Consider the following 517,756-nt stretch of genomic DNA (forward strand, 5'->3'; position numbering starts at 1 on the left):
TATCATGTCTGCTTGGGTTCCCCTTCCTGGCCGGTCACAGCCCCCAGACCTGGCTCCCACCCCAGCCAGCCCTGGGGGTGCAGGCCGGGGGAGAGGAGGGAGGCCTGGACCACCCAGGGAAGGTGGCAGGCCAGAGACCCTGAGACAGAAACCGGGAGACAGAGGGAGTGAGACACCAGAGACTGAGAGGGGAGACACGGAAGTGGGCAGAGAACGGAGAGAAAGACCCCAGAAACCAACAAGGTGACACTCCTGGGGACGGAAGAGGAGACAGAGAGACCCCCGACACAGAGAGGGAAGAGAGGAACAGGGAGGAAGAGGCCTGCAGTCAGAGGGAGGGACAGTGAGACGTGAGAGATCCCTGGGGACAGCGAAGGGGCAGGAAGAAGAGGGGAAAGTTCCAGGGTGTGGGTGGAGATGGGGGAGGCTGAGACCGGGTAGCAGTGGGAAGGACGTGATGGAAAGAGAAATGTCCCTGGCAACAGGGTGACCGACCATCCTTGTTTGCCCGGGGCTGAGGAGGTGCCCAGGACACAGGACTTGCAGTGCTAAGCCCGGGAAAGTCCTCAGCAAACTGGGACAAGTTGGTCACCGTAGGTGGCAGACCTCTGCCAGACACCACAGGGACCAGAGTCCACGCCCATAGGTACCCCTCGCACAGAGGAGGCAGCAGCTGCCCGAGAGGGGCTAGCGGGGCTGCCCTGGAGCACACAGCAAGGCCAGGGCAGGGCCAGTCTCACGGCCTCGCCATGGACCCTCAGAGCCAGAGGACCCACCAGAGGGAGGACAGGAGCACTGAGGGTCAGGAGAGAACCTGGCCCAGCCTGGGATCCCCAGACTCAGGGACAGCCCCTGCACTGCCTCCACTGCTGTGTGACCTGGGGCAAGCCTTGTCCCTCTCTGGGCTGTGGACACACTGAGGGGAAGGGCTGGGCCCTTCTGCCTCTGATGTGGGCTCCAGGGCTCCCTTCCTTGTGGGCAAATGTGGCCAGATGTTCAGGTTAGGTGTCTGCCAGGAGACGGACTGGGGCCCCAGCTTGGGCCAGATTGGGCAATCTGGGGGGCGCCATATGCTTCTCTTCTCACAGCTGTGGGCCCGCGGGGATACACACACGTCACCCAGCTGTGCGCACCCACAGCAATGCTGGGCCTGTGCAAGTGCACAGACCTGCGCATGCATGTGGACACGTACAGACACCCAGGTACACCCACAAACACACACACAGTCTCTCTCCAAGGCAAAGACATGCCACTGCCCCGCCCAGCTGTCAGAATCATTTACCCCCAGAGGCTAGACCCGGACAACACCCCTTCTTCCTGGGCCCCACCTTCCCCAAGCCTCTTTCCCCTACCCTGTCCAGTCCCCCGCACCGCCCTCCTTCCTGCGGGCTCTCCCATCCAGAAGCTCACAGGGTGTGGCACCAGCACGTGGTGGGGGGGCCCACAATTGCTGCCCTCCCTCCCAGATTCCTCTCCCTCCCCATTCCTGCCCTGGGACCTCTCCCACCTCCCCTTCTGCGGCTCCCACCCAAGACCAGGCGCCTCCCGCCCACCCGTCAGCCCTTCCTCCTGACAGCCCAAAGGCTGGGGTGGTTTGGGAAGAATTTAGAAATGGAGGGAGCTGGGGGGATGGGAAGAAAAGAAAAAGGAGGAAAGGAGGTGATTTGTACACAAAGCAATGTGCTGGCTCAGCGGCCGGGCGTGCCAAGGCTCTCTAGGACGCCTGCCCAGGGGGGCGCCCCCCAATCATACTCAACCCCCCCATCCTGGCTGTTCCACTGGGCCCTCTTCGGGCCAGCCCCTCTGCAGGCCGCCTTCACCCCCACCCCCACGGGCCCACACACCACATCCAAAACCACCGTCTGGCTTGTCCCAGGAGCTGGAAGACAAGGCTCCTTCTGGGGAAGTGGGCTTCTGTTTTCACGCCCCTCTTGAGGTGAGTTCTCCCCATAAGGCCTATGATCAGAGCAGAGAACCCCACCCTCTTGACCCCCAATGTGAGTCGAGCCTGGTGTCCTGAGCTGTCTCCACCTCAGTCAGGGAGACATTGACCTCAGGCCCCAACAGAGAAACCAGGCTGTGTGGGAACAGAGAAGCATCACACATGATCCCTGCCAGTGGTAGCCAAGCTCTCCCGCCCTCCTGGGCTGCACCCCTCCAGATCCACAGTTACATTCTGAGCATGCCATCCATCATGGTGACAACTAGTTATGAATTAGCATTTCTGCCTGAATCTCTGTATCCAACCATGCACCTAAACATCTTCTCATCTACACTCCCATCCACTTAGCCATCTATCCATCCATCCACTTACTCATACCTACATCCATCCATCTACCCATTCTCCTACCTAACCACCCTTCCATCCATCCATCCATCCATCCATCTAGCCATCCCTCTAGCCATCCCTCTAGCCAGCCTTCCATCCATCCATCCATCCATCCATCCATCCATCCATCCATCCACCCATCCATCCGTCTATCCATCCATCCATCCATCCATCCATCCATCCATCCATCCATGCATCCATCCATCCATCCACCCATCCATCCGTCTATCCATCCATCCATCCATCCATCCATCCATCCATCTATCCATCCATCCATCCCTCTATCCATCCATCCATCCCTCTATCCATCCTTCCCTGCATCCCTCTATCCATCCTTCCCTCCATCCCTCTATCCATCCATCCATCCATCCTTCCAACCACCCATCTATCCATCCATTCATCCACCCATCCTCCAAGCATTTACTGCATCAATTAGTATATTCTCTGTGCTATGGGGGAACCAAGATGAGTCAGACCGAACAGAACTAGCAGGAAGAGTGAGACCACAACCAGCCATTCTCTATCCCCTCACCGCCAGCTCCCTGATGCTGTGCCCACTATCCCCTGTCCTGACTGGGCAGTCTCAATCCCACCTCTCCCAACCTGGACGGGGGAAGGTGAGTGCTATGCACCCACCCAAAGTGGGCACCCAGGTGCGTCTCCAAGCCTCATTCTCTCCCTACCAAACCCTTAGCCTTGTTGGGCTCAGAGGTGCCCCACTCCTCCCTACTCCCGCCCCCCTCCTGGCTCAGGCTTCCCTCCACTTGCAAGTAGGCCCAGCCACACCATCTGGAATTTGGCCTTTGACCCTCCTCCTCCTTCTTCCCTTGCCTGCCCCCCAATGCCTCACCCCAACTGAAGCTGGAGTCCTGACCTCTGATCTGACCCACCCACTCACCAGACAGCCTGCAGCCTCCCCTCAGACGCCCCAGCACTGGCCATTGCCCGAATCATGACTGGGCCCGCCACACCCTTGGACCAGGCTCTGGCCCGCCCCTAAGGAGCCTCCAGAGGCTGCCTCCCCTAGCCCGACCCGCCCTGCTGCCCGGCTCTCCAGCCAGCTCCCTCGCCCCTCCCAGACTGTTGCAACAACCTCCTAACTGGTCCCTGGCCTCTGGTCCCCCTCCACCCACCACACACCAACCACAGTGATCTCCCATCATGCCTCCTCCCCATGGCGCCCGTGATGGAGGCCAGCCAGCTTCACTGCCTTCCAAGCCTCTACTCCTTTCTGATATTCTCTCTCCACTCCTCACTGTTCCTCTGGATGCCCCTCACTCCAGGCCCAGCGGAGCCCTTGGTATTCTCCAAATGCATCTTGAGTGCTCCCACCTCAGCACTTTTGCCCAGCTGTGCCTTCTTCCCGTCAGGCCTTCCTCCTACCCTCCTATCCTCATTTCTTGATGTCACGCTCAACTCTCAGACTGTGCTCACAGGACTCCTTGGGTGCTGCAGCAAAAAGAGAACTGGAATGAGAGCCAGGAGGCTTTGGTTCTGGTCCCGGCCCTGCCACCGACTTGCTCTAAGACTCCCTGGGCCTCAGTGTCCCCACCTGCAAAAAGGCTTGCTGATTTCCAGAGATCGCCCAGTTCTAGGACGGTTTGACTTCTGGCGGAGGCTGGGTGAGTGTGGGGAGCAAGTGGGCTTTGGCTCCAGGCAGAATCCCAGCTTCCGCCCTGCCTCTCCCTGAGCTAGGTTCTTCATTCACCCGAGTCTCATTCATTCAACAAACCCTATTGAGCAGCATCTATGGGCCAGGAGCTTTCCAGGCTCGGGGGATACAGTAGGGAATGAGCTCACAGTCTCCTAGGGCAGGAGGTCTCCACTGGGGACAATATTGCCCCCAGGGGACATGACATTAGGCAATGTCTGGAGACATTTTTGATTGTCCCAACCAGAGGGATGCTATTGGCATCCAGGTAGAAGCAGGGATGCTGCTAAACATCTTACAATGCACAGCCCAGTCCCTACAAGAGCTAATTACCCAGCCCTGAATGTCAATAACACCGAGGTTGAGAAACCCTGGCTATTGGGGGATTCAGGCCAACAAGTAAACATATCCTGTGTCAGATAGTGATCAGTGCAAAGGAGAAAAGTGAAACAAGACCAGGGGGCCAGGGAGCCCGGGGGATGATGGAGGGGAGGGTTGGGCAGGGACTCTGACGCTTGAGCTGAGACCTAAAGAAAGAGAAGAGGCAAAGCATTCGAATATCGCAAAGACTGTTCCAGGCGGGGAAACAGCCAAGGCAAAGGCCCTGAGACAGACGTGCCTGGTGAGCTCAAGGAACAGCCATGAGGACAGAGTGGCTGGAGCAGAGTGAGTGACGGGGAGAGAGTGGGATGAAAAGTTTGGGGGCAGATCACATGGGCTTGAAGGCCGTGGCGAAGACTTTGGCATTTCTTCTGAGTGAGATGAGGGCCGCAAGGGTTCTGAGCAGAGAAATGGCTGGATCTGACTTAGGTTTTAAAAGGATCCCTCTGGCAGGGTGGAGAAGGCAAGAGAGAGACCAGAGGAGAGGCTGTTGCAAGAATCTAAACGGAAGATGATAGTGACATCGGCCAGAGGTGGGTGGCAGGCAAGGTGGTGAGAAGCCATCAGATTCTGGATCTATTTTGAAGGTGAAGCCAACAGGATTTGCTGAGAGATTGGATGTCGGGTGTGGGAGAAAGAGGAGTCAAGGATGATCTCAAGGCTTTGGGTCTGAGCCATGGAAGGATGAACTGCCCCGTATTGACTCTCCTCTCATGAGAAGGGGGATAATTCTGTGTGCTTCACAGACATAGACCTTGAAAGGACCACCTTCCAGGCATATAGCAAGTACTTCAAAAGCCCTGGTTCTGGAAGGGACTGGCTGTGTCTGCAGGGCCAGCCCTGGCACTGTAAGGTGGTTAGCAGAGCTGCCCTTGTCCCCACCCCCCACCCAGATTTGCTCAGAAGACTAAGGAACATTTGCCTCACGCTTTGCAGCTGACAAAGCACATCTGCAAACACTGAGTGCTGTGATACAATCGCCCTGCTGAGCTGCAAGGCCCTGACACATTACCCCCATTTTGTAGATAAGAAAAATGGAGACCCAGAGAGGGTCAGTGACTTCCCCGCAGTCACACAGCAGATGGGTGGCAGCGTGGGAAGCTGGACCAGGATAGCACACTGAGGGGCAGAACCTTTCCTCCATGTCCCCACCCCCGGCTCAAACTTCTGCTAAGAGTGCAGTGGGTGTGCATGGGTTAATGTGACAACCAGCTCCCCAGGGACCATCCTGGATAATGGGCTCAGTGCACATGCCTCCAGAGGCTTCCAGGAGGGGCGGGAAGAGGACCCTGGCCAGGCCCACGCAGCAGGCCCTGGGGGCAGGGAGGGCTCCACACACGAAGCCTGTGTCACACACATGTATGTGTCAGTGTGTGCCCCATGCCCATACATGGCCTCTCACCAGCCCCCTCCCAGCCAGCCCTGCCCACCATAAGGGCAGCCCAGCCCCTGCCCAGCCCCCTCCCCCATGCACCCTGCCCTCCTGCAGCAGGAGCCCAGAGAAGCATTTCCTGTCTGGGGGCTGCCTCCTCCCCCTCTGAGCCCAGGTTCCCAGGGCCCCAGGCTGAGCAGAGGTGAAGGGAGGGCAGCCCCCTGCCCCTCCTCCTTCCCCACACAAACCCCGTCCAGTCCAGCTGGAGCCAGGAGGCGTGGCGGGGAAGGTTGAGGCAGGAGCTCTGTATATAAATGAGGGGCTGAGGATGCCCGTGCCTGTGTGACCAAGGCGGTTCCCACTCAGGGCCTGCGCACGAATGTGAAGGACTTCATGTGTGAGGGCATGTAGGAGGCCACACCACTTTTGTATGTGCACCTAAGGGGCTTAGCATGTTGGAGCATGTGCACGTGTGGGAAGGGGGGCTGCAGGCGAGCGTGGGTCTATGGTGAGGGGAAGGGCTTAGCGTGTCAGAGCACTTGCAGATCTGGGAGGAAGGGACAGAGTGTTGAGAGCGGTCCTGCGTGGGGACAGGAGCACACACATGTGATGTGACGGGCATGAGTCAGAGCATGTTTCCGCACGCATGACAAGCAGTTGGGCTGTGAGACTGTTCACGCGTCTGATGAGGTTGGTGTGTCCCGATTTGGGTCTCTGTGAGTCTCTGGGAAGCGACCTCACCCCACTGCCAACAGCCCCAGACTGCGCTGGAGTTTTGAGGGTCGTCCAGCCTCATCAGGCAGGCGGTTCCTTCTCCCCTTGACTCCCAGCCCGTTAGCTGCGCCTCCTTCCCCCTCCCGCCCCCACCCCCAGCACCCCCCACCCCTGCCCCCCGCCCGACTGCTTCCTGCTCTGGTGGCCCCAGGGGAGCGGGAGCAGGGAGCTGGCAGCGGCCCCAGCCCACTCCTTACAAGGCCCAAGCCCGGCCCCGGCCCGCCCCCGGCCCGCCCGCCGGAGGCCCCTGTCCCTCCCCCTGTCAAGAGCGGCCGCGGGCCCGGCCCGGGCCAGTCGGGGGGCGTCGCGATGCTGCTGCGCCTGCTGCTGGCCTGGGCGGCCGCGGTGCCCACGCTGGGCCAGGCCCCCTGGGCCACCGAGCCCCGTGCCGCCTGCGGCCCCAACAGCTGCTATGCGCTCTTCCCGCGGCGCCGCACCTTCCTGGAGGCCTGGCGGGCCTGCCGCGAGCTTGGGGGCGACCTGGCCACTCCACGGACCCCCGAGGAAGCCCAGCGCGTGGACAGCCTGGTGGGCGCGGGCCCGGCCAGCCAGCTGCTGTGGATCGGGCTGCAGCGGCAGGCCCGCCAATGCCAGCCGCAGCGCCCGCTGCGCGGCTTCACGTGGACCACGGGGGACCAGGACACGGCCTTCACCAACTGGGCCCAGCCGGCCACCGGGGCGCCCTGCCCGGCCCAGCGCTGTGCGGCCCTTGAGGCGAGTGGCGAGCATCGCTGGCTTGAGGGCTCCTGCACGCTGGCCGTCGATGGCTACCTATGCCAGTTCGGCTTCGAGGGCTCCTGCCCAGCGTTGCCGGATGAGGCGGGCCAGGCCGGCCCAGCTGTCTACACCACGCCCTTCCACCTGGTCTCCACCGAGTTTGAATGGCTGCCCTACGGCTCTGTGGCTGCTGTGCCGTGCCAGGCCGGCAGAGAAGCCTCTCTGCTCTGTGTGAAACGGCCTGACGGCGGTGTGGGCTGGTCGCGGGCTGGGCCCTTGTGCCCAGGTACCGGCTGCGGCCCGGACAACGGGGGCTGTGAACACGAGTGCGTGGAGGAGGTGGATGGTCGTGTGTCCTGTCGCTGCTCCGAAGGCTTCCGGCTGGCAGCAGACGGGCATAGCTGCGAGGACCCCTGTGCCCACGCCCCGTGTGAGCAGCAATGTGAGCCTGGCGGGCCACAGGGCTACAGCTGCCACTGTCGCCTGGGTTTCCGGCCAGCCGAGGATGAGCCGCATCGCTGCGTGGACACAGATGAGTGCCAGATCGCCGGCGTGTGCCAGCAGATGTGCGTTAACTACATTGGTGGCTTCGAGTGCTACTGCAGTGAGGGCCACGAGCTCGAGGCCGATGGCATCAGCTGCAGCCCCGCTGGGGCCATGGGTGCTCGGGCTTCCCAGGACCTTGGGGACAAGTTGCTGGATATGGAGGAGGATGAAGAGGACGAAGATGAGGCCTGGGAGGCCTTCAATGGTGGCTGGACAGAGATGCCTGGGATCCCGTGGATGGAGGCCACGCAGCTGCCCGACTTTGGCCTGGCCTATAGACCCGGCTTCCCAGAGGATGGAGAGCAGCCGATGCCATACCTGGACCCCACCTGGCCACCCCCACTTAGTGCCCCGAGGGTCCCCTACCACTCCTCAGTGCTCTCTGTCATCCAGCCGGTGGTGGTCTCTGCCACACGCCCCACATTGCCCTCTGCCCACCAACCCCCTATTATCTCCGCCACACGCCCACCCCTGGCCCCTGCCCCTCAGCCCCCCATGATCCCTGCCATGCACCCAGCTCTGCCCCCTGACCACCAGTTCCCCATGATCTCAGCCAACTATCCGGATCTGCCCTCTGCCCACCAACCCCCCATCATCTCTGCCACTCACCCAGCACAGGCCCCTGCCCACCAGCTCCCAATTAGCTCAGCCAGATATCCTGATCTGTCACCTGCCCACCAGTCTCCCATGCTTCCAGTCACCCAAGTCGCTGATACCCAGACCACCACTCATTTGCCTCCAATCCCAGCTAACCACACACCTCTGGTCACCACCTCCAGTGCCCATCAACCCCCTGCAACCCCAGATGTCCCAGTCCTCAAAGCCCAGGCCACCCACCTTCCCATTACCTCGACTGTCCAGCCCCCTCTGACTACTACTTCCAGGTCCCCTGTGCCCCCTGCCCATCGAGTCCCTGTGCCTGCTGCCACCCAGCCCCCAGCCCTCCACACTCCCCTGCCCTCTCAGAGCCCCACTAACCATACTTCCCTCACCAGCCCTACACACCCCCGTTCCAAAGCCCCACAAGTCCCAAAGGAAGGTGCCTCAGACCTCAAGCCGGCCTCATGGCTGCCCTCGGTGGCCCTCACAGCAGCCCCAACAGCCCTGGGAGAGGCCAGTCTGGCAGGCCACAGCCGGAGGGATGACCGGTGGCTGCTGGTGGCACTCCTAGTGCCAACATGCGTCTTCTTGGTGGTCCTACTTGCACTGGGCATCGTGTACTGCACCCGCTGTGGCCCCCACACGCCCAACAAGCGCATTACAGACTGCTACCGCTGGGTCACCCATGCTGGGAGCAAGGGCCCGATGGAACCCACGCCCCACCGGGGCAGCCTCACAGGGGTGCAGACCTGCAGAACCAGCGTGTGATGGGGCGCAGCCCCTCCTCTGCGGGGTGGGGGGAAGGGGCATGCATTGGACACATGGCTCAGGCTGCACCAGGGACCCACGGGGGCTGCCCAGCTGGACAGAGGGCTTCCTGCTCCCCCGGGCCCAGCAAGGCTCCTCTCTCAGTCAGCCACTAGACTTGACTCTCGGGAACTCTGCTCCCCGCCCCAGCACTCACAACGGAGGAGATGCTGAGGCCCCCAGGACCTCAAGGGGCGGGTGCTGGGGTCTTCTCCAATAAACGGGGTGCCAACCTCACCCAAAGCTCCTGACCCCCTTTGGTGCCTGAGGGGTGGGTCTGGGAGGACTCAGCAAAAAGGAGGAGACCTTCCTTCAGCTTGTCTGGGCCCCCGAGGAAAGAAGGTAAGACCCCTCAAGGAAGGGTATGCTTCAGGGATTCTCAGGGAAACAGGAGCCCAGAGAGGGCAGAGCTTGCCCGAGGTCACACAGTGAGCATAGGAGTGGGAGGTCTGGCGTGGAGAGAATTCCATATTTTTTCCTCTTTTTACCAAAACTCCAAGAAGGTGGGGCTGAATCTGGGGGAGGGTTCTGGAATGAGGGCTTTTGCTGAACTGGAGCCAAACTGGGGTTTAGGGATCAAAGCTAGGCTCTGGGCCTGGAGATTCTGGGGAGTGAAGCGGGTCTAGTGGGTGTGCTTCTCCTAACTTTCTTCTGGTACTTTTCTTCCCATCCCTGCAGGCTGCTCAGAAGTTGGTGGCAGGGCCTCAGGGTCACTTAAGGGTGCCTCCACCCCTCTGGGTTGTAGGTGCCCTGGAGGCGCTCCTCCCCCCTGCTCTGGGGAGAAGGTGGGAGTCAGAGCGCAGCAGGCTGAGATGGGGAGATCACGGAACCCAGGAGAAATATCCCCCTTCCAGGTCCCTGGGCAGCCTCCTGAGCAAGGCCTTCCAGTCTCGGGCCACACTGTGCCCTTCTCCCTGTGGGTAGCGTCAAGACAGAGAGAACCCAGGAGACCCCAGCTTGAGCGACGGTACAGGCTGCTCAAGGCTGAGGTATCCCATGAACGGGAGGAGGGGACGGACGATCAAAAATTACAGCCAGAGGGATCCGGCAACCGCCCTCATCCTGGGCTCACTGCCTTGGGGACGAGGAGAGGTGGGACCTGAGTGGGCGGGGGAGGCGCCGGTTCCCAGCGCCTCTGTAATTTTTCAGTTGCAGCCTCTAAGGGGTCTCTAATTAGGACGGAGCAGAACCACCACGACCACCCGGGCAGGCGAGTAGGGGTGTCCCAGAGCCCCCTTCCCTACCCGCCCCCCCGGTGCCCTATGCCACCCTCTGGCCCGCGGGACTGGGCCTGGGCTGGGCCCCAGGGGAGCAGAAGAGGAGGGGCTGCAGCTGGGGACTAAGCTGGAGGCCGCAGAGGGGGCGGAGAGAACGCTACGCACCGCCCCCGGACCCCCGCTCTCACGTTCCCCTAACTCAAACCAGACGTCCCCGCCAGATCCTGCCCAAGCTTTTAACCTCGGAGACGCCGCCGGAGAGGCTCGCTGGATGGGAGTGAGGGTCGCGGGGTGGCCCAGAAGCCTGGGTCTGAGAAGGAAGTGGGGGCGCAGCCTGGGAGGTGACAAAGCCTGCCTGGACCGGATGGTCTGGAGCTCCCTCCTGTGACTCTGGGCAGGGGATCCAGAGCGCCCCAAGGGCAGGAAGGAGTTAAACGCACTGCTGTCGGAGGGAGGGGATGGGAGTGGGGAAGGGGGCCCAGAGCCGGCTCTTTGTCATCCGTAATGAGCACCAGATGCGGAGCTGCGTGCGGGCCTAAACAGACGGCCTCCCAGGGCAGAGCCCCCGCCGGCGCCGAGCCGGTGCTCCGCCCAGGCTCGGAGCTGGGTCTCAGGCCCCGCCCACTGACTCTCAGGCCCCGCCCCATTCAGGCGCGAACCCGGCCTGCACACTGACGCCGGCATTACCAGCCGGGTCCCTCGAAGCTACGAGCCACGCCCACCCACCGCGGTCAAGAGCCCCCTCGGGAGCTCTCCAGAAGCCCCGCCCCTGCCAGCTCAGAGATTCTTGCAGAACTATTTCCCCGCCCCCTGCCCTATCAGCTCCGCCCCGGCCGAGGCTGTACCGATGGCCCCGCCCACTAGCGCCGTAAGCCCCGCCTCCTCAGCGCGGCTCGCACAGAGATTGGCAGTTATTAGTTCTCACTTCCAGGACGTACGAACGCTGCCCAGACTTTACACATTCTCCTCACGCAGCGTTGAGTGCCCCGCCTAACCGAACTACAAGCTCCGCCCCTTCACAGAGTCGGGACTCCGTCCACGAGTGCAGGGAATCCCGCAGAGATATTAACTCTATTCAGGAGATGAAAACCCCGCCCTCCAGGAGTCTACGCGTTCCTCTCAAGCGCCTCTGCAGGCTCCGCCCCCAGCCACAAGCCACGCCCCCTCACCGAGAGTCCCAAATCGCAGGGGCGGAGTCCCAGACCGGCCTCACGAGAGGAAGAGCTCCCCCCACGTGCGGCTGACACACTTTCCCCTCACACTGAGGTAATGGCCCACCCACACAGAGCCCCCGTCCCCGCCCACTAAGAATGCCCACAAGCCCCGCCCCGGACGGTCTCTGAAGTCCCGCCCACCCAGAGCGCCCCGCGCGCGGGGCTTTGCGCACAAATACCGCCTACGAAGAGAACGTAAACCAACCTCTTCTCTCAGGCCCCGCCTCCTGCTGACGGATAGCCCCGCCCACCTTTAGGCCCCACCTAATTGGGAGGCAGGCCCCGCCCGCTCGGTGCCTGGTGCTCTCGGGGGCGCGCTCCACGTTCTGGGCGTGTTCAGACCCACCAGTCCTCCGAACCCCTAGTACCTGACCGGGATGCCCCTGACCCCGGCCCTGGGCCCTTTCTCCTTCCCTACCCACGGTTTCCGTTCGTCTAGATTGCGGGTTCTCTGGAGGGAGCTCCAAGACGGTGTCGAGACCCCGGCGGACGGCGTCCATGAATGGGCCTCTGGCGCCACCTGCCTCCGGCGCCGCGGCTTGCAGCACCCGGGAGGCCTCAGTCCGGCCCCTCTCCCAAGGCACATTAGTTGCTCAATAAACAGTTGCTTAGTTTATTAAATGTTTGTGTTACTCTATCTGCCGACTGCCGCCGGCAAAACAGCAGATCTGCTTCCTCCGTCGTATCTGGAAGACCCCAGGGGGCTTCACACCGCCCTCGAGCCACACTGTGAGCTGAGGCGGCCCCCACCCCTCTTTACAGAGGCTGGTCGGATTCTTGCTGTCACTTCCCCACGAATCCGTTTTCGCAGGGGAGAAAGCACAGCTTCTCACCTGGAGGCGCAGAGTTCTTAGGGCTAGGTCCTCCCTCCCCCAGCTAGCGCACCAAAGTGTAGACGCCTTCCCCAGGGGTTGTGTTTGGCGGAGGTGTGTTTGGGCTCAGAGGCCCTCCTGTGGGAGCTGAAGGTTAGTTTTTGGAGCAGGATTGATCTCAGGGCAGACCTCTACATCAGCGTTCATCACTGCATCTGAAAATATCAGCCTGCTCACTCCCACACTGACGGGGGCTCCCAGGAAGCCAGGAGACTCTGGGTTCAGTGCGAGGAGCTCAATAAAATGTTTTTCAAGCATTATTGGGACAGACAGGGGAGCTAAAGTTGAGAGGGTGCAGAGTTCAACTAGGTTCTTACCACAATTTACAGATGAGGAAGCTGAAGGCACTTGCCTGGGTGCCTGCTGTTAAGCCTCCTGCCCTATTTGACTGCATCAGTAAGCCGAGGTTTGAACAGGTGTAGATCTGTGATCTTCACCCCTAGAGCAGAGCCAGTCCGTAGTGACAGCCTTGTCTCTGGCCAGAAAATGCCCACTTCCCAGGGCACTCACTTTTAGTGGTGAGGCTGCAAGATGCAGGCTCCCAGGTTGTTCGCGCTGTGGGTTGGGGGCGGGGGTGAAGGCTTCCTCACCCAGGAAAAGTCGTTCGTCTGTGGTTTTGGCAGATGGTGCTAGTAAGTGAGGCATTGCCTGTGACCTCATGGGATCCAGACGAGGGGCCCGATCGAGGTGCAGCCTTAGGGCACCGACAGTGGCCATGCTGTGGTTTTGGTAAGTTTAGGGATGTCTTAGCTGGAGGCCAGCTAGCAGCTGTAAAGACCAGGCACTCTGCACCAGACAGCCTTGAATTCCAGCTCTGTTGCTGAGGACTGGGGGACCTTAGGCGGGTTCCCGACTCACTCTGTGTTTGCCTCCTCATTTCAAAAACGGGCATACTATAGTACCCACTACAGCCCCAATAATCCGTCGGAGAGGAGAAAGGACTCTATGAGGAGAGTCGAGGTTTCCTGCTGGAAGCCAGTGAGGAGCTTCCGGGTGGCTGCATGAACCTGCTACCAGAAGTGCTGTCTGCTTTAGCTGGCACTGTGGAGCCCTGAGGACAGAGTCCAGAAACTGCTTATGGGAGAGCTGAATCATGGAAACTGACGTCCTGAACCGCCAAGCCCCTGCCTCCCAGGTTCTCGAACACCTCGGGTTCACCACATCCTGAGTATTTCGGTGAGTTTTTCGTGGCACCCCTGGGCCAAAAAAACACCTAACATTTCCATTTAAAAAATAGTTAGGTCCAAACAACATGAGAGGTACTTGTGTTTTAATACCTCAGTAGTCATTTGAAAAAATAATACACATACATTGAAAGATGCAAGAATATTTTATTTTATTCTTAAATAACCACAGTAACTTGCTAATGGGATGTGTGTGCCTGTTGGGCACTGCACAACTCCTCAAAACTTGGAATCAGATGGGACATCGCCACTTTCGTTTCCTGCTCCACATTAACTTTCCCTGCGGTACTTGCAGTTGCCAAAAACCTGGCTTTGCAAAGATATTATGTCATCAAAAGGAACGTAGTGCAATCCAGTGTCGAAACTGTGAACGACCTCCAGCTAGCAGTTTGCCAGTTGTCTGACAGATGACCGGTATCTCTGTGTTTCTCTCAAAGTTTTGTACTATTTCATGGTGGCCCTTTGAATTTGCTGCAGTGTGTGGGGCCTTACATCAAAGGAAGGGTCTTCTTGTTAGACACCAGGATCCTGATGGAGGACTCTTAGGAGGTCTGAGAAGAAGGTATGGGATTGGGAATGCCTGTAATCCTTCCCCTCCCCCCTTTCTCGACTCCGTTGCCAGGCTTGTCGCATGGGTGGAGACTAAAATCCAAATGGCCCTGTGGGTGCTGTGCAAAATCAGGTTAGGAAGACGAGATCACATCCAGGATGAATGACAGAAGCCTGTGGAGGACATCCAAACCTGGATTTTGGGGTGCACTACCAGGCAGCAGAAAGCAAATATTTAGGTCTTGACGCATGGATGGTCGTGGGGGGCCTCAGGGAAGCTGGATTTTCTTGCTGTAACACAGGCGCCTGGGGGCAGCTCACTCCAGCCTGGACCTAGCACTGGCCCACGCTAGGGAGAGTCAGACTTCCCTTGGAATGATATAGACGAAGGAGTTCCAAGGTTTCAGGAGAAAGGAATGGTAAAATCAGTCTATCCTGCCCAGTAGCTGCCCAACCCACAGACTAATGTTTCACTAGGTCCCAGTGAGTCTCCTCTCTCGGTGGCCACTGAAAATCGGCTGATCAAAGAAGCCCCGCAAGGCCTGGTTAAAGTGGGTGTTCCACCTGGAGATTTCAGAATAATAATCTCCCCGCTTCAAGGTCCTAACGTTAATCACACCTGCAAAGCCCCTTTTTCTGTGTAATATAGTCACAGGTTCGAGGGATTAGAATGCGGATATTTGGGGCCATGGTTCTGCCGACCACACTTAGGGACCAGGAAAATAGTTCCAGGTTGGTGTGAGATCCCACCAGCCATAGGAAGCAGGTCCTGCAGGGGAGCACCCAGTAGGACAGAAGGTAAAATCGACCTTTTGTTGTTGGCTTGTTTGTGAGCAAGAGAAACTGCCTCTTGAAAATGGCCAGCCACTTTATGCTGCAGGTCCGAACAGCTGGGAGAGCCTCCATTCAGAGCGCTGTGCTGCTGATTACCGTACGACAGTCATTCCTGCACATGTGGCCATGTGGCTAGAAGGGGACAGTGTGCTGCCACCGCTGTCACAGCCACTGCAGTGAGGGCCTGGGTCGGGAGACGTTTTCAGCTTTGGCCTTCATCCAGGAACCATCTAGACCCTGGAACTGAATTTGTGTCTAGCCCACCCCTCCATGGCCATCCCGCTCTTAGGGGCTCTTGAGGTTCTTTGCTGTCATCTGATCTCAATTCAGGTCCATCTGCAGCCATCTGGGGCTATTTAATCCCTTTAAACCCCCAAAGGAGAAGAGGTCTCGAATGCTCCCCTCCCAGGGGCACCTTGGCCCCAGCCAGTCAGGGTCCTTTAATGGCAAGCCAAATAAAGAAGAATCTTTGGTAGGATATTGGGAGCTGTGGGGTTAATGTGGGCTGAAAGTCAGACCTGGAAACAAGCAGAAGCTGGGGTAGCTTGGAAGCCTGGAGCAGGGACTCAGGAGTAGTGTGATCAGGCCACTGCCAGACGCTTGTCCTCAGCCATTCTCAGGATCTTTGAGACTTGGCCTCAAATTTACATTCCAAGGAAGGAGCATCCATTTGGCCTTTCTTGGGTCATGTGCCTGCAATTTTGTCTGTTGAAGATGAGGGGCAGGCTCCCGATTATAGACCTACCAGCTGGGTTTAAAGTGGCAGGTGACTTTTAAGTGGAAGTTTCTCTCGCTAATAAGTAAATAATAAAAAAGTGAATTTTATTTTCTGCCCTAGTAGGTGCTTTACTGCAGGATTTGCTCACAGAGTAACGCCCTAGGGCTATTTTCCTGGTTTCTGTGGGTGTATCATAGGACACTTTTGGGAAGGACAGAGCTCCGTATTCCCATGGGAATGAGAGCTGTTACAGGGCGAAGAGTCAAGTGGAGGCCACTGGAAGCCCCTGCCCATTAAAATAATAACCCGTTCTCTCACTTATCCAACATTTATTGAGAGCCTACTACGCATCAGAGACTCCACAAGGGATCAAGGGATACAAACATAACCAGATAGGAGAGCAGCAAGGATACACGTGGTGATACCACTTGGGGCCCCGACCAGGCAGGAGAGGGAGGTGACCTGAACCTTGGCAGAGCAGAGTTGGGATGGGAGGAGAGAGCAACACTGAGAGGTGGCTGGAGAGCAGATTTGAACAGGACCCAGTGACTGGCCAGGCGAGTGTGAAGGAGGGGAACGATGGCTGCCGGGCTTCGGCTCCCCGGTGGTGCCATTCACGGAGGCGGGGACATGGGAGAAGAAGCCACTCTGGGGAGATGGCTGATACGGTCACTTTTGGATCTGCTGAGTGTGTGGGGTTTGGAGGTCACCCAAGCAGACTGCTCCAGAAGACAACTGGGTGCCCGAATCCGGAGCTCAAAACAGAGGTCCAGCGGGGCTGGCCCAGTGGCCTAGTGGTTAAGTTCACGTGCTCCACTTCAGTGGCCCGGGGTTCACTGGTTTGGATCCTGGGCGTGGACCTACGCACCGCTCATCAAGCAATGCTGTGGCGGCATCCTGCATAAAAAATAGAGGAAGATTGGCATGTGTTAGCTCAGCAACAATCTTCCTCAAGCAAAAAAGAGGAAGATTGGCGACAGATGTTAGCTCAGGGCCAATCTTCCTCACCAACAAAACCCCCCAAAAAACAACAAAACAGGGGTCCAGGTTGAAGATAGAGATTTGAGTTTCCATTATACCCCATGGCTGGGGGATTCCAGAAACTTCCAGCATTGCCACCTTCACCTGGTGAGTCTGAGCACTCCCCATGTCTTGCTTTCCCAGTTGGGCTAGAGAAACAGACGGAGTGAAGCGGGGCGTGCGGGAGGGCAACTCCAACTGCTGCTTCCTAAATGTCCATATTGTTTGGATTTTTTAATGATCCTGTATTTGCTTTATAAGGTTTTTTAGAGGTTTGAACTTGATCTTTAGTAAAATATTCATCTTTATACCATTGCAGCCTTTTATAACACCTGGTTATTGTCTTTTATAACGTATCATGCTTCAATGACATGGACATTGAAACTCTTCTGAAAAAATTCAGCATTTTAATTTTGGTCAGTTTCATTTTATAAATTTTTAAAACAGTAGTCAAAGAGAAGAAAAATGCATCTGTCTTTTGGAGTATGACCAGGGGTTACTGAAATCTGTGGATTTGGGTCTCCGCTGACATTCTGGGGAGAAAGGCCGCTGTGGAACGGACGTGGCACAGCCTCGGGCACTCGCGTGCGGTTATCAGTCTGGCCGGGCTGCTTTTCTCTGTTTCTGTTGAATCTGACTCCCAGGGGCTCTGCCTTCACCCAGCAGGGCAGCAGAACCCTTCTTCACTCGCACTCAGCTTTTGGCTGGACCCCTGATCCTCTCCTCCCTTTCCAGATACACCGCGGGCCCCGCATGGATGGCTTCATACTCGTGGGCTCTGAAGAACAGATGGCAGCATGTGTGACTCAAGAGGGAAGATGAAACTCCAAAAAAATGCAGGGTCCTGCCACCTCAGGGAAGCTCCAGGGGTCCCGCGGTTCTGGGCCTGGGTCCACAGAGGAGACACAAACTTCCTGGTTTGCTCTGGACTGGGGAGGCAGCAGACGCTTCCCTGAAGCCCCTTCTCGGGCCCATTAACCAAGGCTCCTCGGGCTCTACCTCAAGGCAGGCTGAGCCGTGCAGAGCTCCTCCGGCTGGTCCGGGCCACGGGACAGCGGCTCCATCTCTCCATCCTCAGGACCCAGCAACCTGGGACACTGGTGCTGTCGGTAGGAGCTGAGGAATCACTCACCTGACACGTGTTGACCAGAATCTGTTGTGTGCCAGGCACTGTGCTGGCTGCTGGTGAGCATGTGTGTGTGTGTGTGTGAGAGAGAGAGATATGGAGTGCCTGTGTATCACTAATAATAATAGCAGTATAAATGGTGATAAGAGCTAAATTTTTTGAGCACTTACCATGTGTGAGACCCTGTTTTAAGCATGGTAACACGTTACCGTCTTTAATCGTGTGACAACCCTTTGAAGTCAGGAGATTCTATTTTTATCCCCCACTTTGCAGCTGAGAAGACTGAGGCAGAGAGAGGATAAATGACTCGCCCAGAGCCACTCGGGTCGTAGTGGCAGAGCCGGGACTCCGGCTGACTCAAAACTCTGCACCTGTGACGACTTGCCTCCCACTGCTTTAGTTCTAGTAGATGAAATAGACAGTAAACTCACAATACCTACATAAAAATTGTTGCAACTTATGTTGAGTGGCAGAAAGGAAATGGAAAGGGAGCAGAGGTAGAGAAGAGCGGCGTGGTGGGTGGGGGTGGGGATGGCTTTAGACCAAGCAGTCAGGACTCACACAGCCGGCTAAGTGTTGAGGGGATCACGGGAAGAGCTGGAGGAAGGAAGAGTGCTCCAGGAGGTGGAACAGCATGTGCCAAGACCTCGAGGCAGAAGGAGCTTGGCTTGTCCTGGGATCAGGCACAAGGCCACGTAAGGAAAGGGGAGCAGGCTCAAGGGGATGTCTGCCAGGTCCCGCAGTGATCTGAGGGTCAGGGCGGAGGCTGGAGTTGACTTGATGTTTGGTGGGAGGAACTGGCCTGTTTTGAGTGAAGTGAAAATGTGCTCTGATTTACATTTTAGGCGTTCCGCGTGGGCTGGAGGGCATGAGTGGGAAAGAGGACCCCTGGGGACCTGGAGCCTGGTGGTGGCTTGGGTGGCAAGGACCCGGGGGCTGTTCAGAGAGATGTGTGGTAGGTAGAACCCCGGGTGGTAGATTTCATGTGGGGGGTGAGGGAGGTGTTCTTGGATGAAGTGCTACAACTCCTAGATCTTCTTCAAAATAATCCAGTGGGAGCGGGGAGAAGGAGGGAGATGTGTGGATGAAGTAAGAGTGGTCATGGTGGACCACAGCTGCAGCACTGGGTGCTGAGGACAAAGGGTCTCATTGCACCAATTTCTCTACTTTGTGGTGTTTGAAATTTCACATACAGTAATACAAACTTAAAAAAACAAAAAGAAGGGCTGGCCCCGTGGCTTAGCGGTTAAGTGCGTGCGCTCCGCTGCTGGCAGCCCTGGTTCGGATCCCAGGCGCGCACTGACGCACCGCTTCTCCGGCCATGCTGAGGCCGCGTCCCACATGCAGCAACTGGAGGGATGTGCAGCTGTGACATACAACTATCTACTGGGGCTTTAGGGGAAAAAAATAAATAAATAAAAATTAAAAAAAAAAAAAGAAGAGGATTGCCATGCCGGTGTCTGGCTTAAGCCAGTGGCTGAATGGTTCAGAACGGCACATCCGGCTCAATCTTGGCTCCAATAGAGACGGAACAGGTGAACAGGAGACATTAGGAGACCTGGAGACGGAGCTGTCTCGCAGACACTGCGATTTCTGGGTCTCTGCTTCTCCAGGCCCCGTGACCCTCCATCATGAAGTGGAAGTGGGTCCAGGGCCTCCTATCAGCTGTTCATTACACGTAAGAAATCACCCCAAAACTCAGGGCTTAAAACAACAAGGACTTCTTTTTTCTCATTATTCTGTAGGTCGGCAGTTTGGGCTGGGATCAGCTTGGTTGTTCGTCTACTGGTCTCACCTGGGGTCACTCCTGTGGGGCTGGCGTGTCCAACATGGCCTCACTCCTAGGTCTGGAAACTGATGCCGGCTCTTGGCTGGGGGCCTCAGTTCCCCTGCACATGACCACTCACCATTCAGGAGGCTATGCGGGGCATCTTCACAGCGTGGTGGTCTCGGGGTTCCAAGGGAGCACAGGTGGAAGCTGAAAGGCCTCTCGAAGCCTCGCCTCTAAAGTTGCACAGCCTCCTTCCACCACATTTTATTGGTTAAGGCAAGTCACAAGGCCAGCCCAGGTTTAAAGAGTGGGGAAATAGGGGCCGGCCCTGTGGCTTGGCGGTTAAGGGTGCGCGCTCTGCTGCTGGCGGCCTGGGTTCGGATCCCGGGTGTGCACCAACGCACCGCTTCTCCGGCCATGCTGAGGCCGCGTCCCACGTACAGCAACTAGAAGGATGTGCAGCTATGACATACAACTATCTACTGGGGCTTTGGGGGAAAAAATAAATAAATAAATAAATAAAAAATTAAAGAGTGGGGAAATAGTTTCCACCTCTTGAAGGGAGGGGCTGCAGAGAATTTGTGGCCATATTTAACCTACCGCAGGCTGGGAGACCCCAATAAATGACCTGAGCGAGTCATTCTACCCCCCGTAGGCCTACGTCTGACATACCACCACCTTCCTCCCTCAAACCAGCAGCACAAAACGGTTGGTGTTCATTTTGCAGGCCACTCTGCAGGTGTGGATCAGTTAGGAAAGGCATTTGGCTCAGCGGCTGATTGCATTTTTGAAGATGGCCACTAATCTAGCTCCCATCCCACGTGCTAATCTTGCAATGTGATGTTGACAAGCCTCCATCGAGATGTGAGGTCTTATGTTCCCTCCCCTTGAAACTGGGTGCACCTTTGTAATAGCATTGACTGATAGAAAGGGGCAGAAGTGACGTGTGTGACTTCTGAGGCTAGATCATAAAGGGCAACACAGCCTCCATCCTCTTGGTACACTTGCCCTTGGAGCCGCCATGTTACGAGGAAGCCCAAGTCACATGGAGAGGCCCTCTTTGGGTGTTCCAGCCAATAGTCCAAGTTAGACCCTCAGCCACTGGCCAACGTCAACTTCCAGACATGTGAGTGAATGAGCCTTTGGATGATTCCACCCCTGCTGTTCGAGTCTTCCAGCAGAGGCCCTCGATGTCCTGGAGCAGAGACGTGCCCTGTGCCCTGTCTGAATTCTTGACCCACAGAACCCAGGAAAGATAATAACGATTATTGATGTTTTAAGCCACTACATTTTGGGGTAATTTGTTATGCAGCCATAGATAATAATATAGGCTGCTAGTAATAGGAACAAGAGAAAATAGTGGCTTAAACAAACTAGAAGTTTATTTCTCTTTCTCATTTAGAGAGATTGGAAGTAGGCAACCTAGGGATGATATGGAAGCTCCCATGGTGTCATTAGAAGCCCAGGGTCTTTTATCTTGTTGTTCTGCTGTCCTCAGCACCTGGCTACAATTCTCTAGGTCACTTCCTGATCCAAAGTGGCTACTGGAGTTCCAACTATCACATCTGTATTCCAGGCTGAATGCAGGATGAAGCCAACAGCACAGAGCTAGGCTTCACCAATATTGTTTCTATTTCAAGGACCAGTCTTAGAAATCCCTTCCAACACCTTCTGCTTATATCTCATCCTAAAATTAAGTCACACAACCACACCATATGTGCAAAGGAGGCTGGAAATGTTGCTGTTCAGCTGGGCTCATTGCCATCTGAAGTAGAACTGGGGTTCTGTTATTGAGGAGGGGAGGAGCGTGGAGAGTGGCTAGTGGGTGGTGTGGTGTTAGAGAGGATGAGGGAAGAGGAAATCTTCCCCCCAGGGAGGCGCTGGAGCAGCACACTGGCCCCCCTGCAGCCTCCTTGAATGCTTGGGCACCATAGAGTTTTCCACCTAAGTTGCTTCTGAAGAAAGAACTGACGTCACTCCCAGAGAAGTGAGGCAGTGGACGCACAAGGAAAGTTCTGATCTCCAACTCCACCCTCCCCATGTGGCCAGCAGGCGGCTGGACTTTTGCTAAAAATCCTAATGCGCGGCCCTGACCCTATCACTTCCCTGCTCAACCACCTTCCATGGCTCCAGTTTGCCCCAGCTGAAGAACAAATTCTAGGGTTTGGTATCAAAGGCCTCAGCCAACTCCTCACGGCTCTGCTTCTACCTGCTCATTGTGCTTTGCTTCCTGCCCTGCACCCGGCCTTTGTGCAGGCAGCTCCCACTGCCCAGAGCACCCTCTGCTCTGTCTCTGTCTGAGGGGACTCCCACCCACTCTCAGCAGCCTTCCAGGGCCACCACTAGCCCATATGGTGCCTTTGCATGGATTGGGAAAGGGTGCACTTTATCCAGGTGGATGCAGCTCCCTGCCAGGGCTTGAGGAGTGGCCCACAGCCTGGATTCCACCTGCACTTGCCCATCAGCCCAGTGTCCTTGCAGAGTGAACACCCTGCACCGCTGTACATGAGAAGACACCACTTCGAGGGACCTCTCTAGCTCCATCCATGAGTGAGGCCCTTCCTCCGCCCTTGTCCTCCACCTTTGGAGCCCACGTCCTGATTTGGGGCTGGCTCTTTCCGGCTTTGTGTCCTCCAGCCTGCTCAGCGCCCATTCCCCTGGATCCATACCACCACCAGCCATCGGGGGAACTGAACTTCTGCCACAGGCACAGCTCTTTCTCCCCACTTTGGGCATCAGCCACCACTGCCTTAGTCCTCGGCACGTCCAGCAGCGGAACAGAAGCCCCCATTGGGCTGGAAGAGGGGCCACTTGGACAACACCTTAGATGTGACCCAGACACCGGTCAGTTGGAGTCAGCTGCTCAGAGAGACTCCAGCCTGAGTGTCAGAGGCCCCAGGCTGGGTGGGGAGGTTCCTGCTCCGCTGCCCCTGCCCCTGGGAGTGCGGGAGGCCAGTCCCACATCTCCTCCCAGAGGCCAGCACTGTGCCCCTGACCTGGGTGGCCCGCTGCACTTGTGGTGGTGGCCTCAGGCCCACGACTCAGGAACGCACATGAGAAGCCCAGCCATTTCATACCGTTTATTTTATCTGCATCTTCTCTGCCTCTTCCCTCCCCCAGCGGCCCCTGAGATGGGGTGGAAGCCCCAGTTGGAAGGGAAGGGGAGGGATGATGTCCCCTGGGCCAGGCCCCACAGATGGGGAAGCACGGCCTCCATGGCAGAGCAAGGGCATCGTCCAAGAGGCTGTGGCCGAGGCCAAGGCCCCTCGGATGCCCTGCGGTCCTAGGCCCTGAGGGTCATCAGGGAGGTGAGAGCAGAGAAGTCCGGGGATCGATGAGAAGACAAAGCCCGGAGGGTGTGTGCGTGGCTGACAGACGTGGACTTCAGGGGGCAGAAGCGGAGACCAGGGGACGTGGGATTGAGGCGGGGTCCTGAGAAGGAACCCCAGGTTATAGGGGGAGCTGGACGTGGCGGGAGGGTGCACCAGGGAAAACCTGGGGTGGGACAAGGCTGTGCTCCAAGAACCAGGCTCCCGGGAGAGGGGCTGGCCGCAGGGTCTGATCAGGGACTGGCCCCGAGCGGAGGCCAGAGGGCAGGCAGGGAGGGGTGTGTCAGGGGAGGAGGAAGAAGGGGACTTTGGGCAGGTAGTGGGGCCAAGGCTGTGCTGCCACAGCCAGCTCTTCAGCTTCACGGAGGCCAGTCCAGCTGGGCATGGCCCCAAACCACCAATTGTGCTTCTGCGTTGCTGGAGGGTTGCTCCCAACATGGCCTCTGCCATGCAGAGAAGAGCTCACAGACAGCCCTCTGCTGCAGGCAACAGCTGTCCCCAGGACTCCTCCCCCATCCCAGGCTTTCTGGAAACTTCCTCCCTGCCCAGCCTGAGAAGCCCCCAAGCCAGATCATGTGCCATCGCAGGGGGTGGAACGTGGTTGTGGCAGGGGCGGGAGGAGCCATGCTGGGACAGTTCATAGACTCAGCTTCAGAGGCCTCCATTCCCCTCAAAAGGACCACGGTCACTGCATCTTAGTCTGTGAAGGGCCTCCACCCCCACCCCCACCCCGTGTGCTGGTCTGTTTTCCCTCCCGGTTTGGACGACAATGACTCAGGCAGCGAAGCCCATGGTGGGATGGTGGGGAGGGGGCCATGTGGGTCTCAGAGCGCACCCTGCCCATCCCCCTGGCAGCCGCTGTCGCCGTGGACAATGAGCACCGGGAAGTAAAGGGCGTCCTCGTAGCACGGCGGGCTTTCCAGGGGCTCCGTGTCTTCTCCACGGCGCCCCAGTGGCCCCCCGCTCAGGCTCCGGAAGACCCCTGGCGTGGCCCGGCCCCCAGCGCCCAGGGAGAGGCGGCTGCGGCTGAAAGGCAGGCGGGGCCCGCTGGGCCGGGCCGGAGGCAGCGAGTTGCTGCTGACGGAGCGGCGGCAGCGCTGGCAGCCGCGGAGGTAGGCCCCGGAGCCGGCGCCCATGACCACGGCCTCGGAGTAGCTGGGCACCAGCTGCCGGTTGGAGCAGATGTGCCACTCGAGCTCGGTGAAGTCCACCGTGGCCACGCGGGAGAGCGGCGGCCCGCTGGGCACGGCCCCAGGAGGGGGCGAGCTGGCGCCAAAGAGCTTCTCCACCTGGTAGTGCACATGGGCCGTGCCATAGGCCGCCACGACGCGCAGTGGCCAGGAGAGCGTGGCCGCCGACACCAGCCAGAAGACCCAGGCGCGGGCGTACCAGGGCGGGCTTCGGGGGTCAGCGAAGACCATGAGGGACTCGCGGAAGTCCACGTCCTTCAGGTGCATGCCCTCGCGGGCCTCCAGGTAGTCGTCCAGGCCCTCGTTGGCACTGAAGAAGCGGGCCCTCTGGGTGAGGTACGAGGCCTCGGCCTCGGCGCTGCCGAAGCTGAAGCATTTGGTGAAGCGCAGCCGCGTGGCCGCGTGGTCGGCCAGGCCCACGAGCTCCTTGGAGACGTCGCGGACGCCGTGCGCGGAGTAGTCAAACTCGCCCCGGGCCGTGCGACTGTCGGCCCTCTCGTGGTAGACCTGCGTGGTGGTGTAGGCGTCGCCGTTCCGGTAGCGGGTGATCTGGCGGGTGCGCCGCACGTAGTGGTAGCTGGTGGCCTTCCACCAGACGCAGGGCGGCGCCTGCTGCAGCCGACGGATCAGGGCGAGCACGGTGTTGGCGTCGGTGCGCGGCGCCTGGCATGACCGCACGTGACAGTGCCAGCACTCAGCCAGGTAGAGGAGGTAGAGGAGGGAGACGAAGGCCAGCGGGATGTACAGGTAGCCATCGGAGCAGGGGCTGGCTGCGTAGGTGGGCGGCGGGCCCCCAGCCCCGCGGGCCAGGGCTGCCTCGGGCCCCAGGACCAGCCGTGGCACCGTGGCCAGGCGACACCAGGCCACCACGGCGCCGCAGGCGTGGATGAGCAGCGTGAGCAGCAGGCACTTCCAGTGCGACTCGCGGCACAGGGAGCTTCCCAGGGACTGTTTCAGGGGCCGCTGCTGCGGGGGCGCAGAGAGGGGAGGCTGGGTCAGGACCTGCCACTGCGCTTAAGCCCCGTGAAGGAGGCGGGGCTACGCTCCCCACTTTACAGAGGAGGCACCGAGGAGGTCTGAGAACCCAGCAAGCTGCTCCAGGCCTTACCCTCTGGCTCACTCACACTGGAGCTGCACGATTCAAACCCAGGCCTACCTGCCCCGAGCCTGTCCTCCACTATACCCTGTCATCTCTCAGGCAAGGGCACCTGCGAAGAAACAGACCCATCGCTGCCAAGAGAAGGAAGGACTCCCTGATCCGCCATTAAGAAAACTGAGTTCTGGTCCTGGCTCTGGCCCTAGTTGCTGTGTGGTCTTGGCCATATTCCTGCCCTCTCTGGGCCTTGATTCCTGGACCTGGTGGTGTGGGAGGCTGGGGGGCAGCAGTCCTAGGGGTGAAGAGCATGGGCCGTGGAGCCCCACTGCCCAGGATCCGGTGCTGGCTTCAGCACCTACTGCATGCTTGGGCAGGGCCCTCATCCTCTCTGGACTTCAGTGTGCTCATCTGTGAACTGGGTTGTTGTGAGGATTCAGTGAGACTGTATGTGTGAAGGTCTCAGCACACGGTCTGGCCGTGGGAATAAATATCATTACTGTTACCGTGAGACTCCCTCTGGTCCCTTGGTTCCACGAGGGACAGCAGGAGACTTGGGGAGGCTTTTAAGTAAGTGAGAAAGAGGAAGAGCGGGAACGGGGGAGGTGTGAGTCTGGGGGGAGCAGATGGAGTGCCGTCCTCCACTCCCCATCTGTGTGGAGGGACAGAAGGGGTGGGACACAGCTGCTGGGCGGCAGGGGCCACTCCCTGGCCCAGAGGGTTTGGCCCACCCTCCTTGGCAGGGCTGCCAGCCTGGCCCCCACCTCACCCAATGGAGAGAGGAGGAGGGAAGGGAGTGGGGAGAAGGAACAGGTGGTCTGGTGGAAACAGCAGAGTGGGGTAAAGGGGCCACCTCTCCCACTCCAGCCCCCCCAGACCTTGAGAGACCCAAGAGGAGAGGAACCACCCCCATCCCAGCTGAGGGCAGCCTGCCCTCTCCCGCAATCAGCCACCACAGGGGCACACCACCACCCCGACGTGCAGGGCCAGTTTGATGCACACACCCACTCATCCACACCCCCCCCACATGCTCATCGCAGTCTCACCCACCACGGATGTGCACGCTGCCTGTTCATTCAAGACACACCAGACCCTCACCTGTGCCCAGGGCACAACCTCCTCACACCATAACGTGGGGCACAGGTGCAGGCACACTCGCATGTGCACACACACAAACCCCACAGACCCCCACCACAGGACAGACACACACACATGCACATTACACATTCACTGACGCCTGAGATACACCAGACCCTCACCTGACCACAGTGCACGTCCCCCACCCCCACCCCTACAGCAACCTGACACCCACACCCTACAGACTCTACAGGAGAGACCCACCCACCACCCACAGGAGCATGCACTCACACGCACTCACACATCACCACTTCACTTGGGCCAAGGGATCCACCAGACCCTCACCTGACCATGGGGCACATATGTCCCACCCAAGGTGTGGGGAGCACGAACCAGCATTCGCACACATAGATCCACTCACCACCTATCACCCCACACCCCACACAGGGCCCCACACCCCTGCAGATCCTCTTCCTGGCTAGGGCTGAGGAGGGGCCATTCTGAGGGTCCCAGCCTGCAGGATGGACCCTTGGGCCTCACCGCGGGGACACGGAGAAGGGGTACCAGAGGCAGCCTCCCTTCCTCCTTTCCCTCCTCCCTCCGCTCCCCGCCCCCCAAGTCCCTGCCACCGCTGCTGCATTGCAGGCGCCGCCCGGGCACCTCGTGAGCGGCTGGGCCGGGCTGGGGGCCTGACCCCCGGGGCCCGGGGGTGAGGGCAGCGCTGCGGAACGGGGAGAGCAGGGGCCCGGCGCTTACGTCACAGGAGGGCGAGGCTGGATGAGGGGGCGCCGGGGGCGGGAGTCGCCTTCTCGTCCCTTCCCAGCCGCCCCACCCCGACCCGCACGCGGGCCCCTGGGCCCCGGGACCCTTCTCAGGACGCAGGCTACCCCAATGACGTCATTGGCCGCAGGGGCTCCGGGAGTTCCCTTCCCAGACCCCGTCCCGGGGTTCGCCCCCTCCCTTGTCCCCGTCACCCTGCTCCAGCCCCGGCTCCGGCCCCCACCGCGCCGCGCCAGTACCTCCTCTCGCAGCGGCTCGCCCTCCGGCATGAGCGCGGGCACCTCCCCCCCGTCGCCAGCGCCGTCCTCGGGCATGGTGTCCTGGCTGCTCCGGCGGCCCCGGCCCGGGCCCGGGGCATGATAGGGGGGAGCGCGGAGGGCTGCGGCGCGGCCCTGCTGGGCGTCCGCTCGGCTCGGCGGCCGCGCAGGGAGTGCGCCGAGCTGGAACCCGAGAGCGACGGCGGCGGCGGCGTTGGCGGCCGAGGTGCCCGGCGCCCCGCCCTCCGGCTGACCCCGCCCCCGCGGCACCGGCGGCGCCGCCGGCCGCGCCTGGCACCGCGGGCGCCGTCCCCGCCCCCGAGCAGCCCCGGCCGGGCGGACGACGCCCGGGGTCCCCTCCTGCCGCACTCGCCCTGGCGACCTTGGCCGAGTCCTTGCTCTCTGGGGCCTGCGTTTCCCCCCCTGCAAAATGAGGAGGGGGAATCTTGAGGAGCTGGGTACTGGCGAGCTCCTGTCTCTGAGGAGTAGGCCCGGGCCTAAACACACCCAGACCCCACCCCGGAAGCCTCGCTTGTAGGAGAGGGGACCGTTCCAGCCCAGAGAGGTGTGATGAGCCTTATGAACTGGGCAGAGGCGCTGGGCTCCACTTAGAGCGGGCAGACTGGGGACCAGGACACCCGGGGCCCTCGGCTGCCTGACCTTGGGCCGGCACTCTCCATCTCCAACCTCAATTTTCTCACCTGAGAAATGGGGATAAAAGGTGTTGAATTCAATGTGTAAGCATTCATCATGTGGTACAGGGGACTGGGATCTGTCCTGCATGGGAGGACCCCCGCCCAGGTACCCATGGACCCCGTGCTGCTCCCTGGCACTCAGGGGCCTCAGATCTTCACACCTATCCCCAGTCTGAGCCTCGCCTCCAAGCTAGCAAATCAGTAGGTGAGACATACGGAGTTGCAATGCTAGGTGGGTTTTGTTTTGTTTTGTGATTTTTTTTTTTTTTTTTTTTTTGCAAAGGTCAGTGCAAAGACCATTCGGTTCAACACCCCTACCCATTTAAAGGTGAAGTAACTGAAATGGTGGAGAGAGGAAAAGACTGACCCAGGATTTCATCCATTTATTTATTATTTATTTATTGGGCACAGATGTTTACTGGGTGTCTTTTATACGCAAGTACTGTGCTTGGCACTGTGAAGACAAAGGTAGGAGTGGAGAATGACAATAGGCTCTGTCCTCGTGGAATTTACATCCAGGGCAAACTGGTGCACCCAAAGGGAGCCTAGAACCTGGCCTCCAGCCTCCACCCCAAGGCAAGTCAGGCCTCTGTTCCCTTCCTCTCTCTGAGAGGCACAGGTTGAACTGCCTCTGAAAGGATAACCAGGCTGTGGACAAGCGGATATGAGGGAGAAGGGCATCCCAGGTGGAGGGCACTTCTGGGCAAAGGCACTGAGATTGGACCACGTGGGTTGAGTTGGGAGAGCAGGAAGGTCACCTGGTGTAACTGGACACTGGGTTGCTAACTAGAGACAAGTCGCAGAGGACCTGATCTTACTTTCTAGAAGGTGGTAGCTGAAGGTCTTGAGAAGGGAGGCCCCTGAAGACTGTCTCCGGAGAGGGTGGGAGTGGTCGAGACTGGGTGGACAGAAAGGAGCCTCCGGGATCACGAGTGAGGCTTGGGGGTCTCACTTCGAGGTGACCGCAGGGCCGGCAATGAATCAGGAGTTTCAACCGCAGCGTCAGGAGGCGGATCAGCACACCTCCACCCGCAAATCGGCTGGACCACGGGAGAGTCCACCGAACAGGCCTGGTGCAGGATCCTGTCCCAACTCTACCGCCCAGTCTCTGGACTTCAGATCTTCTGGACCTCTGTTTTTCGATATGTGTAATGGGTGAGTGTGCGGATCGAGAGCCCAGAGCCCCCCAGCAGCAGGCCCCCGGGGTCTTCAGGATGGCGGCGGTGGCGGTAGGGCATTTCAGCACCAGACGACGGACAGCACCCGCGCGGAAAGGAGGGGTGTGAGGCGGGAGGCGGAGCCAGCACCCCGGGGCTCGCTCGGCCGCGCTGTCACCGCCCCGCCTGGCTTCCTATCAACACCTCCAACTCTACCTGTGCTCCGCACCAGGACTGGGGAGAATGTGGGGGACGGGTGAGCACAGCGAGCGTGGAATGGGAGGGGCAGGAGCCCCGAGGGGCGGGGCCTGGTCAGAGCCCCACCGCCCCACTCCCTCCTGGAGTACGTCCCGCGAGAGAAGCTTCGTTCCCAGACTCCAAGCGCCGCCCGCCTCCGCCGGGTCTCCGCCTGGTGTAGTCGTGGCAGTGCGAGCGTCAAGTGCCCCATTGCGCAGGCGCGGTAATAATTCTCAACACCCTCCTGCCTTAACACATCTATTGGCTGCTCCGGCCGCGAACTAGCAATCCTACTATCCAATCCAAGAGCGCCTCGAATTGCTCCGCCTATCCCCCCGCCCGGAAGTTGACTACTGCCGAATCCGCTTCGGCCAGGGCGCACCAGTAGCCAATTGGGAGAGGGGAAGGGAGAGCCGGCGCCGCCGAGGAGCCAATGGCAGGCAGCGGAGGATGACGCTGTGGCCATGGCGGCTGTGGTCGGACAGCCGGGGGACGTGTCGGGCTGGTCGGTAACCTGTGTCGGTGCCCAGGGAGCGGAGCAGCTGCCTTATTAGTATTCGCCCCCACGAGGCGGCGCAGCGGGCCTTCGGGGAGAGCGAGCGTCGCGGCTATGGCTTATCACTCGGGCTACGGAGCCCACGGTGCGTGGGGCACGGGGTGGGCGGGGCGCGGCCCGACAGGCCGGAGAAGAGTCGGCTGTGCGGCCGGTTCACCCTGTGGGAGAGGGGCAGCCGTGACCGCTGCCAGGGCGGCGATGTCATTGGGGTTCCTGCCCCCGCGCGACTCTGCGACGCGTCCCGGACTTCGCCCTCTCGGCCCAATTATCGGGCCATGGCAGCACCGCTGGGATCACCATGCCCGACCCGAGCACGCACAGGGTCTGCCTCCAGAACTTTTCTGTCATGACCCTGGCAGGGTCCCTGATCACTGCCCACGGCCTCCGGGTACCCAGCCGTCGCCTTTCCCCCCTTGTTCATGCGAGGGTGCCCTCTCAATTATCTTCTCCACCTGACAAACTTCTACTCGTTCTCTGAGGCTCAGTTCAGAAGTCATTTCCCTTGAGAAGGCCCCCAGGAACCCCCACGTGGGCAACCATTTCCAGGGGCTGTCTCAGCTCGCTCTTTGCCTACATTAAGCACCTCTCGAAAAGGATCCCTCATCAAAGCTCTCTCTGGGTTAGCTACCCCACATCCAGCCAGGGTCTCCCTCACTGATTGTGTGGTGCCCCCAGGACCCATACAGGGCTGCCCAGCCTGGGGAAGGGGCCGTGGTTTGGGCTTGTGCTTGGTATTCCTGTCACCTACTCTGGTACCTACAAACCCACAGGCTCCAAGCACAGGGCTCGTGCAGCTCCGGATCCCCCTCCCCTCTTCGATGACACCAGCGGTGCTTACTCCAGCCAGCCAGGGGGATACCCAGCCCCAGGAGCGGACGTGACCTTCAATGTCAACCACTTGCTTGGGGACCCAATGGCCAATATGGCTATGGCCTATGGCAGCTCCATTGCATCCCATGGGAAGGACATGGTGCACAAGGAGGTGTGGCCCGCCCCCAGGGCAAGGGGGGCAGGATTTCTGGCCAGGGCTGGGGCATCACGGGATCCCACCTAATCCTCACAGCAGCCCTCAGGGAAGGAGCACACAGAGGAGCACCCCGAGGTTTGGGGTGCAGCCTGCCCACAGCCTCCTTTCTCCCCTACCAGCTGCACCGTTTCGTGTCTGTGAACAAACTCAAGTATTTTTTTGCTGTGGACACAGCCTATGTGGCCAAGAAGCTAGGGCTACTGGTCTTCCCCTACACGCACCAGGTGAGCTGGCGGGTCCCCCTGCCTCCCCCATCCTGCCCCAGAGTCTGGCCCTAGACCTCAATCCCCGTCTTTCCTCTCTTGTCTTTCCTCCTGACCTGGCCGCTGCTGCCCCTGCCAGAACTGGGAAGTGCAGTACAGTCGTGATGTGCCTCTGCCCCCGCGGCAAGACCTCAACGCCCCTGACCTCTATATCCCCAGTGAGTCTTTGACTTGGGCGGGGGGACAGGGGGGCCTTGTGCCTTGAGGCACCAATGAGAAGAGAGAGGCTCGTGTGTTGATTCAGCATCTGCTCTTGGTGCTTTTGTGTGTGGCGGTCGCTAGACACCAGGTAGAGGGAGCGAAGTGACCAGGGAGGAGCTGCCCAGATGTGCCTTCAGTGCCCTCAGGGTACTCCCTTTGGAGACCTTTCCGCCTCCTGACTTGGCCCACGTCCCTCCCGAGCCTGGAGCCCTGGGTTTAGACCTGGCTGTGCAACTCCCAGCTGCAGGACCTCAGGCTGGCTCCTTCACTCTTCTATGAAATGGGAATAACAAGAGTCCCTGCCTCAGAGGAGTTGTGGAGATTTGGTGAGGCAATATACGCTTAGCACTGGCCCGCGGGAAGCACGAAGGAAATATGAGCTGTTATCCTCGTTACTACCTGTCCCCCAAGTCCTGCTCCAACATCTCCTAGTGCCTTCTGGGTTCCTGCAACTGCCCATCCACATGGCATGGGTCAGGCCGCCCACACTCTGCCGTGGCTGGGAGACTCTGCATCGACTTCTCTCTGTCCTGGCGCCTGCACAGGCAAGGCCGTGGTGGACACCCTGGAGGAGGAGTGAGGGCGCCACAGCCAGCCCTCAGAGAGTGCCAGGAGGGTGGCACTGGGAGTGAGGGCAGGCAGCCAGCCCCGTTGCCCAGGAGGGCCACAGCTTCTTTCTCCATCCTTCATTTCGCTTCCCTGTCACAGCCACTGTGTAAGGTGGGCGCTGCCATCCCCACTTTACATGCTGAAGCCAAGGCTCAGAGAGACTTGAGTATCTTTGAGGCCACACAGCTTAGGTGGTAGAGCTGGTTTCCCGATTCCAGACGCTGTGCCAGTGAGTGGGCACATCAGTTCTGGTGCTTCAAGGGGCAGAGGACAGGACTGATGAGTTACAATTGCCATGAAAGCCCAGCCCACTGGCTCTGAGCTTTTGTGCAAACAGCGGAGTTAAACATGGAGCTGTCTACATGGGCACGGTGGCTGGAGCCATAGCCAGCGCCGATGCCTCACTTAGAATTTCTGGCGGAGACGAGGTCATCCCCACGGTCCAGACTCCAGGGACAGCCTGGGTTGTCCCCCGAGCCTGCATTTGGCTCCTATAGTCTTGCCTGAGATCAGTTTGGCCCTGCCTGTTGGTCTAGGAGGAGCAATGGCCTTGGCCCATGATGTAGTTTCGAGACACTTGGTGAGTTTCCGGGCACAGGGACAGGGAAGGAGGTGGCTTGGTCCTGAGAGAAGGGTCAGGTGGCATTTACACAGGGTGGGTGTCCTCCCCAGGCAGGGCACTGGGGAGCTGAGCGTGGAGTCGGGCATGTTGGGATATGCAGGGAAGGAAGTATGGGGGGAAGAGAAGGGGTGTCAGTGGCCTCGAATGCCTAGTGGGGGTGAGGGGCTCTAGTTGAGGCGGTCAGGCTAATGGCGTCTGTCTGGCTCTTGGCAGCAATGGCCTTCATCACCTACGTGCTGCTGGCTGGGATGGCACTTGGCATTCAAAAGAGGTCAGTGCCGACCCCCTCTCCATTCCCACCACCTCCCCCTCCTGGCTCCTCTCCTCACCTCCCAAGGGGATCTGTGCCAGGTCCCTAGCCCCCCGCCGTGCCCCTAGCCTCACCCCTGCCACAGGCTGACTGGTTCTCAACTACCCCCCCACCCCATGGCTGCAGGTTCTCCCCAGAGGTGCTGGGTCTGTGTGCGAGCACGGCGCTGGTGTGGGTCGTGATAGAGGTGCTAGCCCTGCTCCTGGGTGTCTACCTGGCCACCGTGCGCAGTGACCTGAGCACCTTCCACCTGCTGGCCTACAGCGGCTACAAATACGTGGGGTGAGCACCTGTGGGCCGGGTGCAAGGCTGGCCTGGGGCAGGGGCCTGCATAGCTGTAGCCTCAAACTGTGACCCTGGGCAGCCCTCTGCCCCTCTCTCGGCCTTCTCTATTAGAGGGACCAGCTGTGCTCAGCAGTCTCCTCAGCAGCTGTGCAGTGTTGTTCAGGAGGTCAGGGATGTATTGAGAGGCACCCTGGGAGCACAGGGGAGAAGGGCCTTGAGCTGAGGGATCTCAGATACAGGTCCTAGGGCTGAGTCCTGGGCCTTCTAGATTCATTGTGAGTCCAGGTCCCTCTGGAGGTAGATTGGGGGTAAAGGGCCCCGGTGGTGGTGGGTGGGGCCAATCTCAGGCCTGGACCCTTGAGGGGTTTCCAGCCTCTCTTCCTCCTGTGCCCACCCTCACAGGATGATCCTCAGTGTGCTCACGGGGCTGGTCTTCGGCAGCGATGGCTACTACGTGGCATGGGCCTGGACTTCCTCTGCCCTCATGTACTTCCTCGTGAGTCTGGGCTGCCCCCTCCTGCTCTTCCCCTGGGGTTGGAGCCTCCCCTCTGGCCCAGTTTCAGCTCTCTCCTTTCCTCCAGGTACGCTCTTTGCGAACAGCAGCCCTGGGCCCTGACAGCGTGGGAGGCTCGGCCCCCCGGCAGCGTCTCCAGCTCTACCTGACTCTGGGAGCTGCGGCCTTCCAGCCCCTCATCATATACTGGCTGACCTTCCACCTGGTCCGGTGACCCCTAGCCCCACTGGCACTGATTTTTGCATACATTGAAGATTTTATTTCCTTGATTTCATTTGACCCTTGTTTCTGGGGCCTGAGGGAAGCTGCTGACACCTCTGGGCCTCTGCATTGTCGAGGGGACCAGGTTTGGGGCTGTCTAGAAGGAGGGAGACCCAGAGAGGGCTTCCTAGAGTTGGTGGCCTGGATACTGCCTTGAAAGGCAGATGGATGGGTTTCAGCTGGAATAGCTGTTCATCTGTGGCCGAGAAAGTGAGGATGGAAGGGGGCAGCTGGCAAGGAGACCTTGAAGGCCTCTGATCTGAAGGGCCGGTGGGGTGAGCCTAGCTGTGCTGGGGGTTTAGCTTGGGGCTGCCCCCTATCCAGTCCCTTTGCCCCCCTCTCCTCTCCAAGCCTTTCAGGAGCACAACTGGGGCCCACGTGTTTGCAGTCGTTTATTCATGTTTTGTCACAAATGGCCGGGGAGGGGGTGCCGGACTCCTCCAGGCGACATAGAAAATAGGTCCAAGAGACAGAATAGGCTGGGGCTGGGGCACGTGGGGACAGGAAGGGGTCTGGAGAAGGAGCCTGGGGAAGGGGAGAGGGCAGACTAGGGGTGGGGCTGCCCCCCTGCTGAGCCTGCTCATTCCAGGTGCAGGTACCCCCCCACCTGCAGGGGGAGCCTCAAGGTGGGGGTAGAGAGGGGCGGCCCAGAATTTCCAGGGTCAAGCTCTGCCCCTTGGCAGGGCCCAGGTTCCCCCTGAAGTGGACAAGGCCAGAGGTCCCACCCCTTCCAGGACTGACTGCCATGCCCACAGGCCGGCAGAGGAGCCCCTGCCCCTATTTAGAGCTCTGCCCAGCCCTGGTCCAAGGGGAGGGGGCTCTGAAGGCGGGCGGTCCCCGCAGCAGCAGTTTGGGGGGTGGAGAGGAGGCTGGGGGCACCAGTGCCCCCTCCCTCCCCAGGGCTGAGGCCTCTGTGGCCGAGGGGCAGGGCTGGGGGTGCACAGGCGTCCGGTCCGTTCTGGGCTCGCTCCCTGGCCGGCTTCCCCCTTAGAAACTCACCAACGTATAAACCATACTGTGGGAACACGAGGCAGTGAGCCGAGTCTTGAACAGGCCCAGCCACTGGCCACCCACCCTGTCACACCATGGGTTGCCCTCAGTCCTTAAGGGCAAAGGCAGGAATTTGGGGCCCAAGGGTTCCTGGGGTTGGAGCATCCCTTCCCTGACTTCTGACTGCTGTGGGCAGGGCCTCACCTGTACAGGTAATAGAAGAAGGAGAGCAGGTAGAAGGCGAGTTTGCACCAGGACTCCTTCTGGCAGTAGTTGAGGATGTCAGCATTCATGATGGAGACCGCATCATACATGACCTCAGAGCCATCTGCAGGGCGGTGGAAGTACCTAGGCGAGGGAGGGGCCTGAGTGCCTGCCATCAAGGCTCCCACCCCCACCCTGCCCCTGCTCCCCCATCTCACCCTCCCTGAGGCAGCTGCTCCCCTCACCTCCAGAGGTGGTAGAAGAGGAGGGGGATGTTGAGGCCCAGGGTCACCCACTCTGCTGCACACAGAAACATCAGACAGAAGAGGCCGTGGATGGAGTATTCTGGGACCACCAGCTGGGGAGTGAGAGTCAGAGGTCAGCGGCCTGGTGTCCGGACAGACCCAAGCAAGCTTCAAGGGCACAGAGGGGAGCTGGGGTTTGGGAGGTGCCACCCACCGAGACCTCCAGGGACTAAAGAGGCCTCTAGCTTCCCGCTCCCTCCCGGGTGGCAGAGCTGATGAAATGCCCCAGAGGAGGCCCGGCTCTGGGTCACAGTGAGTGGGCCTAAGCTGGGCTAGGAGCCTCCTGACCCCGGCCCTGACACTGACCTTCCTCAGGAGGCAGCAGATGCGTTCGATGTTTTTCAAACGTTCGCGCTGTAGGGGGAGGAAAAAGCCGCGATGGGAGAGGCAGAGGAGCACGCACTGGGGGCGCCCCACCACCTTTCCGCACCCCCTACCGTTCTGCACGTGGCCGCCAGGGGGCGCCAGAGCAGTGTCTGCGGTGTCGGCGCGGCAAGAAAGCAGCCGCGCCGTTCCCATGGCAACCGTCACCATGGAGGGACCTTCACCCGCGTCTCCACGGAAACGGCCCAGAGCCTGGCAACGGCCGCCCCACCAGGAGGAACCCGAGCCCTGAGCCCGCGCCAGGTGTTTGCTGGGGGCGGGAACAGAGGAAGGGGCATGGCCGCCGTGCCCCCCCAACCCTGTCTTCCCGTCCCCCACCCCGCTCTTCGCCCGGGACAGACAGACGGACGGACACACCTCGGCACAGCACATGTATCACTTACTGCCCGCGCTGGGTTCCCCTGGTCAATGGGGTTCTTGAAGTCCGTCCGCAGCTCGTCAAAGGCTATGATCTGGGGGAGGGGCGTGTGCCCGTCAGGGTTGGGGCAGCTGCTTATGGCCCCCCACCCGTCCTTCTGTGGGATAGGAATTCATACATGGGGACCAGACCAGATGGAGCTTGCTGCAAAAGTGGAGAAACTGAGGCCCAGGGAGGGGCGGGGCCTGGTCCAACGTCACACAACAGTCTGGAGTGGAACCCTAGTGTGCTGATGCCTAGTTCAGGCCATGTCCACTACACCTCCATCCAGAACATCCCAACAGATGGTGTCTTCTCTGCCAGGCCCTGAGCTGAGCACTGGGGCCCCAGAGGCCTGGGGCACAGCCCCTGCCCCGGGAGGAACCCCAGGCTTGGGAGGAGAACTGTGAACTGCATTCCAGGGTGGTCAGTGTTGTGGGGTACAGGGAGAACCTGGGGTAGGTGCCCGATCCAGCATAGGGGGTGATGGGAGGTTCGGGCTGGACTCTGAGTAGTTGTTTGTCTAGTGAACAAATGGGGGAAGGGCAGTCCGAGCAGCAGGAACAGCAAGTACAAAGGCAGAGGGTTGAAAGAACAAGGAACATTCAGGAAGCTGCAGGTTCCACAGGGCTAGAGTGAAAGTGTGAGGCGAGTGGGAAGAGAGAAGGCGATGGTGAAAGGTGGGCTGCTGCCAAGGTCAGCGGAGCCAGACATGAGTGCCCTGTGAGGCCAGACCAGATGTTTGGACTTGAACACAAAAGTAATAGGGAACCATTGAGGGATACAAAGCTGCAGAGTGGGGCAGTCAGGTTGATGTTTTAGGATTGATGGAGCAGGAAGTACAAACTGGCTAACAGTCCCAGCCAAGACATACATGATGCTTACTCTATGCCAGCAGGTTTTGTGTTTATTAACTCATTTAATGCTTGCAACGACCTGATGATGTAGGTACTGGTATTATCATTTCTGTTTTGCAGATGAGGAAACAGAGAGGTTAAGTGACTTGTTGGAGGCCACACAGCTAGTTAGTGGCAAGTCAGGATTCTAACCCAGTTAAACCCCAGAGTTAAAATCCTTAACCACTTTATCACACTCAGGCCAGACTACTGAGGGGACTGTTGGAGTGTTGGAGGAGTGGCCCGGATGGTGATCCGAGTGAGGAGAGGCAGTGGGGATGGAAAGGTGTGGATGGATTCTGGAGCTATTTAGAAGCCAAACTGCAGAAGGCTTAAATGGTGGTGGAGTGGAGGCAGAGGGGCCTGAGGTGCCTTCAGGTGTTGGGGCATCTGGTGGATGGCAGTGTCTTCACTGGGATAGGGAACTTTCGTGGGGAGCAGGTGTTTGAGGGGATGATGTGGCAGAACTGGGGGGAGGTGGCATGGGAAGAGGGCTGGCAGAGGAGGCTTCTGGGGTCCCCTCCCCTCAGCACTAGCCCTGGGATGAGGCAGCGGGCCCACCCCCAAGCATCCCGGACCCCAGACGGCTCAGAGGGAGAGAACATGGACTTCCTGAAGGGAGGTGGGGCCATCTGGAGCAGCACCCCCAATTCCCCATTGACTCTGGGCAGCCGCCTGCCTGCCAGGCATAGCAACAGGGTCCAGCAGGGAGCGGAAGGGTGCCGTCTGTCTGCCCTAGAGCTGGCACCACCAGCAGGCAGCGGGTGTCGCGCCTCCCACCCCCCAGGCTGCCTGGCGCTGACTCAGCCCCCTGGAACAAACAATCCCCCACGGTGACAGCTGACACGCGTCACTCACCACCAGGGTTACCTAGCGACCAGTGGGGCCTGGGCTCAGGGTCTGGTGTGGGATCTAGGGTACTGCCCTGGAAGGTTCTAGGTCTTACCAATTTGGATTGAGGACCACACCTCCTGGCCCCACCCCCACCCCTGACAGGCCTTGGCAGACTTGCTCTGGGTACTCTGATGTATGTACAACAAGCCCACTTTACCGATGAGGAAGCAGACTCAGGATGAGACACTGGCTAAGATCACCCAGCTAAACAGCTGAGCAAACACAGTGCTTGACTCGAAGTAGGTGCTCAAGAAATACTTGTTGAGAAAGCCTGGGCCCTTTCTCCCAGCCTGGGAGCCGCCCAAGGGCAAAGCCTGAGTCTAATTCATCCTCGACTCCCCCAAAGCCGCCCAGAGCCTGCTTCTCAGGAAGCGTGGACGCAGGACTGTTCTGAGGATCCTCTAAAGACAGGGACCCCCAGAGGCGCTGTGGGAGGCCTCTGGGTAGGGTGGGGCACAGAAAGGGGCTTCTGGAATTCCAGGAGCCTTTCTCCCAGGAGCTGGTGAGTTCTGTGTCCCCAGCTGTGCCCCTCCATTCCTTCCAGTCCTCAGGACCCCAGCCCTCCTGCCCCCAACCCCACAGGACTGTCCAAGGCCCCGGCATGAGACAGGAGGTTCAGCCTTATGGACCCAGGCAGGATGGCGAGAGGGAAAGAGAAACAGAGAACGGGGGAGAGAAAAGAAAAAGCAACTGGAGAGCCCCAGAGAGAGAGAGGCAAAGCCAGGGACAGAGATGGGGCTGTGTTGGAAAGTGCCTGTGGAGGCTCGCTCCTCACACAGGAGGGGCACAGAGTCCATGGGATCCTGATGTAAAAGAGACAGGCAGCAGGCGGGCAGCAGGGGATGGCGAACCGTCAAGAGCTGGGGAGGCCACGGAGCAGGCAGGCAGCAGGTCCCAGGAAAAGAAAAGAAGAGAGGAAGTGGGGAAGCCAGGAAAGAGGCAGGTGCAGCAATAGGAAGGAAGTGAGAGGAAGAAAAGACAAGGGTACCCGGGGAGAGACTGCAGTGGGGTAAGGGGACTCCCCGGAAGGGAGAAAGATCAGGGACCTGTGTGCTGGACGCAGGAGCAGAGGGTGCTGCGCTGAGTGGGCCGGGGCTGAGATGGGCAGGCCGAATGGAGGGGACGGGGTGGGGGCCGAAACCTCGGGGGACAGAGGAGGAGGGAGAGCAGTAAGCGGCACCAAACAATAAGCCTGAGGCTGACTGATAGTTCTGTAATGAGAAGAAGGGAGCCAGGGAGGGGGACCACTGAGGAGAGGGCCCCAGAGAGAGAATGGGGGAGAGGGATCCTCTCTAAAGGGAGGCGATCAGCATAAGGGATGAGAAATGGACATTCTGAAGGATGAGTCCAGGTGTGAGTCCAGGAGAGAGTGAGAGACAGACTAAGGGGGGCAAGAGACAAAGGGGAAAGTGGGGACAGGAAGAGGAGGGAGGCTGGAAAGTGGGGAGGAAACCTGGTGGAGGGAAGCCCCGACAGGAGGAGGTAGGGGAACCCAAGGTGAGCTGGGGGTGGAGGCTAGGTCTCTGAGGCTGCTTAGAGCCAATCGCGCTGGGTCAGGGAGGGGGGTAGGAAGGGAAAGGGTTAATGGGCTCTGCGATCTGTGGGTCCTGTAAACAGATGCAGTTGCCATGGCAACCCCCTCCATCACTCTGGCTGGAAAAACCCACAAAGGTGGGGGGGGAGAGCAGACAGACAAACCGCCTAACGGACAAATGGGGGCGACTGGATGGGGGGTAGGAAGAGGGAAGGAGCAAGAATCCCAGAATTCCGCCCCACACCCAAGGCTGCATGGGGCAGGGGAGGGGGGTCAGGGACCGACTGACATACCCACAGACAGGCGGGGGCGGCGGAGGAAGGGGGGCCCCCGGGAAGGAAGCCCAGGATGGGGGGTGTTAATAGGGGCGACCAGAAGCCGAACGATGGGGGATAGCGGATAGGAGGCTCCAAGTTTCCCGGGCCCTGAGACCATCCGCCCGGCCCCCTCCCGCGCCGTGCGCCCCCTGCCCCCCACCCTGCCCCCAGCCCCAGCCCGGCCTTACGTGCCAGATGACAAAGAAGATGAGGGAGGCGCACAGCACCAGGGTGAGCATGTAGCAGAACGCGGCGAAGGTGAACGCCATGGCCCCCGCACCGGGCGGCGGCCCGGGGGGCGCCAGCGCGGGGCCCGGGCGCAAGGGGACGCCCCCCGGCCCGCGCTCAGGGCCGGCCGGGCATGGCCCGCAGGGCTCGGGCGCGGGCTCGGGGGACGCGGGCGGCGCGGCCGGGACCGGGGCCGCGGGGCCGTGGGCCGCGCGGGGCACGGGCCGGTGGGCTCGGGGGGCGCGTCCGCTGCCGGCTGCCCGGGCCCCGATCGCTCATCCTGCGATCCCTCGCCCGCGGCTCCCTCGCTCTCCAGCCCGCGAAGCTGGCGGGGCGGAGCCGGGGGCGGGGCCGCCGTGCGAGCGGCCTCGGGCGGGGCTGGGTCTCCGTGCGCCCCTCCGCCGGCCGGGCCCCGGCGCCACCCCCTGCCCCAAACTTGGGGACACGTAGGCATGGACGCACATCCCTGCCGTGTCCCTCCACCACCCTTCCACCACGCCACACAACGAACCCACCACCACCACACTCGGTCCACTCGGACGGGCACACACACCCCTACCCTCACACACCATGCCTCACCCACCGGGGCCGGCCGGACTAAGGGGTCTTAAGTGCGAAGCACTTGTCACTGTCCCAGGAAGCAGAGATACCTGGCTTGAACGCAGAGCGGAGCCGGGGGAAGGGGCTGAACCAGGGGGCTGGAGGGGATGCGGGCCAGGTGCGACGGGGCACACTTATCTGCGCCCTGGCGGCTCTGGCTCTGGCGGCGGCCCAACTTCACATCCTGGATGTGCGCCTGTGTGGGTGTCGGCGCAGCTCACCAGGTACTCGCTGACGGCCGCAGCCTCCCTCCCTGCCGGAACCGTGCTGGGCCCGTGGGGACAGACCACAGAAGCACAGGCAGGCAGCTCTCCTGGCTTCTGGAAGTGGGTCAAGGACTTTCAACAGCAACCCTAGGACACACAGCCCAAGCCAGGACCCCTGTGCAGCCCGCCAAGCCCAGAGCTCCAGTTCCATCCCCCGCCCCAAGGCAGCCCCCACCACAGACCACACCAAGTCACCACAACTTCCTTGCAAAAACCCTCGGCTCATCCGAGGGCCAGTGGAAATTTATTCTTTTTTTGTCCTTTCCGTCTTTCCCCAAGTGGCTTTTCCTTGCAAAATGCCTGACATGACACCAGAGGGGAACCTGGGAGTGGGGGGCACCCCAAGAGGCAGCCCAGGGACTTAAATACAAGCTGGAGGGCAGGGCACAGCTGGGACAGGTGAGAGACAGCACAAGAACATGGCTTCTCAGGTAGAGACCAAAGGTTTGTTTTTCTGCAGGAAGCAGCTGTGCCAGAGGGCAGGGGGCTAGGATCCTGGGTGGGAGAGGGTGAGCAGAGAGGGCCCAACCCTGGGTTGCACCCACGTTCTCCAAAGGAGAAGTAGCAACAGGGGATGAGGATCTGCCCTCGCAGGCTCCGAGGGATGAAGGGGGAGAATAAGCCAGATGTGCTGCCTCAGGGAGAGGGAGGAGGTGCTGGCAGAGTGAGGGTTAAGGCTGGTGCCCGGCCTCTGGCACGGGGGCGCCTTCCACCTCCGCCTGCCTTGGGGACAAAGGGGCACGGTGGGCAGGCAGCACATGGGCCTGGCTCTGGCAGGGCAGGGGGCTGCAAGGAGCAGGCTCCCTCTGGGCTCAAGACACGGGCCCAGCGCGGCTGCCCGCCCACCTGCCCTAGATGTGCTCAGACCCCACCGTAGCTGGACGGCTGGAGCTGTGAGTGTGGGAAGGGAGGCAGGGAGGAGAGGTGAGGGTGGGCTGCCAGGCCCCTGCGGCCCCCATGCCCGTCCTGAGGTCCGGCCCAGGGCCCTGGATCCCAGGGCCTGGATCCCCTGGTCCCATTCCTGGCCCTGGGCACCAACTGCAGCCAGGGGCAGTAGAGGCCAGGGAGGCCCGCGGCTCTGGGGTAAGGGGAGACAAGGAAGAAGGGTAAGGAGAGAAACCCATTGCAGCATAATGGGGGGCAAGAGGAGGGAGACAGACAGAGGAGCCCTCATCCCAAAGAAAGGTGTGTGTTGGGGTATCTTTTAAAGTTACCTAGAGGCAGCAGCAGAGCAAGCCCCTACCCCTACCCCAGCCACAGGTCCTGGGTGTCCTCCCTTGGGGGCCCTGACAGACTGGGGCTCAGGGCAGCAGACAGATGGGCCAGAGGGATATGGGGAGCCCAGGACACCCCAAAGCCACAGACTCAAATGCCCCAGGAGAGGGAGGCCCCTCCTGCCCCCTCCAGGGGCATCATCTGGAGAAGGTGCCCCTCCTGTCCCACCCCACGTGCCCCTCCTAGCAACAGCCGCCGCCAGCAGGCTTCACAGGGGTGCTGTCGATCTTGAGGTTGGGCCGCTCACCCCCCGAGGCTGCCCCGGGCCCCATCCGCTTTTTGATCTCAGCAGCCATGGTCATGAACGCCTGCTCTACATTGGTAGCGTTCTTGGCACTCGTCTCCAGGAAGGGGATGCCCAGAGAGTCTGCAAACTCCTGCCAAGGGGAGAGGAGAGAAGAGGAGGGAGAGAGGGGTGAGGGGCACAGACCCCAGCCCATGCTAGGGGCCCAGGCCCAGGCCCCGCTCACCTTGGCTGTGGTGTTGTCTACCACTTTCTTGGTGGTGAGGTCACTCTTGTTGCCCACCAGGAGCTTGTTGACATTCTCACTGGCGTAGCGGTCGATCTCCTGTAGCCACTGCTTCACGTTGGCATAGGATTCCTAGAAGGACCAGGGACAAAAGCCATTTCACTCCTAACTCCCACCCCTACCCTAGGCCTAGAGAACAGGGGCTTTGAGGGAAAGGGGTTGCCCTGGGCTCCTGAGACAGGCAGGAGCCCTGGGCTCAGGGACCCAGAGGAAGCTCTCTTCTCCCAGGCTTAGCTCTCCTCCATCTGAGTCCCCAAAAGCCAGGCCCAGCACAGCCCTAGCTGTCTGCCAACAGCCCAACATCGAAACAGCCTAGGCCTAAGGGCCAGCCAGCTCAGCTTCCTACAGCTGCTCGTCTCTCCCTGAGACACAGAAAAAGACTAACCACGTGTGGGGAGCAAGAGACAAGCCAGAGGGGAGACAGAAACAGAGGGTAAGAGGTTAGCAGGAATCACAAAGTTCTCACAGTGGCTTTAAAATCTCTTTCAAGTTTGAAGTCGTGGAGCCCAGTGGCAGGTGGAGGGTCCTCGCAGAGGAGACCCTGCACTGTGAGACAGGTATCCTGGGAACAGAGCCTAACATTCAGCCTACTTCCGGCACCGAAAGCCTCCTTACTCAGCCTGGCTCTCCAGCAGCTCACCACTCCCCACCCTCCACCCCCAGCAGACGGACAAACGACAGAACTTCTGGGAACGTGCTTGAGCTACAGCCACTTTTCCGTCTTAGGAGCCAGAGGCCTGGTGACATGACGCTGGGTTCAAACTTACACCTCCTGCCATGTCCCAGGCTGGGCCCTGGGGATGAAGAAGGGAATTGTACCTGGGCCCTGCCCTAAAGCACCCGGGAGACAGTGGAGGACCAGACCAGGACCCACACGATGGCAAGACAGGGTGACCAGTGCTGCAGGGACAGCGGGCAGGAGCCGGTGGGGCTCCAGGACCACCCCCGCCTGCAGGGACGGCCTGGCCTTGTGTGGGAGCAAGTGGAGGGGTGGGGAAGAGTGCAAGGGGAGGCGACGACACATGCCAGGTCACAGAATGGGAGGGGCATGGGGGCTTCGGGGAGGGGGAGAAGCTGAATGTTGCTGGGACGCAGGCCCCGAGCAGGGAAGGAGAGGGAGAGGAGGCAGGCCAGAGCACGGAGGGTCTTAGCCTGGCCAGATCTTCGAGAACCAGGAGCCAGGGGAGGCATTCTGAGGAAGGGAGCAGCAGGAGCATTCCTGTGCTCTGGGAACTAGGCCTGGCAGGAGCACAGAGGCCAGAGCAGACCCGCAAGATGGAGACCACCGGGGAGGTGGACGGAATAATCCAGGGCAGAGAGAATATGCCCTGAGCCAGGAACAAGGCAGGGAGGAGCACAGGATCTCAAGTCAGACCATGCTGGGGTAAGCCCACTCTTGCCATTTACTGTGTGACCCTAAACATAACCTGACCTCTCTGAGCCTCAGTTTCCTCACTTCTATAAAACAGTACCTCCCAGTGCGGCTGTTGTCAGCATGAGATGATGAATGCAAGCCTGTCTCATAACAAGCGCTTAATTAGCAGGAGCTGCTATTATCCTCATCACTGCTATTATTACAAGGCGATGGATCTGAGAGAGAGGATGGGCGGGAAACAGGGACCCTAGGACTGACTGGATGGGGGAGGGAAGAGTTTTCTGGTCAGGCCGACAGGCACGCTGTTACAGAGATGGGGCTACAGGAGCTAGTTCTGGAGAGGTCGTGAGGCCAGTGCTGGACATGCTGAGTTCTGCAAACGCTCTGGAGCTCGGGAGAGGCTGTCTAGGGGCAGGAAAGGGTGTGTTCAGTAGCAAAGAGCCCTGGGTTCAAACACCGGCTTTGTCTTTCCTGGCTGCGAGACCATAGGTGAGTTACTTAACACCGCTGCAAGAGTGTTTCCTCATCTGGAAAATGGGGACCCCACCACTTAGCTCACTGGGTAATATTTTAAAGATTAGAATTAACACAGACATCAAGTGCCAGAGGAATGTAGGGCCAGAGGAGGGGATGCAGCATGATAGCTGTTCAGACGCAGGCATCACAGAACACCAGACAGAAGCTGAACCACAAAGTGGGAGAGTCAGGAGGCGGCGTGGGGCAGGGGCAGGAAGCACAAATTTTGGGGCGGGGGGGGGGAGGAGGGCAGCACAGGACGAACCAATAAAAAGCCACTGAAGAGAGAATCGAATGCAGCAGGAGGTGGGAGAGCTGGAGACAGCAGACTTTTTGAGGAGAGACAAGAGAACGGAGTTAAAAGCCACGAGAGGTCCATCAGGGTGAGAACTGGAATGAGATCACGGGATTTGGCAGTTAGAGGTCCTCAGTGACCTGTGAGTGGAGCAGTTCACCCACAGCTTGTTGTCCAAGGGGCATCACGCGTCCCTGGTGGCCGAAGAGCCCAGCTGCCCCTCTCCCGGCCCGGGGCTAATGTAAGCATCCCCACGTCTCCAGGGCCTGGGCCCCAGTAAGCAACAAGGTTTAGGAGAAAGAACAAAGCCAGCAGAATCAGGAGTCCTGGGCTTTCTGTCTCTGCCACTTAACGAGCTGCAGGGCCCTAAGCCAAGTCTGCTCACCACTCTGACTCATTTCCTCATCTGTAAAATGGGAACATAATGCAGACCTCTGAAGGGGTTATAAGCGTCAAAAAACCGAGACAGGTTCTATAAACTATAAGGTATGGTGGGGCTGTTTCTGGCTGTTAACCATTGCTGCCAAAGACACGAGACTAATGCTGCCACAGCAGACACAAAGCTCCCAGACCTCTGCTCACACTGGGCCCAGAGGGCAGGGCTCCCTCACCGCCTTGTCTAAGGCCCTCCAATTGCTTCTCCACAGTGTCTTCACACAGGAGGCCAGGGGCCCAGCACAGCACCCTATCAGCTGACTACACCCCCACAAAACACAGGCGCCCGGAAGGTCTAGAATAAGGTGGCAAGCCTGGCTGGGAGGTGTGAAGCCTGGTTCTGCCAAGACCCTGCAGCAGGGCCTCGTTCAGGAGGATCCACTTCTGCAGCTGTTTCTCTCCTTGTGAAATGAGTCCGAGTACAGTCTCCCTTCCAGGCAGCACCAGGAAGAGAGGACGGAAAGAGGAAAAAGAAGCGAGAGCCAAAGGCCTGAGGCTGAGGAGGCAAGGCTGGGGACGGCGAGCCCAGGAGTACCTGGTCAGTGACATCGTACACCACGATGATGCCGTGAGCCCCCCGGTAGTAGCTGGAAGTGATCGTCCGGAACCGCTCCTGACCTGCCGTGTCCCACTACAAGACAGGAGGAGAGAAGGGCTAGTCAGCCCTGGGCTCCACGCCCAGAGCCCCGCCTCCCCCCCAAAGCAGATGCCTCTGCACCAGGGACGTGGAGAAGAGCGACACGCACGATCTGAAGTTTGATGGTTTTGCCATCCAGCTCAATGGTTCGGATCTTGAAGTCCACCCCGATGGTGCTGATGTAGCTCTCTGTGTATGTGTCATCCTGGAAGATGGGAGGCCAGCGAAATGGGCTGAGCGAACAGGCCTGAGGCCCATTTGGACTATGTCCCTCCAGTTCCCCACCCCAGCCCCAGTTCTCAGCACTCCAACTTGCCAGCCCTGTGCCCTTTTTCAGTCAGATACTGGCACATCCTGCAACTTCATCCTTGGTCCCCCAGGATGTGCTCTGAGCTGCCCCCTCTCCCTCCGGCCACCAGCCAGGACCCCAGATGGATGCTAGGGGAGGCCTCTTACTCACAGCAAACCGCAGGAGCAGGCATGACTTGCCCACGCCCGAGTCACCAATCAAAAGCAGCTTAAACAGGTAGTCACTGGAGAGAAAGGATGGGAAGACATGAAGGAAGGCAGGGAGCCCACTCGCCATTCACCCTGGAGTCACAACTATAGCATTCTCCCACACTTCAAGGCATGCCCCGGTTTAGAGTACTAAGGTGCTCACAAGATCCTCCCACAAATCCTGGGAGAGGGAGAGCTGACCACCCCCCATAACACAGCCGACCCAAAGGGCTGAGTCTGAATTCCCACTTTACAGAGAAGGGAACAGAGAGGGACATGACTTGCCAATGATCACAACCAGTTAGGTGACAAAACTGGGTGTCCCACCCTGACTCCTAACAGACTCCACGGTCTGGGGTCCAGTAGGGGCTATTTAGGGAACCCCTCCTACACTGCCCTGTGGGGTACCTAGCTTGGCAGGCTCTAGAAGTGGAAGCCAGGGCTCGGCCTAGAACTTGTTAAGTGAATGTCTGTGTAACGAGCCTGGTACGAAGCCTCTAAGAAGAGGTGGTCGACAAGAGACCATGGTAACGGCAGTTAACAGGTATGGAGTTCCTACTTGGGCCTGGCCCTGTGCTAAGCACTTCAAACACATCATCTCCTTTAAGCCTCACAACTGTCCAATGAAGGAGGTGCTGTTATTTCAACTGATGAGGAAACCAGAGGTCCAAGAAGGGAAGTGACTTGCCCTAAGTTACTTTAAGACTGGAAACCAGGTTCAGACTCCAGAATCTCTGTGAGAGCCTGCTGGTTCCCTTCTCTGTCCCCCTTATAATCCAGCTCAGAGCTTCACCCTTCCCCAAGGAAATGTGAGGCCTGGATCTGGAGGTAAAAAAGGAAGGGGCAGAAGAAGATAACTGACATTTAGGGAAAACTGTCAACGAGCAGTCTGGGGCAGAGATGTGGGCCACCCACCCGGAGGGGGAGCGACCAAGAAGTGAGGAGAGTTTGAGGAACAGAGAACCCCACTGGAAGGGGAGAACAAATGCCACATTCATCTGAACTTCACCAGCAGTGAAGGGAAGGGGTGTGCCGGTGGCGCCGGGGACCTCGAAAGGTGAGGAAGGGCGGGAAGGGACCGGCCGCCGGGAGCGGCAGGGCAGCTTGACCCAGGCAGGGGACGAAGCGGCAGGACCGGAGGACCTGCAGGAGCGCGACCCCGAGCGGCGCCTCCGGGCCTGCCGCGTCTGCCCGGCCGTGTGCCGGCCCGGGAACCGGATTCCGGGAGAACGGGAAGAGCAAAAATATTTACGGCCCGACCTAAAGGGCCCGAGTCCGGACCGAGACCAGAAATTATCCGGTGACCGCCTCCAAAACGCCGGGACCGCCGTCAGCACCCAGACCGACACTCTCAAGCAGCAGGTGGGGAAACTGAGGCTGGAGAGACCGGGGCTGCAGGATCATCTAACCGATAAGGCCTGGTAAGGTCGGTGCCTCGGGCTCCAACTGGTGCCCCTCGAAGTCGCAGTCTCCGGGCACTGGGTGCAAGAACTCGGGGTGTCGAGCCGGGGTCCTGGGGCCCCCGGGGGGAGGGGCAGAACCCGGATGTGGGGGGGGGGGGTCAGCGGAAGACAGACCCGGATGTGGGGGCGCCGCGCAGTCCCGACCCAGGCTGGACAACCCCAGTAAGCGTACAGCCCCGTACTCGGGATCGAGGCTGCGCCGGACGGCGCGGGCGGAGCTCACTCACTATTCGGGGTTCATGGCGGCGGCAGCGGCCCGCTCGGTCGCTCCCAGTCGGCTCTGCTCCGCCTCCCGTTCCAAGATGGTGGCTGCTCCGCCCCAGAAGCCCCGCCCGCGACGCGCAGGCGCAAACATTCCCGGCTTGGGCCTCGCCGCGTTGCTTCTCGGAACTTGTAGTCTCCGTGCGTCATACAGCTCACCCCCGCTGCGCAGGCGTACACCGAAGAGCCCGAGCCTCCTAGCCCACCCCCCATGGTTGCCGCGCATTGCCTTCTGGGGCTTGTAGTTCGCTCCCTACACGTACCTGAGCTTGAGTACTGCGTTCGGGAGCCTAACTGCGTCCCGGCGTTGGAAGCTCAGTTTAGTGCTGGGGTTGATACGTTTCACGTCTGTCTGACAGAGGTAGTCATCCCTACCCGCCCAGGCCCCGGAGTTGGTGAGCATTAGTAAAAGTTCCTTTATCCAGGGTTCTTCGTGTGCTGGCGCTCCTAACTCAAAGCCGCAGCCCCAGGAGGAAGTTGTGATCACCCACATTTTATAGATGAAAAAATCATCGCTCAAGGTCCAACAGCTTAGTGAGGGGTAGAGCTCAATCAAAGCTCTCGGTTTCTAGATCCTCAGAGATGAAGGTTGTTAGAAAACATCCTGAACCTGTGGGGCCCCCAAACAGTTCCGGGATAGGGGCGGAGTAGATACTGCGCGGGAGCAGACGTGAGCGACACACACACACACGCATTCACCCGCAGCCTCTCCCGACCCCATCCCCAACCTGGAGACGCTGGCAGCCCTCGGCCTCCGCCCGAAAACAAGCCCGGCTCAGTTTCAAACCGTCTTTATTTCTACAGCAACATTTGAAAATAGAGAGCGACCGCCTCACCCCCAACTGGGGCAGCCCCTCCTGCCACAGGAGGCCATCGCTGCCCCTCGGGAGAAGCTGCAGGCATGGGAGGGGGCGTGGCAGGAAGGCTCGACCGGCGGTGCCCGGGGCGGGGTCAGGCCGTGCCTGGGCGGGGCCGGGGGGGAGGGGCAGTGCATAAGGCCGGGATGCAGGGCAGGGCCCGGCGGTGAGTGGGCGGGCGAAGGGCGGGTTCTCCGTCCTGGGGCGCGGGGCGATGGCGGGGCAGGCCGCACCCCTCAAAGGCCGACAGGAGCGCCAGAAGGCCCAGGAACCCTTTGGGAAGGCGCCGCCCCAAGATGTGGAGCCTGGGAGATACCACCGCACGGAATGGGGGTGATTAAGGCCTGGGCGGTACCACTAGAGAAGGGCGGGGCGAGGGAGGCTCGGTAGTACCGTGGACTGAGGGGAGGGGCGCGGCCAATAACTTATTTCTCTATATACAGAAGCAACGGCCGTGGGGAGGGCAGGGTGCTGAAGGGACGGCAGGTGCTTAGTGTTCTTGGCTCCGGGGTCTGGGGAGGGCAGGCCACCGAGTCTCTACCTTAGAGACCCAGCCAGCCCCTCTCGGGGCCCTGAACCTAGGGAAGAAGGGGCCCTGCTGGAAGGAATAAATAAAGGGTAGAGCTGGAGCGGACGGGCCCAGCCTCCAGGGCTCAGGCTGAGATGACAAGGGAGGAGGTTACCCTGAGATTGAACAGAAAAGACTGGGGGGCAAGCAGCAGGCCCATGCGCAGGGCTGGGGGTGAGGGCAGTGCCGGGTGGAGGCTCTGGTGAACCGCTGCCCCTTCAGGATTAGCCCACCAGGGAGCTTCGCCGGGAGAGGTCCATGGAGCTGGAGCTGAGGGTGCGGCTGTCAGAGAGGCCTGTGCCTCCAGGCTGTGGGCGGAAGGGGCAAGTGGCTCCGCCTTGGGCTCCTCTGTCTTTGCGTCCCTGGCCCGAAGGGGCCTGACCAGCCAGAGTCAGGCCAGAGTCGCTGAGCCGGGCCCATGGCCATGGCCAAGTGCTCTGAGACTCCCGCCCACCTCCACAGTTCCCGTGTGGGCACTGGCCGCTGGCATGTCCACCTCAGGCAGGGGCCTAGGTTTCTCTTATTTGCCTCCCCAGTGTCCAGCCCAAAGCCAGGCCTGGGACGGAGACAGGAAATGTTGCTGGATGAACAGACATGCTTGAGGAGAGAGGCTGGGTGCGTACACAGGACATGCAGGCCTTGGGCCCAAGGGCCTGGGCCTCAGCTGCCCAGCGCCCAGACACCCCCCGCCCATACCTGGACTGGCTCTTCCACACTCTTGTTGAGGAAGTTCAAGGAACTGGCCCGCTTCATCCTGAGGGGAGAGGACAGCGGGATTTGTGGATTTGGATTTGTGGATTTGTCCGTGGTGGACCTGGGGGAGCCTGGGGGAAGGTTGGGGCTGGGGAGGGAGGCTGTGGGAGGGAGCAGGTGTGGTGGGTGGTGGTACTTGAGAGATGAGGGAGTTCACTCTGGGTGGGGAGCTCATCTGGAGTGGTTGGGCTGTTGGGTGCGGGGCTCCTCGGGGGCAGGGGCTCACCTCGGGTTAGGGGACTCCTGGGGGCTACCACCCTGCAGCTTCTTCACCAGCATCTCACTGCTACGCCTCAGGGCATCTCGGAGCTTCCCAAAGGAGCCGCTGCGCCGCAGGGAGCCGCTGCCGTCCTGTGGGGTGGATGGGTTTGTCTCTCTGCTGCACTGGCTGCCCGGGACTCGTGGCCCACCCTCGCCCCTGGACTCACCCCGTTCCACTCGGCAGCAGGCCCTGCCTCCTCAAGGTCAGACTCAGACCGAGCCCCAGCACCCCCGGCCACGTCTCGGCTGCCACGGCGCTCTCCCCGCCCTCCACTGCTGTCTTTCAGCAGTTCCACCACCTTGGTCTGGCTCGCAGGGTCCAGGCCCTGAGGGAGGGGCAGGGAGCATCAGGTGGAGCAACATGCCCTGACTGCAGCACACATGGGGCAACGCGGGTCCCTGCCCCCACCCCTCGTGCCTGCTGCCCCACCTGCTTGCGGCTGCGGCTGGCGCAGTCCTCCAGCGTGTGCGCAGCTTCTAGCTTGCCCTGGCGCCGGTACAGGGCCCCCAAGCTGCGCAGGGTGGTGTTGACTGTGGGGCTGTGAATGGGACATGGGGTAGTCTCAAACTCCGTGTTCCCCAGGACCCAGGGCCCATCTTGGCATCTGGCCCACACTGGGTCCTGGGGACCCATCCGGCCAATCAGAATCCTGCCCCTCCTGTGTGACAAGCCCTATGCTAGGCCCGCCCAGACTCTCCTATCTTGGGGAAATCACCCCAGGGCTGGGGACCTGGCTCCAGGGCCCTGAGTGGGGTGTTGCCACCAGGACTAAAAGCTGGGAGACCCAGGAGCAAGATAATCAGGCTCTCCAGGTGCAAAAAGTCTTCTAGGGACAGGTGGCCTGTGACCTGGGCCTTGAAAAGTGAGCTGACAGAAAAGGGGAGTGTGTTCTGGGGGTGAGCAGTACGGCGTGTGGAACCCAGCTGCAGCCCCCAGCTGGGATGCTGGGTCCTGCTACCTGCTCCACTGCCAGCCCTGGCCCGCTGTCCTCACCTGTCAACTTTACAGGCCTTGTACCAGCTGCCATATTCCCCATAGGGCGTGCTGTCCCGGCGCTTATCCTGGGGAAAGGAATGGTCACGGGAGGTGGGAGGAAAGGTCTTCCCCTTGTACCCCCCAGCCTCACCCTCCCTCCCCAAACCCCCACCCCAGCCCTGCCCCCAGAGGCACCTTGCTCTCCTCCCGTTCCTCTGCGTGCATCCAGATGGGCTTGTTGTCCCCTGGGGGGAGAAACGGGCTGTCACCAGCCTCCCATGTAGGCCTCTCCTGATTGGGCTGGACATAGGACTGGGGTCTGGGGTGGGGGTTAGGGGTACCCAGGAAGGACCAGGGTTGGGCTTTGTTGAATGAATGAATGAACAAGAAACAGACCCAAAACATTACTGACCCTCCTCTGGAACACGGAGATGACCGTGGCACAGGCCTTTGCTTGAGGGGGCTGTGAGCAGCAGACCCTTACGCACCTCAGGCCCACAGCCCGAGACATGTGCTAGGCCCGAATGACGGGCCAGGCTGAGGGATCCCAGAGCAGGAAATGACTGGCCACCGGGGGCCAAAAGGTGGCTTCCCAGAGCGGGAGACATCTGGGCTGGGCCCTCGGGGTGAGCAGGAGCAGGAGTTGCCCAGTAGAGAAAGAGGAAAGACTCTGGGCCAAGGGCATGGGCAGGGCCCAGGAGGCCATGCGAGTTTGGCGTGTGCACCTGAGTGGCTGGGGACCCGCCAGCCCCCAGGCATGAGGGCCTGTGCTGGGTGAGCTGGGGGCACACGGCAGCCATGGACTCACCATTGACAGAGCCAAACTCCTTCTCGTGAGCGCGGGTGAGGATCTCCTTGTACAGCGTCTCTGCATCCTGGTACTTGCCCTGCTTCAGGTAGCAGGAGGCCTGGAGGGGCAGGGCCAAAGGGTGAGCAGGATGCAGGGAGCCTTTTCCCTTCCTCCCTCCTCCAGCCTCCTCTCTCCCCCTACTCCCTCCAGCCCGTCCGGGCCCAGGGCACCAGGTTGTTCTTGGTCTTGGCCACGTTGGGGTCATCAGGTCCGAGGCGTGTGGCATAGATCTCCAGTGCCCGCCGGTAATAGTATTCCACCTCCTCAGCTTTGCCCTGGTTCTGGCACAGCAGGGCCAGGTTGCTCAGCTGCTTAGCCACGTCCGGATGAAACTTGCCCAGGACCTGGGACGGGAGTGGGAGCCAGTGGCTGGGCTGAGGGCCGGCCTAGGCCCCCCGCCTGCCTGGCCCAGCCAGCCCTGCCTGCTCCCACCTTCTCCCGGATCTCCAGCGCCCGCTTGCACAGCGGCTCTGCCTCCTTGTACTTGCCCCGCTTGCCGTACAGAACCGCCAGGTTGTTTAGTGTTGCGGCCACCTGGGGGGTGGGAGAAGGGAGGCTCCATGACCCACGGCCCAGCTGGGCAGGGGATCTGGGACCTGGGAGCTGCAGGGCGCAGGGGCAGCCCCCACCTCCCACCCACCCTCACTCACAGCAGGGTGGTCCTTGCCCAGCGTCTTCTCACGGATGGCCAGAGCATCATTGAGCAGATGGGCAGCCTCCTTGTACTTGTTCTGGTCCCTGGGGGCAGGCAGGAGCACAGTGAAAGTTGTCATCCAGCCCAAGGCCCTCCCCCTAATGGCCCAAGATCCCTGTGGTCACTTCTGTATTTACTGACCAGTGGGCATGGTGGCGTGTGACCCAGAGCATGGGGAGATGTGGTCGGCCTCTGACCCCCAGGAGCTCGGGGGGCTTTGGGAAGTTCACTCTCAACTCACCAGGGCCATGTGGTGCTTTGGGACCAGCCAGACTCCCCCAGGACACACCTCCGCTGCCTCCTGCCCAGTGCACCTTGTTCTCTATCCCCTAGGGCCTTTGCTCATGCTGCTTTCTGCCAGAGAAACCTTCTTCAACTCTCATGGTCTGGGCAAACTCATCTTTCCCCAAAGACCCTACTCGAGCCTTGGTGCCTGGAGAAGCTGTGCCAACTCCCCGGGACCCCTGGATCCTCATGTGCTGCCCTCTCCCTGGTTGTGTCCAAGCCTTTCTTCTCCACTAGACTGAGGCTTATTCACATCTGCGGCCCAGGCACCCGGTGAGCTCAGCCCCCTCTGGGTACAAGTTCCTTCTCTCTCTGTCCCCGAGTCCTGGCCCACAGCAGGCACAGGGGGTTTGTGACCCAAGGCTGGAGCCTTCTACAAAAGTGCAGGCGCTCCCATGGATGCTGTGGCCAGAGGAGCTCTCACCGATAGACCAGCGCCAGGATGTTCAGCATGGTGGCTACATCAGGGTGGTCGTGGCCCGATGTCTTCTCTAGGTCCTCAAGTGCCTGCTTGCAGAGTGGCACGGCCACCTCATAGCGGCCCTGGGAGGCGTACTGGATCACCAGGTTGTGCAGGGTGCGGAGCCGGGCTGGGATTTCATAGCCCCCATGCTGGGCAGCCACATCCCCTCCTCCAGGGCTGGGGGCTGCAAGGCCAAGGGCAGGAGTTCAGATGTACCAACTGGGCCCTGGGTTGGGCTGGGACATGCCAGCAGCACCTTTAGTAAGCCCACCTGACATGTGGTTCTGGACGAGTGGGCCTGGTCATCCCCAAGAAAGAATCAGTAGAGTCCCAGCTCCAGTACTTCAAAGCTGTGTATCTAGAGCAAGCCACCCAACCTCCAAGCCTCAGCCTCCCATCTGAAGAAGGGAGCCTCTGACATGCGCTGCACACCATCACCAGAGTGAGCACTGGCCCAGGCCTGAGCACTGCGCACGCGTCCTCAGAGGCAAAAGAAACTACCAGGGGGCACAGAGCAACTAGCGGCAGAGTGGGACTTGAACCCAGGCCGGCTGCTCTAGAGCTCTGAACTGTGATGCTTGCTCCTCATAGAGCTTGGCGGGAGAGAAGCCACGTGTGAAACCTGCCCTTTACGCTCGAACATGCTGGGATGTGATGATCAGAAATGAGTCAGGAAAGAACATGGCACCCACGTGGTCCCCGTTTCCGGTGATCTCTGGGTCCCAAGGACCAGTTCACACCGCCCTCCCTTCCCCCATCCCCGGAACCAGCTGCCCTCCGCACCTGGGCCCTGCTCCTCCTCGTTGGGGAACAAGTCATCCAGAGTGTCTTTGGGGACGTCCCCCTTCTCCTCCTAGAGAGGAAGACAGGATGAGCGTCAGGGAAGGAGGCACGAGGTAGCCCAGGTGTCAGTGGCTGGGTAGAGCAGAGTCTACTCCACGCTGCCCCCTCCCTGCTCCCAGGACCCCCTGCCCAGTGGCCTCGCGGTGGCCGTGGTAGGGGCTCACGTGGGGGGAGGTGTCCTCATCCAACTTGCGGATCTGGCTCATGAACAGCAAGTGTTGCTTCTCCTCCTCGAGCTGGGCCACAGCCTGCTCGCTGCGCTGCAGCTTCTGCTGCGTCCCAGCCAGCTCCTCTCGCAGCCACTGGTTCTCCTGCACCAGGCGCCGCACCTGAGCCCGCAGCTTCTGCTTCTCTGACTCTACGGCCCCCAGGTGGCTCGACAGTGCCAGGATCACCTGCGGCAGCCAGCCGGGATGAGGGTCAGAGCCCTATCCACCCCCCAGCCTGGCCCTGCCTGTGAGGAACTGCAGGGCTGAGGGCCACAAAGTTCTCCTGTCATCAAGGGAGTTTTCCCCAAGGCCCCAGAGACCACAGTCCAAGACCCAAACCCAGGAGGCTTGGGGATCCCCAACTCCTTCCTTCTGGGGTCAGGAGCCCTGGGCTCCCAGGGCGCTCTGCTGGACTCTGAGAAAGTCCTTCCCCTTTCCTGGGCCTCCAGCTGGTCCTCAGCCTTGATGGTCCAGTTCCCACCTTGGTGGGTTGCTCATGAAGAGGGCTAGTTGGGGTGCTGCGCTTTCCCCGAGCTAGCCACTCCCGTCCCTGTCTCTCCTGGGGCCTGTACTCAAGCCTCTGCAGCCACAGCCACTATACCACTGCGCCCGCCCCAGGGCTAGCACTTTCCCAAAGAACCCGAGAGATGGCTGCAAGGCCACCGAAAGACCCCATCCTGACTCCTGCCAAGGGTCCAGGGCAGCCCCTGCTCTTCTGCAGCTCCCGGGGATGGAAGGGGTGCATGTCGTAAACCCCCAGATGGTCTGGGGAACCACAGGAGCAGGTAAGGGGACCCAGAGGCCTCAGCCCCACCCCTCTCATCAACCTCTATGACTCCTTTCCTGAGCTTCCAGGCTCTTCCTGCCTTGGGGCCTTTCTCCCTCCTTCATGGTCAGGGTCATTTCTGCAGTGAGGCCTCTTCCCTCTTATGCCCTCTGCCCCAGGAAGGGAGGGCACGTTCCCCTGCCTCCACACCATCCTGTTGCCCATCTGTGCTAGTGCCTGCGCACACCGGGAGGGGGCTGCACCTGGCAGCCAACTGGCGGAGGAGTGAATGACCAACGCATTGCCCTTGCAGAGGGCCAGGCAGTCTGGGACCCTGCGCTCTCTAGTTGATTAGCAAATGCCTAAGTGACAGGTGTTTTCACAACCACTAGCTTTAAAAAAAAATTCCCTAACAGCCTGGAAGTATATACAGCAGATGGCATGATCCCTATTTTAAAGACAAGGAAACCAAGATGATACCACCTGCCCAGGATTCACAGAGCCAGGCGGTGTCTCAGCCAAGATCTGAGGAGGCCGAGACTCTTTCCCCCAGAGCCCAACTCCTTGTGCCCTCTCCTGCCTCCTGGATATTTCCATCTGCATATCGTCCCGGCAGCCTCGACTTGAGAGGGCCAAAGAGAACTCCTGACCATCCAGGCTCTCTCATCCCCTTAACCTGCTGTAACCACAAACCTGGGAGTCACCCTGCCCTCCTCTCTCTCCCTCGCTCCATCCCCAGGTCTTGATGGACCTACCTCCAGAACATCTAGAACTGGTCCCCCTCTCTCCACGCTCATGGCCACCCCTTAGTCCCAGCCACCATTTCTCATTTGAATTCCAGCAGTGGCTTCCTAACTACCTGCTCCCTCTTTCCACCCTTGACCCACTATGGTTCATTCTCCACACCTCAGCCAGAAGGAGCTTTTAAAACCTAAGTCAGATAGTGTCCCTTGACTGTTTAAAGCTCTCCAAAGGCTTCCCGATTTCCTGAGAATAAAATCCAAATAAGGTGCATAAGGTGCAGCATGATCTGGCCCCTGCCTCCTCCACAGGCCTCTTCTGTCCCTCTCTCCTTCCCCATGAAGCTCCAGTCAGGCAGGTCTTCTCTCAAGTCTCCCACCACAACATCTTTCCTACCTCAGGACCTTTGAGCATGCAACTTCTCGCCCTCCTCCCATTTCTAGTTCATTCCTTCCTTCAGGTCTTGGTTTAAATGTCATTTCCTCAGAAGTCTTGCCTGACCAATAGATAAGACCTCTTGCTACAAGCTATCACAGACCTTGTTCTTTTCTTTGGAGAACTTAACACAGTGTGTAACAAATGTATGTGTGTTTCTGACTCTTGTCCTACTGGACTAGGGCAGGGACCTTGTCTGTCTTGTTGGACCTGTATCCCTGGCACATAGTAGGCACTTGATAACTTACCTGTCAACAAATGAATAAAAAAAAATTAACTTGGGGGAAGGGGTGATTCCCTCAGGATTTCCTTTCTGATCTCCCATGCCATTCAGTCTCTGCTACCTAGCAGAGAAGCCAGGAACAGGGTTCTGTGTGGCGGCTAAAGGATGATGAGGCTCTCCTGGGGTGAAGCATGGCTGGGGTCTCCAAAGCCCATTCATTTCTTCAACAGATATTTACTGGGGTCCTACCACGGGGCTCCAGGGGCCAGATGGTTGCCTGCTCAGATTCTGTTCCTATATTGCCAGGATTCCTCTGGAAGGCTCTATCCCTCCCATGACCTCCCACCTCAGCACCCCAGACCGGCCTACCTGGGCCTCCCCCAGCCCCAGCTCGATGGCCTCCAGGGAGCGGCGCAGGAGGACACAGCGCTCCTGAGAGCCTGGCTCGGCCTCGCCGGCTTCATGAGCGACCAAGGGAGCGAGAAGGGCACGATGTTCCCCGCGCAGGGTCTCCAGCCCTTGGATGACGGCCTTGGTGCCCAGCACGATCTCATCCTGGCTCAGCTTCTCCTCCCGGGGAAGCACCATCGTGGCCATGGCCGCGCCGCCTGTGAAGGCGAGGGGGCGGGCAGGAGGGTGCCGGGCCTGGGGCCACACCGCCGTCCGCCCCGGATTAGGTAAACACCTCCGGTCCCCGGACGCCTGGGTCCTCGGGGGGCCCCCGTCCCCAGGCCGGCAGCCCGCACCGTGCCCGCTCTCGGCCTACAGGGGGCGCGCCCGACTCCTCCCGGCCCAGGAGACGCAATGCGGTGAGGCCGGTGAGGCTGGACCCGGATTCGGTCCAGACCACCGGCTCAGGCCGGCTTAGGCGGCCCAACCTCGGGGCTTCCCCGGGGACTTCCTTAGCCAGGGCAGGGCGCGCCGGAGGACGGTCCTACGGGGATCGTGGGTGCTTACTCCCCTGCGGGAGACCCCGGCCCCTCCGGAGATCCGGCCCCAGCCCCTCGGGCAGCCCCTCCCCAACAGGCAGGTCGAGCCACAGAGTCCCTCCTCTTGGGCAGGCCCACCCTGGGGAGACCCTCCCCCTAGAGGAGCTGAGATCTCGGGTTCTCCGTCCCCCGAGGCCGCGCCCACGACGATCCCTCTCCATAGGCCGGCGCGATGCCCCGCGGACCCCTCCCCTGAAAAGGCCGAGCTCCCGGCCCCGGCCACCCAGGACAGCGCCCCCTCCCCGCGGGCCGGCCCGGGCCTCCCACAGGCCGCGCGCACGACGACCCCTCCCCTAAGCCGACCCAGTGCCCCCTCTCCCGGCCCGATCGGCCCGCGCGGACCTGCGCCTCCCGCTCGGGCCCGGCTCCCGCTCCCGCTCCGGCTCCCGCCCCGCTTCACCCGGACCGGCAGCCGTGAGCCGGGCCCGCTGCCTCCATCCCGCCGGCCTTCCCAGCAGTCCCCGCGCCGCCTTAAAGGTGAAGCCGCTACCTCGGCAGCGTCGGAGGGGGCGAAACACGCTCTTCCCTGCCCGCCGGCTGCCTTAAAGGAGCGTGCCGGCCGGGCCGCTTCAGGCTAGAGGGAAAACTGGGGGCGTGGCCATCCGAGTTGGAGGGCGTGGCCACCGAGGGGCGGGGCGTGGGCTCTCCTCCGGCGCAAGTTCCCAGCCACCGCCTTGCACGCTCCTGCGGCCCCAGATTGCTCGGCTGTAAACCGCCCCGAGGCCGCAGGGGTGTGGAGAGGCTGTGAGATTGTGAACCTGAACGCACCCAGTCCCGCGGCCAGAGAGGATGGCGGGAGAAACTGAGGCGCAGGGAGAAGGCCCGGCCTCCTCGGAATCCAGAGCTTAACATTTGACACTTATTGGCATTTATTGAGATAGTTGCCACTTTTTGAGCACTTACTGTGTGTTGGGTACTTGGGTGCTTTAAGTGCATTAACTCCCTTAATACTCACAAAGACCCGATGAAGCGGGCCCTGCTATTATCCGCATCTCGCAGATCTGACCCCACGCTCATTTGTCTCTAGAGACTGGTCACGGCCCCGCTCACCTCTTTCAGAGCTGTCCATGTTCCTGTAGGGGATTCACGGCATCTTAGGGCTGCTTCTTGGGGGAAGGGACGGAGGCTTCTGGCCGGAAGGGAAAAGAGAGTGGCAAAGGGCAGCCGGGCATCTGCCGAAACAAAGACTCGTGCCCCTGTGGGTGAAGACCACAACAAATGCTGCTGACCGAGGATCAAGGCAGGTGACGTCAGTCAGGGCTCAGATTAAATGTCACACTCTTCCTTGATTCCCGAACCCCAATGAGAGCAGCCCTCTGGTCCATCTCATGCACCCATTTAGTTCTCTCCATAGCATTTATGCCTCCTAACACTTTCCTTGCGGTTTTCTGTCTCCTCCCTAGAATGCAGGTCTTGTTCACGCCAAGTAGCCCCTGGCCAGCCACATAGCAGCAGTCAGTAAGTGTTGGTTTTAAACAGAGCACCTGTGGGCCTTGCCGAGTCCCTGCCAGGCCCAAATTGTGGCCTGGTGCTCTGCAGCCCTGGATTGGTGGCTACCTGGCACTGCCCGCACTGCTTCTAGGTCGATGTCACTAGTGGGTAACAGCAGGATCACTACCCCAAGGGACAAAACCCGCACAGCAAGGCCTGGCACTGGTACCCGGGGATCTAGGATGTTCCTCATGAGTCAGGGTAGGTTCAGACTCCACCTACTCCAGGTTCCACGTCCTGGTGGATGCGAGAATCCGTGGCATTGTCTCTGACAGGGAGATGGTCCAGTGCCCCCGGCTCAAGTATGTCCTGTGACAGGGAGCTTACTACATTCTGCTGTGAGACTACCCTAAAGGTTAGAAGGTTTTTTCTTCAATAGCCCCCACAGTCCCTTCCTGCAGTGCTCACCCACACCAGACTGGAGCTCTGTCTTCAAGAAGAGCAGTCTGCTCTCTTTTGCCAATGAAGGTATTTGGAGGCAGTGATGATGCCCCACCCAGTCTTCCCCTTGCCTAGGTTCACAATCCCCGTCCCTTCACCCACCCCTGCCCCAGTTTCTTGACCCTTCTCCATCCTGATTTCTCTTTTCTGGGTGTAGTTTAGAATGTCAGCCCAGACACTGCTCAGAATGTGGTGCTCAGTCCCAGGCCCAGGGATCCAGACAGGGAATGAACCGCACAGATCACAGAGGGATGACCCTCCTTAATGAGCATGCCACGTGTCCACCATGAAGTCGCAAGTCAGGCTGACCTTGACAGTCACTGCACCGTGTCTGCTCAGGGTAAGCTTGTCAGCCAAAACCCTAGATTGCGTGCATCCAGGTTATATCCAGCCAGGTTCTTCTCCCCGATCCTGTGCTTCTGCCAATGATTTTTTTCCCAGTGATTTTTAAAGGTAGCTAATACAGTCATATAATGCAAAATTCAAAAGGCATATACAAGTTACAATGAATAGTAGTTCTTTCTCTCTGACCGCTGTCCTCAGCCATGCAGCTCCCCTCCCCAGAAGCACCTGCTGTTCCCAGTTTCTTGTGTCCATCGATTATGTCATTTGCATCAGTGCAGAGCTTGTGTTGTCCTTGTCAGTTTCATCTGGTCAGTTTTTCTCCAGGGCCCTGAAGGTTGGAGTCTTTTGCATTTGGGGTCTGTTGTCCTTTAGCCCTCACATTGGCCCTGTCTTCCAGAGACACACTGGCTGTGACAAGCCTGTCTCTGTGCACGGGGACTCCATCAGACAATAACTGCACCCCCAACTTGCCAGCAAGTTCACAAAGAGGAAACAGAATCTTGAGCCCAGGGCACCTTTGTCGTTCTTAAAGAGGCCTGGTTTCAGAATTGATCGTGGAGGAACTTTGTTAGAAGGCTCTCCTTCTAGATGTTGGGATTCTACAGTGCCAGGATGGGTCCTGAGCATCTTTTATTATTTTAGAACTTCAGTGGTGCCCGTGATGTGCATCTTGGGTTGAAGGCTGCTGCTTAAATGTCTTTGTTTTACAGGCAAGGAAACAGGCCCAGAGAGAAGGCAGCTGCACCAGGTGAGGGAGCCTGCTGTTCCCGGGGGGCTCAGGCTCCTGGTGACCACTATGTCCTTCTCTAATCCAGAGTCCAGGTCATTTCATCCCAGCGTGTAACACAGACTGACCACATGGAGTAGAAGTCAAGAGAACTGAGTTCAAGTTGCCTGTTCACACTCACCCAAAAGCACGGTTGCACACACCTTCCACACACAGCCTCAGGGAGTTCACCCAGAGGCCCTGAACACCTGTGTGCCACATGCACACCTCCATGTGTTTATAGGCCCACACAGGTGCAAACCACACAAACCCAAGTGGAAACACACGTCCACAGCCCCTGTTTCCTTCCCTTGGGCTCGCTCTCCATCTAATAATAAAGGAGCACCTTCCTTTTAGCATCTTTTTCCGGGTCAACGGAAAGAACATCTTCAATCCCCCTTTAAGACTTTTTGCTGGGTTCTTACTCCAGCTTTTCTGCTAACTCTCTGCTGGCTTTGGTGGTTTCTTTGTGATTTCCTTTAAGCAGCTGGCCCTGCTCCTCCCCGTGTGCCGGGCAGAGGGAAGGTTGGGCATTCTCTGCCGCTTCTCAGGCTCTTATCTTGCTTTCAGTGCTTAACCTTGCCTGTGTTCAGCCTTTTCAGCCACTTGGCTTTTTATCTTGTCTCTGAGGATTATGCTGTGCATCTCCCAATGGAAAGGACTGTTACTTCATCCGCTCTGTGCTGCACCCCCCTCGGCTGCTGGTCTCCTGCCAGGCTGCTGATGGGCGCTCAGTTGAGGGAGAAGAAAGGAAGGAGTCCATGCCCAATGTGATTCAGCTCCTTATGCCATTTTCTGCAGAGCTCATCAGCTTGCCCCTGCCTGTCCCATGCCTGGGAAAGTCATTCTTGCAACTTTTAATATTGTTTTCTCCCTGAAAATCACTCCCACTGCTCCCACCCCTTCCCTTTGGATCCTCGGAAGCACTCATCCCACTGAAATCTGCTTTCTTAAATTATTCTTTTTCCTTTGGCTAAGCTTTACTCCTTTTCTTTGAAGTGGTCAGGGGGCACTTTTGCCAAGCATGCCATCCCCCCTTGAAATGTCAGCAGGTTCACCCATAAGCACTCAAGACTGGAGGCTCCTTAGAACAGTCCTTGCACGGCATAGTGGGTAATAATCATAACCACAAGGCTCCTCAGTGCCCTGGCCGCTTCTTTTCTCTTCTGCCCACTCACTCACCATTCCTATTGCTTTTCAGCCACATTAAACCATGCGTGGGTCTCAGAATGGGCCAGACTTTCTCTCGTCTCTAGTTTTTGCCATTTCTCTACCCAGAACATCCATCGTGTCAGGTGTCATTTCCTTTGAGACACCTTCTTGGACACCCCTTCCCCAGGATGGATGAGATGCCCCTCCTGTGTGCATCCATGCAATCTGTCATGCTCTGAGGCAATTGCCTATTTGTCTGTCTCCCCTGCTAGCCTCAGAGTTCCCATATAGGTAAGGACCTAACCCTGTATTCATCCCGTAGCATCATACCTAGACAGGAACTGGCCCAGAGTAGGAACTTAATACATGTAGGATGTATGGATGGTGGAGTTGGGATCTGAGTAAGGCCTTGAGAGATGGTCTGGAGTCCCATGACCTGGGCTAGAAATCTGGCTCCTTCTCAGCCAATCTCTGTGCGTGGGACAAGTGACTTAACCCCTCACTCATCCCTAAGCTGGCCCTTGAGTGTCTGCCAAATGCCAGGGTGAGGGGGGCTGGAGATGCAGCAGTGAGCACATCAGCCCGAGTCCCTGTCCCCCTGGAGCTCTCGTCCTAATGTGGCAGAGACACACTGCAGGTGACAGTGAATGTCACGATTGAAGGAAGGGCTGAGGTGGAGACTAACACTCGGGCTTTGGGCTGGTGGCTGGGAAAGCCTCTCTGAGGAGGTGATGCGTGGGCTGGATCCTAAAGGAAACGTGATAACTCTGAGGGTGGGGAGAGCATTTAAGGTGGAAAGAATAGCACGTTTATGTCCAGTGCAGGGAAGAGGGATCTGATTCCAGAAAGATCAGGTGTGGCTCAGGGAGGTGAGAATCGGGGAGAAAGCAACTGGAAGTGAAGTTAGAGAGGCAGGCGGGGCCAGACTGTGCGGGCCTGATGGACCATGGATCGGTGGCTGTATTCAAAAGGCATTAAGAAGCCCCTGAAGGATGCTAGCAAGGGAGGGAGGCACTCTGGTTTACCTTTGGGAACAGTGTTTGGGAAGCCGAATAGACAGGAGTCACTGAGGTGATACGGGATGATCCATTGGTTTCTGGCTTGAATAACAAGATGGATGCTGGTGCCACTTACCAAGACTGGGGAGGATGGAGGGAAATCAAGAGATCCGTTTTGGCCATATTAGGTTTGAGATGTCTGTGAAGATTCAAGTTGAGGAAATGATTAGAAATGAGAATCTAGAGCTGGGAGAGGAGGCTCTCTGCCCGTCGGCTTCCTCCTTGGTAAGAAGGAAGTATCAGCTGAATTGATTTCCTAGGGCCGCTCTGAGGATTCAGTGAAATACATACACCACGTGCAGCGCTCAGCAGCAGCCTGGCTAAGAGAAGATGCCCGTCGGTGACAGTGAGAGGGCTATTCAGTTCTTGGACACAGCGGTGGGTTATGAAAGAAGTCGTTTAAAACATTCATCTGAAATCTGCTGTACAGAACGATTCCAAATAATGCACGGAGAGGAAAACTCCTCCCTCTTAAGTAAGGGCTGGGACTGCCTTCTGGAGAGTGCAAATGGAAAGGGGGTCGACACCACCCCAGCGGGTGAGCGAGGTTAACATCACAGGGATGCCACGCTGATGGCATGTCTCCTTGATGTGATGCGCTGACAAATCCCAGTCGAGGGGCATTCTACCAAACACCTGCCCAGTACTCCTCACCACCGTCAAGGTCATCAAAAACAGGGGGAGTCTGAGAAAATGTCACAGCCCAAAAGACTAAACGTGGTGTGGTGTCCTGGAGGGATTCTGGAATGGAGAAAGACACGAGGGAGAAACTAAGGGCTCTGAGTGACACATGGGCTCCAGTGAGTAAGAACGTGTGCGTAGGGCCGGCCCCGTGGCTTAGCGGTTAAGTGCGCGCGCTCTGCTACTAGCGGCCCGGGTTCGGATCCTGGGCGCGCACCGACGCACCGCTTCTCCGGCCGCTGAGGCCGCGTCCCACATACAGCAACTAGAAGGATGTGCAGCTATGACATACAACTATCTACTGGGGCTTTGGGGGAAAAATAAATAAATAAAATTATTAAAAAAAAAAAAAGAACGTGTGCGTATCAGTTCATGAGCTGCGATAAATGACCACATGAACCTAACATGCTAACAACAGGGGGGAAGTGGGTGAAGGGTGCTCAGCAACTCTTTATTCTATCTATTTTCTGTAAATCTAAACGTTTCTGAAATACAAAGTTTGTTGAAATTAAAAATAAAACCAGTCTGGAGTTGGCATGCAGGTTAGATCGGCGTTCTTCCACCTTCTGTAGCAAATGCCAGCCCTTCACCTTTAGAGAATGTTCTGCTCTGGTCTGGCCTAACTTTCAGTGACTGGGCAAGCCGTCTCAGGTGTCAGTCTTCCACCTGAGCAGCCTCGTGTTTGCAATCCTGGAAGCCATTCCTACACAACCCTTGTCCTCCTCGTGGCTCAGAGCAGGAGTCTGTCTTCTTACTCCAGGGCTGTGAGAAAACCCAGGCTGCCTTTGGGCTGAGGCATCAAAGTGTGTGAGGAGCAGGTCTGAATTAGGGACCCCATTCCAGCAGCGCGAGGGCTCCTCATTCATTCTGTGAACAGATATGTATTGTGTACCTGTGATGAGCCATGCAGCATCCTGGGTGCCAAGGACATAGAAGGGAAAAAAACCAAAGTTCTTGTTTTCTTAGAGCTTACATTCTAGTGGGGAGAGACAAAGCATAATTAAATGCCAAGGACTGAGAACTGCTAATAAGAAAAACGAAGGGTGAGAGGAGAGGGAGGTGCTATGTTAGACAGGTTGAACAGGGAAGGCCTCTCTGAGGTGACTTGAACGAGGGAGCAAGCCGCATAGACCTAGGGGCAGGAGCAGGATGGGCAGGGGGACCAGCTTGTGCAAAGGCCCTGAAGGAGAATGTTCCCACCTTGTCTGAGGAATGTAGAGGCCAGTGGGTGAGCGGAGAGTGAGAGATGAGATCAAGCAGCCCTGGGAGGTCAGATCAGGTAGGCCTTGCAGATTATGATGCGACTTTTGGATTATATTCCTAGTGGGATGGGAAATCATTGGACAGTTTGGATCAGTAACTTAACACAATCTGATTAACATCTCAAAAGGCTCTCTCTGGCTATTGTGTGGGAACAGACTACAGGAAGAGGAGGTGGGAGCAGAGATCATTAGCAGGCGATTACAATATCCAGACAAGAGACAGCAGCAGCAGTGGAAGTGGGGAGCAGCTGCTGGGTTCGGGATCTGCCCTGAAGGGAAAGCCTGGTGGACTGGCCGGTGGATTGGATGCTGGGCAGGAGAGAAAGAGGTGAAGGGTGATTCCAAAGCTTTCGGCCTCAGCAACTGAAGAATGGAGAGAGAAGTCTGGGCACAGGGGAGCCTGAGCGAGGGAAGAGGAGGACAGAGGCTGGAGCCCCGAGTGCTCCAGTGTTTGGAGGCTGGAGGATGAGGAGGATACAGGAAGGGAGGCCAAGAGGGAGCAGGCAGGGAAGTGGGAGGAGAGCAGAGTGCCGTCCACAGGCCCTGTGGAGACAGTGGTTCTATCAGGGGTGAGTATGTGTGGCAAGTGCTCCTGAGAGGTCAACAAGAAAGTGGTCCTTGGACTTGGCAGCCCCGGTCATCGGCGACCTCGGTAAGGGAACTTTGATGGGGCTGTGAGGAAAAAAGCCTGAAGGAGTGGGAGGAAGTGGAGACAGGGAACACGAACAATTCTTTTGAAGAACTTAGCTCTAAGGGGAGCAGAGACGTGGTGTGGCAGCCGGAGGGGATCCAGAATCAGGGAAGATTTTTGTTTTAGCATGGTTACTGCAAGTTTGCACGCAGACGTGAAAGATTTGGTAGAGAGAGGGAACTGCAGGAGCGAAGCCCTGGAGAAGGTGGGGGGACCCTGTGGGTGGGAGCAGGGGGGTACTGACTGCCACAGGTGGGAGGCCAAGGCCTGGGGTCAGATGCAGGTGGGCTAGAAGTTCATGCTTCCTCCTTACTCACATCTCCCCATTGTCTCCTCCCATCTCTCAGTCCTGAGCTGGAAGCTGAGAGGGCGAGGAGCTGGGACCCCCACCCCTCCCACTTGGGACTCCCATAGGCCCTGCCCTCCCAGAGCCTCTCTCTCCCGCTGCTCGCTCCTTCGCTCCTGGGAAGGCCTGTCGTCGGCACCTTCCCTCTACCTGGAGGCAACCCCCGTGTCTCTCATTCACCTCAGACACAATTTGACTTCTCCTGGTGTTTCCTCTCACCAACCGGACCATACGCCTCATTTGGTAACTAACGTGTACACGGCATTTCCCGGACAATCCAACAGACCTCACTGGATTCTCCCCCTAGGGAGGCAGGCATGATTTCCATTCTCCAGACCCAGGGCCACACCACTGGGTCCCGAGACTCCCTCTGTTAGGTCATCTGGACACAGGGAGCCAGTGATAGCCTGCCCCACTTGGCCATCCACTTCTCTGTGGCTGTGTCCTGCAGGGTAAGGACGCCAAGTCCACCCAGGCACGCCCCCACCTCTGGGCACTTCTTCCTGGGCGGAGGCTTGGTGTGCAGGCCTCTGGCCTGGGAGCATGGGAAGACCCAGGCCCCCAGGGAGCAGGAGCCAGGACTGTTTCCCATCACTAAGGTTAAGGAGGGCAGCAAAGTGAACTCAGCGATGGACCCCAGCTCCACCCCCTCCACCTGCAGAGGCAAAGACTACTTTGGCCTCAGACTTGACCAGCTTCCAGAAACTATGGCAAGACATCAATCTAATAGGGGGAGAGAAGCCAAGTTCTAATCTTCAATCAGAAGAGCGGAAACTGCCCTTGACATGACACTGCCTTTGAGGTGGGATTTGGGGATGGTGAGTTCTGGAGAAAAATGGGATTTTGGTGTGGGAATGGTGTTATTTCTGTTTCTGACCTCTGCTTGCCTCATACTGGGCAAGACACCTTCATGCCTCTGTTTCTGTAATTAAGAAAATGAGAATTCACTTCTTTCTAGCTAGTTCCTAGCTGATTTTGAGCAGAGTTGGCTATGTTGTGCAGAGGAGAGGGGTTGGACAGATCCTGTGTCATGGTGAGAGGCACAGAAGCCCAAGGCTTGCTAGTTGGTAAGAAATCACCAGTTTATTGAATGAAAAATCCAACATCCACTCAGTCCCTCCCACCCACCCCTCTCTCCGGCCCCGAGAGAGCAGCACAGCCCAGGAGACGCTCTGGACAGCAGGGCTGAGCCGAGGGTCAGGGCTGGAGGAGTTTGGGGAAGTATGGAGAATGAGAAAAACACTTTTCAAAATGAAGTTCTGTGCAAAAACTTCTAGAAGGGGTAAAAGGGCACCGGGAAAGCTCTGGAAGTGCTGGCGAGAACAGAAGGCTGTGGCCGGGGTCTCAACCGTGGGCTCAGCCTGTCCTGAGAAGGCTGATGGTCAAGGCTGAGGAAGGGCTCAGATCTCCAAGTCGAGGTGAGAGGGAGGGGATGGAGCCTGCTGGAGGGAGACCTGGCTGGGAGGATGGAGTGTCTGCCCAGGCCAGGGCCCCAGGAGTGAGGACAGGAAGAACAGATCACGGAAAGGTAGACAAATGGACACGGAGGGAACAGAGAGACAAAGGGGCTGGGGGCTCACAGACAATATGTTGGTGGGGGTCTGCCTCCCATCTCTCTGAGTCCAGAGTTTCAGGAAGAAGCAGAGCCGTGCTGGGGTAGAGGGGGTGGGAGGCAGCGGGAGGAGAATCATCAACAAGGGAGGAGCCACAAAGACAGGGACTGGAGCCCAGGCAAGTCACACGGAACCACCAAGAGACTGGCCGTGCAGAGAACCAAAGAAACGTTCAAAGACACACGCGACATCTACAGGGGACCGGGGGGTGGTGAGGAAGTCGTGCATGGGGGGACCAGGAAGGCCCCTCCATCTCAGAAATACGTGGCGTCACCACAGAAACGCTGTCCTGGGGGTGAGGGAGGGGTGGGAGCTGCCCCCGGGACTGTGGAGAGGAGGGTGGTCCCGTGGGCTCAGGGTACCCCTCTCACTCTCCACTGGGAGAACCGCACAGCAGTGGGAAGTAGCCCTGGCCCTGGCCCCACTTGAGGCGGGCAGCTGGGCTTTAGAAACCGAGATGCTAGTGGGGGAGGTGGGGGCTGGACTCCCTGCTGGGGGCCGGGATTCCAGGTTTCCTATTTCCAGGAAGGGAACCGGTGCCACGTGGGGGAAGAGGCTGGAAGTCAGGTGAAGGAAGGCCCGGAGGACTCAATTCCAGGGACGGCACCAGAAGGCAAAATCAACATGCCTTGGGCCTGAGCAGGAGGGAGAGGAAAAGGAAAGGGAGGGAGGGGGCTGCCCAGCGATGGAGCTGAGCAGTGGGAGGGGAGCAGTGTCCCCAGTGGCAGTGTCCTTCGGGACTGGGCAAGTGAGATCAGGCCTGAAGGCCAGGGAAGGGGTGCTGGGCCCGGGCCTGCGGGCCTCCCCCTGCCCACAGGCGGTGAGGCTGGCGGCAGTGCCAGGAGGGAGAGTGGCCAGGAGACAGAGCCCTCAGGTGGCCTTGCTGCCACTGAACAGTCCCACTGGAAAGTGCTTGACATGGGTGGGCCACTGGGCCGCCAGCTGGAAGAACTTGATGTCACTCCACTCGACTCCGTCGATGGACACTGGGGGTGACAGGGGAAGGGGCAGGGGTGACCAGGGCTGCTAAGGCCAACTCCCAGGGTCCCTCGGGGAGGGCCATCGCCTCCCTGCCCCACAGTCCCTTGTCGCCCTCCTCCCACGCCTGGCCCGCACCTCTCAGCATGGTCTGCTGCTGCTTGGCGGAGCAGATGAGGCGGCTGATGCCTTCGATGACCTGGCTCTTAGAATCTACCTCCTTTTCTCGAGGTTTCTTGCTCAGGAAGATGGTGGGAACTGGAAAGCAAGCAGGAACCACATCTGTCACAGCCCATGGAGGAGCAGCCATCCCTCTCATCCCCGCCCGAACTGCCCCCTCTTCCTGTGGGAAAGGGAGGTAATCTGGAGAAAGCCAAGCCTTCCTCGCCTGCTCCCTAGCTCCGGGTTGCGTATCAGGATCTTCGAGTTCCTGCTCTGTCCCGCACTGTCTTGTGCCTTTGGCTAAGATCCTGCTCCTCTCCCTGGCCTCGATATCTTCATCTGCATAACGAGGACCTGGGGCCACAGGGTCTCTGAAGTCCCTTCCAGCTTGAATGTTCTAGGCAGCCTGTGGGGCAAGGGGCCTGCTGCCCAGTGGGGTGTCTCTTTCCTACGCACTCGCAGGCCTGTGTGGGGCTGTGGCCGGGAGCGGGGCTGCGCAGCAGTGTTTGTACTAGCTCTGCCCGGGGATGTCGGGGTGAGCGCTCCTCGTTCTCCTCCCGCTCGCTAGGGAAGAGGCAAGAACAGGGAGGGCCCTGCTGAGCTGGCAGGCCCACCCTAGGCAAGTCTCTGGGGTGCAGTCGTGGGTTTTGGCTGTGGGCCTGGTACAGCCCTGCCTGACCCCAGGGGAACCTGTGGAGCAGAGGCACGAACAGAAAGAGGCCCAGCTGCTTTGGGAGCCCCCGGAGGAGGGAGGGTCCAGCAGTTAAAGGAAGCCCACTTCCTGACAGCTGGGGGTGCTGTGAGGGCCGGAGAGTCTCCAGGCTGCCTGCAGGGGCAGGTGCACAGCCAGATCTGCGGGCTTACCAGTGGAACTGACAGCGGCAAGCAGCGCCCCAGTGTGGCCCGGTTGTGGGGATTACTGCCTCACCCTCCCAGAGCACAGGGCCCCCAACTCTGGGGTCTTAAGCCACCCCTCTTATCCGGAATGGGCTGTATTCCCTCTAATTCTTAAAAAACACCTATGCCCTTTTGATCATGAAGGCTTAAGTTGCCTCCAGCATGGGTGCAAATGCTTTATTTAATCCATCGGACCATGGTGACCATGGGGCAGTGGCATGGAGATGTCCTCCTCTGCCACACGGTCCATCCCTGGGGGCAGTAGCTGGAAAGACTCCTTTCCTTATGCAGCACTAACTAGGTCCCTAAGTGCTGATGCTCAGCAGGAAGGGCCCAGTGACTCACTGGGGACTTCGGTTTCCTTCATTGCAGAAGGAATGGCCTTGTCCCACAGGTGAGGCAGGACCCCTGCGGGACCCCAGGCTGGACCACATGATACATGTCCTGCTGTGCCCTCATCCAAGGTTTCCCAGAAGCAGAGTCTGTCCCAGACCCTGAGAGAGGAGATGGGGAGGCCTGGCGGCCCCAATTGTCTCTGGCCTCAGAAGTCACTTACCTTTCTTGTTCTTCTCTTTGGTAACCACGGTCATTGCCATGGTGCCAGAAAGCTGGGCCTCCCCACCGTGGGGCAGGCGGGACACCTGCACTGAGCGGAAGACACTCTTGAGGGTGTTCTTGGAACTGGCATCCCTCTTGTCACCTTCCCTCCTCCGCTCCCCAGGGTGGCCCAGCCAGTAGTCCACCTGGAGGCCAATCACATCCCCATACGGGCTGTTGGGGCTTCTGGAGAAGGGGAATAATAATGGAGAGAAGGTTCTGCCCTCAGTTCTCTACTGCATGCCAGGCAGCAGGTGGAAAGGGGACCCCCAGGCTCCGGGAGGGGCGAGAGGAGGTGGCTGGCTAAGTGGCTCCAAGTTCCCTCCAGTTGCACGGACTGGTTTGTGTGGGAGTGGAATCAGGCTGACTTGAGGACAAAGCCAGGTGAGGGTAAAGACCAAGTCACCATGAGGGAACCAAATAAAAAGTCCCAGGGGGACGAGGGAGGCAGAGAGGAAGCAAGCGTTATGGAGGAAGAAAGTGTGTGTGCACACACCCACGCACAGGCACACACACGTGTGGGCACACACCAGCAAGCAGAGCCCTGGCAAAACCCAGGCAAGGGCCGGAGAGACTAAGTGGGGCAGAGGCAGAAGGCCCTTGGTGGTTCCAGCGCAGCCCCGCCCCGGGAGACCTGATGGAGGCTGACCTGTGACTTTCTCTTATTTATGGCGCTTCTAGCCCAGGGATAATTATACCTCCAAGGGGAAAAAGAGCTGATGTTTTCTTGAAAGGAGGCGCCAGACACAATAGGTACACAGGCTACAAAAGTCATCTGACATTTCTCTTTCTGCCTGGTTTCAGTGGTTCCATTAAAAACAAGCTTAAATTGGATGGGAAAGGAGGTCGAGGTAAGGGCTGGTCCCCAGCCCCCCGGGCCGCCGGGAACCATGAGGCCACTGGTGAGGCCACTGGGGCGTAATGGCTGTGTGGGAGTTCCTCCTTTCCCGGCACTGTCCTCTCCGCAAGTCGGCAAAAGACCACAAAGGGACGTGAAAGGGGAAGAGAGGGTGAGGGAGGATGGGGTTGGGATTTGAGCTCCAAGGCGGGCCTCTCCCACCGGAGAACACTTCATCTTCTTCAGGGACCAAGACACTGTCAGCGGAGGCTCTGGGAAAGCCACCAGCCAGTGCCTACCCTCCCTGCTGCTACAATGACCATCACAGCAGAAACAGAAAGAGGCGAAGGTAGAAGAAAGGGAACAGGGAGGAAAGAGCAGGAGCTCCCTTCTGTTCCTGACCCAGGCCGTGCTCTTTCCCACCTCAGAGCCTGCTCCCCTGGGCTCCCCTGTGGGCACACTGTTCCAGCTTCCCTTGGGGCTGCTCCAGCCTCCGTCTGGCCTCAGAGTGAGAGCTGCCTCCACAGAGAGGCCTCCCTGCCCACCTGATCTAAGCTTTGGATATTTTAGATTCTAAAGACATTCCCTCCCCTTTCAAAACATCCCCTCACTGGTTTTTCACAGCACTTACTGCCGTCTACACAATCTGAATTTCTTCATTGCTTTGGCGGCATTGCTGGGGCCCAGGAGCCTGAGCCCCAAGACAGGGCGCTGCCCATCTCATTCCCCACGACAGTTCCACTGCGCCGACGGACAGACCCAAGGTGCGGAAGAAGGCAACACCTCCCATGTGCCAGGCACCACCACACATGCTCTCACTCATGCCCCACAACAACACTGAGCGGTGGCTGTTTCCCCTCCACTTTCACAGAAGGCAAAGATGAAGCTTAGCAACTTGTCCAAGGGACACAGATTCTTGACTCCACATTAGTCAGGCTCCTGAACTTTCTCACCTGTGCACGTCCTTGTAAAATCCAGTTTTAGCAAGAAGCCCCACCCTCCATGTCCGATCACCCTGGATACGTCGTGACCAGGCTCCTCACCCGCACCGCCCCCAGGGGACGTCTGATTCCCTGGCCTGTCTTCAGCAAGAATCCTGTCAGGTGGGTTTAGCCAGAATACCCCCTGAGCCCTGCCGTTCCCTCTCACTAATTTTCCATCCACCGCCCCCCACCCTGCTCCCTGGCTAGAAATCCCCATTACTCTCGCTGTATTCGGAGTTGAGTCCAATCTCTCCCCACACTACAAAGTCCCCCCGCAGTGGCCCTTCCCCCTATCGCGGTAGTCCCCACCTTGAATAGTCTCCCTCTGTGCTTTGACAGGTGTCAGTGAATAGTCTGTTCTTTCTCAAGCTAATACGGTGGACATAACACAGAGCTACACCTCAAACCCAGGTGTGTCTGACTCCCATGCCCACGACTTTCTACCCTGCTGGGCAGGCCCACAGCAAGACACGCGCACAGCACTTTATAGGCTGCAGTGGGCTCTCTGCCCTTTGTTTCATCCAACCCTACAACCATGAGACAGACAGACAGACAGTACCCTCCATTTCACAGAGCTGTTCGATGACTTGCCCGGCCAGTGACCTAAGTCTCTGAATTCCAGCGCCCCAGTTCTCACCACCATTCTCCTCTCTAAACCCAGTGTGCTTGCCACTATTCGACGATGCCAAGGCAGCAGGGAAGTTAGTCAGGGTCCTGGGCCCCGATGGAGGGCATGGCAGCAAAGACAGGGATGGGTGAGCCTTACCCCACAACAGCGAGGGCACTGCTCATGGACGGGGAGGAAGGAGGCGTGGCTGTGGCATCCCGGCTCAGGCCCGAGCTGGAGGGCGGTGATGTGGAGGGCACGGTAAGGCTGACCACAGGTGAGTCGTCCCCATCGCCTGTCAGGGGACAAAACAGTCGGCCAGAGGAAGCCACCCCTGACCTGTTGGTGCCAAGGAGTCAAGATACCCGTCTCAGCTGCAGCTTGCTCTCTCTGAGCTTAGCCTCCTCCCCACTGCCCCTGCCACCACTTCAACTGGGGAATGAGGGTGCCCGGTCCTCCTGCTCAAACTGTGACTTAACCCAGGACGCCAAAGTTTGCACCTTCCGGTTGCTGGACTAGAGAGGAGGCTGGAAGGCACCACTCTCACTCCACAGAAGCAAAGGGGCCCCAGGCTCACCTGCAGTGGAAGGAGAGTCTTCAACCAGACCCACCTTCACCACCTGGGAGGGAAGAAGAGACACTGCCTTAGTCCCCTCGCCCAGGGGGACACTTTCCGATCCAACCAGAAGCGGACAGTTGGCCACAACAACCATCACTACACAGCATTTGATCACAGGCTTTTAAAATCTTTGCAGATCCAGAGCAGCCCAGACCTTTAAGAGATGCGCAAAAACCAGTTCCAAACAATGAGGTGGGGGCACGGGAGACCTTGCGGCTCTTCTCTGGGGATGAGGGCAAAGCCACCTTGAGGGCAGGAACCATTTTGGTATCCTGATCTCACTTCTTCTAGGATCAGCCAGGGAGGAGGCTACCCTGTCACATCAGAGAGGGAAATGAAGCGCCATTGTGAGAAAGCCCAGGAAACCAGCAGCATCGCAGGGGAGGCGCTCTATGCACGCCGGCCTGGTGCACCAAACCAAGCGAATGCATGGCCGTGCTCAGACCAGCTCCCTCCTTTCCAGACTTCCCAGAATCTGGAAGAATACCGGTGAGGAGGGGGGCCCAGGCACACACCCTCCCAGGAAGTGGGGTTGATTTCAGCTTCCCAAAGAATTTTAGATTCCTCATAGAGAATTCTGGGAGGAGAAGGGGCCCTCTAGTGGCCAGCATAGGGCACAGCTAGAGACAGACTATTTGAATGTCACGGCTGTGGCTTGAAGTGACAGGTGAAGTCCTGTGAACTGGCAGGCCTGAGGCCCAGCACCTGGCAGAGGTGCAGCAGAGCTAGGAGTTGGACCCGGAAGCTGGACCCTGGGGACCGGCAGGGAGTGGCGATCACGCACACATGGTTCCCTCGAGGCTGCTCAGAGCACGACACTGCCATTCACTGAAGTTTGTCCCAAATTCTGTGTCCTTTTAGCTCCCGGAAAGTAACACATTGACACTCGGAGCTTCCGGGATCCAACTCCCCTCTCCCTGTGGTGCTGTGTGAGGCTCCTTTGTCTATTTGTTTGAATTTTGGATTTTTCATCTCTCTCTCGGCTGCAAGGCCAGAGTGGGCAGCGACCCACAGCTCCATGAAGATGTGAGTCAAACCGCCAGCCCAGCCTACGGCCACGGTCCGGGGCCTCCAACATGGCTATGGGAGCGGTCCCAGGGACTCACAGGGACTGACTGGCCTAGCCCCATGGGAGGCTTTGCAAGGCATGAGAAGAGGCTACTGAATTCCCCCAGGCTCAGTCATCTCCCAAGATGACTCAAGACATCCAGAATCTGGGATGAGCGGAGAACAGGGAGAGAAGGGAGCTGGCCCTCAACCAAACATGCCCCTTCCCCCTCCAGAAACTAGGAGGGATCCTCAAGGAACCATAGGAAAAGACACAAGCTGATGTGGAAGTGAAATTCGAGGCTCATCAATGGCAATCTGAGTTTTCTGCCACGGTTCTGGGGTGGGCTTGGCCCCGGCAGGGTGTCAGCTCTGTCCCCTCTAGGCTCCTTCTCTTGGTCAGTCTCTGCCTTGTGGCCCAGCTACCACCACATGAACCACCACATGAACCAAAGGCCAGTACCACCTGACACCAAGACATCCAAGAGGTTTTCCCTTTACTTTCAAAATCCACTCATCTACAGAGTCTCCCTTGACCCAACAGGAGGGGAAGGAAGAGACCCTTCCTCCCAGTGGTCTCTCTGAGCCTGAAGACAGAAATACCTATTGCTCAGACTTCTCTTCAGAATGTCATCTGCCATTATTTCTGAGGCAGCTTTCTTTTCCCTGAAGCCTATAGAAGCTACGTTCTGGACATCACTCCCTAGGCGGCAGCACCCAGTTCAGGGCCTAGTGTAATAAACACACGATACCAGTGATGGTTCATGATTTGGGAAAGGACAACACTGAAAGGAACAGCTCAGAACATGTCCTCACCACGTTTCTCCACCTTGGCACGGCTGGCATTCGGGCTGGACCATTCCCTGTTGTGGGGGCTGTTCTGTGCCACGCAGGATGTTAGCAGCCTCCCTGGTCTCTACCCACTAGATGCCAGTAGCACCCCCACTCCCAGCTGTGACAACCAAAAATGTCTCCAGACATCACCAGATGTCCCTTGGGGGCAAAATCGCCTCCGGATGAGAAGCACCGACTCGATGAGTCTTTCATTTGTGTGTGTGTGCTGGGGGAGGACAGGAAGAATGGGGTATAGAGGAGGGGGAGTCAGTACTCACGCCAATGAAGGGGATGAACTTCTGGTAAGAGTCTTCATCAGGGCTGTCGGGAGAGACAGGAAAGCCTTACGGTTGGCGGGTGAGACGCGTGGGGAGCTGGGGACATAAGCTTTTCATAGTTTAATGTAGCTTCAAGGGAGTCTGGATGCTACGTGACATCTTCCCATCATGTCTCCGGGTGGCACAAGGAGCCACCAAATGGAGGCAAAAGACCTGATTCTGCACACGACACTCCCTGCTCCCACGTCTGAATTTCAGTCCCTCAGGTGGGCTTCTCCGTACTGAGAGGATGCCCAGATTGCGGGGGGGGGGGGGGGGGGGCGGTGCCCAGGCAAGGAAGGGAGGCCAGGATGGGAGGCAGTAAAAAATATTCTCTCTCATATTCTATTGGGTTCCTACACCAGGAAATGGAATGGGGAGAAGGAAAATGTAAAAAAGCAAAGAAGACTCAAGATTTACCTAGCCGGCCCAACTATTTTTAAGAAATCTCCCAAAGTCAAACTTACAACTTATGCCTGCAGGTCAGCATGGCTTCAGCCACAGGAAGCTGGTGCGTCACGCCCGCCCCACTGACATACTGCATCACCCGCCCCACCACGTCCAGTTGCTCTGCAGAAAAGCCAAAAGATAACTGCCGATTTACTTCAGCAGGTAAACCCGGAAACCTTCTGAGAGAGCCCCCTTCCTGAGACCCATCAGAAGACCCTGGGAGCTGAGGTAAAGAAAAGGTTCTGAAGATCTGCTGGTTTTGAATCTAAGGAATCATGAACCACAGAGCCATCCTCTCCGTTCCTCGAAGCCCTGCTCTTTCCCAGGCTCATCGTGCCCCGTCCTCTATCTTTGCTCATGCCAATCCTGTGACCTAGAGGAACCCCTCAACCCCACACACCTCTGCCCCTCACTTCCTCCAAGGTCTGTTGACACATTTAGCACCTCTCAGCCTTACAGAGCTCAAGTTTACTCTAATCCTGGCCACCTGCACTCTCCACTTCAGGACAGACACGGTGCAATGTTACTCATTTATCAACAGACTGCTTAGGAACTATTCTCTGCTTCTTTTTTTTTTGTGAGGAAGATCAGCCCTGAGCTAACATCCATGCCAATCTTCCTCTTTTTGCTGAGGAGGACTGGCCCTGAGCTGACATCTATTGCCAATCCTCCTCCTTCTTTCCCCCTTTTTCTCCCCAAAGCCCCAGTAGATAGTTGTACGTTGTAGTTGCACATCCTTCTAGTTGCTGTATGTGGGACACCGCCTCAGCATGGGCGGACAAGCAGTGCGTCGGTGGGCGCCCGGGATCCGAACCCGGGCCGCCAGTAGCGGAGCACGTGCACTCAAGCGCTAAGCCACGGGGCCAGCCCCTATTCTCTGCTTTTTATATTTGATCTTGACAACTAGGTATGTCTGTCCACCACCCACTCCTGGCCCTCCTGATTTCTAAACGTACAGGAGCAGAGTGAACAGCAGAGACTGAAAACATCCAGAGTGGAAGGGCTGCACTAATGGGCTTCCTCTTAACAAAGGCTTACTGAAAAAATGAACACGCAAAGTGACTGGGAGGGTTAGAGCTACAGGGAGGAAAAGCAGCAGGCTCCCCGGGCCCTCCTCCTTCAGTCAAGACTGGCTCTCCATGAATCAGGTGACATTCTCTCAATCCCTCACAGGGGCCATTACCTGACACTGGGGGCTCTGAGCGACTGAACAGATCTCTCCAGCCCGAGTCAAGGAAGGTACTGCCATATCTACTGTCGACTGAGCCCAAGTATTTGGCCACAGGGTGGGAACCTGGTAGATGGAAACCAGAGAAGGTGAGCTGGTTAGGGGATGGAAGGATGCCCCTGGCCTTTGGTCTCCCTGACTGTCCCTCCCTAGGACCCAACGCCACCATCCTGCTTCAGGAGTGGCATCTGCCACATCTTTACCAAGGGGGATGATGAGAAAGCGCATGTAGCCAAGCCAGTCAGAGGTCTTGCTGGCCAGCGACTTGACAAAGAACCGGAGGATGGAGCTCAGGTAGCTCTGGCCTCCCACGGCTGCCACCTTCACCGGCCGCGGCATGGCGGAGTTGCAGTTGCAGCTGGGGAGAAGGGAACAGTCATGCCACATTCAGGAGGGTCGCCAGCATCCTGCTCAGAGGGCCCCGAGCTCGGACTTCACTTGATCGCAACAACCCACAGGGGAGAAACAAACCAATAAACAAAATAATACAGAGGCAATAAACCACAGTGCTTTTGCAATTAAGAGAGGAGTCCAGGATCAGAGGGAGCAGGTAATTGTCTGGAAGGAAGACAGAATTAGAACTGGCTGAGGCGACAACTGGGCAGTGCCCCCGGGTCAGCAGTGGGCGTGAGCAGTTCTCCTTCCCAAGGGCAGGGACTCTGTGCCCCTTTGGGAAGGTCCTGGGGAGGGAAAAGCCTGACTCTGGACACCAAGCAGCATGGTACAGTGAGAGGGAGGGGAGTAAAAGGTCTTTGTAAAACCCTGGGTCCTCTCTTCCTGACCTTCTCTATCATGGGTTTGAGAAGAAGATGAGGCAAGGCAAGGTGTGGCAGGAGTCCCAGTGGGGAGGCAGGGAGAGGAGGAAGGTGATATTTCCATGCCCTGACCCTCTGGGACATCAGAGCACCATGCACTGGCCATGGATTCCTGGTCTGATGAGGCCAGGAGGTCCTGTGGCTGCTTGGAAGGCAGAGTGGGAGGATGAGGGCAGAGGGAACCCCAAAGGGCAGGAGAGAAGCCAAGCCCTTACTAGCGCTGGATACGGGTGAGCAGGGCAGACAGCACAGCCTGGACCTCCACGGTGGAGCAGGTGCACACGACAGGCTTCCGCTGGTCCTGGAGCAGCTCTGCCACATACTGGGGGGTGGGGAGGAGAGGGGCAGGGACACAGGTGAGGCCCCACAGCAGGGACACCGCTCCCCCACAGGCACCAAGAGAGCAGGCAAGGCCCAGACCAAGATTCAGGGCCCGTCCTCTGTTCTTCTGACCACAGCTGGGCAAGGAAGATCAGGTTTCTGGCTGCTGGTGAGGAGAAAGTGGGGTCCGACCCCCTGTAGACGTGCTAACCGGGAAATGTGGAAAGGCTTAGGAATCTTTAGATCTAATGTCACCTCTGAGGCCCACACTCTAGCTGGTAGGCCCGCTGGGGCAAAGGGATTCTGGCACCAGGATCTAACGGGGTGGACAGTGGTGAGTGGGAGCAGGCGGGTTGGTCTGCCTCTTCTGAACTGCCTTTGTGGAAACTAGGGGCAACCTCCGGCATCTGACAGCATTTTGTATTTCTCAAGGCACCTTCCTTCCATTATGCTGCCTGACACACACAACCACCCTGGAAGGAAGGTAGGACAGGTAATAGCGTTGCTTTTTTACAGATGAGAAAACTGAGGTACAGAAAGTTAGTGACTTAAGGCCCTATAGGCTGGGAAATGACAGAACTGGGACCAGAGCCCAGAGCTTTGGGGTCAGTTCATGGTAGGAGGGGCCTGAGATGCGGGGATCATTTTCCCATTTCCCCATGCCCTGCCTTTCAGATCTCACACTCTGGGGGTGTCTCTTGCTCCCCAGAACCTCTCCTCTGCAGCTCTGCCACCTCAGTGCTTTACCTGGCCCTGCCAATCAGCGGTGTTCACGAGGATGACATTTTCTGGGAGGGCTGCATCTGACACCAGGATCTGATTCAGTTGGTCATACACCACCTTTCGTGGAATCTGCAGGGACAAAAGTGTCTGTTAGGCAGTCCCCCGGGAGCCCCGGGTGGGGCTAGGTGGACCAAAGTAAAGAATTCCTGGAGCATTCAGGGAGAACAGATCCTAGGTCTTTGTGGAGGAGACCCAGTGTCCCACTGGCCAGACCAGAATGGAAAGGAGGAGGATACAGAATGTGCAGAGAGAGCCCTTGGAGAACACACTCCCCCCCCAGGAACAAAGCCCCAGCAGTCGGCCTGGCAGAGGGAGGGCCGACAGGGCTGGAGACACAGCATGAGTCCCATGAAGGGAACTGATGCAGGGACAATGCAGGGACAATGCAGGGACGGCAGGAGAGGCCGCCTCGAAGGAGCAGGAGGGGAGGAGGGAGATAATGGCCAGCAGGTGCTCACAGAAATGAAAATGAGGGCAATGGGGAGAGAACTAATGGAAGTGGCAAGGAGGCTGTGTGGGGAGCCCTACTGTCACAGGGAACAAAAGGTATTTCAGGAACAGTGATTAACAAGAAGGACAATACCTCGCCCCAGGCACTGGGCTATTCTAGTCTCTGGTTTATGTTCAGCTATGTAATAGCGTCAAACTCAGGAAGCCACGCTGACACAAACTTCCCTCTCACTGATATTTATCAGGTAAATGAACAGGCTTGCTGTAAACTCTAGAAGAACGTTGTGTGAGGTACGTCAGTTTAGAGAGGTTCCTTCCCCAAGCCCCCGATACCACTGGCCTTCAAAAGGAGAACACACTTCCTGAGGTCCAGTTTCTTCCACATGTCTATTCCAGTCCACTCTCAGGTCTTTCAATCAAAATATTTTAATATCGTTGATTGGCCAACTTGAAATCACAGTGACCGGCCCACAGCTGTACTAATGGTATCAGAGCTCAGGCCGGCGATGTCCAGTGGGATTTTAACGGTTGCTGTCCTGTAGAACAGCTGATTCCCTGCACAATCTCCAGACTAATGTCTGAGGAAGGCAGAGGAAGTAGAACAAACCAGAAGGTGTGGAACTGCCACTTGGGGCTGTGACAGGCTGGGACAATGCTGGCATTTCTTGCTCCCTTCCCCATGCCCCACAAATCAGCACCGAAGCCAGCTCCACACTAGTAGTAAATAACATGTATGTGAGACTTCTCTGATTTAGGTCTGTCTTCAAGACTTTTATTCAGAACATTTCAAAGTATTCCTCCCTTCCTCTCCACCTAACTGCCCAAGGAAGACGACAAAGCAGAAACCGGGGTCCAGGGAGGCTCAGAGGGTCCCGGCCTCGACGGGGGACGGGGTACCTGTGTGCTGTGGCCCAGGTCGGGGGACCGCTCACTGTCGGAGCTGTTGGTCCTCTCGCTCAGGGGCTTGGAGAGCTGCCGCTCCTTCAGGGGGGTGCTCCTCTTCTGCCGGGGGGTGTGCACCCCATCCATTTTGCTGCCAGAGATGCGGGAAGGAGGTGGTTACACAGCCCCTCTGACCCAGAGCCACTGCCAGCCCACTCTTCCCTAGGTCATGAGCCCATGCTAAGTGTGGTCACAGCCGCGTACCATCTGCATGGCTTCCTTAATTCTACCCCACATTCTAGGAGTTTCTTCCAATCTTGAGTACCTGGGAGAGGCAGAGCCTTGGAGATCCGTTTTGCTGGACTTCATGGGGGTTTTGACTTTTTCTGGTACAACCAGACTTGTACTCACATCTCCAAACATGTCCTGGTCAGTGATTTCCTGCCACAGGAGAAAGGAAGCATCGAGGGTTACTTCTCACTCAGTGACCACCAAGGAGCCTCGTGGAATCCTGTCAGGGCTCATCACCACCATGAGGAGAGAGCCTATTAATGGCTCTCTTTCCCTGCAGGCCCCTGGCTCTAAAACTCCCACCCGCCTCGATGAGGACCCTGTTACTGTTTAATCTAACTGAGTGCAGCCACTGTGCTGGGCACTGTCTCTTGTTATTCAACCTGTCCTCCACATTTATGAGCTATTGTCAACACACAAGCCTGGACTGATGATCTAGCTTCTCTAGGTGGGAAGGAGAGAGAGTTTTACTCTGGAAGTGACGTGACTGGAATTTCACTCTGAAATGACCACTGTGCAGTACGGACCAAAGTGAGGCAAGAGTGGAAGCTGGTTATTCAGATTACTGTGAACTAAATTAATCTCAAATCAAGTCTAATGTTTTGTCATACACCAGATCTTTAATGCAGCATTATTTACTATAGGAAACCTAAGCCTAAAATAATTCTTCCTTGGACTCCATTCAACTACCAGGTCTCACTGTGAGGCTGAGGCACAGCACACCCCCAGACAGTATTCGGTGAAGTCCTCTGCTCCCTCCCACCTGCTGCGTCCAGCCTCCAGTCCCACTGGATGAACTTCAGCATACCCAGCGAGGCCCAGCTCAGACGCGCTCGCCCCAGTCAGAATCGCTCTGTCCTTCCCTGGGGCCTCCACAGAGCCTCTGCACCAGCTGTGCACAGGTTGGCTTTCCTCCTAGAGGGTGGCATCTTGATGGCAGAGACCACGGTGTTCTCATCCTGGCACCTTCAGTGCTCAGCACGTGTTGTTGCATAGTAAATGTGTGTGGAATTCAATTTTTAATTAAATTGGGCACCTCAGCCAATTCATTCCATTTCTCTAGGGCTTGGCCTGCACTCCTGGGTGGCTCCCACATCTCTCAGAGGAAGGAGCTGACCAGTAGTCAGTTGGGGATTTAATGTTGCGGGCTAGGCCGGCCCCGTGGCTTGGCGGTTAAGTGCGCGTGCTCCGCTACTGGCGGCCCGGGCCCGGATCCCCGGCACGCACCGATGCACCGCTTCTCTAGCCATGCTGAGGCCACGTCCCACATACAGCAACTAGAAGGATGTGCAATTATGACGTACCACTATCTACTGGGGCTTTGGGGAAAAAAAAAAAAGGAGGAGGATTGGCAATAGATGTTACCTCAGAGCCAGTCTTCCTCAGCAAAAAGAGGAGGATTAGCATGGATGTTGGCTCAGGGCTGATCTTCCTCACAATCAATCAATCAATCAATAATGTTGTGGGCTGCCTGGCCATCGTAAGAGCAACACTGGAGGAAGGGACGGTGCTTCAGGGGAAGATACTGGTCATCATCTCTCAGAAGTAAATGAGGGTGGCAGATAGAAATTATCCAAACGAGCATTTGATCAGATCTAAGTAAAAGGCAGAATGGAGACATTCCTGGTTTGCTAATTTGGGGAATAACCTGGTCTCCAGAGTAGGTTACATTCCATGGGAAAAGATTTCAGCAGAAAGAGAATGCAGGACATTCACAAGTCCACAGATTTAGGCAAAATTTCCAGGGTGGTCCTGAGGGTCTTTTTGCCTTCATTTCTAAAGGTACAAAAGCTACTTTAAATAGCTGAAACAGAAGACTGAACCATACATACCAGAGTGTCTGTTTCAGTCAAGCTGTCATCTTGATTTTTAATCCAAGCAGATTTGACTTTTTCTAGAGCAGCCAATTCCATCTGCAAAAATTATAATAATTAGTCATCACCAATCCAGATAACTACCACTCCAACTTGTTTTCTGGGTCCCTAAGAAGTTTAAAATACTTTCACTTAATCTGAAGACCTCATCAAATCTTTGGGATTTTCATCTTATAAGGAGTATATTTTTGTGAAAACTAAGCTTCAGAAGGGTCAGTTATTTTTGTAATCATTAAATCATTAACACAGTGAGATGGGGAACCCAGAAATTCTTACTCTCACAAAATGTCCCTAGGGAAGAGATGGCTTTGCTATGGGATCCATAAAGTCTTGACCCTGGATTCAGTAAACACCCTTGCCCAGGAGGGACATATGGAGCCTCTTCTGCTTGTCAGACGTTGCTGAGAAGAAAGGAGGATCTTATAGTTCAGACCTTTGATTTTGAGACTAAAGACATCTATGGTAGCCAAATGCTTTCTGCTTGGTAGAAACATCTAGAAAACCCTCACACAGAACATACTAAGCAGAATATACTAAACATCTAGAAAACCCTCCAACTAGAATACACTATACTAACATTATACCAATGTTAAGCCATTTAGGTGTGAATTAATTCTCCCCTTGTCCCCAACTCTTATTAGCATTTCTCATAAATATCAAAAATGTACTTTGCACATACAGATACACAACCAGATTTTTCACACTTGCTAATATTGCTTCTGGCTGTGCACGGGCGAATGTCAAAATCATGGGCAGCTGAGGGCTGTGGGTCTTAGACAAAGGGAAGGTATTGGCCTCAGTGAATCTCTTTAGTTCTTGTGGGGAACCAGGGAGTCAGAAAAGATCAAGGATACCCCATCTCCTCCCGATTACTCGAAGTCCTTTCTCTGAGTAAATTACACAGAACTGGTAAATATCAGGCTAATAATAATAAGCTCAGGAGGTCACTTGGCAAACTAATGAACAAGGATCACAAGAGTAGGCCTGTGTCATACTCTAAACCAGGGTTTCCCCACCTCAGCACTATTGACATCTTGGGCCAGATCCTTCTCTGTTGTGGGGGCTGTCCTGTGCATTGCGGGATGTTTAGCAGGATCCTGGCTTCTACCCACTAAGATGTCAGTAGCAGCTCCTTACCCACCCCCTCCACCCTTGGGAGAGCCAAAACTGTCTCCAGTCCTTGCCAAATGTTCCTTGGGAGGCAAAAGTCATCCCTGGCTGAGAACCACTGCTCTAAGCCATCTGCAAGACTAACCCAACACACTTTAACCAGACCCTGTGGCTCCAGATCTTGAGATGGTTTGGCTCAGAGCCACACACAATAGGTTGCCTCCAGATTGCACAGCTAGTTCATTTACACATTGTCTGTAAGAAAAACCAATGTTAACAGGGTCCAGAATCATGGAGAAGTCCTGGTCAGATTTCAGACTGAAGATGATTTCACTCAATTTTGGATCTCAGTATGACAAATGAATTAAACATATTTTAAAGGGAATGAACTGGGGCAATACCACCATTCTGTTGGAAGGTTTTCAAGTAGCATGCCCTGTCGTCAAGCCCTATGACGACAGCATTGTTTCCATGGCAAAGTTGCAACATCTGATAAGACCTTTAGCTTGGATTGGGGTTGGAGGGCACCTGCCAGCTAGTCACTGACTCATCTAGATGTTCTAGTTGATCCCAGCAAAATCCTGATTCTCCAAGGTTTTCCTGTTCCTGCTCCTATAAATACTAAAGGCTCTTCTCACCCCAGGACCCTGGAACACCAGCAGTGCAGTAGCTGTGTCTGTCTAACTGTGTGGCCCTGAGGGCAGATGCCTGCAGTCCGAAGCACTGCGCCCGGGGGGCGATGCTGGCTCTGCAGAGGGTGCACACGCTCCTGTGTGAGTGTGGGGTAATATTTTAGGCTATGAGTTTCGTGAAGTACTGGTCTCTAACACCGGTATTTACAGTGCCACGGAAATGGCAACTTTTAGCAGCAGGCAGTCTCAGCTGAAAGGCGACAGCTCTTGGCCGCCCTAACTGAAGCACAGTCAGGGCCTATTGTTATCAGCTTGCAGAAGCAAATTATGTCGCCACTGTGTGCCCAAGTCTTGGGAAAACTCAATAACTCTAATAATTTGTGTCAGCAGAAATTCCTTTTGCTTCCAGTGATAAACTGAATCCTCTGAAATTTGGGGAACAAAAAGGACGATTAAGAAAAATAAATAACAATGCTAGGAAATCAGCGAAGAGAGGACAAAAATTGGGCAGCATGTGCTCGCCTGCCTACGTCTGCACAATCTCTGCATCACTCCCCAATACATGTACAAGTTCTTGGTGTAAGAGCACAGCCTCGCTCTGTAGTTCCCAAAGTGCCTTTCATACTCAAGGATTCCAAAGTTCCACACCCACATCGAGACATATGGGGCTCTTCAAAATAGAAATATCACAGAGCATCACCAAAGCGAGTCTGGAATCTGGCCAAGGGAACTATTATTTGAAGGACTCACTAAAAAGACATCTAGATTCTATCAATTTGGTGAGTCCAGGACTGAAATGGCTCTAAAGGACGATAATAACAACAGCAACAGCGCGTACATGTACTGCAGGCTCCCCGATCCACCCATCCAACCAGCACCAAGCTAGAGGTTTATCTGCATTCCTTCAGTGGAGCTCCACGCTGCCTTGTAAGGCACGTGCTTTGTAGATGAGGAGACAAAGGCCTGGTAACTGCCCCCAGTCACACAGTTGTGGAGTGATGGGGTCAAGATTCACACTCAGAAGTCTGACTCTAGGGCACATGCTCTCAGTCCAGCCCTACCCTGCCCCAAATAAATGTTCTGCCTAAATAGGGACCCTGAGGCCATCAGATTATGAAGACTGACACTCAATTGACTTTTGAGCTAACAGGGCTCCTGTGCCAATACACTTATCTTACAAACAGGCACCTGAGGCTCAGAGCATTAAGGTGCTTTTTCTCTCTAAATTCTGTAAGCCATATTACTGAGACTAAAGTAGAACCGAGAGGCAAATTCTATCAACCCAGAAACACCTTCATTAGTATAAAATAGTTTCTCTTATTGATTTAATAACTACGATCCCTAGCATTTACTGAGCATTCACTGTATGTTAGGTGTTAGGGTTAGTACTTTCAGGGCATTATCTCAGTTAATAATTTGACTGCATTTTGTTACAGTAGAGCCCTTGTTTTGCATTCCTGGGACACTGTGAAACAGTCCTCCCTCAGCCAGGTCCCAGGTTTCTCTCTGTAAGTCATCCTTTATATTTATATTTAACATGGGACTGCGCTCCAGTGGCCAATGATCTGTCCACGGGGACAGTGGTGATTCAGCAGGGCCGTTCAGCAGCCCCGTGAGAAAAAGCAGCTACAAGCCACATCCTAAACATAAACAGTAAAGTGAGTCCTCCATGGCTCCAGATCACATGAACCTGGGCTGGAAAGTGGCTGTGAGTGCAAGGTCTGCAAACGGCAGGCCTGAGGTTTCTCTGTGGAGGGCTTCTCGGTGCGGGCTGCAGTGTTCCATCCCACATTTCCGCACTAATGCCACGTGGCACGTCTAGGGCCAGACGTGCCAACTGCGCCTTAACCAGGAACAGGGATAAGGTGGAAGACAGCCCCACCTGGTGGCAGCAGGCAGTAAGGCAGCCCCTGAGCTGCCCGATGGTTTGCAGACACTTGGCAGAGACGGCAGCCCTCCCACAGACAGTGCTTTCCAGGGGAGTGAGCGCTTCACACGCTTCATATAATTTCCTCACAATGAATACCTATTTGCTGGGAGAGTTTTGTATTCCTTCTGTTAAAGTGGGAAGAACAGGACGACTTAAAGGCTTCAGTTTCTCTGATCTACAGAAAGACACTTGGCGTTCAACAGCAAACCATAAACTCTGTGCTAAAATCACGCACAACGTTTTCTTGCCTTTAGTGGTAAATAAGGGGAAGAACAGCTTCCCAGGGCCTGAGGTAGGTGCAGCATCACCCCGGGCTCCTGCTCTGATCCATCACTGGGAGAGAGCCCTCCCAAGTAGGGTCGGAGCATGGTCCAGGGGTGATGCTGGGCTCCTGGTGTGCTACAGCACAGAGCTCCTTTTTCCTCTTGCTCACCAGGCAAAACGGAAACCTGCTCACTAAATTCTAAAGTCTTTGAGGGCACTGTCCCCCCTCTATGAATAAAGCCTATTTACTGTCTTCTGAACAGAACTCGTGGGTTTCCTGCCCCTTTACACCTGCTCTTTCCCCAGCCTGAAATGCAGACTCGCTTATCAATGGCCAGATACCACCCTCCCAGCCACCATGCGATAGACACTGATGGAGAGGTTTTGAGGCTCCATGTGTTCTGGGAGGGAAGGCTACAGGCCATGACGGGAACAGACCAAAAAGAACACCCGACAGCCACAGCAATGCCCTCAGACAACTAAGCCCCCAGCTAGGACTGAGATGAGGACAACCAAGGTTGAAACAAGATGAGACCACTCTTCTGAGGTGCCCAATGAGCCAAGAGCAGAGGGCCCAGAGTTTCAGGGCCCATGCTCCCCTGGCCCTTCTCCCCACCCCCATAGCCATTGGTCTTGCTCACAGGGCTGGTGGTGTCTTTGCCGAGGCTGCCCTTGCTGTTGAGGCTGCCAATCTCTGTCTGTGAGCTGGACTGCGACATCCCCTCAAAGAAGGGCCTGCGGTGAAGAAGCACAGCCAGGGTCAGTGGCCGCCAGGGCCCAGAACAGCAGCTCACAGAGAGCTGGGTAGAACTGGTGTTCCAGAAAGATCAACGACCTGGGCTTCAATGACACCCAGTGAGGAAGGACACAGCAGAGGCTGGACAAGTAGGGGCCTGGACCGAAGGACTTCAGAAGAGTCCTCTCAGGACTTGTGTCAGTTAGAGGCAAAACCAGAAATCTTTATCCGGACAGCGAGGTTCAATGAGGACAAAGAACCAAGATTCCCTGGTGATGGAGGGGCCGTGAGGGAGGGGTCTGGGAGACTGCTGTGGCCTGGCGAGGGGGGTGCAGGGATGATATGATAGAGGAGGTGGGCCTCACTTGAGCTTGGGCTTCGGAGTGCTGAGGATGCTCTCCGTCTCCTCCATTTCAGGGCCGCTGTCACTGGGATTGTACATCTCCAGACTATCGTACAGCTCATCCAGGTCCTCCTCCACCTCTCGTATCTGCTCCCGGGACACGTGCTCCAGCCCAAAGCCCACCTGTGGGGAAAAAAATCTTTGGGTTTGGGGTTACCTGTATTAACAATTATGGCAGACGTGCGACTCCTTCCTCCTGGACAGGTACCAACTGGCCTCCCATACCAGTCCCCCTTAAGGGACAAGCTGTAGCTCTACGCTCATCAGGGTGATCTTGATGTCCTTGCTGTGACCCAATCCTGAGAGTGGGGTGTGGCGAGGCTACCTTCCCCTCTCAGCGCCTCCCTAACGCTCCACACTATGGACCTGGCGTCAGGAAGAAAAGTGGAAGTACAGCTAACACACCTCCCCCAAAGGACGGGCACAAGAAAACCCAGAAGACCGTGACCCTGTGCAGGCTGGTCTACCTTCCCTCTACAGCCCAGAGAAAGACAAGGAAATCTCTCCCTCAACAATTATCTCCATTCCTTTTCAGTCCACTAGAAGAGAAGCCCATGACAGCTGGCACCAGGCCTGCCAGAGCCCAGGAAGAGGCTGCTCCTCTGTTAATGGCCAATTCTTGGTTACTCAAGGGCTGGCCATTGAGGACCCTCCCATCTCACAGGCTGTTGCTCACGATGTTCCCCAGGGGATAGGAGGGAAAATTAAACAACAACTGGATTTGTTTCTGATACGCCATGCCAGAGGCTTGGTATTAACAATGGCTGGATATAACTGTGCTACCCCTGCTCCAAATCCCATGAAACCTCGGGTGCCAGGCGTAAAGCCTTTCTTCTCTTTTCAAGTAGCTTAAAGCCCTTCTTTAGCTTCCTTCTCACTTGGTGGGTCCTGGAATCTTGACTCCCAGTGGCAATGCAGAGTGCACCCCAGGAACGAGGGTGAAACTCCGGGAATTCTACTCACCATCAGCCTCGGGAGTAAGGGGCCGTACCTCATCTGAAACTTTAAACCGCTTCAGGAGGGCCACGAACTTCTGTTTGATGTTCGGTTGCTGTAGGGACAAATCACACAATAGTTCTCAAACAGCACCCACGCGTGGACGCGATCAAGTCAAGTCAACAGAGAGTGATCGAGAGCCGGCTTTTGTATAGAACCATGGGAAAACACAACGATGGGGAGACAGTGTCCACCCTCTGGCATGTCACACCAATCAGGGAAGCAGGTCCGTGCATGACTCGTCCCGGGGCAGCTCCAGTGCCATGGGCATAGATGGAAGGAGGAGGGCTCATCGACTCCTGGGCCCTCTATCACCACACCCTGATAACTCCCAAATATGCATCTGCAGCTCATCCCTTTCTCTAGTCCTCCAGATCCACGGTGCCGACGGGTGACTTCCACCCATATGTACACGGGGACCTCATACTCAACATCTGCAAAACGGAACTTGTCATCTTCTCCTTGTATTCCCTATCCTGGTCACCAATATCACCACTCCAGTCACCCGGGTCTGAACCTGGAGTCTCTCCCCAACCTTCTCCCCACAGCTGTGTTCGCTAACTCCTACCCTCTTTTCCACCTGTAACACCACTGCTTTCGTCCAGGCCTTTCTTCTCACATCCCTCTGGGATCACTGACACCCCCATCCTTCCACTCCAGCCAGTTTCCAGTCTTGTTCCCTCCAGAGTCCTTAGCGATCGTTCCAAATACAAATCTAAACATGTCACTCCCTACATTACAGATCTTCATTGGCCGTCAGAGCCTGGAGAACAAAGCTTAAGTGTCAACTCTTGTGTCTGTCTAACGGCTGGTTCTGCCCGTCTCTAGCCTCATCTCATCATTCACCCTCACACCCCATATTCAAACAGAAAATAACTGCTCATAGTTCTGTGAAAAGCAGCATGCTGTAGTACACCTCTGGGCCTTTAGATATGGCATCTTCTGCCTTGACTAAACATTCCCCCCAAATCCACTTGGTGAAGTTCTATTTGTCCTTAGAAACTCACCTTTTAGCATGTCATCTGTGAAGCTCTCCTGGCCCTCCTGCTCAGAATCAGTCACCTTCCCCTAGTGCCATCGCTGTCCCTTACACAAAGCTCTGTCTTCTCGCACCTGTCCTACTGTGTTGTAGTCACTTGTTTAAGATTTTATTTATTTTATTTTTTCCCCCAAAGCCCCAGTAGATAGTTGTGTGTCATAGCTGCACATCCTTCTAGTTGCTGTATGTGGGACGCGGCCTCAGCATGGCCGGAGAAGCAGCGTGCCGGTGCGAGCCCGGGATCCGAACTCGGGTCGCCAGCAGCGGAGCGCGCTCACTTAACCACCAAGCCACGGGGCCGGCCCCTGTAGTCACTTGTTTAGACATGTCTGTGTCACCAGACACTGTGAGCTCCTTGATAGCATGGACTGAGCCTTCCTATCTCTATGTCTGCAACTCCAGGCACATGACTAGCTTGTGGCCCAAGTACTTCCTGACTGAATGACAGACTCACTATCTGGGGATGGAAGAGGCTAACTTGCAAGCAAGACTGAGCTAGGCCTTCAAGAAAAGGCAGGGCTTCCAAAGGTGGAAAGGGCATTCAGAGCAGAGAAAAAAAACTTGAGTTCACAGTGACAGAGAAGCATAAGACATACTCAGAGACCAGCAAGTCAGTTAGTGCGTCTAGAACAAAACGTTCTTGGTCAGGAGAGAAGAATGCATGTGTACAAAAGGAGAGAGAAGTTAAGGAACAATTACTAAGTCTCGGAGGAAATCTGACTGGAAAGTGGCTGCAGATAATGAAAAAAAAAAGCCTTTGGGGGAGTGGATAGTAATAGGAGCAGTGAACCCTGGTCACACCACTGGGGGAAGCTGTGGAGATCACAGGAAGAGGTGACTCATAAAGCTCCAGGGGGCACCCTATGGGAAGAAAATGGGGCCTCTCTGTGGTTATAGAGCAGGGAAAAGAAAAACTTAGCAGAAGGAGCTACAACAGAGAGCGACCGTCTGGCCTCTCCCCATTATCTGAGTACGATGGCGGTGAGGTGTGTGGGGCTCTGGCGACACGCCTTATCCGGGCTATTTTGGAGCGCTCATCAAGGATTAGATACCTGAGGACAATGAAACAGTTCTCACGCTCTCTGGTCATTACTCAGTGGGGGAAATCAAGGCCAGAGTCTTGAGGATTTACATTTAAGCCCAGTGATCCCTAAGGATGGTGGAGAGTTGACAGCGTTGTTTCACGGTGGAATGCCAGGCTCAGATACAACACATTCGGAAGGTCAGGCCTACAGGGCTCTCATTCCTGACCGTGATGGGAATCTCTGCTCTTGGGGAGAGCTCTGCACGAGAGAGAATCAGGCTGTCTTTGGGGAAAAATGAAACTAAATTTCTCTTTTAAAAAGCTCCTAGCGCTTTTGACTCTACCATACTTTGGCACAGGAACTCCAAAATCATTCCAAGTTACCTTAAAAATTCAGGTATTAAGTGTCTCAGTCCAGGACTCTAATTTCACCAAAAATGGTGACTCCTGAGGAAATCTTACGCAGGAGACACAATTGAAAGGCATTTGGTCTCTAAGGTTATGGATCCATTAAGGCAGGAACTAGATCTAATGTAATTAAACCTTATCAAACCCACAGTTCAAGGCACAGCCTATTATTTCTGGGTAAGTTCAACTAATGATAAAAAATGGCAATGCTCCAAGAGAGGACTGGATTCATCTATGTCGTGGACAGTATGTAATTTGAAGTAACCACCTGGAGAGGGAAGGTAGGGTGTCTGAGGTGTTCTGAGGAAGCATTATCTGTTCCAAAGGCTAAAACAAGGTTTCTCAACCTTTCTTCTATCCTAAGATAACCTGAAGAAGATAACACACCCCTCCCGGTAATACTGGTTCTCTAGGACAGTGATTCTTAATTATGTGGTGGTGAACATACCCAGGCATGTAACAGAACCTGGAGGGTGGCCATGGGCAGATTTTAAAAAGCCCCCAGGAAGTTTGAATATACTACTCCCATCCTACCCCCAAACTGAACATCTCAGCTAAAACATTCCCCGGACCTTTGAGGCTCACCCTTGTGATGGCGGAGGTTGAGGTGAGTTTCCTCCGGGTCTTCTTTACTTTCCGTAGATCCTCGTCTTCATAGAACAGGTCCTAAGTGGGTGGGGGATAAACGAGGTTGGGAAACCCCCGGGGGTCTGGAATTCCTTCTCAGACACTTTATGTGAGGGGCTGTGGAAAGTTACCTGCCCGTGCAATGGATCATCACTGCCTTCTTGTTCAGATGAGAAACTTTCCTCCTCTTCCTCAGAATAATTGTCAATATCAGGAGAACGATCTGGAAACAGACACCTTAGTAAGATAACTTTGAACTGGGAAGATCTGGCCTAAGAGACTTTGGCTGGACTCATGGCTCTGCTTGAATGAAATATGGCTGGGGTAGAGGAGAGGGCCAGGGCCACGGCAGGCCATGTTTTATTTTCAAGGATCTCTAAACTTCTCTTTCCTAGGAACATTTTAGGCACGGCCTTGTTCAGCTTTCCCAGGATGGAGATCTGGTGACGGGCTCCTTCTTGACCTGCCGGGCCTCCAGACACTGCACACATCTTACCAGACAGCTTGGATTTGATTCCTTCATGGTCAATGGGCTGGCTGGACAGGGAGTAGATCTTGATTTCCGCCACAGGGACAGAGACATCCTTCACGTTGCTGTGCAGGCCAAGCACCAGAGCGCCCTCATTAGGATGCTGCATCACCTAGGATCACAGAGCAGCAGTGGAGACACCTTACTCCAGAGAGGTCCACAGAGTTGTCCATTTTCATAAACCCAAACGGATATGCAAGCCAATGGCAACGGCATTCTGCTAACGCATTTTCTTTCTCACTATCTTCCAAATCCATGCTGACTGTTTTCCTATTGCCTTCTAAAACTCTCCAAAAGTGCCAGCCACTAGTCAGGCCATGTGCTTTAAGATAAAAATCAAGCCCTGAGATTGAAAATGACTGCTAATCTCTAGGATTACATTTTAGTTTAAGTCCTTCGCAGAGAAACTAGAACTCCAGGCTGGGTGGGGCCAGCCTGCAGATGGTGGTCACCTGTGTGCCTGGCAACGAGGAAAAGGACCTATAGTACATGAGAAAATGGAAGGGCTTGATACGGCTGGTGTCCACATTACCTCACTCCCGCAAGGAAGAGGACAGAAAATGGGCTGGGACTATCTCACACATGGCCACAAAATTTTTCCTATTTAATGTACTAAAGTACTAATGTACTAATTTTTCCTATTTAATGTACTAAAGTACAGAAATGATTTGTGGGGTTGGCCCCGTGGCTTAGCGGTTAAGTGTGCGTGCTCTGCTACTGGTGGCCCGGGTTCGGATCCCGGGCGCACACCGACGTACTGCTTCTCCGGTCATGCTGAGGCCACGTCCCACATACAGCAACTAGAAGGATGTGCAACTATGACATACAACTATCTACTAGGGCTTTGGTGGGGGCGGGGGGGGAAAAAGGAGGAGGATTGGCAATAGATGTTAGCTCAGAGCCAGTCTTCCTCAGCAAAAAGAGGAGGATTAGCACAGATGTTAGCTCAGGGCTGATCTTCCTCACACACACACAAAAAAAGAAATGATTTGTGGCCCTTTCTTCTTCCCCTTTGTCAGGGCTGAGAGGATTTGCCTGGCATATATGAGAACTGCACAAACAAGCAAACACATTGATGATAATGGGAGCCTGGTTACTTACTGATGGAGAAGGGAATTAGAAATATGGAAAGGAGAAGGCTAGAATAAGCCCACTGGTGCTGGACTGGAGTTGACTGGATGCGAGCTCATGATCAGATAGATATAGATATGGAAATAGATATGAGGTGTATGTATGTATGAGTGCATATGCGTGCACGCACACACACACATTTCCTAGCTCTGTTTGCTGAGAGGGAGTAGAAGCAATGAGACCCCAGTTGGAAAATGGGCACTCCTAGTGCCCAGATCTTGGTTTCTAAATACCATTCTCCACTAAAAGGAACCAGGGCTCTTCAGAGAATTGGTTCATTCCAAGGCTGGGTCAGGGAAAGTACAAGATGAGCCTGCAATATTTTGTGCCAGAGTACGTAAAGAATGATGGGACATATCAAAAAGGATATAGGAACCAGTCTGAAGGGGCTCCCACTGGCCAAATTTGAGAAAATTTGAGCATCAAGACAAATAACGACAGTAACAGATTAAACCCCACTGAATTAAACAGGAATCCATAGGTCCATAACTGGTACAAAAAAAATGAATCAATTAGTAAGAAGGGAAGAAGGGAAAGCTCTATCTTACAACAGAAAGCCAACCGATAAACACAGAAGAAATGGTGGCAAGCATCAAAGTAATACCCGATTCAGGCAAGCATCATTAATAGATGCTAAAACTAGTTGGTGAAGATATGAGAAGGAAGAAGACTGTTACATAGTCTCAAAACATTTTCCTAAAAAATATTTTTTCACTGGTAAGTACAAAATATTTATTAACTTTCTATTGGAAATATCTTAACCAAGCAATAAAAGTTAACCCACCAGTAACAGAACAAATTGACATGGAGTGCTGCCTATGTTGCACTGAGAAGAACACAGCATTACTTCTGTGATAATTCTGCCAAAAATGGCGGAAGTTTTGTATAAGCTGTATACAGTGGCAAAATGTATAAGCTGAATCTAAACTTCAGAAAAGATCAAACAAACCCAAACTGAGGAACATTCAATAAAGTGGTAACCAGCCTGTACTCTTAAAAAATGTCAAGGGCATGAAAGACAAGGAAAATCTGAGGGACTCTTGCAGGTTGAAGGAGACTAAAGAGACATGACAACTAAACGTAACAAGTTATCCTAGATTCAATCCTGGGCCTGTAAGGATATCATTGACACAAGTGGCACAATCTGAATGGGGACTGTGGTCAGATGGTAATCTTGTATTAATGTTAACGTCCTGATCTTTATGTGACGTTATGTAAATGTGGTGCTTACACAGGAGAGTATTCTTATTTCGGAAATTAACATAGTGCAGTATTAATGTGCAATGGGGCATCATGTCTGCAACTTACTCTCAATGGTTCAGAAAAGAAAATAATATGCATAAATGTATCTACAGGGAGAGAAGGCAAATGTGTTAATACGTTAACACTGAAGAATCTAGGTGAAGGTACATGGGGATTCTTTTTTTTTTTTTTTTTTTTTTAAGATTTTATTTATTCATTTTTTTCCCCCCAAAGCCCCAGTAGATAGCTGCATGTCACAGGTTCACATCCTTCTAGTTGCTGCACGTGGGACTCGGCCTCGCGTTGGACGGAGAAGTGGCGCCTTGGGGCTTGCCCGGGATCCGAACCCGGGCCGCCAGCATCAGAGCGCACGCACTTAACCGCCAAGCCACGGAGCCGGCCCGGTACATGGGGATTCTTTATTCTTATAACTTTTCTACAAGTTTGAATTTTTTTTAAAAATTATAGAAAAAACTTTTTGTGAGGGAGAAAGTACTTGATAAAAAGAGGTATATCCTAAATTTCCAATAAAAAAGTTAACTTGTAAAATAAAATAAAACACCCAGCCAGCAGGCTGGGAAAATCATCTGCTGGGTTCAACTCTCTCAGGTCTCTGACTTAAAGGCTGGAGACCATGTTCGTCTTACCTCTGCCATGTTGATGAGGCCCACGGCCAGGGTCTTATAGCCCAGGATGGTCCGGTTCTTGTAACGCTTTCTCCTTTGCAACATGATCTGCAGCTTGTTGGCATCTCTCTTCAGGAAGTGAGGGTACTACCAAGCGTAAAACAGAGTCAAGCACAGTTAACCAGCAACCGGGTCCTTGGTGGGCACCGGTCCTGCTCAAGGACAGACAATCTTTCTGCGCTTCACTGTCTCCCATCTACACAAGGGGGTGGTCGGGGGTAAAGGAAGCATCATTAGGTTGCTGCTGAGGGTCTGATTCTGCTTGGCGCCTGGCTTCCATTCCACAGCTCTGTGGTCCACACATGTTCAGAAAGCTGCCTCTTTCCTTGCCATGTGATCTAGTGTTTTCTCCATGCGCTTCATTTTGGGCTACTGGGATTATGATGAGAGACAGACATACTAAAGGGATAAGGAGGAGAAGGGAAGGGATGGAGATTATAATATGGGGGCAAAATGAGACTGAAGGGGCTCACTCAGCTGCGGTGCCTGCTGTGGATTCCTAAAGAGAGGTGATGGGGCTGAGCGTGGTAGGACGGATGGGGCCAACAGCCTTACTGAAGGAAAGGGAAAAGAAGAATGAGATGTGATGTAGTTTTCAGCAGCCTACCTGGGTCTCAGCCTCCTTAGTGTGGCTGGCTAAGTGATTGCTCCGGCCCTCCAGGCTAGCTGTAAAAGCTGTAGGTGACTTTAATTAATTCCCGCTATGGCTAATTCATTGGCCTGAATTCACTGGGTGACTTTAGTTCATTGGGCTATGGCTTCTCTTGGATGAAACAGTCTCCAGATTAGAGGCCTGTCTGGGGACTAGACTGGATGTGCACCTTAGTGCCCTGAGAGTGAGGAGAGTCTCACCTGAAGGGAGAAAGTCAATTGGAGCTCTGTTTCCACCAGTCCACTAGCTGGAAGGATGATCTCGTTGGAGCGAAGAATCCTTTTTGAACCCTGAAACCAAGAAAAAATAAGTCAAAGCTGTGTCACCAAAAATCAGACCAAAAGAAATACTACGTTTGCAAACCACTTTTTTCTTTTTTTTTAAGATTTTATTTATTTATTTTTTCCCTCCAAAGCCCCAGTAGATTGTTGCATGTCATAGCTGCACATCCTTCCAGCCACTGTATGTGGGACGCGGCCTCAGCATGGCCGGAGAAGCGGTGCGTCCGTGCACGCTCGGGATCTGAACTCGGGCCGCCAGCAGCGGAGCACGCGCACTTAACCACTAAGCCACAGGGCTGGCCCGCAAACCACTTTTAAACTCTACAAATATCCTTACCAGTCCAAACGTTTCATCTGTCTTCACTGTACTTACTAGAATCAATGCCACCACCATCGTTATGATTTTATATTTTATGCTGTATGCTTATAAAGAGTTTTCACATGAAAATGATTTGTTATTGCATTTGAGTTCTCCCAACTCTCCTAAGGAAGAAGCAAGCAGGTATCAGCATCCCGAGGTGTGGCAAGATCTCTCCACGCTCACCTCAGCCTCCCTTCTTCCTCTCTAATTGACCTTCAGCTGCACTGCCTTGTCTTTGGGCCTTTTCACATGCTTTTTCTCTCCTCTTGGATGCTCTTTCATGCTTCTGTACACAGCTAACCAACTCGCCTTTCCAGTCTCAGCTTAGAAATAATTAGTTTCCAGGAACCTTTACTTTTAGCCCCACCCCTTTCAACCTAACACTGGGTTAGACACCCCAGTGTTTTCAGCTCTTAAAGAAACAAAGTTGGGCTAAACTATTCCTAAACTGTAAAAAGAGATCAGCATGAGGAATGCCAATGAATTTGTATAAACTACTTTTTCTAAATTTTTTTTCCTAAAAAATTGAGGTTTAATTTAAATACAATGGTGACGTGTCCAGATCTCCAGGACACAGATCGATGAACTGATAAATGCATACGCCGTGTAACCCACATCTGTATCAAGACGTAGAACATTCTTGTCACTCCAGAAAAATCCCTTGTGACCGCTCCCAGTCAATCCTGCACCTCTCGCAGAGGCAAGCACTGTTCTGACTTCTTTCACCGTAGATCCATTGTGTCTGTTCTAAAATTCCATATGAATGGAATCGTACAGTATGTACTACCCCGGTCCGACTTCTTTTGCCCAATATAATGCGTTCGAGGTTCATACAAGTTGTTGTGTGTATCAATAGTTCATTTCTTTTTATTGCTGAGTAGAATTCTACTGTGACTATACCACGCCTTGTTTATCCATTCTCCTGCTGCTGAACATTCATATTTGGGTTGTTTCTAGTTTTTGGCCATTATACCTAAAGCTGCCAGTCTTGTACAAGTCTGTGTGGACATATGTTTTGCTTTTTCTTAGGCAAACACCTAGGAGAGGAATTGCTAGGTCTTAGGGTAGATGTATGTTTAACTTGATGAGAAACTGTCACTGACTTCCAAAGTGTTGGTACCATCTTCACGGCCCCAGCAGCCGTGTATGAGGGCCCCAGTTGCTCCACATCTTCCCCAGCACTTGGTGTGGTCAGCCCTTGATTCATGGATTCTAATGAGTGCGTGTGGTGGAACATCAGTGTGGCTGCAATTTGCATTTCCCTGACCACTCACAATATTGAGCACCTTTTCATCAGTTTATTGGTCATTTGTAAATTTCCATTTATTAAGTGCCTGATCAAACTTCTTTGTCCAGGTTGTTTATCTTGTTATTAAGTTGTAAGTTTTATTATTTATACAAGTCATTTGTCAGATATATATGTATTGTGAATACTTTTTTTTAATGTCTTAGTCTTTTATTTTTAATTAATTAATTAATTAATTAAATTTTTTGTGAGGAAGATCAGCCCTGAGCTAACATCCATGCTAATCCTCCTCTTTTTGCTGAGGAAGATCGGCTCTGAGCTAACATCTATTGCCAATCCTCCTCCTTTTTTTCCCTTTTTCTCCCCAAAGCCCCAGTAGATAGTTGTACGTCATAGTTGCACATCCTTCTAGTTGCTGTATGTGGGACGCGGCCTCAGCATGGCCGGAGAAGCGGTGCGTCGGCGCGCGCCCGGGATCCAAACCCGGGCCGCCAGTAGCGGAGTGCGCGCACTTAACCGCTAAGCCATGGGGCCGAGCCTTGTCAACACTTTCTTTTTTTTTTTTTTTAAAGATTTTATTTATTCAGTTTTTTACCCCCAAAGCCCCAGTAGATAGTTGTATGTCATAGGTTCACATCCTTCCAGCTGCTGTACGTGGGACTCGGCCTCGCGTTGGACGGAGAAGTGGTGCCTCGGGGCGCTCCCGGGATCCGAACCGGGGCCGCCAGCGTCAGAGTGCGCGCACTTAACCGCTAAGCCACGGAGCCGGCCCCAAACACTTTCTTAATGGTATCTTTTGATGATGTATTTAATTTTGATCAGATCAACTTTATTATTATTTTTTCTTTTAGGGTTAATGCATTCTGGGTCTTATCTAAGAAATCATTGCCTACTCCAAGGTTGTGCAGATATTCTGCTATGTTTTCCTTCAGAAATTTTAAAATTTTAGTTTTCACATTTAGGTTTCTTATCCATTTCTAATTTTGTTTTTACAAAATGCAGATTTGTTTGATGCAGAAGGAAAATTTCCTAAATACAACATTTCACAATGGTTTTGCAATTAGAATAGCATTGTATTATATACCAATTAAAAATAATGAAGGAAATTCTGCCTCATCTGTTAGATAATGTTTTTTGTAGTAACTTCTAGTACAAACAAAAATCTCGACAAAGTTTTCGCCTGAGTTTATTTAGGCTCTTTTAAGAAATCTCTGCAAAATGAATCTCAGAAATGCTGGGAGAGGGCCGGCCCCGTGGCTTAGCGGTTAAGTGCGTGCAGTCCGCTACTGGCGGCCCGGGGTTCGGATCCCGGGCGCACAACGACACACTGCTTCTCTGGCCATCCTGAAGCCGCGTCCCACATACAGCAACTAGAAGGATGTGCAACTATGACATACAACTATCTACTGGGGCTTTGGGGGATAAAAAGGAGGAGGATTGGCAATAGATGTTAGCTCAGAGCCGGTCTTCATCAGCAAAAAGAGGAGGATTAGCACGGATGTTAGCTCAGGGTTGATCTTCCTCACAAAAAAAAAAAAAAAAAAGAGGGCTGGCCCGTGGCTTAGCGGTTAAGTGTGCGTGCTCCGCTGCTGGCGGCCTGGGTTCAGATCCTGCGCGCACTGACGCACCACTTCTCCGGCCATGCTCAGGCCACGTCCCACATACAGCAACTAGAAGGATGTGCAGCTATGACATACAACTATCTACTGGGGCTTTGGGGGAAAAAATAAATAAATAAAATTAAAAAAAAAAAAAAAAAGAAATGCTGGGAGAGTCCAAAATGTGGTATATACAGCAGTCATATATACCAGGGGTAGAAGACATCGGAATAGAGATATTTTTGGTTGTTACAACCAGTGTGTGAGATATTTCTAGAGGGTAGAGGCCAGGGTTGTTGCTGACCACCCTATGACACATAGGACAGACTCCACAACAGAATGATCTGGCCCCTAACGTCAACAGTGCCACTGTTGAGAAACCCTGCTCTAACCAAAACCTGATCTCCTGAAGACACTGCTTCCTGGGTGGCCCTCTTATGGTGCTCCTTTTCTCCCACAACCCACACACCACTGGGCCTGGAGGTGGGGCAGGTGTCCTCTCATCACCAGCTCTAGAACATTCTCCCTTCCACCTCCCTAAAAACTCCCCATTTTGAATTGATGTAATCAGTTTCTATTACTCTCTATTTCTCACTGTTGCTGTCATGTGTAACTGCCAGTCATTCCTGCTCATTTCCTGATTTTAGCTCCTCACTCACTGTTCCTCTCCCCAACACTACTCCAGTCATAATTCTTTATGACTTCGGTATACGCTCTTTCCAATGTCCTGGCCTCTAAATCACATAATGCCTCTCTTTCAATGATCTTGTCCTCATACCTGTCTTAGCCACTCACCCACATGACCATACTCTGGACCACATCATTACCAATAATTACAACCAATACCTAATCTCAGTTTCATGCATCCTACTCCCTGATTACACCTCCTATCTTCCCAGCTCATTATCTCTGGTTTGCCAACAACCATAATCCTTCAAACCCACCAGGGCCTACAATCCAGGGATCCTCCCATTGGTTCACTCTTCCTCTTGTCCCCGCCGCCCCCTCTTTCCTTCTTACCCAGCTAAAATGTCATAGTCAATCTTTATAAACACATCCTTGCACACACCTTCAGCTCCTTTGCCCTGCTATTGTTCTGCCATACTCACTTGGTAAATTACAACTCTGTTTAAATCCAGCTGCACCAGCTGAACATGCCGGGAGAGAATCATAATTAGGCTAACTGTTCTGACTTTAAATTTAGGACCCGAGATCTTCAGCGGGTCTGCACTGCTGCTTGGCAATCATACTGTACTCTCCCAAGTCCTTCCACTTTCCCACTCTACTAGATGACAGGTTCCCCTCACTCTAAGTTGATAACCTTGATTCCTACTTGCTGAGAAAATTGAAGCAACAGGAAAAGAGCTCCCACAACTCCCACCAAACTTACTTACCTACCACATTTGTACCATCTACCCTCTGTCCCTCCTGTTACACAGATGAACCGCCCTGCTCCTATCCAAAGTCAACCACTTGGGCACCAGATCTCATCCCTCTCACCCACTCAAAGATGCTGTTCTGGCCCTTCTTTCCTCTCCTACACAAAGGATCATTTCCACTAGCAAACACGTTGTTATTTCTCTCATTAAAAAAAAAATAATCCTCTCGTCCCCACATGACCTGCTGGCTACCACCCCATATCTCACCTTCCCTTTACAGCAAACTCCTCAAGAGTTGTTTATTTTTGCTCTCTTGAAGTTTTCTCTCCCTTTCTCTTAAATGCATTCCAGTCAGCCTTTCTATTTCCACCATTCCACCAAAACCGCTATTGACAAGGTCTCAAATAACCTCCACTTTGAGGAATCTGATGATCTGTTCTCATCTTCCTTGACCCATCTGCAGCTCTGACTGAGCCGATCACTCTCTACTTCCATCAACATGTCCTCCATTTGGCTTCCAGAACACCACACTCTCTTGGGTCTCCTCTTACCCTCCAGCTGCTCTTTCTTGGTCTCGTTCCAGGTCCTTTCTCTGCTCCCTGACTTTCAATGTTGGAGTGCCTGGGGCCTCAATTCTTAGACCTGTTCTCTTTTCTGTATTCACTCACTCCACTCCTGGTTATCTCATCCAACCTTATGGTCTCAAACAGGTTGATGACTCTCCAATTTCTCTCCCTACCCTAGACCTCTCTCCTGAACTCCAAACTCATATGTTCAACATCTCCTCTTGGATGTTTAATAGGCATCTCAAACATAATAAGCTGAATTTTGGATCTTTCGCTCCAAACCTGCTTCACCCATAGTCTTCCCCATCTCACTTAATTCCACTCTACCTGTTGCTTAAGCCAAAACTCTGGCACCACCCTCATCTCTTGCCAGAATCACTGTCGTAGCCTATTAACTGGTCTTCCTGATTCCTCTTGCCCACCTGCATTCTATTCTCCACACAACAGGCAGAGTGACCCTATCACTTCTCTGTTCAAAACCCTCCAAGTTACACAGACTGCAAGCCAAAGGCCTTGCAGTTATCTGCGCACACCCCGTCCCCCCACCTCTTTGACCTCCTTTCCTCCTTCTCTCACTCTTCTCCAGACTCACTGGCCTCCTCTCCTTCCTCTTGATTCTGCCAGACACGGCCGGACACGTTTCTGCCTTAGGGCTTTGCCTTGGCTTTTCTTTCTGCCTGGATGCCCTTACCTCCTTCAAAGTCTTTGCATAAATGTCATCTTCTCAGTGAGGCCTACCCGACCACCACAGACAATGTGTAACTTCCTCCACCTCTGGCACGCTCCATCTTCTTTATCTTATTTATTTCCCCACAGGACATACCACCTTCCAATAGCAGCAGCCCTCATTATTTGAACTCTCGCTATCCAAATATGTGCTATATATACCTGGAAACATTTCTATCCCAACTGCATTATCTGAATTGCAAACTTGTTAAAACGAATCTGCACGTGCAGGTAACAGGATGTAGAGTGCAGTGCAGTCACAGGATCACAGCTGGTTCATGCTTTTAAAGCATGGTGCATTATGGTCCTCATCTTCACCCCCCTTCTCCAAAGATTTAGCCCTTCATGGGTCCCAGTATTTGCTTCTTCCAGGAGCCTGGGGCACTTCCAACTTGGGTCCAATTTCAAAATTATCTTTGGTATCTTTACATATCATTTTTTATCTATATGACAGTATATCTTCATTTGCAATATTGAAGCAAAACAATTTATATCTGATACTACAGTATCATTACTTACAGCACATAAAAACACTCGTTAATGAGTATTAATGCGGGGCTGGCCCCGTGGCTTAGCGGTTAAGTGCGCACGCTCTGCTGCTGGTGGCCTGGGGTTCAGATCCCGGGCACGTACTGACACACTGCCTGTCTGGCCATGCTGAGGCCGTGTCCCACATACAGCAACTAGAGGGATGTGCAACTATGACATACAACTATCTACTGGGGCTTTCAGGGGGGAAAAAAAAAAGGAGGAGGATTGGCAATAGATGTTAGCTCAGAGCTGCTCTTCCTCAGCAAAAAAAAAAAAAAACAAAAAAAAGAGGAGGATTAGCATGGATGTTAGCTCAGGGTTGATCTTCCTCACACAAAAAAAATGAGTATTAATGCATTGAAAATTAGGTCACTGGTGTTTTAAATGTCTTTTTTTTTTAAATAAAAAATTCCTGATAGGGGCCGGCCCCGTGGCTTAGTGGTTAAGTGCATGCACTCCGCTGCTGGTGGCCCGGGGTTCAGATCCCGGGCGCGCACTGAGGCACTGCTTCTCCGGCCATGCTGAGGCCGAGTCCCACATACAGCAACTAGAAGGATGTGCAGCTATGACATACAACTACCTACTGGGGCTTTGGGGGGGGGGTGGGAATAAATAAATAAAAAATCTTAAAATAAATAAATAAATAAACAATGGAAGACAGGCTTCTGCCATCCAATATGTTTTCAAGAATGACTTAGATTTCAAGGAAAGCCTGTATATAATTTTCTTATGTATTATGTTTATTATCTCTTTCCTTCTCCTACATAGATTCTTCAACTTTTCAATCCCAGGATCTTTTTACATTCTTAAAAATTATTGAGGATCCCCCAATCTTTTGTTTTTGTAGGTATATCTATCAATATTTACCATATTAGGAATTAAAACTGAGATAGTTTAAAATATGCATTAATTCATTTTAAATTTTTTTTTTTTTTTTTTAGATTTTATTTATTTATTTTTTCCCCCCAAAGCCCCAGTACATAGTTGTATGTCATAGCTGCACATCCTTCTAGTTGCTGTACGTGGGACGCGGCCTCAGCATGGCCGGACAAGCGGTGCGTCGGTGCGCGCCCGGGATCCAAACCTGGGCTCCCAGCAGCGGAGTGCACGCACTTAACCGCTAAGCCACGGGGCCGGCCCGAAAAATATCTTTTCTAAAACAAAAACAACTTAGAAGATGGCAAAGTTGTTTTTTTTTTTTTATAACAGCTTTATTGGGATATAATTCAAATACCACACAATTCACCCATTTAAAGTGTACGATTCAGGGGGCCGGCCCTGTGGCATAGCGGTTAGGTCCATGCACTCCGCTGCTCGAGGCCCAGGGTTCGGATCCCAGGCTCGCACCCATGCACGCTTGTTAGGCCATGCTGTGGCAGTGTCCCACATAAAAAAAATGGAGGAAGATTGTCATGGATGTTAGCTCAGGGCCAGTCTTACTCAGCAAAAAGAGAAGGACTGGCATGGGATGTTAGCACAGGGCTGATCTTCCTCACAAAAAGAAAAAATAAAGTGTACAATTCAATGGCTTTTAGTATATTCAGAGTTGTGCATATTCAGAGTTGTGCAACTATCAACATAATCAATTTTAGAACATTTTCATCACCCCAAAGAGAAACTCCTTACTGCTTAGCTGTCACCTTACCAAACTCCCCATCACCCCACCCCCAGCCCTAGGCAACCACTAATTTACTTTCTGACTCTATGGATTTGCCTGTTCTGGACATTTCATACAAATGAAATCATACAATATGTGGTCTTTTGTGACTGGCTTCTTTCGTTTAGCATAATGTTTTCGAGGTCTACCAATGTTGTAGCATAGATGTATTTTATTCTTTTTTATTAACAAATGATACTCCATTATATGGATATACCACATTTTATTTATTCATTCATCAGTTAATGGACTTGGGTTGTTTCTACTTTTTAGCTATTATGCTCCCATGAACACTGTGTGCAAAGTTTTGTGTGGACATGTTTTCATTTCTCTTGGGTAATATTTAGGAGTGGAACTGCTGGTCATATGGTAACTCTATGCTTAATCTTTGGAGGAACTGCCAGACTATTTTCCAAAGTGGCTGCACCATTTTACATTCCCATCAGCAGTGTATGAGGGAGATGGCATCCTTTCACATTTCTGCAAATCTCTTTAATGTCTGGCTTAATGGAAGACAGCTGGATTCTCATACCTGTTTCTGTATTCAGTATTTTGCAAAATACTCTTCTGGTTGAGTACATGAAAAAAATCCAGACTCAAAGAGATATGAAGCTAGAAAAAGGAGGAGTTTTTTAATAGCCTTTTCAGATAATTGTGAAATCTTCTTTGATACTACACCAAAACTCTACTGGTGGTAGTCTCTTAAAGGTTAGTTGCAAAGCAGAATTCGAAATCATATCAATAAGGCTTTTGTACTTTGTTATATATCAAAATCCAATCAATTAATAGAAAAAGGACATCATTGGAAAAACTGGGAAATCTGAAAAAAGTCTGTAATTTAGTTAATAGTATAGTACCAAGGATAATTTCTTAGTTTTGATAAATGTACCATGGTTAAGAAAGATACTAACATTAGGAGAAGCTGAGTGAGGAGTGTATGGGAACTCCATGTACTATTCCTGCGTCTCTTCTGTAAATTTAAAATTATTTCAAAAGAAAAAGTCAAAAATAAAATCCAATCCATTGGTCTATTTTGTTCTTTGAATGAATTTTCCCAGCATAATTTTGTAACCTCACGCATTGGTCATTTGGAAAATATTGGTTCACTGAATTAAGCAAATCTTTCAAACGTTACACATTTCATTATACAATAAAAACAATCATAATTGTTACTGTCACCACCAATCTCTTCAGAAAAGTCTTTAAGAACTGAGAAGCTGTTAAGCTTACAGCGACAGAGACAAGTTTTCCAAAATTCTAATTTTCACTTGAAAGCTCAAATTTTATTTATTACTGGCCAAAAATATTCTGTTGTTTCCCTTGAAGTGACAGGCTCACTCTGTTCTTTTTCAAGAAAATATCTTCCAGAGCCAGCCCTGACGGCCTAGTGGTTCAAGTTCCGTACACTCTGCTTTGGTGGCCCAGGTTCAGTTCCCGGGCGTGGAACCACACTACGCGTCTGTCAGTGGCCATGCTGTGGTGGTGGCTCACATAGAAGAACTAGAAGGACTTACAACTAGGATATTCAACTATGTACTGGGGCATTGGGGAGGAAAAAAAAAAAGAGACGATGGTTAGCTCAGGGTGAATCTTTCCCAGCAAAAGACAAAAAAAGAAAACATCTTCCAAATACCCGAGTCTGAATAACTAGTTTGTCTGTAAGCCCCTCTTTCAAGTAAAAATCGTGTTCCATGAAAAAAGGCAGCTACTTGAAAAACAACTCACTCGCACAAGCGCTTGTCCTCGAGACAGCAGGATTCTTTGCTAGGAAGCAAATGTGCTTTATGCATGTTTCCTGTTTCATCACACAGAATATTAACAAGACAAGTAAACCAGGGTGGAGATTAATAAATTAACAATGTTTACTGCTTCTTGAAGGATGTTCTTAAGCAAAACTGGCTTTTTTCTTCTTCCTTCGAGTCTGTGATGGTAGACAATACAATGACTACTGGTACATTCTGGTGCAACTGTCTTGATTTGTGCTGGGGGCCACTGTTCCATCCACCATTGCTCTTGTACCTTCAATGCAGATGTTAACACAGTGGAAACAGCAAATAACACTACAGTACTGTCCCGAAAATCATCGTGACCTCATGTATCCCCTGAAAGGGTCTTAGGGAGCCCAGGGTCTGCAGACCTTATTTTGAGAACTGCTGCTCTACTGGCCTGGAAAGGTCCTTAAAGGCAGGGATTTTGGTCTGTTTTGTTCACGGCTATATCCCTTGTGCCTAGAACAATATCAAATAGGTGCTCAATAAATATTTATTAAATGAATGAATAAATAAGTGACTGGATAAATGAATGTGATAACATCTGTAATTACTTTCAGTTGCTTGGAAGTTAAGCAATAAAAAATTCAGGATATTTGTAGTTTTTTGGTATAATTTTAAATTTTACAGAGTGTTAAATATTTAATCAGGAAATAAAAGAAATTATTTCTTTTGGCAAAGGCATTTAACTGTGGGGATGGCAAAAGCAGCAGGGAACTTTCAAAGCCATACCAACGGTATTTGCATTGGAAAGCAACAGCTTTTAGCAAAGCAAACAATTCCTGAAAACTGGAACACTGCCGGTGACCTAGAAATGGAGTGCAAAATCAGGAAAGGAGGAAAAGATACTGAGAGTTTCCTCTAGCACATCACTGTCCCACACTTGCTTTTTCGACCCCCAGTGTCTGGGAACGTTTCGCAGAATTGGGAGGAATTATGCACAAAGGTGAAAAGAGTGTTAGAGTATAAGGTGGGACACACAGAAATTCATAAGGAGTAACTAAAATGTTTTAGGTTTTGAGGACTAAATTGAGATAATGCATTCATCTCTGAAAGAGACCTGAGAACCTCAATGTATGGTTCCCATACTGTCAGTGCTATAGATGCAGATTTTAATGAAGCCAATATGAGTGCAATAAATTGTTGCATTATAGGTGATCTAAGAAAATATTCTGGTTAGTAGGGAGTTACCATATAGTTAATTTTTCTTTCTTTCTTTTTTTTTTGAGGAAGATTCGCCCTGAGCTATCATCTGTGCCAACCTTCTTCTATTTTGTATGTGGGATGCTGCCACAGCATGGCTGATGAGTGGTGTAGTTCTGCGCCCAGGATTCAAACCTGCAAACCCGCGCTGCTGAAGCGGAGCGTGCCGAACTTAACCAGCAGGCCACAGGGCCAGCCCCCCACAATTTTTCAGTGAGTAGGAATTCAATAAGCACACTATTCTTGAGCTGAAGAACGCAATCATTATTTAATGACTCCAGAGGCACTGCAGCATCTCAGTGAGCTCCAGGGAGTCGTCATTAGAAAGGACTGATCAGTTAACGAAGGTCTGGTAATGGAGTTTAATGACTACACAAATTACACGCTCTTTAGTTTCTAGCCCCACTTCTGCCACTTGGTAATTAGCTGGCAACAGGTAAATTCCTTAACCTTCCTGTAGTGCAGTTTCTCCCTTCTTTCCTGAAATTCAGGAATGCTTAGAATACGAATGTTTGTGAAATATTTTGGGTCCCTTTGAAGAAACTGAGTTAAGTACAAGGAATTAAACGTGAGGGTTACCCAGAAGATAAAATATCCAAGTAAATTTTAAATTGCCAAGTCTGAAATAATAACCTATAAGTTTCTTCTACTTTATCGAAAACCTCCGAACTGCTTCCCCAACCCATACATCTATTTGGACCTAGAAATCCTGGGAACAAGACTGAAACCGACACTAGCCACCCTAGTAATTTCTGAAGAGTTTACCAAACACTTTAGAATCCATATCACTTGATCTTCATGCTAATCCTGTGAGATAGGCAGGGCAGGAAGAACCATTTTTTTTCTTCAGACAGAGGAACTAAGGTTTAAAGCAACTGAGTGCTAGGAGACAGAACTGGGACAGAGTAGGTCTCATGAGCGCAACTGTCTTTCTTCCCTTGCACCTGCTTTGCTGAGTGAAAGAAGAGAGAGGTGGCCACCATGGTTATTTATGAAGCCCCAACAGTGGGCAAATAGTTACCCAGCTTCCTGGGACCCTGAACAGCTCACCTGCAGCTTCACAGCAATGACCACTGAGTTAAGATCCTTGTCCATTTCTTTTAGCATGACGAGTTTCTTCAGGGTCAAGCTGAACAGCCTAGAAAAATTTAGAGAAAGAAGATCCAGTCAAATGTAAGGAATTTATGAGAAGAAAATTTACAAGACCATCTGTTGGGGGAAACGCTGCTTTATCTAAAGTAAGAAGGTTAGAATGCCATTCTCCGTCCAAACTGTGTCCCCTCCTTCAGTAAAAGAGCATCCCTCTTATTTAACTTTTGTACTTGAAGTGTCAAAAAGGTACATTATTCCATGAACCTCTGTGGATGCCCCTTTATCTCAAGCCAAAACCAAGACGCCTTTTTACTCCTAACGTGTGGGAGCAATTTCTGAGGGGGGAGGAGCAGACCAAGGGAGGGGTATAGATGTTTATTTTGCTTACCCAGTTCCTCTTCCAGCCTACATCTAACCACACCTGAAAAGTTTACAGATGTAAATCTGTAGCAACAGGGAGATAATCCACACAAACAGATACCATTTGGCAGGAAATGACTTAAATGGTCACAAATTCGATTTTAGCCCGAACACTGCTTCAAGTATGCAGAAAATCTTTAGCGCCACAATGAGGAAACCCCTTAACTGAAAGGGATAGGATTGTCCCTTGCTCTGGGGTCTCAGCAACTCTAATCTGACTTGACCTTGGCCCTACCAACGCAGGGCTACCCTGGACTTCTAGCAGGTGCTGGGAGGGAAACTTCGGATGCTGCTCTTCTGCTTCTGGTTTGAGTGGTTCAAGTCCTTAAAACACTCTTTTCCTTGGAGAGGTTCTGGAGAATGGCGAGTCATCCGAGGGATGTTGCTGACCAGAGTGATAACAAGTCCTGAGAATTAGACTCCATCTTATGTGTGTTTTGTCCTCAGTGCTGTAGCTCTACCCCTGTGTTCCACTTCTGTCTTATCTCTCTGCACTCCTTCCTCATACTCTCCGCTCCACTGTACTGAATTTCTTTAGGTCCTCGGGTGCCACACACTCTCTGTCACCTCTGGGCCTTCTACCAAAGGCCTGGGCACAGTATAGTTGCTCAGCAAATATTGTTAAGTGAAGTTTAACAATTTCCTAAAATGGCCTCTAGCTAAAACCAGATGAACAAGAATCTATGTTGAAGAAATTAATGTAATTCATGAAAAAGGGGGGACAAATCCACATCAACAGAACTGAATTCTGATTTTGAATTCACCCTCCTCACCTCAAGCACTTTCTAAGATCTGCTAACACAAAGGAAAACAAATAAATCTGTTTCTTTCCTTTTGCTTTAAGCCACAATCAAAATCAACTAAAATATACGAAAGCCTACAGGTCTTTTCATATATATTATTTCATCCAGACCTCAAAAACAGAACTCTGTGGGTGCACGTATGTGTGTGTGGTTCATTGCTGTACTCCTATAACAGAAGAGGAAACATATTTTTTTTTTTTGAGGAAGATCAGCCCTGAGCTAACATCCATGCCAATCTTCTTGTTTTTGCTGAGGAAGACAGGCTCTGAGCTAACATCTGTGCCCATCTTCCTCCTTTTTTCCCCCAAAGCCCCAGTAGATAGTGGTATTTCATAGTTGCACATCCTTCTAGTTGCTGTATGTGGGACGCCACCTCAGCATGGCCTGAGAAGCGGTGCGTCGGTGCGCACCCGGGATCCGAACCCCGACCGCCAGTAGTGGAGTGTGCACACTTAACCACTAAGCCATGGGGCCAGCCCCGAGGAAACAGATTTTAAGCAGAGTAGTGACCCATCTAAGATCACATAGCTAGAAGGTGACAGAGCTAGATTCTAACTCCAATCTCCTTGTGGTAGGCCAAATAACATCTCCTAATCCCCAGAACCTGTTAATATGTGACCTTACACAGCACAAGAGACTTCTGCAGATGTAATTAAGTTAAGGATTCTGAGATGGGGTGATTATCCTGGATTATCTGGATGGACCCAATATAATCACAAGAGGGAGGTAGGTGGGCCAGAGTCAGAGAAGGACATGTGACTACGGAAGCAGAGGTCAGAGTGGTGTGATTGCTGGCTCTGAAGACGGAGGATGGGGTCAGGAGCCAAGGAATACAGGCAGCCTCTAGAAGCTGGAAAAGGCAAAAAAAAAAACCAGATTCTCCCTGGAGCCTCCAGAAGAAACGCAGCCCTGCCCACACCTTGATTTTAGCACAGTGAAACCCATTTTGGACTTTTGACCTCCAGAATTGTAAGATAATAAATGTGTGTTGTTTTAAGCCACTGAAATTGTGATCATGTTACAGCAGCAATAGAAAGCTAATACACTCCTCCTCTCAAGACCCGAGCTCCTTCCATTACACTGCTGCCTCCTCAGCCATTGGCTGGAGCTCCCTCACCTAAGCTCCTAAAACACGCCTAGGTTTGTTAAACTGGAATCACCTGGGTGCATGCTCTCTTCCAAAATCTTCCCCATCAACGACTACCCACAGCATCAGCTGTTTTTCTCCCTTCCCTTCAGAGCAGAGATGTGCTGGCTCACAAGGAACTCCGGTTCTGCCAACACTGAAGGGATTATTATATTTCACATAGTTGGCTATTAAGAAATGTAACTAACTACATTCTTTAACTGATTTTCAAGCCTTGCTGGAAGGGAAAGGGAACATAACTGGGATGAGAAAATGGAAAAGACTGGATATGCCCAATTTTCTTCCTCATCTAAGGCTGCTGCTTCTGATAGGTTAGGTTTTTGTTTGTTTCCAAAGCAAACATTTTCCACCTTCAGACTGATCGGCTGGTGCTGAATAAACTCACTGCAAGATAGGAGAGGCCCAGGACTAAATCGGGGACACGTGTGTCTTCCCCTCTGCTTGTGACCCTTCCCTCTCTCACCCATTCCCCACAGTGAGCATCTCCCGGATTCGAGGCGTTGGATGAGTTGTTGGTGTTGTAGAAGGATATGGTCCTTAGCCTCGTGGAGATTACACAGTCCAGTGGGGAAAAAGCAATGTTGTCCTTTACACTCCTTGTCCTCAGCTCTTTTATGCCCCATAAGGCGCTGGACCATCCCTCCTCTTACATAACATATAAAATACTGTAGGATAATATGGCGGAATTTTGTTAGGAAAGAAAAACATATCATAGGTCAATAAATATTTCTTGACTAAGTACACAAACCTTTATGCCACAGCACCTTACGTCAACAAGAAAGCCAAGAATGATTTAGGACCTTAGGTAACAAATAGCGAGACTGAATATGTTCAGTGTTTGCTTAGAAACTAGACAGACCACAGTGATTTTCATACTACTGGTGATCAGTTCAACAGGTCTTTTGATTTGTTTGTTTTTAATGCTATGACTCAAGGGGATGTGGGGACTTAAACGTATTCTAGTTCTTCAAAGTATAAGAAAATGTCTATGACTCATTAAGCATCTACCATGTACTAGTTGCTTGGTATACATTTCATTATCTCATGTCAGTCTCAATAATTCTAAGAGATAGGTATCATACCCATTTTATAGATAAGGATGTGGGGAAGGATTAAGAAATTTGCCCAAGATCACACAGACAGTAGTTGAGCCAAGAGCAAGCTTAGGCCTATCTTAGTCCAGAACTCAATTTAAGTTAGTACAGGCACTTCATTATAAAATTAGAAGAAATTATTTTAATTACAAGTGAATATTTTCAACATATATCTTTTTTTTTTTTTTTTTTTTTTTTAAAGATTTTATTTATTCAGTTTTTTCCCCCCAAAGCCCCAGTAGATAGTTGTACGTCATAGGTTCACATCCTTCTAGTTGCTGTACGCGGGACTCGGCCTCGCATTGAACGGAGAAGTGGTGCCTCGGGTCGCTCCCGGGATCCGAACCCGGGCCGCCAGCATCAGAGCGCCCGCACTTAACCGCTAAGCCACAGGGCCGGCCCAACATATATCTTAATATAACAGAAAATTCCAAGGAAATAAGAGACATTTCTCCTTAGACCCACACTCACACACAACTGATTGAAACAGTCCCAGACATAGGTCTGAGGATGACCAAGGCTGACTGAGTCTGGCAAGATGTCCTGACTTAAGGTGTCTCAATGAATAAGAGGCTGAGATAGACGCCCATCCTAGGTGTTTGTTACCCTGTGTTTTATTGGTTGCGTACTTCTATGCAGTAAAAATATAGTATCTGAGGCCTGAAAGGAAGGGTCCTTCCCTGATCATCCTCTGGCTTTAATCAGTTTTTCTACAGCAGAAAATAACTTGACACTAAAATTATAAAGACTGATAATTCCAAGTGCTGGTGAAGATGTGGAGCAACCAGAAGTCCCACACATGGCTGGTGAGAGTGCCAAACTGTACAATTACCCGAGAAAACTATTTGGTAGTTTATTAGTAGATGTTAAATATATGCCTATTCCTATGCCAAGCTCCCAAGAGAACCCAAGAAAAATGAGGGCACAGACCACAAAAAGACAGGTACAACAATTTTCACAGCAGCTCCACTCATAATAGCTCTAAACTGGAAACAACCAACAGCAGAATGGACAAACAAAATGTGGTACACAAAAAAGAACTAATGGATACATGTGACAACATGGATGAATTTCAAAAACACTATGTTGAGCCAAAGAAGGCAGACACAAAAGACTACGTACTACATGATTCCATCCATATGAAGTTCAAGAACACGCATGGCCAATGCGTGGTGATAGGGGCTGGCACAGTAACCGAGGCAGGTGGAGGCACTGATTGGGGAGGGACACAAGGATACAGCCATGGTGGCTACACGGGTATACACACAAGCAGAAATCCACAGAGCTCCATATCTAAGACCCATGCACGCCACTGTATGCAAACTACATATCAATTTTTTAAAAAAGACCAGAATGAAGGCTCTAGAGTCAGACATAACCTGGTTTGAGTTACAGTTCTGCCACATCACTCTGTCACTTATCTACCAGCCTACAATGAGCCAGGCACTGTTCTAGTCACTTGTGATAGAACAGCAAACAAAACAGACAAAAATATAACACAAAACTCTTGTCATGGAGTTTATGTTCTAGTGAAAGGACAGTCGGTAACAATAAACATAATTATTAAATAAATTACATGTTATGTTAGACTGTGTTAAAATAGGGCTAGGTAAGGGGGATTGTACACATGAGGCAGAGGAGGGCAGGGAGGGTTGTAATTCTAGGCAAGGTTGTAATTTTAAGCAAGGGTTGTAATTTTAAGCCTCACTGGGAAGTTCTAGATTAAGGGAAAGAAGTGCAAAGGTCTTCAGGTGTAGCACACCTGGTCTGTTTGAGAAACATTAAGGCCAGTGAACTGAAGCAGAGTGAGCGAGGGTGCGAGTGTGGGATAAAGTCCAACATGGGTGGCGGGTCAGGGGCCACGCCAGCCATGTAGGGCTTCATAAACCAAAGTAAGGATTTGGCTTTTACTCTGCAAGAAATGGGGAGCCATTGGCTTTAAGTGAGAGAGACATGATGTGTTTTACATTTTAATAGGATTATTCTAGCTGTTCTATTAGGATAGAATGAAGGGAAGCAAAGGGGAAAGGGGGAGAAGTTCAGAGTTGGAAGGCAGCTGCAGCAGCGCAGGCAGTAGCCTACAGTGGTCTGGAGGGTAGGAGCAGTGGAAGTTTGGATCCTCGGTATATTGTTGTTTTTTTTTTTAAAGATTTTATTTATTTTATTTTTTTCCCCCCAAAGCCCCAGTAGATAGTTGTATGTCATAGCTGCACATCCTTCTAGTTGCTGTATGTGGGACTCGGCCTCAGGATGGACGGAGAAGCGGTGCCTCGATGCGCACCCGGGATCCGAACCCGGGCCACCAGCATCGCAGCGCGCGCACTTAACCACCAAGCCACAGGGCCGGCCCACCGGTATATTGTTGAAGACAGAGGTCAACACCCGGGTTTCCGGCCTGCTCATCTGGAAAGATGGTGTTATCATTAACTGAGACAAGGACAACTCTGGGTAAAGCAGGTTTCAGGAGTTTAAGATCCAGAGTTCAATTTTGGACATTTTAAATTTGAGATGTTAAGTAGCGAGTTAGATATACAAGTCTGTCCTTGGGCTGGAAACATCAATATGGAAGTGCAGCATAAAAATGGAATTTAAAGTTATAAGGCTGGATGAGATTACCCACAGAGTGAGTATACAAAGAGAAGAGGACTAAGATTGAGCCCAAAATACGTCAACATTAAAGACAGAGGTGAAGAGGATGAATAGCAAAGGAGATCAAGAAGGACCAACCAGTGGGGGAGAAGGGATACCAAAGGAATGTGATATTCTAGACAAGAGAGAATGGTCAGGTGTACCAAATGCTGCTGATGGGAAAAGATGAAGACTGAGAACTGATAACTAAATTTAGCAACATGGAAGTCACTGAGAACATTAACAAGAGCAATTCCGCTGGAATAGTGAAAATGAAAGCCTAATTGTGATGAATTTAAGAGAGAATGAGAGGAAAGGAGCTGGAGACAGCAAATATGAAGATAAAAATCTGTTTCAATCCTAGATCTATCCCAGTACCCTTAGTACATTTTCTGTCCAATAGAAATATAGGGTAAGCCACATGTGTAACTTAAATTTTTCCTGGTAGCCACATTTTTTAAAAAAGTAAAAAGAAAGGTGTAATTAATTTTAATAATATATTTTATTTAACCCAATATATCTAAAATATTATAAACAATATATTAAAAATATACATAAAAAGAATAGTACACCTTGACCAAGTAGGTTTTATCCCAGGAATGCATGGTTGGTGTAATATTAGAAAAATCAATCAACATAATTCAGCATATTAACTACTAAAAAGAAAACTTATGACCATTGCAATAGATGCAAAAAAACTGAAAACTTCAATATCCATTCCTGAAAAAAACTCTCAGCAAACTTAGAAGGGAATTTTCTCAATCTGATAGAGAGTATCTACGGAAAAAATCTACAGGTAACATCATACTTAATGGTGAAAGACTGAATGCTTTCCCCCGAAGATGAAGAACAAGACAAGGATGTCCACTCACACCACTTTTATTCAAGATTATACTAGAAGTTCTAACTGGTGCAAGAAGGCAAGAAAAAGAAATAAAAGGTATCCAGATTAGAATGAAAGAAATAAAGAATTGTCTTTATTTTCAGGTGTATGATCATCTATGTAGAAAACCTGACAGAATCTTCAAAAAAAACCTAGAATAAGTGAGTTTAGAAAAGTTACAGAATACAAGATCAATATATAAAAAACAAGAGGATTTCTATATACTGGCAACAAATAATTGGACATTTACACTTAAAAAATATAATTTACAACAGCATCAAAAATATGAAACACACAGGGATAAATCTGACAAACAATGTACAGGATGTGCACATAGAAAATTACAAAACATTGCTGAGAGAAATTAAAGAAGACCTAAATAGAGGGATAAACATTGTTTATGAGTTGAATATCCATATTCAAAAAAAGGAATTTCAATTCATACTGTGCATTGTCTACAGCAATCAATTCAAAATGGATTACAGATCTAAATGTAAAACATAAAAAATTATAAAACTTCTAAGAAAAAAAACAGGAGAAAATATTTGGGACCTTGGGTTAGGGAAAGATTTCTTAGCTATGACACCAAAGAACAATCTCTAAAAGAAAAAACTGATAAAAATGGACTTCATCAAATGAATTAACTTCCGCCCTGCCCTTTGAAAGATGCTGTTAAGAGAATGAAATGATGCTTTGTAATTGCAAAAGAAGCTGAATTGGGGGGTGGGCGGGAAGGAGCAATCACAAAAGGGTACTTTTGGGGTGATGGATATGTTCATTATCTTATTGTGGTGATGGTTTCACAAGTGTATATTTATGTCAAAACTTGTCAAATTACATACTTTAAATATGTATAGTTTATTGTATGTCAATTATACTTCAATAAAACTGGTTTTTTTTAAAGTAAGGTTCTACACAGTGTGCCAGAGTCTGCTAATGATCTACCCAACATCTACTTCCCCCTTCCTACTTTATAAGAGAACACCAAGTTTTAGTTGAGCGCGTTGCTTCCTGAAATAAAAGAGCCTGCTTTTCAGCTTCCTTTGCCGATAGGTGAGGACACATGACTAAAATCTGGCTGATGTGTAAGTGGACGTATTAGGTAGGACTTGCAGGAAGGATTTTTAAAGGGAGCCCACTCACCTGACAGGGGCCCCTCTTGTCCCTTCTCCTTCTCCTGGTCTGCAATGCAGGCTGATGGTTTGAGCTCCCGTAGCTAACCTGGACCATGAGGAAACCTTGATAATTCAAGCCATGTGTCAGGAATATGCATTAGAAAAAGAGGAGCCAGGATCCCCGATGACACCATGGGAGCTGCTGTATCAGCCCTGGACTGTCACCTCTGGATTTGTAATTTTTTATGTGAGAAAGAAATAAACTGTTATCTTATGTAAATCTCTTATTTTGGTTTTTTGCTGTTGTTGTTATATCCCTGTGAACCTATTCTCAAGTAATATACCAGGAACAGCTTCCCAAAGTGTTAGGACTTTAGTCACCAGCTCCCAAATACTTTTAAGAGAACTGGCTGAATCAGTCCCAAAGTCCATTTTAAATGGTAAAGCCCTATCAGGAAATCCTGGCTCTCATCGTTATGGAAGGAAGGGAAGATATCTCAAAAGTTGAAGGGAAAAAGAGTCCTCTCCACAGTGGCTAGGAGAACCAAACCCCTGGTTTTTGCATTTCAGAGAGCTCACTAGGAATCTCTGTGGTCCAGTGGGCTGGAAACTGGTGCCAGGGTACGGATTGGGAATATGAGAGCTGGCTGATAGGCCCCTCTGTACCTCCCCTCCTACCCATCTCCTCATCTGGGGACGAGACAAGAAGACAGTTCTAGCTAAAAGTCCTTAATCAAAGGGGGTTTCAAATACAATGCACGGCTGGGGTTCTCCAGCTAGTCCACCTCTGGAACACCAGTGAAAAGCCAGACAGAGAAAGGCGGGCCTCTGTACCAGAACTCAAAGAAGTCAGCGATCTGTTTTTAAAGTAAAATGGAATATCACGAAAACGGCTGAAATCCAAAGGACTTACAAAGGAGGATCCCAGGTTATTTAGCTCAAAAATAATCTTCCTCTCTAGAAAGGCATTTTGAAAATATATTGATAACAGGACTTATTATCATTTTTTAAGACTCCATTTGGAAATCTTAGCCAAATCCATCATTAATAAAACAATAAAACATCAAATCCTGGTGCCCTGATCACTCAAGGTGGCTCTTTCTTCTGCCTGTTGGTCTTTTCCTGATCCCACCCCCTACGTTCTTTGTTGGGTAACCTTTGGTGACCTCTGTGGCTTGGTTTTCTCACGTAAAAGGAAGATAACGATAGTTCCCTATTTAATAATGTTGTCGATGCAAATAATCCATACTCAATCTATAAATCAAAATTGGGATGAGTTTATTATGAGCCCGGTCTGAGGACTATAGCCTGAGGGCTTCCTTCCCCAAGAAAGGAAGCACACCAAAGAAGTGGGGTGTACAGAGTGGTTATACACTGTCTTGGAACAAAGAGCATACATCACATATGACAGGAATCTCTCTTTTACTACGTCACGAGATGCTTAGCTGGCACAGCAGGTCAGTAGTCACAAAGTGGACACAGCAGGTCAGTAATTAATCCTTAGTTTCTAGGAAGAGATGCTTATCCTTAAGGAAATGCTGATATGGGGGGAAGTGACATCCCTATCTTTAAGGGCATCATTCTTTCTTTGGGACATTGTAAATGTTTAAAGCAGATGTACAATGCATGCTCAACAGGCCACATCAGGCCTTTTTGGAAAAATAAGGTCAGGCTGAATTAGTTTCAAACCAAATGGCTTCCTCACATACTCTAATACACCCTGTTGCTTTCCATTTATTTATCAACATTGTGATAAGGATTAAGTGAGAGAATGAAAGGCAACACAGGGCCTGGCATGTGGTAAGATGCAGTAAATGCTACACTTGGAACCATCGACATCATCATCATCATCATTCTTATTTGTTCAATGTTTGAGACTGCCTTTGGTTTGCTTTTCTGTGGGATTTACTTCCTTCTAATAAGAGCAGTGAGCCAACTGCTCTTCTAAACAGGCAGGGAGATCCTGGCCTTGACCCCCATTCCCTGCACCGGAGCCACTTCTCTTCCACGTCACAGGCACTCAAGCCTTTGCAGAGCACATCCTCACTGCCGCCATCACCAGGAGGACAAAGTCAGAGTCACACTGATGGAGTCTAGTGTTGGGTTCAAGACTTCCTCTTTGCCCAGCAAAATCTCCATCAACCATTTACTGCACATCTTCTCTCCACTTAGCTCTACGCTAGGAGCTGTGAAATACAGAGAAAAATGAGGCATAATCTCTGCTTTTGAGCAGTTTTATAACCTAGTTGAGAGGACAGGATTTAAGTATACTGAACAATTAGCTAACAACTGTTACAGTGCACACATAATTAGGTATTTAATTACATAAAAGAAGATCGTGAGTAACTGGGCTATGACTTCACTGAGGACATATTATTTGAGTCCAAGTAAATTCTCTCAAGAAATTGTTTTCTTTAGATCCCATTAGACTAAATCTGAAAGAATAAGGCTGTCTACTTGATAACTGGGAAGAGAATGGAACAAAAATATAATAACAAGAATCTTTTGAAACCTTCTAAATTATTCTAGTTTGTGCTTCACTGTAAGATAAAGAAGAAACAGCCTTAAAGGATATCTACAAGTGATCCCCAACCCGCATTTAACAGCTGTTTCAAACTTCTGCCATGCAAATCATAACCAGAGAGGTGCACCAAGAGAGAAATAGTCATATTCCATTTCCCTCCACCTCTTCTCTAATAGGGCATCAATGAATAATAGTGAAGTGACCATATTTTGGACAGAAAAAGGGGAGGAAAGGAGAAACAAAGATCTGGATGAAATAAAAAACTGAATAGTTAAGTCTCTGAATTGGACTAATGGTCTTTTTGGGAACAGAGCATATAAATGCTGGACCAGAACATAAGTGACCTGGGTTATTCCTTTGTCCTACCAAGAAATGGGTGCCATATGAGCAAGCCACTTCTTTCTCCTCGTTAGTTATTAACCATAAGATTGGAAGAATAAGTTCTGCCTTCCCACTACAATAGCATTTATCAGTATAAAGTGCGAATCAATGGAAAAAAATTATGGGAAAGTTTTTCCTTTGCAAGAATAATTCTCCATTTCTAACACTGTTTCAATTTTAACAGGGCACCTGTAGAAGTCTGGATGAGCTCTAATAACAATAACAAAAAAGGTAAATTTCTGAACAGTGTACTTTCACTGCTTAAGAAGTTACATGAATATGTAGATATTGAACTTATTATTATTGTACATGAAATAGCATAATTTTGACTGTGAAACTAAGGCATTATTATTTTTAAATCGGTAACCCTAAAGCAGATTTTTAAAAAGTAACTAAAATCATCCTGAAAGGCACAAGCTGGAAGGGATAGGTTGAATGAGACGTGGAGGAGAGTGGATTTTATAATGAATGGATAAGAGGAAAAAAGACTTCCTGTCTGTAACTGTCTCACAGAGAAATCAGATGGAACTAGGCATTGTTCAAATAGGGCAACACCAGAGATGAGAAAAAACTTAGACCCAAACAAAAAAGAGAATCCAGGAACATGCTGAGGCAAGTTTTATTTCCTGGTCATAGGGGGTGACTTTCTATGAAGCAGAGGAACATAAGGTTATAAGTAAACCTCTAATTTTCAGCTACTCAGCGTAAGTTTATCTTTGGGGTATAAAAGCCAATTATTTGCACATACCAACAAGATTTATAAATCTTCTCTTTATTCTACAATCTCCTTGCCGATAATCTTCTGGATGGGAAAACAGGTCTCCAATGTGGGATGAGGTGAGGAAGGGGCTTGCCTATTAAAACTAAACACGAAAATTCTCAGGTCTGCAGCTCCTTTAGTAATGTAAAGAGACTTAAACCTAAGTTTTCTCATCTATAAAACAGAATTGCTGTGTGAACTAACAACTGTGAAGAGCACCTAGCATGGAACCTGGCATATCGGAAGTGCTCAAAAGGTTAAGAATGCTCCTTAACCTTTGCTCAACAGAACTCTACATACCATCAGCATCTGACAAGTCCTAGTCACTTAAATGACAGTCTCTCATCATGACAACCCTTATCCATGTGTTTCAGTGGTTGAGGCAGAGAGGGTTATGGGAAGAACAAAAACAAACAAAAATCCTCCAGGATCTGACCAAAAATAAGTGATCCAAGTCAGAGGAAAGAATCAATAAAATATATTAAAACAAAAACATATTATATCCAAGGGAGACTCCCCTGGCAAGCATGGCTGAATATTAGGGACTTATAATACGTTATTACATTAATAAGTTCGAAAGAAAAAAATATAATTATTTTATTAGATGCTAAAAAGGCATTCGATAAAATGCAACATACACTCCTAGTTTTTAAAAGACCCTTAGGAAAAGAGGCATAGAAAAACAGTTCCTTGACAGAAACTTTAAAAGTATATATTTTCCATAAATAGTCAGCATCAGGATTAAAGAAGAGAGACCAGAGCATTCCTTCTGAAGACAAGAACAATATAGGGGCCTGTCTCTGCTACCTGTATAAAACTGTCCTCAAAAGCTGGCTGAAGTAATTAGAAATAAATGATATAAAAGTTGAAAGGAAGAGACAAAACAATCCCCATTTGCAGATATATGGCTATGTACTAGAACTCAAGAGAATCTACCAAAAAGCTAGTGGAATCACTTAGAAAATATCAAAATAAATATATAAAAATCAAAAGTTTCCTTAATGCAAATGATAACCAATAATTAAATACAACTGGAAAGAAAGTAGAGATGCACAACGAAGTAGTCAAGGAAAAAATGATTTTGTAATTAACTTCAAAATACTTAGCAAAACAGAGCAATATGACAAAATTTTAACAATTGTTCAATCTAGGAGATTAATATATATGGGGGTTCATTAAACCCTTCTCTCTTCTGTTGATTTTAAAAACTTCATAGTAACAATAAAAAAGAAAGAAAGAGAGAAAAAAAATGCCAAGAAACTCCTGGGGAAAAAAGAGTAAAGAAGAGGGCTTTACCCAATAGGATATTAACATGTATTCTAAAGCCAAAGTAATTACAACACCTTGGTATTGGGAAAAGAATAAACAAAAAGATCAATGGAAGGGAACAGAATCCAAAATTAGACCTAAGTATAAATAGAAATTTACTCTATTTAAGAAACAGATGAATTATTCAATAAACAGTACTGGAAAACTTGCTAGCTATTTGAACAAAAACAATGAAAGATCGCTATCTCATTCCTTACACCAAGGTAAATATGAGACAGATCAAAGATTTAAACAGAAAAAAGCAAGCAAGCCATAAAAATAGCAGAAGAAAATATGGACAATTAAAAAAATAACCTTGGGGCAGGGAAGGCCTTTCTACGCATCTCACCAAATCAGAACCCATAAAGGAACTGACTGATACATTTAAAAATAAAAAACTTCTACATAGCAAAATAAATAACAACATAGGAATTAAAAATCATCATAAGATTTAAAAATTTTAAGAACTAAAATGAAAAACATATGATAAAAATGTCAATATCCTTAGTATGTACAGAGTTATTACAATTATTTATTTATTTATTTATTTTTTCCCCCCAAAGCCCCAGTAGATAGTTGTATGCACATCCTTCTAGTTGCTGTATGTGGGACGCGGCCTCAGCACGGCTGGAGAAGCGCTGCGTAGGTGCGCGCCCGGGATCCGAACCCAGGCCGCCAGCAGCAGAGCGCATGCACTTAACCGCTAAGCCACGGGGCCGGCCCCTGTGCATTCCTTTTTACCTATCAATCCTACTTTTAGAAATCCATTTAAGAAGATAAACAGAGTGGTACACATTGAGAACTGATTAATAAATATTATATTTACATAAGAAAAAAGGTATAGTTACTATAAATGATGATGTAGATCTATACAAATTAAACTGAGAAAACATATTATAATACAATAATTATGGTATGATTCCATTTTTGTTAAATCTCTCACACTCAATTTTCATACAAATGGAAGATTGTTCAAACAAATTCTGATAGTAGTCATTTCATCTTATTTTTACTTTCTTCTTTAAGTTTTTTGGTATTGTTTACATTTTTAAAAATATATATTTTTCTTACCAAAAAAATCTATTTTCGTTTTAGGGAAAAGATTTTTTTAAATAGTGATAATTAATGAAGCTAGGTGACAAGTGCATGGGGGATCAATATACTATTTTCTCTACTTTTTGAAAACCCATAAGTTAAAAAGTAAACATAGCGGGGCCAGCCTCATGGCTTAGCGGTTAAGTACGCGCGCTCCTACGCGCGCTCCGCCACTGGCGGCCCTGGTTCGGATCCCGGGTGCGCACCGACGCACCACTTATCCAGCCATGCCTCATGAGGTGGCGGCCCACATACAGCAACTAGAGGGATGTGCAACTATGACATACAACTATCTCCTGGGGCTTTGGGGAGGAAAGGGGGAAAAAAAAAAGAGGAGGATTGGCAATAGATGTTAGCTCAGGGCTGGTCTTCCTCAGCAATAAACAAACAAAACAAAACAAAAAAACATAGGAGGGCAGGCTGAACAGAATTCAGAGGGTCACAGTTAATCACTAAAAGGCACTTATAATAAAAAAAAGTATCTATGGTTCAAATGAGAAAAAAAGGTAGATAAAACTAACTCCAAGTCCATTTATACAACTGAAGAGAAAGGTAAAGATTAAGCAAAGCGGATTAGAACGCCAGAATACTGGAGCTGAAAGTACTATTTCCAGTTTAAAGATGGAAACTGAGGCCCAAAGAAATGAGAGATAAATTAATGGAAACCTCAGGTCAAAATACAGCCTCTCCAATTAGAATTGGTATATATATGCTAAATGCTGAATATTATACTGAACCAAAAAGAACACATATTCTCCCCTGCAAAAGTGCTACTTAACGGCTGCTAAAAGAAGTCTAGGAGAAGCCTAAACAATATTTTAAATCTCAAACAAATCCCTCACATGCTAAAATTATTGCTCAAATAAAAATATGTAATAAGTATAGTCAATTTGACTCTCTAATGAGTACTTTAATGAAGAACAGTTTATCCCATTTTATAAGTAGAATAAAACTTAAGAACGGCTGAAAAATATTGGATAGGCACTTAACAGTAAAGGAAAGCAAAGGGCTAATAAAACATAAAAAGATGCACAAGCCCATTAGAAAATGCAAATCAAAACCACAGTGAGATCCTATTTCACTTTCACTAGACCAGCAAAAACTATAAATCTGACAACATCAAGTGATACAATTAGAATGATTAGAACAATTAAACACTGCTGGCGGGAGGCCAACTTAGCACATCCACTTTGGAAAAGAGTGTGGCTTTACACAGTACCTGGGAGAATGCACACACCCTTGTGGCTTAGTCTATGAACATACCCCAGGACAGTGGTTCTCTAAGTTGGTCTGGGACCCATGAGAGTTCCTGAGATCCTTCCAGGAGGTGTGTGAGGCCAAAACTATTTTCAAAATAATTCTAAGATGTTATTTCCTATTTCACTCTCATTCTCATCGAAGTATACAGTGGGGTTTTCCACTCGTGTGTGATATTCTAACAGATTAAATGCAGAAACAGATATGAGAGATTAGAAGTTTTCTATTAAGCCAGACATTAAAGAGATTTGAAAAAAATGTAAAACAATGCCATATTTCTCACTTTTTTTTGTTTTGGAAACCATAGTTTTTCTTTCAGAAAAATGTTAATTTGTTGTTATTTTTACCATATTATTTTATGTTGTAATTATTGTTATTTTTAGTGAATTAGTAAGTAAACATTTTAAACATTTCTATTTTAATTTGTAATACAATAACTATTGATAGATATAACCCACCAGACGGCATGCACAAGAATGTTTTTAGCAGTACTATTTGTAAAAACCGAAAAAATGAAAAAGAACAAATAAAAAACTGGTTAACTAGAAATGTCTACCAACACATATGCGCACACAGTAATACAATGGAATACTACACATCAGTGGAAATGAATGAATTATAAACAACAATAAGAAAACAGAATACGTCCAATATGATTCCACATGCAAAAAGTTCAAAACACACAAAACTAAACAATACATTGTTTAGGAAGACAAATTATTCAAAGGATGATAAAAACAATTATTTAGGAGAGCAGTTACCACTGAGAGGGAGGGAAAAGGAAGAAAAAAAATAGGGACATACAAGGAACTCCCAATGATTCAATTTTTTTTCTTCAATTGGGTGGGTACGTTCTTGGGTGTTTGTTGTAAAACCATTCTTTATATCTTATATATTTTCTTCTAAATATTCTTATGTATCTACTCAATATTTAGTAAAACACTCAATATTTAATAAAAACAACTAGAGATCGCATTGGTTCAGTTCTCTCGAAAAGATAAAGCAGATCTAAATACTAAAAACGGGGCCTCGCTATTTGGGTGCATTAATTCGTTAAATTTTTCTTAAGCATCTAGTATGTACTACTATGCTAATTTTTGAGGGGACACAAAATACACAAAATTCTCACCCTTAAGAAGCCTACAGGGGGCCGGCCCCGTGGCTTAGCGGTTAAGTGCGTGCGCTCCGATGCAGGTGGCCAGGGTTCGGATCCCGGGCGCGCACAGACGCACTGCTTCTCTGGCCATGCTGAGGCCGCATCCCACGTACAGCAACTAGAAGAATGTGCAACTATGACATACAACTATCTACTGGGGCTTTGGGGGAAAAATAAATAAATAAATAAAATTATTAAAAAAAAAAAAAGAAGCCTACAGGAAGAGAAAGTGGACTTCCATTTCATAGAATAATGGAGTAGCTGGGGCAGATCAGCACTCCTGCCAAGAACAATGAAACAAGCCCACTAAAATACAGAAATTGTCTGTTTTAAAGTAGCAGAGAGCTTCTAGGCAATGAGAACTGGAGGGACAAAGAGAAGAGAATCTTGAAAAGGAAGCTGACTTTTGCAGTAAATTACAGACTCTGGATACAGGCAGGAGGCTGAGAATCTGGGCTTTGTGTCCCTGGAGGGCCACCGCTAAGCGAGAGATACCAGCAAAATGGCGAGCTTCAAGCACACTGCCAGTTTTGTTCTGAGGACATCTGCAGAATACTGAGGGCGCAGAAGGCAGTAAAACCGAAGCAAAATCTTCTGAAAAACAGTTTTGCTAGACAAAGAGTTTGCGATCTATCAGGGGAGTGGGACCCCAAGGAGACACAAGGATCTCACTTGAAAACCCTGGAGGGCTGGGGAAAACCAGAGTTTAGTAGACTGATCCTTACCAGAGCTGTAAATTCAGCTTCCCTTGAGCACAGTCTCTGGAGTAAGGTAATAGATCCAGCAGAGGGAAGATGGAGCCCTGTCTGGAGGAAGATGTCATCATCTGGAGCTCTACGACTATCTTTGCATACAATGCCCGGCATTACTAGACATGTCCAAAAACATGATCATATACTTGAAAACTAAGAGGGAAAAAAAAACTGATCGAGACCCAAAGATGATCCAGACGTTAAGAGCTGGCTGACAAGCACCTAAAAATAACAATAATTAATCTGGTTAAAAGAAAACAGGAGAAAAGATTAAAAAAGGAGACAAAAAGATAGAGAATTTCACCAGAGAACTAGAGCCCTACACATAGATACCTATACATAGACAACTTATAAATTACATATTTTCTCTGAGCATCACACTTGTATATTCAACTGCTTACCTGGCAGTTCTATTTTGATGTATCAATGGCATCTGAAATTCAACATGTCCAAAACCAAACTCATTATCTCTCCTCAGTAAATTTAGTCCCTTCCACTGTTCACAGTCCATTCCATTAAGTAAACAAGAAACCTATGAGTAACCCACAACAGTTCTCTCTCCCTTACTTCCATATCCAAACCATTACCAAGTGTTGATCATGATACCTCCTAAAGAGCTCTCCAATTTATTTCTTTCCATGGTCTCCAATACCAACCTAGTCCAAGGCACCATAATCTACTTCTGCAACAGCCTCCTAACCAATCTACCTACACTCTTGCTTCCCTTCAATTTGTCCTCTACATTGTGGCTACAAAGATCTTGCTGAACCAGTCGTCTGATCATATCTGGTACCCCTTACCCTCAATTCATATCTACCTCCCAACTAGATTTAATGAGGACAGTGAAAATGTCTGTTTTTGCTCACCAGAATAATGCAAGCATGGGCCAGCCCTGTGGCTTAGCGGTTAAGTACACGCACTCCGATGCTGGTGGCCTGGGTTCAGATCTCGGGCGCGCACCGACGCACCGCTTCTCCGGCCATGCTGAGGCCGGGTCCCACATACAGCAACTAGAAGGATGTGCAACTACGACATACAACTATCTACTGGGGCTTTGGGGGGAAAATAAATAAATAAATAATTAAAAAAAAAAAAACAAAAAAACAATCCAAGCACCTAGTAGAGTGTCCAGCACATAGTAGGCACTCAACGAATATATTGTTGAACAAATGAACATACTTTTTACAGTTTTACCCTTGAAAACCTGAGTGGGAATTTCTATACAGATTACTGGATCATTCATGGACCCATTTCATCAAGCAGTGTCAACTTCGAGAAAACCAGAAAACAGGATAAGTGAAGTCCTTTAGTGGCTGACTTTAAAGAACACACCAACTGGCTTTAGATTAAAGGTGCCACAATCAGCATAAGTATCAGGTTCTTTTATTCTACTAGAGTTGGCACCAGTGGGAAAAAGGATTCAAAACACTCTTTAGTAAACTGTCTAGTGGATACTCCACTTTAAATTAAGAAGATTAGGCAATAAAAGGGAGCTGACATTTGCCTCTGTCTAGTAATATATTCTCTAACAAGCACACTTCATGTCTCCTGGCCATTGGGACTGGAGAGTTTGAAACGTAGAAAACATAGCTGAAGAAATTACACAAAATATACTAGTGTGACAATGAAATAGTAAATATGAAAGAAAAGTTAGATCTGGAAAACAAAAAAGTTAGATCCAAAATACAATGAACTTCCAGGAGAAACAGAGAGAATAGGGGAGGGGCATTATTCAAACAGTTAATAGCAAAGAATTTTCCAGAATTTACCAAAGCCACCTATCCTCAGATTTAGGAAGCCCAACAAATACAAAGGAGGGTAAATAAAAATGAATCCACACTCAGACGTATTACTGTAAATCTGTAGAACACCAAAGACAAAGAAGACTTAAAGGCTCCCTGAGAAAAAAGACAAATTAAAAGTAATCAGACTGATAACCGACTTTTTAAAAAAACAATTTTATTGAGGTTTAATTTACATAATATATAGTTCACTTATTTTAAGTGTACAACTCAATGATTTTTAGTAAATTTACCAGATGGTGCAACCATCTCCACAATACAGGTTTAGAATACTTCCATCACCAAAATAAGATCCCTTGCGTCCATTTATAGCTAATCTCTGTTCCCACCCCACCCCACCCCAGGAAACCAATCTAGTCTCCGTCTCTATAGACTTGTCTTTTCTGGACATTTCATATAAATGGAATCATACAATATGTATCTGGCTCCTTTCACTTAGCATAATGTTTTTGAAGTTTATCCATTTGTAGCATGTATCAGTATATTATTCATTTTTATTGCTGAATACTATTCTATGTATATACCACATTTTGCTTTTCCTTTCACCAACTGGTGGACATTTGGGTTGTTTCCAGTTTTTAGTTACTATAAATAATGATGTTATGAACACCCACATACAAGTCTTGTGTAGACTCACGTTTTCATTTCTCTCGGGTATATACTACCAGTGGAATTGCTGGGTCATATGGTAAATTTATGTTTAACTTTTTAAGAAACTGCCAAACTAATTTCCAAAGTGGCTGTGCCATTCTACATTCCTCATACAGCAATGTATGAGGTTCCTGTTTCTCCACATCCTCACCAACATTTGTTGTTGCCTGCCTTTTTGATTATGGGGCGTTTTAGTGTAGACTCACGTTTTCATTTCTCTCGGGTATATACTACCAGTGGAATTGCTGGGTCATATGGTAAATTTATGTTTAACTTTTTAAGAAACTGCCAAACTAATTTCCAAAGTGGCTGTGCCATTCTACATTCCTCATACAGCAATGTATGAGGTTCCTGTTTCTCCACATCCTCACCAACATTTGTTGTTGCCTGCCTTTTTGATTATGGGGCGTTTTAGTGAGTGTGAAGTGGTATCTTACTGTGGTTTTAATTTGCATTTCCCTAATGACTAATGATGATGAACATTTTTTCACGGGCTTATTTACCATATCTTCTTTAGTGAAATGTCTATTCAAATCTTTTGCTATTTTTTCAATTGGACTGTTTGTCTTATTATTATTGAGGATTAAGTTTTTTATATACTCTGATACCCGACAGTGGATTTTTAACAGCAATAAAGGAATTCAGAAGAGAATGGAAAAACATATTCAACGTGCTGAGAGAAAATAACTATAAACATAGAATTGTATGTATATATAAAATATATTTTAGGAATGAGGGTTAATTAAAACATTTTCAGATAAACAAAACAGAGAGTTTACTACCAAAAGATTTTCATTAATACGTATTAGTTATCTATTGCTACATAACAATACAAATGGCTTAAAATAATACATGTATTGTCTCACAGTTTGTGTGTGTCAGAAATTCAGAAGCAGCTGAGCTGGGTGGTCCTCTCTCAAGAGGCTGCAGTCAACATGTTGGCCAAGACCACCATCATCTTGACTAGAGTTGCAGGATTCACTTCCCAAGTGGCTCACTCACAAGTACTGGTGGTTGACAGGTGGCCTCACTTCCTCTCCACATGGACCTCTCCCAGAGCTAACTGATAACCTCATGACATGGCAGCTGGCTTCTCCAGGGTATTCCAAGAAAGGACAAGGCAAAAGGTGCAATGTGTTTTATGACCCAGCCTCAGCAGTCACACTCCATCATTTCCACAACGTCCTAATGGTGACACAGGTCAGCCCTATTCAGTGTGGGAGGGAACCACATAAGAGTGTGAATTCCAAAGAATGAAAATCACTGGGGGCGCCTTGGCAGCTGGCTTGATCATTAATGTAACTTTTTAAGGATATACAGTAAAAATAAGAAAATGGTCCTAGAAGGAAGATCAAAGATAAAAAAAGAAATAGTGGACAAAGAAAATTGCAAAAATGTAGGTAAGTTTAAACAAACATTGCTAATATGAAACAAGGATGACAATGTCTGATTTATACCCAGTAAAACTGCAGCTTGCGGGGCCAGCCTCGTGGCGTAGCGGTTAAGTGTGCGTGCTCTGCTGCTGGCGGCCCGGGGTTTGGATCCTGGGCGCGCACCGATGCACCACTTGTCAAGGCCATGTGGTGGCAGCGTCCCATATAAAAAAAAAAAGTAGAGGAAGATGGGCACGGATGTTAGCCCAGGGCCAGTCTTCCTCAGCAAAAACAGGAGTATTGGCATGGGTGTTAGCTCAGAGCTGATCTTCCTCACAAAAAAAAAAAAAAAATTGCAGCTTGCGTGGTGGAAGGAATCCACTGAAGTCAAGCATTTTTTTAAAGTCCCTGAATTGTTTCAGAGAAAACTACAAACTGACCAACTTTAAACTCTTAAGTATTCACATTCAAAGTTTGAGAGTAACCATTAAGAAAATAAAAATTGAATGCCTTTCAACTTGTAGCTTAAATGGAATGTGGGAAAAACCCTTAACCAACTCAAAAGGAAACAAAGAAAAAGGGTTAAAAAAAGAATCACCCAGGGGGCCAGCCCAGTGGTGTAGTGGTTAAGTTTGTGCCCTCCACTTCAGCAGACTGGGGTTCGTGGGTTCAGATCCCAGGTGTGGACTTACACACTGCTCGCCAAGCCATGCTGTGGAGGCATCCCACATCTAAAATAGAGGAAGACTGGCGTGGATGTTAGCTTAGGGCCAATCTTCTTCACAAAAAAAAAAAAAAAAAAGAATCACAGAGGAAAAAAAGGGAAAACAGAAGGTATAAATTAAGATAGTGGAAAAAATCCAAATATATCAATAACCACAAGAAGTATATTAAACTCTCTAGGTAAAAGATATAGTTAGACTAGATTAAAAGGACAAAATCCAGTTATATGCTCTTTATAAGAGATCACCTAAAAGATTGGAAAGTTACATCAAGTATATAGTAATCAAAAGAAACTGACATAGTTATATTAATATCAGATAAAATAGCATTACTAGAGATAGAATCACCAATTCACCAGGAAGATAATTCTAGACCTGTACGTACTTAATAAAAATAGCTTAAATATACATAGCACAAAAACTGACAGAACTATAAGGAGAAAATGACAAGCCAACCATCCGCAGGGCATATTTTAACACACCTCTCTTAGTAATTGACAGTTAAGCAGAAAAAAAAATTTGTAAGATTATAGATATTTGACGTAAAGAACACATATAGAATCCTAAACTCAACAATTGAGATTACACGTTTTTGTCAAACATACATGGAGCATTTTCAAAAAATGATTATGTAGAGCCAGCCCTGATGGCCTAGTGGTTAAAGTTGGGTGCACTCTGCTTCAGCGGCCCAGGTTCACTTCCCCGACGCAGAACCACATCACCCATCTGTCAGTAGCCATGCTGTGGTGGCGCCTCACATAGAAGAACTAGAAGGACTTGCAACTAGAATACATAACTATGTACTGGGGCTTTGGAGAGGGGAAAAAAAAAAAGAGAGTAAGATTGGCAATAGATGCTAGCTCAGAGTGAATCCTTCTCAGGAAAAAAAAAAAGATCATGTATTATGTGTATAAAGCAAGTTACCAATAAATTCAAAAAATCAGTAATATGAGGACTGTGTTTCTCATTAAAATGCAATTAAGTTAGAAATAAATAATAGGAAGATGACTTTTAAGGAATACATTTGGAAATGTATTCTTAGAGGAAACAATAGTCTTAAGTTGTTATATCAGAAAAGAACAGATACCAAAATTAACGAATTAAGCAGCCATTAAGAAGTTAAAAAAAAAAACAGCCAAATACACTAAAAATCTAAAAGTAAGAAAACAGTGAGGATAAAGCAAATTTCATAAAATAGAAAATATATGTCTTAATAGACTAATGAAATTTAGAAACCTGAAATTATTTTTAAAGGAACATACTCCAGATCAAGCAGAGATTTACAAGATAAGAGTATGCCACAAACCACTTTATGCAAATAAAGTTGGAAACTTAGATGAAAAAGGCAGATTCCTAAAAAATATAACGTAACACAAATGACTAAGGAAGCTAGAGAAAACCTGAATGGTTCTATAGCCATTAAACACATTGAGCAGTAATTTTAACTCTTCCAAAAAAGAAAACATCAGGTCCAGACAATTTTTAGAGGCAAATTCTATTAAGCATTCAAGGAAGAGATAATTTTAACCTTATTCACATTCTTCCAGAGGATCAAAAAGAGAGACTTTCCAATTCATTTCATAAAATTAACATATCCTTAGTACCCAAGAAAGAAAAATTAAAGGTCAATCTCATTTATGATCATAAATGCAAAATTTCACAACAAAATATTAGCAAGCTAAATCTAGTATTTTAAAAAACACATCATGACCCACTTGGGTTTATTACAGGAATGCAAGGATGCCTTAATATTAGAAAACCTAATGCAATTTTTTTCATTAACAGATTAAAGGACAAAATATATGAACGTAAGTATTTGGTAAAAGTAAACATCTATTCATGATAAATGCTCTTAGCAAACTTGGAATAGAAAAACCATCTTTGACATAAAGAATATACAATATGACAAACATCTATAGCAAAAACCTTAACGGTGAAGCATTAGAACATTCCCTTTAAACCCTAGAATAAGACAAGGTACCCACCATCCCCACTTGTATTCAAGTCGATACTGCTGTCAAGACCCTAGCCAGCCCAGCAAGAGAAAAACACACATAAAAATATAACGATTAAAATGGAAGAAACTAAAGTCATTATATGCAGGCTGATATATGATAGTTCATTTGGAAAATCCAAAAGAATTCTCATTATTAAGACTGATGAGAGTTTAACCAGGTTGCTCGATTTTCGAAAATCAATTGCATTTCTAAACATCATCAACAAAGAAATAGGGCCGGCCCCGCGGCTTAGCAGTTAAGTGCGCGGGTTCAGATCCTGGGCGCGCACCGACGCACCGCTTCTCCAGCCATGCTGAGGCCGCGTCCCACATACAGCAACTAGAAGGAAGTGCAGCTGCGACATACAACTATCTACTGGGGCTTTGGGGGAATAAATAAATTAATTAATTTAAAAAATAACAATAATCTTAAAAAAAACAAAAAAAAACCCAAAGAAATAAAATGTAATTTAAAAAAAAGATATTATTTACAAAGCAACAAAAGATAAGACACCTGGGATAAAATGGGAGTAATGGCAGGTGCTAACAACTACTGAGCATCTACCGCGTATCCCTATGAAACAGAAACTCTTATTAGCCCTGTTTTACTGATGAGGAAACTGAGGTACACAGAGGCTGATTTACTCATGATCACACAGTTAGTAAGTAGCCAGGTGAGAATTTAAACCCAGGCAGTCTGGTTCCGGAGCCTTTGCTCTTAACCATACTCTGGGCGGCCGCCCTCTGCAAGACGTGCAAGGCTGCTATGCAGTCGCAGGATATGTTGTACATGTACAAACGTTGTGAGACATTAAACAAGTAGAGACGCCATCTTCACACACAAGGGAAACTCTAGCATCAAGATCTCAATTCTCCTCCAAATTGATATACAAAATTAATACAACACTGATCAAAATTCCAACAGGATTTTCCATAGATGCTAATTTTAAAATTTATAAGGAAAGTCAAGAAAAACCAAGACATTCCTGAAGAAGACGTGCAAGGCTGCTATGCAGTCGCAGGATATGTTGTACATGTACAAACGTTGTGAGACATTAAACAAGTAGAGACGCCATCTTCACACACAAGGGAAACTCTAGCATCAAGATCTCAATTCTCCTCCAAATTGATATACAAAATTAATACAACACTGATCAAAATTCCAACAGGATTTTCCATAGATGCTAATTTTAAAATTTATAAGGAAAGTCAAGAAAAACCAAGACATTCCTGAAGAAGAGAAACAAGGTGGGTAAATTAGCCTATCAGATATCTAGATTTATTGTAAAGCAGTATTAGTTGAGGTAGTATAGTATTAGTGAAGGAACAGAAAGAAAGATCAATGGAACAGACCAGAGTGCCAGAAACAATCCCACAATTACACGGAAACTTTACTTAAGAAAAAGGCAGTATTTCAATAACTGGGAAAAGAATAAACTATGAAATGGAAAAAAAAAATTGGATCCACACCTCACACCCTATATAAAAATAACCTCCAGGTGGACTATGAAATACAAACTTTGAGGAGAAATATGGGATAATATCTTTCATACTCTGAGGTAAGGATGGATTTCTTTTTTTTTTTTTAATTAATTTATTTTCCCCCAAAGCCCCAGTAGATAGTCGTATGTCATAGTTGCACATCCTTCTAGTTGCTGTATGTGGGACGTGGCCTCAGCATGGCCGGAGAAGAGGTACGTGGGTAAGCGCCCGGGATCCGAACCCGGGTCGCCAGCAGCAGAGTGTGCGCACTTAACCGCTAAGCCATGGGGCCGGCCCAAGGATGGATTTCTTAAACAAGACACTGAAAACACTGAGAAATTCAATTATACTAAAATTAGGAATTTCTGTTCATCAGGAGACATTATAAAGAGAGTTAAAACACAAATCATGAACTTGGAGAAAATATTTGAAACTCAAAATACTGACAAAGGGTCTAGAATATAAAGAACTTCTATAATTCAATAAGAAAAAGACTGGCAAATCAATAGAAAAGTGGGCAAAAGACATGAACAGATGTTTCATGTTTCCAGAAAAGGAAATACTAATGGCTAATAAACATTCAAAAATATGCTCAACCTCATTATGAATCAGGGAAATGCAAACTGAAATCAAAAATATCATTTTACACCCACAAAATTGGCAAAACTAAGTGTGGGCGAAACTGTGGCACAATGGGAACTCACATGCTGCCAGTGGGAGGACCGGCGGGTACAGCCACTCAGCAAATCCTGAGGCATCATCCTATGAAGCTGAGCATGTGTGACACCCTGGATCCGGCAATTTCACTCCTGGGGAAACTCTTGCCCTGTGCACCAGGAGACATGTACAAACGTGCTGATAGCGCTCACGAGCTATATGACCTTGGGGAAGCTACTTCTTCCTATGCCTCTGTTTCCTCATCTGTAAAAGGAGGACTGTAAAAACACCAACTCACAGGATTGTTGTGAGGCTCTATACATATAAAAGGAGTGAGAACAGTGCCTCGTCCACAGTGAGCTCTCTGTAAACTAGATATTATTTGTATTATGCTCATCAGAACCCAAATGTACACTCTCAGAAGAGCAGATAGATAAACTGGAATATTCGTACAACCAAGTGCTATCCAACAGTGAAAATGCATGAACTAAGCTTACACTTCAATATGCATTCATCTCAAAACACACAATACTGGGTGAAAAAACAAGCTTCAGAAGACTGCATACAGTATGACACTGTATCAAATGCAAAACCAGGCAAAAATAAAAAAGCTCAAAGATGTTTCTGAGTTTTTGGCTCCAGTGACTGAGTGGCTGAACGGCGGTACTATTTAATGAGATGAGGGAGATGGGGGAAGTTTTTGGGTGAACAGGGCAGAGAAGTCAGGACATTAAGTTTGAGACATCTTGAATATCCAACTGGAAAAATTAAAGTAGGCAGCTGGCTATATGAGCCTTGAGCTCAAGGGAAAGATCAGGTTAGAGATGCAGATTTAGGAGTCATGGCATAAAGATGATATTTAAAGCAATGAGACTGGTTGAGGTCTTCCAGAGGAAAGTTCAAATAAAAAAGAGAAAAGGCCAAGGATGGGACGCTGGGCATTCCAATGTTCAGGAGTCTGGCAGAGGAGGAAGGTCCAGCAAAGGAGACTGAGAAGCTGCCAGTGAGGCAGGAAAAGGATGTGCCCTCACGAACCTAGAGAAGAAAGTGCTTAAGAAGATGTGTCAAACGCAGCTGAGAAGTAGAATAAGTGGGGGACAGAAAAGCAACCATGGGATTTGGCAAAATGGAGAACGCCGGTGCCCACAACGCAGGGCGTTTCAGCCGAGTAGTAAAAACAAACGTTCCACTGAGGAATCTTTTCTCCTCAGAAATATAAGCAGTGGCAGATGAAGGTGAGGACAGAGAACAAGATTTCAAGCTGGAAAAAGAGCAACGTGGTACAGAAGAAGGAACTTGGTCTCCACACTGACTAGTGGTGAGTCTAACAATTCCACTTTCTAGCACTCAGCTGCTTGTTAAGATGTTGGAACCAAATGGTCTTGTCTCAAGTGCCTTGTGGTTCTTGGCGATCCCCTGGAAGAGAGAAATTAAACTTATCTGAGAATGTAGGGAAGAGAGATGACCAGGGACCTGAATGGAGTAAGTCAACAAAACATAAAAGATTTTTTTAAAGTAGCTCTGGTGTCACTCTAGAATTATATACAAGAAAAACGATATAGCATAGAAGTACCCAGAAAGTTTCAATGATGTCCTACCATATCATTATTCCAGGGTCACTGTACTATTTTTGAAATCACCTAGGTGAGGAGTTGATCTGCTTCTTCTCTGTAATGAGACCTGATTGATAAACTGAATAGTGCAGAAGGAAGAAATCGTTAACTCTGTAAAGTTCAAAAGAAGCAGAGTCACAGCAAGAGGCTAAAAAGGAGACCTTTGCTCTTATTCCCAATTATGGAGGCATTACAGCCATCCAGATACTGCCATTTCGCACAAACTGAGGAGTCAGGAAGGAAACAGCAAACTATCTCAACTCCCTCCCCTTTCTTACTTGCCTTCTCTTCCCTCTATTGCCCTCTCCCAATATTCAGCCTCTGACAGAGTCTCACAATGTTTAAACAAACAAAACAAGAAAATTGTGTGATTCAGATTCAAGAGGTCTTTCTCTACAAAGACAATTAACATTTTTAAAACTAGGTCATGTTGGGGGCTGAAACAGCCTGCCATTGTACCTTTAAATAATACATTTTTAAGTATTGTATAACCAGCTGGCTTTCTTTTTTTCCAGAGATAATTCCATCTTTCTCTGATCTCCCTATCCATCTCATCTCAGGGCAGGACCTACATTTTGCTCCAGGAACAAACAGCTGCTCTCAGGGGAGATAACAGGATAAACCTTAGGCATGCTTGATAAAGGACTTCACAGAGAGGAACTACCATTATCTTACTGTTTGAAAGCATAGGCTTCAAAAGTATGCTCCATATCATAGCTATCTATTCAAAGATCTTCCACCTCGAAAAGAAGCCTGCTGGGATATGAACCAGCATTTTTAAAGTCCACTATTGAGACCGCAACACAGGAAGTATAAATTTTAGACCTAAGATCTGAATAATCATTTAGCTTTAGATCAGAAATGTTAGAAGCAATAAGCTAAAAAATAAAGTAAAATCAGCCTGGTCTCAAATTAATTATAAATGTTGGGTGGGATTGAGATACTGGAATAAGAAGGGCATCGGGTCAGACTCTACCAATAACTATTTTCAAAGGAAGAATTACAATCAATTTTTTGGTATTAATATGAAATAAAACTTAATTGTATCATTTTTAGTATTTTTTTTAGTTATTCTCTGATGGCAAATTTAATGCTTATAAGTTTGCCTGATACACACACACTCTTTGTTTCTCTCTCCCTCTTCAACTTTTTTAAGGACTCCAAATAAAAGGGTCATTTTATTATGCCTTTCAGGAATGTTTATATCTAAAATGATGTCTTTGACTCCCTCCACCCCAAATTTATTGCCTATAAAATTTTAAGATTCCTTACTTTGGCTTTATACAATAGACACACAAGTCTTAGAAAATATATTTTTGTGTGTCTGCATAAAATAATTTTCCCACTGACAACTTCAAATATGCCTTATTTTCATCTCTGATTGTATTAATTTCCTAGGGCTGCCATAACAAATCACCACAAACTTGGTGACTTAAAACAAAAGAAATCTATTCTCTCCTAGTTCTGTTGACCAGAAGTCCAAAATGAAGGTGTCAGTAGGGCTGCATTCCCTCTGAAGTCTCTATGGGAGAACCCTTCCTTGCCTCTTACAGCTTCTGGCAGCTGCTGGCAGTCCCTGGCATTCCTTGGCTTGTAGACACATCATTCTGATCTCTGCCTCTGTCTTTACACAACCTTCTCCCTTGTGTCTCTCCTGTTTCTGCATGTCTCAAATCTCCCTCTCCTTTCTCTTATAAGGACACCAGTCATGGGATTTAGGGTCTACTCTAAATTCAGGATGATCTCATCTTGAGATCCTTAACTTATTTACATCTGCAAAGACCCTATTTCCAAACAAGGTCAGATTCACAGGTGGTGGGGAGGGGTTAGGACTTAGAAATATATTTTCAGCGGCCACTATTCAACCCACTACACAGATTAATATCCATGTGGCTGGGCTCCTAAAATAAAGTTATGTTTGCCTCTCATGGCACTCGTCATATGCTTCCTAGAACCCAATTTGACTTGGGAAAAACTTTTATTTATAGGAAGTCAGTAGTGAATCCCTTGATGCCATGAATGCTCACTTCCTAATTTATCAATTTTACATCCAAATAAGAGTTTCTCTGTGGGAAGAAAACGTAACGAATCGAATCTCTACTTTCTTATCTGGCTGAAATTTCAAGTGGGACTGTTAGTTGTCCCAACGGAATTAGGTTAATAGAATCACTTTATTATTACTATTACCCTCAATCTACACATTCTTATTTTCTACTTGAGTTTAAAACCATGGATTTATTCGCTTTTTTCCAATTACCCAGGAAGAAACTGTTTTCCAGTAGGGAGAACTAAGATTCCATCTAATCAAGTTATAACCTCCTCTTGAGTGAGTTGTGAATACTTTAGCTCCCATTGTCTACTTGAAGCTATCCTTTACTCTCGGTCATGCAAATCACGTGTGTGTGTGTGTGTGTGTGTGTACATTTATTCTCTGTAGCACTTCCTGACTGCTCCACTATCAGTCTTACCTATTTGTATTCTCTATTTCAGAATAGAGATTCAAATATTTCTTTGAATCTTGGCCATGCACACAGAGAGAGAAGAGCAGCAGCAGCACAGACACTTACACAGCACTGGCTTTGCCTTGTACTATTCTAAATGCTTTACATATATTAACTTGCTTAATCCTCATTCTATGAACAGTACTATTATCTACATTTTACAGAGGGGCAAATTGAGAGATTCGTAAATGGTAGGACCAGAACATGAACCCAAGCAGGTGAGCTCCAGAGTCCGTGTTCTTAACCACTATGCAAGATTGCCTCAGAGGTGACGTGCCAAAAGGCTAACACTATTCTATAACGGTGAGGTTACAGGTAAGTTTTTAAAAATGCTTTTCTACATATCCCACATTTCCTACAATGATCATATATTAATTTTGCAGCCAGAAAAATATTCTTTTTTTTTTTTTAAAGATTTTATTTATTTATTTTTCCCCCAACGCCCCAGTAGATAGTTGTCTGTCATAGCTGCACATCCTTCCAGTTGCTGTACGTGGGACGCGGCCTCAGCATGGCCGGAGAAGCAGTGCATCGGTGCGATCCTGGGATCCGAACTCGGGCCGCCAGCAGCAGAGCGCACGCACTTAACCGCCAAGCCGCGGGGCCGGCCCAGAAAAATATTCTTTTAAGCAGAAAACATATCAATTTGTGAGGGTATAACAACATAATAGCAAGCATATAACACTATGAGCCAGGCACTGCAATGTGTGATTTACATACACTAATTTAATCCTCAAAACAATTATAATCTTCATTTTATAGACGACAAAATAGAGGGGCAGATAAGTTAAATAGCCTGCCCGAGGTCATACAGCCAGTGGGTGGCATCCAGGATTGTCTAGCTTGAGTCTGCGTTCCTAACTAGGTTACGCTCCTAAATTAGACGTAAAACTTTGGTGCTACACTCTAGCCTGACTCTCAGCTAGAGGGCACTAATGCCCAGAAAATGCGTGTTTCACACTCACAAACAATTAAAAAGTCTTCCCTTGCTGCTAAATCTCTTTGTCTCTTGCTACTCATTATTTCAGGGCATCCTAAATACCACCTCCTCTCCTGATTTCCAGCACTGGGTGAGCTCTTTTCCTTCTTGGGGAACCACACGGCTTCCACCTCTTAAAGTACTCATCACGTTCTTCCTTGAATTACAGTCGTCCCATAATAAATGTGCCTGAAGGACATGGACTGTTCTACTCTTACTTGAATCCCTCCAACTCCTACCACAGTGGTTTGAAAGAAAACAAGAAATGTTCAGTTTGTTTAATTAAACAGTAATCTTTACATTTAATGTAAATATATTTAAAGGGAAGATTTTAAGGGTAGAAAAAAAATCTGCTTCACCACACTATGTATAAAAAACCCAAGTGTTTTCATTCTAACAGACTTCTTAATTGGACAATACTAGCCCAGATTAGAGGGCATTAAATTACTCTTTTCTAAATAGCATCACAAATGCAGAATATTTTCTCCCTTTGCCACTGGGTGAGCTGGGCACGTTGCCAAATCTTTTTCTAATTAGGTCCTGTGGTTAATTTCCTAATCTGTTAGTATTTTCCTTGCATCTTGTTAAATGTAAAAAGAGTTGGACCTTTTCCATCGTTTTTGTGAAAGTGGAGTAATCTTCTGTCAGCCTCATAGGGGTAGACTCATCATTAAAAAACTGCCATCCTTTTCCTATCAGATTAGCAAATACCACCACCACCCCCTGAAAAAAAAGAAAAATCTGTAACACTGTGGGCAAGGCTGTGGGGAAATGGGCGTTGGTACATTGCTCATGGGAACCCAAGGCAGTACACCCTTAAGGAGGTCAAGCTGGTCATTTCTATCCACCCTGCAAATGCATATACTCTTTGACTCAGAATTTCTACTCCAGGGATTTATTCTACAGATATATGTTGTTTCTAATAGCAGTAAATTGGAAAATATCTGTCAACAGGGAACTGGTTAAACAAATTATGATACATCCATACAATGGACAACTATGCAGCTGTAAAAAGAAATGAAGAAGCTCTCTTGGTACTGATATGAAAAGATCTCCAAGATAAATTGTTAAGTGAAAAAGCAATATATAGCATGTTGGCATTTATGTAAAGCAGGAGGAAAATGAAAATATACACTTATGTTTGCTAGTATATGCATAAAGTAACTCCAGAAGAAATAACAATCTAACAGTGGTTATCAGAATGGGGTAAGGATAAGAGCTGGGAAATGCACAGGGATGGGAATTTTAGAAATCTCATAATGATAGCTATATAGCAGGCTCATTCACCAAATGGTCCAGATTAGGAGGAAAGAGGACTTTTTTAAGAAAGAAATTTTTAGATAAAAAGAAGAACTTCATGAAATAAATAAAATAAATGAGAGATTAGAAAAACCTAAAAGGCATATTATTCTGCCAGCAAGAAAACAGAAAAGCAATGAGAAATCCTGGGTATAAAACCCAAAAAGCCATAAAGAAATGATCCAAACATGAGGCAAGGTTAAAAAATGACATGATTTTAAGTAACTGATAAAATTTATGGGGAAAAAAAAAAAAACAAAACCACTTGATCTTTATCCTAGGAATATTCTCCTTTGAATAAAGAAAATATAATCTTAGGACTGCAAGTACTTAGATTTGTAGGGCTACCGTTACAATGTTCATATAGTGATAAATAAATGTTATTTATTGTTTTTCAACTTTTAGGTGGGAGAAAAAAAACTAACTAAAAGTAACGGCCTCGGTGGAACCAGAGATAGAAGTGTAATGAAAACATTTAAAGTTACAAAAGTTAGCAACAACAAAAAAACTGAAAATCATTTCCAAAAACAGGAGGGAGGAGGAAGGAAGAAAATAAAGGGATGTGCATTAAATTCTCATCTTCCACATCAGAAAGTTGATAGATCTTTTATAATTCAACAAAAAGAGGTAAAAACAAATGTGTAGTCATGTCCCATGGGAAGAGCCCTCCCTAGCTCAAGGGATGATTCTTGGTTGGTCTAAACCAAGGATGCTCGTCTTATTCCAAGTGGGGTATATTCTAAGAAAAAAAGAAATGCAAAGAAATCTTAATCTGTATTGAGTAATCATAAGGTTAGTAACAACAGAGTATTATTTAAACATTTATTCATTTATTTATTTATTTATTTATGAGGAAGATCAGCTCTGAGCTAACATCCATGCCAACTCTGCTCTTTTTGCTGAGGAAGACTGGCCCTGGGCTAACATCTGTGCCCATTTTCCTCCACTTTATATGGGATGCTGCCACAGCATGGCCTGACAAGCAGTGCATTGGTACTCACCCGGGATCCAAACCCGGGCCGCCAGCAGCAGAGCGTGCGCACTTAACCGCTATACCACGGGGCCGGCCCCACAACATAGTATTATTTAAAAACTATTACATATAGTGTAGGATAAAGGAAATAATTAATTATGTTAATGTTACTTAAGTTTTTCAGCATAAAAGAAATGCAAATAAAAAAATAAGTTAAAAACCCTGAAAACTTTAACTTCAATAGAAATTATCAGTATGAAATCATGATTTTTTTAAAGAAAAAAAATTAATAAAAATATTCCTTAGTTCTGACCACTGAAAAGGCCTAGAAGCAAGGATCATCTCAGTAGCAATAAGCATCCCTATTACTCAGATTGTGGTCTCTAAATACCATTTCTTTTTTTCTTTTTTTGTGAGGAAGATCAGCCCTGAGCTAACATCCATGCTAATCCTCCTCTTTTTTTTTTGCTGAGGAAGACCAGCTCTGAGCTAACATCTATCACCAATCCTCCTCCTTTTTTTTTTCCCCAAAGCCCCAGTAGATAGTTGTATGTCATAGTTGCACATCCTTCTAGTTGCTGTATGTGGGATGTGGCCTCAGCATGGCCGGAGAAGCGGTGCATCGGTGTGCGCCCGGGATCCGAACCCAGGCCGCCAGTAGCGGAGTGCGTGCGCTTAATCGCAAAGCCACGGGGCTGGCCCTCTAAATACCATTTCTCATTAAAGTTAAGTAACTGATTCCAAGTCTGGGGCAGGAAATGTACAAGATGAGCCTAGAAAATCTTGTCTATCAGAAAGCAAGGAGGATATCAAAGACCACTGGGATTATACCAAAACAACATGGAAGCCACCTTGAAAGAGACCCCAATGGCCAAAGATGTGACAATTTGAACATGCAAAAGAATAACGACAGCAACAGATTGAAAAATATCAAATATACAAAAATCCATGAGTTCATAAGACAACAACACATCAACTTTGAAGGTAGCTAGGGAACTAACTCCTCATTCTGAAAACAGGGAAATAAAGGGAAAGAGTCCAGCCCTTTGTCACTTATAGCACATTAGCTAACTCTACTCATGGTTAGATGATGACTGGTGCAACCTGTCACTATGTCCTCAACATCCATCGCACACCAACATACAGATGCAGAAGGACTCTCTTTCTTTACATTTAATTCTAAGTTGTATCAAAATAACAGGTGTATATTATTTAAAAGACCAAATGGTACTACAAGGCTTAATCAACAAAAACTTTCCTTCTCCACCTCTCCCCACTTCCCAGCTGGCAAGAATAGGGGAGAGGTAGCAACCTGAAAGGGTGGGCTGGGGATTTGTAAATCTCCCTCTAAGCAGTGTTTTAGCAGCATCCCACAAATTTTGATATGTTGTGTTGTCACTGTTATTCAGTTCAAAATATTTTCTAATTTGCCTTGTGATTTCTTCCTTGATCCCTAGGTTGTTTAAACATGAGTTAATTTCCAAACATTTGGAGCTTTTCTAGATGTCTTTATAATTCATGATTCCTAATTTAATTCTTTTGTGGTCAGAGAATATATACCCTATATGGTATCACTCTTTTTAATTCTACTGAGATTTGTTTTATGGCCCAGCATATGGTAAATGTCTTGTTTAATGTTTCATATGCCTGTAAAAATGTAAGGTATTGTGCTCTATAAATGACATTTAGATCTTTTATGTCCTTACTGATTTTTGTTTAGTATTTCAATCAATTACTGAGACAAGATTGTTAAAATCTCCAATTATGACTGTGGATTTGTCTACATCTGCCTTTAATTATATCAGTTTTTGTTTCAGTATTTTGAAGCTCTGTTATTATGGGCATACACATTGAAGATTCTTATATCTCCTTCTTATATCTCCTTTTATCATATAAAATGTCCTTTTTTATCTCTAGTAATATCCCTTGTCTTGAAGTCTATTTTGTTTGATGTTAATACAGCCACTTCAGCTTTCTTTTGCTTACTGTTTACATAGTATATCTTTTTCCATCCTTTTACTTTCAATCTAACCTTGTCTTTGTACTCCAAGTTTGTCTCTTATAAGCAGGTAAAACATCAGAACCTTACAATAAATTTCCACTCACTCTGCCCCATCTTAGTACCATTGTTATTGTGCTACGTCTCCATATACCTTATAAACTCAGCAATACAGTGTTATAATGTTTACTTTAAAGTCTTATGTCTTTTAGAGAAATTAGAGGAAAAAAGTACATAAATAGTCTTTTACATTTACCCACATAGTTACCATTTCTAGTGCTCTTCATCTCTTCCTGTAGATCTGAGTTACCATCTGGTATCATTTCTTCATTCCAAAAACTTCCTTGTTCCAGTAAGTCTGCTGGTGATGAATTTTCTCAGTTTTTGTTTACCTGGCAATGGCTTTATCTGTCATTTTTTTTTTTTTTGTGAGGAGATCAGCCCTGTGCTAACATCCGCCAATCCTCCTCTTTTTTTGCTGAGGAAGACGGCCCTGGGCTAACATCTGTGCCCATCTTCCTCCACTTTATATGGGACGCCGCCACAGCATGGGTTGCCAAGCAGTACGTCGGTGCATGCCCGGGATCCGAACCAGCGAACCCCGGGCCGCCGCAGGGGAGCGCGCGCACTTAACCGCTTGCACCACTGGGCCGGCCCCTTATCCGTCATTTTTGAAGGATAGTTTCTCTGGATAGTGAGTTCTTGGTTAATAGTTCTTTCTTTTAGTGTTTGACTACGCTGTTCAGTGTCTTCTGGCCTCCACTGTCTCTGATAAGTCAGCAACATTTGTAACACTGATCCTTTGCATGTCATGTGTCATCTTTCTCTAACCGCCTTCAAGGTTGCCTTCTGTCCTGGGTCTCAGCAGTTTCACTGTGATGTGTCTGCAAGTGCTTTTCTCTGTATTCATTTTGCTTAGTATCCACTAAACTTCTTGGATCTGAAATTAATGTTTTCTACTAAATTTGGGAAGTTTGGGGATATTAATTGCTTCAAATCTTGTTTTCTGCCCATTTTTCTCCTCTCCTTTTGGGACTTCAATTACAGCTTTATCAGACTATTTCATATTGTCCTACAAATCTCTGAGGCTCTGTTCACTTGCCTTCAATCTTTTTTTCCTGTTCTTTGAATCGGGTAATTTCTATTATTCTGTTTTCAAGTGCAGATTCTTTTGTCTGCTATTTCAAAACTGCTGTGGGGCACATCTAGTGAGTTTTTATTTCAGTTACTGTTTTATTTTAGCCCTAAATTTTCCATTTCTTCATAGTTTCCATTTCTTTGTTGCAATTTCTCTATCTCTTCATTCACTTTTCCTTTAATTCTCAGATAATATCTTCCTATAATTCTTTGATCATATGTATGTATAGTAGCTGCTTTGAAGTCCTTGTCTGTAAAATCCAACATCTGTACCCACTTAGACACTCAGAGTCAGTTTCTATTGATTGTCTTTCTTCCTGAGGATGAGTTACACTTTCCTGTTTCTTTATACGTCTAGTAATTGTAGATTGAAAACTAGACATTGTAGATAAGATTGTAACAATTCTGAATTATGCTGTGTCCTTCTGAAGATTGTTTTTTTATTCTAAGAGGCAGTGAATTTGCCTAGATTCAAACTACAAACTTGTCTCTCCTGTGGCATGCAGCAGCTGATAAATCTGCTCAGTTGCTTCTAGCTTCTAGCTACTGCTTTTGTAGCCTGGCTCCCTGGGTTAGATCTGGTCTCCCCTGCACCTGTGTAATCTGGCAGACAGCCAAAGAGTTGGGTAGCTTATACTCAGATTTGAGGGCTCATACTCTGTGATTTTTGTTTTTGGTGAGGAAGATTTGCTCTGAGCTAACACCTGTTGCCAGTCTTCCTCTTTTTTTTTTTTTGCTTGAGGAAGATTAGCCCTGAGCTAACATTTGTACTAACCTGCCTCCATTTTGTATGTGGGTTGCCACTACAGCATGGCTTGATGAGTGGTATAGGTCCGTGCCTGGGATCCGAACCCGCAAACCCAGGCTGCTGAAGCAGAGTGTGCCGGACTTAACCACTATGCCATAGGGCTGGCCCTGTGTTTTTGTGACTTTCCTCTAATTTTCCAGCTGCTCTGCCAGTCTCAGGCTATCTTCTGACACCCCAAGCTGGTATGGCTTCAGCTTTCTACTGCCTGAGCTGCGCACAGTTTTGGAATGTACTCAGTTAAAAAACAAATAAGCAAACCAAAAAAGCATCGAACTTACAGATTTCAGCTAGCATAGATTTGTCTTTCAAGAACTGAACCCTCTCTTGCCTTTGCCTGTTTTTTCTTTGTTTGTTTGCTTGGTTTTTGTTTTTGTTTTGCTGGGTCCCTTGAGGTCTCCTCCATACATGTGGAGTTTAAGACTTGTGATGGTTAATTTTTGTGTGTGTGTGTGTGTGAGGAAGATCGGCCCTGAGCTAACATCTGCCAATCCTCCTCTTTTTTTTTCTTGCTAAGGAAGACTGGCCCTGGGCTAACATCCATGCCCATCTTTCTCCACTTTATATGGGGCGCAGCCAGAGCATGGCTTGACAAGTGGTGCGCCGGTTAGCGCTCAGGATCCGAACCGGCGAAGCCCAGGCTGCTGCAGTGGAGCGCGTGCACTTAACCGCTTGCGCCACCGGCCGGCCCTGTGATGGTTAATTTTATATGTCAACTTAACTGGGCTAGGGGATGCCCCAAGAGCTGGTGAAACATTATTTCTGGGTATGTCTGTGAAAGTGTTTCTGGAAGAGATTAGCACTTAAATTGGTGAAGTGAGTAAAGCGGATGGCCCTCCTCAGTGTGAGTGGGTATCAGCCAATCCATTGAGGCCCTAAAAAGAATAAAAAAGTGCAGGAAAGGCAAATTTGCTCTCTCTCTGCTTGAGCTGAAACATCCATCTTCTCCTGCCCTCGGACATCAGCATTCCTGGTTCTTGGGCTCCTGGACTCGGATCAGGACTTAAACCACCAGCCCTCTAATTCTCAGGCCTTTGGACTTGGGATGAATTACACCACCAGCTTTCCTGGTTCTCTGACTTGCAGACTGCAGATCACGGGACTTCTCGGCCTCCATAATCACGAGCCAATTCCTATATAAATCTCCTCATATATATCTACACACATCCTCTCGTTCTGTTTCCCTGGCGAACCCTGAGTAGTACAACAGTCAGCTAGGGATCTGGGCAGTTGTATTCAGATGTCTGGCCTCATCCTTTCTGCCGCTCTGTCCTGCTTCCAGGATTTCTCCCTTAAATTTCCAGCTGCTCTTCCATTCCTGGCCTCTCTTCTCCGTCATCTCTCACCTGTAAAGCCACAGTTCTCCACTGTCATTTCATTCTACTGTGGCCATCATGGGGACTGGAACACACCTTTTTGCAAAAAAAGCCACAAACTTACATGTAAGTCTTGTTCTTTCCAATTACAATTTTTTAGGAGTCAACCGTCCTCCAGCTTCTTTCTGCTTTTGGATGCTTTTAGTAGTTTCATATATTTTGTCCAGATTTTCTAATTGTTATCTGCGGGAGGGTTTGAGCAATGTCTTCACTCTATTTCCTTTATTGGAAATTTCCTCTAATCCAACTGAGAATAATTTACAATTAAATATACTTTTTAGATTTTTTGTTATAACACCCTACCTTTAAAAGCATAGTGCTATATATAATAATAAAAGTTTTAGAGTAACAAAAGTTTTAAAATAACGAACAAGGGCCAGCCCTGTGGCGTGGCCGTTAAGCGCGTGCGCTCTGCTGCTGGTGGCCTGGGTTCGGATCCCAGGCGCGCACCGACGCACTGCTTGTCAAGCCATGCTGTGGCAGGCGTCCCACGTAAAGTAGAGGAAGATGGGCACAGATGTTAGCTCAGGGCTAATCTTCCTCACAAAAACAAAAAAAAAACGAACAGTAACATCTCAATGTAAAGTCCTGACTGTCTTTAGAAATTCATTAAGGGCCGGCCCCGTGGCTTAGCGGTTAAGTGCTCGCGCCCTGATATTGGCAGCCCGGGTTCGGATCCCGGGCGCGCACCGACGCACCGCTTCTCCAGCCATGCTGAGGCCACGTCCCACATGCAGCAACTAGAAGGATGTGCAACTGTGACATACAACTATCTACTGGGGCTTTGGGGGAAAAAAAAAAAAGAGGAGGATTGGCAATAGATGTTAGCTCAGAGCCGGTCTTCCTCAGCAAAAAGAGGATTAGCGTGGATGTTAGCTCAGGGCTGATCTTCCTCACACACACACACAAAAAAGGAAATTCATTAAGTCAAGCAGTCTATGTACCACATGTAATAACATCAAAAGTAGAAAAGGTTTAGGGCTGTTTTTTCCACTTTAATGAAAAGGAAACAACATAAAATGAAAGAAAAATAGCACAGACCCCAAATTAAAGAAGCTGGAAACTGGAATTCTGATCCTAGAAAATGATCTTTTTCCTACCTTGGAGTCATCACAACTCAGTCTGTTCTACATTTAGTAACTGGAGGACATGGAAAAAATAGAGCTCTTCTTTGTTTTGGTTTTGTTTTACTTTGTTTTGCTGGTCTCAATGGTTATATTTCAGAGGAGGAGAAAGAAAGAATGTGGACTGAATAACTGTACAATAGATTACTGTATTGGATTCCAACTGCTATATGGAATAATTACTACTTTATATGTCTCATAAAGTATAAACAGAAGAGGAGCAACACAGGAGGTGGCATGGAGGTAGAAAGTTAAGTGCTGCTTACAGACTATGTGATTTAGTAAACTTCACAATTCCAAATCTCAGTTAGTATTATAATATGAGCTGCTTTTAAAAAAGCATCTGTGTGTGGGGCCGGCCCCGTGGCGTAGTGGTTAAGTTCAGCGTGCTCTGCTTCGGTGGCCCAGGTTTGGTACTCAGGTGCGGACCCACATCACTCGTCAGCAGTCATGCTGTGGCAGTGACCCACACAGAAAATAGAGGAAGACTGGCACATATGTTAGCTCAGGGCAAATCTTCCTCAGCAAAAAAAAAAGCATCTGTGTGTTTACAAAATATTACTGGAACACTGTAGAAAAAATATCTTATTTTGGAAATATATAATAAAGTGAAAGAAACATCCCTATAAACCTCTAGAGAGGATCATTGTTAAAAGTCTCGGAAAAATATGTGTGTGTATCCACTAAACTTTAAGTATATACTTATGTGCTTCTCTTTCTTTTTAACCAAATGGATCATATTATTCATATTTTACAACTATGCTGATTAAGTGGACATCTTTCCATATTAGTAATTTTCCTGGACTAAATCTGCAGAATCTGTCTCCCCCATGGTGTGCAGCCATGATGTCTCTACTCAGTTGCTTTCTTTTTTAAATTCTTGTTTCTACTTTTAAACCTGACATCCTAGTGGTTGCCCCTGTGTCTAGACAGCACAGTTATCAACCAATGACTGGTTGAAGGATGTGCTCACACATCTTGAGCCCGCCAGGCTTCCAACCTCTGCCCACGGATCTGTGCAGGGGTTATGGAACACAAAGTTCATGTCTGCTCCAACTTTTACTTTCTGCCGGGCCCTCTTGCATCTCCTCTGTACATTCATTCAGCTTCCCAGGCAACCCGGCGTACATGGATAGCTTGCAACCACTCTAGTCTTACCTACATGTGTGCATAGGCTTCCCGTCAGTCAGGAATGTGTGGAGAACTTTTCAGCCTTCCTATGGCTGTGTCATTTCCAGGATCTCTGCAAAGTTTTCGGCTAGCCCACAGACTGTTGCTGGACCCAACCGGGACAGCTATTTAGGCCATCAGAATGGCCTTGCTCGCTTGCCACTGAGATCATTACCTTTCTACAATGCCAGTGGACATGGGCTTTTCACCTCTGTCCAAATCAAGTGGGCTTCCTCTGTCGGCCAAGTTGCTCGTTTTCATGGTCTGCCCCACCCCAGCAGAACTACCACACTAATCGGGGCAGTGGGGGGCGGGGGGGGAGTTAGTCCCAGGCAAGAACATCACAAATTCCCATTATTCTTATCTGAAGTTCAGCAGTTTCTTATGGATAAACGCTTTTCAATTTGCTGTTTGCATGTTTTATTTCCAGAGCCCTGAAATGTCTGTTTTTGACAAATTTGTCCAGTTTATGGTTTTTTTGAGGAGAGATTTGCTGACTTGCTCACTCCACCTACCAAAGTCCTCCTCTGCCCTCAGCTACTTTTAACCTTCTTTCACCTTCAGGCGTACCACTCAGTCACATGACATAACCCTACACTATAAGTCAAATGTGAGATCATGAAGAAAAAGCAACAGCCTTCACGTCCAGTTGTCTGCCTATGCTATTACACCATGTACTTCTAGGTCTTGAGAGAGCAAAAGACAACTTTTTACAAGACAGCTACACAGCTCCACCTGGTCTAAAGTAAACCAAACATCTGTGTTCCCTTCAAGTCTTATCCAGGCATCAGGAGCAGGTTTCACCTGGATTCTTCCACGAAAGAAAGCTGCTTGGCTGTTTTTTGTTCTCCTTTCCTGTAAGTCATGCACTCTCTCTACTGGCTGGCATCTGAAGTCACCCATAAGCTATGAAAAAGATTACCCAATCTCCAGTGAAGGCAGACAGCCTGAGAGCCTTCTATGTTTATTTGTACAGATTAACCCAGGATTTATTTTCGTGCCCTCTAATAAACCTTGTTCTCCTCCTCAACGTGATACAGTTTCTTTTTTGTAGAGAAATGGCTCATGTTGCTGTACCTTACCCTACCCCACAAAACTGCGAAATGTCACATGCTTGCTCAGGTCATTCAGCAAACAGGTATTATTGTTACTATTTGTTAGTCATCCCATTCTCCGATAAGAACCCAACTCAAGAAAAAGCTAAATACAATCAGTTATCAGTAAGAGGCAAACAGGAATCAAAGTTCAAGAACTCCTAACTCTCAGTTCCATGATTATGCACCTTGCAAAATTAAAAGTATTTTTCAATACTGTTGCTATGTTGACACTGTGAGTTTATGAAAAAGCATTTACTATTCCAGACACACAAACTAGCCTAAATTAACTGCAAATTGCTTTTGAAACTTCTTAAAATGCTTCTCCCCCACAAAAGTCTTCAACAGCAAATGGCTTCCCAAACTGAGTATTATACACAAAATCAGGGCAAACATCATGGCAAACTAAATTTCCCATTCATTTCTTCCCGTGGGTTGGTGGTACAACACGATGGGCCCAAGCAAAAGAGAAGAGCAATGACTGTACTAACAGGGACTCCGAGGCCACCAGATCCAATCTAGCTGAGCACACACAGTGAAGGCACCAGCTGCAAAACCACCAAACACAAGGCACGGCTCTTTGAGCCCAGCGGCCGCTCCAGAATGCCTTCCCAGCACAAGCTAGACTCGTAAGTGTTCAAATAAGGAACAGGCCACCTGAGGAAGGTAGAAAGGTGCAGATAATGTCTCCTCCAGACAGCAAGGAGTTTTAAATAATCCACGCGAAGTCTCTGAAGCCAGCAGTCCATTACAAGTACAGTTAACTGACAAGGTGGGATTGATTACAAGAAGGTAATTCAATTGCAAGACTCTTGACAACACCATAATCTAATACTGCTCAGGAGGGAAATCACTCTTTTTGTTTAGCATTTTCATTAACAGAACTACCTGACTGCAGGCTAAAAATCTACATCAGGAAAAACAGCCTCTTCTGCTATCTACTAGATACACTGACCTGACCCATCTGTAAATAATGGAATTTCTAGTCAAGCCATAGAGCTGGAGTTAATGTAGGCTAAATGTTTGTTTGTGAGTCATTTTGTTTTCTCAGTGATGGCATATTGCATACAAATACCACCATGGATTTGGGGTTTTTCCAGTCAAGAGAGCTAACATGCCTGGGGACAGAACGCAGAAACCCTAGACCTTGTTCAGATCTACGCAACATCTCAGGGCTGTTCTAATGTCGTGTGTCTTAGATGGAAGCTTGCTTGAACCTTCCCCCACTCTTTTCTCTTTTTTCAGGACTTCTATTCCCATTTAGTTTAAACTAACAGCTCAGAATTATAGAAAGATTAGGTTTACATCTGACAGAAATTATTTACTTCCTCTTTTTTTTATAAGATGCTGATCCATAAGAGATGAACACATTCTAACTGGGTTATAGAAAAGAATCTCTCTCTCTCTACTTTTTTTATCTGTTCAGTGTTAATGACATTAGGGATGAGAAAACACTTTCCAAATCCATCGAGAGAACTTAAAGATATAAAACTAATATTGCATTAAATATATAAAAAGTTCAAGATAAATAAACTTGAAGACTTTATAAAATGGAATAATATTGTTGCATAACAGACAAATGTACAATGTACATAAAATATATGAATGTAATAAATTTATTCTTTGCAGCATTGTTTGTAATAGCAAAAAAAGTAGAAACAATTTAAGCTTCTTTCCTTGTTTCCTGAAGTAAAATCCATGAAGACTTCTCTAAATATTCCTAACCAAAACTCTTTCATACTTTAGGAAAAAGTTCTTAACTAGAGGTCAGTCAAAAATATCCCTGTCTTTGTGTTCTATAGCTGTAGATCAGAAGCTGCCGCATCACTTCAGAGCTTGTTAAAAATGCAGACCTACTAGATCAGAATCTGCATTTTAACGAGATTCCAGGAGATTTGTAAACACATTGAAGTTTGAGAAGCACTGGCCTACAGGCAGTTTCAATTAAGCTTTTTGCATATAAGAGCTTGAGGGGCCGGCCCAGTGGCGCAGCGGTTAAATGAGCGTGCTCCACTTCAGCGGCCTTGGGTTCGCAGGTTCAGATCCCGAGAGGGCACCAACTCACCGCTTGTTTAAACCATGCTGTGGTGGCGTCCCATATAAAGGAGAGGAAAATGGGCACGAATGTTAGCCCAGGGCCAATCTTCCTCAAGGAAAAAAGGGGAGGATTGGCATTGGATGTTAGTTCAGGGCTAGTCCTCCTCACAAAAAAAAAAAAAAAAAAAGAGCTTGAGCGAAAACCACGTTACAAGAGTCATCAACACATGGGATGAAGGTTGGTTTTGTCAAAGTCACAGAGGCTTTCTTTTATCTGTGGTTTGGCATTACTTAGTAACCACTGTCAGTACTTGGGGCTTAGCCACTCCTGTCTCAAGCACAACATAAAAACTAAAGGTAAATGTCACCATGATGTCCTCAGGTTGTAAGCATTAGTGTCACAACAGGACTTATTTAAGAAATTAATCCTAAAAGTCAGAACTTCTAAATATCTTTTTCAGTCCTTCTCAAACTTAGGTGTGCCTAAGAATCACTTGGGGAACTTGTTTAAAAACAGAGATAGCCAAGTCTCACTTCTCAAGAGTCCTATTGAATAGGTTTATCAGTAGTGAGTCTCACAATTCCAAGAAACATGATATCAGGGCTGGGATTAGGCGGCACCCAGGGGACAAAATTTAAGGAAGTACTCACCCTCAGATTTGCACAAGCGCAAGGTTGGCACCTGAGCAAACCTGAAAGTAAGCCCCTCCTTAAATACCGTGTCCAGGGCATCTCGCCTGACTCACCCTGGCCTTGGTCCTGCATGGTAGAGGGTGGTCCATGGACCAGCAGCACCAGCCTGGTCTGGGGCCTTACTAGAAATACAAAATCGCAGCGCAACTCCAGACCTACTAAATCAGAATCTGCATGTTAACAAGATTCTTAGGTTATTCTCATGCACATTCAAGTCTGAGAAACAATGAATAGAAGGGATGCCCAAATAAAATCAGGCAACTGATACTAAAATCCTAAGCTCTTTCTAACATCTCATGTTGCATCTTTAATATAAGAAAGAGTGAGTAGTGACTCTCCACTGATGTCCAGAGGGTAGCTCTACACTGGTCAACATTTCTGTCACTCTTTTAATCAATGGCCTGGATAATGACATAAAAGAGATGCTTATTAACCTGCAGGTGGCACTGAGCAAGATACTGCTAAGGCAAGAAGTGACAGAGTCAGACCATCTTGACAGGCTGAGCATTTAACTATGATATGTATATAAAAAGTTTTACATTTAGGCTAAAAATTTCAATAACGAAGGTATAAGATGTGTGATGTTTTGCTTGACGGCAAAACATATGAAAAATCCTGGGAATAGGTCCAAAAATATGTCATGAATTTAATATAATGGCATTTCAAATCAGCGGGAGAAAATGAATAATTTAATAAACGGTGTTGGAGTAATTGGCTAGCTAACTGGAAAAAAAAAATAAATTTGAACCCCTACCTCACATCTTATATTAAAATAAACCCCAGAAGGATCAAATATTTAAACATAAAAACAAATCCATTAAAGTACTAGAAGAAAATATGAAAAAAATGTTTTTTAAATAACCTCGAAGTGGGTGAGGCCTTTCTAAGCATGAACAAAATCCAAAAGCATATAAAATCCAGACGCCGTTAAAAAAAAACTGATAAATTTTACTACATTAAGAAAAAAGTCTGTTCGCTAAACACCACTCTAAATAAAGCCTGAAGAAAAATGACAAAATGGGGGGGAAATTTTACAACTCACATCAAAGACACAGGGCTATCTTCTTTAATGTACAAAAACTCCCAAAATCATTAAAAAAAAAGACCAGCAAACCAAGAGAAAGCTTAACCTGGAGAAACGAGGGAGGCCGAGAGCCGTCCTCCAATAGCTGAAGGGCATTCATGTGGAAGAGAGAAAAAACTGAGTCAGTTGTTGTTATAAATGGTTGAATCAGGACTGATGGTGGAAACTCCCATGAGTTAAAGGCCAGCTGAACACACAGAGGAACTTTCTAAGAATTAGGCGAGTCCATAAATGGATTCAGGCCAAGGCTAAACAACCAACCTCTAGGAAGTTTTTGGAAGGGAGGACCACATTAGATGGGAAACTAAGCTACATGATCATTGAGGTTCTATCAAACCTAAAATTATACAATTCTATCCCAAAGATTACATCAGCTCTGGAAAATTAAGAGTATGAAATCAAACAATGATAGGCTCTCACAGCTCCAAAAAGACTGAAAACTATGATGCTCATCACTCTTAACTTTTTATCATAAGTACAGTGTTCTCTGGGGGCAGGGGGAGGGGAGGGTATGAAGGATATGTTGAATCATGACTCCTGACTCAGGAATATTTTGAGTTTTTTTGTGGTGGTGGGGTTGGGCAATCCTGTTTCATTCACATTCCTCTCCTAGGCTCGTCCACTCCTAAAAGCAAACACAGAGTTTGAAAGAGAGTAAATTACAGTTGGAAGGTTAAGTATGAGGTCTCAGTAGTAGGTTTTTTCATGTGAAAAACCCACAACCCATGGGAGATACTCAGATATTAATGTCATTTTCACGCCAGTCTGATTATGAGCTAAAAAACACAGACAAATAAATAATACAAGACTTCAACTGACGAACAGGCTATATTCCAAAAGCTAGTTTGCAATTCAGTTGGGTAGAATTTGAAACAGCACGAAAAATGTGAAGAGCAAGAGAAGGAAAGCCAAGAAGAGGGTGGTCCCTCAGCCAGCCTGTCAGTGCATACTGAACCCACAAGGCATCCGAGAGACCGAGCGTCAGGAATCTTTCCAAGGAGAAAATACCACGGGAATACTAGTAATTTATTAAAAAAAAAAACAAAACTAAAGAACTACTTTATTTACCTTGAATTTTAATGCTTAAGACAAAGCAAATTTAACTGGAGAAGGCTGAGATGGTTAACAAAAGTCTGTAAAGATTCTGAAGGGAACTCCTTCCGTATCTCAAAAGCTCTAGAAGTTGGTAACAGTGAGTCTTTACTGTGGCATTAATTTCACTTCAAAATCTAGCGCTTCCATGGGGCTGGCCCGGTGGCGCAAGCGGTTAAGTGCGTGCGCTCCGCTGCGGCGGCCTGGGGTTCGCAGGTTCGGATCCCGGGCGCACACCAACACACCACATGTTAAGCCATGCTGTGGCGGTGTCCCGTATAAAGTAGACGAAGATGGCCATGGATGTTAGCTCAGGGCCAATCTTCCTCAAGAAAAAAAGGGGAGGATTGGCATCAGATGTTAGCTCAGGGCTAGGCCTCCTCACAAAAAAAATCTAGTGCTTTCTTTGCCTTAATAAGGACATGCCACTAAATACTTTTTAGCAATGACTGGGGAAGGTTTTTTTTTAGTTCAAAAGTATAATGAAAAGAAAGAGTGGGGAGAAGAAATAAGATACTTTTGACGTAAGAGAGTAATAAATAAGATAAAAAATAAGAGACCAAAAGAGGAGATAAGAAGGATATCTCAAGTATAATTACCTAAAATGCAAGATAGAATAAAAACGTGGAAAGGTTGGGTAGGGGGAGAAGCCCCGGAAGGCGGGGAAAGAGGAAGATGACATTGTGGCTGAGTTTCTATACAGGCCATCAGGGGGCACCACTGGTCCAGGACAACTCGGCTGTGGCCAGGGTGTGGGGAGAAGTCTCTACCTGGACTTCCATATTCAGAGGATATTCCCAAATTGGGAAGGCTGTACTAAACTCTAAACCATTAGAAAAGCTTTCACAGCCAGGTTAAGGGAGAAAAAAATAAACATTAAAAACAAACAAACAAAACCAGTTATCTGCCATCTATTTCTATATTTGTTTAATCCAAATCAGAAAGGACAATGATAAACAGTGTCATTTGGTATCCAGAAGTAAGGAAGGCCAGGGAAAGCTGAAGAAACTTCTTTGCGGAGTTGCTGCTGCTCTGAACTCAGCAGGGAGTCCGGATGGTCCCAGCAGCACACAGTGTGGCCGGGGCCCCTCAGACCCAGGCTGTGTGTAGGGGAACAAAGCTAACACGGATTTCAGGCTGGGGTGGAGGTAAGGGACCTGGAGCAATGACAATTTCTACACACCTCAGGAACAAATACGTTTTATGGATTTGTTAAAGCTAGCTTTTCATATCTCTGAGAAATCAGAATAAACATGGGGAATATATCACAGGCATCCGAAAAAGAAGGCAGTTAAATGTCTTGTTCAGTATCACACTTAACCAGGGCAAGTATTACTGGAATAACTGTTTTACTGGTCCAGTTTTTTTCCACTAGACATAGATTCATGATGAAGAAAAAGGTAGAAAGCATTGTTTTAAGGTACATTTAACAAAAAGGTCTGTCAAATATCTGAGCCTGGACAATACATACAAGCAGATCTGTTTCCTCAGAAGCTACTTTGCGTGGCCCTCATATCTCAAACCTGCTGGCAGGCAAGATCTTTCTGAGGTATCTCTTGACCTATATTATACTGTAGACCATGAGCATCATGGCTGTTCCGATGATCTGTACCAGGGTTAGCAACATCCTTAGCCCGAAGTGTCAGCCAACAGTGAGGCCTCCAGGAGCCACTAATGAAGCCAAAGACGAGACAGAGAGGAAAAAAGGCGGAGGGAAAGTGCAGAAAGGAGGGAAGAAGGAGAGTATAAAAATGGAGAACACATAAAATGAACAGAAAGGGCAAAAATCGGTTTAGTAGTTTAGGCTACACAGATGCCACTCGAACTGGCATTAGGTGAGATCCCTGGTCGCTGGTTGCTTTCACCTGTTCCCACAGTGGAATAAGAATGGTTATTCATTAGTGCAATTTTAATAATACTGACTTAAAATTTACATAACATAACCAGACACCTTAGAAATACTGTTTTTACATCAGACACTGTGTGTTGAGGAGCTGGCCAGGGGAGGTAACGAGCTTTCACAATTTAGGGAGGCCGCTTTGTTTTGAGACAGAGTGGGGCACACACTGCCGAGGTGCCTGCCAAGTGTTTTCATAAGTTATTTCATTTATTTCTCACAAAACACCAATAAGGTCCATGCTGTTATCTCCACTCTATAATTGACAAAACACCTAGGGAAGAAAAGTGACTCACCCAAGGTCTCAAAACCAGTAAGCCGCAGAGCCAGATTCAAATCTGAGGCTTTCTGAAATGACAGTCACCTTCCTCTCACCGAGAAACAAAGAGCAGCTCCTCCAGCCGGCAGCATATGGGCCGCGATGACTCTCCGCACCACATGAGACATTGCTTCTAAAGCCCATTCATTCATTCAAAATGTATTTATGAACCACCACCATGTGCAAGAGCACTGCTGCAAATACCAACACAACCACAAATGAGAGACGCAGAGCTCCGCTCTCGTAAAGCCAGCCATAAACCTGGGGTGAGGCAGTGATGCAGTGAATAAACACAATGAACAAACAACATAACATCAGGGAAAAAATAAGACACAGACAGGAGAGTGGGGCAACGGTCCTAATTCAGAGTGAGTGGTTAGGGAAGGCTACACTGAGGGGGTAACATAAAGCTGAGAACTGAATAAAGCTGAGAACTGAAAGACGAGAACCAGCCATGTCAATAGCTAGGGGCAGAACATTCCGAGTAAGGGAACTGCAAGCAAATGCCCTGAGGAAGAAACAGGCTTGGTGTGAAACAAAAAACAGACCTATCTGACCGGGGCAGACCAGAGGGGAGAGTAAGAGATGAGGTTAGACAGACACACAAGGACAGATCACGCTGGTCTTGAGGCAGAGTTTGCATTCTATTCTGTGATTAGAAATGATCCGAGGTTTTTTGAAGCAGGGAAGTGACACACTCCAATCAGTGTTTGTAAAAGGTTGCTCTGGCTACTAACGAACTGCAGGGAGGCCACAGTGTAGGCAGGGAGGCCAGTGGGGAGGCCACGGCCAGAGGACAGATGATGGTGACTTGCTTTAGGGTAGTAGTGGTGGAGTTGAAAAGACAGGGCCAGACTTGAGACCTATTCTGGAGGTAGAGTGTATAGAACTCGCTGATGGACTGGATGTGGAGAGCATGAAAAAGGAAAGAAGCAAAGAAGACTCCTAGGTTGCTGGCTTAAGTAACACGGTGGATGGTGGTGCCCATTTACGGAGATGAATAAAGACTGGGAGAGATTTTTTTTTAATGGGGAAGGGATAAAATAAAGAGATCTGTTTTGGCTACGTTAAGTTTGAGATAGTTATTAGATATTCAGATGGAGCTATCAGGCAGCGGGGGATACAAATTTAGAGATCAATGCAAAAATCAAACTGGAGATATAAATTTAAGAGACACATATAAACCTAATGTGTTTCTTCTAATTACAAGACAATATAGGGTAATTTCTTAGTTACCTGAGGATGGGAAAAGATTTCTTAAAAAGATATCAAAAAGCATTAAGTGTTTATAGTTGGAAAAACCAAAGGAAATGATGATATCAAAATGAAGGATTTCTGCTGAATAAAGGACACGATGAACAAGTTAACAGACGGGTGAAGGCCAGGCGATGACATCCACAACATTTATAACTGACTCAGGATTAACATCTAGAACATATAAGGACCTTCATTGGAAAAGTGGGGAAAGGATGTGACTAGGTCATTCATAAAGGGAAGATCCAAAGGCTAACTCATATATACAGAGACCCTCATCCTCCCTAGTAATCAGAGAAATATGAATTAAAACAAGATACAAGACTGAATCTGCCAAATTGACCGAAGCTTGAAAGTCAGCTATTAAGTACTGCACTTTGTGGGGGGAATATAAAGGGAACCATCATGGAATACTTAGTGAAATGCGGGACGAGTATACTCTGTGACCTAACAATTATACATGTTGGTATTTAGCTAGAGAAACTCTTATACAAATCCCTAGGAAGATATAAAAGACGACTTTCATCAGAGCATTGTTGTGGTGCATGGAGTTGGAGAACAAACTAGGTGTCCCTCACTAGGGGAACAGATAAATAAAATGTGGATATTAGTGACAAAATACGAGATAGCTAAACGGAACACTTAAACACAACAACATGGACAGAACTTAAAAATGTACTTTTAAATGAAAAAAGGATCAGAACGAGAATTACGACATTATTTATATAAATTTACAAAAAACACCATACAAGGACCAAACATATCCAAGAATAAATAATAAACACATTAGAGAAGATGCTAATGGGAATGGGGAATGGGAATGGGAGAAGAGACGGAAAATGACAATAATGGGAAACAATAAAACAAAAGAGGGGTCCTGCAGTGTCAACATAATGTTCTATGAACTGAGCAGTAAGATCAACTCAACTCTGCACTTGAGATCTAAAAGAAAAAATAACAAATTTACAGGGCAACAGGCATGTTCCTTCTGTTCCAACTGTCTTTCCCAAACTGCCTGACACTCTGCAGGTTGACTCATCTGACTTAACAAGCAAGGAAGTGAGCAAGGAGGGAGAGAGGAGGGCACCATGTCACAGTGTAAATGTGGCCACCACTGTATCTTGCACCCACCTTTACCACCACATTTATCATACCGCTGAAATTCTATGTATACATGACTATCTCCCCACCCTGAGAGTTAGATCCTTAAGGGTATCACTGTATCATGTTCATCCTCATAAACCCAGAATTCAGCACTGGTTAGGCTGGTGAAAAGAATACATTCAAAAAATGCTGACTTGCTGACCGGTTTGTTGCCTGGTAGATTAGATGAAAAACAAATCAAAATTAGAACTCAACTGCACTATTTTCAACTCAGGTGTACCCTTAGTTCTTGAGTATTATAAAGCAGCCAAATGTACGTTCAATGAATTATCACTTGAGATGGCTAGATGTCCCTCCTAGCATCATCTCTTCTAGCACCAAAATGTACGTGCATATGGATGACAGACACATGAATAAACATATCACAAAACTCAAGTTGACTCCATGGCTGCAAGGAAACATCAGAGATGCTACAGCAAAACCAGAAGTGCGAATGATAAAAGTCTATTTTAAGTGGGGGAAAAAACCCTGAGATGCAGCACAAGTTAGATAATTCCCGCTGCCTGGCAGTGGTAGGCAGTATCAAACCTCTGAAATTACCTTTTTTTTTTTTTTTTTTGAGGAAGATCAGCCCTGTGTTAACATCTGCCAATCCTCCTCTTTTTGCTGAGGAAGATTGGCCCTGGGCTACCATCCGTGCCCATCTTCATCCACTTTATATGGGAGGTCACCACAGCATGGCTTGCCAAGCGGTGCCTTGGTGCACGCCCGGGATCCGAACCGGCAAACCCCGGGCCGCCGCGGCGGAGCGCATGCACTTAACTGCTTGCGCCATCGGGCCGGCCCCTGAAATTACCAGTTGACACTATGTGTACAACACGTGAAAACCCTTCTTACTAATTTTTAACCAATTTTTAAATCAACTGGATTACAGTATAATTTACACACAATAAAATGCACCCATTTTAAATGAACAGTTTGATGAGTTTAAATGTACGCACCCGTGTAACCACCACCACAGTCAAGATAGAGAGGGTTTCCATCACCCCACAAGTTCCCTCAGGCCCCTCTGCGGTCAGTCCACCCCTCCACCCGGCTCCAGGCAACCACCGACTGCCTTCTGTCAAGGCATTGATCTTTGTATTTTTTTAAATATAAAAAAAAGTTTAACTTTATGTTTGGAAAATCTCAAACATACACGCAGTAGAATCATATAATGGGCCTGATTTATCCAACATGCAGCTTCAACAATTTTTACTGCATGATCAATCCTGCCTCATCTAGACTCCTGCCCACACCCCTGCCTGGATTCTTGTGAACCAAATCCCAGACACCATTTCTCCTCATATGTAAATATTTCCATATATATCTCTAAAGGATATTCTTGTAAAACATATCCATAATACCATTTTCATACTTAAAATAATTAAGTTTCTCAGAACCATCAAATAATCAGTCAGTATCCACATTTCCCAGAAGGCCTCACATTTTTTTCTTCGTTTGTCTGAATCAGATCCATATATTAGTTCATTCATCTCTCTCTCTCTCTCTCTCTCTTTTTTTTTTTGTGAGGAAGATTGGCCCTGAGCTAACATCCACGCCCATCTTCCTCTATTTTATATGTGGGATGCCTGCCACAGCATGGCCTGATAAGCGGTGCATAGGTCCGTGCCTGGGATCCGAACCTGTGAACCGCGGGCTGCCCAAGTGGAGCCTGCGAACTTAACCACTATGCCACTGGGCCAGCCCCCCCATTCATCTCAAGTCTCTTTTTATCTATAGGTACTCTTCCATCCTTTTTCCCCCCTCATAATTTATTTGTTGAAGAAACTGGTTTGTTTGTCCTATAGAGTGCCTGCAGTTTGGAATTTGCTGATTGCATCCCTAAAAACATTTACCATGCTTTTCTGTCCCTTGTATTCCCTATAAATTTGTAGTAAGATTTACAGGTCTTAACAAATTCACATTCTATTTTAGTTGGCAAGGCTACTTTACAAGTGGTATTACTTACATCTATCAGAAGATATGTATAATGTCCCATATTTTCTTTTTATCTCAATTTTTGAAAAATAGTCTTTTCCCCAACTAATTGAAAATAAAAGCATTTATTTTAGTGTATAAGACTCATTTAATCTAGAAAAGTGTAAAAGTATAAGACATCAATCCCCATTGAACAGACTGATTCTGGACTACGGTGTCCCTACAAAGGAAAAGTCCTCCTTGAGTCACCATCTGAAATACCTAGATGGTTCTATCCATCATAGCCACATATCACTTATCTGAAGTTATACACTGACCATACACTGCCATGCCCATCTTTCTGTGCATGTTATATTTTTAGCTCGCTGAGAGAAGAAATGCAATCTTACACCTCTTCTCAATCCCTAACACATTCAGCTCTGCACACTGACAGCACTCAGTAAACGACGACAACCATGACATTCTCTGTGGAGGAAAGGCCCTTCTCCATCCTTGATGCAGTGCAGTCCCTTCTATTAGTCCTTCACAACCTTCCTCCAGAGTCAGCAACATCCACAGTTTACACAGAAGAAACATGAAGACTGAATCAGAGGAAGGTTACAATGAGAATCCACAACACGGGTTGTTCAGAAAAACCTGCTGAGTTAAGTATGTTTCTACTTTAATGTCTCCTCCTTCCCTTCAGGGAGATACGTGAGTCTAAACAATATTAGTCTTTGAGGGAAAGGGCTGTGGACGTGGCCTAGACAAGGAACCAGAGGGTCCGGTAAAGTGACCTTCCTGTTCTCTTTGGCAGGACAAGTCCCTGCTTGACAAGAGCTAAGTTATCACAAAAGAGAATAAGAATCAGTTAAATTAAAGAGATAACCCGTGAAGTTTGGGATGGGGAAGAAGAGAAAAGCAGTTTACATTCCAACCTCACCAAAGACCAGTGGAGAGGCATGTAATTACTGAGCTACACAGAGGAAGTCAGAGTCATTAGCAGAACAACAGGGCCTCTCTTTCTTCCCACTTTGATAAAACCCTCCGCCACCTGCAGCGCCGTGTTGCACTAATAGCCACAGGGCCCTCCGTGGCCAGTCACCTCCCACTCGTCTCTGTGCTTGGCTGGTTCTTTACTGCCTCCAGAAATAAAAGTTAGAATTTGGCCCTTATTAGGCCAATAATCACTACCTGGTAACATAAGTTCCAGAAACACAGGCCTCTGCTTACAAACAGCATAACCTTCAACACAAAAGGATAGAGCACTCCCTCTCCCTGCCCCCACCCCTGGACAAGCACAGATTAAATTAAGAATTCTCAAAATCCCCAATGGTGTCAAAAGCATTTAAAGTTGCCAGGTCAAAGATTCATTTTTGCAGCAGACAACCACAAAGGATTTCAGTGTCATGTACAGTGGAAATGACTGCAAGAAATTCTAAATATGGACAGACCAGTAATTTAAATTCTTTTTCTAATGGCTAATACTTGCTTTTCAGTTCAATATCTGATTCTAAGTCAGGCTCCAATTAAGGAAAGCAAGACCCAGTTTTCTGGTTCCGCTGGGATTTACTCGTTCAGGGGTTACCTGTCTGCCAGTTGTGAACCTGTTTCCAGTCAGTGCTCTGCTGGAAACCCTGTCGTGACTAACAAATGAGTCTCAGAGCAAGGGCGGAGTAAAGGCCCAAACAAGGAACTCGCACTCCTGGTCTGGTGCTTTCCCCAGCAGGCCACTGGCGCTGTGTCGAACCAGCTGTGTGAAGTTGGCAAATCAACCTACCTAGGTTTTGTTTCCTTTCTTCTAGCAGCACTACTCACAATAGCCAAAAGGCAGAAAGAACCCAATGTCTGTCGATCAAGAGAGAGACATGGAAAGAAACAGTCCCTCTTCCTCAGCTGGACATTCTGGTGTCTGTGACACCTGCAACCGCAACAGACTACCTGAGACCACGGTGGGCCAGCCAGGACAAGCCAATGTACGGAGGATGGCAGGGCAGGAAAATGAAATGATCTGGGGTCCTTGCTGTCTCTGCTGAGCTGCTGAATTAACCAGCACTGGAGTCACCTACCTCCAGACTTCTCGCCATCTGACATACTGTCTGTGTGCTTATGTCACTAAGTTGGCTTTCCTGTTTTTTGAAGGTGAAAGCATTCTAACTGATAACACTTATTGACCTCAAAACTTTGGCACACCATGAGACTTATGCAGCAATGAAAGGCAGAGTCTGATCTCTATAATTCAAACAAACAAACAAAGAAGCAAAACAAAATAGTCCATTCTTGTCATTACAACATGAGAAAGGCTTTAGGCAGGTAAAGAACCAAGTTACAAGGGAAAGTGCAGTCTGGGGATCCACACATTTAGCAATTCAGTAAATAAACCTGGACCCAGAAACAAGCCTGAATGAACTGATTGTGCTTCATTTCAGAAATACTAATTACAGGATGATGACTTTAAATGCAGTCTTCATGTTCACAACAACCCTATGAGGTAGTCGTACTCTTCTCATTTTACAAATGAGAAAACTGAAGCACAGAGCAGCTGAGCAACTCGCCCCAAGTCACCCCATCCATGCACTTTTCTCCCCCTGTAACTCTTTCCTTTTTTCACTTAGCTAACTCCTACACATCTTTCAGGTTTCAACTTAAACAAACATCATTTCCTTAGTAAAAGGCTTCTTTGATGTGTCCAGACAAGGTCCAAAGCTCCTGTTAGGCTCCACTGCATTCCATTCTCTATTGCAGCACTGTGTACACTTGTGATTATTTAAATATCGACAGATCTTCCCCACCAAGATGTACATGCCCTGAGAACAGTTCTGCTTTGTCTGTCTACCACCACATAGTGTTTCCAAAGCTAAGCAGAATGCCTTGCCCTTAAGAGGCCCACAGTCTGATAGAGAAACAGCAAGTAAATATCTCCTTATGATGCAATGTGGGAGGCAGAGAGAGGTCTGTCTAGGACTGTATGGAAGCACAAGACGGAGGGGCAAAGGAAGGTTTCATGGAGGACATGTCCTTTGAACTGAGCTCTGAAGGATATGTAAGTTAGGAGACAAGAAGCAAGGAGAAAGGTGTTCTAGGCAGATGGAGCATAGGTATATGTATAGAGAAGAAAGAGGCCATGAAACCTTAGGGGAACTACCAGCTCACTCTGGCTGGAGTTTAGTATCAGGTGAAAGATGAAGCTTGAGAGACAGGAAGATTCAGTTCTATGTTCAAAGATAGCAACAGGTTGTACAACCTCTAAAAGAATCTACTAATAATGGATAGGACGGAAGCACTTACTGTACATCAGGCACCACGCAAAGCACTTCACATGTATAAGTTCATTTCATCTTCACAACCACCCTGAGTATTATCATTCCTATGAGGAAGGCAGATCACACACAGCTGGTAAGTAAATGGCAAAGCCAGGCTTTGAACTGCAGCTATATCCTGACTCCAAGGCCTGTGCTCTTAACCACAGTCTATACCTGTCTAGCGGACTATGCATCCATATGATCTTATACAGTTGTGTGTAATTCAAATAACGATCTTGATTCTACTAGGAAAGTGGCTACTTAAAGGAATCTCATATCTTTTTCATTAAACAAATCATAAACACAAATATTTCATATTTAAGTTTGCTTAAAATAAAGTATATAATTAGTATTCAGTAGACTTTTATAAATGAAGATCAAGAGAAAATTATTCAAAGACAGAAAATGCAGTGTCCTGACTGATAATCCAATACTGTCGCTAGAACTATGTTACCTGTAAACCATCAAAAATTATGCTAAGCAAACATCAGAACTTCACAGTCTAAGTCTCCTCATCAAAACTAACTTTCCCAAGGAGAATTAAAATCCTGCATCAAACAACTCAATCAATTATTGAGAATGGGTGGAAAGGGAAGAAGGCAGTTAATACAGAGGAAAGATGATCTGACACAGGAAATCTCTTCTACCCACTATCATTTGCTTTAAGCATGTAAAACAATAATACGATTGAATGTGTTTACAAGGCAGGACATGCACTCTACGTGCCAATTCAAGTTAAAACATAAGCTGGAAAATTTACCAGTTAGGGAAAGTCTTGGTTCAAAGAAAGTGTTTTAGGAAGCCACTTATCAGCAAAAATGCAAATATACTAAGTCACAGTTGATGGGCTATTAATAAATCCTTAAAACAAACTACTGAGAGATCTTTGCTTTTTAAATTGTCTCATATACAGTAGTAGTTCACAGACTGATAATTATCCTAGTTACACTAGATTAAACACTTATTAGTGTGAGGAGTTTTAAGAACACAATCTCATTTCATTCTGAAAAGGTCATTCTTATAGCCACACTTTCAGATGCGCTAACTCAGGCATAGAGTTTAGATAAGTGGCTCAAGGTCACCAGGGTAGGAAGTGACAGAGCCAGGATTCACACACAGGTTTGTCTGATGTCAAAGTGCACGCTCCTTCCTCCGTGCAGCAATGTCTCTACTGAGCTGAAAAGCGCCTAGAGATTATCTAGTTTAAACCAATCAACCTTTTCATTTCGAGAGACCTGTAGGGAGGTTAAAGTACTTTCCTGATGTCCTTTGGCTAGTTTACAACTGGGAGTAAACCCCATATTTCCTACTCTTTAGGTAAGCACATTCTGTTATCATTTTGACTTATACCAGATACCCTCTTCTTGAGAAATATTAAAAATTTCCCCATAACTAAATTCAAACTAGACAAAACAAGAATGAGGTAAATGCCTGTTACCGCACACTGAGGTGTGTGTGCATTATGCTTTAGTGGGAGGTAGGAAAGAAGTCAAACATTTCCTGTGCATTACACGCAACCAGCTAACAGAGGATAACAGGATTTCATGCATTCCTTTTGACTACCATCATTTTCAGCCTCTTGCATTTCAGCAGGGCATTAAAAGCATTAAAGCAGGAGTTGGCAAACTTTTTCTGTAAACTACCTAAATATTTGAGGCCTAGTGGGCCATACAGTCTCTGCTGCAAATACTCAGCTGTATTTTAGGGAGAAAAAAAGCAGCCATAGACAACACACAATTGAGTGTGGCTATGTTCCAGTAAAGTTTAATTTATGGACATAGAAATTTCAATTTCATATAATTTTCATATGTCATGAAATATTAATATTCTTTTGATTTTCTTCAACTACCTTACAGCTTTCAGGCTATAAAAAAACAGGTAGTGGGCCAAAGGGCATCTGCTGACCCTGCATTAAACCAGAGAAGTACTTTCAGTCAGTAGAGATCAAAGGAAAGCAGTGAGCAAAACAAGGCATTTTCCTTGACTCAGTTCTGGTGCCTCTGACTCAGGGGGCTTCCTGAACCATCCCCCACTCCGGTGTCAGGGAAGTGGCCCACCTTTACGTTCTCACTGAAACGTGGGCCTATCTCTATCCTAATACTCATCATAATATATTGTGTTGATTATTCAATTGTCTGTATCTCCCCAACCACCAGGGCAAGCAATATGTTTGCTTTTTAATCTGTATTCCTAGCTGACATGGATGCTCAAAACAAACAAACAAAGAACAACTGGGGAAGGGTGGGAAGGAAAATAACAGAGGAAGAAGCTCAGAAATTCTTATCTTTACACAGACAGTAGATATCAGCACAGTGGTTCAGTGACACACCCCTAAGGAGTTAAATCAGTGGTTGGTTCACCCACTTTCTGCATCTGTTAACAATCAATGTTGTTGAAATCCCATAAATATGCACCAACCCCTCAATCTATTCTCTTTACTTATGCCTCCCTCAAGGCCAGGCATCTGACTAACTTGTTTAGACTAATCTGGATGAGAAAGATCCAGGCATAAATTTAAAATGACCACCAAGTCTCCCAGAAGGCTCAGGGTACCCTGGGGTTCTGCAGAACACAAATGGAAAAACTGTCCTACCACACTACTAGCCTCAAAAATGAATCATGGCTGCAAATCCTTTAAAGAAAACCACAATTACCAGACATAATATGAAAATCAACGTGGAAAAGTCTACCTCATCATTATCACTTAAAGCATAAAAGAGGAATAACCACCCTTCAATCACACGAGGTTGGATGGATGACCCTCTGCTGCTGGGTCCTTAACTTCTATGTCACCGGTCCCCTTGCAGTCTGGAGAAGCCAGCAGATTCCTTCTCAGAACAATGTTTTGAATACATGAAATAATATGCATAGTTTTCAAAAGGAAACCAGTTATAATAATCAGCCCACAATACCTCCCCTGACACTTCCTGTCTTCTTTCCCTGCTTAGCGTTTGTCACTATCTAACACACTACACGCTGTATTTTACTCGTGTTCTCCTATTTAGTAGATGTCTCCCTAACTAGAACCTAATTTCCATGAGGGGAGGGAAGTTTATCTATTTTGTTCACCACTCTATTCCCAAAACCTACAAAAATGAATGGTATATAATAGATGCTCGATAAATAGTGGTTAAATTAGTAAATAAACTTCCTGTCCCCTAAGAGCTGTACTCTAAGATGAATCAAAGGCAGTTCTACTAGGATTTGTCATCCTTAAGAAAGATAATATATAATACTTCATATTTAAAAACACCTTCTTGGTAGACCTTTCATAAACACAATCTCATTTATCCACGATAAACTTAGTATTTAATGACTGAAGGTAAAGAAAGGGTGTGAGGTAGGGAAGTCAAATGCCTGAAGGTTAGTCAGTGGACAAAATCCACGAGCCAGTCTCTTGCTTATTAACTCTGTCCCTTCACTTCACCCTTTGCCCTCTGAAGCTTCTGCTGCATTGCCTTAAAGTACAGTCTCTTTCCCGCAGAATATATCTAGTTGCACACTAACAATAAGAGACGCCGTCACAGGATCCAATCCGAGCAGACTCGTTCATAACAAATAGCCACACACTCCTTTGCAACAAGGTTCTAGGATATCCAACTTCTTGCCAAGGCAATGCTTAAATAGAGGAAATGGTTTTCTTTTAAAATTCATCTTAATTACAATAAATAAAAGGTTAACAAGAATTTAAAGCCTCAGACACAACAGGCTGCCTATACTGTTTGTCTCATGAGTCCTAAGAGGAAGGAAGCTCAAAGCCAAGAAGACTCAAACCACCAGAGAAATGTAACCATTTCTACCAACTGCACCGCCTTCTTTCTCTAGCGTGATAACAAACTGGAAAGGCAAACCAGAAACCAAAATAAGACAAGGGGGGTAGGGAAGATGAGGTTAACAATGAGGTCAGTTAATACGAAAGAAAACAGTGTCCTGAGACTGTTTCATAAGTAAGCAAGCAGTCAAAACCTAACAGGAAGGCAGTTCTGGCCCCTCTGGGGTGGCTAAAGCAAATGTCAGCCTGTCTCCACCCCCGTTTGCTGAAAAGCAGAGCTGAGGGAAGGCGCTTAGATCACGAGGGTTTTGAGATACTCAAACCCATCTGCTTAAAATACCTTTCTAATTCTCCTTAAACATCAGAATTTTCCATATTTGTGCATCTTCCTATACTCAGGGCAAGAAAATGTGAAGAAACAGGTTTTTTGTGTGTTTGTTTTTAATATTTCAAGTGCTAATAAAGCAGCAACAGCTGGTAATCAATAGGGGATGACAGAAAGTTCCACAGCAATGATGTGTATTCACAGGATTTCAAATTGAAAAAAAAAAAAGGGAAGAGAAAACATTTTTCACATATGCTTGACTCCAGCTCAGTGGAGAAATATTAACCTAGAGCAACCAGTACAACCAACAGCTAATGTCTTATATTGTTCTAGTACTCATCCTAAGAAATGTATGCTTCTTTTGAACTAACAAGGTAAAAACTGTAAGACAGTTTTGTAACTACTTATAGTGCTGTTGCTTTCTAATCACACCTCAAGAGAAAAGCCCTGAAGACACAATGATAAAGCCCACAATCATGGAGAATTTATATTCAACCTTTTCTTCCAAAGTAAAGGTTTTCAAACAGTGTTATTCCAACATTACAAATCAGTGAGGTACTTCTCACCCCAATAAGCTTTTTTAAAAAATGTAGTATAAATAATTATATAACTGAATAAAAAAGAAATGAAAAACCCTAGGGGCCGGCCCCGTGATTAGCAGTTAAGTGCGCGCGCTCCACTACTGGCGGCCTGGGTTCGGATCCTGGGCGCGCACCAACGCACCGCTTCTCTGGCCATGCTGAGGCCGAGTCCCACATATAGCAACTAGAAGGATGTGCAACTATGACGTACAACTATCTACTGCGGCTTTGGGGAAAAAAAGGAGGAGGATTGGCAATAGATGTTAGCTCAGAGCTGGTCTTCCTCAGCAAAAAGAGGATTAGCACAGATGTTAGCTCAGGGCTGATCTTCCTCACAAAAAAAAAAAAAAGAAGAAAAAAGAAAAACCCTAAAAACACAAATTATTTACATTAGTCTAAATCCACTTTCTGACGGACTGTTAGAGTGAAAATTAGAAATAAACTAAGTATCCATTTAGTGGGATTAGTGAAATAAACTGTTTTGTCCATTCTATGGAACACTACACAGCCATTAAAAAGAAAAAGAGAGACCTCTAAGTACAGAAATGGAGAAATCTCCAAGATACCCTGTTACAGAAAAAGAGCAAGCCGAACAACTCTAAGTGATTCTGCTCATGTAAAATATTTACATGAATACCTATATTGTACTTAAATGCTTAGGAAAAGATCTAGAAGAATATATGCCAAATTTTTAATAGCAATTTAGTCTGGGGAGGGGGAGAGAAGTGAGGGAGCTTTGGGAGGATTTTCACATCATACTCTATGTATGGCTTAAATGTTTTGTTTTGTTTTATGGGTGTCATAATAGCTTATAACACTGTCAAATTTCAGTTGTACATTATTATTTGTCAGTCACCATATATATATGTGCCCCTTTACCCCTTGTACTCACCCACCAAGCCCCTTCCTCTCTGGTAACCATTAACCTGTTCTCTTTGACCAGGTATTTGTTTATCTTCCACATTTGACTGAAATCAGATGGTGTTTGTCTTTCTCTGTCTGGCTTATCTCACTTAACATAATACCCTCAGGTTCCATCCACGTTGTTGTATATGGGAAGATTTTGTCTTTTTTATGGCTGAGTAGTATTCCATTGTGTATATATACCACATCTTCTTTATCCATTCATCAGTCAATGGGCACTTGGGTTGCTTCCATGTATTGGCTATTATGAATAATGCTGAACATTATGAATATACGGGTGCATAAGTCTCTTTGAATTGTTGATTTCAAGTTCTTTGGATAAATACCCAATAGTGGAATAGCTGGGTCATATGGTATTTCGATTTTTAATTTTTTGAGAAATCTCCATACTATTTACCATAGTGGCTGTCCCAGTTTGCATTCCTACCAACTTGAATGTTTTTATAAGGCTGTATTCATCCATCACTTGTATATAAAAAAAAGTCTTAATAAAGGAAGGACTAGATGATTCTATGAACTAAAAGGAAGAAAAACAAAAGATGAAAACTTGCTTGATATTAAATAAAGTATATTAATGTCAGAGCAAGAGTCTGAACATTAGATAGTCTTCTATCCACCATACCTCAAGGTAGGTAGTTTCCCCGCCCCACCCCAAAGCCCCAGTAGATAGTTGTACATCATAGTTGCACATCCTTCTAGTTGCCGTATGTGGGACGCGGCCTCAGCATGGCCAGAGAAACGGCGCGTCGGTGCGCACCCGGGATCCGAACCCGGGCCGCCAGCAGGGGAGCGCGCGCACTTAACCGCTAAGCCACGGGGCCGGCCCAAGGTAGGTAGTTTTTAATTCAGCTACTATATTGATAGTAACAGGATGAATCATAAACATAAAGAATAAGATTTCTGAATGGGTAAGTCTACACTACGATCAAAGTACACAAGTCATCATATCTAAAAGAACTGAGAGTTTAAAATGTGAACTTCTATGTCTTCCTATCAAGCTAGATGAACTGCAAACATTTTCTCTTCTTGTTGTATTGTGAAACAGCCATACTTCCATTGGAAGTACTTGTTCTTTGGTATTGAAACCCAACTAGCCTTGATGTTAAGTTCCAGCAGCGTATACAAAAATAACCAACAGCACTGCATAAAAAAGATGCTTTGCCAACTAGAGATAAAGGACAAGAGACCCAAAGGATGTAGGTACTGATGGAGAACAGGAACTCCGGCATGTCTAGGATGAGTCAGCAGGTGGGTAGGAGATCTTGAAATTTAAAAACTCATCTGGGGGCCAGCCCAGTGGCATAGTGGTTAGGTTCCCGAGTTCCGCTTCAGTGGCCCAGGGTTCGCTGGTTTGGATCTTGGGCATGGACCTGCGCACTGCTCATCGAGTCATGTTGGGGCGGCATCCCATATACAAGAGCTACAACTCTACAACTATGATATACAACTATGTACTGGGGCTTTGGGGAGGGAAAAAAAGAAAAAAAGAGGAAGATTGGCAACAGATGTTAGCACAGGGCCAATCTTCCTCAAATAAATAAATAAATAAATAAAATAAAATAAATAAAAAGTCATCTGCCTGAGAAGTAGGGAAGTAAATAAGACAAAAGAAATCCAAAGTGCACTTAAATGCAGGCACCAGAAATTTTTTTCATCGACTTTATTGAGACATAGCTTATATATAATAAAATGGACCCATTTAAACTGTACATTTCAATAAGTTTTGACAAATTTATACACCTGTGTAATCACCACCATATTGAAGATATAAAATATTTCCATAACACTATAAGTTTCCTTGCGTCCCATCCCAGTCAACTCACTCCCATCCCAGGCCCCAGTTTACCACTTTTCTGTCACTATAGATTAGATTTGTCTTTTCTAGAATGTCATATAAATGGAATAAGTAGGTGCTCTTCTGTGTAACGCTTCTTTTCACTCAGCATAATGTTTTCAAGGTTCATCCATTTATACCATGTATCAGTACTTCGTTCCTTTTTATGTCCAAATACTATTCCATTGTACAGACCACAATTTGTTTATCCATTCATCTGTTGACAGACATTTGGGTTGTTTCCAGTTTGGGGTTTTTATAACTAAATTTGCAATGAACATGCAAGGCACCAGAGGCTTTGGATTGTTTTCATTTTCTAATTCAGCACTGTCCATATACTCTCAGTTTGCAACTCCAACTCTTACACTGGCCCTATGTGCAATGGGAAAAGCAATCGCTTAGTCAACAAGGACCTACTGTATGCCAGGAACTGCTCAGGCACCAGGGACACAGTAACCAACAAGACAGTATAATCCCTCTTCTGTAAAATTTACAATCTTTTTTTAGGAGGGGTGCAGAAGGGGCAACAGACAAAAATAAACAAGATAATTTCAGATAGGATATGTAATAGAAAAAAAGTTAAGAGTAATAATGTCAAGAAAGTAGCTAGAAGCACACGTGTCTAATTCAGATTCAGCAGTCAGGGAAGGCCTATCGAGCTGGGATCTGAATGACACAAAGGAGACAGCCAGGTAACTATCTGAGATCAAAGCATTCCAGGCAGAGAACCGCAAGTGCAAAGGCCCTAAGGAGAGACTGAACTTCTACTCAAGGGGCAGAAGAAAGGCCAATGTGATAGAAATGTAGTCAAGTAGGTCAAGATGGGTAGAAGATGAGGCTAGAGAGGCAGGCAGAGGCCAAGCCAAACTGCATCTTGTAGGTCATGATAAGAAGTTTGGGTTTTATTAGAGGGTATGAAGCAGTAGAGTAAAATAATCAGATATGCATTTGAAAAAGATCCCTCTGGCTGTGTAGAGAAGATGTAAAGGGAAAGAGCGGAAGCAGATCAGGGAGGGGGCTACTGCATGATGCAGGTGGTGATGGCCTGGACTACAGGGAAAGCAAAGGAAACGAGAGACGGGGATGGTTTCAAGATATCTTAGAAGTAGAATCAACAGCTCTTGCTAATGGATTAGATGTGATAAGTCTAAAAAAGAAGAATCTAGGATAATTCCAAGGCGTTTGGCTTGGGCAACTAGGTGGATGATAGTACCATTTACTGAGATAGGGAAAATTGGAAGAAAAATAGGTTGGAGTTGTGGGGAGAATCAAGAGATCTGTTCCAGTCATCTTAAATTTGTGATGCTGATTGAACATCCAAATGCAGATGTCAAATAGGCACTTCGATCTATGAATCTGGAGTTAAGAGGAAAAGTCAGTGCTGGATGTACAGTATTAGGTAATAGCATCTGTAACTAAGAAGTAGATGATACAATTTTACTCCTGAAAGTAGCAGACATATACCTCAGTGCACCAGGATCAGACCAGATAAACAAGATTCCAAGAACAATTTTACAGGGGAATCAGGGATGAGGGGGTAGGGAGGCATGAATTTTATACTGGAACACACACCTATAAAGAATAAAATGCTGAATTTACACAATTTTTCAAGATTAAACATAAAGTTTCAAAGAAATTTTGTGTTTGTAGCAGGCAGCTTTTGGACTATACTACAAGACCCCTAGTGATACATTTTCATGTGTCTCTTGGAGTATTCCAGGAAAAAAGTTGAAGTATCAGAAGACACACCAATTAATCAGCAAATATTTAACATACAGACTGCACCACTGTGCCCACAGCTGTGGGGATTACAAAAAGACAGAGTAATATAATTGTTAAGAATGTGGACTTGCGAGTCAAATAGATCTGGGTTCAAATCCTACCTCTGCTACTTCTTAGCTGTGGAAGCAATAACCCTTACAGGGTTACTGTAAGGGTTAAATGATAGAATACATGCAATGCACTTAAGCACAGCCCCTGATTAAACATTAACCTCCAATATTTTCTCTCTTCAGGGTCTCATTGTCTAATAAGATCTACAATACACAAATTTATAAAAGGATAATAACACGGGGCCAGCCCCACGGCTTAGTGGTTAAGTGCGTGTGCTCCGCTATCGGCGGCCCGGGTTCGGATCCCGGGCGCACACCGACGCACCGCTTCTCCGGCCTCCGTGTCCCACGTACAACAACCAGAAGGATGTGCAGCTATGACATACAACTATCTACTGGGGCTTTGGGGAAAAAAAAAAGAGGAGGATTGGCAATAGATGTTAGCTCAGAGCCGGTCTTCCTCAGCAAAAAGAGGAGGATTAGCATGGATGTTAGCTCAGGGCTGATCTTCCTCACACACACAAAAAAATAATAATAATAATAATACAAGTTAATATGAAAAAGGCTAAACATAGTTGGTAGGATTGGTCAGGAAAGCACTGAAATTTGGGCTGAAGAAGATTTATAGAGAGGAAAAGGAAGACTTTTAGCTTTTATTTTTTTATTTTTATTTGAGGGGGAATAAAGAAGGGAAAGAAGGTAAAACCAATGTGGAGAGGACGAGAACTACCATTTACTGAGAACTTACTTCTTTGCCTGTCAGTTCTTTTTTTAAAACAACTTCTTTGAGATATAACTCACATGCTATACAATTCATCCACTTAAAGTGTACAATTCAATTGTTGTTAGTGTATTCACAGAGTTGTGTAACTATCACCACAATCCATCTTAGAATGTTTTCATCATCCCCAAAAGAAACCCCATACCCATTAGCTAGCAGTTACTCCCCATTTCCCCTCAACCCCACAAGCCGCAGGCAACCACTAATCTGCTTTCTGTCTTTGTGAATTTTCCTATTCCGGACATTTCATATAAATAGAATCATACACTATGTAACTGGCTTCTTTCACTTAGCATAATGTTTTCAAAGCGCATCCAAATGAATCAGTACTTCATTTTCTTTTACTGCCAAATAATATTCTACTGTATGGATATACCACATTTTATTTATCCTTCCATCAGTTGATGGACATGTGGGTTGTTTCTACTTTTTCACTGTTATGAGTAATGCTGCTATGAACATTCATGTACAAGTTCTTGTATGAACATGTGGCTCTATTTAATCTTTTTTTTTTTTTTTTTTTTGTGAGGAGATCAGCCCTGTGCTAACATCTGCCAATCCTCCTCTTTTTTCGCTGAGGAGGACTGGCCCTGGGCTAACATCCATGTCCATCTTCCTCTACTTTATATGGGACACTGCGACAGCATGGCTTGCCAAGCGGTGCGTCGGTGCACGCCCGGGATCCGAACCGGCGAACCCTGGGCCGCCGCAGCGGAGCGTGCGCACTTAACCGCTTGCGCCACTGGGCAGGCCCTCTATTTAATCTTTTGAGGAACTGCCAGACTTAGAGTCAATACAGTTATCTCCAAATAATCAAATGATAGCAACTAAATTCCTGACTAACATCTTTGGGCACCTGAAGTTACTATCACTTCTCGTACTTTCAAATTGTTTAATGATTTTTAAGTTTGTAGTAAAAAGTCTGTAGGAAAAAGTAAGCATGGGGCCGGCCTAGGGCTTAGCGGTTAAGTGCGCGCGCTCCGATACTGGCGGCCCGGGTTGGGATCCGCGGTGCGCACTGATGCACCGCTTGTCGGGCCATGCTGAGGCTGCGTCCCACATACAGCAACTAGAAGGATGTGCAACTATGACATACAACTATCTACTGGGGCTTTGGGGAGAAAAAGGGAAAAAAAGGAGGAGGATTGGCAATAGATGTTAGCTCAGGGCAGGTCTTCCTCAGCAAAAAGAAGAGGATTGGCATGGGTGTTAGCTCAGGGATGATCTTCCTAAAACAACAACAAAACAAACAAACAAACAAAGCAAGCATGCAGAAGATAGCAGGCTAAAAGGCCAGAAAAAAAGAACACTATACCTTTATTTGCTCCTTAAAAGCACTGAAAAGCTTTGTGGGACAAACTAGATACAAAAGCCAAAACCATAGTTATTTATGAGAAATGAGAAAAACTGGTGCTTACTATCAGTTAAGTGCATCCATGTATTGAGAAGGAGTGTGTATGAATGTTACAAGACCAAGTGAAATTTTTTGCCAGCTCTTCTGTCCTCCGGGAGTAACTCTGGAAAAGACTTCCTTCTGCATCTTACATCCTTTCTCACTGTCCAATGCCAAGGGAACATAGTATCTTCTAACGATGTCAGCCAAATAATTTTGATTCATGTTCCAAAACAGCCTCACCCCAGTCAGAAAATTTGCATTTGCAATAAATACAATTGCCTGAGGCAGTATTACCCTGCAACAAGACTGCCCTTCTAGAGTTCCCTGCTCCAATACAGTAAACACCGACTACACGTGGTTACTGCGCACTTAAAATGTGGCTAGTGAGACTGAGAAACTACATTTAAAAATTCTGACTTAAATGAATTTAAATTTAAAAACTGAAGCAGTGGAGGATTCTTTTATTTTGATTACATTTACTTTAGATATAGTGGGTTAAATAGAATATATTATTAAAATTAATTTCATGTTTCTTTTTCCCTTTTTAATGTGGCTATTAGAAAATTTAAGTGTACATATGTCTCTGTGAATACACTACAAACCACTGCATTGTACACTTTAAATAAGTGAATTGTATGGTATGTGAATCAAATCTCAATAAAACTGTTTTTTAAAAAGTCCATGTGTGGCTCACGTATTTCTACTTGACAGTGACAGTTTCTCCATTTCTGAAGTTCGCATGAGTCAGTTACAGTAATAATGAGAAAGGAAGAAAAAAAGAAAATTACATGTATTTCCTATTTGCATAATAGCCTTTGTAATACGCCTATTTACAAAACAAGGCAAGTAAAATTCTAAAGCTAACAAAAGAGAAAAGAGAATCATTTACTGAAGAAATTAGCTTCACTAATTACAACTAACAGCTATCAGGGTATTAGAAAATGTTTCATGTGAGGATGGAAAAGAAAAATGGAAAAAGGAGACAAAAAAATACGTTAAGGCCAGGGCTACAGTCAAGAAGACCAAGAAAGTTCCATAACAACTAACACCTAGTAAACGTTCAATAAATGTCAGACGGAAGGACAGAAGAATAGATGGATGAATAGCAAGCACATTTGGACAAGAAAGATAAAAGGAAGGATAATAGGGGAGAAAAAGATTTAAAAACTTTTAAAAAGCCTCTACTATACAATACAAAAGCTATTGAAAATAAGTTCAACTTACAGATCAGCAAGTCACTGTCTTGGGAAGTTCACAACCTGAGCACCAAAAACGTCACACATACAGACTTGGGAACAGAATCGACAGAAAAGAGAAGAATCACAGGGAATACCTACTAGACTCGGAGAAGTTTGTGGAGTACGTTATGAAGCAAACGTGCACCATTAAAATCAAGGGGCATTTGGTGAGAGTTTTGGTAAGAGTTCTACTTTTGACAGATCCGTGAACTATTAGAGGATCACGGAGGAATAAGACATGTAATAAGTGTTTTTTGATTATTTCAAGACCATGAATCATCAAGGCCACTAAGCCAGGAAAAGGCTCCTCCCTCTATCTCCATGCTATTAGAGAAATCACTTATGTTCTCACTAAGGTGCCTGAGCACAGACAGGAAAACCAGATCAGTTTAAAGTGTATGGCAACCATGACAAACTTAATTTAAGGTTATGTGCATCCCCCTGAGAAGGAAAAAGAAAAGTTGGCTTACTATGTGAGGAATCCTCTGGAGTGATACCTTATCAAATCACTCGCACCATTTATATAGTAAGAACTTTATAAAATGCTGCATCGGTAATTGCAATTTCACAAACAGAGTATTAATGCTGGCTGACCACCTCCTTTAGCATTTATTAATGGCAAACAGTAGGCTCTGATGGGAAAGTTTCACTCAACTCCAGGCATTGCCTTTACAGAAAGCTAGGAGATGAGGACAGAGAACTAAAGGTCCAACTCGACTTGTTAAGGAAGAGAAATATGAAAAAAAGGTCAATAACTTTCAATAGAGATGAAGAGAAAAGTCATTGTTAAAACAACACAGTAAAGGGGTCGGCCCAGTGTCACAAGTGGTTGGGTGCGCGCGCTCCACTGCGGCGCCCGGGATTCACCCGTTCAGATCCCGGGCGCGCACCGACGCACCACTTTGTTAAGTCATGCTGTGGCGGCGTCCCATATAAAGTAGAGGAAGATGGGCACGGATGTTAGCCCAGGGCCAGTCTTCCTCAGCAAAAAAGAGGAGGATTGGCATCGGATGTTAGCTCAGGGCTGGTCTTCCTCACAAAAAAAAATACACACAGTAAAATGTTTGGGAGGTAAAGGCTGGGGAGTAACCATAGCTAAAGGACTAAAGCCAGGTAAAGACAAAGGAAGAGGGTTTAGGGTCAAGTTTGAAGAACTGCCTTGTCACTGCATGTGTGGATTACTATCATTCTATTATATTTTATTGTGTTGTAAACTGTGGATATATTTACTGACAGATCTGCAAGAATATACACGATGCTCTCAAGGAAGCTTTCTCCGACACATATATACACCCTCATAGTCCTCGTCACCCTTCTCTCTCCTCTGCTGAACTCGGAGCTTCATGATGGCAGGGTACAGGAGATCCCTGCATCTAGCATAGAGTTTGGAAAACGGTTAGTTTTCAATAAATGTCACCTAAAAAATTAATGAAGGCCATACCACCTTTGTGATATCTCACCTGATGCATGTTATTTGTTGCAGTAAAAGATGACACTTATGGACTGAACTGTGTCTCCTCCACCCAGCCCCAGCCCCCAACCCCCCACCCTGCCAAATTCATATGTTGAAGCCCTAACCCCTCATGTGACTGTATTTGGAGATAGGGCCTTTAGGGAAGTAATTAAAGTTAAATGAAGTCATAAGAGTGGGACCCTTATCCAATAGGACTGGTGTCCTTATAAGAAGAGTAAGAGGTGCCAAAGATCTCTCTCTCTGAGTGTACACAGAGGAAAAGCCATGTGAGGACACAGTGAGAAGGTTGCTGTCTGCAAGTCAGGAAGAGAGGTCTCACCAGAAACCAGCCCTGATGGTACCCAGACCTTGGACTTCCAGTCTCCAGCACCGTGAGAAAATAAACGTCTGTTGCTTAAGCCACTCAGTCCGTGGTATTTTGTTATGGCAGCCTGAGCTGACTAATACAACATTCGAACTAGAAAATGAGTGTTCTCTTGGTCTCACCGATAGCTGTCAAGATGTATAGGAGAGGGCCGGCCCTGTGGCTTGGTGGTTAAGTGCGCGCGCTGCGATGCTGGTGGCCCGGGTTCGGATCCCGGGTGCGCATCGAGGCACCACTTCTCCGTTCATCCTGAGGCCGAGTCCCGCATACAGCAACTAGAAGGATGTGCAGCTACGGCATACAACTATCCACTGGGGCTTTGGGAGGAAAAATAAAATAAATAAAATCTTTAAAAAAAAAAAAAAAAAAAAGCTATATAAAGATGTATAGGAGAGAGCTCCTTGGTAGCAGATTATGAGATGGTGCCAAATGCAGGACATCAAGGCAAGGTCAGTACCAGTCCTTTGAAGCCAGAATTAGATTTCTCATGATAAGTGGGTAGACTGGGATAGGCTGTGCAAGATATAAGACCAAGCTGGTTATGGCAGATTCGAGAGTCATATACTATAAGCGAGACTGTTATACTTCTTGCATTTTCTGTACTAATTTCTCTGTTGTTCTTAGTACTCAAAACATTTCCCTGAACTCTCCAGCCTATCTCAGTTATGCCAAAGCAGAACCAAGAGAAGATGTTTTCATCTTTGCTCATTAAAAGGGGAATAGAGTATCCCTGGGGTCAAGGTGGTATAGTAGTAGCAATCATATAAGTAAGATTCCAAGTAGAAGGTGAAACTCAACGTCCCAGCCACTTCATTCATTCAACAAATACTTACTAAGCATTTGCTATGCAACTGACCCTATTCTAACCACTAGGGATGCAACAGTGTACAAAACCAGCAAAAATCCTTGCCCTCGTGGAGCTTCCATTCTAGTTGGGAGGGAGGAGAAGACAGTAAACAATAAATGTAATACATAAGGAAATCATATAGTATGTTAGAAGTTGACGAGTGCTATGGACAAAAAGAACCAGGAATGATGTGGGGGCAGGGGGGCTTAGGGCACACATCCTGGGAAGGTGATACTTAAGTAAACACTTAGAGGAGGAGTGATGATGAACCAGGTATCTACATGGCAGAGGCAGTACAAAGAGACAGGCCATGTCTGACATTTTCAAGGAAGAGCAAGAGACCCCTGTCACTAGAATGGAATGACCCACAAGGAAGAAGTAGGTAGTCAGATTAGTCAGGGGGGCAGGGAGTCCTATCACGTAGGCTCTTGTAGACCACTGGAAGGACTCGGGGTTTTACTTTGAATTAAATGAGAAAAGGCACTTCATCTTCCCATTTGCTAAACCTGAGACGTAATATTCCCTTAAAGAGTAGGCTTCTGAAATTGTGGAATCTTTCTGTATTTTGTTTTGTACTACAGAATTTCGGCCCCACAAGATACTGAGATGAAGCCTAGAGGCAACAGCTGGAACACCATCCATATGTAACCTAGAAATGTAGTTTGGCAGAACAAACACAAACACCTGTTTACATAAAAGGACTGCAAACTCACCACACAGAACTGCGCACATGGAGAAACTGAGGTACAAGGAAAAGACTTATCTCTGTTTTTAAAGGCAGCCTGAAAGTGAAACGGGAAGAAAACCAAGGGGCTACTCCAAATGACTCCATCCACAAGAAAATGCTGCATTTCCATGGCATGTGGAAAAGCTAGCCAGAACGTGCATCTCAGAATAAGAGTAAGGGAGAACACTGCTTTGAGAAAATACAAGTGTAAGACATTCTCACCCACCATGCCTGTTCATGTTCCATTTCAAATAAAGGGCTTTTGTCTAAATGTAAGCTTATAAACCCAAATCAGGCTCCAACCAAGGATGCTTATAGGCATAGTTTCTGCTGGGAAGTATATAGTAGCAGTTCATCGTGGGATAAAGTGAAACATCTATTCATAACGCCCACCAACCTTTCCAACACTGAGATTCAATATAAACTCTAATTTCTGATTATTGCATTATTTGTGACCCACACTAAGGGTTATATTTCTGGACACGGTGCAGAGGTGTGTGTGTGGGTGGGGGGAGAGGCATGGAAAAATTATATATTTTTAAAATCATTATTGAAAATACGAGACAACAACATTAAAGAAAATTTTATTTATTTTTTTTATAATTTTATTTATTTATTTTTCCCCCAAAGCCCCACTAGATAGTTGTATGTCATAGTCACACATCCTTCTAGTTGCTGTATGTGGGACGCAGCCTCAGCATGGCCGGAGAAGTGGTGCATCCGTGCGCGCCCGGGATCTGAACCCGGGCCGCCGGCAGCAGAGCGCACGCACTTAACCGCTAAGCCATGGGGCCGGCCCTTAAAGAAAATTTTAGAGAGAAAAGCCACCCAAAAAATCTACTGTCTTAAAACAATGATTTCATTTTCACAGTATCTTCTAGTCTTTGTTGGTAGTCATATATATTTTAGAGAGGCAGTGTGCATAAGATTTTAACCCATCATAAACACGTTCCCACAGTCTTCATAATTACTAGTTTTACCTGCTGCTTAAGACTCCATTGTATTGAAGAAACAGTTTTCTAAACTTTGTTGGAGGAAAATTATAATGGATTTACATAATATAGCATGATTTCCACCTAAAAATACATCACCCTTGTTCCCCCAGAAGCTCCAAATGTGTCTAATGCAGAAGAGGAGCAAAAAGACTAATGCATTCACTTATTTATTCAACAATTATTTACTGAGTGCCTACTCAGTGTCTGGTGCTGATCCAGGCCGTGGGGATCAAGTAGTGAACGTTCTAGTGGGGGAGAAAGACAACAAACAAGATACTAATCAAATAACAAACAGGCAGAGAAATTCTTTGCGAAGCTTCCTATAGAGTGAATGATAAAGACAGAGCAAAACAAATTCCCAGGCTTCTGCCTCCTATACATCACAAAACCATGGCCATTCCTAATCAAAACGTTCAACAGTCTTTTGACAGTACTACCCAGGAGCCAGTTTCTTCTAGATCAGAGGTCAGCATAAAGGGCTAGATAGTAAATATTTTGATCTTTGCAGACCATAGGGTCTCTGTTGCAACTACTCAACTCTGCAGTTGTAGGGCGAAAGCAGCCATACATAATTTGTGTGAATGAATGGATGTGGCTGTGTGCCAATAAAACTTTATTTAAAACACTGGCCTGTGAGTAGGACTTGGTTTGCTATCTCTGTTCTTTACGGCTCAAAATGACCACTCGAACACTGTCAACCAGAAAGAGAGGGAAGATACACATGCTATCCTCAACTGGAAACCTCCATTGGGTTCTCCTCTGCAATGACTCACATTTGCCATTTCCTTTTCACTTCCATTGTCACAGCCCTAAATCAGGCTTTTATTACCTTTCACTTATGCACATTTCCCTGCTTTTGCACATGCTGTTCCCTCAACCTGAATTCCCTTCCTTCCATTCACCACTTATTAAAATCTTCTCTCTGTAAAGTCCAGCTCAACTGACCGTAAATTAGATAATATTAAGACTTACTGTTAATTATTTTAGGAGGGATAATGGTATTGTTGTTATGTATTTTTAAGTGTCCCTATCTCTTAGAGATACATACTGAAATTGTTGTAGAAGAAATCCTATGTCTGGGATTTGCTTCAAAATAATCTAGGGGTGAAAGTGGGAGAAGGGAGTGGGATATAGATGAAACACCTTTGAGCTGATAATGAAGCTGGGTGATGAGTTCATAGGGATTCATTATACATTTTCTCTATTTTTGTATAGTTTTTAAATATTCCACAACAAAAAGTTGAAGACAAAAATTCCAGATTCTACAGAGGAATTAATGCTCTTTTCTCCTATACTACCTCAGCATGTACCTCTATTTATTACTGATTTCAATCAGCTATGTACTGCTGTTAGCTGTTTATACCAAGACAGTGAGCTCTTTAAGACAGGCCTGTATCATATTCGTCTTTGTAGTTTTCCTGGCATACTTTACATATAATTTACATCTGATATTGTCTGTTGAAGTTATCTGAAAAAAAGACCAAAACGAAAGAGACTAGAGGGAAAAACAATAAACAGGAGCACCTTCCACTCCCCCCTCTCCTTGATCAAAATGAAATCTGAAGGACTTTCATCATTTCAACTGTACTGTTTCCTTAGAGCTCGTGGGCTATCTCTAGCTTTGAGCTTCAGCAATCTAATCTAAAAGTAGAAAATAACAACCATTCCCCTCAACTTTCCTGGAGTGGGTGGGGGTTGGAGAGGGCAACATTTTTGTTCCTAAAAAGGAGACAGCATTATTATTCTCCACCACTGACTTCAAGGCCACCAGTATTTTAAACATCATCATCATCCCAATGGAATCAGCGTGGTTATCAGCTCCAGAGTTTCAGAAGAATCCTGTTCATCACGCATCCATTACTGAGCTGTATTGCAAATCCTCTCTCTAACGTAAAAGGAGAAGAGAAAAAAAAATCCTCCTTCAGCCATTCAATGACGCTAATTACCACACATAGCCAAGGTTGGTTTGATTTGAGAGACAAGATCAAGGAAGTTCCAATCAGTTAGCTTTGGTTTGAAATTTTAAATATCTTAAGTGCCTCCAAAAGACTAGCAAATACACACTGCCATATTTAGCAAAAGGTATTCTCAGGCCACATTATACAAAATGAAAATAAAAACTCTGCTTCTGAAAAATGGACAGCTTTTTAAAGAACATAACTTAATGCATCAAGTGTAAATACACAGGATGCTGGCCTGGAATGAAGAAATCTCAGTCATTTTCTGGGCCGACCACTAACAGCACACACTGGCAAGACACCGCTCTCTCAAGTGATCATCCATCTCACAACTTTGTCTATCGGCTCCAATCCTATCCTTGGACTCTGCACTCATCCTGTGTCTTCAGTTGCCTGGGAGGCAATTTTAATGTACGCAAAAACACTCATATCCCAGACAAAAGCAACCAACACACCTCCCCACCACATTTTTCCAACTTCCCTCCTTCCTTCGATGGCATAACTGGTCTAAGACCGCAGAAGCATCAGGTACTCCTCTCTCTCCCTCATGCCCATCTACCGTTTCTTTAAAGCCTCTCCCCCTCCATTCCTATTTCCTGAATCCAGTCTCCTTTCCCTTCATGATCAAATAACCAAAACAGAAAACAGAATATGTGCAGCCACTAAAGAGAACAAAGTCAAATACAATCTCCTGACTTACAGGGATTTCTATGAGGTGTTCAATGAGAAAAGCAAGATGGAAAAAAGCAGTTTTAATATGATTCTGTTTGTTAAAAGACATGCCCAATCCACCATATGTATATGCAGATACAGTTCTATATTACACAAGAATGGAGAAAAACATAGAGGGACGCAAATATGAGTTAACCTGGTAGGGAGTGATGCAAAACGAGCAAGTGAAGAGAGGGGCCGGCCCCGTGGCTTAGCGGTTAAGTGCACGCGCTCCGCTGCTGGCGGCCCGGGTTCGGATCCCGGGCACGCACCAACGCACCGCTTCTCCAGCCATGCTGAGGCTCCGTCCCACATACAGCAACTAGAATGATGTGCGGCTATGACATACAACTATCAACTGGGGCTCTGGGGGGAAAAAATAAATAAATAAATAAATAATTATTAAAAAAAAAAGAAAAAGAAAGTGAAGAGAAAGGGAGAAGTAAGGCAAGAAAAACAACAGACTTCATGAAACAATATACAGATACATGATATGATGATCCCTTTCAGGCATCAATGTACAAGTACGTATAAATATATTTTAAAACTTTTCAACAAAATTAATTATAAATACTAGACAAATTCAACTCAACAAATGAAAGAATCTTCCATTCATTCAGAAAATAAAATATTTTTAAATACAATGCCAGTTCTAAAACATGTCCACAAATTCTTTGACAGTCCTCTCACAAAAAGGTAGAAATAAATTCCCCTCCCCTTGAATATGGGCTGGGCTTAGTGACTTGCTTCTAATGAAAAGAATGCAATGGAAACAACACCGTGTGACCTCCCAGGCTAAGTAAGAAAAGGCAATACAGCTTCCACCTGGCTGTCTCTTATGCTTGCTCTTGGAACCCAGGCACCAGGAAGTGAGGAAGCCAAACAGCCACAGGGAAAAGCCACCTACAGGTGTTCTAGCCAGCCCTGGCTGCCAGACACGTGAGTGAAAGAGCCTGAGGAAAGAGCCTTTGAGCCACCCAACTGATCTAGAGAGGAGCAGAGAATTCTTGCCGAGCTCTGCCTAAACCGCAGACTTCTGTGCAAAATAACACTGTCCATATTTTAAGCGACTAAGGTTTAGAGTGGCGTTTTTCACACAAGAGTAAATAACTGGAACGAATACTATTTGAGATTTTACAGAGTAAATTGAGTTGCTTCTCCCTTTCCACCTCTGTTGTCTCAGGAGTCATGGTTAAGAAGTTGACCACTTGTCTACCTGTGTTCCCGCTTCCACCTGCTAGTGCTCAAGGATGCAGGGTGCTGGGAGAGGGGGTGCAGATGCGGCAGACGGAGGAGAAGGCCAGTGGGGTTGGGAGATCACTTACAATGAGCAAATAAGTAAATTAACTGAGCAAATAAGTAAATATATTGAGGATAATGAAAGCCAGATTTCTTACTCTTGGAAAAGGTACTTACAAACACAGAAAGGGATAAGGCTGGTGAGAACCCTGAGGTATTATATTAGAATTGAAGAAATTAGTTTGAACTCATGGTTTTTTATGGTTTAAAAAAATATGTAGGGGCCAGTCCGGTGGCATAGTGGTTACGTTCGCATGCTCCGCTTCGGCAGCCTGGGGTTCACAGGTTCAGATCCCAGGTGCAGACCCACGCACCGGTCATAAAGCTATCCTGTGGCAGGTGTCTCACATATAAAGTAGAGGAAGATGCGCACGGATGTTGGCCCAGGGCCAATCCTCCTCAGCAAAAAGAGGAGGACTGACAATGGATGTTAGCTCAGGACTAATCTTCCTCCTCAAAATAAAAAAAACCATGTAGTTTAGGAGCCGGCCCAGTGGCGTAGTGGTTAAGTTCGTGTGCTCTGCTTCAGCGGCCCAGGGTTCACAGGTTTGAATCCTGGTGCAGACTTACACACCCCTCATCAAGCCATGTGTGGTGGCATCCCACATACAAAAATAGAGGAAGATGGGCACAGATGTTAGCTCAGGGCCAAGCTTCCTTAACAAAAAAAAAAAAACAAAAAAAACATGTAGTTTATCTATAGAAAGAGATGAAAGAGAGAGAGAGTATGTGGGTATGGTATGTGCTGTATATACATACTTACATTTCCTGGCTCTGTCTGCTGAGGGCACCTAGAAGCAATGACATCCTGTAGAAATGAGCACCAAAACTCCCAAATCTTGGTTCCTAAATACCATTCTCCACTAAAAGAACTGGGACACTCTAGAGAAATGGCTGATTCCAGGGCTAGGGCAGAGAAAATACAAGATGAGCCTGGAACATCTTGTTGTTCTAGAAAATCAGGAAGTGTTCAAAGAATGTTAAGAACATAAAAAGGGAAACAGCTTGAAAGGGCTCCCAATGACCCAATCTGGAGTAATCTGAGCATCAAAATAAATAACAATACTAACAAATTACAACACAATGAATAAATTACAAATCCATGAGTCCATACTGGAAGGAAGGGGGGAAGGAAGGAGGGAAAGAAGGAAGGAAGGAGGGGAGGGAGGGAGGAAGGAAGGGAGGGAGGGCAGGAGGAGACGAAAAAGCTCATCCTTACAGCAGAAGGCCAATTTATAAATGTAGAAGGAATGATGGAAATTTAAAAAATCATCATTTGGCAACCACACAGCAGTTGCTGATTTAGGCAGGACAGTACACTAATGCTGGTAGCTTGAAGTTTCACGAGGAACAGGATATTGGCTTAATCTCCAATTGTCTCCAAACAAAATACTTGTCAGTTACGAAAAGAAAAACAGTGACTTTACAGTGAAGAGAAGTAGAGATACCTGGCAGACACAACATGACCAGATGATCAAGGTTAACGGCACCAGTAATGGGACTGACCTGAGCCTGGCCATGAGGAAAATATTAAAGGATTCAGCTTGCAGATCATCCTCCTGAACACAAGACTGTTGAGGACACGTACGACAGGAAAAGACTAAGGGTTATTCCAGATTGGAGGACATGAAGAGACATGACAACTAAATCCAGTGCATGTTTCTAGATGGGATCCTGGACCAAAACCAAAAAGGAGACATTATTGGGGCAGCTGGCAAAATGGGGTCTATGGATTGGAGAATAGGGTTTTATCAATGCTTATTACCTGACTTAGAGGAATACGTAGCAGTTATTTAGGAGTGCCCTTGATTGCAGGAAATACACACAGAAATATTTAGGGGTGACAGAGTATCATTAGGGGTGAACATAACTTAGTCTCAAATGGCTTAGAAAAACTAACTTAGAGAATGTGGTCAAATGATAACAGTTTGGGAATCTGGGTGAGGTGACAGGGATACAGGAGTTCCTCCCAGTCACAGAGTGGAAGAAAATAGTATATATCAGATACACATGTGCGTGCACGCACACAAACACACACACTCACATACACACACATCTATCTAAAAGGACTGGATCTGTAATATATAAAGAACTGCTACAAATAAATCATTAAAAGATAAACACACCAATTTATAAAACAGGGAAGACTTGAAGCGATACTTCACAAAAGACATCCAAATGGCCAATCAGCAGGTATTCAAATAGTCATTAGAGAAATGCAAATTAAAACCACAAGGAGTGAACATTTCGTACTCATTAACAGGGCTAAAATTAAAAAGACTGACAAAACCAAATGTTCATGGAAATGTGGAGCAATAGGAACTTCTGTACACCGCTAGTATTAGTTATCTACCACTGCACAACAATATTACCAATATTAGCAACTTAACACACATTTATGATCGTACAGCTTCAGTGGGTTAGAAGCCCAGAGAGAGCTGAGCTGGATCCTCTATGAGGTTTCAGTCAGTGTCGGCTGGACCTGTGGTCTCACACGAGGCCTGACTGGGGTAGGATCTGTTTCCAGGCTCACCTGGTTGTTGGCAACATTCAGTTCTTTGTGGGCTACTGGACTGAGGGCCCCGTTTCTTGTGGGCTGTGGACTTGAAGCTGCCCTCAGCTCCCTGCCACATGGCCCTCTCCACAGGCAGCTCACAACATGGCAACTTGCTTCTCCAAAGCCCCCAAGGGAGAGAGTCTCCTCACAAGATGGGCATTACAATCTGATGTGACATAATCACATACGCATAATCATGTACATCCTGTCACCTTTGCCATGTTCTATTAGGAGGAAGCGAGTCACAGGTCCCACCCACAGTCAAGGGAAGGGGATTACACTAGGGCATAAATACCAGGGGACAGGGATCATGGGGGCCACCTTAGAATCTGCCACAGTAAGTGGGAATGTAAACTGATACAACCACTTTCGGCAATTTCTTACGAAGTTAAACATATACGTTGACTAAGACCCACCATTCCATTGCTACATATATACCTCCAAAGAAATGAAAACGTATGTCCATAAAAAGACTTGTACAAGAATGCTCATAGCAGCTTCATTCAAAAAAGCCAAAAACTGTAAACAAGCCATATATCCATCAACACGAGAATGGATAAACAAATTATAGTATTTGTTTCGATGAAGTACTACTTGGCGATAAAAAAGAATGAACTACTAACACACATAACATGGATAAATCTGGCAAAAGAAAGCCAACACATGAATACATACATATGACTCCATCTATATGAGGTTCAAGAACAGACAAAGCTAACCTATGGTGATACAAACCAGAACAGTAACTGCCTATGAGAGGTGGAGATTGAATGGAAGCGATAAACATGTTCTATCTTGATTAAGGTGTTAGTTACATGAATGCATGTTTGTCAAAACTCACCAAACTATAAACCCAAGATCTCTGCATTTCACTGCATTTAAATTTTACCTCAAGGGCCAGCACCGTGGCTTAGCGGTTAAGTGCGCGCGCTCCGCTACTCGCGGCCCGGGTTCGGATCCCGGGTGTGCACCAACGCACTGCTTCTCCGGCCATGCTGAGGCCGCGTCCCACATACAGCAACTAGAAGGATGTGCAACTATGACACACAACTATCTACTGGGGCTTTGGGGAGAAAAAGGGAAAAAAAGGAGGAGGATTGGCAATAGATGTTAGCTCAGGGCCAGTCTTCCTCAGCAAAAAAAAAAAAAGAGGAGGATTAGCATGGATGTTAGCTCAGGGCTGATCTTCCTCACACACGCAAAAAATTTTTACCTCAATAAAAAAAGTGTTTTAAGTACATATTAATAGAAAATGAAAAGATTGTAGCACAATAGTTAAGAGCACAGATTCTGAGGCTGGACTGCCAGCGTCTGAACTCTGGCTATGCCACTGTCTTGGGCAAGTTACCTAACCTCTCTGTGCCTCTCGATCTATCTGATAGTTAAATGAATTAACACATGGACAGCAATTAGAACAGCACCTAGTACCTAGCATGTACCCAATTAACGTTAGCTATTATTTTATTTTAAAGGTGGTTTTTTTTAATTTTTTATTATTTTTTTTCCCCCAAAGCCCCAGTAGATAGTTGTACATCAGAGTTGCACATCCTTCTAGTTGCTGTATGTGGGAGAAGCAGTGTGTCGGTGCGCGCCCAGGATCCGAACCCGGGCCGCCAGCAGGGGAGCGCGCGCACTTAACCACTAAGCCACGGGGCCAGCCCAACGTTAGCTATTATTAAACAAAACTAAAAAGACAATTATTAATGCTTGGAAAAATTAAAAGTTGGCCAGGAAAGGAAAATTATAGTTTACTACATGGTTCAACAATGACTTGCTTTTCTAGGGTCATAATAATAAAAACCTTGAATAATAATCTAACCAAAATTATAATTTTATCGAGAGAATAAGGTACTGTGAAAAAGTCAAACAATCTTCCTCATTTGGAATTCACCAGATAACATCCAAAGATCGTTGTTGAAACAGGCCTTGTAGAACTACTCGACTCGCTAAAATATTATAACTTTGAATAAAAATACATACAACAACAACAACAAACTATTACGGGGGAAATGGACTATTAAAAAAATAAAACCAGGGAGGAAAATAATCAAATGCTGAAACCTCAAATGAAACCAAAATCCAATTAAAAGAGCACCTAGGGCCCGCCCAGTAGACTAGCAGTTAAGTTCAAGCGCTCCACCTTGGCGGCCCGGGGCTCGCAGGTTCAGAACCCAGGACATGCACCAACGCACCCTTGTCAAGCCATGCTGTGGCGGCATCCCATATAAAGTAGAGGAAGATGGGCATGGAAGTTAGCCCGGGGCCAATCTTCCTCAGCAAAAAAAGAGGAGGATTGGCAACTGATGTTGGCTCAGAGCTAATCTTCCTCACATACACAAAAAAGAGCACCTATCTGTATAAGTAGCTTCACTCTAGAAGTAACACAGACTTAAGGATATGAGGGGGAACTCACATTGAAATTCAGTATCTTATGAGCATTAAGTTTATTCCATATTGAAACTGCAGAGACAGTATCCTTCCTCCGTCACAGCTTACATTCCCAAATCTTTTCACCTTTGTATCCAGTAAAAGGCCAGGGATTTCTCAATCCATTGGCCGGAAGTCCAGGATTACAGTGAATTAATATGAATGAGAATTTAATTATAATACTGTATCACCTATGTTCACACAGAAACTTTCAATGAGGAACATAAAACTTGCTTAGATTTTCCCGTAATCCTCAAAGCGTTTCTAAGCGTTAAGATGATGAAGGAGGGCCGGCTCCGTGGCTTAGCGGTTAAGTGCGCGCGCTCTGATGCTGGCGGCCCGGGTTCGGATCCCGGGCAAGCCCCAAGGTGCCACTTCTCCGTCCAACGCGAGGCCGAGTCCCACGTGCAGCAACTAGAAGGATGTGAACCTATGACATACAGCTATCTACTGGGGCTTTGGGGGGAAAAAATGAATAAATAAAATCTTTAAAAAAAAAAAAAAAAGATGATGAAGGAAATGGAAAGTGAGCGGTTTGCCTACTTTCATTTTGAAAACCAGAATTAAGACATAGGAATCCCAACAGAGGAATGCTCTTGTTGCCTTCCTACAAACGCACAAGCGTTTAGAAAACAGACGCCATTTTCCATGAATAAGTCATCTCTATAGTGACCAGGCTCCAAGAAGCCCACACTGGGCAGATCCAGAGCGCTAAGGAGGCTTCACTCCAGTAATTAGGCCTACAGTCCCGGCAAAAGGAACGGTTAACAAATTCATGAATCGACATCAACGGCATTTTTATAGCACTCCAAGACTTATAAAGCATCTACAAATTGTTTCACCTGTTCTTCCAACCACCCTGAGCAGTCAGCTAGATGGTTATTTTTATTTCTTTCCATTCTGATGAGAAGATTGAGGCTCAAAAGGTAACTAATGCCAAATCACAGAGTTTTTGTTAATGAAGGATTTAATTCTTCCGGCTCCGAGTCCAGTGCTCAACCACTCTACCAGTATATCTGTGCAAACAGAAGTCTGTGAGGATTCATCATTTGCTCATTTTTAAAGTCTAGATTGTAGACGGCAACATTTGAAACGGTTAGCTTGCTTTAGGCCTCTTCCTAAAACAAACAGAAAGTCAAATACACTTGAGGACATTCAAGCACACTGACATTTATGAACTGTAATAACCGTAAAAGAGGCAAACTGTCTTTAGGGAGTGTCCCAATAGAGTAATGGTGGTGGTAAAGCCTTTACGGTGCTTTCTGGATTGTCACAATGACTGGGGACTTCACTGATATTCAGTAGTGGAAAAACCAAAAAAGCCAGACATCCTACAACCCACAATTCCTTCAAGTCCTGCACAATTAATAAATGAGTAGCTTCCTACATGATTTCCAGCATTCACGTAGGTGAAAACGGTCCACTCAGGGGCAGAACTAGGTCTTGCAGGGCATAAAGTTTACACAAGCTAGAGGGTCCTCTCAAAAAAAAAGCATACAAAATTACAACCATGAAATTAGGTCTAGGGTTTAAAAATATTAAATACATAGGAGAACACCTAAAGAAAGATTTACAATACTTCTATGCTAAAAAGAGCAAATCAATTTTAAAAGATCTAAATAAATGGAGGGATGTATCACGTCCAAGGATTGAAAGACTCAACGTGTTAAAGATTTCAATTCTCTCCAAATTAATCCACAGAGTCAATGCAATCCTAATAAAATTCTCAAAAAAATTTTTAAGGAAATTGAAAAGTTGATTCTAAAATTTCTAAGGAAATGCAAAGAGAAAAGACTAGTCAAAGCAATCATGAAGAAGCACAAAGCTAAAGATTTACACCATCAGGTAACAGGCCTGTTACAAAGATATACCTAGTAATAGAGACGGGGACATTAGTGCAAGCGTGGACAAACTGACCAATGGTATAGAACAGAAAATCTAAAAATAGACGCACATGTAAAATGTTACATGATTTATGATCAAGGTGACAATGCAGAGAAGTGGAAAAAAGACAATCTTTTAAATAAATAGTGCAAGATTAATTGAATATCCATATGGCGGGAAGTGTATCTTAACCTCTCACGCTACACACAAATACCAATTCCAGATGGACTGTGGACCTAAACGTGAAAAGTAAAACAATACAGCTTGTAGAAGAAAATATTAGAGAACATCTTCATGACCTTGAAGTAGACTAAGATTTCTTAAACAGGACATAAAAACCGCCAAATATAAAGGGAAAAATTGATAAATTGGACTAAATTAAGATTAAGAATTTCTGTTCAGGGGCCAGCCCGGTGGCACGGTTAAGTGCGCGAACTCTGCTTTGGCGGCCCGGGGTTTGCAGATTCAGATCCTGGGCTCAGACTGACGCACTCGGACTGACATTAGCCCAGGGCCAATCTTCCTCAGCAAAAAGAGGAGGACGGCAACGGATGTTAGCTCAGGGCTAATCTTCCTCACACACACACACACACACAAAAAGAATTTCCGTTCATCAAAAGACACCATTAAATGAGTAAAAAGGCAATCCACAGAATATGAGAAGATATTTGGAAGAAAACGAGTTCCTACAAATCAGTAAGAAACAGACAGACAACCCAATAGAAAAATGGTGAAACGACCTGAACAGACAATTCATAAAAGAGGATATCCAGATGGCCGATAAGCTATGAAAAGGTACTCAACATCATGAGGGAAATGGAAATTAAAACCACCAGAGAAACCATTTTACCTCCAACCAGAATGAAATGCAATGAAAACGACAAAGAATACCAGCCGTCAGCGAAGATGTGGCAACTGGAACTCTCGCACCCTGCTAAGCTGAACATACAGATTCCCTAGGATCCAGCAGTTCCACTCCTGGTTATATCCTCAAAAGTAACGAAATGAAGTATCTGAGAGTGCTTATGTCTACTAGCAAACAGGTACAAGAACGTTCTTAGTAGCACTATTCACAGTGTCCCCAAACTGGAAACCTCCCATATGACCATCACCAGCAGAATGGCTAAATAAACTGTGATATATTCACACATGGAATACTATACAGCAACAAGAATAAATGAACTGCAGCTTCATGCAACAATGTAGATGAATCACGCAAACATCAGGTTGAGCAAAAGAAGTTAGATACATACACAGTGCATGAAGTACAAAAGCAGGCAAAACTAACTCAGGCTGCTAGAAATTAGGATACCAGTCATCTTTAGTGGGGGGAGAGGTAGTGATTAGAAGGGGGCAAGGTAATATTTTGGGGTGTTGGTAGTATTCTGTTTCCTGATATGGGTGTTAGTTATGTGGGTGTGTTCAGTTTGTAAAAATTCATCAACTGTTCTTATTATATGTGTACTTTTCTAAGTATATATTATACTTCAATAAAAAGTTTTTTTTTTAATTAGGAATAGGGCCATGGAAGTAGCCTATGCACACAAAGAACCTTGAAGCTTAAGCTTCATTAGTTTCATAATAAATCTGCCTTTGGTCCCAGTAGACAAATATGTATGCAAATAAAAAGCAGTTTATAATTATCTAAGCCTAGAGCTAAATAGATTTTAAATAGAAACTTAACTATTTTTTTTACCTTTTAGTATACCCTGAATTTCCAGGAATGTAACTACTGTGTAAATAAAGGAAAGATTGTACTTTGTTTTGTGTAGAACTTGATGAAAGATTTATTCACCATTCTAGAAAATCATATCACTGATGGCATTGCCACATATCATCTGAGTCACGCACGCAATGCACCTGTATCAGTCTCTATTTATGGGTGTCATATTCACAGAGATAAGGCTATGTGTACCTGCAAGTACCTGATGGCTACGGTTTCCAATGTGCTGTGAACATATACAAATGTCTTGAGAATTTACATACAGAAATACATATTATATTACAAATAGCCTTCCTGTATTTTTCCTTTATACTGCAGTTAAGACACTGTAGACGTGTTGGTAGGTTTTATTATCTGGGAATTTCATTTCGGGATAGAAAAGGGGCCATAAAGTCTGATAGTGTCAAGAACCAGTTACAAACCATCAGCCTATCAAAAGAACTGCAAAGAGAATTCTAATTCCTGAACTTGGTAACTGTTCTTTTATGCTACCCACATTATCCAAATCACAAGTTAAGAAATATACTTATCTAAAATGTAAAAAAAAAAAAAAACAGAAGAAAGAAAGAAAAGAAAAACCCAGCTGCCATTTTCAAGAGCAATTACCTAAACATATCTATCATAAACTTGATCTAGACATAGTGAGCAGACCAACAGGGAAATAAGAGTTCAAATACAAGATCTGACTGAGCCCTTTTCCTTCTAAATCAGTAAGATTCAGTTTGGCATTCACAGGCAAAGGGCTCCATTATTTTTCTGTTCTCTTTCAAAAATAGCTCCACCTTCAAGATTACACAAATTAGATCATTCTGCAGCAGGATTCCTCCTTACAGAGCAGCTCCTAGGACGCACAGACAGGCTGTCTGCTGGAGCAAACCAGTCATTTAAAAAAAAAAACACAGATGTTTTTACTTTCCAGTTTCACTGGGTTAGTAACAAAGGATATTCGCTCTAGTTGTCAATGGCTTCCGCACTAGATCTCCCTCATCAAAAACCATCAAATGGTAAGGATCACAGAGGAGATACCAGACCAAGTGAACGTGACAGCAGAATAATTAGGGATGTGAGACTCAGCTGCTCCAACAGCTTCCTCATGGCCTACAGCATAAAAAGAATTCATCTAGATTTTTAACACAATCAATTGCCAACCTACGGATTATTCCATCACCCAGGAAATTCCCAAGGAAATTTATTCCCAATTAGTTACAAATGGCAAAAGCAGAAACAAACTTCCTCAAGAGCTTTGAAGAGTTCTGTTACACAGATCTCGTTCTCATATAATGTCACTTAAGAAAAAGAGATGACAATAACAATCAGTTTATTTGTAAAAACCAGAAAACTGACACAAGGAAGTTAAATGAAATTTTGAGGTCATCCTTGAATCCTTTTCTTCTGTTATACCCCAAATCCAATCCATAAGCAAATCCTTTAGGCTGGAAAACATATCCAGCATCTGACGACTCCTCACCTCCTCCACCTCTACGACCCCGGGCCACGCCAACGCCAGCTCCCACTCCATCATCATACTACTCCTAACTGGACTCCCTGCTTCACTCCTGCCCTCCTCCACAGGCTAGTCTACACAGTGGCCAGTGGTGATTTTAATGTGGAAGTCATTATCATACCTCTTTTCTGGCTTGAAACCCCCAATGGCTTCCCATCTCACTCGAGGTCAAAGGTAGAGTCCTGCCCTGGCCTACAAGATCTGGCCCCCTTTACTTCTCTGATTTTCTCTCCCATTCCTCTCTGCCTCGTTCACTTGGCTCCAGCCCACTGGCCTCCCGGATGTTCCTGGAATCTACCAATACTTGCTATTCCCTCTACCGGCTTGCCTAAGGTTGCTCCACAAGGATTGTTCACCTTCTCTGAGGCTGTCTAGACCACCTTATTTATGACTGTAACACTCTCTCTGCCCCATTTATCACCACTTCCTACTTTAATTTTCCCCATCGGACATGCCCTATCATTTGCTCACTTATTTGCTTATTGTCTAAGGCCCATCCTGCCCCTAGAAGGTAACCTCCAGGAGAGCCAGGATTTTGTCTGTCTTACTGACTGCTCTCTCCTCAGTGGCTAAAATGGTGGCTGGCACATGACGTATGCTCAATAAGTATCCACTGAGTAAATGAAGTTACTATTAGGTAGAAGAAGAGTTACAGAGACTTATCCAAACCCATGGTGAGGTAAAGCCAAACAAGAACACAAATTCTAAAGCCCAAGTATTTTTGGTGTACAGTTTTAAAGAGATTATAGCAACTTGCTGACTTTTTTCCTCCAGAGATATTATAATAGGAGGAAATACCTGAATGAGCATCAAACAAAACAAAACAAAACAAAACCCAAATAGAGCCATCATCTCAAACAGTCATTTTTTCTATAAAATGCTCTCTTACACGGACTCAAATAAGGTGAAGCCTCACCACACTGAGACATGGCATTCATTTGTCAGTGAGGTTGTCCAGACCTGGGCCCTTCTGGAACATAAGTAAACGTATCACTTGGCCCAAGTCCAAAGCACACCAAACTAATCTTATGCCAGATCTTAGTTTAGGAGATCATGTCCCATTTCCAGCCCAAGTCTTTGTTTCCCCAGTGAGATGATACCTTCCTTTTTCTCCATGGAGTGAAAAGTCAAACAAAAAGATCAATGGGCAATGTTTAACAATAATAGAGCTATTCCTTTTTATAAGTTTTTTTTAAAAAAGGAAAGATAGAGGGGATTATCTACAAGTAATAAAAACAAAGCGATAATGATATTACATAGTTAATGAACAGTTCTCCCCATTAAAGGCAAGAGCATAAACAATTTATTGCACATTTTGGTGGCAGAGAGGAAATACAATTAAATCCATTAATAGCCACAAGAGTTTTTATGTTCCCAGAGGACCCTGGTTTCCAGAGTTGCTTATTCATTTTCATCCACAGCAAAAATGGAACATGGCAGAGATGACAGAATGCCGTAGACGACCTTCCACTTATTTTAATTACGAGAAGACAATTTTTTTAAACAATAGACTTAGGTAGATTACACTGTCACATTCCATTGGGTATGAGCTGCAAGAGCCAAACAAAAACCTACTTGTGAAGACAAAGTAAATGATGACTAATGTAAATCAGGTCTAGCACAGGTCCACCAATATTATACCATCATATTCGTAGTTTCACTGACATTACTCAACGATGCAAAGGTAGTGATTTCTAGGAATAGAGATGCTCAAACATTTTACAAACGTTTTGTTTCTCTTCATAACAAATCAACAAGGCAAAAAGAAGGTATCCTCACTTTTAAAAATCAGGAAAAAAGGTAAATTGCCCAGAGGTCATCACAACAAACTTAACCAAGAACTAGATACAGGGCTTTACTTACAAATCCATAATACTCCAACCCAAACGCAAAATGTGACTTGCATCTCTAACTGTATCTTCAATGACTCCCTAAGACTTTAGAAGATTAAACCCCTACCCTAAACTTACCAGCAATCCTACCTCTCTGGAGAACAACCCAGACCGAGGTAAGCAAAATGTTTCTTCCTCACCCCTAAAACACTGCTGCTGTGAATCTCACGTTCTCAGAGTATACTGCCCATTATTCAGCCTCATATTCAGAGCCCGTTCATTCTTAACATATTTGATCATCTGGTTCTTCAGTTCATGATATATTAGAAGCAACAAAGCAGAAAGAAAGCATACTGATAGCAATAGGCAGAAACAAACACAAAAACTTAAAAAGCAAACACGTGAGTTTGAAAATAGTTACAGGGCCGGCCCCGTGGCTTGGTGGTTAAGTGAGCGCGCTCCACTGCTGGCGACCCGGGTTCGGATCCCGGGCTCGCACCGACGCGCTGCTTCTCTGGCCATGCTGAGGCCGCGTCCCACATACAGCAACTAGAAGGATGTGCAGCTATGACACACAACTATCTACTGGGCCTTTGGGGGGAAAAAATAAATAAATAAAAAATCTTGAAAATAGTTACATACCACACACCAATCTACACTCCCTGACGTCCACCATGAGGATCCCACTCATCATGACGATCCACACTTGAGAAGAGGTTAATCTGTGTTTTATTCTTAAGGAAGAACCAGAAACATGTAAATATATTTGCAGGTTTCCAACCAAAATGGGAAAATAAAGTCTTGGTGCTTATTCAAGGGAAAAATTAACATACATACAAAGATCCAACGTTTCATGATAGGCCTTAAATGTATTATCAGGTTGCTCCTGTAAAAGTAGAATACAGTTTTTCTATAGTTTGAGACATAAAAAGGAAAGTTTAAGGAGACAAGGGGAAATTATCAATTCCATTTAAACCCTCATTTTCCTAGGAGTCGTTCAGCTTTTATTAGTGATAAATGGCTGGCTGTAAACCGGTTTAGTTGCTCTTCGGGCTGCCAAAGCTGAGCTAAAGAAGTCAGCAGGTAGAATAGGGAAGCTGTCACGTCAAGTTGGCTGAAAACAAAGTTGTGGTTTGCAGGCGGGGCCTGCACCATCTCTTCCGTTCATATAAGCTGGCAGGATGTAGAAGCAGGATCCCGAACCAGCCACTGCTTCAGAGAACCGAAATACATGCTTTGACTTTCTAGTCTATTAAGCTTGGGGTTTGGCAGGACTGTGTCTAAAGTGAACCCAAGACCTTCTGATGGTCCCACTGAGGAAATCAGAGTATCAACAAAGTTGCCCTGATTCTAGAAAGAATGCCCTTTTTGGAAGGGTGTGGGGGAGAGACAGAGAAGCTGGACTGGCAATAAAGATAGCAATAGTAATAGCTAATATTTTTAAGTGTTTTCTATGTGTCACATCAGCACTTAACTTGTATTAATCTCATTTAATCCTTATAATAAATGAGGGGCAGAGACAATTATTATGCCGATTTCACAGATGAGAAAACTGAAGCATTAGAGAGGTTAAATGATTTGCGCAAGTCACTCGAAGAGTAAACTAAACTATCAAGTCAGGATGAAAATCCTAGCTAACTGGCTCCAGAACTGACACCCACAGCCACTGTGCTATGAAGCCTCTCACTGTCGATAATGCTTAATAGAGTAGCATTCTGTAATTCCAACATGACAAAGTATAAAGTGTTAAATATTATTTGCCAACTATGAGAACCAGAAAGGGCTTGGGGTCACCAAGTTTAAACAGAGAAATAGCTCTGGTGTCAGACAATCATGAGACATAAGACAAATTCCAGCTCCACCGACCGCTAAACTATGTAGCCTTGCAAAAATGCCTTCACCGGGGCCGGCTCCGTGGCTTAGCGGTTAAGTGCGTGCGCTCTGATGCTGGCGGCCCGGGTTCGGATCCCGGGCACGCCCCAAGGCACCACTTCTCCGTCCAACGCGAGGCCGAGTCCCACGTACAGCAACTAGAAGGATGTGAACCTATGACATACAACTGTCTACTGGGGCTTTGGGGGGAAAAAAATGAATAAATAAAATCTTAAAAAAAAAAAAAAAAAAAAAAAAAAAAAAATGCCTTCACCGCAGTGGGCCCTGAGTTCCCTTTCTGGGGAAGGGATCTCAGCACCTGCCTCTGATGGTTACCGTGGCACGCAGTAAATGCTCAATTAGTCAGGTTCACATCATTCAGGCCTCAGCTCAAAGGTCACCTCCCAGAGGCCTTCTCTGACCACCCTATCCAAAACAGCCCTGCTTCCAACACTCTCAATTCCCTACTTTGTTCTATTTTCCCTCATGGCACTACTCACTACCTGACAATTTATTATACATCTAATTATTTGCTTATTATCTGTCTCCCTGCACCAGAACGTAGCTCTAGGAGAGAAGAGACTTTTTCAACCTGTTTGCTGCTGTTTCCCCAGCACCTCGGGCAGTGCTTGGCACATAGAAATACTCAATAAATATTTGTTGAATGAAAGATTCGTGTATAATAGATTTTCATTCCATAAACGTTACAAATAAACAGGCACTGTTCATTTGACCAATGTATTTACTAAGCACCTATAAATGAACACCATTATTTCAAATAATGATAACTAGTTGTGAAGATTTGTAAACTCCCAGAATGGACTGGGCGGGTGAGGGCAGCTTTCCAAGGTGGCAGGTCAACTGAGACCTGAATGATACCCAGGAGCCAGCCACACGATGATCTGGGGACAGAGCATCCCAGCTAGAGGACACAGCAAGAGCAACAGCCCGAAGGCAGAGGTGACCATGCTGGGCCCAGCCTGTCCAAAGCCAGTGAGCACAGGGGAAGGGGCCACAAAATAATGTGCCTCCTAAGTCATAAAAAAGGTTTTGTTCTAAGTACGATGAAAAGTTATTTGATGGTGTCTCTTATCTTCACCCACTAGAATGTACACCTCATGAGACCAAGGATTCTGTTTGTGGCACACACCAGCTGGACTATAAGCATGTGCTAAATGAATGATTGGGAAGATTATGAAGAGGGGAGTACGATGATGTGATTTTCATTTTTAAACTATCACTCTGAACTGCTACTAGTGGTCACCTTCTGGGAGGAGACCAGGGTGGCAGAGGATGGGTAGAATTACAAAGAGTGGAGTGCAATGCGTTTGAGAGGTACCATAAAACAGAGAAACAGGAGGAAAAAGCTCCTCTCTGAACCCTGAAGCCATCTGGTATTTTTAAACAAGAGACGGGAAAAGGTCAGTGAAGAGGGATCAAACAAATGACACCTGATGTCCTAAGCCTTTTGTGTTTTCCTAAACCATTAAAACAGAAAAAAAACTGCTACAAAGAATCTCTATCTCACCTATGAAAAGAGGAACAAAGGAAACTCAGAGACAGATACGCACACACACACCGTTCTGGAGAACAAGTGTAAAGAAAAAGCATCTTCCTATATCTAAGCACAATAACCAGTCTAAATTTCCTCAAGGACAATTAATACGCCAATTTCATCCAAAATGTCACCTGGGGAAATCTTGCTCACAATAAGGTTTTGAGAGGCAGACAGTCATTTGGAGGAGTTACGCATTCTACAAAGAGAAGAACAGGTATTGCAGTAGGAATCAAGTTTCAAAACATCGCTCCTTTCATATCTACCTATATCTGTATCAGTGACTAAGAAAAACCTAGCAAGTCAATGACTCACAGTGTAATTTCTAAGATGCACATCACAGTTCCAAGATGTTTTTGCCAAAATAATCTATGGCTAATACCTAATGTCTGTGTTTACAGAACTAAAAGTACTGAAAGTGCTGAGAGGATGGAGGAAACACAGGTTTACCTGGGAGTTCACAAGGACCATGACTCCCAAGGGGAAAGAACAGTCTTCAGGGTTAGAAAGACTGGTGGAGCGGGAACTGAGCTCAGATATTCTGACCTTTAATGCATCTTAAAAACTCTAAAAGAACCTACACAAACATTACATAAATAAATGAAGGTGCCATTATCAACACTAACTTACTACCCATGCCTCGTCATCCCCCCACCACGAGAAAAGCAGTGGTCTAGAACATTCTCCATTCACCAGCTTGCTCCCATTAAAAATGAACAAGCAACTCTAGAACCAAGAAGAGAAGGAAGTGAGTGGAGGGAAACTTCAGTCTCCCCTGTCTTCATCCATTCAATCTGTACTTTTTCTTTACAGCTTCATTGTGATATAAAATTCGTAAAGTTCACCCCTTTAAGGTGTACAATCGAGTAGAGTCAATATGTATTTTTAAATATATATATATTTTTAAATTTCTTGTCTTTTTTTTGTTTTGTTTTGTTTTTTTGGTGAGGAAGATTGTCCCTCAGCTAACATCTGCTACCAGTCTTCCTCTATTTTTTGTCTGTGGGACACTGCCACATACAAAATCCAGGATGGCTTGATGAGCGGTGTACATAGGTCCATGCCCAGGATCTGAACCCGCAAACCCCAGGCCGCCAAAGCAGAGCCTGCGAACTTAACCACTATGCCACCAGGCCGGCCCTAAATATACATATATATAGTTTTTTTTGTGTGTGTGTGTGTGAGGAAGATCAGCCCCCAGCTAACATTCATGCTAATCCTCCTCTTTTTTTGCTGAGGAAGACCGGCTCTGAGCTAACATCTATTGCCAATCCTCCTCCTTTTTTTCCCCAAAGCCCCAGTAGATAGTTGTATGTCACAGTTGCACATCCTTCTAGTTGCTGTATGTGGGACGCGGCCTCAGCGTGGCCGGAGAGGCGGTGCGTCAGTGCGCGCCCGGGGTCCGAATCCCGGCCGCCAGCAGCGGAGCGCGCACACTTAACCGCTAAGCCATGGGGCCGGCCCCTAAATATATATTTTTAAAACAACATTTACTGGCCTTTTTTGTAATATATGTTTATTGTAGAAAGTTTAGAAATCACCAGAAAGTATATCAAGACAAAAATTAAAATCATACATAATCCTACCATCTAAAAACCATTTTAAAGTTAATGCCTCCAGACAGTTTTCTCAATAGATATTGACTAAGACCCAAAACTGTGGGAAATAAATGGCAGGGAAGCACCAGGAAGCAAATTCCCCCCAGGAAGAAGTGAACAGAGAAGGTAATAACATTTAAAGGGGAAAAACTAACAAAAGAAAACTAATGGGCCCTTGAAATAGTGAAGAAAACCGGCATTTTAAAATAATCTGGAAGAGGACAAAGTAATCAGTTTAATCAAATGAATAAGGAGAAACCATAAATATTAATACCAGAAATGCCATACTTAGGCAATTTTCTCTCTAAAACAGTGTTATCTAATAGAACTTTCTGTGGTCCTGGAAACCTTCTAGATCTGCCCTGTCCAATATGGATGCCACTAGCCACACATGACTAGGGTGACATGAAATGTGGCTAGTGCACCTAAGGAAGAGAATTTTTAATTTTATTCTATTTTAATTAATTTTAATTTAAATAGCCACATGTAGCTAGTGGTTACTGTATTGGACAGCACAGCTTACGATCTTAAGACATAATTGAATGTCAAATAGAATGTTTTAAGGAATTGTTTTCTAAAATACATAAGCTAAGTAACAATATTTCATAATTTACTGGCCTTCTCTACTGAGCTACCCAAGGTAGATGCCAGGTACAGGTCTGCCTAAGTGGCTCCCTGAGCTGGGACTACAGCCTTTCTCTGGTTTGTAATAAGGTAGAAGGGAACGCGAGTCCAGCAGGCTTTCTAATCAGACTGCCCTGTGAACAGCAGTAAGAGGGAAACACTAGAGTTGGTGCCTAGGCACACATCTTGGTTCTCTAAAGCCCTCAGAAGCTATGCTGGTTATTCTTCCAACTAGGCCTCGAGAAGGGAGGATTCTGTCAGTGCTTGCCAATCTAGAACCAAACCACCTTGCTCAATTCTAGCCCAGCGGGCCTCTGAAAGACATTCTAAGACCAACTTCAAACTCTCGTTTCTCAACAGCCCTTAATAGCGCTCCAAATTCCAGCTGGAAAAAGACCAGCTTGGACAATCATTCCCACAACTACCCTGGACTCCCAGAGTGTGATGCCACGGATGCAGGACAAGCCGACTCCAAATTTCAGAGGACCCACTGAGCCTTCAAGCCCAGGCCAAAACAGAACAAGCCTCCTGGGGTGAAGCAGTGAGAAGACACAGTCCAAACATTTTCTGCCTTGCACCTCCCTCATGCACACTGAGGCAAGTGCTAACAGTTAACAGTGGCAGCTTATTGGCTCAGGAAAGAAATTGGAAAACTAGTTTAAAAAGAAATCACATAGGGGCCGGCCCGGTGGCGCAAGCAGTTAAGTGCACGCGCTCCACTGCGGCGGCCCGGGGTTCGCCGGTTCGGATCCCGGGCGCGCACCAACGCACCGCTTGTTAAGCCATGCTGTGGCGGCGTCCCATATAAAGTAGAGGAGGATGGGCACGGATGTTAACCCAGGGCCAGTCTTCCTCAGCGAAAAAGAGGAGGATTGGCATTGGATGTTAGCTCAGGGCTGGTCCTCCTCACAAAAAAAAAAAAAAAAAGAAATCACATAACCACTAATGTGTCCAAAAGATCTGTAAACCAATACATGTAAAACGGACTCTGTGAAAGTCATTCTCTTTCTGACTTAAGGAATCTGAGCTTTCACAGGGACGATGGATACTATTACCCCGATAGAGAGGATATTCTATTACAACACTCACAACGTGAAATTCAAATCTGCTAAGGTACAAACATGATTTTAAGACTTTTAATGCTAGGGAAATAATAGAAATTTCACCAGGTCTCTCTTATTGGATTAATTACATTGACTTTATATTTGTCATTTAAGAAGTACTTTCTCCTGTGGATCTGTGGTCCTATTTTACATTTGTTTCACCCACATCTTAGAATAGATAGTAAGTAAACGTATTCCCAATCAATGGATGAAAAAACTAAAGTGTGGGAGAGTTTGCCCTAGCATACAATAAGAACACAGAGCAATATATCCTGGCCTGCCTAGGGCTTTTGTGGTTAGAGGGGCAACTGTTCGCAAGTGTTTTCATCAAAGTAACACTTCTCCTCCAGGCCTGTCATGCCAGCTCAGCCATGGCCTTTAGCTCTAACACTTCTGTCCAATAAGACTTAACTTCAGTACCTACTTTTTAAATTTTTTTTAAATGTGGTCTAAGGCAAAATGTGACTAATAATACTGAACTCCTTCCTTAAGCACACACACAGACAAGGATATGCAAATACGCTTTGTACTCAAAGACAAATGTGACACAGACTGTGAGTGATACAGCAGAGCACATGTTGTCTCCTAATAATTAGTTTTGCGCCACTGCAGAGATGTCGTACGCTTGTGAAATTTAATAATTTTTCTGCCTCTCCTACTTAAGCAACTCAAAAAGAGAAAAGAACCTCAAGGAAAACTTTACACACAAAGACCGAAGAGAAGGGATCAGTAATAAGACTCTAAAACCCTTCCTTTAACATCAAGCACCATGCCACCTGGTACCTACAATGGCGCCACACCACTATCCATACCATGGACCGTAGAAGAGGAAGCTCCTTAGTATGGAGGGAAAACAATGCCAACTTCTAAAGCTGTGAATTTCATAAAGGAACTATAATAGACCTACCTGCTTGTAACAGAATCTGAAAAGTCAATCATATTTCACAGTGATTACCTCTGAGGAGTGAGAAAAGAGATAAGACAGGTTTTTTCCTTTACAGTTTCCATCTCTCTGTACTGCTTGAATTTCTAATCATGGACATGTATTAGTCTTTTGTTTTGTTTTGTTTTTCCCCAAAACCCCAGCAGATAGTTGTATGTCATAGCTGCACATCCTTCTAGTTGCTGTATGTGGGACGCGGCCTCAGCATGGCCGGAGAAGCGGTGCGTCAGTGTGTGCCCGGGATCCGAACCTGGGCCGCCAGCAGCGGAGCGCGCGCACTTAACCGCCAAGCCACGGGGCCGGCCCTGTATTAGTCTTTTATTTTAAAAAAAATGCTGGTAAAAACGGCAATGACTAGAACAATTTAGTTATTTTAAAGGCAATTACAGGGCCGGCCCCGTGGCTTAGTGGTTAAGTGCGCGCGCTCCGCTGCTGGCGGCCCGGGTTCGGATCCCGGGCACGCACTGACGCACCGCTTCTCCGGCCATGCTGAGGCCGCGTCCCACATACAGCAACTAGAAGGATGTGCAGCTATGACATACAACTATCTGCTGGGGTTTTGGGGGAAAAAATAAATAAATTATAAAAATAAAATAAAATAAAAAAATAAAGCCAATTACAGGTATGCTCTTCTATAAAAAGTTAAAAAAAAACACTATGGATTCTGAGAGAATTTAGATGTTAAGAGCAGAGTCCATACTGGAAAATATCTTTATTTAAGTATCTAATAAAAAGGATTTTTTTTTTCAAAAGTAATTATATTTCTATCAGGATCAAGAAAAGGATTGTGACCTTCTTAACACCCAACTTTTCAACACTCTGCACTAGGTAGAAGATCACATTTTCTTGACTGAATCTCACAACATTTTATATATATCTAACCTTAGATCCACAATAAAGTCTACATTTTTTAAGTACATATATGTCATATGTGTGTGTCTCATCTGAGTTACACAAGACAAGAATGTTAATTCTAGACCATATACAGAGTGCTGTATACAGAGTGCACGCTGCCAATATATTCTAAACAACATGAACAACACCAAGGAGACCTCAAATTAACCAGATGACTCTTAATAATTGAAAGGGCCAATAGCAGGCCATTTTCTCCCCACAGGGTGTTATTTTCCATCCTGCAGATAAAACAGCATGCTCCAAAGAGCACACAAGCGTTCCACAAGGAGCTGAGAGGCACAAGGTTGACGGGTGAAAAACAAAGTCAGAGCAGGACAGCTGACGATCTCAAGGACTGGTCAGTAGACATGACATAACTGCACGCTCCCTGCAGATGAAAACAACAAGTCAGCCTAAGCCTCTCACGCCAAGTTAGCATAATAATTCCTGATCTGATCAGGATGTCTGGCTGTTTCTGGGGCTAACAATTTATTATGTGGACTTTTCAGTGACCAAGAGGGGCAGACCAAAAATCAACAGCAAGCAGTGATTTTATTTATTCTCCTCTGTTACCCAGTGGCTTCTTGCCAGCAGGCTCATGCCTTTTCAATCTAACAAGCTAGAGAAGGCAGCTGTCCAAATGTCAACAGTCAAACACAGTGATGGATGTGAAGGAAGGACCGGCCAGCAGGCTTTATTAACCCTGGCCCATGTAGGAAGGGACACAGTGCTTTATGTTTGAAAGGGGGAGATTAGAATACTTCAGCTATAGAAGGGCCTAGATAGAAAGAGAAAGAGAGGCCTGCTGAGGACCAAGAGAGGAACGCCATCACATACTCAACTCCCACTTGAGTCTGGTGTTGTGCTAGGGCTCTGGCCAAACCAAACTAAACTAACGTGGCTCCTGATTACGCTAAAGAAAGGACAGAGAAAAAAGAAAGTGTAAGTCAGCGAAGTGAATGCCAAAACACAGAGAACATGAAGAGCACAGGGGGGCTAACGGAAATCCAGCACTGCCTAAAAGCGTTCCAGATGTGTACCCTGCAAAGAGCAATTCCACCCCTAAATATAAAGAAACTTTTGTAAGGAGTCCTGGACAAAAATATTTACTGTTCATGGTAAACAGGAAACAACTCTATATTCATGAAAAGGAGAATTATGCTATATCCATACGATGAAATTTTATCCATTAATTAAAATATTTAAACTAGAGCTACCATACAACATTGATGATTTTCATAAACTTAACATTGAGTTAAAAAAAAAACACATTAAAATAGGTCACAGAACATATACAGTATGATAATAATTTATATAAACCTCAGAAACATCCAAAACTAAAAAATATCGTTTAGAGATGCACATATGTAGTAAAACTATTTTTAAAAGACAAGAGAAATGATAAACAGACAATTCAGAATAGTGTTTACCTTTGCGGGGGGGAAGAAGGGGATGTGGTTAGGAAGGGGCATCCTGAAGGCTGCAACATAACTGATAACACTCGATTTCTTAAGCTGAGTCAAGTACAGAATTCTACTCCTCATCATATTTTTAATATCCTATCTAAGAGATATATATATAAAATGTTGTAAGCGTGAAATAATTCAAAATAAACAGAGGAAAAAAGAAAAATAAATAGAGTTAAAGGTGGAACCAGACAATGCTCCCTAACCCCGATTTACAGATCCATCTGCCCAAGGCTGGGCTAACACAGGAAGGAGTGAGCCCAAGACTCCAAGGGAACAGAATCAATTCAGCTTAGAGGTGACAGAAAGATCACCTCCAGGCACCTCTCTGCGCTTATTGGGCAAAACCAGCTCCACAGTGTCTACTCAAGGGGTAAACTGTAAGACACTGCACACTGTCCCCAAAGAGTTGGAGGAAGACTGCACTGCCAATACAGAAACAGAAAACATGCCAAACTCAGGCATATTTTACCAATGGAAGGAAAGTCCCCAGATGGTTCCAAGAGACAGAGGAATGAATTTTGGAACAAGGCAGTAATTTTATGTAGCCCTGCAGGAAGGAGAGGATGAAAAATACTCTTGAAGACACACTGAATAGGACTTGTACAAGAGCGTAGAGACCAGCACGGATTGTGTGTAATGTGAAGTACGAATAAACATGTGTATGGAAGACTAACTAGAAGCCCCAGGGGTTACTATACTAGCTGTACCTGGCAGAAGGTGACAGCCGAGTTTGGCACATGCTGAGTATGTTGGGAAATAAAAATATCCAGAGAGATCTATACCACATCTATGCAACGTATGTACAGCCCACGGGCGCCGGCGAGGCAGGGAAAGTCTGTGACTCACGCGGGGAAACTGACCGTCAGGAAGGCCGCATTCGGTCAGATCAACGAGAGAAGGCCCAGGGCTGGGAGGCAGGAGGCCCCGCTCGGGGAGGGGAAGAGGGTGGTCCCGGCCCGAGGCAGAAGGTGGGGCTGCAGGAGAGGGCGGGGTCCCCGCAGGAGGAGTCCTGGGAGGCCAGGCAGGAGCCAGGCAGCGGGGCGGCGGAGGCGGGGGGATCTAAAGTGAGGGGCGCCCCCTTGGGCGATGGGACGGGGAGGAATGGGAAGGTGGGGGCCTGCCACAGACCCGGCCCGGCGGCCCCCGAGGGCCCAGTCCCCTGCCCGCCGCTCACCTGGGCACGCAGCTGGACGAGCTCCGGTCCACCTCCCAGGTGGCGTACAGGTTCATCTGCACGGGGGCGGGGGTGCGGCCTGGCCCCGGGCCGCCGGGAGGCGCGGAGCCCGAGGCCACCGCGACGGCCATGGAGGTGGAGGTGGACGAGGACGAGGAGGAGGCGGCCGCCGCCGAGGTGGACGAGGACGACGAGGTGGCCTGGGCCAGCTTGGGGGGCGTCGGCTGCTGCTGCGGCGGCTGCTGCGGCGGCGGCGGCTGCTGCGGGGACTGGGCGACCCCTGAGCCCCGCTGGCCGCTACCGCCCCCGGCGCCTCCGGGACCACCGCCCGCCCCTCCGCGTTCCGCCATGGCCGGGCCCGGGGTGGGGGAGCGGGGGCTAGGGGGATCGAGGCGACGCCGAGCAGACGCCCAAGCTTCTCCCGCGGCGGCGGCGGCGGGGACTCGGCTCGTCTCCTCAGCCCGCCCGCCCGAGCGCGCGAGCGAGCGCGCGAGAGGCTGCACGCACGCGCGGGGCCTCCCGGCGCGCGGTCCTCGCGCTCGCCCGCCGCTGCCTGTTGCGGCTCGCGCCGCCGAGACACTGGGTGGGCGTGTCCGGGGAGGGGGCGGGGAGCCCCGGCTCGCGCCCGCCCCACCCAGCCCCGAGGGGCGGGGCCCGGGCTCGCGCTCGCGCACCCGGCCGGCCTGTGGGCGCTCGCCCCCGCTCCTTGGAGGAGGGGTCTGCGGCCGGCGCGCGCTCGGCCTGACCTTCCCCTCAAATCCGCGCGGGCGGTAGCCAGCCGACCCCGTCCTCCCCTCTCCCATCGTCCTCTCGCCGGCGGCGGCAGCCGGGCCAGCGGAAATCCCGCTTTTCCGGGGCGCGGCCCCGGCCGGGAGGGAGCTGCGGCGGGAGCGCGCCTCGGCCCCCTCGGGTCTGCGGAGCCTAGGCAGAACCCGCACCCGGCCCAAGCCGGCTTTCCGACAGCCCACCCGGCCCCCGCCCTGCCGGCCCCGGGGTTTCTTTGCCACGACCAGCAACGGGAGCGATGGAGAACCAGCGGCCACCGCCACGGGCGCCCATGTGCCGTAAAGTTTCCCCCGCTGCTTCTCTCCAGTGTGGGCAGAGGCTCAGGGACCTAGCTAGCGTCCAAAATGCCATTGGCACGGGTGAATTATAAAGCTAAGTAAGCCCTGGCCCATCTGGAGCCAACCTTTCTCCTTTTCTGTTCCTACATCCCCCTTCCTCTAAAGAACCATTAGAGCCCCAAGTCCCCCATCCCAGCCCTCAATTTCTTCCACTTGGAATGTTTTTTCTGCTTCATCACTTACTAAACTTCTAAAATTGTATTCCTTCCAAGGCCTAGCTCCACACTCCCTCCTCCAGAAACCATCTTGGAGCCTCCTGCACATCGTCACCTCAGTTGGTGCACTTACACCACCACCAGTGGTACAACAGCAGTCTGTGACTTCACTCCCCCGCGCTCCATAAATGCCTGTTGGACCCATCCGTCCAACCTAGTCTAGCCTGTCAAGAAGACTTCTTGGGTGGGGGGATTAGAATGTGGAGAAAGCATGCTACACACACACACACACCAAAACCTGGAGACTGGTTGGTTGAAACCACCCAGGGGCTCACATGGACTCAGGACCATCTAGATTTGGAGCTGTGTTCTCTCCCAGGTAAGGACTTGGATTCTTGGTCTATTAGGAAGGCCTGACCTGGCCTACTTCCCAAGCCCACTGTATGTCCTCAGCCCAGCCAGGGCTCTAAGCTGGCTATTTTTACTCCCCAAGGACAAAGCAGTAAGGTCAAACCAGACCCTGAGGTACTTCCCCGAGCCTTCCTAGGAAGGCGGCAGTGGTACAGCACACAGTTGCAGCATGGCTTTGGCTTCATCACCAGTCTCAACTGCAACATCTGATACAGGTGCACACCCCTGGTTCCTAGGGCAGCCCTGAAGCTGTAGAAAAAGGCTGTTTTAGCCCTTTCGCAGGAGGGGACTAAAAGGAAATGAAGGAGGATCAGGACTGTTACATATTCATCTCTTTCCTTGGGAAACAGCTTTATTTACAAAATAGGTCTAAAATAAGAACATGAAATGACACGCCCTTGGGAAATGTGAGAGAGCTGGCTCATGGGGACCCATGTGTGAAGCCCAGGCGTCCAGGCAAAGGGCCTAAAGCGGGGCTGGGTGTGTGAGGAGGACCTAAAATTTGAACTCCTTATATTTCTTGCTGCCCCCGCGGCTGTCCTGCGGCTGAGCTTTCCGTTTCTTTTGCTGTAGGAGAGAAAGAGAAACAGGTTACAACACTGTTAACTCACTGATCCCCAAAACAAGGCTGGGCAGCCTGACACAGCCACATATGTCCGGGGAAAGAGTGCTGAAACTGGAATCTCAGAATTGGATAAGCTTCTTCCCTTCCCTGCGCCTGAGTTTCATCATCCTTGAGGAGGGCAGCCCACGGAGGATTTCCAAGGTTTCCAGCACCAAGGAATCTCAGGGCAGCAGGCACTGAGTTCTCCCTGACTCTCAACACTAGAGGACACCACTCCACTGGAAAAGGAGTCCCTGGTCCCTGGCTCTCACCCAGCCAGTCCCTGTGTGAGCTCCTACCTTCTGCTTGGCCGCATGCTCAGCCACCATGTCACTGAAGTCTTCCTTCTCCACCTGTGCCTGCTGCTCCCGCACATGCTCCTCATACTTCTGGGTCATGGCCATGGGATCCAGCTCCAACTCTTCAGGTGCCAGGGCCACTTCCACACCTTGCAGCTCGGGGGCTGGGCCCTTCCGGCTCATAACCTGGAAAAGGGATCAGAGCCTTGTCATCTCTAAAGAGAGGCTCAGAAGCCCTAGCTTCTGCCCCCTTTTCCTGGCCCCAAAAGCAGTGTCCTCCAAGTGCTTACCGTGGACATGTCATAGATGTGGGTCGATCCCATCATGGCTCCCCCGACAGTGGCTGTTCTCTTCTCTGGCAACACAGTGAACAGCTGAGGCGTCTCGCTTCTGCAAAGGACGAGAGGGTCAAGCCCAAAACGGAAGAAGGAAAAGGGTCTCCAGAAGAGTAAGCAAAAGGAACACGGGCAGCACCTCCACCCAGCTCCCTGGAGAGATTCCAAGACACCCAGGGGAAAAATGATGCCTGAGCTGCTTCTGCAGGTCATGGAGACCTATAGAAAGAATTGAGTTGGGGTGGGGGTGTGTGAGTGGGTGGGTGGGTGTGTGTGTGTGCACGCACGTGTGCTAATTCCAGGGAATACAACCTGGAAGGAGTACAGACAGAGTTAAGGGGTCCCCTGAACCAAGTTTAGGGGATCAGAGACAAGAGTCCCACATGCAAAGAAGGGCTAAGGGTCAGAGGCTGAAAGTTTCCAAAAGAACTTTGTTACAGGGAAGCTAGCAGGAGAGAACAGGCTACAACGGTTCCTGCCCAAAGTTGTGCCTGGAGTTCTAACATATAGAACTCCAACTTCCAGCCCTTCCAATAGTGCAAGAGCCATCCACGGCCCGTCTCACCACCTAGTTCAAGGATTCCACTGGAAACACAAGAGCAAATCTACCAATATCAACCCAGACCAGGGCTTCAACCCCACCCTCCCCGGAAGAAATGACAATTGATTCACACACAGCAGCCAGGGCAAACACCTTAGAGAATTCAGATCCTGTCCCTCCTTTGCTCAAAACCCACTGAGGCTTCTGATCATCATTTGAATAAAATCCAAACTCCTTACCATGACCTAAAGGGTTCATAATCTGGTCCCTTACCTAATCCCTGCTCACTACACTCAGCCACAGTACCCTTCTTGCTTTTTCTTCCTTGAATATGCAAAACTTGAGACTTCTGCTTCCAGACAAGGAGCAGGAGGGCCTAGATTTACCCTCCCACCGGAAACAACCAAAAAGTGGGCAAAATATACGAAATTGGTTTTCAAGTCACTGGACACGGGGCAACGAAGGACACTGATTCCTGAGAGACAGGTAGCAAATGAGGCGAGGCCTTCAATTGCCCAGCCTGCTGCACTGAGAGAGTCTGCCGGCCACAGAACGAGGAGGGGGAGCCAGGTAGAGCCCAGAGGACTCCACAAGTTAAAGGGATGAGGCTGCAAGTGCAGGGAGACCCAAGCGGCTAGAGATCACAGGACGGAGTGCTGGAGAAGAGAAAGCAGCCCAGACTCAGGAACTCCAGGGACCTACAGAGGGTCGCCCTCAACTACTCAGGTGAGTACTGTGTGTGAGGAGGAAACTACCAAGGCCAGAGAAAGGACCACCCAAAAGGATTACTGGGAACGGTACCTGCTGCTCACTTGGGACTGGGAATAGTGCCAGTCCCACTAGACAGACTGAAAACCTCCTGATTACCAGGGCATTGGGTAGGGCATACAGAGCGTCTTGTGCCTCAGTGGTGGAGAGGACTGAGCACTGCTTCAGACCTGCCTAACGAACCTGAAAGAATCAAACTGTTTCCAAGTACCTTAACTGTATCCCTGAACAATGCTGAAGATTTATAGGAAAACAAAAGCATCCTGGACCCAACAAGGTATATTTCACAAAGCCTGGCATCCAATCAAAAATTAACAGGCGGAAAGAAACAGGAAAATACAACCGTTAATGAGGAAAATAATCAATTTAAATCAACCCAGAATTGGCACAGATGTTAGCATTAGCAGACAAGTACATTAAAATGTTACTGTAACTGTATTCCATATGTTCAAGAAGTTAAATAAGAGACACAGAAGATAGAAAAATCACAGTGCTAGAGATGACAACTACATTGGATGAGATTAAGATCAGATTAGAAATTGCAGAGGGCTGGCCCAGTGGCGTAGTGGTTAAGTGCACACACTCTGCTTTGGTGGGCCCGGGTTCGCGGGTTTAGATCCCAGGCGCGCACCAACGCACCACTCGTCAAGCCATGCTGTGGCAGCATCCCATATAAAGTAGAGGAAGACAGGCACAGATGTTAGCCCAGGGCCAATCTTCCTCAGCAAAAAGAGGAGGATTGGCATCAGATGTTAGCTCAGGGCTAATCTTCCTCACACACACACATACAAAAAAACAAATTGCAGAAAAAAATATTAGAAAATTTGAAGACACAGGAATAGAAATTTTCTAAAATGAAATACAAAGAGAAAAGTGATTTTAAAAATGAAAAGAGCATCCGTGAGCAGTAGGACAACTTTGAGACATCTAATACATGTATAATTGGAGTTTCCAAAGGAAAGAGAAAGAGACGGGAACACAAAAAATATGTGGAGAAATAATGGCCAAAATTTTTCCAAAATTAATAAAAACTATAAATCCGGGCCAGCCCTGTGGCTTAGCGGTTAAGTGCGCGCGCTCCGCTACTGGCAGCCCGGGTTCAGATCCTGGGTGCGCACCAACGCGCCGCTTATCTGGCCATGCTTAGGCCGCGTCCCACATACAGCAACTAGAAGGATATGCAACTATGACATATAACTATCCACTGGGGCCTTGGGGAGAAAAAAGGGAAAAAAGGAGGAAGGTTGGCAATAGATGTTAGCTCAGGGCCGGTCTTCCTCAGCAAAAAGAGGAGGATTGGCATGGATGTTAGCTCAGGGCTGATCTTCCTCACCAAAAAAACAAAAAAAACCTATAAATCCACAAATTCAAGATGCTTAATAAACCCCAAGCAAAGAAATATGAAGAAAACTATACCAGTATACTGCACTACACATCATAAATCGTTCAAAACAGCAAAAAAGAGAAAATCTGAAAAGTAGCCAGAGAAAAATGACACATTACTTACAGGACAAAGGAAGGAAGACAGCAGATTTCTTGTCAGAAACAATGCAAGAAAGAAGACACTGGAGCAACATCTTTAAAGTACTGAAAGGAAAAAAATACTGTCGACCTAGAATCCTATACCTGGCAAACATCTTTCAAAAACGAAGGACAAATGAAGAAGTTTTTAGACTGCAAAAGCTGAAAGAATTCATGACCAGCAGACATACAACAAGAAATGTTGAAGGAAGCTTTTCAGGCAGAAGGAAAATGATACCAGATAGAAACCTGGATATAAACAAAGAAATGAAAGAACACTGGAAATGGTAATTACCTGGGTTAATATATGATTCTCATTATTTAAATCTCTCTAAAAGATGATTGGGCTGGCCCCATGGCCTAGTGGTTAAAGTTTACTGCGCTTCACTTCGGTGGCCCAGGTTACGTACCCGGGTACAGACCTACACCACTCAATGGTGGCCGTGCTGTGGAGGCAATCCACGTATAAGATAGAGGATGACTGGCATGTATGCTAGCTCAGAGCGAGTCTTCCTGAAGAAAAAAACAAAAGAGGAAGACTGGCAACAGATGTTAGCTCAGGATGAATCTTCCTGAGCAAAAATAGAAAACATAAACATAAAAGATAATGGACCATTTAAACAAAAATAATAACCATATAGCATAGAATTTACAACACATGTAAAAGTAAAATGTATGATAATACTACAAGAGTTGGGAAGAGAGAATAGAAGCATACCATTGAAAGGTTCTTAATCCTATCTGGAAGTGGTATAATATCACTTGAGGTAGACTGTGATAAAGATGGATATTATAAACACTAAAATAACAAAACAAAGCCCTAGAGGTAATAAGGCAACAAAGGAGATAAAATGGAATCATAAAAAATGTTCAATTAATCCAAAAAGTAAGAAAATAGGAAAAAGGGAGCAAAGAACAGACTGGACAAAGAGAAGATCATCTCATGAAAAAGGGGTCAATTCATCAAAGAAGACTTAACAGTCCTACACATTTACATACCTAACAAGGGAGCATGACTATGGGAGCCCCATGCCTGCCTCAGGGCCTTTGCACTGCTTGCACTTACAGTTCCTTCTGCCCCAATCATCCTGTGGCTGGCTCTTTCCTAATATTCAGCTCTCAGCTCAAATACCTCCTCCTCGATGAGGCCTTCCCAAAGGCCTCTCTGCCACCCAAATCCCTCTACATCCCATTACCCAGTTTCCTTTGCTTCATCATCTTACCCACATCTGAAATGATCTTGTTCTCTGATGAACTGTTTGCCCCGCCTGTCTTTTCCACTGCCTAGAGCAGTGTTGGCACAGGATTGGTGTTCAATAATTGTTAAAAGGGGCAGAGGGACAACAAAGGTCAGCCAGCCAAGCTAGAGGCTGAAAGGACAAGAAAGTCCTGCCCTCTCAGCCCTGCCTGGTTCCCTCACCCGTCCATCGCCTCCTCAATCTTCTTCTTCCTCAGCTCAATGAGTTCAGGAGTCTCCATTCCAGCAGGCACTGACGAGAACCCTCCAGGAGTGATGAGGCCACTGTGGAGAGAGCAACAAGCTCTGGAGTAAAGAGAAGGCCCCCAAAGATAGACAGACCACTTCAGAGAGGCCGACTCTGCTTCCCCCACCTGTCTGCAGGAGTAATAAAGCCTGTCTCATCTGGTTTGTCTTCATCACTTTCCTCCTCTTCCTCTTCTTCTGAAGACTCTTCATCGGATGGCTCCAGCTCCCCCCAAGGGGTCCGATCAATCTCTTCTTCCTCAGTCTTGGTCTGAAAGAGATCACTCATTCATTCAACAAACATTTACTAAGTACCCATTATGGGTCAAGCTGTTGTAGGCTGAACAGATGTAAGAGTAATCAAACAATGACCTCTGCCCACAGAGAGCTCATATTCCAGTGGGGAGCTTACATCACATCTCAGGAAAATGTACGCCCTCTGTCAGACTTTGAAACTTACAACACCCAGCTCCCTGATAACGAAGCTATAAACCAACCATCTCTAAAGTTCATGACCTTAACTAAGACCAAGCTTACCAGCCATGGCCCATACCTGAAATTCAGCAGCATTGGTTCCAAACACATCCCCATAGAGTGGTTTCCCGGTCTCATCTACTGGGGGTTTGCCCCAGCCACCAGCATGGTACCCAAAGGAACAGCTCTGCAAGAGAGGAAATGCAAGTCAGTTCCACTCCTGAGCTCCAAAACAGACAGTGGAACCCCAGAGAAAAGTCATGCTCCCAAGTACAGAACTAACACCTGGGAACTCTGGAAATTGTGATTTCAGAGAGGAATTAAATGTTATAAAGCATTACAAGGTAAAAGTAGTAAGCAACAAAAATCTGGAGGCAACAGGATGGGGAGATGAGAGGCAGAAAGTACGCTAATAACCTCAGCCTTCACGGTAGAGTCCATTCTGTCTGAAACTGAAACACGTCCTTTAAAGATCATGACTCCAACTGCTTACTGATTTTTCCTACCTCTGAAAAGCTTTTAGAATCTATTTCTCTTAATGGACAGAAATTTTTATCTGAAGTTCCAAAATTACTTCTTTTTCACTTTAATGACTCTGTTGTCTGTTTTTTTAATTTAATGCTTTTTATTTAAAAACTAGTCTAATGCCATTCCTGAGATAAAATTATTTCTATCTGTCCATCCATAGATATATCAGAGAGATATCTGGAAACACATTCACCAAATGTTATACTTGGTTATTTCTGAGTGGTGAAATTGTGGGTGATTTATTTTCATCTTTGTACCTGTCAATTCTGATTGACTGTTTTATGGTGAGTGTGTCAGGTTTTTTTGTGTGTGTGAGAGGAGGATCAGCCCTGAGCTAACATCTGCCAGTCCTCCTCTTTTTGCTGAGGAAGACTGGCCCTGAGCTAACATCCCTGCTGATCTTCCTCCACTTTATGTGGGACGCCGCCACAGCATGGCCTGACGAGTGGTGCGTCGGTGCGCGCCGGAGATCCGAACCTGGGCCACCAGCAGTGGAGCGTGTGCACTTAACTGCTATGCCACAGGGCCAGCCCCCATGTCAGGTTTTTTAAAAAACAAAAACCATTACTTTTTTTTTTAAAAAAAGAGACACATGAGATGAGAGAAGGGGAAATGAGAGAAGGGGAAAAAAAAAATCAAATCATCCTCTAGTTAAAAAGCAGAGGCAGCTAAGAATGAAAGAAGACAGTGCTCACCTCAGGGATGGGCGAGTTCAGCCCAGGGATTTTCAGGTTCGGGTACGATGGGGGTGGTCCGTATCGCTGCATGGCAATCAGCCACGGGGGAGGGACCTTGTGGGCATTCTGCAGGAAGAAGAGAACAGGATACCATCTGCCCGACCCTCTCCCTTTGTCTCCCTTCCGCTCCAATTCCCACCCTCTTCTCTGCTTCCCCAGTCAGGTAACTGGCACTCACTGGTCCTACTGGCATCCCCAAGGAAATCCTTAGCTCATCAGACAGATCTCCTGGCTTCTTCTCCTTCAGTCGTGTCTCAAACTCCTTCCCCTGAGGAAAAAGCAGAGCCCGCTGTATTGTGGACGCCAGACACACACTGGGAGCTCAATGGCGAGAGGACAGGGGAACAAGGATAGATGTCCCTACCCACATCAGATACAAAATCCCACTGAGGCTGCCTACTTCCCACTCGGGTTCTCATCACTTCTTTCCCTGGCTAGAGGAGGGACAGGACAAAGGCCAGGAAGGAGGGGGAAGGCGAGACTCCCAGTGCTGTCATTAACCCACTACAAGGACACGGCCAAGTTCAGGAGCTGCTTTCTCCTCTATAAAATGAGGGCATTCGACAGGGTGATCTCCAAGGTCCCTCCACCTCAAAAATCCATAATATCACGGTGATTAATAGTTCAAGGATCAGAAAAAAAAAAACTATTCTCCCACCCTTAATATTAAATGTTTCCTTGGGCCGGCCCTGTGGCTTAGCGGTTAAGTGTGCGCGCTCCACTACTGGCGGCCCAGGTTCGGATCCTGGGCACGCACTGACGCACCGCTTCTCCGGCCATACTGAGGCCGCGTCCCACATGTAGCAACTAGAAGGATGTGCAACTATGACCTACAACTATCTACTGGGGCTTTGTGGGGGGGAAAAAAAAAAGGAGGAGGATTGGCAATAGATGTTAGCTCAGAGCCGGTCTTCCTCAGCAAGAAGAGGATGATTAGCACAGATGTTACCTCAGGGCTGATCTTCCTCACCAAAAAAAAAAAAAAAAAAAGTTTCCAAAGCATCTGCCACTTGGCCCCTCTGTCCCTACACTACCCATCATAAACAATTATCACTTCAAAGACATGGTCTGCATATCTCCTCCAGAAAACCACCTCACTTTAAGATTTCAAATTCTATCCATGCAAGGGGACTTAAGAGACAACTCTGAGGCTGAGGGGAGGGCCTGAAAGGCCTTCTGACCAAGAGGTACATAGCCACGACCAAAAGCCCCGCCTGGCCTCCCCAGCTCCACTCCCAGACCTCATAGTACAGGTCCCCATGGATGGTCAGCTTCGGCTTGGTCTGCCACTTGAAGAAGGCGTCGTGCAGCTTCTGGTAGTCAATGTCGATCTTCCCCATCTTGGGCCGAACCTTCTCTCGCATTTTTGACTTCATGGTCTTCTGTTCTTCCTGGAGAGTGGCAGAAGACACGCCTTAAGAGATATTCACCAAGTTCAACTCTTAAGAGATCTGGCTCCCCACTCCCAAAAGAGATAAAGTGAAACCTCGTTTATCTCACTCCAAAAGTCACCAAAATCCTTCCTGTTCAAACCCCTCAAAGTTACATAATCCACGTTGAACAAAACAGGTGTATCATATGAAATCATCCTCAGCTATGCACGTCAATCAATTTTTTTCAAGCCACGTGATGAAGAGACTGATCTCGTTAGTTGCCTCTGGAGAGAAGTGGGTGACTAGTCTTAACTGGGAGGCAGAGTTCTCACCGGGTATTTTTGTACCTCCTGAATTTTTGCACTACATGCAAGTATTACCTACTCAAAGTATTTAATTAAAAATTTTAAATTTAAGAAGTTACACAACCACCATGAATCTCCAGCCACAAAGTGCATCCAGCTCACACTGGGAGCAGAGAACTACAGAAATGGCCTAAAGCAACCCACAGGGAAAGGAGTCACTGTGTGCAGATCAAAGAGAGCTGGCAAAGTGCAGGCAGAGGGGCGAGGAGACGGGGGAAAACAGAGCTGCTCAGAACCAGCAGTCTCGGCGTGGGGCAGGAGAGCTAGCTCTGAACATAGTGAGGTCTGCCTTTCTCGTGTTGATGTCCTTCCCCCACTGCCCTTCCCACCCAGTGTCATATGCACTGCTGACTTCTAAACTAGAGAATGGCTAATGAGATAATTAACAAGTGGGTGGGTTCTGGGAACCAGGTCCCGATTTTGAAGCAAGCTGCTATTAAGAACATGGATCCCCCAGGGCAGATCTGAGTCCCAGCCAGGCCCTCACCTTCTCCTGCAGGGCCTCCCGCATCTCCTGGATGCCTGTGCGTTTGATGAAGTCTGGCAGCTCAAAGGGGGGCTTCTCAATGCCTCGTTTGCCCTGCAGGTACTTGCGCTTAAAACACCAGTGGCGTGGCACGGGCACGGAATTCCGAGTGGCCTTGAGGTGAACCAAGAGCTTGGGGTCCTGCGCTGTCACATCGTGCATCTCCACAACGTCAGGCCGAGCCACGAGCTGGAAAACACAACAACACGCCTCTAGAAAGCCCCAACCTCATAAGTCTAAAGCTTTTTCCTTCTCTTCCTCAAAGGACCCATACCTAAGTCACCCAGGCCTCCTTCAAAGCAAAACTCCCCATGGAGTTCTAGGAGCTCCTCATGGGGTCTCCCAACCAGGCTCCAGGGCCTGCTGGATCATCTCGGGTCTCACCTGCTTGAGTTCAGCCACAGTGAAGCGATTCATTCGGCGCAACTTCTTCTTGGACAGCTTGGGGGCTTCTGGCTTCTTTTCCTAGAACAGAACAATCATCTCTTTTGAGCAGGACTCAGGTGTGAATCAGACTGCCCAGCTCACCCCAAAACTTAAGCCACCAAAGGGATTCTCCCCTGTAAGAGTTCACCACAGTCCCTCACTGGATGCATCTCAGCCACCTGTCCCCAGAGCCCGTGTCTCCCCGACAAGAGGGCATGGGCCTCACCTGTTCATCATCACTGCTGTCGTCATCGCTGTCCTTGTGCTCCTCCTCAAAGCCCTTCTTCTTGGGGGCTGTGGAATTCTCCAGTTTGTCAAGTTTCTCTGGCTCCTTCTCTTTCTCCTTCTTCACATCATCGGTGAGCTGAGGAGGCAGACCACGTGGAAACCCCCACACTGAGCCCCTCCCTAGTTCCTGAACCCGGCACTGAGAAGATGCCCTCCTTACTCTGTCTTTCCCCACCCCTGCCCCTTCCCTGCTCAGCTCTGCCACCCGAAAGCGTGCTGTTCCTTGTACCTTGAAAGCCTCAAAAATCCTCTTGAAGAAGATAAAGTTGGGCTCGTAAATTTCGGGTTCTTCAGTCACATACTCAATTTCAACATCAGCCGCCGGGGAGTCAGAGCCACGGGACCGGGCTGACTCTTTCTCTCGGTCCCCAGAGCTCTCAGAGGAAGCCCCCCGCACCCGCTGCGGCTTTTTCTTCTTCTTACGGTTCCGACGCTTCCGGTTTTTCTGTCAAAACAAGGAAAACCAACTGGCTCACAAAATCCAAGCATGATGCCTGCTCCCAACCCCTAACCTCCTTACCCAATTTCCCCAAGTGGCTGAGAAAACAGGTCTTGAAGTCAGACTCCAAAGTTCTGCCCCTCTCAAGCTATGTGCCTCTGGGTAAATTACTGCCCCTCTCAGAACCTTAGCTTTTTCAGCCGTAAAAGGCAGGCATGCAAAGTACTCAGAACTCAAAGGGAGTTATTAGCAATTGAATGAAAAAGATCTGTAAGATGCTTAGGACAGGAAGTGGCACACAACAGCAGCTACTACTGATGGAACACTGAGAATGGGAGTTATTTTAGTGCCCAAAGCCCATCTCCTGCCATTCCTTCCAGACCCAGCCCCATCTCATACCTCTTTTTTGGACACGGACACTGTGTCCTCCTCAGTCTCTGACGCTGACTGGCCCAGGGACGAGCGAGTGTCTGTTTCCATTTCCTCTTCCTCTGTAAGGGAGGAAGGTGGCCATCAGTCTCCTCACATCAGTGCCCTGCCACTCAAAGTAACTCCTCATTACCAAGAGCCAGTTTCTCTCTAACACTCTCCTTCAGGATGGGAGGAGGAATGCAGACTCGGCCTCAGCCTCTCCACGTTCTGTCCCTGCAGCCCCTCGGGACACGACGACGACACACTCACCCTGCTGAGAGTTCATCTCTTCCTGGCGGCTCTCCTTCAGCTGCAGGATCTTTTCCAAAGCCTGGGGGATCTTGGGGCCCACAGAGGGGTCATCCATCTGCCAGAAACAACCCAGGCGGAGGAGGTGAGCTCAGTGCCCTTTTTCCTCCAATTTCTACTTCTTGTTCTAGAAAGGCTGCAGGCCATGTGATGTAAACAGCAGACAGCCCCAAGTGGACTGTCATCCCTCAGCAGGCCTCAGAGTGAACCCCAGAACCCTGCCCCAGAAATGTGTCCCAGACTCTACTTCCTGCCCTACCTAAATGTCTTAACTAAGTATGGCTTCCCCCACCCCCCCAGAAGTCCTCCCATCTTCTCTCAGAATCCTTCTCTAATAGATTTCTCTTCCCTAAATTTTCTAAAAATCCAGACATGGTCTCCTTCTAAACCACACTCTCCTGTCCCAAGGAAGAAATCACCAGTCTCACCTCTCTGTTTTCATCTCCAGGGGGTGGTGGGGGACCACGAGGCCGGGGAACTGGGGCTCCCATGGGCAAAACAGTGGGGGTGGGGCCCACTGGAGCAGCAACTGAGAGGAGAAAGAAATCCAATGTCAGAAGAGACAAGACTCATTTTAAAAATTATCTTCCCTGGGCCAGCCCCGTGGCTTAGTGGTTAGGTGCAGGCGCTCCGCTGCTGGCGGCCCGGGTTCGCATCCTGGGTGCGCACCGACGCACCGCTTCTCTGGCCATGCTGAGGCTGCGTCCCACGTGCAGCAACTAGAGGGATGTGCAGCTATGACATACAACTATCTACTGGGACTTTGGGGGAAAATTAAATAAATTAAAAAAAAAAAAAATTAAAAAAAAAAAAAATTATCTTCCTTGCTAAAAGTCAGGGTGATGCTTATCCTTAGTGGGAGGGAGCGGCTGGGAGGGAGGCTGGGAGGGCTTTTGGGGTGCTGGTGATGTTTTGCTTCTTGGTCCAGGTGCTGGTTGTATGGGTGCGTTCACTTTATGAAAATTCACTGAAGTGTATACTTACAATATGTGTACTTTTTTTTTTTTTTTTTTTGCTAAGGAAGATTTGACCTGAGCTAACATCTGTTGCCAATCTTCCTCTTTTTGCTTGAAGAAGATGTACCCTGACCTAACATCTGTGCCAATCTTCCTCTATTTTGTATGTGGATCACCACCACAGCATGGCCACCAACAAGTGGTGTAGGTCCGCACCCAGGAACTGAATCCAGGCCGCCAAGGCGGAGCACGCTGAACTTAACCACTAGGCCATGAGGCCGGCCCCTGTGTACTTTATTTTATGTGATATATACTCAAATACAAAAATTTTTAATCGCCTTCCTGTCTTTCCCTTCCATTTTCAGGGTCTTACCTCGAGGACCCAGAGGCGTGCGAACACCAATCTGGCCCATGTCTTGTGGGGGCCGAGGGACTGGGGTGCCCATCTTGGCAATCTCCTGCTGCCGCTCCTGCTCCAGTAACACAGCTGCCTACATGAGGGAAGTGCGAGTGGAGACACAGCTTGGAAATCCGTTTGGCAGGCAGCCCCTGGCAAATGCATTCTCTCAGCCGGGGAATAAGCCCAAGAACAATCAGGTAGCAGTCAAATTCTGACATCCCCACCACCCCCACACTTCCAGGCTACTGATCCAAATGGAGGCGCCCTCTCCTCACAGAAGAAATCCCCTGGAAATAACACCAAGGAAAGCCCTGGGAAACTTCTGGTTCCTAGCAGAGAATTTAATATTTAGCTAAACGTTGCCTTCTATTTTTTAACATGAGTTTTCTTCCCCAAAAGATTTATTTCTAAGGAACAATGAATTCTTTTTTTATATCTACTACCCAAGATCTAGCACAATCTGGGCAAAGACAGTACTTCATAAATATTTCCATGTATGTTGCTGTTTACGATTACTTTCTAATAATCCTGAGTAACTCAACCAGGTAACAACCGATACGACCCACCTCTGGGGCTGCATGTCTTATGTATCATTCTGTAACTTATATCTATCATGTTTAGTCTAAATCTGATACAGATGACTAAATTAGCCCAGAGTCCTCTCTAAGGTACCTAAAATGATACCATGTAAGACTAGTAGGGGTCTGCAAACTTTTTCTGTAACAGGCCAGACAGTAAATATTTTAGGCTTCATAGACCGTTGTATGGACTACTGTATAGACTTTGTTTTTTTTTTCCCCCCCAAGAGTCCTTTAAATATATAGAATCCATTCCTAGCTCGCAGGCCATACAAAAACAGGCTGCAGTCCATAGTTTACTAACTCTTGAGCTATAGGGAACAGAGAATTATTTGGGAGATACTGGAACTCAGTTGAGGATGACGTAACCTCCATGGAAAAGCCGAATGGTGCATCTTGTTTTGGACACTAAGCACTAGAAGGGACAGCCAAGAGACTGGACCATGGGGTCAAAGGTTAGGATGAGGGCATTACCCGCTTCTGCTGCTCCAAGAGCTCATGTTCCTTCAGTGAATGATCTCCCTGCTTAAAAAAAGAAAACAAGCTCATACCAGCACCAATACCCCACAGGGCAGTCTGCCACAACTCTGCTTCCTGGGGTCCTTCTCCAGCCTAGGCCCAAGTTCTAGTCTGTGGTCCAGACCTTCCCAGAAGGCTTGGCTCCAAGATCCAGCTCTGAGGCTCTACTCCCCATTCAGGACCCTGAAGAGACCCAGGCCCAGGCTGCCACCTGGCCTACCTGCTTGGCACGCTCCTCTTGCTGCATCAGCAATGCTGCCTGCTGCTGCGCCAGCTTCAGGCGCTCCTCCTCTGACAGTGCCACAGGCTCACCCACCCGGAGAGGAGGTGGGGGCCCCAAGTTTGGAGGGCGGGGTCCAACGGCCATAGGAAAGCCAAGGCCAAGGCCTGGTGGAGGTGGTGGGGGTGGTGGAGGAGGTTGCAGAGGGGGGAGTCCCATGGGTGGTGGTGGCATGGGAATCCCAGAGAGCTGTGAAAAAAAATATGACCATAAACTAGGAAGTATTTATCTACTACAGAATGTTTTTTTTTTTTTTTTTGGTGAGGAAGATCGGCCCTGAGCTAACATCTGCCAATCCTCCTCTTTTTTTGCTGAGGAAGACTGGCCCTGAGCTAACATCCATGCCCATCTTCCTCCACTTTATATAGGACGCCACCACAGCATGGCTTGACAAGCGGTGCGTTGGTGCACGCCCGGGATCCGAACCGGCGAACCCCGGGCCGCTGCAGCAGAGGGCGTGCACTTAACCGCTTGCACCACCGGGCCAGCCCCTCTACTGCAGACATTTCTTGGGGATCTACTATGAGACAGCTGCTGAGATTCAAAGTCAAATGATACACAGTTCTTGCACTCAAGAAAAGAATACTCGATAGCAGTATCGAGAGAAGAGGATGCTAACTTTGGGGCACCAACCAACGAAAGCTATGGACTCTCTCCCCAGAACAATACCACGAACACAGACTTGGCATACAATTTCAGAAGACTCAAGGAGACCTCTAAAGACTATCTAGAGACTCCTCATCTCCCACACAGAAGTCAGTGGACCCCACGTCAGAGCCACTGCTCTAGAGAAAAAGAGTCAAATCCTGGATCAGAAAGAACATGGAAGTTGAGAGGACTTAAATAAATGGGAGCCAGTGTGCCCTGATGACTCACTAAACGTAGAGGGTATCAAATCAAATCAGGAAGTGAGCTCTAAGGTCTCAGTGAATAACATGGGAACTGTGCCCTGGGAGGGCAAAGAAGAGGGTGATTACTTCCAGCTGGTGGAGGATCAAGTCAGGCTTCCAAATATTAAACAGAATCTTAAATGACAAGTAGAATTTTGAGGAGCAGACATTGGAGGAGGAGGCAAAGATCAGGACCACCAGAGAGCTGAAGAGCTCCCAATTCTATCACAGCAGTACCCCCCTACCCAATCTGCTAGTTGCATCCACAGTACACTGCATGTGAAAAAAAGGCTACCCTGAGCAAAAGGGATCTTATAAAGTGGAACAATCTCCTCACCTGCGCTGACATGGGAGGGGGGGCAGCTTTGTCCCCATCTTCGCCTCTCAGAACCGGCCGATTCAGCACGATGCCAGTCTGCAAAAGAGAAAGGACTCTAGGTTGGTCCAAGAGGAGCTGTTCCAATAAACCACGTTCGCTCCCATTCATTCAACAAAATTTACCCAGTGCCTGTCTGCCAGAGGTCCGACTGGGCACTGGGGAAGAAGGCAGAGGTACAGAACAGAGGGGTAATCCCATGAGTGGCAGTAGCATGGGAATCCCAAAGAGCTGTGGAAAAAAATATGACCATAAACTAGGAAGTATTTTTCTACTGCAGACATTTGCCGGGGGTCTACTATGAGACAGGTGCTGGAATTCCAAGTCAAATGACACATTGTTCTTGCACTCGACGTGAGCAGGGACCTGGGAACAGGTACAGAAGCGATTACAACAGAGCAGGTAAAGGCAAGCACAGGCAAAAAGAGTAAGCCCCCACTTGGCGTGCTGAGGTACATGAAGAACGAAGACTGCGTCGTGAGAGGTCATGAAGGCCTCCTCCAGAAGCTCGGCCTATCCTGACGTCCCGCTGCCAACACTGACCTGACGGGTGTAGGTCTGCAGCCGCTCCACCAGCTCCTCGCGACTCCCTGCTGGGCAAAGCACAGGATCAATAGGGTAGGTCAGGCCGAGCAGGCCAGCCGGCCCAAGTCAGGCCCCAGCGTCCGGCCTCCGCCCCCCGCCTCCGGGTCTCCGGGGTAACCAGGCTCCGCTTCCCCGCAGGCCTACGCTGCCGGCTCTTGACCTCCGTGTTTCTCACCCTGGATCGGAGCTCCGATCTCTGCCAATTTGGCCTGAAGCTCCTGGGCAGCCCAGGCGCCATAGTGCCCAGGAGGCGGCGGCGGCGGCAGCTGCAAGTCTCCTTTCGGAGGCTCGGGATGCTCAGTCGCCATCTTAGCCGCAGGAAGGCGCGCGACCAACCCGGAAGCTCGGGCCAGCCGCAGGCACACGTCCCGAGACTTCCGGCGGCGCCGTGCGCCACGTCCGCTCGCGGGTTGGAAGGCCGTTCGGGTGGAGGCCCACCCACTGCGTTCTGCAGCCGTCCCTAAGCGGCCTGGTCGCGAAGCCTTCTGGGAGTTGTAGTACGCAGGTCACGGCCTCTGCCCGCCCAACTCCCGGAGAACCGTGCGCGCCCACAAGCCCGGGAACACTGGGGGCCGGAGCGGGGGCGGGGCTGCGGGGAAAGCTGGTCCCACCCCAAGGGCGTGCTTTCTGCGTCGGACCGGCCGGAGCACAGACCGCTAGCCTTCCGGCCCGACTCCCTGGTCAGGCGTGAGAGGTCCGGACGCTTACGTCCCCGGGGAGTCCCGAACTACTCATTCCCTTGGCGGCCGCGCGTTGCGGGCGCCAGGCGGGAGGTTGCAGCCGATGCCTGTGATAAAACAGTGTCTGATTGTCTGCCCGTCCACCCCCGGCGCAGGCAAGGATTGAATGGGCTGAAAGGGGATCGGAGCCGGGAGAGGAGTGGGCCGCCCAGGCTGGGCTCCAGCTGCCAACCTGGGGGAAGGGCCACACTAAAGCCCCTTTTCCCACCTTCCAGGCTGGCTCAAATGTCGTCTCAGCCTTCTCCGGCTTTCCTTCTCTTCCTTGGAGTTCCCATAACACGTTCAAACCTCCACCATTTGCTTTGAAGTCTTGCCCCTCCTCCCCTCCTCCATCCCCAAGAACGTGAGCAGAGATCTCATCTTTTTACTGTCGCGCAGCACCTGGCGTTCAAGAGGCGCTCAATAAAAGATTACTGAAAAAAAAGCAAATGGAACAGTCTTTCTGGCGACAGGATTTGCGTCTCTTTTAGTCTCGAAAATAAACTCAGGACTTTTTCTTTCCTCGTTCCCATCAGCCTCTAGGTGGGGTCCACCCTTCCTCGGCACCAGTGGCCTGTGCGCCTGAGGGAGGGATGGGCAGGTGCCCTTGCCTGCCCAGCTTCCACCTCTCCCTGCCCTAACCTGTCAATTCGGTTTCTCTCCCCACCTCTGCCACTAGCTCTGAGGTCCCTCTCCCATTCTAGCTCTGCCCTCTCACTGACAGCCAGGTTCACTGCCTGTGTGAGTGTGTATGTGTGTGTCGGGTAACAGAGCCAGGAAACTCAAGTGGTCTCTTTTTCCCCACACACCCGCACCCTTCAGACCTTCTCTCCAGCATGCTCCATTTCACTGACTGCCCCCAACAGAGGAGTAGCTGGGAACAGGGGGGGAAAATGCGGTGCCAGCTCCAGGGAAGGTGAGGTTTAAGAGAGACAAAGGAAACGACTGGGCCAGGACTGTTGCTCACATCCCGGCCCTGGCTAGGAAATTCTCTTCACTCCTCCCCAAACCATGACCTTTCCCCGTTTCATCACCGCCACCATCCCAATCTCCTGACACTCTCAGAGGAGAAGCTAAAGCCAGAACTGACAGACAAAAGAAGAATGGTGCCCTCCCCCTAGCTGGTCAGCCCACTCAGGCAGAACCATTCCTGACCCAAAAGAGGTGTTTTTCTGCTCCCTGTAACCAGAGAGCTGCTGGCAGCTCCTCTGAGGCTGGAGGCCCCCAGGCATGTGTATGTGCTGGGGAACAGGATGGGGGGCTCTAAGGCAGGATAAACTAAGAGCTGATGGGTGAGGACGTAATGTAGGTAGGGCCAGAAAGGGATGGATGGGCCAAGTGGGGCCTCATTTTATCATAAGCCCTGGGACCCAGGCAGGGTAGGACCCCCCATTGTGCAGAGGAGAAGACTGAGGGGCGGAGAGAAGCTGACGTGCCCAGGGTGTCAAACTGGGACCACAAGCAGTTCTCCTGACTCTGAGAGTCCCCATTCCTTTCTCCTCCTTAACAAGGACCCTCACACAATACCTACCTGTGTGGGTGTGGAGTGGAATCCAGTCCCTTCCAGTCGCAGCTTTGGGTGGCTGCCCCAGCTCCAGGATCCTTGTCATACCAGGCCTAGAGGGCAGGAAAAAGCTGGGGTCCATGAGAACCCCAGAACTAAATGCAGGGCTCTTGGTGTCTGGCGTGACTTTGGGAAGTGCTCCTGCCCAGCTCCCAGGTGGTAGGAACTAAGGGCTAAGAAGGCAGTAGAAAATTCAGGACCACCCCACACACATGGGAGTTCACAGAGAGCCTTCACATGTATCCTCTCTGCAGTCTCAGAACAGCTCCCCATTCTAGAGCTGGAAGCCTTCCCAGGGAGGTGCCTCTTGACTCTGGGACTTGAGTTCAACCGGGGTTGAACTTGGGTTCTCTGATTCCCAGTACAAGGTGCCTGGGCAGGGGTCCCAGGGCCACTAAAGCTCTAGTGGGAAGTGAGTGGGTCTGGAGTCCTGGTGGAGAGTAGGAGGGGGTCAGTAGCAGGGGGCTGCCTCAGGGGCTGGAAGGGAAGGGGTTCCTAGGGGTGTGAGGGCAGATGGGACCAGACCAGGGGCCAGAGCTGTGCTTCTCTGCTGGAGGTTGAAAGAGGAGAAAGAGAGGAGGGAGGGAGCATGTGGGTGCTGGGAAATGTACCTGTGTCTCTAACTCCTCCGGGACCCACCAGCCAGCCCAAGGTTGACCAGCCGAGCCCAGGAATGCCTAGCAATGCCACAGTACCCAGATACCTTCTGGGCCTCAGTTTCCCCTTCTGTAGAGTGAGGGCAAGGAGCTGGTCACATTGGTATCCAGACTCTGCAAGATTGCCCGGGGAAGATGCCTGCATCCGAAGACGCCACTGGAGAGTGTTAACTGGCAGTCTGCGAGTCAAGGCTGCCCCCTCCTCTTCCCGCTCCCCTCTCCCTCCCCCTCCTGCGCGGCCGGGCCCCCGCCCCCGCCCCGCCTCCGGTGTGCGATGGGGGGCGGGCGGCGGGCAGAGCTGAGAGGAGCGGAGCCGAGCGGACGCCGCCACCTGATCCCATCCAGGCGCGGAGACGAAAGCGACCGGCACTCGGCGCGCAGGGCCCCCGGCGCCCTCGCATCCGCAGCGGATTTCGGGACAAGGGTTCGGAGGTAGCGGCGACCGGCGACCACCCCGGCAGAGCCCGCGCGCCGTGAGTACTGCAGTGGCCGGCCTGGGGCGGGGGTGGACCAGATCGGGATGGGGGATGAGGGGTGGGCGGGAGAGTGTCGTGCGGGCCTAGTGCCTGGAGAGCATGAGATGGGGGGGCGCTCTGTCCCCTGGGGAGTGAGAGAGGGAGGGGTGAGAGGGAGAATCTGGCCTATCTCCTATGGTGACCAGACCCCGGTGACCGGATCCCTGGGAGAGGTTGCAATAAAATTGAGGGAATGGGGGCTTGGGGGATAGTGATGAGAGAGGAGGATGAAGGGAATTCGGAGGCAGAAATGACGTGCCGGGTGGACGGCAGAGAGAGGTGGCTGGTTGGGACCTGGAGCCGGCTGGGGGGAAAAAGAGAAGAAAAAGAGGGAGGTGGAAAGATATTTGATCTCCTAGGCCACTAATTCGAAGCCCCCTCAGCCCTTGTCCCTTTCCTCTCTAGTGCCCTAGGCAGTTTCCCTAATCACTGGGCTGTGCCATCCTCAAGTAAGGATGGAGTCTCCAGGTCATCCAACGGTCAGGTCCAGGTGTTCCAGGCCAGGGCACCCTCCTCTTCTAAAGGCACCAGTATTAGCCCTAGAGCTTGGAGGAGAGAGAGAAAAGGGTTCATTTGGGAGTGGGTGGGCGTCCAGGCCAGTTTTCAAAGCTCTGGCTAGCTATCCCCTTTCTTCTTTGGTTCCCTGGAGAAAGAAAAGCAATTTGCAAAACTGGGCAGTAGCCTGAGGTAGGCTGTTCTGACTAAAATTAGCACTGATATTCTGATGAGGCTGGGCACCCTGACCTGTCTGGGACAGCTGTGGGAAACTCTCTTCATGGAGAAGACATGGGGGAGGCTGGGGAGTAGTTTGAAGCATGTGAGGTGCAGGAGCCAGGGCCGTTGCTCTGAAGCCTGCCCCGGACCGCCACCCACCCTACACCAGCCTGGAAATTACACATAGAAACCTAGCCCCAGGTGGCCCCCTTCCCAGGTGCCAGTGCCTTGACTGCATAGGGAGAAGAGACATTGTGGAGTGAACTTGCCAGGGAAGGGAGGCCTCCTCCAGTGTCCAAGCAGCACCCTCCTCAGGACCTGGAATGTTGAGGCTGGCCAAGTGCCCACCCAGAGGAGACAGGCTTACTGCTTTCAAATACCTGAAGGTCTGTCATGGAGAAAAATGGTCCATGTGGCCTAGGAGGGCAGCGCTAGCAACCATACAGAGTGGAAGGTGGAAGGAGACAAGCTGAGAAAGGCACTACCAGCAGTAGACTAATCCTAGTGTCCCAGAAAGAACTTCTGAACAGCCAAGGCTGCTCAGAAATGGGCCAGGCTGTATCTGAAGGTGATGAACGTCGCATCATTGACCGTGGCCAAACAGAAACTGGTGCCCACCTGGGAGGGCTGGGGTCCAGGGAATTCTTGCACTGATGATGCCCTGTTCCAAGTGGGCGTCAGACTGGGGTCTGGCTGGCTGGGTCCCCAGGGCTAAGCCATGGAGGGGAGTGAGATAGAGGAGGCCACCAAGTACCCCATCACCTTCTCTGTGTGGCCTGGTTGAAGTGTCTCCCAGGGAAAGGCCCACTGTAGCTCCCTCCAGGCTTGACCTCCTTGGCTGACCCAGAGTCCTCTGAGAAATAGGGTGGTTTCAGTGAGTTTAGCAAAAGTGGGAATAGGCTGGCCCCCCAGCCTTGGGAAACTCTCAGTCTGGTCACTAAGTCCTCTAGGCAGGATGAGTAACAAAGGGAAGAAGGTGTGCATGCGGCAGGGGCAGCAGCTTGGGCTTTTTCTGCCATGCCCTTGGTTGCCCTCTATGGCTGGACCCTTCACCCTCCTTGGCTCCAGGCAGATTAAGTCTGTCTGCAGACTGGTGGAGGAAACCAGATGATGGGGCCTGGGGAGAAGGAAAAGGCATCACCAGGACATCTTTCCACCCAAACAGGTTTAAATGTAATCCAGGATTAATGGGGGGGGAGGGGCCAGAACTGGGAGCCAAGCCCAGGGCCCCAGAAGAAGGTGATGGTCAAAAGAGTTTTCACATTACCTCACCCCTCCTGGGACGCAGGTGTCCTAGTTCCACACACATGCACATGCCCATAAGGTTCCAGGCTACCCCTCCCCTTTCAAGAGGGGTGTACGTGGGGCTCAAGCTGAACCCAAACAAACGTGGAGACTGAGGCCCCTGAGACAGAGACCCCACCCTAGCCAGGGGACAGGCGTGGCTGCTGAAGTTGACTTTCCACTGAAGCTGCCAAGGGCCGGGCTGCTCTTGAGCCCAGACACTCGTGTGGGGACAGGTGACTGGCCAGAAAGCAGGCCCTTCTCTTGCCTCTCACTCCTGCTGCTCACCTGGGATGCAGGCCCACCTTCTCCTGGAGATTCTCAGCAGGCAGCACGAAGGAGCCCCTCTGTATTCCCCCAACCCCCCTCCCAGGCTGCCATCCCACTGCCTTGGCCAGGCACCTCTCACTGCAGAGTCAGCTGCTGGGGCGGTGAGGGTTTCAGGTGTCTGGGGATGGAATCCAGATAGGGTTCCAGGATTTCAAATCCTTCCTTTCTTTCCTTCATGGATTTATTGGTCTTGGGCCCTCAGCATAGGAGCCCAGCTAGGAGGGCTGAGGGCTCAAAAGTAGGCTGAACTGCCCGAATCCAGGGTAGGCAGAGGGAAATCAGTTCTCTGTGGAAGCAGCACACATAATGTCTAAGGGCATGGACTCTGGAGCCAGAAGGAGCAGATCTGAATCCCGATTCTGCTAATACCAGCAGTGTGACCAGAGACAAGTGGCATTATCTCTTAACAGCCTCAGTTTCCTTGTCTGTAAAATGAGAAAAATACCTATATTAGAGTTGTGGCAAGGATTAGATAGGATTAAGTATGTAATAACAGAGTACATATAGTAAGCCTGCAGTATTGATCCCTTCCCTACGTCAGAGACTCGAGAAGGTGAAGGCCTGATCAGTGTTTCTGAGGAGCTCAGTCTCTGGGGAGCCAAGAGCAACCCTTGGATGAAGCAATCAGGCAAGGAGTCCTAGAGGAGAGACTTCTGTGCTCTGAGCCAAGCCCTGGTGCTCAGACAAGTCTACTGGGGAAACAGATACGAATGGCCACGAGACAAAGACGAATTAGGAGCAGGCAGAGAAGCAGAGACAGGGCTCAGGGAAGGGAATGGCTACAGCCTGAAGGGCTGGCCACACCCCAGAGCCTGTAATTCCACCCAAGACTAGGTTATCTGGAGCAGTGTGGAGATAGGGTCTTGGTAACGGGAGGTAGGAATCTGATCTTCCTGGCCTCTCTGCTCACCCCACTCTTTGGAGCTCTCCTTTGCAGCAGTCCTGCTGGGGCCCGGAGCCCATCTCCTCTGCTCACTGCAAACCTGTTTGCCTCCTTCTTCTGCCAGGCCTCTCAGGAACACTGGCCCTGCTGCCAGAGCCCCAGGAGCCCCCATGACTGCCGGCGAAGGGAGTCCTGGATAGCGAGGCCCTGGCTGGTCCAGGGGTGGGTACCGCATCATGCCACCCATCCTCCAGCGCCTGCAGCAGGCCACCAAGATGATCAGCCGCAGGAAAATCCTGCTGTTGGTGCTAGGGTGCAGCACCTTAAGCCTCCTCATCCACCAGGGGGCGCAGCTCAGCTGGTAAGGGGGCGGGGCCTCGGTGAGGGGGCGGGGCCCAGGGGAATTGCGTTCCTCCAGCGGGCTGGTTAGCTACAGAACTGGGAGCTCTCCTTCCCATGCCTTCCACCTGCCAGAAGAGTCCATCTTCTGCTCGGCTTTGCTCCTTCCCTCTATTCTGAAAGTGGTTTCCATACATTCTCTTTAGAGCCCCTGGGCAGGGGCTGGTTTTCATTGGAAGGGCTGAGTGACTGGCTCCAGGTCATAGAGTTAGTCAGTGACTAAGCGGGGATTCTAATCCAGCCCGAGTACTTCTCACGGCATCACATTCTGAGCGCCTCCCCAAAGGACTGCAAACAACTTCTCATTCCTTCTGTTGTGCTGCGCAAGTCCCCTCACTTCTCTGAGCCCCAGTTACTTCGTCTATAAAATGAAATTGATAGTAAGTGTGACCCAGCCAGTCACCCTGATACAGGATACCGGATGACAATTAACAGGAGCCGTGACCCTGCTCCTGGCTCACTGTTTGAACTCAACAAACCCCTGAACCCCTCAGAACCTCAACTTCCCCATTTTCTACATGGTCTGCCCATAAGAATGGTGTGAATGGGCCCAGTCCCCCTTGCCAGATGATTTGCTGGTATTTAGAAGGGGCATCTGTGCCGACATTATCCTGAGCCCAAACCAGCCACAGACCGGAAATCTCAATGGTATTCTCAAAGTTGCATCGAGTTGTCCTCATCACACGATGCTTAGGATGGCAGAAAAGAGAAAGGAGAGTGACTCAAAGTCTGAAGGGAACTTACAGGTCATTGTAACCCCCAAAATCCTTGTTGCAGGCACGAGGAAACAGAAATGAAAGCTTCATGAAGGCTAGGATTATCATCTGTTTTTTATACTATTATATTTCTTGAGCCTAGAACAGTGCCTGGCCCATAGCAGATGCTCAAAAAATATTTGTTGAATGAATATAATGAGGCTCCAGAGGCCTTAACAGAATCATATATAACAAATGGGTTGCCTTAAAGCTCATGCCACTCATCTGCAATGGGAGGAACCAGTGAAAGAGTGAAAATGAGAAAGAAGACAGAGCAAGAGGATTTGGTGACTTTATCTGAGTCACCAAAATTACATAAATGATTTTTCTCCTTCTGGTCCTCAGTTTCTACATCTGTAGAGTGGAATTCCTCAAGGATCTCCAGGGGCCTTTGTCCTTGTATTAGTTAGCTATTTGTGTGTAACCAAGTTACCTCAAAACTCAGCAGCTGAACACATGGAACATTGATTATCTCCCTTCTGTGGGTCAGGAATCCAGGTATGGCTTAGCTGGGTACCTCTGGCTCAACGTCTCTTGTGGGGTTGCAATCAAGCTGGCTGCTGGGGATGCAGTCTCATCCGAAGGCCTGATTGGAAGGGCTCTTCTTCCAAGCTCACTCACGTGGCTGTTGGCAGCCTTCAGTTCTTCAAACAGGCTGATGGACTGAGGGCCCAGTTCCTCCGGGGCTGTTGCCACTGGTACCTCTCCATTGGGCTGCTGACAATATGGCAGCTTGTTTCCCCTGCATGAGTTATCCTAGAGAGAGTGAGAGCGAGAAAGACACCAAGACAGAAGCCATAATTTTTTTATAATGTAATCTTACCAACGACATTCCATCATTTCTGCCCTATTCTTTAGCGGCATCAATAAGTCCCGCCCATACTCAGAGGGAGGGAAATATCAAGGGCATGAATACCAGGAGGGCAGAAAGGATCACTGGGGGTCATCTTAGAGGCTGCCTACAATACCCCTCTACTGTTCTATGGGTAGAGCCCAGAAGGGGCTGCATCCTTGGGCAGGGGTCCAGCCGCTCCCCTCTCACACCCTCCTCCCTGTACACCCCCCCCCCGGCCCCTGCAGGTACCCCAAGCTGTTCCCTCTGAGCTGCCCTCCTCTGCGGGACTCTCCACCGCGCCCCAAGCACATGACCGTGGCCTTCCTGAAGACGCACAAGACGGCGGGCACGACGGTGCAGAACATCCTTTTCCGCTTCGCCGAGCGCCACAACCTGACGGTGGCCCTGCCGCATCCGAGCTGCGAGCACCAGTTCTGCTACCCACGCAACTTCTCGGCGCACTTCGTGCACCCGGCCACGCGGCCGCCGCACGTGCTGGCCAGCCACCTGCGCTTCGACCGCGCCGAGCTCGCGCGCCTCATGCCGCCGGGCACCGTCTATGTCACCATCCTGCGCGAGCCGGCCGCCATGTTCGAGTCGCTCTTCAGCTACTACAACCAGTACTGCCCGGCCTTCCGGCGCGTGCCCAACGCGTCGCTCGAGGCCTTCCTGCGCGCGCCCGAGGCCTACTACCGCGCGGGCGAGCACTTCGCCATGTTCGCGCACAACACGCTGGCCTACGACCTGGGCGGCGACAACGAGCGCAGCCCGCGCGACGACGCCGCCTACCTGGCGGGCCTGATCCGCCAGGTGGAGGAGGTCTTCTCACTGGTCATGATCGCCGAGTACTTCGACGAGTCGCTCGTGCTGCTGCGGCGCCTGCTGGCCTGGGACCTGGACGACGTGCTCTACGCCAAGCTCAACGCGCGCGCCGCCAGCTCGCGCCTGGCCGCCATCCCCGCGGCGCTGGCCCGCGCGGCGCGCGCCTGGAACGCGCTCGACGCCGGCCTCTACGACCACTTCAACGCCACCTTCTGGCGCCGCGTGGCCCGCGCCGGCCGCGCCTGCGTGGAGCGCGAGGCGCGCGAGCTGCGCGAGGCACGCGAGCGCCTGCTGCGCCGCTGCTTCGGCGACGAGCCCGTGCTGCGGCCCGCCGCGCAGATCCGCACCAAGCAGCTGCAGCCGTGGCAGCCCAGCCGCAAGGTGGACATCATGGGCTACGACCTGCCCAGCGGCGGCGCCGGCCCGGCCACCGAGGCTTGCCTCAAGCTGGCCATGCCCGAGGTGCAGTACTCGAACTACCTGCTGCGCAAGCAGAAGCGCCGGGGCGGCGTGCGCGCCCGTCCCGAACCGGTCCTGGACAATCCCCCGCCTCGGCCCATCCGGGCACTGCCGCGCGGCCCCCAGGGCCACTGAGCTGCGGGAGTCTGGGCCCTACCCCGCCCGCCCGAGTCTTGCCCAGGGCTGCCTCCAGGCCCGGCCCCATCAGGGCCCTTTCCTTCCCAGGAGCTTGAGCCCCGCGCCCTACTTGGGGGTGCATCTCCGTATCTGAGCCCGCCTCCGGGGAGGGTGCCGATAGGCCCGATCGAGCCCCGGGCCGCCCTCTCTTCCTTCCTAATTGGTTAGTGACTTTGACAAGAGGTCTGAGGCTCGTCCAGAACTGCCCATCCTGCCTTTTTCTGGAGGTTGAGCCCTCCTCCTGGCTTTTCCAAGTGGATGAGCCCAGGCCACAGAGAGGAGCTGAGCCCTGGGGAAAGGCCGCTCTGCCTGTGAGCCTTCCCGGTCTCTTGCTCCTCCTCCCAGGGATCAGAGGCCTCCACGCCGTCTGTCTTCCAGGTTCCACCCTACCCACAGACCTAAGCTGCTCCCACACTCCCAGAACCGAGAGTTCTTGAGTTGGGCTTTTTGTTTGTTTGGTTTTTCTTTTTTTAATAAAATGTCTTTAAAATGTGCAGGTTGTATGTCAGTCATTGAAAGCCAGATTCCCTGTGTTTGAGGATGAGCCAGATGCCCGAGAATGGTGGTGGCTGTCACCATGAGGATGGAGCCCCAGGCTCAATCAATCTCCTCCACTGCCCTTCCCAGAGGCTCACAACCCTCATCAGCACCTTGATTGGGCTCGCCAGCACAGACTGGGCACCTCAGCCCACACATTTACCTTTGAGAGAATCTAAATCATTTTCATTCAACTCAACATTTACTGAGAATCATCTCTGTAACTTGGGGACACAGGTGAACAAGGCAGATAGGGCCCTTTTCCTCATGGAGCTCATGGGGAGACAGTGACACTGGAGCAAGACATGTCAACAAAGAGGAAGGACTGGAGGGGCTTAGAGCAAGACAGCGCCTTGGGCAGAGCGGAGGCAGAAGGAGCATCGTTTCAGGGAAGGAGGTGCTTACCTCCCTGTTTTGGGTCACTGACGTCACCACTGGCCTTCCTTCCCCACAAGGAGAAGACAGCCCTGACTCAGATGAGGCCCGTTCCCTGGCCCCAGCATCCTTTAGCACAGCAAGACACACAGCCCTTTCAAATGAAATCCCCCTTAAGACTAGCAGAGAATCAAGACTTTTTCTGTTCCTTTCTTCAGAGCGACATTGATATATCTGGACAAGTAATAAAAGTTATAGCTAACAGGGTCTCCTATGTGCCAGCCACTGTGTAAGTACACTACACTTTATATACATTAACTTAGGAGATAGGCACCATTTTATGGGTGAGGGAACTGACGGGAGAGGTTGAGTGACGCTGAGGGTCACATAGATAAGATTTGAACCCAGACAGTGGAGCTTCAGAGTCTGTGCTCCTAGGCGCTATCATAGTGCCATTTGAATAAAGAAGTTCCAGGCTAGGCTGACCCCCAGGACCTTCGCTCAAAAGAATGTCAACTGAAGAAACCAAGACATTGCTCTCAGCTCCTCTTTATTTTTCACAGAGACAATCGTTGACCTGTTAGGGCAATGGAGATTGCAATGGTCGATTGACAGATTGTATGACACTCCCTGGGCTTGAAAAGGGGCTGTTTTTACAGCACTCCACTTTTTTTTTTACCAGCAGAGCTCTGGAAAAGGCAATAATTAGAGACATATGAAGGTGTAATTAGATTCTTGGCATTAAGCAGTGGTAAAGAATTGTACTAGACTCAAAGTCGTCTATCCAAAGACGACTATCCAAAGTGTCTGTCTGCCACTGTCCCCACCTCTCCCTCTCTCTAGCCCTAGCCTCTGGTCATACCTTTGCCAGGAACATCCTTCACCTTGGTCCTCCTGGAAAACTCAGATATGCCCTTAAGATCTGCCTTGATAGGCCTCTCTGCCTTCCTTGACCTTTAGGCAGGTGGGTCCTCCTTTTAAACCTTGCGCAACTTCAGCATAGAGAACAACTCAGGAAAATCTGGATTCAGGGACTAACTGGAATCATCTGGAATCATGAGGCCCTGGGAGAGCGTTTCTCTATTTGACGTAGGAGCAAGGGCAGACCTTAAGTAGGCACCACATCAAGTATTAGCCGTCAGTGACTGAGCGGGGGGCTCAGTCCAAACATCTCTGGCTTCAGCCACTACTCAGGGGAACAGGCCCCTGGGGCCCAAATGCCCTGCAAAGAGTTTCCTTCCATAACACACGCAACACACACCCACTCTACATGTTTCCAGAGCTTTGGCAGTGGGTGAAACATGGTCCCTGCCTTGAGGAGCTCACACTAAGTTCTGGGACAGATGTGTAAGCAGTAACTTGGGTGACAATGACATGATGGATGCGATTACCTCCATCAGTGCTTTGAAGTTCAACCCTGGCTCTCCCACCTACCGGTTACATGACCTTGGTCTTAGCCTTTGAGCCTCACTTTCCTCCCCTGTGAAGTGAGCTGAGTCGTTCCTGAGCTTTGTGAGCAGTGTTTGAGATAAGGCACTAGCACAGTGCCTGGCACATGGAACTGTTCCCAAAGTGGCAGCTCTAGTGTCATCAGGGCTCCTCCAGGACCGTCACCCTACACGTTGTAGATGTTACAGGTTGGCACATCTATTCCAAGTGCTTTCCAGCAGATGGAAAAAAGCATTTTGAGGTAAGGGTGCCTTTTTCTACTTTGCTCAAAGGCACTGTACGGGCAAGCAGCAGCCTTGATTTCTATGATTATAGAAGGATGTGCAAAGTGCGTGGGGGGCAAAGAAGAAGACAGGAGAGTCTGCCTGTGCCGTCTGGAGGGGCTCCCTGGAGGCGGCTGTCCCAGCTGAGAACAGGGACAGGGGTGGGTGCTCCAGACAGAGAGAACAGCACATGCGGAGGCGCCGGGTGTGAGAAAGCCTGGGCGTTTGTGAGCCAGGGAGCGCTGGGCTGTCCAGGTGGGGAGAAGCACTCCAGCACCATGTTATGAAAGGCTTTGAATGTCATGCTTAGAAGTTCAGATTGTTCTGTATGGGAAGCTGGAGTAAATGGAATAGCCAGAGATGAGCAAGCTGTCCCCAGAGCGGAGAGGGCCATGGTCTCAGCCCGGCTGTAGCCCATTCCTGACGCAGCAGCACACTAGGTAGGGACCTCTGTTGTAGATGATGGGGAGTCACTGAAGTAGCAGGAGAAAGGCCTCTAACAAACTGCAAATGTTGCTGGGAGAAGGCACGTTAATAAGAACAATAATACTAGCGAACATTTATAGAGTACTTGCTATGTGCTAGGCGCTTTTCTCCATGCTTTATCTATTTTAACTTACTTGATTCTTGCAACAACCCCGTGACATAGGTGTTATCCTTATACCGCTTTCACAGAAGGGGAAACTGATGTACAAAAAGGTCAAATGCCCAGGCTCACCCAGCTGGGAGAGGCGGAGCTAAGACAGCAACCAGAGGGCTCAGACTCCCATGCCCCAGTTCCTCCCATTGGAACACATTGTCCCACTCCTCAGACACACACCAGCAGTCTCTTCGGGCTCGTTATTAAAGAGCCTCCTTATATAAGCCCCCTGAGAGCAGCTTGAGTGGGAGGGAGGGGCAGAGGAAAGGAAGGCAGGGCACAGAGGGAGGAAGCTGGCAATCTGCCAACACAATTAGGCAGCTTCCCAGGACCTGCTAGAGGAGTGGAGCGGGGACTGTGGGGCAGGACGCCTGAGGAGAGAGGGCAGCCAGCCGGGCTGTCTGGATGAGGGGATGGAGGTGAGAAGGGGAGGTGAGCGTGGCAGCCACTTTTCTGGATCTCATAGACCTGAGGTTAGCTCCTCTGAGCCAGCAGGGTTGCAGGAATATGAAGACCCCATCCGGTCATCCCTCTTCTCCCCAAGAGTCCCCCCGGCACCCTCCAGGGGGCAAAGGACGGGACAGGAACAGCCTCCCCCACACCCACTCTCCACTCCCCTCCCAATCTCGTGGGATTTTCTCAACACTCAGGCAGTGTGCAAAAGTCAGAGCCTAATACCCCATTACAAATGGGAAGACTGAGTCCCAGAGAGGGGATGTGGCTTCCAGTGGTGGCCTAGAGCCACGGCAGAGACAAGTGTGGGGACACCCCCATGAGCTGGAGCCACAAAAGTGGGATCCTGGGTCCTCTCTCCCAATCGTGTCCCCAGCCCAGAGCTCCCCTCCTGAGTGTTCCCCAGGCTCATCAAACCCACTATGTTCAAAACCAAACATCTTGTCTTCTGCCCACACTGGCTTCTTCCCCAGTGCTCTCAGTGCCAGGGAATGGTGCCCCATACAAGCAGATGCTCCAGCCCCAATCCTTAGTGTCTCCTTAATGTCTCCACATCCTTGCCCCAGTGCCACCTACCTGTCACCATGTCCTGCACATTCTGACTTCTGAATAACTGGCATCTACCCACCTCTCTTTCCCCACAACGTCTGCCTTGGTCTAAGCCATCAGGTTCTCTACTGGTTACATCAACAGCCTCCTCACTGGTCCACTCGCCTCAGGCTCCCCACAGCAAACGCATCTCCTCTCTGTGTGCACAGTGATCATTCTTCAAGCCACCCGATCCTGTCACTCCCTTGTTTGAAACACTGCCCCTCATATCAGACCCACAAGGCCCAGCCTTAGCCAGGCCCCCAAAACTTCTCAGCTACATCTCCCACTGCCCCCAATCCCCCCATCATGTTCCAGCCACAGTGGATTATACACCATTCCCTGAATGCAATGGTATGCCAGGTCTGGCTCCTACTGGCTCTTGAAAGCTGAATTTTGCCAGCTGGTTGTTGAACACAATTAAATTATATTAAAAATTAAATTATATAAATTTCCCATTGAATAAATTATATGAATAACAAAGGTAATAAATATTCACAACTCATTACTTCCTAATTAGTCTACTAGATTATACTATTATTTATGCTCTTAAGGTTATCTACATCTATCATAGCTGGTGGAAATCCTATTGAATGGTGTGCTGCTTACAGCACATCCTTTCCAAGCAGTCTTCAGTGATGTTACATTGGTAGCATGAAATCAGCCATAGTGAGAGTAGTTACAACACAAATCAACAAACACTATAAAGCAGAGATTGATTTATTGTTTTGTTGATCATCTGGACATGGATCAGCAAACCACAGGCCAAATCTGGCCCACTACCTGTTTTTGTAAATAAACTTTTATTGGAACACAGCCACACTCATTCATTTACTTACTGTTTTGTGGCTGTTTTTGTACCACAATAGCAGAGTCGAGTAATTGCAATAGAGACTTTATGGACCCCAAAGCCTAAAACATTTACTACTTGGCCCATGGAAAAAGTTTGTTACTCACTAACAAAAACAGGAATATCAACCAACATTCACATCAGAACCACTCATGGAGAGATGGATGTTGAACATTTACTAGCACACCGCTGCCTGAAGGTGCCAGGCCCATTCATGCCTCCATTCTTTGCAAGTGATGTTCCCTTTGTCCATAATGCTTTTTCTCTTCTGATCCACCTGAAGAGTTCCTACCCACTCTTCAAAACCCAATTTGAAAGTCTCTTTTCCCCACCTGCCTGTATCAGTTAGCTATGTGCTGTATAACCCCAAAACACAATGGCTTTTAAAAACTTATTATTTCTCATTAGATTATGGGTCATCTTGGTGGTTCTGCTGATCTGGGCTGGGCTTGATTGATCTCAGTTGTGCTCACTCATAGCGCATGATTAATGGGCAGGGTGGCTGGGGCTGCTAGTCTAAGATGGCCTCAGCCAGCATAACTCCGCTGTGCTCCATATGGTCTCTGTTATCTTTAGCAGATGAGGCTGAGCTTGTCCTCATTGCCCCAGTGTGGCTCCAAGAGAGGGAGGGAAAATGGGCAAGCTCTCTTGAAACTTTCAAGAGACACTCCATCACTTCTGCCACATTTGATTGGCCAAAACAAGTCACAAGACCAGTCCAGATTCAAGGGGTGGGAAATATATGATGCAAAGTCACGTTTCAAGGGTCATTATGGATAGAAGGCGGGGAGAACTGGGGCTATTTTTATATTCAATCACACAACCTTCCCCTCTCTCCTCAAGCAGTAGAGCTGCTCCTGATTCTGTGTTTACGCAGCACTGCTAAGGAGCAAAACAAAACAAAACCTGTCATGAGCACTTTGTTAAGATAAGGAATCCACCAGAGACTGATTTATTTCCCTTTGTGCACAGAGGGACAAGAGACACGGATGGAGCTCTGAGGCTCTTCTCACAAAGAAAACTGGCAGTCTGTGTATCTTTTAAAGTTATTGTATCAGCCAGGATCTGATCAGAGAAACAAAATGACTGGGAGTGATTATATACGGCAAAGATGTATTATAGGGACACGACCTTCCGTAACTGTGGGAGCTGATTATACAAGAGTGTTGTCTTCTTATCTGGTGCTGGAGGCTAAAGACAGCAGGCAAGCAGCTGAGATGAATGTTGGGGGGTAGGGGGGAAGCAAGAATAAAGTGGCCCCTGTGAAGATGAGCTAGAACCCACATCAGCCTCTCGCTGCATCTAAGCCTCCAATTTTGATGATGCAGGTGACCTACAGGAGAAGCTGGCACACCATCAGGGAGTGAAACCTGCACCTGGAACAGGAGTGACAGAAGTTGAAGGAGGATCTGGCATAAGCTGGAGGAGCTGTGGACCCAGCCACTGCCCCATGCCAATAAAGTGAGCTGGTGGATAAGGGTCATTGTTAGTGAGCTGCATTCGCTTCTGGTGCCCCTGCACCAACCTTCCTGGTGGAAAAAGGATACAACTCCCATTTCACTTCTACCTTCCAAATCTTGCACAAATGTCACTTGTGGCCCACGCTAAGTCAGAACTATGCAGGGAAGAGAAATCTGGGAAACATAGTTCCAGCTTAGCTGAAACGACACTGTACAAATTCACTGCAGCCTCAGAGGTTAATTTGAACATTATTACCCATGGAGACCAATTAGCATCAAAGGCCTTTAGAGATTAAAGCCCACATTCCCGAGCCCTCAGATTTGTTATTTCCCATCCCAGAATTTATTGTGAGATTAGTACTCAGTAGCTGGCAGAATCTCCCATTGGTTTCCTGCCACTATTATGGTAACAAGGGCCAAGTGGAAACTCTGGAATTGTCCTCCCTCCCCTGCCGAGTTATAAACCAAAAGCGATACCACAGTCCTGGAGAAACCACAGAGATTAGTGCCACCATTAAGGATTTGGGAGATGCAAGGCTAGTGATTCCAGCCATATCCCTTTATAACTCACCTATTTGCAGGGGGAAAAGGAAACTGAATGATGTGGCGATGCCAACCACAGCTGCAATTCTAGATTTGATATCATTATTGGAGAAAATCAATATAAACTCCAGAAACTGGTGTGTGGCTATTGAACTAGCCAGTGCTTCTTCTTACATTCCCACGAGTATGGCAAATTACACCCAGCTTGCGTTTACATAGTAAGGATAACAGTATACCTTTACTGTCTTGTTGCTGGGTTATACCATTCTCCTGCAAACTGCAAGGTCCAGAGGGACCTCGATAGTCTAGACAACACAGAGAACACCGTGCTGATACTCTCAATTGATGCCATTATGCTAACTGGAAACAGCAGACACCTTAGGTACCTTAGGCATACGTGCGCCATCTCCACGGAGATGAACGCTGTGGAAGTTTGAGAGCCTGCCACATCAGGAGAGTTTCTAGGGGTCCAGAGGTCTGGAGAATGTCAGATATCTTCTAACGTGAGAGTCAAGTTGCTGCCCCTTACATCCTACACTATGAAGAAAGAGGAGAAATGTATGGTGTGCCTTTTGGATTTTGGAGCCAACATATATCACATTTGGGCAAGTTGCTTTGACTCATTTACTGGGTAACCTGTAAATCTGACGATGTAGGTCAGGATCTAAAAAAGGTTCTTCAAAAGTCCAGGCTGTGATGGAAGCCGCCCTATCACTTGAGCATTATGCCTGGTGGATCCAGGTGCCTGACTTAGGTGCCAGCCAAAGACACCACGGGGTGCCTCTGATAAGCCCCAATGGGAGCATCACAGCTGTGACCCTTGGAGTTTGGGCCATGCAATCCTCTGCCAATGACTATTCTATGTTCTAAAAACAGAACATCTTCTGGCTTGCTACTGGACCTTGGTAAGGACTGGATGCCTGATTTATGGAACACCGTAAGTGATTATCGAACCCAAATGTTCTTCATAAACTGGGTGTTATCTGATCCACAGAATCATGAAATTGGATTTGCACAGTTGTATCCCACTCAAAACTGAAGTGGTATATATGATATCGGGCTCAAGCAGATCCAGAAGGCACAAATAAACTGCATGAGCAAGTAGTTCAGACTCCCATGGTATCTGTTTCCTGCTTCACCTCCTCTCCCTCAGTTTACACTCCATGGCTTCAAGAGGAGGAGGAGAGAGTACAGGCCAGTTTTATGGAAGGCTTTGCACAGTAAGCCAGCAACAGTCAGAAGTGGACAGTTGCTGCACTACAGCCCCATTCAGAGGGGGCCCTGAAAGACAGCTGTGGAGGAGGAAGATCCTCCCAGTGGGCAAAACTTTGGGCAATAATTGTGTTATTCATTTTGTGTGGGAAGATAGATTTATGCGGACACATGCGCAGTGTCTGTTGGGCTGGCCATTTGCAGAGACTTGGAAAGCACACAAATGGGAACTTGATGACATGATGGTCTAGGAGAGAGGTCTGTGGATGGCTTCCTAAAATGCTCACAGAGTGGGAAGATGTTTGCATCCCAGGTAAATGCCTATCAGAAGGCAATCAGTGGGGGAGTCCTCATTAATTAGAGAAGATGACCCATCCTGTAGATTCGGTCAGCCTCTTTCCCCAACCAAATTGGTGCTTTCTCAACGGAACCATGTACAAAGTGTGAAGCCACCAGATTTCCGTATGTGATAGGAGATCTGTGCTCTTTGTCCAAGTTTTCTTTTTTTTTTTTAAAGATTTTATTTATTTATTTCCCCCCCCAAAGCCCCAGTAGATAGTTGTGTGTCACAGCTGCACATCCTTCTAGTTGCTGTATGTGGGACGCGGCCTCAGCATGGCCAGAGAAGCAGCGCGTCGGTGCGCGCCCGGGATCCGAACCCGGGTCGCCAGCAGCGGAGCGCGCTCACTTAACCACCAAGCCACGGGGCCGGCCCTGTCCAAGTTTTCATACAGTTTTTTTTTTAATTTTTAAAATAAAAAAATTTTATTGTGGTAAAACATGCATAACATAAAATTTACCATTTTAACCATTTTTAGGTATACAATTCAGGGGCATTGAGCACACTCACTATGTTGTGTAATCATCACCACTATCCAGCTCCAGAATTTTTCATCATCCCAAATTGAAACTCTATCCCCATTAAACACTAACTGCCCATTATCCCCTCCCCACAGCCCCTGGCGACTACTAGTCAACTTTCTGTCTCTGTGAATTTGCCGATTCTGGATACCTCATTTAAGTGGAAGCATACAATATTTGTTCTCTTGTGTCTGGCTTATTTCATTTAGCATAATGTCTCCAAGGTTCACTCATGTTGTAGTATGTTGTCAGAATTTCCTTCCTTTTTAAGGCTGAATAATATTCCATTGTGTATATTACCACATTTTGTTTATCCATCCACCCATCCATGGACATTTGGGTTGTTTCCACCTTTTGGCTACTGTGAATATGCTGCTATGAACACGGGGATGCAGGTATCTGTTCAAGTCTCCGCTTTCAATTCCTTTGGTACATACCCCGAAGTGGAATAGCTGGATCATATCACACAGTTTTTTAAACACTCTCAAGTAAACCAGTCTTTGTTTAATAAAGTTAACCACTTTGCAGAATCATTTTTTTCATCTCCAAGCGTTTTTGACACCAGCACCTCTCTGTGAAGAAAGCAGTGTATGTGATAACATCAAGTTTTTTTTGTTGTTGGTTTTTGGTTGGTTTTGTTTTTTCACAAGGGCAGTGAAAACTCTTACAGAACCAACTCTTGATGGGAACATCATGGGTTCAAATGCCGAGACAATGCTTCCACGACAGACCTTTTGATTCCAGATAGGAAGAAAACATTAAATATGTCTTGGCTGTTTGTTTGTTTGTTAAAGCTGTTCACAGCAGGGGAAAAAAAATCTCTTTCTTTTTTTTGAGGAAGACCGGCCCTGTGCTAACATCTGTTGCCAATCTTCCTCTTTTTTTTTCTCTTTTTTTTCCCCAAAGCTCCAGTACATAGTTGTGTAGCATAGTTGTAGAGTTGTAGCTTTTCTATATTGGATGCCACCTCAGCATGGCTTGATAAGCAGTGAGTAGATCCATGCCCAGGATCTGAACCGGCGAACCCTGGGCCACAAGAGCAGAGCGTGCAAACTTAACCACTACGCCATCTGGCTGGCCCCCAAAATCTCTTGATTATCAGCATCATTTACAAATCTTATAAGTGCTCTAGCATAGCATTTAGTGGTAAAATCTGTTGACCCATCAACCTGGATAAAGAATCTGTTGTTTTTCAGTTTATTACCGAAAAAACAAAAAATTCTTCAGCATCATGGGACATGTCATCAATATGTCAAGTTATCGCTCTGAGTGGAACCTTTCCACTTTTTCATACAGAGTCTTGTGCTAGTGTTTTACTCACTATAATTTTACATGCCAGCATTATTAGATTCCCTTTTCTGGATAATAGATTCTGCTGCCAAATAACTCGCTCTTTGAGCCTTTTTACTGAATATGACCTTTAAAATAAAAGTCTTAATCTATTTGTTTTGAGATACCAAGAGATAAAAATTAGAGCATTTACTTGTGAAATGGCTGTGATTTGTAGCTAAGTTCTTTTCAATTTCGCTGAAGCCATTGCTATGTTTGTAAATTGTCATTCTTCCTCACTAACCCTACCCGATCTGTCCATAGTCTTAAGCTCCTCCTCTTTCGTTTCACACCTCATCATAAAAAATCACCACATTGGACCGTTAGACACATTTGTAAAACACAAATACTAATAAGATACACGATAGAATGGCGTAATAAATAACTAAACAAGAAACTGGCAAAAAATACGAAAACTTGCTGAAATTCACTTCTAACCCGCATGATTTATGCTTTATAGTGTTTACGTCGATAGCAAAGCGGCAGGGAGGCAGCTGAGTCACGGCACGTAAAAATTATTTCTTTAGAAGGAAAATTTCCTCTGATTTTCTATGACGCCAGAAAGTTGGTTTTCTCCCATCAGTTAGTCATCAGTATTGGCTGATGGGGAGGTAATTCAGGAAGGCAAGCTGATGTTGTAAGTCTTTATCCCCTCTCCAGGCAATTCAGTGTTCACAAATGACCGACAGACTTCCTGATCTCACGTTGCAGACTGAGAAAGGACTCACCGACCAACACTGCACGCTCCCCGACGGGGCTGAACCACCTCTAATGAGGCTGCTGGGTTGTTGTCCATCACTAAAAGCGCTGGCATCACACAGCACATGAAGTTCAAAAGTAATGCTGCTTTTTTTTCAATCACAGTACAGGATGCCTGGCCCAGAAACATCTCAAGGCCAGTTCTATGGTTCCACAGAACCCTAGTTGAAAACTCTGCCCAAGAGTGTTGATCCTGTTTGTCGTATCCACACTCTAGCCCATAGGAAGGGGGAAAACAGAGGTTCACATGCCCAGTGCTTTAAATCCAAGACCCGTAAGTTCTCACGTTGCTTCTGCTCTCACCCTTTGGCTACACCTAGACGCAAGGTACACTGGGAAATGTCATCCCTAGTTGGGAGGCCATGTGCCCAGGAAGAAGAAGAGAATGGATTTGTGGAACAACTAGCAGTCCTACCACAAACTCCTTCCTTGTCTGCTGCTGGCAACAGACACTGAATCCCTCGAGGGCAGGGGCCGTGCCTCTTTCATCACTGGGAACCTGGTACCCAATGCCGCTATGAACTTGGCTGTGACCAAACACTCAGGACCCGTAGTCAAAGGAGTGACCTGTAAGCTTCCAGAAGAGCTGCACTGGGCATGAATGGATTCAGTGTACAGGAAAAGCTTTGCAATGAATTTCAGCAGGAAGACAGGACAGCATGGTGGTTAAGGGGACTGATTTTGGAGTCAGTGCTGATTTTAAGTTCTTATTCATTGAGCAACTCATTTATTCTCTCTGAGCCACAGCACCTTCCTCTGTAAAATAGGGATAGTAATATCCATCACAGGGGATTATTGTGAGGATTAAGTAGGTCCTCAATCAATAATGGCTGATAGTTTTTAGTAACAACCCAAGAAAGGGAGTTTCTGTCACTGTCAATGATCAAGGAGAGAATGATAATACCAGTTAATATTTATTGTGCTGTTAGTATAAGCTTTACATATCTTAACTTTTTTGATCCTATGAGGTAGGTGTTATTATCCCCATTTTCAGAGGAAGAAAGTGAGGCATAGGAAGATTAAGCAACTAGCCCAAGGCCACACACCTACTCACTGTAGAATCAGGCAGTTTGAACCCCAGAGCCAGCTGGTATCTAGGGAGGATGGGGGACTGGACCACTTGGCCTCTTAAAGTTCTTTCCAACAACAGGGCTAAGGCAACTGCTAGGGCCTCTGGTGTCACCCTGGATTTCTACGTCCAGCTTTGCCATTGACCTGCTGGGTTTCCTTGGGCCATCCCTCCCCTTTCTTGACCTCAGTTTCCTCATTTTGCAATGAAGAGGTTAGACACAATGATCCTTGATTCGGAACTGTAGCCCAGGAGGAGGCATTTGGGAAGTAGGCCTGGGAAGGGGCCTACTGGTGACATCATAGAGGGGAGAATTCCGTGAGCAGAGTCAGGCTTTCCTAGAAGCTCCAGTGCCACGGCTTAGGTAAGCAGGGCAATCCAGGAAGGGGCCTGTTGGGCCCACGTCTTGAACTCTCCTTGTTCCAGGGTTCCTAGCATAGTCATGGATCAACCCTCAACAGCTGAAAAGGGTCAAAATGACTCAGACACCAGTGACTTGGATGTGCTCTCTCGCCCCAGCTCATCAACCCCACACCACAGGCCAGGCCATAGTGGAGGCCACCGCCATGATGAGTCCCATCACCATGGTGAGTCCCATCACCATGGTGAGTCCCATCTTCATGGTATATCCCATCATCATGGTGGATCTCACCACCTTGGTGACTTCCAAGACTTCCATGACAATGCCTTCTCCCGCCATTCCCACCACTCTCCCCACTCCCACCATTCCACCCACCATGGAGAGGCCCGCCATCATGGTGGAACCCACCACTCCACAAACCTTGTCCTGCCTCCTTCCCATGGCACTGTCTTCTCCCACAATTCTCATGGTGAGGACCACTCTGATGATGAGCACCACCACGGTAGCAGAAAATATAATGGTAGGCCTCACCACCGTAATGAGTCCTACCTCCATGGGGGCCCCTCCCACCACGGTGAGTCCTACCTCCATGGGGGGCCCCCCCACCATGGTGAATCCTATCACCCTGGGGCCCCCCACCACCACGGTGAGTCCTACCTCCACGGCGGGCCTCACCATCATGGTGAGGCCTACCACCATGGGGGGCCTCACGATCGGGGGGGGCCCCATCACCGTGGTGTGTCTCACCACCCCAGTGAGGTTTCCCGCCATAGTGGGCTCCATCACCAAGGTGAGCCTTACTACCATAAAGAGGCCTACCACTCCGGGGGCCCTCACCAACACATTGAGGCCTATCACCATGGTGGGCCCCATCACTATGATGCTTACCACCACGGCGGGCACCATCATCATGAATCCCCCCACCACAGAAGGCCTCTTCATCATGGAGAGACCTATTCCCACCATTCCTATGTGGGGTCCTACCACGATGACATACCTAACTACCACAGCGAGCGCCACCACAGTGAGCAACACAATGGCCACCATGGCTACCACGATGAGCACCACCATGGTGAGCACCACCACAGCGAGCACTACCGTGGTGAGCACCACCACGGCCACCACGGCTACCACGATGAGCACCACCGCGGTGAGCACCACCATGGTGAACACCACCACGGTGAACACCACCATGGCCACCATGGCTACCACGATGAGCACCACCATGGTGAGCACCACCACGGTGAACACCACCACGGCCACCACGGCTACCATGATGAGCACCACCATGGTGAGCACCACCCCGGGGAGCACCACCCCAGCGAGCACCACCATGGCCACCGTGGCGAGCACCACCACAGGGAGTATCACCGTGGTGCACATCCTTACGATTATCTCCACAGTATCGGGGCGCAACATCATGGTGGCTCCCAAGTCTTTGGCCCACTCAAGCCCCACAGCATGGCCAGAGCCTCCTTTGGCTCCACCTATTCAATGGCCCTCCAACCGAACTTGACCCGTTCCCACAGTAAAATTCGCTCACATGCCTCCCAGGTCTCTAGCGAAGTCCATCCTCAGGATTCCTCCTCTAAATCCTCGGAAAGCTGGGCTGAAGAAGATGAGCAATTTCAGAAGCACGAAAGTGAGTCTTTGCTCACCCCCTCCCCAAATTCCACCGCCTGGCCCAGATTCCTGACCTAAGGGGGCCCTGCACTGAACATCCGCAGGTCATGAGGCTTGACTCTCACCTGCGTGTATATTCCATTCGCTATTCACTCACCTGACCGTTCATCGTCCAAACTTTTATTCCTTGAATTATGCACCTCTTTAGGCTGTCACTGCTTTATTCATTCACACGTTCTCTTCTCGAACATTTCCTCTTGTCTAATATGGGTGCCTGGCCTGCCTGGGCCCTGGAAGCACAGGAACCACAAACCCTGCCCTCAAGGGGCTCCAAGGCTGGGGGTGGTCACTTAAACCCCCAATCCCAGACCCCCGAGTGATGGGGGCCTGTCCTCACTATCAGAACAGTTACCACTGTGGATTCTATTTGTCCACATTTCCCCCACTAAACTGTGAGCTTCTTGAGGACAGAGACTGGACCAGTGCCTGTATGAGTGTCTTGTTCGAGGGGAGGGAGGGACCTTGGCTATTAATGCCCAGTCCCCCAAACTTGGCCCCTAACAGTTCAGTAAACATAGCGACAGTTGCATGAACAGCAGAGAGAGGTAAGTGTCTAATTGAATGGGGGTAGGGAAGGTAGCCAAGAGGAGGAGATGTTCCAGCAGAATCTTAAAGGGAGAGGGAGAGTTTACCAAGAGGATGGGGTGGTGAGGAGGATTGGGTTTTCCATGCATAAGTTGCCTTTTACGTAAAGAAAGGCATGGGAGTGTAGGAGCCTGAGCCCGCAAGATGTGCTCAAGAAGACCCCAAATCCCAAACAAGCTGGCATCTGCCAGGAAGGGGTCAGGCCTGTGGCGCCTATACCAGCACAGGACTAGCATAGAGGCGCCATAGTGAGTGAATGGCAGGCAAGCAGACAGACATGATGATGAACCCTAACCCAGCCAGGGAGGGTGCCCAGGATCCCCATCCCCCCCTCCCACACAGACTTGACTTTCTGGCCCCCTTACAGCTGGCCGGCCGCAGCGGTCCCATAAGAAGCTTCATACTATGGACTTCTCCAATTGGTTGTGGGAAAAATTAAGCTACTTCATTCAAGGCCTCCGGAGCATGCTCAGGAACCTGACTCAGTCCCTGGCCTTTGAAGCCTTCATCTTCCTCATCGTGTGCCTCAACACCATCATGCTAGTGGCCCAGACCTTCGCTGAAGTCGAGATCCGGGGCGGTAAGAGGCGGGGAGCCCCATTTACGTGGAGAAGGCCATTGAGGTTGTTCTAGGCCTCCTGTGGGCCTTAACCAATGCCGGGCGATTTATATAACGTATCTCATTTGATCCTCACTCCTGGGAAGTAGATGACGTTGCCCAGTGTTAGAGATCGTGCTCGGAGAGATTGCCACGGTCAACCAGCCAGCTAGAGACAGCTGAACTGAAGGATGTGCTATTTGTGCCTACAGCCACCAGGTGGCGCATCAGCTCTAAATATGCTGCCCTGAAAGACAGGAAGGGTGCCCTGAACCCAGGTCGGCTAGAAGGGCCTGGAGACCCCAAGGAGGCCGCCCTGGAGGGGTGAGAGTGGAAAACCTGAGAAGGCAGCCCCTAACACCCGAGGAGCAGGGTGCAGGAAGGGACCTGCCACCGGCACGTAAACTAAGGAGAGAAGGGGAGGAATGGCTGATGTTTCTCGCGTGCTCACCGTTTCAGGCTCCGTTCTAAGCACTTTACTGTGTTGCATGCATTTAATGCTTATGAATGCTCTAACAGGCAGGCTGTATTGTCACCATTTTACAGACAAGAAAACTGAGGCACAGAGCAGTTAAGACAAGGCAGAGCCGGGTTCTCCCTGTGTGTGAGGTTCCAGTGGGGCGGAGAGAGGGGCCTAGGTTGCTGGGCGTGGCCCTGAGCAAGCCCCTGGTATCCCCGCAGAGTGGTACTTCATGGCCTTGGACTCCATCTTCCTCTCCATCTATGTGATAGAAGCTCTGCTCAAGATCATCGCCTTGGGCCTCAAGTATTTTTCTGACTCCTGGAACAATCTGGGTGGGTGGGGATGGGGCCTGTGTGTGTGTGTGTAGGGGAGCCACTACATTGCCTGGGGGGGCTGAGGACAAAGGTGACAGGGACGGGGAGGGCTGTGGGTCTTGCCTGGCAGGAGCTGTCACACGCAGGCACCCCTGCGCCCTCAGACTTCTTCATCATGGTCATGGCGGTGCTGGACTTCCTGCTCATGCAGCTCAGCTCCCTCTCCTTCATGCGCGTCATCTACCACCAAAGCGTCTTCCGGATCTTCAAGGTCTTCAAGAGCCTGCGGGCCCTGAGGGCCATCCGGGTCCTGCGGAGGCTCAGGTCAGCGGTGTCACAGTTGCCTACCCTGGTGTGGGGACTCCAAAGGAAGAGGGGACACAGGCCTGGGCTCCACAGGGGTCTGCTTTGCCCTGCTCGAGGGATCGGGGAGGAGGAGGCTGCAGACTTCAGCCCACTGACCAGTCTCCTGCCATCTGCTAGGATCAATCTCTGCGTTTTCCAGAGGGGGGCTGGGCCTCTCCCAAGTCACTAGCAAATCAGGGGCCTCCTGCCTTCAGTGTCAGCTCTGGCTGCTGGGCACAGAGCCCCTCCCTGCTGATTCAGCCTCCCTCTCCACCTCTGCCCACAGCTTCCTGACCAGCCTCCAGGAAGTGACCGGGACCCTGGCCCGGTCCCTGCCGTCCATCACCGCCATCCTCATTCTCATGTTTACCTGCCTCTGTATCCTGTGCCTTGGGGGCTGGGTGGGACCCTGCAGTGCTGCAGTGGAAGGTCTGGGGGGAGGGGACCAGGAGCGGGGCTGAGGGGAGATAGGTCCCTGTGAGCCCGGTTTGGCCCTAAACAGCCGGTCCTCTTCTCTGTGGTGCTCCGAGCATTGTTCCGCCAATCTGACCCCAAGCGCTTCCAGAACATCTTCACCACCATCTTCACCCTCTTCACCCTGCTCACCCTCGACGACTGGTCCCTCATCTACCTGGACAGCCGGGCCCAGGGTGGGGCAGGCCCCAGGCTGGGTGGACAGCAGGCGGCTGGCTGGGCAGGCAGACCCTGAGGGCTCAGTTACCCCATCTGCAAAGTGGGGCTTCTGATGCTTGCTGGACGGGGTGTGGTGAGGGCCAGCGAGGAACTCGTAACTCCAACAACCCTCTCTCTCCCAGGCGCCTGGTACATCATCCCCATCCTCATGGTCTACATCATCATCCAGTATTTCATCTTCCTCAAGTGAGGACCCCACCCCTGCTCCGCTTCCCGCCCCCACCTAACCCCGGGGCACCCCCTCCCCCGCCCTCTCCCCTTGGTCGTGCCACGATGAAGCCAGAGGAGGGTGCGGGGCCTCTCCTCCAGCCTCCTCCTCGAGAGGACCCCACTGTCGCCCCCTCCAGCCTGGTGATTGCTGTCCTGGTGGATAACTTCCAGATGGCACTGCTCAGGGGCCTGGAGAAAGTGAAACAGGAGGTACCGAGTGGGATGGGGCAGGTGGACCAGTCAGAGAAACGTGAGGAGGGAGGCACAGAGGCTGGAGGGAAGGGAGGAGGAGGCTCCAGGGATGGGCAGGCATGGGACTCTGGCAGGATCGAGGCCTCTTCTTCCCAGAGGGCCGCCCAGATCCACGAGAAGCTGCTGGATGACTCACTGACGGAGCTCAGGAAAGCAGGTATCGCCCCCCACCTTCCACAGTCAGACATGGAATTCCACGCTCAGTTTTACAGTTTCAGAGTCAGACTCAGGAGAACTTTCAGAGTTTAGAACTTTGGTCCAAAGAGCTCTAAGACCATCCTCCAAAAGCCACTTAAACTGATAGTCAATTCTGGAAAGATCCGTTTGCAAAATGACTAATTAGCCAAATTATGATTCACCAAACACCTGGTTCTAATAATAACTCACAAAGTTGATAGCAGTTGGTCTGACACGGGATGGTTTTAACTGCCTTCAAGGGTTCTGTCAAGGTTCTGTACACACTTGTCAGGAGTCACTCAAAGCGGATTGAGAGTCTACAATAATGAAGTTTCCTGTACCTGTTCATTTTTACACACTTGACTTTCTGGGTGAATTGATTTTGAGCCAATTGCTTTGCTTCCTACTTGAAGATCTTCAGAACTTTAGAATCAGGAATTCCACTCTTAGGGTCATCGACACCAGAGAACTAAGGATCCTCAGGGTCACCCGGTCCCCCACCCGCCCTCTCCATCAAGGATAGATACTCAGTGAAAAAAAGCTTGAGCAACAAAAGGAATTAACTGGCTCAAATTACTTAGCCAACTGAGGGTGTGTGGGCTTTCAGGAAAGGCTGGATCCAGAACTGGAGGATGGTTGGGATTTGGTCTCCTTCCCTCTCTCTGCTCGGTAGGCTTCTGCGCGGTTTTGTGCTTAGGGTGGCTCATCCCTTATGGTGGGAAGACAGCCACCTGCAACTCTAGTCCCAAATCCTGACAGTTCAGCCATCCCTAGCACTCTCAGCAGAGAGATCTTCTTCTCCCAGAAGTTCCTACAAAGTCCCAGAAATGAGTCTCCTTTGCTCCCATTGATCACCTGCCTATTTCTGAACCAATCACTGCAGGCAAAACAATAGGCTGTTCTGATTGGCCCTGGAGTCACAGAGCTGGGGAGTGGGATCAACCCCAGCTATACAACATGCACCGAAAAGGGGTGGGAGTGGTTCCTCCACAACGTTGGGAGACTTTTACCAGAAGAAGAGGGAATAGATGCTGGACAGGCAATGAACAAGCACAACTGCTACGTGCTCCACACCTGGAGAAGCAAGCTCTTTGGCAGCATCCCGGACAAAAATTCCTCTAGCCTCCATTTGAATATCTCCATGACACATGGGGTTTCTTCTACCCCGTCTCAACCCAGACATCTGCCTGACCTCCCTCTTCTTTCCATCCAGAGCCTGAAGAGGAGATGGGTGAACACGCGATACGGAAGCAGCTCATGGAGAAAAAATTTGGGACCATGACTGAGAAGTAAGGAGATGCGAAGGGAGGGGAGGCCTCGGGTCTAAGGGGAGCGGTCTCGGGGCCTGACCGGTGGGCTGGCAGGGAAAGGGACATTGCCCACCACTCCAGAAGGGGGCGTGGAGTGCCAAGGCTTATGTAGAGACTGTGGGTGGGACGTGGAGACGATGAGTGGGTTCAACTCAACCCGTATTATCTTATGCCACCAAGAGAATCCCACTAGCAGCGCCTAAAGAGCTGTGAGAGCCCCTCTGAAGCCGAGGGCCAAGGGCAGGGGCAGCGGAGAGGACCTGGGGGAGCAGTGACTCTGCTCATGTTTTTACTCAAGAAGCATCCCTGACCCTTGCTCTGGGCCAGGCCCTGTGAGGACTCCAAGGACTCAAAGAGGACCCAGACTAGCCCCTGCCCGGGAGGTCCCCACCTTTAAAGACCTGTACTGGCAAGAGAGACTTCAGCTAGGTGGAGGGGTGGGGAGGGTGGTCGGGGAACAGCTTGGGTAAAGGCCTGGAAGGCAGATAGTTAACACTCCATTCCTGTCCACTCCAGCGGCCAGCTGGGCTGGGATGCCTGGGGACTTGTGGGTGTGCTCGTGGCCAGGGGACCTTGATTCCTGCTGTCTGGCTCTCAGGCCTGGCTCCCCAGAGAGTCTTCTCCCTGAAAGCTGGGCCCCACCCCACTGCGTCCTGGCTGGCTCCAAACCAGCAGACAGGGCTGCCTGACGGCCGCCACCCTCCAGGCTCTCCTTGCCCACTGACAGAGCCCAAGCCCCAGAGGCCCTCCGTATCATTGCAGCCACCACCACCCCGTGTGTCCTCGCTTTGCCCGCATGGCTTCCCAAGTGTAGCATGTACTTCTCCACTTCCGCCTTTGCCCGCACTGTTCTCTCCCCCTGGAATGTTCTCTGGCTGCTGGCACCAGGCTCCGGCGACCGAGAGTTGGGAGAGCTGAGCTCCAATCCTGCTCGCTTCACCTCTGGCTGCTCTCCTGTCCACTTCCACATTCCAGCTCCTTGGCCACCGGCCTAGTCTGGGCCCTTGGCGCCTCTGTGATACTTTCTTTGGCGTTTCTTGACCTCCAAACTCTTTCCCACTGGTCCACCTCCACCAAGAGCGGTTTTTGGTTTTTTTTGTTGTTGTTGTTGGTTTTTATCACAAGTGTAAACGCACTTGGTTTGCTTTCCTGACTCTGCCACAGAGTTTCTCTGTTTCTTGTTCATTTCTATGTCCTCAGAGCATCTTGCAGTCTTAACTGATTTCAGTGTTATTTGATGGATGGCTCTATAAGACAGGCGGGCAGTGAAGAAGTTAATGGATGGGCAGCCGCTGGGGATTTGGGTGGATGACTGACTGCACAGCATGGTGAAGGGGTGGGTGGGTCCAGGGAAGAACAGGTGGACGGAGGGAGAGGTAAGTGTGGGAAAGGGTGGGGTGGTCACACGGGTGAGCGAATGACGAGGTAGATGGGTGGATTGAGGGGTAGGTGGTTGAATGGGTGCACAGAGAGGTATGAGGTAGTTGGAGGGGCAAGCAGATGGGTGGATGGAAGGATGGATGGTTGGTAGGATAAACAATTAATAGTCAGAACCCTCTGTGGTTCTGGCAGACATGGCGGCTTTTTAATATTTGGAAAAGAACACATACCATGAAAGGCCACGCTCAGAAAAGTTGTGGCCATGGCTGGGAATGGAGGTGGAGGGCGACGTAAATGTGTGGGTGAGGTGGGAAGGCAAGCAAGAAGAGCCGTCTGGGGGCTCCGGAGGCCCAGAAGGCCCAGCCTCGCCTCTGCCCCCCTCCCACTCCCAGGCAGCAAGAGCTCCTGTTCCACTTTCTGCAGCTGGTGGCTGGGGTGGAGCATTATCAACAGAAATTCCGCTCCCAGGCATCTGTCATTGATGAGATTGTCGACGCCGCATTTGAGGTGTCGGGAGCAGAGGGGAGGGGCCTGATCAGAGGGGAGGGGCCTGATCAGGGGGCGGGGCCTGATCAGGGGGCGGGGCCTCATTCATTTGAGGTGAACCAGGCAGGACAGAGGGGAGGGGTGGGGGGGTGGGGAGGACACTAGAAGGCCGGGTTTGGGGGGCTTGTGCCCAGAATCAGCCCTGAGTACCGGCCACACGGCATTTGGGAAGGCAGAGGCCAGCACGGGTTCAGTTACCCTCCCATCCCGCCCCTGCAGGCTGGAGAAGAGGACTTCAGGAAGTGACCCTGGAGATGGATGCCCAACGCAGACTTTAGCCTCTGGCAAGTTACCCACCAGGGTAGGTCGGGCAAGTCCCCAGATCTTCTGGAATAGTCTTCTGGGACTGACTGCAGGGCTGGGTCCCAACAGTTTTAAAATCCCAGGTGGCTCTGTGCCCTCACTGGCTGGGCCAAGGCACAGGGCAAGGGAACTTGTGTCATGCACACGTGTGTGCACACTCGAGTGTGTGTGTGCTCGAGTGTTGTATGTGAAAGGCGCTGTTCCTGGATCCCCTCCTGTCCCGCCAGAGCCCACCATCCTGGCTCGGCCTAGCAGTGCATTAGCCGCAGCCAGCGGGGTGATGTGGAGGGTGGGCCAGCTCAGCGCTGGAGGGGAGGGTGGGCGGGCACCCTGCTTTGGGGAGGAAGGCCCGTCTGGCCCAGGAGTTGGGAGAAAAAGAACAGGCTGAAACAGCCCACTGTTGTCGGGGCCTGGGGGACCAGTAGTCTCCAGAAATCAGGGCTTAGAGCCCAGGAACTCGAGCCTACCAGGACCCTCAGCATCCCATATAAGGATATCATGAACCCAGAGGTCAGAGGTCACTGCCATATCCTGCCCTGCCTGGGGTCGGACTCCAGAACCTCAGTGAAGGAAGTGAGGGTGGAGGCTGCTCAAGTCCTTCTGGTCTGGGGGTGATGGGGGGCGGGGGTGGAGCATGGCCGGGTGTGTGTGGAATGCAGGAGCCTGCTGTTAGAGGAAATCTGATGAGGCAGATGGTTGTTCCCATCCTTAGATGAGTTCCCCTCATCTGGACACCCAGAGCCCCCGTCCCCACAGCCGGGGGTGGCGATGGGGCACTGGCCCAGGTCCCCGAGTGCCTGGGCCTGTGCTGGGTGCTGGAGAACGATTACTGAGTCAAGCTCAGCCCAGCCCCGGCCACGGGGGCTCCCCATCCAGAGGGGGTCTTCCACCATCTACAACACCCCCTCGCCTCTAGTTGAGTGAAGCCAGGAAGCAGTACAGGCTGCAGAGTTAGGCTGGGACTCCAGAGTGGGGGCTGAGGGTGACAGACAGTTTTGCCAGCCACCCCGGACCCCTAGGCTGGACCAGACAGTGGCGAAGCCTCCGGGCCCCAGGACAGAAGCAGCACCTCCCCTCCCCAGCCCAGCTGACGGCACTTGCTGGCCCAGGGCCCAGGAATAGACTCTGAGGAGGAAATGCCGTCTTGGATTTGGGCACAGATTCCGGGGGTGGAGAGGCCACTCGGCAGATGTCTCTGGGCCTCTCGTCACCCCACCACCTCACACATTCATTCAACAAGCATTTCCTGCCACCTACCCTGCGGCAGCCTCATGCTGGAGGCTTCTGCTCAGTGGCAGCTGGGAGTCCTTCCAAGCAGCAGCCCCATCGCATGGCCCTGGGCTGTCTGAGTTGCCAGATCTGACAGGCTTGAGCAGAAGCAGGGCTCTAGTTTCCCTGTGTCCCTAACTCCTGTCATACTCAGCCCCTCACTCATCAGACTTCCATGCGAGTCTCGTCTCGTCTACTTGCTGCTTGCTCATCCCCACCCCAATACGGCCTCCGAGGGCAGAGGGCAGGGCCTGAGAGCTGGGGCTGTTCCTCATTAGGTCCCAGCACTGGGCAGGGGACCAGGCAGGCACAAGCAGGATGTGTGGTGGGTTTGTGTGTGTGTGTGTGTCTGGTGTGTTGTAGGTTTGTGTGTGTGTGTGTAATGAAGATGAATTGCAGCCACAGTCAGGTGTGCAAAAAACGTTGCAACTCTGTTTTCTTTAAATGACCTTAAATTGCATCTGTCCCCTCATCCCTCCTGTGAACAGTAGATTTGCCCTTGGTCCCCTTGGGGCTCCCTATCCAGCCCCTTCCAGGGGGGGGATGTCCCTCTGGCCTGTGGCCCACAGTGTGTACTGAGAGCGACTGTCCCAGCCCTCGTGGTCTCTTGGCCTGCAGGGGCTCTGCCATCTCTGGGCAGCATGTGCGTATAGGAATCTCATAGGCTGAGCCCAGTGGCCTGGGGCCCAGCTGGCTGATCCTACCACATGCCACTGAGTCATCCTTGGGCTGAGAGGGAGCCGAGCTCAGGTGCTCCTCAGACTATTCCCAGCTCCTCTCCCTTTCCACTCGGCATCATCCCTCTTGTGACTGTGTCTCCAACCCCTTAACTGGGAATATTTGGAGTCTCTGGAGGTTTGTTCCTCTATGTCTGTGACACTGGAGTGTTTAGGGGACTCCGGATTCGGCTGAACTCTGCCCCCTCAGCACTGTCTGGGCTGGGACAGCAGAAGGTCAGCTGGGGGTAGGGAGGAGCTGCCAGGAGAGGGAGCGGGGGACGGCAGAGGAGAAGTGAAGCACTCAGGAGACACCAATTCACAAAGCAGTGTGAGCAATTTATTGCCACAGATGTGGCCCATGGACCAGTACCCTCCACCGATGCACCCGCTCCTGCCCGGTCCCGCCCAGTCCCTCCCACTCCCATGCCCACAGGGGTCTTCTACACAGGCACACAGTGATGCTTCAGAAGGCTGGAGGTGTTCTGCCAGGGGACCAGCAGGATCTCAAAGTCGCAGCGCAGCTTCTGCAGATAGAGCATGGGGAGAGTAGGAGGGGTGAGCTCGGGCTGAGGCCTGGACAGAGGCTGCCCACAGGCAGCCTTCTGTCACAACAGTGCCTGCGGCGCTCTGGAACACAAGAGGGGCAGTCACTGGCCCAAGGGACATCAAGTCAGAAGGCCAGGACTAGATCCCAGATCTTTCTAGCTAACTCCCTCACTTCAGGGTGAAGCCCCAGTCTCCTCCTGTCTGCACCCCACCCTGGCCTGAGTCATCCAGAAGGCAGGGACAGGTTCAGCCAGACATCAGCCTGGCCAGCCAGACCAGTTCAGTCTCGGGTGCTGGGCAGGGTGTGTGTGTGTGCCAGGATGTTACCTCCTGCTGTGCTCCTACGGCCAGAGGGCAGGTGGTGAGGTCTCCAGTCACAGCATTCTTCCTGCAGGCGGTGCTCACCATCTCGACGGTCAGGTAATACTTGACCCCAGCCACCAGCTGGGACGTAGGCAGGGGCAGGTCAGGGTGCCGGGAGACAACCCTTGAGCCCGACCTCTCACCTCCCTTCACATCCTCCCATCTCCCATTCTCTCCCCCTGGACATGGGGGAGATGCAGACTTGTGAATTGGGGGGTTCTGGTGGGGAGCCCTGGGGAGAGAGGCAGAGGCCTAGGCCCCGCAGGAGGCTGAGACCCCAGTGCCCACATGGTCCTGAAGCCCATGGCCCCATCTCCCTCATCGCCCCCTCCCCACCCCACCCGTCTGAGCAGGGACTAGTGTGAGGCTAGTGAGGTAGCTATCCAAGTTCAGGGTTGGATCCTATTTGAAATTTAGGTATTTTGTTCATTGTGAATTTTGGCATTAATTCGATTTTTAAAAATACATTGTATTAAAATATTATCCTAGTTACTCTTGCCGCGCCCCCTTCCTCTGGCGGCCGGCGGAGCGCCTCCCCGGCCTCGCCCTGGCGGGCCCTGCGCTCCCTCTGCTTCCCTCTCGTCCCTGTCCCCTGGCCCCGCCGCACCTGGCTCTGCGCCTTGAGGATGTTGGTGTCTCGGAAGTAGTAGGCGCTGTTGCTGCCTATGTTGTAGTTGGCCACGGCCACCTGCGCCGCCTTCCGCACCTGCGGGTCGCTGGGCGACAGGTCCCTGCGCTCTCCGACCTTGCGCTCCCCGGGCAGGGCCCGGGCGTCGCGGGGCAGCGCCAGGAGGCAGAGCGCGAGCAGGGCGAGGCCCAGCGCCAGCGGCGGGCTCGGACGCGCCATGGTCATCCGTGCCGGGCCCGCCGCCCCGGCTGCTTTTACGGGCTCCGCGGCCCCGCCCCGCCCGCCCCGCCCCGCCGTGCGCCGGGGGGGATTGCGATGCCGGGGCGGTCGGGACCCGGGAGGGGTGGGGGAGCAGCCGACAGGCCCGAGCACACCTGAGCGCCAGGATGCTGCCCCGCCCTCCAGGACACACCCAGTCCAGTCCGGTGGGGGAAAGGACAGCCGCAGTCCCCAGCAACAAGTGCCACTGGGACAGTTCAGGAGAGGCCCGTCCAATATGAAATACTGACAACAGCTGTTGGCAAGCTCTTACTATGGCCACCATTTATTAACTGTGTAACCCTGGAGAAGTTACTTAACCTCTCGCTGCCTCAGTTTCCTCCTCTGTAAAATGGGTTGCTGAGAGGATTCAATAGGTCAAGTGTTCTAATTAGAGGAGCCTGGTGCTCTGTAGACAGCAAGTAAGTAGGAGACATTACTGTGCTGAGCCCACGCTGTTTAACCCTCACAACCAGCACGAAGTGGCAATCAGTAATGTTTCCACTTAAAAATTTTTTTTAATTTAATTAATTAATTTATTTCCCCCAAAGCCCCAGTAGATAGTTGTATGTCATAGGTGCACATCCTTCTAGTTGCTGTATGTGGGACGCGGCCTCAGCATGGCCGGAGAAGCGGTGCGTCGGTGCGCACCCGGGATCCGAACCCGGGCCGCCAGCAGCAGCGCGCACGCACTCAACTGCCAAGCCACGTGGCCGGCCCCAGTAATGTTTCCACTTTACAGAGGAGGAAACAGGACACAGAGGGGACAACTGATTTGCCCCAGGACATCAGCTGGTAAATAGTAAATAGAGGTGCTGGCTTTTGAGCCTGGGCAGTCTAACTCAAATCTGTGTTTTCAAATCAGACTGAGCCCAAGGGATGAGAACTGGCCAGAAGGAAGGATGTGTGTCATACCAGCTCTGCCATTTACTGACCAGTTGACTTCCAACAAGTCCCTCGACCTCCCAGAGCCTCAGTGTCCTCCTCTGAAGAAAAGTGACAGCTCATATCTTCGAAGGTTATTCTGACATGAATGGCCTGAGCCTGGATCACTCATAGGTATACTGGCCATGTGCTGGAGGTACCAGCAAAATAGGACACTGTGACTTTTTTGGATTAATCTGATAATTAATACATAAAAAACTGCATTGAAGTAGTCAACATGGGAAAAGTCTGGATTTTGTTGAGATTCTTTATCTGTATCTTAGAGTTCCGCCTGGTCTGTACTTTTAATTACGTGTCACTGGGGTGGGGTGGGGCATTTTACTCTGAGACACTAAGATCTTGTCAGTGCTTAGGGCCTCCAAAGATCTTAACTGGGGCCTGGAAGAAGTAGTGGTTAACAGTACCTGACAAACAGTTGATGCTTAATAAGTGGTAGCTATTATTGTGATGAATATTTTGAGTAAGCATCTAGCATCCCCCCCAACCCCCCAATTCTCAGCCTTTCAGAATCCTAGGGCCGGGAAAGGCAGTGATTTCTCCCAGGGAGATGGGACCAGAGTGTGGTCACTGGCTGGTCCAGCTGCTACCCCACCCCCTCAGCCCAGCTGTGGAAAACAATCTTGAGATTCCAAGGAACTGTCATAAGATTGTTATGGGCTCAGGTGTCTGCCTTAAAGTGACAGACCCCAGTTTGTAGGAGAGCTGGAGCGAGGTTGGCTTGATGAGGAGGCAGGAACCCGACCTGAAAGGACCTGGGAGGGGGAGTAAGAAGAGCACAGCACAGGGAGAGGTGGGAGCAGCAGCCCCGGGGGGCCGGGAGCCTCCCTGGGCTCCCAGGTCTGCTCTCCTGTCACTTGGAGCTCAGCCATGGCCACACTTACCTCCAACAGCTCCCCGGAAAACTAGCCAAGGCCGGGTCCCCGACTCCCCAAGGGCCATTGGGTCCCCAGCTCATTGCCCTGCCCTACTTGTCGCCCCTTCGCACTGATGGTGATGAGTCTTTTGCACCCCAACCTCACAATTTCCAAAGACCTTTCACCCACTGGTCTAGTCTCACAAGCCCCCCCGCCCCCTGAGGCAGTAAGCATCACCCTCATTTTGCAGATGAAGAGATTTCATCAGAGAGGTCAGAACGCTTGTCTAAGGTCACACAGCTAGAACTGGTATGTTGGTGAGAAAAGAGGGATGGGGAAAGGAAAGTAACAACTACTGGTCTCTTGATATGTGCCAGGCCTTGTGCCAGGGACTCAACATAAGTTCTCTTGTCCTCATAACAGCTCTGCAGAAGCAATGATTATTTCCTCTTTTTACAAGGAGGAAATGGCGAATCAAAAGGGAAGGGTCAGTGGTGGGGCTTGGGGTGACACCCCCACTCCAGCATCCTAGTGTGTGAGTCCTGGACCACTCCACAGGGATATGAGGTCTGTGCAGGGGGAGGCTCCCTAGGGGTGGGGGTGCTGCAGGATTTTCCCAGGGCTGGGTCTCATCTGGAGAAGAGGCTGGATTCCATCCCGTCTGGACCACTCTGGCTTCCAGAAGGAGGCCTGGGCCAGATGTAAGCTTGGGCTTGGCCATTCTCACAGGCCACAGGGCACAGGCTCCAGTTTCGCTGTGGCCCAGACATCTCAACCCAGGTTGCCCACTGCACCCATCTCTTGCCTCAGGCTGATGGGTCTCACCGACCAGGCTGGGCCCGTGACATCCCCTTCACCCTGGGATGGGGCCACCTAGGGCCTTGTGCTGCCCTCAGAACACTCTTCCTTGAACTTGTAGCAGGGCTGCAGAGATTCCCTCCCCTGGGGCTCTGTTCCCCTTTCTGCGTGGGACCACACCCTGGAAAGGAGACCTTATGGCAAGGAAAGCTGTGATCTGATGGTGATGAAATCTCCCCTCTGTGGAGGAGCTGTCCTCAGTGCCGGGGGCTTTAGGTTCACTAGCTCATTGAATCCTCATAACCCCGCACAGCTGCCAGAGGAGGAGACAGGCTCAGAGCAGCGAAGCAGCTTGCTCCAGGTCACACAGTAAGTCAAGGAGGAACTGAGACCAGAACCAGGCCCAGCTGGCTCTTTCAGGCTCCCATCAGTCATGGCCAGGAGTGACAGTACAGAGAGCCCTGGGTCCCTACAGGGCGGGGGCCAGGTGGGAGGGGGCTGACAGTCATGAGCACGTGCTGTGAGCCTTTCACACCATGTGGGCTGCCACTGGGGCAGGGTGGGGAGGTGTGTCTTGGGCTTTGGTTCATCCTGTAGCCTCCCCTCCTTCCTTTCCGGGGGCAGCAGGACCCCTTCAGGACCCCGGAGTGCATGGTTGGGTTCACCCTGAGCTCTAGGCCAGATCTGAACACTCCTGACTGGACTGGCTGAGGGAGCCAGGTCTGGCTGGGTGCAGCAGGGAGCGGGGACACTGGGTCATTGTTTGCTGACTTCCAGGCCCACCCATGCCCCCAGCCAGGCTCGTCCTGTTGGGCAGTGTGGGCTAACATGTGACCTGCCTCCTACCTGTCCACTCAGGTCTGCTTTCTCCAACATTCCAGGCCTCAGTCCCTTGTCTTGCTGGCCAAGTCGGGGCTGGATTTCTGAGAGGCCACACTGTGATAAGGTACATTCTAGTTGCCCTGTGTTTCCTGCTGCCCCAAAACTGATCCAGTAAGATGTGTGGAATGCACTAAGGAGCCCTGATAGAGGGTTTGGGGCCTGCCACCACCATGTCACAGGTACTGCCTGAGTCCCGAGGGAGAGGTGAGAGGGCAGGCTCCAGCCCCTTCAGAGACAAAGCCTGTGGGTGAGGCAGGGAAGAGCCCATGTCGAGGAAGCAGAGCAGGCAGCGTGTCCCACAGGATTCTGCTGGGTGGGCCGCAGGGCCAGAGCCACAAGAGGCAAAACTGGGCAGCCAGTGTGGGCAGGAGCCATGGGAAGGGTGTCGTGGAGGAGGAGGAAGTCTCCATTACCTCAGAGGTGCCAGCAACAATCTGGCAGTGTCAGGGCTGAGGTGGGGGGAGGCCGTGGCCCTGGTGAGCCCCTGCCTAAGCACACGAGGCCTGTGTGACAGCATCCCAGCACAGGGTCGAGGCTGAGGGGACTCTGAGGTGATGCTGGACCCATCCAGGAAAACATCCGAAATAGTATGGCCCAAAACTCCCAGGACAGCCCGCATTACTACCTCGGCCTGGGCTTCAGACTGGCACCCTCCCAGGAAGTGGCCAGTAACACAAGCTGGGCTCTGCTCTGGCCACCTGGTGCCCTTCCAGGGGGCCGCTCACACCTCCCAGACCCAGCCTTGCACTGAATCCTCATCTCTACTAATAAGCATCAGTTTCCAACAAATCGCATAATTGCTGTATCCCCAGGTCTTTTTGATTTCCCTTTTATCCTTCTACCATTCTGCGATGTAGCTAACAGACAAAAAAGTACACAGAACACGTCTGTTCTCTTTTAACAAACGGAGTCAACGCCTGTGGAACCACCACTCATCACTCCGGCCTCCCCCCAAAAGGTCATCACTGCCACTCTGTTTCTTTACCTTTGACTTTTGCAATAAACATTTCATTTTTCTAGTTTTACCACCTGTGTAGCAATCTCCAAGCAAGAATTCACTTGTTAACTTTACATGAAGGGAATCAGAAGATGTGATGGCTTGTTTCATTCGCTTGAGGTTGGGAGTCACCGGTTGTACACAGCTCTCACCTGTTCCTCTTCACTGGTATTGATAGGCTGACAAAAGAAGGCTGCTGCGAACGTTCACACGGGTGCTGGTGCAGGTACGTGTCCCTGGTCACAGCCCCCGGAGTGGAACTGCTGCGTCACAGGGTGGGTCTTATCTTCATTTTTACTAGAAAACGCCCAAATGTTTTTTCCCAAGTGTTCATACCAATCTACACTCCCACCACCTGGCTCTCAGTTCCTCTTGCTCTGTTCCCTCATCAGCACATGGCATTGTCTAAAATTTTTGCCAGTCCAGTGAGTGTATAATGGCATCTCATTTGCATTTCTGATTACTAATACAATCCAGCACCTTTTCATAGGCTTATTCACCATATGGGTATCCACTCTGGCTGCCTTGTGGGCCTTCTACCCACTTTCCTATTGTGTTGTCTGCTTTTTCTTGGCTACAGACCTTTGTTATCTATGGGTGTTGCAAATCTCCTTCCCCACCCTGGGTTAGTCTCCTCTCTCTCTTTATGGTATCTTTAGATGAGCAAAGTTTCTATTAACGGAGTTGAATTTATCAACTTTTTAGTTTTTGCTGAGGAAGATTGTCCCTGAGCTAACATCCGTGCCCATTTTCCTCCACTTTATGTGGGACACTGCCACAGCACGGCTCGATGAGCGGCGTGTAGGTCCGTGCCCGGGATCTGAACCCGCAAACCCCTGGCCGCTGAGGCAGAGCAAGTGAACTCAACCACTCTTCCACTGGGCCAGCCCCTATCAACTTTTTCTTCTTAATTTTTCCCTACTCTGAGATCATGAAAATTTTCTCATATTAGTCCGATTTTTGTATTTAACATCTGTCATTCTCTTCTCAGCAGACTTAAGCCATCTAAAGAAAATTCTGTAAGCAGTAGTTTCTCAACAACGCTCTGCTGAAGGAATGAAAGCCAAGCAGGCCTGGGTGCCCACAGCTAGCATCTCATCTGATCTTTACGACCACCTCATTTCCCAAGTGGGGAAACTGAGGCTCAGAGAGGAAGAGTGACAGGACTAAGGAACACAGGGCTCTCAGGTACATGGGCTTCCAAGTTACTTTCTGAGGGCCAGCCTGGCTACTTCCTAAGCAGTAAGTCCATGGACAAATTACTTAGCCTCTCTGAGCCCCTCGCTTCCTCACCCGTACAAGAGAAAACACTTTCTTATTGTGGAAGAAAAAATGTTTGCAAAGATCTTAGTTGTGAGGCTAGTTCATACTAAGTGTTCAACAAAGAACAGGATGAAAATGTACCAAATAAAAGTGTAACTCACTTGAGCCCCTAGCTGTGATGCCCATGCTCTTTCTGCCTCCCTATGAGAGCAGGACAACCAGCAAGAGCACTGCCCACTCCTCCAGAGGCCAGGAGAGCACATGAGGATGGGCAGGGGAACTCTTACCCACTCTTAGCTGGTCCACCCTCTTCCTGCCACCTCTCACTCCCACTGACTTTTCCTCCAGGTGCTGCCTAGCCCAGCTGTTGACTTCACTGACAACTGGAACACCACAGCCCATATGGATCCCAGGAAGAATCAACCCACACCCTCTCCCACATCACTAAGGGATTGAGACACTCCGAGGCACCTGCTGGAGGCCCATGTGGCTGGGGCGGCTGCCCTCCAGGCTGGGAAGGAAGCTGCTACTTTCAACCTGCACTGATAAGGAGGGCAGCACACCTGGTCAGTCTCTGGTGAAAAGGCGACTCCCAGCCTACCTGCTGTTCACACACGAAGCCCAGTCATGAAGGCCACTGACTTTATTGATTTAAAAAACTCTGTAAGGACAGTGACTGTTCTGCCAAAAAACGAGCCAAATGGCATAAAACAGACCACAGGTGAGGGTGGGAGTGAGGATAGGGGCCAGGAATCCACTCAGAAAAGCTGGTAATTGTCAACATGAAACTGGCAGGGGAAGGGGAAGGCAGGTGCATGCAACAGCGAGATTTCCAAAAAAGTTGAAATGGTGAAGGGAGAGAACTCCCCAAAGACTCGAGTACATCGGAGGTGAGACACAACAGCAACCTTTTCCTTTGTAGAGGACGGGAGAGGAGTCCCCACTTGGCTGCAAACTCTGGAGACTCAAGGCTAGGGCTGGGGTTTGGGGGCTCTGTGGGGAGCATCACAAGAAGGCGTCGCACCACTCTCGCAGGCACCCAAAGCAGTCCCGGGACTGCTTGGCGTTGGCGCCACACGTGTCCTTCAGCCATTCCCGGAAGAGGTCTTCATCTTTCTTTAGCACCAGAAACTGGCCAAGGACCACGTAGGCCTGCAAAACAGGCAAAGAGGAAATGCCATTAAGCACTCTGTGGGACTAAGAACAAGACCCTTAGTGTGGCATCAAAGCACAGGAGCCTGGGAGGCAAGGCAGGCTCTGGCTATGTCTTCAGATTACACACCCCCCACAAGTACACTCACATTCCTCACTCCCAAACTACAGGAAATATTGCAGTCTGTCCCTACCCGGCCCCCAGCCCTCCCCAGGTGCACGCAACCACCCCACACCTTGTCAAAGCCCCTTTCCTCCAGCTTCTTGCCCAGGACTTCACCAATCCCGGCCAAGCTCCCCACTGGCTTTTCCCCCATGGGCTCTGCCACGAAGTCTCGGTGCTTTTGAGAGGTTGTCATCTTGATCAGGCTGAATCTGGGAATCCCAAGAAAAGGTAGGTTAGGGCTGAAAACCTGGGCACTCCAGAAAGCCCATGAGCAATCTCATTAAGAGGAAGCTGAACCAGCCATGATGGTGGTTTTACTCGAGTCCCCTCATTTCACGGATGAGAAAATTGAAACCAAGGAGATTCTTTTCCCCACTATTCAAGAGAAATCTCTTCCGCTCCCCGTGGGAACTAGGTTTTGGTATTGTTCCAGAGGAAAATCTATCCTGCTCTAACAGGTGGCGCGCGCGGAGCAGTGGGAAGAGTCCCAGGGTGAGTAGCCAGGAGCCGCCCTGAGGCTGTCACTCCCTCTGTGACCTTGGCTGTGCAAAGAAGGCACTGGTTGTACCTGGACCGGCCACCTGCTCTGAAAAACGAGTGGTCGGCCTGCCCCACACGCCCCACAGCGCTCACAGGGCGCAGGCGCAGGCCGGAGCGCGCACACCCGCTCCTCCAGCCCCGCGGGGTCCCCGCCTGGGCTCCGCCCCCAGCGCGCCCCGCCCCGCCCCCTCCGCGCGCCTACGCGCCCACGCGCCGCCCCGCCCTCTCCCTGCATCGCGGCCAAGCCCTCTGCGAGGGCGCATCTTCCGTCCCGCCTGGCACATGCGGCCCCTTCCCTCCTCTCTTCCCCGCGCCTCCTCTGGCCTCCAGCCCGGGCCCCGCTCTGCGGCTCGCGCTCACCCGCGGCTCCCGTTCCCGTAACGGCTCCTCCCGCCACCGGCTGCTCCCGCCGCTACCTCAACCCACTAGAACTTTCTTCCACTTCCGCTTCCGGGTCGCCTCAAGAGCCGCCTTAAAAAAAAAAAAAACCCAAATTGGGCACTTCTAGCCGCCTAGAGCCATAGAGATGAGGCGCTCCGGAGCTCGACGGTGCCCTTAGTAGGCGCTTCTTTCTGGTCGCTTCGCGGGAAGCGGGGGTCCTTTCTATGATCTCGCTTCTGGGATAGCATTTCCGGTCTCAGGGAGCGGAGGCCTCGGAGGAGAAAACTTCATTTCCTCGCTGCCCGGCTCCCGGAACTCTAGGACTTAGCCTCGGCCGACCTGGCGGGGGGAAGAGTTAGAGAGACGGACAAGGGGCGGGGGCGGGGGTGGCCGAGAGCTTCCGAGAGCGCCGGAAGTACGGTGCTCGGAAGGGACCGACGCAGGCTGACTTGCGTTGTCCTCGTCGGCGTCGAGCTTGTAGGAGTCGGGAGGGATGCGGAGGTGCGGGAGACCTGAGTCCGAGTCGACACCACCGTCGTGACCGCCGGCAAGTCCCTTTTCTGTGCCTTCCTTGGCTCAGCTGCCAAGTGTGTCGTGGAGGAACCGCTCTTAGCCTCCAGCCTGGAGAAACGGGGTCGTTCAGGCAGCACTCGTGGGAGACGAGGGCCAGAGAGTAAGTGTGGGTCTCTCTCTGAGCGTCTTTCCTGCGGGATAGGGAGGGAGGAGGGGTAGGCGGGCAACTAGAGGTGACACTTCGGAGTTTCCTTTGGAAACCATCGATCTTGGTGGTACCAGTGCTTGTCTTCTCAGTAGCCAAGTCACAAATATCGCAGGTGCCGCAGACCAAGCCGGCTCACCCTGACTTTCAGTTAATTCATTCCTAGCTTGGACTATCGCGATGGTCTCCCGCCTGGTCTCTACCTGTAATGTGTTGAGAGATTGAGCATCTGTGTTGTGTGGCTATGCTATGCCTGTAATGTACAAGCGTGCTGAGAACGATACGATTTATCTCATCCTCCTTCCCGAGCTGTTACCAGAATGATTTATTACTCTAGAACACGTAGTTTTTATGATTATGCTAGTACTTACAATATGAGTTTTATGTGTCATACACCATGCTAAGGGCTCTCTTGTCATTTTCTCCTAATAACAATGCTTTGCGTTAGCTATTATTTTTTTTGAGGCCTAGGGAAGTTGAGCACCTAGGAATAGCCAAGATAGGGTTTGAATCGAAGCAATTGGATTTCAGAGCCGACATTCTTAACCAGGACGCTGTGTCACTCCTCAGTAAAAGGCTCCTCCTCATCTTCAAAACAGTTCTGGGTTCTGAGCCTGCTGTCCAAGAAACTCAGAAGGAGGAGTTGACAGTCTCTGCGTCCCTCACCTGCCTGGGACAGGACCCGGCATGTCTCAGGCCACCAAGAGGAAGCATGTGGTGAAGGAGGTGCTGGGGGAGCACATGGTGCCCTCTGATCAGCAGCAGATCGTGAGGGTGAGTGGCATTGGGCACAGGCTGCTCTGCCCACTACTCCTCCACTCCCATTGGGCCCCTGGGGTGAGAGCAGGGTGCAGTGTAGCTCAGAGGGTGTTCAAGCTGGCTGATCAGCCTGACTGGTTCTTGGTCTCTCCTGGACCAGGTACTCAGGACCCCAGGGAACAATCTGCATGAAGTGGAGACAGCCCAGGGGCAGCGCTTCCTGGTAAGCATGCCTTCCAAATACCGCAAGAACATCTGGATCAAGAGAGGTGAGAGAGGCAGCTCGGGGGGGGGGGGGGGGCAGAACCATTTTCCTTGGCTTTGGCTTTCCCCACTGCCAGCGGGACTGACTGTCTTTTCTCCTCTTGGTGTTCAGGGGACTTTCTCATTGTTGACCCTATTGAAGAGGGAGAAAAGGTGAAGGCTGAGATCTCCTTTGTGCTCTGCAAGGACCATGTGCGCTCTCTGCAGAAGGAGGGGCTCTGGTAGGGTAGTCCCCTTGGTCTTTCTGGCTTCTGGGGGGATTGACTTCCTAGCTGTGGAACTGGGGGAGGGAAGATCATGGCATCCCAGGCGGGGACAGCTGGAAACAGCTTTTTGGCTGAAAGATTTCTCTTTCCTTTCTGACCCTGGCTCTTCTCTTGGCACAGGCCTGAGGCCTTCTCTGAAGTGGCTGAGAAACACAACAACAACAGGAACAGGTGAGAAACAAGCCTTGGGATAGGGAGGACAGAAAATAGGGGTTCAGGCCTTGGTGTCTTGAGGGAAAAATAGAGCTTTTCTTTCTCCCTACATAGGGTTCCTGGTGAGAACTCTTAAACGTGTGGTATAATATATGGTTACGAGCATGGCTTGAAAGTCAGAGGCCCTGGGTTAAAATCTTAGCTTTGCCACTTATAACTGAGTGACTTGAAGCAGTTTACTTAATCTCTTAAGCCTCAATTTCATCACCTTTAAAATGGGAGCTTTGGGGCCGGCCCAGTGGCATAGTGGTTAAGTTCACGCGCTCCCCTTCAGCAGCCCCGGGTTCACGGGTTTGGATCCTGGGCGCAGACCTACACACTGCTCATCAAACCATGCTGTGGTGGTGTCCTATATACAAAATAGAGGAAGACTGGCACAGATGTTAGCTCAGGGACGATCTTCCTCAAGCAAAAACAGAAAGATTGGCAACAGATGGTAGCTCAGGGCCAGTCTTCCTCACTGAAAAAAAAAGAGGGTTGGGGGGAGCTTTGTGAGGGTTAAAGGAATCAGTGTTTATGAAATTGCTTAGTATAGTACGTGGTATATAACGTGGGTCCACTGAGTGTTAGTCAGTGGTGGTAGAATGGTTGTTATTAAAACCTGTGGCTCTAGCAAACTTTTGAGGGGGGTTGGGAGGTAGTCTTTAGGCTGTTTTTGCTCTGCCTCTCTCCTTGTCTGATTTGCGGAGCCCTGGCTGCTTGGCCATATGGTCCTCCTTTTTGTGGGCCTCCTTTATTGCAGATCTGGTTTCCCCAGAAGGCATTGGGCTAACTCTTTCTTTTTTCCCCATGTAGACAGACTCAGCCAGAACTCTCAGCTGAGCCGCAGTCATCAGGAGAAGAGTCCAGCTCTGAAGACGATTCCGACCTCTTTGTTAACACCAACCGCAGACAGTATCATGAGAGTGAGGAGGAAAGCGAAGAGGAGGAGGTGGCCTGAGACCCCAGAACCCACTTTTCCTCTTGCTCAGAGACTCTTTGGCTCCTCTGAGCATGGACATTCCCAGGGTGCTCTGCAGGTCTTCCCCACTGGATGGGGACAAGGCAGAGCCCCTCTCTGAACTGACCTTCTGACCCAGGAGAATTAAACCCCTGGTGGGTGGTGACTTGTGCTGGTGTCCGAGTCCCTTTCTGGAGGGAAGAGGGACTTGTGATGAAGTTAAAACCTGCTCCTTGGTGGAGGCCTCACGAGCAGGTGGGCTGAATGGGCAGGAAATGGGGAATAGCTGGAATTTTCCTAGGTTCTTTCTGTCTCTCATTGGGCACTTAGAAGGTGCCAGGCCCTGTACTGTGGCTCCTTGCATGTATTTAGTAACTGGGGACAGTCCCACTTCATTGCCTGCTTCTGGTTAATGCTGATTCAGGCATTCAGGATTACAGCCATAGGGCCTAGTGCCCGTCTGCCTCTGTGAGACACTCAGGACAAATTTCATAGCACCTCGTGAGTGCTTTCCCTGCCTTTCTACACTTTTTTTGTGTGAGGAAGATCAGCCCTGAGCCAACATCTGCCAACCCGCCTCTTTTTGCTGAGGAAGATTGGCCCTGGGCTAACATCCGTGCCCATCTTCCTCCACTTTACATGGGACACCGCCATAGCATGGCTTGCCAAGTGGTGTGTTGGTGCACGCCCGGGATCTGAACTGGCGTACCCTGGGCCACCGCAGCAGAGCACACGCACTTAACTGCTTGCGCCACCGGGCCGGCACCCTTTCCCTGCCTTTCTAGTCACCTGTGACGGCAGGAGTGCCCACCTCTATGCTACTAAGTACATCCCCTGGTTGGTGGCCTCCTTGTGGCTACTCAGACCGTCACTCCTCACCCCTCTCGCAAACCACATCATCTCGCTTTTCCTTTGAGTCTTTTACCTCTGGGTATGTACTCTCTCTTCATTGCTGGTATTGACCTTCACTGCTCAGTCGCTGAAGAGTTTACCTTCTGGCTTAGAGTCTTCTACCCCGGCTTATGTCATTATTTTCTACATCCCATGGAGGGTCTGTTCAGTGCTATGGCCCCGTAGTTCCTTGATATCTCATCACTAACACCCTTGTCTTCTCTTCCAGGCCTGCTGCCTACATGCCTAGTCACTCCCTGGACCCCTGACCTTGCTAGAAATTGCAGCACCTTTTGAATTCAAATAGCTGTACAGTCATTGCCTTCTGGCTTTCTTGCTTATGTACTTAACTACTGCCTCTGCAAGAATTATCTTCATCCTCCAAATCAGTCCTGCCACATTCTCACCATTATGCTCCTGTCTTCACTTCCCTCCTTGTGCAGCATCAGTTCCACAGTCCACCCCCTCCACTCTTTTGTCTCCCTCCATTGTATTCATCTGGTAAAACCCTAACCCTGGCCAGCCCAGTCATTCACCTCTGTGCCTGCACCCAAGTTACTGCCAGAGACAACAGCCAACCTGGCGTACTCGTTTTACCTTAAATTCATAATTACAAACCTCAGATGAGCAGTCAACACTGCCTAGCAGGTATTTCAAAACTTGTGTCATATCTGTCAATTCTCCCTTCCTCTGCTAGTTACCAACCACAGTTCTTACTTCATTGAGAAATAGTAGCCATTGGAGGGAACTCTCACCTCCCTATTACCAACATCGCAGATGTGCTCATGGATCTTCCTTTTTACTTCCCATTGTAATCCACTGGGACTTCAGCCTTTCCTCTTGTGCTTTGGAGCCTGTCTCTCCTCTTTCTTAAGGGCTTTTTGTGGGTTTTGTATTTTTGTCATCCTTTCTACTGCATGTGTGAGCATCAAATGTGCTGTAGTCTCCCATCTAAAAAACAACCAGGAAAACCTGTCACTGATCCCACATCCTCTCCAGCTACCACTTGGTTTATCTGCTCCTCAGTCACTTTCTCTTATGTTTGTTTAGTATAGCTTTAAATATATACACGTGTATAGGTACATGTGTATCTATACACATGAAAATGTATATGTGTGTATATATATACACAAAAACTAAACTTCAGATGAGTTGAAGAGTATATACACGTATCTATCTTTAACTGTTCTGAAGTTTATTTTTTATGGGAGATAGCTTTTTTTCCTAAAGGGCTAGCCGCTTGTCCCTGTATCATTTATTGAATGGGTCATTCTTTCCTCACTGATTTTAAATACCTTTTTAAAATAAACTAAACTCCTGCAGGTATTAAAATCTGTTTTTGCAATTTCTAATCTGTCCCGTTGGTCTAATGTACACATACTATATATTGTACCGTGATTGCTATCTCATAGCACCCTCACCCCTGCCCCTCTGTTTCTTGAAAGTTTCTCATTTTCTCTTACGTAAGAACTTTAGAACGAACTTGTCAATTTTGATTTAGAAGTCCTATTGAGATGTTCATTGGTATGGCTTTAAATCTCATAGTTTGATTTGGGGAGAAGTGGTATTTCAGTTGTGAATCTTCCTACCCGGAGATGAGGTATGTACGTTCTTTTGTCAGGTGTTGTCTTCATATGGGTCTTTTACATTTCTAGTTCGGTTTTAGTCCTAGCAGTTTTAGAGTTCTTTGTTGTTATGAATGGGATCTTTTGAAATTACATTTCTAACCATCACTGGCACATAGGACAGCTATCTCTGTGTGCTCACCTAGTTGATGTAGGTGAATTCTCATTAGTTCTAATAATTCAGTTCTCTTGGCTTTCTAGGTAGAGAGTCAAATCATATCCGACTAGTGGCAGTTTTATCGTATCCTTTACACTCATTTCTTTTTCTTGTGAATTAGAGGCCAGAACCTCCAGTACACTGTTGAATGGCACCCTCATTTGTTCCTGTCTTAGTGGGAGTGGTTCTCATGTGTCATCACAAAATGTGATTCTTGCTTTAGGTTTCTGGTAGATAACCTTCACTAGGCTGAAGATGTTTCCTTCTGTTCCTAGCTTACTGAGGATTTTTTTCCTTTAATCAACACTGATGAATTTCAACATCTATTGAGATAATCAGAAGATTTTATTCTTGTACTGATTTACATTAATAGGTTTCCAAATGTTGAACCATCCTTGCATTCTGATGTAAACACTGCTTAGTTTTATAGTATATTATTTAGGATTTTTGTTATCTATATTTGGGCCAACCTCACTTTTTATTTTAATGATCTCCCTGTCCCATTTTGATAATACCATTATGCTAGTTTTGTAGAATGGGTTTGGAGACATTTAATCTTTTTCTTTGGGCTTGAATAATTTCTAGGAAAGAAATGTGTTTCTTCAAAGTTTGGTAGAATTTATAAAAACATCTCTGTTTGATGCCTTTTTTAGGGGTAGATCTTTGACTGCCTTTTAATTTCCTCTGTGACATTTTATCAGGTTTTCTATCCTCAAGTCAATTTTGGTAATTTATACTTTTTTAGGAGCATGTATTTCATGTATATTTATGCTTTTCTGGGCAAAAAGTCATACATAGTATTTCTCTCATTTGGGACTTCTTATAAGTGACAAAATCTAACTTGAACTAGCAGATGCAAACAAGAGCTCACTGGCCTGAGGTCTAAGAGTACAGCTTTGGGCAGAGCTGATGCAGGGCCAGCATGATTTCATTAGGGCTCTCTCATTTGTTTCTCAGATCGTCTCTGCTCCTCTTGGTTGATCAATCCCTTTCTCCCTACAGGTGTTTTTTGCAGGAAGCTCCAGTTTATACTCAGTCCTTACAAAGAGTTCCCTCTTCAGCATTGTTGTATTTCTGGGAAGACTGATTGGTCTTGCTCAGGTCACTTGCTCTTTCCTGAGCAATCACTGTGGCCAGGGCTGAGTAGGGGGGATAGAAGATTGGGGGGAGGCAAGGTGAGCCACATCTGATCCATGTGACATGCATTTCCCACAGAATGGAATAAGGGGGCAAGAAGTGAGAGCAGATAAACCCAACAAACGTTTGTCCTGTGTTCTGTGTATTTTATTTTCTTTGACTAGCTTTGCAAGATGTCTGTTGACTTTATTAGCCTTTTCCTTCTGTTTCTTTGGGTTTATTTGCTCATTTCTAGCTTCTTGAATTGTATGCTTAACTTAATTTCAGTCTTGTTTTTTAACATATTTAGGGCTATAAATTTTCCTCTAAATACTCCTTTGGCTGTTCCCCATTTTATCATGTGTATCTGTGATTTTTTTGGCTTTGTATCTGTAAGCTTGGCCTTTTGTTTTTGTCCAGCCCTCAGTAAGTCTGTGATTTGCCTAATAACGTCTTCCGTGACCCCCCCCCCAAACCTTTTAATCTCCACTTCTGCATCTCTTATCAGCTATTTAGCTCCTGTGGGTTGTAGCTAAGAATCTTGATGGACATAGAGTTCTAGTATTCTGCATACTACTCCCCTTTGTCCTTCTCTGAAGCTGAATTCCACGTCTGTTCTCCCAACTGAGTGGTGGATTCCAACCACGGATGAATAGATCTCCCAGAATGAGCTGAGTGTTTTAAGAGCCACAGCCAGTCTGTGTGAGTGAGACTTGTGGCCCTTCAGACTCTGAGCCTCTGTCACTTTAGGGCCAACCTTTACAGCCAGGCCATTTTCCCTAGAGCTTCCCCATGCAGCTCACTGCATCCAGCCACCTGTATATGTGTGCGAGGCGTGCACACGGCAATCTGAGCTAGCCACGTGGTTTTTCTCCTTTAATCTGTAAATGTGGTGAGATATCTTGACAATTTCTCACATTAAGACGTCTTTGCATTCCTGGAATAAAAAAGTCATGATGTATTTTTGAATATATTGCTGGATTTGGTTTTCTGATATTTGGGGGTATTTTGGCATCCAGGCTCATAAGATGGTTTAAGCTTTCCCTTGTGTGGTTGTTATATCAAGATTATGCCAACCTCATAAAATGGGTTGGAGAGCATTCTTTCCTTGTATTTCCATTACAAGTGTTTGTATACGGTTGGAATTTTGTGTTTCTAAAATTTTCGGTAAAACTTAACTATAAAACCAACCATGCCTGGCATTTTTGGGGTGGGTGGGTAGATTTTTAACTATATTTTTATTGATAATAGATTGCTCACATTTTTGTTCTTGAGTCAGTTATATTTTCAAGGAAAAATATTTTCATGTATTCTCATTTTATCTGTGGTTTCAAATTTATTGGCACAAAATTGTTTGTAGAATTGCCTTATGTTTATAACTTTGTGTCCAAAGTTATGTCCCCTTTTTTATATCTAATATTATTTGCGCTTTCTTTTTTTATCCTGTCAGTCTTGGCAGAAGTTCATTTATTAGTCTCTTCAAAGCACCAGCTTTTTGTCGTCGTTCTTCAGTATTGCTTTCTTCCGTCTTAATTTCTGCTCTTACCATGTTCCCCTTTACGTATACTCCCTTGGGTTTACGCTGTGGTTCTTTTCCTGACCCCTGTGGTTGTGTGCTTAACTCGAATCTTCAGCGTTACTTCCTCCCCCACCCCAAACTATTTAGGGAATTTTCAAACCTGAAGAAAAAGTGAAAGAATTGTAAAATAAGTACCTGTATACCCTTCAACAGGATCACCAATTTATAACATTTTTTGCCACATTCTATGTTTTTATATACACAACACATAGATTTTACCTTTAGTTGTTAAATCTCTTTAACTTCTTTTGATTTAGAAGAAACGCCTTAATGGTTTTGTTTTGTTTTTCCTTAAATGGACCTTTTTGACAAGTTCAGGCTAGTGAAGTTCAGATCTTACATCACGCATTTGGATTTGTGTGAATGTTTTTGCAGACTTAGATTTGGGTTAAACAATTTTAGCAAAAATAGCCTAGAGCTGACGTGCTGTTCTGCGTCACCAGGGGTAGAGCTGACGTGCGTCTATTGCTTGTTGCTCAGGAGTCACGTGATGTGGGGTGTCCAAATATCGGCGAGGCTAATTTTGATTGCCTGGCTAAAGGGATGGCTTCTAAATCATTTCCTTATAAGGGTACCATTTTCCCTTTGTAATTAGGTAATTTGTGGGACAGTCTTACCTCTTAAGGCTAAAATTTCCCTTGATGCAGCTCTATATGTTTTTGTATCTAGTTTTGGGGTGTTTTTTTTTTTATTAAAATACTGATAAAATTTACCATCTTAACCATTTTTAAGTGTACAGTTCAGTAGTGTTAAGTACATTCACATTGTCATACAGCCAATCTCCAAACGTTTTCATACCCATTAACAAGTCCCCCTTTGCAACCCTTCCCCAGGCCCTGACAACCACCCACCAGTCTACGTTTTGTTTCTAGAGTTTGACTAGATGCCTCAAGTAAGTGGGATCATACAATATTTGTCTTTGTGTCTGGCTTATTTCACTTTGCATAATGCCCTCAAGGTTCTCCCACGTTGTAGCACGTGTCAGAATGCCCTTCCTTCTTAAGGCTGAATAATATTGCATTGTACCTATAGACCACATTTTGCTTATCCATTCATCCGTTGATGGACACTTGGATTCCTTCCACCTTTTAACTGTTGTGAATAATGCTGCTATGAACAGGGTGTGCAAATACCTCTTTGACACCTTGCTTTCAGTTCTTTTGGAGATATACCCAGAAGTGGAATTGCTGGATTATACAGTCATTCTATTTTTAATTTTTTAAGAAACCACCACCATACTGTTTTCCACTATGGCTGCACCATTTTACATTCCCACCAATACTGCATAAGGGTTCCAATTTCTCCACACCCTCGACAACACATTATTTTTTGTGTTTTTTTAAGAGATTTCTTTTTTTTTTTTTTGAGGAAGATCCGCCCTGCGCTACCATCTGTTGCCAATCTTCTTTTTTTCTCCCCAAAGCCCCAGTACATAGTTGTGTGTCATGGTTGTAGAATTGTAGCTCTTCTTTGTGGGATGCCACCTCAGCATGGCTTGATGAGCAGTGCGTAGGTCCTCGCCCAGGATCTGAACTGGTGAACCCTGGGCTGCCAAAGCGGAGCGCACAAACTTAACTGCTGCACCACCGGACTGGCCCCTGTATTTTGTCCTTTTTTTTGATAGTAGCCATCCTGATAGGTGTGAAGTATCTAGTATTTTAATTATAGTTTAATTTTGAATGTTTTCTGATTTTCATTATGATTCATTTTTTGGTCAATAAATTGTATTTTAATAATTAATTGGTTATTTTTAATAATGTAAGCACCTTCAAACCCACCACTACTAAACAAAAGCTAGGACTTGACAATAACCCAAACGACCATATGCGCCCCCCACCCCGCACACCCGGCCCCCACCCATCCCATTCTGTTCTCCCACCCAAGGTAACCATCTCAAATTCCATGTGCCTTTGGTTTCTTTTTATATGGTTTTCTTATATTTAAAAGTTATTTTTAACCTTATGAAAAGCATATGCTGAATGTCGTATTTTGGGGCGGACTTCTTTCATTTAATAATTTGTTATTATTTAATTATTCACTTAATTAACTTCTTTCATTACATTACTGTGATTCCCCTTATTGCTCTTTGTTGCTGTGGTTCATTTGTTTTGATTGTCAGTATTTCCTTGTGGGACAATTTACCCATTTACTCTCCTGCTGATGGCCTTTGGGTTCTTCCCATATTTTTGCTGTTGTAAACATTCTTGTACGTGTGTCTTTGTACATGTGGGAGACTTTCTCTTGGGACAGTTTGTAGGCGTGGAATTGCTTTGTCACAACTTTAGGCAATGATGCCAGATGTTTTCCAAAGTGTCTGCCCCGACTGACATTCACCAGCAGTGGATCCCTCAGGAGGATTGAATGATTTCTTCCTGTAGTCTGTCAATTTTTGCTTAATATATTTTGAGTTTATGTTGTTAAGTACAACATGTTTAAAATTGCTGTCCCTTTTTGTGAATTGAACCCTTCACTAGGGAATAACTTTCCATCCCTACAGATGCTTTTAATCTTAGTTTCTTTCATCTGGTGTTAGTATAGTTGCCCCAGATTTCTTCTGGTTAGTATTTTTGCCCACTAAGTCTTCTTCCATCCTTTTACTCTCAATTTGTGCATGTCGCCATGCTTTAGATGTCTCTATGTGTATCTGGATTCTTAAAAATTGAATCACTAATTTTCTTTTAACTGATACATTTAGTCCATTTAACTCATTGTAATAATTGGTATATTGGGACCCATCTGTCATATTTGAATGACAGTTTCGGTGGATGTAAAGTTCTAGATTTTAAATTCTTTTCCTTCAATACTTTGAAAATACTACTTCATTGTCTCCTTACATCTAGTGTTGCTATTGAAAAATCTGAATCAGTCTGATTCTCTTTCCTTTGTATGTGGTATGTTTTTTCTCTCTGTAAGCGTTATCTCTGATATTCTTAAAGTTCTAGATGATGTATGTAGCTGTGAGTAATTCCTTCCGCCCCCCCCCCTTTTGGCGCTCTTTGGGCTTTTTTGATCCAAAGTGCTTCATATTTGTATTATTCCAGGAAATTTGTCTTCATTATTTCTTCAAATATTTTCTCCCTTCATGTTTATATTTCTCTCTAGAATTCTCATTATTCAGATGTTATCACCTTTACTTCTATCTTCCATATCTCTTAGCTTTTCTTTTACATTTTTTATTTCTTCAGTCCTTCCTCTTAGAAGGTTTTGTCAATCTGGTCTTCTAATTCACTGTTTCATTCCTAAACTGTATGCTTTCTGTTGTATATCCCATCTATGGTGTTCTTTATTTCAGCTCAGGTTGAGTTCTCTAGCAGGGTTAAACTACAGGTGACTATACTGGAAATTTCTCCTATGGAGAACTCTGGGAGCCAGTGTCTGACACACCTCAGCGATAGCCCGCTGTGGGGCAAGGCAGCTGGGTATTTTCCCATCAGCTCCCACCAGCCATTGTTGGAGGGCTGCTTCTGGAGGCGTTAGCTACCGGCCCACCCATGCGGGGGTGACCAGGCTTCAGGGACCAGGATGTCCTCAGGGAAAGACTGGCAGGTGCTGGCTGTTGAAATCTGGCCAGCACGAATCTGTTACGTGCTGAGGGAATACGTGTGGGATTCTACAGAGCATGCACTTCTCAGCAGCAGGAGGAAGGCCATAAATGCAAATGCCCTGGAGCCAGTGCGTACTGGTAGAATATAATTTGCAAAGCTAAGATCAATTCCATGGCTCTGAAGGAGACGAGGCTCAGTGGCAGGCCTTGGTCTACAGCTTCCCGATCTTCCAAGGCGTCCTATTGCCTGGAAGGGGCCTGTTCAGACTTGGTTTCTTGTCTGGTGGTCCAGTACAAAGGCCTTAGTACAATTCCTAAACTCAAGCCTGCTTATTGTGACCCCTGCTGGTAGCTTCCATAAATGTAGAAGGAATACAGAGTGTTCTGGAGTATCGGAGTGGAGTATCTGGAGTGGAGTAGGCTGCCTTCTTGTACAAAGAAGCCAAATTGGTGTAGGGCCTCTTTCTTTGTAGTTAGAAGCATAGGCCAGCAATTTATCCTTAGTAGTTGCCCAGATGTCCTCTAAGGAAGTTACTTGCCTTGCAGGACCCTGGATCTTGTCTTCATTCAAGGTCCAACCATCTCTGTTTACCTGTATCTGAGGAGCGTGCAAGGTGGTGTGGACGGTCTCCTCAGGATCCACTGTCAGAACAGCGTCGATGTAATGGAAAGTCAGGACACCCCACAAGTGGCTTGTGTTGTGCTCAAGTCTGGTCCATTGATGACATATTGCAAGCGAATCCAAAGTCCCTGTGGAAGGTGTAAAGGCACATTGCGTGTCTTGCCTGGTGACACAGAGGAATAAAGCATTAGCAACGTCCAAGGCTGTCTACCCGTTGCCAGAAGTGGCAGCAATCTTCTCAGTTATTGTTATAATAGAGTCTGAAGATGCTAAAATATTCACTGCGTTATGTAACCCTTGCTGGTTCACAGTGAGCCGCCAAGTACCAGAAACCTTTGTTACTGACCAGTCCAGCCTGTTAAACATGGGGCTGGTACTGGGTATCACTCTGCTCTCATCCATTCTTGTATGAGAAGAGTCCTCGCTTCCTCCTTGTGGTAGGCAGTGCGGTTCCATCCGCATGACCGTGGCCCAAGTGAGGAGGTGTAATCAGTTCCTGGCTCTATTCCTTCAGCATTTATAGAAGCTACCAGCAGGGGTCACAATAAAAACATCCAACCAGCAGGTGTCCCTGGGCTGCGGCACGGTAACCGTCCATCCCAACTATACACTCCGATAATGTGACAGTGGTCTCAGTCCAACACGAGGGTCCAAGTGCCCTGACAGCACTTGTGACTGGTCTCCGCTAGAAACACAGGTTCCACAGAGCGGAATTCGCCTACCGGGCGGTATCAGTCCCCTCCCCTCCAGCAGACAGACTGGAGTGTGTGCCGACAGCCCCTGGAGAGAGGCGGGGAGCTGCCCCAGTCATCTTGCAGTTTTAAAGGCCCCAAATCAGGGCGCGGGGGAGCCGTACAGTAGGATCCGTGGCTGTGCCTTCCCCTCCAGAAGCCCCCTTCAGAAAATGGTGGGGGATTCAAGAGGCCGTGGGACCTTGGTGGGTGGGCAGACGGGGTGAGACCGCAGAACTCCAGTCTCTAGAGGGGTCTTCTCCCTGGGGTCCTCCCCACCCCGCTATTTCAATTGTTCCCCTTCTAGAAAATGCTGAAACTCACAGACTCATCTATCTGCCTTGCCTCCCTTCATTGGCCTCGTCTCTGAAGCCAAGTGTCTTCCTCTTTCACATGGGTCCCCAGTCACCTTATGTCTCCCATAATTCAGCATTTTGCCAATCAAGATCTGTCTTACCAATCCTATTTATCATCCGTGGCCACACAGGGCTTTGTGAGAGTGGGCCTCGTCACAGAGGTCCTCCCCTTTCTCGCTTCCCCCTTTCTTTCTGCCCAGGGCTGACAAATCAGACACTTTTGGGACCCCTCCTGTCTGTCTCCTCCCCACCCCCCAAGGTGGAGCATATATTGGCACAGAGGGCAATTTTGCTTCTCTCAGTGTCGCCTGGAGCAGGTGCACAGAAGAGGGAAAGGCCAGGGGTCTGAGGATGGGCAGGTAACGTGGTGTGTCTGCGTTGGGCAGGGGCATGTTAAGTCTGGAAGGTACCGGGCCTGGAATGCCAGGCTAGGGGATTTTGACGAGAATCGCCTGAGATGGCAGGATCTGTTGTGTCAAGAGTTGGGGAGGGGGAAATGGGTGTTTCAGGAAGGGCCAGGACCCAGCCTGGCGGAGTGGAGCGCCTGAGTGAGGCCAACTCCATCTTCCCAGGGTGTTAGGGCCTCAGAGAAATGCCCACGGGGGAGCGACTTTGATTCTCACCACAGCCCCATGAGCGAGGACAGCCATCCCCATCCTGTACCAGTGAAGACATTCAGACCAACAGAATGTAAGAGTTTATCACTAACAGACAGAACAAACTTCCAGAAGATGAACTTCAGAAAGAATGAAAATGACTCCAGAGGAGAGGGCTGAGAGGCAAGAAGGAACAAGGAGCAAATTCGTTAATGGTGATGCTGTCTAATTTGGGGGTGGTTCTTAAAGGTCAAGATAAAGTACTGGAGAACAAAAACACAGAAAAAAAGAGAGGGAGCCGTGAAAATTAAAGGGTTCTAAAGGCTTTGTCTGAAGGGAGAGAGATCTCTTGACTAAGTTTAGACTCTGTTAATACACATGTGAAATGTTCGGGGTAATCTACAAAAGAGTAGAAATAGACTGTATAACTTCCAAGCCAGTTAGAAAGAAAAGATATTAAAAACAATCATTCAAAAAGAAAGCAAGGAAGGAGAAAAACAATAGAAAGTGAGACAAATAGAAAGTATTACTTGTATAGAATAGAAACTACTGTGTTTTTGTTTAAGCAAAAAGGAATTTTCTAGAACATTTTAGGTGACTCATCGTGATGGTTAATTTTATATGTCAACTTGACTGGGCTGAGGCATGGATGCCCAGATAGCTGGTGAAACATCATTTCTTGGTGTGTCTGTGAAGGTGTTGCTGGAAGAGGTTAGCATTTGGATCGGTAGTAGACTGAGTAAAGGAGCCCCCCTCGCCAATGCAGGTGGGCAACATCCAATCCGTTGAGGGCCTAAAAGGAAAAAAAAAATGGAGGAAGGGCAAATTTGTTCTGTTTGTGCTGGGACATACTATCTTCTCTTGCCCTCGGACATCGTTGCTCCTTGGGGCTTCGGATTCAAACTGAGACTTACACCATCAGCTCCCCTCGTTCTCAGGCCTTTGAGACTGAATTACACCACCGACTTTCCTGGTTCTCCAGCTTGCAGATGGCAGATTATGGGAATTCTCAGCCTTCGTAGTCAGGTGAGCCAATTCCTGTAATAAATCTCCTCGTATATATCCTATTGGTTCTGTTTCTCTGGAGAACCCTGACTGATACACTCACGGAATCTCAGGAAGGTCAAGAAACAGTCCTGAGGTTACTCAGCCTGGAGAAACACCAAACTGAAGCTGCCAGTGGCCACAGTTGGGAAAGAGCTGCTCCTGGAGGCGTCTTGCCCAGGACGTCGGCATCGACCCCCATCACCGTTTCCTCTGGAAATTCAATCAATATTAGCGCCTTCACCACCATGGCCACTAGTTTACCTAGAGCTTTTATTTGAAATGGATGATGTATTTTTAGCAAATAGAATGGATATAATTGTGTGGGTTTTTTTATTTAATTGTGTATATTATAAATTATGTCAATAGATTCCCCATGGAGAATCATCCTTATATTTCTGGAATAAACCTCATGGTGTGTTATTCTTTCTATATGGTGTTTTATTTAGAAATCTTGCATTTATATTTATAAGCAAGATTACTTTTTGTAGTATCTTTATCAGACTTGGCTATTAACATTTGATTAACATCATAACGTATGTTAGAGGGATTCCATCTTTTCCTCTGGTCTGGAATAGTTTAAATAGCATTTGAATGATCTGCTATTTAAAGGTAAGATAGAACCATTGAGATCTGGTGCCTTTTTTGATGGTTCAAAGAATAACCACCACAAAGGTTTACATTGTGTTTAGATGTGGAAAACTAACAGTAGCTCTTTATTAGAAGCAACTGTAGCTGGAAGACAGCAAGTTACAGGCCTGGGAAATGACAGACCCTTAGAGAAGAGAGAAAGGAGCCAGCAGGGGCTGCCCAGTAGCTCAGTGGTTAAGTGTGTGCGCTCCGCTGCGGCGGCCCGGGATTCGCAGGTTCAGATCCCAGGCGTGCACCGACGCACCGCTTGTCAAGCCATGCTGTGGCGGCGTCCCATATAAAGTAGAGGAGGATGGGCACAGATGTTACCCCAGGGCCAGTCTTCCTCAGCAAAAAAGGGGAGGACTGGCATCGGATGTTAGCTCAGGACTGATCTTCCTCACAAAAAAAGATAAGAGACAGCAACAGTGGTGAGCTTTTTACTAGTTCTTTACACCTCAAGTGAATAACCACAGGGAGAGTTTACGGACTTTCCTTAATTCTCACACTACACGTTTTTGTTGCTTATGTAATTATCTAAAACAATGCTTGATGTATGTTAGCATGAACTCAATATTTATTTTATATGAGAGAAAGACAAACTTCTTGGAATGTAAGAATCAGCTTATAAAATAATACAGCCTGTGATAGGAATTTACTTTAGCCTAACAAACTTAACTAGTAAGGTAATTTATGACCTTAAAAAGGAAGCCAACATTTCTGATTTCACGTTGCTTTTTCATAACGAGGGGCCTTATAGTTTTTGCTTTCACTATCTTTAGTTACCTTTTCAATCTCTTATTTGGTAATTGATCTATTCATGAATTCTAATTTTTCCAAGGTCAGTCTTGGTATTTTACAGTATTCTAGGAAATTATCCATTTCCTGTGAATTTTCCAATTGGCTGTCATACTTTTTCTCAAAACATTCTCTTGTGATTACTTTGATTTCTTCTGGATCTATGATAATATATCCTTCCTCTTTCCCAAGCCTACATATCTTTAAGTAAACTTTTTATTGAAGAGTATTCATACAAGAAAATGCACAAATAATAAGTATACAGCTCAATGTATTTGCACAAAGTGAGCAGACACTCATGTATCCAGCACCCAAATCAAGAAATAAAACAGGCCCAGTCCCCCTGAAGCCTCTTCTTGTTCCTTTTCAAGTCTCTACCTCCAGAAACAAGGGCACAAATTAATTTTATCTGTTTTTGTATTAAATGGAAGCAGTGTGCACGATTTTATATCTGGCTTCTTTACCTCTATATCATGTCTGCAAGATTCATCCTTCTTGTTCATTTCATTATACGAATATCCGCCATTTATTTTTCCATTCTCCTGTCGATGGACATTTGGGTTGTTTCCAGTTTGGGACGGTTATAAATAGTGCTGCTCTGAACATTCTTGTTCATGTCTTTAGCTGAACATATGTACATTTTTCTGTTGCTAAGCCAACATATTTTTGCTTTTTCTTTTTAAACAAAGTTTTACAATGAAAAATTTCAAACATACACAAAAGTAGATGGAAGGGAATAATGAAGGCGCTTGTACTGATCACCCGGCTTCAATAACTAGCAGCATCTTGCTAGTCCTGCCTCATACGTCCCCACTCCCCATATTTTTATTTTTTCTTTTATTTATTATTTCATGTTGGAGTAACTTAAAGCAAATCCCAGATCTCATCACATCCTTCAATTTATATACATTATAACATACATATATATATAATATGTGTAATACATGTATATGTATATTATATGTATCTCTAACAGATAAAGATTTTTTTAACATAACCACATGCCAATATCATACCCAACAAAATTAAGAATTCCTCGATATCATCTAATACACATCTGTGTTCAAATTTCCCTATCTCAAAAATGTTTTTTATTTATTTATTTTTTAATTTTTTATTGCAGTAACATTGGTTTATAACATTGTATAAATTTCAGGCATACATCATTATACTTCTATTTCTGCATAGATTACATCATGTTCACCACCCAAATACTAATTACAACCCATCACCACACACATGTGCCGAATTATCCCTTTCGCCCTCCTCCCTCCCCCCTTCCCCTCTGGTAACCACCAATCCAATCTCTGTCTCTATGTGTTTGTTTGTTGTTGTTATTATCTACTACTTAATGAAGGAAATCATACGGTATTTGACCTTCTCCCTCTGACTTATTTCACTCAAAAATGTTTTTTTTAATCGTTCGTTTGAGTCAGGATCCAAACAAGGTCTACACTGTGTTCCTTTGGCTGTCTCTTGTGTCTTTTTAATCTGTAGCATTCCCCCCTCGCCTTTTCTCGTGCCTTTTATTTTTCATGAAACCAGCTCATTTGCCTGTAGAATTTCCCACGTGCCTAGTTTGGCTGATCGCATCCTAGTGCTGAGGTCTCACATGTTCCTCTGTCCCCATTTTCCTTGTAAACTAGTAGGTCAATCCAGGGGCCATTATTTTGTTTTGTTTTGTGTGTGTGTGTGTGTGTGTGTGTGTGTGTGTGTGTGTGTGTGAGGAAGATTAGCCCTGAGCTAACATCCGACGCCAATCTTCCTCTTTTTGCTGAGGAAGACTGGCCCTGGGCTAACATCCGTGCCCATTTTCCTCCACTTTATATGGGACGCCACCACAGCATGGCTTGACAAGTGGTGCACCTGTGTGCTCCCGGGATCTGAACCTGCGAACCCCAGGCCACCAAAGCACAGGGGCCATTATTTTGGAAAGAATACTTCACAGGTAATGCTACCGCATCACTTTGGGAGGCGTGCTCTGCTTTTAATGACATGAACAACGATGAGCGGGCCCAGGTGTTGTCAGCAAGATGCATTTGCTCCCTTTTGACCTTTCACGGATGATTCAAAGGTCTAACTTTAGCAGTTTTTATTCTTCAACCTTTTCGTTCTGTTCTACAAGGAACATGTACTCTTTTGTATAGAAAATGACTGGATGCTTTAAAAACAATTTCTAAAAGGATGACTTCTGAGACTAAAGCCTCTGTAGGTGGAACCAACAAGGCAGGTCTCTGTGCTTGGGTCGGGGGTGGGGGCCGTGGCAGCCTAGAGTGGGACGTCAGAGGCCAGTGGGGTGTGGAAGCCTGAGCAGGGTGAGGAGGGCATCCCTGCAGCTCAGAGTGGGGGTCAGAGCCCCAGCAGCCTGTGTGGGCATCACAGGGCAGAGGGAATGGAGGAGTAGCCTGTGAGGTGGGAGGAGCGGGAGCCTGAGTGCAGTGAGGGGACATCGTGGGGCTGGGGTGAGGAAGAGTCTGTGCAGGGGGCAGCGGTGGCATCAATGGCCCCACCAGGAGCGTTGGAAACCAAGTGCAGTGGGGAGGGGAAGAGGTTGATGGCAGCGAAGTGAGTCTAGTTACACACTGGAAACTGATCCAAGAAGTGAATACCTTAAGGAGAAAGGGAGGCAGCTTCTTACCATCAGAGAAGGGAGTTGAATAGGAAAAGGGGGAAAAGTAGAATGAACCCCGTGGTGCTGGATGGGAATGGGAGCTACTGGTGTAACTCATGGTTTTCAGTATACGTAGATACAGAGAAATAAATACAGGTTGAAACGTGATATATTCATTTCCAGGCTCTACCCACTGAGAGGGCCTGAGAGCAGGGACACCCCAGCAGCAATGAGCACCAGAGTGTCTGGATCTATTTTTTTTTTTTTAATGGTTGTTTTAATAGTTTATAACATTGTGAAATTTTGGGTTGTACATTTTTGTTTGTCCATCACCATATATATGTCTCCCTTTACCCCTTGTGCCCTCGGTAACCACAATACAGTTTTCTCTGTCCATGTGTTGGTTTATATTCCACATATGAGCGAGATCATACAGTGTTTGTCTTTCTCTTTCTGGCTTATTTCGCTTAACATAATACGCTCCAGGCCCATCCATGTTGTTGCAAATGGGACGATTTTGTCTTTTTTTATGGCTGAGTAGTAGTCCATTGTATATATATACCACATCTTCTTTATCCAGTCATCAGTCGAGGGACATTTAGGTTGCTTCCACTTCTTGGCTATGGTGAATGATGCTGCAATGAACATAGGGGTGCATAAGCCTCTTTGGATTGTTGATTTCAGGTTCGTTGGATAGATTCCCAGTAGTGGGATAGTTGGATCATAGGGTATTTCTATTTTATTCTTTGAGGAATCTCCATACCATTTTCCATAGAGGCTGCACCAGTTTGCATTCCCACCAGCTGTGTATGAGTGTTCCTGTTTCTCCACATCCTCTCCAACATTTGTTGTTTTTTGTCTTGGTGATTATAGCCATTCTAACGGGCGTGAGGTGATATCTTAGTGTTGTTTTGATTTGCATTTCCCTGATGATTAGTGATGTTGAACATCTTTTCATGTGCCTATTGGCCATCTGTATATCTTCTCTGGAGAAGTGTCTGTTCATTTCCTCTGCCCATTTTTTGATCAGGTTGTTTGTTTTTTTGTTGTTCAGTTGTGTGAGTTCTTTATATATTATGGAGATCAACCCCTTGTCAGATATATGTTTTGCAAATATTTTCTCCCAGCTGGTGGGTTGTCTGTTCATCTTGATTCTGGTTTCGTTCGTCTTGTAGACGCTTTTTAACCTGATAGTCAGATCTTGGTTTTTAACACCATCCTTCACTGAGAGGAACTAGGGCACTTTGGGAAAATGGCAGATTCCAGGATCAGGGCAGGGAAAGTACACGACAAGCCTGGGACACTTGTTGTTTTTATTGTTGTTGTTCTACCAGAAAGTAAGAAAGGGCTTAAAGAATGATGGAGACATGTCAAAAGAACATCGAAGCCGGCTTCCAGGAGCTCCCACTGGAAACTTTGGGATGATTTGAGGTGGGACCTTTTCTCCCCGCGTGGGAGCCAAGGACGTGGGGCCCAGCGAGGTTAGGGAACGTGCCCGGATCACACAAAGGGTGAGTTGGAGAGACACGGCCCAGTGACCAAGGAGGGAAAGGGAACCTCAATGTTCGTCCTGTTGCTACATCCCCCTCCTCTGGGGAGCAGCCCCCTCCCTGCCCATGACATGGAAGCCCCAGAGGCCTGACACTGCAGAGCCAGCCCCTCACCCTGCTCAGCTCCTTCAGCCACCCCTCATCCTCGGGCCCTCCGCTAGCTGACGCTCAGTATTTGTTGAAGTAACGGAGGAATGAACGTTCTCAACTATGCTTTACACCTGCCCTGGAAGTCCGAGATCACGTCCCGTTTTGCAGAGAACACTGAGACTGTAAGCTGCCCGAGGTCAGACAGTGAGAGGAGCACCCCGATGAGTCAGTGCCCCAGCTGGCTCGCCCCCTCTGGCCCTGGCTAAGGGCTCAGTGACCCTCACACCAGCCTGCGTGGAGGCACCACCGCCCCGGGTACCCGAGGATCAGGGGCAAGTATTGCTGGCAGGGCCCCACTACAGAGCAGCAGGGCAGTGGCACACCCTCTCCCCGGGTTCTGCTTGCCCTGGGGGCTCAGGCCTCAAAGGACTTGGTGGTCCCCAGCCCCTCCTGCCTCTTGAGGGCTGAGCTGAGGCCTGGCTGCCTCCCAGCCCTGGCCGGGTGGGGGTAGTGCGCCTGGGGAGGAGGGTAGTGCGCCTCAGCCACAGGAGGCGGAGGAAGCAAGCAGAAGGCACCGACCAGGGAGGCTTCCTGCAGGAGGCCCCTACGCGTCTCCAGAAGCCCCTCCTAGGCCCTGGTTCACCATTTACTGTCTTGTCTACCCAGTCACCAGGGTCAGAGAGGAGGCACCGTGGACCAAACCTGGTCATTTGACCCGGGCCCACTGTTGCTCTAGACAAGGCCTTGGTTGTTTCTGGCTCTGACAGCAGTGACAGTCTCCTAATGGGCCATTGTCTGCAAAGGGTACGGCGTGAGCTCTGAGAGGAGCTCGGCCTGGGCCAGCACTACAATGGCGGGGACACTGGACAGGCCTCACAGGCTTTCGGGAGAAATGGACTGAGAGTCCCCAAATCCCAGACAGTCCAAGTCCCCCCGCCGGCACTGTCCCCGAGGGACCTGAGGAGGAGGCCAAAGTGAAAATAAATCAGAATCAGACCTCAAGACAGGGAGACAAGCTCAAGAAAGAAGGGCAGACTGTGCTTGGTAGGTTTGCCATGCAAATTGTTGTCAAAAGCCACCAGTTAAAACTGTATTTTCTCCCTTGCTTACGTTTTTTCCCCACCTCAAGATAATTTTTTAGAATTCACCCTTGTCTTCTATTTTTCAGTTTCATTAAAAAAAAAATCTGTGGGCCGGCCCGTGGCTTAGCGGTTAAGTGCGTGCGCTCCACTACTGGCGGCCCGGGTTCGGATCCCGGGCGCGCACCGACGCACCGCTTCTCCGGCCATGCTGAGGCCGCGTCCCACATACAGCAACTAGAAGGATGTGCAGCTATGACATACAACTATCTACTGGAGCTTTAGGGGAAAAAAAAAAACCGGACAATCTGGAAAGCATTTAGGTGTAGGGAGGGGGCAAGACACCAGTTCTGTCTGACTCCCGTGGGAGCCACTTGTCATTCCCTCGATTCAGGGCTCCTGCACAGCCCGCAGCAGCGAGTTCAAGCCTTCTTCACAGAGCTGACCCCGAGGATCCCAGCGTCCCTGCTGCAGCTGTACACAGGACAAGTCCAAAGAACTCCCCGCCCTGAGGACGGCTTTCCACACAGACCAGGGCAGGGCAGCAGAGCCGGGAGGAGCCTGGGGTGGTACCTCTGCCCTGCAGAGACCCATCCCTGCCCCACCAGGCTGCGCTGTCTTGGCCCTGGAGGGCGGTGACTGGTATAGAGCTGGAGCTTGGGGGAGACCAGGGTGATAGAGTCTCTAAAACCCCTTCCTCTTCCTTCCCGAAAGCCAGCTGTGCAGAGAACAAGGTGTGACCTTTATCAACCACCCAGGACCAGTGCTCCACGCCAGGGAGGTCGGGTAGGGGGGCTGAGAAAATGAACCGACTGGCTTCTCTCCAGCTGGCTGGGGCCCAGGGTGGGGTGGAGGACCACGTGAGACGATCCTGGCTTGTCCTCACCCTTCATCTCATTTAGTTACTCTTGTCATCTGATGTCCAGGTCTCACCTAGCAGAGGCCAGATTCTAAGCCACCTCTGAGGGGTCTTGCTCACCTCTGAATTGCAGGAGAATGAATGAATGAATGAGCTCATTTGATCTTCACAAGACATCCTATGAAGCAGAGGTGTTTGACTGTACAAATGGCAGAACTAAGGCCCAGAGAGGTTCAGTGACTTGCCTGAAGTCACACAGCTGACTACAGAGCCTGAGAGTGGTGTCGCTGATGCTCCTCCCAGGTCTAACCCCGGAATCTGCACCATGACCAGGGAGGAAAAAATAAGGAGGGAACTTTATTTAATATTAAAGTCGGGGAGGGGATCGGAAGGGAGGTGGGCTTCACTTGGTGATGGTGTTCCTGCGGAGAGAAGAGGGGCGTGAGGCTGAAGAACGGGCACCTTGGGGACCCTCGCTCGCCCCAGCCCACCCGCCCCTGCCCAGCCACGCCTCCCCACTCACGCGTTCATGCTCTTGCCGCTGCCGCTGAGCACGATGTACGGCGTCTTCTGGGCCTTTTGCTTCTCCTGGAGCAAAGCCACGGTGCCCAGGGGCGTGTCGCTGGAGCTCATCTTCTTCAGGAGCTGTGGGGAGGGGCCAGTCAGCACAGGGCAGGAGCAGGCCCAGCACATCAGCTGCCCAGCACAGGCGGAGGCCACCCCCACATCCCCGCGGGCCACGCACCGCCTCCTCGTCCAGCTTCTTCATCCGCCGCTCTGTCTTCATCTTGCCTGAGCCCTTCCCGTGGAAGCGGTGGGACAGCTGCCGGAAAGCCTGGGGACACAGCAGGAACCGCGTTAGAGCCGCCTGTGCCCCCCAGGGTGTGGTGGGGGTGGTGATTCAGTGCTAGGCCTGGGGCATGGGTGGGAAGGGGACGGGAGAAGGGCACTGACCCTGGCACCCCCCTCCCCCAGTGGTGGAGACAGATGTACTGCAATGGGGGTGCTGGGACCTGGAGTGAGACCTGCGTGCAGAGGCCAGGCCAGGACACTCGGGCTGGGGCTGGAGGCAGGAGGGCGGCAAACCCGGGGAATGTGGGAAGAGCGCAGGTGGGGTGGGAGTGGGAGACAGAGAGGAGGCAGGAAAGGCAAGCGAGGGCTGCTGGCTGGAGCTGGGCCATCTGTGAGAGCTCAGGAGCAGCCCAGAGCCTGGACACTGCCCGCCAGAATGGGCAACTCAAGGCACTGAGGGGGCAGGCAGGCAAAGGAACCAGGGTGCCTGTCTGAGCCTCCCACCAGGCCCGCGAGGGGGACTGCAGTGCCCACCACAGACGGAAACCGAGGCACAGAGGTTCCGACACTCTGCCAGGCTCCCAGCCAGTGGATGGTGAGCCCAGACCCCGCGGCCCCCTCAGAGGCCTCACCTCCTTGGGCGTGAGCTTCCGGCCCGTCTCGTCCACGTACTCGATCTTCACGTCGGGCTTGTAGCCGTCCTTCTCCTTGAAGTCCTGGGTGAAGCCGCGGTACTCCTCCCGCCGGCTGTACTTGTCGTCGATGGCCCTGGCCAAGACACAGGGGGCCTCAATGCCAGCCGCCCACCCTGCCTGGGTCCCCGGCAGTCCCGAGCTGGCACCACCCCAGGCCCTCCTCCCACCCGCCCGCCATGCTCACATCTTGTCCTCGATGCAGTACACGGCAGACGGCAGCGACTTGTTGGGCGCCTTCACACGGGCCACCTTCTGCACTGTTGTCTCCAGCAGCCCTGGGGAGAGGGGGTTGTCAGACTCCAGGCTGCCCTCCACTTCAGAGAGGCACAGCCCAGGGCAGGCCTGATGCCCGTAACTGCACAGCAGGCCCCTCACAGCCGTGCCGCGGGAGTAAAGACACCAGGCCCACTTTGTAGACAAACGAAACAGAGACTCAGAGATCAGGCCCCTGTCAAGGGCCACTGGCCAAGCAGATGGCAGAGCTGGGATCCTAATGCCAGGGTCCCTCTGTGCCAGAGCCTGGACTGCTTCAACTGCCCCCGCTCCTCGGAGGAGGAGACACCGAGCCTTGAAGGATGAATGGCGCATTCTAGGGGGATATGTGGGCAAAGCCACCAAAAATGGGGTGATGCAGAGCAGAAAGGCCAGAGGAGACTGTGACCGCCCCAGAACCAGGGTGCAGAAGGAGGGGCTCGTGACATCAGGAATGAGAGAAAGAGGCAGCAGAGGGGACCAGAGGAAGCTGTGCCGGCACCTGCCTCGCCTGCCGTTACCCACCCAGCCCTTCCCGCCTCAGCGCTCAGGCCCCAACCAGGCTCACGGCCGCCCGAGCCCCTCACCTTTGTTCTGACACAGGAGCAGGGCGGCCGCCAGCCCTCTATTCACGATGGGCTCCTCGTCCAGAATGGTGGTGGAGGAGGCAGAGAACTGGGGGGCAGCACACCATGAGGGAGGTGGTGAGCCGGCCGCACGGGCTCTCCTGACTCCCCCTTACCCACCAGTCTCCCCCACCACACATGACTGTGGTCCTTTCCAGGCACCAGGCCCTGTGCAACCAGATGCCTCCTCTAATCCAAATAACCCTGGGGGTGACAGACCCCATTTACAGCTGAGGAGACTGGGGCTCTCAGACACTGAGTAACCATAGCTGGGAAGGGACCGAGTCGGGGCCCGGAAACCCCACCTGAGCAGCCTCTGTGCTCTCTGCTCTGCCCTCCATGCCCCCCCAGCACCCCCGCCCTCACATCCTGCTGCTGCTTCTCCTCATCCAGGTTGACTGTGCTCCAGCCGATGTTCTCCTCCCCGTCGGACTCGGAGCCGCCATTGGCCGAGCGCTCCTCGTCCCGTTCAAAGTCCTGGGGGACAGAAGACCCGAGTCACCCTGGGCAGCCCAGCCCACAGCCGGCCCGCCCCATCAGAGCACTGAGGCCGGTCACGGAGGACCGCTGGGCCCCCATCCAGGAGCGGGCATGGGGGGTGGCGGAGAAGCGCGAGGACCCACCATGAGCTCCTCCTGCTCCTCCCGGTTGCCGGCCAGCCCGTAGGTGGGGATCTCGCCCAGGGTGCGGCAGAACTCCGACGTGGCATTGAACACGATGGCCCCCTTCCGCTCCGGATCCTCGTCCTCCTCCCAGCCCCGCTGCCGAGACTCCAGCTTCTTCACAATCTCCACCACCTGGGGGAGGGAGCAGCTGTGGGCAAACCCAGAAGTTTCTGGGGTGGTGCCACTGAGACCAGGAACCCAAGATCCTCCCTGATGGCAGTAAAACAAGCCATTCCCCCTGCCCACAGCGGAGCTCAGACTGGTCTCCTCTTCCTCCCTGAGCCCTAGTCCGCTCTGCTCTCCACTCTGCCCCTGCACCAGTTTCACTAGGTCACTCCTCCGCTCCAAAGCTGTCAATGGCTATCGCCCTTTGAATTAATATCCAAAATCTTACCGGTCCTTCATGACCAGGCCTGTGCCAACCCTCCTCTAAAGCCCCTCAACGCACTAGTGCAGCCTCACACACCTCCCTCCAGGACCTGGAGCACGCCAGGGCCCCCTGCTACTCCACTGCCACCCACTCCTCCCCCGACAAACTCTCGTTTCAGGACTCAGCGTAAACATGGCTTCTTTCAGAATTCCTTCCCTGAGGCCCCAGGGCAGATGCCCAGTGGAACTTCCACATGCTTCCAGCACTGAGCCCACCAACCAGCCACACCCTCTGCCTCCCTTCTGTCGCAGCAGATGCCCGGCCCTGCTCCTACCTCAGGCCACCTTCCTGCCTGGCACGGCTCTGAGGCCCCTCAAAACTCTGCTCCTGCCATTATCCCCAGACTGCACCCACTGTCCCCTCCATTGTGTCATTCCCAGCAGCACACAAGGGTTATTTAGCATCTCCCCTCTTTTAAAAAATCTTCCTTCAACCCCACAGCCCCACTGCTCTGCAAACTCCTCAGAGAAGTTTCTAGTCACCACATCCACTTTTGCACCCCCTTTCCTTCCACTTTATTACAATTATTTTTTAATGAATATCATCGTAAACATAAAAGGGTTATATCTCACACACACATGCTTTTAAAAATAATAACCAAACACCCACATACCCATCGCCTGGTGGAGAAACAACATCATCAACACCCTTTCGAGCCCCGAGTGTCTCCTCTGCCATATTTGTGGTAACGACTCACTGGCTCTTCTTTATAGTTTTACCACATAAGGACCTATCCACGGACACTATGCTACTTTGTTGTGCGTTTTTTATACATTATGTAATCTGAATCATACTGTATGATTTTTCTATGATCTGCTTTTTAAAATATATATATATTTTTTTAAGATTAATCTTGAGATGAGTGGCTATAGTTCATAAGCTTTTCACTACAGAATCATATTCCGGGATATGAATATACCTCGATCTAGTTATCCAGTGTACTGAGGACAGACTTGGTCTGTTATCACATATAAAGCAGCTACATGCAATCCGATGCTTCCTAATGCACTTGGGCAAAGGTCTCTGCAGGTACAGGCTCGGGAGTGGGGACTGCCGGGCCACAGGGCACACGCATTCACTCTACCTGAATATGTCAACGTCCTCCCACTTCCACGCCCGTGAAAAGGGTGCATAGGGATTCTGGCTGCTCCACATCCTGACACTTGACGGAGTCAGACTGACATTCTGCCAAATGGTGTGGGTGTGACGCGGTCCAGCACTGTTTTAGCTCACCTTCCCTTGATCACCAATGAAGTTGAACCTCACTGAGTATTTTACTGGCCATTTATCCTTCCACTTCTGTGAACTGCCTACTAGGGTCTTTTGCCTGTTTTTCTGTTTTGTTAACTTTTGTTCTTTATATATTCTTGACACCAACTCATTGATGGTTATGTATCTGGGCAAATATTTTCTCCTTTTGGCCTGTCTTTTTACATTCTTCATGATATCTTTTTGAAAAACCTTAAGTTCTTAATTTCCAAGTAGTTAAATGTTAGTTTTTTCCTTCATGATTTGTGTTTTACATTTATATCTTAAAAAATCTTTCTTTGCCACAAAGTCATACACATAATTTCCTTTATAACTGTTCTGAAATGTTAAGTTTTTTACTTCGAAGTTATCAGTAAGTGAATTTTGTGTTAAGGTGTGAGGCACAAACCCCATTTCACCTTTTTTCAAATAGTTAACTGACTGTGCAAACACCACTTATTTTGAACTGAGCAGCCTTTCCCACTAGGACACCACCTGTCTTATCCCACAAGTCTGTTTCTGGGCCCCTCTATGTGCTCTCAGCCCTGTGAGTCCATCCTGATGCCAATACCACACCGCCCTAATTACTATACCTGTATAGAAAGTCCTGATCCCTGTTAGAGCAAATCCCACCACATTAGGATTCAAAACTGTCTTGGCTATTTTGGGCCCTTTGATCTTCTATGTAAATTTTAGAATCACCTTGCCAGGTTCCACAAAAATCCCTATTGGGATTTTTATTGGAATTGCATTTAATCTATAAATTAATTTGAGGAGACTGACATCTTTACAACATTGAGTCCTATCTGTTAACATGGTTGTTATGGACTGAATTGTGTCCTCCCAAAATTCACATGTTGAAGCCCTACCTTCAGTGTGACTGCATTTGGAGACAAGTCTTTAAAGAGATAATTAAGGTCAAATGAGGTCCTAAGGGTGGGCCCTAATCCAACAGGTTGGTGTCCTTATAAGAAAGGAGAGAGACACACCAGGGATATGGGTACACAGAGAAAAGGACATGTGAGGATCTTACACTTCTAGCCTCCAAAACTGTGAGAAAGAAGTTTCTGTCGTTTAAACCATCCAGTCTGGGGCCGGCCCTGTGGCTTAGCAGTTAAGTGTGTGCGCTCCACTGCTGGCGGCCCCGGTTCGGATCCCGGGCGCGCACAGACGCACCGCTTCTCTGGCCACGCTGAGGCTGTGTCCCACATACAGCAACTAGACGGTTGTGCAGCTATGACATACAACTATCTACTGGGGCTTTGGGGGGAAAAAATAAATAAATAAAATCTTTAAACCATCCAGTCTGTAGTCTTTGTTATGGCAGCTCCAGCTAACTAAAACAACAGTGTATCAATTTAATTGTGTCTTCCTTAAAGTCTTTCAAAAAGGGACTGTAATTTTCCCCATATAGATTTACACATCATTTATTCCTTTTTATTTTGTTGCTATCCTGATTCTTATCCACATTGCCTTCTATTGCTAATCCATATTATCTCATTAGCTATACTGTTTTCATAAATGGTATCTTTTTTATTTTATTTTTATTTATTTATTTATTTATTGTGAGGAAGATTGGCCCTGAGCTAACATCTGTTGCCAATCCTCCTCTTTTTGCTGAAGAAGACGGGCCCCCTGGGCTAACATCTGTGCCCATCCTCCTCTACTTTATACGTGGGACGCCTGCCACAGCACGGCTTGATGAGAACTTAACCACTACACCACCGGGCTGGCCTCCATAGTATCTTTTTTAAAATTACATTTTCTGTCTCTTGCTGGTATACAGAAAGACAAGTGACTTTCCTTTATTAATCTTGTATCCAGCCACCTTGCTAAACCTGCGGGATCTGGCCCTCGTTTCCCACCACCCCACAGAGGCGGCTTTAGACGAGGGAGTCAATGACCTCCATGTTGCCCAACCCAAAGCTCAATGGTTGATATCCAAATTCTCCGTAGTTTTGTCACAGTTGCACATACTCTTCCCCTCAAGACCCTTTCTTCATATAGCTTCCAGCAGGACACCCTCCCTCCTTCCCTTCCTCACTCGCTCTGCTTCTCAGGCTTCCCTCTTGGAGCCCTCCACTCTCTTCTTTATCTACACTCGCTCTCCTGGTGATGCCAGCCAATCCTGTGGCTTTAAATCCCACCTACATACTGATTTCCACATTTATATCTCCAGTCTGAGCCTCTCCCCTGAAGTTCAAACTCATATGTCCAACTGCCTAGTCAATATCGATCACCTCTAATAAAGAGGTACCTCAAACTTCACCAAAACCAAACACTTGGTTTTCTTCCCCAAACCTGTTCTTCCCCTAGTCTCCTCCATCTCAGTAAACGGCCCTACTACTAGCCAGCTGTTCACATGAAAATTCTTGGGAGTCATTTGCAATCTCTTATTCACTCACATCCCACATGCAATCCATCAACAAATACTGCCAAGTCTACCCTCGAAATACATTCCCAACACAACCACTTCTTACTATCTCCATGGCTACCGCCCTAGGAAACCATCATCTCTTGACGGCACAACTGCATCAGCCTTCTAACTCCTCTGCTTCCTTCTGCTGTTAATCTGCTTATTCTGTCTTTAGAAGCAGCCAGAAGGATCTTTGAAAAAAAGAACTCAGATCAAAGCCCTCTAACGGCTACATCTGCACCGCAACAGTCAGGCTCTGCCTGATCCGCCCTCTGACCCTCTCCCACGTCCTTGCCTATCACTCCTCTCCCCGCTCCCTCTGCGCTGGCCTCCGTGACGCCCCCGAGCAAGCAGTCACTCCTGCCTCAGGGCCTCGGGTACCAGGAGTCTTCTCACCTCCTCTCGCCCCTTCTTTCACCAAGGATTTCAGCACCGCTGCCTGTCTCCCTCTGCATTTCTACGTGTCTTCACTCTTGGTGACCTCTGCATCCAAAATGACACATCCAGTAACTGCCCCAGGGGTTCCTTGACATCCTCACCTCTGACGAGCTAGCGTTCTCTCAACCCCTCCTCAGGGGTCATACTCCTGCCTGGATTTATCATCACCAGTGACCATACCCCTCATGTTAAAGGGCCAGAGTTCTGTCTGTCTGCTACATCCACTCCTCCCAGCTCACTTCCTCTAGGAACTTCAGTCCAGCAGTTCTTCAGCCTCATCAAGACTCCAGTCTATGTCTTCACACCCACCATGCCCCTCCTGCTATGCCCTTATCATTCAGCTTGGATCCTGCGGAGCATCAACGTAGTCCCTCCTTTGCAAATACTTTAACTGCCTCACCCCCTCTCCCCAGAAAACCCAATCTTGATTAATCCCAGCCGTCACCTACTCAGTTACTAGACTGAGCAGCTGAATGGGCTACAGAAATCCATAAATGTGCTGACCAGATCCACTTTACATGCATGACCACTTACTGCTAATGTGGAGTCCCCACTAATCTCCCATGAGCAGTCAACACTGCCCAGCAGGCCTCCTCTCCTCCCTTGACCTCCACTCTCCAAAACAACGTCTGGCCTCTCCACCCCCCCACCCCCACCACCTCCTCACTGAAAAACACAGAAAAAAATCAGACAGCAGTTCCCTTGACTTCCTCCAGCCACAGTTACCTGCATCTGCTGTCGCCCCACCTGCCTTCCCTCCTGAAAGAAATAATGACATGACATGGCTTCTCTCAAAGGCCACTCCCCACTAGTACTCTAGGTCCTATCCCTTCCTTGCTTCTTAAGGATCTGCTCCTGAAAATATCTCCTTTTTTCTCCTCTTTCATCATGAATTTTTCCCCTGGATTGGCTTCAAACATACTCTAGAATATCTATCAGTTAAAAAAACTCCTTTGAGGGTGTGAAACTTAATTAGATACTGGTTAAAACAAAAAGCAAAAACTAAAAAGACATTTTGGGGGATAATTGGGAAATTCTGTTATATGCACTGGCCATTTGATAGCATTTATGGCATTTTTAAGGGAACGTGGCTATGTAGGGGAATGTCTCTGTTTTTAGAGATGCCTGCTGAAGTACTTAACGGGGGAAACGTCACAATGCCTGCAACTTACTTCCAGGGGATCAAAAAGAAAAAGAAAACAGAGGAAGGGAAGACAGCACTATGACAAGATGTTTATAATTACTAAATCTAAGAGGAGGTGTACAGGTGCTCACTGTACTATTCTTTCAACTTTTCTGCATGTAAATGGTGCGGGGTGTGGCTCAGGTATGTTTAAAAAACTTCCTCCGTGATGCCAATGTATGGCCAGGCTGAGAACCACTGAGCTACACGACCTGTACAATCCTTTCAGCCATAAACTCTATGATTCTTGGATATAATGGTTAATATCATTAATATTTAAAAACTAAGTATGGGGCCGGCCCCGTGGCTTAGCGGTTAAGTGCGCGCACTCCGCTACTGGCGGCCCAGGTTCGGATCCCGGGCGCGCACCGACACACCGCTTCTCCGGCCATGCTGAGGCCGTGTCCCACATACAGCAACTAGAAGGATGTGCAACCATGACATACAACTATCTACTGGGGCTTTGGGGGGAAAAAAAAGGAGGAGGATTGGTGATAGATGTTAGCTCAGAGCCGGTCTTCCTCAGCAAAAAGAGGAGGATTAGCATGGATGTTAGCTCAGGGCTGATCTTCCTCAATCAATCAATCAATCAATCAATCAATCAATACTAAGTGAAAAAGAAAAACTTTCCTCAACTCACACCCCCTTCAGCTATTGCCCCATTTCTCTGATCCTCTTCAGAGCAAGGGTGGGCAAACTATGGCCCACCACCTGTTCCTGTAAATAAAGTTTTATTAGAACACAGCCATGCCCATCCATTTACGCCTTGCCTGTGGCCGCTTTCAGCACAATGGCAGAACACCTGAGCAGTTGTGACTGAGACCACAAGCCCTTAAACCTCAAATATTTACTATCTGGCCCTTTAACAAAAAGTCTGCCCACTCCTGCTCTAAGGAACTGTCCCAAGTGCTGCGCTCACTTCCTCAATCCCATCTCTTCAATCCTCTGGAATCCACTGGACCTGCCTCCACCGTGCCAAATCTGACCTGCCTCTCAGCAGTGTCAGAAGATGCCCTACTCCCCCTCTCAAAACCCCTTCTCAGCTTCAGTGACACACACTCCTGCGGCTCTCCTCCTCCCTCAGTGGCTGCTGCTTCCTCGACTCCTCCGCAGAAGCCCCGCCTCTACGCTACCCCACATGGTGGGCACTCTGCGGTTCACCACTCCAGCCCCACTCTCTCCCTAGTGGGAGATGCAGGGTTAAAAGTGTGGACTCAGGAGGCAAGCTGTTCCAATCCAAGCTCTGCCACTTACCAGACCTGTAACCTCAGGCAACTTGCCTAATGCCTCTGTGCCTCAGTTTCCTCATCTGTAAAATGGAGATCACAGAACCGTCCTCATAGGTGTTGCTGTGAGGATTAAGTGAATCAATACACAAAGCACTTGAGCAGCACCTGGGACACCTGAGTGCCCTGCAAGGGACAGCCATGATCACGGCCTCAGGCCCCACTGACCTCTCCACCTCAGCTCACACCACCATGCCCTCACTCCGCTCCAGCCGACCTGGTGCTCAAGCATTCTTTTTTTTTTTTTTTTTAGGTATTTATTTATTTATTTTGGTAAGATCAGCTCTGAGCTAACATCTATGCTGATCCTCCTCTTTTTGCTGAGGAAGACTGGCCCTGGGCTAAATCCGTGCCCATCTTCCTTTACTTTATATGGGATGCCGCCACAGCATGGCGTGACAAGCCATGCCTCGGTGCGCTCCTGGGATCCAAACCCGGACCGCCAGCAGCGGAGCACACGCACTTAACCGCTACGCCACGGGGCTGGCCCATCCCCAAGCATTCTAAGGTCATTTCCACAAAGGACATCTGCTGTCCCCACTGCCTCCACTCTACCCAGTCTGTCCACCCCACCTCCACCCCCAAATCTCAGCAAGGTTGGCTCCTTTCTGTTATTTAAGTCTTAGCTTAAATGTCACCCCTTGAAAAGTCTTTCCTGGGCCGGCCCCATGGCGTAGCGGTTAAGTGCATGCTCTGCTGCTGGTGGCCCAGGTTCAGATCCTGGGCGCGCACCGATGTACCACTTGTCAGGCCATGCTGAGGTGGCGTCCCACATAAAGCGGAGGAAGATGGGCAGATGTTAGCTCAGAGCCGGTCTTCCTCAGCAAGAAATGAGGAGGATTGGCATGGATGTTAGCTCAGGGCTGACCTTCCTCACAAGAAAAAAAAAGGAAAAGTCTTCCCTGAACACCCAGTCTAGGACACAACCCTCCAGTTATTCTCTCCAGTCCTCCTGGTTTATCTGCCCAGCTCTAATCACTATCAGAAATCACTCTGTTTGCTCATATGTTCACTGCTATTCCCCGCCCCCGCTCTCCCAGAAAGACAGCTCCATGAGCACAGGCTGACTTGTTCAGTGACCCCCAGCCCTAGGATAATGCCTTACTCACAGAAAGCAGGTGACATATATTCACAGGAAGGAAGAAGGGAAAGATCCAACCACTAAAACACCTTACAGCGAAAACACTGCAGAAATCTACAAATCTGCTAATAACATGATATTAAACTAAAGAGAGGAACCAAATTGGAATGTGGGTGCTGCCTCCTACGGCACGTACTCGTCAGGACAGGTCACCACAGACACACCTGTCACCAAAGTCCCCAGCCCTGCAGAGGCCAGCACCCACCTGCGCCTGCGCCCGGCCTCCAGAGCCCCTCACCTTCTCACCGCTGTCTCGCAGCTGCTGTAGCTGCCGCAGCCGGCGCCCCTTCTCCAGCTGCTTCTGCAGCTCCAGCTCCGCCTCGTCCTCCTCCAGCACCTCTGGGGACCCGGAGCGCGGTGCTCCGCCCTCCTCTGGGGAAACACGGGGATGCCTGCTCAGGTCATCTCCTTGGACGCTGGGCTCTCTCCCTGCCCTTTCTGCCCACCCCCAGCCGGCCAGGCCCCTCACCCTCATCACTGATGTCCATGTTCTCCACTCGGGTGTCATCCGACTGTGGGGGCTGAGGCACAGGCTCCTTCTCCTCCTCCTCCTGGACCTCCTCGTCTGCCTCGGGCACTTGGCGCCGACCCCGGCCCCGCAGTCTGGGGGAAGAGGCCTCTCCAGTGAGCATCGGCCGCTAGGCCAGCTCAGCCCCCACATCCCACCCTGTGTCCAAGCCCACCTGGAACCAAAGTCCCCATCTTGAGTCTGGTCCCCAAGAGGCAGCAAGTCATCAGCCCGCACTACCACCTCCTTCTCCTTCTTGCGGATCTTCTTCACCCTCCGCTTGGTCTTCTTAAAGGTCACCTGAGGGGAGGAGAGGAGACATCAGGAGGGGGGAGGCGGGAGGGGGAAAGATGGGCAGCCACAAACCCACAAGGACAAACGCTTCTCTAGTGTTACTCTGTGCCAGCCACTGTCCTAAGCACTTCACACACGTGAACAAGATGTAAGGTGCATCAATTGTCATTCCATCTGTGAGATGAGGAAAACTAAGGCACAGAGAGGTTAGGTACCTTGCCCAAGGTTACCCAGCTCCTAAGTGGGAGAGTGGGGATCTTGCTAGTCTGGCTCCAGAGTTGTGCTCTTAGCCACTCAGCCAAGCAACCTACTGAGTCAGCTGTCTACCTCTGTTCACACAGTCACCCCAAATGCAAAATCCACATACGGCTACAAAATGACCACTTACCCACACTGTTGCTAACCCTTGTAATAGCCCTCAGGAAGCTGCCATCCCCATTTCAGATGATGCACCTCGGACTCACAGTTAAATGACTCACCCAAGGCACAAGCTGGCTTTGTGGCAGAGCCATGTTGAGGACCATCTGGCTCACAGTCCCTGTTCTGTCTACACCCACTGCCTCCCTGTAGCACCTCCTAGGGCTGCTATTTACTGCTCATCCATGAGAGCCAAGCACTGCACAGACACTCAACCTCCCTTCTTAGCTCCTTCTGGCAGCACGGGACCCGAGGGGAGGGAGGACTCACTACCCCAGTTACAAGTGCGGGTGGAGGCCATCAGGCTCACCATCTCCTCCGGCGTGAGGTACTCGGAGGCAAGCCGGGGCCCCACCGTGCTCAGGGACTGGGCCTGCAGCCGCAGCTTGGCCCGGATCTCCTCCAGCTCCCGTTCCCGGAGGCCGTCGGCCGTGCCACCCTGCTCCAGACGGAAGGACTGAGGCCGCTGGCCCTCGAGCTCCTCGTCGTACTTGGACAATATCGAGCGGGGTTTTTGCTGCAAGGCAAGAGGGACAGGTTGGGACCCAGCCTGGCTCCCGAAAAGCCAAAGAGCCACCATTTCCTCGAGCCCCTTCACTGCCCGGCCTGCCTGTGCCAAGTCGTCCACGCTCTCGTCCTCTGTGTAGGGCAGGTAGTCGGGCTTCTTCTTCCGCAGCTCCACGTTTTTCTCTGCCCGCTCCTTATCCACCAGGTTCACGTTCACCAGCACGTCCTCCTCCTCCTGCAGCACGCCTGGGGACAGGGCAGGGGCGGCAGCCATTCACGCTTGCCCTCAACTCAGCAGTGCCTAGGCCCCCAACCAGAGCACCCCAGCTGCACCCACCTTTGTCTTTGAGGGTGAGGATGAGAGTCTCCCCTTCTCGGAAGGACTCAATGGCGTGCTCCACGGTGAGGCCCTGCAGGTCCCGGGCACTGTACAGGTCCTAGAAGGGAGGGGGGAGGTCTAGCCGAGTCAGGAGCCCCGACCCACCCAGCCCCAAGGACAGCAGAGCCCCCTCCAGCCGCTGCAGCAGCCTCACCTGCCGCCTCTGCCCGAACTCCTGCTCCACCAGAGTGCTGACGCCGAACTCCTGGTCCATCTCCTCCAGCAGCTTGGCCTATGGGATAGGAAGGGGGTGACCTGTGACCTCAGGCCATTCAGGATCACTAGAAGACACGCGGGGCTTTACCAACCAGGAGTGCAAAAAGAGCAGGCCTTGCAGGCAAGCTGCTGAGAGTCCACAGCAGACATCACTGACCACGGACCTCCTGCCTCTCTGGGCCCAGTCCCACCTCCCAAGAGTCAGTCACCTGCCTCTGCATCTGGTCAGGCCACTGAGGCACCAAGCAACCACCCCCAGCCCCCCGGGGTCCTCACTCTCTTCTCTGCCAAGTCCTTTTCCTTCTGAAGCTGCCGGCTCCTCTCGATCCAGGCTGCAGTGTCATCCAGCCAGGGGTCATCCTCCCCCAGTGTCTTAATCTTCCTGAAGAGGGAAGAAAGTGACCCACTGGGGAGCACAGCTCCTGCTCCCCCACCCCAACTCAAGAGTCTTTGGCGGCCTCCTCAGGCCCTTCCCCTGCCCGCCCTGGCTGGGAGCCCCTCACCCCAGCTTTTGGTTCAGGAGGCGCTTTTCTTTGGCAGCCGCCAGCTTCTCTCGTAGCTCCTCTCGCTGTCGCAAGGCCATGGGGTTGATGACTTCGGCTGCCACGGGCTCCTCCTTGGTGCCCGCCTCTGGAAGGGGGGCCCAGACGTGAGGCCATGCCTGCCCATGGCTGGTGGGGAGAGGAGGGAGCCACTCACCCTGCCCCCTTCCAGCTCAGGGGGCCAGAAGGGACCAGGAGAGGGGGGAAGAATCCTTCACCTCCCTACCCCCACTTCATCCCTATACCCCACACGGTGACTCCTGTGTCACCCCACACAGCATGACAGGGTGACAGACCTCCCTACCTTCCAAAGCCCCTCAAATCATGCTAAAAAAAGCAAAACATCCTACACCTGCAGATTGGTTTGCAGCAACTGTGTGCATCTCTCACTCCACCTAATGCTGCCTCACAGCCAGAGTAAGGATGCAGTGCCAACTGTTCCAACTTACAGAAGAACCTGAGTCCCAGATCCCCATTACGACAGCAAGGAGGGGCCTCATGCCTATCACCAAGCACACACATACACACACACGACCACTAACTGGGCTGAACCTGGACTCTAACCCCACTGTCTTCAGATGCCCCCCACCCCCATCCTCAGCCCCACACTCACCCTTCTTGACGGCATTGACCTCCAAGGGTTTCAGCCCCAACTTGGCCCGGAGCTTACTGAAGACAAGAGTACAACTGTTAGAAGCTGTCAAAGAAATGGGGGCACCAAATGCATTTCTGGACAGACAGAGGGTGAAAACAGGATGCGAGTGGGTGGTCCTAAGGGTCCCAAACACAGCGCCTGACCCAGGCAGCCCAGGGCATTGGGAAGGGCACTGGCCTCCAAATCAGGGCACACCGGTGCTAAGCCCGGCTGCCCCTAACCAGTGGAATGCCATCCTTCCTCTTGGGGCTTAGTGTCCTCTTCTGTAACTCAAATGGTTGGCTAAGATGATTTCTACAGCCCTTCCCATTCCAATCAGAACGCTTTAGTGTGTGAGAGCCTCCCCAAGCAACTGCCCCAGGAGCCACCTGTCTCAGAAAAAAAAAACGAGAAACAAAAAGGAGACAGCACTTACTTGGTCTCCTCGATGCTGAGTGACGAAGCATCTCCCGAGCTGGTTTTGGAGCTGGCAGCTGGAACAACAAGGAGCACGGCTCAGGAGCTGAACACAGGGCAAAGAAGCCACTTCCTCCGCTCCAGCTGCAGGGCTGAAGATGAGGGCCCCTCACCAGCACGCGGGCCTTGCTGAGACACCAGGAAACAGCAGCCTTCTTTCACCCCAGTAACTCCCACTACTGGAGTCCCAGTCTCTGAGAACTCTGCCTCTTCTACGTACGTTCCTTTCCCAACCCTAAAGGTCCAACTTCCTGCATCCCTCACTCCGCCACCTCTTCACTTTTGTATATTCTGTGTTTTCAACCTGCACTGCCCTCCCTGGCCTCACTCTGATTGACAAATTCCTATCCAAACGCAAAGATCAAATGCCACCTCCTTCGTAAGGTCCTGCTGAATTATTGATCAGAATGAACTGCTCTTCCCTGAACTCCACAGCGCCGTCAGTTGCTCCTGGGTCTGTTTCTCCCCACAGGGCAGGGACCAGGCTGACAGCATGACTGAATCCTCCGTGCAATTCACACAGTCAAGAAACATACTTACTGGTGCCTGCTCTGTGCGGGACGCTGGGGACACAGAGACAAAAAAAGCATTTCGGACCTCCTCCACCCAGCTCATAAACAGCAAACAACTTCACTGAGCACCACAGACAGAAGCTAGACACCCTCCGATGAAGCTCCCCCAACCAGCTGCCACCATGTGCTCACCCTTCCTGCATCCCTGCAACCTACCTCCTCCCCTTTTATCCCACCCGGACCCTGGATCCATCCCAACCCCTCCGGGCTCTCTCCAAGGTCACCAGCCTCTTTATTTCTAAATCCAATGGATTCTTTGCAGCTCTGGTTTTGCTTGATCTCTTGTGGTGTGTGACACTGTCGATCACTCACTTCTAACAATGCTCTGTTCCCACAGATCCCCTGGCACCGGGTTCTATGCTTTTCCTGCCTTTTTGGCTACTCCACCTCCCTTCTTGTAGTATCTTGCTCCACCTACTACTAAAATATTGGTGTTTTGTAGATTCCACTCCTGACCCTGGCTTCTCACTCGTCAATCTCTTAGTGAACTTTATTTGCCACCTAACTACTCGTGACACCCAAACTGCTCTATCCAGCCCAAACCCTGGGTTTCTTCACACACATCAAACACAACACTCTCCAAAACTGAATTCATTATCTTCCCTGCAAAGTCTGCTTCTCTTTCAAACTCCTCAACATCTGTAGGTGACACCACCACCCACCTAGCTGCTCAAGCCAAAATTCAAGGAGCCATCCTCCATTCCTTCTTCTCCTTGCCACCCTCACCCAAGCGTGTTAATTCCTCCTCCAAAACACCTCTTCAATCTGTCCACATCTCTCCATCCCATTGCTGCTGCCTTGGTGCAGGCCGCCATCAGCCCTCACCTGACCTCCAGTCTTGTCTACCCTCGATCTAGGTCTCAATGCAGTGATCTTTGCAAAATATGATGGACTCGTTCCTCGACTCAAATCCATGGCTCCCTACTACTCTCAGGACAAAGTTCGAATTTCGGAACAGGGCCTACGGCGCCCTTCGTGTTCCGATCCCTGCCTATCTTACAGCCTCCTGTCTCTATCGTGAGCCCTACAGGATTCGCCCAATACCAGGTTTTCTCTTGCCTCTGCACAGCCTACTACCACTTCACCCATTCCTTCATTCACTCCGCACATTTACTGAAGACCCTTGATGTACCAATTGCGAAAAACAGAACATCTCTGTGCTCACAGAACGTAACAAATGAAGACAACTTTTAATCCCAAATACCCCTAACAAGACTAAGCGCTGAGAAAAACAGCCTGGGGGGTGCCTCGGCCTGAAGGCTGGGCGAGCCCACCCGGGACCTCCGCCCCGCCCCGCCCCCGCGCAGGCCCCGCCCCTCACCGGCTTCGTAGCCGTCATCGCGCTTCTCCCGCTTCACGCGCCGCTCGGAGGGCTCGGCCTGGCTGCGCTCCCGCCCGTGAGTGCCACTGCGGGCCTCGGCTTCGGCCCCGCGCCGCCCGCCCCCGCGCTCGCCCCCACGCTCCCGGCTCCGCTTCCGTCGTTCGCCGCCGCCGCCGCCGCTGCCGCCGCCGCCGCCGCCCCGGTGCTTGTGTTTTTTGTGCTCTCGGTGCCGTGGCGGCTGCTCGGTGGCGCCCCCGGTGCTGGCCGCCGCCGTCGTCCCAGCCGCCTCCTTCTCCCCGCGATGCTTCTTTGACGACCCCATGGTGGTATGTCCGTCCCGAGCCCGGCCACCGCCGAGCCCAGACGACGCAAAATGGGAACACTTCCGGGTCGCCCGGCACCCGCTGTCGTGTTGCCGGAAACCAAGAGCGGCTGCTTCCGTTGTTTCCCTCGGAGCCTGCCCCAAAGGTTCATGGGAGGGCCAGGATCGGCGCCCGACTGCGCATTCGCGGCCGCCTCGGGCGGGCGGGCGGGCGGGCGGTCATGGAGCCCGTGGTCCCCTGGCGCATGCGCTCTTTTAGGTTCGCGGACCCGGTCTGGAGAAGACCGGATCCCAGAACTTGAAGGACCTAGAGGCTGTCTCAGTCAGCGTCCCCGGAGCTGGAAGCCCCTCCCCGGCTTCCCTCCGCTTGCACACCCCCAGCCACGGGACGCTCACTGCCTCACAGACTTTCCGTGGACAGCGCCCGCCGCTCCAGTAGGCGTCCTCCTAGTGGACTACTCCCTGGGGTCGTGGCTCCATCGAGCGTTGGACGACGCAGCATGTTCTCCTCCTGAGACCCACAGCCCGGCCTCCGAGCCCCTACAACCAGTATTGGTAGCAGACCCTGCCTGCCCACGTTCCCTGGATTGGGTTTTTAACCTGCGCCCCGTGAACTGCTAAGGAGCTCCAGATGAGCTTCTGTGTGTTGGTGAACCCCCTGAAATTGAGTGCAAAATTTGGCGCGCGTGTGTGTGTGTGTATTTCTTGAGAAGAGGGGCTCTAACTTGGAGTTATTTAACATTAAAAGCCCAGCTCACACGATTCCTCCTGACACCCACACCCCACAGTTGCTAGATCTGGCGGCCCCTGTGCAGCCCATCTGTTACGGTGTGATGCCTGTGCCCCTTTAAAGGTCCGCCCCCCTCCCCCACCGGAGTCGCCAAAGGCAGAGGCCATTCTGTCTTACTCGCTCTTGAATTTCTAGAACCCAACATGTATGCTGGCGACTGGGGGTGGAGGAGTCGCAGCTGTTGCTCTTTGAGACGCCCCCCTCCTCAGGAGCAGAGGCGGGGCTGTGTGTGCTGGGAGGGGGCAGCCAGAACAGCGGGAGCTCCTGGGGGATGCGAGAACAAGCTAAGCCCGCTGCCTACCCACCTACCGCCTGCTACTCCCAACCCGCAGCCTCTTCCCACCACCACCGGAAGTCTCACGCTGTATTTTCCATAAAGCGTTTAATTTTTCTCAGGGACTGGACTTCTGGTCTGGGCTTGGGTGGAGTGCCTGTCAGGCTGGCTGCTGGTGGGTGCTGTCCTTGGGGGGCTCTGAGAAGAGTGCTCCATTCTCACCTCCGTTGACCTGTGGCTCCTTAAAGATGAAGACACAGATAGGGGTCACTGCGCTCTGCAGCTCGCCACCCTCATGCCCAAGGAGACCTGGGCTATAGGAGGGGAAAGGCCATTGTCACTGATGATGTGGGTTCAAATCTGGCTCCTATGCTATGTGACCCTGAGCCAGTGACTTCCTCTCCTTGAGCCTTAGTTTCCTTATTGTGAATTGGGCCTCATAATCCCTGCTCTGCACTAGGTTCTTCTAAAGCATAAGGGACAGTATACCTGGGGTGACTGGAGTGGTACTAGCCCATCATGGGGCCTTGGTGTGTGGCCACTCAGATGGCCACAGGTTCCCAGACTGGCTCTGCTGCTTATTTGCTCCTGTGACCTTGGGCAAGACCCTGCCCTTCAGGTGCTTAGTTTCCTCACTGGGAAGTGGGGAAAATAACCCTGGCCCTGCCTTCCTCAGGCGACATGGAGGACAGGGCCTGGGGAAGGCCCTGCTGACTGCTAGAGCTAGTCCTCCAGACCTGGGAGTAGATGGGGCAGGACTGAAGCTTAGATTAAGGGTGGATCAATGTGGCTTCCCACCGAGTCCCTCTGCCTTTCCCCAGGGCAGGGAGACAGAGTTCAGACGGCTGGTGATGGCGCCTCTTCTCCCCGCAGCTGGGCAGAGCCGGTTCCTTGGTCAGCTAGACGGTCTCACCTGGGTTTCCTGGAGGTCCCCTCCTTGTCCCCCTTTCCTGCCTCCACCAGCAGCTGCTCCTCATCCAGTCCCAGTGCCGACAGCACCTGGGAGAAGCGCCGGGCCACGGTGAGCCGGGCGTTGGCCTGAGGAGAGAGAGGAGGGGTTCCTGCTCTGCACCAGGGCTGCCAAGGACACAGTGGGGCTCTGGGTACTGAGGGCATCCCAGGGCTTCCAGATGGGCAGCAGCCAGGGGTCCCATCTAAGGGGGCCCACTCCCACCTTGCTTCCTACCCACTCAGCCTGGGAGAAGCCCTGTGCCAGCCCTCACCTGCATGGCCTGCTGGAACAGGTAGGGCCGGGCCTGCACCCTGTGCTGGATGCCCTGCAGCTCTGCCTGGTACTCAGCAAAGCGCTGTCGCTCCTGGCGCCTGCAGGGAGACAGGCCTCTGGGCAGCTAACCGTGGACACAGCCATCCCCACTCCTGCGCCCACTCGTCCTCACTAAGGACTTTATGTTCTCTGGCCCTTGCCTTTGCAAAGCCATTTCATTCCCATCCTCACCCTGGATTCCTCCTGAGGTCAGTGGGGCAGGAATTATTTGACCCATTTTACCCATGATGCACCTGAGGCTCAGGAGGGTTGAGGAACCTGTCCAAGGTTGCACAGCTGGGAAGTGAGAGACTGAGTCCTGAGCCCAAGTCTGCAGGCTGTGCAGCCAGGGCTCCCCCAGCCTTGCAGCCACCCCCAAGGGAGAGGGGCCATCACTGGCTTCTGAGCAACTGGGCATCTGCTTGCACAGCCTCTCCTCTCCCCGTGTCCACACCCCTGCACCCTGTCACACTGCACCTGCGAGGAGGATGCTGTGGCCTTGGGCAAGGCCCCACTCTGGGCTCTGGGCTCAGTTTTCTTGTCTGTGCCATAGCAGGGACTGGACAAGCTTGCCAGCATCCTCTGTGGTTCTGATAAGCAGACAGCTTAGCAGTTGGGACAGAAGAACTAAAGAAATGTGTTGCAAATGAAAAGAGCACATCCCAGAAAGATCAGGGTTCCCCTGGGGAAGCACAAATCCATTTACAAAAACCCAGTTTGTGCGCTTGTCACAAATGTGTCTGCTCAAAAATCTGAGCATCCCGGCAGCAAGAGGGGCCCTCTGGCCACACCGTGCTCCGGACCAGGCCTCCTTCTGTGAAGCACATAAGAGACGCCGAGGGGCGTGGTGGCAGCAACCACACACAGGACAGGAGAGCAGCAGGCAAGAATCCGAGACTCGTGCCGGGACCTCCGGCAAGTCTGCTGGGCCCCATGGAAAAACACTGCCTTGCTGTGGACCCTTGGTTATGTGCCAGGGAAGGACGCCACCACAGCATGGCTTGATGAGCAGTGTGTAGGTCTGTGTCCAGAATCCGAGCCTGCGAACCCCCGGCTGCCGAAGCGGAGCGCGCAGTTAACCACTACACCACTGGGCCGGCCCCCCACCTTTTTCTTTTTTCATGGTCAAACTATAGGAACTGATGACTCTTCACTGACCATCAACAGTGGTTGTCTCCAGGAGTGGGCTCACAGGCGCTGTTCCCATTGTACAAGAACGATTTTGGTAATATTTGAACTTTTGTAGTAAGCATGTCTGGCATTTGAAATCGGAAAAACAAGACTTGAAAGTGTAATAATGCAGGTAGAACATTTTAACCTGAGCGTTCCACAGCTGCAGGGCTTGTTATTATTAACTGGGTGACCTTGGCCCGGCCCCTTCTCCTCCCATGGCTTAGTGTCTTCATTTGTAGAGTGTGGCCCGCCTGCCCGGGCGGGAGGGTGGCCGTGGAGTTTCAGCCCTGAGGGAAGGGGAGGGCTGGGTCTCCTTGGTCCTTGTCTGACACCTCACACTGCCTCCCTGCCCTCTCCCCACCGGGCCCTCCACAGCCCTGGCCTCCTACCTCAGCTCCTCCAGCTTGTGCTGGGCAGCCCCCGGCCCCCGGCTCCCTCTGGGCGCGTAGGCCGCCAGGCAGCGAGCCACCTGCTGCTGAACCTGCTGCTCCCGGGCCCTCCGCAGCTCAGCCTGCCGCCGCTCCTCCCGCTGCTGCCGCTCCCAGGCCTGCAGCAGGCTTCTTGGGGGGTGAGAGGGAAAAAAGAGGGATGGGAAAAGTCAGCTGGGCACAGGCGTCTCAGAGAGGGTCAGGTCCCGGGTAGGAGAGTATGGGGTCTGAAGGGATTGCAGGAGCCCAGAAAGCCGAGAGCCTGGGGGATGGGCTTTGTCGTGGAAGTCTGACCTGATGGAGGCTGCCTCTGGGGCTCGGCCCTCAGGCCCCAGCTCAAGGCCGTTTCCTACTCTTCCTGCCCGCTCCAGCCAGCCCTGTGCCCCAATTCTGAACGACCTGAGCTCTGTGGAGCTCAGTGCACACATCTGTGACCTCGCCTGTATTGCTACCTTCCCCTTGCAAAGGGGAGGGTAGGGGCCAGATCTTGTTCTTCTCCCTGGCCCCCATATCTGGTAGGAGCTAGGTGAATGCCTTTTGGTTTGAGGGACAGACCAATGGGTGAATGGATGGGAAAGAGGAACAAAATGCTGATGGGATCAATGGATGGATGAAGGGATGAATGGTGCAGATGGTTGAACAGACAGCACCTAGCTTGACCTGGAACATTCTTCCCTCAGATCTCATAGCCAGTTCCTTCTTGTCAATCAGGTCTTTGCTCAGATGTCAAGGAAAGAGAGACTCCCTGACCACTCCATCTACCTCTCAGGTATTTTCCATCTCTATCTATATATTTTGGTCATTTCTTTATTAATTATCCTTCCTCCCAAGTAGAATGTAAGCCTCATGAGAGGAGGGTTCCTTGTCTGTCCTCTTCACCACCAGCCCCAGCACCTAGGATAGTGCCTAACATAGACAGAAACTCGAATCCATGCATAATTGATTCGTCGTCATTTAGAAAGATGGACTGAGACAAATAAAGGGGTAGACGCAGTCACTCACTCAGCACATACTTATTGAGCACCAACCAGGTGCCAGGTCCTGTGTAGGGCACCAGAGAAGCCATGATCAATAAGATCTGACATCTGCCCTCATGGAGCCCTCAACCTGTACACGGGATGGACAGACAGCCCAGCACCCCAGTGCAATGTGGTGTGGCAAGAGCCACGACGGATGCAAGCACAGAGGAGAGCTTCCCAGGGGGCACCTGGCTTGGAAGTTGAAAAATGGACCTGAGTTAGCTGGGTGGGTGAGGGAGAGAGGTAGTCCCAGGAGAGGAGGGAGGGAGAGCATGGGGCATCCCAGCCACTTGGACCAGTTGGCGTGGGAGACAGGCGCCTCCTTACCAAGGAATCTGGGCTTTGTCCCAAGGGAACTGGGAAGCACAGAAGGATTTCAAGCAGGGGATGACAGGGTAAGAACTGAGGGGTGCTATCCAAATGCTGAATGGAGTCCCACCTGCCACTTCTAACCCGTCGCCAAGGCCCGCTGAGCCAGCTTGTGGCTTGTGTCAATAGACAGTTGGCCAAGCAGACAGACAGGCAGATGGATGGGTGGATGGGTGAATCAACAGATGATTGGGTGATCAGAATGACTGGTGAATGGATAAATGAAGGAATGGGTGAGAGGATGAAGGACAATGTCTCTTGAAGAACTGGCTCCTCGGCTCCCTGCCCGTGGCTTCCCCCTCTTTCTTCTTCCACTTACCTGGTAGCCTCCTGTCGCTTGTGGAAGGTACGGTTAGGGAAGTTGGCAAACAGGAAAGTCTCGTCGTTTCCCAAGGCATGGGCCTTCCCACTCTGGTTGGAGGCCTGGACAGCAGCCCGCAGAGCCTTCCAGGGCTGCTTTTCGGGGCCTATCCACAGTGGGACAGGTCAGGGACTACTCTCTCCTGGCCCCCTGGGCAATCCTACCCAGCCGTGTCTGAACTCCTGGCCCAGGCCGCTGGTTCCCTGACCTCTCTCCCCGCTATGAAGCTTCCTGGGGAGCCCAGGTGCTGAGCCCACACTCACCACAGTCCAAGTCTTGCTGCAACTTCCTCTGCAGCTTCTCCAGGTCCCATGGCCCCTGCAGCTCCTTGGCTCTAGACTTCCTCCTCTGTGGCCCTCGGAGGATGTTGGAGCTGGCGCTGCTCCACTGGCCCTGCCGTTCACTGTCATCTGAGGCCTCCTCACCAGAATTCTGCCCCCTTCTCCGAGAACCAGCCCTCCTTCTGGGGGGCATGCTGTGCTCTCCCTCCTCCGCCTCCTCTGTGGCCTCTGCAAACCACTCCTCCTCCAAGATGGAGCCCCTGCTGGGGAGCTGGGGCAGTTCCCCAGGGCTCAGACCCCTCTCGGCCTCTTCTCCCCCTGGGGCTTCCAGCTCAGCGGCCTCCTCGGACTCCGACCCTGACCCTGACCTCTTCTCGGGCTGCTGGGGGCCACACTCACTGGCTGGCTCCAGCTCTTGGCTCTCCCCTTTGCCAGGAGGGATGGAGACGCAGCCCCAGGCCCTCAGCTGCTGTCTCCTCTCCAAGTGTGGCACCTCCGTCTTCCAGCAGAAGCCATGGGCCTCTAGGAGGTTGGCTGTGGGCTTGCGCTTGGACTTGTGCTGGGGAGCCGCTGGGGGCAAGGGCAGGTCTTGGTGGCCAGGGGCCAAGGAGGAGCCAGGCTGAAGCAGAGCCCGGCCATCCACGCTGAAGCTCTCCCAGGCCCACTGGAAGGGGAAGGAGGGTTTCCGAGGAGGAGAGGGGAAGAGACTGAGGAGGGAGAGGGCAGGGGGCAGAGTCAGGGCGCCGGCCCCCAGTGGGGCCTGACACCCAGCATCCCTCCCAGCCCCTCCCGCAGTTGCTTACTTCTCAGCCTCAGCACAGCCATGCCCTTTCTTGTTCCGGCCCCTGGGCCCCCGCTCCTTCTGGTTCTTCTTTGCCGTCTGCCCTGCGCTCCGAGACCTCTGCTGCTGGCCCAGAATTACACCATCGCTGCTCTCGAGATGCCCCTGAGGGAAGACAGGAGAGGAGACCCAGCTGGGAGCAGCCTCCTGGACCACCTCTCACCTCACCCGGGGACCCTCCTCTTCTGTGCACCCTGGCTGGCCCCTCTGGGCCCTCATTACCACTGAAACTGATCACTACCTCAATTCTTCCTATTAAACTAGCTATTGACTCAGCACCTGCTGGGTGCTCAGGACTTTCCCGCATTAACTCATTTAACCTTCCAAGGACCCTATGAGGTGGATACTCGCTATCACCCCCATCAAGCTGCTGAGAACCTTGAGGCTCAGGGAGGTGAAATCACTGGACTAGGTCACACAGCTGGTAAGTGGAGCCAGGACCTGAACATGTTGAGTCTGTCCCCAGGGCCCGGATTAGTCACCAGTGCACTATGCTGCCTCTGGGCCCTGGACAGCTCTTCTGAATGCCCCACAGGGCACTGGACTTGCTAAGCCAAGGTGGAAGGAACTCATTTTCTTTCTCGAAACCCTGCTCCTCCTGCAGTATTCCCTAAATTGCTCCATCGGAAGCCTGGGAGTCATCCCTGGGCGGCATCCTCATCTTCATTCCATACCCTTTAGGCCTCCCCAAGGTTCCTGCCCACCTTGGGCCTCCCTGACTCTCATCTGGGCCTCAGCTCCAGTCTCAAGGCTTCTCAAGGGCCTCCCTCAGCCCTGGCCTCCCCAGACCCCAGATAGCCAGCCTGCCTCTGGGCAGTTGGAAGTCCCCCCGCTTGGGGCCTCCCTCACCTGCTCAATCTGGGAGATGCCGGAGAGAAGCCTGAGCAGCCCTGTGGGTGTCCCTGAATCCTGGAGCCCTGTGTTCTGCCCTGGTCTCCCCATCGTGGTCCTGACCAGCTGTTGGTGGGTGTTTAGCATATTGATGTCCTGCCCCATCCCCCACCCCCATCTGCCAGCCTTGGAACTGCCCTCCCTACCATCTCTATGGCAACCAGTCCTCAGCTAGTCTCAAGGGCTCTGGCAAAAAACAGGCCAGGAAGGGTACCCCAGGGTATATGAAGCCAAATTCCCTGTAGGGAAGAGAGTTCAGCAGGATGCTAAGGAATAGTCCAGGCCTTGGAGTCCAGAGACCCAGGGCCAAGTCCTGCCTCTGCTCCTGACTCTGCAGGACTCCCCGTTGACCTGGTGTAAGTCCCCTAACCTCGCTTGGCCTGTGTGTCCCCCTTTATCTGTAAATGGGACCTTAGGATTCAGCCATCTGGAAGAGTCCTCACATCCTGTGACGTTGGCCAGATGGCACCTGAGACGGTCCTTCTCCCTCCACCTGCCTCCTGGGCTGCCCCCCAGGCCCGGGTGAGCCCCTGTGGGGGCCAAACTGACCTCTCACAAGATCTTGTTCAAACCGCTTGCCTCCCAGCCCCTGACAGGGCAGGAAAGGCCAGGAAGTTGAATGCCACGCCCAGGAGCAAGGCAGCAGGCAAACCAGAGCCGGTTGGAGGCTCTGGAGGGAGTTAGAGCATTTGAGTCTTATTCCAAACTTCTAAGCATCCCAAAAAGGCTTGACGTGGTAAATCCCCATGGGACGCCTGGCGCTGACTCCTACGACCAACGGTATAGGGACGTGGTGCTGAGCTGAGACCCTGGAGACGGAACGGCCAGGGCTGGAGGCCTGGCTTGGTCTGTCACCAGCTCTGCGACCTTAGGCAAGTCACTTCTGTACAAACCTGGAATCATGGGCCCATCCCATAGGTTTGTTGCAAAGTTTAAATGAAATCACAAAGACGATGCACTTGGTAAATATTTGTTATTATTACTGCTAGTAATAACTGACCATTATTAGGAGGCAGTAGAGCATAATGGTTAGAGCACAGAGGAAGCGCTGGGGTCTGAATCCTAGCTCCTCCTCTCATCACGTACCTTCCTGGTGCCTCTGTTTCCTCATGGGCAACGTGAGGGGTTATAATCATATCTGCCTCCCAGGGCCGTGGTCAGGATTCAATCAGTTAATATATTCAGATACACAGAGAACATTCCACGGCTCGTAACTGCTATGTAAGAGTTGTTATTAATTAGCCAACGATGCGGCCACAATGAGGCAGGTCATGGAAGAAAATCCCAGAAGATGTCCTACAGGCATGATCTTCTCAGAGCTTGTTCCTGTGGACCCTCATCTGCCCTTAGACTCCATCCCAGTAACCCCTCTGCAGGGAGGGAGCACATCCAGGGAGGGAGCACATCCAGTTTAACAGCCTAAATAATGCTCCAGGCAAAGATCTTTTGCCACTCAGAATAGGTAAACTCTGCTTTTTCTGGTGGGCTGCCATCCCCACCCACCCGCCTCCTCTGCCGAATGTCACCCACAGGACCCCAGGTGGAAGGCGCATGTGTAGGCTGCTCATTTTCAGAGAGCAAGCTGCCTCCAGATCCAGTTGATTTTCTGGACAAACTCTGGACCACTGCCTTCCTATCTCCGTCAATATTTTTCATGAGGTGCATCCAGACCTCTTCTCTTCTCTAGCCACGCTCCCTTCTCAAGTGAGCTCGCCCAGTCTGACAGCACGAAAAGCCATCCGCTGCCTTCTGACTGCCCCCAAGTTTACGTATCTCAGCCCTGACTTCTCCCACAAAGTCCAGACTGGTATCCGACGGCCGTTCGACAGCTCCACTTCGATGATGAGTAAACCTCTTCATTTGACCTGTTGAAAGTCAGACCGTCCGTCTGCCCCGCCTCAGTCAAGGCCACGTCCATCCTTCCTGTTGCTCAGGCCAAAACCCTGGCATCACCCTGGACTCCCCTCTCTCACACTCTGTACCCCATGTACTAGCAGACCCTGCTGGCTCCACCTGCAGAATTCAGGCAGAATCCAGCCACTTCTCCCCACCTCCACCATTAACAGGCTTCCCCAAACCACCACCCACTCTCATCTGGATCACTGCAGTAACCCCTTCATCCGGCTTCTGCTCGTGCCCTGATTCTTTTCTCTACTCAGCAGCCAGAGCGATCCGGTTAAGACCAGAGCCTGTCATGCCTTTGTTCAAAACGCTCAAGTGGTTCCCATCTCTCACAGATTAAAAGCTGAAGTCCCTACCATGGCCTACTAGTTCCTGCATGATCCGTCTGCCCCGTCTACCTGCAGGTCCCATCACTGCCCACTCACTCTCATCCAACCACAGTGTTCCTTCAGCATACCAGTCAGTCCTGCCTCAGTGCCTTTGCACTTGCTGCTGCTTCTTCCTGAAATGCTCTCTCCGCAGAATCCATACGGCTCACTCTCTCACTTCCTTTAGGTTTCTGCTAAAATGTCACCTGCCAAAGACTATCTAAGTAGCACCGTGCCCTCGCTCTACTTTACTTATCAACACTTCCTATATATTGACTTGTTTACAGCCTGCTCAAGGATGTGGCTCCAGCAACTGGTCCCCTGTCTCCTCAGCAACTTGTCATTTCCTTTGGAATCATTTCCATCCGCACAGATGTGCTGTCATTTCTCTCTTGCCCCACTTCTCCTTCCCCAATACTGCTCCATTTCGCTGTTCCCCTTTGCAGCAAAACCTCCTGAGAGTTGACTTTGTTTGCCAACGTCAAGTTCCCCTCCTGTTTTCTCTTGGACCCACTCTCTACAGGCTGCCGCCCCTGCCGCCCACCAAACCTGGTCCTGCCTCCATCACGAGTGGCTGCCCCATTGCTAACCCCAAGGTGCAGTGGACCCTCCTACCCCTCTGTCTCCTCCTTCCCAGGAGAAGGCTCAGCCCGCAGTCCTCTTTGCCCACACTCCTCTCCTGGTGGTCTCATCCAGGCTCATGTTTTAAAGGCTGTCTATTTGCAAATGAGTCTCAAATTTATGTCGTCCAGACATCTCTCTCAAACTTGGAACTTGATTCCTCTCTCCCAAACTCCGATTGCCTTCTCCACTACTCCTCCGGGATGTCTAACAGGCATCTCAAATGTAACTGGCCCCTGATCTTCCCCACAGCCCCCGCCATCTTGGCCTAATGGCTATTCTTTCCTTCCAGTTTCTTGAGCCAAAATCTGGGCTCCTTCTTCTCTTACTTGCTGCGTCCTCTCCAGCAGTTAATCCTCATGTCAAAGTGTATTCAGAAGCTGATACGTCCCGTGTCACCTAAATTTCTGCAGACTTCTATATAATGCTTGTTTTCAGTCAATTCTCAAACCAGCAACCTGAACCATTCTTTTGAAACCTCTGCTTAAAACCCTGCAGTGGTGGTTTTTTAAAAATTGTGGTAAAATGTACCTAACATGAAAATTTACCATTTTAACCATTTTTCAGGTTACAATTCAGTGGCATTAAGTATATTCACAAAGTGTTGTGCAACCATCACCACTATCAATCTCCAGAACTTTTTTTATCATCCCAAACTGAAACTCTCTACCCATTAAACAGTACCTCCCCATTTCCCCAGCCCCTGACAAGCACCATTCTACTTTCCATCTCTATGCATTTGACTATTCTAGGAGCCTCACGTAAGTGGGATCATACAATATTTGTCCGTTAGTGTCTGGTTTATTTCACTTAGCGTAATGTCTTTAAGGTCCATCCGTGTTGTAGCAGGTGTCAGAATTTCCTTACTTTTTAAGGCTCAATAATATCCCATTGTATGTATATACCACATTTTCTTTATCCATTCATCTGTTGATGGACATTTGGGTTGTTTTCAGCTTTTGGCTATTGTGAATAATGCTGCTATGAGCATGTGTGTACAGATATCTATTCGAGTCCCTGCTTTCCGTTCTCTTGGGTATATACCCAGAAGTGGAATTACATGGTAATTCTGCATTTAATTTTTGAGGAATCATCATACTATTTTCCACAATGGTTGCACTATTTTGTATTCCCGCCAGCAATGTGCAAGAGTTCCAATTTTTTTACATCCTTGCCAACATTTGTTCTGTTCTGTTTTTTTGGTAGTAGCCTCCTTGTGGATATGACCTGCAATGGTTTTGAAAACTCAAACTCAAAGCCCTACAATGGCCTACGGGGCCCCTCTAATCTGGCTCCTCACCCCACTGCCTCTCCGAGTTCATCCTCTGCTGTTTTTCCCTCCCCTGCCCCAAGCACCGCCTCACCTCTGTCCTGCCCGTTCCCTCTGCCTGCAGTGTTCTTCCTCCAGACATCTGTGTGGCTCAGCCCTTCAACTTCTTCAGGCTGGTGCTCAAATGTCAACTTTCCAGAGACCCCACCCTGACCACCATATTTAGAACTGCAACCTGCCCCCAGACACACACACTTGACCCCTCTTTCTCTGCTCTTTTTTCTTTTTTCCCATTGAACTTATCACTTTCTAACATTCACCTTCTGTTATGGGCTGAATTTCTCCTCCCCCAAATTCATATGTTGAAGTTCTAACCCCAGTACATCAGAATGTGACTGTATTTGGAGATAGTGTCTTTAAAGAGGTGATTCAGTTAAAATGAGGTCATAGGGACGGGCCCTAATCCACTATGTCCGGTGTCTCTATAAGAAGAGGTGATTAGGACACAGACACACACAGAAGGAAGCCCATGTGAACACACTGGAGGAAGATGGCCGTCTACCAGCCAAGAAGAGAGGCCTTAGGAGAAACCAACTCTGCCAACATCTTGATCTTGGACTTCTGGCCTCCAGATTCGTGAGAAAATTAATTTCTGTTGGTTAAATTTCTATTGCCCATGGTACTTTTTTATGGCAGCCCTAGCAAACGAATACATCTTCTATTAAATTCACGTATTTGTTATGCTCATCATTTGTCCTTCCTGGTTAGCTCTAAGCTCCTTGAGAGCAGGGTCTTAATTCTTGTTCACAACTGTTTCCCCAGCACCTAGCACAGAGCCTGCCCATCACAGACCCTCAATAACTGTGCTTTGACTGAATGAATGGACAAAAATACACTGCAGAGTTCTATCATCTCATGGAGAAAACTGTTTGGAATAACTTATGAACATCTGCAGGTTGCTGCTTCTCATGAACCTCTCTTTGGCTTCCAGATTGGGACCCAACAGTGTGTCAGTAAAGCGACGTGAACTCAACACAACCTTGCAATAAATGATGGGCACACACACCGGCATCTTTTGAAATATATGAACACATGCACGGGTATAAAATATATCTCCTCTGAGGTGGGGCTCAGAAAGGGAGGAGGAGCAGAGGGGCAGGAAGGCACCCTGGGGACTGGCAGGACCCATGCTGAGGCTTTCTCTTTGGGATACCTTGTGGGTGCTCCAGAGACCCGTCTGGGAACTTTCAACCAAAGCTCCTCCAACAAGAATGAAGCTTCCAGCTTCAGCCACAGCCCCTGGCACAGGGAGCTGCCCTGCACCCAGAACACCTTACTCTGCATGGTCCCCATCACCCCCACCATCACCAGGGGCTCGCCTGGACAAACTTCCTGTCAAACTGGCCCTGGCCTAGCTCCCTACCCCCCAGGTCTTCTGGCTCTGGCGGTCACCAGGAGGACAGTTGCTGCCCAATTCTGTCACCTTTCCATTTCCATTTCCTTGGGCACAGTCCGGTTCCAGCCATTGGGTCCTTCCAAATTTTCGAGAACAAAGGTCTACTCTGAGCCCCTCTCAAGGTCTGAGGAGAGAGGAAAGCCCAGCCCACCCCCACACGCTCCTTTCCCTTGCCCCTCCATTCTACACTCTTTTACGCCCTCCGGGAGAGTTGGTGCCAGGGCTGGCAGTACACGCTCTCAGTTACCCTCCTGTTCTGCCTACAAGGGGGTCTGGCACCTGCTTAGGAACATGGGGGCCCTTGACTATTGCTTTATGCTTGGCCTTCGATGCAAAACCTGAGACCTGAAACAGTGGACCATTTTAATATCTTGTGGTTTTATATATGTGTGTGTATGTATACAATTTCTCAACAAAAATGAGATCGTACTTTTTTTGCTTAATAGTGTGTTGTGCTCATCTTGCCATGTCAGTACATGCAGAGCCACCTCAGTCTTTACCATCTTCACTGGGTGTCACAGTATGACCAACATAATTACTAAACCCGTCTCTTCGTATCAAACACGCCCGAGGCTTCCACCAGCTTCCCTATACAGACAGGGCAGCAGTGGGTGTCCCTGTAAATGCGCCGTTGCACGTTAGGTATTTCTGCAAGGTCAGTTCCTATAAGCAAACTTGCTGGCTCTAAGCAATTTACATTTTTTTTTTTTTTTGCTGGGAAAGATTCGCCCTGAGCTAACATCTGTTGCCAATCTTCTTCTCTCTTTTTTTTCCCCTCCCCAAAGCCCCAGTACATAGTTGTATATTCTAGTTGTAGGTCCTTCTGCTTCTTCTATGTGAGCCACCACCACATTGGCTACTGACAGATGAGAGGTGTGATTCCGTGCTCGGGAACCGAAACCAGGCCACCGAAGCGCGCCAAACTTTAACAGCTGGCTCTGAGCAATTTACATTTTGATAGTGCCCAGTTACTCCCCGCAAATGCTCAATCAATGTAGATTCCCATCAACGGTGTTTACACCCTCACCAGCAAAGCGTATTATAATTTTTTTAAATCGTTGTTAATCTGATAGATGAAAAAATATGATCGCATTGCTATAACTTGCGTTCCCTTCATTATTTGTGAGATTCGCATATTTTCATGTCTTTGTGGGCCATTGGTGCTCCTCTGTGAAGTGCCTGTTTGTGTCCTATGCCCATGTCTCTTCTTCTGGTCCTCGGGAGCAGAGAGCTGAGTTTGCTGGAGTCCTTAGTTCATGGTGTACAAGAATCATTAATGGATACAAGGCCACGCTCTTGTTTTGGTTTAGTTTTTTTTCTCCTTTATCTTTGATCCCCATTCCCACCCCACTTAAATATGAATGGATCCCTGTGAAATAGCTAATATCATTTTTGTGCATTTCTGGTTTTAGTTTATATAAATGGTATTATGCTGTCAATCTCATTTTTATTCATTATTTTCTTTGAACACAATGTTTTTAAAAGCTATCTGTTGATTCTGACTGTTGCCTAGCATTCCATAGTTTGCCTCCATTACGCTTTACTCGGCCATTCTCCTGAGGGTGGATGCCAAGGTTGCTCCCAACTTCTGCTTCTGCAAAGGACACTGCAGTCAACCCATGCAAATTTCTGTGGCTTATTTACCACGGATTGAGAGTGTGGGGTCTTGGAACAAACATATACCTCATTTCAGATTGTTCTCAAGAAAGAGGCTGTACCTGTCTACATGCCTACAGAAGAGACCAAGGATTTCTATCTGCTCACACCGTGACCAAACGTTGGTATTTTTCCCCTTATGAATTTTTACTAACCTGTGGTGATAAAATGGAATCTCGTAATTTTAATTGAAGTGCACTGATTACTTCTTTGACCAAATCTTCATTACTTTTTTGCCATTTGGGCCAATCCTTCTGTGAGTCAGTTGTTTACATTCATTGCCGTTTCTCGATTGCATTTCTTGTCTTTTCCTTATTGACTTGCTGGACGTCTTTATTCACTAGATCACAACCAGCTGTCTGTTAACATTCTCTCTGAGGGTCTTTGTGGCATAGAAATCCTTAATATTGATATAGCCAGATCCATAAGTGTTTTGAATCAGAGTTTGTATTTTGACTCTCTTAAGAAGTCCTTTCCAGGCCGGCCCCGTGGCTTAGGGGTTAAGTGCGTGCGCTCCGCTGCTGGTGGCCCGGGTTCGGATCCTGGGCGTGCACCGACGCACTGCTTCTCCGGCCATGCTGAGGCCGCATTCCACATACAGCAACTAGAAGGATGTGCATCTATGACATACAACTATCTACTGGGGCTTTGGGGGAAAAATAAATAAATAAAAATTAAAAAAAAAAAGGGGGATGGGCTTGTTAGAATTAAAAAAAAAAGAAGAAGAAGTCCTTTCCTCATCCCTAGAGGGGCATTCTCCTATATTTTATTTTATTAGATTACAGTTTAACATCTGTGTTCAGAGTGAAATGCTCTATACTTCCTTTTCTGATACTGTCCTTATCGGTCTGGGAGTCATATGAGGAACTGGGCAGTGCTGTCTCATTCTCTGTCTTCTGGAACAACTTATATAAGATAAGGACCATCTGTTCCTTGAAAGGCTGGTAGAACTTCCCTTTAAAAGTGTCCCCTTTGGGGATCTTTCATATTAGAGTCTTAGACAATTATTTTCTTTACTGACTATTGATCTATTGAAGTTTTTGATATTTTGGTGCCAATCTTGGCATTTCATATTTTTCTAGAAAGGCATTTGCTTTAAGTTTTTATATTTACTAACATACAATATTATTTGTAATATTCTTGGATATTTTAAACTTCTGTGGGAACTTAGGGGTCAGATCACATGGGGCCTGGTGGCCATGGGAAGGACACTGGATTTGTCCTAAACACAATGGAGAGGATATTGGAAGTTGTGACTGAGGCTTCAGGATAGAAAGGATATGAAACTCCAAAGTGAGCTTCTCCTGGCTAAGATCCAAATTTTATTTTATTTTTAAACATTTCTTTTTTTTTTTTTTTTTTGTGAGGGAGATCAGCCCTGAGCTAACATCTGTGCTAATCCTCCTCTTTTTGCTGAGGAAGACCGGCTCTGAGCTAACATCTATTGCCAATCCTCCTCCTTTTTTTCTTCCCCAAAGCCCCAGTAGATAGTTGTATGTCATAGTTGCACATCCTTCTAGTTGCTGTGTGTGGGACGAGGCCTCAGCATGGCCTGAGAAGCTGTACGTCGGTGCACGCCTGGGATCCGAACCCAGGCCGCCAGTAGCGGAGTGCGTGCACTTAACCGCTAAGCCACTGGGCGGGCCCCTAAGATCCAAATTTTAAAGAACATGCAAAGAACTCATTTTGCCACTCTTGAAACTCCTGGGCCATCTCAAGACTATAAAGGGATGGAGGGTGGGTTCTGAAAGGGGAATTTTGTGATGAAATTGATTTGGAAAGAGCTGCTGTCATACTGGGTTCCAACACCCCCCTCAGGGGGGCTGCCTTTTAATCCTGAATCTGGGCACCTGGAGAGCTGGAGATGGGCTCCCTGAAGTCACGGCAGTCCGCTGGGCCAGCAGTACATGAGACCTCCAGAAAGGCTACGGAGCTGCAGTGGGAACTGGCCAGTGGCAAGGTAGCAGGCGGGCTAGCTGCCCAGGGGGTTTCTATTATCCGGCACCCAACATTGTGCGTTTGTGTGTGCCAGTGAAAAGAAAACCAGAGCCAGCCATAAAGGAGGCCCTGCCCGCTTCCTAGGAGTTGCCGTCAAGGGGGTGGCTCATACAGGAGACATAATAGCCCCCAGAGGGGCCCACTTTAATCAAGGCCAATCAAGGAAGAACTTTCTGCACCCACTTCCCTTCCTTCCTCCCTGGACCCCAACAGCAGAGGTGTCTTGAGCTGGGGGAGCAGTAGGGAAGGGAGAAGGGGCAGACCTGACTTCCCTCCTCATCAGCAGGGGCCAAAATGGCTGGAGAAGTGGAGACTATTTCATCAAGTTTAGAGATTCGTCTACAACACAAAACTGGGCATTCTAATAGAACCCGTTTAATGACTTCAGGGGATCACAGCACTGTGAGGACACATGGCACAGAAAGTCATGACTTGATGTGGGGGCAGAGAGAGAAGTTCCCCTATGAATTTTAGAGGAACAATGGGAGACAAAAATGATCTTTTATTGTATCCCACGAATCTTGTTTAGTCAAAGCAGCCCTCACAGTAGAGGATTTTGAGAGGAAGAGTGATGTAAGCTGATTTACATTTTGTTTTTCTTTTAGTTTTGGTGAGGAAGCTTGGCCCTGAGCTAACATCTGTTGCCAGTCTTCCTTTTCGCTTTTTGCTTGAGGAAGATTGTCGCTGAGCTAACATCTGTGCCCATCTTCCTCTATATCTAAATCTTCCTCTATCTTGTCCATGGGATGCTACCACAGCACAGCTTGACAAGCCGTGTGTAGGTCGGTGCCCAGGATCTGAACCTGTGCACCCCGGGCCGCCAAAGCGGAGCACGCAAACTTAACTACGCCACAGGGCTGGCTCCTGATTGATGTTTTTAAAAGATCCCTCTGGCTGCTGTGTAGAGATTAGACTGGAGGGCCAACGTGGGTAGAGGGAGTGTCGTCCAGGAAAGAATGGACTGGAGGACTTGGGCCAGGGAGGTAGAGAGAGGAAAGAAGAGGAGGGGTCTGGAGACCGAGCCCGGGCCTGCCACCGTTTGGAGGTCAGGAGAGGTCAGGGAGACCTCTCTTGTCTGGTCAAGAGACGCCAGTGGGGAAGAAGCGAGCCAAGAGAGTGAGGGCTCCCAGCCAAGTGAAGAATGTGTTTCAAAGAGGAGGGAGTGACCAACTGTGACAAGAGCCACCGAGAGGTCAAGGCAAGGCCAGCAGAGTTAACAACTAAATTTGGCAACCTTACTTGTTTCCTAGGCCCACATTCCAAGGACCAGATGTAGGAGGTTCATTACAGACTTTGGCTGTTGGAATGTGGCTGGGGTTGGCCTCCACCACATCACTCAGTACCTCCTCACAGAGCCCCATCTGAAACTCTTCATTTGGAGCTAAAGTCTAGGAAAAATTTTCTTTCTCCTGAGGAATTTGTAGGCTATGTCTTCTCTGGGGGGAAAAAAAAGCAAAGTTACTGCATCTCCTTTTTCGCTTTGGCTGCCAGAACCAAATTCGGTATTCAGTGAATAGAGCATTTTATGGACTGCATTTTTATATATTTATCTTCTTGCTCCTGATCTTCCTGTTCTTTTTGTTTTTGTTTTTGAAAGATTTTATTTATTTTATTTTTTCCCCCCAAAGCCACAGTAGTTAGTTGTATGTCATAGCTGTACATTCTTCTAGTTGCTGTATGTGGGATGTGGCCTCAGCATGGCCGGAGAAGCAGTGCGTCAGTGCGCGCCTGGGATCCGAACCCGGGCCGCCAGCAGCAGAGCGCAAGCACTTAACCACCAAGCCACGGAGCCGGCCCTCCTGTTCTCTTTTTAATTAATATTTTCATGTTCTTGAGTCTCCATTTCTATTTTTTAATTTTATCTTCCTGTTCTTGTTGGAAACTACTGCAGGTGCACTGGGAATGAGGCAGGTATGCAAATTAATTCCATCATTCAGCAAATATACGAAGATGCTTTGTACTAGTTAGTCCTTTGGTTTGCAAACGACAGAACTAAATTAAGCCAAAAAAGATAAAATAAATGATTGGCTTATTTTACTAAATCATAAAAAGGGCCTGACCTTGACCTCAATTTTGCTTGGATCGAGGGACTTGAGTCCCTTTGCCTGTGTGTGAGTGTATGTGCGTGTGTGTGTGTGTCTTACTCTTCCTCATTTCCTCTCCATTTCTCTCTCTGTTGGCTTCATTCTCTCCGATGGGAATGTTGGCTACAGGCAGCACCAGGTTGCTGTCCTGGGACCTTTGCCACCAGTGTAGAGAGAGGACTCTTCCCACAAACCCAGGTAGAAAAACCCCAGGGAAGAGCTCCGACATGTCCTGCCTTGAGTCCCACAGCCATCCCTGGACCAATCATGAGGACCCACAGGGGAGGGGACCTTGACCAGCAGTCCTGGAGGTACCGCCTGATTGGAGTGGGGGGAGCAGTTGTCTAAAGATGGGGATGCGATTCGAGGTGGCCTGAAGGAAGAGGAACAGGGCAGACCAAAGCACAAAACACGCCCGCCACATGCCTACCATGTGCCAGGCCCTATGAAACACACTACAGATGCAGATATGAATAAGACAAGCCCCCTGCCCGTGAGATGGTCACAGTCCAGTGGGGGATATAAAACGTGCACACACTATTACATTCCAAATCAGAGCCTGGGACGAACCTTGGAAGAGGGACAGGCAAAGGACTTGGGGAGTTCAAAGGAGGGAGAAGGACTTCTGATTCTGGTCATGAGAAAATAAGGTGGATTAAAATGATCCTTTTGCCACAAACAACTAAGACACTGGACAAAGTATAAGAAACAACTACTTTCAGGGGCCCGGCCCCGTGGCTTAGCGGTTAAGTGCGTGCGCTCCGCTACTGGTGGCCCGGGTTGGGATCCCGGGCGCCCAGTGATGCACCGCTTGTCCGGCCATGCTGAGGCCGCGTCCCACATACAGCAACTAGAAGGATGTGCAACTATGACATACAACTATCTACTGGGGCTTCGGAGAGAAAAAGGGAAAAATAAAAGGAGGAGGATTGGCAATAGATGTTAGCTCAGGGCCGGTCTTCCTCAGCAAAAAGGAGGAGGATTGGCATGGCTGTTAGCTCAGGGCTGATCTTCCTCACAAAAAAAAAAAAAAAAAACGAAACAACTACTTTCAGATGTTAGGAAACTGATAGCACAGGCCTGCAGGCCTGTCATCCCCAAGAAAAGGGAAGCAAACGAGGTGAGCGTGCCCATCGTCCAGGTCACCCACACCTGCCATCTGTCTAGAGGTGACTCCCTTATTGGAGTGCAGGGTGGGGAATCAAGTAGGGCCTGTCAGTCTCAGTGAGTTATGGAGACAGAGACCAGAGTTTGGAGAGACAAAGGCCAGCTAGAATTTGTTGGGTAGAATATCTAAGAGGAGGCATGGACATGGAGAAAGAGCTCCAGACCGTGCAGAGGGGTCCCCTGGAGCTTTGGGAGGAATACTAACCTGCATATGGCATAGGGTGGAACCCCACAAGACTGGACAAGAATGCCTTTCAAGAGAAGAACAGTTGCTGAAGAGCTGTAAAACAAATAACTTACAGAGCTCAGCTCACACAGCACTAGAAATCTGTGGAAGAAGATTCTCTCCAGTCAGAGCAGAGAAATCTTACTGAATACACAGAAATTCAGTAGAGAACCCAGAAAGGCCTTAGAAGTTGGCCTAAATCAGCCCTTAATGAAGGCTACTCTAGACCCACCTTAAAAGAGCTTGAAACAAATCTTCAAATGGTCAAACTACCCCCCAAGTAACAACCAAATTGCCAGGAAAAGTCCAACACTCTTTGAAGGAATTCAGTAAAATCCAGATCAAGAGCATAAAATTCACGATGTTTGGCATCCAATGAAAAATTAATATATAGTCATGCACTGCACAATGACATTTTGGTCAATGACGGACCGCATATATGACGGTGGTCCCATAAGATTAGTACCACGTAGCCTAGATGTGTAGTAGGCTCTACCATCTAGGTTTGCGTAAGTGTACTCTATGATGTTCGCACAATGACAAAATTGCCTAACAACACATTTCTCGGAACGTATCCCCGTCGTTAAGCGACATGTGACTGTACATACAAAGAAGAAGGAAAATGTGATTAATAACAAGGAGAAAATATCTGTTGATAAAAACAAACGCAGAAGATGGCAATAGTCTCCAAATTGATTCAACTCAATCCCTATCAAAATCTCAGCTGCCTTTTCCAGGAATTGACAAGCCGATCCTAAAATTTATGTAGAAAGTCAAGGGACCCAGAATAGCCAAACAATCTTGAAAAAGAACAAGGTTGGAAGACTCATATTTCCCAATTTCAAAACTTAGTCCAAAGCCATTATAATCAAGACAGGGTGGTACTAGCATTAAGATAGACATATAGATCAACAGAATAGACTTGAGAATCCAGAAGTAAGAGCTCTTACATTTATGGTCACTTGATTTTAGCAAGGGTGCCAAGACCATTCAGTGAGAAAAGAATAGTCTTTTCTCTTCTTTTTTTTTTTCTTGAGGAAAATTGGCCTTGTGCGAACATCTGTTGCCAATTTTCCTCTTTTTCTTTTTTCTCCCCAAAGCCCCGGTACATAGTTGTGTATGATAGTTGTAGGGTTCTATGTGGGACATCACCTCAGCATGGCTTGATGAGCAGTGAGTAGGTCCGCACCTGGGATCCAAACCGGCGAACCCCGGGCCACCAAAGCAGAGTGCATGAACTTAACCATTGTGCCACTGGGCCAGCCCCAGGAATAGTCTTTTCAACAGAAAATGCTGGAACAGCTGTATTTCCACATGCAAAAGAATGAATGACCCTTGCCTCACACCATATACAAAAATTGACTCAAAATGAATCCTAGACTTAAACATAAGAGCTAAAACTATAAAGCTCTTAGGTAAAAAGCATAAGAATGACCTTGGATTAGGCAATGGTTTATTAGATACAACATCAAAAGCACAAGTAACAAAAAGAAAAAAACATAAATTAGATTTCATCAAAATTAAAAACTCTTGTGTTTCAAAGGACACCATCAAGCAAGTGAAAAGATACCCCACAAAAGAACTCTTACAATTCAACAATAAAAATGCAAATAACCCAATTTATAATTTTTGTGTGTGTGTGTGAGGAAGATCAGCCCTGTGCTAACATCTGCCAATCCTCCTCTTATTTTTACTGAGGAAGACTGGCCTTGGGCTAACATCCGTGCCCATCTTCCTCCACTTTATATGGGACGCTGCCACAGCACGGCTTGCCAAGCAGTGCGTCGGTGTGCGCCCAGGATCCGAACTGGCGAACCCTGGGCCACCGCAGCGGAGCACGCATACTTAACCACTTGCGCCACTGGGCCGGCCCCCCCTTTATAATCTAATAAATTATAATTTATAAATGGGCAAAGGATTTGAATTGATAGTTCTCCAAAGTACATATACAAATAGCCAATAAGCACATGAAAAGATGCTCAGCATCATTAACTTTCAGGGAAATGCAAAAAACAAAAAGAAAAAATAACAAATGTTGGTGAGGATTTGAAGAAATTCGCACCCTTGTGCATCACTGGTGGGAATGTAAATGGTGCAGCTGCTATGGAAGATAGTATAATGATTCCTCAAAATCTTAAACATAGAATTATCATGTGATCCAGCAATTCCACTTCTGCATATATACCCCAAAGAATTAAAAGCAGGGACTGGAATAGATATTTGTACACCCAAGTTCACAGCAGCATTATCTATAGTAGCCAAAAGATGGAAACAACCCCAATTTTTCTCAACAGAGAAACCAAATGTTTCTCGACAGATGAATGGATAAACAAAATGTGGTATATGCATTAATGATATATTATTCAGCCTTAAAAAGAAAGGAAATTTTGACACATGCTACAACATGGATGAACCTTGAAGACATTATGCTAAGTGAAATAAGCTAAACACATAAGGATAATTATTGTATGATTCCGTTTATATAAAATTCCTAGAATAGTCAAAGACACAGAGACAGAAAGTAGAATAATGGTCACCAGGGGCTGGGGAGACAGGAGGAATGGGGAGTTGGTGTTTAATGGGGACAGAGTTTCAATTTGGGATGATGAAAAAGTTCTGGAGATGGATAGTGGTGATGGTTGCAAAACAATCTGAAAGAATTTAATGCCATTAAACTGTACACTTAAAAATAGTAAAAATTGAGCCAGCCCTGATGGCGTAGTGGTTAAAGTCCAGCCAGCTCTGCTTCAGTGGCCTGGGTTTGGTTCCCTGGCGCAGAACCACACCACTCGTCTTTCAGTAGCCATGCTGTGGCAGTGACTCACATAGAAGAACTGGAAGAACTTACAACTATACACAACTATGTACTTGGGCTTTGTGGGGGAATGGAAGAAAAAAAAGGGAGGAAGACTGGCAACAGATGTTAGCTTAGGGCGACTCTTCCTCTGCAAAAAAAAAAAAAAAAAAAGGTGGGCCAGCCCTGTGGCTTAGCGGTTAAGTTCGCGCACTCCACTGCTGGTGGCCCAGGTTCGATCCTGGGTGCGCACCGACGCACCACTTCTCCGGCCATGCTGAGGCCACGTCCCACATACAGCAACTAGAAGGATGTGCAGCTATGACATACAACTATCTACTGGGGCTTTGGGGAAAAAATAAAAATAAAAAGTAAAAATGGTAAATTTTAGGGGCCGGCCTGGTGGCGTAGCAGTTAAGTGCACGCACTCTGCTTCAGCAGCCCGGGGTTCACAGGTTTGGATCCCGGGCATGCACCAACGTACCGCTTGTCAAACCATGCTATGGCGGCGTCCCATATACAAAATAGACTGGCACAGATGTTAGCTCAGGGACCATCTTCCTCAAGCAAAAACAGGAAGATTGGCATCGGATGTTAGCTCAGGGCTAATCTTCCTCACACACACACACACAAAATGGTAAATTTTATGTGTATTTTGCTATAATAAAAAAAAGAAAAATGTAAATGACATAAACACACCAATTACAAGGAAGAGATTGTGAGATTGCCTTAAAAAGCAGGACCCAATTTATCCAAAGAACCTGAAATAAAGAATCCAAAGAGGCTTCTGCACCCCTATGTTCATTGCAGCATTATTCACTATAGCCAAGAAGTGGAAGCAACCCAAGTGTCCCTCGACTGATGACTCGATAAAGAAGATGTGGTATATATATATATACACACACAATGGAATACTACTCAGCCATAAAAAAAGACAAAATCGTCCCAATTGCAATAACGTAGATGGACCGGGAGGGTATTATGTTAAGCGAAATAAGCCAGACAAAGACAAACACTGCATGATTTCACTCATATGTAGAAAATAAACTAACACAGGGACAGAGAGAACAGCTTGGCAGTTACCAGGGGGAAGGGGGTTGGGGGGTGCACACAAGGGGTGAAGGGGCGCTTTTATATGGTGACTGACAAACAATAATATACAACTAAAATTTCACAATGTTATAAACTATTATGACATCAATTAAAAAAAAAAAACAAGCCCCAGGGCTGGCCCCATGGCCTGGGGGTTAAGTTCAGCACACTCTGCTTCAGCGGCCCAGGTTTGGTTCCCCGGGCACACACCTATACCACTCACTGGTGGCAATGCTGTGGTGGCAACCCACATACAAAATAGAGGAAGACTGGCGACAGATGTTAGCTCAGGGCGAATCTTCCTCAGCAAAAAAAAAAAAAAAAAAGCATGACCCAATCATATTCTGCCCACAAGAACCCCACTGCTAAGTGTAGAGACACAGATAGGTTTAAAAGTAAAAGGAAGAGAAAAGATACATCGTGCAAACACCACCCAAGATGGAAAGGAAGGAGAGGCCACTTTCAGCCAGGCCTCCAGGAAGGCCTCCTGGAGGAGGTGACGTTTGAGCTGAGCTTTAAAGGCTGTGTAGTATTTGGGACTATGCTGTCTGGGAAAGCCCAGGTGGGCAAAGGCATTGAGGCAGAACAGGGTGTGTGTGTGTGTGTGTGTGTGTGTGCGCGTGTGTATGTGTGTGTGTGTGACAAGTGCATACAAGGAGCTAATTATCACACTGGGGACGGGTGTAAATTGGGTTTGGCAGTAGGTGTGGTTAGATTACTTTGGGAGGAAATGAGGAGTTTTCTGTCATGAGGGCAATAGGATTGAGACTCAAGGAGATAGCGGCAGTCACAAGATTAAATTTGATTCAATTTGAGCTTACGAAGATTATCTGGCCCCACAGTGGAGACAGACTCAGCCATGGGTACCCCGATGGCAGGACAGCCAGTGAGGAGTCTGTTAGGATAATTCAGGCAAGAGATGATGGCCGCATGGGAGACAGAACAGCACCGTTTCCTGAAGGCTTAGAAGCAACGCACCGCTCCAAGTGGTTTTATGAGTGATATTAGCCTAGTGGTTCTCAACCCTGACTGCACAGGAGAACCACTTGGGGAGTTTTTAAAATATACCAATGACCAACCTCCCAGCCAGTCAGATCAGAATCTCCAGAGATGGGCCCTGGGCATCAGTCACGTTCAAGGCTCCCCAGTGATTCCAGCGTGCGGTCCAGGTGAGAACCCCTCCCTCACGAAAGGTCGAGTACATGAGGCCAGGGACTGGGTGGTGCACAGCCGAATGTCAGTGTCTAGAACCGAGCCTGGCACGAATAGGTGGTCAACAGATCTCTGTAAATATCAGTTAATCCTCACAACAACTCTATGAAGCAAGGAAAATTATGATGCCCATTTTATAATAAGGAAACTGAGGCACAGAGAGATCAGGTTATCTGCTCAAAGTCACAAGGCTGGTAAGAGGCATTGCTGGAACTAAAATACAAGGAGTAGCAGCCCAAACTCTTCCCAGGGTGCTCTCCCCACTCGAGTGTGGTAGGGAGGTCGATCCCGAGGGGAGATCGGACCAGATGAGTGACGAAGCAGGGCCTTCGGAGGAGGAATGGAGGCCCCAGGCCCCGACCCCATCATCGGTCCCCCCACCTGCAAATTGATCGCCTTCCCTGTGACATTAGATGTGACTCCAGGCAAAAGTGGTGGGTTGGGGCAGGGAAGCCACGGGCAGAAACAAAACTCAAAAACTCAGGGGAAGGGGAAAGTGAAACCAACCCCGGGCACCAGGGCAGGAGGTGGGTGAGAATCTGTGGCTGGAAACAAGGCCACCACCCCCTCTGCCCCCAGAACAAGGAAGAGGGTGGAACTCACGAAATATTTATTGAGCGAGTAGACAAAGAAAGCACATGAGGGCCGGCCCTGTGGCTTAGCGGTTAAGTGCGCGCGCTCCGCTGCTGGCGGCCCGGGTTGGACCCCGGGCGCGCACTGACGCACCGTTTCTCCGGCCATGCTGAGGCTGCGTCCCACATACAGCAACTAGAAGGATGTGCAGCTATGACCTACAACTATCTGCTGGGGCTTTGGGGAAAAAAATAAATAAATAAAATTAAAAAAAAAAGAAAACACATGACCCCATGAACACTGCGGGCCACTGTTTACCTCACACTATCTAGGAGAATAAATTGGTTTAGCCCATTCTGGAAGATGACCATTGGCAATATCTTTTGTTTTTTCTTTAAACGCAGGGTGTATAGACAAGCAGTCCATGCTCCTTGGGTTGGGGCACACCATGCCTCACCAGGGTCCTGAAAAGCCTCTCCTTAAAATGGACTTTCCCCTTCAGCCTGTCCCCAATCCTATTCCCCAGAGGCCCCCACTCATGTGTGTCTAACGAATGTCCTTCCAATCTGCTTTCCAGGCATTCATTTCCGTACATGTCAGTAGCAGAAGGCACCATCTATTGGGTGCTTACTGTGTGCCAGGCCTTGTGCTAAGCACTTTATGTGTCCTATCTCATGTAATTGTCACATGTCCCCAGAGGAGGTGCTGTTATTGTCCCCATTTTACAGATGAGGGAACTGAAGCACAAGAGAGCCTAAGTCACTTGCCCAAAGTCACAGAGTGAGTGGCAGAAATATAGAGGATTGTGCTCATCGGTGTTTTTTGTTTCCATAAACACTGCTGTGCTGTAGCTCTCGTTCTGTATTTTTCTGTTTTTCACTCAACACTATGCGTTTAAGCTTTGTCCACTTCGCTACCTGCCATGCAGTTCCCCAGCGACAGACACCTAGGCAGCCTCTGACTGTCCACCACCTCAAACCACGCCTAAGACACGTCTTTCTATTTTTCGGAGGGTTTACCCAGGAGAGGAACTGCCAGGGGGCACTTAGCTGCTAAACTGCCCTTTCAAACATCCCTGCTAGTTTACCCTCCCACCGAAAGCACCAGACTTCCATTTACCCACTTCCCCCCAGCGACTGGTTTCATCTGACTTCCTACTCTTGCCGATTACTCTGATAGGTGTCACGTGGGATCTTGTGTTTGCTTTGCAGCTCTCTGATTACTGGGGTGGGTGCAGAAATCTTAGCCTTTATTCTATTTTTTTAAATGACACGTGAACACAAAGTGACATGCACATAAAGGAAGGACATAATTTTAGAATAAAGTGGCTCACTCCAATGATGGGAGGGGAGGCTCACATGGCCCCTGCCCCTACAAGGAGCCCCCTAAGAGACTCCAGAGCCACCAGCCACTCTCACCAAAGGTTCTTTCCTACGAGAGGAGGGACCAAGCCCCAAGCACCTGGGTCACAGGTGCCATTCCTCTGCTGCAGCGCCCATAGCCTAGAAGAGTGAGAACTTGGTCCTGTCGATGTCCTGGGGCCAAGCCTGTCACACCTAAGAAGGGATTGGGGGGATCTCAGGTTGGGGGAGGTCGTTATCAGGCCCATGTACAAGCCCCTGCCTGCCAGCCTCTGTGCCACTGAGCAAACTCAGGCCACTCATCTTACTTCCAGAGCCTTAGTCTCTTCCTCACGCATAAAATGGGGGGGATGAGGACACCTCTCCCAGAGGAGGGCTCAGGATGCAGGAGCCTAACGTGGACTCAGACATAACAAGCGCAGGGCAAGGAGCTGCTGCAACACGTTACGCCTTCTGTCAACCACTAGGGGCAGTATCAACAGCCCCATTTGATGCATGTGGAAGGCGAGGCTTGGAGGGGTGAAGAGGTGAAGTCACACAGCCCACACAGCATGTCAGATCTCAGACCTCCAGGTCAGCAGGTGGTGGGGGAGGTCACTCCCACCCTCTCAACTCTCCTTCCCCCCACCCCGCCCCCGGCCTCCTCCCCCAGCCCCTGGGGCCTCCAGGTCAAGCAGCATGGGGGGAAGGTGTGGGGGAGGAGCTCCTCCTGTGCCCACGGCTACCTCTCCCCCTCCACGAAGCTTCTGGGGACCTGAGGGGCCGCCAGTGCCACAAGGACAACCCTCAGCCAGGGGCTGGTGCCTCCGGAGTCGGGCCCCTGGGGGTGGCTGAGAAAGTGGGAGCCAGGGGAGACTGTCGGGAAAGCTGACAGACTCAAATCTCAACCCTCCGGGCCTTTGCCCTCACTGTCCCCTCTCCCTGGAGCCCTCTCCCCACAGAGAGCTGTGTGGCCCTCCCACTCCTCGCTTAATGGGGTTTTCTACTCAAATCTCACCTTATCAGAGAGTCTCCCCTGAACCCCGTATAGAATGGCTGGGGCCGCCCGGGACTCCCCACTCCCCCCTAGTGTGCTTTCTTTTCCCCAGAGCACGTATCACTATTTGACATACCATTTATCTTCTTCTTTTTTCTTTTTGATGAGGCAGATTGGCCCTGAGCTAACATCCTTTGCCAATCCTCCTCTTTTTGCTTGAGAAAGATGGTCCCTGAGCTAATATCTGTGCCCATCTTCCTCTATTTTGTCTATGGGACACCACCACAGCATGGCTTGATGAACAGCGTGTGAGTCCATGCAAACCCCAGGCCGACGAAGCAGAGGGCACGAACTTAATACTATGCCACCGGACTGGCCCTGCATTTATCTCTTTTATTGTCTGTCTCTCCACTTTAGAAATAAACTCCAGGAACATTTTGTTCACATAATCGCCACTACCTGGAATAGTGTCTAGTGTGCAATAGCTTCTCAATAGATGGATAAAATAAATACAATTTTTATGAGGCTATCATAAAAGTGCATGCATCTTAAGTGTGCAGCTTAATACATTTTTATATACAACCACCACCCAGTTCAAGCTGTGGAACACTTCCAGACGGCTGCTTCCCAGTCAACTCCCACCCCGAGGTAACCATTATACTGAATTCCATCACCATTGATTAATTTCACCTGTCCCTGAACTTGATTTAAATGAATTCCGTCAGTGTGTGCTCTTTGTGTTTTGCTTCGTTTGCTCAACATAAGGTCTCCAAGATTCACCCACGATGTTGCGTGTAACAGTGGTTCGCCCTTTTTCATTGTTCTGTTGTACAATATCCTACCATTTATTCGTGCTCTTGTTGACAGGCATTTGGCTTGTTTCCAGTGGGAGGCTGTGGCCATTCTTGTACGTGTCTTTTGGTGGACGTATGCCTAGGAGCAGCACTGCTGTGTCACAGGGAAGTACGTGTTAATAGACTCAAGGAGAAACCGCCACACTGTTTTCTAACACGGTTGCACCTCGTGACGTTCCCACCAGCACTGAGGTCTGGCCTTGCCACCTCCTCTCCGCACTTGGCGATATCAGACTTTTTCATTTCAGGCTTCTGGTGGGTGATTGTGGCAACTCATTTCCCTGCTGAGGGACGACGTTGGGTGCCCAATAAGCATTTGCTGAATGAATCCTTAGGGGGGCTATGGAGGGAGACTCTCCTCTTGGCAGGGATGGGTGGGCCCATACCCTTCACCTGAAGGTCTCAGTCTCTGGATGCTACACTGGCCTCAAAAGCTGCTTCCCATTCTACCCACTGGTCACACTTACACCCCAGGGTACAGCCAAGGCCAGGCTGAGGCATTCAGACAGGACCTGGCCCGAGGCTCAAGGCTCCTCAGTGGACAGAGAATAAACAAAGAAAACCTTCTGGTTCCCAGGTAGAGCTCTGCAGATGGGGTACTGACAGGCTTCCCTCCCGGTGCCCAGTGGTGCCCATGGGCAGGGCAGAACCATCTTTCCCGACTCCCAGGAAGCACCCAGGGGCCTGGCCCAGCCAGAAGCACCGTCTCCCTGGGGCCCCTGACCTCTGACTCAGGAGGCTGCACTCCTAACACTTGGTGAAAGCTGGGTCAGGCCCTCCCTAACGGCCTATGAGGTCCTATGGCCGAAACTGGCTGGTCGGTCACTCAGGTTGGCTAGACCACCTTCCCCAGCCTCCCTCAGGTGGGTCCTGTGGCAGTTCCAGTGGGAGGTGAACAAAGGTGATGGGGCCACTTCTAGTCCTGGCCCAGAAAAACCTCCATAGGCTCTGAGCTTTCCCCTTCCTCAGTGATCCTGAAAGTCATAGGTTGAGGATGGTGGAGCCACAAGATGGAAGGAGGCTGGGCCCTGGCGTCCCTCTTGCAGAAGCACCACCCACTAATCAGATAAATCCCAATATAAACCTTATATGAGCAAGAAACTTCCTCTGCACTTGAGCCTAAACAGTTTGAGTTTTACATCAGGCCCTTGCCTTAACTAATAGGTATAACTAGTATATACAGCATAGCATGTATAACTATAGGTAATAACTAGTCCCATTTACAGATGGAAAAACTGAGACATCGAGAAGCTACAGAACTTGTTTGAGGCCAGTAAGTGCAGAAGCTAGGATTTAAATCCGGGGCCTGGCTCCAGAAGTTCCACTCGTAAGCACCCTGCCAAGGGTGAGCCAACAGGCTGAGAATGCAGAGGCACAGGCCAGGGGCTCCTGGGCATCTCCCACCCCCACCCACACCTCCTCGAGCCTCTGCCTAGATGAAAGGGGCTGCTCCCTGCACCGTGGCCTCCTGGCCTTCCCCAATCGTCACCCAGCCTCCTCACTCTGAACCTTCTCAGTTCAGGATCTCACCCTTTGGACAGACCCCAGCAACAGGCTCCCAGGCTCTCTTCCTCTCTTACCCCAGCTCCTCACCCCCACTAGCATGCCCTCAGCTCTGTGGACCCCAGGGGTCTGCCTCCCCTGGGACTGCACACGACTTGCTGCTAGAGAAAACTACTTCCCGCTTCCGGGCCGATGGGAACCCCTCCCATTCACGGTCCCTGTCAGCCGCAGCTCCTTCAGTTACCAGTGACAGAAACCCAACTGGCTTCCGGCAGGGAAAAATGTTTATTGGCTCACAGGACTAAGAAGTCTGAGGTGTACAGGCTTCCGGCAAGACCGGGTCCAGGTGTTCAGATGTCACCAGAAATCTGGGCCTCTGAGCCTCCTGGCTCCGCTATGCTGGTTTTGTTCGCAGTCAGGATCACCACTTGTGGCTTCCAGCTGCGTCTGGCCTACATCCCACCAGCTTCGCTACCCAGTGTGGCCGCCATCATCCTTGCTTGGACTCCTAGAGGGTCCCTGCTGCCACCCGAGCCAGGGGAAAGCCAGCAACCTTGTCAAAACCGGTCCCCAAAGGTCCCACCTTAAGTCCCAGGGCTTGAGCGTGCTGGCTGATTGGCCGGCTGGAATCACAACCCACCTGCACCACTCACAGTGGCCACAGCCGGTGTGGTGCTGTGACCAGCCAGGCTGGGGCGATGTGCCGGCCCCTCAGCCCCAGGGGGTGGGGTCAGCTGCCCACACAGCAGGTTGAGTAGAGGAGAGATGATTCCTCAAAAGAAAGCAGGGGCACCACACCCAGATGGGGAGCGGATGAGAGGCAGACAGGACCCCGGTGGCCCCAGGCTCCAGCTGCCCTGGGCCCATCCACGCTGCCACCCAGCCTCCCATTTCACAGAGAAGGCAGACCCCATCGGATGAAAACTGACTACCCGAATCCCCCCACGAGAACCCATTCACCACCCTCTCCCTCATCAGGTCGGGGTCGGTCTCAGGCAACCTGACCTCACTCCATCAGTTCCCCCAGCCTGTTCCGTCAGGCCCCCCTCACTACAAGCTACCATTTCTGCCACTTTAAGAAACAAACACAAAACTTTCCTTCAGCCTCACTCTGTGCCACTGCTGTCTCCACTTCACGGCTCCGGCTCCGAGCACCTTGGGGTTTCTCACCGCCCACTGTCCCCGCCTTGTTAACAGCGACCAACTGAAGCAGCTCTGCGGAAGGCTCCCTGAAGCCCTCAAGGTGTCACGGCGTTTCACAGCTGACTTCTCCCTCCTCCCAGACTCCCCTGGGGGGCGCCATCATTGGCTCCTGGGGCCCTGGGTCTGGCTGCTCTTCAGGCTCCTTTGCTGGTCCACATCAGCCCCCGCCCTCTCTCCCCTGGGCAAGGTCACCTACTCTCCAGGTTCACACACCTGTCTCCACACTCAAGTGCCCACTCCACACCTCCCCTCAAATTCATCACAGCCAAACTTGTGACCTTCTTAGTCCTGCTCTTCCCCCAAGATGGAAAAGGGCCCCCACCTCCGCCCAAGGAGCTGCAGAAAGAAACCTGGGAGTCTTTGAGGATTCCCTCACTCTCAGCCCCACGTCCAGTCCATCATCGGTGCTCCTGAGTCTAGTACCAACCCAGACATCAAGTCTGCCCACCGCTCTCCATGCACCCACCCAGCGTTGCCAAGCCACTGCTCCCTGAAGACACGTCTGCCTCGTGGACACCGCAGCTCCAGGGTCTGCTCAGAAATGGGTGTAGACTGACCAACTGTGTCACTGCTCTCTCGTGAGCCAGCCTTCAAGGCCCTCCACAATCTCGCCCACCTCCGCTCCCAGTGCCCCTTCTCACACCCTTCGTGGCACCTGGCCCAAGTTCTAGTTTTCAAGACCTGTTCTGTTACCTGTCGCGTCTATCCCTCTGCAGCAGCCTAGCAGGGGCAGAATGGTCTCCATCAGAGAGATGCGAGGAGGCTGCTCAGAGAAGGGTAGGAACCTGCCCAGGGTCACACAGCACGATGAGACAGGTTGTCTCCTGGCATAATGGGTACCTGCTGGCTCAGGCCCTACACCACCCTGCCCGCCTTCCTTCCCTCAGCACCACTGGGCCTGCCCTGGCATAACTGTGACCTAAAGCCCCTCCCTTCACTCTGCTGCTGCCTGGCCCACCAGCACTCCTGGCCCCAGCTCAGTGTGGAGAAGGCAGGTGAAAAGATGGCAAGGTGGACACAAAGCCCTAGACAGAGGCTGGGATAGACACTGGCATTCCCTTTTATTTCTTTTTTTTAATAAATTTAAGAACAGCTCTACCTTCTCTCTTCCCCCCAGAACAACCAAAACCAACTAAAAAGGGGTGTGGCCTGGGGGGCAGAGGGCGCTAGGAGTCATAATCCTCTTCATCCTCTGCATCAGGTGCTGAGGGGCCTGGGGGCACTGGGGGCAGAGGCAGAGTTGAGGCAAAGGGCATGAAGGGTGTCGGGGGGCTGCCAGGCAGAAAACAGGAGAGGAAGGTCAGGCCACTGCTCATTCCTGACCCCTGAGCCACCCCCTGCCCTCCACACGGGCAGCATGGAGCCCACCGCCCTCGGTACCAACAGGGAGCCAAACCCAGAGAAGGGAAGGGCCCAAAGCAGGTCACACAGTCCCTGCCCAGGCCCCATCCACTGCCCCGCCCAAGAGTGGAAGGGACCTTCGGAGAGCACAGTCTCCTACCTTTAAGCCCTCCTCAGTTTCTCCCTTCCCATGCCCCAAATCTGCCACAACCAATAGATCCAAGTGGTCATGGAGGCCAGGAGGGACAAGTCAGCCTTGGGGAGTCTGCTGGCCCTTTCCTGGCACCCACTGAGCTGCTTACCTCTGTAAGTGGGCAGGGGGGTGGCTGGCCTGGGGTGGGGCCTGCGGTGTCTCCTCTTCCCCATCGGTGTCTGTGTCCTCAGACTCATCCTGGTAGCAAGGTAGGGATCAGAGGTGACAAGAAAGGCATGGACTCATCACTGGAAAGCACAGCCCCTGAGAGTAGCAGGGACGGGAGGTTGACCTCCATAGTCCCAATTTATAAACAACAAAACCAAGGTACAAAGAGATAAGAGGTGAGGATGGAACCAGGCTCCAACCAGCCCGGCCTGAGACAAGCCTGCCCTCTGCACACTACGAGACAGAGGGCTGGGGGCCTCACTCACCTCCTGCTCCGAGTCTGTCCCCGACAGCTTCTTATCCTTGCCTTTGCTTCCCATCCCACCATTCTTCCGGCCACTGCTGCCTGGCTTCCGGCCCCTTCGAGAAGGTACAGTCCATCTGCCCAGAGGTCACCCCCCCCATTCATCACCCCCCAGCCACCCCCAACCCTGGTGGCCTTGGCCTTCTCCACCTGGGCACTGGCCCTGGGTCCCCACCTGCGGGCACCCTTGTCCCCATCCATGTGGTTGTCTTCTCCGTCCCCCTGCATGTCAGGCACAGATGCCACCAGGTCCTTTAAGAAGTCAAACTGCTGCTCCAGCTCAATGCACTGTTTCCTGGAAGAGATGGCGAGGGGATGACACTCAGGTGGGGCCCAGATGTCTGGGCCCTCAGCAAGGGACAGTAAGAGGCTCTGGATGTCAGGAGAACAGAGCCTGGAAAACCTCCACCCCATCTCCACCACCCGACCTCCCCCGCTTTGCTGGAACACCCAACCCCTCCTCCCCCAGTTCAAACCCACCAGTCTTGGAGGCCTGGCTGGTTTCCCAGCAGCCTCCCACCTCCCTCACTATAAGAACGCAGCCTCCCATAACTGTGTGAACGCCTGGGGCACGGCCCCACCCAGCCCTCTCAGCTCCGCAGCCACTCACAGGTGGGATGTGGTCATGGTCTTGGCATTTCTGGACTGGGTCACCTGGCAGGCCTTCTTCAATAGCGACTCCAGGAAGAGCTCGAGTGCCCGGGCTGAGGGGTGTCAAGGAGAACGCAGCTAGGGGGGTCCCCAGCCCACATAGAAGACCCCGGGCTGCCTCCTGCCCCACGTCCCTCAACCCAACCAGCCCCCAACAGGATACAGATGATGACAGGCACAGCCGCCGCCACCTTCCCAATCTCTTCGTCTGTCTGCATGATCTTCTTGATCCGCGCCTGGGGAAGGGAGAGAGCTCGGACCCCGTGGCCTCCGACCCAGAAAGGGGTGCTGGGGGCGAGCGAGGGGGGTATCCCAGGAGAAGGGGGGAGGGGGGCACGGACGCGGGGAGGGCAAGGAAGGGGGCGGGGCGTCCGGGCCCCCGAACAGCGCGAAGCGCCCGCCCCCCCAGCGGGGCCTGGGCACAAGCCTCACGAGAGCCCGGCCGCTCCTCCCGGGCCCGGCCACGTGCTCACCGGCGGGAACCGGGCGTTGTACTTCTTCTTCTTGCTCGGCATCTCGGGGACTCTCTCGCCGCGCCGGGCCCAGCGCCGCCGCCCGCAGCCTCCCGGCCCCGGGGCCTGCTCGCCGCCCGCCCGCCGCGGTTCCCCCGGGTCCTGGCGCCGCCTGCTCCGCCCCTGCCGCTCCCCACGGGGTCCTAGCGCCGCCAGTCAAGACGCCGCTCGCAGGGCTGGAGTGCCCTCCCCTTGTAGCCTCCCGGGCGGTGCACGTCGGTCCGGGACAGGGCCGCCACTCCCACCCGCGCCCAAGGCCCGGAGAGCGAACGTTAGCCCCGCCCACGCAGGCCCGCCCCTCCCCGGGCTCCCTGACGGCCCCGCCCCCGGGGTCAGCCCCGCCCCCACCTGCCCCGCCCCTTCCCTCGCCGGCCCCGCCCCGCGGCGCGGCCGATCCGGCCCGGTGGCCCCGCCCCGCGCTGCGCTTGTCTATAAAGTTGTTGTTGAGGCGGCGAGGCGCTAAGATGGCGGCGGCGGCGGCAGCCGTGGCGGGGGCGGGGCGCGGCGGCGGCGGCGGCGCGGAGCCCCGGCAGGAGCGGAGCCGGGCCCGGGGCTGGGCCGGCGCCGAGCGCAGCGAAGGCCGGAGGTGACGGCTGGGCGGCGGGAGGGGGCAGGGCCGGGCGGGAGCGTAGCTCGGGCCGTGGGCGCTAATGGCGGCGGGCGCGGCTGGCCGGCGGCTGGCCCTCCCGCAGGCTCCCACCAGCCTGGGTTCGAGTCCGGGCACCGCCCCACGGGCCTCGGACCCGTCACAGCCCTTTCTGGGCTTCAATGTCCTGGTTTTTAAATAGGCCCGAAGACACCCCCCCGGGAGGCCTGGCCATGCAGGGCCTGCCCCAGTGCTGCGCGATTGCGCGCCTGTCTCCCTCCCTCCATTAAATCCCGGCGCTCGGGGACCTGCCAGTGACTGGCAGGGCCAGGAGGTGTGGCTGGGCCGGCTGCTCCCACACCTGAATGCACATTATGGCCCTGTCACTCTCTACAGGTGTGACCTTGGGTAAGTCCCTTCTCTCTGAGCTTCAGTTTCCTATCTGTAAGTCAGGGACAGTAGTGATAACATTAGCAACAACACTTACGTAGCTCGTGTTCTGCGTCAGGCATTTAATTCTCAACAGCTCTACAAGGCAGGAACAGTTGTTACTTATTTTAAAGATGAAGCAACAGAGGAACGGTGACATTAAGTCTTGCCCAAAGCCACACAGCTTAGTTTAGTGCCTAGCACTCTTCTAGGGCCCAGTAAGCTGTAGATCTGTCTTGGACCTGCCCTAACTCGGTTCCCTTGCTTCAGGATGGAGCCAGGTGAGGAGCTGGAGGAGGAGGACTCTCCAGGCGGCCGGGAGGATGGCTTCACTGCTGAGCATCTGGCCGCGGAGGCCATGGCAGCTGACATGGACCCCTGGTTGGTGTTTGATGCCCGCACCACACCTGCCTCAGAGCTGGATGCCTGGTTGGCCAAGTACCCGCCATCCCAAGTTACCCGCTATGGCGACCCTGGCTCGCCCAACTCGGAGCCCGTGGGCTGGATTGCAGCATATGGGCAGGGCTACGTCCCCAATTCAGGCGACGTGCAGGGCCTGCAGGCAGCCTGGGAAGCTCTGCAGACCAGCGGGCGGCCCATCACGCCAGGTACCCTGCGCCAGCTGGCCATCACCCACCACGTGCTCTCGGGCAAGTGGCTGATGCACCTGGCACCTGGCTTCAAGCTGGACCACGCCTGGGCCGGCATTGCCCGGGCCGTGGTCGAGGGCCGGCTTCAGGTGGCCAAGGTGAGCCCACGGGCCAGGGAGGGTGGGCGCCAGGTCATCTGTGTTTACACGGACGACTTCACGGACCGCTTGGGTGTGCTGGAGGCCGATGCAGCCATCCGTGCAGCAGGCATTAAGTGCCTGCTCACCTACAAGCCTGACGTCTACACCTACCTGGGCATCTACCGGGCCAACCGCTGGCACCTCTGCCCCACGCTCTATGAGAGCCGTTTCCAGCTGGGGGGCAGTGCCCGCGGCTCCCGTGTGCTGGACCGCGCCAACAACGTGGAACTGACCTAGTGGGGCCAAGTAGGGGAGACCACTGTCTGCCCTCCCTGCCAGGGATGGATCCTCCCGTCTTCCTTGTCCCAAGGAGGCCAAGTCCCCCAGCTCTGAGGACTAGGTCACTCGGGAACTGTCTGCATCTTCAATCCCCTTGAACTTCTGCCCTCTGTTCAGGGCTGACTCAAGTCCCCACCGGCTGGAGGCTCTGGCTCCCTGGAGGCTCTGGCTCCCTGAGGGCCGGACCCTCAGCCTCTCTTTTCGCTGCTGCTCCCCTCTGCCATCGAGGACCGCAGGCTGGGTGCAGACCCCCAGGAGGAGAGCCTTCCTTGGCTGCCCTCATCCCTGGCTGTACCTCCCCCCTCTCCCGCATCTTCCCCTTTTTCTCTTCCTCCCTCACAAGAGAAAAAACTTAGGGCTTCCAGTATCTCTCCTTGGAGCCTTCACAGACCAGCAGGCAGAGGCCCTGCAGGCCTGAGCATGCCATTTTGTTGGGGGGATGAGTGTGCCCACTCAGCCCTGGGCAGAGAGAAGATGCCCAGGCCATGGACATGGGGCCTGTCCCTCCCTGCCCCCTCACAGCCTGCACCACCTTTCTCCCTTCCTTCACTACCTTGTCATGTGCCTGCTCCTGGCATTTCAATAAAACCCAGATTGGGTCTGTGTCTTGAGTGTTTTTTAAAATACTGTGTTGGTGGTTACTTGCTTTGGTTGCTGGAGAGAGGCAGGGCCAGGAGAGACTGCCCCTTTGCTCTGATGAGGCCCCCCTAACATCCCCCAATAATAAGATACTCCTCACTGCCAAGCCTGAGAGGGGCTGGCCCCGTGGCTTAGCGGTTGAGTGCGCGTGCTCCGCTACTGGCAGCCCAGGTTCGGATCCCGGGCGCGCACCGACCCACTGCTTGTTGGGCCATGCTGTGCCCGCGTTCCACATACGGCAACTAGCAGGATGTGCAACTATAAAATACAACTATCTCCTGGGGCTTTGGGGAGAAAAAAGGAGGAGGATTGGCAATAGATGTTAGCTGAGGGCTGGTCTTCCTCAGCAAAAAGAGGAGGATTGGCATGGATGTTAGGTCAGGGCTGATCTTCCTCACAAAAAAAAAAAAAAAAAAAAGCCTGAGAACTTCTCTGAGAGCCTCTGCAAAGCCAGCCCTGCTTCCCCTCCATCCTAAGAATCAGAATCAGTTTCTCAGTGATTTCCCATAAATCCAGGGGCTCAACCCAGCAAAGTCTGAGGGGCCACTACTAACCTACAGGGTGTATTGGCGCCTGTTAGAGAAAGGTATCCTCTTGGTCTAGCAGTTCTGGGCCACGGCACACGGTCTGGTGAGCAGCAGATAGGCTGGATTTCCGCAATCTAGGCTGGACATCCTTGTGCAGTGAACAACCTGCACAACCATAAGTGACCCTGGAAGCTTTCCTGTTTATACTCACCTCTCCCACCACCCTAATCATCACGGGCCACAGAACGTTTGCAAAGCACTTCCTTATGCATTATTTAATCACAACCTCTTTAAAGGGAGATGTTGGTCCCATTCTGTGGTCAAGGAAATTGAGGCCAAGAGGGGAAGGGAATTCCCTCAGAGTCGTGGTGAGTCGGGCAGAGCTAGGCCTTGCACCCCGGTCCCTGCCTCCTCCTCAGGCAGAGTGTGGTCCCTGGCTTCACCCACAGGGAGCTCCAGGCACATTCCCTCATGTGATCTCACTGGGCCACCCCGCTCAGCTGAGGCTGCTGCAGCCTCGGAGCCTGGCTCTGCACCCCCCAACCCCGTGCCTGGCCCTGGCCTTGGTTGGAGGCCAGGGTGTCTGGCAGGGAGCCCCTTAGGACGCTGCTCTCGTGCCGTGCGGAGCTGACTCATCCTCCAGCAGCCTCACCAAATTGGAATTTGGAGCAGGGGAGCGGAGATGCCACTGGGCTGACTGGGTGGAAGTGGGTGAGTCATGAGATGCTGGCTCAGCCCCCTCCCCAGCTTCCTCCCCACCCTGAGCTTCCCCAGGGCTGAGTCCCCCCTAAACCCAGCCCTGGGAAGTCCCCAGAGCTGAGTGGTCTCCCCTTGGAGCCTGGTGCCCTGCCTCCCCCAGCCTGTCAGTGCTCTACACTTGACCAAAGTGCGCCAAGGCTTGGGGGGGATCCTGGGAAGGCCCTCATGGGTCCCCCAAAGATGCCCAAGGGGTGTCAACACCGCCTGGTTCTCCTTCCATAACTAAGCGTTTGACACGCTCATCCCTTCTCCAGCCTCATGGCCCTGCTTTAGCCCATTCCTCACTCTCTCTTCACCAAACCATTGCACTTGCCTGCTCTGCCCGCTTCCCCTCCCACTTCCCCCCTGTGCCCCCACAGCCAGCTCTCCTGCAGAGCTGCCTCTGTCCCTCTCCTACTCAAAGCCCTCCTGTGGCTCCCCACAGCCTGCAATAGAGTCTGCTTTCCTGAGCCAGCCATGACCTAGCCCCCTGCCGCTGCCCCGGCTTCCCGCAGGCGCCCCTTTCCGCCCCTGCTCACCCCACGGGAGCCAACTGGTACTTCCTTCACCCTGGCACGCAGCCCCGGGCCTCAGGCCATTCCTTCTGCTTGAACACCTGCTGTGCAGCAAGGATGGGGAGGTTCCTTATGCAACCACTTGATTGACGTCTGTCTCCCGCTGGCCCCTGAGGCGCATGCCCATGTGGCCTCAGTGAAGACAGGGACAATGTCTGGATCTCAGCCCTGTCCCCAGAGCCTAGCACAGTGCTTGGCTAGAGCCATCTCTCCATAAATTATTGAATGAATGAATGAATGAATGAAAGACTCAAATTCAGCCCCTGCCAGTCCTTCCGGCCCCATCTCCTCCATTTCCTGCTTTACCCTTCTTGTTCCAGAATCAGGAGCCGCCTGAGGTTTTCTCGCACACGTGCTGGGCTTTGTCACTTTTGCGCCTTTGCTCATGCTGTCATCTCTGCTTGGTGTGCCTGACCCTCACCTGCTTTCCTGGCTGGCTCCACGTCTCAGACCCACTGGCTTGGGTGTCATCCTCTCAGAGGTTCTTCCTCCCCTATCCATCCTCAGCCCAGGCTCCACAACACCCACTAGTCCACCTGTGGCTCTCATCTGTGCGCCTGGGGCCCCTCGAGGACAGGGCTGCGCTTTATCCCGCAGGTGTCCTCAGCGTCCTGCATAGGGACCTGGCCTAGCGCGAGTGCCAAATCAATGTTACTGAAGAAATGAGTGACTAAGTGAAAGTCACTCTCTGTCTCTGGGCCTCAGTTTCCTCCTTCTATTCACGACAAGCGCCAGGCACCATGCTAAGTGTTTACTCACATTAGCTCATCTAAGCCCCACCCGACTTTATTATTATTGCCATTTACAGAAGAGCAAACTGAGGCCCAGAAAGGTTCAGTAATTGGCTTGAGGTTACAAAGCTATAAGTGGCAGAGCCAAGATTTAAATCCAGGTCGTCTGACTCCAGAGCACCTGATGCCTTGTGGATCCTGCACTGTATGAAGGTGCTGTTGGGGTGGGGGGCTGCAAAGATAGATAAGAGCCAGCAAGGACTGAGGATCTGAGTTGTAAAGCGCACAGGGTGGGTCCTCAGAACTGCCTGGGAGAGGGGCTGGGCCAAGACTAAGATTCCCATTTTACTGATGGAGAAACCGAGGCTCACAGAATACAGTCACTAAGCCTACCTGGACAGGAAGGATCTCCCAGGCCTACGGGGTTGGGGAGGACTGCTTCCCTGTCAGGCCAAGGGCTTCCCAAGACCTACCTCCTCAGGCTGGCAGGGGCTTCTGTCCTGTCCAGCTGGTCTCTTCCCACACAGGAGTAAGAATACAGCCCTGGCCCAGGGTGGGTGAGGCTGGGTAAAGGTGGACAAGCCCCTGTGCTCTCTCTGCTTCCTTTTATAAAACCACAGGAAGGGGGACTGAGGCTGGGGAAAGCAGACAACCCCCTACTCCACCTCCTCCCACTCACGTGCACTGCAAACCCCCACACCCGAGGGAGGAGGCTCCACAGGGGCTGCCTGGGGGGTGGGGAGAATCTCTGCCCAACCCCTGATTCCAGCTGGGGCTCGGGGCTGAATGGGGGGGCAGGGGACAGGAAACAGCTGAGTCAGGAGAAAGCTTCAGCAGAAGCTTTGGCGAGGTTTGGGGGATTTTCCCAGCAGGGCAACTGCTCCCTACTCCCGCCCGCTGGGAGGGGCCCTGGCGGGGACCAGGCTTGGGTCACACGGCTGATTCATCCTCAGAGGGAAACTCCCCTCTTCTCTGACGTTTGTCCCCCAGACACCGCAGGGTAACCTGAGGGCACCAGCCCAGAAACCCACCAAACCCATCTTTCCTTGATTACTAGCTTACCAGCAGGGCATGAAGACCCCCCAGGCTGGACAACCGGACAAAGCCGGACAGGGTGGCAGGGCATAGAGAGCAGCTTCCAGGGGAATACCACCAGAGACTGGAACCAGAGACGGCTGGACGAGGGGCACCTCAGGTATCCTCCCCTCACCTATTTTTTAGATGAGAAAACTGAGCTCAGACAGTAAGAGCAAACCTGTCCACAGACCTTCTCTGTGCCAGGCTCTACTCCAAGCAGCTTGTATGCATTAACTCATTTCGGTCCTCACAGCCCTCATATTACTAAGGAGGAAAAGGCAGCAGAAGGAGGTTAAGTTGGCCACAGTCAAAGCTAGAATCGCTCCGGGGGGCCTCCACAACTCCCAAGAGCGCTCGCACACACCCCTGTGGCCGGGAGCTCCATCCCTGGTCCCCAAGCAGTTCTGGCCCCTGGGGGCAGAGGCCTCCCTGGGGTTTAAGTCTAAATTGGTTTCTGGGGATTTTTCACCCTCAGGTCCCAACTCTGCCCCCTGGGAACCCTAGAGGACAGGCAGGTCACGCCCTGGGCCCCAGCTCCTCCCAGGCTAAAGGGAGAAAGCAGGCTCCTGCAGAAAAAAATCAGCGGAACCCACAGAGGCCAGGAGAGGGCAGCGAAGCATTCCCGCCAAAATCTTCCTCTAAGGGCTTTGACTCCCTTCCAAACCCCAATCCTTTCCTCCCGAGTCAGAGCTTCTCTTTCCTGTCTGCCAACCCCCCTCCCCGACACCACACACACACACACACACACACACACACGCATGCGCACACACACACACACACACACACACAGGGGCACAGACACCCACACTGAGAGTCCAGCCTCCCAGCCCCTGCCCCTCAGCCCCTCAGCGAGCCTAGGCAGGTCCTGTTCCCTCTGCCCCGGCCAGGGGCCTGCTGGGTGTTAGAGGGGAGCTCAGAGTTGTGGCAGTGAGGCGTGGCCAAGAGCCCCACACAGGCCAGCTCTGCCCCATCTGGCTCCCACTCACAGGCTCCATGACTCACCCCCTCACCCCCCCATGACTCAGTTTACACGGGTGCCCGGAGGTCCTCCCAGCAAGGGTGGGGCTGTTTATTGGCCCAGCCCAGGCCCGCCAGCCTTTCATCCCAGGATGAGCATTTCATCGCCCTCCTGGCCCAGAGCAGGAGCTGGCATCCTGGAGCCCGGGGGTGGAGGTAAGCCTCTGGGAGGGTGACAGGCCCCAACTTCCCTGGGCCTGGGTCTGCTCCAAGAAACCTAAGGGGCTGGCCTGAGTGGGCAGAGCCATCCTGGGTACCAGCAGCAGAGCACTTGATGCCCTACATTCAGAGGAAATGGTCCACATGGCACAAAACACAACAGCAAGAAAGTTCTCACTACATTCATTTCTCTCTTCCTGTACCAGTCCTGTGCTAAGTGCCATCCATACCTTATCTCATTCACTCCCCCCACAATCCTGAAAAGCAGGTACAATCATTATCCTATCCTTTTACAAATGAGGAAACGGAGGCATAAGAAGTTAAAGGAATGGCCCAGGTCACACAGCCAGGAAGTGGCTGAGCTGGGACGCAAACCCAGGCCATCTGACTCCAGAACTCATGTTGTTATCCCCAACTGCCCCCTCAAGCTGTGCTGGTGGGAGCAGGGATGAGGGGACCCAACGGTCCGCCCTGCCCCTCCCCCCAGTGGATCTCCACTGAAACCTCTGGTTTGAGGGATCCCAGTATGTAAACCACTAATCTGCAAGAGGGGGAAACTGAGGCTCCCAGAGGGAAAGGGACTGGCCTGAGGTTACATAACAAATCAAAGCAACCAGGGCTGGGACCATGTCTTTGATGCTTTCCCGGATGCCCAGGGCTGGAGAGGTGGCTTGTGGGGGCCAGGGAACCCCAGGGAAGGAGTAGGGAGATGGTAGCCCTGCCCCTGACTCCCTGTAGCGCTTTAGCCCGGCCCCTTTCCCACTCTGGAGCCTCAGGGTCCTTGTCTGCCTCATGGGGACAGCTCTGCTATCAGACGAGGGTGTCGTGAGGCTCAAAGGACAGAAGAGGAAGAGGCATGTGTGGTGCTCAGTGGCATCTGGGGAATGGGGGGTGATACCCAAGCCCCAGAAGCAGCACAGCGCCCCCCTCACCCTAGCCCCTTCCTCAGCCCAGCCCACCAATGGCTCCCTCTGACCCAGAGGGCCTGGATGGCCAGGCTCAGAAGACCTTCCCACAAGGGGCTCCAGCTCCCTCCTCCCCAGACTCCAGCCTCAGTAAACTGAGCACAGGTCACTTCCCTGTTCAAACACCACTCAGGGGTCCCCTTGTTCCCCGGCCCAAGCCAAGCTCCTCACCCCGGCACTCAAGGGCCCTGGCTTAGGCCTCACTCAGCCCACCCTCCCAGCTCACAGTCCCAACACACATTCCAACACATGCCCTGGACCACAGGGACCTAGGACTCCCCTCCCTCCCCATCCCTCCCTCCCTCCCCCCCACTGGGCCTTTGTGCCCACTGACTCCAACTCCAGAAATGTCTCCCCCAACCTCAAATACTCCTCTACCAGGAAGCCTGCTCCCCCCACCCCAGTGGCAGAGAATCCTTGTTTCCTGGGGGCTCCAGTAACGCCCCTCATGCTCTCCAGCTCCTGCCCCCAGCACCATCTACCTACCACTAGGGCTCTTTTCCTCCGTGTCTGATCACCTCTCTGGGCTGTAAGTGCTTTAGGGCCAAGACAAAGTTTAATCATCCCTACCTCCCCCCACAGCTGGCTCCATTCAACTGATTGTCCTGGAGCCAACACTGGTGCTTATCTTCCTCTATTTTATATGTGGGATGCCACCACAGCATGGCTTGATGAGCAGTGTGTAGGTCCATGCCCAGGATCCAAACCCATGAACCCCAGGCTGCCGAAGTGGAGCACTCGAACTTAACTACTAGGCCATGGGGCCAGCCCCACCATTCAACTTTTACTTCAGTTAATTCAGGAGAATGGATAAAGAAACTGGTCCATTATACAAGGGGACCCAACTCAGCAATCAAAAGAACAAACTACTGCTACACACAATCTGGGTGACTCTCACAGGTGTAATGGCGAGAGACAGAGGCCAGAGACAAAAGAGCACATACCGTATGATTCCACTGATGTGAAATTCTAGAAGAGACAGAACTGATCGAGGGCCATAGAACTGAGGTAAGTGACTTCCTGGGGTAGGAAGGATTGACTACAAAGGAGTAGGAGAGAACTTTCTGGGGGATGGAAATGTTCTGTATCTTGACTGGAATGTGCTTACATGGGTGTATACAATGGTCAAACACGTGACCGGTACGGTGAAAAAGTGTGAATTTTATTGAACATAAAATATACCTCCATGAAGCAGATTTTTTAAGAAATAGGGCAGATCTATATATATTCAGTGGAAGGATTTCCAAGACATAAGAAAACAAAAAAAAGAAGGAGCAAAACAGGATGTAGAGCAGGCTCCCTCTGTGTGAGAAGATCCGTAAGAAACTGGTTACAACAGAGAGGGGGGCTTTTCACTGCGTTCGCTTGCGAAGCTTCTAGATCTTGAAGCACAGAAATGTATTACCTAGTCAAAAAAGAAATGTAATGACAATTTTTAAAATATAAGCCAAAGTAAAAAATAAAAATCAGGTTTTAAAATAATTTCTCCTCTTCCATGCTATATGTATGTATAAAATCTCCCCAAAATGCAAAATCTTTAAAAATTATTCTGGGCAGGTTAAAAAAAACATAATATCCTGCATAGTGTTATGGGGCTGTATTGCATGAGGGATGTAACCCAGGTTAGGGACTCATGGAAGGCCTCCTGAGGAAGTCTGGGGGGAAACTGAGACCTGCAGGATGAGAGAGAGTGGGCCAGGTGAGGGGATGACGAAGGGCATCCCAGACAGAGGGAACAGCCTGTGCGAAGGTGAGAGGCTCAGTCCAGCAGTGAGCCTGGAGCAGTGAGAGCAACCGGGTGCTGATGAGAGAGGAGCCTGGGCAGGTGGCCCAGGTCTGGAAGGAACTCAAATGCCTTGTTAAGGATTCTGGCCGTTTTTGAGGGACAGACTAACAAGGCAGTGGGGAGCCAGGTTCTGGAGACTGACTGCTTATGTTCAAATCCTGGCTCCACCATTTCCTTGCTGTGTGGCTTTTAGCAAGTTGCTTAATTTCTCTGTGCCTCCATTCCCTAATCTGTAAAATTCAAATAATATTATTATCTATCTCTACAGGGTTGTTGTAAGGATTAATAAATTACTTTGAACCATGGCTGGTTCATAAGAGTCAATGAGTGTGAGCCACTAGTTACCCTCTTGGCCCTCCAAGCCCCTCAATCAACACGCAACCTAAAAAAACACAGGGTGTGTGTCAAGCAGCCCCATCCCACCCCGTCCCAGGCCTCAGGCCCTCCTATGCAGCATTTCAAAAGGTGCCACAGTTCAGAAGCGTCCAAGTCTGAGGGTAAAATGGTCAGAATTTTAAAAGATTCCTCTGTGAACATTGTCAGGATTTTTAAAATCCCTCAGGCTGCTGGGTGGGAAACGGAGAGGAGGGAGCTGAGCTGGAGGCTGTGGAGAGCGTCCAGGAGAGAAAGGATGGGGCCAGGACCCAGGGAAAGAAATGTTTGTTGATGTGAACCAAAATGTCACCTCCAGACGTGGGGTGATGGGAATGCTTACCCATTGCTGGTGGGAATTAAAATGGTACAGCCACTTTGGAGAACTGTTGGAGAGAATTAATTAAAGCCAAACCTACATGTACACTATGACCCAACGATTCTATCCCTGGGCACATAGCCAAGAGAAATGAGTGCACTTGGCCACCAAAGGCCATATCAAGAATGCTCCCTGTAGCCTTATTCGCAATAGCCCCAAACTGCAAGAGCCCCCGGTGTCACCAGCAGGAGAACGGAGAGAGCGATTGTGGAATATTCATGCAGTGGAATGCTACACAGCAAGAGAGAAGACCAAGTCACTGCTGCACCCAACAATGCAGATGAATCCATCAGACACGTTGAGTAAAAGAAGCCAGACCCAAAAGAGCACACTCTGCGTGGTTCCATTTATATGAAGTTCAGGAACAGGCAAGACGAATCTATGATGCTAGAAGGCAGAATAGTGGTTACCTACGGGTAGGAGGTCGTGACCAGGAGGGGGCACAAAGAGCCTTCTGGGCTGCTGGAAATGTGCTCTATCTTGATGAGGGCGGTAGGGTGGAGCATGGGTTTACATATATGTAAAAAGTCATTGAGCTGAACATGCTGGATGAGTGCACTTTACTGTACGTATGTTAAACTTCAATTTAGCCAACAACCTAAATATAAGAACCAAAATGATAAAACTATTAGAAGAAAACATAAAGGTAAATCTTCATGAGCTCGAATATGGCAATGGATTCTTAGATCTGACACTGGAAGCACGAGCAACAAAAGAAAAAATAGATAAACTGGACTTCTTAAAACCTTTTAAAACTTTATACATCAAAGGATATTATGAAGAATGTGAGGGCCGGCCCCGTGGCTTAGCGGTTAAGTGCGTGCGCTCCGCTGCCGGCGGCCCGGGTTCAGATCCCGGGTGCGCACCGAGGCACCGCTCCTCCAGCCATGCTGAGGCCGCGTCCCACATACAGCAACTAGAAGGATGTGCAGCTATGATAGACAACTGTGTACTGGGGCTTTGGGGGAAAAAAAAAAAAAAAAAAAAAAAGAATGTGAAAAGACAACCTACAGAAGGAGAAAATATCTGCAAATCATATATCTGGTAAGGGATTGGTAGCCAGAATATATAAAGAACTAATATAATTCAACAACAACAAAAGCCAAACAATCCAATTGAAAATGGGCAAAGGACTTGAATAGACATTTGTCAAAAATATATGCATAAATGGCCAACAAGCACATGAAAAGATGTTCATTGATCATTAAGGAACATGATTAAGGAAATGCAAACCAAAAGACAATGAGATACCACATCACACCCTCTAGGAAAATAATAAGTGTTGGCAAGGGTGTGAAGAAATGAGAACCCTCATACACTCATATACTGCTAGCAGGAATGTAAAATGGTAACACTTTGTAAAACAGTCTGGCAGTTCCTCACAAGGTTAAACAGAGAGTTACCATATGACCCAGCTATTCTACTCTTAGGCATATACCCAAGAAAAATGGAAACATATGTCCACACAAAAGCTTCTACACAAATGTCCATAGCAGCAAATAGCCAAAAAGTGGAAACAACACAAAGTCCATCAAATTTATGGATAAATAAATGAATCATGGTATATATATATAATAGAATATTATTCAGCCATAAAAAGGAACAAAGTATTGATACATGCTACAACATGGATGAGCTTGGAAAACATTATACTAAGTGACAGAAACAAGACACAAAAGATCACATGTTGCATGATTCCATTTATATGAAATGTCCAGAATAGGTAAATCCATAGATTAGGAAAGCAGATTAGAGGTTACCAGGGGATGGGAGGAGGGAAGAATGGGGAGTGATTACTTAATGGGTATGGGGTTCTTTTATGGGATGGTAAAAAAGTTTTGAAACTAGAGAGAAGTGGTGGTTGCACAACATTGTGACTGCACAAAATTTCATTTAAAATGGTTAATTGCATGTTGTGTGAATTTCACTCAATTTTAAAAATAAATAAACTTCAATTAAAAAGTGAATGGGAACTGAAAAGCGTAAACATCACCTCCACCACTCTGGGGGCACTGACAGAACCTACTGGGTGCAAAGCACACTTGTCTATGGCCTCCTTTTGCCACCCTGCAGCCCCAAGAGGTGGGGATGCTCTGGGGGTCAGAGAGGGAAAGCGACTGAGCCAGGCTCACAGGGCTGCCAAGCGACAGAGCCAGGGTCTCTGAGACATCCCGGCCCCCAGGCTCCCACAATCACTGTGGCCTCCTGGCCTCCCAGGGTGGGAGCTGGTGAGGTCAGGGGCCAGGAACGTTTCTGTAGCCACCAGGCGGGAGTTAGTGACTGAGGAGCTTGGAATGTGCTGCCTCTGAAAGGACCTCCTTGTGGCTCCACTGACGGTTAGAGCAGGAAGGGACTTTCAGAGTCGTGTAATCACACACACACACACACACACACACACATTGAGACCTGAGCCCCTGCTCAGTCACTGCCCAGGCTGCTTGGGGAGTAGGGCAGGGTGGTGTTTCTGGAACACGCAGATGATGCAGTCAAGGCTGACTCGTGTCAGGCCTCACATGTGCCACCACCTGGCCGCCTGTGTCACTCTGACCTGTCCAGCTTGGGCTCAGCCAAGGAGTTCAGATATCAGTTAGCGGGTGTGAGTGTGTGTGTGTGTGTGTGTGCGCGCGCTGCACGAGTGCCTTAGCGTGCGATCAGAGCCCCAACTGCCCCCACTCGTGGGGCTTTTTATTAACATGTGTATTTATTTTCTCTCTTTGTCACGTTCTTACTATACACTGTACTTAGCCTGTGACATTATTTTATTTCTATTCTCCAACAACCCTGAGATGTCGTTAACATTATGTCTCCATTTTACAGATGAGGAAACAGAGGCCCTGGGAGATTGTGTGCCTCATCTAGGTCACACAGCTGGTGAGCAGCCTACCCAGAATTCAAACTCAGAACCCAGACTTGTCTGATTCCAGCACGCATGATCTTTTCCATGTGTCACACTGCCTCAAAAAATCTCCCTCTCTCTCTCACACACACACCCCTATATTTCTCATTCTGGTAAACTGCTGTTGGTTTCATTTCTTTTTAGAGAAAGACAAGCATTAAGTCAAACAAAGGCAAGGGAGAGGCTGTAACCACCCTCTGAGTGCACAGCACTTTACAGCTTACAAAGCACTTTCACATCTGTGACCTCATTCGATCCTACAGCAGCCCCATGAGGTCAGCGGGAGGCTCAATTATGCCCAGTGAGCCTGGGACTCAGAGGGAAGGCAACCCACCCAGGTCACAGAGACAGAAATGGTACCTCTGGGACTAGAAGCCCAGGGCCAACCTGGCCTTCTGGCTCTAAGTCCTGAGTGTGCCCACAGACCCCCGGCCTTGGTCCCCAGGGAAGGCCACCCAGGACCCTGCCTCCCTGAAATCTTCCTTCCCCGAGGACAAAACTGGAACTGATCAAATGGAGGCACTAACGGAAAGCAGGGAGCCCATGTCTCTTTCTGTAGTCCTGTGACGCCGGCAGCTCCTTACTCTCGCTGGGCCTTAGTTTCCTTATCTGTAGAATGGGAGGAAGAGGAGAAGAAGCTTTGGGGTGGTCCTCACAGCACTGACACTCGGCATGTGTGAAAAGGCGTCTGTGAGGGCTTGACAAATCTTGCCTGAGCCTGGGCTTGGGGCTCCCACAGCTCTGATTTGGCAACCTGCTTCAGCCACTCACTGAGTGATTTTAGGCACTGCATTTCCACACCTCTCGGCATCAGTTTCCCCATCTGTAAAATAACGATGATGACGGCACCTACCTCCCAGGCTTGTTGGCCTTTGGTTGTTGACCTTTGGCCCTGGCCTCACATTCACACAGACCTTGGATGTAATCTCCAAACAAGGCTGCTGACCACACTGCCCGGAAGGGCAGTAACAGTATTTAAAGAAGACGGCGTTTATCAGACCACAGGACACCTGTGTCCCACTGCAGGCTCTCACTGCTTACGTGGGCTCTGAATTAAAACTTGTTATAGCTCCTCAAACTATCCTGTGAGCAGCACAATTACACGGTATTGTATTTGTGCGTACCTCGAAGCATTAACTTATTCATTGTAAGCATTTAAAATATACCTCCATTTTTGTAACTCTGGTGTCACTTATTCACTTTTTAGAATACCTGAACCTTAAAACAATGCCAGTGGAAGGGCCCCACGCCATGACTGTGAGACCTTGGATGGCAGTAACATGGTTCCTGGCACGAAATAAGCACCCAGTAAATAATAATAATAATATCAATCACATTTATGATCCACTTTACGGTTTCCAGACCTCTTGCACATTCTTCATTCCAGCCTTCCACGCGCGGCAGGGTGGCTATGTGATTATTTCGTCCCAGTTTACAGATGCAGAAACTGAGGCCAGACCCCAAGGAGAGGGCTTCAGGGTGCGGACCGGGAGTGGGGCTGCGGGCTCGCTGTCTGCACTCGGCGGCTGGGCGGGACGGGACAGAGGGACTGGGCGGAGCGCCCGGCTGCTCACAGGTGCGTAAATACGCAGGGGAATCCTCGGCTCCACCTGGGTGCGGCGAGGAAATTGCACCATGTATGGGCAGCTACGTCAGAGGGGGCGGGCCCACTGCTGTCGCTGGGGGACGTCAAGTCCGCCCCTTTCCCCCGAAAAGGCCGCTCCCGGACTGGAGGAGGCGTCCAGAAGTTCGGGGCGGACTGGCAAAAGGCGGCACGTCTGGAGAGGTGGGGCCCCGAGGTGACCGGCGCCACTGCGAAACGCCCGCGCCACCCCCCCAGTCGGAGTGGTTCAGCCCGAGAACTTTTCATTCATAAAAAGAAAGGACTCCGCAAGGAGCGAGTGAGTCAGAACCCAAGCCGCCGACGCGGACCCCACGGAGCAGCCAGCCCAGGGCATGTACCGAGACTTCGGGGAACCCGGACCGAGCTCCGCCGCCGGCGGTGCGTACGGCGGCCCAGCGCAGCCCCCGGGGACGGGCCAGCAGGTGAGAGAGACCCGACGCCTGGGGCCGCGAGTGGACAGCGCCTGTGACGCTGCGGTCCGCTCCCGCGCGCTCCGGGACTGGGGCCGGCAACCGGAGTAGGGATCGGGTCTGGGGGCTGCGGCCGCGGATCCTGCCCATTCTTCGCCGTCCAGGGGCACTTCCCCCCACAGCCCGGGGGAACGCGCGCGGCGGGCGGAACAAGGATCTGCGAACGTCCCCTCTCTCCCTCGCCCCCTTTTCCCTTGCTGTGTACTTACTGTCCCTCTGTCTCTGTTACCTTCTTTCTTTCCTTCTGCCACCGCTAATATTTTGGCGCATCTGCGTCAGAGGGAGCCCCTTAGTCGGGATTAGTCCTAGCTCCGATAAGGTCCCAGGGTCTGATCCATCTCGGACTAAATTCCCGGGACGTGAGTCTGGGCTGCGGCCGAGAGGTCCCCACGCAGGAGGGAGGTGGGATCATCGGCAGGCTAGCCCCACAGACTGGGAATCCTCGGCGCTGTCCGTGATCGTCCGGTGTCTGTCTGTTTGTCTGTCCCTCTCTACTCTGTCGCCAAGTCCCTATCCCCTTCTTGGCGCAGTACAGCCTGATGGGCTCTGGGACACGGGTTCTTGACGCTTTACAGGATGGAGCCAATAGAGATCGCGAGGTGCCGGGACGTGCGCGGGGACATGCAGCGGGCAACTCCCGCGCGCCCCCGACTCTCGGCACCGAACGGCGCCCGCTGCCGGCGGGGGGTACCCGGGAGACTGCAGGTGCCCATTTCCTGCCGAGGGGCCGCGAGCACGTGTCGCTAGGGGAGAGAAGGAGCGGCGTCCGTTCCGCCGAGTCACGGCGGCCGAGTCACGGTGGCTGACTCACTCGGAGCGCCCCTCCCTTCCTGGCCCGGAGCGGCCCGGGCCCCGACAACCTCGGGAGCGGGAGATGCCGCCGGCGGTGCCTCGGGCCCGGAACTGGGGTCACCGGGCCACTGGGCCCACAGCGCTGGGCCCGGGACACCGCCGTCTGGACTTGCCTGGGCTTGTGAGGCTCTTCCCGGACTACTGGGCGCCCACACCCAGGACCCAGCCCCGGGGCTTGAACCCAGGGGCAGGTAATCCTTGGAGCGCATACAATGCAGCCAGGCGTCCTGCTGGGCGGTTTCCATCTCATTTACTGGATTTCACGGAATCTAAGACCTCTTTGGTTAAAAAACCCACCATTGTTTTGTACCGCTAAATTTTTTTACAGTTACAATTAACCTGTGATTTCAGAGCTACTAAGGAGTACTTCTTGGCATCAATGAAGTGCTGTAATCCTCATCTATGACAATATTAGAAACGAGGAAACTGAGGCACGTTGATGTTAAATAACCTGCCCAGAGTCACCGCCAGTAAGTGGCTGAGCTAAAATTAGAACTGGGACAGCTTGAACCCAGAGCAATGGCTCTCGCCCACCACAGCCCTTGTGCACTGGGCATCTGCCACTTCCCAGGCTCTGTCACATACATTCTCTCTCCTGTTTCTCACAGCCACCCTCAGGGTTAGGAGCTGTAGTGCTCTGTGCAGATGGGACTCAGGCAGGGTGCAGGAGTGGGTGAGAGCCCGGCTGCCTGTGGCACAAACCCCGCTTTCCATTTACTGGCTGTGTGTCCATGGACAACTGTTTTCCTGTCTGACAACGATGATACTGTTGTGCAAATTATATGAGTCAGTATTTGTAAAGTGGTTGGGACAGTGCCTGGAATTGCCACTCTATAAGTATTAGCTCTGATGGGGGAATGGAGGCACAGAGTGGTTATGTGACCTGCCCAAAGTCACACAGCTCATGAGCAGGGATTTGTCACCCAGTCAGGCTGACTGCCAAACTGGGCTCTTTCAGGTCTCTCAGAACCAGCAGCTGCCTTGAGGGTGGACGGCAGTGTGGCTTCTGTCCACTGGAAGCCCCTCCATCCACTCAGAACTCATCCCTGGCCCTCCATTTCTTATCCCTCAGAAGTTCCACTTCGTGCCAAGCATCAACGCTGTGAGTGGCAGCCAGGAGCTCCAGTGGATGGTGCAGCCTCACTTCCTGGGACCCAGCAGCTACCCCAGGCCTCTGGCCTACCCCCAGTACAGCCCCCCACAGCCCCGGCCAGGAGTCATCCGGGCCCTGGGTCCACCTCCAGGCGTGCGTCGCCGGCCCAGTGAACAGGTAGGGAGCAGGGGTGTTGCACTGGTTCTGATGCCCACAGGGTTGCAGAAGAGAAGCTCCTGCCCAAAAGGAGAACACAGGCTTGGGGGGGAGGGGTAAGGTGGGGCCACTGGTGACTATTGGCCAAGGCAGAAAGTGATAGGAGACCCCAGGGGAGACCCAGGGGGCAAAGAGGTCACTTCTAGATCAGGGAAGCATATTAGGTGGAGGCATATTAGCCTAGAAGGATGGGTAGCAGTTACATAGATAGAGATGAAGGAAATGACATTCCAGTTACAGGAGATGGCAGGAGGAAGAATGGAGGTGGGAGTGAGAATGTGTAAGGTGTACATGCGGAAAGGTGTGTGGGCAGTAGAAGATCTCCACCTGCTGACATGTGTGGAGAGGGTGGGCTTATGCTGTCTGTATAGCTGGTGAGAGAACAGAGAGGAGAGAGTTCCCTTCAGCTGCTCGCTGCGTCTCAGTTTCCCTATCTCATTTAATCCTCATAAAAACTCTCTGGGGAATGTACTCTCGTTTTCCCCAGTTTACAGCCAAGGAAATGAAGGCACAGAGAGGTAGTCACTTGCCCAAGGTCACACAAATAGTGAGTAATGAGACAGGTCTGTCCAATTCTAAAGTCAGATCCTAACCGCCAGGCCACACTGTCTCACCGGGAGCTAAGGGAAGACTTGAAAGTCTTGCCTCCTCAACCAGGGTTCCTGCCCGCACACTGCTAATAAAGTCCTTACCAAAATAAATAAATGGGAGATAGAGTCTTTGAGGGAGTGGCTCCTCTTTCCCCTCCCTGGGGCATCTTGGTATATGAGACTGTTAGGTATACGAGACTGGGTGAGGTTTGCACGGAAAAGAGCTCACTCTGACAGCAGAGTAGAGGATGGGGAGGGAGGTCAGGGTCCTGGGAAAGGTGTGCCATCAGTCAGGGGAAGCTTTCCCACAAACAGAATGGCTGGCCTTTGTGACCAACTGGAAGGGGACTGTAGTGCGAGCCCCACAGGCAGCCTCCTGGACTTCCTTCCTTCAGCCCTGTCCTGTGGGTGTTCCTGGGTACTCCGAGACTGGGGCTGTGAGCTGTGATCCGGGTCCTTTTGGGGGAGGTGGTTTCCATCAGCTGGCCTCTCACTCAGTGTTGAATAGAATGAGTGGATTTTAATTCCTGCTCTGGAACCATAAACGAGTTATTCATCCTCCCTGGGCTTCAGTTCCTTACATGGACAGTTGGGTTAAGAATCTATGTAAAGCGCTGAGCTGGCACACAATAGGTTCCTGATAAAATAAAAACTTACTCAGCAGCACTCATTGGCCCTTCCTAGTGCTTACAGCCCCTGGGAAAGAGGCGACCTGGTTATCAAGAGATTGAAAAGAATGAGGGTCCTTCGAAAAAGAGTGGCCGGGTCCCAGGGGCTCAGAGGAGGAAAGGCCACTTTTCGCTGGGGTATGAGAGAAGGCTTCCTGGAGGCGGGGGCATCTTAGCTGGGAGATGAGGACGGTTAAGGTTCGTGGAGTAGGGGGAGGGCATTCCGAGAGAGGAATCATAGGAGGCAAAAGCTGGGTGTCAGGAGGAAATGTGACTAATCCAAGCTTACTAAAACGTGAGTGCGGGAACCGGTCGGGGTGCGGTGGTCCCTAAACCGCAGGCTGAGTCCTGCCACTGGGCCAGAGTAGGAGGCGAGTGCCCGGCAGCCAGTGGCTCTGGGTCCACCTCACTGCTCCCTCTCCCCCCAGATCAGCCCGGAGGAGGAGGAGCGCCGTCGAGTGAGGCGCGAGCGGAACAAGCTGGCGGCGGCCAAGTGCAGGAACCGAAGGAAGGAACTGACCGACTTCCTGCAGGCGGTGAGCACCCGCTGCTGCGGAGGGTTCCCAAGCCCCGGCCCATTGAGCCTCAGGGGGATCCCGGCTCCCATGAGCCCGCGGGACCACAAGGGGCGCCGGTATATGAAGTCCCCTCCCCCCATCTCTTTGTCGGAGGGGCAGTCTTTCGGAGAAAAGGACGAGGAAAAAGCGATTAAAAATTAGTTGCAGCGCGTATCACTCCGAGGAGGGCAGTGCTTAAGCTTTGGCCGACAATCTACTTCTAAGATGCCCCCAGGACTGATGGGAGTCGTGCCCATTTTTCTCCCAGGGGCTCATGGGAGTTGTAGTCCAGACTTGCTGGAGACTCCCCAGCCCCCCTCTTCTCTCCACCCCACTGAATCACCATCGTGGGAGGCTATGCGGTATTCAACCCTCATCTTCTTGACCGCCCCCCCCCAACCCTCTACAGGAGACCGACAAACTGGAGGACGAGAAATCCGGACTGCAGCGAGAGATCGAGGAGCTGCAGAAGCAGAAGGAGCGCCTGGAGCTGGTGCTCGAAGCCCACCGCCCCATCTGCAAAATCCCAGAAGGGGCCAAGGAGAGCGACACTGGCGGCACAGGCGGTACCAGCGGCACCCGCAGCCCACCAGCCCCCTCCTGCCCTGTGCCTTGTATCTCCCTTTCCCCGGGGCCTGTCCTCGAACCCGAAGCATTGCACACCCCCACACTCATGACCACACCCTCCCTGACTCCTTTCACCCCTAGTCTGGTCTTCACCTACCCCAGTACCCCTGAGCCTTGTTCCTCAGCCCATCGCAGGAGTAGCAGCAGCAGTGGGGACCCGTCCTCTGACCCCCTCGGCTCCCCCACCCTCCTGGCCTTATGAGGCACCCCAGCCCCCGCTCCCTGTAGGAGCCACCCTAGCCAACATACCCCTCCCCACCACTGGTCCAGCTGGCCTGGACCGTATCCCGTGCCCAACCTCAGCAGGTTCTTCTCCATCCTTCCAGATGAGACTGAGCATATTTTACTTTCTGGTAGAGCCAGCTTGAGGCCACCGAAGCTGCCTGCTGTTTCTCTAGAGCTGGCCTCTCTCGCACAATTTGCACGAAATCAGAGACAAAATATTTCCCATTTGTGCTAGAGAATTCCTGGCAGCCCCAAAGGACTTTGCAGATCCCTAGAGGTCCTCTGGAGCCCTAACCCTCTCCAAACCACCCTAGAGTCTTCATCACCCTCTTCCTATGATCCACCCGACTCTCCTCCTTGACAGAAAGTGATACTCTACCAGCCTAGAACACTAACTCGCCCAGCCCCACTGCCAGCAGCACCAGATGATTGAACCATGGCATCCTGCCGGCCCTCCTGAGTGGCACAGCTCAGGAGGGCACCAGAGGCTTCTGTGAGGAGCTGACTTGCAGCCCCCAGCTCTGAGAAGTCTTTAGCTCCAGGGAATCCAAGCCTCCACAGCGAGGGCAGCTGCTATTTATTTTCCTAAAGAGAGTATTTTTATACAAACCTGCCAAAATGGAATAAAAGGCTTGAAGCTCTGGCCTGGTCTCATTGGACCCAGAGGCTAAAGGGAGAACACTTGGAACCAGAAACCCTAGGCTCCAGTCTCGGCTCCACCGACTGACGGCATGACCTTGGACAAATTCTTTGATATTTTTGGACCTCGACTATCTTATCTGACAAATGAGGCTACATCTGCTCTGCCTCATCTCCAGGACTGAGAGGAGGAAGACAGTGCTGTGGGGTGCAAGCCAAGATTATCCCCCTCTTGCTGGGGGCCCACAGAGCTCCTGCGTGTGCCACAGGAGGGCGCTGTCATGTCCCTTCCAGCCTCAGGGGAGGCTGCTAGTGGGTTCTAGGCCCCCAACACCTGCTTCCTGCCCCATTGTCTCGGACAGGAAGGAGCCGGGAAGGGAGCTGGAGCCACTTCAGGGGCCGGATCATGGCCTGTCCCTGGGCCTGATTGGGGAAGTCAGGGGGCTTACTACTGTCCCATATCCCCCCGCCAGGCTTGGGGTAACGGGAGAGTCAGCCACCTTAGTTCTGCAGTCCCTCTGGATGGAAATGGTACCCCGTCTCAACGTGCCCGCCCTCGTCCCAACCCCGGCGAGTCCCAAACAGACGCTGCCCAAGTCACGGGCTCTGCTTCCGTCCCAGTTTATTAGCCCCCACCCAGCCCCCAGCAAGTCCCTCCGCTCCAGCCTCCAGTCCCCCTGCTGCTCCGCCAGCGAGAGCGAGGGGCCCTCCTCAGTCCCAGGGTTTCTAAATTCATGCCAGCGGCTCCTCGTGCGCAGCCGGAGTGGCGTCCAGCTCCCGAGTTCCACCGCAATCCCGGCGCTTGGGAAGCAATCCGGGCGGGCGTCGGCGCGAAGGAAGCTGCGCTCTCAGTCATCTGGGGAGCAGGCCAGGGGCAACTGATCCGGACTGCCCACGCTGCCGGTGCTGGAGCTTCCATCGCCCAGGTCGCGGGGTCCGCAGGGGGGCAAGGCGAGCTCGGGCGTCGGCCCGGCGCCTGAGCCCCCCGCGCCACCGGGGCCGCCGCGGGGGCCCCACTCCTCGCCCAGCGCCAGGCAGAGCTCCTTAAGCGCCAGGTTCTCCCGCAGCAGCTCCTCCTGGCGGCCCTCAAGCTCGGCCAGCTTCTGCCAACAACCGCCCAGGTCCTCGCGCACGGCCCGGGATGCTTGGGTCCCGAAGAGCTGCCACTGGCGCGCGGCGCGCCGCCCGCGCTGGCGCTCCGAGTCTAGGAAGCAGCAGAGGTCGCGCAGCTCGCGGTTCTCGGCCTGTAGGCGCCGGTTGAGTTGCTTGAGCTCGCGGATCTCGCCCAGGTGGCCCTGCAGCTGCCGATTCACCTCCTGCATGAGGCGGCCGCGCTGCACCAGAGCCGCCAGGCGTGCCGCCTCCTCCCGTCGTAGACGCCGCACCAGCTCCTCCTTGCCCAGCGCCGCCATCTCCTCGTCCGTCAGCTCCTCCAGGCCGCCTGCCTCGGCCTCCATGGCTGCTCAGGCCTCTGGAGCATCGCCTGCCCGCCGCCGCAGCCCAGAAGCCCCACGTCCAGCCCGGCGCCGCTCAGGGTCGGGCTCCAGCTCCGCGGGCGGCAGGCTGCGGTCGAGGTAGTGTAGGCTGCAGCAGCCGCCCGGGGGTGGGCACGCGGCGGGGCGCGCGCCGGGGCGGGGCCGCATGACGTCAGGGAAGGACAGCCAATCCGAGAAAGCCTCCCCGGAAAGGGGCGGGGTCTGAGCGCGAAGAGAGCTACCCTTCTCCGCCCACTCCGGGCCGCGGAGTCCTAGACCGCCGCGGACAGTGGGACTCGGCATCACCATCTTCCGCGCCAGTCAACCCCAAACTAGGTGCTTCGTACCTTCCAGTTCCAAACCTCCTCAAGCTCGAGGCTAGGCCTCTCAGCTCCTGAGAACCAAGACTCGGGCGTCGGCCCCCGACACTCCTGCCCACCCCCCGACGGAACCCAGATGGATCGCCTTTCCATCCTTCCTAGCTTAGCTCGAACTCGAGTCTCGGCTCACTGAGCATCGCTCCCACCTCCTTGGAACCCTGAATCCAAACGTCCTGGCTCACCATCAGCCTACCCTCCCTCTCACGGAGCGTTTCCTGCCTGGGGGGAGGAGCATACATGGGATTCATTTGTTCAATAAACCTTTGTTGTGTGCAAGGCTCATGCAGAAATGAAGTTGACTAAGATCCTAATCCTGTCCTCAAAGAGATAGTAATCTGGAAGGGGAAACAGGCTGTGTTAAACAAGAAGCAAATGGAGGAGGCGTATGGTCTGAGGGACTGCCCTGAAAAAAGGTTTCCCAAAAGAGGTGATATCTGAGCGGTTCTGAAAGATGTATAGACTTTGCGAAGTAAAGAGAAAGTTATTTCAGGGAAAGAGAAAGACACAAAGAGAAAGAGAAAGGTGAAAGACACTGGTGCCTGAAAGGGCCTAGCTGCTTTCGGAATAGTGAGAGTAGCTTAATGTTTTTGAAAGGCAGGTGCCTGGAGAAAGGTAAGTGGAGGTGGGGGGAGGCAACAAAAGTAGATGAAGGCCAGAATCTTTTTTTGTATGTGTGAGGAAGATCCGCCCTGGGCTAACATTCGGTGCCAATCCTCCTCTTTTTGCCGAGGAAGATTGGCCCTGGGCTAACATCCGTGCCCATCTTCCTCTACTTTATGTGGGACGCCGCCACACCATGGGACAAGCGGTGCGTCAGTGTGCGCCCGGGATCACGAACCTGCGAACCCCGGGCCGCGGAAGCGGAGAGCGCACACTTAACAGCAGCACCACTGGGCCGGCCCCCGATGAAGGACAGATTCTTAAGGGCTTTCAACACTAGGCTGGAACATTTCCACAGGCCAGTAAGCATTGTAAGCAGGGGAGTAACATTTTAAAATATGCATTTAAAGAAAGATTGTTCAGACTGCTTTGTGTGGGATGGACCATGGGAGGTGATGTAGGCAGGGAGATTGGTAAGAACACTGTGTCAATGGGCAAGGAGAACTATGCAGATGACTGGGCTGGGAGGGTCTGTGGGGATGGAGAGGACAAAACAGATCCGAGAATTATTCAGGAGGCAAATCAGCAGAACTGAATGTGGGAAGAGAGGAGTCTGGGAGAAAGCCCAGGTTTCTGGTATGAGAACTGAGTGGATGGTGGGGCTGTCACTGAGATAGGGACATAGAAAATGAAACAGATTGGAGAGAAGGAAAGATCTGCCTAGCTTTTGAGAGGCCTCTGGGGAGACAGCCTGGACAGAGTTGCAGAAAGGCGGCCCTCCGGATGTGGATTTCCAGGCAGAGCTCTGAGCTGCAGAGTAAGAGAGGTCATTACTGAGTTAGTGGTGAGAGGGTGGTTTAAACCATGGGAGCAGGAAAGGTGCTCATCCGCAGGATGGACTGAGGGGTTCCCAGCAAGGGCCTTTGGAAGTCGGGCCAGACATCTTTTTAGCAGAGAAAAGATTTGGTATAGAGCCTTGTGAAACCCCTACATTTAGGATACAGGTCAAAGTAGGGAGGCCCCGAAAAGAGCAGAGAATGTGGGAGAAACACCAAGAGGAAATGATGGGGGGAGGCTGCCGGGGCAGGGGAGACTGGCCGGAGGTCTTGCCTCCCGACGCCCTCCCGCAAACGGGGCCCGGATGGGGGTGGGGATGGAGAAGACTGGGATTCCCCCTTCCGCTGGGAGGAGGGGCTACTCCACCGCCTCCGCCTCTTCCCGCGCCGCTCCTGCCCCCACCCGCTCTGTCCCGGAAGTGGTCCTTCTCTGGCTCCGGGTGCCCGGAGCCGAATCTGGGCGCTCCCGGAAGTGGCCCGGCGGCGGCGCGCCCGGCCCGGGCAGTGCTCCCTCCTGTTGGGGCGCTGCGGCCGCGCCCGGGGTCGGGCGTCGCCATGACCAGTGAGCTGGATATCTTCGTGGGGAACACGACCCTCATCGATGAGGACGTGTATCGCCTCTGGCTGGATGGTTACTCGGGTCTGTGGGGGGCTGTCTGGGGAGCCCGTCGGGCGGAGCGGTTGTTTGGGGTGGGAGAGGGGGCGGGGCCCGGACTTGACCATCCCATGGGGAAGTGGGCAGCAGGAGTAAGTCATGTTTAGGGGTCGGGGCGGGAATCCCTGGAGGGCCCCTCGAGTCAGCGGAGCGGGGCTTGATGCTAGCGCCCACTCCCCAGTGAGCGACGCGGTGGCCCTGAGGGTGCGCTCGGGCATCCTGGAGCAGACGGGCGCCACTGCAGCGGTGCTGCAGAGCGACACCATGGACCACTACCGTACTTTCCACATGCTCGAGCGCCTGCTGCACGCACCGCCCAAGCTGCTGCACCAGCTCATCTTCCAGATCCCCCCCTCCCGACAGGCGCTGCTCATCGAGAGGTGCGGACGCCAATCTGTCTGACCATATACCCATTTTGCAGGCTGAAACTGAGACCCAGCGAAGGGTGGGACTTACCCAGGCCGTGAGAGAGTTGGGAGCAGAAAGAACCACACCCAGGCCCTGCTAGGCCCTCTTTCCCCTCCTTTATGGAAAGTCAGTGGTGTTCTCTGCCTCCACGCAGGTACTATGCCTTTGACGAGGCCTTTGTGCGGGAGGTCCTGGGCAAGAAGCTGTCCAAGGGCACCAAGAAAGACCTAGACGACATCAGCACCAAAACGGGCATCACCCTCAAGAGCTGCCGGAGACAAGTGGGCACCGCACCCCCCAACACAACATCCCATCTACAGTCCCCCCTTCACCTCATCCCTTCGACCACTGCCCCAGCCTCCTCCCCCACCTCTGATTGTGGCAGCTGCTTCATACCCATTCTCCTCTCGTCTTGTTTTGCTGCTTGCAAACCATCCTCTTCAGCCAGAGTGAGCTTTCAGAAGCCCAGATCTGACCATAGCTTTCCCCCACTCATAAACTTTCGTGGGCTCCTACTCCCTTGTGGATAGTAGCCACACTCCTTGGCCTTGACCTTCATCCTCTCCTGTGATGTGGTCCCTGCCAACCTCTCTAGGCTGACATTTCCTCATTCTCCGGCTTTCTTTTGCTCATGCTGCTCCTCCCTGGAGGGTACTATTCTCGGCCATATCTACCCCTTGAAATCCAAGGCAGGGGGTCAGATGCCACCTTCTCCACAAGCCTTTTTGGTGGTGCCAGAGAGAAGTAACCCCTCTACTGGGCCTTTAGTGTCTTTGCTCTTGTTTCTGGTGAGCTCCCTGCATATGGCTTAGCATTCGCTCATTTTTGACTTCCTGGGCCTTAGCTGGGAGGGTCAGTTCCAGCACAAGCTCATGATGCTAAAATGGGGGTGAATTCAGAGATAGGAGTGAGTAAACATTTATCCAAGGCAAGATGGAAGAAGCTGATAGACATTTGTTGAATTGATGACAGGTATTAATGAATAGTTTGTGGAAGGAATAACAGATGCTAACTCAGCATATGTTGACTGGATAGGTGTGTAGGTGAAGGAGAGATTTCAATAAACAGTTTATTGGGGGAACAGCCTCTGACCAGTCCTCCCTCCTCCCCAACTGCTCTGCAGTTTGACAACTTTAAGCGAGTCTTCAAGGTGGTGGAGGAAATGCGGGGCTCCCTGGTGGATAACATCCAGCAACACTTCCTCCTCTCCGACCGGCTGGCCAGGTGAGGGGCCAGGCGAGGAGCCAGCCTTCTCCCCATCCTGCACACTCCTTCCCTGGGCCCTGAGGCTAGTCTTCCTTCCCCACCCCCATCCCCTTGACCTCCTGGCTGTTGGGGGCTGGTCATCCCACTGCTGGTCTGCACTTTGGATCAGACCAGCCTGGGTTCAAATCCTAGCCTGGGCACTTACCAGCTGGGCTATTGTGAGGTGCTGCATGGAGAGTCCATGGCACAGCCCTCGCGCTTAGGAAGTGCTCAGTACATGGTGACTGTTACCCTGTGGTCTCCCGCTGTATCCCTTAGGAGACCTGGGCTGAAACCTCTTTGCACAGATGAGGAGGCCCAGAGAGAAGTGACTTGAAACACGTCACACAGTGTGTTAGGGCAGAGAGAGGCCAGAACTTGGATGCCCAGCTGATGTCGCAGGTAGGAGCTACTTCTAAGAAGGAGTCTCAAGCCCTGACAGGCCCACTCCCCACTCCCTGCAGGGACTATGCAGCCATCGTCTTCTTTGCCAACAACCGCTTTGAGACAGGGAAGAAAAAACTACAGTATCTGAGCTTTGGCGACTTTGCCTTCTGTGCTGAGCTCATGATCCAGAACTGGACCCTTGGAGCTGTTGGTGAGGCCCCCACTGACCCAGGTGCCCGGACACCTCCCCACCCTCCCTGGGCCTGGTTCCCCGCCCGCAGTTTCCCCTGCAGGCCCCAGCATCCTTTCTTTAGTGCCCTCACCTCAGCCACCTCTGCTCATAGTCCAGTGTCCCCACACACACGTTGTCTGCAGACCAAGGGCCCACTACTTCTCTGTGGCCTGGGGCAAGTCACTCCACCTCTCTGACACTCCGCTTCCTCTTCTGTCTCGTGGGGTGCAATGATGGGGTGGGCGGGGAAGGCTCAGGATATCACAGGAGGGGTTTTTATCCCCTACCCCAACTCCCCTCATGAGCCTCACTCAGACTCCCAGGTGGATGACATGGACATGGACTTAGACAAGGAGTTTCTTCAGGACTTGAAGGAGCTCAAGGTGCTTGTGGCTGACAAGGACCTTCTGGACCTGCACAAGAGGTGACACAGGGGGGCCCATGGGGTGGGGCCTGAAGTGGGGGCCCAGGCGGCTCTAAGCTTGACCCTGTCTCCCTGCAGCCTGGTGTGCACCGCCCTCCGGGGAAAGCTCGGTGTCTTCTCTGAGATGGAAGCCAACTTCAAGGTCTGTGGCCTAATCCAACCTGTGTCCCTTGGGCATCTTAGCCTCCAGTGCACTGTCCCACTGGGAAACTCTGCTCATGCCCGGGATTGACCGGCAGGTGGCGCTGCTGCCTCCCCGCCTGCCTGTGAGGGGGGAGGCTGCTCCTAAAGTTGGGGAGTTATTTGATTGAGGGAGGTGGATAGATTTGGGGAGCCCTCCTCCAGCCTCTGGGCTCAACCCCCAGCTTCTGGGACAGAAGGCAGAACTCCCAGGCTCCCTGCCCCACAGAACCTGTCCCGGGGGCTGGTGAATGTGGCCGCCAAGCTGACTCACAATAAGGATGTCAGAGACCTATTTGTGGACCTTGTGGAAAAGGTGAGCTGTCCTGCCCGCCGCCCTCTGATCCCCAACCTGGCCTGTCCCTGGGCTGGACCAGTGCTACGTGTTCCCTTGGGCCCACAGTTCGTGGAACCCTGCCGCTCTGACCATTGGCCGTTGAGTGACGTGCGGCTCTTCTTGAATCAGTATTCAGCATCGGTCCACTCCCTGGATGGCTTCCGGTGAGAGACGCCAGGCCTCCTGTCCAGCTTGGCCTGGCCCCAGCCAGCCTCTTGCCAGAGCCTAGCCCTCCTGCAGTGGTGGGGATGCAGTGAACATCAGCCGTTACTGTTCCCATTGTCATTGCAGGCACCAGGCCCTCTGGGACCGCTACATGGGCACCCTCCATGGCTGCCTCCTGCGCCTCTATCATGACTGAGGCCCCTCCCACCGCCAGGCGCACACTGACAATAAAGTTGCCATAACTTTGGAGGAGCCTGTGCGTGGGTACACGTGTGGTCCAGTGTGGGAGTCTGTGCAGGTGTGCGTGCATGTGTCTCTAAGTATCGTAGTGTACGTGTATAAGGATGTACGTGTACGTCGGCCCCGCAGGAACTAGGAAGTGTCCGGAAACGATGTCTAAGTTCTCCCCATCCATTTCCCCACCCCAGCTGAGTCCACTTGGAAGACAGGAGTTTCATCCTGATTTATTCCATCCATAGCAGGAAGATTGGGAGGACAGGCCAAGACCTTGGGGAGGGGCCAGCAAGGAGGCAGCTGGCACAGCAGGAGAGAGCTGAGGGGCAGCCAGGCGGGCTCAGGGAGGGCAGGAGACTGGGCGCCTGTTTTGTGGTAGTTGCACTCGAGCAGTGAGCGGGTACTTGGTGATGCCACAGGCATTGCTGCCTCGGTGTAGCCGGAAATAGCCCTAGGAAGTTAGGGGGCATCAGAAGGTGGGGAGAGGCCTGTCCTGCCCTGTCCCTTCCATAGATCACACTCACCTTCTCACCCCAGTTGGCCCCCCAGGAGTTCTTCAGGATCCAGTATGGGGTGGAGTGGCGAGGACGAGGACGAGATGAGCCTGCCTCTGCCTGCCTGCCCTCCACACCAAAACCCACCAGCAGGACAGAATGATCCACGTGCCGGGGGTCACAGGTGGTGGGCGTGGCCCGGATCACACCCGACTGGTATTGCTGCAGGGGTAGGGGCAGAGGGGCTGAGTTTGGGGCTACCTCCCCTATATGCCCCTCCCCCCGTTCCCTCCCCTATCCTACCTGCAGTAGCTTCACATTGATGGTCACGGTGATGGGGCCATGGGTGGCCAGGTACGAGGCGATTGCTGGGGGGAGAAGGTGCCATCAGGCCCTGCCTGCCCTGTGCCCTCTGCTCTCGGCTCATGGGTGCCTCTCTCTCTCCCTTGCCACATCCCCACCCACTCCATCCCTCCATCTGTGTCTATAGCCCAATCTGTCCATCCCTGTCATTCTCCCCCAACGTCCGCCTGTGTCTCCAGCCTGTCCGCACTCTGCTCGTTGTCCTTCAGCATGATGAAATCCTGGATCCAGGCCACCTTTTTGTGCTTATTGGCCAGGCACTTGTGGGGTTTGCCTTTCCCCTGGAATGGGTAGTCCTTTTCACTGGCCAGGCCACCTAGAGATAAGCAAGGCCAGGATGGAGACCCGGCTCCTGAATGTCCCCCAGCCCACAGCTGCCCTGAGAGGCAGGGCACTCACTGTTGTTGAGGACCGTGATGAATGCATCCCAGACGAAGCCGCCCCCGCAGCCATTCCCACAGCGGTCACAGTCAAGCAGCTCTGGTGTGAGAAGGGACAATGCGGGTGACCAGGCCCCAGGCCCCCTTCCCTTCCCCAGTCACACATGCCCCCCTCTCCCAGCCATACGCTGCACAGAGAGTTCCACAGACGATTGCCATGTGATGCCCCACAGGGCCTCGATGTTGCCCACGGTCGCTATGGCCCAGCAGCAGTTGCAATTTTCCTAGCAGTGAGAGAGTACGGGCAGGGTAAGGTGTCTGGGCCTTGCCCCTCCCTCCCTCCCACCACCGGCTGGACTGGGCCAGGCTGGGTGGAGGCAGATACCTGGTTCTTGATGGATGAGATGACACCGGTTGCCTTCCGCCAGTCACAGGTCCGTGGCACTGGCTCTGACTCCCCCCACTCTTCAGACTCTACCTTTCTCCCCAGGCTGGGGACCCCTGCAGCTGCCCTCCGATGCCCATAGTGCTGGCCAAACTCCTCCTCTGTGGGACAGATGGGGCCACCAAGGTCACAATTTTGACCCTTCCCTCCCATATTCTGCCTCTCCCACTCCAGCCATCCACTTCCTCAGCCATTTGAGTCCCCATAACACCCTGGCAGACAAAGGCAAGGATGCTGAGGGCTAGAGAGAGGCCCGGTTCCTTGCTGGGTGCATTCCCCTGTAGCTGCTGCCTCGCCCCTGAGCTGGAGTTCCTACCCCTGCTCTCTCTGATGTGGGGCAAGCAGCCAGGCCTCTGGTCCTTAGCATCCCTCTCTGGGAAACGAAAGCCGTAGGTCTGCCCTGTCCATCTGCTAGTATACCTGGAGAAGGCTCTGCTTCCCCACCCATCACCTAGGGGCCGGGAGGGGTCCCAGTACCTGTAAGGTCACTGAATGGAGTCACCCCAAACTCAGCTGTGCCCAAGTCCTCCTCCTGCAGCCGCTGAGCCTGGGCCAGGTTGTGGGCAAAGATGTTCAGGCGGCGAGCATACTCTGGACCAAAAGGGGGTTGTCCTAGGCTGACTCTCAAGCCCGCAGGGACAGGAAGTGGCCACTGGCTGAGCATCTTCTCACCCACACACCAAGGTGAGCACTGACTCCTTTCCTATGGCTCCTGCAGGCCCCGCTGCAGACGCCTGGGCTAAGGAAACGGCTCCCAGCCCACTTGGGGTTGGGTTTTCCCAGGAGGCAGGAAGGGGGGCGTCTCTGCCCACCCCCGGGGGAAGCCAACTAAAGGGTCTGAAGGCAGAGTGACTCAGAAGGGAAAGTAGGTGGTTGGAGCCGGCTTTCTGCCAGGTCACCTCCTCCACCACCTTCGCTTCACACCTCAGACCGCAGGTCCGGAGCTGGAACGTGGTGGGGGTGGGGGAGGATGGGGGACAGGTCCACAGCCCAGGCAGCCTGGGCTGAAAGGCGCCCCCAGACAATCCCTCTATGGGAGATGAGACACAGAGAGGGCAGGAGCAGGGCTGGCAGCTCCTGGGGGTGGTGAGAGAGTCACCTTGGGGACAAAATGGGTATCCTTGAGTGTTTGCTGAATGAAGTCATGACTAGATAGTGGTCTCCTGCCCACTGCCTGGGGTCACAGGAAAGTGGCTATGGAGGGGAGGATCCTCTGAGACTGGGCAGACCCCCAGCAGCTGCCACCTCCTTCCAGATTCATAGCAAAGAAATCCTGTCGCCGCTTGTGGACTCGGGAACCAGGGAGTACACCCCAGTCCTGCCACTGTCCTGCCCATTCCCCACCCTGAGCCTTGATTTCCTCATCTATTAAATGGGAGAAGGGGCGTTGGACTGGAGATGCACGTGCCCCCTGATACCTGCTGGGTTTGAGTAACTCCGGTTGTACTGGATCTGGAATAATGTGAAGACCTCCTTCAGCTCCAGCGGCCGGGGACCTGGGTCCTGGAGGGAACCAAGGGTGGGAGTGTGGGGGGAGGTAGGTGAGAAGTCATCTCTGGACTACACCTCAGCTCCCAGCCATGCAGACTGGGCTAGGGGATCAGCCAGTTAGCCCGCTGTCTCCCTGTGTGAGCGTGGACTCATCAATCACTTCTTCAGCCTCAGTCACTCCCTCTGAGAAATGGGAACAAGGCAGTTGTTTCTGAAGCGGTGAGCCCCAGGCACGGGGCCTGCAGAGGGAAGGGTATGGGGAGCAGGTTGGGGGCACTTACCTGGCCCCTGAGGGAGCCCTTGACGCCTTGGGCCGGACCTGCCACCAACAGAGCCAGGAGGCAGGAGAGGTGGACAGTTTGTGCCATCGTGCCGTGGAACAGAGTGCCAGGGGCAGGAAGCTGTGCAGGCCAAGTTGGAGGGGCTGAGAGGGCGGAGCTGGAGAAACCACAAAGGGGAAACTAGGCTGGGAGGGGGGCCGACCCCAAGAGGCCTTCAGGCTGTTGTCCCTGCCCGGCCCTCTGCCTGCCCGCTCCTCACTCCACCTCTTTTTCTTTATTCAACAGAGGCTGTCTGCCACCCTGTTCCGGGCAATTCTAGGGATGCAGAGATGGATCTGTCCTTAAAGAGACAGGAGGAGACAGATCCTAAGTGGGCAGTGACAATATAGGGCCATCAGTGCTGTGAGCGGGAAGCCTAGGGGGCTACGGGAGCCACGGGCTCCTGACGACTGGGGGGGATGGAGGGTGGTCAGTGCCCTCTGGGGAAGCACTCTTGCTCATCCTGCAAAGCTCAGTCAGCTCAAGGGTCACCTCCAAGAAGCATTCCCTGCTTCCCATCCTCTGCTGTGATCTGCGGCCCTTGGAGGCCCTGCTGTGCCTGTGCCCGCTTGGCATCTGCCTCCCACCCACCCCAGATGTGTCTGATGCCCTGCGTCCTCAGCGCTGAGGATGGGGCCAGCACAGAGCGGGCTCGATGGGTGTTTGTTGACTGAACAATTGGTCATCATGGGTTTTAAACAGGAAAGTGCAGGGTCCTGGGGACAGCAAGTGGCAGCTACTGCCTCCTTCTCTTCTTCATACCTGTCACAGTCAGGGGATGGGGATGAGGGGTCTGGGTGAGCCTGAGGGGGCATAAAGATGGCAGAGTTGGCATCTCAGGCAGAGCAGGGCCAAAGCCTGTGAGGCCAATGGCTGGGCAGGGGTGTTAACACCCATTACTGCTGCCTTGGTTCTAATGGCTCCTTGGGCTGGGCGTCTCCCTTGTGTGCCTCCATGCTGGGAACCAGGCCCCCAGGATGAGAACCAGCACCCAAGACCAGAGATAAATGAGAAAAAGCTGGCTTTCTAAGGGTTGCATGTGGATAGGAGAGAGGCAAAGGGAGGAGGGATCTGATCCTGGGATTCATTCATTCATGTGCTCACTGCCTCATTTCTTCATTCATTAGGAATCTTCCCAAAGCTGTGAGGCCTCATTTTGCTGCGCCCCTTCCCCTACCCCAGATAGTTAGCCAAGGGACACCCCTATTTAGAAAAAAGAATGGTGCTGCCTTTACTAAAATGCGGTAGACAGACCATCCACAGAGGGGTAACTGGCTCCCTGGTTCTAGATCCTAGCTATGTGGCCCTGGTCTTGGGCCATGTGTGACCTATGACAAAGGCCCTGTGTCAGCCCTCAGAGCTGGAGGTCCCTGTGTGGGCACCAAAGGGCGTCTATTATAAAACCTGACTCTTGTGGTGGGGGTTGTGGAAATTTGGGGGAGGAGGGACTGAGGTGTGGGACTGGGTGGCCTTCCTCTTTGATCCTCTCCTTCCCTCCCTTGAATGTGAGCTCCATGAGGCCAGGAGATTTGGGTCATTTTTCCATTAGTGCTGTGTCCCTGGTGCCTAGCACAGAGCCTGGTCAACAGTGGCCACTCAGTAAACATTTGCTGAATGAATGAATGAACTTACCCACTGGCTCACTCATTTGTGCATTCATTTGCTCATCCTGCAGCTCCTGGCTGGCACCCAGTGAGGGCTGAGCTCAGGGCCCAGGGGGCTCACTGCCTTGGTAGAAGAGAGACACCAACCAAGATAAGGCCTTGTGAGCCAGTGCAGAGGGGATGAGAGCAGGGAAAGTCGTTAGGGTCCCAGAGGTCAGGAGAGGCATTCTGAGGCGGCACCTCCGAGTGGCAGGCACACCCAAGCCTAACAGTGCAAAGATGGAGGCTCAGGTCCAAGTTTGAGTTGCCAACTGGGCATCCAGTCGTCCCCCTCTGGGCCTCTGGGCCTCATTTCTGAGTGGCAGCAACAATTCCTTTGAGTGGAATGACCCTTTGTGGAGCACCTACGACCCTGGCTGGCACGGAGCAGGTGTTCAGATGGTGGGTCCTTAATGCTCTACTCTGGGGGCAAAGAGCCCAGAGAGTCTTGGAGTCAGAGGGACTTGAGTTCAAATGCTGTCCTTCCCACTCTGGCTGTGCCTGGACAAATCTCAGCCTCTGTCATCTGTGAAATGGGGTGTTAACGGCACGGCTTCCCTGGCTTGGCAGGAGGATTGCATGAGGTGCACGCTGCTGCCTGGAATGGTTAGATCTTGATAATCAAAAGCTATTATTCTGGGCTAGCCCCGGTGGCCTAGTGGTTAAGTTCATTGCACTCTGATTCAGTGGCTCAGGGCCGGGGACCCGGCTCCCAGATGCAGACCTACACCACTCGTCTGTTAGTGGCCATGCTGTGGTGGCAGCTCACATACAAAAAGAGGAAGATTGACAGCAGATGTTAGCTCAGGGCAAATCTTCAGCAAAAAAACAAACCAAAAAAAGAGCTATTATTTTTACTATTTTTTAATAGCTTTATTGAGATATAATTCACACACCATAAAATTCACTTTTAGAGTGTACAATTCAGTGGTTTTTAGTGTATTTGCATAATTGTGCAACCGTTACCATTATCTAATTTCAGAGCATTTTCATCACCCAAAAGAAACCCTGTACCAATTAGTAGTGACTCCCCCGTCCCCCTTCCCCCTGCAAACACTAATCTAGTTTGTCTCTCAGATTCTCCTATTCTGGATGTGTCATATAAGTGGACTATGGGGCCTTTTGTGTCTGGCTTCTTTCACCTAGTGTAATATTTTCAAGATTCATCCATGTTGTAGCACACATCAGTACTTCATTCCTTTTTATGGCTGAATAATACTGTGTTGTATCCCCACATTTTATTTATCCATTCATCACGACGGACATTAGATTGTCTCTACATTTTGGTTCTTGTGAATAGTGTTGCTATGAACAGTTTGTACAGATATTTTGTGTGGACACATGTTTTCAATTCCCCTGGGTACATACCTAGGAGTGAAATTGCTGGGTCATGTGGTAACATTTTGAGGACCTGCCAGACTGTTTTCCAAAGCGGCTGCACCATCTTACGTTGCCACCCACGGTGTATGAGCGTTCCAATTTCTCCATATCCTCGCCAACACTTGTTATTGTCTGTCTTTTTGGCTCTAAAGAGTTATTATTTTTAGCCTCCTCGCCCCTGCGGCTGGAAAGGATTTGGGGATGGGGGAGGCGCTTTCCGGTCCACTCTGAACCCGGAGGGCTCACCTCGGGACCCATCCCACGTCCCCTCCTCGGCATTCCCTCTCCCCCGGCCCGGCTGCGTTGGGGGCGATCGTGAGGATAAACACGGGTGGAAAGGGAAGGGAGGGCTCGGCAGTTCCCGCACGCCATCTGCCTCCAGACTGAGAACCTTGCACACGCGGCCCTTTCCCGTCTGGCCCCGCCCTGAGACGTGGGCAGGGAGAGGCCCCGCCCCTTCCTGGGAGCCAGCTCCGCCCAAACCCCTCCCCCAAGGGCGCGCCCTCCGCTTGGGGGCGGAGGCAGAAACCCCGGGGGCGGAGGGGGCCGCGGGTGGGAGGTGGCCGGGAAGGCGCTGGCGCCGGACCTTGGAGTCCTGTACGCCCGAGTTCAGCGCTGCCCAAGCCTTCTAAGGGGCTTCCATTCATTCTGGGCCAAAAGAGAACTGCCGCCCCCGCCCCCAAACTGTTGTAGCCCGGCAATCGGAGGGCTCCGGGGAGGCTGTCCTGGAGTGAAGGGACCACTTGGCTGAAGACAGACAGCCCTGGGGATGGAGAAGAGAAGGGACAGAGATGAACAGTTCTGGGCCGGGGAGCGTCTCGTCCTCAAGCGAGGGTCTGGGGACCCTGAATGAAGTTTTGGTATTTCCAGAGTGACTTTCTGGGTGCAGAGAATAAAATTCTGGAGAGCGTAGGGTGAGGATCTGGAGGCCCCAAGATTAGGTGGGGTCTAGGTGCACAGGATGACATTCTGGGAAGCGCACAAAGAGTCTGGGGGCTCCAGCATTAAGATGTGGATGCACAGGATGGAATTCTGGGGGCTCAAATTAGATAGAAATCTAGGTGTGCAGGATGACACTCTGAGGTGCTGAAAGTGAGGGCCTGGGGGCTCCCAGATGAGTCTGAGGGCCTGGCATCAGGACCAATACCCCCAGGATCGAGCGCTAGAAGACCCTGGCCCTGCGCCGGGAGGCGGCTCCGGGCGGCGCCGCGGGGGACCGGGTGGGGGCCTGCGGCCGGCCGGGGGCGGAGAAGCGGGGGGTCGGGGTCCCTCCCCCTGGCGCGGGCTCAGGAATCCGCCGAGGGGCGGGCGGAGGCGCCGGGGTGGGCCGCGCCGCGGCGGGCGGGCGGGCGGGGGGCGCTTCCTGGGGCCGCGCGTCCAGGGAGCTGCGCTGTCCGCCCGTCCGTCTGCCCGCAGGCACTGCCCGAGCCAGCCGAGCCGCCGGAGCCGCGGGCCGCGGGGGCGTCGCGGGCCCAAGTGAGTGGCTGTCCGTGGGGGGAGGGCAAGGGCCGGAGTCTCGGCCGAGTCGGCGTCAGCGAGGAGGCGAGAGGCCGCGCTCCTCGGCCCGCTCCGCTGGGGGACCGGGCGGGGGCGGGGCGGCCCCGGGCGGGTGGGCCCCGTACCCCGGCCTGCGAGAGGAGTTGGCCCTCGGCTCTGGGAGCTCCGGGGCCCCAAGCACGGTCCCGAGCGGGAGGCGGCTGGGGCCAGGGCTCAGGGTTCTGGTACAGGGAATGGGGGGTGCCGTGGCAGAGGGGCCCTGACCCCCGCCCACCACCTCCCAGCCCCAGGATGCTCCCCTTCGCCTCCTGCCTCCCCGGGTCTCTACTGCTCTGGGCGCTGCTGCTGTTGCTCTTGGGGGCAGCCTCTCCCCAGGATTCGGAGGAGCCTGACAGCTACACGGTGGGGACCGGGCCACTGGCCTGGGATGGGCTGGGCAGGGACACAGAGACCAGGATCCTGGGGTGGCTGCTGCTGGGGAAGAGTCTCCCCTCCCCTGGTTGGTGGAGCAGCTGGGGCCATTGTTTGGAGCAGGCCGGGAGGGTGGCCAGGCTCAGGCCCTGGTCTTGGCCTGGTCCCTTGGAGGGGACCACGGTGACCACTGCACCTCTGGTCCCCTTGTAGGAATGCACAGATGGTTATGAGTGGGACCCGGACAGCCAGCACTGCCGGGGTGAGTGTGCCTGGGGGACTGACGCACCCCCAGGAACCAGGAAGGGGATTGCAACCCCAACTCCAAGAGCTGCAGTAGAAGCCCAATGGCCTGTCCTCTGCGCAGCTCTGCTTGGTGAAGCCAGCTCTGGTTCTCTGGGGACCAGCTCAGCTAGGGGTGGAGAAGCCATCCAGGCCCCTCCCTCCCAGAGAAACCCAGGACACCCTGCCCCCACCCCTTAATAGGCAAGAGAGCAACAGGGCACTGCCCAGGGGAGCTGGAGCTGGGTCCTGGACACCTTCTCAAAGCACTCTCCTATCCAGCTTTGTTTCCTCACATCCCCGGAGGGCAGTGTCCCAGGGAGCTGGGGTAAGGAGGCCTGCACATCACTCTTGGGCTGAGCCAGGGCCAGGACTTTGGGGAGGCATAGAGACCTTCTTAGGGGCAAGAGAATGGGGGTGACTGTGGGAACACGTGTCCCACCATCAGCCCCGGCAGGCCCTGGAGAGGGCTCCTGAGCAGGCAGTCTTAGTTTGTTGAGTAGAGAAGGAAGGCCCTGCCCGGGTCACACAGCTTAGAGAAGGCTGAGCTGGGCTCCTGCCTCCCACCCCTCCACGGCCGGCCCAGGAGGCTGGCTGTGCCCAGCAGGCCTCTCTCTGCAGATGTCAATGAGTGCCTGACCATCCCGGAGGCCTGCAAGGGGGAGATGAAATGCATCAACCACTATGGGGGCTACTTGTGCCTGCCCCGCTCGGCTGCCGTCATCAACGACCTGCACGGCGAGGGACCCCCACCACCAGTGCCCCCTGCTCAACACCCCAACCCCTGCCTAGCAGGCTATGAGCCTGATGATCAGGAGAGGTGTGTGGGTGAGTGAGGGTCCCCCTGGCGCCCAGGCTTCCCGTCTTCCTGCCAAGTGTCTTATCACTGCGTCTTAAAAACGCAGACCTCATGTTCCTCTCTTGCTCAGAAGCCTCCCCAGGGCCACTGGGATGACATCCAGACCCTCATCCAGATCCTCACTGGGTGTGGGGCCTGCCACAGGTGGCCCCAGCTCCTGTCCCCCTGCCCCAGCCAGCCTCTGAGACCCTCCCCATGACAGCTACAGGCACACTGCCAGAGCTCTGCCTCTCAGTCTCTGCCCCCTGCCCCCTTCTTAATCTGGACCCCACCCCTGGGCACCAGGGGCCTTGGAGGAAGGCCCTGGAATCAGTGCTTCTGGGCATATGGGCAGGGTCTTATTTCCCATGCTTCTCTGGCACAGGGTCTCACAGGTTAGAGGTGCCTTTCCCGTTGGCTCCCAGGCTGGTAGACTGTTATTTGTGCTGTTGGGAGGGTCTAATCCATGTGTTCCCGTTTTGGGGGCCACCAGTCACCCACACGCCCATGTGAGTGGTACCTGACCTGTGTCCCCCCACGTTGAGGTGTCTGTTATATTGGGTGGTGCATGGGCTCCCAGGCAGGGGCTGAGTGGTGTCTCCTGCAGACGTGGACGAGTGTGCCCAGGACCTGCACGACTGCCGCCCCAGCCAGGAGTGCCATAACCTGCCTGGCTCCTACCAGTGCACCTGCCCCGACGGCTACCGCAAGATTGGGCCTGAATGTGTGGGTGAGCCTGAGGGGCACCTTTCTAGTTCCTGCTCTGTGCCCCTGGCCTGGCACTCACCCTGGCACCTGACCCCTATTCCAACTCATCCCAAGCTTCACCTCAGTCCCCGGCCACTTCTGTGTTCCAGTCCCCAGACACAGGACTGTATGGGGATACGCATGAGTCCTGGCTGACTCGGCCCAGCCCAGCCCCCCAGACACAGACAAAACTATGGGTGGTGAGGCCTTGAGTCCCAGCTGGCCTGGGCCCCACCTGACCTCTTCCCTCTGCCCTCCTTCCCCGCCTCCACCCCAGATATAGATGAGTGCCGCTACCGCTACTGCCAGCACCGCTGCGTGAACCTGCCTGGCTCCTTTCGCTGCCAGTGCGAGCCGGGCTTCCAGCTGGGGCCCAACAACCGCTCCTGTGTGGGTGAGGCTGGGCCGGGCCAGGCTCCTGGGTCCTGGGCAGTGTGGTGTGGGGTGAGGGAGCTCCCTTCCTGACCAGCCCAGGTGAAATGGGGGCTCCGGGCTGCTCCTCAGCTTTCACCCCCCCCTCTTTTTCCTGGCACCCCTAGATGTGAACGAATGTGACATGGGGGCTCCATGCGAGCAGCGCTGCTTCAACTCCTATGGGACCTTCCTGTGTCGCTGCCACCAGGGCTATGAGCTGCACCGGGATGGGTTCTCCTGCAGTGGTGAGAGCTCCACCCCTGCCACGTGTTCCTCCATTGGTCCCCCAGGCCCTGCATCATGCTGCACCTCCTGCCACACAGGCCTCCATTTGATGGCTCCATGTCCCGTCCGCTCTGCACCCCATGTACCTCCTGTGTACTCACCCCCAGCTGGTTCAGGGCACCTGCAGACCTGCCCACCTTAACTCTCAGCCTGGTGGGGAAGGCACAGAGGGAAGCAGTTAGGTCCCCACTGAGCTTCAGTGGGGAGACTGAGCAAGGATGTGGGTGCCCCCTCCCTGGGAGTCAGGCTGACCTGCATTCGAATCCTGGACCAGGGACAGTCACTCTTCTCTCTCAGCCTATTTCTTCTTCTGTAAAATGGGTTGTCTTGAGGATTAAGTGGGAAAATGACAAGAGACAGGCTTCATCAAGTCCCAAGCAGCACATCTTTCCAGTGAACTACCATCTACTGAGCGCCTGCCCTGTGCAGTGCGCTGCCCTGCCATACTTGGCCTCATTTAATCCTGCAAACAATCCTATGAGGCAAGTAGGATTTTTTTCCTTCCTCTGCAAAATGAGGACGTTAATATCTCCTTCAAGGTTTGTTGGGAGGATTACAAAAAAATAATAAGCATAAAGCCCTTCAATGAAGAGAGGTTAAGTGACTTGCCCAAGGTCACACAGCTGGGGTGAGATGGGGCCAGGGCTCTGTCCCAGACTTCTAACTCCATGTCAACTGGCCATGTACCCTGTTTATGTTATGCTCTCCTGCCGAGTAAGGCCTGGCCCCATTGGTACCTGGTTCAGTGCTAGGCAGCATGGGGGAAACCAGAGGAGAAAACCTGGCTCCTGCCTGGGCAGCTCACAGTTGGCAGGAGGTGACTTGTGCTTGGGCTGATTGTGGGTTGCAGGAATTGGGCAAGTTATTGAAAACCAGAGCAGGCTGGGCCCTCCAGGCTCATCTAGTCTAACCCGCTCATTTTATTGACAGGGAACTGAGGTTCCCCAAACTCAGTCGGTAGGATTTAAGCCACGCCTCTAGATTCCCAGTGCTTTCATTTAGCATCATCTTACAGTCCTGGGGCAAAAGAGGTCTGTGAGCTGGGCAGTCTGGGCAGACCTGTCTTTGAATCCTCTGTCCCCCTGCTGAGCTTTGCAGGGCTTGTCACATCCCCTCCGTCTTTCCACATTGAGCATAACATAGGGCTGGGCTCTCCGTAAACGTTTGTGGGGCTGAACTGAGAGGACTGCCCTTGGCCCAGAGTCCTCATCCCCACTCTCCCTCAGATATTGATGAGTGCAGCTACTCCAGTTACCTCTGCCAGTACCGCTGTGTCAACGAGCCAGGCCGCTTCTCCTGCCACTGTCCGCAGGGCTATCAGCTGCTGGCCACGCGCCTCTGCCAAGGTACAGGTTGCCCGGGTGGAGGGGACAGGGTGGTGTCGGGGGGCTGGTGATCTGACGTCTGGGTTCCAGCCCCTCTCCCGTGGCACAGACATTGACGAGTGCGAGTCGGGTGCGCACCAGTGCTCCGAGGCCCAAACTTGTGTCAACTTCCATGGGGGCTACCGTTGCGTGGACACCAACCGCTGCGTGGAGCCCTACGTCCAAGTGTCCGACAAGTGAGTCAAGTCGACGGCGAGCCCCCCACAAACTACAACTCCCAGAGGGCTCTGCGGCTGACTGGCGTCTATTTGGACTGGCGCGTGCCCCGAGGGCTGATGGGAGTTGTAGTCCTCCCTGACAATCACGCAAGCTCTTATAGCAGGAGTGGGAGGATCCTTTTGAGATCCCAGATTTGGGGGTGGGCCCAACTAGGGGGATGGGCTAGGACCTCATTCATGTCCACATCTCGGGATCTCTAGTCGCTGCCTCTGTCCGGCCTCCAACCCGCTGTGCCGGGAGCAGCCCTCGTCCATCGTGCACCGCTACATGAGCATCACCTCCGAGCGGAGCGTGCCTGCCGACGTGTTCCAGATCCAAGCAACCTCCGTCTACCCCGGCGCCTACAATGCCTTTCAGATCCGTGCCGGAAACTCGCAGGGGGACTTCTACATTAGGGTAAGGCTTTCCCCTAACCCCTCTCTTTAACTGACATGCATAACCCAGAATTGAATTCCAGGAGACCTTAAGTGGGAGACGCGGCTATACCACTATGCCCCGCCTCTTCTCTCAAAGCCCCGCCCCCAGGAGGCGGAATTTCTGTAGAAAGGTAGGGTAAATTCCCTTGGTTCAGACTCCAGATTGTTACATGCTGTTCTAAAGAGGCACTTGGACACTGGGGTTTGAGCCTCTGCACTGGTTTCCGTATCTGGCCTCAATTTCTTCCTTTTTTTTTTGTGAGGAAGATCGGCCCTGAGCTAACATCTGCCAGTCGTCCTCTTTTTTGCTGAGGAAGACTGGCCCTGGGCTAACATCCATGCCCATCTTCCTCCACTTTATATGGGAGGCCGCCACAGCATGTCTTGACAAGTGGTGCGTCAGTGCGCACCAGGGATCCAAACTGGCGAACCCCGGGCTGCTGCAGCGAAGCGCGCACACTTAACCGCTTGTGCCACTGGGCCGTCCCTGGCCTCAATTTCTGTATCTGTAGAACAAGGGACTGGCATGAGAGGCCTTCCCAGGTAACAGACACAGCAGAGTCTGGGAAGGGCAAGCAAGTGGAGCCGGGCCTTGGAGAGAGAGAGGCAGTGGGCCGGGATCTGCGAGTCCAGCTCCCTACTGGTGGAGGTGTTAGGAGGGAGGGGTCCACGTATGACTCACAGGGAGAGGGTGTACAGGCCTGTCTGGGATCAGGGCTTGTTTTCTCTTTTTGAAATGCAAGGGGAGTCAGCTTGCTCCTGGTCACCAAAGGCCCCACCACTCCCAAGAGTCTCACACTTGGCCCTGAATCATCAGTTGACTATGGCTAGACAAAAGAAGAACTAGCTGGAAAGAGTGGGAAGAGCACCAGTAGGGGATTTCTAAGGGCAGGAGCCTGGGTGCAGGAGAGATGAGCTGTCAAGGAGCTGTCATCAGATGAGCTGTCATCACAGAGCTGGATGAGAGCCTGGGGTCACACCCCCGCCAGGGCTGTCTCTCCACTTCCTAGCCAACTGGTTGTGCATGGGAGACATGGGACAGGGAGGTGACGCAGAGGTAGGGTCCTGGTGGGTAGGTTGACTCAATCTACATGCCCCCCTTCCACTGTGTCCTGCAGCAAATCAACAATGTCAGCGCCATGCTGGTCCTCGCCCGGCCCGTGACAGGCCCCCGGGAGTACGTGCTGGACCTCGAGATGGTCACCATGAACTCCCTCATGAGCTACCGGGCCAGCTCTGTACTGAGACTCACCGTCTTCGTGGGGGCCTACACCTTCTGAGGAGTGGGGGGAGCCCTCAGGGAGGGGGAGGTTCCCTGTAGCCGAGGGGCCTGGGGCTCAGGGATGCCTGCGTTCTGCTAAAAGGGAAGATGCTGTTGTGAAGGGTAGAGAGAGAAAGGCAATAAAGGGAGAAAGAAGGAGTCCTGGTGGCTGAGGGGGGTGGGTGACACTGTAGTGAACCCCAGACTGGGGGAGGGGCCAGGCTTGTGGGAGGCAGGCCAAGTCTACCTAAAGTGGGGGGGGGGGTCTCTGCTCAGGCTGAGGGAGTCCTGTTGACAGGAGCTGAGAGCTGCATCCCCATGGCTGGGATCGATCTACGTGCCATGAGCATTAGAATCTCCTGGAGAAGGGAGGAGGTAATGTCCCCAGGCCCCAGCACAGAAATGTAGGTTTGGCTGGTTTACAGGGAGCCTGAGAAACCCCACTGTAGACAGTGCCAGGAGGCCCTGGGTTTCACTCCTAGCTAGGCCTCAAACTATCAATTTGGACAAACCCTACTAGCTACCTGGGCATCAGTTTTCCAATCCATAAAATGGGGCAATTGGACTGTTAGTGCTTTTCAAACTTTTCTTTTCCAAGCTACAGAACCTTTTATCAAAGGGAATTTTATTTGATCAGGGGACCTTCTGATGACATAAACTGGATTCAAAGTTGCAATGCTTCACTAACGCCGTCTCCCTGGCAATCTCATTGCTCCACCAGGGTACCCAAAATCCCAAGGAGCTCAGTTTAAAAACCAAGGGAACCAATGGTCTCCCCAGTTCCTGCCTGGATATTTTACAAGGCCCCTGGGGCCTGGTGTCTCCTCCATAACACAGAAGGCTGCAGACACTTAGATTTTTATTGTAGCCCCAAAGATTCTGGTTAAAAGGCTGGCTAGCCTGGGAAGATGAGAGCTGGGGTCTGTCTCGTGGCATAGCTCAGGTCAGGGGGCCGTGGGTGCAGTAGAGCTGGGACAAGGTCCTGCTCAGAGCAGGCCCCAGATTCCTGCACGGAGAGAGAGGCAGGGGAGGGTCAGGCCCCACAACAGCCCTGGCCCTGGCCACTCCCTCTGAGTTCTGTCTCTTGCCCTCACCTCTGCAGACGGCCACACTTGATGGTGCTCAGCAGCATCTCCTGTTCCTTGGGGGTGGCACAGGCGTCATAGGCGGCCAGTAGGCTGGGGGTGGGGTGGGGTGTTTGAGTTTTTAAGGCTTGACAATGGCTGGCAGCTGGCCCACTCTGAACAGCTGGGGCCAGTGTCATGGGAGACAGGCAGGAAGGGGCAGCATGGGTTAGAGGAGTCAGGACCACTGCCGTACTTCCTGAGCCTGGCATTCAAGGCCCTGCTCCATCCCGCTTGCCCTCCCTTCCTGCAGGAGCACTGGGGCAGAGCCAGCAAAGGCTCCAAAAGCTCCCTGCATGAGAGGTTCTCCAAGTCTGGCATTTCTTGGCCCAGTCTTCATGGCCCAACCCCCTCCTCCAGGAAGCCTTCCCTGCTGCACCAGGTGGAATGTCTCCCTCCCTCCCTCCTGTAGTCTCCCTTAATGCCTGAGATACTGTCTGGTCCTGGCTGGCTCTGTCTTCCTCACCCCCTGACTTCCATGAACTCCCTGGGGTTCAGCTGGGTCTCCCCATCTCTGGGTCTGCACAGCCCTCACAGCTCCACAAAGCATTGATTGAGCTGAGTGCCACACAGGGAGGGCAGGGGCAGAGGAACCCTAAGAGGCTCTGGGGGGCCTACCTGGCGGGGGTGCTGTACCGATCCACCAGGGCTGCTGCCTTCTCCCCACTCACTCCGCGCACCTGCATCAGCTGCCGGGCGAACACCTCCCGCACTGACTGGGCCTGGGGTCAGGGAGCACTGTATCAGGAGTGGTTGGGGGCCGGACCACATAACGAGGAGTTAGGCAGAGGCTGTACCTTGTTCTTCATGGCTCCCGCGTTGAAGTCATTGAAGGTGAGGAGTGAGCAGAGAGGGTTTGCGGAGGGCCCGGCCCCTGATTCAGGGTCCCCTGGGGTTCCCCAGGGGCGACTGCGTAATGTGTGGCCCTGAGGGAAGAGGGGACTGAGGCCAGGCCAGAGCTCTAGGGGACAACCCCCAGCCAGTCCTTGCCTGATCCTAGGCCTCAGTGGGCCAGCCTGAGGAATCGGGACCTCACTCACCTCACCTTCCTTGGGGGTGCACAGGGCCCAGGTAAGAGGCCAGGGCCTGAAAGGTACACCTGCTCACCTGGTAGAGTCTCTGCAGGCCCCGTGTCAGGAGGGCCAGGTAGGCAGCTGACTCCTTAATGTCCGCTGTGCGCTTCACGAAGAAGCCATCAATGACCTGGGAAGAGGACCCAAGAGAGGGAAGGGGGCTCCTGGGCAGAGCCACAGACCACGGGGTCCCTGCCAGCCTGGCCTGCCCGCCTGCTCACCTGAGTGTTGGTGACAGCCTGCAGCAGCGTGCTCTCAGGGAGGCTGAGGTTGTGCACTGAGCCATGCTCCTCCACCAGGTATACCCGGCGTCCCAGACCACAGCGCTTCAGCCGGAACTGGGGAGGCGGACAGAGGGGCAGGGAGGGTCAGCCTGGATGCCCATAGGCTGGGCCTTCCATCATGTCACACTCAAGATCATCATGGGATCCTGGTCCCACTAAGTCACTGCCTTGTCCTCCCAGCCTCTCTACCTGTCTCAGGGCGGCCTCCGTGCCTTTGCTCATGCTGTTACTCTTGCCCGGAAAGCCCTTCTACCATCTCTGAATGACACCCATTCTTCAAGCCTCCCTTGGCCTGTACGTGGCCTCTCTGACTATGGGGTCAGCCCAGCAGCCAGTACCAAGATACAGTGCTTTGGTTCTGCTCCCAGAGGTTTGGGCCTTGTACCCCAAACTGCAGGGGCTGGACTCCCAAGGGGTCTTTAAGATGCTCCACAGCCCAGCCCAGACACCCTATGCAACTACTGTGCATCTGGGGGGGTCCATAGGGGGTCTGATCTTGGGGCTTCCCTGGAGCAGCCCTATGGAGGTGTGCCTGGAGTCCTTGAGACTGCCTCGAGGCCACCCAGAAGTGTCCCTGGATTCCTCCGGGCTGAGAAGGAGGCCCCCAGAGCAGGCAGGGAGCAGGGAGTACGGTGGGGCCAGTAAAGAACCTTCTGTTCCCGGAATCGGCCATCGATGATGCTGCTGCACAGATCGTCCAGCCGCTTGCGCTCCACAATGTGGTCCAGGACCAGTTCCTTAGGTCTCGCTGCCGAGAGGCCAAGAAGGCTCCTGTTAGTCTGTGTCCCCTCACCCATCAGGCCCTGCCTCTGACACCTGCCTGCCTGTCCACACCCCTTACCTGGGTCTCTGGGCCTGGTCTCCTGTGCCACCCACACGAAGTCCCCAACGTGCAGCTTGCGCACCGTGTGGGTCACGTGCAGCCGCTGCAGCTCCCGGAGCAGCTCTGGCCTGTGCCCTGCCCTGGAGTGGCAAGGTGGGAGGCCTGGGTCAGGGCAGGCCATGCCAACCTCCCCAGTACCCTCTCCCTCACTTCTCCCCCTCACTCACCCCTTGGTCTCGCCAACATCCACACACAACAGCACCCTGTATTCTCCGGGCCCCAGCTCCAGGGGCGGCTGCTGGACGCTCCCTTCGCTGGCGCCACTGCGGGGAGTGGGGGTTGGTATGTGTAAGGCCAGAACCCCAGTGCTAGGGCAGTTCCCCCCCAACCCACAGGAGTGGGGCAGCCACAGCTCAGCTGTAGGTGATGGAGAGAGGTGTGGGGTGGTGGCCCGTTTCCAGGACCCCTCCTGTTCCCCTGTTCTCCTCCTCCCCGCCCTCCTCCTCACAGCTCAGCTGAGGCCGCTCCTGGCACTTCAGGCTCCTCCCCAGGGGGCTCCTCTGGCCCGAGGCCCACGTTCAGCGAGCTCAGGCCCTCTGACTCGGCTAGCTTCTGGGCCAGCTCCAGACCCTCCGGGGTCAGTGAGTACCTGGTAGGCGGAAGAGAGGAACACAGATCTCCCTTCTTCACTCATATCTGGCACGCTCTCCCGCATGCCCCAGCTAGGCTGGCCTCACCACCCCCTTCGCGACCCTGCACAGACAAGTCCAGCGTCTCCCCCCTAGCCCCGCCATGTTCTTGCCCCTCGGGTTAGCTTCCTCGAGACCTGCCCTAGGGCCACTTCTCAGGTCTGCAATAAGTACATCTCAGACAAACCGTCCCTCCTGCATTCGCCTTTCCTACATCTCTACCCACTGAATTCTAAGCTGCGTCAAATGCCATGTCCTCAGCAAAGCCTTTCTATTCCTCCAATAACCTGTGGCACCCCCTCCTCCCTCCCACCCACTGCTCGGTCTCTCAGACCCTCCTGGTACTCCATCAGTGTGGGCTCCTGGGGGTAAGGCCTCCCTTCCCCAACCTCAACAACATGAGGCCTGGGATTTGCTGGGTGGCCACAGGGGCCAACTCAGAACGTCATGCGTGCTCCCCCTCCCTGCCTCCCGTATCCCCTTAGTTGGCCCCACCTGGCTGGCTGGTGTGTCCTGAGGACCAGGTTCCTGTGGAGGAGGGAGCGGAGGGCTGGCCAGGGTTGAGCACTCCCAGGGGCCACCTGTCCAGAGGGGAGGAGACCCTTAGAGAGCCACTGATGCTACTGTGTGTCCAACTCCCTGTGCCCCATGCCATTGCTTGCTCCCGAGAAGGGCAGTCTCAGGGTCAGATCCAGCGCCACTAGGCCCCATCCTTCCCCTCCTCAGTGCTCACCCTGGGAGCCTTCTGGGCACACCTCCGCAGCAGCTCCTCCTTGGTTAGGAAGCTGTGGCCACTAGGATTCTGTAACCAAGGCAGAAATGTTGAGTGCCCGGCCAGCCTCCTCACACCCCACTGCCTCGGTTCCTGACTCCCGGTGCAGCCAGGCACTCACCAGCTGCTCCCTGTAGAGCAGCAGCAGTATCGCTCGTGCTCCCGAGTGCCGAGCTGGCCAGTAGCTGCCCGAGCCTCCTGCTTTGGGCTGAGCAGGAACCTGAAAGGTACAGAGGGGCCATCAGCCATTGTAGACTGAATCCCTGGCAGGGTTGAGGTTCAGGCTCTATCTCAGCAGACTACATGGCTCTGGGCAAGTCACTCAGCTACCTCTCAGTTTCCTTATCTGTAAAATGGGCCAGATGATGGGATGATCTCCTGCAAAGCTGGGATGAGACGGTGGACAGTTGCAGCGGGGTGGGGTGGGGTGGGGGTGGGACTGGGGGGGTGTAATCTGCCTGGCCTAGACTCAGTTCTACCACCCACTGCAGGACAGAAGTGGTAAGGCAAGAAAACTCTAGGTAACTGCAACCCCTACACCTTACTGGGCTTGGCCCCCTAAATAACTTGATAATGGAACTCTCTCCACTGACTGTTATTAATCAACAGCCCCACCTGCAGATAAGATGACTCAGTGTCAGAGAAAATAAGTCATTTGCCCAAGGCCAGGCATCACTGGTGGGGAGACGGGGACTCAGGCCTGTTAAGTCCCTCAAGCCCAAAGATCTTACTCCTGGTGCTCCCACTGTCCCTTCCACTCCCCTTGCCCCCTCCTCACTGGCATGGAAGGGTCCTGGACTTCGGCAGTTGGCCCTTCCGGAGCTGGACTCTTTGCTCCAGATGGTGACCCCGGGGCATGATCATCTGCGGGAGGAGAAGAGAGTCAACCCCGGACCCCGCAGAATCCAGCAGGTGGGAGGGTCTGGGACGCTGTCAGCCTATGTGGTAGATGAGAGCGGCGAGGCTCTGAGAGCCAGCCACCAGCTAGGTCAAACAGCACCTTGGGGGCAGGAGTGCAGAGCTTGAAGCCAGGGTATCCCAGGTGGTTACGGAGGCTGCATCTGGGGGGAGGCTCGGGACCACCAACCCCTGCCCCAAGCGCTCACCGCCCGATGCTCGGTGCTGCTGCAGCCGCTGGTCCAGCATCCGGCAAAGCCCGTCTCCGAAGTGCTGTAGGATCTTAGCTTCCTTGCCGCTGCGCAGGGGCAGTGGGTACCGCCGGAGGGAGCGCAGCGCCTGGCGAGGGCAGGGGTACGGTACCGGGTCAGGGCGGGCCTGGTCGTCTGACTCCACCAGCACCTATCCGCATCAGGCCGGGCCGGGACCCACCTTCTGAAACACGAACTGCGTGCGGCGCCCCCTGCTGGCTGCCTCGTCCCGCCACTCGGTAAGCCAGCGTACGAAGAGCGGGTTGGGGCAAACCGGCAGCGGGCGTTTCCGGCCCAGGCGGACCGGCGCCGCCATGAGCCCCAGGGCGGGTCCTTTGGCGCCTCACGCCGGCGGGACGGAGACGCCGCCAGTTTCGGAGACGGGATTCGAACACCTGGCTCGGGTGGGTGAGGGCGGGACCTCTCCAATCACGTGGTCCTATGCGGGGCACTAACTAGAGGATAGCCTCCTGCTGCCCTCCCCGCCCCTGCGCTACTCTAAGTGGTTGGTGCCGAGCGCTGTCTCTACGGCCTTTCGCCCCCCACCCCCCCCGCCCCTCCGGGCCAGACAAGTTTTTTGGACGCGCCCCACCCAGGGCCCCGGAGCCTTGACCCGCCTCTTCCTCCCACCCCAGATTCGAGAGCGGGGTCCGCTTTGTGCAGGCGAGAGGAGGGCGGACAGCGCCCCCTGTGGCTGGGAGGGCTGGCTGGGGCGGTGCTTAACTAAATAACCTGAGGCTGTCAATTTCAGCCTCACCCTTGCGGAGAAGGCTGGAGAAAGGTTGGGCTTGTGTAGAGCCCGAGAGGTGATGGGGGTTGGGGACAAATGGCTGCAGGTGTATTTGCAGGAGGGACATCTAGCAAGGGGTACAGGGGATAAGGACACAAAGGTAACACAGGAAGAGCTGAAGGACCCTCCGAGGAAATGGTGATCCAGAGCTGGGCGGTGGGAGTGCCGGGGAACCACAGGGCAGTGGGGGAGGGGCGCGAAGTCGGCGATGTGCAGGGAAGACCAAAGCTAGGAGGACAGGGGGGAGGGGGACAGAGGACAAGTAGAAGGGGGACAAATAGGAGTTGCTGGACATTAGGGCAAGTGGGGGAGTGCTGAAATGGGCACGTGGTTGGATTCAGGGGAGCAGGCTGGGTGTAAGGAGCCCAGACAAGAGTGGAAGGGGAGAACACTTCGCCGTTTTTGTGACTCATTGGAGGTGGGGGCCCTCAGGGACGTTTAAGATGGAAACTGTGCAAAGGGGTCCCCAAGTTGAGAGACACGAGAGTCTCGCCAGGGAGTTGGAACAGCCCCCAGCTGTTACATGGGAAGCCGCGACGTGCATGTTTGGGGCCTTCGAGGAGCGGAGAGGCGGGCGCCGGAGCTCCAGGCTCGCCCCTGCAGACTCCACCCAGCCACCTCCAAACTCCCGCCTCCCGCCCGACACTGCCTTATAAGGAGCCTCCAGCCGGCGTTTGGGGTGGCCCCGCCCCCTCTAGTCTCTTGTCCTAATAAGGGCATCTAGGGCATCCCGCGGCTAGGGGCGGGCGAAAGCGCGTCTCCAGGGTAACTGCGAAGTCCTCCTCCCCCTCCTCGTTGCTCTTGGAAACTCCGAGGCTCGAAAACGATGCAGCCAGCCTCTTCTTCTGGCAGGGTCGCTTGCGAGAGGCGGGAGTCGAGCTGCGGCCTCCACCTGGAGCTCCTGGGAGCTCGGTTGGTAGGCGGTGCGGCGGCATGTCCCCAACTACAACCCCCGGCATGCTCTGCGAGGCACCCCACTCGCGGGCATGGCTCCCCAGGTGGTGAAGACCGAGCTTCCAGCTCTTCATTTACACCCTTTATTCCGCTTATGGGATCAATGCCCCCAGTTCCCTTGTTTGCGACCCTCTCTCCTCCTGCGAAGTGTGAGGCCATGGTCATTGTTCGAGGTCAACGAAATCTTCCTGGAGTCCCCCACCCCAGCTTCTTTTTTTGAAGCTCATCTCCCACAGAGTTTGTGTCTCAATTTGAAGGTATTAAATTAACGATATGCCTGGCTATGAACTCGAGAACGAGATTCAAGTCTGGTTTAATATCTATTTCCTCTTTTCACTGTCTAGTAAAAGGCACATAATCCTTGAACTGAATGCACAAACCCCTGCCCCTCTCCCTTTATTGCCTCGTGAATTTGCCAAACATCTTTAAAACAAGGACAAAGCTCTATTTTCAAAGATTTCCTTGTGGCCTTTCCCTTGTGTTTTTTCCTCTTATTTTATTTAAGTTACATATGGCCTTTTCTCAGTAGACAAGAGTGGCTTTGCACATGGAGGGTGCTCGGTGAATGTTTATTGGATTGAAGGCGCCTTATACTTGCGATTCTCCTTGTTCTAAGACTGGATTCCAGGCCAATGAATAGTTGCTTCGATTCAGAAAAGCAAAATATTAACTCACTCAAGATTTTCAGACTAGGGCTGGCTCCGTGGCTTAGCGGTTAAGTGCGCGCGCTCTGATGCTGGCAGCCTGGGTTCGGATCCCGGGAGCGCCCCGAGGCACCACTTCTCCGTCCAACGTGAGGCCGAGTCCCACGTACAGCAACTAGAAGGATGTGAACCTATGACATACAACTGTCTGCTGGGGCTTTGGGGGGAAAAAAACTGAATAAATAAAATCTTAAAAAAAAAAAAAAAAAGATTTTCAGACCAAGGGAACCAGAAAGTTCCAAGATAGATCTTAGGAAAACCCCTTCGCTACGGGGGAAAGACCCGCGAAGTCAGGGCTCATTTTCGGCTCATATTACCCAGATCCTGGGCCTTTGCGCAGCTCGGAGCGTTTCCTAGGAAATTTGACCAATGGGCGCGCTCTCCGTGCCATAGCCCCGCCCCTCTCGGCTGTCGCGGACTCCATTTCCCGGAATGCAATGTGGCGCGGGGAGGCCAGCTGACTCAAAAAACTCTATTACCCAGCGAGCCCGAGAACGGCCCAGGACTCTCGGACTTCATTTCCCGTCGGCCCGCGGGGGGGGGGCCGCCGGAAGCCCGCCCCGCCCCTCATTGTGCGGCTCATACTAAACGGAAGGGGCCGGGAGAGGCCGCGTTCAGTCGGATCCCGGCAGCAGCTGCAGCGGCTCTCGTTTTTTCGGGCTCTCCGTGCTCTTTCCTTTTCGCTTCCGGAAACATGGTGAGTGGCAGGCCGCGGTGCCTGAGGGGAGGAGGCTGCGAGTCGGTAATCTGCGCGCGCGGGAGGGAACGGGGGAGCGATGTCGGCACCCCCTCCCCCAGCGCCCTGGGCGCGATGAGGGTCTCGTGCCGAGGGGCGGGCGGTGCCAGGACGCGCGTGCGCGCCCGCGGGCGCCGGGGAGGGCCGGCTCGGACGTCGCTCGCGCGCCCCCTGGACTCCCTTCCCCTCCCCCACCCGCTGGTGCGCCCGCGCGGACACCAGCCGTGGGGGAGGGGTCCGGGGCGCGCGCGCGCGCGCGCCCGCCCCTCGCGGAGCCGCCGAAGCGGGTCGGTTCACGGGGGCGCGCGCTCGATGGGAGCACGCGGCATGCAAACCTGGCCCGGGGGCGGCGGAGGAAAAGCGCGCGAGCGGGCTTGGCGCGCGCGCCCCACCCAAGGGCTGTTCCTGTCTTCGCGTCACCCTCCCTCGGCAGGCGGTTCTGGGTCGAGAGCAGGTGGCAGGGATGCCTGCGCCCGGGAAGGGCGGGGGCGGTGGGGATGCGGGGGCCGCGGGGTCCGGGCGCAGGCGCCTGGGATTAGGAGTTTACACCGCGCGGCACGGAGCGGACACCGCAGAGGCCACGGCCTGGGTCAGGAGCGAGCGGCCCCAAAGCGAGCTGAGTTCTTCGCGGTTTCCACCCAGCACAGTCCGGAACGGCGCTCTCGGGCGGCGCGTGCGCACCGCTCAGGTCTGGCAGCTAGGGCCCGAAGCCCTGGACAAGTGGGGCCGGCGGCTTTCCCGGATGGGGCCTGAGGGTGGAGCCGAGTTTAGGGAAGTGACCCAGGCGGGCACCGCCCGGAAACCACCCCGCCTCCTGTGTTCGGCCCGAGGGCTGCGAGAGCCGAAGGTTGTGTAACTTGCCCAGGCCCTGGCCCGCAGCGAAGGGGGCTAGTAACATCGGTCGGTAAAGGCGATTCTCTGGAGTTGAGGCCCTGAAGGTGCTGCCGCCTCTGGATACGGGTTTCTCGCCGAGGGGGCCGGGCCTAGCAGATCTTCCCCGCCTACTCCGGAAGCGGCGGTGTCACGTGGCCGGCTTCCTCTGCAGTTCCGGGAGGGGGGGCGCGGCAGTTTTCGCCGTGGACGGTCGCTCCCTCTCCTGGCTGGGGTGTCCCCCAGCACGACCCAGAATAGAAGTTTAAAGAGCTCTCAAGGACCCAGGGCACTTGAGTTGGCCCTGATAACGTCTATCAGCGACTTTTGGGGCCTGCATTTTCCCTGGAGGACAGGGTGGTGGTGAGTAGGGTCTTAATTAGGGGTTACGATTCTTTGGTTGGGGAAGATCCCAACAGAGAAGAGGATGGTTGGTGTAATAACTGGATTGAGCAGTTTTGAGGGCCTTGCTGGAACTGTTGAGCATGTTGGTGTCCCGTCTAGCGTCGTGGGGTCCTGGTTCTCTCTTTGCAGAAGAGATGACTGTGACTTCAGTGTCTGGATCGTCTTCTGCTATCTGTGAAGTTCTGAGTTAGCACTTTTATCCAAAAGCTGAGATTGAGTTCTGTGAGTAGGGAACGAGTCAGTAGCCTTTGGATTCTTTTAATTCTGGGCTCACATCTTAGCCAACGCTCTGCTTCTCGCAGGTTTTCATTTACTAGCTTGTAAGATGTTGGGGAGGGGAGAAATGATGTTGAATTACATCATCAGAGGTTTTCTATGGCTGCCATTCTAAGGTTGTGTCCTAGGTGCTCTTTTGATAGTGGCTTGGGTGGGAAAATAGTGACAGTTAAGGGGTTTAATGATCTCTTGGAGCTGAGGACTGTATTTGTTGACATCCAGATGGATCTTCTAAGAAAAGCAAAGGAGGGATTGCAGGCGGAGTCCCAGAAACCTTTTTCTTACTAGGTGTGTGTGTGTGTGGATTGTCCCCCAGGCCTCCGGTGTGGCTGTCTCTGATGGTGTCATCAAAGTGTTCAACGACATGAAGGTGCGTAAGTCATCAACACCAGAGGAGGTAAAGAAGCGCAAGAAGGCAGTGCTGTTCTGCCTGAGCGAGGACAAGAAGAATATCATCCTGGAGGAGGGCAAGGAGATCCTGGTAGGTGACGTGGGTCAGACTGTAGACGACCCCTACGCCACCTTTGTCAAGATGCTGCCAGACAAGGACTGCCGCTACGCCCTCTATGATGCAACCTATGAGACCAAGGAGAGCAAGAAGGAGGACCTGGTGTTTATTTTCTGGTGAGCTCCTCTGCAGGTGTTTCTTCCTGTCACCTGCCTTAGCTCTGCTGCACCCCCCTTTCTCAGGATGGGAACATCCGTGGCTGTGGGTTACCCAGAGGCGTGTTTGGGGGGAGAGTGTTGTAACAAAAGACGTGTCAATGAGGAACTTGATAAAAACTTGAATGCTAGGGGCCAGTTCAAGGGTTTCTAGAAGTCATCTGTTGCTTGAGGGCACTTGTTAGATTTGGAGGAGCGGGCTTTGCTGCAAGTTCTCTGACTCTGTTTGCCTCTAGGGCCCCTGAGTCTGCACCCCTTAAGAGCAAAATGATCTATGCCAGCTCCAAGGATGCCATCAAGAAGAAGCTGACAGGTAAGGGCCAGCATTGGTGGTGCCACATGTCCTTCCACTCAGGGTGGAATGTGTCCACATGTCCTTGGCTGCAGGGTGGGGTGAATGGCATGGCAGGGAGGTCCCTTTTCCTCTTTTTGCCTGCCTGCTGGAAGGTAATCTTGTGCCATCCATCTGTTCTGATTGGCTCCTTCCCAGCCACAAACTCCCCCACACCCAGTGCTTCCTGCTCACAGATGCTCCCCCTTCTTCCCCACAGGGATCAAGCATGAATTACAAGCAAATTGCTACGAGGAGGTCAAGGACCGTTGCACTCTGGCAGAGAAGCTGGGGGGCAGCGCCGTCATCTCCCTGGAGGGCAAACCTTTGTGAGCTCCCTCCAGCCCCCTGCCTGGAGCATCTGGCAGCCCCAGACCTGCCCACAGGGGTTGCAGGCTGCCCCCTTCCTGCCAGACCGGAGGGGCTGGGGGGATCCCAGCAGGGGGAGGGCAATCCCGTCACCCCAGTTGCCAAACAGCCCCCCCACCCCGGACCTTCCTCCTCCTCCATTCCTGACGGTTCTGGCCTTCCCAAACTGCTTTTGATCTTCTGATTTCTCTTGGGTTGAAGCAGACCAAGTTACCCCTGGGCACCCCAGTTTGGGGGGGACCTGTATTTTTTTTAACGACACCCCAGTTCCCACGTGTTCCTCCCCTTTCCCATGCTGCCAACTTCTAACTGCAATAGTGACTCTGTGCTTGTCTGTTTAGTTCTGTGTATAAATGGAATGTTGTGGAGATGACCCCTCCCCGCGCTGCCTGGTTCCCCTCCCCTTTTCTCCTGGTCGCGGCCACTCATGGAAGCGGGACCAGTAAGGGACCTTCAATTAAAAAAAAAAAAAAACACACACAACCATAAAAAGGCTCACTAATGGGATGTTTGTTTCAGGGTTGGGGCCCAGGGGACCTTTTGGGGGAGGTAGGCTGGGAGAATGAGCATCTCTTTTCTATACCCTGCCTCCAACCTGCCCTACACACCCTCATCTGGCCCCAGTGACTGGCCCGGCTTCCCTTCTGACAGCTGCCACTCTTAGATTCTACAGGTGGTGCCACAGTTGACTTGAGACTGGCTGAAGGGGAGGTAGCTGAGCTAAGGCATCTGCTGCTGGCTGCAGGTGGCCCTCAAGCAGAAGGGGCTTCATGCCTGAACTGCTTTCTTCTGTAGCCTTGACCCGCGTGGGCAGCAGGACAGTGAGGCTCATTCTCTGATTCCCTGTTCAGTTCTGCCCTATGTGGGCTGTGAGGTTGCAAATCACAGGTTGCCTCTTGAGCTTCTTTTTCCACTCTCAAGGTCCTCTGGTCTTTTCTCTGCCTTCTTTCCTGGATGGTTGACTCATTTATGAGGGCCACTTCCAGTGGCTGCTGTGAGTCAGAAGCTAAGTTGAGCTTTTGGCCTTCTGCACATGTGGCTGGAGTCCAGGGTGGGGCCAGCCAGGTGGAGCCCAGGACTTCAGACCCAGGTGTCTTGAGCCCCACCTCCGTCTGTTTAGCCAAGAGGGTGTTGGCTGGAGCCCGAGCCTTTTGCTAGCATTGCTGCGGACTTGCCAGTCTGTACTTTGGGCTTTCAGTTGCCCAGCAGGTAAAGATATCCTAGAAGTTTCACCCTAGGGGTGGTAATGCGCGATTTGCACCTTTCCTCCAGTCACTGAACTAAAAAAGTCTCCTGGAGTTAGGGCTGGTTCCTTAGTTCCTTGGAGCTTGCCAGGATCTCTGAGAGGGAGGCAGGAAGGGGTAGTTCCATTTTACTGGTATAGAGGATTTGTGATGAGCCTCATGTGGTCCCTGCCAAGGTCTATGGGGCTGGTGGTGGCATGCTTTGAAGACTCTCGTGGGTTCCAAGTTGTGAGTCTTGCACCTTCCCACGGAGAGCCTGCTGGCACTGGAAATGGCCAAGGATGCTGCAGGGGTGCCCCCCCTTGTTCTCCGAGGATCTGGTCTCCGTAGTGCCCTGGTAGAGGGTGTGCCTGGTGTGCCCTGGAGCTGTGGGAAGTGAGGACAAGCAGGCCTTGCTACAAAATCAGGCTCTTTATTTGTGAACAGACTAGGAACAAATGAACTCCAGGACCAGATGGTGGGTGGAGGGCTGCCCCTCAGCCCCCTGGGGAGGGAGGTCAGGGCCCGTGGGCTCCCCCCTTGGGGCTCTGCTTACCTCTGACCAAGTATGGTGCCCATACTGCCCTGTCTCCCTCTTGCAGGGCCTGGCACCTTTGGGTGGGGGTAGGGCTTGGACTTGACCTGGGAGGTTATGGGGCATGGCTAGTGGCTGCTGTGGAGGGGAGGGAGGCATCTTGCTGGGGTGGGAGGTCTGAGGGACTTGTCACTGAAGGTCCCAGAGCAGGCTCTGGCTGCTCTAAGGCTCCCCCTTGAGGGCGACGAGGGTGTTCCGGAGAAGCAGAGTGCTGGCCTGCGGAAGAGAAGTTCTTGATGTCCCCTGCCCACTACCCCCTGCTCTCTGAGACAGGGTGCTCCTCCCACACTTCAGAAAACTCCTGTCCCCTCCCTCCCCACATCCCTGTCGTCAGTAATAACAGCTGCCATTTATTTAGGGCTTAGTATTTGTGATGAGGCAAGGGTTCTGGCCCAAGATGGGGAAACGTGGCCTTGAACCTCAGCTGGGGCTGCTCACAGCTGCCTCTCCCCCTCCCCTCAACACACACACACAAATAAGAACCTAGAGGCCTGGGGAGGGAGGCAGAGAGGCTGGAGGGCTCACCTTGGCGTGTTTGAGCTCCAGCTCTGCCAACTCGATGAGATTCTTGCGGAAAGAGGAGACACGGCGGGCCTTGAAGTCCATGAGCTCTGGAGAGGAGAGGGGAGAATAATGGGGACCCTGGCAGGGTAGGCAGCCCAGTGGCAGGGGCTCCAGGGCTGCAGGGCTCACCCTGCTTGGCTGAGTTGGAGAGGTATTCGAAGCGCTGGCAGCAGAGTTGCTGGTGGCTCTCCGCGGTCCGCACCTCGCGGTTCCTGGTGCGCGCCTTGTCTAACGCCTTGTTGGCGTTCTCATAGTCGGCCAGCGCCCGCAGCCGCCGGTACAGCAGGTCCTGGGGCCAGCAGGGGCGCAGGATCACCTACCACAGCCCTCGCCAGCCTGCCCTCTCCCGTTCCAGTCCCGCTAGCCTCTAGCCCTGAGGTCTCTGGGGCCACCTCTCACCTTGGCTGCCTGCGAGTCCCGCATGTGGTACCTCAGCATGTCCGACAGCTTCAGGTCCTCGTCAGAGGCCATGCGGCCCTCCAGCTTCTGAAGCAGGAAGGGGTGGCTGGGGAGGGAGCTTGCAGAGGGGCAGCTAGGGGCTGCTGCTCATCTAAATATCCAGCAGAGTGACCTGGTAACCACTCTAGGTTAAGTCCTGATGTTCAGGGTAGCAGGCTGGGGAAGGCTTCACAGAGGAGGTGGCATCTGATCTGGATCTGGGAGTTGAGTAGGAATTAGCAGCCCAATGCTTTGAAGGTACGCAAGCCTGGTGTGTGTTTAGGGAAGCCTAAGTTCAGTGGGGGCACTTGGATGGCAGTGGCCAGGTCACAAAAGGCCTAAAACGTAAGCTAAGGACTTTGGGCTTTATGTCTTGGGCAGTTTCTGGAAGGGGCGGTGTCGCTGAAGGGCCTTGAGCAGGGATGAGATGTGGCCCAACAGACATTTTAGAAAGACTAACACACTCCAGTGACTTTATTGGAGAAGAGTTCAGGAAGTGTGCCTCTGGGGCAGGAGGCTGGCAGCACGGTTCAGCTGCCAGAGGCACGTGGCACTTCCTTGTAAGTGCCTCTCCAAACCAGGTTCCTACCGCTCTCCTGCATTACCACACACACGTGTGAGGCTAGATCCCTGTCTCCACTCCACCTCATTTTTTTGTGTGTGAGGAAGATTAGTCCTGACATCCATTGCCAATCCTCCTCTTTTTTGCTGAGGAAGATTGGCCCTCAGCTCACATCTGTGCCCATCTTCCTCTACGTTACATGGGACGCTGCAACAACATGGCTTGACAAATGGTGCATCAGTCAGTGCCTGGGATCTGAACCCGCAGACCCTGGGCTGCCGAAGCGGAGCACGCGAACTTAACCGTTTTGCCACTTGGCCGGCCCCTCCACCTCTTATTAAACTAGTCTGGAGGATGAGTCCAGGGCATCACTGGGCCCAATATCACTGAACATTCCAAAATGATCCCAGAGCTTTGCCATTTCCCAGGACTCTTCCCTGCAAAGGATCGTTGGGTGGCCTTTCAACACAGAAGGCACTACTCACCCTTAGTCGTTCAAAGAGCTCTGCCAATTTGAGGAAGCTCCTAGGAGGCAGTGGGGAGGAGTTAGGGCAGAGGTCTTAGGGGTCTTAGGGCCCTTAGCTCCCCCTTGGGGAAATCTCCCACTCCTCTTTCTCTCCCAAATCCCAGCAGGAGCAGAATTCTGCACCTCCCTGCTGATAGTAGGCTTCCACAGTGACCCCTCATGGGAAGACACAGTATTACAGGCATAGACAGAGGGCAGGAGGGACCAGTGGGAGTCCTCACGTCTTTAGCTGGTTGACTTCCTGTGTTCCTAGACTGCTCAGTGCAGCTGACATGGGGATATAATCGTCTGCCAGGCCTGTTGGGGAACAGCCCTCCATCAGAGCCCCTTGGTCTGCAGGTCAAGCCTCACCCCTGGTGTTTGTGGCCATGGACAGACACAGGGCATTTCCTGCTCTCTTCTCTCCCCCCTGAGGAGTAGGACCACTGGGGAGAGGGAGCAGGGAGTCTGGGCCCCTTGGGCCCAGCATACACTTGTGGGAGTGCATGACGCGGTCTGCCCGCAGGCAGGCATCCCGGATGCGGGTGTGGTACTCCAGCAGGAAGGTCCTCTCGTGCTCAAAGAAGTCATCCACCTCCTAAGGGGGCCAGACAGGATCCACTTACGCTGAGTCACCAGAAGCATGGCAGCCACGGACACCCAGGGGTGGCACAATCTCCCTCAAGCCCAGGCCCCACCAGTGTCTTCCCTCCAGCAGCCACCCTGGGCCTCAATCTTTGCTGTGGACTTGAGGCCCTGGGTTGAATCCAGAGAGGGGCCCCAGGGCTCTCACCTTGAGCCCTGACATGCCGGTGATGAGGGCTTCATCTGCCGACTTCACGATATTCCTCAGAAACCCCCCAAGGAGCTCCTTCCGGTTCTTTCCTCGGACACTCAGCTGAGGCACACGTGGGGAGAGTGTGATGTTGGCATGGGCATGTGCACCTCCTACCCCAGGCACATGCCACTCATGGAGCTGATAAGACAGAGGCTTGAGCCCATCTAGAGCCCGGCCCCCCCACCCCCAGAGGGTGACCCCCGTTCAGGCCCAGCTCACGTCCTGGCCGTATTCCAAAAAGACAAAGAAGTTGTGGTCTCGACGCAGGGTGGGGTGGGCCGCCAGGCGCTGCAGAAAGACTTCATGCATCGCAACTGTCTTCTTAAAGATTGCCAGGTACTCCCTGCAGAGAACAGTAGGCTCGAGGGCCCTTCTTGGCTCTGCCCATCCTGTCCCTTTCCCCCTAGGCAGCCCTGGGGTCAGAGGTCAGGGTCCCTAACATCCAGAGGGGATAGTCAGGAGAGAAATCTTGGGGCCCTCAGGAGAGGAGTGGGGCTGGGGCTTTGTTACAGACAAGGAAAGGAGGTGGCACTCACGCTTCTAGCTCCTGCTTCATTTTGGCAAACTCTTCCCGCGTGATGGAGTTGTCCCCCTCACCCAACTTCTGCAGCTTTTCCCTCGAAGCTTCAAAGTCTGGCCTTGGCGGGGCTGGGGGGATCTGCTCAAAGGAGGGACAGAGCTGGGAGGCCTCTCATTGCTGAGACGGCCATCACCCACAGCCAGAAGCCTGGCCCAGCCTTCCGTCCTCGCCCAAGGGCCCAGGCCTGCCCCTCGCAGCCCCAGCCCGCCTGGCCCCTCCTCACGATGAGGCCGGCGTACTCCTCATTCTCCACGTAAGCGTCATGTAGCCAAATGAACTCCTCATGCTGCCGCACGACTGAGAACTCGGTCTGGGCGAAGTGAGGGAGGCAGCTCTGGAAGCCGGGAAGCTGGCTCAGGTGTGTATCCTCCCCTCCCCAAACCCTGCACCCGTCAAGCTTCCTGGGCACCCACTCTTGGGCCTCCCCAGTCCCATATCCCAGGTGAGGCCCAAGTTGGGGCCCGGGTGTCCACGATGTCACTCAGAATGGTGGACAGGGGATGGTTAGGACCTGGGGCCTTAGGCAGAGGCCATCAGAGACAAGACAAGGTGGCTGCCTTCTCAGAGGGGCAGGGGGCAGGAGCCGAGTTGAGGAACAGGGCCCAAAGGCTATGTTGGCATCTGCCCACCACGCCTGGACGAGCAGAGGCTGAGGGAAGCTCCTGAGGCCTCCTGCAGCAGCCCTCCGAACCGCCCTGTTCCCCATGCAGCCTCACCTTGGTCTGAACGGTGAACTTCACCTTATCCCGCTCGCTCACTGCGTCCGAGATCTCCACCTGTAAGGAGCTGTCCCCTTGCAGGTCCACTGATGTGGAGGAGGGCTGCGAGGGAGGGGAGGTCCCTGACATGACTGACCACGGCCCCTGTGCCCATCCTCGCGGGAGGCTTCTGGTCCTCCTGCAGAGCCCACCTCAGCAGCATTGCTTCCCCAATGCCCTGGGGTGACAGGCTGCCCCCAGAAGGATCCTGGTAAGTCACTGCTCAGGGATTGACAATTACCACAACACTTTCCCACCCCTCCCATCCTCTGAAGTAGGCAGAATTCTTCCCACTTTATAGGTGTGGAAGCTGAGCTCACCAGAGAGGCGAAATAACATGTCCAAGATCACACAGTGGCAAAGTGGCAGGGCCAGATTCGAACCCAGATTCTCAATTCCAAACGCCACGCACTTTCTCAGCTACCTGCCCATCCCTTCCCCAGCTCGGGTACCCTTTCACCAGGGCAGGCCAGGTGGATAAGTTCCCACCTCCTTTGAGGGGCTCCTGATACCATTCCATTCACTACTTTTAGTGCCAAGAGGCACTGGCTTGTAGGCAAAGCCCATGTATCTCTCTAAGTGAAAAGATCTGTGAGGCACCACGCTACCAGTCTGTTCTCGCATTGAGCTATTCAACAAGCATTTACTGAACACTCACTATGTCCACGCCATTGTGCCTAAGAAGGGAAGAGGCTTAGAAGCCACTCTACCTTCAAGCATTGCTCAAGTGTATAAACTGGCCCCTGCCCACCTCCCACACCCAGAGGCCTCAGTCTCTCCTCTCACAGGCTGTGGCACACATTTGGCACATGTCGGGGACCCCTATTCTGACTTCTGTCATCAGATTAATTTTACCTGGTTTTGAACTTCATATAAATGCAATTATACAGTATATGGTCTTTTGTGTCAATGTTCTTTAGTGAGATCCATATCTGTTGCTGAGGGCAGCACTAGTTCCTTTTCGTTGCTGTGTAGTATTCCATGACATGGATATATCATTGTTTATGTATTCATTCCACTGTTGGTGGTCATTTGGACTATTTCAAGTTTGGAGCTATTTTGAATAAAGCTGTCATGAATATTTTTGCATATGTCTTTTGAGGGACCTAAGTACTCATTTCTGTTGGGTACGAGAATTGCTTTGTCATGGGGTGGGCATGTGTTTAAAATGCATTCATAGATACCACCAAACAGTCTTCCAAGGTGATTGGACTAATTTATACTCCCATTAACATTATATGCAAGTTCCAGTTGCACCACATCCTTGTCAATACTTAGAATTGTCAGTCCTTTTTATTTTAGCCACACTGGTGGAGGTATGGTAATAGCACATTGTGGCTTTAACTTGTATTCCCTGGTGAAGAATGATGTTGAATGCCATTTGATGTATCTAGTAGCCATTTGGATATCTTCTTTTGTAAAGTGCCTATTCAGTCTTTTGAGCCTCCTCTGATCTCCTCTTTTTAAAATCAGATTGTCGGGCCGGCCCCGTGGCTTAGCAGTTAAGTGCGTGCGCTCCGCTGCTGGTGGCCCGGGTTCGGATCCCGGGTGCGCACCGACGCACCACTTCTCCGGCCATGCTGAGGCCGTGTCCCACATACAGCAACTAGAAGGATGTGCATCTATGACATACAACTATCTACTGGGGCTTTGGGGGAAAAAAATTTTAAAAATTAAAATCAGATTGTCTTTTTCTTACTGATTTGTGGGAACTCTTTATATACCTTGGAGACAAGCCCTTTGTCAGTTATATGTGTTGCCAATATCTCCTACTCTCTAGGTTCCCTTTTCGCTCTCTTAATGGCTTATAATTTTACAAGCTCAATATATCAGCCTTTTCTTTTATGGTTAAGGATTTTTGCATACTCTCAAAGAAACTTTTGCCTACCCCAAGGTCATGAAGATATTCTCTTTTTTCTTCTTCTAGTAATTAATAGTTTTAGCTTTTATATTTAGGTCTATTATCCATTTTCCATTCATTTTGTATACAGTATAAGGTATGGGTTATAATTCATTTTTTCCATATAAATAGCCAGTTATTTTAGCACTATTTGTTAAAAAAGACTATCTTTTCACTATTGATTTGCTTTGGTGCATACCTTGGTAGAAAATCAGTTGACCTCATAAGTGTGATCAGTTCTGTACTCTCTAGTTTGTTCCACTGATCTATATGTCTGTACCATAGATAATATCACCCTGTCTTGATTACTGTAAATGATAGGTAACCTTGAAATCAGATGGAATTAACTGTATTCTTCTATTTCAAAATCATTTTGGCTATTATAGGTCCATTTGCATTTCTGCATAAATTTTCAAATCAGCTTGTTAATTTCCACCCCAAAAAACTTGCTGGGATTTTGATTGAGATTACATTGAGTCCATAAATCAATTTGGGAAGGATGGACATTTTTACACTATTGCATCTTCCATTCCATGAACATGGAATATCTTTCCAATTAGTTAGGTCTTCTTTAATTCTTTTTTTTTTTTTTGTGAGGAAATCAGCCCTGTGCTAACATCTGCCACTTCTTTTTTTTGCTGAGGAAGACTGGCCCTGGGCTAACATCCATGCCCATCCTCCTCCACTTTATGTGGGATGCCGCAACAGCATGGCTTGCCAAGCAGTGCATTGGTGCACGCCCGGGATCTGAACCGGCGAACCCCAGGCCGCCACAGCGGAGCACGCGCACTTAACCGCCTGCACCACCAGGCCGGCCCCTTCTTTAATTCTTCTCAGTAAAATTCTGTATTTTTCTCTGTAGAGATTTTGCACATCTTTTGTTAGATTTATTCCTAGATATTTGATGATTTTTGTTGCTGTTGTTGTTCCTATTTTATTTTATTTTTTAATTTTTTTGTGAGGAAGATCAGCCCTGAGCGAACATCCAATGCCAATCCTCCTCTTTTTTTTTTTTTTTTTTTTTATAATTTTATTTATTTATTTTTTTCCCCAAAGCCCCAGTGGATAGTTGTACGTCGTAGTTGCACATCCTTCTAGTTGCTGTATGTGGGACGCAGCCTCAGCATGGCCCAACAAGCGGTGGTCGGTGCACGCCTGGGATCCGAACCCTGGCCGCCAGCAGCGGAGCGCGCGCACCTAACCGCTAAGCCACGGGGCTGGCCCCAATCCTCCTCTTTTTTGCTAAGGAAGATCAGCCCTGGGCTAACATCCGTGCCCATCTTCCTCTACTTTATGTAGTATGCCACCACAGCATGGCTTGCCAAGCGGTGCTTCGGAACTTGTTTAGCCCAGGCTGCTGAAGCAGAGCGTGCATACTTAACCGCTGTGCCACTGGGTCGGCCCCTGTTGTTCCTATTTTAAATAATATTTTTTAAAATTTCATTTTCTAATTGTTTGTTGCTAGTATATAGAAACACACAATTGATTTGTGTGTGTGTGTGTGTGTGAGGAAGATTAGCCCTGAGCTAACATCCGATGCCACTCTTCCTCTTTTTGCTGAGGAAGATTGGCCCTGGGCTAACATCTGTGCCCATCTTCCTCTACTTTATATGGGACGCCACCACAGCATGGCTTGACAAGTGGTATGTTGGTCTGCGCCCAGGATCCGAACCTGTGAACCCTGGCCACCGAAGCGGAGCACTCAAACTTAACTGCTATGCCACAGGGCCAGCCCCACAATTGATTTTTACATATTTACTTTGTGTCCAGGAACCTTGCTAAATTTACTTACTACTTTTAATAGTTTGTAGATTCTTTGGATTTCCTACATATAAAATCCTATAATCTAAAATAATGACAGTTTTAGTTCTTCCTTTCCAAACTTTATATCTTTTATTTCTTTTTCTTGCCTTATTGCACTTGCTAGGACCTCTAGTACAATGTAGAAGTGGTTATATAAAGGAAATCCTTGACTTGTTCCTGATCTCAGAGGGAATGCTTTCAAAATTTAATCCTGAAGATGTTTTTAGATACTCTATTAGATTAATGAAGTTCCCTTCCATGCCTAGTTTGATGAGAGTGTTGATTTTTTATCATTTTTTTCTCCCTTATTGAGATATTATATGGATTTTCCTGTTATTATGCATATGTGCTGAATTTCTTTGATTGATTTTCAAATGTCAAACCACCTTGCATTCCTGGAAGAAGGCCTTTGTCATGAAATATTATCTTTTTATATATTGCTTATTTAACTTGATAATTTGTGATTTTTGCATCTATGTTCACAAGACATATTAAACTGCATTTTCTCTTTCTTGTAATGTCCTTGACAGGTTTTTTTTGTGGTAAAATATACATAACATAAAATTTACCATTTTAACAATTTTTAAGTGTACAGTTCAGTGGCATTAAGTATATTCACAGTGTCATGCAATCATCACCATCATCTATCTCCTCCTGACAGGTTTTTGTATCAAGGTGATGTTGTCCCCCTAAAATAAGTTGGAATTGTGCCCTCTATTTCTGTTTTTGGAATAATTTATGTAAGAATGACATTAGTTTTCCTTTAATGCTTCAAAGAATTCACATGTGAAGTTATCTGTGCTTAAAGAGGAATTTTTGGAAAAGTTTTTTTTTTTTTTTTAAAGATTTTATTTATTTATTTTTTGCCCCCAAAGCCCCAGTAGATAGTTGTATGTCACAGCTGCACACCCTTCTAGTTGCTGTATGTGGGACTCGGCCTCAGGATGGACAGAGAAGTGGTGCCTCGATGCGCACCCGGGATCCGAACCCGGGCTGCCAGCATCGCAGCGCGCGCACTTAACCACCAAGCCACAGGGCCGGCCTGGAAAAGTTTTTAATTACAAATTTAGTTCCTATAATAGGCATAAGACTACTCAGATTTTCTACTTCTTGTTTCAGGTTTGGTAAGTTGCATTTTTCAAGGAGTTTGTACACTTCATCTAAATTCTCTAATTTGTTGGCATAAACTTGTTCTTAAATACTCTTATTATCTTTTTAATGTCTGAAGCATCTCTAGAGATGTCCCGTTTATCATTCCTTATATCGTTAATATTTTCTTCCTTCTTCCCTCTTAGCCTCCCTCCTGCTGTCTCTCTCTGTCTTGCTAGAGGTTTGTTAATTTTACTAGTATTTTCAGAAAATGATTATTTTGGCATTATTGATCTATATGTGTATTTATCTTCTACTTATTGATTTCTGTTCTTTATTATTTCCTTCTTTTTATTTTCTTGGGGTTTAATTTGCTCTTCTTTTTCTAGCTTCTTGAGATTGAAATTTAGATCATTGAATTTTCAACCTTTCTTCTTTTCTAAAATGTGCATTTGGAGGTATAAATTTCCGTCTGGACACTGCTTTAGCTGCATCTCATGAGATTTGATAAGTCATATTTTCAAAATTATTTCTTTAAAAAATTTTTAATTTCCATTATAATTTCTTCTTTGACCTATGAATTATTCAGAAGGATGTTGCTTAATTTCCACATATTTTTGAATCTAGTTATCTTTTTGTTTTGATTCCTAGTTAATTCTAGTGGGTCAGAGATCACATTCTATATGATTTAAGTCATTTAAAATTTGTTGATACTTGTTTTATAGCCCAACATATAATGTATTTTGGTAAACGTTTCATGTGCACTTGAAAAGAATGTGTTTTCTGCAGTTGTTGGGTATAGAGCTCTACATAAATCAATTAGATCAAGTTGATTAATCATGTTATTTTAAATCTTCTAAATCCTTACTGATTTTTTTTGTCTGCTTGTTCTAACACTTATTGAGAGAGTTGTGTTACGCTTTTAACTGTCATTGTGGATTTGTCTATTTCTCCTTTTAATTCTGTAATCTTTTACTTTGCATATTTTGAAACTATGTTGTTGGTGCATGTAAATTTAGGACTGTTTTATCTTCCTGTTGAATCGACTCTTTAATCATTATAAAATGTCCCTCTTTATTTCTAGTAATACTTCTTGTCTTACAGTCTAATTTGTCTGAAATTAATATAGTGACGCCAGCTTTCTTTTGGTTACTGTGTTTATGGTGTATATTTTTTCCGTCCTTTTTTTTTCAATCTTTCTGTCTCCTTATATTTAAAGCATTTCTCTTTTAACAGAATATAGTTGTCTTCTAAAAATCCAATCTGAAAATGTTTGTTTTTTGATTGGAGTGTTTGGTCCATTCATAATTATTCTAATTACTGATATAGTAGGCTATAAACCTGCCATCTTGCTTTTTCTTTTCTCTTTGTGCCATCTGTTTTTTGTCCCTTTATTCTTTCTTTCTTGCCTTCTGTTAGATTAGTCAAGTATTTTACATTACTTTTTCTCCTCTATTATATTTTTACTTACATATTCATTTATTATTCTTTTCATTTCTTTATATTTAAAGGAGAAGCTTAGAGAAGGCGATGCTTACTCTAGAGGACAAGGTCTAACAGTGGATTTTCAGAGAGTGGCACCTACAAAAGTTGGGGATGCACCCATCAGTTTGATAACCCAGTACATTCTCAGAACACATAGCATCCCATACGATAATAATAATAATAACAACAATAATATAATAGCTGACACTTATATTTGCTCTTCCTATATGCCAGGTACTTCTCTAAGCATTTTAAATATATTAGCCAATTTAATCATGAATATGAACAGACAAACATTGAAACAGATACTTTCTGTTCCATACCTTGTGTCTCTCAGCCCCTGTCACCTCTCCAAACTCCACTTGAACCCCACTCCTCACTTCTTGGTTTCTCTGACACCCCCAGGGCAGGCTCTTCCTCTGTCCAACTGCCCCACCCCCCACCCCCGCAACAAACCACAGTCTGGCTCATTGGTGCAGTAGGCCCCCAAGTCCCCTGTCTCCTTCCTGCTGCCTTAGTATCTCTGCTCTGACCTGCACCACTTGGTAACTGCTTGCGGGAGGTGGTACTTCAAAGATGGACCACAGCTACTCCATCCCTATCCTCAGCCACAGCCCGCTATGCACATGCCTCCAACCTCCAGAAGTGTGCACCTCTGTGTGCCCAGCCCCTAACCATCTTTGGCACAAGGATGCTCAATAACTATCTGTTGAATGAAATCAAAAGGAAAGAATGAAGAATGAATGGTCTCACGATTATATGAACACAGATACATAAGTGAAGCCATTAGTGATGAGCATGATTCTCCCCACCTTGGCAAAGGTGAAGTGAATCCCTAACATCCTTCTCCCCTCTTCTCCATCAAGCCAGCATGAATCGGTCCTGGGGAGGGGAGGAGTGTCAGTGACGGGTCCCTTTCCACCTGTCAGGGCAAAAAAGGTAAACCCTACCTCCTTTGGCATCCTCACCAGTCCCCAGGCAGGTGACACAGAGGAGTGCCACCCCCTCGCTCAGGTCTCTCCTCTCTCTAGCTCACGTGTGCGCGCGAACACACACCCTACTCCTTGATTGGGCATCACCGGGTATCATGCAGTGAGGGGGAGGTTGGGAGAGGGTTTGCATCCTTTCTTTACCTTGCCCTCCTTCCCAGCATCTTGATGCTCCTCCATCACTCTCTTTCTCGGCTGCAGCCCACAAGGATTCCGCGGCTGGTCACTGCCCGCGCGCTCCCGCAGCTTCGTCCCCCGTAACTCGTCCGGATGAACGGACCGAGTGGGGATCCTATCAGCTGACGGAGACACTCTCCCCTCCCTGCCAGGGAGTCACCTGGAGTCGGGCGTGGTTCCCACCCGGCTCCCCGGCAGCTGAGCCTTTTGATTGGGTACCAGGTTTACCGTGCGCGACGCCATTGGCTGAAACGCCTGTCATTCCTGTGTCCAGGCTCCAGCTTTTAAGGGGCAGCGCGGAACCGAGAGGGCCAGGAACAGGCGACAGCATAGGGCTGGGGTCGGGGGCTCTGGGGTCGCAGAGGTCTAGTGCCACGTCAGGCCCCGCCCCCAAGCTGGCTGACTCCCGCCCACCGCCGCTCTGGGCCGCGCCTTCCAACGGCCTCGCGAGGTCTGCGCGTGCGCACTAGCCCAGTCTGGCGCCCTCCAGGCGGTGGGCGGGCCGGCGGGCCAGTGGGCGGGGGGCGGGGGAGGGGGGAACCGGGGTGGGTGTGATGGACTGGGGACGAGGGCAGGGGGTAATATCTGTGGAGAAAGGGGTTCCGTTTGGATTTCCGCTCTGCGGCATGAGGGAGCGGCGGGGTAAGCGGCACAGGGCGGCGAGGGGACGCGACAAGGCCCGCGGCCAGGGCGCCCAAGGCCAGGCCGGGGTCCGCGGGCGGTCGCAACTGGAGCCGGGAAGCAGAGGGGTGCAGAGGCTGCGAGAAAAACTGTGGATGCCCTGGAACGGGCTCATCGTGATCGGGAAGAGAATGGAACTCCTGGGTAGAAACACGCAAAAGCCTAGGATGTGGGACCCGAAGCTTGGGTCTGAGTCCTGGAGACTGGAAGATGTGGAAAAGACAGTCTCGAAAGGGAAATCAGGCCGGAGTCAGGAAAGGATGGATGTGAATCTACTGCACAGTGTAGCAAGTGCATTACAGGCTTCAGCAGGTTTGGGGAAAGGCAGCCCAAAGGAGATACGGGGAAAGCAAGAAGTCAGACGCAAAATAGGAGCTGAATCAGAGACTGCAGGGACTACAGCAGGGTCTAGGAAGGGGTCTGGGTTTAAAGAGAGCTTGAGGTTTACTGGGGTAGGGACCGGTGGAGAGGACTTGAGATCCAGAGGATATAAACTAAGGCAGAATGAGGAGGAGCGGAGGTCGAGTGGAGAGAAACTGAGGTCGAGTGGAGAGAAACTGAGGTCGAGTGGGGAGAAGCTGAGGTCGAGTGGGGAGAAGCTGAGGTCGAGTGGGGAGAAGCTGAGGTCGAGTGGAGAGAAGCTGAGGTCCAGTGGAGAGAAGTTGGGGACTAGTGGAGAGGATTTGAGATCCACTGGAGATAAACTGCAGTCAAGTGCAGAGAAGCTGGGATCCAGCAGGGAGAAGCTGGGGACCAGTGGAGAGAGCTTGGAGGGTTCAAGAACAGGGAGCATAAATGAAGAGAAAATTGAAAGAGTGGTAGAAGTTAGTGGTGATGAAAGATTGATAGAAGTTACTGATGCTGTGATGGAAATTCCTTTTGAAGGGGTGGAGGGGAATGATGAAGAACTAGAAGGGGCTGAGAAAGCGGTGGAAGATGTCTTGGGGGGGGTGAATGACATTATTGACGAATCTGTTTCTATGGAAGAGAAAGAGGTTATAGATGAAGAACCCGGTGAATGAGGCAGATGAAGGATTGAAGCTAACGAAGGAAAGAGAAGCAGATAGAGGAAGTATTGCAAGTTTAAGAGGAAAAATTAGAGCCAAGCAGAACATTATTGACCGTCAGGGGGTAAACACAAGAGAGGAAAGGAGAGCATCTGAGCCTAAGAGAAGAGAGAGTGTTAATAAAGAGCTACTGGGGATGGAAGGGGAGACCAGGACCAAAGGAAGTGAAGAAAAGCGATAAAGAGGGAAATGAGAACATTTTGAGGAGAAAGAAAAAATTTGATAAGGTGTTGATAGGTAGAAGAAAATTGGATATTGGTTTCTTGGAGAAGAGCTATTACCAAGGAGCTTGTAGGGGAATGTTTGAGAAATGGATCTGGGATGGGCTAGAAGGATTTAGTTGAACACATGCTTGGGTTTATGAGATGTAGGAGAATGCAGAGTGAGGAAAATGGAAAATTACAGCAGGATAAAGGATAGATAATGAAGGTTATGGAAGAAGATGCAGGCTGAAGCGAGGATCCTGAAGAAGAATGAGGGTCTCCAAAGTGACAAAAGCAAGAGAAGAGATAAGAAAGAAGTGAAGAAAAAAAGTAAGAAGCCAAATCCCATAATAGTGGTTGTGTTTGTTGGGTTTTAAAGTTATTTCTTTCACTATATCTCTACCCTCCTCTCCTGTGTAGCCAATTTTACAATCTAACGGGACAGACCTCTCACAGGACCCTGTATATCTGGACCAAGCCCATCCTCATGATCTTCCCTCTGACTAGCCCCAAAATTCTATCCAGAATAGTTGCTGGGCTCCACTATTTTAATCACTTGGCCATGGTCACCATTTCCATAGGTTCCCCTCACCTCCACATCAAATTTGAATTGCTCATGCTTGATTTGAAGTCGTCTCAATTATTTGTATTATTATTGTTTCCATCTTTGACTTTTAATTATTCATCTAATCACATAGACTTTTTCCCTTGTGTCTGTCTCCTTTGGGGCTTTGTTTTATGTCTTCCACATGCCATCCACCATCCACTGTCATCCCAGGGAAGAGAGGACTCCCTGAGTGCCTACTGTCAAGACATCAATGTCAAGACTGAGGCTCTTAGCTCCTGTTTGTCTCTTGGATAGGGATGTAAGAGGTGGCGAAAAGCATCATGGATAGTTAGGATGAGAGGAATACTTTTTAAAGTCTGTAAAATATCTAAGGAGTCGAAACTTCATCATATCATAACACAAGTATCATAACAAATTTGTAATAGCCTCATTTTTTTAAGTTGATGTCACAATACTTTATAACATTGTGAGATTCCAGTTGTACACTATTATTTGTCAGTCACCATATAAATGTGCCCCTTCACCCCTTGTGCCCACCCCCCAACTCCCTTCCCCCTGGTAACTGCCAAACTATTCTCTCTGTCCGTGTGTTAGTTTATATTCCACATATGAGTGAAGTCATACAGTGTTTGTCTTTGTCTGGCTTATTTCACTTAACATAATACCCTTCAGGTCCTTCCGTGTTGTTGCAAATGGCAGGATTTTTTTTTTTATGGCTAATATTCCATTATATATATATACCACATCTTCTTTATCCAGTCATCTGTTGATGGACACTTGGGTTGCTTCCACTTCTTGGCTGTAGTGAATAATGCTGCAATGAACATAGGAGTGCAGAAGCCTCTTTGGATTGTTGATTTCAAGTTCTTTGGATAAATACCCAGAAGCGGGATAGCTGGATCATAAGGTCTTTCTATTTTTAATTTTTTGAGGAATCTCTATACTTGTTTTCCATAGAGGTTGCACCAGTTGCATTCCCACCAGCATTGAATGAGGGTTCCATTTTCTCCACATCCTCTCCAACATTTGTTATTGTTTGTCTTGGTGATTATAGCCATTCTCATGGGAGTAAGGTGATAGCTTAGTGTAGTTTAGCCTCATGTCTTTTAATTGTTTAGTTTTCTACATATGCGTTGATAATTTTCCACGAAGGTTCCAAAAGATCTGTAAACCCTGTGCCATGTTTCTGTTCATATGTCAAACCTAACAGATAATATATCAATTCCATTTTTTCCCTAGAAATTTCCTTCTTGGAGTCCCTTTGTCCTCTGGGTGTGATGTAGAGTGGCTGTGTTCTAGGCTGGCTCCATAGCTGCTTTCCTGGGCTTCTTAACATTTCCCTCTGTTCTTCTGTGTTGGATCTCCTACTGCCTGGATCTTAGATTCTCTTCCTCTTTCTTGTTTTGCATCCTCATTTTGATCAACCACATCATCTAATATCTTCCAGATAAAGTGACCATACGAGGACATTTGTGACACCTTATCTGTCTGAAAATATTGATTCTGCTCTCATGTTTGATTGATAGTTTAGCTGGGTATGGGATTCTAGGTTGGAAATATTTTTCCCTCAGAATTTTATAGGCATTGACCCACTGTCTTCTTTTTTTTTTTTTTTGTGAGGAAGATCAGCCCTGAGCTAACATCCAGGGCAATCCTCCTCTTTTTTTGCTGAGGAAGACTGGCCCTGGGCTAACGTCTGTGCCCATCTTCCTCCATTTTTTATGGGATGCCGCCACAGCATGGCTTGACAAGCGGTGCCTCAGTGCGCTCCCAGGATCCGAACCCGGGCCGCCAGCAGCGGAGTGCGTGCACTTAACCACTACCCCAAGGGGCCAGCCCCCTGATCCCCTGTCTTCTAACTTCCAAGTGTTGCTGTTTATAAGTGCAGTTTTGTTCTTTTTTCTTTATTATTATTCTATGGATATGACCTGTTTTTCTTCCCTATGTAAGTTACCTGTTTCCTGCCACTCCATGGCTCTATCTGCATTCTCATCCTATTTTCTGTGGTTCCACATAAGGATTTTGGAGCCTGAATTATAGCTCCTGTCTGTTTGTCTGCTTTTGTCCCTCTTTTTTTGTTCTACTCTCTGGACAGTTTCACTAACTTTACCTTCTTATCCTTTCTATTGTATTTTTTGTTTTAACTCTCTTGTTCACTGATTGCTTCTTTTTTTGGTATATGGCGTTTCTGTTTTCGTTTCATGTACATATTCTCTTAGCTCTCCAAGGAATTTTCCTGTTTTTAAGTTTTCTTCTGCTTTTCACATTGTTTTCTCTGAATTCCCTTCCCCCTTTTCTGTTGTGTGTGTATACGTGTTGTTGGAGGTTTTCCTCAAGTATTTGAGGAAACACTTTGACTGTCTATTCATATCTAGGAATAAGGCGCTAAGCAGAACTAATTGGAAACTCTGTGTGCACAGATGGGATTTGTTAAATGCTGGGCTTCATTTTCAGGTGACTGGAACAAGCAGATTTTTTTATTGGGTACCCTCAAATGGCAGAATCTGTAGAGCACGTTGCAGGGACTATTGAGTTTCTCCAGAGAAGGATTCTCCAGTCTCCTGTCTGGGGAACATTTGTATGGCCACCACCATTGAGGTTCCAGCAGCAGGGCAGCGGGGGTAGTGACGTGGCTCCAGCATTAGCATGCGTGTTTGCACCCAGTCCTTTGGTCTTCAGCTCAGTGCTCATCACTACCTTCATCTGTGCCTGGTGTCCCTGAGTTGGGGACACCCTGACTTTCAATTTTTTGCAGATTCAATTTCTCCAGAGAATAAACCCTCTGGTGTCCTGCAGGGGGTTGTTGCCAGTCCCAAAAGGGTTGGAGAGAGGATTCGTGAGTTTAACTGCTTTATATACAGACTTCTAAGTAATTTCCCTGTTTTGGCTCCATGTCTTTCTCCTTCTGCCTGAGGTATCTGGTTTCTCCAGGGCCTGAACTTTTGGGGCATGAGTAGAGTGAACTGTTACTCTTCTTGTTTATATTCTCCTCTTTGAGCATTTAAGTCCCAGCTTCCTGCACTCTGCTATCCCACTCCATCTCCAGAAGTTTGTTGACCTCTCTGATCCACTGTTGTCTGGTCTCCTGTCCTCTTTGTCTTTATGGTTTTATGCCATATTTTTGTGTATGTGTGAGGAAAATCAGCCCTGAGCTAACATCTGATGCCAATCCTCCTCTTTTTGCTGAGGAAGATTGGCCCTAGGCTAACATCCGTGTCTTCCTCTACTTTTTATGGGACACCACCACAGCATGGCTTGACAGGCAGTGCGTCATTGTGCACCTGGGATCTGAACCCGTGAACCCCAGGCCACGGAAGTGGAGTGCGTGCATTTAACCGCTACGCACCAGGCAGGCCCTATGCCATATTTATTCCCTTATTTTCATCTTCGTGGGGTTTGGAGATAAATATGTGTTCAATCTGCCATATTTGACAAAAAGTCTCCTCCATTACATTTTGATTATTTTTAATTGTATTCTCAAAGAGTAACCCTAATTTTCATCTTGCAGTTGGCTTGCTATTTTCTCTATGAATTTTGCTGTGTGAAAGTGGCTAACACAATGAACAAGTAAACAGTACTACTGTCCTACTACAATGTACAACAAATTGTACTAAATCAGTTATTATAAACATGCTGTAATTTCTCTCACCTTAAGAAAAACAAAACCTCTCTTGACCCCACATTCCCCTCTAGCTACTGCTCCATTTTTCTTGCTCCCTGTGGGAGGCACAAAAGCAGCCCCCCAAAGATATATTCACTTCCTAATTCCAGGAACCTGTGAATATTACCTTATATGGCAAAAGATGTAATTAAGTTAAAGGTCTGGAGAGGAGGCGCTTATTCTGGATAATCTGGGTGAGGCCTAAATGCTATCACAAGTGTCCTTGTAAGAGAGAGAAGGAGATCAGACACACACAGAAGAGGAGCAGGCACTGTGGCCCTAAGGCAGAGACTGGAGTGATGCAGCCACAAGTGAAGGAATGCTGACTTGGAAGGGCAGAGAACGAATTCTTTCCTAGAGCCTCTGTAGGGAGTGTGGCCTCTGCTGATACCTTGATTTTGGACCTCTGGCCTCCAGAACTGCTATAGAATAAATTTCTGTTCTTTTAAGTCACCCAGTTTGTGGTAATTTGTTACAGCAGCTCTAGGAAACGAATACACTCCCTTTACAGCAGAGTTCCTCCAAAAAGTTGTCTATGCTTACTTTTTCTAAATCTTCTCCTCCATTCCTTTTTCTCCAACTTTTTATATTGGACATTTTAATATATATAGAAAAGTTGAAAGATTAGAGCAATGAGCAACTAAATATTCTCTACCTAGATTCAACAGTTGATAACAGTTTGCCCTAGTTGCTTTATCTCTATATACTTCAACATATATTGCCTAAGAATAAAGACATTTTCGTACTTATCCAGAATACCTAAATAAATTAAATTTTTAAAAATTTAATAAGTTAAAAATTAATAATAATTTCCTAATATCATCTAATATTCAGTCCAAATTCAAATATCCTTCCTTGTCCCCAAAATATCTTTTATAACTTTTTTTCCTTGGCCCAGGATCCAATGAGGGCTTGTATATTGAATGTGATTGTTAACTCTTTTTCTTTTTTTTTGTGAGGAGGATTGGCCCTGAGCTAACATCTGCCAATCCTCCTCTTTTTGCTGAGGAAGACTGGCCCTGGGCTCACATCCATGCCCATCTTCCTCCACTTTATATGGGACGCCACCATAGCATGGCTTCACACGCGGTGCGTGGGTGCGCGCCCAGGATCTGAACCAGTGAACCCTGGGCCACCGCAGTGGAGCGCACGCACCTAACCGCTTGTGCCACCAGGCCGGCCCCTGTTAACTCTTTTTAATCTACATTAATCTCCCTCTTATTTTTTTTTAACAACTTTGACTTTTTAAAGAATTCAGGCCTGTTTTCGTATAGATGTCCAACATTCTGGATTTATCTGATTCTGTCAGATGGTGTCATTTAGTCTATTCTATCCCTGTAGTTCCTGTATTCTGGAAGTGTGGGCTATAGCTCTGGTTTCTTTCTCCGTAGCCCTCATCACCTCTGACTCAGAGGTTTCCTTCTGTAGTTGTTTATTATCTCTCTCTCCCCACTAGAATGTAAGCTCCATAACAGAATCAGTGAGTGTCTGTTGGGTTACCTGTTCTAGTCTGCTGTCTAACCAACACATAGTGGGCACTCAGTGTGTATTTGTGGCAGGAATCAATCTGTCACATTCAGTGACTTTACCTGTCTCAATACTATTTAACATCTATTGAGAAATTGCTGTAATAGTTTACCCTGTTCCTTAGAACATCTCACATTTTTTGAAACCTCAAATGCCTGCAAATGTCTTTATTCCATACTTGAGGTTTGTCTAGAGATAGAATGTTCCCTCAGCAGTGTGAAGGCCTGCCCCCTTGTTTTCTCCCTTCAAGCGTGGCCATGGAGAGCCTAGATCTATTTTTATGCTTAAGCCAGGGCACATGCCCAGGTGTTCTGTGTATGTGGCCTGTTTCTTCTCCTCATCTCTGCGATTTCTACTTATCTATTTTTCAGAAGTTTGTAGCGTGTGCTTTCTTCCATTCTCTAGGAACTCTGATCCCATAGTTAGACAACAAAGTAGAGATATTGGGTGTGGGCAGAGTCGTAAAGATAAGCTACAGAAGGCTCAAGCCTAGTAGTAGGATCTTTTTGACAAATGTTGATAGCTAACATTTACTGAATTCTTGTAATAATAGAATAATTTCATAGGCACAATGCTAAGCCCTTTACATGTTCTCTGTCATTTAAGCCTTCCAACAACTCTTTGAGATAGGAACTATTATTCTATCAACTCTACCAGCTAGAAACTGCCAGGGCCAGACCTGAGCCCAGGCAGCCTGGCCCCAGAGCTGCACTGGAAACCACTCTGCTGAATTGCCTCCTCCATTCTTACTAGACAGGCCCTGCCACTTGGTTTCCTAGCCTGCCAAAGCAAGGTCTGCGGTCCTGCCTGGGGGGCAGGGAATGAGGCTGTGTACAACCCTTCCATTCATTCAGTGAATGCTTGTTGAATGGGCGCTTCAGTGGCAAGTTTTTAAGAACATAAATGCCAAAAACAATGATGTTTATTTTCCTTCCCAGATCTCTGCCTTCCCAAGATCATCCATTCCTTGTCTCCTCTGATGATTCTTTGAGCGCTGAGAAATTGTTGCCTCTCTCATAAGAGGCCTGCACGGACACAAAGTCAAGACGGGGAGTTTTCAGTTGTGTGGGTCTCTCAGATTGCACTGCACGGTATATAAATTATGACCCAAATAATCAGACTTGTTCTTTGGCTGGATCACATTTTCTCCCAGCATATCAGACGCATTCCACTGAGGCAACAGAAAGGAAAAGTGAAGATCAAGACACCGTGACAGATGGCAGCCACCTTGTAAGTGCAGATATTGTCAATCCTCTAGGAGGCTAGAACTTTATATATAATATCATTTTTTACTAAAATTAACAAAATGCACACATTTCAGGGAATTAAGGGCTCCTGAGTGATTTTATATATATTTTTTATTCTCCTATTCTGTCTTTGCATTTTCCCAAAGATCCCTGTTTCTTGCAGCAGAATGTGTTAAAAGTGACATTTTTTTTTTGGCTTTTGTTGAAATACCGTCCTGGTCTGTCCCATTACTTCATTCAGCAAACACTGAACACTCACTGCATGCCAACTGGGAATGCAAAAAATGTGTCGGACCAGATTCTTGCCCTTGGCCTCCTATCTCGTGTTGAGACAGATGTCTCAACAAGTAGATCACCAGGCCTTGTGAGATGGACTAGAAGGGAGCTAGGTACTAAGTGTGATGGGAACCACAGAGGAGGGAGGGCCCGACCATGGGGGCCGGTTAGGGCAATGATCAGAGAAGGCTTCATGGTGGAGATGGCCTTTTTGGACTGGACTTAGAAGGGTGAGAAGGGGTCAACACTGGGTGAGAAGAGGACAAATAAACATTCTAAACAACAAGAATAGTGTTGCCAAGGTACGATGACTGGGAACCGCATGGCTGGTTCAGGAAAAGGCAAGAACAGTAGTTAGCTGTGGCTGGATCAGAGAGAGTACTATGGAGACCAGTAGGATGTGAGCTTCGGGAGAGCCTGGGGCCAGCCTTGAAAGCAGGCTTAAGGAAGTTAGCCTTTGCTTTATAGGTGACAGGGAGAATGACACCATCAGATCTTTGCTTTATGTAATTCACTAAGCCTCGAGATTGAATCAACTAGGCACAGGGTGAGAGTGGGTCACTGTGGGGCACTGAGTAGGTGCTCAATAAAGCAGGAGGTACGATTATTAGATTGTTATAATGAATAGTTCAGGGTAGAGAGGACGAGGCTATGAACTAAGGCAGAGAAAATAGGGATGAAAACAAAAGGATAGATTGGAGAGGGTTTTAGAAGTCCTGTTTAACAGAATGGGGATTGAGAAAAACTACATACCCACCTATGCTTGAGTGCCCTCGGGAGGCGGCTTACGTACTGGTAGTGCAGGACAGAGGTGAATGGTCGTAGTTCCTGAAACCAGCACCAATTAAAATGAAATATCAATCGTACCATGGGAAATGGTGAAAGTAACAGCAGCTATGTGAATCATGCTGTGATTTCTTTCTGTTTAACTTGTTTTGTAATTAATAATTTGCTCGAATTTTGCACTGTGTACTTTAGACGTATTATAAGGAAGCTTTTGAGGAAAATACGTGTGTTTGTGTGTATGTGTGTGTGTGTGGGCGGGTGGACCATAGCTTACATAGCTTGGAATTCTCTGCAGAAATTCGGTTTCAGAACATTTTTTTAAAGTTTTATGATTTATTTAAGGTTGAAAACATGTTTCAGTACCATTAAGATGTAACAATCCCCCTGGCAGCGGTCAGCTTGGACAAATGACGGATTTTATGCTTGTGTGAGTTTGTTTGCAATTTATAAACTGTCAAGAGACACAGGCTCAAACAGGTGCAAGAAATAGAGCTGACACCAGAGCTTCAGGAGTTTGCCTTCTAATCTGTGTTCTTTGTGCAACACCGGACGATTTTCCATCATGCCCGGCCGCCTGATTCAGGAACTGGAGGAAGGTGCTGCTGCTGCTGGGAGCTCATTTCTCAGAGGCCGCTGGGCACTATTCTTGGATGGCCACTGGGTTTCAGAGGTTCGCCATCCATCTTGCAAGGGTCATTTGTCCTGTCAGAGCACACTGACCCCACTCTCAAGAGGCCAGCCCTGCAAGCTGTCCCCTGGGAGCTAGAATTAATTGTACAAATTTCGCACTGCAGATCAATTTCATCTCCGGAGCCATTTCTACACAGATTACACGGGGCTTGCGAGGCCACACCCTGCTGCTCCTTGGACTCTGACCCTTGCCCGGCACATTCTCCTTCCTCCTTCTTTCCTTCCCAGAGACTCCCTGCCCCCAATGTGCACACCTAGGGTGGGACCTTTCTGTATGTTGCAGCCAGTTCTTCCGTTCTTGTCTGTATCGCTCAGAATCCATTGTTTCTTATTGTATCATCTAGACAAATGCCTAGTACTAGGTGATTAGCACCAGAGAGACAACAGACAGGTGCCCTGCCCCTGGGGACAAGGGGAGTAGGCAGGGACTCATTTGTGAGCAAGGTAGCACCCTGTCACAGTGCTCTGACAGCGGCTATTTTATCTCAGTCGCATTATGGTTTCATTTTTGTGGTGGAGCCTTAAAAAGCCTAGGTTCCCCAAAAGATTCCGCCAAGTTCATGGTAAAATTCTACTACGTATTCATTTGTTTAACAGATATGTTTTAAGCCCCGGTTATTTGCCAGGCGCCACTCCAGATGTCAGGATTATAGCAGAGAACTGTTCTCTTGGAGCTTATGCGATCGTGGAAGGAGATAGAAAATTTGTGTCAATATGTAATATGAGCTAAGAATATTGAAGAAAAACCAAGCTGGGTAAGGGAGAGAGAGTGATGGCGGGGGTAGGCCGCTCTTTTAGACAGCTTGCTTGGGGGAGGCCTCTCTGATGAGGCGACTCTTGAAGCAGAGCCCAGAAGAAGGGGAGGGAGAAGCAGCTGTTTGGAGGAAGTCCTCTCCAGACAGGGTGCAGCAAGGCCGGAGCCTCTGAGTGGCCAGTGCACCTGGCCTCTTTGGGGAATAGGAGTCACTAACTGAACATCTGCATTCCTCAGTTTCCCCTCTGCAAGTCCCTGGGCTTGTTGGGAGGAGTAAATGAAATCGTTTCTGTGGAAATATTTATGTAAACCATCAAGCACTGTATAAAGGTCACTCTCTATGTTGACTTCGTCAAGTATTTGTGGAGTGTCTAAATCATCATGGATCATAATTATTATATTATAATTCTGCCCTTTCATTTCTTTATTATTGAGGTGAAAACTACATAACATACAATTAACCATTTTAAAGTGTACAATTCAGTGCATTCACACTACCACTCTAGTTTCTAAACTTTTTCATCACTCTGTCCTTTCATTTTTAATATTAGTTTATGTTACTACTCTTGAAAAAGGATTTTTCCCGCATATCTGACTTTGCCCTTTCTGTTTCTGGCTGGCCTTCACTAATTTCTATGATTCATCCATGTGCTTATTCAACAGATATTTATCGAGTGTCTACTGTGCAGTAGACACTATGCTAGATAGGTACTGGAGATACAATGGTGACAAAGGACACACAGGTCCCTACATTTAGGGGACTCAGAATCTAGTGGGGGATTTAGACACCTAACATATAATTACCAGAAAATTAATTTAAATTATGATAAATGCTTATAAGAAAAAAATGCTTCAAAAATTATCTTTAAAACATTTGTGAAGTTATTAAAGCCACTAGAAGTGAGACGCCACTAGCTATTAAAGCTTAGAATAATATGACTATATCGTTTTTATAATTGTGCTCTTAGTTCAGAGACGCTGGAGAGAAAGATCCCCTCAGGGAACTGACCTGGATTATGTTGGGGCAGAGTAGGAGGCAGGCAAAGGTAAAAACTGGTACTTCATTCATTTCCTCCTGATAACAACCCTTTGAGGGATGCATTGCTCCTATTTTATAGATGTGGAAACTGAGACTTAGAAGGTCGTGCCTTGCCTAATGCCACCTGGCGGCATTTGTATCTAGTATTTCGCTTTAGCCATCTGGTAAAGCTGAAAAGCATTTTGTCCAATAGGGGGCAGTGACGCACCTGGTGGAAGAAGTCATTGCAGACACGCGCAGGGTTGGTCTATATGCACCCAGCCCACATGGTGTGCTCCCAGCGTTCCAGGAGAGGGCGCTGCTGCGCTGGCCTCGGAGTCGCCTAATCCAACAGACCTCCCGGGTCCTGCCCTCCTGCCCTGTCCCCGCCCCCTACCTCCTTGGTTAACCCAGCAAGCTCTCAGCTCCCTCTGGCTTTTCTTGCACACTAATGTGTGCATCTGTGTTTTCCTAGATGATTGTTAATCACACCATGGAATAACAAATCAGAACTAGTAACCAAATCACCTCGAGTGATGAGGCAGTGATCATCAAAACAGGCACCGCCCCGGGCGGGGAGCCACAAAAACTGCTAGCGTGGACCTCGCGGCCCGTGGTGCGGCGGTGCCACCACGGCACGTCGCTCATGTAGGCGCAATCTTCGGGTTTCTTTAGGCAGGATGACCTGGCAGCATTTCCACCCCACCCACAGCTGGTTTCGCTTTCCTAATGTTGTTAAAAAGTGCCTTCTAACTGAAGCACGGTGGTTGAACAGGTTCCAACATTTTACTTAATTTTTTTATATGATTGTTTGTTTACGATTTCTTCCTTCTAGTGGGTCTCTTTCCTTTTCTCTCAGGAAGATGCCCAGAACTGTCCTCTTTGGCATTTGCCCAAAGTCCAGGTTCTAATAGCTTTTAGACTGTGGTTTAATTTTTACCATAGAACCTTCTTTTGGAACAATTACTTTTTAATCTGAAAAGGGCCAGTTAGAGACAGGGCAATAACACCTCCCACCTGGAATCAGGAGGCGAAGCTATGTTCATCTACTGCTGACATATAGCTTTTTAAAAGGGGAGACTGATTTGGTGGGGAAAAATGAGAAATGAAAATTGTGGATAGGTCGGTGTGGAAGACTCTTTGAACATCTGCTTTAATCAATGTAATAAACTCCGGGTGTCCAAGGAGAGCGGGCTGGGGGAGAGAATTGAGGGAGGAATCGATCAAGAGGCCCCTGAGTTCAACCCACTAAACTGAACATAGCAGACAATGGCTTCTTCTTAGAGCTGTCCTGTGGGCAGCCATGTGGCATCCGTTTTCTGGGACAATCTCAGTTTCTGAGACAGAAGACACACTGGCCCTTTGCCAGGCCACACATCAGACTGCCACCAATTCTCAGTTCTGAAAATCTGGCCACCGGCGGGGCCTGTCAGCAGCAACGGGCGTTATCTCCTTAGGAATGACCTTAGCCACGCAGTGAAGCAGACCTGGGATCTACAGCACTCCCTGCACTGGTCAGCATATGTCCAATTCCTCTTCTTCACTTACAATGCAAGTCCTTTGGTAATAATTACTTGCATTTGTAGGAGCTTAAAGAATTTTCAATACAGCAAGCCAGAAATTGGTTACCTACCTTTTTGCAGTTTAGATGGCAAACCTCTTCTTTGGTCATTAAAAAATACCAAAGATGAAAAGAATAAGGAATATGTAATGGAGACTAATTCTAGAAAAAATGAGTTTTGCCAGCCCCAGCTGAGGCGAACGAATTTGGGAAGACTTACTTGTTTTACAGAAATAGTCTTCATTTTACAGAGATTCGTGCTTGGACCTATTTAAATACGAAGCTGTTCTGGAGCATTTAAATAGGAGGGAGGACAGAAAAACTTCAGGCTGACGATCAAAAGCTGTTACAGTGGAAAATGAGTCTTAAATGAAAATAAAGAGTCTGATTACCTAGTGAGTCAGCGAGGGCTGAGGCTTCTGTTTAGAAAAATCTGACTTTGTGCAGACTCTTCCAAAGGCAGGTGCATAAAGCCAGGTATAGCATGCTGGCTTGATCAGTCCCACAAAAGCTCTAAAAGGCAGGGACTCTGTCTTTCACAGCTCCTCCCTGGTGTGGTTCCTTGTTCAGAACACTCAGTGAATGTCAGATCAACAGGTTTATCGGCTGTATTTGATGTGTGTAAGGAGAACAGTCCATCCACTCCTGAGCTCATCTGGCATAGAATCAGAACCCAGTGCTTCTCACTTCTCTTGCCTCTGGAAGAGGACTAAAGATGGCAGAAAGCGAAAGTTTCACATGCCCCGGGGGAAAACAGATGCTACAGAGATCAGTTTCAAAAAAAAAAAAGGAAGAAAGAAAAAGAAAGCCGAGCTAATCTGGGAGTTTGATCACCACTAAGAATTCGTTTCTGTTTCATCATTGCGTTGCTGGCTCAGCCTTCCAGCTCAGACCTGTGCAGCAGCATCTCAGGCACCTCCTTCGTTTCTCAGGCCTTCTCCTTGCCCCCTGGGCAGAGTTCCTCATTCAGACGTGGGCTGCTACGTCCCGGGACCACCCCCCTCTTTCCTGAGTCCTCTCTATGTACCGGCCAAAGGCAGAGGGATTGGGGTGGCACTCTCAGGGTGATGCTAGGCTCCCCGAAGGTTGCTGTCACCCCCTAGAAAGGACTTCTACTTGGTGATGTCTCCAAGGAGCCCTGGGAGGTAATTGGTTGGGCACTGATTCAGTTGGGAGGGAGATAGCACACACTGTAGATGCCTATCTGGTTGAGCTAAATCAGCCTGAGGAAGGGCATGTCTGAGTCTCCAACTGGTTTGGGGGTGGGAGAGTGGCACTGGGAACTTTTGCACCATGAATTCTTAGGATGTTATGATGGTTTTGCCAAGATTCTCTTCTCTTGAGGTTTTTACCAGCATACACAGGATTGGGACATCTCCTTGGTCTTGGTTATATCTTTAGAAGCACAGAAAAACCCATGAGAATGACAGAATCTGAAAAACAAAAGCTCACATAGGAGGCTCAGGCTGTTGGAGCAGATGCCAGAAGTTGTGGGGTATTTGGGGGTGGCTGTAGACTAAGGAGTCCCCCGTGGGGTGCGAGGAGAACATTGCTGTGCTATTGATCAGTGAGAAATTCCCTCTAAAGACTCTGATCTTGGAGAGAAAGAAATAGAACCAAAGGCTTAAGTCAGACTATGCAGTTGCCCTAGTTATAAGGTTGTCTGTCTGTCTGTTTAATTACTAGATAATTCCATGATGTGGGACAGCAAGGGCACGCATAGCCCTGAATATTAGCAATGCTGTCCTGGGACTCTGGAAATAGTGGTGACAAAGTATTCAGCGGCAGGCTTGTTCTTAGTCTCCAGGCTGGCATCGATCAGAAAGAGAGGAAAATATTGAAGGGGCATCCCAAATATTAGTTCTAAAGAACAAACAGGGCCGGCCCCGTGGCTTGGCGGTTGAGTGCGCGCGCTCTGATGCTGGCGGCCCGGGTTCGGATCCCGGGAGCGCCCCGAGGCACCACTTCTCCGTCCAACGCGAGGCCGAGTCCCACGTACAGCAACTAGAAGGATGTGAACCTATGACATACAGCTGTCTACTGGGGCTTTGGGGGGAAAAAAAAATGAATAAATAAAATCTTTAAAGAACAAACAACCTGGAAAGGGAGGGCACCTTTAGATCCAACCAGGGCAGCGAAGCCCCTGGTGAATGACGTCACCCACGTGTGCCTCGCGGGCGTCCTGCGGCTGTTTGGGATTTGCAGTCAGATGTGGGACAATACTGCTGACAGCCGTGTTTCCTGAGTTAGACTTACTCTGTCAGCAAGACACTGTTTACGTTATTTGTTTGCCAAATTGTGGCACATTATGCACAATATCTTTTAAGTTCAGCTAAATTAATGTTTAGAAATACTGTAGATAGAAAAGGCTAGAAAAGCACCATAGCAAATGATGATTACTGAGATTAGAGAGCTTTGAACTTGAGCGTTAGAGAACCTTGTGAATTTGTAGTTTAACCAGGACAAGTATAAGAAGCATGTAAGTTCCTAAAGGATGTCAGTACTGTTTAAGAGGTGTTTCAGGCAGACAAAGGAGGGAAGGAAAGAGAAAAAGCATCAGAAAGCATCTTTGAATACCAAGAGTTGTTACCTCCCTCTACAAAACAGTGGGGCCTGAATTGTTTGGGTCTGTTACCTGGGTGGAAGGAGAAACTGAGGAAGGAATCCTCGGAGCAGACTCTGGAGGAAGTGCTCAGGGATGAATACCCCGGAGCAGCCTCTTTTATGTCAAAGGTGACATAGTTGAACCCCAGCCGTCACTATAAGATGTGAAGAGTCACTCCAAATTTATAAGCTCATTAAACTTGTGTTTTTGACCGTCAACACGTCTGGCTTTAGAGAAAACACACTGAATGCTTCCAGCCACACCTTCTCAAACCACTTAGCTGACAGTTTTTTCTTCTAATTACTCTAGTGAGCGTCTCTATTATTTACAAAGTTTGGGGAAGGCAGGGCAGGGGGATTTGGATTTTGGGACCCTTTCCATTTCAGTCATATTCAGCTCATCATTTGAAATTGTCTGAACTGTCAGATTACCAGAGACCACCAGAGTAGAGACCCCTCAGACCCCTCACACACACACACACACACACACAATCAGCTGTCTGTCTGATTTGCTATGGCCAGGGGGTAGGGGCAGGCTTTTTGAGTTAGTTTGTACGGCTTCATTGACTTTCCAGGTGAATGGTGGCTAGTTCACCTGAAACCTCCCCCTGCTCCTTCGCTTTTATTTTGGTGAAATGAGAAGACTTCTTCCCTGTTCCTTCTTTGTTTCCTTCCTTGGATAGTGGTAAGATCAATGGGATGATGGTCATAAGGTACTTTGAAGTACTTCTAGAAGAGTGCAACCCAACTTGCTATTACGCTTGGGTCGGTTCACAAGTCCCCATAGTCCAGGGCTTCCATCTACTCCCTTGGGGATGCTGCCCAAGAGAAAGAGGGAGATGCTACGAACACAACACTGTATGGTACTGTTGGTTGGAGTTGCTTATTCCTTAACTTGGCATCAACACTCTTATCTCCAGAAATAGGATGAGTGCTAGTTCAGCTGCTGTGTCTCCTTGTCATGCGAGCCCTCAGTCATCTCCAGCATGACTTCCCAGGCTGCATGGTTCCAGCCCCTCTTCCAGGAACTAACAAGAGATAGAATGAAAAGATTGTCCTTCTGATGAGCTTTTACAAGATGTTTTCAAAGATGAGGCAGCGGCGAGTTGGGGAATCCTGCTCCCTTGTGCATCGAGGCGTTGGAATTCTGATGGGACGGCAGGGGGAAGCCCCGCCTTCCCGGGAAGCTCTTGCTCAGGACAGCCAGTTAGACAGCCGGGGATCAGGGAACATCAAGGTAACCACAAGCCTTGTAAGCTAGATATTGTTGTGCTTTGTAGGCTGATGATGGTGTGACCTGCGGCAGCCAAGAGTGTGGTGAAGGACAGCTGTGGGTTGGACAGGTGGCCCTGTCCATACCAGCTCCTCTCAGGTAATGGCTCTTCACTGAGCCTGTGCTATTTCGGGGCTGTCAAAATTCACCTTCACCCTGAACCCCCTTCCCTCATGGGTGGTAAAGGAGTTGGATTTCTTAGGAGAAGAATATTAGGTCTCTGTGCCCCAAAGGAGGAACCACTGTGCCCATGAAGGTTATTCACCCACAAGAGAGCCTCCAGGACAAAGGAATTTTCTAGAGACAATGAGGGGGGTGTTCAGAAGGAGACTCTGGAATGAGCCCAGCATCCAGTGGGAGCTCATTAAATCCTTGTTGAGAGGAGCCTGGCAGTGGTTTGAGGGAGGAAAGGGAAGCAGAGCAGAGGCTGAGAGAGATTGTGAAGACAGAGCAGTGGCCGTGGAGCATGACAAGAGGAGAAGTTTATGCTAATTAATTATACTAACGAAAAAAGAATATAACATTTATTTGGTTGCCAAAAGGTGCTCATAGCTGAAAAAAATTGCAAACTCCTGCACTGGGCATTGACAAAGGCTTGGTAGCCAACATGTTAAACAGAGAGAGACAGCAAGCCTCACAGCTGTAAATGGATAGTTTCTGTCACCAAAATTTGCCAGTTTGACGTCAAGTGACTCTTAGGGTTTACGTGTGCACGTTTGTGCTGTTAGATTGTCTTCTGAGAAATTCTGAGTTTTAAGAAAATGCTGGCAAAGTCAACAACTAACAGTTCCAGAGCCTGGTTCCACCCAGGCCTTGCTCCGGGAAGATGAGGCCCTTCCTCCAACCATTCACCGTGTGGCACTTCTGTCATCCTTCTGCCTGGACACTTGCTCTTCCTCCGGGAGAGCTGGGCTCCTGCCCCAGTGTGTGTGTGTGTGTGTGTGAGTGTGTGTTTATGTGAGAGTGTAGTGTGGGGGGGTGGGCGCGGGAGGGAGGAGAGAGAGTTCTGCTGCTCTGTGGTGATTGCCACAGTCAGTTGAAGGCTTTGAGCTGAGGCAAGGTGAAGCAAGAGTGACACCAAGTGCCAAGAGCAGGAGCTTGCTGTGGCATCAGGCATTTTCTCTCCTCAAATTATAGGAGCAGAGAGAAAGGCTTAGTTCCGGTGGCAGCATTCACCTCGACGAAAGGGTGACGAGAGCCTCCGGAGGCTGGCTTGACGTCCCGTATTCTGCTCTGCCTATTTGGATGAAGAGATTGGCTCTCTGGGAATTAGATGTGGAACTGGGGCTTTGAATAGATTTTTAAAATAAAAATCAAGATGAAATATCTTGGTGGCTAGAACGTGGTGCAGGGACCCACATTGCCATTTCAACCCGATAACTGCCCTTCAGCTTCCTCTGGAGAATATGCGTACCCCGTGGTCATGGCCATGCACTGCTGGTGACCCTCCTTGCTGGTAACAGAGAACGTTCCAGTTACCACGGCGGGTGGTGGGTCACCTGTGTATGCAGAGAACAACCGTTTTCACTTGTTCGAAAAAACACTGACCTACTTCTCTGTGTTCTAGAGGCTGCTGCTTGCTCAGGGTCCCAGTGGCCGGAAATCCATGCCAATAAGCCATGGGGGGAGAACTGAGATGTGTATTCCTGTGGAGTGGCCCCCTGAGGGGGACTGGGCACTTTTGGGGGCGGAGAATTCCATGGGCTTCCTGGAGAGGATCGCCCCTGGTGCAGGTCGGGCCTGCGTTACAGCACCCCTCCAAACGTCTCCCCAGGAGGAATATGGCCGAGTTGGTATCTGCGATGCGGCCAGTCCTTGTTCTCAGCTGGGAACCTTCTTGGTTTCTTCCTTCCTGGAAGATAAGGAGGGAATAGATTTGTTTATCCAGGTGCCACCAGTCCGATGACATCTCGGGCAGAGGAGTGTCTTCAGGGCGTAGTATCAGATCCAGTCCCCCGACATCCCTATTCCTGATCTGGGTGTGCTGTCATTAGCAGGTTGATTCAAAACTGGGAGGTGTCGGGAAACCCCTTGGGCAGGAGATTTCGAAATGAGATTCAGATTAGAAAAAACATAGTGGGGTGATGTTCTAAGGAATGAAGGAGGCAGAAAAAACTCCCATCCTGGCTCTTAGCTAGATAGCGGGGATAAACAGAAGAGCCTAGAAGAGCCTAAAATGGGAGGGAGGCAGCGCAGCCAAGCTGGAGCGCAAGGCTGTCTGTCCTTGATGCTTCTCCCCACTGCCAACAGGGAGGCGCGCTGTGTCTCTGTTCACCGGGCGAAACCACACCTGGAAAGGCGCTTTCAGTCTGGGGCATGTCAGCACCAGCAAGGAGGAGATACATCAGAGGGCTCCCGCAGAAGAGGGAGGGCCTGTGGGGGCAGGGGAGTAGAGTTGGCAGGAGTATTAGGAGAAAAACTTAGTTATGAAAAGATTTCAAAGGCTTGTTGGATAATTGAGGAAGGAACTAGTGAGGAAGCAAGGAGTAAAGCGCATGAGCCCAAAGACTGGGTGGCCCTGGCGGGGAGGGACAGCCCCACGCTGCTGCCCAGTGGCTGTCTTGCCCTCTGTGCTCCCTCATCACACAGTCCTCTGAGCTTTATCTCCGGGCACCCTAGCGTCGGGTGGGTCCGAGTGGCAGGTGCCTGTGACATGAAGAGCACAGAGGAAGATGCTGGCTGGATCCAGAACCAGAGAGAGGTGGGCACAAGGAGAAGGAGAGGGAAACTGAGGAACAAGAAGAGAAAGAGCAATTAAAATGATCCCAAAGAAGAAAAGGGGGTAAACAGAAGGAAAGGTGGGAAAGGGCATCCTAGAAGGAGCGAAACAGGAAGAAGAGAAGAGCGAAGATTATGCATCTCATCTGAGGGACGTGCAGTGGTGCAGTGAAGAATGAGTCTCCAAACCCAGGCAATACTTAGAAAGCTTGTCATCTGATCAGTAAATCCCTTTGATCTAGTGGGATGAAGACAGTGGTACTCTTGGAGGATGTTTGTGGCCATTGTGCGTGAAAACCGTGAGCGGCCCTGTAAGAACGAGCTAACTGGTTATGAATGAGAGGGGCTTATGATTCATGAGCGTGCCTACCACCTCCGCCCAGAAGCCATGACTTCCCCCGTCTCGTGCAGGGTGGGGACCCATCCAACTGGAACCACCACCCAGCCTCTCCCAGTGTCCTTAGATGACAAACTGTGGCATCCTTGGTCCACCCGACTCAGCCCCCAAGCATTTTGCCAAAACATCAGTAAACAAGTACAGTCATGCGTCACAGAACGACGGGGATACGTTCTGAGAAACGTGTCGTTAGGTGATTTCCTCGTTGTGTGGCCATCATAGAGTGCACTTACACAAACCTAGACGGTAGAGCCTGCTACACAGCTGGGCTGTATGGTACTGACCTTATAGGACCACCATTGTACATGCCGTCCATTGTTGATCGAAACCTTGTTATGTGGCCCATGACTGTGTAGGTGAAGCAGATCACAGACCTCTGCATTTTGTGCTGTTTTCTCTTCCGTCCGGTGCCCCACACATGACTAACCAGGATGTCTCATCAGGGGCTATAGTTTCCTCAGAGTAGTCAGAAGGTCTCCAAACACCTTCCTCTGAGCTCAGAGTAAGTTTATTTTGTTCATACTTTTATATTCTATTACTGTGGACCAGGAAGTCCAAGAGTTTGCCTGAACCACGTGGGAAAATTATCCCTCATCTCTGGCATATCCAGCATTCTCAACAGCCAGCGCAAACTTGACCTCAGCAGCTGGCCACATTTCTTGCTAAAGTGGAACCAGAGATGATGTTATTAACTACAATATCTAACATTTGTGTAGGGCTTGATACCTTGCAAAGCAAGTAATTATCTTATTTAATCCTGACAATAATCCTGTGTTACTGTTACTTCCACTTTATAGACAGTGAGTTTCAGAAAGATAAAGCGTCTTCCTCAGTGTCAACTGATAGACCTAGAATTCATTCATGTTCTCTTGACCTCAAATCCTCGGTGCTTTCTCTACAAGGTCGTGGGCCCCCTGTAGATTTCAGGGTAACCTCAGAGTTGGGATTCCTGGATCTCTTTCCTGACCCTCATCTCTGTACCCCAGGTGATCTCTGACCTCAGCCTTCCTCCCACCCATTCCCATCCTGCCCCCGCTTCCATGACCAGCGAGTGGGAGAAGAATCGCCGCTTCTTGGTGAAGACTGTGTGCATAAGGCGAATTATTCTTACATTTCCTCTGCCAAGGACTCCTTCAAAGTCACCAAGAAGGTTCCTTTTCCTTACAAAAGCACTATGGGATCATTGTAGAAAAAGTACAAAATATAGACAAACAAACGGAAGAAAATAAAAATCATAATTCCACCGTGGAGTAATAACAGATTTGTAAACATCGTGGTGTTTTGTCTGCCGTAACTTTTATGACGTACACGTGGACTTACTTGTGTTTACAAAAATGGAAAAGGTACCTACCCTGTAACACTGTTTTGGAACCTATTTTTTAAACTTAATATATTGTAAACATTTTCCTGTTAGTATATATTTTTATAATATCATATTTAATGGGTACATAATATTTAATTATAATTTTTAATGGTACTCTAGAGTTAAATATTTGGATTGTTCCTATTTTTTCATTCTTATAGCCAGTTTTACAACGGACTTCTATACCTGATTTTAATTTTCATTTCTTTGACTATGAATGAAGTTAGTTTTTTTGAAGCTCTTTCATGAATAGCTCATCCATACTATTTGCCAGTTTTCAGTGGCGTATATTTTCTTTTGCTTATTGATATGTAAGAACTCTTTATAGTAAGGCTAAAATTTTATTTGCCAAAAACTCATTTTGACATCTCATTTTAATGCACCGTTTTGAATTTGGATACGTATTGATTTCCCTGACTCTCCCAACCAGACACGGATGCTTTACTCCTTTTCCTCTACTTTCTCTTTAACAAATTCCCCCCAAGCAAAGCAAACTTTATAGAGGGCTCCTCCTCCAGTGCTCACCCCCAGAAGCACCCTGGACTTCCTAGGGAATGCCAGTCCTCCCCACCTGGGCACCAAGCCCAGAAGGGTGGCTCCCCTCCCTTCTGCCCTGACTTCCAGAACCTCATGCCTCCTCCACTTACACCAGCCACTGCCTGGGGGATGATGGAAGACCCCCAGAGGTTCCTGCATAATGCTTCAGAAAACCCTGCTGTGGGCCTCTCAGAACTCTTGGGAGAATGGTGGAAGCGAGCATGTCAGGGGTATTAGCATGAGAGGGGAATCATCTTGTTGCAGGGGAGGAGGTACTAGTCAGATCTGTCATGGCAGGATCGTGGAGAAGCCCACCCTTCAAGGGCCCATCTGGCTTCTGAGCAAGGCCCTAATAGCAGGGGTGCGCTGGCATGGGGCTGCTGGTGGCAAGCCTGCCCTCCAGTTCCTGAGTCTCAGGCGGGTCCGCTCTTTGCCCTGTTATTACCGCTGGCAGGTTTGTTTGTGCCTCTGGCAAAAGGGACACAGGTCCTACCAGTTCTCCTGGAGTCCTTCAGCAACTCACCCGCTGCACGTGGGGAGGGAGAGACGCCCGGGCCTGTTACCTGGAGTCTCCCCCAGAGGCGGGGGAGGTCGGGAGGGGGCCGGGCGGAGCCGGCTGGACTGGACCAGCCGAGGTGGTGAGGACAGGATGAATTTCTTACCAACCGAGATCACTCCTCGGAAAACTGGGGCTGTAGGGAGGAGGTCAGGGTATGCACGGGGCGGCTGTTGGGCCTTCCTTCCAGAGCTCCTGTGGGATTGGAACGTCCTGACCCCCTCTCCATCCCTGAGCCGCTCCTCCCGCTCTTTCTCCGAGTTAACAGGAGTATTTCAGACAGCAGTGGCTGCGACTTCAACAGGCACGAGCACACCTGGCGTTTCTGTGGCAGGAGCTAGACCCCGACACCCTTGGCCCCCTTGTCTCCCTCTGACGACTTTGGCTTTTCCCCTGCAGTTGGGCTTAGGAGTTTCCAGACCTCTCTTTTCTTATATTTCCACACATTTCCTGGGAAGATGGTGTGATGCCCTAGAGACAGCTGGTTGGCTCTGCCGGGTGGCCGTGGTGAGCCTGGCTGTTTGTTAACCTCTAGGCTTCACTTTCCTCATCTGGAGAGACAGTAATAGTCCCGATCTAGGAGCTGGTGCACAATACCCCAGACAGATGGTAGGTGGGTGCTCAATGGTGTCAGGGAGTCTCCCTCTTTTCCCTTTTCTCAATTCCGCTGACATGAGTGACATTGGGAGCTTCAGAGATCTTGGCTCGAGGGCGGAGCCTCAGGGCAGCCTGGCCCCCTTCCGCTGTCCTCAGTTCTCACCCGCAAGTGCGCCTATCCCTTCCACCACATGGACCGGGCCATGTCTGTTTCCCCCCGCCGGAGGGTGAACACGGGGCGCAGGGACCGTGCCTTATTCATCTCTGTATCCCCAGTGCCTCAGCACAGCGCTTGGCACAGAGTAGGTGCTCAGTGTCCGGAGAGTAACGAAGCTGAAAGGAAAGGGGTTCCCACTTCATAATCATTGAGAATCGGCGAGACGAGAGCCCAACCTTAGGGTCCTGCAGACCTTACGCTAGAGCCTGGCTTCACCGCTTACTAGCCGTGTGACCTTGAGCAAGATCTTTAATTTCCCTGAGCCTCAATTTCTTTATCCAAAAATAGGAACAGTAATAGCTACCTCCTGGGGTTGTTGTGGGCATCAGTGATGATGTCAGAGAGAAGCGCAGCTCGCTGCTGCCTGGCACGTAGTAGGAGCTCAGGAGACGGAAGCCGTGACTCACTGCTGTAATCAGACTGTCGACATGTGTGCCTGAAGCAAAACGCGTGCTCCCGGGGAGCTCAGGGTTTAGCAGTGAGTGAGACACAGCATCTCTCGGGCCCCAGGATCCTCTCCTGGTTTGGTCTCCCACCCCAAACGCCGTGGTCCCTTTGTTCTGGGGAATGAGACGAGCTGCTGTGACCCTAATGGGCAGGGTGGCCTGGCACACGGAGCAGCTGACCCTGTGGCACTCGCTCGCTCTCTGCCATGGGCAGCTCTGCCCAGGTGTCCTCTCTAGGGGGGTGGGGTGGGAGTGGGGGGCATGTTAGCTGCCCCTCAAGTCTGAGGACAGGTGGGGTGCTCCCGTTTGAGAGTTAGGCAGTTACACAGCACAGCTGGGTCCCCACCCCTCACATCTCTGATTTTTGATCAGAGATCAAAGAGATCTCACATTTTTAGATACCTGATTTGTGTTTTATTCCAAAAGATTGATCGGGGTAGCATCATTCTCACCCATTTTATGTAGAGGGAACAAGGGAGGAACAGAGGAAATCAGTCATTTGATACCCAGCCCTTACATTCAGGAAACAGAACCTGGAAGATGTAATTCTCCATGTACCACCCTTGCCCAGGACTGGGATCTCCACACCTGACTCAGCCTCCCCTCCAGCGCTGGCCCTGCAGTGGCGGGGGACCTGAGCCCCCAGGGTCAGTGAGCCTGCTGCCCAGGAGGAGAGCTGCCAGGCAAGGAGGGCAACCTCAGAGGGAGAATTGAGAGGAATTGACTGATAGGTCACAGGAACTAAAAAAGCTGGGAGGTGTTAGCCTGGGGGATGGGGGATGGAGGTCAAAACAGACTCTAGAAACTTGGGAGGGGGGCTGGCGTGAGGGATGAAGGAGGGCAGATTGGTCTTGTACATGGAGAGGGTAGGACATCCTGGGTCAGGTGGCTGTCATCACTTGAGGGAGCGGACTGGTGCTAGGTGGCCCAGAGGATGCAGAGCCAGCGGCAGTGAGGGGTGAGCCCCTTTCCACACTAAGTCCAGGTCTGCATCACCCCAAGCCCAGAGGACAGGAACAACCTCCCAACTGGTCTCACTCTTTCCAGTGTTTTCTTTTCCATTCCATTCTGTTCACTAGCATTTTCTCCCTGGCTCTGCCTTCTTGGGAATGGTGATTAGGCCTGGAAGTCATGACCATTGCACGTTGGCCTGACCTTTTAGAATTTCGGGGGTGGAAAGAGCCTCAAAGATTATTTTGTCCAGCCTTCAGTCCCATGATGGAGTCTCTTTAGAAATTCCTGACAAACAGCTTCCCAGCCCCGGCCAGCAGCCCTCCAGTGACAGCGCCTGAGGTTCCTGCTTCCCCAGCAGCCGCTCCGTGGTTCAGCCATGCTGGGGCTCCCTACAACGGGCTCTGCTCACCTCTAACTCTCACCTGTTGGCCCAGGTTCTGCCCGCTGGAATCACCTGGAACAAGTCTTTTCCGTCTGCTTTGAGCAAGCAGCCATGCTGTCAGTCTTCTCCACTCACAGAGCACCTTCTCAACCTTGAGCGCCTCCTCGTCTCCACTGTAGTTTGTCAGAAGTTTCTTTAAGGGTTTTATGGAGCCAGGGACCTGGAGACATAAAGTCTTTATAACAGAAAGGGACTTTTGAACTGAGGAACCCACCTCGTTTTATAGGTGAGGAAACTGAGAGGTTTGGTCATTTGCCCAAGGCCACGCAGACAGCATGAGACAGGGCTGGTCTCCTGATTCTAGGCCACTGCTCTTTCCCTGCCACCCACCGACTGGTGACTAGCCCAAAGCAGAGGGAAGTGATCTTGGTTGTTGACGCCACACTTCTGTTATTGTCCACAATCATATTAGCTTTTTTGGGGGGGGCAGCCCCATCTCCCTGTTGACATGTTGAACTTCAAGGCGACTAAAACTCCTAAATTGTTTTATAACGTTATTTTCTTCTGATTGTAAAAAATAATATATGCTCATCGTAAAAAAATAAGAAAATACATAAAAATATAAAGTATAAATGTTCATAGCACTTCCTGTTGTAAAGGTGTCCCCACCCTGCACTTGGTTGCATTGTTTTTAGGTGTAAAAATAGGACTCTACCTTCGTTTTCCATCAGGCTATCTTGCTAGGTCCCAGCCAGCTCTCCTATCTCTCAGAATCTTGTTTTGTTATCCGTTCTTCTTATTGGCACCTGGGAAGGGCTCAAAAAATGCCCAGGGTGTGGCCGAATGAATGCCACCCCATCCAGATTGCTGATGGAAATGGTGGGACCCCTGCCCACCGCATTGCCCATACCGCCTCTCTTCTGGGTCTGATCCCACTCTTTCCCTCCCTGAAACACCTTCCCTTCTCTTTTGTTCTTTTCAGATCCTCCCATGTTTCCAGCCCAGCTGGACCCCACCTCTTCCAAGAAGTCTTTCATCTTTCAGATGCCGAAGACTCCTTTTTGGGTTCCGTAGTATTTGTAGTCTGGACACACTATTTGTCCTTGGTTGTGTATTGACTTGTGGTAATCTGTTTCCCAGTCAGTGGAGGGCCCCCATACGTTGCTTGTTTCCCTCAAAGCACCCATCCTACAGTCTGGAGATCATTACGGGCCCTAGAAATGTGACCCTCTGGCCTGCCCCCGCTAGGGAAAGGCTCATCTGAATGGTGTCCCACCCTGGAGCTCTTCTGAGGAGTGGGAGAGAGCAGAGGTGTAGAGGGAGCCCGGGAACCCTCCCCCCACCCCATTCATGGCTTTCTGGAAGCTTGTCCCCGGCTCCTCCTGAAGTTTACATAGCGGTTAATCATCTGGGTTCCCAACAATGGGCTCTGCTCACTGTGGGATGTGTAAAGATAGGATGTGGTTGGCCTTTCACATTGGGAGGCTTGTAGAGATACAGAGAAATCCTCTGTGCCTGGCTGTTTAAAGAGCCCTCAGGAGGGTTAAGGGCCCTTTTCCATCCTCTGGGCTTCTCACAGGGAGCTGTGGAGGTCAGATCAATGTTTTCCTTTCTCCTCCCAGCACAAGAGCACCAACCCTTCTCACGCCTCCCGGAACAGCACGCCAAGGGTCCAGGCCTGGCAGCGCCCTCCTCCTCTACACCATCCATCTGGCAGGGGCGTGATGGAAGAACACTGAACTGGGACTCGGGGACCAGGGTCCCCCGGGTGATCAGGTCTCCCCGAGTGATACTGGGTAGGTGATGGAGAGGCCAGGTAATCTCTAAATGTCCTTGCACTTTGAAATGCCTGGAGGTGCCCTGCTGTCTCCTGGGCTCTCTGTCAGCTGTGCGCAGTGCTTCCAAGCACAGACCCCGACCCAGGCGGTCTGGTTTGGATCCCAGCTCCACTACTAGTTAGTCGTGAGACTTTGGGCCAGCTACCTAGCTTCTCTCTGCCGGGTGGTGATAACGGCCCCTCCCTCAGAGGGTGGCTGGAAGATCAAGCCAGCTGATATGTGTAAAACACTTACGAGTGTGCCTGGCACAGAACAAGCGCTGTGCAAGTGTGGCCGTCCCTATAGCCAGGAGTCTGACGCGGAAGTGACGCGAACTTTGTGCCCTATTATTTGGGAATGCGGCTCTTCCTCCTGTGGTCCTGGCTGGGTGCTGGGAAGAGAAGCCAAGACTGGACCCCGAGTGACTGCACCGGCCCGGTGGAGAGCCATGAGTCGGGGTGTGGGAGCATCAGGCAGGTGAAGAAAGCCTGGGGGATGCAGCTGCCAAGAGCAGAGGGTGGCCCAGGGGTCGGCAGGCCACTCAGTCTTTCTGGGTCATGTTCTTGTCTTGACTTGAGGCCCTTGGTAAGCATAAAAGGGCAAAGCTTTGAATAGAATGCGATTGTTTGGATTAATTTCCCTGGAGGGGGAAAAAGAGGCTTGTAATACAGAAAAGCAGAAAACGATGGTTCTTTGATTTTAATAGTTGGGGGGAAAGTTATAAAATAAAACAGACAACACAGAGCCCTGTGACTCCCTCAGATTGGCAATGAATACAGGGATACAGAAATGTAAACAAAACAGAGCTTCCAAATAGTGTTATTTTATACCATATAACTTCCAGAATACAGCAGCTCCCACACACTCTAAAGTAAAATAAAACAAGTCTTCCAAAACAGTCTGTCCCCATTCAGGGAAGTCAGAGAGGCTCCTTCCCTCACCCCGGGGCTGTGCAGATGCTGCTCCTTCCAGGCAGGGAGGCCAAGGCTGGATCTGCAGGAGTTTGGCTTCCCGGGGCGGCCCAGCCTGTGGTGGTGTGGACCTCTTTCGAGTTTGCCTTCTCACTTTTTGGCAGGCTGGCTCCAACCCCTGCCCGTGTCTCCCTTTGACCCACACCTGTTATTAGCAGGAAACCCAGCCACACCAAGGGAGCCTGGCCAAGTCCCTCAGATGGAGCCCTAGGTGCTGGAGACCCAGCCTAGCCATTCGAAAAACAGAAAAAAGGCTACAAATAGAACTCGTTAGCCGTCGAATACTGTCCTCCCTCTCGAGGTCTCTGATGTGTCTGGTTATTATTCTGTTCCAATGCTTTGCTGCTGTCCCAGCGTTTCTGACTCAGCCAGGAAGAGAGCACGTCCGCAGCCTGGCCCGGCTCTTCTCAGCACCTCAGGCCGTGGACTCGGCGTGTCAGACCAATCATCCACCTGGCTCAGCCCTGAAGCCGCCGCTGGACAAACCCTCGACCTCCGGAAGGGTGAGTTGTTCCACAAAAGGTCTGTTACCAGGAGACAAGGAGGCTCTCCGTAACCCCGAGAGGCTTGCCTTGGAAGGATGCGGGAGGGAGGCAGAGCCATGGGGGAGGGAAGAGCAGGAGACGAGGTGCTGTCCCGGCAGACGGGGAAGAACAGACGGCACAGCGCGTCCTCCAGGCCAGGCCGGAGGAAGGTCTTAGGTTAAACATCTCAGGAGGTACGAAGGATGGGGGTGGGTCAGGGCAGCCACCCCAGAGCCAAGGCACAGAGGAGGTGTGAAATGTCCAGGATAAATAGAATTGCATGGGAGGGAGAAAAGCCAGCTCCATCCTCGCTTAAAAATAGTAATGCCATCGGCACCAAAATATATTAATATCTGTACATTTGTTATCTTTAAAAAAAGAAAATAAAACCTCGTTGGCACCTTGTAGTTGATTTCTTAAAAATGAGGTGATATGTGGAAAGGCCCCCCATGTGTGCGCGCACACACGCCTACAGCGGCGCACACGCGTGCATCTCCCTGTCGGAGGGGCAGAGCCCCCGCAGCCCTGGGCATTCGAAACACTGCCAGGCGGGCCGCCGCCAGCTCCTCCACCGCTGTTGTTGGCAGGGGTGCTCCCTGCCAGTGCTCCGGACTCTACCGTCCACGGGGACCAGCAGCCCCCGCCCTGTGCTCCAGAGACAGAAGGCGACAGGGTCACCCTCACGTACCTCCTCCTCACGTACCTCCTCTGGGAAGGAAGTCCTGTCTCTGTAGGTATGCTGCTTCAAGTCGAAGGCAGCCCCGGGCTCACCCCTGCCCCACACTCACACACGTCTGCCCAGGCTCGGAGCGGCCTCTGCTCATAGGACAAAAAGGCAAACGTGAGCAGAGGTCAGTGCAGGGCCTGAGTGAGCACGCGTGCCTGGGGGCTCCAGTCCTGAGTGCCGGTGTCCCGGCCAGGGCCGTGGGAGGGGGACTGGCCAGGCAGCAGGGAGGTGACCCTCAGCCCTCCCGGGGCCTGCCGCTCAGAGGTGGTGGTTGCTCTGCAGCAGGGAGGTGACGGTGTTCTGCAGGGCCACGGCCACCTTCTTGGAGGTCTTGCGCAGCAGAGGGCTGTCGGGGTGGTGGTCCTTCAGGTGCAGGACGTGGCCCTCCTGGCTCTCAGACGTGCAGCCACACTCCTCGCACACGTACAGCTTGGCCCGCCGCTCCTTGTACGCGTACTTCTGCTGCACGCCATGGATCTTCTTGAGGTGAGACTCCAGGGAGCAGCGCTGCGTGAAGGCCTTGTCGCACAGGCTGCATTTGTAGGGCCGCACACCTGGGGGGAGGACAGGGCCAGGCGTTAGGGACCTGACGGAGGGCCTGTCAGCAGCTTCTCGCACACAGAGAGGCCGGGCCACCTGACTCTGGGGAGAGGAACGGACGGAGGCTGCCCAACTCCAGCTCCCTGAGTGACCCAGCTGATGAGGAGGGCTGCCCCGAGCTCCAAGATGCCCCTCCCAGGCCACCCGCTGCCAGAGAGCAGGGCTTGCTGCAGTTCCCACGTGGCCCCAGCCGGGTGGGGTCTGGTGGTGCTGCCCCCAAGCATGGGCTCCTCTTACCAGTGTGAGTGCGCACGTGTCTCTTCAGGTCGAAGGTGTCGTTGAAGCCCTTCCCACAGTAGGTGCAGAGGTGCCTCTTGACGTCATTGTGACACTTCATGTGGCGATTCAGCATGCGCTGGTAGGTGAAGGCCTTCTGGCAGATGTGGCAGGTGAAGAAGTCTCCACTGGGACTGTCCCCCAGGGTCACCTGTAGATGAGGACAGTGTTTCTGACAGATGCCCAGGAGTTGGGGCTACAGGTTGGGAGATTGGGAGGACACCAGTGCCAGCCCTCAGCCCCCCGGAGAGCCATCCCCATCCTCCAGAGGCCACACCTCTGTGCCGTTTGCTCACAGAGATCAGCAGTGGTGGGGCTGGAAGGAACCTTTGGGTCAATGGTCCAAGTCCCCTTTCAAGGTCACCACCCAACCCTTCTTTACCAGCTAGAGATGGATAGTCAACTCCCTATACAAACAGCCTGATTCATCGTCAGCAACCCTACCTGTTAGAACGGTCTCCCTTCATTGAGCCCAAATCTTTCCCTGTGGTTTCTGCTCTCTGTTCTCATTCTACGCCTTAGGACAGGGGGAAATGTCCACGACACGGTCTCTGTGGCAGCCTTCCCAGGCTGAGGCTACCACTGTGAGCCTGGAGTCCCTTTGCAGCCCAGCTGCCTGGTTTACTTGGGCCAGGCCTGACGTGGTATGGTTTGAGTCCCTTTGCCACCCTGATGACTCTTGCTGATGAACATTTTTCATTTTTTTTGTAATTATGGAAAATCTCAAATCTATTCAGAAGCGGAGACGCGGCCTCGATGCTCCACCTCTGTTAATGTTCGGAGGTCGCTAGCAACTCCTCCCGAGCTCCCTGGGCACCAGGTGCACCCTGTCACCCCACACCTCCTCGTTCTGTCCTGCTCTGGCACCGGGTGAATGCCCCTTGCTGCTAGCTAAGCAAGAGCGTTTGGGTCATGACTACTCCTCCGGCACATCTGCTGTCCTGTGCCCTCTGCCCTCTCCCCACACTCTCCCATTGGGTTTCAAGGGGTGGGAGGAAGGGCGTGTGGGGGATCAGGGGCCCTGTGCTGGCTCTCCAGCCAACTGCCCAGCAGGTTTCTCAGTGGTTCCCCTCCCGTTACAACATACACTTGGCCTCCGCAGGTAAGAGAGGAAGGACCAGCATTCCGCTGCCAGTTTTCTGCAGTCTTTTGGCACACAGGACAGCTCTACGAGAACCCTTCCGCTCACTGCTGGCAGGTGCTTCCTGTTCCCGGAGCTTTCCAGAATGCAGGTGCAGCCAGGGGTAGCCCTGCTGTTTGCACTCTCCTTGAAAGCAGGGGCATTTCTACTGCCTCGTGCACTTCTTATTGCTTCTGCGGCTGAGCGCAGCAGGACTGCTCACAGGCCTGCCCTAGATGCACGGCCTCGAGTGCCGATGGGGCTGGAGGCGGCACTTAGGCAAGGTGGACACTGCTGGGCACACACCTTGGGGACAGTTAACCACCCAGCGGACTCCAGGCGTCACTCCCCATGCAGCTCGGATGGGGCTCAGGAGAAGGTGCCGAGCTGCCTCACATCTCCCCACTTTTCCTAGGACTTCTGTGCAAAGACGTGGCTCCCCGTAAGGCCAGAAATGACACTAAACAACGACCAGAATGGACTCCAAAGGGTTCAGTGTTTTCTGAATCCCACTGCTTCTTCCCAATGCAGGACATTCTCACTTCAGACCCCCTCCTCTCCTCTTCCGCCCCCCATCTGTGCCCCAGCTGGGTTTACTTCTCTGCAGAAACCCGAACCCAGACCCAAGGCCAGCCTCTGCCTGGGCCTCATTTGTGCCAATCCTATGGACCGGACACAGGTCTACACACGTGCCCCTAGTCCTCGGAGACAGTGTGAGGTCAGTACCTTCATCTTGGTGCGCAGGAAGCTGTGGTCTCTGCTCTGGGGGTCTGCCAAGCGGCCCATGTCTTCAGAGGGCAGCTGGGCCACCACGCAGGGCCCAGGGGCCACACTGTAGCCAGAGTCCCGAAGGCTCATGTCCAAAGCCAGGGGGCAAGAAGGGGGTTCAGCCACTGATGGCTCTGGCTCCCGGTAGGGCTGTGGTGGGCAGAAGCCCAGGCTGACTGCAGAGAGAAGAACAGCCAGGTGAGAGGCTTGGTGGAGAAAAGAGGATTCAGTCAGATTTCAGGAAGGTTCCCTGGCAATGAGCTGGCTGGAACCTGGGGCATCCGTCCCGCCCCCTGCAGGCATGTGGCCGAGCAGGGCTACCCCCAGCCCACCACATGCTGCACCTCCCTCCCTCCCCATTAAGGTAATTACAGGTGACGCCAGCCAAGCGCCACGGCCCACAGGCCTGCCCGCTGAGTAATTTGTGTCTTAGCGGAACTGGGAGGACGGAACCTGCCCTGCCAATTATCCCTCTGGAGTTGTCTACCTGCCCCACCTGGGCCAGTCTCTCTGGATTCCAGGCCTCGTCTACACTCCTGTAGGGACAAAGGGCACCACAGGAGGCCCTGGGCCCAGGGACTCATCCCTGCCCCAGAAGGGTCCCTGGTGGTCTGGGCCACTGGGGACCTCTCTTCCAGGCAGAGTTAGCTGCTGGCCTCAGGGGATGGGGTGGTCCTGGCCCCTTCCTCCTCCGGGCTGGCCTGTTCCTGCTGTTGCAGCCCATCAGGGCTCCAGGCTCCCCACTCCCGCTGGCCCAGCTTGGCAGGCAAACAGGCCAGGTGGGGTGGGGCAGGGAGGAGGTCAGGGAGCAGCAGGTGGATGCGGTGTAACAGTCTCCTGGGCGGCCTGCCTGCGGTTACGCAAGCCTCCCCCACGGCAGGGACCGCTCACCGTGGCCCAGGGAGGGCTGGGCGCCTGTCCCCTGCACGGCACCGATACCTGGCAGCCCTTTGCTGCGGCCACTCCCCACAACAGACACCTCACACTGAACGGGGCCGGGGAGGCTTGGCCCTGGGCCTGACTGGAGAGGAGGAGGAAGAGTTCTGAGCGACACAGAGGAGACAAGTCTCAAGGCCAACAGAGCTGGGGCAAGCAATCGAATGTTTCAATTTCGTCAGGATTTTTCTTCCAAAAACGCTAAGCTCTGTACTTAAAACCCATCACTAGGAACATTCTCCAAGCCTCAGAAGGAAAAATCAAGAGGGGCCTCGGAGAGAAAGGATGAGTGAGCTTTAGGGAGAGGAACTCAGGAGGTCGAGTTAGGGTCTCAGACCCGTGCACAAGGCCCTCTGCACCCGCCGCCCCAGAGCTGGTGAGACGGACTGGACAGGACCCCGGGAGGGGCGGCCCCAGGGCATGAAGGCTGCTGCCTTCACCTCCTCCCCCACGACATGAGGTCCAAGCAGAGGACCGGGATGGGGGCCGGCAGAGGAATGGACTAATGGAGGAGGGTGAATATGATAGCACTGAAGTTTCGGGAGAGGCCCCGGCTCTTGCCCCTTCAAAACACAACAAAGGTCTGATGGGAAGAATGCGCCTGCCCGCCGCCCAGAACTCGTTCTACTGGCACTGGCGTCCGTCTGTCCAGGGACTTTAATGAGCCATCTCATTCCAGGAGTTGATTCACCAGCGCCTGGCCCTGGCCTCTGAGCTGGCATGGACATCAGGCCCAGGCTCTCGGGGTCCCTCTCGTCTTCCCGTAGTGACGGCTGTCTATGCTCATGGGATGGGGCTTGGGGGGCAGGGACAGGGGTGGGTCAGAGTGTTGGCAGTTTCTGATGCCAGTTTCCCAGCTATTGGAGGTCTTGGCCGAGAATTCAAAGCTGAATGACAATTTCCATTTCTCAATCCAGCTAGAGACAGACAGGAACCTCTACCCTCTTCTGTCTTGCAGTATCGGAGAGCCTGAGGGAAGCTCCCAAAACGGCCACACCGCCTGTCTGCATACAGAGCAGCAGAGGGAGTGACAGCCGGTGAGGGTTAACAGGTTCACGCTCTGGGCTCCCTTAGCTCCACTAAACAAGGGGTTCATGGTCAGGGTTCCAAGGATCCACTCCACCTTGGGAGGAGGCCTGTCTCCTGTGTCTGCCTCTCCTATTCCACGGAAACCTTGAAATGATGGTGCTGAGGAACTTGGGACAGGGAGGGGGCCTGCCTGCTCCGGCCTCTGTGCTGCCTCCACCCCGAACCAGGGGCAGATGAGGCCGGACGGGTGGCCACATGGCTGCTAGGGTGGGGATGTTGGCCTCATCCCACCCGCCCCGCCAAACCTGTCTTCCTGCCACCCCCGTGAGCGTGTCCCTGCTGCTGCCGCACGCACAGGGAGTGCTCGCTGGCGTGCCGCTCCTGTCACTGGGTGTCACTGAGTGGCAGGAGGCAGGAAGCAGAACTGGTTGGGCCCTGCTTGGGCTGCTCTCTGTCCCCTAATTAGATGTTTCCGGCAAGGCGGCGCGGCCACTGTGGCCTCTCATCACCCGCCCACAGCTGGGGAATGTGGCAAGGCCAAACCAGCCTGGCCCTCTCCCTACTCCCTCGGGGACTCCGGGGTCCCCTGCTGTTGGCCCAGCTTGCCTCCACCTGGATGATGTTGAGGGCACGGGCCGGGAGCAGCTGCCCCCTCCAAGGGCCTCTCCTCCCTCAGCCGCAGCAAGTCCCCTCTCTCTTGGATTGAAAGCTGCTGGCCCAAATACTGGACAGAATGCCAGGTCCTACACCATCCACAGCCTCACACCAGGGCAGGACACGAGGCCTCTTCCCCAGCTCTCTGGGGACAGCAGGTGAAGAAGCAGCTATGAGAATGCCTGGCCTCCGACCATAGGAGGGCTCGGTGTGGGGCTGACCTGGGTGGTTAACTCAGCTCTGAATAGGGGGCCCAGTGTGTCAGCACAGTCTAGGTCGGTGTTTGGTGGCCCTGCATCCTTGTCAGGAAGGACAGGGGTCCCCTGTGCCCATCTCCTCCAGCCCCAGCAGGTCAGCTAGCAGTGCCCAAAAGGAAGCCAGTGCCAGCCAAATGGCAGAGGCGAACAGCCCTGGAAACATAACGGCCCTGTCTCCAGCCTGTTGTTTCTATTCTGTGAACGCCAAGTTTTTCTCTCAGGCAGTATCTTTTCCCCCTTCCCCAACCGCTTTTCATACCGTGTCCACAATGAAGTCAAAACTGTGCGCCTCAGCCCTCATGCCAGGGAGGACGGCCCTGACCAGCCGGGAACCACACTTCTGCTTGTGTCCTCCCCACCCTCCCGTCCAGCGCGGGGCTGGGCACCCCTCTGAGGCTCAACCAACACTTGTTAAAAGTGAACAGCATAAAAAGCAACCCTGACAACAACGGCCACGCCTGGCGCCCGTCCTCCCCATGCCCAGAGCACTCGCCCTCACCTGCTCTCTTTCTGGGACAAATGGTCTGGCAGGATGCTGCCTCGGTCACCCAAGCTCAGGACAAACAGCTCGGCAGCTTGAATGACGGCACTCAGGGGTCAGGTAGGAGTCCGATTGAGCCCACTGCCCGGCCCAGGTGCTCTTCTGTCCCTATCCACTGTCTACTCTCCTGGCCTCGCTCCCTGGAGAGCACGGCAGACATGTCCCCTGCTGTCAACACTTTCAGGGATTATAAGAATCCTCATCATCAGAGGCTGAATCTCTCCCCGGTCCCCCACTCCGTCCTGCCCCTAAACTTGTATTCTGGGGCCCACAGCTGATTTTCTCAGCCTTTCTGACTCGGCCTGGAAAGAGAGCTGCCCAGGTTCCCACACTGCCTAGTCGGAGCCGGGCTGAGCCTGCGGTCTCCTCCACCTCAGCTGGGCTGCTTCCCTGGGGCGGGCATGTGCTGAAGACCCGGCAGAAGAGACCGCAGAGGCTCCAGAGTGGGGGAGGGCATCGTGGGGGCCTGGAAGAGGCCCTGGGGTGCTCATGGCCTGTCCAGGAGCACGTCTTCTGTCTACCCTCAAGTGCCTTCCTGGCCTTGTGAGGTTTCACTCAGCAGGGGCTTGGAGGACCAGGCTTCATCCCTGTTCCTCGAGCTTCTCCTTCAGACCAAGAGAAGGAATTTAGCCCCTGGGTACAGGGGCCTGGGTTCATCCTCAAGAAACCAGCATTACTCCCTGCACTCCACAGTCAATATTGACACAACAAAGGAGGGGCGCCAGGGCTGAGGAGGAGAGGGGAGAGGAGTGAAGGGCTCAGGGTGGGCGCTTGGGCCTCGAGGGCCCAAATGGTAACCACGAACCCTTTCAAGGCTCCTAGGTGAGTGGAGCCATCTCCCACCCCTGGGGCCTTCTGCCCACTTCTGGGCTTTTCCTCTGCTTTGGGAGGAGAGTGAGGCCCAGGGGAAAGGTCTTGCACCAGGGTGGGACCTCTAGGACTGTGACTCAGGGAGAGAAGCTGGAGTGCTGGTCAGACTGGGGCCCTGGGCCTTCAGTCAGCAGAAACTTCTCCTTCCAGGTGCTCTCTGATGCTTTAAGGGTCTCAGAGGGCCCTGGAGGGAAGGTCAGACCTCAAACACTTCTCTGTTCCCCCGCCCTCCCAGCACCTTTCCCAGTGAGAACGGATGGGGTCAATGCTTAGCTGGTCACAACGTGCGGAGTTTGGGAGGTGGGGTGAAGGAAACGTGCCCAGCCGGCTCCTGGGGTCACGGTCGACTGGTGATGGAATGGCCCAGCCAAGGGACAGGCCACCACAAAACACACCCCCCACTCTCCAGCTATCTGAGGCACCCGAGCGTAGCCCAAGAACATTCCCTTTCTCATTTCCAAAAACTGTGGGAAAACTCTCCGGTGGGCCACATGGCTTTTGAGGCAAAATTAAGTTCTCTAACTTCTACCCTTTACATGACCCCACAGGACTCTCCCTCGCCAGAGCAATGAGGGCAAACTCTGACCTGCGCCCTCCAGGTTAGACCCCCACCCGACATCCAGGACAATCCTGCAGAGTGAGCGGACTGCACCTCTCCCCTCACCTGGACAGCAGCTGCAGGCGACACAGAGCCCTCCTCTGCACCCGCTGGGACAGCCCCTGGGGTGTAGGGCTCCCCCACTACTCCCACCACGGCCACCAGAACTGTGGTGGGGAAAATCACTGGGACACAAGGAAGTCAATGGTTTGAGCAAACGGAATTTCTTTGTCCTTTGTAAAAGTCAACACATGATCTGTTACTGATTGGGATGTGAAATAAAACTAAAAATAACAGCACACTGAGTCCTGAGCAAGGCTCAGCTCACCTTTAACACAGTCCAAGTTCAGTTTATCAGATCCCAAGGAGCAGCTAAGCAGCAAGTCAAACACAGGTAAGGGAGGAGGCAGGAGCGAGGAAGGGGGCTCGCGGCCCACGAGCCGCCCCTCTGGAGGTGGAACACCAGTCAGCTTGCCAGGGAACTTGGCAAAGCAACAAACTATAAACAGAAGCCCAGGTCCACACCCTAATCCACCCAGGTGAGGCGGCAGCTCACTTCCCTTTTTGTCTCAGTTTCCCCGCTGGGGTCATCAGGGACCTCTGGCACATTCCTTTGTTTTAAGGAGGCTGTAGAAAAGGGGCCTAGGCGCTTGAGATAAGCGTGAGCTGTGAAACATCCGGCCAGCGGCAGAGGCCACTGGATCCGGGCGGGTCAGGCCACAAAGACCTCACCACTGCACCCACTGTCTCCATCAATTTATGCAGGAGAGAAACTGAGGCAAGAGCCCTCACAGAGCCCCTCTCCGCCCTCAATTCGCCACTTTCCTACAAGGCCTGGGGCGGTGCCAGGGAGCCAGCAGATCAAGGGTCAAAGTCGGTTGGTTAATTACAACCTCTCCCCCTTGGAGGTGCTGGGCAGGGAGTTCAGCGCATCCCCCGCCCCACCCCCAGGCCTGGGGAGGGGGAGTTCCAAAGGAAACGGGCTTTCTCCTGACCGAAGATTTTGTTGGGGGTGGGGGAGGACAGAAGGAGCACAAGTGTTCTCAGGGCTGACAGAGGAAGATGCACTGGAGGAAGAAACAACTCGGGTTACTCATTCAAAGTTGCCTGGGACGCTGTGAGGCGTCTTCCAAAAATAAACTGGGTGCACCAGCTTCCCCCGGGCCTGGGCCCCTGGCTGTGGGGTGGGCTCCTTAAAACCACTTTCTGCTCAATTGTGTCCGCTGCAAGGTTGGAGGAGGCGCGTTTCTAACAGACGTGAGACCTGATCCCATCTCGTCTTCAGGGCAAGCGGCGTGCAGCTGCCCCACAGTCTCCGCGCCCCCTGTGGGGCCGCCGGCCGGGACCCCCACCGGCCCGAGCCTCACCGCGACCTTCTGGCCACCAGTGTTGGGGGGGAGCGGGAGCGATCAATGAAGGCGGCTTAAACTCGCGAGTCTTCTCTTACATTTTGCACGAATCTCGGCCGAAACTCCAGCTCGCTCCCTGCCCCCAGAGTGGCATCGCTCCAGTGCCCTCCTCCCGCCTCATAAAAGTCCCGGCTTTCTGGATTTACGACGTGAGAGTGGAGGGTCGCCTGAGCGGTGACACACCCCGTTGCCTCCCCTGCGCCGCGGCTCGGGCCGGTGGAGGGGAGGGCGGGCCCGCGCGCCTCGGACCGGCCTGCCCCCGGCCCGCCGCGGGACCTGGGAACGGCTCTCACCCCGACCTGGCGGCCCCCGCCCCCACCCTTCGGCCGGCCCTGCCGTCCCCTCCCCCCGCGCCCGAAGTCGCGGCGCCTCGGGCTAACGGGGCCGCGGCCGCTTAAACATTAAATCGGGCGCCCCCGCTGCGCCGGCCGCCGGTTCCGCGTCCCTGCGCCCCGCACGCCCGCCGCCTCGACGGGCCCCGCTGCCCGCTCGGGCGCCCCAGGCTCCGTCCAGGGCGGCGGGGGCCTCGGGGATCGCGGGCTGGGCGCCTCACCTGGCACGTAGATCTCGCCGCGCTCCTCGTCCGGGAGCTCGCTCCAGTTCCTCTTGCACGTGGAGACGCACGGCTTCTTCACCAGAAACGCGCGGGGCATTTTCGAACCCTCCTCGTCGGGCACCGTCCGCTTCCGTCGCTAGAGCCGGCAGCCGTCCCACCTTTCCCGGGCCGGGCTGGAGGCGGGCGGGGGACAATTCAGGGAAGGAGCCGCCAAAGCGCCCCCACGTTCCGCAGAGACCGTGCCCGGGACGGCGCGCGCCCGTTTCCAAGTCCGCGGAGCTGTCGCCGTCCTCCGTCCGGACGAGGTCCCTTGCAGCCAGGTGCACCGGGCGGCGGGCGAAGCGGCAGGTAAGCGTCTCCTGGCTCGACTGGCGTCCCCCGCGGCCGCTCGGGAAGTCTTAAAGTGCGAGCCGGACGGACGGGTTCACGCTTTATTGGCTCGCGGCGGTGTGTGTTGGTGGCTGGGGCGGGGAGGGGGGGTGATCTGAGCTAATTAGCTTGGAGTGGCCCGGGGAGCAACGGCGCATGCGTTGGGAAATAACGGTGACAACCCACCTATTTGTTACCTGTCGAACCGGTTTCCATTCCGCTGCCGGTGAGGTGGCCTCGCGGCCTGGGCGCGGTGGCCGGGTGGGGGCGGGGAGAGGGCGCGGGGCACCAGCGCCCGGCTGCCCAGCTGGTCGGGCCGCCGCCCGCCGGGGACCTCCCTGCCGGGAGTGCTAGCGTCCGCAAACGGGAGTTTCGGAGGGAGCAGAGGGGAGGGAGGGGGCAACGTTATTTGCACCGGCGCTCGCACGCTCTGCAGGTGATGAAATGAAACTCGCCCTCCTGCGCCCGGCCCGGCGCGTCCGGGCCCCTGGGGAGGCGCGAAGCCGTCGGGCGGGAACGGGCGGCCCGGCCCACACTTGTTGAACCAGGTCTGGGTCGCGGCGGCCCGGATCCCAAAGGCCTGGCTGAGCAATTCGTGGTTCAGCCCAGAGGTATTTCTGGGCGCCGGCTCCGTGCGGGAAGGCACGCGGGGCAGCGGGAGCGCGCCGGCCGGTGGGCGGGGGACGCGGGCGGGACGCACGCGGCGCAACATAACGCGGAGAGCGCCCGCTGGGCACCAGGCGCTGAGCGCTGCCCAGAGCCCGCCTTCTGGCCGGCGAAGTGGGGAAGGCTTCGTGAAGGAAGAGGCGTGTAAACCGCTCTGAGGCCACTGAGATCCTGAAAGACCCCATAGCCTTAGTCATTGGGGCTTACACGTCCGCAGAACCCCTCATCCTTGTCCCAAATGGCCAGATTTCAGGTGCAGCAAGGCCAGAGGGGAACCGAGGCCCAAGGACCACTGAAGAAGTCAGGCCCAACCTATTTTGCCCGGCTGCAGCCACCGCAGAGGGCTCGTGTCCGCTCCCCTCATAGCCCGCCCTTGGCTGTGGTTCAGCCTGGGTGCCCCCTCCAACCATTGATCCTGCTCTGCCCAGTCTCCAGGCCCAGCTGGAGGGATGCCCACCCTCCTCAGAAGCTGGGGAGCGCTCGGTGGCCTCCAGGAGGCTCATTTACTGGATACTTTAGCCACTGGCCACAGCTGGGCTTTTCTTACCCAAGAAATAGGACCCTTCTCCTCTTTTTAGCTCCCCTGTCCCTCCATATAAAATAATCTAACATTTCAGAGTCCCTGCCAGACATACGCCTTTCTTACATATTAAATGTTTGCTGGAACAGATTAGGAGGAAATGAGTCTGATAAATGAATTCACACAGTTCAAAAGTCAGGCGTCAAAAAGGAGCAGCCAGGTGATGGTGGACTTCAGGCATCTGGGGGAAGAGGATGGTTTTTCAAGGGGAGAGATCTCCAGAGGCTCTTTACATCGCCCCCAGGACTTCTGTGGAGCGCCCCCTGGGTGGGTGGGGAGAGCGTGGACTTTGGGGGCAGATGGGCCTCCTCCTCACTCCTTCCTGGAGCCTGTGAGTTTGGCCAAGGAGCTTTCCTTTCCAGTCTATTCCTTTGTCTGTTACCTGAGAATCTTATCTACCTCCTGGGGTCACTGTGAGGGTGATGTGAGCCCTGGCAGGGGCCATAATGTGTACCGCCTTCCCCAGGGCTCTGCCCTCACCCTGCCCACATTACGCTTGTCAACCCTCCACTCTTACCCTGGACCCTTTCGTTCAACTGACGTTAAGTGAGCGCCTACTTCGAGCTTATCTTTTGAATACATCCTGGAGAAACAACATTGACTAACACGGTCTGTCTAGGAGAGGGGTGAATTGAGTTCATTCATTCAACAAATATTTCCTCGGGGCCGGCCCTGTGGCTTGGTGGTTAAGTGCGCGCACTGCAATGCTGGTGGCCCGGGGTTCGGATCCCGGGTGCGCATTGAGGCACCACTTCTCCGTCCATCCTGAGGCCGAGTCCCACATACAGCAACTAGAAGGATGTGCAGCTATGACATACAACTATCTACTGGGGCTTTGGGGGGAAAAAATAAAATAAATAAAATCTTTAAAAAAAAAAAACAAAAAACAAATATTTCCTCTTTGGTTGTGCCAGACCCTGGCAGGGGCTGATACACAGGAGGTGCTTAGTGAATGCTGTGATGAAGTCCTCAGATGATGACCCTGAACACGAGAGGCAGTCTTTCTCATGGGGGAGCAACTCAGATGTCTCCACTTGTGGAAAGAAAGTTACACAGTGTATGGAATGAGGCCGGAGGAGGGAGGGATATTCATCCACTGCTCTCTCTCCAGTGTCTGCAACTGTGCCTGGCGCATAGTGGGTTATCAATAAATATTTGTTGAATGAAGGAATATCCTATTTCTTTTTTTTCAATTGTTTTATTGAGATCATAATGGTTTATAACATTGTGTGATTTGGGGCGTACATTATTGTTTATCAATTTCTGTATAGACTTCATTGGACTTATTTCTCTTGACTCTTGTAACCCATTCAGCCTTTCATCTTCCAACTTTTGGTAGAAGCATAGATACATAAATACAGCATATTTCTTTTTTTTATTTTTTTCATTATTATTTTTTTTGTGTGAGGAAGATCAGCCCTGAGCTAACATTCGATGCCAATCCTCCTCTTTTTTAGCTGAGGGAGACTGGCCCTGGGCTAACATCCGTGCCCATCTTCCTCTGCTTTATATGGGACGCCGCCACAGCATGGCCTGACAAACGCTGCATCTGTGCGCATCCGGGATCCAAACCCGGGCTGCCAGCAGCGGAGCGCATGCACTTAACCACTATGCTATGGGGCTGGCCCCTTTTTGTTTTTTTGTGAGGAGATCAGCCCTGTGCTAACATCTGCCAATCCTCCTCTTTCTTTGCTGAGGAAGACTGGCCCTGGGCTAACATCCGTGCCCATCTTCCTCCACTTTATATGGGACGCCGCCACAGCATGGCTCGCCAAGCAGTGCATCGGTGCGCGCCCGGGATCTGAACCGGCAAATCCCAGGCCGCCGCAGAGGAGCGCGCGCACTTACCCACTTGCGCCACCCAGCCGGCCCCCCATATTTCTTTATTACAAAGAAAACAGTGCAAGTTTGGTGATGAAAGGCAACTGGCTGTCAGGGAGACACTAGAGAGTGGTGGGGACTATGGAGAATGTGCCTCTTGAAAGGGGCAGTGACAATCATGTCATTCGAGCACAGAAACCCAACATGGCCACATCTGTCCATTTTCCAAGAGAAGCTGGAAATCCAGATTTGTATGTGAAATCTGCCATTTTTATTTTGTTTTATTTATTTATTTATTTATTATTTTTTTCTGAGGAAGATCAGCCCTGAGCTAACATCCATGCTAATCCTCCTCTTTTTTTGCTGAGGAAGACTGGCTCTGAGCTAACATCTATTGCCAATCCTCCTCCTTTTTTTTTCCCCCAAAGCCCCCAAAGGTAGATAGTTGTATGTCATAGCTGCACATCCTTCTAGTTGCTGTATGTGGGACGTGGCCTCAGCATGGCCAGAGAAGTGGTGCGTTGGTGTGCGCCCGGGATCCGAACCTGGGGCTGCCAGTAGCGGAGCGCGCACACTTAACCGCTAAGCCACGGGGCTGGCTCAGATCTGCCATTTTTAAATGTTAACTCAAATTTTTTTGAAACATGGAATGAGTCAAACAAAATTCTTTGTGGGTCAGATTCAACCCACAGGTTTGCCCATAGGTTGCCGGTGTGTGGCCCGTGGTTCCCGGCAGCTCTGGGACCAGACAGTGTGTGTGAAGTTGGGTAAACGCCCAGCTCAACTGTGAACTTCACGAGGGCAGGCACCTTCTGCTCTGCTTACACAGTGCCAGTGAGATGTCATTCATTCATTCCTTAATTCAGTTCGCAAGTATTTATGGAACACCTGCCACATGCTAGGCACTGGGGATTCTGCGATGCACGGCAAACCAAGAAACAAGGCAACTATGAGTGTGACGCAGGACATTTAACCAGGATGGGACAGTGACAGGTGGTGGTGCTGAGCTCTGAATGAGAGGTAGGAGCCAGCTGTGCAGCGCAGGGAGCAGGGAAAAGCCTGATCTGCAGAAGGAACAGCTGGTGCAAAAGCCCCCAGGTGGGAGTGAGCCTGGTGTGTGTGTGATGAACCGAAAGGCAAGGTGCTGGACCGTGGGGGGATGGGAGTGTGTAAGAACTAAGGTTGGAGAGGCAGCTCAGCCACGTCACGTGAGGCTCAGTGTGGTGGGAAGCCCCGGGGTCTGCTATGGGGAGAATGGAGCATGTGTGTCAGGGGGAGGGGGAGGGGGAGGGTAGCAGTAGGGAGACCACTGAGGAGGCTACTGCAGTGGTCCAAGCAGGAGGTGATGGTGGCCTGGGCCGGCTGCACACACAGCCATGAGTGATGATTCCACGTCTTCTGAGTGGACCGCTGTCTTTGGTACAGTGGACAGTGGTGTGAAGGGAGGTTGAACAGGTAAAGAGTGGTGGCTGGTGCTCCGGCCCCCGTCCCGAGCAGCCGGGGAGAGCTAGGGCAGGAGTTGGATGGAGGAAGTTTGGAACAACCCCTTCCTGTTCTCAGAGACGGCTTCCGGGTGGAGCCAGGGTGGGGTGGGCGTGGGGCAGGTGCTGGGAAGCATGGTGGCCGAAGGCAGAAGGGCCTATGAGAAATGAGCTGTGCTGAGAGGACAAGCAGGAAGGACACTGGGCCTGGAGTCAGGCTGCCCCAGACTCTTAGTCTCTGGGGACTGCCAAGCCACCTAACCTCTCAGGGCCTCAGTTTATCCATCTGTCAAGTGGGGCTCCTAGTTCCAGCTCCGTTCCTCAGAGAGAGGCTGTCAATTTGTTTTGGCTCAGAAGACTGGCAGCCCTTGAAAATGGACTCAGTGTTAAAGCAGGCCATTGGCGCCCCGGCCACTGAGGCCTCTGCTTGCCTCCAACAGTGGTCTTTCCAGCCCTGTTTGACAGTATCCCCATGGAGGCTGCAAAGCCCCTGACAAACTGTGAAGTGCTGTGGGTGACACTGACTCCTCCATCTCTTGCTGAGTTCCTGCCCACGGGGCTCCCAATTTACTGCCAGGGTGGGCCAGAGCCCCTTAGGGCCTGGCAGGGAGCAGGAGGTGGCCATGTGGGCAGAAAGCTCCTGAGATGGAGCTGGGGGAGGGGTGGGCAGAGGAGGAGGCTCCCTGGGCCATCTGGAGCCTCGGGAGCGGTGCAGGGGAGCCGTAAGTTCCTGCTGGAGGAGGCCAAGGAGCCGGGCTAGGCTCACCACTGTGGCCGCGTGTCTGGGAGCGGTGCAGGGGAGCCGTAAGTTCCTGCTGGAGGAGGCCAAGGAGCCAGGCTAGGCTCACCACTGTGGCCGCGTGTCTGGCCTGCCAGACTTGATTTCATCCTCACAGTTCCCACAGCCTTCTCCGTCTCAGGTCTGGAAACATCAGCCCCCAAGTACTCAGGGCCAAAGCCCGGAGTCGTCCCACCTCCCTCTTCCGTCACCCACACATCGACCCACTAGCAAGTCCTGTCAGCTCCCGATTCATCTGGCATCCGTCCACGCCTCCATCTCCACGGTTACCACCCTGGTCCAAGCCCCTGTCACATCTCACCCGGACCACATAACAGCCTCTTGACCAGCCTCCCCTGCCAGCTGTCTCCCCTCAGCTCAGACCCTCTGGTGCCTCCCATCACACCTGGAATCAAGTCCTCGAGGCCTGGTGCACTCTGGCCCCTGCTGGCCTCCTGACCCCGTGCCAGTCCCTTCCCGCTGGCTCTGGGTGTACCGGCCACACTGCTTGCCCTCTGCCCACTGAACAGGCCAAAGCCTGTTGCCGCTCAGGCCTCTCCTCCATTGTTCCTTCTGCCTGGAACGCTTCTCCCAATTGATGACTGGCTATCTCTCATCACTCAGGTTTCTTCCCAGAGGCCTCTCTGGCCACTCTCGCTAAATCCTCGTCCCCCTACTCACTTTTATCCCATTAGCCTATTCTGGGTTTTTTGCAGCATCTTTTACTCTGTGAAATTTTGCATTGTCTTGTTTATTGTCTGTTCCCCTCTCCTCCAGTGTGAGTTCTGTACATGAGAAATCTCCTTTAACACCATTTTTAATAGTTTTATTTAGATATAATTCACATACCATAAAATTCACCCTTTTAAAGTGTACAATTTAGTGGTTTTTAGTACCTTCACAAAGTTGTGCAACCATCACCACTGTCTTCCAGAACATTTTCATCACTCCAGAAGAAACCCCGAACCCATTAGTGGTCACTCCCCATTCCTCTCTACCCCGAGCCCCTGGCACCCGCTGCTCTGCTCTCTCTCTAGGGATCTGCCTGTTGTGTTCCTGTGAAAGCATCTCTGTATCCCAGCGCCCAGTGCTGAGGGCGAGTTAGGCCCCTCATTTTACAGATGAGAAAACGGAGGCTCAGGACCCCCAGGAAACAGACTTTCCCTTTTCCAAGGCTTTTGCCTAGTATCTCCCCAGAGCTGGGCTGCACTGGGGAGGATGGACACCGAGCAGGAAGAGAAGGAATGAGGGTGGGCACTGAGGGGGGAGGTCCCTGCTTGGCCCACACCTGGGCCCTCTCTCCTGGGAGGTCACTCTCAGGGGTTGGCCTGTTGAATGTGGACTCAGGGAACATTCATGCTCTCAGTGTTGGTGGGCTGAGCTCAACTCTGTGCCTGGCCTGTGCCAGGGACACAGCCAGCACCACCCTCCCATGGGGGAGCAGACATCTGGGCAGGCAGGGGAGAGCTGAGGGCAGCTGGTGTGGGAGGAGGGCCAAGTCAGGGCCAGTGAAGGGCTGTTCCTGAAGTCCAGGCTCCACCTTTTAGGAGCTCTGTGACTTTGGGCAAGTGACTGTACCTCCCTGGGCCTCCCTTTCCTCATCTGTGAATGGGTACCCATCCTCAGGCATCTCAGGGTCGCCGTGAGCCTCAGTGAGTCCATGTGGATGCTCCCGCCAGAGCATCAGGAACTACACATGGGTTCCCTCCCCGCAGGCCCCAGGCCCCAAGGAGCCAAGGCTCAGAAAGGCTGGCAGCTGTCAGAGGCTGAGCAGGGGCCAGAGCCAGCATCAGATTTCCTAACCCTTTGAAGCCTGTTTCCTCAACTGTAAAAGGGGTTTAATAATCATTTCTGCCTCCCCACGAGTGGTGAGGGCTGAGGCTGTGCAGTTATCAGGACCCTCTGGGGCTCAGACAGGGAAACCAGACAGGCTCCTCGTTACTCCCAAGCTGCCTTCCCTCCCAGGGCTGCTGTCATCCTGGCCTCTTTCATCTTTGGTTTAATTAGCCAGCTGCCCCACCCCACAGCCTCTTGGGCGGGAGTCATCACTCCCATTTTATAGATGGGGAAACTGAGGCATCTAGAGGGAAGTAGTTTGGGGCTGCTGCCTGTGAGTCAACTGTGGAGCCAGGGCCCAGAGCAGCTGGGACCAGGCTTTCCAGCTAGACCTGTCCCTGGGGGTGGCTCCGTCTCCATCCCCCTGGCGCCCTTGGCACCCTGGGCACCCTGATAGCCTCTTCTCCAGCTCTCTCCACCCCACCACTCTCTGCCACCTCCCATCTCGAGGGCAGCAGGATGGGTAGGGAGGGGCCTTTGAAGCCCGGGGGAAGGAGAGAAACTAGTTGGCAGCGGCCAGCATGGGGGCTCAGGCCTGTTTCCTCTTCAAAGCAGGCTAATTAGAGCCAGAGGCGCTAGTCCGCTGGCGGGCTGTGGGATCTGGACACCGGCGGTCAGTGGGGCATCTGCAGCCTGGGTTCCCGGCCCAGGAGAGGCTGCTCGGTGAGCCCCAGGCCCAGCCCCTGAGAGCCCCCGCCCCTGAGAGCCCCCAAACAGCCTGACCCAGCCTCTGGAGATCCAAAGTGCTGGTTCCGGCACTGCTTGGCCCCAGGTCTTCGGCGGCGAGGCCTGTTTCCCGCTCCGTGCTAGGCGTGCGTGCCACGAGCCGCGTGACCCGCCGGGCCCTGCCAGGCCGCACGTCTGCATCCCGTTGTTTTCCGGCTTCGTCGCGGCTTATGTCCTTGTCCGGCCAGCTTCGCCGCGGCCTGACTGCCGCGACCCGTGCCGTCTGGCGGCGCGGCCAACGGCAAAGGTCAGCAGCTTCCGCCCGCCGCGACCCCGGCGCCGGCTCCGCGCCCCCAAGCCGAGCGGGTGTGAGGCCGGGGCCGGCGTCGGAGAAGCGAAGCCAAGCCCCGAGGCGCCCGCCCGACCGGTTCAGCCGGGGCCGCGGCGCGCACTTCCTGCGGGCGCCCTGGGACCGCACTTTGCACACCCCCCAGCGGCCACCCTGGGAGCCCGAGGACCCGCAACCCACGCCACCCCCAGGGGCCGCGCGCGGCTGGCGCAGGGTGCGGTGCGCCCGGGCGCCGGCGGGGGGCGCGCTGGCCGCCCTCCTCACCAGCCCGGCTGGCGCTGTCCGCCGGAGGACCCCGGGATCGCAGCCCCGCGCGGGGGTACCCCGGCATCCGGGAGCCAGGGCCCACCCCACTCCACCGCCCCTGCCCGGGCCTGCGGCGGTTTCGGGGAAGGGGGGCCTGCGCGCAGCGGGACAGTTACTCAGCCCCAGCGAAACCTGCGAGTCGGCACCTGCCGGCCGGGCGGAGGGGGAGGCGGCGGCCCCGTTACGGCCCCGCCCCGTCTCGGCCGCCCACGCGCCGCGCGCCCCGCCCCGCCCCGCCCCGCGCCGCCCGCCCGGAAGGAGCCGGCCGGACCGAGCGCCCGCGGCGGCTGAGTCAGGCGGGGTGAGAGCTGCTGGCCCGTTACCGCGGGCGCCGGGGGACGGGGCGGCGCTGGGGTTTCGGTGCCGGCCGCGGGCGGGCGGCCTAATGAGCTCTCGGCACGCATCGCGCGCCCGCGGCCCGCCCGGCACCCCGCCCCTGCTCGCCCGCGCTCCTGCCCCGCGGGGACCCTGGCGGCCCGCCCCGGCGTCACCCCCGAGACCTCTCGGTTTCAGCTGGAGACCCGGACGCAGGGTCCCCGGTGGCGTCTGCGCGTGGCCGAGGACGGCTGGGATCTGCGGGGCAGCCCTGGGGTGACGCTGGCTCCTTGGGGGTTGGCGCAGGGGCTCGAGCGCCCTCTGGCGGCCTCGGGACCCCGCGCGTCCCCCGGCCGCCGGCCCGACCCTCCCTCGCTCCTCCCTGCAGGACCATGGGGCGCCTGAGCCGGGAAGCCTGGGCCCAGCGCCTGGGCGCCTTCCGGGCCAGCCCGTCCGCCTTCATGGCAGGTCCCGAGGGTGAGGATCTGGGTCGTGACCTGCTGAGCGACCTGAGGAGTGAGAAACTCAGCGAACAGACCAAGGTAGGCCCTGTACGCGCCCCTTGTCCTGGCCCATATGGTGACCTCAGCCCACTGCGCCCTGAACCTCATCTTCGTGGTTCTCATCCAAGTCCCCACCCCACCCCAGGTTTCCTTGCTGGTCCTGAGCTTGGAGTACCCAGCCCAGCTGTGGCCGGACGCCCCTGCGGCCGAGGCAGCCGCCAGCTCCCTGTTGGACACCCTGGTGCTTTTACCCCCGCGGCCCTCAGCTCTGCGGCAGCCCCTGCTGCTGGCGGCCACCACAGCCCTGGCAGCAGGAGGTGCGCTGGGCCCCACCTCGGCGGCCTCTTGCCGGCTCCTGCCCTTACTGCTTGGCTTGGCCTCCGGCCGAGATCTGGGGCGAGGCTTTGGCCCCGCCTCGGAGCAGCGCCCCCTGCAGGCCACAGCGTGCGAGTGCCTGCGGGAGCTGGAGAGCTGCAAGCCCGGGCTGCTGGGGGGCTGCCTGGGGCTGCTGCGGGGCCTGCTGGGCCAGGAGGGCCCGGTGGGCCCGGTCCAGCCACTCAGCCTGCTGCTGGCGCTTGCTCTGCGCAACACGTTGGTGACACAGGCCAGGGCCGGCGCTGGCCTGCAGGGCCTGCTCGTGGCCGGGGTCTCTCCTGCTGGAGCCAGTCCCTGGAACTGGACACTAGCCGAAGACGGCGATGCCCACCTTCAGCCCCAGGCACCCAGCTGGCTGGCAGCTGAGGAAGGGGAGTGTGGCCTCGCAGCACTAGAGCCCAGTCCTGAGGAGGCCCGGGAGCTGCGAGCTGCGGTGGCCCAGCTTCTGGACACCTCCTACCTGCTCACTCCCGTGGCCCAGGCCCAGCTTCTCTGGCTGCTGGGCTGGGCCCTGCGGGGTCTTCGGGGACAGTTGCCAGTGCTCTTCAAGACGCAGTTGGTCCGGCTGCTGGGCACAGCACAGCTGACGCTGCTGCACGCTGTGCTGGCACTCAAGGCGGCCTTTGGGGAGGCACTGTTCACGGCCCAGGATGAGGACTTGCTGCTCCGCCGTCTCACTTTGGCGGCCCAGCACCCGGCCCTGCCCCCGCCTACCCATCTCTTCTACCTGCACTGCCTCCTGAGCTTCCCTGAGAATTGCCCACTGGGCGCCACGGGTGAGGAGGCTGCCCCGCTGCTGCTGCGGCCCCAGCTGTGCCGGGGCCTCCTGCCCAGTCTCCTGCACGACCCCATGGCTCTCCTGGCCCGTCTGCATCTGCTGTGCTTGCTCTGTGCTGAAGACGAAGAAAAGGACGAGAAAGGCCAGGGTCAGAGCCCCCAGCGCTACTTAGGGGAACTGCTGGCCGGCCTGCGGCAGAGGGCAGCCCTGGACGGGGGCCCCCGGGCCTTGGCCACTCTTTGCTTCCAGGCCTCGTATCTGGTTGCTCACTGCCTGGCCAGGCAACCTATGGTGATGACATCCTTGACTCACGGACTGGTCCAGCTGTACCGAGACCGGCCTGTGCTGGCTCCCCATTTTGTGGACCTCTTGGATCGGGTGGGCCCTGAGCTGGGGGAGCCCCTGAGGGTGGCGTTGCGGCAGGAGGTGGTCTCCAGGCCAGGCAAGGATGAGGCCCTTCGCTGGCACCTGCAGATGCTGGCAAAGGTGGCAGATCGGGATGCCCAGAGTGGCACCCTCCGCTTCCTGCAGGCTGCAGCCGCCCACTGCACAGACTGGGGCCTCCAGCAGGCCCTGCTGCAGGTCTGCCGGGCCCTGCTGCGGGCGGGTGTCAGGGGAGGCCTGGCGGACTTGCTGCAGGCGCTGGCCAGGCAGCTGGAGGACCCTGATGGGCGGGACCACGCCCGCCTCTACTACATCCTCCTGGCCCACCTGGCAGCGCCAAAGCTGGGGGTGGCCCTGGGCCCCTCACTTGCTGCACCTGCACTGGCCTCTTCCTTGGTGGCCGAGAACCAGGGCTTTGCCGCAGCGCTGATGGTGCAGGAGGCCCCGGCCCCGATTCGGCTGAGCGTGGGGCCCCGCAGAGCCGAGGGCCCCGGCCCAGTGCTGCAGCTCCAGGTGGAGGTGCTGGAGCCCGTGTACTCTCTGGAGCTGCGCTTCCGCGTGGAGGGACAGCTCTACGCACCCCTGGGGGCTGTGCACGTGCCCTGCCTGTGCCCCGGCCGCCCCGCCAACCCTTTGCTCCTGCCCCTGCAGCCCCGACGGCCGGCCCCCACGCAGCTGGATGTGCGTGCCCTGTACACCACACCGGCTGGCCTCACCTGCCACGCCCACCTGCCACCGCTGCCTGTGAACTTCGCTGACCTCTTTCTGCCTTTCCCCCAGCCCCCCGAGGGGGCAGGGCTGAGCTTCTTTGAGGAGCTCTGGGACTCCTGCCTGCCAGAGGGCACCGAGAGTCGCCTGTGGTGTCCTCTTGGGCCTCAGGGGCTGGAGGCCTTAGTGTCCCGCCACCTGGAGCCCTTCGTGGTGGCCGCCCAGCCCCCCACAAGCTACCACATAGCCATCCGCCTGCCCCCAGACTCGAGGCTGCTGCTGCGGCTGGAGGCAGCCCAGGGGGACGGAGTGCCCGTGGCCCTGCGGACCGACGACTGGGCTGTTCTGCCCCTGGCAGGGGACTACTTCCGTGGGCTGTCAGCTGCTGCCTGAGCCCCGGGGCCAAGCCAGGTGGGAGCAGTACCGCGGCCCTTGTAGGGTCTTGTTGAATAGGGGTCGCTGAGGACCAGAACATGATCCTGTGGCTCCTCTCTCAAAAAATCTACATTCACCAACACATCTCACTAGTTTGTGTGTTTTGGGGCCCTGGTTGGGGGCAGAATCACTGGGGTGGGGGTCAGAGGCTCCAAGAAAGCTTCCAGACTAGGAACCCCCAGACTGCGGGTGTCTGAAGTTCTTTCCTGCCCAAATGTGCTAATTCTCCAGAGTCCCTGCCCAGGAGGCAGAAGAAAAAACATCCTCATCTCTGCTTCCCAGAGAGGGTCTGGCCTTGCCTGAAGCCACACAGCAATTTAGGAACAAGGCTGGAGCTGCACTTGGGCCTCCTGACCTGTGGGCCAGCACTTTTCAACTCCTGAGGTTTGTAGGGTCTCTGCCCTGGGGATGTCAGGCCAAATGGGACAGGGGACTGATGGCCAGAATCAGTGAGTGGGTCCCTGGAGAGGGAGGCTCCCGGGCTGTGTTGATTGGAGCTGCTCTAGGAAGGGCCAGCTAGTACGGTGTCAGGGCTGAGAGAGGGCCACGTGATCTGGGCTAAAACTGAGCTGGCTCTTCCTCACCCCAGCCCCTAGGAAGCCTAACCTGTGGACCTAGGAATCTTCCCAGGTGAGAAGAACTAGTTCCCCTAGTTCTTTCTCCAAATGTGTAAGTTGCTTAGGGTTCCAGTGTATTGAGGCCAACTGTGCTGCCAGGCACCGAGCCGGTGTTTTCCATATACGTTGCCTCATCTGATCCTTGCAGCAGCTCTGCAGGGCCCCATCGATGAGGAAATCTGTAGGCCAGAGGTGTTGAGTGATTTTCCTGCGGTCACTCAGCTGGTTGGCAGTCATGTTTTGTCACCCTGGAGCAGGTTTCCACTACCACACCGAGCTCTGCTCTGACAGGCCACAGGGACACAGAGTCCCCAACCCTCTCTGCCCTGGGCACGCCCCCAGGAGCTGCAGGAGCAGCTGTCAGCAGTCTTGGGTGGAGAATGACTGGAGGCTTGGGCCCTACCGTTCTGGGGAAAGAGCCTCTTCTGCGGTTACTGCCTCTTGGGCTCCCAGCCCACAGGTTCCGGTGGGCCAGTCGTGCCCCTCCTGACTGGGGTGGGCTAGGAAAGGAAAGGAGGGCCTAGGACAAGTGAGGCTGTTACAGGTCAGTTCAGGAGGTTTGTCCCAAGCTCGGGCTCCGGCAATAACCTGCTATGTGACCTAAGCAAGCCATTGCAAATCAGGAAGGGTTCAGTTCCTGGAAACAAATCTCTAGCTCTTCGCAGCAGAAAGGGATTTAAGACACAATCAGATACTTACAAAGTCGCTTGGAAGGCTGGAGAAGTGAGCCTCCAGGAGGCCACCACTGGAACTGCTGAGTTCCAGAACACGCCGCCCCGCCTGCAGTCCAGCTCCTCTCAGCACCCAGAAGCTGGGCCTGGACCCTGGCACATGGGGTGGGGCTGCCACCACTGCCTCTTGGCACCTACAGAGCCAGAGAGCTGATGCTGCTGCGGAAAAACTGAACCTTCCACAGCTGGCTAATGGCCTTGTCTCCGTCCATGGTGTTCAGAGGGCATCTAATGAGTGTAATCCACCCACGCAGACCTCTAGTGGCAGGAGAGTCTAGAAAATGTACTCATTTCCTTTTTGACCTCACATGCAGAAGGCGGTGTCAATTCTTCACCTAAGAGTGAGATAATTGGCCCACGTAAGGACCCACCAGCCATCCTTTTATCCATCTGTTGCCCATCCACGCAACCATCCCATTTTATCCACCCATTCCCCCAGTGCTGGGCACCAGATGACCTCCAACTCCCCACCACCACAAGTTTGCCACTGTGGACAGTCTCATATGTCCTTATGGACCTGTGTGACAAGTTCCCTGGGATACATACCAGGAGCAGAACTGCTGAATCATAGGGCTTGCATGTGCTTCATTTGACTAAGTGATGTCAGAGTATTCAAGTTTTAGCTTTGCATCCTTTTGGTCTGCCTGGGGAGGCACGCTAGGGGGTAGGAATGGACACCACAGTCCAGCTCTGCATACTCGGTATCCATGTACCTCTGCTCATACTTAACTCAAAGATCATAGCCTCAACAACGTGGTCCCACATAACTACCCCTCACACAACCAAACGTCTCCCCGCAGGGGAGACCCAAGCCCACCAGCGTCTGTCCACCTGTGTGGACGGTACCAGCGTTCACCAATCGCTGGCTCTCCGCTTCCAGGCACGCTCACACCCTTCCCACCTCCTCGAGGCTAGGCCTGGCCATAGACCAGCTGTGGCTCATGAGATGTGAAGAGTGTCGGTTCTGAGGCAAAACATTTCATTGCCGGCACACAGCCTTCCAGCCCTCCCTTCCCCATGGCAGTTGTGGAAGCACACGTTGATATGATATGCTGCATAGTTTAGCCATAATCTCACCTTGATATACCATACCAAATGCACTGGATTATGAAGTTAATCATCAATAACACTTTGTATGAAACAAAAGGAAAGACATGGGGAAGGATATTGGTTAATCTGTATCTTACTTGCAAGGAAGAAAGTATTGTGCAATGAGTTACAAGGCCATAATTAGGGCTTCCAGCTTTAGCAAATAAAAATATTGTACAGGATGCCTTGTTAAATTTGACCTTCAGAGAAATAACAAGTAATTTTTTAGTATAAGTATGCTCCATATGTTAGGACATACTTAAACTAAAAAAAATCAGTTGCTTCTCTGAAATTCAGATAAAACCGGGCATCCTGAATTTTATCTGTCAACCCTAGAGCGGTTTTATAACTTACTTTTTCCACGACCCATTCTATGTTCCTTTTGCCCTCAGGGATCTTTACCTAGTGAGATGACCTTCCAGTAGAGCCTGAGTCCTTGGAAATTCTGCCTGTATTGAGTCTCTACTCTCATAAACATTATCACCAGACCTGCCAGTCCTCAGTGTCCCGGGGAATCTCCTGGGTACGATACTCCTCCCTGTCTCCCATGTGTGGCAGCAACAATCTCTTCCTTGATAATCAGGATGAATCACCTTTCAGAGCTGTTGGTTCCGAGGCACGAAGAGGACAATATGACAAAGTGGCACTCTTCGCTTCCAGTTCAAAAGAACCACTGCTGTGTCCATTCGTGGAAACACTCTCTCTTGGGAACCAAGGACTCTAAGCCAGCAAAGCCCTAAGCTGGAGGGATGGGAAGCAAATGTTTTGTGAGACACTTCCAGGTAGCTGACGACAATGATGGCAGTGCAGGTCCCCATTGAAAAACAATGTGGAATGAAGAGGAGAAAGATTAAATTGCACAAAACCAAGCCCTCAGTATAACTTGAAGACAGAGAATGCTCAAACTTAAAAAGAACTGTAAGTGCCGGCCCGGTGGTGTAGTGATCAAGTTTGCACACTGCTTCAGCAGCCCGGGATTCGCAGGTTCGGATCCCAGGCGCAGACCTATGCACCGCTTATCAAGCCATGCTGTGGCAGGCGTCCCACATATAAAGTGGAGGAAGATGGGCATGGATTTTATCCCAGGGCCAATATTCCTCGGCGAAAAGAGGAGGATTGGCAACAGATGTTAGCTCAGGGCTAATCTTCCTCACCAAAATAAGTAAATAAATAAATAACTGTCAGAAAAAACAAACAACAAATGAGAGCCATACTCCTGGTCCCAGCTCCATGCTGCGTGGGCTCTGGGCAAGCCAAGACCGGCTGAGAAAAACCGTGGGGAAAAGGGAAGAGGGGAATTAGTAATGGTGCCCCTGCTTGATCTAAGACTGTACCAGAAAGACTAAGTCCACCCTAAGTCTGAAAATGGTGAAAAGTGTCTGGGGCAGGTTAGAGCTTGGACTACGGGGAAGGGATTTTAAAGTATATGTGAGATTTGAAGGGGCAGCCTTTGAAACACATATTCTGGGGGCGCAAAAAGGAAGGGAGAAGTGCCCTTTGGTATTTGAGTGTGAAAGGGGAAGCAAATGGAGAAATTCTGTGGTTCTGTAAGTCAAAGAGAACAAAATCAGAGGACCCACAACTCCTCCCCACTCTCAAAACCAACCAACCAACCAACCTACAAATCCATGAAAGTATCTGGACTTTACAACGTTGACAGAAGAGAGAACCTTAAACCAGGGATCTTATGAAACATCCACCACCACAAAAATGAACAAGAAGAAGATTCACAGCTTCATCCAGAGTGATTGCAAATATCAGAAAATGAATTTCATCAGATATCAACCAAGTAAAATTCACACACACCCCTGAAGAAACAGCCACTCAGCACGAGAAAGCTGTGACGCAACACTCTAAACAGAGCTAAATATACTCAGGCCACTTTGGGTGAGAAATTTCAAAACAAAGAACAGAAATAGATAAAACCAGGAATAAATGAAAAGAGACTTGATTGAACTCAGGAAAGAAACGGAAGAAGCAGACAAAATTATCTAGAAATAAAGATTAAATTACAAGATGCCCAAGGGAGAACAGACTCCAATAAAAATTTAACAAGGGGCATCGAAGGAAGAATATCAATCAAGGAAGTGAAAATGAGATGAAGAAGCAGAAGGGGTCGGAAGAAAGTGATGGAAACACGATAGTCAAAGAAGGAATCACATTTGTATTACTGGAGTCCTGAAAAAAACCTAAACAATGAACCAGAACTGATATTTAATCCTATAATCTAAGAAAACTGTCCAGAAATCTGCACACTGAAAGGGCCCACTGGGATCCTTGGAAAATTAACCCAGAACAATCAACTTTGAGACATATCCTTATAAAACTTTAGATTTCAAAGATTTTTTTTGAAAAAATCCTCAAGATCTCCAGGCAGAAGGATCAAATGACTTACAAAGGCAAAAGAATTAAGATGGCATCTAACTTTAAAGAATGAACATACAAAGCAAGACAACAATGGAGCAGCATTTTTTAAACATTCCACTTTTTAAAGTGTGAACCAAAGATTTTTTTTTTGTGAGGAAGATCAGCCCTGAGCTAACATCCATGCTAATCCTCCTCTTTTTGCTGAAGAAGACTGGCTCTGAGCCAACATCTATTGCCAATCCTTTTTTTCACCAAAGCCCCAGTAGATAGTTGTATGTCATAGTTGCACATCCCTCTAGTTGCTGTATGTGGGACGCGGCCTCAGCATGGCCGGAGAAGCAGTGCGTCGGTGCGCGCCCAGGATCTGAACCTGGGCCGCCAGTAGCGGAGCACATGCACTTAACCGCGAAGCCACGGGGCCGGCCCTGAACCAAAGATTTTATATTCAAATGAGTTGTCCTTCAAGTATCAAGGCTATAGGAAAGAGTATTCTGCTTTTCAACAAGTACTTATGGAATTCTGCACCTGTGAGCCAATCTGGTAGAGAATGCACTTCACCCAACCAAGAGATGACAGATACATATATATAAGATCTAAGGCTAGAACAAAGGTGGGCATGAGGGTAAATAACTAAGTAACAATGTTATACATTGTGACAAAGTAAAAATAATGGAACTCAAAGCATAAGATAAGAAGGGAGAGAAAAAGAGGAACATAGCATAATTTCACTGATAGGTGCCTCTCAGTTTCAAATTCACTCTTCATTGCCTACTCTGTAAAAATGGATCTGGACCCTTTAAATATCTTTCTTTGCCAGCTGGCTTATTGGTAAGCTCTGTCGGTAGAGGGCGCAGAGGAGCCATTGCAGAAGGAAGAAGCTTTCCTTCCTCCTTCTGATGTGCTCACTAGACAATCTCCTGAAGCTTCTCTAGTACCCAAGGTTCCTCCAGCATCAAGCCACTACAGCGCGCACGGCTTCTCCAGCACCAGGCTCCTGCAGTGCGTGGCAGCCAGCGGGGGCCAGCAGCACCCAGCCGTCAGCAGCTTCCCGTAGCACCTGCCCTTGGCCAGGTTTGCAGCAGAGTATCTCCAATGAGACACCTCCCCATGAACAGCTTTCCCTGGCACCCTAGAGGATGGTTTTCCAGCATGTTCCAGTGGCACAGCACCACAGTGACTTCTCTACCACTCTGGGAGCCACAGGCACGCTCTGTCCAACCAAGTCTGGATCTCGGACCTGCGGGTGGGAAGGGGGTACTCTTCCTCGGGTGCTCTATCTCAGCCCTAGGGATGGGGCTGCTCCTTACATCTGCTTTTCCTATATTCTTTGGAGTTCTTCTGCCTCTTACTGGCCAATGCCTTGTAACTTCAGTCCCCTGTTATAGTTAATAATTCTTTGTATTAAACTTCTGTTCAAGTTACTATGTGGTTTCTCTCCTGATTGGACCCTCACTGATACAAGAGGCAACAGGTAGGAGTTAAAGGTACCAATAAAAAGGAATAAGCCAGGGGCCAGCCTGGTGGTGTAGTGGTTCAGTTCATGCACTCCGCTTTGGAGGTCCAGGGTTCGCGGGTTTGGATCCTGGGCGTAGACCCACACCCCGCTCATCAAGCCGTGCTGTGGCAGCATCCCACATACAAAAATAGAGAAAGATTGGCACAGATGTTAGCTCAGGGCCAATCTTCCTCAAGCAAAAAGAGGAAGATTGGCAATAGATGTTAGCTCAGGGCCAATCTTCTTCACCAGAAAAAAGGGGGGGGGGTAAGCCAGACAGAGTTTTGAAACTGAGAGTGTTTTTTTTTAAGGTATATGTACAAAGGTAAACACTAGAACAAAAATACAAGCCTTCCTAAATACAAAATTATTTGATAAATTAAAGATCAAAGAATACACAGCTCATAGAGAAATATAACAAAATACACATAATTATAAAATATTATGATAGAGAGTTGAGGCCAAACATATCCATTATATTGATAAACGTAAATGGGCTTAACTCACCTATTTAAAGAAAAAAGTTTTTAATTTGGCTCAAATGGCAAGTCTCAACTATATGCTAGATACAAGAGAAACACTGAAAGCAACATGATTGAGAGAGGCTAAAGGTAAAGGGATGGACAAAGGCATACCAGGCAAACGGGAACAATAACAAAGCAGAGGTCATGATCTTGGTATCAGACAAGGCAGAATTCAAGCTGCAAAGCATTGAACATGACGAAGAAGGGCACTTGTAAAGGCTAAAAGCCATAATTTACAACAAAGCTGTGACAGGAATATTTATGCACCAAGTAGCATAGCAACCACTTTTAAGATACAAAAACTACAGAAGATGCAAGGAAATATAGATAGAAACACACAAATCATAGGAGATTTTCATATATGGCTCCCAATGTAGGACAGATGAAGGGGACCAAAGATGAGTAAGGAGATAGAAGACATAAACAACATCATCAATACAGTCGATCTCAAGGATATATATTGAACTCTATACGCTAGCAATGAACGATCCAAAAAGGAAATTAAGAAAAAATTCCTTTTACAATAGCATCAGAAAGAATAAAATACTTTGGAATAAATTTAATCGAGGAAATGCAAGAGTTGTACACTGAAAACTGTAAAACCCTCCTGAAAGAAATTAAAGACGACATAAATACGGTCACGCCTCACTTAATGACAGGGACACATCCTGAGAAGTGTGTGGTTAGGCAATTTCGTGGTTGTGTGAACATCATAGAGTGTGCTTACACACCTAGGCTGTTTGGAACCAATCTTATGGGATCACTGTTGTACATGCAGTCCATTGTTGACCAAAATGTCGTTATATGGCGCATGGCTGCAAGGGGAAGGCATCCATGTTCATGGATTGAAAGACGTAATATTGTTAAGATGGCAATACTCCCCAAAGTGACCTACAGATACAGTGCAATCCCTATCATAGTCTGAATGGCCTTTTTTGCAGAAATGGAAAAGCTGATCCTAAAGTTCACATGGAATTGCAAGGGCAAGAATTTTTTTTTTTTTTTTTTTTTTTTAGATTTTGTTTATTCATTTTTTTCCCCCCAAAGCCCCAGCAGATAGTTGTATGTCATAGGTTCACATCCTTCTAGTTGCTGTACATGGGACTCGGCCTCACGCTGGAGGGAGAAGTGGTGCCTTGGGGCGTGCCCGGGATCCGAACCCGGGCCGCCAGCATCAGAGCGCGCGCACTTAACCGCTAAGCCACGGAGCCGGCCCAAGAATTTTTTTTTTAACAATTTTTTAAAAATTTATTTATTTTTTTCCCCCAAAGCCCCAGTAGATAGTTGTATGTCATAGCTGCACATCCTTCTAGTTGCTGTACGTGGGACGTGGCCTCAGCATGGCTGGAGAAGCGGTGCGTCGGTGCACGCCCGGGATCCGAACCCGGGCCGCCAGCAGCGGAGCGCGCACACTTAACCACTAAGCCACGGGGCCGGCCCTGCAAGGGCAAGAATTAACTGAAAATGGATCAAAGACCTAAATGTAAAAGCTAAAGCTATAAAATAGAAGAAAAGATAGGAGTAAATTTTCATGACCTTGGATTTGGCAATGGTTTCTTAGATATGACGCTAAAAGCATAAGCAACAAAAGAACAAATAGGTAAACTGGACTTCATAAAAATTTTTAAAATTTGTGCATCAATGGACACTATCAAGAGAATGAAAAGACAACCCACAGAATGGGAGAAAATATTTGCAAGTCATATATCTGAGAAGGGGATAGTATCCAGAATATATCAAGAATTCTTACAATTCAACATCAAAAAGACAACCCAATCAAAAATGGGCAAAGGACTAGAATAGACGTTTCTCCAAAGAAGATATATAAATGGCTAATAAGCAAATGAAAAGGTGCTCAACATCATTAATCATTAGGAAGATGCAAATCCAATGCAAGGCACAGAGAGAGGCCATGTGAGGAATCAGCAAGAAGACGGCCATCTACAAGCCAGGAAGAGCGGTCTCACCCAAAATCGACCCTGGTGGCACCTCGATCTTGGACTTATAGCCTCCAGAACTGTGAGAAGACAGATTTCTGTTGTTTAATCCACATAGTCTGTGGTATTTGGTTATGGCAGCCCTAGCTGACTAATATACATTCCTAAGTATATACTCAAGAGAATGGAAGACTCTTGTTCACACGAAAACTTGCACATGAGCGTTCATGGTAGCATTATTCATAATGACCAAAAAGCAGAAACAACTCAATGTCCATCGATAGATAAACAGATGAACAAAATACTGTATACCCATACAATGGAATATTATTCAACCATAAAAAGGAATGAAGAACTGATACCTGCTACAACATGGATGACCTTTGAAAACGTTATGCTCAGGGAAAGAAGCCAGACACAAAAGGCCACAGACTGTATGAGATCATTTTTACAAAATTTCCAGAATAGACAAATCCATAAAAACAGAAAGTAAGTTAGTGGTTGTCAGGGGCTGGAGGAAGTGGGAAATGGTAAGTGACTGCAAATGGATATAGCATCTCCCTTTGGGCAATGAAAATATTCTGGAATTAGACAGCTGTGATGATTTCACAATCTTGTGAATATACTAAAACAACTAAATTTTATACTTTTTTTTGGTGTGTGTGTGTGGAAGGTCAGCCCTGAGCTAACATCCATGCTAATCCTCCCCTTTTTGCTGAGGAAGACCGGCCCTGAGCTGACATCTATTGCCAATCCTCCTCCTTCCCCCCCACCCCCAAAGCCCCAGTAGATAGTTGTACGTCATGGCTGCACACCCTGCTAGTTGCTGTATGTGGGACGCAGCCTCAGCATGGCCGGAGAAGCGGTGCGTCCCCGGGATCTGAACCCGGGCCGCCAGTAGTGGAGCGTGCACACTTAACCGCTAAGCCACGGGGCCGGCCCTAAATTTTATACTTTAAAACGGTGTATTTTATGGTATATGAATTATATATCAATAAAAAAATTTTTTTTAATGATGGGGACTTGTTGAAGGCAGTGAATTTGAACGAGCCGTCCATGGCCAAATCTCGAACAAGTTAAGCAACAAAATAAATAATGATAATGATGGATTAAGACCTATCAAGTAGGGCTGGCCCCGTGGCTTAGCGGTTGGGTGTGCGCGCTCCGCTGCTGGAGGCCCAGGTTCGGATCCCGGGCGCGCACCGAGGAACCGCTTCTCTGGTCATGCTGAGGCCGCGTCCCACATACAGCAACTAGAAGGATGTGCAACCATGACATACAACTATCTACTGGGGCTTTGGGGGAAAAATAAATAAATTTTTAAAAATTAAAAAAAAAAAAGACCTATCAAGTAAGTAAATATCCAATGAGCCCATGTAGATATAAATAAATAATTGAATAAATAAATGAGGGAGAAGCGAGAGCTCTAGAATTCCAATTCATAAGCGTGGAAGGAATGACGGAAATAGAACATTCCCATTAGGCAAACGCCACAGTGGTAATTGTTTCAGGCAAGAATTGTCAATGAATGTCTAAATAGTGGGTCAAAGTATCAAGCGGACCAGATTATTTGCATGGTCTCAAAATATCTCCCTACAAGACACTTACAGAATATAGACTGAAATCTAGTAACTTTACAGTGGAGAGCCCTGACAGCCCCACCTTCAGCACGTGCTCGGAGCTAACACACCAGTAATCAATGCACTGATGTGTGGCATTGAGAAGTCCACAATAGCGCTTCAGAATAATAGCACTTCTGTGGGAGTCTCGCCAAAAATACATATCTTTAATCTAATTGGGAGAAAACATCAGGCAAATGCAAACTGAGGGATATTCTACAAAATAACTGGCCAGTGGTCTTCAAAAGTGTCACAGTCATAGAAGAAAAAGAACGACTCTGGTACTGTCACACAAAGGAGAAGATTACAAGGCGTGACAACTAGATGCAACATGGGATCCTAGATTGCATCCTGGACCAGAAAAAGGGCATTGATGAGAAACTGGCAAAACTCTAATATTGTCTACAGATCAGTTAATAGCGCTGTATCAATGCTAATTTCCTGGTTTTGATCATTGCACTTTGGCTACATAAGATGTTACCATCAGGAGAAGCCAAGTGAAGGGTATTTGGGAACTCTTTCAAATTCTCAGTTAAGTCTAAAACTAGTTCAAATAAAAGTTGAAAACAAATTGTGAGATGATCATTGTATGTAAATAAGAGAAGCCACTCCCACTTTTATCCCTTGGTTCCCAGGCCCTTGTAGTCAGATCAAAAGTGAAAAAACACCACATAATACGGGTCATTGATTCAGAGCACTGCTCTTTTTTTTTTTTTTTTTGGCTTGGTTAACTAATTAATTTTTTTAATTTGATAAATTTGACATGCAACAATTTGTAAATTTAAGGTGTACAGCCTGTTACTTTGATACATTTATATACTGTAATATGATTGCTGTTGAAGTAATATTTATCACATTACATCACTATAGTACAGTATTATTGACCATATTCATTATACTGTGCATTAGATCTCTGTAACTTATTTACTACTGATTATAAGTTCCTTAAACACCATCACTTGTACCCCCCCACCCTCCATCCCCTGGTAACCACCATTTTACCAGAACACTGTCCTAACTATGTTTCTTAGATTTCATTTATTTATTTTTTTTTTTGTGAGGAAGATCAGCCCTGAGCTAACATCCATGCCAATCTTCCTCTTTTTGCTGAGGAAGACCGGCTCTGAGCTAACATCCATTGCCAATCCTCCTCTTTTTCTTTCCCCCAAAGCCCCAGTAGATAGTTGTATGTCATAGTTGCACATCCTTCTAGTTGCTGTATGTGAGACGCAGCCTCAGCATGGCCAGACAAGCGGTGCATCGGTGCGCGTCCGGGATCCAAACCCGGGCCGCCAGTAGCGGAGCGCGCGCACTTAACCGCTAAGCCACGGGCCGGCCCAAGTTTCTTAGATTTCATATTTGTCTGTTTGGCATCCATTAATTACAGGGGTAAACTAACAGCCAAAGTTGTTTACATCTCTCATGCTATCCAGAGCCTATACTCTGAACCACCTCCTCTACCTACCTCTCAAATACCAAGCCGATATTTCCCTTGCCCTAAGTCAATCCAGGGCCGGGTACCAGACAGCTAGGGGCAGCCTGTATGCTGCAGAGTCCACCCGCGTTGTTCAGACCAGCCAATCCTAAACTGTTTACCCTGCCCTGCCTTGCGTTTCCCACAGAAGCCCTGAGAAAGGCTGTGGTCTATGCTGTCCCCTCGCTCCGTTCTGCCTCCTGACCAGCTCTGGTGCTTCCCCATGTGGCCCTGAGCAGCATGTGGTGCCCCATGTTCCCAGGGGAACTGTAAGTAACACTGAACTTTTCTGTCAATGGCACTGATCTCTCTGTGTCATCACTCAGTCACTTCTATAAATTAAAATCCACACGTATAATTAGGACCAGACATACCACATCCTATAGGACAGCTGCCTGAAGCTACCAAGTATTGTCTCCCAGTGGGCAGCAAAACCGAGTTTTCAATAAGCCCTCCACCATTCTCTCTGCCTGCTGTTCTGAGACGGGCTCACGGTAAGACCAGCGATGCCCACGGTTCTGGTCCCATTGCCTCACTTCTTTTGCAACCAAAAGAGGTTCCATGCTTGGAAGCAGTGCTGGATACTGCCATGAAAATACTGGCTGAGGCACTACGGTCAGGGAAGGCAAAGCCATCTCCAGAATAAGCAACTTCTTGTCAGCAATTTCTGCCACCTCCATAATGGAAGGGATCCAGTGTAATCAACCTGAAACTGAGTGTCTGGCTGATCTCTGGGGATCTATTCTGTTATATTGGGAGCTCAGTGCTGGTCTCTCCTTTTGGATGGTTAGGCACTTATCTGGGGCAGTAGTCAGATCAGCCTTGCTGAGGAGAAATTCATGTTGTTAGTCTCACCGTGCATACCCTCCATCCCCGGCCCATGGTGACTTTTTTCATGAGCCTACTGAGCAAGGAGAGGCATGACGGGACAGGAATGTGTCACCTTTTCCACCTGCAGAAGGTGCTCTTTGGTGAGCACTCGCAGGAGATATAATATTACACTCTGGACCCTTTCCGAAAAGTCTATATACATACCTCTTTATTGGACCTCTTTGATACCAATTTTCTAATCACATTCTTTCCATGTCCCTGAATATCTGCCAAACCTTTAGTTTCCATCATGAATCACTGTAGAGCAGTGGTTCTCAACTGGAAGTGGTTTTATCCTCTGTGGAATATTTTGCAGTGTCTGCAGACATTTTTGGCCGTCACAACTGCAGGGGTGTCAGGGGGTGGGGGATGCTACTGGCATCTCGTATGTAGAGGCCAGGGATGCTGCTAAACATCCTACAGTGCACAGGACAGCTGCCCACAGCAAAGAATTATCCAGCCCCAAATATCAATAAGGTCAAGGTGGAGAAATCTTGTAGAGCCACACTTCTGGCCATCCTCCTTCTCGGCCAAGTGGATAACCAGATGTCCCCTGTCCCTCCTGGACTCCCACCAGTGGGCTGTAATGATAGCATTCTACTTCTGGTCGGTGCCAGCTAATCATGCAGAACCTTCTGTGAGCCAGGCTTGACCTTTTTATTCCTCAGTTAGTTGGTCATAGAGAACCACCCATGAGGTCAAATGCATAGTGAGCGGGAGACATAGCAATGAAGGAGTGGGACCCTGGGTGTGTAAGCAACTAACTTGTACCTTCAGAACCTCCTCGAGCCTGGTCTCATATATTCCACTTTCTCCTCGTGATGGAATAACGAAGCACCTGACCCTGTGGCTGGTGGATTAGATAACACCCTGTCGTGATGGGCTGCTCAGAATGCATGGTTACTTTCTATCCCATGGTCAGACATCTGGTCTATACCAGCGCCCGCAGACGAGCAGAAGTTCTTTCTCAAAGGAAAATAGCTATTTGCTGACGAGTGCACAACTTTATTCCAAAACAGAGGGGCAAGTGATGTGATTCTGTGTACAACATTCCAGTCTGCCACAGACCTTTGAGACTGATTGGATCTGCTGGACCATAAAGTCCAAATGATATAGCAGCTAGCACTATAGCCTGGGCAACCTGCAGGAGATCTTGGAAGTGGGGTGACGAAATTTCTTGGTAAGGTTTATTATTATCATTTTTTTAAGAGGCTAGGACCAAAGAAAAGAAAAAGGATATATGCTCATTGTAATCTAGAACTAGAGTTTTAGAAATAAAACATGATGGGGAGTCATGGCAGAAGGGAGGACCACACGGAAGGGGAAACACACGCTAACAGGAAAGCATGCTAAAGTACTCATTCATTCCCTCCCCTCCCCGTTAGAAGGTTCCACATTCCCATCCCTTGCCATCTCCCTATTGAGGAACTTACTCCCACCCCACTGATGTTGGCCTCTGTACCTAACAGACTTCAAAAGATCTGGTTATTTCCCAGTCGCCACAGCTCAGTTATTCTGTTAATGGCTATGGATCCCTCTGGGAAAGGATCGAGGGAATTGCTACTATATATACTTAATAAAAGCATCAAAGGATCCTTCCTCAAGTGGACCTGGCCTTCCTTTCAATTCATGGGCTCTGGGTCTGAGAACTGGTAAGGTCTGGAAACTGGGTAAGGATCAGGATTTTCCATCAGAGTAGCTGCTATCAGCCTTTTTGATGTCTTGGGGGTTATACAAGTCAAGCGATATCCTAAGTGGCTTCCTAACTACCTCACCCTCTGTGATCACCACGGTCTACTAGCCATTGGGATAGATCTCTGCAGGTCAAGGTCACTGGTTGCATCCAGGCTTTGATGTCCATTAAAGTCATTATGACCATCTTGCCTCTGCCAGAAAAATGCTGCCACCTGGCCTCTACTCATTCGGAATTCTATCATCCCCACTCATGTTAGGAACCAGTTCCAGGGCCATATCCCTGCCTTCAACTCTGGCTTATAGAAGATAGTCACCCTCGACAATAAATGGGAAAGAAAAGAATATTGGAATTGGAATGTCACCATTTTGCCACTTCTAATGAATAAATGGGTCTAGGCAATGTGCATCAGTGATGCTGACATCTCAAAAAAGGAGATAAACCAGACATTATAAACCCCAAAGGGAAGAATATCCCCCACCTATGAAGTAGTCTTGCCAAAAAAGAAAAAAATTGCACCTGAATCTGATCAAGCATGAACATAGGTTCATCCTCAACAAAATATTAGGAAATTGAATTCAATATACATAAATTTATGCTAATACTTTAAAAGAGTAAACAATGGAAAGATAAACTAAAATATTTTCAAGGTTTCTCAGAAAGGGCAGGAGAGAACAGCTGGAGGGAGAGCTGTAGGTTTCTCTAAATATATCTGCCAGGGAGAGGCAGAGAGGAGGCAGGGAGAGGCAGTAGGTTTCTCTAAACATATCTTACTTTGTCGGTTTGACCTGTGGTGGGCGAGTGATTAAGATCGGTGCTCTCACCGCCTCCGCCCAGGTTCATTTTCCAGTCAGAGAACCACATCACATTGGCTGTCATACTGTGGCAGCTGCGTGTTGCTGTGATGCTGAGAGCTATGCTACCAGTATTTCAAATTCCAGCAGGGTCCCCCATGGGGGACAGGTTTCAGTGGAGCTTCCAGACTAGACAGACTGGGAAGAAGGACCTGAATACCAACTTCCGAAAAAACTGACTCTGAAAACCCCATGACTAGCAGCGGAGCCATGTCGGATACAGCGCCTGAGGACGAAAGGATGGCTCGAGAAGAGCAGGCAGGGCTCCCTCACTGTACACAGGATCACTAGGAGTCGGAATCGACTCCACGGCACTAACAACAAGAGATTTGACTTTGGAAACATGTAAATAATCACATACTTATAAAGCAAAAGTAAATTTTTAAAAAGCTATCTCAAAAAGTTAAAAGCAAAATGAAACTGATCCTAACCATGTATCCAGGTGGTGGTCTAACCACAGAGAGAACTATTTCAAGTGATTAAAAACAGTAATTTGAGGGGCTGGCCCGGTGGTGCAAGCGGTTAAGTGCTCACGCTCTGCTGCGGTGGCCCGGGGTTCACCGGTTCGGATCCTGGACGTGCACCGACGCACCGCTCGTGGAGCCATGCTGTGGCGGCGTCCCATATAAAGTAGAGGAAGATGGGCACGGATGTTAGCCCAGGGCCAGTCTTCCTCAGCAAAAAAAGAGGAGGATTGGCAGATGTTAGCTCAGGGCCGATCTTCCTCACAAAAAAAAGAAAAAAAAAACAGTACTTTGATCGTACATCTCCAGTGGAATATACCTTAACGGAAAAAAGAACTACAAAAAAAAAAATTCTTAAACTGTGTTTGATCATCATATTGTTAGCTACAGTGTTGTCGTTCTTCTTCTGAGATTGTTGTGTATGTAGCGTGCAGAAACAAGATACAAATGCAAGAGCAATGAGGTTAGTAGGAACCCTGTAGTCCTAGAAATAACAGTATGAACTCATGAGGTATTTTCTCTTTAAAAGCACGAAATACACATTTCCTAGCCTTGTTCACTGAAAACATCTAGAAACAATAGCCAACTGAGTAGCAATGAGCACATCTGGTGTCAGATTGGATTAGTAAATATCATTTCCTAGCAAAAGGGACCAGAGATCCTTGGAGAAACGGATGATTCCAAGTCTAGGGCAGGAACTGTAGTAGATGAGCCAGGGACATCTTGTGGTTCCAGAAAACAAGGAAACCTATAAAAGACTACTAGGGTCACATTGAAAGATGTGCTAACTGGAAGAGGCTCCCAGTGGCAACAGATTGGACAATTTGAGCATCAAGAAGAAGAATAACCACAACTAACTGAAACATATCAAAATGTTAAAAATTCAATATTTAATAATGATACGTTTTTTAAAGGTCACGGTTGGAGCATGCTAGGGAAACAACTTATTATTTTAAAAACTGGGACATAAAAGGAAAAAATCAAGCGATTATTTTGCCCTTCTTGTACTCACCATACCAATGGGCAACCAAATAGTTGGTGAGGGGGAGTTTTCTTTATAGAAGTATTCCAGCTAGTAAATGAAGATGAAGTGGCGGACTTCAAATCTCAGTTTTGTAACTTCTAATGAATTAAAGGATCTAGGCCATCATCATCTATGGCTGCTAAAAAGACAGACACGAGGTATTATGTCCCTCCTGCTGGAAAACACACACCCCCTTTCAAGCAGTCTTGCCCCCTAAAAAAAGAATCTGATGAAGCTTCTAGATCTAATTACTAATTTACAGGAAATACAGGGCAGATGAACACGACAATACAGAAATGCAATCACTAAAATCCAGGCTATGAGAAACTTACAAGATCAAATACATAAAAATAAAATCCAATAGCTACTCCAGAGTTAAAAAACCCTGAGTAGTACAGTTTTAATGAGACATGTAACAAATCGAAAGACAGCGTCCTGATTATTGGTGAAACAGCAAAAGCATTCTCATGCAAGTTTCAGGAAAAAGAAAAGGATGTCCACTGATACTAGTAAGACTGGAGATTGTTCCCACAGTGCTAGAAAAGGAAACAAACTACACGATGTAATGAGGAGGGAAAACTATCATTATTTGGAAGTGAGATGACTAACTCTGGGAGACCCAAGAAAATAAAATGAAAACTCTCAGGAATAGCAAAAGAATTGAGTAGATATCCAAGTAAAAAATTAATTGTAAGAATCAACGGCTTTCTTGAAAACTATGGCCTGCAGGCCAATCCAGCCCACTGCCTGTTTTTGCAAATAAAGTTTTATCGGAACACAGCCATGCTTATTCATTTACATATTGTCTATGGCTGTTTTTTTGTTTTTTTTTTTTCAAGATTTATTTATTTATTTTCCCCCCAAAGCCCCAGTAGATAGTTGTATGTCATAGTTGCACAGCCTTCTAGTTGCTGTATGTGGGACACAGCCTCAGCGTGGCCGGAGAAGTGGTGCGTCGTGTGCGCCCGGGATACGAACCCGGGCCGCCAGCATCAGAGAGCACACACTTAACCGCTAAGCCACAGGGCCGGCCCTGTCTATATGGCTGTTTTTATGCTACAGTGACAAAGTTGAGAAATTGTGACACAGAGCATATGTGAGGTTTGCCAAGCTTTGCTATAGATAAATAATAATGTTAGAAAATAAAATTTAAAGAAAAAGATCTAATTTGTAATAGAAATGAATATAAGCTATCAGGAATAAACTTTAAAATATGTAATAACTATTATATATGAAGAAAACAACTGTACAGACATAAAAGGGGATATGAATAAATGGTATTAGGTGTCTCATTCTTGATAGAAAACTAAAGCAAGACTCTAAATTAAATTGTCGATACTCTGCAGCCAAAGACCACCAGGTATACATCCGTACCTGAACAAATGGGTTTACTACTGTCGTACTGTGGGGCATCTCAGTAAGGGGGGTCAGGAAGCATTTATAGGATTTGGGCTTGTGTTAGGTGATTTGGGGAGGTTTAAGGAAGCAGGGCTTTTCTCTGGACTGGATGTTGTCAGCAAGTGGGAGGATTTCTGTGATGGGATATGTTAACAAATCTTAACTAGACAGAGGCTACAGCTGTAATTGGTAAAGAAGCAACGGTCACGTATATTCTCCGAGAAAGAGGGATGTTTCCTCATTTTTGTGGTTTGGACAATATTCGTGCCTTTGTTGGTGTTCACGTGATTTCGCAGTGATCTTGTTTTTGTCTTGATACCTCATGTCACAGAGGGACTTTGTCTGATGTTGATGATCTGTGAAATCCTTCATGTTCAACAGAACACCAAGGCCAGCTCCTGGATGCCAGGGATGTTTTTCTCTATCTCAAATCTAAATTAAATGCAATTTAATCTTGATCACCAGTTTTGTATGTGTTTTGTTTTATGAGAGAACTTGACAAAGCATATCTAAGTTAGGTATCTGAACAAATAAACAGTAAAGAAGAGTTTAAGAAACCAAAAAAGAGGGCCGACCCTGTGGCTTAGCGGCTAAGTGCACGCGCTCTGCTGCTGACGGCCGGGGCTTGGGATCCAGGGCGCCCACCGACGCACCACTTCTCGGCCATGCTGGGGCCACAGCCCACATACAGCAGCTGGAAGGATGTGCAGCTATGACATGCAACTGTCTACTGGGGCTTTGGGGGGGGAAACACACACACACACACACACACACACACACGAGAGCACTGAGAAAACTGAGATATAAAAGGTTGATAAACTTGACTACGAAAAATAAAAGTCTTCTGTGTAATAAAAATCACCCATACACGGGTTTAGAAGACAAACTACAAACTCGGGTAAAATATCTTCAACACATTTGAGGAAGGGCTGCTATCACTAGTAAAAACAAACAAACTCCCTACCAATCAACATAAAAAGGGTACTTCTGGGAATCGTTTTAATTTTTTTACAGTAAGAATGTACAACTGAAAAATTTTCAAGGGAAAAAAGCGGAGACTTGAACACAGAGACCCGGGCGTAGCAGAGGAGCTTCAGGGAAGGACTACGCTTCCCAGGAGGCTCTGCGCTGACTGTCCCCGGCCTCCCGACAGGCTCCGCGCGCTTTCCGCGCCAGTTTGGGCCTTACTTAGCGAGCAACCGAATCGCGCCGGAGGATGGAGAGCAGTGACGAAGCAGCCGTCCAGAAGCACCGCATCCACTTACGCCCCGTCTCGCTCCGCGACGCCGCCCCCGTCACGCTGCACCTTCTGCCCTGCGAGGTCCCAGTTAACCAGCCCGCCCCCGTGGGGCGCTTCTTCACCCCGGCCATCCGCCAGGGTCCCGCCGGTGAGCGCTCGCGGCCGGACTACGGCTCCCGGCAGCCCCCGCGCCGGCGCCGCGCTCTTCTCGGCAAGGAGCGGCGTGAGAGCTCCTGGGGATCCTAGTCCACCGGAGGTGGCGGAGGGCCGCCGCCGGGCTTGCCCCGCAAGGCCTGGATCAGGCCCTCACTAAGGCTCTGCGCCTGCCTCCTCCAGGACTCGAAGTGTCGTTTCGGGGCCGCAAACTACGGGGCGAGGAGGTGGTGCTGCCGCCCGGCCTCGTGGGATACGTCATGGTGATGGAAGAAAAGCAGGACTTCTCGGAGGGTCCGGAAAATGACGACGAGCAGGAGGAGCAGGAGCTGGTGGAACCCCCGGAGGCGCTGGAGCGGAACTTCGTGAGCAAAGGGTCACAGGGTTGGAAGGGGGTGCGGGCGGGAGCGCGGCCCCCCTGCTGAGCCGAGCCCCTTCCCCAGGACTGCTTTATCGGAGCCACTGCTAGTTTCAGCCGCTTCACCCTGTGGGGCCTGGAGACCATCCCCGGCCCGGATGCCAAAGTGCGCGGGGCCCTAACCTGGCCCAGCCTCGCTGCAGCGGTGAGTAGATGGATGGTCCCCTTCCGCCCAGGCCCCATCCGTTCCCCTTCTGACTTCAAGGTGATTTCCTGGGTTGTCCAGAATCTTGCTCCTCAGCAGATATGGGGCTTTCGGCCTGGGCAGTACAGTAGGGCAGATGGAGCCCGGGTCTGCTGGAGCATTCGACTGGGCAAGGGCAGGGTGGCTTCCCCACCACTCTGCTTAGAAGGGACTATCACAGAGCAGCCGGGTCCCTCCCCAAGTATGTGAGCTACCCAGCCGCTCTCTCAGAAATCCAATAGCAGAGGTGACTCCTGTTGCAGATCCACTCACAGGTGCCTGAGGACTCAGAACCAGAGCTTGAAATTGAAAGCCACTGATCCCTTCAGCCCAATTAACCAGCTCTTCCCTTTGGAGCCACTGATTCCATCACCCCAATAAACGAGTTCTTCACAGCACCTGTGAGTTTTCCAGCATCTTGGAGCCCCTAAGCCGGCAGTGCCCGGTCTCCCACAAGAACCTTTCGTAGCTCTGACCTATACAAACAATTTATTGCCAGGGGGCAAGAGAGGCCAGAATTTAGCAGCCAGTACCCACCCCACCCCCAACTCCTACTTTACAAAAGAAATTTTTACAGCCACCAGCCTTCTGTACAGAGCACCCCCACGCCTGTCTCACTGTACACAGCTGCCCGGCTCTCTCTGGTCCCTGGTTCACAGCAGGCCTGGGCCTGCAGCAAGCTGACCTTGGAGTTGACCTGAGCCCTGAGCTCGCCTCGGTGCTGGATACCAGCTGGCCCCTACCAGGCCTGTCCTCCTTGTGGAGCTGTCCTCAGCCCCGTCTCCCTTGGTGTGCCTCTTGGGGGCCTCAGTGGGCGTGGGATGGGCTGTCAGCCCCAGTTCTGCCGGCTTTGTTGGCACTGCCACGGGCAGTGCCTGGTCACCACTTTCCCCTCTTGCTCCAGTCCTTGGGAGTGAAGTGGAGACACTTGGAGTCGATCCGAAGGAGCCGCTTGAGCATAGCCCGTTCGTGCCCATCCACAATGTCCTCCGACAATGTGAGGATGTACTGGCCCTGGACAGGAGACGGGGCCGGGCAGGTCAGCCCACGTGGGGCCTGCACTGTGCACCCCTGCACACACCTGTCTCCCCCTGCCTGCCTCCCTACCTTGTAGTAGTTGATGAGGTTGAGGTACTGTAGCGTGGAGATGACATCCTCCTTCTTGATGCTCGTGATTTCACTGATCTCGCTGTGGGAGGGGAAAGATCATGTCCCCTGGGGGCCTTCTTCTCTGCCCCAGGCCCCCAGGAGCCCTAGGAGTGAGAAAGCCCAGGAACAGACAGGCCATGCCATGCACCCCCAGGTAGATGGAGCCCGGCTCACTTGATGGTGATCTGCGGCCTCTCCCCGCTCTCTGACTTCAGCCCCATCAGGATCTCCAGGATGGTCTGGGACCAGTAACTTCGGTAAGATAGGAGGCCAAGATCCGAGAGGGGCTTCTCAGGGGTCCCCGTTTTCCCTTCCACTTTGGAGAGTTCATAGCCTAAAGCAACAGAGCACGAGGGGGTGGGTAAGTGGTCACAGCTTCATGCAACCAATGTTTAAGAGCATGGGTCGCAGAGGCAGACTGCCTGGTTCCCATCTTGGGAACTGTGCCTCAGTTTCCTCATAAGGGATTGATGAGCATTCACTCTTCACCTGGGCGCTGAGCACAGTGGACGGGGCTGAGGGCACCATGAAGAGTAGCTACAATCGACTGGGAGGGGTGCTCAGGAGCCAGTGAAGGCTTGTGAGTAGGGCGGGGCAGTGCAGAGAAAATGGCTTATGGAAAGTAAGTGCCTGGGTCATTCCACACACACTTTCTGTGCCTGCGTATGCGAGGAGGCAAGTGGGCCAGACCCCACGTCAGGTCCAGGCCTGAGGGTACCTGGATCCTCACATCCAATTTGTCCACCAAGCTGTGACCTGAGGAGCATTAGCTGCTTGAAGACCAGGCTGGCCTGACTGGGTGGTTGCGAGGATGCCAGGAGAGGAGCGCCACAGCGCTTCCCATGTGAGGGAGGCCATTTCCCCGCAGGTACCTGACCTCCCGAAGCTCCCCCCCTGCCCCCCCAATCGGACTGCTCCGCCCTCCTCTACCCTGCCTACTGGGCACTGGCAGGCCCTCAGGCCCTGCAAAACCCTGAGTGGCTTCCTGTCTCTCGGGCAGAGTCTTCATTCTCCCTGTAAGGGCTCTGCGATGTCTCCACTACTTCTAGAAGCCCTTCTCACTCTCAGTCATAACCAGCCTCAGGGTAGACGATCGCCCTTTCTGTTTCCCCCCTTTGATACATCTGTATCAGCCAGTCTTACCCTCTTGCTCAATCTCCTGTGACTTCCACAAAGCAACCTGGTGATGAGAGGGACAGAAGCTGTGCTTTGGAGAAAGGAAGCACAGAGGAGGAAAGGGACACACTTGGGTTCCTACTCAACTTTGCTGGGTCCACAGGGCATGCCTAGTCCCGACAGATCAGCTGGAGGCCACACTTGCCTCCTCAGCTGTAGGGAACTCCTGGCCCCTCCTCAGTGAACACCCACTGCCCTCTCAACTGTCTGACAACTGAGCACACCTCCTTGATGGCCCTGCCCACATCCCATCTCCACTGAGATCTGAGCTCCAAGCCTTCGACTGAGTTTCTTTAAGCATCTGCCTGCTCCACCAGACTGAGGGGTTCCTGACAATATGACCCCATCTTGGCATCACTCTACCAATAAAATTTCGCAAATGGACCATGACCTTGATCAAGTCAAGCCTCCATGTCTTCACCAGACAAACATAAGGCTCCCTCCCTGTCCCTAAGTCAGAGCTTGGTTATCCCAAGAGTTCACTGATTGGTGAGCTGGATGGAATGAGGGTAAGAGGATGGGAAGCAGAAGGGGGCTTGGGGTTGGGGTGACAGTGAAGAGTTCATGAAGACGAGGAGCATGGTCCCTTCTGGGCTTTAAGAGACTGACCTGACTGAATGGAAGGAACAGGGGCCACGTTCACGGAGGTCAGTGCTTACAGCTGTTTGCTGAGTTGACAGCATTTTGAACATCCACTATCTGCAAGGCTCAGGGACAACTGGGGAACTGAACCACTGGTCCTTGCCCGGGAACTTGTGTGACAACACAGTACCAGACCCGTGAGCAACAGTGGCTCACTCAGCTTCCGCCCACAGCCCTGGGCAGGAGCAGATGAGTCAGATTTGGGAAATTTGGGTGGTACTGAGAAGCTTGGCGAAGGAACAGTGAGGGGCTGAGAACATGGTCCTGATCAGGGCAGTTACTCTGACGACGGAGAGAACCTTGGGGACCAGGCCAGCCTCCCTGGTAACTAGGCTGCAGAGCCAGAGCTGGGAATCAGCAACCCTGCTCCTGTGTGTGTGTGTGTGTGAGTGACCCCACCCCCACCCCCCGCAGCCCCTGGTGTGTGTGTGTGTGTGTGACGCCCCCCCCCCCCCATTCCCTGGCCAGGAGCACCGGTACTCACTGAACTCGATCAGCAGCTTGCCGTAGCCCCGGCGCTGGTAGGGAGGCAGTGTCAGGATGCAGGCCACGTTGTAGTCTTCCGTCGATTCCTTCTCCTGGAAGAGAGGGGCCGGTGAGGGAAGGGACCTGGCACAGGGCAGGGCTGGGGGCAGCTGGCTGAGCACTGACCTTGGAGAAGTAGCCCACAATGTGGAAGCCCTTGCAGTCATACTCCGTCATGACATAGAAAAGGAAGGGGTCTGTGTCGTAATACAACGTCTTGTGGTCGAGGAAACACTTGGCCAGAAGACACAGGTTCTGGGAATAACTCTGCAAAGGAAAAGGCCCATCACCGCTCTGGGTACCTGTCTTGAAGGTGGCCGTGTGGCCAGGGTGAGCCAGAAGCTTCTGTGTACCCCAAGCTGATAGGTGATGAGCCTTCCTCCCTGGGGCATAACTTAGTCCATCGGTCAGGCTGCCCTGCCGCTCAGGCAGGGCCACTTCTCAGTGTCGAAGAGCCTGTGCACCAGCTCTGTTCAACAGCCTGCCTCCCTAGTGAGCTGGGCAGGTGTCCCCCTGCTCCCCGTACCTCTGCCTGAGTCTGGCCTGGGGGGACTCCACTGCCCTCCACTATAGATAACAGTCAGCAAATCAGCATGTCCCCAGGAAGACTGACCAAGGCTTATGAGAGAAGCTCTGGCTGTGTGACAGTCTTAGGAGTCTGGCTGTCAAAAACCACAATTCTCCCACCTACAGTCACACCTCCTGGGAACTGATGTGCTATTCCACAACGGAGGCAAGGAATTCTGGAATTGAACAAAATAATATCCTCATGGGTTCCCCAGCAAAATTATTAATCTTGTCACTTTACTTCTACACATGATCTCTCCTGCATTTCAGACCTTGCTTTTTAGGTACCTGCGAGCACTGTCACTTGGATGCCCAAGTCCACACTTAACACTACAGAACAGTGGTTAAAGCAGCACCTTCCTCTCAAGCTCCCCCAGCACCCAAGCCAGAGCTCTCCCCGGCCAGTCCAGGGGCCTGCCTCTCCCGCCCCGCCCTCCCGGTCCCAGGAATGGGGGAGTCTCGCTCTCAATGGTCCTCCAGGTTACTCCCTCCTTCCTCCCACAGCCACAGACTGAAGCACGTTTGTAACCCCAAACCTGGCAGTGTCCCCGACTCCTCCTCAACTGATCACATTCCCACCACCTGTGCTGTCTCTGGTCATAGCCTGGCCTCATCCTCTCTGCCCTTCAGCCAGAAGGCTCCTGGCCTTTCACACACACAGTCTCTGTACACCCAGGCCTGCCCTGCAGGATACCCACTTACCCTCCATGTCAAGGCTCAAAGGTCACCTCCTATGTGAAGCTCTGGTGACCACCTCCCCTGGGTCCTGATAACCCACCCTTTGTTTATGACACTTAGCACACTGGCACCTAAGTGGCTGTTGGCATGTCTGTTTTCCCCACGGACTGTGAGATCCCAGAGAGCAGAGATTCTGTTGAACTCCTGGTTGTCTCTGTATCTCCCAGCACCTGCCCTACAGCAGGAACTCAATAAAAATGGGGAGAACTGCTCTGATGGCCAGGCCAGTTAGTGTTTTCCTGAGCAGGAAGAAGCTGCCCATTTGATTTCCCCAGTGCCCGGTGCCCCTCAGCCCCTACCTTGTTCTTACGTCCATCGATCTCAAAGAAGGAGATGGTGCCCTTACGGTAGATCTCGTTGCCTGGAGGATGTCGCAGGTCACACTTGGTCTGAGAAAGAGAGGGGGATCAGGGGTGTAGGCAGGGTGGGGGGTGCTAGGAGGGCAGCCTTGTAGGACGCCTCATACCAAGTGACGCTGCAAACACTTGAGGCTCCGGCCGTATTTGAGACAGAACTCGCAGAGGTAGAGGACAGGCAGCGTGGTGAGCTCCTGCGGATACGGGGAGAAGTACCACGGCTTGAGGCGGTGCCGGCCCAGCTCAATGCACTCAATGTTCTTCATCCGGGTGACGATGTCGTCGTGGCTTCGGTCAGACACCAAGCTCCCGGTCATGCGCGGAGCCGACGGTATTCCATCTGAGCTGTCCTGGGAGTCCTGTCCAGGGCCAGTGGAAGATAGTAATTACAGGAGACAACTCAAGCAGGACACTTTACAGCTCACACAGCCCTCCCAGAGGTTTCCTTATTCAAGCCTAACAGCAACCCTATGGCAGAGGTAGTATAGTCCCCTTTCCAGATAAACAAGCTAAGACTTGGGAAGTTTTCATTCAAAACTTGGAAAAGATCACCCAATGCCTGATCTGAACGAGCTCTGGCTGGTTCTTTTTTTTTTGCTGAGCAAAATTTGCCCTGAGCTAACATCTGTGCCAATCTTCCTCTATTTTGTATGTGAGTCACTGCCACAGCATGGCCACCAACGAGTGGTGTAGATCCACACTCCAGAAACAAACCCGGGCCGCTGAAGCGGAGCATACTGAACTTAACCACTAGGCCACTGGGCTAGCCCCATCTGCCTGGTTCTTATTCCCACCAATACCATAGTTGCCCACCACCCCTTGTTTATTTTTAAACTAGTCACTAAACACTCCACCCTGCCTGTGTCCTCCACTTTTCACACAGCTTCTCTCTTCCCCAGACCCACCTCATCAGTGCCCAAGCAATTCGATTTGCGCTTCCGTCCAGGCTGAGCTGCCACTGCCCTACGGGCTGATCCATTCTGCAGGCAAGATGGTAGGAAGAGAAAGAGTGGCTGTGAGATGAGCCTGAAAGAGGCCACCAGAGGACAGAAGAAAGGCAGGGGAGAAGAGATGGTTTGGGGGACTCACCTGGGGAAACACTGAGGTCGGGGCTGTCTCGCTGGGCACTGGAGTTGCTGGTGAAACCACCTCCACCTTCCGTTTCTGTAGAGAGAAACCAAGAAAGGTGGGTCAGAAGGTAGAGAAGGTGGGACCTGAGAGGAAAGCAAGGTCCCTGGAATTGCTGAGGGTACCGTTGAGCGGTGGTTGGGCTGCAGGCAGGAGCTGGAGGAGAGCGGCTGGTCGGGCTCGCCACCGGGAATGGCCTCCCGCTCCTTGGGCAGGTTGAAGCGGAGTGTGATCTGGACCGGGATTGGCAAGGTCTTCCCGCTGGCCTGGGCGGAGGCCGGCTGTAGAGATAGGTCCAGGGTCTTCCTCTGGGGTGGGGTTGGCGGTGGGATGGAAAAGGGAGTAGGGGCCCCTCAGCGTGAAATGATTAAACCCCACCCTCTGCCCTCTCAAGGACATAGGAAGAGCCACTGGACTCGAAGCTACATCTGTAATTTGGCCCCTGTCCTTTGCCAGCTGAAGCCAGGGTGGGAGAGCACTGCCTCCTGCCCATCCAGGAGCCACTGAGGCCAAGAGATGAGAGAAGTAGGAGGCAGAAGAGAAGAGGTGAAGCAGGGGACCTACTCACCACCTCTCTCTCTGGAGAGCCGGGGCGGGACCCAGGAAGTCCGTTCTTGGTGGGGGTCTTGGCCTCCTTCTTGGGGAACTGGATCTTCTTTAGGTCCAGCCGCTCGTGGGTCACCCATTCATCCAGGCGTTTGTTGACTGCAGCAGTGGGGATGGCTCAGGAGGGAATGCCAGAAGCTGCCCCCCAACCCTACCCTGCAGCCCCGCCTCACTCCAGCCCAGAACTCACAGTCAATGTAATGGACGTAGAAAAGCTTCCGGCCACTGATGTCCTTCACGCTCAGGATCTCGGCCAGGGCTGTGGGAACAGCACAGACGGCGGCCTTAGACAGGCCTGGCCATAATGCTCCACCCTCCTACGACCTGAACTCCACCCCCAGGCCGAATCTCTAAGCCCCAGCACTTGGAAGCTCTCGCGCAAGCCCCCGTTAGTCACCAAGTGCCGCCCTCTCTCCAAGCCCCGCCCTGTCCATCCCGGAGCTAAAAGGCACGCCCCTCCTGAGTATCTGCGCCCCGCCCGCCCCAGGATTCTAGAGGCCCCTCCCCCTCCCGAGGGTTCGGTTGACTCCCGCCCCTCGCCCTTAGGTTCCTTAGCCCCGCCCACCCGACGTCACTCACGCCACTCATCTTCGTTGTCCTGGTTCCGCCGCAGCACGGGCAGGCGACAGCCCTCGATTATCTCCCCCTGGGGAGACAGCGCGGCGCCAGGGTCGGCTACTGGGGGGCCTCGGGCTCTACCCACCTCCCCTGGCTCCCTCCGCCCCGCCCCGGGCACCGGACTCACCACCTCCGCCATCTTCCCTCCCTCCACTGCCACTTCCGGCCCCTCTGGGAGACGTCACTTCCGGGACTGAGCGCGCTGTAGGCCTCGGCCTCCTAAAGACGCTTTGGAAGAGGACCCTTGGGAGACACCGCCGCCCAGCTGGAAGCAGGGAGCCGGTCTGCCTGGGTGGCGGGAGAATGGGGTGTTTTAAGTCTCGGGCCGGGTCTTGGGTGGAATCCCCATAACGTGCATAGCGATTGGAGGAAAGCTGAGTCCGTCACGTGACGCCCACCAAGTGCGACGCCGGTCACGTCGCTGCGGTGCGGGTCACGTGCGACTAGTGTTTGTGCTTTGGGGGCGGCCGAGCTCGGGCGTCTCGTAGTGGCAGTGGGAGGTCTCGCCGGGAGTGAACTGCGCGTGCTCGGCGGGGGGGGGGGCGGGTCTGGAGGGTTTGGGAGGCTGGGGAGGTGGGCGGGACTGGGAAGGGACCTCAGTACCTGGCCAAGTTTATGGACTTCATTTCTTAGGGATGGGGACTCACGGAAGATTTCTAGGTTTGCTGTTTTGTATATTGGGTTTCTAATTTTTAAAGTAGTGTGACGTCATTCATACGTTCAACAAATGTTTAATGGTCCCCTACCATGTGCCAGGCGCTATTCTAGGAGCTTGGAACACATCAGTGAATAAAGAAGCCTGCTGTCATGGAGCTTACATTCTTGGGGGTTGGAGGAAAAAGAGGGATATAGATAATAAACAATAAATATATTAAAAAGTAAATTATTTAGTCTATTAAAGAGTGATAAGTGTTATGGGAAACAAAAAAAAAAAATGCGGAAGTTAAGGGAGATGGGTAGGTAGATGGCAATTTTGAGTAGGGTGCTCAGGGCAGACCTGGATGGAAGTGTGTTAGTTGAGCAAAGGTTTAGAGAGGTGAAGGGATGAACCATGCAGTTACCTGCAGGGAAATTGTTCCAGAAAAACAGACCACAGTAAGGGGAGAAAAGTATAACCTCAGATCATCAGGGGACGTGTCCACAGGGAATATTTTGGTTGAGTGTCTCTTAGACTAGGGGTGGGCAAACTATGGCCTGCAGGCAGAATCCAACCCTCTGCTGGTTTTCCTGCAGTCAATGGGCTAAGAATGGTTTTTATGATTTTTAACGGTTGGGGAAAAATCAAAAGAATATTTTGTGACACCTGAAGATTATGAAATTCAAATTTCTACGTCCATAAATAAAGTTTTATTGGAACTACCCCCTCATTTACATTTTGTCTATGAGTCCTTTCATATTAAAACAATAATCGTGCAGGAGATATGGCCCACAAAGCCTAAAATATTTACTGTCTGGTCCTTTACAGGAAATGTTTGCCAACCCTTGCTTTATAGACTGTTGTGCTGTCTGTTTAATAAAACAGAAGCTCTTACTGTGTGTACTGTTCTGTGACCAGCTTGTTCACTTAGCAACATAAATTGAACACTCGTCACTAAATATTCTATAGCACTATTTTAATGACTACATAATGTTTATTGTTTAGATGCACCCTGGCTGCCATTACCAATTTCCTGTTGTCGAATATTCGTTATTTCCAATTTTCTCCTACTACAAACAGTGCCATAAAGAGCATCCTTAGGGCTGGCCCCATGGCTTAGCGGTTATGTGCGTGCGCTCCACTGCTGGCGGCCCGGGTTCGGATCCCGGGTTCGCACCAACGCACGGCTTCTCCGGCCATGCTGAGACCGCATCCCACGTACAGCAACTAGAAGAATGTGCAACTATGACATACAACTATCTACTGGGGCTTTGGGGGAAAAAAATAAATAAATAAAAAATTATAAAAAGCATCCTTATATACACAACTTTCCACATATTCATCCCAGCATGGTTTGCGTTGAAGATGTAAGTGGGGAATGACTATATCTGCATTTTAGAAAGATCGCCCTCGTGTCAGTGTCCTTGGATTGAAGGAGATAAGACCAGAACAGGACCAATCGGAAGGCTGTTGAGATTGGCCATTCACTGATAACAGTCAGTACATGTTCATGCAGGGCCTGCTATGTATGGCAGTTAGCAAAGTTTCAGTCCCCGCCCCCTTGTCAAAGTCACCAGTGACCTGCACATTGTTAATCAAATGCCACTTCTCAGCCCTCTTATCAGTGGCATTTGGCATGGTTGGTCACTCCCTCTTCCTTGAAACACAGTTTTCCTGGCTTCCAGGATACTGGCCCCTCCTTACAGTTTCCTTCCAACTTCCTTAGCTGCTCTTTGTCTCCTTTGCTGGTTCCTCTTCCTGTCCGTGACCTCTAAACATTCAGAAATCCCAGAAATCCTAGATGTTCAGTCCTGGACTTTATCTCTGTATCCACTCAGTCCATTCATGATACCCTGGAGGCTCATGGCTTTAAATATCATCCACATGCCGAGGTTTTTCAAATTTGTATCCTCAGCCTGGATCTCTTCCCTGAACTCAGCTCTCACTGTCCACTCAGCATCTCTATGCGGATGTCTAGAGGGCTTGTCCAAAACCAAACTCCTAATTTTCCTTCTCAACCTGCTCCTCCCACCATCTTTCTTGTCCCTATCAGTTTCTCAGACCAGAAACCTTGAAGTGCTGTGACTTCTCTGCTTCTCTCACATTCAACCAGGCGGCAGATACTCCAGGCTCCGTCGCTTCTTCGGCCTTCGCCACTACTACTGTGGTGCAAGCTACCACCGTCTCTCCTCAGAACTGTTGCAATAGCCTCATACAGAGAAGCAAGAGGAATCGTTAAAAAATATAATTCAAACCATGTCACTCTGATGATCAGAATCCACTAATGGTTTGTCATTTACTCAGAGTAAAAGCCAAAATCTGTATATGGATCCAGCCCCTGTTGCCACTGCCTCTGCTTCTCCTTTTGTCCCCCTCGCTCACTACATTCTAGTCACACGGGCCTCCCAGTGTCTGGGACATAACAGGAATCTTCCTCTCTCTGCTCCTTTGCTGTTTCCTACCTGCAGCGTTTCTCTCCATTTATCCACTTGGCTTACTCCCTCACCTCATTCAAATCTTGGCTCAAATGTCACCTTCCCAGTGAGGCCACCTCTGACCTCCCTAGTTAAATCTGCCCACCCCCCACCCACCGCATCTCCCTCCCCCTGCCCTTCGTTTTCCTACATACCATTTATTCCTAGCTGTCAAATCACATATTTTCCTTATTCGCTTGTTAACTGTCTGTCTTTCCCTCACTAGAAGGTAAGATCCATGAACATGGTATTTATATTGTTTGGTCCAGTCCTATTTTCACAACTTCTCGAATACTGCCCGACTCATAGTAGGCGTTCAGTTAAAAACTGTCAAATGGATGAAGCACGTGGTCTCGCCGGGGAGCCAGACATTCCAGAAAGTGAGGATAGCAACAGCAAAGAGAGAAAAAGAGGAGAAAAAAACAACTGGTGCACAGGGCATCAGTCTTGCACCAGCATTAATTGAGCACCAACTGTATGCTGCACCCTGCAGGAGCAACTTGAGTGAAAACAGATGAGGCCCCTGCTCTAGTGGGACGAACAGGAACAGTTAACAAAACAAAGCAAAAGTAATCCCTCTGGATGGTGGTAAGTGTGGTGACGATGATGAGCAGTGTGATCTGGCCGAGAGTGAGGAGCTGGTCAGTGTGGGCCTCTCTAAGGGCTGTCAATCAGATTCCCACTGCCCGCTAAGAGTCTCAGGATGCCCTGCTCCAACTGGCTTAATGAGGGAATGTCTTGGTCCACGTGACCCAACAATGTCACCAAGACACAGTTTCTGTCTTTCCACTCCCGCCTCCCCAGGTCTACCTTCCTTCTGCGTTAAGGTGAATTCCTCCTACGGTCGCAGGACAGCTGCCCACAGTTCTGTGGCCTACACGTGTCCGAGGAGAAAATCTCTTCCCCAGCTATGGAAAGAAAGTCCTGGGCTTCCCTCAGATTGAACCATTTTAGGGCACGTGCCTCTGCCTCAGCCAATCCCTGTGGCCAGGGGGATGGAATTCCACTGGTTTAGACAAACCAGGGCCCACCCGGAAGCCGGGGCAAGTCAGCGGCTGCAGCTGGGAGAGGATGGAGCAGCTGTTGGGAGGCAGCCAGGATGGCCACTGCAACAGATGACATGTGACCTGAGACCTGAATGATGAGGAGGGAGAGCCTTAGAAGATCTGGAGGAGGAGTGTTCCAAGCAGAGGGAATGGCAAATACAGAGGTCAAGTTCAGCATGTTCCGGGAAAGAGAAGCCAGTGTGGCTGAGGGGGGATGATGATCCAGGAGTCAGAGAGCTGGCAGGGCCCCATCACGGGGCCCATTATAGCATCTTTGTAAGGAAGTCAGATCTTGCTTTAAGTGCAATGGGAAGCCATTGGACAATTTGGAGCAGGAAAGTAATGTATCTGATTAAAGCTTTAAAAGCTGTCTCAGGGAATGAGGGTTGTTGGGAACATGACATGAGTAGCAGCCTGAGGACAGCTAGAAAGTTCTTGCTGCCCTGAAAGCAAGGATCGGAGGTGGTTGAAGATTGAGGTATGACCAAAAGCATGGTGAGAGAAAGGGGCCAGGCACGGACCAGAAGATGGGGGCCTGATCCTGTTGGGGATCAGCACTTCTCCAGCTGGGAGTCTCAGATCCTGCAGGAGGAGAATCCTTATTCCAAGAACTAATTGTCCCTTCAGAAAAAATGAATGTGGATTTCTGTTTTCCAAATGCACGTGCTGCGGTTATGCTTGATAAGATCCAAATCCATTGAAATGCTTGCTGAGTTCAAAATGGGGGTACAGGCTGCTTGGCAGAGGGTCCCAGGCTGAAGGCTTGGTATGGGAATGCTCAGCATGCACAGCAACAAGGCCAGGAAAGTGCCTGCTGGCCTGGGTAGCTGAGTGGTCATCTTAGACCTCAAGGGGGCTCTTTGCAGAGGTCGGGGGAGGAGAAAGCCAGATTGGAGTTGAGGAAATGGAAGCAGCACAAACAGACACTCCTTTAGGGTAGTTTGAGTTTGAAGGAAAAGTTAGAGAAGCTTAAATAAAAAATGGAAGAAAATTGTGATAAACTATGAGCTTTCTTTTTTTTTTTTTTTAAGGAGGAGAGCCATTGGAAGGGAACCAGAGGGGGCTGCAAGGATGAGGAAGGAAGTTTCTTTAGGATATGCAACAGTTGGACACCTCGGGTATAAATAACAGAAAACCAAGAATAAACTGGTTCAATGAACTGGAGTTCTTAGCTCCCTGAGGTGGAGCAGCTCCAAGGCTGTTTGAGCCAGTGGCTCAAAGATGGCACCATGGTCCACCTAAGTTTCTTCCATCTCTCCATGCCACCATCTTGGTGGTATGGTTTTTTTTTTTTTTTTGATATTTTTTGTGAGGAAGATCAGCCCTGAGCTAACATCCATGCTAATCCTCCTCTTTTTGCTGAGGAAGACCAGCTCTGAGCTAACATCCATTGCCAAGCCTCCTCCTTCCCCCCCGCCCCAAAGTCCCAGTAGATAGTTGTATGTCATAGCTGCACATCCTTCTAGTTGCTGCATGTGGGACGCGGCCTCATCATGGCCGGAGAAGCGTTGCGTCGGTGCACGCCTGGGATCCAAACCCGGGCCGCCAGTAGCGGAGCACGCGCACCTAACTGCGAAGCCACGGGGCGGGCCCTGGATGGTTTTGTTCTTAAGGGGATTCCCCTTAAGATGCACTAGCCACTGGGCCGCGTCCTTCTGCTTTCCCACCTAGTGTTTCCATGCAGGAGTGCCTTCTCGGCATTTCTCAGGAAATTTGTTTTTCTCAATCCTGAGCAGGGCCGATTTCATGGGCAGGAGACCTGTGCAACTGCACAGGACCGGAGCGTAGAAGGATCCTGCACTTTGTTTAATGCTTTGTCATTGCCATCTTGAAAATTCTTAATAGTTTTGAACAAGGGGCCCGCATTTTCTTTTTGCACCAGGTCCCACAGATTATGTGGCTGGTCTTGATCTTGAAAAAATCAGTTGAAAAGTATTATAATTCTCCTGCATCACTTAAAGATTAACAATCAACAAGGAGGCATTACTGCTTCGAAAGAACCCACTGATGTCAAGTCAAAAGCAAACGCAGAAATAGGAGAGAAGTCATCATGATGGACTCAGTCTTGCCTGTAGCTGTTCCAGCAGCTGTCTCTGCTAACAGTGAGTCATTCTTTTTTTGTAATCGTGGTAAAATATACGTAACATAAAATTTACCACTTTAACCATTTTTTGTGTGTGTGTGTGAGGAAGATCAGCCCTGAGCTAACACCCATGCCAATCCTCCTCTTTTTGCTGAGGAAGACTGGCCCTGAGCTAACATCCATTGCCGATCCTCCTTCCCCCCCCCCCAAAGCCCCAGTAGATAGTTGTATGTCGTAGTTCCACATCCTTCTAGTTGCTGTATGTGGGACGCGGCCTCAGCATGGCCGGAGAAGCGGTGCATCGGTGCACACCTGGGATCCGAACCCGGGCCGCCAGTAGTGGAGCGCGTACACTTAACCGCTAAGCCACTTTAACCATTTTTAAGTGTACAGTTCGGTGTGATTAAGTACATTCACATTGTTGTGCAACCAACACCATTATCCATCTCCAAAATCTTTTCATCATTCCCAACATCATTCCCAACATAAACTCTGTCCCCATTAAACACTAACTCCCCATTCCCCCCTCTCCCCAGCCCTAGTAACCACTATTTTACTTTCTCTAAGAATTTAACTGCTCTAGGTACCTCATATAACTGGAATCATACATTATCTGTCCTTTTGCATCTGCCTTACTTCACCTAGAATAACGTTTTCAAGGTTCATCCATGTTGTAGCATGTGTTAGAATTTCATTCCTTTTTAAGGCTGAATACTATTCCATTGTATGGATATACCACATCAGAGTCATTCCTGCAACTAAAATAAATATTAATAAGTTTATATGCAGAGTATTTTTTATACAATCCTGCAAATGGTGCTCTAAGAAATAACAGCTTTTAGAAGTAAAATAAGTCCTTAAATTGGTCATTTTGACATGAGAGTCTGTGTAATACTGCTAATCTTGCTAGGAGATTCAAATGTTACATTATTCAAATACTACTCAATAATGTTCACTGGAGTATTCCAGTAGTTAAATATTCACTATAGGCTACAGTTTTTTGTGAATACTTTAAGAGGAGAAATGCAAAGAGATAAAGATGTGAATGTTATGAAACACCTCAACAGGAAACCAGAAACTGATCTGGAATCTGAATTAACAATATCGATTCCAACAGCACAACCAAAATCAGGAGAAGCAGACAAAATATTTACCTCATTAAAAAAAGGAAATGAGCTGATATGAAGGAACATGTACGCCCAAGTTGAAGATGCTGGTGGACGCCCTCTCAACAATTTGACCAAGGTCACTGCAAAAGGAAAGAAATGTTTTTACATCTGGAATACTTGTTATGAAACAATTATCAAGACTATCAGATACGGCAATTAATGCTTTGCAGGTTTTAAATTTTCATTTTAAGAATGGTAACTTCTAAATATTAAATATCTGTGGTATTGTTTCTCAATAACTGGCTTTCAATGGGCATTTAATTTGTGTTCATTTCCCTTCTTTTAATCTTTTCCATTATCAAATGCCTGAATCAAGTAGACATTATTTTTACTTGTCATTAACATATATAGTCTTGTTGTGATACATTGATTTATAACAATAAATCATTCAATTATCATATCTTTTTTTTACAGAAAACTTTGAAACTTTTAGTACAAACGTATTATAGAAAAATGATTCAGTGTGTATGTTCATTTTTATTTAAAAACATGCAAAGTAGGGCCGGCCCTGTGGCTTAGCGGTTAACTGCGCGTGCTCCGCTACTGGCGGCCCGGGTTTGGATCCTGGGCGCGCACCGACGCACCGCTTCTCCGGCCATGCTGAGGCCACGTCCCACATACAGCAACTAGAAGGATGTACAACTATGACATACAACTATCTACCGGGGCTTTGGGGGGAAAAAAGGAGGAGGATTGGCAATAGATGTTAGCCAGTCTTCCTCAGCAAAAAGAGGAGAATTAGCATGAATGTTAGCTCAGGGCCGATCTTCCTCACAAAAAAAAAAAAATGCAAAGTATTCTGAAAAATACAAAATAACTTAGGATTTTGACAGGATCATCCATAGGAAGGGGGTAGGAGAGAGAGAGATAGGGAGAGGGAGAGAAAGAGATAGTGAGCGATGGGCCCCCTAGAGGCTGGAGACAGGCAGGGGCCAATGCCTCTCACACTACGTTCAAGACTCGTTCCCTTCCGCTCACAGGCCCTCTCTCTGACCTCTCACTGTCCTTCCTGTCTGCCCTTCCTAACTCTTTCCCAGCTCAGATGTCTCTTCCTCCAGGAAGGCCTCTGGACCTCACAGCCTGAGTTGCTTGTCATTTGATGACATGTCTGTTTCCCACCCTTCCTCCCTAGACTCGGGCTCCAGGGAGCCATGTGTGCGTTGTCCATCCCGATTTCCCCAGCGCCAATGTGGTACCTGCACAAAGGAATCTCTCAGTGAACGTTTGCTGGAGGAATGAATCTGACTCCACAGTCACCCTGTGAACAGGGTTAGGTGCTGTACCCATTTGACAGATGAACTACAAAGGCTCAGAGCTTTGGAGACTTAACAAGCCGTGGAGCCAACACAGACCCTACCTTCCAATCCACTGTTCAACCCACTGCCAGCTCTGCTTCCGGAAACCCAGAGCCAGCAGACCAGGGATCCCGTAAGCACAGACCCTACCTCAGCAGAGAGACTGGGGGAGTGATCTGAGTGGCTACAGCAGCAACTACCAAGCAGGAGATATCCTTTAAGTACTGTGTTTCATCTTAAAAATTTATGTGAGATTTTCTTATTCTACTTCACAAGAGTGGACTTTGTGGTGGTGGTTGTTATCAGGTAGCATTTATTTGGTTTTTGCTCTGTTTGTCCTAATAAACACACTTTCAAATATCAGGTGGTTAACTTGAGCTCTGCCTAGAACCATCCTGAAGATGGACGGCCCATAAATGCTTTTCAAAATTTTTATTTCACCCCAAATATACTTTTTTGCTTTAAAATATTTCTATTCTCTGATTATACACAACTGAGTATCCTCCCATATTTTATCCATACACTTATAATCAAGAATAAACCTATAGGGCCGGCCCCGTGGCTTAGCAGTTAGGTGCGCGCGCTCCGCTGCTGGTGGCCCGGGTTCGGATCCCGGGCGCGCACCAACACGCCGCTTCTCCAGCCATGCTGAGGCCGCGTCCCACATACAGCAACTAGAAGGATGTGCAGCTATGACAGACAACTGTCTACTGGGGCTTTGGGGGAAAAATAAACAAATAAAATCTTAAAAAAAAAAAAGAATAAACTATATATAATCGTAAATATGTGCAAATGTATATACCCAGGATGTGTTTCTCGTTTGTTTTTTTAGTCATTATAAGGGCTTTTACCAAATGCGTTTTTCTTTTCTCGCTCAGCAATACCTTGTGGGACTCTCTTCAAATCAACTGTGATAGCCTTAATTCACTCTTTTTAATGGCTATTATATTCTGCAGTGTGGAATTCAGCTACCTGTGGGCTCTTGCTTAGTTCCCAGTTTTATGCCAACATGAACAGTGCTACAATAAATCCCTCAGAGAGTCTAAGGGATGGAGTCACGTGAGTTGGATTGCTGGGTTGGAAGATACAAGAATTTTCAATTCTACTAAATATTAGTTAAGTGGGTTTTATTTTTAAATAACATATTCCATTTTCACGAAAAATGTATGAAAATCCCTGTTTCCTCATAGCCCCATCAGCAACAGGCGTTAAAGCCCTTTTTAATTTTTGCCAGACTGACGAATAAAGTGGCAGAGTAGTATAACTTTGATTTGCATTTCTCAACCTTTTAGGCAATTTAAGCATCTTTTCCTTTGTTTGTTGGCCATTGGAGTTTTCCTTCTGTGACTTGCCTCCTTATATGCTTAGCTCATTTTTCTGTTGTGTTGTTTGTCCCTCCTGAGTTGTGGAAACCTTTTTATAGAGCTATACTAAGCTGCTGTTGTCTTCTGCTTTGCAAATATTTTTTCTAAAACTAATCTTTTTCTCTTCACTTTGTCTCTAGCGTCTTTTGGCATACGTACATTTAAATTTTTAGTTAGTCAAATATGCCTATCTTTCCCATCATAACTTCTGGGTTTCCAGTCTTTGTTAAGAAGGTCTTCTCGTCTTTTCAATTTTCTCACAAGGCTTTTATTATGTTATTTTTAACATTTAAGAGTTTGATCCTTCTGGAATTTATTTTGGTGTAAGAGATCAGCCCAATTGTATTTTCTTCCAGGTGAGTAGTGAGCCGTGTGCTGGCACCTCTCTGTACATAATTCAGCCGTTTCCTGTTGAATCGAAATATCACGTGTCGTATATTAAATCCTAAAATGGATTGGGACCCAGTTCTACATTCCTAATTTGGCTCCACGAATCTCTTTTCTCTAATTCTTTGCCAATACCATATTGATTTGATTATAGTGTCCTTATAATGGTTACTTTCTGGTAAGGCAAGGTCCCCTCACTGTTCTTCTTCATATCTTTTGACTATTTCCAGGCTTGTATTAGAGATAAACATTAAGATCATTTAAACCAGTTAAAAGAGAAAGCTTCCCAGAATTCTAATTTAAATTGCATTAAATGTATCTATTAATTGTGGAACAAATGACCATTTTGTGCCACTGTATCTAACCACCCCCAAACCCAAGATATCTTTCTGTTTCATTTTTTTAAATGTCTTTCGATATGATATTATAGTTTTGTTTATATGAGTCGTGTGCTTTTCTTGATAAATTTATGTTTATCTTTGATCCATTTTGAGTTAATTTTTGTATATAGTGTGAGGTAAGGGTCCAATTTCATTCCTTTGCATGTGAATATCCAGTTTTCTCAATACCATTTGTTGAAAAGAGTGTCCTTTCCCCGTTGACTGGTCTTGGCACTCTTGTCGAAAACCCATTGACCATAGATGTGAGGGCTTCTTTCTGAGGTCTGGAGTCTATCCTGTTAGTCCATACGTCTGTTTTTATTCCAGCATCAGACTGGTTTGGGCAGGTTTGGTTTTTTAACCTTATTTGGCAATTTACCTTTTATTGCAAGCACTCATTCCCTCACATTTAGTATAGTGAATGATATACTTGGATTATAGTCTATCAATATAACTATAATTAGAATTTATTTTACATTGTTATTTCTTCTTTTATTTTTCTTTATTTTTTAATTTAAAGTAAATCTTGTCTATCTTAAAAATGTTTTAACGTACTGTTGAGTAAAACTGACGCTCCAGAAAGAATCCCTGCTCTGCCACTTATTAGCTATATGATTGGACAAGTAATTTAGCTTCTCTGAGCCTCAATTTCCTAATCTATAAAAAGTGAATAATAACACCTCTTTCTGTTGGTGGTTGTGAGAAGTAAATAAATATTGAACACAAAGGGCCCAGTAGAGTAAGTACACAATAAATAGTAGCTAAAATAAATTTTATTGAATCAAAGACCGAATGTTTATCTTGTGATATCATGGGACCTTGGCACTGCTGAGGTCTCCTGAGGTTTGAGAACTTCTTCCTCAGTCTTTATTTTTGGGGGAGCAGGAGACCAGGTGGTCTGTTGAGAGTGTGCATGGGTGTAGAGGCAAAAAGAGGTTCAGGTTTGGACTAGATAATGAGGACTAGAGAAAGAGCTGCCCAAGGGATGTGCTGAGATCAGAATGCAAAATGTCTTCCTTGTTACAGCCAGGGGGCTCCTGGTGTCCTCAGCAGATGGAGGGATTGAGGAGAGAGTAGGGACTTTGCTGGGCAGAGCATGGAGGATCTGGCTGGAAGAGGGTGTGCGAGAGAATCTGGGAGAGTTGCTGGTAAGAGTGGTGTAGAAGTCGAGAAAGAAGGAGCTGCTGTGCGGCAAGGTGACAAACATGGAGCAGAAGAGGAACAGAGTGGCATCTGTCTTTGACATGGCATCCGTCCATGCCTCCATCTATCTAGCCATCCAGCCGTGCATGCAGTAGTCACAATACTGTTGTGAAAGCAGAGAACCTTTATTTTCTCCATAATTCAGCTTACTCTCAGTTTTGAGATCCATCCTGCCTGGGGGGTGGGGAACCTAATCTCAGTAATTTTTAAGATGTGGACTTACATCTAAGGTGGAGATGGAGTGAAAGGAGGGGCTTATGTGGAGCCATGGTGTTGGTCATTTGGCCTGCTGGTGAAATGCCATGGCTCTCTTTGGAACAGGAAATATTACCAGGGTAGGGCCGGCCCCGTGGCTTAGCGGTTAAGTGCTCGTGCTCCGTTACTGGCAGCCCGGGTTCGGATCCCGGGCGCGCACCGATGCACTGCTTCTCCGGCCATGCTGAGGCCGTGTCCCACATACAGCAACTAGAAGGATGTGCAACTATGACATACAACTATCTACTGGGGCTTTGGGGGAAAAATAAATTAATTAATTAAAATTTTAAAAAATATATTAATCCTTTATAAAAAAAAAAAGAAATATTACTGGGGTAAAGAGACATATTGTTTAATTATAAAGAGGTTATTTCATCAAGAAAACATAAAAGTCCTAAGTGTGGGGCCGGCCCAGAGGCATAGCGGTTTCAGTGGCCCAAGGGTTCGCAGGTTCGGATCCCGGGCACACACGTTCGGATCCCGGGCACACACCGATGCACCACTTGTCAAGCCATGCTGTGGCAGCGTCCCATATAAAGTAGAGGAAGAGGGCACGGATGCTAGCCCAGGGCCTATTTTCCTCAGCAAAAAGAGTAGGATTGGCATCGGATGTTAGCTCAGGGCTGATCTTCCTCACACAAAAAATAAAATAAAAATAAAAACACAAAACAAAACAAAAAGTCCTAACTGTATGCATTCAGTAAGTGTTTCTAAATGCATGAGGCAAAAACTGACAGACTAAAAGGAGAATAGAAAAATCCACAATTGTAGTTGGAAACTTCAACGCTCCTCTCTCAGTAATTGATAGAACAAGTACAGAGAGTAGCAGTAAGCATATAGAAGCCTTGAACAAAACTATTGACCAGTTTGACCTAACTGATGTTTATAGGCCAAAGATGGTATCTTTTCCCACCAGTCAGAATGGAAGCAGGGCCGGCCCGGTGGCGCAAGCGGTTAAGTGCGTGCGCTCTGCTGCGGCGGCCCGGGGTTCGCCGGTTCGGATCCCGGGCGTGCACCAACACACTGCTTGGCAAGCCATGCTGTGGCGGCGTCCCATATAAAGTGGAGGAAGATGGGCACGGATGTTAGCCCAGGGCCAGTCTTCCTCAGCAAAAAGAGGAGGATTGGCAGATGTTATCTCAGGGCCGATCTTCCTCACACACAAAAAAATGAATGGAAGACATCATAATATATGAGGCATTGGGTCTTAGAAGGGTCTTGCCTCAGTAGTGAGGAATAATTAGCCCAGACTAAATGCTGCTCTGGTCCCACCTATCAGATCTCTGGTATAAGAAAAAAATATATTTGGTCTTTATCCTAGTTCCTGGCACAGAGCTCCTAAAACCCTTGGAATTTTCTGAGTGATAGGAATGTCTTTTGTTATTCATAATAAGCCCCTTTCAACCATACACAAATTTGTGCTAATGAGGTGACTGTTGATGGGCTCCTAAGTAGCTTCAGGATTGGAGCTTGTAACCAGAGGAACCAACCCCGTGAACAGAGGGTTGGAACTTTCAGTCCCACCCTCAACCTTGAAGGAAAGGAGAGGAACTAGAGATTGAGTTCAATTACCAATTGCCAGTGATTTAATCAATCGTGTCTACATAATGAAACCTCCATAAAAACTCCCGAATAACGGGATGCAAAGTGTTTCCAGGGTGGCGAACACCCAGTGCTGGGAAGGTGGTGTGCCCAGAGAGGGCATGGAAGCTCTGTAACCCCCATACTTTGCCCTGTGCATCTTTTTTTTTTTTTTTGTGAGGAAGATCAGCCCTGAGCTAACATCCATGCCAATCCTCCTCTTTTTGCTGAGGAAGACCAGCTCTGAGCTAACATCCATCGCCAATCCTCCTCCTTTTTTTTTTTCCCCAAAGCCCCAGCAGATAGTTGCATGTCATAGTTGCACATCCCTCTAGTTGCTGTATGTGGGACGCCGCCTCAGCATGGCCTGAGAAGCGGTGCGTCTGTGCGTGCCCAGGATCGAACCCAGGCCGCCAGTAGCGGAGTGCCGCAGTTAACCACCAAGCCACGGGGCTGGGCCCTGTGCATCTTTTCCATTTGGCTCTTCCCGAGTTATATCTTTTATAATAAATTGGTAATTGAAAGTAAGGCACTTCTGGGGCCGGCCCTATGGTGTAGTGGTTAAGTGCCCGCACTCCGCTGCTGGCAGCCTGGGGTCAGATCCAGGCGCGCACCCACACACTGCCTCTCAGGCCATGCTGTGGCGGCATCCCACATAAAGTGGAGGAAGATGGGCACGGATGTTAGCTCAGAACCAGCCTTCCTCAGCAAGGAGAGGAGGATGGGCATGGATGTTAGCTCAGGGCTGATCTTCCTCACAAAAAAAAAAAAAAGAAATATGAAAGTAAGGCACTTTCCTGAGCTCTGCGAATTCTACTGAAGTATTGAACCTGAGGGAAGGGGGTCACGGGAACCCCGAAATTTGTAGAAGGCCAGGCAGAAATGTGGGTAGCTTGGGTATCCCCTCTGCAACTGGCATCTGAAGTGGAGGCAGTCTTGTGTGACTAAGCCCTTAATCTGTGAGGTCTGTGCTAACTGCAAATAGTGTCAGAACTGAAATGAATAGTCAGACACCCAGGTGATGTCAGAGAATTGGTTGGTGTGAGGAAAAAACCCTCAAAATCTTAAAAGCAAGACCCAAAAGGATCAAACCATTTCAAAGTAATTTAACTGTCCCAGAACACAACTCAAGAATATTAATAGGAATACAAAAATATCCTAGCACTCAACAAAGTAAAATTTGGGCCAGCCCTGATGGCCTAATGGTTGAAGTTTGGCGCACTCTGCTTCAGCGGCCTGGGTTCCATTCCCAGTTGCGGAACCACACCACCCTTCTGTCAGTGGCCATACTGTGGCAGCAGCTCACATAGAAGAACTAGAAGACCTACAACTAGAATATACAACTATGTACCCGGGCTTTGGGGAGGGAAAAAAAAAAAAGAGGAAGATTGGCAACAGATGTTAGCTCAGGATGAATCCTTCCCAGCAACAAAACAAAACAAAACAACTTAAAAAAAAAAAGTAAAATTCATAATGCATGGCATCCGACAAAAGATTATAAACATACAAAAATGTAGAAAAATATGACCCATAATAAAAAGAAAAATCAATCAATTAAAACTGACCCAGGGCCAGCCCCGTGGGTTAGGGTTAGGGTTAGGGTTAGGGTTAGGGGTTAGGCTTAGGGTTAGGGTTAGGGGTTAGGGTTAGGGTTAGCAGCGCTCTGCTCCTGGCGGCCCAGGTTCGGATCCCGGGCGCTCACCGATGCACCGCTTCTCCGGTCATGCTGAGGCCACGTGCCACATAAAGCAACTAGAAGGATGTGCAGCTATGACATACAACTATCTACTGGGGCTTTGGGGGAAAAAATAAATAAATAAAATTTAAAAACAAAAAACAAAAAACTGACCCAGAACTGGGGCCGATCTGGTGGCATAGCAGTTAAGTTTGCACACTTCTGCTTCCGCGGCCTGGAGTTTGCAGGTTCGGATCCTGGGCATGGACATATGCACCACTTATCAAGCCATGCTGTTGCAGGTGTCCCACATACAAAAAAAATAGAGGAAGATGGGCATGGATGTTCGCCCAGGGCCAATCTTCTTCAGCAAAAAGAAGAGGATTGGCAACAGATGTTAGCTCAGGGCTAATCTTCCTCACACACACACACAAAAACCTGACCCAGAACTAACAGATGTTAGAATTAGCAGATAAGGGCACTTAAAAAATATTAGAACTGTATTCCATATGTCCAAAAGCTAAGTAGAGACATGGAAGATGTAAAAATTCCCAAATCAAACTTCCTGGGATGAAAACTACAATGTCTGAGATGACAAATATACTGAATGGGATTAATGGCAGATTAGACATTGCAGAAGCAAAGATTAATGAACTTGAAGATATATCAAAGAAACTATCCAAAATGAAACACAGAAAAAAGAATACAAAAATTGAAAAGTGCATCAGTGAGCTATGGGACAACCTCAAGTGACCTAATATATGTATAACTGGAGTCTCTGAATGAGGGGGGTGGGACAAAAAAATAACAGCCAAAGATTTTCTAAATTTGATGAAAACTGTAAACCCACAGATCTAAGAAGTTCAACTTACCTCAAGCACAAGAAGCATGGGGGGAAAGAAACAAACAAACATCAAGGCACATCATAATCAAATTGTTCAAAACCAGTGATAAAAAGAAAAGCTTGTGGGCCTGCCCAGTGGCGCAAGCGGTTAAGAGCGCACCCTCCGCTGCGGCGGCCCGGGGTTCGCAGGTTCGGATCCTGGGTGCGCACCGACGCACTGCTTGTCAAGCCATGCTGTGGCGGTGTCCCATATAGAGTGGAGGAAGAAGGGCATGGATGTTAGCCCAGGGCCAGTCTTCCTCAGCAAAAAAAGAGGAGGATTGGCAGATGTTATCACAGGGCTGATTGCCTCAAAAAAAAAAAAAAAAGAAAAGCTTGTGATGGTGCTCAGGGCAAGCTACCCCAGGAAGCACCACTCTGGTATGCGGATTATTTCGAGCTGAAGACAATAAGGACTCAGAGAACTCAGGAAGAATATTTGAGTTTCCCCTCCCAAACTGCCTAAAGAATTTAAAACAAAAGATCTGTTTCAGGAAGGAGTTATTATCATGACTGCTATAAAGATAATGTAGGATAGAGGTTACAATAGAAAAGGCACCAACAAGCCCATCTTATCGGAAGTTCTGTCTCTCTGGCCACATTCTCTGGATGGCCCTGCAAGTTCTGTCTCTCTGGCCACATTCTCTGGATGGCCCTGCGAGGAGTTGCCAGACAATCATTTACAAGGGAAGTCTCCATTTGTAAAGGTATCTCCCTCTCTGTATTGGGAAGAGGGGGAATGACCTCATTTCTAGAGACTTATCAATGTGGAAGGTGAGGCCTTAAAACTGCATAATAAACCTTACTCTTGTTTACAGTGCTTTAGTGATAATCTCCTGTAACTGACACCCCCACCCCCAACATCCTCATTGTCTTTGGTTGGACATGGTATTTAAGACGAGAATTTCTGCTATTGTGTGGAGAAACGCAGTGTCCCTGCTTTCTCCCATGTATACATGTTATTAAACTTGGTATTATTTTCTCCTGCTAACCTGTCTTGTTAATTATTTGGCCAGCCATAAGAACCTTAAGGAAAAGGGCAGAGGGAGATTCTCTCTCTTCCCCCGACACTTAGAAGCAGTCAAAAAAAAAAGTCATGTTACTTACAGAGAAATAAAGATAAGGAAGACAACAGATTTCTTGTTGGTGACAATGCAAGCAAGGAGACAGTGAAGCAACTTCTTTAAAAATGAAGAAAGTAGGGGCCGGCCTGGTGGCGCAAGCAGTTAAGTGTGTGTGCTCCGCTGGGGCGGCCTGGGGTTCGCTGGTTTGGATCCCGGGCGCACATCGTCGCACCGCTTGGCAAGCCATGCTGTGGTGATGTCCCATATAAAGTGGAGGAAGATGGGCATGGATGTTAGCCCAGGGCCAGTCTTCCTCAGCAAAAAAAGAGGAAGATTGGCAGATGTTAGCACAGGGCTGATCTTCCTCACCAAAAAAAAAAAAAAGAAGAAGCAAGAAAAAACAGGCAGCATAGTAGAATTCTATACTCAGCAAAAATATTTTTAAAAGATATTGACAAAATAAAGACTTTTTAAGACATAAAATCCACACTTTTAAGAAATGTTATGAAAAAAATGTTAAGAAGTCCTATAGAAGCAGGAAAGGTAGAAGGAAAATATCAGGTGGAAATATGGATCTACAAAAAGCAATGAAGTGTACTAGAAATGGTAACTATGTCAGTGAATATTTAAGATTTTTTCTTATTATTCAAATATTTTTAAAAGATAAAAAATGATAACAGGAAAATATTTTGAACAATTTATGCCAATATATTCAATGATCTATGTGACGGATGAATTCTTTTAAAAATACAAATTACCAAAATCGACTCAAGAAGAAATAGAAAATAGAAATAGAATAGTCCTATGTCTATTAAAGAAATTGAATTCGTAAATTAAAACCTTCCCACAAAGGAAATGCCAGGACCAGATGGTTCCCTGATGAATTCTATCAAAGTTAAGGAAGAAACAGTGCCAATCCTACGCCAATTCTTTCAGAAAACAGATGAGAGGACACTTCCCAACTCATTGTATAGGGCCAGCATTACCCTGAAACCAAAACCACAGCTATCGCAAGGAAAGAATGACAGATCAACATCCCACATGAACATAGATACAATATTCTTTAACAAAATATTATCAAATAATTTCTTTCCTTCATTGCACTTATCTATACTTGATATATTGCATATCCATGCATTTATTACCTGTATCTTCCAAGTAGAATATAAATTCCCTGAGTTCAAGGACTTTATTTGTTTTGTTCATGGCTATCCTCTCCACATCACCATCCCAGCATCTAGAACAGTGCTTGACCAATACTAGATGCTCAGTAAATATTTAGTGAACAATTAAATGAGAGATGGACCCCCAGTTGATTTCAGGAGACATGTTGTTGCCCTGTGAGCCCAACTACAGTCAAAGATAATGGGACACATTTTAAAAACAGATTAGAATGAAGATTCCAGTCTTGGTCCACCCTCGTACTATTCTATCTTAAAATGCAACTTGATTTGTGCCATGAATTTATTAATCAAGTTTTAATTTTTTATTTTGGTAAAATATACATAACATAATATTTATCATTTTAACCGTTTGTAAGTGTACAGTTCAGTAGCGTTAAATACATTCGCAACGTTGTATAACCATCACCACTACCCATCTCCAGAATCTCTTTCATCATCTCCCACATAAACTCTGGACTGTAAACAATAATTTCCCATTCCCCACTCCCAGCCCTTGGTAACCTCTATTCTGCTTTCTGTCTTTATGCATTTGCCTTTTCTAGGTACCTCATACAAGTGGTACACAATATTTGTCCTTTTGTGTCGGGCTTATGTCACTTAACATAATGTCTTCAAGGTTTATCCATGTTGTAGCATGTGTCAGAATTCATTCCTTTTTATGGTTGAATAAAATTCTATTGTACGTATACACCACATTTTGTTTATCCATTCATCTGTTGATGGACATTTGGGTTGTTTCCACCTTTTGGCTATTGTGAACAATGCTGCTATGCACCTTGGTGTACACATATCTGTTTGAGTCCCTGCTTTCAATTTTTCTTGATATGTACCTAAGAGTGGAATTGCTTAGTCATATGTTGTTCTATGTTTAATTTATTGAGGAATCACCAAAATATTTTCCACAGTGCCTGTACCATTCTACATTCCCAACAGCAATGCACAAGGGTTCCAATTTCTCCACATCCTCGCCAATACTTATTTTTTTGAATTAAAGATTTAATTTTAATAATTATTCAGATTACATCTAGTTTGGTTGCTCCATGGCTACAGTTAATAACGATATATTCTAGAAATTTGATTAAAACGTATACTGCTTCTTAGCAGCTTTTCTCTTTTTGAGAATGAGATTCAATTTTATAGATTCAAAAAAGAATCCCAATCAAAATCTCAGCAGGCTTGATTGGTAGCAATTGACAAGCTGATTCTAAAATGTGTACAGAAATTCAAAGGACCTAGAATAGCCAACGCAATTTTGAAAAAGAAGAACGAGATTGGAGGACTAACAAGACAGTGTAATATTAGCATAAGCCTAGAAACGTGTTTCAGGGCCGGCCCGTGGCTTAGCGGTTAAGTGCGCGCGCTCCGCTGCTGGCGGCCCGGGTTCCGATCCCGGGCACGCACCGACGCACCGCTTCTCCGGCCATGCTGAGGCCGCGTCCCACATACAGCAACTAGAAGGATGTGCAACTATGACATACAACTATCTACTGGGGCTTTGGGGTGAAAATAAATAAATAAAATCTTAAAAAGAAAAAAAGAAACATGTTTCAAAACATAGATCCATGGAACAGAATAGAGTCCAGAAATAGATTTGCATAAATATAATCAATTGATTTGCGACAAAGGAGTCCCGAGAATTCAATGAGGAAAAGATAGGCGTTTAAACAAACGAAGCTGGACATCCATTTGGACAAAAAATGAGCTTTGATCCTTACTTTATACCCTATACAAAAACGAATTCAAATGGGTCATAGACCTAAATGTGAAACCGAAACTAGGGCTGGCCCCATGGCTTAGCGGTTAAGTGCTTGCGCTCCGCTGCTGGCGGCCCAGGTTCGGATCCCTGGTGCGTGCGCCGAGGCACTGCTTCTCTGGCCATGCTGAGGCTGTGTCCCACGTGCAACAACTAGAAGGATGGGCAACTATGACATGCAGCAGTCTGCTGGGGCTTTGGGGGGAAAAAAAATTTAAAACTGAAACTATAAAACTATAAAGCTAAAAGCATATTGCTAGAAGAAAATTTTTCTGATGTTAGAGTGAGCAAAGATTTCTTTGACAAGACATAACAAGCATGGACCATAAAAGAAAAAAAGGATGAAATAAATAAAAGTCTTCTCTGAAAGACGTCGTTCAGGGACAGCCTGGTGGCACAGTGGTTAAGTTCGCACACTCCGCTTCAGCAGCGGGGTTCGCAGGTTCAGATCCCAGGTGCAGACCTATGCAACGCTTGTCAAGCCATGCTGTGGCAGCATCCCATATAAAGTAGAGGAGGATGGGCACAGATGTTAGCCCAGGGCCAATCTTCCTCAGCAAAAAGAGGAGGATTGGCAACAGATGTTAGCTCAGGGCTAATCTTCCTCACCAAAAAAAAAAAAAAAAAAGACATCATTAGCAAAATGAAAAGACAAGCCACAGACTGGGAGAAACTGTTTGCAATCCACATACTGCACATTCAAAAGACTTGTATCCAGATGTATAAAGAACTCTAAAAGCTCAGTACCAAAACAAAATAAAAAAGAAGAGGAAATAATTTGAATAGAGACTTCACAATAGATGACATACAAAGCTAGACACAAAGGAGTACATATTGTACGATTCCATTTTTATGAAATTCTAGGAAAGACTAATCAAATTAATGTGTCTGAAAGCAGATCACTGATTGCCTGGGGCATGACAGGGTGAGTGTGGGGACTGACCAGGAAGAGGCACAGGGAACATTTGGAATGATGGAAATGTTCTTGAGGGTGGTGATGGACGTTATGGATGTACACGTTTGTCAAAACAGATGGGACTGTACACGCAAATCATATGCATTTATTGTATGGAAATATATCTTAATAAAATTTATTTTAAAAAACAGTGAAAATACCTGCCCTGCCGCTTCTGTACTGTGTCCTTGAAAGGGTGTCTTCACTTATCCGTGCCTCAATTCATTCATCTGTAAAATGGGAATAATAGTACCTCACTAGGTTGTTTTGGGATGTAGATGAAGTTCATTCACGTGAAAGGTCATGTCATGAGCGCTCCACAAGGGCTAGACAATATTATCATTGCGGGGGGAATATTATCATTATCATCCAGCCCCTGCTGGCACCTATGGAAAGTCAACTTGGTCCCTTCTATTGCATCTTGGCCCTCCCTGCCTTGAGAGCAGGGCCACTCCAGGTCTACCAGCTACTGATGCCAAGACCACACAACTCTTGGTGGCCGGGAGAACACTTCTTCTATGCCTGGAGCCCTCCTGATGCCCGGAGACTCTGTGAAGCCCCTCAGATCGACTCCCAGGCTCCCAGTGGCCATCATCCTTGTGGACGCCCTTGATCCTGGCTCCAGCCCAGAAACACAGCACAGACATCAGGGCTGTCAGCAACCCAATCTCTCTGCGTTCTCTTTTCATTTCTACACCTCAGCCGGGATGGGGCCCAGTGGAGATGGGGACACAAGCTCTTCCTGGGGACACCTCAGCTTCTCCGCTCCTTTCTCAAACCTCTGCTGTTCCTCTCTTCTCCTCCCCTCATCCTTTCATTATCCCCCTTGGTGGGGGGTGGTAAGTTGATCCACTCAATATCTGAGCATTCAGTCTTCCAAATCTATTGTTCATGACACTGAAACTGGCATCGTGACTTCTTTTGTTCCACTGTGTCCTGAGTCAGTGACTAGAGAGGGAGAGTCACAGGATAAAAGGAAGTATGTGTG

At 50.5% G+C, this 517,756-nt stretch overlaps 30 protein-coding genes and 1 long non-coding RNA gene across 57 annotated transcripts; 13 read left to right on the forward strand and 18 right to left on the reverse strand.

Moving 5' to 3' along the window:
- The first annotated feature begins 6,816 nt into the window (after window positions 1-6,816).
- Window positions 6,817-9,420, forward strand: CD248 (CD248 molecule). The gene has a single exon (XM_004437652.3). It carries the CDS (start codon window positions 6,817-6,819, stop codon window positions 9,136-9,138), a length of 2,322 nt encoding a protein of 773 aa, XP_004437709.2. The 3' UTR covers window positions 9,139-9,420.
- A 12,299-nt stretch (window positions 9,421-21,719) lies between these two features.
- On the reverse strand, window positions 21,720-27,593 carry TMEM151A (transmembrane protein 151A). The gene is made up of 2 exons (XM_004437651.2): window positions 27,391-27,593; window positions 21,720-25,167 (listed from the first exon to the last, which is right to left on the reverse strand). The coding sequence occupies exons 1-2, from the start codon at window positions 27,463-27,465 to the stop codon at window positions 23,836-23,838; spliced, it is 1,407 nt and encodes a 468-aa protein (XP_004437708.1). The 5' UTR covers window positions 27,466-27,593; the 3' UTR covers window positions 21,720-23,835.
- Window positions 27,594-29,945: 2,352 nt separating this feature from the next.
- Window positions 29,946-34,153, forward strand: YIF1A (Yip1 interacting factor homolog A, membrane trafficking protein). 2 transcript variants are annotated; one of them, XM_004437650.3, is made up of 8 exons: window positions 29,947-30,138; window positions 30,824-31,035; window positions 31,200-31,304; window positions 31,423-31,501; window positions 32,989-33,046; window positions 33,212-33,367; window positions 33,773-33,866; window positions 33,952-34,153. In XM_004437650.3, the coding sequence occupies exons 1-8, from the start codon at window positions 30,108-30,110 to the stop codon at window positions 34,096-34,098; spliced, it is 882 nt and encodes a 293-aa protein (XP_004437707.1). In that variant the 5' UTR covers window positions 29,947-30,107; the 3' UTR covers window positions 34,099-34,153. The 2 variants fall into 2 exon arrangements, with proteins under 2 accessions (XP_087278740.1, XP_004437707.1); XM_087422614.1 differs by lacking the exon at window positions 33,212-33,367 and having other exon boundaries at window positions 29,946-30,138.
- Window positions 34,154-34,501: 348 nt separating this feature from the next.
- CNIH2 (cornichon family AMPA receptor auxiliary protein 2) lies at window positions 34,502-40,564 on the reverse strand. Its single transcript, XM_004437649.3, has 6 exons — window positions 40,255-40,564; window positions 36,412-36,480; window positions 35,951-35,998; window positions 35,585-35,697; window positions 35,340-35,483; window positions 34,502-35,160 (listed from the first exon to the last, which is right to left on the reverse strand). Exons 1-6 carry the CDS (start codon window positions 40,333-40,335, stop codon window positions 35,133-35,135), a joined length of 483 nt encoding a protein of 160 aa, XP_004437706.1. The 5' UTR covers window positions 40,336-40,564; the 3' UTR covers window positions 34,502-35,132.
- Window positions 40,565-41,361: 797 nt separating this feature from the next.
- Window positions 41,362-48,526, reverse strand: RAB1B (RAB1B, member RAS oncogene family). The gene is made up of 6 exons (XM_004437648.3): window positions 48,412-48,526; window positions 46,684-46,756; window positions 46,333-46,428; window positions 46,122-46,217; window positions 42,906-43,037; window positions 41,362-42,812 (listed from the first exon to the last, which is right to left on the reverse strand). The coding sequence occupies exons 1-6, from the start codon at window positions 48,423-48,425 to the stop codon at window positions 42,618-42,620; spliced, it is 606 nt and encodes a 201-aa protein (XP_004437705.1). The 5' UTR covers window positions 48,426-48,526; the 3' UTR covers window positions 41,362-42,617.
- A 694-nt stretch (window positions 48,527-49,220) lies between these two features.
- Window positions 49,221-58,867, reverse strand: KLC2 (kinesin light chain 2). 4 transcript variants are annotated; one of them, XM_087422612.1, is made up of 17 exons: window positions 58,849-58,867; window positions 57,739-58,014; window positions 55,160-55,390; window positions 54,936-55,005; window positions 54,424-54,450; window positions 54,114-54,336; window positions 53,361-53,448; window positions 53,143-53,244; window positions 52,881-53,054; window positions 52,669-52,768; window positions 52,056-52,105; window positions 51,879-51,946; window positions 51,315-51,423; window positions 51,052-51,210; window positions 50,850-50,974; window positions 50,567-50,624; window positions 49,221-50,178 (listed from the first exon to the last, which is right to left on the reverse strand). In XM_087422612.1, exons 2-17 carry the CDS (start codon window positions 57,964-57,966, stop codon window positions 50,095-50,097), a joined length of 1,896 nt encoding a protein of 631 aa, XP_087278738.1. In that variant the 5' UTR covers window positions 57,967-58,014; window positions 58,849-58,867; the 3' UTR covers window positions 49,221-50,094. The 4 variants fall into 4 exon arrangements, with proteins under 4 accessions (XP_087278738.1, XP_087278737.1, XP_087278739.1 ...); XM_087422611.1 differs by lacking the exon at window positions 58,849-58,867 and adding an exon at window positions 58,701-58,821; XM_087422613.1 differs by lacking the exon at window positions 58,849-58,867 and adding an exon at window positions 58,701-58,806 and having other exon boundaries at window positions 57,739-57,977.
- An 8,854-nt stretch (window positions 58,868-67,721) lies between these two features.
- Window positions 67,722-210,578, reverse strand: PACS1 (phosphofurin acidic cluster sorting protein 1). Its single transcript, XM_004437643.3, has 24 exons — window positions 210,030-210,578; window positions 108,954-109,041; window positions 96,787-96,876; window positions 95,896-96,021; window positions 92,843-92,987; window positions 92,478-92,569; window positions 92,305-92,385; window positions 89,244-89,303; window positions 88,215-88,375; window positions 87,755-87,848; window positions 83,136-83,216; window positions 81,338-81,453; window positions 81,028-81,163; window positions 79,645-79,749; window positions 78,792-78,898; window positions 77,965-78,119; window positions 77,717-77,827; window positions 76,551-76,653; window positions 76,045-76,087; window positions 73,844-73,886; window positions 73,426-73,561; window positions 70,798-71,024; window positions 69,321-69,440; window positions 67,722-69,190 (listed from the first exon to the last, which is right to left on the reverse strand). Exons 1-24 carry the CDS (start codon window positions 210,377-210,379, stop codon window positions 69,075-69,077), a joined length of 2,886 nt encoding a protein of 961 aa, XP_004437700.1. The 5' UTR covers window positions 210,380-210,578; the 3' UTR covers window positions 67,722-69,074.
- Window positions 210,579-212,045: 1,467 nt separating this feature from the next.
- On the reverse strand, window positions 212,046-228,064 carry SF3B2 (splicing factor 3b subunit 2). Of its 2 annotated transcripts, none has more exons than XM_004437642.3 (22): window positions 227,906-228,064; window positions 227,689-227,735; window positions 227,107-227,184; window positions 225,820-226,068; window positions 225,555-225,605; window positions 224,476-224,593; window positions 223,575-223,675; window positions 223,108-223,204; window positions 222,826-222,917; window positions 222,217-222,432; window positions 221,926-222,063; window positions 221,658-221,738; window positions 221,235-221,462; window positions 220,251-220,400; window positions 219,188-219,277; window positions 218,968-219,075; window positions 217,824-217,931; window positions 217,399-217,541; window positions 217,208-217,309; window positions 212,913-213,012; window positions 212,623-212,808; window positions 212,046-212,286 (listed from the first exon to the last, which is right to left on the reverse strand). In XM_004437642.3, the coding sequence occupies exons 1-22, from the start codon at window positions 228,036-228,038 to the stop codon at window positions 212,215-212,217; spliced, it is 2,688 nt and encodes an 895-aa protein (XP_004437699.1). In that variant the 5' UTR covers window positions 228,039-228,064; the 3' UTR covers window positions 212,046-212,214. The 2 variants fall into 2 exon arrangements, with proteins under 2 accessions (XP_004437699.1, XP_014648523.1); XM_014793037.2 differs by having other exon boundaries at window positions 227,689-227,738; window positions 227,906-228,060.
- A 2,847-nt stretch (window positions 228,065-230,911) lies between these two features.
- Window positions 230,912-237,354, reverse strand: LOC147912530 (uncharacterized). 2 transcript variants are annotated; one of them, XR_015549703.1, is made up of 4 exons: window positions 236,634-237,354; window positions 235,983-236,305; window positions 234,423-235,155; window positions 230,912-233,937 (listed from the first exon to the last, which is right to left on the reverse strand). It is a non-coding gene; the product is annotated as an uncharacterized LOC147912530 (long non-coding RNA). The 2 variants fall into 2 exon arrangements; XR_015549704.1 differs by lacking the exon at window positions 234,423-235,155 and having other exon boundaries at window positions 230,912-232,751; window positions 233,585-233,937; window positions 236,634-237,338.
- Window positions 230,986-238,336, forward strand: GAL3ST3 (galactose-3-O-sulfotransferase 3). 2 transcript variants are annotated; one of them, XM_004437641.2, is made up of 3 exons: window positions 230,986-231,142; window positions 234,520-234,756; window positions 236,630-238,336. In XM_004437641.2, exons 2-3 carry the CDS (start codon window positions 234,632-234,634, stop codon window positions 237,798-237,800), a joined length of 1,296 nt encoding a protein of 431 aa, XP_004437698.1. In that variant the 5' UTR covers window positions 230,986-231,142; window positions 234,520-234,631; the 3' UTR covers window positions 237,801-238,336. The 2 variants fall into 2 exon arrangements, with proteins under 2 accessions (XP_004437698.1, XP_087278742.1); XM_087422616.1 differs by lacking the exon at window positions 230,986-231,142 and having other exon boundaries at window positions 233,098-234,756.
- Window positions 238,337-250,672: 12,336 nt separating this feature from the next.
- Window positions 250,673-259,442, forward strand: CATSPER1 (cation channel sperm associated 1). Its single transcript, XM_087423220.1, has 15 exons — window positions 250,673-251,169; window positions 251,347-251,457; window positions 251,698-251,890; window positions 252,008-252,233; window positions 253,227-253,439; window positions 254,139-254,252; window positions 254,399-254,558; window positions 254,866-254,957; window positions 255,086-255,229; window positions 255,395-255,458; window positions 255,620-255,692; window positions 255,831-255,891; window positions 257,125-257,200; window positions 258,994-259,108; window positions 259,367-259,442. The coding sequence occupies exons 1-15, from the start codon at window positions 250,673-250,675 to the stop codon at window positions 259,391-259,393; spliced, it is 2,166 nt and encodes a 721-aa protein (XP_087279346.1). The 3' UTR covers window positions 259,394-259,442.
- Window positions 259,443-261,753: 2,311 nt separating this feature from the next.
- CST6 (cystatin E/M) lies at window positions 261,754-263,215 on the reverse strand. Its single transcript, XM_004437640.3, has 3 exons — window positions 262,955-263,215; window positions 262,312-262,428; window positions 261,754-261,962 (listed from the first exon to the last, which is right to left on the reverse strand). The coding sequence occupies exons 1-3, from the start codon at window positions 263,198-263,200 to the stop codon at window positions 261,879-261,881; spliced, it is 447 nt and encodes a 148-aa protein (XP_004437697.3). The 5' UTR covers window positions 263,201-263,215; the 3' UTR covers window positions 261,754-261,878.
- A 6,385-nt stretch (window positions 263,216-269,600) lies between these two features.
- BANF1 (barrier to autointegration nuclear assembly factor 1) lies at window positions 269,601-271,335 on the reverse strand. Its single transcript, XM_004437638.3, has 3 exons — window positions 271,191-271,335; window positions 270,361-270,499; window positions 269,601-270,124 (listed from the first exon to the last, which is right to left on the reverse strand). Exons 2-3 carry the CDS (start codon window positions 270,481-270,483, stop codon window positions 269,978-269,980), a joined length of 270 nt encoding a protein of 89 aa, XP_004437695.1. The 5' UTR covers window positions 270,484-270,499; window positions 271,191-271,335; the 3' UTR covers window positions 269,601-269,977.
- Window positions 271,336-271,641: 306 nt separating this feature from the next.
- On the forward strand, window positions 271,642-279,133 carry EIF1AD (eukaryotic translation initiation factor 1A domain containing). 4 transcript variants are annotated; one of them, XM_087422618.1, is made up of 6 exons: window positions 271,642-271,884; window positions 272,461-272,703; window positions 272,849-272,957; window positions 273,065-273,173; window positions 273,339-273,389; window positions 274,227-279,133. In XM_087422618.1, exons 2-6 carry the CDS (start codon window positions 272,617-272,619, stop codon window positions 274,369-274,371), a joined length of 501 nt encoding a protein of 166 aa, XP_087278744.1. In that variant the 5' UTR covers window positions 271,642-271,884; window positions 272,461-272,616; the 3' UTR covers window positions 274,372-279,133. The 4 variants fall into 4 exon arrangements, with proteins under 4 accessions (XP_087278744.1, XP_087278745.1, XP_087278743.1 ...); XM_087422619.1 differs by having other exon boundaries at window positions 272,480-272,703; XM_087422617.1 differs by having other exon boundaries at window positions 272,500-272,703.
- A 15,453-nt stretch (window positions 279,134-294,586) lies between these two features.
- On the reverse strand, window positions 294,587-311,666 carry SART1 (spliceosome associated factor 1, recruiter of U4/U6.U5 tri-snRNP). Its single transcript, XM_004437634.3, has 20 exons — window positions 311,289-311,666; window positions 309,355-309,412; window positions 308,898-308,953; window positions 308,246-308,372; window positions 308,019-308,124; window positions 307,681-307,758; window positions 307,485-307,584; window positions 307,251-307,393; window positions 306,951-307,157; window positions 306,105-306,229; window positions 305,891-306,024; window positions 305,660-305,793; window positions 297,238-297,411; window positions 296,981-297,091; window positions 296,576-296,663; window positions 295,921-296,011; window positions 295,674-295,809; window positions 294,995-295,084; window positions 294,773-294,894; window positions 294,587-294,671 (listed from the first exon to the last, which is right to left on the reverse strand). The coding sequence occupies exons 1-20, from the start codon at window positions 311,608-311,610 to the stop codon at window positions 294,653-294,655; spliced, it is 2,421 nt and encodes an 806-aa protein (XP_004437691.1). The 5' UTR covers window positions 311,611-311,666; the 3' UTR covers window positions 294,587-294,652.
- A 1,109-nt stretch (window positions 311,667-312,775) lies between these two features.
- TSGA10IP (testis specific 10 interacting protein) lies at window positions 312,776-319,406 on the reverse strand. The gene is made up of 8 exons (XM_087422625.1): window positions 319,260-319,406; window positions 318,373-318,515; window positions 317,552-318,276; window positions 317,247-317,394; window positions 315,501-315,671; window positions 313,898-313,997; window positions 313,588-313,712; window positions 312,776-312,988 (listed from the first exon to the last, which is right to left on the reverse strand). The coding sequence occupies exons 1-8, from the start codon at window positions 319,404-319,406 to the stop codon at window positions 312,835-312,837; spliced, it is 1,713 nt and encodes a 570-aa protein (XP_087278751.1). The 3' UTR covers window positions 312,776-312,834.
- A 21,030-nt stretch (window positions 319,407-340,436) lies between these two features.
- DRAP1 (DR1 associated protein 1) lies at window positions 340,437-363,444 on the reverse strand. Of its 5 annotated transcripts, none has more exons than XM_087422623.1 (7): window positions 346,748-346,961; window positions 346,438-346,510; window positions 346,234-346,327; window positions 345,799-345,918; window positions 345,586-345,700; window positions 345,261-345,349; window positions 340,437-341,002 (listed from the first exon to the last, which is right to left on the reverse strand). In XM_087422623.1, exons 1-7 carry the CDS (start codon window positions 346,787-346,789, stop codon window positions 340,903-340,905), a joined length of 633 nt encoding a protein of 210 aa, XP_087278749.1. In that variant the 5' UTR covers window positions 346,790-346,961; the 3' UTR covers window positions 340,437-340,902. The 5 variants fall into 5 exon arrangements, with proteins under 5 accessions (XP_087278749.1, XP_087278748.1, XP_087278750.1 ...); XM_087422622.1 differs by having other exon boundaries at window positions 340,437-341,005; XM_087422624.1 differs by lacking the exons at window positions 340,437-341,002; window positions 346,748-346,961 and adding exons at window positions 344,660-344,889; window positions 363,035-363,444.
- C34H11orf68 (chromosome 34 C11orf68 homolog) lies at window positions 347,236-349,494 on the forward strand. 2 transcript variants are annotated; one of them, XM_087422620.1, is made up of 2 exons: window positions 347,236-347,372; window positions 348,072-349,494. In XM_087422620.1, exons 1-2 carry the CDS (start codon window positions 347,251-347,253, stop codon window positions 348,826-348,828), a joined length of 879 nt encoding a protein of 292 aa, XP_087278746.1. In that variant the 5' UTR covers window positions 347,236-347,250; the 3' UTR covers window positions 348,829-349,494. The 2 variants fall into 2 exon arrangements, with proteins under 2 accessions (XP_087278746.1, XP_087278747.1); XM_087422621.1 differs by lacking the exon at window positions 347,236-347,372 and adding an exon at window positions 347,418-347,780.
- On the forward strand, window positions 362,484-368,296 carry FOSL1 (FOS like 1, AP-1 transcription factor subunit). Its single transcript, XM_004437626.3, has 4 exons — window positions 362,484-362,777; window positions 364,750-364,947; window positions 366,673-366,780; window positions 367,211-368,296. The coding sequence occupies exons 1-4, from the start codon at window positions 362,688-362,690 to the stop codon at window positions 367,628-367,630; spliced, it is 816 nt and encodes a 271-aa protein (XP_004437683.1). The 5' UTR covers window positions 362,484-362,687; the 3' UTR covers window positions 367,631-368,296.
- On the reverse strand, window positions 368,210-369,877 carry CCDC85B (coiled-coil domain containing 85B). Its single transcript, XM_004437630.3, has one exon. The coding sequence runs from the start codon at window positions 369,747-369,749 to the stop codon at window positions 369,141-369,143; it is 609 nt and encodes a 202-aa protein (XP_004437687.1). The 5' UTR covers window positions 369,750-369,877; the 3' UTR covers window positions 368,210-369,140.
- Window positions 369,878-372,061: 2,184 nt separating this feature from the next.
- On the forward strand, window positions 372,062-375,863 carry FIBP (FGF1 intracellular binding protein). 4 transcript variants are annotated; one of them, XM_004437627.3, is made up of 10 exons: window positions 372,063-372,223; window positions 372,420-372,618; window positions 372,801-372,927; window positions 373,770-373,870; window positions 374,356-374,510; window positions 374,826-374,934; window positions 375,013-375,076; window positions 375,344-375,430; window positions 375,518-375,615; window positions 375,743-375,863. In XM_004437627.3, exons 1-10 carry the CDS (start codon window positions 372,139-372,141, stop codon window positions 375,810-375,812), a joined length of 1,095 nt encoding a protein of 364 aa, XP_004437684.1. In that variant the 5' UTR covers window positions 372,063-372,138; the 3' UTR covers window positions 375,813-375,863. The 4 variants fall into 4 exon arrangements, 3 of the variants coding, with proteins under 3 accessions (XP_004437684.1, XP_004437685.1, XP_087278755.1); XM_004437628.3 differs by having other exon boundaries at window positions 374,356-374,489; XR_015549705.1 differs by lacking the exon at window positions 375,743-375,863 and having other exon boundaries at window positions 372,062-372,223; window positions 375,300-375,430.
- Window positions 375,864-376,080: 217 nt separating this feature from the next.
- On the reverse strand, window positions 376,081-379,458 carry CTSW (cathepsin W). The gene is made up of 10 exons (XM_004437629.3): window positions 379,305-379,458; window positions 378,951-379,035; window positions 378,010-378,123; window positions 377,473-377,633; window positions 377,275-377,371; window positions 377,107-377,187; window positions 376,898-377,023; window positions 376,648-376,712; window positions 376,375-376,566; window positions 376,081-376,301 (listed from the first exon to the last, which is right to left on the reverse strand). The coding sequence occupies exons 1-10, from the start codon at window positions 379,389-379,391 to the stop codon at window positions 376,191-376,193; spliced, it is 1,119 nt and encodes a 372-aa protein (XP_004437686.1). The 5' UTR covers window positions 379,392-379,458; the 3' UTR covers window positions 376,081-376,190.
- A 4,265-nt stretch (window positions 379,459-383,723) lies between these two features.
- EFEMP2 (EGF-like fibulin extracellular matrix protein 2) lies at window positions 383,724-390,295 on the forward strand. The gene is made up of 11 exons (XM_004437625.3): window positions 383,724-383,842; window positions 384,148-384,265; window positions 384,488-384,536; window positions 385,178-385,384; window positions 386,002-386,124; window positions 386,419-386,535; window positions 386,681-386,800; window positions 388,067-388,186; window positions 388,275-388,401; window positions 388,645-388,840; window positions 389,979-390,295. Exons 2-11 carry the CDS (start codon window positions 384,155-384,157, stop codon window positions 390,138-390,140), a joined length of 1,332 nt encoding a protein of 443 aa, XP_004437682.1. The 5' UTR covers window positions 383,724-383,842; window positions 384,148-384,154; the 3' UTR covers window positions 390,141-390,295.
- A 668-nt stretch (window positions 390,296-390,963) lies between these two features.
- Window positions 390,964-396,559, reverse strand: MUS81 (MUS81 structure-specific endonuclease subunit). The gene is made up of 16 exons (XM_004437624.3): window positions 396,216-396,559; window positions 395,993-396,122; window positions 395,665-395,750; window positions 395,008-395,106; window positions 394,848-394,916; window positions 394,610-394,695; window positions 393,934-394,074; window positions 393,653-393,748; window positions 393,444-393,565; window positions 393,253-393,350; window positions 392,540-392,656; window positions 392,353-392,448; window positions 392,043-392,171; window positions 391,864-391,967; window positions 391,216-391,299; window positions 390,964-391,127 (listed from the first exon to the last, which is right to left on the reverse strand). The coding sequence occupies exons 1-16, from the start codon at window positions 396,348-396,350 to the stop codon at window positions 391,061-391,063; spliced, it is 1,659 nt and encodes a 552-aa protein (XP_004437681.1). The 5' UTR covers window positions 396,351-396,559; the 3' UTR covers window positions 390,964-391,060.
- A 2,503-nt stretch (window positions 396,560-399,062) lies between these two features.
- On the forward strand, window positions 399,063-402,615 carry CFL1 (cofilin 1). The gene is made up of 4 exons (XM_004437623.3): window positions 399,063-399,179; window positions 401,086-401,393; window positions 401,669-401,745; window positions 401,984-402,615. Exons 1-4 carry the CDS (start codon window positions 399,177-399,179, stop codon window positions 402,094-402,096), a joined length of 501 nt encoding a protein of 166 aa, XP_004437680.1. The 5' UTR covers window positions 399,063-399,176; the 3' UTR covers window positions 402,097-402,615.
- Window positions 402,616-403,773: 1,158 nt separating this feature from the next.
- SNX32 (sorting nexin 32) lies at window positions 403,774-415,761 on the reverse strand. 4 transcript variants are annotated; one of them, XM_004437622.3, is made up of 13 exons: window positions 415,606-415,761; window positions 408,154-408,258; window positions 407,661-407,771; window positions 407,394-407,515; window positions 407,077-407,200; window positions 406,813-406,917; window positions 406,512-406,617; window positions 406,262-406,337; window positions 406,000-406,039; window positions 404,914-405,000; window positions 404,644-404,803; window positions 404,476-404,561; window positions 404,035-404,166 (listed from the first exon to the last, which is right to left on the reverse strand). In XM_004437622.3, the coding sequence occupies exons 1-13, from the start codon at window positions 415,639-415,641 to the stop codon at window positions 404,113-404,115; spliced, it is 1,212 nt and encodes a 403-aa protein (XP_004437679.1). In that variant the 5' UTR covers window positions 415,642-415,761; the 3' UTR covers window positions 404,035-404,112. The 4 variants fall into 4 exon arrangements, with proteins under 4 accessions (XP_087278753.1, XP_004437679.1, XP_087278754.1 ...); XM_087422628.1 differs by lacking the exon at window positions 415,606-415,761 and adding an exon at window positions 408,685-409,633; XM_087422627.1 differs by having other exon boundaries at window positions 403,774-404,166; window positions 404,476-404,803.
- A 503-nt stretch (window positions 415,762-416,264) lies between these two features.
- Window positions 416,265-445,598, forward strand: LOC106803013 (uncharacterized). The gene is made up of 4 exons (XM_014793023.2): window positions 416,265-417,919; window positions 424,284-424,575; window positions 442,704-443,517; window positions 444,864-445,598. Exon 1 carries the CDS (start codon window positions 416,265-416,267, stop codon window positions 417,339-417,341), a length of 1,077 nt encoding a protein of 358 aa, XP_014648509.2. The 3' UTR covers window positions 417,342-417,919; window positions 424,284-424,575; window positions 442,704-443,517; window positions 444,864-445,598.
- OVOL1 (ovo like transcriptional repressor 1) lies at window positions 444,223-455,810 on the reverse strand. The gene is made up of 4 exons (XM_004437621.3): window positions 455,372-455,810; window positions 448,483-448,700; window positions 446,598-446,787; window positions 444,223-446,314 (listed from the first exon to the last, which is right to left on the reverse strand). The coding sequence occupies exons 1-4, from the start codon at window positions 455,469-455,471 to the stop codon at window positions 446,019-446,021; spliced, it is 804 nt and encodes a 267-aa protein (XP_004437678.1). The 5' UTR covers window positions 455,472-455,810; the 3' UTR covers window positions 444,223-446,018.
- Window positions 455,811-464,472: 8,662 nt separating this feature from the next.
- Window positions 464,473-474,073, forward strand: AP5B1 (adaptor related protein complex 5 subunit beta 1). 2 transcript variants are annotated; one of them, XM_087422630.1, is made up of 3 exons: window positions 464,473-464,527; window positions 464,930-465,083; window positions 465,190-467,806. In XM_087422630.1, the coding sequence occupies exons 2-3, from the start codon at window positions 464,934-464,936 to the stop codon at window positions 467,680-467,682; spliced, it is 2,643 nt and encodes an 880-aa protein (XP_087278756.1). In that variant the 5' UTR covers window positions 464,473-464,527; window positions 464,930-464,933; the 3' UTR covers window positions 467,683-467,806. The 2 variants fall into 2 exon arrangements, with proteins under 2 accessions (XP_087278756.1, XP_004437677.1); XM_004437620.3 differs by lacking the exon at window positions 464,473-464,527 and adding an exon at window positions 470,554-474,073 and having other exon boundaries at window positions 464,552-465,083; window positions 465,190-467,700.
- Window positions 474,074-487,096: 13,023 nt separating this feature from the next.
- Window positions 487,097-488,273, forward strand: RNASEH2C (ribonuclease H2 subunit C). Its single transcript, XM_004437619.3, has 4 exons — window positions 487,097-487,268; window positions 487,457-487,638; window positions 487,717-487,836; window positions 488,139-488,273. Exons 1-4 carry the CDS (start codon window positions 487,097-487,099, stop codon window positions 488,193-488,195), a joined length of 531 nt encoding a protein of 176 aa, XP_004437676.2. The 3' UTR covers window positions 488,196-488,273.
- A 74-nt stretch (window positions 488,274-488,347) lies between these two features.
- KAT5 (lysine acetyltransferase 5) lies at window positions 488,348-495,702 on the reverse strand. Of its 5 annotated transcripts, none has more exons than XM_087422631.1 (14): window positions 495,508-495,702; window positions 495,342-495,408; window positions 494,953-495,021; window positions 494,725-494,861; window positions 494,282-494,464; window positions 494,118-494,192; window positions 493,934-494,008; window positions 493,139-493,387; window positions 492,972-493,061; window positions 491,494-491,634; window positions 491,327-491,420; window positions 489,199-489,358; window positions 488,983-489,064; window positions 488,348-488,889 (listed from the first exon to the last, which is right to left on the reverse strand). In XM_087422631.1, the coding sequence occupies exons 1-14, from the start codon at window positions 495,517-495,519 to the stop codon at window positions 488,755-488,757; spliced, it is 1,569 nt and encodes a 522-aa protein (XP_087278757.1). In that variant the 5' UTR covers window positions 495,520-495,702; the 3' UTR covers window positions 488,348-488,754. The 5 variants fall into 5 exon arrangements, with proteins under 5 accessions (XP_087278757.1, XP_004437672.1, XP_004437671.1 ...); XM_004437615.3 differs by having other exon boundaries at window positions 494,282-494,437; window positions 495,508-495,698; XM_004437614.3 differs by having other exon boundaries at window positions 494,282-494,437; window positions 495,342-495,702.
- Window positions 495,703-517,756: the final 22,054 nt, after the last annotated feature.

Source organism: Ceratotherium simum, chromosome 34 (genome assembly GCF_057802395.1).
Source record: "Ceratotherium simum simum isolate JZ-2026a chromosome 34, ASM5780239v1, whole genome shotgun sequence".
NCBI classification, from domain to species: domain Eukaryota; kingdom Metazoa; phylum Chordata; class Mammalia; order Perissodactyla; family Rhinocerotidae; genus Ceratotherium; species Ceratotherium simum.

Coding starts and splice junctions, on each gene's coding strand:
- LOC106803013 (XM_014793023.2), top strand. CDS start 416,265: ATGAGGGAGCGGCGGGGTAAGCGGCACAGGGCGGCGAGGGGACGCGAC.
- MUS81 (XM_004437624.3), bottom strand. CDS start 396,350: ATGGCGGCGCCGGTCCGCCTGGGCCGGAAACGCCCGCTGCCGGTTTGC. Junction 394,917..395,007: donor TGCTCTACAGGGAGCAGCTG/GTGAGTGCCTGG, acceptor CCTTGGTTACAG/AATCCTAGTGGCCACAGCTT. Junction 391,300..391,863: donor CGGTACAGCACCCCCGCCAG/GTAGGCCCCCCA, acceptor CCCCACCCCCAG/CCTACTGGCCGCCTATGACG.
- KAT5 (XM_004437614.3), bottom strand. CDS start 495,519: ATGGCGGAGGTGGTGAGTCCGGTGCCCGGGGCGGGGCGGAGGGAGCCA. Junction 494,193..494,281: donor AGCCCAACCACCGCTCAACG/GTACCCTCAGCA, acceptor TTCTCTCTACAG/AAACGGAAGGTGGAGGTGGT. Junction 489,065..489,198: donor AGGCCGCAGATCACCATCAA/GTGAGCCGGGCT, acceptor CCCCTCCCACAG/CGAGATCAGTGAAATCACGA.
- PACS1 (XM_004437643.3), bottom strand. CDS start 210,379: ATGGCGGAACGCGGAGGGGCGGGCGGTGGTCCCGGAGGCGCCGGGGGC. Junction 96,877..108,953: donor TCATTGCTGTGAAGCTGCAG/GTGAGCTGTTCA, acceptor TCTTGGTTTCAG/GGTTCAAAAAGGATTCTTCG. Junction 89,304..92,304: donor CAACCTCCGCCATCACAAGG/GTGAGCCTCAAA, acceptor TTGTCCCTACAG/CAACCGAACATCAAACAGAA.
- CATSPER1 (XM_087423220.1), top strand. CDS start 250,673: ATGGATCAACCCTCAACAGCTGAAAAGGGTCAAAATGACTCAGACACC. Junction 254,958..255,085: donor TCTCATGTTTACCTGCCTCT/GTATCCTGTGCC, acceptor CTAAACAGCCGG/TCCTCTTCTCTGTGGTGCTC. Junction 259,109..259,366: donor TTGTCGACGCCGCATTTGAG/GTGTCGGGAGCA, acceptor CCGCCCCTGCAG/GCTGGAGAAGAGGACTTCAG.
- KLC2 (XM_087422612.1), bottom strand. CDS start 57,966: ATGGCCACGATGGTGCTTCCCCGGGAGGAGAAGCTGAGCCAGGATGAG. Junction 54,451..54,935: donor CGAGGAGGAGCAGGGCCCAG/GTGCGGAGGGCA, acceptor GGGGATGACCAG/GCCCACTCGTCCAGAACCAC. Junction 53,245..53,360: donor TGGGCAAGGACCACCCTGCT/GTGAGTGAGGGT, acceptor CCCACCCCCCAG/GTGGCCGCAACACTAAACAA.
- DRAP1 (XM_014793032.2), bottom strand. CDS start 346,789: ATGCCGAGCAAGAAGAAGAAGTACAACGCCCGGTTCCCGCCG. Junction 346,328..346,437: donor GGCTGTGCCTGTCATCATCT/GTATCCTGTTGG, acceptor GACACCCCTCAG/CCCGGGCACTCGAGCTCTTC. Junction 344,890..345,260: donor CCCCCTGCCCACTTACAGAG/GTAAGCAGCTCA, acceptor TCTGCCTGGCAG/CCCCCCGACACCCTTCATGC.
- TMEM151A (XM_004437651.2), bottom strand. CDS start 27,465: ATGCCCGAGGACGGCGCTGGCGACGGGGGGGAGGTGCCCGCGCTCATG. Junction 25,168..27,390: donor GCGAGCCGCTGCGAGAGGAG/GTACTGGCGCGG, acceptor GCGCCCCCGCAG/CAGCGGCCCCTGAAACAGTC.
- C34H11orf68 (XM_087422620.1), top strand. CDS start 347,251: ATGGCGGCGGCGGCGGCAGCCGTGGCGGGGGCGGGGCGCGGCGGCGGC. Junction 347,373..348,071: donor GAGCGCAGCGAAGGCCGGAG/GTGACGGCTGGG, acceptor CCCTTGCTTCAG/GATGGAGCCAGGTGAGGAGC.
- AP5B1 (XM_087422630.1), top strand. CDS start 464,934: ATGGGGCGCCTGAGCCGGGAAGCCTGGGCCCAGCGCCTGGGCGCCTTC. Junction 465,084..465,189: donor AACTCAGCGAACAGACCAAG/GTAGGCCCTGTA, acceptor ACCCCACCCCAG/GTTTCCTTGCTGGTCCTGAG.
- OVOL1 (XM_004437621.3), bottom strand. CDS start 455,471: ATGCCCCGCGCGTTTCTGGTGAAGAAGCCGTGCGTCTCCACGTGCAAG. Junction 448,701..455,371: donor CGGCGAGATCTACGTGCCAG/GTGAGGCGCCCA, acceptor TTCTCTCTGCAG/TCAGCCTGGGCTTCTGCCCA. Junction 446,788..448,482: donor TCCTGCGCACCAAGATGAAG/GTACTGACCTCA, acceptor CCTCATCTACAG/GTGACCCTGGGGGACAGTCC.
- CST6 (XM_004437640.3), bottom strand. CDS start 263,200: ATGACCATGGCGCGTCCGAGCCCGCCGCTGGCGCTGGGCCTCGCCCTG. Junction 262,429..262,954: donor TCCTCAAGGCGCAGAGCCAG/GTGCGGCGGGGC, acceptor CCTACGTCCCAG/CTGGTGGCTGGGGTCAAGTA. Junction 261,963..262,311: donor CCGTAGGAGCACAGCAGGAG/GTAACATCCTGG, acceptor CTCTATCTGCAG/AAGCTGCGCTGCGACTTTGA.
- BANF1 (XM_004437638.3), bottom strand. CDS start 270,483: ATGACAACCTCTCAAAAGCACCGAGACTTCGTGGCAGAGCCCATGGGG. Junction 270,125..270,360: donor AGGAAAGGGGCTTTGACAAG/GTGTGGGGTGGT, acceptor CCTGTTTTGCAG/GCCTACGTGGTCCTTGGCCA.
- EIF1AD (XM_087422618.1), top strand. CDS start 272,617: ATGTCTCAGGCCACCAAGAGGAAGCATGTGGTGAAGGAGGTGCTGGGG. Junction 272,704..272,848: donor ATCAGCAGCAGATCGTGAGG/GTGAGTGGCATT, acceptor CTCCTGGACCAG/GTACTCAGGACCCCAGGGAA. Junction 273,174..273,338: donor CTGCAGAAGGAGGGGCTCTG/GTAGGGTAGTCC, acceptor CTCTTGGCACAG/GCCTGAGGCCTTCTCTGAAG.
- SART1 (XM_004437634.3), bottom strand. CDS start 311,610: ATGGGGTCGTCAAAGAAGCATCGCGGGGAGAAGGAGGCGGCTGGGACG. Junction 307,759..308,018: donor AGGACTTGGCAGAGAAGAGA/GTGAGGACCCCG, acceptor CCTATCCCATAG/GCCAAGCTGCTGGAGGAGAT. Junction 295,085..295,673: donor GGAAGCTCACGCCCAAGGAG/GTGAGGCCTCTG, acceptor CTGTGTCCCCAG/GCTTTCCGGCAGCTGTCCCA.
- FOSL1 (XM_004437626.3), top strand. CDS start 362,688: ATGTACCGAGACTTCGGGGAACCCGGACCGAGCTCCGCCGCCGGCGGT. Junction 364,948..366,672: donor GTCGCCGGCCCAGTGAACAG/GTAGGGAGCAGG, acceptor CTCTCCCCCCAG/ATCAGCCCGGAGGAGGAGGA. Junction 366,781..367,210: donor TGACCGACTTCCTGCAGGCG/GTGAGCACCCGC, acceptor AACCCTCTACAG/GAGACCGACAAACTGGAGGA.
- YIF1A (XM_004437650.3), top strand. CDS start 30,108: ATGGCTTATCACTCGGGCTACGGAGCCCACG. Junction 30,139..30,823: donor CTCGGGCTACGGAGCCCACG/GTGCGTGGGGCA, acceptor ACAAACCCACAG/GCTCCAAGCACAGGGCTCGT. Junction 31,305..31,422: donor TCTTCCCCTACACGCACCAG/GTGAGCTGGCGG, acceptor TGCCCCTGCCAG/AACTGGGAAGTGCAGTACAG.
- TSGA10IP (XM_087422625.1), bottom strand. CDS start 319,406: ATGGGGCAGGACATCAATATGCTAAACACCCACCAACAGCTGGTCAGG. Junction 315,672..317,246: donor AAGCGACAGGAGGCTACCAG/GTAAGTGGAAGA, acceptor TCACCCCCCAAG/AAGCCTGCTGCAGGCCTGGG. Junction 313,713..313,897: donor TGTTCCAGCAGGCCATGCAG/GTGAGGGCTGGC, acceptor CTCTCTCCTCAG/GCCAACGCCCGGCTCACCGT.
- CFL1 (XM_004437623.3), top strand. Junction 401,394..401,668: donor GACCTGGTGTTTATTTTCTG/GTGAGCTCCTCT, acceptor GTTTGCCTCTAG/GGCCCCTGAGTCTGCACCCC. Junction 401,746..401,983: donor CATCAAGAAGAAGCTGACAG/GTAAGGGCCAGC, acceptor TCTTCCCCACAG/GGATCAAGCATGAATTACAA.
- FIBP (XM_004437627.3), top strand. CDS start 372,139: ATGACCAGTGAGCTGGATATCTTCGTGGGGAACACGACCCTCATCGAT. Junction 373,871..374,355: donor CTCTCCGACCGGCTGGCCAG/GTGAGGGGCCAG, acceptor CACTCCCTGCAG/GGACTATGCAGCCATCGTCT. Junction 375,431..375,517: donor TTGTGGACCTTGTGGAAAAG/GTGAGCTGTCCT, acceptor TTGGGCCCACAG/TTCGTGGAACCCTGCCGCTC.
- CCDC85B (XM_004437630.3), bottom strand. CDS start 369,749: ATGGAGGCCGAGGCAGGCGGCCTGGAGGAGCTGACGGACGAGGAGATG.
- SF3B2 (XM_014793037.2), bottom strand. CDS start 228,038: ATGGCGACTGAGCATCCCGAGCCTCCGAAAGGAGACTTGCAGCTGCCG. Junction 222,918..223,107: donor AGAGATGAACTCTCAGCAGG/GTGAGTGTGTCG, acceptor CCTCCCTTACAG/AGGAAGAGGAAATGGAAACA. Junction 219,076..219,187: donor TGGGGATGCCAGTAGGACCA/GTGAGTGCCAGT, acceptor TTCTTCCTGCAG/AATGCCCACAAGGTCCCTCC.
- CNIH2 (XM_004437649.3), bottom strand. CDS start 40,335: ATGGCGTTCACCTTCGCCGCGTTCTGCTACATGCTCACCCTGGTGCTG. Junction 36,481..40,254: donor TCTTCTTTGTCATCTGGCAC/GTAAGGCCGGGC, acceptor CCCCTCCCCCAG/ATCATAGCCTTTGACGAGCT. Junction 35,161..35,339: donor TTCTTCTATTACCTGTACAG/GTGAGGCCCTGC, acceptor GTGTTCCCACAG/TATGGTTTATACGTTGGTGA.
- SNX32 (XM_087422626.1), bottom strand. CDS start 415,641: ATGGAGGAGCATCAAGATGCTGGGAAGGAGGGCAAG. Junction 406,618..406,812: donor CCGGCATGTCAGGGCTCAAG/GTGAGAGCCCTG, acceptor TGGCCCCCTTAG/GAGGTGGATGACTTCTTTGA. Junction 405,001..405,999: donor AGCTCTTTGAACGACTAAGG/GTGAGTAGTGCC, acceptor TTCCTGCTTCAG/AAGCTGGAGGGCCGCATGGC.
- EFEMP2 (XM_004437625.3), top strand. CDS start 384,155: ATGCTCCCCTTCGCCTCCTGCCTCCCCGGGTCTCTACTGCTCTGGGCG. Junction 385,385..386,001: donor TGATCAGGAGAGGTGTGTGG/GTGAGTGAGGGT, acceptor TGTCTCCTGCAG/ACGTGGACGAGTGTGCCCAG. Junction 386,536..386,680: donor CAACAACCGCTCCTGTGTGG/GTGAGGCTGGGC, acceptor TGGCACCCCTAG/ATGTGAACGAATGTGACATG.
- CTSW (XM_004437629.3), bottom strand. CDS start 379,391: ATGGCACAAACTGTCCACCTCTCCTGCCTCCTGGCTCTGTTGGTGGCA. Junction 377,024..377,106: donor CATCACGGTCCTCAACAACA/GTGAGTGCCCTG, acceptor GCTTATCTCTAG/GTGGCCTGGCCAGTGAAAAG. Junction 376,713..376,897: donor GCTGAAGGACAACGAGCAGA/GTGCGGACAGGC, acceptor TTCTCCCCCCAG/CAATCGCCTCGTACCTGGCC.
- RNASEH2C (XM_004437619.3), top strand. CDS start 487,097: ATGGAGAGCAGTGACGAAGCAGCCGTCCAGAAGCACCGCATCCACTTA. Junction 487,269..487,456: donor CATCCGCCAGGGTCCCGCCG/GTGAGCGCTCGC, acceptor TGCCTCCTCCAG/GACTCGAAGTGTCGTTTCGG. Junction 487,837..488,138: donor GGCCCAGCCTCGCTGCAGCG/GTGAGTAGATGG, acceptor CTCCTGTTGCAG/ATCCACTCACAGGTGCCTGA.
- GAL3ST3 (XM_004437641.2), top strand. CDS start 234,632: ATGCCACCCATCCTCCAGCGCCTGCAGCAGGCCACCAAGATGATCAGC. Junction 234,757..236,629: donor CAGGGGGCGCAGCTCAGCTG/GTAAGGGGGCGG, acceptor CGGCCCCTGCAG/GTACCCCAAGCTGTTCCCTC.
- RAB1B (XM_004437648.3), bottom strand. Junction 46,429..46,683: donor GCCTGCTCCTGCGGTTTGCT/GTGAGTAAGAGG, acceptor CCCATCTTCCAG/GATGACACATACACAGAGAG. Junction 46,218..46,332: donor AAACCATCAAACTTCAGATC/GTGCGTGTCGCT, acceptor CCTGTCTTGTAG/TGGGACACGGCAGGTCAGGA.
- CD248 (XM_004437652.3), top strand. CDS start 6,817: ATGCTGCTGCGCCTGCTGCTGGCCTGGGCGGCCGCGGTGCCCACGCTG.